Source organism: Schistocerca americana, chromosome X (assembly GCF_021461395.2).
Source record: "Schistocerca americana isolate TAMUIC-IGC-003095 chromosome X, iqSchAmer2.1, whole genome shotgun sequence".
Lineage (NCBI taxonomy): Eukaryota > Metazoa > Arthropoda > Insecta > Orthoptera > Acrididae > Schistocerca > Schistocerca americana.
The window spans coordinates 912,121,182-912,697,897 of NC_060130.1; the positions used below are offsets into that span (position 1 = coordinate 912,121,182).

The 576,716-nt window shown below is 40.8% G+C and overlaps 1 protein-coding gene and 1 long non-coding RNA gene across 4 annotated transcripts; both read left to right on the forward strand.

Moving 5' to 3' along the window:
• The first annotated feature begins 4,978 nt into the window (after nt 1–4,978).
• On the forward strand, nt 4,979–351,391 carry LOC124556753 (transcriptional activator protein Pur-beta). 3 transcript variants are annotated; one of them, XM_047130752.1, is made up of 7 exons: nt 4,979–5,253; nt 40,477–40,667; nt 51,118–51,174; nt 268,074–268,189; nt 318,678–318,899; nt 325,341–325,568; nt 349,418–351,391. In XM_047130752.1, the coding sequence occupies exons 2-7, from the start codon at nt 40,637–40,639 to the stop codon at nt 349,568–349,570; spliced, it is 807 nt and encodes a 268-aa protein (XP_046986708.1). In that variant the 5' UTR covers nt 4,979–5,253; nt 40,477–40,636; the 3' UTR covers nt 349,571–351,391. The 3 variants fall into 3 exon arrangements, with proteins under 3 accessions (XP_046986708.1, XP_046986707.1, XP_046986709.1); XM_047130751.1 differs by lacking the exon at nt 40,477–40,667 and having other exon boundaries at nt 4,980–5,253; XM_047130753.1 differs by lacking the exons at nt 4,979–5,253; nt 40,477–40,667; nt 51,118–51,174 and adding an exon at nt 222,631–223,119.
• On the forward strand, nt 83,477–85,509 carry LOC124556754. The gene is made up of 2 exons (XR_006968681.1): nt 83,477–83,784; nt 85,135–85,509. It is a non-coding gene; the product is annotated as an uncharacterized LOC124556754 (long non-coding RNA).
• Nucleotides 351,392–576,716: the final 225,325 nt, after the last annotated feature.

The window sequence follows — 576,716 nt, forward strand, 5'->3', positions numbered from 1 at the left end:
AACGCATTCGCCGCGACGGATTAGCCGAGCGGTTTGGGGCGCTGCAGTCATGGACTGTGCGGCTGGTCCCGGCGGAGGTTCGAGTCCTCCCTAGGGCATGGGTGTGTGTGTTCGTCCTTAGGATAATTTAGGCTAAGTAGTGTGTAAGCTTAGGAACTGATGACCTTAGCAGTTAAGTTCCAAAAGATTTCACACACATTTGAAGCAACGCATTAGGTATGATTCGACTAAGAAACCCGAAAACGGCGACGATTACTTCAACATTTATATCCAGAAACCTTGCCTGTAAAATTAAAAAGATGCAACGACGAGCTCAGTTCACTTCAGAAATAAAACACTTATCAAAATAGTAAATAATTAACAGTCTGCTTTTGATCGGAACAGAGAGCAGTTCGCTAGTCCGATCTGACCTCTAATAAACAAAGCAGACCTGTTCAGGAGCCGCCGCCAGGGAAGTGAGTGCTCGCGGTGAAATAGGGCGGTCAGACAGTACGCAGCGCAGGGATAGGGACAAACTGTGCACTGCCTTCAAAGGAATGACCATGTCTTAGGTTCGTTGTAGCCTTACAAGCACACATAAGGTATAGTGCGTAAAGTGGAGAGTAGCTCATTTTATATCGATGAAAAGGAGGATGATGGTCGGGTTATGAATTTCAGAGCAAATATCAGACCTGCCAACAACAATTTACATGTCAGTTGTTAGAACTTACATACCCACATTTTGAGAAGCATCTGTATAGTAAGTTTGATGGTAAATTATGTCTCGTAGACATAAATGTCCACCTTTACAAGTCTGCAGCTCCAATTACGTCGATGTTGGGGCGTACGTACTTATGCGAGCAACTTTTCTTCTTTTAAAAAGAAAAGGGAAAACTACCTATAGAGGCTAACTGACAGACTTCACGTTAAAAGCTTGTCTTCCAATTAGTTGTGCTCAGAAAGTGGCTTTAGTGAAAATCAAAATATTTGATATTAACTGACATCCAGTGTTTTTACGTTTAACGTGTGAATAAAATGGTCACGAAATACAGGTTGATGTCAATTTAAACTTCCTCCGAAAACGACATTTATTATAAGGCTGCATCAATCGTAAGAAATACCATGTTTCGTTCTTAGCTGCCCCAAGATCTTAGCTTCAAAAATTAAAAGAAATTGAAGTTCCAATTCATTGCCATTTTTCATCAATACCACAGTCTTAGAAAATAAATATGTCACGAAAGAGATTAATTAGACACCGTGAAGTGATACATCTCTGTAGAACTAACTTTAGCGACTACAGAATAGACTCGTTGACTACTTTCTCGTGCGGAGCTACCATCTTCCGATTCTTCCTCCTCTGGCTCCCTCCCAACCCTCCCCCACCTTATTCTCGTATCAAAAAATGGCTCTGAGCACTATGGGACTCAACTGCTGAGGTCATTAGTCCCCTAGAACTTAGAACTAGTTAAACCTAACTAACCTAAGGACATCACAAACATCCATGCCCGAGGCAGGATTCGAACCTGCGACCGCAGCGGTCTTGCGGTTCCAGACTGCAGCGCCTTTAACCGCACGGCCACTTCGGCCGGCCTTATTCTCGTATCGTGAGCCGGCCAGCTGCTCCTTCTGTGACATGAGCGCGATGGAAGGAAGGAAAGGAGGCTAGGATTTAACGTCCCGTCGACACCGACTTCATTAGAGATGGAACACAAGCTTGGAACGAGTCAAGAATATGGAGGAAATCAACGTGCCCTTGCAAAGAACCATCTCAATATTCCTGTGGAGCAATTTAGGGAAACTTACATCAGGATGATTGGACGTGGTTTTGAACCGTCGTTCTCTCAAATTCAGCTCGCTCGGTACGGAGCGCGTCAGCTCACACGAGCAGGTTGTTGAACAGGTCTGTAATGGCGTAAACGAGATGGAGAGGAGGCACACGGCTTAACATCCGTGCAGTTTTACGAACTTGCGCATCACCCGCCAGCACAGGGGCGCCCATACGATAATTTTTTTTTGGGGGGGGGGGGGGCTAGATCTGCGAGGGGTATGGTGTATTTTTAATATTTTGGAAGACAAATAGCGACTTGTAAATAGCCATAATTTTTTTTTCAATTTCTACTATGTTAAAAACCTGTGTGATGCTGATTTTTATCATTTTCTTGAAAGAAAAGCACCTGAATACACTTTTTTCCTTTCCCTGAGAGCTAGAAGTCCCCCCCCCCCCCCCCCCCTCCCTCCTTGTCCATACGTATGGGGCGCCCTTGCGTCAGCAGAGCAAAGTCGCTATGCTCTGTTCATCTTGAGCTGGACATGGATCCAACAATGAGCCATACATTCCCCCACGTGTGTTATACGTCTGTGGATTCTGCACTTCGGGTATAGTCGCATACGATTATGGAGATTTATGCTGTTGCCTCGCTGCTGGCACAACAATGGCGGTCCAGTGGAAATGATACAAATCCATTAATTACCGAAGCATTCAACGTGCACCCACCCTGCCATATTGAACTGATACACGTCTTCGAATGACTGGTCCATATGGGTACTACTGACCACAGGGGAAACGACAGTCCAGTGAGATCTGATACGACACCTACCTGGACTGAACGTGTAGCACAGTGATTAACAAAGAAACTTAAGACTTCAAATGCTTTAGCGTGTATCAAAGCCTCATTTACGCTGGAATAACAACAAAATGCCTAAGACGTAGGTAGTGCTTGGGCAATGCAGTCAATGAGCACTGGCAGAATATATGTTAGTTTACGTTTTGTTTTGTTTTGCTTTAGGGTGCAAAAAAAAACAATTTTCATACGCTCCCAAGGCAGAACTATAGAACACGAACACAGAGAGGGGTTAAACGTAAGTCCCAGTAAGAGAAGACAGCGAAAAGCAGGTACATGGAGAAAGGGCTAAAAAAGACACCGTACAGAAACGGAGGTCCAAAACTAAAAATTAAATGGCCTTCGCCATATTGCTTCGGCGGATAAAAAGTAAAACGCTGTCGACAGCCCGCACGTCATTCGCTAAAACGGCTTATAAATCAGACGACAAACCCAAGCTGGAACGTAAATAGTTAAAAAAAAGGGCATTCCATCAGGAAGTGGCGGACAGTTAAAATCTGTACAAAGTGGTGCGGTAGCGCCACTTAGCAAATGACGATGGCTAAAAAAGCAGTGCCCAATAAGCAGCCGAGTTAAAATAATCTCCTCGCGGCGGGAGGGCCGAGAGGAGGTCATCCAAGGCGCTGGGAGTGGCTTAATAAGCCGAAGCTTATTCCCGTGAAGGGAGGACCATTGGCGATGCCAGAGGGACACCACCTCCTGACAGTCGGCAACGCAGAGATCATCGGAGGGAATATAGGTACTCGCAGGCTGAGGTACGAGAAACATGACACTGGCTCCACCAAGAATGAGCAAGTTCAGTTTTCCTGGACCCGCTGCATTTTGGGATGGGCAGTGTACGGCGCACATAGACTTTGAAGGGCACTGAGTGAGTTTGAGCAGAGGACACAATTGAAAAGGCTGTGAAGCCGGATGTACTCCGTGGGCTGATACAAGGCGAAGAGCTCGGCTGTAAATACTGTGCCGGAAGCCGATATCGATAGACACGGGTGCCAAAGACGAAGGCACATTCGACCCCACGGTCAGTCCGAGAGCCGAGGCTTATAGACCGAGGCTGGAGTAGTGTCCTTAGGAAGCGAATGAAGGCCGACGTATGTTATGTATGTATGTATGTATGGTTGTTAACATGGGCTGCATCACGAAGCCAAGGTGGTGAAGGGTTCACAACCACCAGAAAAGTTGCAGGTAGTGTGAAATTAAGCCGCCGTAGTTAGTTTACGTGGCTGGAGGGACAAGTCAATCACACATCCCTTCCACTTTTTATGCTTGCTTTCTCCACCGCCACGCCTCGCTCCAGACTTCAGTCGGCAGAAATAGAAAAAATCTGAAGCCTTTTGTCTAATAGCATGTAGTTGATCTTCCACGCGCTGACCCTTCTCTGAGATACTACAACACTGTAGCGAAGTACCAGTTAAACTTCATTGTTGAACATGAGCAAGCTGTGCAGGAGGCAGCTGTGAACCGAGCAGACTGTTGCCACGTAAATCGTATTATCAGTAGACGTCTGTTCGCTTGTAAAAACTTTCTTCGTGATGCTACGTGGACGCAATTAGACTGTGACAACAGCGTGAGTTTACGATCGCGGAGCAAGGAAAAAGGCTTCTTATCGTATAGGCACGAGGGGTAAGAGAACTCACGTACCTCTCCCGGTTAATTATTTTAACTGTCTTTTTTCTTGTTTTTCACAGTCGGTCTTTGTGCCCCCTTAGTGCCTGTGCCACTGGCGGGTGCCAACCTTGCCATGCCCACGGTATGGCTCTGCAATAGGGGACACTTCTGTACGCACACCTACCTACGTTACTAACACCCGCGCAGTATCCCGTTTTCATTTTACTGCCCTTAACGTGTCCCTCATTGTTGCATTCTCATTGCGCCCTCACAATCGAGTACACTCCAAGACAGAAGTAACACATACATTCGACATAATAACGAAGCGCCTAAACCTAAAACAGTAAACAGGCTACGCTGTCTTTTTTTATGTACTACTTCGTTATTGACCAATACTCGCTCAAGACGCAACAGCTAAATGGAAATGCATGCAGGATGTACGGATTATTACGGTGACTTTGTTAAGAATTCGTACTCCAGAAATGATAGCAAAGTTTTTTACTGTTGATTTATGGCTGCAGTTAAAGCTTCTTTATATTTCTACGTTGTTACGTATTAATCGGAACAATGTGGGAAAACAATTCACATTTAACCAAAACTTTTGTGTATCTTTGTACCGCTTAACAGCAGAGTGATAATTATATTGAATGCCCCTTTTTCAAGATTTTCACTGTTTAAACTGCATAATGTACTTTACGTTTGTAGGTGATGCTGAAGTTTACTCGCAAGTGTCGTATCGTGCTGGCATGTGTTGCTTCTGATATCGATGTTAAATTGTGTTTACTGTGTAATTTTAAGCCGATTTCTTGAGTCGGTTTAACATATGATTTAGAAACTTTTAATTGCTGCATGTGTTGATTTGCTGAATAATACACGAGTTTTTTTATGGGTTCCAAACTGAAGGCCTACTTTTTTTGATAGAATTTTGTACAGCAGACCTCGTTCCGGCGTATGTTAAAGGTTCGCAGTTGTTAGTAGGTTTAACCTGTGCTGGAAGAGGATATGTCGGACCGGGAAAGTGGAGATGACCAACCGCAGGGGCAAAGTAAGCGCAAAATGACTCTTGTTTGCGATATTTATGCATTTAACAACAACGCAGCGTGTTGCAAAATTCTTAGTTCACTTTGGCGGACGTGGTAATGCAGTTATATTGTGGCAAAACGGTGAAATCAAGATGGCTGTCGTCTGTGTCACTATTGTATCAGAAAGTGATTCCAGAAACTCAAAATAACTTGTCTGCAGCAAGTTACAAAATTTGTTAGTTGAAGGTTTTCAGTACACTTAAGCGACGATACATTTGGAAATGTTCATTACGGGAATCATTTCGGAGCAAAGTGTCAAAGTATTGTAGTATACAGAACATAACCTTTATCTTGATGTAACAGCTTCGTCGAGTAAATGCATAAGATCGCAAAATAGCTAGCACGTGTGATGGTGTTGGTGGCTTTTGTGCTCTATTTTATAAGCAGACTGAACAAATCACAGAGTTGTTTATGTGGGTTGTACCACTGTGCATGCACATGTAAATATTCAAGGAGTGTGTGTCTGTTGTGTTGTTTCCCTTACTGCACTGAAATAATTAAAATCTACCAATTTGTAAGTGACGTTCAACTGTGACATACGATAGTGGTTAGAAAGCCCCCTACATGTGGGCATATGATGTTATACTTAGAGCATCGTCGTTGAGCACTTTGTAGTGACATAGTTTGCAAGAAGAGCGATGGAGAATGTGTAAATCTTGTACCAGGACGTAGAATTTGTACGTCATAGTCATAAACTAAAACGAAACTAATGTCGTTGGAGAAAACCACAAAGCTGTAAGAAACAAAGTATAACAGATAAACAGAGCATAATCCGCTGAGTGGTACATTGTCAGGTTGTCAGATGTGTCGTGAAGCGAATGTGGGATGATAAAAAAATTAATTAGCGTCGTTGATTTCATAAAATTTTACATTCCTGTTATTTTAAGACTTTAGTTGTTTTTTTGCCACTTTTAACGTTGATCAGGGTGTTCACTGTTTATTTTGTACAGATAAGATTAAAAACACCTTTTCGTTCTGCTACATACCAGTTTTACATTAATTACCAAGCCTATGTCATTAACCAGCCAAGACTGGATGACTTATGTTCAACTACAGTAAAAATACAGCACTAAAATAGTACTGTAATATTTGAAGTGGAGTATCAGAATAGCTGCAAGTGTCTTAGTACTGAGTGGAAATAGTTACAATTTGCATTTATTGTGTAACAGAAATTGGACGAGATTAAATTCGCCAGAAGAGTTTTCGCCTGAAATTATTTGAGTAGTGCCTTCTTGTAATACCGTTTTGTTCTACACCCCATATTCTTTTGAAATGTATACATGATGTAGGCCCTACTTGGGCTATAGTCGCCAAAACGAATATTTCGATTTATGATATCGTCAGTGAAGATCTATGGGTCATGCAGAAAATGTTGTCCTATAAAAGGAGACAGTTTATATTAAAAGTTTGTACTTCCTGAGTCATTGAGAGAGAGAGAGAGAGAGAGAGAGTTTCTTGCATTTTACTACACCAACTAAATCTTTATTAGTATTTTATGACTCATTGTTCTATGAAAATCGTGCTTTGTTGTAAGGCCTAGTTCTTTATTTTCAAAATAGGTATATAGTATGTTACAAACAAGGATTTAGCCTTATAATACACAGATATTTCTTTGTGTGGAGTTGTCATAGTTGATGTGTGATGTAAGTGCTTCATATGATACACAACAAAGTAATGATAGCAGTTTTTCTGTTGTGTAGTACAGTTATTCAGAATTTACCTCCCAGTTTTCATTATTTTTGTTGAAAAGTGCATTACATATAGAGTGAATGTAGAAGTCAGGCCACATTGCAGATATAACTGTTTCCACAACCCTTTTTTTGTGTTTGTATTTCTTGGCTCAGCCATCTCACAGCTTGTCACCTTCCAGCCTAACCTAGACATGAAGCTATGATACAGATCAGATCGTCACCACATCTTAAATTATGAAGAGCAACACTGTCACACTTTAGATAGCTGTAGGAAATGGTAAACAGCAAGTTCTAATGGAATCTCAGCTGCACCAAACTAGAGAGAATGGAGTAAAGATTTCCCCTCCCCCTACTTCTCCCATTGACACACTTAACATGAAGAGCATACATCTTGCTAAGAGCTACGAATGCCTCTCCGTTGTATTTTTCATTACTGATGTCACATACATAATATGCATCAGAATGTATGTGTTTTTTTTTTTAAATTACCGACATAACAGACAGTGGCTTAAATATAGAGTAAACAGAGACATCAAGCTTTGCTACAAATAAATTTCAAATCATGACTTTTCATATTCATTGACATCACCAACTCTCGGAAAAATATCACCTGCTAATCTAACCTAGACCTTGGTCTAGATGGATCATTATGGCAATACAACCAAGATTGCAGGGGATGCAGAGAAAGAGCACCATAACATATTAGCTGTAAGTTATTTGTTAAAGCAGTGAACAGAATAAAAGACATCACATGAAAGCATTTTCTTTTGGAAGGGTTGGGTTTTCTGTGACATTTGATCATCAGAATAGTTCCAGTTTGTGTATACTGGCTCATAAATTTCCAACCACTGAACGTTCTTAGAGTCTCCTGCACACTCGACCCATTGCTTGCTTCATACCTGATGATGTACTGTAGAAGCACAGTGTATGATACTATTTTTTGTGTGCTATTAGGCTAAGTGCTAAATGCTTAACTCTAATTGAGGAGTACTGAGGTTCAATACCCCATCCAGCAATCAAGGTGTAGGTTGTTTATGGTTTCCCAAAATTGTCACACAAGTTGCAGGATGGTTTCTTTGAAAAGAATAAAGATGATTTCTTTCCCATTCCAAGCTTGCTTTTCTTCTCTATTGACTTTGTCAGTGTTATGTTATATCCTGTTCTTCCATCACTTATGTAAAGTTGTTGCACTGAAAAAATGGATTAAAAGAGTGTTAACATATCCAAACAAAAGATTGACAGATTTTTAAAGTTCAGTAACCTTGTCAGCAAAATGATGTTATGATGTTGAGGAGGATTGGGAAATGCTTTAGCTACGGACTTGCAGAAAATGCAGTGCTAGTATTCAAGGTAATTCAGGAAAACGAAAGCTGAACACAAGATTTGTGGGCAGTAAGGAATTCTAGCTCTCAACAATTAAAAGTTCATTGTTTTACTGTTGCATCTCACTTTTTATTGCATTGCAGCAGAGAATAAAAATGTACCATTTAGAAAACTCCGCAGTACATATTTATAACTGTGTAGTTTTCCACTGAAGGCTTTCAATTCAGGAAAAGGATATTGAATATGAATGTTTCAGAATACTGAACATTATTTTTGAACAGTTGTCTGCTGCACATTTTTTACGTGTTAGTCATTTTTCTTTGTGTGTTTGCTCTGTGGATCCAGCAGTTTATTTTGAACAGGAAGGTTTCCATAAACTATTAATCAAGAGGAGTTTAAATATGTTGGGAAGTTTTGAAACAGCACTGTGAGAATTCCTGGTTATAAGATTTGAAAGTGAACAATAAGTTGTAAGTAGGTAACTTTGCTGTTGGATTAAGGTAGCCCCCAAAGCATTTATCATCAGTTATCAATAAAGTATGTTATTACTTCACACACTTAAAGTGTGGTGCAGTTACACACATTACAATCCATGATAATGGTAAAAATTATTACTCTCAGCTTCTGCAGATATCATGAATGTACTTCCATACAATTTTGAAATTCAACCTGTCATCATTAGTGATGATTGCTGTAATGTATATCATTACAGCAACTCATTTGTGTATGAAATTGAATGTATTGCATTTTCTTAAGAGTTTTGTTTAGTTTGTGTCCTGTAAACTAAAGTTCGATACTCTCTTATGGCATTGTTGTTCAGGTCTCACCCCAGAACTTAACGTTAGTGTTTGTATTTTAAACTGACTAAAGTCCTTTGCTGCTACATTGTGTGCAACATTATTAATGCAGTTTTATAGCACTATTATGCATGTAACAAGATGCCGCAGTCTAAAGTCACGCTTCATAATTTACTACAAGCATCCAATAAATCCCATATCAAATTGTAATTGATAGATCAGTGTTTTGTGAAAGAAAGAGCTAAAGTGATTTATCACTGGACAGTATAGTTCCTCTGTTAAACTGGGAATGTTGAAATGCTATTATTACTACTGACTGCAGTGTAGATGTATTCCTTTGTAAAGCTTACATGTATTCCTTTGTAATTTTCATTGTTGATAGGTCATAGCATTAAATATTTAAGTCTGCTAGGGAGCTAAGTGCTAATGATGGAAGCATGTAGATCATCATCTTCCCATCTCATGATAACCAAATGAGCTATAAACTGGAATCTAAATACCTTTTTTTCGTCACTACAAATCATAAAACAGTTTGTAGAAATGCTTATCGGCTATAACTATCATTCAGCTTTTGTCAGGCTGCTGATGAAATTTGGAAAAAAAATTACACTACAAGTACATGAAGGTGATGAAAACATTATTCAGTGCCTTTCTGGTGCCAGCTACATAAAACTGTTAACAATTTTATTTCTCTGCCACAATATATGTAGGGTCTTCTGAGTTTACAGAGTCATGAATAAAGTTACTCCTGTCTGGGCTTCATGATCACCTGTCATCCTTATCTGATAAGGATTATTTTTGCAACAATAATGCTCATGTGCTGGTCATGTGAGAATACTATCCAAGTTCATGTGTTGACCAAATATACTTCTTCAAAAGTCCCAAATTGAGTTGCAGCCTGCTGTCTCATGTTTCCTTTACCATCTCCAAGTGGTAATTTCATCTTGTGTTTCTTGGAATGATCACGCCTAGATGCACACTGAATGTGATGGTAGTGTTTCTGATCAACAGCGTACTCAAATGATATTGTAGTTTTCCATCTGCATACGAACATTACATTTGATTGCATGAAATTGGTTGGCATTCACTACACTGGGAATAAATTTTCATTAGGTTTGTATGGATTTAACATCATTTTTCAACATACAGTGGCTTGACAGGCAAATGGAAGATGGCGTGTATAGCTCTAAAGGCAAGCTCATGATGGAGTTGGTCTCACTGTTTGTGGTTCTAGCTGGAAAGTTCTTCATTAATACTTATAAAGAATGAGCAGCTGCAATGATGATCTCATTAAATGTAGAAGGGTATATGTACACCAAAAAAGGAACTTTCCTGTAAAATCTGTCAATAACATCAGTGTGATGTGCTGTGCATCCAGGAGATTTGTAGAGATGAACACCAAAGGACTACTCAAGTACATGATGGACTTGGCAAATGGAAGAGTACACAGGCTATATGGTGATACAGTATTGATCATACCTGGCTGTGGGTGCTTTCCATAGTACAACAAGAGGTAATCCTATTTGAACTGAGTAACTGCATAGTCTCTTCGTTGTATACACCACCCGATTCACATTTAACAACCTATAGATTATGTCATTAGACATGGGGCACAAGATCAGATTATGGAAGGAAATCAGCCATGCCCTTTCCAAGGAACCATCACATCATTTTCTGTAAGAGATTTAGGGAAATCATGCAAAATGAAAATCACAGTGGCTGAATTGGGGATTAGAGCCATTATCCTCTAAAATATGAATCGAGTGTATTAAACATTGCCATTTCACTTGATTGGAGCGAATCTAACATTTTTGTAATTCACAGGTGTGCAAAACATATTAATTAGTAGGTGGAAATTAATGTTCCCAGAGGTCCCCCGTTCATGCACAGAAAGTTGGACGTCAAATGGTGTGAGGTCAGTATGATTATAGCACCAAATGTGGCTGGCCCTGCAACACAAGGCAGTTGAAGGAATAGGAAAAATGTTTGTTAGTCAGTGAGCAATTGTGGTGCACTATGGTGGCTTCTTCACAACAACATGGCCCGAAGACAACATTTGGATGACATTATTTGCGGAAGAATCATTGAGAAACATGCAGAAGGACGAAGTGTGACAAGTGTAGTGCAGAACTTTGGAATTACTCACAGCATTGTGCATGGAAAGCGTTCCGAACCACAGACACTGGTTCCTGAAGGAGAGGATCTGGTCAGTCACTATTAATAGCAGCAGCACATGGCCACATATTGTGCAACAGGCCAGAAGGGCCCCCATGAAATAGTGGATGCAGTTGCAACATTTAACAGGACTGCAAGACATGTAATCTCACTCTCTGCTGTGACACATTTACTGCATGGGGATGGTCCATTTGCCTGATGACAAGTATTTTGCAATGGCGCCAAGAGCATAGGGAGTGGACCAACGAGAAGTGGGGTCACATACTCTTCTCAGATGAGAGTAGTTTGTCTGAATAGTGATTCTGAATGCATCCTCATATGGCAAGAGATGGGAACATGTAATGCACCCATGAACATTGTCAGGCACGATTGTTTTGGTGGTCTGCATTTTATGGTGTGTGGGCATACAGACCTCCAAGTCTTTGAACACTGCACACTCATTGGCCAGCATTATTGTGACACTATAATACCACCTCATGTGCATTTTTTTCAGGGGTGCATTTGGCCCTGACTTCATTTTTGTGGCTGACAGTGCCAAACTGCGTCAATCAGCACATATGGAGGAATCCTTTGAATGAGAGGATATTTATCTACGTAAATACCATTGAGCACATGTGAGATGTGTTGACAAGATGTATTGCAGTGTGTCCTCGTGCTCCAATGACCATCCAGTTGTCAATGATACTGGTGGTGAATTAAAATGCCCTACCATGAGAACTCTTTAACAACCTTGTGACCAGCATGGTAGCATATTGCACAGCATGTATTGCTGTCTATGGTGATCACACACTGTATAACATTTTTAAATTCCAGGGGACCATCATAAATCACAGTGACTACAGTGTATTTGTTGTCTTTGAATAAAAGTGTCATATTTGTTTCTCATTGCATGTTTCTTTCAATTACCTTCTGTACTATACTGTAGCAGTTCCTTTGATGTATGGTCCAAGTTTCATAAAGCTGTTACTTGGTACTGACACGTCTTGCAAAAACTGTTTTCATTCTTAAGTGTTGTACACCAGTGTACATTACAGCTGTAAATATATGTGCTGAAATTAGGGCTACAATTGTGCCTTGATTTCAACTATTGAGACATTGATTTCCCAGTTCCTAAACAAAATGGTCCACCAATATCATGTAACACAGCCTCATGGTATGGCAACGTTTGTCATTGTATGACCCCCTTATAGTTACATTAGAAAGAGGTACTGGGCCAGGTTTACTGAAACACTGGATTGCATAGTAGATAAATAACCCTTCAGTTCGATCTTATGGCAGCATTTGACTACTGTTCTGAAGTCATCTTGCAACTCTGTTTCGCACTGCTGTTGTACTGAGTGTGTTCCTGGCCTCGGTAGACTTTTGTAGGAATATCTTCAACACTTGCAAGAAATTCCATCTAGTGAACAAATGTTAGTCACCCTAAAAGCTTACAAAAGGCATAGGAGAAAATGGTAATGCACACTGAATGAAATGTTAAAAAGCCTTGATATGAAAAGAACAGTTCACAAGTAACTAAGAAATTGAGAGTGGGGGGGGGGGGGGGGGGAGTGTCAGCTGGAAGAGAACCTAAAGATATAAAGGCAAATAGAAGAAGAAACCAATGAACTATAAGCTGAGTTCACAAAGGAGGAATTACAGGACATTGTATGACAGTGTAAGAATCATTAAGCAGCTAGCTTGGTTTGTATACAAGTAGAGTAAAATTTTGTAGTGAAACCAAAATGGTTGTTGATCGAAAACCTGGAAAGAATCGTAAAAATTTTGGTGTGTCATACGATCTCGTTTATGAATTTTTAAAAGGGTACTGTTTAATCGGATGGCACCTAGTAACGAAAGGAATTGCCTCCCCCATGGAAGTGTATTATCTCCAGTTTTAGTTCAGCATATATGCAAATAACCAGCTCAACCAAACAAAAGCAGGAGCTAATGATCTTGCTTTGCCCGTAAAGGCAATTTGAGATAACAGAAAAAAATATCGTCTAGCTTTGAAAATCTTTTGTATACTTCTATAGTAAGAACAACTGACATCTAAATTCACAAAAGAAATTCAAAGTACACTGACTGAACAATTAGTTAGAACACTGAAATTTTGGTGTTAACATTGAAACATTGGCCTTGTATCAGTGGCGTTGCCTCACTGTCAAGTAAAACGTGTATTTGCAAAATCTTGATCAGGGCCAGTGGCATAAATACGTGTGTCTTGCAGCAATGTTGTCAGTGCTCACCGTGAGGTATGATGGGAAGGAAAGGGGTTACGTTGGCATCTGTTTCCATGTAGCTCATGAGAGAACAGTGAGCAGATGACGTGTATTGCAGGAATATTGTCACATTTTTATGTCACTATATAACACCATCTGAAATCATAACATGTTCATAAGAAACAGCTAAATATTTTGACAACCCAGGTTATTAATTTCATCTACGCTATACTATTATGTCTCAGCATAACCACATCGTCATAATCGTGGTGTATTCAGAAGAAATAAATTTTTGCGGCAAACAAACATTATTAATTTAATTTTTGCAAATAAAACTGCTGTATTACAACCTAGCCTAGGCCTCAGGACAAGATATTGATAAGTGTAACAACACAACCAGGTATTTTAGATTTCACGTTTGTTGGCTTCACCACCTCACAACCAGTCACACTTCAATGTAATCACATCCTCATAATTTGTGACATATTCAGAAGAAAAAGTCATATTTGTGACAACAGTGAAGAAGAGAATGGTTTGTATTCCTGTGCTAGAAATCCCTTGCCCATTTTCTCACCTATCATTGGTTACATAAGAGTATGATCCCATGGGCTATGGCGAAAATGACTCAGTGAAAAGCTTTCAGCAGTAGAGAAACACCAATGTGACTGTCTCAGGCTCTGATCTAGACTCAGCTCATCAGACTGAAATATGCCACAACGGGGAGGGGGGACAAAGGTTCTCTTCAGTGAGAACTGATGCTGCGATGACATTTAACTTTAGAGTACAAACTGCAGTGGTAGATATTCAGATCTGGGAAAAGATTTGTGACTTTTGTATTATGCATATGTTTTAGTATTGTTAAATCTATTGTTTTTATATGCCAAGGAAGACTATTTGGCCTGTCTCCTTAAACAGTTGCTGTTTTAAGATCACTTTGTATTGCTTTTGACATGGGAAAATAAAACTCCTAGTAAGTATTGAAATGATATTAGTACTAAGTAAATTACATGTATTTGAAATAGCAATGGTTGTCACATTTCTATACAGGCAGACCCAACATTGTGTGCATTTTGTATGACCATTGTGCATCTAGATTCCACCGTGCAGAGATATTCGTTCAAGTTATTAGTGTGTGTATCTTCATTAGGCTTCTACCGAACAAAAGTGTCCACTCTAGTGCCACTATCTGGGGGAAAAGAAACTGCACAAATATCTAGTCAGATCTTGACAAGATTTCAAAGTGGTACAAAGATTGGAAGCTTGGTTTAAATGTAAAATTGTATGTTTTTCAAAACACACAATATATAATCATATGATTATCAGTGAGTCACTTTTGGAATCAGTCAACTCGTACAAATACCTGGGTATAACAGTTTGTGGGGCTATCAAATGGAATTCTCTCATAGACTCAACAGTAGGTAAAGCAGGTGGCAGACATAGGTTCATTGATAGTATAGTAGGAGAAGTTATGTTTACAGAGGAGATTGTTTAAAAAGAACTTGTCTGACCTATCACTGTAATATTGCTTAAGTGTGCTGGGCCCATACTAAAGACTGATTGGGGATATTGAGTATATGCAAAGGAGGGCAGGACAAACGGTCGCTGGTTTGTTTGAACTGCGGGAGATCATCCAGAACTGGCCAATTCTTAGACACCATGGAAAACCTAGTTACAAAAGTTCAGAAACCAATATGAAATGAGCATCTACGTATTTACCACAATTCCTATGTATCACACCTGTAGGGACTGTGAAAATAAGATTATATTAACTGCAGCATACAGAGAGATATTTAAGCTGTCATTCTTTCTGTGCGCCATTCCCGAATGTAACAGGAAGAAACTTTTAATATTTGGGACAATATCAGCACATATTTTACAGCTGTTTGCCAACTATCGATGTAGATGTAGATACAGATTCTTATTACTCTTAGAAATCTTTTCAAGCTTAAATATAAGATCTTGCCCGTCCCCCCTCCCCACTTATCTAGTCTCCATTTCAGATCATCTCTCAGTTGCCTGTCTTCTGATCCTGTGAACTCTTCATTCTGTTACATAGTTTTTTGATATGCATTTAATCATAGGCCTATTTCCTTTACCTTTTGATTGAGGAGAAATACATATTGCAGATTTTACGTACGTTTTTATTTCTCAGAGTCCTTTAATTTGATATTCAGGTGACTCTGTTGCTGACAGTGTGCTATTCTTACCTATCTATTATGAGTTTCTTTTCACCCGTTAGGTATTTTGAGGTACAAATATTACATTTGTGAGGGAAATATCGTGTTGTTGTTGTTGTTGTTGTTGTCTTCATTCCTGACACTGGTTTGCTGCAGCTCTCCATGCTACTCTATCCTGTGCAACTGCTTAATCTCCCAGTACGTACTGCAGCCTACAGCCTTCTGAATCTGCTTAGTGTATTCATCCCTTGGTCTCCCTCTATGATTTTTACCCTCCACGCTGCCCTCCAATACTAAATTGGTGATCCCTTGATGCCTCAGAACATGTCCTGCCAACCGATCCCTTCTTCGAGTCAAGTTGTGTCACAAACTCCTCTTCTCCCCAATTCTATTCAATACCACCTCATTAGTTATGTGATCTACCCATCTAATCTTCAGCATTCTTCTGTAGCACCACATTTTAAAAGCTTCTATTCTTTTCTTGTCCAAACTATTTATCGTTCACATTTCACCTCCATACATGGCTACACTCCATAGAAATACTTTCAGAAACGACTTCCCGACACTTAAATCTATACTCGATGTTAACAAATTTCTCTTCTTCAGAAACGCTTTCCTTGCCATTGCCAGTCTCTACTTCGACCATCATCATATCATTTTCACAATATATATAAATGACTTAGTAGATAGTGTCGGAAGTTCCATGCGGCTTTTCGCGGATGATGCTGTAGTATACAGAGAAGTTGCAGCGTTAGAAAATTGTAGCGAAATGCAGGAAGATCTGCAGCGGATAGGCACTTGGTGCAGGGAGTGGCAACTGACCCTTAACACAGACAAATGTAATGTATTGCGAATACATAGAAAGAAGGATCCTTTATTGTATGATTATATGATAGCGGAACAAACACTGGTAGCAGTTACTTCTGTAAAATATCTGGGAGTATGCGTGCGGAACGATTTGAAGTGGAATGATCATATAAAATTTATTGTTGGTAAGGCGGGTACCAGGTTGAGATTCATTGGGAGAGTGCTTAGAAAATGTAGTCCATCAACAAAGGAGGTGGCTTACAAAACACTCGTTCGACCTATACTTGAGTATTGCTCATCAGTGTGGGATCCGTACCAGATCGGTCTGACGGAGGAGATAGAGAAGATCCAAAGAAGAGCGGTGCGTTTCGTCACAGGGTTATTTGGTAACCGTGATAGCGTTACGGAGATGTTTAATAAACTCAAGTGGCAGACTCTGCAAGAGAGGCGCTCTGCATCGCGGTGTAGCTTGCTCGCCAGGTTTCGAGAGGGTGCGTTTCTGGATGAGGTATCGAATATATTGCTTCCCCCTACTTATACCTCCCGAGGAGATCACGAATGTAAAATTAGAGAGATTAGTGCGCGCACGGAGGCTTTCAGACACCGTTGGGTGGCTTGCGGAGTATCAATGTAGATGTAGATGTAGATTGGAATTTAGTTTTGTGGCACATAGGCCGTGCGGAGTGGCCACGTGGTTTGAGGCACCATGTCATGGATTGCGCAGCCCTTCCAGCTGGAGGTGAGAGTCCTCCTTAAGGCATGGGTGTGTGTGTTGTTCTTAGCATAATTTAGTTTAAGTAGTGAGTAAGTCTAGGGACTGATGACCTCAGTAGTTTGGTCCCTTAGGAATTCACACACAATTGAACATTTTTGTACGACACACAAATTAGTATTAATTAATAACTTTATATATCGTTTGGCAAGGCATTGTAATGCATGCCTTTATTCATGCTGTTACCTGAACTCTGCAAGATTACATTGTATCAGTCTTTTAAACTATCAGCTTTGTAGATGTTTTTATCTTTCATGATTGTACAAAAATTTTGTGTATTGGTGCAGACTGGCAATTAAGTTTTATCACGTCCCATCTGTCTGCTTAAACTGAGCAACGTCGCTCAGTGGTTAGCGCACTGGACTCGTATTCGGCAGGACGACAGATCTAACCCGCGTCCGGCCCTCCTGATTTAGCATTTCTGTGGTTTCCCGAAATCGCTTCAGGCAAATACTGAAATGGTTCCTTTGAAAAGGCACAGCCAATTTCCTTCCTCATCCTTCCGTAATCTGATGAGAGCAATGACCTCATTGTTTGGTCCCTTCCCCCAAAACCAACCAATCTCTGCTTAAATGCATCATTGTTGGTATATTGTTATGTATTAGTAACTTCTTTTAAGGGATATCTGTAATTATATGAGAGAACAAAGAAAATATGGTTAAGCTTCAGTTGCCTTGTTCCTGGGAAATACAGAACCACCATTTTCATATGAAAAACATTTCGCTTTCTTTCACCTTCTTTAATACACAACTGGAACCTATCCAGGAAGCATAACAAATTAAGAGACAGATTAGCATTCACATCTAAACTGTCAAATGGCTGCCCATAATATGCTTTCAGCTGTTAATTACTTCATTATTTTTTTCCTTTACATTTCATGTTTAACTATATTCTACAGGGAAGAAACCAATAGAATGAAATTAGGTTAATGTAATTGTAATTAATGGGTACTATTTTGTCATACCACCCTATTGGAAATGCCATTGATGTAAAATTGGTTGTATTTAGCATCATGGGCAGGAGTTCAAACTTTCTGGAGGTTGAGTAGTCCCAAGTTATGTTCACACAATGATTTCTTTTTATTTTTTAAAAATTTTTTAAGTATCACTGCATTAAACAATTAAAAATAGTAATGCATGAACCAGCTACACATAGTAAATTCAGCACTTGCTCCATAATATAGTACTGATTTTCTGAACATCTGTAAGTACAATTTTGCTGGTTTTCCTGTCTCAGTAGGTTGGCAGAAGTTTGATAAAATCACAGTTAAATAAATTTAGATTGATCTGTGCCAACCAAAAATTATTTTACAAAGTTGTAGCCCAGTGTTTACGTGCTCTTCCTGACACCGCTTACAACACATGCGGTAGGAGGTTGTGTGTGTGTGTGTGTGTGTGTGTGTGTGTGTGTGTGTGTGTGTGTGTGTGTGTCCGTGCGCACGTGCGTGTGCACGCGGACATGTGCGTGTCTTTATCAGTTTGTAGAGACTTTGTATTGCTGGCAGAGGTGTAGACAGTTCATGTTCTTGAGTATCTGATGTCTTTGGTAGCACATAGTGATTTGTCAGGAACACTTGTTCTTGCTTCAGATTTTTAAAATTAAACTACAAATAAATAGCATTCTGTAAAGATAGAGGTGACATGAAATGTTTTCATTCCAAGGAGACCATTGGTGTTTCATGGGTTCATTTTAGCAAACATGGAGCTGTAAAGCTGTGCTGTATAATTTTAGCTAGCCCTGTGTGTGCTTTAGCAGTCATCATTAGGCAGTAAAATGGAAAAGGTAATTGAAATAACTAGACGCTTCGTATCATCGTTCTGACATAATCATCAAGGTGGGAGGATAAACATTTACTTGACAGCCAAAATGTCTGTCATGGTTCAGTGGAATATCTGTGGATCCAGGACACATGTGGAAGAACTGAACCTTTTTATACAGTGAATAACTTGTGCTTTGTGTCCTTAGAAGACACATTTTAAAAATACGAACACGCTTGTAGTTAGGTGCTACATTTGGTGTGAAACGGATGATCTTTGGTGGTGATAGGGCTAGAGCTGGGGTTGCTGTGTTTGCTAATGGAAAAAGAACTCTCCTCACCTTTTCCACTTACAACTGAATTAAAAGTGAGTGCTGTCTGACAGTGTTAATGAAAATAATGGTTTACTATTAATAATTTTTGTTGCATGACCTGATAGACACCTGGAGATACACTGACAACTGCCCCATACATTCCTTCTCATCCTGGATATTAGTGCCCACAGTGTGCTATGGGACTTTACCAACATCTGTCACTAGCATTTAATTCTCGAAGAGGCAATTTGTCTCTTGAAAAGAAGACGGGGGATGTACGTCAGCACTGGAATACTGCCAATTTTAGCTATTTACCCCTCCTTATGCTCATCTGCTTGTGTGGATGTTTGCTTGCTTCCTTATGTGGACTGTTGTTAGTAATTACCTGTTCTCAAGTGACCAGTTCAGATATGGTTTGACTTCCCTGAAAGAGCAATGATCAAAAGGCCACTTAAAATACCTGCTCTTAAGGTTGAATTGGACATTGTTCAGGCAGCTTTGTTTGAATACCATGACTGTGTGGCTGACATGTTGGATCACAATCATCAGGCTGGTTTACTAAGCTGATGAAACGTATGTAAGTTTAGAAGACAGACTGTCCCATTGTATGATGAGAAATGCCACCATGCTGTGAAGGTCAGGCAGACAACTCCGAAAGTTCAGTTACAGACCTTCAGCAGAAAACATTGCAGCTTTCATGGAGCAAGAGGCAAAGCTCAGTAAGTAATTAAAGAAACCGGAAGACATAACAGAAATCCATGAATTTAATGTATATTTGCCTTGAAAAACCAATCAGGATCAATGGGAATCTACCAGAAGGACCTGTGGTAAAGACATATAAATGCTAGTTATTGTAGTATTGAAAGGATGTGAACACTTTGTACTTCACTTGTTGAAGTGACATTGGTAATGGCAGATTATTTTTTGTTAATTAACAACTATTGATATGCAGGACCTCACTTCCTGGCACCATAAAAGACAACATGGGGAATGGAGCCATTGGAATTGAGTTCCACCAACTGGAATCATACACCTATTTCTTTTTGTGGTGATAATCTGTGTAATGGCAAACAATAAATCAGGGCTAGACTCTTCACATTTTTTCCCAATAAAAATTGGTTTGTGGGAAATTAGTGCAGCTCTTTGGAAGCTGATCTAATCCCTCTGATAAAATCAGGACAGACTCCTACATGTACCAGTACCTATCACACTGTTGCTTTGAATTGCACAGGGAAGACCATGTAATGAAATGCGATCCATTGTCTATGGTGGGTCCTTGAAACTGAGACACTCGTCAGCTGCTCCCTTTATGGATTCAGAATGCACCCTTTAAAAACTGACAGATGTTTTCATTGGCAGTTACCAACATGTCTAAAATAGCTTATCTCTGAGTAATTCTATTTCAATTGAGGTGCAAACAACTATCCAGTAGGATGCTGTCATTCAGTGTTTGCTCTTGCAAGAAAAAACATGAAATCTACAATAAAAATTTATTGATTTTATTTGTACTTACACACATCATCCAGTACACTAGAACATCAGCTGTTGATTACTGTTTGGAGCCTCTAGCAGTGAGCAAAATGCAGTTGTATTAGAGAGAGAGAGAGAGAGAGAGAGAGAGAGAGAGAGAGAGAGAGAGAGAGACTAACAATGGTATGTGTAAGACGCTATTCTTGATTTTAAAATATCAGCGAGGTTCCTGGTCAAATTTTCTGTTGAGAATGTCACATGATTCCTACATCTAAGACCTCCGGAGGTGAAAACATTTACTGGTTGGAACCACGACAATGATAGGACTTGAGGATGTAGATAGAACTTGAATCTTGAATTTCTATTGAACGTTTGTTTGATCCTATGTACACTACGACCATGTGGTTTGTTCATGTATGTCAGTAAAGGTTTACAGAACAAGCTTAAATTCTCTGTCTCGGTGCAGAGGCAAGTGAACTGTTTCTTCCCATCATAAGGCAGTTAGCTAGCTACTCATGGTGTAATATTTGTACAAAATTCAGTCAGCATCAGCAACACCACTGCACAGAACAGTTACTCATTCACCTGTTTGACATGAGTTCGTAGCTCGGAGAACAACAAGCAGCCCACTTGGCAACCAAGCAAAGCAGTAACTTAGCTTTTAGATGTAACTGATTTAAATGCTTTATCATATTCAAGGAAGTTCCTACCTTCATTGTTAAATAGGCTCAGTTCAGTTTTGAAATTTTCAAGAGTACAAGAGATGTTGTACTCTTTATGTATATTTTAAACAGATATTTGAATTTGCTGAGGATCACAACATTACTGTTCTTTACGTGGATGGGAGGGCGGGCGTAAATAGTGGGTTGCTGTTGGATGTTCAGTTGCTTTTTTTGGGGCCATACAAATAATTTTTGATGCAGAGTTGTATATGATCCTGAGGGCACTGTGATGGGGTAACATTAGTGAAGTAGTAAATAACTTGTCTTCAAATAACATAATGGGAATGCAGCAGGATAATAAATGACTAAGCAGCAGGTCAGGTGACATTAACTCTGTTTTCTGTGGTTTTTCACAAGGGAGAGACTAGAGCGTAGGTCATCTTTGGTTGTGTTCCCCGTGCTGCCTCTCACCCTCTTTACCCTCTTCCTCTGTGCTTTCTGAGCCCTTACTGTCTGACCGTCTGCCTCCTGTACATCTCCCACTCCCAACACTGCCATCCCCTGCCTCCCTCTCCCCCAAACACTGCTGTCCCCTGCCTCCTCTCCCCCACCGCCAACACTGCTGTCACTCGCGTCTGCCCCCTCACCGGCTGGCGGCGGTGGTCACGCCTCCTGCCCTCTGGTCTCCTCCATCTAGCGGTCCATCTCCCCCCCCCCCTCGCCCGCGACTGCGTACCGCTACCCCCCCTCAACGCCACCAGCCGTGGCTCCCTCCCTAGGCTGCAGCCGCTCGCCCGCCAACGCTGGCGGCCGCGTCCCCCCCTCCTGCCCGCCGCAGCCGGCGGCCGCGTCTCCCCCCTCCTGCCCGCCGCAGCCGGCGGCCGCGTCTCCCCCCTCCTGCCGCCGCAGCCGGCGGCCGCGTCTCCCCCCTCCTGCCGCCGCAGCCGGCGGCCGCGTCTCCCCCCTCCTGCCGCCGCAGCCGGCGGCCGCGTCTCCCCCCTCCTGCCGCCGCAGCCGGCGGCCGCGTCTCCCCCCTCCTGCCGCCGCAGCCGGCGGCCGCGTCTCCCCCCTCCTGCCGCCGCAGCCGGCGGCCGCGTCTCCCCCCTCCTGCCGCCGCAGCCGGCGGCCGCGTCTCCCCCCTCCTGCCGCCGCAGCCGGCGGCCGCGTCTCCCCCCTCCTGCCGCCGCAGCCGGCGGCCGCGTCTCCCCCCTCCTGCCGCCGCAGCCGGCGGCCGCGTCTCCCCCCTCCTGCCGCCGCAGCCGGCGGCCGCGTCTCCCCCCTCCTGCCGCCGCAGCCGGCGGCCGCGTCTCCCCCCTCCTGCCGCCGCAGCCGGCGGCCGCGTCTCCCCCCTCCTGCCGCCGCAGCCGGCGGCCGCGTCTCCCCCCTCCTGCCGCCGCAGCCGGCGGCCGCGTCTCCCCCCTCCTGCCGCCGCAGCCGGCGGCCGCGTCTCCCCCCTCCTGCCGCCGCAGCCGGCGGCCGCGTCTCCCCCCTCCTGCCGCCGCAGCCGGCGGCCGCGTCTCCCCCCTCCTGCCCTCCGCAGCCTTCCCCCCCCCTCCCGCCCGCCGACACCGGCGGCCGCGTCTCCCCCCCTCCCGCCCGCGGCCGCGTCTCCCCCCCTCCCGCCCGCCGGCGCCGGCGGCCGCGTCCCCCCCCTCCCGCCCGCCGACGCCGGCGGCCGCGTCTCCCACCCCCTTCCGCCCGCCCACGCCGGCGGCCGCGTCTCCCACGCCCTCCCTCCCGCCCGCCGATGCCGGCGGCCACTTCACCCCCCCCTCCCTCCCGCCGATGCCGAGGGCAGCGTCTCCCACCTCCCTCCCGCCCGCCGACGCCGGCGGCCGCGTCTCCCCCCCCCTCCCACCCGCCGACGGCTGCGTCTCCCCCGCCTGCCGACGGCTGCGTCTCCCCCGCCTGCCGACGGCTGCGTCTCCCCCGCCTGCCGACGGCTGCGTCTCCCCCGCCTGCCGACGGCTGCGTCTCCCCCGCCTGCCGACGGCTGCGTCTCCCCCGCCTGCCGACGGCTGCGTCTCCCCCGCCTGCCGACGGCTGCGTCTCCCCCGCCTGCCGACGGCTGCGTCTCCCCCGCCTGCCGACGGCTGCGTCTCCCCCGCCTGCCGACGGCTGCGTCTCCCCCGCCTGCCGACGGCTGCGTCTCCCCCGCCTGCCGACGGCTGCGTCTCCCCCGCCTGCCGACGGCTGCGTCTCCCCCGCCTGCCGACGGCTGCGTCTCCCCCGCCTGCCGACGGCTGCGTCTCCCCCGCCTGCCGACGGCTGCGTCTCCCCCGCCTGCCGACGGCTGCGTCTCCCCCGCCTGCCGACGGCGGCGTCTCCCCCGCCTGCCGACGCCGGCGGCCGCGTCTCCCACCCCCTCCCGCGTTTCCCCCCCGCCTCTCGCCCGCCGGCGCCCGCGTTTCCGCCCCCCTCTCCGCTCTCGCCCGCGTCCTCCCCCCCCCCCCCCCGCCTCACGCCCACGTCTCCTCCCCCCCCCAAGCGCACCAGTCTGCCGCTTGTCCTCCCACCCACGCTCCCGTCTGACCCCCTCGCTCCCGTCTGCCGCATTCCCCCCTTCGTCTGTTACTTCTCTGCCACTCCCTCTCCCTCTCCCTACCCTTCCTGTCCATTTTCCGTGCCAACATCCCTCGCTCTCTGTCCCTCCTCACCATCTTTTCAATCCCTTCCTCACTACTGTCGCAGGCCCCCTGCACCCTTCACCTCTCTTTGGCTGCTACTCTTGAGGCCACAACTTCTTAATACGTATTGTGCTAACATCAAATGAGGGTTGTGAACTTGCATTTGCGAATGACTCAAACAAGGACTGGTAACATTTATTTCGGCTGAAACACAAAATATTCTACACGTTTTTGTGCTGGAATAATAATAATTGATTAAACTCCAGTGGTGTAAAATATTTCTCTAGAAGACACGTATTGAGCAACTCATACTATATCAGCTGGGCTACTATTTTAGTAGATGATCTTACTGAGTAGTGGAATAGTGTTGCAGTAAGGAAATTCAAAATGAAACCTAGCCCCTCATCTGAGCCAAGATACATCAAAACAAGTTTCAAGCTACGATGATAGAGACTTTCCTCTTTGTCAGCCACAAACAATTCCACTCCTGTTATTTGTTTAGAAAAAATAGCATAACAGTGCTATGTGTGATGTGTAACAAGTTATCTGTAGATCGGCTTCAGTACTGCAGAAGCACCAAACATTACAGTGTGTGCTCACCCTATGTCTTTACCATGGCTTGAACTCTGCAGGGGACACTTCCAGTGATGTGTCTGAATGTCTGTGGAGTAACGGAAGCCCTTTCTTCCTCAAGAGCCAAAACCAGAGAAGGTAGTGATGTTAAACGTTAGTTCTGGAGTGATCTTGACATTCTAACTGGTCCCAAAGGTGTTCCATAGTGTTCAGGTCGGACACTGGATAGATCAGTTAATTTTAGGACTGTTGTTGTCCACAAAACATTGCCTCACAGACGATTCTTTGTGGTTGGGTGCATTCTCATTCTGATACAGTCAGTCATCATCTTCATATTGTTTGTCTACCGTCACAGTCCACAGTGTTGTAAAATGTGTTCATATCCTTCCGTATTTAACATTTTCTTAAGTGCAATAAAAGGACCACACCTACGGCAAGTTGAAAAAGAGAAGCAGAGATAGAGAGGATGGTATATATGTGCGAATTATAAATCCCTTTGTCTCGAAAATTTCTCTCCTTCATACCTCCTCCGTGTTACCACAGATGACGTGTCACCTCATTTGTACTTAGATTGCACTACGCACGAGGCGAGTATTTGCTTCCACCACCCTGGATGGAATGCGTAAGTTCTAATAAATGTTCACCAACCTGCGGTGTCCTACAGTTGTTGTATCCTGCGCAGAAAACAGCGCGTAGGTTGTGAATCCATTATCTTGAGGCTGTAAGAAACTTTTAGGAATTGATATTATGTGAATAAGTAAATTTCAAATTAGTTTGTTTATATGGAATGCCACTCGCTTTTTGTTGGCAGAGCACGAGAAACCGTACAATTACATTCCACTTTAGAGTCACAAATAATTTCCATTGTTTAACAAAATAATGAATTGCGTATTTCCTTAATTACTATCACACTCTTAACAACTACATGTCCATATAACCATGAACGCACGTTATTGAGAATGTTTTAATTTGAAACGCTAGTAAAAACGCTGTTAATTTGCCTAATATTAACAACAGAAAATTATCACTTTGGCGCGCAACTGCTGAACGCAGCAGCCAATAACGGAGAAGGATCGCAATTTAGGCGGTCTTTCTCACGATACCCGTACCGATCAAACCACTTGCCATCGGTACCTCACAGGACAGTTTGTCAACTTGCCACTGCTGCCTTCTCAACTGCTCTAAAAGAGCTTCTTGTACCTGAATATTATGGCTGGAAAGCCTTCTCCTTCAGAGATTTCAAAAAATTGGGATGTTCTTGCAGACAACAATCAATTTGGGAAATAAGCAAATTTTTACTCAAATCTGTATAAATTTTTCAGCTATCGTCTCTCAAGAGCCATACCATTCCACTACACTTTAAATTTTTTATTGTTTTCCAAAAATTGAATCTGCTTTATATTTTTTTCATTCTCAGATTATTAATCAACCCATATAATCATAGACTTAAGTCTTTTGTGATTAGAAACAATTAGTTGTTACCCTCAGTAAATTCATGTATAATCTTATACACCGAAATCGTTAATCCTTAGTAACATTTTCTATACTAATTACATTATTCTTTTTATAGTAAAGATTGTCAAAGTAGTATTATTATGCACCCTTACGTTGTTGATATGGTTTTATTACTTACAATCTCTCATTTCTGCTAGAATACTGTATAGCAGTCCACCGTCTCCTAGGCAAGTTTAATTCCCAATATTTTAAGGTGCTGTTAAGCTACTATCGGCGTATTGCCGTCCATAATATTCAAAAAGATATTCCTTGTGAAGAATTTACTTTGTTACTCACTTTTGGCACGTTGCCGTTCTGTAAACTGACCGAGCTGCTCGTATAACACTACTATCCTCGCATTGGCGTCCATTCAGTCCAACCAAATATATTTCAAGAACTTACACTGCTACGCAGTTACTATTGGCGCATTGCTAGCCTTTCAATTTGATGAAACATTCATCACACTTCACACTTTTCCTCCCTATTATGTCGGCACCTTGCCGTTCTGCACTTATTTACATATGAAGCGTCTTTAAAATGTCCACTTCACATGGTTACAAATAAAATAAACAAAACACCTATATATTTCACAAGTACGTGGAAATGGAAGAACATTACACTCACACCTTTTACCAGAAAACACGCAAGCTGCCCACAACAGCAACCCATACTGATTATTGTGTTGTTCATGATGTGGTCTCGCGTTGTGAAACTTTAGAATTTCCAAAATGGTGTTAAGTTCAACAACTGTCAATACTTTCTCCCAACCTCAGCATACAACTCCAATACAATTCTATGAAACAATACGAAATGCCTTAAATTAGTTTGGTTGTAAATTTAAACATATTTTAAATAAACGTGTTTTCATACAATATGAATACATAATACGTAATTTTTTGATTTCATTTTGAGTGTTTATAAACAGTGCCACTGTTTACATCGTATTACGACAGTGGTTCACCAATGTTTTTGTTTTAGTCACAGCTGTAGCTACATACAACTGGGACATTGCCCTTCCCATTCTTTAAGAGCTCTGTGGGCGTTCCCATTCTTTAAGAGCTCTGTGCTTGCTCGCACCATCTGTTACTACTGACTTGCTTCGCAAATGACTCACGACGCTAGCCGGCGTCACCTACTATGCTCTTTAAATCTTACCTACAGAGGCTTACAATTGCGATTCACAGATACATCGAGAGAACATTTATCAAATCGTTGCTTCATTCCTCCTACATTTGGGTGCCACTGTTGCTACAAAAAGTAATAGTGGAACTCTATTTATGTAATGACCGTGTATTTTCTACTGACTTTCATATACGAACAGTATGCGACTTTGTAATATGTAGGAGCTAATTACCTTATTCTTAGATAGACCTTTAACCAAATTCCTTTCGTATTTAAAACCAGTGTGTGTTTTTACTCTCCGTACTTCATATTACGTGGTGTTCTATTTAAACCTTATTTACTATGTTTATGTCTTTTATGAGATTTCCATTTTAGTGTTGTCTTATGTCGACAAAATTACTCCCTTGTTCTACACCGGCACCTAGTAACCACACTTCTCCTTTTATCACAAACCTCTTTGGCAGGACTATTCCTAGCCTAGCAATGTATCATAATTCATAACAGCAGAAGCCATTTCAATTCATACTTTAGATGAACGATATGTCTGTTTTGACACAATCTGTAAATCATTTAATTATTTCCATTATTTTTGTCACCAGAATTGCTTCTATTGTACGTTGTCATATTAACTTACCAGGTTTAGTGTCGTCCTCTTCTTTAGCAGTTTCCAGTTTATTTTTGTGCGTTATTTCATCTGTGTTATATGTGTAATAGCCCTCGTCTTGTTTTCTTATTCTTAAAATATTTTCAAACGTAAAGGTTTATGCATCGTTGTTATAAACATTTAAAAAATGTTCCACTACAAGCTTTATATGATGTTGTTTTTTGTACTTTAATATGGTCCTGGTGTCTTGTTGTAACTGTGTACCGTGTTCTCTTGCTGGTGTGTCTGTAATCCTATACTTTGTATGCTTGGATCTGCCCACATAACTCTAGTAAATGTCTTTTTTTTTAATCTGTGGTATGCAGATGTTTATTCTGCTGGGTTACTTCGTTTTTGTCATAGCTTGTTTCTTTGTTGCCACATTCAGTGTAAGAAAATTTGCTCGTCTTGATCTTGATAGTGAAGAATGTTAATAAAAAAAAAATCTGAATGAAAGGAGGGGAAGAACTAACAGCAAGAAAAGAAAATGAAGTATGCTGTCAGCTAACACAGGCACCTCGCAATCGTCAATTACCTAGCAATACAAAGAATGTTATTGTCCCCTGTGATTCGTATTCATAACATTTTTTTTCATGTCGCTGATTGACATTTCATCTAATAATTTTTGTGACGGTTTTTCCGTGGTAGGAAGAGGCACTTAATTCAAAACTTTCTCAGATTCAACCACGTAATCTACCCCCATATGATGCTTTGTTGAACTGAACTGATAGCTCTGTCTCCCATAAACGAATACTGGATACATTTGACCATTTTTTGCTAGCGGCTTTTGACAGAGGCTGGCATTCAAGAATGCTTGAACAAATTCTGTATATGCTTTAAATGTGTTACTGACCCTTGTCGCCTGTGATATTGCTTCTCCTTCTAACTTAGTGGCCACGAATTCGATTTTTTATTGTTCTGTCAGGTTTTCAGGAATGATGTCTAATGAATGCTAGTGGGTGTATAGTTCCCTTACTAGAAAATTGATCGAATTTAAAAGCATTAGCTTAATTTCCTACGTCGCTTACGTGAACAATACCCTTCTTTATACAGGGTGTTACAAAAAGGTACGGCCAAACTTTCAGGAAACATTCCTCACACACAAATAAAGAAAAGATGTTATGTGGACATGTGTCCGGAAGGCCCAATTGAAGGAAGGTAATGTTGACTTCGGTGCTTGTGTTGACATGCGACTCATTTCTCTACAGTACTAGCATCAAGCACGTCAGTACGTAGCATCAACAGGTTAGTGTTCATCACGAACGTGGTTTTGCAGTCAGTGCAATGTTTACAAATGCGGAGTTGGCAGATGCCCATTTGATATATGGATTAGCACGGGGCAATCGCCGTGTTGCGGTACGTTTGTATAGAGACTGATTTCCAGAACGAAGGTGTCCCGACAGGAAGACGTTCGAAGCAATTGATCGGCGTCTTAGGGAGCACGGAACATTCCAGCCTATGACTCGCGAGTGGGGAAGACCTAGAACGACGAGGACACCTGCAATGGACGAGGCAATTCTTCGTGCAGTTGACGATAACCCTAATGTCAGCGTCAGAGAAGTTGCTGCTGTACAAGGTAACGTTGACCACGTCACTGTATAGAGAGTGCTACGGGAGAACCAGTTGTTTCCGTACCATGTACAGCGTGTGCAGGCACTATTAGCAGCTGATTGGCCTCCACGGGTACACTTCTGCGAATGGTTCATCCAACAACGTGTCAATCCTTATTTCAGTGCAAATGTCCTCTTTACTGATGAGGCTTCATTCCAATGTGATCAAATTGTATAATTTCGCAATCAACATGTGTGGACTGACGAGAATCCGCACGCAATTGTGCAATCACGTCATCAACACAGATTTTCTGTGAACGTTTGGGCAGGCATTGTTGGTGATGTCTTGATTGGGCCCCATGTTCTTCCACCTACGCTCAATGGAGCACGTTATCATGATTCCATACGGGATATTCTACCTGTGCTGCTAGAACATGTGCCTTTACAAGTACGACACAACATGTGGTTCATGCACGATGGAGCTCCTGCACATTTCAGTCGAAGTGTTCGTACGCTTCTCAACAACAGATTCGGTGACCGATGGATTGGTAGAGGCGGACCAATTCCATGGCCTCCATGCTCTCCTGACCTCAACCCTCTTGACTTTCATTTATGGGGGCATTTGAAAGTTCTTGTCTGCGAACCCCGGTACCAAATGTAGAGACTCTTCGTGCTCGTATTGTGGACGGCTGTGATACAATACGCCATTCTCCAGGGCTGCATCCGCGCATCAGGGATTCCATGCGACGGAGGGTGGATGCATGTATCTTCGCTAACGGAGGATATTTAGAACATTTCCTGTAACAAAGTGTTTGAAGTCACGCTGGTACGTTCTGTTGCTGTGTGTTTCCATTCCATGATTAATGTGATTTGAAGAGAAGTAATAAAATGAGCTCTAACATGGAAAGTAAGCGTTTCCGGACACATGTCCACATAACATATTTTCTGTCTTTGTGTGTGAGGAATGTTTCCTGAAAGTTTGGCCGTACCTTTTTGTAACACCCTGTATATATAGTTAAGGCTCACCGGCCACTTGACCATCTTCTTCTTCTTCTTCTGTGCGAATGCACAAACAGTGCCCGAACTCTTACGGGAATCGGCAACGCGCCGCGAGTAATGAGTATAATGGGCGGGGGCACTACGAATGTAGTGCCGGACAATACGTTGAGAATGTGGGTTTCCAGGGAGGCGTGCCAGAGATAAATAAATCCCTGCAGTCGCACTATCCTCTGTGTCTCAGATGGATAGAGCGTATGCCATGTAAGCAGGAGATCCCGGGTTCGAGTCCCGTTCGGGGCACACATTTTCATCTGTCCCCGTTGACGTATTCAACGCCTGTAAGCAGCTAAGGGTGTTCATTTCATTGTAATACCTTTCTTTATTTCTTGTTCACACCAAATTTCTACTTTTTGTTTAATTTGATTAACTGTTTTGTCTTGCATCTCAGGAAGCACTTTTTGCTCTGTTTCCTTACAAACTTCCAATTTTTTTAGCGAATTCTTTTGTTTCATAATATGTTTTCTCGCTACATGCCTCGATTTTAGCTTGAAGATTTGTATACTTTCGTTCCAAAGCATTGGACTTACCGTTAATTTGAGCTATTGCTACATTGACTTCTTTTAACCCCTTGTATGTGTTGAGTTTTTCTTAATACCTCCGTATATTCTTTTTGTGGTTTTCTTAAGTCCCCCTTATATTCTTGTCGTGTCTCCTTATTTTCTTTTTGTGCTGCTTTTGTTCTTGCAAAATTAATTTCAGCATACACTTTATTTCCTGATAATCATCCTGAGTTGGCATAGTGTAAACTGACTTCCTTGCTTTTCCCCAGACATTATACTAATACTGTTTTTCCTATTACAAATCTTGGACTATTATGTATTTAAGCGCAACACTTACACTACGTTTCTTCCTCGGTGTATTGCCGCTGCTGTCGGGTTGTGCTGAAGCTGGCACTTCAAACGCGACATGTACTGCTAACTGCGCCGGCCGCTGCTTGCCGCCGCCACCGCCGCACCTGTTGTCGTTGGCTGCATGACGCTGCTCCGCACGCGGCGCCGTCTCGTAGCATTTACAGTCTTGAAGTGAAGAATTTTAACGTAAACCTGTGAACGGCGCAGAAAACGTTAACTTTTATTCTCTTTGCACTTCCCTTTCCTACTTTTTACCGATACTACTTTCACGATCACAAAAAACTTGATTTTGCAGCATCAGTTATTACACCCAACAAAAGTTCAAAAACAGCACAAACACAATTCCAAGCCTAAGTATCACAGTTCTTATGCAGCTCTCTTGTAATTTACAGTTCATACGTATCACAGTTTTGACACAGTTCGCTGGTCGGTTATAGTTCACAGTTCTCGCTAATAAAATCTAGCCTCATAATTCCAAAAGCACTTCGACTTAAGTGATTTCCCCACCAGGGATGGCGTCTACGCAAGTTAAAAAAGAGAGGCAGGGGGGGGGGGGGAGAGGATAATATATACGTGCATGTTATAAACCCCTTTCTCTCGAAAATTTCCTTCGTACCTCCTCTGTGTTACCACAGATGCCTTGTTACTGATCTCATTTGTACGAAGATTGCAGTATACGCGAGGTGCCTATGGGCGTCCACCGCCCTGAGTGGAATGCATAAGTTCTAATAAATGTTCACCAACCTGCGGTCTCCTACAGTGGTTGTCATTTGCGCAGAAAACAGGACGTAGGCCGCGAATTAATGCTTGTGAAATAATGGAATGAACTTAAGCTATTGAGAGATGTTTTAACCCTTAACTACTATGGTCATTCACAGGAACACAATTAGTATGGAGGGGTCTCACAGACCGCATTTTTCTATTTTATATATCAAACCAGAATTTTGCTGTATATATATATTTTGTTCTTGACTTCCAGTCATTCATTACACTTCTTAGAGGTGGCTGTTGTAGAAATTTGATTTTTTTAAACACTGCGGTATTTTAAACACTTCGACAATGAAAACAAAGCGAAATCTGGAGTATATTTTTATTTTCTGAGTTACGAAAATAACAGCAAATAGTTAGCTCTCTACTCACACTTAGATTTTCATCAGAGGCATTATACTACAAATTGGCAATATAACTAGGTGGAAAAATCTGGCATGACTTAAGATAAATTGTGTGCGAAATCAGCTTTCAGTTTACGACTCACTTTGCAATGTAGAGCGAATATTTCAGTCCATAAGTCTATGAATGGAGAAACATTGCCACTATTTTACTTCTATAATTACAAGTAAAAACTAAATATTTGTTCTCATGTGCCACTGAATCATACTTTAGCCAATTTCCACGTGCAAACACTTCACGCAGACCTTCCTGGAACACTCCAAACAAATCGGAAGACCACGCTGTTGACATGGATTCCTTGTTTTCCTCTTCAGACGAGGAGGGCAAAAGGTGCACGTTTTTCGATTTTCGAATTCTTCTTTCAATGTCTGAGGCTCATCTTGCAAGTGAAGACACCTGTCTCACATAACATACGTTGCACAGAAGGCCCAGCTTTCCCCGCCATGGAGAAACAGTAGCACGCAATAAAAACGCGGCACCAAACACTATGGTACGTCTGCGAGACCTCTCAAGGCTAATAATTACGAAACAAAGAGCAGCAACAATGCTGGCACGTGTAGCTTGACAGCCAATAGGAAGGTTTATGGAAGAGTCCATTTGGCTTTGCAGGGGTGTGAGAAATTACTTAACACAAAAATTAGTAGCTGTCTGAGATACGGTCGATAGTAGTTAAGGGTTAATTTGAAACACTAGTGAATGCGCTGTTTAGCTTGTCTAATATGAACAACAGAAAATTATCACTTTGGCGGCCAACTTCCGAATGCAGCAGCTAATAATGGAGGACCACAATTTAGGCGGTCTTTCTCATGATACCCATACCGGTCAAACCACCTGTCATTGGTCCCTCACAGGACAGTATGTCAACTTGCCACTGCTGCCTTCTCAACTACTCTAAATAGAGCTTCTTGCACCTGAATATGATGGCTGCAAAGCCAGAACTCTTACACACCATAACATCACCACCTTCACTGTTGGCACTAGGCATGACAGCAGGTAACATTCTCCAGGAATTCGCGAAACCCAAACCCTTCTATTGGATACCACATGGTATGGCACGATTTCATCACTCGAAATCACTCATTTCCAGTCATCCACTGTCTAGTGGCATTACTCTTTACACCACCCCAAGTGTTACTTTGTACTAAGTATAGAAATGTGTGAAGGATGAGGAGCTAATCGACCTTGGTACCCTGTCGTATTTATCTCCTTGCGCACAGTCATTGTGCTAGGTGGACTGCTAATAGTACTTTGGAATCCAGGAGTAATTCCTTCCACTGATTTCATGCTATTTTAAATTCCTTACAACCACCCTTCGCAATGCAAAAATGTTCAATGATCCCCATCCATGAGGTCTGTCTGGTATCGGAGCACTTTATGCAAAGCTTGCTGTTTCCTGTGCATTGTGCATGATGTTTGCCTGTCCATGGTTTAGATGTGGTTATTGCTCTGGGGTTCCACTTCACAATCACATCACCAGCAGTCAATGTGGGCATTGTTAAAACGGTTGAATTGTATCTGATGTATTTGTTAGTCAGGTGACATCCAGTGACTAGTCCCCATTTGAAGTCAGTGAGTGCTTCTTACTGACCGATTTTGCTGTTACCTGTTACTACTCCTCGACTGACGACTATTTCCCACCTCCTTTTATATGTCGTGGGTCTGCCTCTCATAACATCTAATAATCAGTTCCACATTACATAGGAGTGACTAAATACTTCTGATCAGATGGTGTATGTACAAATCAAGAATCATTGAACTAGTGTACCACCAGTGATTTTTCTTCTCCGTGTACAATCCAGAGTTAAAGCATTTCTAAACTACTGTGAAATTTTGCTGAGTTCAAAAAGACAAGGTAAGTCTCATTTTCATAGTGTAAGTACAATCTTAAGTGCCCTTTCATCTCCATGGGATTTCGCCATTTCCAAAAGGAACAGGGTTCAGATAGCTCCAGGTGACTTGTGGACTGTCAATGTAAAAAGAGAAGGCATGTCACCTTTGCAGGCAGTATCCTGTTTCTGCCTTATAGACAATGTCAAATAATCCTTCACGTATGTGCAATAATTGTAGAATAACTCTCCAGTACAGTGTTATCCTGTATTGCTCTCACATTCTGCAGTGAGCTTGTTTAATCAATCATATGGCTCACCAATTTGTAAGCTTCAAAATGCATCTCCAGTGAAAATTATTCTAATAGTCCAACTACACATATTAAACACTATTTGAAATCTAGAGAGACCCACAAGAACCTCATTATCGTGAGAGGATGTTGCGACAGTCCTTCACATGTCATAGTGGTTGTGCACTTGAGACTACTTATTCACCCAGGGATCCCTTGAATCTCGCCTAGCCTCAGTGATGCCTGTTCCTTGAGTTAAAATTGCTTAGTGTGTTGTGACAAGATATATTGTTTTAATTAACATTGAATATTTGGTTTGGCTTCATAGCAGGTGTATAGTGGTTAGTAGTAAAGTCATAAAAATTCCAAGACCCTATTTTCTGTTTATTGTGGCTTTCAGTACTGCATGAAAATGCACACTAATATTGTTAAAAATAAATGACAAGTATAAAAATGGTAAACTGTGAATCACACCATAACCACAGAGGTATGACTTTACCAAGATTTTTGGTCCAATTGATATTTCAGCATGTGCTTTTACTTAATTTAAGAAGGTGTAATACTGACTAAAGTTGCCTATTTTCTTTTTAGGTGTTAAACACACCATAGTTTCTTGTTTTACATTCAAAATAATATTTGAAATAATAGTTACAATGTTTTAAGGGGCTTTCCCAAGTGTCATCGTAAGGGGCAGTGTTTGTTTGATGGCAAAATAGTTAATAATAGTACAGGTTTGGATGTATGGGGGGGGGGGGTATAGGGCAAGACAGGTAGTCATTTTCCAGATGGTTACTGCCCCCTCCCCCCGTTCTTGAGCTTATAGGGTCTATGTTAAGTTTTCGACTATATCCTTGGAGCCATATGAGGGACTGTCTTTTTATTAGTGGACCCTGGGCCCACCTTGTGGCACGTGACACACTGAATGAGCAATAGTTGCTTGTATCCTACAGGGTTAAAAATCATATAGTGTTTAAAATAAATGTTGCACATTGTCAAAACTTTAATACTGAATGTTGTGATCCAGAAAAAGTTATGATATCGATAAAAATGTTTCAAATGTCTCTGAGCACTATGGGACTTTTAACTTCTGAGGTCATCAGTCCCCTAGAACTTAGAACTACTTAAACCTAACTAACCTAAGGACATCACACACACCCATTCCCGAGGCAGGATTTGAACCTGCGACCGTAACGGTTGCACGGTTCCAGACTGTAGCGCCTAGGACCGCTCGGCCACTCTGGCCGGCTGATATCAATACACTGGTTTCTTATAGTGGAGACAGCCCATGTTTCTACCCTGAGGGAATGGTATTTGCAGTCTGTGGCAGCTGTGTCACCTGCAAACATTGCAATACTTGTGCTGTGTGTCATTATAAGAGTTGTGTTGCTTTGGGATTGCTCGAACAATAACATAGAATTACAGGCTCCTTATAGCCGCTCTACATGAGCAAGAAATGAGACAGGTAGATGTCACACCAAATGTCACTTTGAGTCAAAATGATGTCTTTAGAATCTGCAAGTTTCTAGTGACAGAATCAGTTGACCATCATCACACCAGTGTCTGTGGAAGGAAAAACAACAGATGTGCATGACCAATATCTGCGTGTAAAACGAAGCAGAAACTGTCAACACAATGCTACATGCCTATGGTGGCAGTTTCAAACTGCTACAGGAGTGCAGGTCTGAACACAAACAAAACGAAATAGACTCCATGAGTAGGTATTATGTGCCAAGAGACCTTTCAAGACTCCTCCTGTAAATTTGGTTTGGCGAGGGAGTTGTGTCGCATGGGCATGAGATCACTCTTTGTGGACTAGGTACCAGTGGGACACAGTACACTTTTCTGAGGAGACCAGTAACATTCTCCACACTGACAATAGTAACATTCGTGTGTGGAAGCAACGAGTACATCGTTTACACTCTTACTGTGTTTTAGACCTCCATCCTTATCAATAATGTTCTGGGGTGGAATCATGTATGGCTGCAGGGCACCCCTTGCACCATTGCAGAGGAGGGTGATTGGTGTGAAGTATCAGGATGACATCCTTGCATGTATTGTGGCTCCATTGGTGAACATATTGGAGTGGGATTCAAGCTAGTGGACAACAATGCACGCCCCCATCGTCACAATTTTTTGAACACCTTCCTAGTGGAGCACAGTCAGTCAGATGAAAAGGCCCCTGTGTTCTCCAGACTTCAACTGCATTGAGAATGCATGTGCCATACTAAAATAAGCAGTTTATAATTGTCGATCAGAGACCACAGGGCATCATAGAGAGTGCTGTGGAGGAATTGAGCAATATCCCACAGGCTTATCTGGGCAACTTGGCAAAGAGTATGCTAGCCGCTTTCAGAAGTGTCTCAAATTACAAGGAGGACCAGTTGGTTCACAACCCATGTGTTATGCAAGATTACAGTAAGAAGAAGCTATAGTGTTTGCAGTGGAATTTTCTGTTAGTTTTTTTTTTTTTTTTTTTTTTTTTCCAAGTGTAAATATATTTTCCTCCTTATTCACGATTTCTTAGGGCTGTACCTGTGAGAACAGAATCAGTTTTGTTTCCTGTTACACCCAGTTTTGAAAATAAAACAATATTCAACATTTATTTTGACCACTGTATGATGATATGAATGGAGACAAAGTGGTGTGCCAGCAATGGGGAGAAAAAAAAAAAACTATTCTTGAAAATGATTTGCAATAGCTTAAGTAAGTCAGTACATATTTCTTTTACATTCATATCTGATGAAACCTGAAGACATTGAATGTCTCTCTAATTGTTACCAATACCACTATTGCTAATCATTTTCAAGAATAGTTTTTTTTTTCTCCCCATTGCTGGCACACCACTTTGTCTCCATTCATATCATCATACAGTGGTCAAAATAAATGTTGAATATTGTGGTCGAATTTTGCACAGAGCACAACATAATCATAACTAACACTTGGTTTCAGAATCATGAAAGAAGGTTGTATACATGGAAGAACCCTGGAGATACTAAAAGGTATCAGATAGATTATATAATGGTAAGACAGAGATTTAGGAACCAGGTTTTAAATTGTAAGACATTTCCAGGGGCAGATGTGGACTCTGACCACAATCTATTGGTGATGACCTGTGGATTAAAACTGAAGAAACTGCAGAAGGGTGGGAATTTAAGGAGATGGGACCTGGATAAACTAAAAGAACCAGAGGTTGTACAGAGATTCAGGGAGAGCATAAGGGAGCAATTGACAGGAATGGGGGAAATAAATACAGTAGAAGAAGAATGGGTAGCTTTGAGGGATGAAGTAGTGAAGGCAGCAGAGGATCAAGTAGGTAAAAAGACGAGGGCTAGTAGAAATCCTTGGGTAACAGAAGAAATATTGAATTTAATTGATGAAAGGAGAAAATATAAAAATGCAGTAAGTGAAACAGGCAAAAAGGAATACAAACGTCTCAAAAATGAGATCGACAGGAAGTGCAAAATGGCTAAGCAGGGATGGCTAGAGGACAAATGTAAGGATGTAGAGGCCTATCTCACTAGGGGTAAGATAGATACCGCCTACAGGAAAATTAAAGAGACCTTTGGAGATAAGAGAACGACTTGTATGAATATCAAGAGCTCAGATGGAAACCCAGTTCTAAGCAAAGAAGGGAAAGCAGAAAGGTGGAAGGAGTATATAGAGGGTCTATACAAGGGCGGTGTACTTGAGGACAATATTATGGAAATGGAAGAGGATGTAGATGAAGATGAAATGGGAGATATGATACTGCATGAAGAGTTTGACAGAGCACTGAAAGACCTGAGTCGAAACAAGGCCCCCGGAGTAGACAATATTCCATTGGAACTACTGACGGCCGTGGGAGAGCCAGTCCTGACAAAACTCTACCATCTGGTGAGCAAGATGTATGAAACAGGCGAAATACCCTCAGACTTCAAGAAGATTATAATAATTCCAATCCCAAAGAAAGCAGGTGTTGACAGATGTGAAAATTACCGAACTATCAGCTTAATAAGTCACAGCTGCAAAATACTAACACGAATTCTTTACAGACGAATGGAAAAACTAGTAGAAGCCAACCTCGGGGAAGATCAGTTTGGATTCCGTAGAAACACTGGAACACGTGAGGCAATACTGACCTTACGACTTATCTTAGAAGAAAGATTAAGGAAAGGCAAACCTACGTTTCTAGCATTTGTAGACTTAGAGAAAGCTTTTGACAATGTTGACTGGAGTACTCTCTTTCAAATTCTAAAGGTGGCAGGGGTAAAATACAGGGAGCGAAAGGCTATTTACAATTTGTACAGAAACCAGATGGCAGTTATAAGAGTCGAGGGACATGAAAGGGAAGCAGTGGTTGGGAAGGGAGTAAGACAGGGTTGTAGCCTCTCCCCGATGTTGTTCAATCTGTATATTGAGCAAGCAGTAAAGGAAACAAAAGAAAAATTCGGAGTAGGTATTAAAATTCATGGAGAAGAAATAAAAACTTTGAGATTCGCCGATGACATTGTAATTCTGTCAGAGACAGCAAAGGACTTGGAAGAGCAGTTGAATGGAATGGACAGTATCTTGAAAGGAGGATATAAGATGAACATCAACAAAAGCAAAACAAGGATAATGGAATGTGGTCTAATTAAGTCGGGTGATGCTGAGGGAATTAGATTAGGAAATGAGGCACTTAAAGTAGTAAAGGAGTTTTGCTATTTGGGGAGCAAAATAACTGATGATGGTCGAAGTAGAGAGGATATAAAATGTAGGCTGGCAATGGCAAGGAAAGCGTTTCTGAAGAAGAGAAATTTGTTAACATCCAGTATTGATTTAAGTGTCAGGAAGTCATTTCTGAAAGTATTCGTATGGAGTGTAGCCATGTATGGAAGTGAAACATGGACGATAAATAGTTTGGACAAGAAGAGAATAGAAGCTTTTGAAATGTGGTGCTACAGAAGAATGCTGAAGATTAGATGGGTAGATCACATAACTAATGAGGAAGTATTGAATAGGATTGGGGAGAAGAGAAGTTTGTGGCACAACTTGATCAGAAGAAGGGATCGGTTGGTAGGACATGTTCTGAGGCATCAAGGGATCACCAATTTAGTATTGGAGGGCAGCGTGGAGGGTAAAAATCGTAGAGGGAGACCAAGAGATGAATACACTAAGCAGATTCAGAAGGATGTAGGTTGCAGTAGGTACTGGGAGATGAAAAAGCTTGCACAGGATAGAGTAGCATGGAGAGCTGCATCAAACCAGTCTCAGGACTGAAGACCACCACAACACAACAACCACTATTGATAGGTGTTGTGTGTTTTGTTATCACAGCGTGAACTGTCAGGTACTGTAATCCGTGGTTGTATTTTAAATTCTATTAGTGGTTGAATTTTATATGTCCCATAGAGGCAAATCCCATCACACACACACACACACACACACACACACACACACACACACACACATTAGATTTGTAGACGATAGAATAACACTTAGAATGTGTGTGATGGAGGGGATTGTTCAAAGTATTCTCTTTGAAAAAAAAGAAAAAGAAAACTTGTTAGGAGAATATTGAGTTATTGACTTGTATTTGTAGCTGGATTTGCAGACAGAGCTGCATTGAAGAATGCATTTTTGCCCAAGGTTCCAATGCAGCATTATGTTCATTTAGTAGCTGCAACATATTTGCAGATGAATTGTGTGTAAAATTACTATACTCATTCATAGATTCACTATTCATATATAGTGCAGTTACATAAACTTTCTTTAGTAGTATGAAATGAGCAATTAGAAATGTCTTGACAATACAGCAGGCCATTGGAATGTGTTGTGAAGATTATACTTAAGTGACGGTTTTTTTTTTAACCTACAGTGTCATATTACTCTATCATGAAGTGACAGACGTACAGCACAGCTGCCTACCGGTCTCACAGATACTTCAGATCTTCAGAACAAAATTTGCTGGGTGGGAGTGGTATTTCAAGTCTAGGATTCCACCAAATTCAGACCATGTCTGTGATTTCCAGCAAGACATGTTGCACCTAATCAACAGATCTGCTTCAGGTAACTGCCAGATTTGTGTCTAAGGCAATGGTCCTTTTTTAATAATTCCATTAGTAAAATATATGCAACTTCATGTGGTGCTGTTAGCTTAGTCATTGATTTATTTCTGTTGGAGAGATTGTAGATTTACTGTTTTCCTCTAATTAAAATGAATATTGTTTCCTGTATCATTACAGAAGGTCAAGAGCACAATAACTGTTGAAGAATCTTTCAGTTGTTCTTAGAGAAATGTGTCTTAGTTCATCTCAATACATGAAATCTACTGCATTGGTTAAAATGCTTGATTCACATACATAATAATCATGGTTTCCCAAAGTCCTTTCAGACATATGCTGAATTGGTTCCATACCTCAGTTTCAATTTTGAAGGGACATGATGCTCTAATCAACCTTCCTTCCTTTCATTGGCATCCACAGCAGACATCCCACTGATAAATACAGATTATACACCTTTCATTTTTATGAACAACTGTTTCTATTAGTTTCATCCATCATTTCACTATATTATTACAACATAAATTGATTTTAATTATTTGGATATTATATGTTCACTTTTTCCACAACTTTCCAATAAGCTCTCTAAAACTGTCAAGTGATTGCTAACTTTTGTTTAGTTATATCAGTATTTGGTTCATGTAGTGTATTCATTACTTCATATGTCATGTCATCTGGGACAAAATAAAAATGCTGGGAGCTGAAAAAATAACAATGATCCATATGGGTTCCTTAGATGTTTCGATAACACACATGGCAACACAGCAGACCCCTAATGGGGTCTTAGATAGCTCCTGGATAAAATTTTCTATATATCTTGGTCTAAGTGACTCAACATACAAATTCTGATAAACAATTATAGCTAAAATAGCACATTAAATTCAGAAAAAGACTCGATCTCACAAGTGTATGTAATTGTTGCAACCCAATCTCCTTCCTTCCATCAGGGTGTCCATTGCTTTCCTCATACATACCATTCATAATAACACTTCCTCAGCCCCCACCTCGTATCTCCTAATCCTTACTGCCCGTCACCCTTGTCCAATCAACTTTTTTTCATACCTCCTATCCAGCAAGCTTTTCAGATCCATTAGTGCATCATCATTGTTATTCAGTAATCTTCCTTTCTTCCCAACCAACAGCCTTCCTTTCCTTCTCATCCATACCCTCCAATAATCTTCTCTAATCCTTCTCTCCTCATCTATACCATCAAACAGTTAACCGTATCCCTTCTCTTCTCATCCATACCATCGTACACCTGCCAAGGATCTCACATCTCCTTTGTGGATGCATGTGTGGTGCACACGGGGTCCCAATGTATTGCAGCCTTTCTTCTCTCCTGGGCTGCATTCCCTTCTTTTCCCAATATCCACTCCTTCCCATCCTAACTCCTTCCCCTCTTCCCCCCCCCCCCCTTTCTCCCTTGGTGTTTCCATCTTGTTTTTCCACTCTCCCTTTCTTCCCGTGGTGGCCATTGGCGTTTGATCCCCCTTTCTAAATTCTGCTTCTGTTGTATGAGCCATTTGGGTAAGAACTCCCTCCCTAGTGTCTCAGGGTGTGTTCCTCTCTCTCCTGTCCTTCCCCACTGTAGCTGTCCCCTCACCTCCCCGTCCACCTCTGCTAGATCACCAGTCTGTGTTGCCAGTCCATGTGGTGGCTCTGTTATGTACCAATCTGGCTGGCCCCACTGACAGCACAGGGATCACATCACTGGTTCCTGAGATGTCACTGCCTCGTGTATATGCCTAGGGGTGGTTGCTCATCTCTTTGGGGCATCGGAACTCCCGGCAGTGGCCGCCATGCCAGATGGCCCTTGCTGTGTCTGGGTGGTACCCATGGGGTGAGCCACTGGCAGGGCAGATGCTGTGAACATGAAGTGTGCTAAACTCCATACTTTTGGCTGCTCTTTCGCAGCCGTCTCCTCAGGCAGGAACAGTTCTCTATCTGCTCGTACTTTTGCTTCCTAGACTTTTCTCTCCTTGGCCATCCCAGTGGGAGGAGGGCAGGGCCTGCTGGCTTGGGACAAAACCCTTTTCTCCATTACTTGGTTCATTCCAGGACGGAAGGGGAAACTTTTGGTGCCACAACAGAAGGGGAGACTTTTGGTGCTACCAAACAGCTTTCATCCCAGTGAGCTTTACTGACCACCAGTCGTTAAATATGACTCAAGGCATTATTTTCGTTAGGGACCTCCTCCTCCAACTTGACAAGGAACTCAGTACTAACAGTACAGTGTTCATTTCGTACGATGAGTCCAGAGAGATCCTAAGGATAATCACATTGATTCTGGCACTTTCATCCTGGCTTTTGAGGGGAATACCATTCTGGGAAAAGTCTTAAGTTACCATTACCGTTACGACATAAAGCCCTATATCCCACCTCCCATTCGCTGTTCCCAATGTCTCCATTTTGATCATGTGTCTTCGCAGTCTACATCTACTTCAACATCTTCATGGATACTTTGCAAATCACATTTAAGTGCCTGGCAGAGGGTTCATCAAACCACCTTCACAATTCTCTATTATTCCAGTCTCGTACAGCGCGCAGAAAGTACGAACACCTATGTCTTTCCATATGAGCTCTGATTTCCCTTATTTTAACATGGTGATTGTTATCGCTTTGTAGGTCAGTGCCAACAAAATATTTTTACATTTGGAGCAGAAAGTTGGTGATTGGAATTTTGTGAGAAGATTCCGTCGCAATGAAAAATGCAAAACGTGCTGCCCTTCTTTGAACTTTTTCGATGTACTCTTTCAGTCCTATCTGGTAAGGATCCCTCGCCGCGCAGTAGTATTCTAAAGGACGGACAAGCGTAGTGTAGGCAGACTCCTTAGTAGGTCTGTTACATTTTCTAAGTGTCCTGCCAATAAAATGCAGTCTTTGGTTAGCCTTCCTCACAACATTTTCAGTGTGTCCCTTCCAATTTACATTGTTCATAATTTTAATCCCTAGGTATTTAGTTGTATTTACGGCCTTTATATTTGACGGATTCCTTTTAGCACTTATGTGGATGACCTCACACTTTTCATCATGTAGGGTCAACTGCCAATGTTCGCTCGATTCAGATATCTTTTCTAAATCATTTTGCTATTACGTTTTGATCTTCTGGTGACTTTATTAGTTGATAAACAAGAGTGTCATCTGCAAACAACCTAAGACGGCTGCTCAGATTGTCTCCCAAATCGTTTATATAGATAAAGAATAGCAAAGGGCCTATAACACTACCTTGGGGAATGCTAGAAATAACTTCTGTTTTACTCGATGACTTTCTGTCAATTACTGCAAACTGTGACCTCTCTGACAGGAAGTCACAAGTCCAGTCACATAACTGAGACGATATTCCATAAGTTTGCAATTTCACTATAAGCTGTTTGTGTGGTACAGCATCAAAAGCCTTCTGGAAATCCAGAAATACGGAAGGTGAGGCAAATCCTATTTCTGGCGACTGCAGCCTCCCTCTCCATGTGGGAAGTCCATGCATCCCACCACCAAAGTGCATGAACTGTTCCATCCTTCATTCTCCTCACTCCCTGGATTGCCTGATCTATAAGGAGGAAAGGATATTCAGGAATTCAAAACTCTAGACTGTGTATCCTACTCTGAGGCCCGTTACTTTAACATCTACCTTTGCTTATGTTGTTTTTGTATGTCCGTCCTTTTAGCTGGAGGTCTTGGGGACAAGGGCCATTTACTATTGTAAGAAAATGAAATGCCTACAGACATCCTAATCTTATTTACTGTGTAGCTGCCAGTTTCAGCACTTCATTGCGACATCTTCAGGCCTTAGTTGATGCTAAAGGGGCTATCATGAACCACACATACACTGCACCGGTTGCCAACATAACTGGTTGATGCAGACTATCTGTAACTGTGATGTCAGCTTACCAACCATCATCTGATGCAGCGTTTATATGGTTTGTACCTTCACAATAAACAAGATCATAAGGATGGGCGTAGGCATTTATTTTCTTACAATATGCCTATGTTGCGCCCTTTCCTCATCATCTGTTCATCAGGGCCACCTTCCATTTCCTCCTCCCAGGTTGTTCCCATTCCCTCCTCTCATGGAACCACTCCTCCTCAACCGGAGAAGAAGCCCCCTTCCCCATTGTCTCCAGGACAAGAAGCCTGTCACTTTAGGTCGGATGCTGAACCCACGCTCTGTGGGCCTCAAGGCTGCTCGTTCTCTTCCTGATCACACATCGTCTTGGCCTCCAAAGAAAAAGAAGATGCTTAAGCCCTGGGACGAGGCTGCTGCTGCCCCCCCCCCCCTCTGACTTCCCAGAGGGTGTCGTCCCCTCCCTCTCTATCAGGTCCAATTTTACACTCATGGATGTCACTCCGTCCTTACCGGTGATGGACACTAACTCAGCTAATGGCTAATTCTGGCTCATTTGAGATCTGTCCGGCTTCTTGTACTACTCTCCTCCAATGGAACTGTAGTGGTTACTATTGTCACCTTCCAGAATTCCAGTCTTTTCCTTTATCTCTGCTTTGTAGCTTGTGTTCTATTGCAGGAATCTAGCATTGTGGGAATACTCAGTCGCTGACTTTTTGAAGTTTCCAAGCCTTCTGCCAGTACTGCGTCAGCCCTCAGTGAGCCTCCTGTGTTGTCTGTACATTGGTCTGGGTGGACATTGTTAGTTCCTGGGTTCCTCTTCATACTCCACAGGATGTGGTGGCAGTTCAGATCCATTTCGACTCTGCAGTACTGATATGCAATCTTCATCGCCCCCTCCCCCCCCCCCCCCCCCGACACTCCTCGTATGCTTCCTCATCTTATTGCCCACCTTCAACAGCTGCCCACCGCCCACCCCTTGACCTTCTCTCTGGGGATCTTAATGCTCATAACTCTATGTGATGGTATTGCAATCACAGACTGGGGCAGCATTGTTGAAGAGCTGCTCACAGGGCTTGATCTCTGCCTCCTCAACACTGCAGCCCCACACACTTCTCAGCCATTGATTGTTTTATCTGTAACCCCAGGTTCCTCCCCTCTGTTCAATGAGGAGTTCATGCTGATTTGTGCGACAGGTATCATTTTCCGATTGTCATATCATTTTTTTCAGTATCACTCACCTGGACACCCTCCCTGGTGGGCCTTTACTGATGCGGATTGGGATGCCATTTCTTCGGCTGCTATCCCACCTGCTCCACCACACGGTGGCACTGATGAGTCCATACAGAGTTTGCCCAACGCCATTCTTTCGCCAACTGCTTTGGCGAGTCCTTCTTTCTCGGGTACTCCCCAACGGAAGACTGTCCCTTGATGGACCCCCCAAAATTGCTTTGGCTATTAAAGACCGCAGTCGTGCCCTCCAAATGGCATCCATCTCTTGACCATGATTTAGCCTTTAAACATCTTCATTCCTGGGCCCATTACCTTATCAAATGTCAGAAATATTTGTTGGCAGCAGTATGTCACTACCATAGGGCCGCATACTTCCTTTTCACATATATGTACAAAGATCAAGTGGATTTTTGGCTGACATCCTCCTATAGGTGTAGCGGGAATTTCCCTAACTGGTGTTATCCTCACCAGTTTGGACTCTTATTACTGGGCATTTTGCTCAGGTCCCACTGTCTGCCTACTTTCCATCTTCTCAAACAGCAGTAGTTTTATACATTATGATGCGGTACCAAACCCAGAAAACTTTTATGTCGACTGAAATGACCTCCTTCCACACCACATATTCCACTCTCCTGCCATATATCCCCACCACATTTCATAGTATTGCTCCCATCGCCCCTACCATGTTTCGTACTTATGCTGGTATCACCCCCACCACATTCCATAGCTAATCTCGCATCACCCACCTCCTCACTTTGCAGCATCCTCCCATTGCCCCGATCTAGTTTCGCTACTCTCTTCTCATCATTCTTTGCTTCATTCGGCAGCTGTCTTATCATTGCTACTCCCCAAACTCTTTCTGCAGCTCTCCTACATCGCTCCTACTCCACCCTGTTTCACAGCACTCCTCTCCTCTCATCTCCTTGTCCCCCTCCCCACCCCTACCTCATTTCACAGCTATCTGTCCATGGACACGTGTATCACCACCATCTGGTTCCCCGCACCACCCACTTGAACCACACTGCTGGTCCCCAGCCCCTTATCGAGCCGTGCTGCTGTCCCCGCAAGGCCCATTGAGCCACGCTGATTCCCCCCACCACCCATCGAACCACGTTGCTTCCCCCCACCACCCATCGAACCACGTTGCTTCCCCCCACCACCCATCGAACCACGTTGCTTCCCCCCACCACCCATCGAACCACGTTGCTTCCCCCCACCACCCATCGAACCACTTTGCTTCCCCCCACCACCCATCGAACCAGTTTGCTTCCCCCCACCACCCATCGAACCACTTTGCTTCCCCCCACCACCCATCGAACCACTTTGCTTCCCCCCACCACCCATCGAACCACTTTGCTTCCCCCCACCACCCATCGAACCAGTTTGCTTCCCCCCACCACCCATCGAACCACTTTGCTTCCCCCCACCACCCATCGAACCACTTTGCTTCCCCCCACCACCCATCGAACCACTTTGCTTCCCCCCACCACCCATCGAACCACTTTGCTTCCCCCCACCACCCATCGAACCACTTTGCTTCCCCCCACCACCCATCGAACCACTTTGCTTCCCCCCACCACCCATCGAACCACTTTGCTTCCCCCCACCACCCATCGAACCACTTTGCTTCCCCCCACCACCCATCGAACCACTTTGCTTCCCCCCACCACCCATCGAACCACGTGGCTTCCCCCCACCACCCATCGAACCACGTGGCTTCCCCCCACCACCCATCGAACCACGTGGCTTCCCCCCACCACCCATCGAACCACGTGGCTTCCCCCCACCACCCATCGAACCACGTGGCTTCCCCCCACCACCCATCGAACCACGTGGCTTCCCCCCACCACCCATCGAACCACGTGGCTTCCCCCCACCACCCATCGAACCACGTGGCTTCCCCCCACCACCCATCGAACCACGTTGCTTCCCCCCACCACCCATCGAACCACGTTGCTTCCCCCCACCACCCATCGAACCACGTTGCTTCCCCCCACCACCCATCGAACCACGTTGCTTCCCCCCACCACCCATCGAACCACGTTGCTTCCCCCCACCACCCATCGAACCACGTTGCTTCCCCCCACCACCCATCGAACCACGTTGCTTCCCCCCACCACTGATCGACCACCTTGCTGTCCCCCACCACTGATCGACCACCTTGCTGTCCCCCACCACCCATTGAACCACGTTGCTGCCCTCCCCCCCCCACCAGCCATCGAGTCATCTGCTGCCCCCCCCCCCACCAGCCATCGAGTCATCTGCTGCTCCCCCACCAGCCATCGAGTCATCTGCTGCTGCCCCCCCCCCCCACCAGCCATCGAGCCATCTGCTGCCCCCCCACCAGCCATCGAGCCATCTGCTGCCCCTCCCCCACCAGCCATCGAGCCATCTGCTGCCCCCCCCCCCTACCAGCCAACGAGCCATCTGCTGCCCCCCCCCCTACCAGCCAACGAGCCATATGCTGCCCCCCCCCCACCAGCCATCGAGACATCTGCTGCCCCCCCCACCAGCCATCGAGACATCTGCTGCCCCCCCCCCCCCCACCAGCCATCGAGACATCTGCTGCCCCCCCCCCACCAGCCATCGAGCCATCTGCTGCCCCCCCCCACCAGCCATCGAGATATCTGCTGCCCCCCCCCACCAGCCATCGAGCCATCTGCTGCCCCCCCACCAGCCATCGAGCCATCTGCTGCCCCCCCACCAGCCATCGAGCCATCTGCTGCCCCCCCACCAGCCATCGAGCCATCTGCTGCCCCCCCAACAGCCATGGAGCCATCTGCAGCCCCCCCCCCACCAGCCATCGAGCCATCTGCTGCCCCCCCCCACCAGCCATCGAGCCATCTGCTGCCCCCCCCCCCCCCACCAGCCATCGAGCCATCTGCTGCCCCCCCCCCACCAGCCATCGAGCCATCTGCTGCCCCCCCCCCCCACCAGCCATCGAGCCATCTGCTGCCCCCCCCCCCACCAGCCATCGAGCCATCTGCTGCCCCCCCACCCACCAGCCATCGAGCCATCTGCTGCCCCCCCCCCCCACCAGCCATCGAGCCATCTGCTGCCCCCCCCCCCCCGACCAGCCATCGAGCCATCTGCTGGCCCCCCCCCACCAGCCATCGATCCATCTGCTGCCCCCCCCCACCAGCCATCGAGCCATCTGCTGCCCCCCCCCCACCACCCATCGAGCCAAGTTGCTGCCCCCCCCCCCCCCTACAACCACCACACATGGACCCACGTTGCTGCCTCTCCCCCCCCCCCCCCACCAACACTACCCATCGAGCCATGTTTCTGCCCCACCCCCCACCCCCCATCGAGCCACGGAGCTGCCCCCCACCCCCCATCGAGCCACGGAGCTGCCCCCCACCCCCCATCGAGCCACGGAGCTGCCCCCCACCCCCCATCGAGCCACGGAGCTGCCCCCCACCCCCCATCGAGCCACGGAGCTGCCCCCCCCCCCCCATCGAGCCACGGAGCTGCCCCCCACCCCCCATCGAGCCACGGAGCTGCCCCCCACCCCCCATCGAGCCACGGAGCTGCCCCCCACCCCCCATCGAGCCACGGAGCTGCCCCCCACCCCCCATCGAGCCACGGAGCTGCCCCCCATCCCCCATCGAGCCACGGAGCTGCCCCCCACCCCCCATCGAGCCACACTGCTGCCCCCCATCCCCCATCGAGGCATGCTGCACCCCCACCTCCCCAACTCCCTCGTGTCACACTGCTGCTGTCCTTAGCTATGTCAGCCCCAACCCACCGAGCCAGACTGTAGTCCCCTAACCCCCTCAAGCCACACGGCCATTCCCCAACCCTCACAATTCACAGTGCTGTCCCCCTCCCCCACCCCACCAACATTCTCGAGCCACACTGCTCTCCATGTCCCCCAACCCATTTGAGCCACACTCCTTCCGCCCCCCGCCCCCAACTCCCTCGAGCCACACTGCTGCTGCCACCTCAACCCCTGAAGCCCCACTCCCAGCACCTCAACCCTCTCGAGCCGCACTGCCAGCACCTCAACCCTCTCGAGCCACACTGCCTCCACTCAATCCTCTCTATCCACACTGCCGTCCCCAGATCCTTCAAGCCACACCTCTGCTGCCTCCCCTTTGAGCCACACTGCTGCCGCCTCCTTCCCCTTGAGCTAAGCTGCTTCCTCTTGAGCTACACTGCTAGCCCCCCCCCCCACCCCACCCCTACAACTATGGTTTCCCTCCTTTGAATTACCCTTGGAGCTGTGCTACGTTTTCCCCCCTCAGAGTTACACATTCCCCCCTTGTAATTATGCCACCGCCCTCTCTTGATCTACCGCGCCACCCCACCTTGAGTTATGCCACCCTCCCCTCCCCCCCTTGAGCTTTGATGCCTCATTGCATTCCTCGGGCAACACAAATGCCCTCTCCCTCATGTGTCCCTTGAGCAACACGAGCACTGCGTCCATTTTTGTGCCTCTTGAATAACACGAGCAACTCTCTGAGACCATCTACTCAATCCCTTCCTTCCCCCCCCTACCATACTCAACTGTCCTAATTCATGCTGATACTCTTATGTAGTCCTCTCCTCTTCCCTACACTGTTGTCTCTCCTGGCAAGCTACTATGCTTTCAGCATTAACCCTTATATCTGCATTTTCATTTGAGCTTTTCTTTGTACGACCAGCAGTTTAAACCTTTTCTCCTCCATTCTCTTTAGTGCTGATTAACTTCATAGCCAATTTCCCACCCACCATTTTAGCCTCATGGGTTCGAATTTGTAACTTAACTATCTCCAGTTCCCCCACTCACAAATACTTGCCCTTCGCACCTTGTTGTTAAACATTCTATCTCCTCTCTCACCCCCCTCCCCCTCCTCCTGCTACCCAACCGCCCCATGCTTAAGTTCTCACACTGCATCACCCAACAGTTCTAGCCCCCTATTGACCAGTTCCAAACTTTTAACCATTTAAGTTTTAAAAAATTATGTAATGGTGGGTTTTAATTAGTTCCATTTTAAATGCTACACTATAGCGGTCAGTTGATATAGCACATAGTTTAAGTTGAAATTTCTATAGTTATGGAAATTATATAATCTTTCCTTCCTAGTTAATAATTTTAGGCTGTGGCTCATTGTGCATTTTTTCAGTGTACAGACTTTTATATTGAAATCTGCTTGTGTAGACTCCAGCTCTATAAGTTGCCGTACTTACAAATCATCATGTTTAGTATTTTTGTCATAACTAATAAAAATATTTTATTGAAGGAAAAACAATCCTATTCTAGAGGTGAAGGTGTTGAGAATATTTTATAGAAACATGAACGAAGAACAGTTTTTATTTACTTAATTCCATTTTTTCAGTAGCTTGCCGATAAATCCATTCATTCATTTATTCTTTTTCTTTTTTCTTTTCTTTTTCTGTGCAGACAAGTATGGACAATCTGTTGGTATGGAAACAAGTGGAAGCACCGACTTTGACTCAGGTATGTATGTTTCACTTATTGTGAAATGTGACAGGACAATTAGCCTGGAGATAATTGCAAAGAAAATTAACACTGATGAGCAGTTGAGTTACATGTCTTCCTAATAGTGTGTAACAACTGATTTCAGAAATATGTTTGTGTGTCCTGATGTAGTAGACATAGTGTATGTTCCTTTGCACTTGTGTAAACAACTCTGATGAGAGAAATATTACACTATTCTTGGTATGATGTAATCATATCTTGTATTTGGGCTATCCTGCCATGTACCGTGACTTTGTTTCTCCAGTCTGAAAATGTCCTGTGACGACAGTCTTACACTCTTGCTAATCTTTGTGCCCTGCAATGTCCCATTATGAGATATACTTAATCGTAAAATGGCTCCAATGCTAGTGTTCAGCATTCTGTTAATATGGACCTTCTAAGGTGTGGTTTGTCTATTTTTATAACTTCTGTAGGGAACAGTGATCCTTGTCACCTAAACTGATGAAGTTAAACCATGGTGGTGGCAATTTTACCTGTATCAAGATTGGTACTGTTTGTGGGATTAATTGTGGAAACACTGCCCTTCTGGTGAGGGTGAGCATCTCGAGTGTCTGGTCTTTCTGGCTATGATGATTTAGCCACAATCAGATGTTTTGAGAGCTCATGTCTTATCCATTTTATTTGTGATTGTCGCTCAGATCCCCAAAACCTGGCAAGATTGGGGTCACATATATTGTGTGTTCCTGTTATACTAGTTGTTGTGACAGGAAAATGGCAGCTATCTCCAGTGTAATTGCTCATTAACGTGTATTTAAACTAATTTCAGTCTTCAATATGTAATGCACCAGTATTTGTTCTAAATTAAGTGTTCATAGATAAGGGATACAAGTTAAATGATTATTTCTTTCCGGCATCCAGAGGTTCCTCTGAAATGCAAGAAAATAATGAATCTGTGATTCAGGGACTATATTTTTCATTATTTTTGTGTATCGATTACTTGGTGATAATTTTTTTTTTGCAACCAGGTAAATCAGTCTGAAAATATTCACTGCAGCGTTTGATACATAGTTTTCTACTCACAAATTTTTGACCATATTCTGGAATAATCACATTGAGCAGTTGAGGTTATGATCTGTGCCATCAAGTTGACAACAATAACATGGGATTCTGAGGACATGACACGTAGAGGACAAGAAAGTAAGACTATACATTCACATGTGGCTTTGAACAGTTTACTCCTAGGTGTATCCTCCATATCGGACATTATGATCAGTTATAAGTTAATACCATTCTGGTTTTAAGTTCAGGTGATAATTGTACACATCAATTTTTAAAAGATTTGAGCTTTGATTCTTACTGAAGTTGTGTGATAACATATGTGGATAGCACATTTTTCCATTTTGGTTCATTGAAGGTTTGGTACTACACAGGAAGAAATGGTCATATACATAACTATTGTTAAACACACTATTACCGTAACTCTTTTTCTTAAGGTAATCCATTTTTGTTTATTAATTGGCTCATTTTATCAAGCCAAATACTGGTACACCACCTTTTATTTTGTAGTATTGGCCTTATTTTATAGTTTGCAGTGATGAGTGTGGCAGATTTACCAGATTTTTGCCATTTGTAAAGTAAACTTTTCTTGAAAAGGAAGCTTATTCTCCATGGCAGATCTGAAAACAAGTTGATGTAGTATAAACAATGACTCTTTAAAGAGTTAGTTTTTTAATATTCATTTGTTGTAACATCTTTAAATTTTGTTATCCTGTTGTACAGTAAGTAAATGAGTTTTCATACTTAGTGCTGTGCTAATGAAAATATGAATAACTGAAAGCAAAAGAACAGCTCTAAAATAGAACAAGAACACATGTAGAGTAACATCTACAAACCTTGCTACTGATGATGCCTTTCAAAAGATACAGGTGAAATGCCTATAGCATGAGAAAATTTTCAACATAATTCATTTGTTGCCTTTAGGGTGCTGGCAAAAGAGGTGTAGGTCAGTAGTTTTTAGTTAAGTTGGAGTGTTTCTCTTTTTCACAGATTTAATGGAAAGAGAGCTCTTATTTTTATACTGGATAATAATATGAGTACTAGGTAACTAGTACAATGTTACCTTTTTCTGAGTATGTTCACACCATCTGTTTTACGTATTCCATTAATTTTTTAAATTATTATTGTATCCTATTTTGAAGAAAGAGAGAACTATAAAGAAAGGAACGATTAACATATATGGGTTACAAGGTATTTTAAGATTTGTGTGGTTTCCAGTGGTGTTTCCACTTATTGGGGTGTTGTGCACTGTAACTTAGTATCTATATTCTTATAATTAATAACTGCTATTATTAGCATGTCCAAGGTTTACAGTAAGCTTATTTTGTCTTTATTCACTCACAGCTCGCATTTAAGCCTCTCCAGGCATGTTAATTGTCACATTTTATGAAGTATTTTCTGCCACACACTATGGCTTGCAGACCGCTTATATGGACTGGTCAGAACTATTACAGGCTCAAGTGAAATATAACGTATTACAGAAGTATGCTTTTAGTTTACTGTTAAAGGTGATATGGTACAGGGTACTTGTAAGATACAGCTTAATAAACTTGACTACTTTACATAAGGGCCTTGCACTTCTTGTATATATACGAGGGAACTTTAAGATGTAAGTTACACATTATTATAGCAGGCCAAGTAACTTTTATTGAATGTCCAGTGCTGCACTACACTTCATAGTGATACAGATACATGACACTATTTTTCCAGACAGTCAACAGGTCTTTATGTGCAATGGTTGGAATGTTCTACCAGTTGTTCAGTTCCTCAGCAATAGAAATCCACTTTTTGGTCACAGAGCCATTTGAAAACTGCTGTGATAACAACCTTGTCATCAAAAAGATGTGAACTTCCAGGTAGTATCACCCACATCTTTGTGACCTTGGTCAAATTGTTGGCACTATTTCACTGGCTGTACACGACATCGCATTTGATCCGTACACTGCCAGAATTTTGAGGTGAATCTGTCTGCAATTCAGAAGTTTTGACAACAAGAATCGGAGTGTCCCATTTACTTCGGCTTTTGAATACATATACAGTTTGCATGCCATTTCACTCCCACACTGTGATGCACCTTTTACTCGCACCACGGCAGAACTATGTCTCCAGGAAACATGGACATGTATTCTTTGGCAATGTGTCACACTTGTTGCGCACTAAGTGGGACAACATCTGTGACTTGCTTTCTGAAGTCCATACATAATATTAGGCATGAGAGGATAGATTTTGGTGCATTGGAATAGCTCAGAAACAAGTAAAGGAACCATCATTAATAGCCATTAATATAATTTATTTGATCACCATGACAGGTGACTGCTGTCTCACCTTGTGGCATGGATTTGATGAGACTATTAATGCATTCATAAAACAGCAGTCTACATAGGAAAAATTGGCTATGACATCAACTTGTGTTTCTTGTACTTGTACCACTGACCCATCAGAGAACTGTTTCCATTGATGGGCAGCCTGGACATCTACTAACACTTATTTTTGTCCATACCATCAGTCAGTCACGTAAGTAAATGAGTGTTTTGCATACACATAGATTTGAAATGCAAGTTCTTTCTGAAACTTATACTTAGTGACATAGCCACAATTCATTTCTTGAGAGATTATTTTCCTTTCAAAAGTAAAAATTTCTATTGTCAGGCCCAGTATTAAATCACAATTCATTACATGACAAAAAGGGTCCATTTACTGTGCTTCATCTACAGTTTACTCTTGTTCATTGTCTTCAGGACCTGTGGTATTGGGCTATATTGTGCCATATGTTTCCGTGCATTATGGACAAGAGGCTATGATCACCTCTGGCTGTATTTGTTGTGGGTGATCTCCCCTGGTCTTCTTTTGAGACCTCACATTGTTTCAAAACTAGAGTCATCAAATTACGCTGTGTGTTCCCCTGTGACCAACGACTTATATTAAGAAATTGCACCACATTTCCTCATATTGAAGTAAATGCAAGCAACCAATACCAATAATTCCTGAGCCTCCAGTATATGAACAATGCAACCCTTTTTCAATTACTTTTGTAGCTGACAAATAAAATTGCAACCACTCACCTACAATTCATTGATGTGTGCATACACAACAAAGAGGTTAACTGGCTTTTGGGCTATTGCTCTTACTCTGGCTCAAGTACTCACTCTCTCAGTACAACTTTACAGATATACAAATGCAGCCACTCTTGTTTAACTAATACGTAACCTGAGAATGGGATTTTGCTGTGGTTGAAAGTTGGAGACAGAAGGTAACTTCTGTTTACTGGAAAATATCTTATCACTGAAGCTCTACATCAGTGTACTTACCTAACTGATGTATCTACGTGAATAAAATGACATTGTTTCCTCTTTTTGTGTTAATGTTGATTAGTTGTACACCAGACTGTTACAGATGTAGCTCTTTCCCTTGGCTTTATCAGGCTATCTTGCCTGCTGTCAGATTATTTGACCTGTGTATAAGTAGCTATGTTTTTCCCACTTGGTGTTTTAGTGGAAATACTGTACAACCTCGTGTAATGCTTTTTTTTATCATTTGTTAATTATTTCTACAAAATTTCTCAAATAATTAATGCAGCTAGCTTGTAAGAATGTATCACAATTGTCAGTGTCTTCTTTAGACTTCACTTTTCAAACAGGACATTTTCTGTTGAAAGTTGTAAATGACATCCTCAAAACCAAACACTGTTTTATGGAAAAAAGAAAAAAATTAGCTCATTGATACCCTACTGTTGACTAAGTATACAAGTTCTATGTTAGTTGTTACAGTCCAGTTGCTTTCATAGGTCCATAGTCAAGTTACAGTTCACCTGTGGTGGTGTTGATATATATCAATCACATACAAGAGTAGTTACGAGTCCTATTTGTGATTTCAAAATCTATCATGGATGAAATGGAAATTCCATGACTGTTGGGTTTTGGATATGTGTAAATTGAGTTCTTGTGCTCTTAATGAAGTATCTTTCCATGTTAATGTTCTTAAATTGAATCCTGCTTCTTTTCTGTATTTATGCCCATAATTTGGTAATGAAAGTCTGGAAAGAACTATTTATCGAGTTCTGATTACTCGATGACATCAAGGGTACCATTGAATGTTATTTGTTCACATTCACTGAGATAGCAGTCTTCAGTTCTCGTACTGCAGGACTTAAAATTAGGTTTTTAACTGAAGTAAACAATGGTGTCCTTCGAAGATAACATCTGTCATTTAATACTGAGAAGGGTGAATTAGTATTAAATTATTGTGTGTGTGTCATGATGTTGATGTACAATAATTATTTATTGGATTGGACCAAAAGAGCATTAACTTATTTCTAATAGCCCCTATTTAACTACCATGTAGCCAGAGAAGCAGATTTTGAGATGGTTACAAGTTGATGGCATATGTTAACTTCTGTTTACTGAAGAATACCTTATTGTTGCAATTGTACATCAGTGCTCAATGCTGTACATTTGAAACAGTCAGTGGTGTTTAGTAGGGATGAAGAAATTTGTGTGGCTTAACTTTGTTTTCATTATCTTTCTTTAAATTTAATGGTAGACGTTTGTATGTTAAAGTACAAGGCAACAAATAGCCTTAGCTGAATTCCCGAGTCTGGAAGACTCTAAAAGACTGAAAATAGTGAATACTGAACGAGTGTCAAATTAACATTAATTATGGCACACACATTTTCAATCTGGGAATTCAGATGTTTGTTGCATTTTGTGCAGGTGTATCCTAAAATATGTCCCATCAGTCCAAAAACTTTCAAGACTGGAGTAATAAGAAAAAAAAAGAAAAGTTATGGTGGTGGTTTTAATGCTTCAGATGTTGTACATGGATGTTTGTCCAACCATGTGAAACTATTGGAAAAGTTCCTCTTTGGAAGCTTGTTCAACTCGTGCGTCACATTGTCTGGAATGTCAGTTTTGTCATCAAAACATTTATCCTTCATGTGAATTTCTGCATTACGTCCTATAGTAGTCGTAGATTCATATTGGTAACACCAAATCTCATCGCCCACGATGATTTTTTTCCAGAAAAGAAATGTCTGTTTTGCATATCAGTCAAATCGTGGCAGGGGTCCACATTTTATTGTTTTTGTTTGGGACTCGAGGTATGCAGTACAAACATTATTCACACTTTTCTCTTCAAAACATTCTGGACAATGTCTTGACCTCTTGATTTAATGATTTTTACAGTTTTGTAACACAACAGCATTGGCACATTACATCTGAATGTCCACTACTTAACACTGGCTGCTCACAACTGACTTGCTGTATTTACATCATTTATACACAAGGAATAAAACAAATCTTGTAACTTTTCAAACACTTGGTGTATATAACATTCTTGAACTAAGTATAGTGCCTCTTTCATTTTTATTTTTATGTTTTTAATAATGACGTACATCTATGTCATCTCTCAACATGAAACAGATTATTTATGTTAACAATCTTCTCACTGATTATCCTTACCTACACTGGCTAGGTTTACAATGGCGTATATTACCAGATGTGTAATTCAAACCAATAATATTCCTACCATAGTGTAAATGGGAATGAAGCCTTCCATGTAATTAGAACTAGGTCTATAAATGTTATTTACTTATCCACTTATTTGAATCCCATTATTTGTTACTAGTAATCTATTGCTCTTCCACATGAAGTGTAAACCGAAAATTTTCTGTTTCTATATGAGCCATGTCACATTACATGTACCATTCAAATATATTTGGGCAAGTCCAAATTAAATTTTCACACCTGATTAAATATAGGAACTAGAGAGTGGGTGCTAGATATAGACATTTTCATGTGATTGAAATAAACACTTGGAGTAAATACTGAATCTAAAGATTCAACAACCAATTTTTTATTCTGAAAGATGCCTTTGGTCCACTGTGACTTCTTCTGTACTGTTTTGTCATCTTACTATTTCTCATCACAAAAGAAATCATTGATTTCAAAAACTGGGTGGATTGTTCAATTTTGGAAGTTTTTGCTGTGTATTTACACTGTTTCACGTTAGTGATTATGGTCAGTTTTAAAACATTTGGAGGAATGTTGTAGCTATATTGCATATAGATCACACGATTGGAAATGAGCAGCTATCTTGATACATGTATTAACTTGTTATGATTATTATTGATGGTCCCATGACAGTAATCTTAAAAAAACAAAATTGGATTTTTTTTGAGGTTGTACACTTTTCCTTAATTCTTACAATCTATTCTTACAGTGTTCCCATGCTGACATTGTTTGAATTCTACATGCATGATTTAAGGACAATGATAGTGATGTTAAACATTTCTCATGACCCTCAGATTCCCCAGACATCAATTCCAATGACCACACATGATGTATAATATACCGAAAGTACAACATAAAAACTTGCTGCAAACCTCACTGGTTTCATTGAAGAAGGCACTGATGCAGAAATACTCATGTTCCACTGTGGACATAATGCCACCTCATTTTATTCATCTCAGCTTCTGTGTGAGCTGTTACACATACTACAGAGTTTCCTCCAAGGTACAAGGTAAGCACTCGGTACAATTTTGGCAGGGCAATATTGTATTGCATCCCATTTATATTATCTGCAGAAATCATTACTGTCATCTTCTCATTTTCTTCCATTGACCATATTATGTGATAAGACTTAAGCTCCATAAAAATATGTAATAAACTTGAGTCTAGTAATAAAATAGTGTATTGGCAGGCTAGTATGCACATTTTTGAATTGCTAACAGTCCTCATTTGTTAAATCAGGAGCCCAGCTGATGCACGGAATTTCCAACCAAACATATGGGAATATTCACTCATTTTGGAGATTGAATATTCAGACACATTACCTGTCTTAGAGTTTTTACTGAATAATCTATTTATAGAAGCAGTAATCTGTTATGGAATTAACAGTACAATACTGATTTTTATCTTTTGCTGGAAAAAAGAAGAAACTTTTCCAAAAATTGAGGAAAGTTAAAATTTAAATAAGAGACGTATGTATGAGTGTGCCCAAAGAATGGAAATGAGGCATCTATTTTGACTTCTGTTTGACAGATCTTTCATTGAAACTTTTGTCAGCAGTATATAATTGAAGTTTCCTTTTTAACTCAACAGTACCACCCATATCTTTTTACTCATTGCTGTTTTTCCACACTCATGCATACTTCTCTCATTTGAATTTTAACTTTCCTCACTTTTGTAAAAGTTTCTTCTATTCTCTTTCAAAATGTAAAATTAGTATTTTATTGCTTAGTCCAAACTAGATTAGTACTCTAAAACAGAGTTTTCAGTAAAAATGGGAAAGCGAAAAAACTCTGACCATTTAATGTCCAAAATGTCCGTTGTTCATCTACAGAAAATATGTCAAAAATTTCTTTTGCTTCAGGTGAATTTGTTTCTTGTAGTCACCTGAAGATTTTGCACATCTTCAGAATTACATTTGGTATTGTTGTTACAGAAAATCTTATTTCTTATCCATCTCACAGGCAAGCGGTCATCTTTTTACTAGCCACATTTAATAATGTTCTTAATTTGGCAGTGCTTTCCCTGATTGCTTGGTGTTATTTTGAACCTGTTCTCATGTAATATATCCTTCTTCATTTATATTCCTCTTGTTCATGGTTTGTAATAAAAACTTTAGAGATATTATGTTCAGTAACCGTTACCATCTTCATAAAGTTTGTTTATCTGTTTGGAGCTGAGTTTTTGTTGGTGTCCTTTCAGTCTTAACAGTCAGCAGAATTTTCATTTGTTAGCTGGTTTGTAGTTTTCATCCCTTCCTTGTCACACAGCCCCATTCTGGTCTTTTTTATTCCTCGGTTGCTACATTTTTTGTTGTTTTTTTTATGTGTTACTGTACCTGGCTAACTAATATTATTTTTGTGCTTCCTACTTTTGTCTTTGGCTTAGATTTGTTTACATGACTCGTAAAACTTGGTAACTTTGTAATATGTATTGCAGTTCTACCACTTTGTACCTTCTTGTTTACTGTATATGAAACTCAAATGAGAATTTCTAAAATAATACAGTTTCCTAAAGCAATTAGAGAAAGGGAAAGGGAGGGAGGGAGAGAGAGAGAGAGAGAGAGAGAGAGAGAGAGAGAGAGAGAGAGAGAGAGAGAGAGAGAGATGTTCCAGGAAGAGTCGAACAACATATTACTTCCTCCAGTTATGTCTCGCAAAAATGATCACAATGAGAACATCAGAGAAATTAAAGTACATGTAGAAGTTTACTGTCAGTCACTCTTCCCATCCACCATTATGGATACAGGAGGGAAAGGGAGAAAAATCTAGTGATTCTGGAAGTTCCCTCTGTCGCTCACTATAAGATGGCATGCATAGTATAGACTTAGATGCAGGTTCAGAACTAACTCTACTGAAAGAATGACCTTATTAGCGAAAGGATGAATGTCAGTGTGACTGAATTATAAAGTTTGTTCTTTGCCTATGACTCTGATCTCTCAAGTGCAAGCTGTTACTGCAATGATACAAGCCCATAAGAAAATTTCACGGTGTGCTCAGTATATCCACCAAAAAACAATCCCTGCCAGGGGACTCACAACTCTTTTGTAAGTATGTGCATGGTGAGAATGGGACCCCGAGCCATTGCAGTTCGTCTTCCTTTTATGTGCTGCAGTCCTACTCTCTTCTGTCTCTTTTCTCAGACTTGGACTATAGGACAGATGCCTGTTGATTACATAGCTTGTTCGTAGGACATTGATTATTGCTTTAAACACTTATTTCGGTCAACTGATGTTTGGTCCCCACATTTGGGTTTGACATCGACTTTTTCAAATTTTTTTTACAGAAGTGCGGGCCGTGCGGGGAAGATTGCCCAACACCCGGCATGGTAGCCAGTCCGTGTGAGGGGTCGTCAGGTACCCGCACGGTGGTAACCCCCTGACTACACAGGGAATGCACTATTGATGCCCGAGCTGTTAACTCTCCGCACTTGCTGAGGAGTAGGAGCCTGTCTGTTTGGGGCACCGAGACTCCGGACAGTGGCCATCAAGTCAGGTGGGCATTGCTCTGACTGGGTTGCACCCAAGGGGAGAGCCCTCGGCCAGAGTAGGTTGTGTCGTTGCAGATATCTCACACTGTGAAAAGACCAGAGTTTATCAGCTAGTAGCTGTTTGGCTCCAGCAGCCAATCCATACAGATATGAATTCTTCAGTACATATCATTGTGTCTCCAAGAACTTCCCCTCCTTAGCCACAACCATGGAAAGACAAGCAAAAGCAAGCAGAGTGCAGTAACTTACTCCTCTTAGTTCCTGGACTAATAGAAGGGTTCTTCGTAACTGCTAATCTGGTATTCTTTGTAGATAATATAAAAAATGTAGTAGGAGAGATCTCTTCTGACATTAATCTATGAAATGGTTCTGTCGTGTTCCTCTCTTGCAAGAAACTTGGTGACAGGCATATGAACATAAATCACATAAAAACCTGAAAATAGTATGAGGCTTAATTTTTTACTAGTACAGGGTGGTTATAATTAAAGTTTCACTACTCAAGCCAGTTTAACGTAAAACTATCTACCGTATGGGTGTCCAAATTTATAGGAATAATGTTCAGATTGTGCACTACTGAATTTTCGTTCTTAGTAGTGTTAGTGTCTTGACTTACCTTTAGGTGCCAGTACTGGTATGGTGACACAAAGTTGAAACACAAGCATCAGTGTGCATTACATGTGCAGTCAGTCAATGTGGTCTGGACAAGGCGAGCAGGGCTTCACTTGTGAAGCAGTTTTATCAAAACAACAGCAATAGTGCTGCTCTTCCCGTACTGGGATTGCAGAACACAATTCAGAAGTTCGAATTAACTGGTGATTTGGGAACTGCTCCTGGTAGAGGTATCAGCCAATTATGCCACAAATTGCTGAAGGAGCTACAGTTACCAGGGGTGTGGGTGCTGGATGCAATGTATGATCTTCAATCAGTACACGAGCTGTGTGATGACAGCTGAACATTTCTTGGTCCGTCGTTCAAAAAGTTCTGTGAACAGTTGTGAAATGGTACCTCTAGTGTCATTCCAAGCCGTCTTGAATACAGGGGATCATCACATTGAGCAATATTTGTAACCTGAAAGGTAAATGTGGCATGCAAGTAACAAATGTTACCCCCTCATGCAGAAATAAAATGTGTTACTTCCAATGATTTATTTGTTATTATTCTTCTGCATGTCCTTACAAATGTATCCACAAAGTTTCATTGTCTTGTGATCACTTGTTTTCACGGGAGCTCTCTCAGGTAATTAAAGTTTAAAACACTGCAGATGTATGAGGAATTACTCAAAAACTTGGAGAGGGGTCCACTTCACATTTAATGTATGTTGAGGCCTCCTAGACAACGAGGTCAACACTGGAGCATTCATTGCCTTTGAAGGGGATTAGCATTACTAAGAATGTTAAATTCATTGTTTTCCATTGTGATGTGAAGCCATACTTCTCATCCTACTAACACTTCGGGCATATGTCTTCCCGTTGTGTGAACAACCCAATTTCTGGAAATTGTACTTGGTGGCTTCATGAAAACTCACCATTTGAGCAACAACCATTCTGTATCAATTGCAGAGATGAACATTCTCCCCAATCCCCAAAGAGTGCTACATTATCTAAGGAACTTAAAGGTCTCCGATTGCCTCTCTTACTTTGAAGCCTGGAAAATATAGATTTCTTATATCCAGTCCCAATGATATTGGATTTTGTCAGTATTATGGGCTAGTCTTGCCAGTACTTGGAGCACTTACTCCCTCCAATTGCTTAACATTGACCTCCACTAGTAGTACGCGTAAATTAGCCCACTGGGGTAAATAGGCCTTTCTCTTGTAGTTCCTGCAGCACCATCCTTGGGGATCATGATGAACCACACATATCCAGAGAAGCAGCATACCTCTCCATTGTCTGCTAGTGACAGAGCTCCCTTAAGGGTAACCCTTCATTCTGAAACCAGCAGACAAATGACCCGGCACCAGCCAGTGGTTGGAACCACAGACTACGGGTCACAGGTCTTCCCAATTCTCTTCGGTTTCTACCCCCACAGTGGATAAGCAATCACCAAAGTCCTAGTCCTGTAAAGTAGTTAAGGAGAAAAAAAGAAATTTTGGGAGAAGGCTCTTCAGGTGATCTCAGAGGCATGTGATCCCCCTACATAACTTCAAACTCATCGATGTTGTTCCACCCACACAAGTGACAGATAGTAATTGTGGGATGGGACCACTATCCTCATGTTGCTACCCATGAAACAGTTTCAGTGATGATCATTCTCCAACCTTTTGAGGTTACCATGCCTTTTGTTGGAATAGTTCTGGCCTTGAGAGAGCATCTGGAAGGGTCTGTATGGTGATTCAAACATATGTTGTTGGTGACTGAATTGCCTTCCATATCACATTATAAGCAATTGCAGTATGAGTGTGAACGACACCACTGGTCACCATTTGCGATGCCTTTTGTATGTCCATTCTTTTGGCAGGAGGTCTCTGGGAGGACGGCCGTTTACTATTGTGACAAAATAAAGCAGCTACAGCCATCCTTATTATTTTATTTTATTTTGTTGCTACCAGTTTCAACGCTTCAGTGTGTCATTTTCAGGCTGTTTTTGAAGTGGTACAGGTTGATATGAGTCCCATACATAACACACCGGTTGCCAGCATTATTGGATACACAGATAATGTGTCAGCACTCCAACAATCAACTGCCAAGTTGGCAGTTGATGGCTGGAGTGCTGACACATTATCTGCGTATCCAGTAATGCTGGCAACTGGTGTGTTATGTATGGGGCTCATATCAACCTGTACCGCATCAGAAACAGCCTGAAGATGACGCACTGAAGCGTTGGAAACTGTTAGCAGCAAAATAAAATAAAATCATAAAGACGGCTGTAGGTGTTTTATTTTGTCACGATTTGCGATGCCTGTTTGCCCCCAGTTAGGACACTTGCATACTGTGAGATGGTCACTTTAATCCAACAACTCTTCTCCCCCTTTCTCCAACTTAGGGATTTGAATGTACACCATCCATGCGGAGGACTACCATGACATCTGGTAGGGGCCTTTTGATTGACCAACTTCTTTTTGATCCTGATCTTTCTGTTCTCAATAATGATACCCCTACCCACTCCAGTGCCACCCATGATGCCTTTTCAGCTATCGATCTTACAATCTTTTTTCCCCAATCTTGTGGCTTCACTAAAATTTTCACTAATTGGCAATCTGTGTGACCATGATCTCTTTCTGGTGATCCTGTCATTTTCTTGTCACCACCAGATGAATCAGTTTCCATCTTGGGCTCTCCAAAGGGCCATCTGGCAGTAGTAAATGTGTGCTGTCGCCTTTATCCCCTCTCCATCAGTCCCTGTAGACGAGGTTTTCGGGGATGAATATGTTGAGATCACTCATGTCACTGGAACTACTATCCTTCTTTCTTTGGACACCCTCTGCAGGTGACTTGTACCATAGTGTGCCAACAACAGTGCAACAGCAATTTATGATCATTGAAGGGCCCTGCAACATCTTGAATGACATCTTTCACATACTTCACCCAATGCTTTTAAGAAGCTCTGCGCAAAGGCTTGTTACTTAATTAAGTGTAGTGAGAAGAAATGCTGGGAGTGCTATGTCTCCTCATTGGGAACATATGCCTCTTCATCTCCGGTGGTGGCCAAGCTCTGTAGTCTACTGGGCTGCCAAAGATTAGCTACTGTTCCGGGTCTTTTTCTTCATAGTGGTATTTCTATTGATGCATCGGTTCTATCTGAACACTCATGGATTACTTTGTAACAGCGTCTGCAACCTTTACTTCGCCAGCTACTTTCCGAATGTGTAAAAGACAAGTTGGATACATCACCTTAGTTTTTAACCCTGTGTAACCCTGATTTATATAATGAACCATGACTGGGAACTGCTTCAGGCTTTTTTTTATTTGTTTCGTGATGTGGCTGCAGGCCTCAGTTCGATTCATAATGAGATGATCTTACATCTGAATGTGACTCGCAGACTCCATCTACTCAGGGTCTTCAGCTATATTTGGCTGGAAGGTATTTTCAGAATGGGAAGATGGTATCACCATTGTAATTCTTAATCCAGGCAAAAACTCAGTGTCCATTGCATGCTACGGAATGATTATCCTCATCTCTGTGCTCTGCAAATTACTTGTTATGATGGTAGCCTGCTGATTGTGCTGCTTGAATCATGGGGCCTTTTGTCATGTTATAAGTGTGGTTCCCGAGGAGGACTATCCACAACCAATCATCTGATTAGATTGGAAACAGCAATCTCACAGGCTTTTTCTAAATGTCAACTCCTCATTGCAGCCTTTTTTGACCTACATAAGGCATACGACACCGCTTGATGCCATCATATTTTACTTGCACTTCACGACTTGGGTTTTCAAGCATTTTTCTTCATCCCTTCTTATTCTTTCCATTCCTTTGGCTTAAAAGTTGGTATGTCAGCCAGCTCTCTATGGGTCCAAGTGAATGACTTCCCTCAGGTCATTGTCCTGAGTGTCACACTTGCTGTTATTGCCATCGATGGGCTAGTGACCTCCGACAGACCACTGGTTACCACCACACTGTGTGTCGACAACTTTTCCTTGGGGTGTAACTCCCAATCTGTAGCCTTGGCTGAACACCTGCTCCAAGGAGCCATCTGAAGTGTCTCTAGTTGGACCCTTTCCAATGACTTCTAATTTTATACTGCAAAAATACAGACCGTGGATTTCTGCTGTCATACCATGGTTCATTCGAACTTAGAACTGCACTTGGGTAGCTAGTGCTTGGATATTATTGTGCAGTTTTGTTTCTTGGGACTCTTTCTTGATAAAAAGCTGACTAACTGCATGAGAAAGATTAATGCTGTCTGCTTGCTTGTCCCCCCATCCTCTTGGAGTACGGGTCACACTACTTAGTGTGCAGTGGACTCTGGTCTCATCCTGACTGGACTGTCATTGCCAGGTTTACAGCTTAGCAGCACCTTTGGCTTTGAAATTATTGGACCCAATACATCTTAGTGAGGTAAGACTGATCACTGATACTTTCTTTACTAGTCCCATAGACAGTCTCTTGGTCGAAGCAGGGATCTTATCTCTTCAGTTCTCATGAAATCAACTCCTGCACATTTATGCAATCACTGTACAACAGTTTCCTGATCATCTGACTTGCTAAATAGTTTGGGCTTGGGCACCTCTCACCACATACTGGACCATGAGGGCTCAACTCTATCTTCCTCTCCCCCACTAGCTGCCCTGGGCATCCTTCTTTTATTGTGTTTTTAATTACGGTTAGCCCTTTTTTTGTGGCACACCCTGTTGTACTTTAACAGTCTCTTCATATAGCTATCTGATGAAGGCAAGACCTCAAACATTCTTTATCCTTGATAGTAGCTGATGTTGAAAGAACAGTTGAACCAGTTTTTATCCTTCCTCAAATAGTGGGTTTTATTCCCACCTTTAGCACTATCATTATATCAGATGGGGGTGGAAAGGTTGTGGGAAATATGTGCTGAGGCCACCCACCTACTGACCTAATTATTTCTCACACCTTGGTTTAATGTTGTCTGTCATACTGGTATTCATTGCATTTTTAGCCTTTCCACTTTACTCTTATGGATCTCCTCTCCACCAGGGTAGATAGAATTATTTATTCTGTTACTGTCTTAGCCCTAGCTGTGTAGTCCCTGAACCCCCCCCCCCCCCCCCCACACACACACACAAAAAAAACCAACCAACATACATTATTAGCAAATTGAATGTGAGATATTAGCTGTCATATTAAAAATACTTCCCTCTCTGATCTACCTGCACTCTGGTGCCATGTGCCGTAGGTATTTAGTAATATGTAGCCTTTTACAGGCAGTAGATACAGGTCTTATGAATACAGGACGTGAGACATACTTTGCCATTGGCACAGGATTGCCCACTGTGGTAGCTCTCCCTTTCTGCTCTCCTGCCATTGTCGTCTCTACACAGTTGTAGAGTTGTAGGTGTCCACTTGTGTGGTGGCTTCTGCATCTGAGTTATTATACCATAAATAAGTGTGCTCTGTGTGGTTATTAACACAGTTACTACTCAAGCAGGAAAATTGGACACACTACAGTCAAATAGCAGTTTTTGAACACCAAGACATGTCCAAGAGCGAGTAAATCATATTACGTACAAATGTCGTCAACCATTACTAATACCAAAAGCCATTCTCACACTTAATGTGAAAGCTAACATGAACTTAGATGTGGATGTAGTTTCCAGTGTGCTGCAATGCTCCACTCAGTCTTACTAGTACAACAACAATTCCAAAAGATCAATATTTTTATATGAAAAAGACTTATTCTAAGCAAAATGTGAGCAATTTCATGCCACAGATATTTACAGATTCAAAATTATATAAGATAAATAACAGTGACCCGTGTAAGCTTTTAGACAGGGCGACCACAGCTGTGACTAATCATCTTGGGAATTAAGAAGCTGTTTCAGCTGTGCTTAACCTTCTAACCATCAGATCACAACCAGTTTCAAGGCACTGGAGCCACATCCTCAGCTGACATCTGGATAACAATGAATCGCGAAAGAGTAGCAGATCCTAAAATATCCAGTAATATGAAAAAATGTAAAAAACTTTAAAAACATGTAAAACAGAGAAAATTGTACTCACATAACTTAGTCATAAGAGATAAGTAGCCCACAACATGGAAACCAGCATTCATTGTCAGATGTAACTAATGAACTGCTAAATGATAGTACTTCAATGAATGAAAATCAGCCAGACATAGGTATCAAAGTCCAAAATGGTTGGTGAAGCTTAATCAAAGTACATCATTGTAATCCTTTAGTGAAGCGAAGAAAAATAAAAAAAAAAACACATAAAGATCTGATGAGCAGGCAGTAGTCCAAATAAACTGGTCAATGTGTGTGAAGTAAGTGGCTTATTAACAGAAAAGAGTTATAAATAAAAAAAACACATATAACCACAGATCCAGTATATGTGAATTGCTGAAACATGGGATGTGACCACGTACTGTGAAATATTGACACTGCAGAAGTAAACAGCCAGCCCATGGAGAGCTCACACATGCATTATTGTGACTGGTATGAGTATTAAATTAATCCACTTAACTTCAAGAACAATGGAAAATATTAACGAAACTTAATTATTCAACAGCAATAAGTGGTCCTAAAAAGTTCTTTTCACAAGTCAGTGTCCAAAGCAAAAATACAACTCTCTACTTTTGCTGATAAAACAGTCGGTAGTAAACAACATTTACCACTGTTAAACAATGAAGTTACATTGAGGGATATTAGTTTCAATCTTTCTGATTTATAGGTTGTTTGACATCAGAGACAATGTAACACTGTAGTAAGAAACCAAAGGAGCTTGGCTAATTAGTGAAAAATTTCAATGATTCATTTACTGAACAGAACATAGAATTTCTTAACAGTTCTCTTTTATCCACTTAAGTTCATTCTGTGACTGTACCACTATAAGAAATACCACTAGCTTTGCAGTTACAATACTAAGTAATAACAGTATTCAGCAGTCCTGTTATCATATCACTTAGCTGAAATTGAGTTCTAAAGTTCAGTAATTATTAATGTCAGAGGCCTTCCCGACTTCTAACTTCTGTGTGTTTAGTGATGCTCACTCGGTACCATATACAATTTAACATACAGTATGTGGTACTATACCTTCAGCTGAGCGCTCTCTCTCTCTCTCTCTCTCTCTCTCTCTCTCTCTCTCTCTCTCTAAACAAACTGGCTTAAAACAGAGTATATACAATAATGCAATGACATTTACAAGTATTAGAAATATGTTTACAAACTATTATTTACACTCAGGCATATTTTATCTTTGACACTTGGTAACTCTAATACAACAGTAACCCATTCTAACACCACCAGCTAGCAGATGCTAGCATTACTCATACCCAAAGTTGTACCTGCTGTTACCCAGGTGTGTCTTGTGTGTCAATTCTGGAATTCATATCACAAGTAACTTTCATGCAGGAAACAAACACTAATTGAAATTTGTCAGTAGAGATGGCACTGGCGTTCATTAAGGATACTTCATTCTGTTAATCTTATGATAAAAAAAAATGAAATGTGCCTCCTGTATAATTTACTGTGATTTAGTGTACACGTGGAAATGATCACACGGGATGTGTTTGCTAACGTGATCAGCAACTGCAGTACCCTCCAGTGGCAGTGGTTGACTACATCCAACCACACAGAGTTTGCCACTGAAAAACAACATGCCTAACTAGCTATCTTAACTTTATTTGTGATTGTCAAAAGTACCCAGAGAAAATCCTAACTAGCATTGTTTGCGTGTCTGTGGATTCATAGCTACTTAATATATTGAAAAGAGATATTTAAAAATATTCATTTTCCTCTGAGACAAAATATCGTTGATGACATATTTCATCAAGCAAACATCAAATGTTTATGAATTAAAATTTTGACTCTGTGGTTAATTGCCAGACTACACATTCACAGGTCTGGGGTTCAATTTTCGGTCAGTCCTAGGATTTTTACCTGTCAGTTATCATTATAAATTTTAATGGTCTTAAATGGAATATAATGTATGACAACTAGGTGATAAACAGTTTCAACTGATTAGCAACTGTCCACAGATCTACAGAAAAAAAAGAAAAAACACTTTCAGTTAATGTGAAAACATAACAATGTTCAAAAAACATGGTTTTTTAAGTAAAAAAAAAAATTCCACACTTGCTCTGCAGTTGGTACCTAATTACAGTGTTAACCACCACAACATTTTTACTAAGCAGGTGTCTGCCTGAATCATGTTGGAAGATCTCCACAGTATTTTGGCAAACAGATTTGTTGTCACCTGAAGATGCTAACTAGTGCGTTTGATGAAATATCAGGGAGAACTTACGAAGTTATCCAGGCAGATACCTGAGAATTGTACAAGTTAGAAGTATGCTGAGAAAACATAGGAACACATTGATACTGAGCATAACTTGTCAATCTCAAAAGGCTGGCCAAAGCATGACTGTTAGCATATAAAACCAGTAGGAGACTAATTGCTGCACATCCTTGCCCATGACCATCATGGTTTGCCAGTTACAACTAACAGGTGACACACAAGGGGACACAGCTACAGTGTCAAGATACGAACAGAAAGAACTAACATTATGACGACACTTGTACATTTTTGCACTTTTTCCATAACTTGATAAGTGTTGCCATAACATTAATTCTTTCTGTTTGTTTCTCCAAATGGTGTCACAATGGTTGTGGATAAGCACGTGCAAAAGTTAGGCCCCCCCCCCACCCCACCCCCGCCCCCCAATGATCCATGGACCTTGCCATTGGTGGGGAGGCTTGCGTGCCTCAGCGATACAGATAGCCGTACCTTAGTTGCAACCACAATGGAGGGGTATCTGTTGAGAGGCCAGACAAACGTGTGGTTCCTGAAGAGGGGTAAAGTATTCCGGAGGTAAAATAGTCCCCCATTCAGATCTCCGGGCGGGGACTACTCAGGAGGACGCATTACTGTGGCCAAGATAGATACGAAGCCCACGCCTACCACAGTAGTACAAGTTTATATGCCAGCTAGCTCTGCAGATGATTAAGAGATTGATAAAATGTATGATGATGAGATAAAAGAAATTATTCAGATAGTGAAGGGAGACGAAAATTTAATAGTTATGGGTCCCTGGAATTAGATAGTAGGAAAAGGAAGAGAATGAAACATAGTAGGTGAACAATGAATGGGGTAAGGAATGAAAGAGGAAGCTGCCTGGTAGAATTTTACACAGAGCATAAATTAATCATAGCTAGCACGTGGTTCAAGAATCATTAAAGAAGATTGTATAAATGGAAGAAGCCTGGAGATACTTTAAGGTTTCAAATAGATTATATAATGGTAAGACAGAGATTTAGGAACCAGCTATTAAATTGTAAGACATTTCCAGGGGCAGATGTCGACTCTGACCACAATCTATTGGTGATGAACTGTAGATTAAAACCGAAAAAACTGCAAAAAGTTGGGAATTTAAGGAGATGGGACCTGGATAAACTGACTAAACCAGAGATTGTACAGAGTTTGAGGGAGAGCTTAAGGGAACAATTGATAGGAACGGGGGAAAGAAATACAGTAGAAGAAGAATGGGTAGCTTTGAGAGATGAAGTAGTGAAGGTAGCAGAGGATCAAGTAGGTAAAAACACGAGGGCTAATAGAAATCCTTGGGTAACAGAAGAAATATTGAATTTAATTGATGAAAGGAGAAAATACAAAAATGCAGTAAATGAAGCAGGCAAAAAGGAATACAAACGTCTCAAAAATGAGATCGACAGGAAGTGCAAAATGGCTAAGCAGGGATGGCTAGAGAACAAATGTAAGGATGTGGAGGTAAGGGGTAAGATAGATACTGCCTACAGGAAAATTAAAGAGGCCTTTGGAGAAAAGAGAACCACTTGTATGAATATCAAGAGCTCAGATGGAAACCCAGTTCTAAGCAAAGAAGGGAAAGCAGAAAGGTGGAAGGAGTATATAGTGGGTCTATACAAGGGTGATGTTCATGAGGACAATATTATGGAACTGGAAGAGGATGTAGATGAAAAGGAAATGGGAGATATGATACTGCGTGAAGAGTTTGACAGAGCACTGAAAGACCTAAGTCGAAACAGGGCCCTGGGAGTAGATAACATTCCATTAGAACTACTTATCGTCTTGGGAGAGCCAGCCGTAACAAAACTCTACCATTTGGTGAGCAAGATGTATGAAACAGGTGAAATACCCTCAGACTTCAAGAAGAATATAATAATTCCAATCCCAAAGAAAGCAGGTACTGACAGATGTGAAAATTACTGAACTATCAATTTAATAAGTCACGGATGCAAAATACTAATGCGAATTCTTTACAGATGAATGAAAAAATTGGTAGAAGCCGACCTCGGGGAAGATCAGTTTGGATTCCGTAAAAATATTGGAACACGTGAGGCAATACTGACCTTATGACTTTTCTTTGAAAACAGATTAAGGAAAGGCAAAGCTACATTTCTAGCATTTGTAGACTTAGAGAAAGCTTTTGACAATGTTGACTGGAATACACTCTTTCAAATTCTGAAGGTGGCAGGAGTAAAATGCAGGGTGCGAAAGGCTATTTACAATTTGTACAGAAACCAGATGGCAGTTATGAGAGTCGAGGGGCACGAAAGGGAAGCAGTGATTGGGAAGGGAGTGAGACAGGGTTGTAGCATATCCCCAATGTTATTCAATCTGTATATTGAGCAAGCAGTAAAGGAAACAAAAGAAAAATTCGAAGTAGGAATTAAAATCCATGGATAAGAAATAAAAACTTTGAGGTTCACTGATGACATTGTAATTCTGTCAGAGACGGCAAAGTACCTGGAAGAGCATTTGAATGGAATGGACAGTGTCTTGAAAGGAGGGTATCAGATGAACGTCAACAAAAGCAAAACGAGGATAATGGAATGTAGTCAAATTAAATTGGGTGATGCTGAGGGAATTAGATTAGGAAATGAGACAATTAAAGTAGTAAATGCGTTTTACTATTTGGGGAGCAAAATAACTGATGATGGTCGAAGTAGAAAGGATATAAAATGTAGACTGGCAATGGCAAGGAAAGCGTTTCTGAAGAAGAGAAATTTGTTAACATCGAGTGTAGATTTAAGTGTCAGGAAGTCGTTTCTGAAAGTATTTGTATGGAGTGTAGCCATGTATGGAAGTGAAACATGGATAATAAATAGTTTAGACAAGAAGAGAATAGAAGCTTTTGAAATTTGGTGCCACAGAAGAATGCTGAAGATTAGATGGGTAGATCACATAACTAATGAGGAGGTATTGTATAGAATTGGGGAGAAGAGAAATTTGTGGCACAACTTGACTAGAAGAAGGGATCAGTTGGTAGGACACGTTCTGAGGCATCAAGGGATCACCAATTAAGTATTGGAGGGCAGCGTGGAGGGTACAAATTGTAGAGGGAGACCAAGAAATGAATACACTAAACAGATTCAGAATGATGTAGGTTGCAGTAGGTACTGGGAGATGATGAAGCTTGCACAGGATGTAGTAGCATGGAGAGCTGCATCAAACCAGTCTTCGGACTGAAGACCACAACAACAACAACAACAACTTCTGAGGATGGTTGCTAATCTGTAGAAACTGGTTATCATGTTGTTGTTGTTGATGGTGGTGGTGTCTGTGTCTTTTGGCCGAAGGCTATTCATACAACTCTCCAATCTAGTCTATCCTGTGCGAGCTTCTTCATCTATGAATAATTATTTCAACCTGTATCCATTTGAAACTGCTTACTGTATTCATTGTTTGGTCTTCTTCTGCAATTTTTACCCCCACACTTTCCTCCAGTACCAAACTGACAATTTCTAGATGCCCTGTAATGTGTCCTATAAATCAATCCTTTCTTTTAGTCAAATTGTACCATACATTTTTTTCTCCCCAATTTTATTCAGTACTACCACATTAGTCATCAAATCTACCCATCTGATCTTCAGTATTCACCTAAAACACATTTCAAAAGCTTCTATTATCTTATTGTTTGAACTGCTTACTGTCTACATCTTAAAGGCTACACTGTGTACAAATACCCTCAGAAAAGACTCCTTAACACCTTAATTTACACACAATGATAACAAATGCCTCTTTTTCAAAAATTCTTTTATTTTCTGTAGGCAGTTTGCATCGTATAGCCTCTCTACTTTGGCCATCAAAAGTTATTTTGCTGCCCAAACAACAAAACTCGTCTACTACTTTTAGTGTCTCATTTCCTAATCTAATTCCCTCAGCATTGCCTGATTAAATTTGAATACATTCCATTACCCTTGCTTTACTTTTATTGATGTTCATCTTATAAACTCTCCTTGAGATGCTATCGATTCAATTCAACTACTCTTTGAAGTCCTTTGCTTTCTTCGAGAAAATTATGTTGTTATTGGCAAAGCTCAGAGTTTTTGTTTCTTCTCCCTGAATTTTAATTCCTTCTCCAAATTTTTCTTTTATTTGCTTTACTGATTGCACAATGTATAGATTGAATAATAACAGGGATAGGCTACTACACTATCTCACTCCCTTCTCAACTACAACTTCCTGTTCATGTCCTTTGGACTCCTATAATTACAATCTGGTTTCTGTAAAAGCAGTATGTTTCCCTGTATTTTATCCCTGTTGCCTTCAGAATTTCAAATAGTGTAACCCAGTCAACATTGTCAAAAGCTTTCTGTAAGTCTACAAATGCTGTAAACATGTGTTTGCCTTTCGTTAACCTATCTTCTAAGATAAGTCTTAGGGTCAGTATTGCCTTGCATGTTCCTACTTTTCTCCAGAACCTAAACTGATCTTCACCCAAAGATCTTGCCTGAGGTCAGACTCTACTCGTGTTTCCATTCTTCTGTAAATAATTTGAGTCAGTATTTTGGCTGGCCAGAGTGGTCAAGCGGTTCTAGGCGCTACAGTCCGGAACTGCGCAACTGCTACGGTCGCAGGTTCGAATCCTGCCTCGGGCATGGATGTGTGTGATGTCCTTAGGTTAGTTAATTCTAGGGGACTGATGACCTCAGAAGTTAAGTCCCATAGTGCTCAGAGTTCGAACCATTTTTTAGTCAATATTTTGCAACCAAGATTTATAAAACTGATAGCTTGGTAATATTCACCCATGCATTATATTACGGTCAAAACCCTTGAGATTTATAATAAATAACACAGATCACTGTCTCTTCCTCACCTGATGATTTCAGGACTTACAAATGTCACTTCTTTCACTTCTGGCTATATTTTTTAATGTGGAAAATGCTGAGTTACTCTGTGATTCAGACTCAGTATTAAACTGTAGATCCCTCTATAACTGTCTGGGTAAGTCAATTCAATGGTTGGAGGCAGGCAATGGTGTATCACATCCACTAGAACCATACCTGTTACAGCATTATGGTGTTCAAGCCAGTCTTTGAGTTGATGACAGGTTTACTTTAACCTTTTATGCCCATGCAGGAATTGAGTTTACATCCTCAAATGGAGAAAGCTGTACACTAATAAAAACACTACTGGCTGTACACTAATAAAAACACTACTGTCCGCAGCTCGTGGTCGTGCGGTAGCGTTCTCGCTTCCCACGCCCGGGTTCCTGGGTTCGATTCCCAGCGGGGTCAGGGATTTTCTCTGCCTCGTGATGACTGGGTGTTGTGTGCTGTCCTTAGGTTAGCTAGGTTTAAGTAGTTCTAAGTTCTAGGGGACTGATGACTGTAGATGTTAAGTCCCATAGTGCTCAGAGCCAAAAACACTACTGGTAAGTGTGAAAATACCAGAAATGTCTTCAAAGCTTATGTTTCTATCTTGTTAGCCTCCATAACTTCCATGCTCTTCTCAAACAAGGTCTTCATTTCTGTGTGATCAGTGATGGTTCAGAAAAACATTCTGAGAGGTTTATAGTCCTATCCTATACCGAGGTTTATAGTCCTATCCTATACCTTGCACTTAGAGGTATGGTAGAACTTTGTAACCACTGATGTTCTGTTTCCTGATGTCTTACTGTAATAAATCATACAAAAAAAGGCTCATTTCTGATATATCATTAATGTGTCAGTGCCTTGAAACATCAAATTCTCTGTTTGCAAGTTATAATAAAAAAACACTAAATATGGCATGTTGCCTTTGTAAGCATTATTCCAGTATCAGTCGTTCACATTTTGTAACATGTTGCTGAAATCCGGCAAGAATTCTTTGCAACATAAACTTCATTTGGTGACAACACTAAAATCATTCTCTTCCATGCCCATATTAGCTTTAATGTCTTGTGTGAGGATGACTTTGGTCAGCCAGAGAAGCATCAGCAGCGAACTGACCTCCCTTTCAGATCATGATGGCACTTGCACAGTGGAAGATTAGAGGAGTGAAGAAAAATCATGGTAATAGCTCTTGAACTCCGTAAACTTGCACCAAACTTGACATAGTTTGGCAGTCCATGAGGAAGATTTTAGAGAGAGGTGGGAGGTTTCCCAAACACTTGTAGTATATAATGTGCATATCATGACTATCCAGGAGAGATTAGTTGGTTGCTACTAAAATTACTGTTATTGCCACTAAGGCTGTAACATGGTTTTTTAACACACACAGAGAAAGCAGTAGCTGGAACTTAAATTCAACCAATTTTGTGGCCTACAGCTGCAATTGCTGTATGTGGGAGCTTTATTTGGCATTGTCTACAGATTTGTGACGTGACATCTGGTCATAGTACATTATGTACATCCTGTTGCAACACATCGTTGAGCATGCCCAGGAAATGGTTATCAGCTTCTGTGATATCATATTTTTACCATACTGCTTCCTCATTCTTAAAAAGAAGCAGTTTTAATCCCAGTCAGAATATCCAGGAAGAACCTTACTGACTCCGGTAGTGACTGTAATGCAGCCCTCATTTGTTACATAGGAGAAACCAATTATGAACTGTCACCTGGTTTGGATGTTTTAATCCAATATGCTCTACTGTCATTTCTAGTGTAGGTTAATAAGGTGTCAATAATCCCATGATCAGATTGATCCTTCTGCAGGTGGCTGTACAACAGGCTCTCTTGCACAACCATGTGAGTCTCTTTCAAAATGGAAGAGGCCTGTGCCAGTACTGGGAGCCATAATATCGTTGGTCACATCTACAGGTTAACTTTCATTGCGTTTCTTCAGTTTCATATGGTCTTTCTTCTATACCGTGACTGATCTGTTTTAACAGGAAAACGGTGTTGGCCGGCCGGTGTGGCCGTGCGGTTCTAAGCGCGTCAGTTTGGAACCGCGTGACCGCTATGGTCGCAGGTTCGAATCCTGCCTCAGGCATGGATGTGTGTGATGTCCTTAGGTTAGTTAGGTTTAAGTAGTTCTAAGTTCTAGGGGACTGATGACCTCAGTAGTTAAGTCCCATAGTGCTCAGAGCCATTTGAACAAAACGGTGTCCCAGTGGCTCTATTTAACTGATTGTCTTTGCTGTAGCTGTTAATAAAACAACAGCCATGTCAAAGAACTGAACAAGTTGACATAGTTGTTAAGACACAAAACTTGTGTTTGAAAGGAACTAGGTGCAACCCTTATTTGGACATCCAAATTTAGGTTTTTTATGGTTTCTCTGAACCACTTCATCTGATTAGTGGGGTATTATGTTTAAATAGACTGACATCAGTTTTTTTCCTTGTCTTGTGCAATTTGAGTTTTTTGTCTTCAGTTTCAAATGACCTTTTTCTGTGATAAACATGTAACTCCAATATGCCTTCCTTCCTTTCTTTGCAGTCACTGAAGAGGACCAAACTATAAAAACTAAACCAGGAAATAAATATGAATGGACAAGAGTAACATACAATAAAAGCAAAAATAGGTGACAGAGTAGTGAACTGATAATGAGGAAGGCCAATTTTTCATTATAGTGACTCTTTGTTAAGGAATGTTCATGTACCTTTTACAAAAAATGGATGCCCATTCTGGAATCAGTTCTCATCTGTTGAATTAAGGTTTGAGCAACATTCTAAATTAAAAGATCTCCAGATTAACCCCACAGGAACTGTAAAGGTGTGTTTATACATGTGGGCACAAATTCGCTTCATAGCAGCAGTGAGAAATAACTTGTCACTGAAACAAATGTTTGAAGTGCCAGAAACTTATACTCAGCTTTTTGGCTTAATACACAGGAGGTTGGTATGTGACAAGTGTATAGGGAGGTGAAATTGTATTACTGGAAAGGATTGTATAAACTAGGACAAGTATTCATAGATCCTAATAAGTTTTTAAGTAACAAATTTCTGGAGAAGAAGGTTTAAACTGAAATAGGTTAGGCACCAGAGCATTTATCTAGATACTGAGCGATACTTGCCAGAGCTTAAAAATTGTTGAAAACTAATAGGCAGTATTGGGGATGAAATATTACACAAAACCACAAAAAAGAATTAAAGAAAGTAAAATAATAAAACCAAAAGGCTTCTGTAGTAAAAGTGTGCTTAAAGCTATAAATGAAATTTATACTACATACATTATCTGCTACTAAGTAAATGGTCTAAATGCCGACCGTTCAAATAACGAAACTTATAGTGTCTGTGAAATGCAATTTTTTCTGTATTAATGCAGCACTACTGAAGTTATTTATCTAATGAATAATTGTTGGCAGAAGGTACTTTAAAATTCAAAATAAAAATTATTGTAAAAATAAAAAAAATTAAAATTAAAAAAATAAAAATTTATCACCGATAATTGTCACATACTTGTTAATTTTGATGTATATTATAGGTAACAAAATGAAGAATCCCCCATGAATAATGGACAATGCTGTGCTTGAGTGGCCAGCATGGCCTTGCTACGTTGGTGCCGCAAATAGCTGAAACCAAGGGAAAACTATAGCCTTTCTGTTTCCCAAGGACAACCAGCTCTATTTTATGGCTTAACGATGATATCAACTTGAGTAAAATATTTATGAGGTAAAATAGTCCCTCATTCAGAGCTCAGGGTTGGAACTACTCGTGAGGATGTTGTCTCTAGAAGAAACAAAACTGTTAATCTACAGATCAGGGCGTGGAATGTTAGATTGCTAATTTATGGCACAACTTGACTAAAAGAAGGGCTTGGTTCATAGGGCACTTCCTAAAACATCAAAGAATAGTGAGTTTGGTAATACGGGATGGGTGGAGGCGAATTGTCGAGGGTGGCCAAGGGTTGACTACATTCAAATCAGTCTTCACACTGAAGATAACAACACAGTAAGTTCATTTTGGAGACAGCTGTACAGAGCTAGTGAACCAGACTGCTATAATTTTGATTTATAGAATCCGAGGAAACGTGTCAACTGAACATTTCCTGTATAAATTTTCTAAATTGCTTCAATGCCTAAGTAAAAGGAAAAAAGGATGGTAGTAGGAACGAACTTCAGTATCAGTGTTATAAATGGAAGCTGCGAGATCTCAAAATAAAATTATTTAATAAAAAGGTCTTAGAGTTAAATTTATTGAAATCTACCAGAGCAACCACTCAAACAGCAATCAGTATTGATAATATTTTAACTAATTATGTATTTCAAGATATGTGTAAATGATGTTTAGATTTACAAATTTTTGGACTTAAGCATTGTGTGTTGAACAGCCAGAAGGAAGCGGAGAACCACTAGCTGAAAAAGAAAATGTAAAGGAACTGCAGTAAAGATATTTTAATCATGTTTCATGACAGGTTAAATGAGATTAGATGGCACTATAATAATAATATTTCAAATAGTGCAAATTGTGATAACTTTCTAAGCAATGCTCCAGTTGTGTTGAACAAAACCTTTCCACCTAAACTGTGCTTTAGAAAAGTGGCAGGTAAATTGAAATGTATCACTAAAGACATAAAAGTCCCTAATGAGGAAAAGGCAGCTACACAAAGAACCAAAATATAGCAGATATAAATGTGAAGCATTATAAAATTAGATTTAAGATTGTGGTGAAGGCAGTTAAATAAATGTAAAACAGTATATTAATTTTTAAAACATAAAACGAAATCAAAGGTAGTGTGGTTCATAGTTATATTTGAATTTGAGTGTTAAAGTCTGTATCTACAAACTTAGAAAATAAAACTTGGAAATGGCACTGCAAAAAAATGAAATGTTTCAATGAATTTCTTTTGTAAATGTTGTGAAATCGGATGTCAGTGTAGCAGACAACTGGGAAAATTTAAATCTCTTTGGATTTGATCTAAAGTTTGAGAAATTCAGAAATTCAAAATTCAGAAATACTTTAACAATAAACTCAGAAAACATTATATTACAATTTTAAAAAAATAAAAATAAAATTCACATCTTGGGTTTGAGCCGATAATAAAATTGGTGAGCAAAATAGCCAGTCATCCACTAGCTGCATTAATAAATCAGTCTTTTGAACAAGGTTGTTCCCCAGATATATTAAAATTTCTGGAAATAAAAGCTCATCAGCTTGCAACTATAATAGGTTATACATGGACTACACTATATGTCATCATGTAACTCCAAAATCTCAATTTAATTTTTTATCCTCATCAAATAATCAGTTCATTATTAAAAAAATTCCTCAAGCGAGTAATAGCACGTCTGTGCCAGAATGACATCTAATTTTTTTTTATTGACTCAGTTTCAACCTTTCGAAAATTTGTGCCGTTAGCTTGTATCGTATTTTCATTCCCATATCTTGTGGGGTCTGCACAAAAAGATGATGTGTGTGTAGGAAGCATAAAACTTGCCTTCCTAGTCTCATACCTGAGCAAGAAGTTACTCAGAAGAAGTGGTTTAGGAGTATTATTTGTGAAGAGAATTATTTCACATGAGTACAACAAGGTATCTCTTAGGTCTCTTAACCAAGGTGAGCGAGATTCTCTCGGCTCTGCATTGCATGTGTTTCCATAATTATTTCCTGCTAGGTTAATGTTCTTGTCGTGTTACTAGCATTTCCTCAAAAGACAGTTCTGTATCACATAATTGCCTCAAAGTAGCTATGGTACACTTTTTTTGTGCATCTATACTGGTTCCATTGACTAAGGTTAATGTAGCAAATGCAAGGCAGTTTAATTTGTTTTTTAATAAAAATAATCAATTTTTGAAAATATAATATAGTTGTATACTTACAAAAATTTGCTCAACAAGTGGCGGCAGGAGAAAACGCACATAATAGTTATAGAAATATGTAAGCTTTCGGAGCCAGTGGCTCCTTCATTTGGCAGAAGGGTTGAAGGGCAGGGGGGATTAGGGGATTAATGTCCCATGTGTAGGCTGCTGTTCATCCCACTACACAAACAGCTGCATTTAGAGTGGTGCTGTAACCGGATAGTGTGAACTGTTGATGAATGGTATCACATAGTGTTCGGTAATGAATTGCATTTCTGCACTACCAAATCAGTGAATATAGCAGTGACCTGGGGAGAGGTTCTATTCTTTCATTGTGTTGAAGAGGCAGAGCAGTGTTACAACTTGTGTCTTAGTGTGGGAGCCATTGGGTATGACTTCAGGTCAAGTCCGTTAATGAGGGAGGAAACTATGATGGCGCAATGGTACATCATGGACATCCTGTGTCCTCGTGTGTTAGGTGTAGCTACGTCCACATCTACATCCTACCTACTCTGCAAGCCACCACACAGTGCATGGCGGAGGGTACCTTTACACCACTATTAGTCATTCCCTTTCCTGTTTCGTTTGCAAATGAAATGAGGGAAAAATGACTGTCTGTGCACTTGTACAAACCTTAATTCTTACCTTGTCTTTGCAGTCCTTAAATGAAATGTAGTTGGTACCAGTAGAATCACTCTACAGTTACCCACAACTGTCAGCCCTCTAAAAGTTTCTCAATAGCGTTTCATGAAAAAACGTCATTTTACCTCCAGGGATTTCCATTTTTCAGCAAAACATACTTGTTCACATATGGCACTTGTATGATGTTGAGGTAGTTACATAGCCAGCAAATTTCCCAGATCTGTTTCCTGATAGAACATGTGTTAACCCAGCTCAGACCTCAACCTCGTGCCAGAGTCACAATCCGTCATCAAGGATATCAAATGTATAACAGGTTTATGACACCCTTCCCAACTGAATTGGTGCATGCATCCAGATCAGAGGGAGTGGAGCCTTGCACTAATAATTGGCCTCATACTGCAAAGTTATTTGTAAATTTGACTTGATTTTATAATCGCTGAAATAGTATCATACATACTCTCAACTTGTGGAGTTTCATTTCATTCCCCCCTCCCCTTCTGGATGCTTCATTTTTTGGCTGTGTCTTTTAGAAGACATGGGAAGAATTATCACCCCCTCCCCCCTCTGTTCTTCCTATATTATCAACAGTGTTTTGAGATATAACTGCTATCCAGGTACAATATGTTATTGTAGCACTAGCTGAAAATAATAAAGAGGCAGGAGTCTTCGTCTTCTCACAAAGGCTTTCTCTGTGTAAACCACACCTTGCCAATCCAAAAACTAGACAAAATATGGAACTAAGGCCAGTGCACTGCAGTGGCTTACTTTATACCTATGTAACTGAAAACACAGTAAATTATCCGTCAAAGTGGATAATCGTGATATATAATGTCCTTCAAGACTCTATTCTTGGTCCTTTTGTTTTTCTCTTCTGTGCTTATGATTTGCTCAGCATTGTGAACACTAAATCAGTTCTGGTTCCAGATGAAACATTTGTATTAATTGAAAATCATGATGCAGAAAAAATTCCAGACTGCATCATTAATACACTTATAGCTTGGGAACATGGTTCCAGCTAAGTAGGTTGGCTCTGAACTTCACAAAAACAAATGTTGTAATTCCGAACCCACCCGTCAAAATGACAGGAAATTAAAATAATCCATAAAAAAAGGCCACAGCAGAAGTGAAATGCATTAAATTTCTAGGTCAAAATCTAGATACAAGGGTAAGTCAATCATTATCCGCAATTTAGTTATATTTTTGTTTATTTTGATAGTACTGTCATTTTAAGTTGATGACACATGATTTGGTTATTTGTTGTTTTATCTTTACTATTTTCAAGCTGATAGGTTAGTTTCGTTATTGCTACTGTGCTGTTAATCATGGCTGCTCCGCTGTCTATTTGCACCAAAGAAGAGCAACGTTCAGTGATCCGTTTTTAGTGGTTGGAAGGCGTTTCAGTTGCCAAATTCATCGAAGACTTTCGGTACAGTAGAGTAACAGTTTTTTGCTACAACGGAGTGTCTACGAATGGATTGAAAAATTCCAAAATGGTCGCACAAGTGCTATGCACAATGAAGGACTGTTTACCGCCATAAATGAAGAAACCATTGAGCGTTCACGTGAAATGATTCTCTTAGACAGATGATTAACTGTTGACGAAGTGGCACAGTGTCTGCAAATTAGTCATGGTTCTGCCTACGAAATCATCCACAACAGACTTTGGTTTCATAAAGTTTGTGCAAGATAGGTCCCAAAACAACTCGCGCAGCTGCATAAACAAACACGCTTGGACATCTGCAAAAAAACATTTGGATCCCTATGGTAATGAAGGGGACAACTTCTTAGACAGGATCATTACTGGTGATGAAACATGGATCCATCATTACGAGCCGGAGAGTAAACGACAGAGTATGGAATGGAAACATCCAAATTCGCCGTGCAGGGAAAAGTTCAAACCCAACTGTCCGCAGGAAAACTGATGCTTACTGTTTTTTGGGACACACAAGATCCAGTATTGGAACATTATGGGGAAAGGGGCACAACAATAAACGGTGAACATTACAGTGAGATGCTTACTGTCAGGCTAAAGCCTGCAATTCGAAGCAAACACCGAGAATTGCTGTCAAAAGTTGTTGTGTTGTTGCATGACAATGCCCGTGTGCATACTGTTGCCCACACTGCTGAAACGCTCCAGAAATGCAAATTTGAAGTACTGGCTCATCCTCCATATAGTCCCGATCTTGCCCCTTCTGACTATTACTTGTTTGGTCCATTTAAACAGGCATTAAGGGCCGTCGATTTCCTCGGACGAAGCAGTGAAAGAAGCGGTGCATTCCTGGCTCGCAGCTCAACTGAGAACCTTCTTTTATGAGGGCATCAGGAAGCTTGTACAATGATGGACCAAGTGCATTGAAACACAAGGAGACTATGTCGAAAAATGATGTTCTTGTAAGTTTCCCATTTGATTACAGTAAAATTTTATAACTACTTTGTGGTTAACAATTGACTTACCCTCGTAATTTAAATTGAATATCTTGTACCTATTAGGTGAATTGTGTACCTTATCAATTGCACTGCAAATATTATCCACTGCCACTGACATGGATACGAGGAAAATTATGTACTAAAGTTACTTTGACTCAGTAATTAGGAATGGCAGTTTTCTAATTTTACATTTTTTTTAAATTTTTAGTGAAGTTCTAGTAATATGAGTGGTGTTCGATAAGTAATGTAGCACTTTTTTCCTGTACCAATTTCAGTTGAAAAAATACAGAATTTTTTGTGGGACATTGTGGAATATTCCCACTTTTAGCTCATGTAGTTCCATGAAGTTTCAGTAGGTGGAAGCAGTATACATAGCCTTCAAAATGATGTCTGTAGTGGAGGAGCGTTCCAAGTAGAGAGCTGTCATTGAGTTTCTTTAGGTGGAAAATCAGAGCATCACAGATATTTACAACTGCTTGCAGAATGTAGTGAATAAAAGCATGGTGAGTCATTGGGTGAGGAGTCTGTCATTATCACAACATGGCTGTGCAAACCCATCCAATCTCCCATCTGCCAGCCAGACGCACACAGTTGTGAAATAGAAGGAAGCAACTTCAGTGTGTTCGTTGCCACAAAAATGCAAACAAACTTCTCCTTTTCCATGACAATGCAAGACCTCACACAAATTTGTGCACCCAAGAGGAGCTCACAAAACTTCATTGGACTGGTTTGCCTCATCCATCCTACAGCCCAGATCTCCCACCTTCTGACTTCTGTTTGTCTGTTCCAATGAAATATGCACTCCGTGGGATGCAGTATGTGGATGGTGGGGAGTTTATTGATGCAGCAAGACGTTGGCTCAGATGTGAACAATCAGAGTTGTACCATGCATACATACAAGTCCTCCCAGTAAAGTGCCATACAGCTGTTGCATTGAATGGAGATTATGTTGAAAAATAGGGTTTTGTAGCCAAAAAATGTATAATAGTATGGTATATTGGAATCCTGAATAAAACCAACCTGCTTTCAGAAAAAAAATATGTTGCATTACTGATTGAACACCCTTTGTATATTGCACTTACTGAAGTTCCAGAAAAGTCATAAGAAACACACATGCTGCACATCCATGTGAATCATGCCATCAATTATTTAAAAACTTGGAACTTTCAATAGTCCCTTCCCTATAAATCTATAAGAGATTGTTTTTTGTACACACAAAACCAAAATTATTTGTGGAAAATCATTTTGATCTCTCATATAGCACGTGTAGATAGTGATATGCTTTCTGTTCATCGAATAAAATTTTGTGCTCAGGTTCCCCAATATATGGCAATGAAAATTTTCAACAGGCTAAAAGAAAAGAACATTCCCAATGTAACACGAGGTCCACTGTAAAAGAAGCTACAGGATACTCTGATACAGAAATATTACTACAGGATGGAAGAGTTCTTGAAAGACTAAATGAAAATTTATGTTGGGTGTCATTGATCATTAGCCTTATTACATAAGACTAACCATTCATTTTAAGAGCAAAAATTATTAACTTTAGGGTACTGCTTTGTCTAATCAGCTGTAATTTTATATAAGTGAATTGTATTAGTAATTTTTGACATATCTCCTGTATTCTACTCAGATGATTGATAAGTGTGTGTCATGTTGTGAGACAAATAAATTGCAATTCATTATTTACTACTTCCTTCACTACAAGGTGTTCTGTGACATCCTTTGTAATTATTTTTTTCTCCTTGTTCCTGTATTCTCCACTACAGTATTTTAGGTATGTTTGATAATTGCACTTCTGAAGAAGTGGATGTGGATGAATAATGCTAGACACCATTTTTTTTTCCCCAGAAAACTGTTTTATGACAGAAGTATTACACGATAAAATATTTCTATGTAATATTCTTGTTTTCTTGTGGCATACAATTTGCATAAAAACTTGAGCTGACAACTACCACTGCATGTGCTTGACATTATCAAGTTGGGAGCGATCTAGATTATTGTAAAACTTTGAACAACCAAGATCACTACTGTACAGCATTTATCGTGACGACCAGTTTCAGCAGACTATGTTGTCATCATCAGATCTGCAGTACATTTAACTGATCTTGATCAAATGCATATTACCCCGTGTCATATCGTAAAATCATATTTCATGAACTTGAGAACAATAGTATATCGGCAAGTGAAACACAAAATAACTATTACATAAAACAACATACATATTGCACTGATTATAGAAGCTCATGTTTGTACATTAGCAGAATCCTGTAACTGTAGATTCTGCTGATGTATGAACATGAGCTTGTATAATCAGTGCAATATGTACTTTTGTAGTAAGCAAGCCATCACAGTTAAAAAGAAACTCGATCTCCATAATAATGAGAACAGATAGGGAAAAAAGAACTACATTTACTTTTCTTTCAATTGACACTGGCTGCAACCAATATTTTTGAGCACTTACCCACTGGTTTAAAATGCAGCATTTTTTCCTCTCTCCCTCTCCTCCCCCTCCCTCTCCCCCTCTCCCCCTCTCCCCCTCCCCCCCTCCATCTCCTCCCCCTCCCTCTCCTCCCCCTCCCTCTCCTCCCCCTCCCTCTCCTCCGCCTCCCTCTCTCCCTCTCCCTCTCTGTCTCTGCCCCCCCCCCCCATTTTTCAGACTCTGTTGATCCAAGTATTAGGTGTTGACACTGATCTGGCCATTGCTTAGTTATGACTCTCAGATAGTTCTCCTATTACCATTTTATCAAAATAAAGCCTGGTCTGGCTCTCCTATTTGACTACTTTCTCCCTTTTTTCTGTGTGTTTTGATGGTAGTTACTGACCAAGGTGTTATCTCCCCACGCAACCCAAAGAATAAATTCCTATCCTTTTAGGGGGCTGCGACTATGAGCACTGACCATCATGCCAAGTAGCTATTACTGTGGCTTGACAGTGCCCTTGGGGAGGACCCTCAATTGGAGTAGGCAGCATTATGGTGGATACTTGTCACATTAAAGACATAAAATTTACATCACATAATCACTGGACTAATTCGACTGTGTACTCCTTTGTCCCAACCTGTAGCCATGCCTTCAGAAGAGAGAGAAGCTACAGAAACAGGGATTCAAGAAATGTACACAGTTCCTTGTTTGTTCCAGAATAATTAGATTTTATTTTACAGAACTCAAACCACACATTTGTTGAATGGATAGAAGATAAATCTGAACATGTTACTTTCCTTGGGAAAAAATGAGAAAGGGATCTGTGTTGATTAAAGTAATCCTCACATTGGATGAGTTAGCTGATGCTGACATGGAGCTACACAAGTTTTGTGATGTCACGTCCTGTTATTTTCACGTTAAGGAGGCATTGCCATGCATGAAACATAAAATAAGTTCTGTGATACTTCGGCAACATGCTATGAAACGTTGAACCAATAACAGGGAAGAAAGTTTTCTATGTCACAGGCAGACTTGGAAGACATCATTTGGATTTTGTTGTTTTTCAGTTGAAGCCCATATTTGATGGTTTTCTTATTATAACTTAAATCCTGTGAATATTTGCTGTTTTAAAGCACCAGCACATTGAGGATCTCTTTAAAGCCTGTCGTTATTGGTACGATTTGGTGTAATAAAATGACAGAGAATGTCAAATTTTGATTAAAGAATTTTGGTATTTAGTTATTTTTGCATTATAACTTTTGTTACATAAAAGTATGCCATTTTAAGGTAACAGTGCGCTGAAGATGTGTAATAAACACGTTGTTCTTGGTACAATTTGTTATAATTAAATGTCAGTTAATAACATATCAGCAGTTACAGCCTTCAGCAGATTGTAATATAAAGTACAAGGTTGTACGTTCCAGAAGTTTAGTGTAGTGTAATGGATAGAGGTGCCGAGTTATGAATTTATGAGTAGCAGGTTCGTGTCTTCCTGTATCTCTTTCATTTTTTTACCCTTGTGTTTCCTAAATGTTTCTGGGGCTTTTCTAGTAATTTAATAGAAATGTTTTCTGTAATATTCAATATTATATAAAAATTTGTGCATTCGATCTCAGGAGTGAGTTTGTTCGATTTTTTTAAACTTTTATAAACTGTGATGCCCTTATTGACTAGACATGGAACTTTTGTTTCTGTCTTATAACATGTTCATGGATATTGAAGTTCTTATTTGTGTATACTACAGACAGAACAACATGATTAGTGTATGGACAAGGGAGGAAATGTATATTTTAATAGAGCTAACGTTAAGACTTTTACATGCGTCCATTTTCGTAAACAAATTGTATGGTTTGTGAGACAAATGCAAATGACAACTGGTGCTGCAGAGTGTTTCAGTCACAAATCACATTAACCAGCATGTCCCATGTGATGTGGGTACTGTGTCTCATGCAGTTTCCCATACACATCTGTGTCAACATCAGCTGCCTTGTCCCATGTGAGGATGGCTCAAGGCCCCTACTGAAACAGTCATAAACCTTTCACCTGAATGAGAACTGCAGTACCCAGTCTCTGTGCTGCTGTCGCCTGCAGACACCACTGTGTGGAAATATTTTGTTTCATCTCGGCTCAGTGCAGTGTTCCATGCATGGTTCAGTTATAACCACTATGTTTGCTAATTAGATGATCTTGGACACTAATTTCAATGGCCAACTCACTCACACGGTCCCAGAAGAAGGAAGATTGCCAAAGTATCTTATGGTAATCTATACTATGGCCAGTTTTTATACTGTGGTTGGGCATGATAGGTGTATGGTTTGTTGTTTTTCAGTGTGGCATGTATGTTCATGGCACATTTGTTCTACTGCGTGTACAACTTCCTCAACATATGCCTTGCCGCAATAGCAGGGGATTTGGTAGACTATTGCTTTATGAAGAACTACATTATCTTTTAGTGAACCTGTTGGTGTCAATGTCTTAGGGGGTTGGTGAAATACAGATTTGACATTGTGTCAAGATTCTGCTGTATTTATGTAGCTACTGCTGACAAACTTGATGCACAATAGGTATTTGTGTTCATTTTCTTTCTGCTGTTAGCTGCAACCTGTTTAAACACTCACCTATCTGCTTTTTGCTGTACCCATTTCTTCGACATGTTGTCTGCAGGTGCTTCAGCTCAGATAGAAAGTTGTCTTGGTCACACATTGATCATACCATGTCAACAAGTGTGCATAAAAAAACCTTCATGTTGGAAGATGTGGCGATTACTGGAGGCGTGTAGATACAGATCAGTGTGTCTAGGCTTTCTGTACGCACTGTGGCCCAGCTTGCCATATGATTTAAGTTTCACCAGGACATAAAATGGCCACACACCATCCTGTTCTACTGAAATGTTACACTGTATCTTGGGTTGAAGCAAATTGAGCTGACGAAGATATTCATGTATGCTGCCCTGACCATGTGGCCAAATGACAGAAGTATCATCACATAATGATAGAAACAAGTTTTTTGGGATTGCTCAAGGAACTTCTCAAAATCTCCCATGAACAAATTCATCAAAACCGGTGACAGTGGATATCCCATGGTGACATCGTCTGTCTGTAAAAACTTCCATCAAATGGGAAGTAAGTGGTGGTGAGCACAAACTTGACAAGTCTTGTCATGTTTCATTTGAGCTTCTTGCTTATTAATTCTGTGTATTCCTTTAGTGGTACTCTGGTGAAGTCATAGCTCACCAGCAGATCACTGTTATTAAGGTGATGTTTCATAGATGTTGTACAAAATGAATGGAAATTTGGATTTGATGTTCGCATTTCCCCATAGATGGACTCAGGAGAGCAGTCAGGTGTTTGGTCAAGCTGTATGTTGCTTCTCCTATATTGCTGACTATGGACCGCACTGGAATGCCCTCTCTGTGGACATTTTATAGCCCATACAGTCAAGATGGAGTAGCAGCTAATGCTCAAAGTTTCTTAAGAGGTTTTGCATCAAAGGTACTGCTAAGAAGTTTGATAGTTTTTCTGTAGATGTGACTTGTCTGATCTCCTATTTTCCTGCACGCTGCGTCATAAAGAAGACCATAAATTTTCGGTTTATATTCTGAATGCAGGAACAACACAGTAGCATCCCTTTTGTCAGTGTGCTGAATGATCACATCTGAATCATCATGTAACTTCCGGATTGCTGCTTTTTCCACCTTTGAAATGTCAGTCCCTGGTGCTGCAGCCCTGGTGAGTGCAAGGAATATTTCTTCACCCTCATTGATTGATAGAGCATAGTTGGCCTGTTGTGCATTGCTTATGATGTCAACAATCAGTAAAGGTATTAGAGTCCAGCCAAAGTTAGCCCTTTCCCAAGCACCAATATTACTGCATCATTGCTTGTTCTCCCTGTAAGTTGGATAACAGTATGCTGAGGTGTTCCTAATGTGGTTGTATGGTGTGCTGCAAGATGTTCATAAACAATGTCTGTTTAGTTGTTTATTTTCTTCATGGGCTGTCAGCCTGTGGCCATGTGAAAACATCGATCCACTCCTGTGAAGTGGGACAGACCATTGAGGTTATCTTCAGATGGACAACCAATACCTTTTTCGATGTGGTATGCAGGCGGCAGTGAGTATAGCAATTTTTCCTCTTGTAGCAGTACCAAGCTAGCTCTTTTTATGATGCTAATGGCCACTGCAGTTCTTATGTGATGAGGTATCTTGGCAAAAAGTGGTATCAAAGTGCCATCTTGACATCTAAGCAGTAATGTGAATGAACAGAACAGTTGCTCTTTCATGTTCTGCAGCTTGTCCAGCATCTTTATTTGTTGAAGATGTTCCTCCCCATAAAGGTACTTGATATGCAGTCTGGTGTTTTTCCATTGTATTTCTAACTTGTAGACTTCTTGGCTGTCTGCCCAAGTTGCGTTGTAAGTTCTCCACAATATTTTAGCGGACAGACTTTTTGTCATCTTCAGGTGATGATCCTGATTTGGTCATGCTGCCCACTGACAAGTGGAACGCTACAGTGTTGATCCAGCACTCAGAATATAAACAGAAAATTTATGGACGTCACGATGATGTAATGTACAGGAAAATAGAAGAATATCAAAGAAGTCGCAAACAGAGACAAAACAAAAACACTGTAGTTTCAATGTGAAAATTCTCAAGTTACTTTGAATAAGAGTTGCTGCTCCACCATGACTGTATAGGCTGTCAGAAGTCCACAAATGGGGCATCTCACTGCGGCCCATAGTCAGCAATATAGGAGCATCATGGTCAAACACTTTACTTTTCTCCTGAGACCATGTGTGGGGAAATGTCAACGTCACATACATAATTCCATTCATTTTGTACAGCATCTACAAAACGTCATCTCTTAGATAGTGAACAGTTGAAGATTTTTCACATAGTGTCCCTCTTCAGTAGGGTGCTACTAAAGGAATGCATGGCAGTGATAAGCAAGAAATTAGAGACCAAACCGAGCGAGGTGGCGCAGTGGTTAGCACACTGGACTCGCATTCGGGAGGACGACGGTTCAATCCCGTCTCCAGCCATCCTGATTTAGGTTTTCCGTGATTTCCCTAAATCGTTTCAGGCAAATGCCGGGATGGTTCCTTTGAAAAGGCACGGCCGATTTCCTTCCCCATCCTTCACTAACCCGAGCTTGCGCTCCGTCTCTAATGACCTCGTTGTCGACGGGACGTTAAAACAACAACACTAACACTTAGAGACCAACCTGATGAGTCTTTTAAAGTTTGTATTCAGCACCACTTACTTCCTGTTTGATGGAAGTTAATATGAACAGGCATATGGCATTGCCATGGTGTGTCCTCTTTGCTGGTTGTGGTAATTTTATACATGGAAGATTCTGAGAAGTGCAGCAAAAACAGAAGGCCCTTGAGTAATTTCAACTAAAACCAACCAGTTTCTACCATTACATGGATGACACATTTGTTGTTTGGCCACATATATGGGACACTTGAGATGAATTTCTGCATCACCTCATCTTCCTTCACCCCAACATACAGTTTATCATGGAAGTTGAAGAGGGTATGACATCCTGATGAAACAGAAACTGGGACACAGTGTGTACAAAATACAAGGCATGTTAAGGAAGTAAGTGACTGAATATTAATTTTTTTTATTTTTTGAAAAATGTGTATTACAGGATATTGTTGAGACACTTGTCGACTGTAATCGCCATTTCAGACAGTGCGTGCAATGGGCTGTGGCACAAGCGTCTTTATGCCCTTCTCGAAGAACTCTCCTGCATGTGCTCGTTGGTTGAAAACTTAATTCCACTTATATATGACTTCTGAGAGTTGAAAAGATGATGATCTGCAGGTGCCAAGTGAGAGAAATACGGGGGAGGGGGAGAGGGTAGGGTTCAAAACATCCCAACTAAATGACTCCAGAAGTGTCTTGGTGGCTAAGGTTGTGTGAGGATGGGAGTTGTTGTGCAATAGACACACTCCCCTTTCATCAGCATTTCCCTCCTATTGTTTTGAATGCTCCTTGTGAGTTTTTTTAGGGTCTTACAATATCGTTGTGCATTGATGGTGTCCCCCTGAGGCAAAAATTTGACCAAAATGATGCATTTCCAGTCCCAAAACACTGAAGCATGGTTTTTTGGCCCAAAATTGTGGTTTTGATTTCTTTTTCAGATGAGGAATTGGTGTGATGCCACTGTGCCAAATGTCTCTTTGTCTTGGTCTTGTAATGAGCCCCCATGTTTTATCTACAGTCACAATAGAGGTTGGAAAATCCTTATCTACCAATTCAATTTGCTCAAGAAACATGCAGGTGCTATTGACCCAATTTTTCTTGTGCTGCTCTGTTGGCTATTTTGAGACCTATCTTTTGTACAGTTTCTAGTCTCATATATAGAGTATTCTGGAAAGATTCATCCACTGTCAATTGGTGGTCTTCATGAACAGTTTCCTTGATTTTTTTTTACACCAACTCATCATTCAGAAGCTCTACCACTACTCTCTTTGTCATGAATATTTGTTGTGCGTCCACTAAACTCTCTGCACCACTTAAACACACTCGTTCTGTTCATAACTCCTTTGCCGTAAACCATTTTGATTTTTGAAAGAAATGTGGTAGGAAGTGGATCACAGCATGTGGCTTGCATTTGGCGGGATTTCTTAATGACATCTTTCTCGCATCTGGACACTATGTGAGTTTATTTACTGCCGTCTTCCTGCGACACTCGCTCTGGATCAGGGGACCCCTCTCTATGCTCAAGAAAACACAGCCCTTTATGGTCACAATCAACTTACTTTTTGAACATACCTCGTACCTGCACGCACTGATCTGTATGTCCATACCTCCAGGAGTCACCACAACTTTCAATGTGGAAGCATTTTACACACCCTTGTTTATGAGATATGATCCATGTGTGACCAAGACAGCCTTTCAGCTGAGCAGGAGCACCTGAAAACAACATTCTGGAGGAATGGATACAACAATAAGAAGAGGAGGTGTGCATTTAAACAGGTTGTGCATTTAAACAGGTTGTGCGTAAACAACAGCAGGGGGGGAAGAAAAGAAAACAGGAACACAAATCACTAGCGTGTGCCTATCTTGCTGGCAATACTGACACAAAACTCAGCAGTATATCAGAGCTACACAATGTCAAATGTACATTTCCCCCTCTCCTCCCCAGGCCTTGACACTAACATATTCAATAAAGGATGATCTATGCCTTCGCAAAGGAGGGGCCTACCAAATCCTGTGCCAATGTGGCAAGTCATATGTTGGGGAACTATGCGCACAGTAGAAGAGAAGCGCCATGAACTTAGAAGCCACACTGGATTATGCAAGACCTCCAGATCAGCCATGGTTGACCATAGTATAAAATCTAGCCGTACATACATTACAACAAAACAAAGATTCTTAGGCAGTCTTCCCCCTTCTGGAACTACACAATTAGAGAGACCATTTAAATTAGGGTTCAAGGTAGTGTAGTTAAAAAGACAGCCTAAAGCTGAATCTGGCATGGAAACTAGGACTGAGCTCAGAAAAGGTAGTGGGTTTCCATATTGTGATATCCACTCTCAATGGTAATATTGCAGAGACTGTAGACTACAGTTCTCAGCAGAGGACCACCATCCCACCGTGTTGGATCCATGGACCGATATATATAGAACACTGACCTGAGCCGAACAGCAGTCCTCAGGAACCACATGAAACTGACAAGAAGTCTGTTTGCCAAAGTACCGTGAAGAACTGAGGAAGTGACCCACAAAAACAATTGAGAATGTTATAAGTTAATAATATGGCATTGAACAATATAGATCCCCCTCCCCCATCTTCTAATTATAGACACATCCATTAATATGGACGATTCACTCACCCAGCAAACTCTAATCCCCTTTAATCCTTGCAAACCTCAACCTTATTGGAACTGTATCTTATATCATCATAATCATCATCATCTAACAGAATTAAACCACCTAAAGCCAGTCTGTCCCTTTGTGTACATCAGTATCACAGTTTTATTAAAACCTCTCAAATGAGGAAAGGGCATCGGGTGGTGATTGCACAGTGGTCCAACACTCAACGTATAGTAAACAGATATAGTTGAATAATGATCTCGGAGCAACAACTGATACAATTTGCTTACATGCTATGTTAACACTCTCAACAACTGATAGAAATGTACATTACAGTGTGTTGGAGTTAATACAACAGTTACTCCCATCTCTCATCATCTTGGACAATTTTAAAACTTTTTTTTAATTTTTTTTGGGGGGGGGGGGGGGGGGCAGTACATATAAGGATGTTAGACGTAAATTATTGGGGAACTTTTTCGCAAAATAGACATTATTGTTTTTACACTGTGTACCTCCAGCCTAGCATAAATTGTACAATGGCACATGTACAATGACTTCTGTCATAGCATTCATTGTCTCATCATCTTGTCAATCCTTTGTTTCCAACATACAGGACAGTTGCCATGCTGGTCCTTGTAATGAGTTGACTGACAGACATGAAACTCTTCAGCCAAAGTCATACCCATCCAAACAAAAGAAGTTGATGAGGTCATGTTGGATACTATGAACAACATTCTAAAAAGCAGCAAAAACTACTCCACCTAACTCATCTGCATCATCTAAGCAAAAGTTATTTTCATTGTAGTCTAAAGAAGTGGATGAAGTAATTTTAGAGAGAATATGAACCCTGCAATGACACAAATGATATTCCTCAACTATCAACTTACTCCTTTTGTAACAAACCATGGCATGAACATGGTATGTTATTGAACAACAGAAAAAAACCTACTTTGGAACACTACATTGTTTTAATGATCATACATAACCTGACTGCTCAAGTGTGGGACAAATTGAAGTGCATAAGAAAGATACTTCTCCCCATCAAGAACCTGAAAATTGTTATCAAAGAAGTCCTCTATACTACTAGTAATGATGTTGCTGAACTATTGGTAGCACATTATGCAGAAATACCAGCATCAACCTGCATTTCACTAGCAAACTGTAATTGTAACTTCATACCTTCTCCTTATACACCAAGAAACTTGAAACATACTGTGCTCAGAGATGTTTAATTAGGGCAAGACACAATACATTACTAGAAATTCCATCACTTCAGTAGCGGTGGAAAATCAGATGTACTAATGATGATCAACAAGATACAGCAAGAAGCAATTTTTTCTACCTAATAGAAGTAAAATATAACTATACAAATTTTCAAACCAATCAAAAGCCAGCGCAGTAAAGACAATTATCAACTGATCAGGACCAGCAGAGCAAACTACTGGACAGGATGGTTAATAACACTTTCCTGGTACCTGGAATCCAAGACATTTGCTGCCACTGCTTCAGTGCAGATTTAGATGACCCAGATCTATTATGGATCACTTTCTGCAGCTGGAATTTGCCATTGCAGATGCTGTTTCGCATGATCAACGCCTTATTACAGTATTCTGGGACTTCCGAAAGGTTTGTGAAACCGTGTTGTGACACCATATCGTAACGATACTTCACAAATGGGGCTCCCAGGACAACTTGTCCATCTTTATCCAAAACTTCTTATCTGATAGGTTCCTACCATATTAGAGTTGGCTCTACCCCTAGCAACCTATGTGAGCAAGAAAATGGATTACCAAAGTGGTCTGTTTTGAGCATCACACATTTTATCATTGCTATAAAAGAAATGGTGTCACAGAAGAATTCAATGTATCATTCACACACTACATTAAAGATCTGTGCCGTATTACAGCTCTGCATCACTCCATTCCACTGAAAATCTTCACCAAATTGTGTTATATAGAATAAACTCAGTACTGATGTACTTATAAAAAATTGGGGGGGGGGGGGGGGTGGGGCGGCTAGCTATAGTACATTTTGTGTACTTTCACCAAGAGGTCATTTACCCTTGAACACCCACACTTTATATATATATATATCCTGACTCTCACGTCCCATCATATATAGCATTAACCCAAGGAATTTACCACTATCAGTGCCACTTGGACTTTCAAGAATATTTAGTCTTCAGTCAGATTGACACTGAAAGCTCAAAAGTTGGAGAAAAAGTTGGGTATGCACATATCCATAATAATTTCTTTTAATGCAATTCTCTATCAACTGTTTGTATCATGTATGCAGTGGAATTATTAGCTGTACTGCAGTCCCTCATCTATATCAAAATTTGCTCTATCCAAGCAGTTCTTGTATGCAGTGACTCTCTCAGCAGTTTACAAGCAATAGTAGGATGCTTTCCAAATCTTATCTTAGTATATGACTTGCAACTGCTGTTGGATACTGAATCGCATTGCTGTTGTAGAAAATGACGATCTGGGCGAGCTAACAACAGCAGCCTTTGAGGTGGAATCATTGATGCTGTCAATCTTTCCTAGACGTATCTACAACAGTGTCTTATGTGTAAATGCCAAAATAACACCCATTTCAACCAACTCAGGATAATAAAAGATGTCACTAAATACTGGAAGCAGTCTGATCACACTTACCAGAGTCTGTTGTATCTCGCATTCATATTGGACACTTTTAGCTCACATGTGAACAAAAAGACGACCTGCCTGAATGGTACTGTTGAGTGTTTATGACAGTTCTACACCACTGTGTTGAGTGTGCAGAATTACTATATCTATGGCAAAAACTACAGTTAGCACAGTTCCTGCCACACATCCTGACTAATGACTACTGTAGCAACAAAAGTCAAAATACATACAAAATTGGCTACTGTGACAAGATCTAATTTTGATGGCAGAAAATTGAATATTTTGCAGATATAATTGTAGAAGCCTTATTTCTGCAGAGGGAAAGGGTGTTTGTTACCACTTTCTTAGACTGTTATTGTTTTCTTGATTGAACTTTTTTACAATGAGGATGTGGAGAGAAGAGGGGTGCCTTTCACCACAAGTTTTTGTCCTGAGGAGACCCTCCTGACAGCCGTCTCATACTGATGTGTCACCTCTTATGTAGTTATTAACCTCCATTCTTCTGCATTTAAGGGAATTGAGAGACTAATTGTTGTGAACAATTAATCCATATTCATTCATGTCAGATGATACATTGTCAGAATGGCCTCTCAGAAGCAGCAAAACAATTGTGGGGATTTTCTTCACTTATCTGTTCCAGTGCAGTGTATAACTGAACTGAGAAAAAGGAATGATTGTAGCCAAAGATTGAGATTATTGTAACTAATTATTCGTGTAACTTCTGTTGAATAATATATCATTATCTCAGTGAGGTATCTTAAAAATAAAAATTGTGTTTCAAAAAGTGGCAGCAGAACTTCCAACATTTTCCTTTGGTGTGGTGAAGAAGTAATGTTTTTCCATTCCTAGATCATCTCCAGTGCTTCTTGTTAATTGACTTCAACACTATTTTTATCCATTGTGATGTAATATGGGGAAAAAGTTCATGATAGTCAGGCATTTATTTAATTTTGTGCATCCATATTTTCTTGGAAAGGTTGTATAGTCATCATAAAAATGCAGCATCTGGTACAGTTATAATACTTCCAGTGACTTTATTTGGTATAGTGAGTAAACATAAGACTTCACTTGAAGTACTTGAGGAAAATTACATGAGTTTATGACCAATTAAAATTTAATCAAACAGATTCACTGCCTTAGTTCCTGCAAATCATTTCCTTCCATAATTTTGATATGTCTTTGAGCCATTATTGCTAATAGTCTTTACTGGTTTACCTACTTAGTAAATGTATTCCTTCTTTACCTCACCTGTCGTTGCCTCATTCTTTTCACAGCATATATTTCTTAATCACTGTTCCACATAATCATCATGCTGTATTTTTTTTTATTTGTGGTTTCCTTATCCCCTGTATCATTCATTTTTACGCAGTTTGTGCCTATCGGCAGTATCAGCAGAGTCTGCGACCTTAATTTCATTCCAGGGTTGTAGTGCCCATCTAGCCTGCCTCTTGTGCATTAAACATCAATTAATAAGAAAGGCCTACATCTGTGTAAATTTTAAGGTGACCAGTTAAATAATACCTTTCCTTTTTTTTAAAAAACACCACGATTTTCACATGTGTTTCTTTCACTGTGACTGCATAATGTGTGCCCACTCAGTTTTCATTCTACTGGCTAAATTAATTGTTTGGTGTTTCTTAACTTATACTGTGTCAGTTAGTGCTACTGATTCGATTGCTTGACCTAGAGGTTGCAATACAGATGTATGTCATTTTGGAGTGTGTATACTCACAATTTCCATTTTTCCTTGAGTGCTTGTTGCATTTCCTCATTCTCACCAAAAATACATTCTTTTCCAGTATAACCAACATCCCATGGAGGTTAAGGCTTTGTTCAAATCTCCTGTAAATTCTACATAATTTGAAAAAATATGCCTTTCTCTTATTCTTCAGTTCTGGAAATTTCTGTACTGCTGTTACTTTTTTTTTCTTTTTTCTCCAGGTTTGGCAATGTGCTCTTTGCTGTTATGGTATGCTTGAGAAATTTTAGCTCCTTTCAAAATACTGATTTACTCAGGGTACGGTGATATTATTTTCTTTAAAGCCATAAGAATTTTTCTCAATACTTATTTATTTTCCTGTCAGCTTTCTGTGGCACTGCCATGCACCTAAACCACGACTTTACATAGCTCCTCAATTTATTCTTGGTCCAGTGTTCTTATGACAAACGATACTAAGATTTGCTGTGGAAATGGCCGTACTTTACACTGATGACTTCTCTCTATGGATACAAAACTTGTGCATTTTCTACATCACTTGGCAAGTGACAGTGGCCAAACATTTTCCGTCAGATGTATAGAATGAACACTAAATATACACAATGAACTCAAACTTCATAACCAAAATTTCAGAGATTGGTCAGGCATATTTTCTGAGTATTTTGCTATAAGGGACTCGTGGTCTTCAGTGGCTCACTCTAGAGAAACTACAGTTCATTAGATTTCTTACTGCCATTTACATTTCTATCTATGTTGTACTGAAAATACCTGCACAGCAGTGTAGATGTCAGTGGTACACACTGTATGTCTTGTTTGAAAACAAAGTTTTTCCATCCATTCACAATACTTGTTGTTGATACTAGTAATGCCTACAGTACTTTTTGCCCTCAAGCTTCCATTCAGTGCTGCTCGGTTCTGCGCTTTTTCCTCTCTGACAGTGCCGGTTGTACATTAACAATGATGCACAGCAGTATCAATAGGTTTCTGGATGCAGAGTTAGCCAATGTGCATCTCTTGTATGGGTTCACTGATTGCAGTGGAATTGTAGCCTGACACTGTGTTGAGTTGTTCATACAGTTACAGCAAGTGCATCATAGTACTTTTAAATTTGTATATAGCTGCCTACAAGGAATGGTGATTTTGTATTAAAGGGTTTTTCATTGTTGTAAAGGTCTTTTCATAGAAACAAAGGTAGTTAGGATAACAGACCAAATAAATGATGATTAAAATATTACTCTGTAGTGAACCATCAGAGATCAATATGAACATGATTGTCATGGTCAGGAAACAGCTGCTAGCCAAGACCCAGTGTCCACACTGAGCGAGGCAAGTTTTCCTAAATCAGGGCATGGTTGCCAATCTCGGGTCACCAGTGTTCCTTCTGATGTACATTTGCTGTGTTGCTGCAGCTGATGCAAGTTCTGAGTGAAACATTGATTTCAAAAGAACTGATTAAGCTGTTGTACACATTGCCAACTGTGCAACCTATGGCAGGAATCTCAAGGATGGAGACTTCGGAATGGGTGCAAAGGAGCTGCTCAATGAGGAAATGTCACATAATGAGAGCAGACAGAAAATCAGTGTCGTCAGGGAGAACACACAATAGACTTTAATTTAAGCATCCTTCTATCTGAATTAGTGCCTTAGTCATTTCCTCAGATGTCAGCAATGTTTGGCCCGTGACATGTTTGATAAGTGTCGTCATAGATGTGACTGCAGCTTCGACGGACCACCAAAGTGAGGGGCACAAGGTGGGGTAAAATTCCAATTAATACTCATCAAGGTTGCTCAGTCCATCACATTTTTGACTCTAGCATCATTAAAAATGCTAGTAACTGAAGAAAATTTAACACGCCAATAAAAAAAAATTAAAAAAAAGGCATTGTGTTGGTTGACCAGCTTTGAAGAATCACAAAAACATGTAACTCGAGGTAAACTTGTTCAGGGTAAGTAATAATCTTCATTACGATTTATGAAAGGCAGCTGCACATAGAGAACATTCAATTCATCAACCATTTCGGGTGGAAGCATTTCATCCCAGTCAGGGCTTAAATGCCACAAGCACTCTAGGAACAACTTGCATCACAGAACTGCTGGGAGAAGCACCAAGGTTCAAAAATAGATACTAGTGATTTTTGTAAACAGATTACTTTCTTTGTAAATGAGAATTGTACAAGGTGTTCGGAAATTCCAGGTACGAACTTCCAGATCTTTTCGAGGGGAGTGGATGTGTAACATTTTGAATGGGAACACATGTCTGGAAATGTACCGGTTTTGTTCTATGTTGGTTTCAGTGCAGATGTTTAGCTCATCCACTCTGCCTGAGGAACTGAATTAGTCGTGAGCAGTAGAAGTATTAGCTAACAATTCGAAAGGAAACATGACGAAACATTCATTTATCACTTGTTGATACAAACAAAAAGTTTTATTAACACTTAAACAATACATGTTTACATTATTCCAAAACAGGAAAGGCCACAACACATTGTTCGTACAGAAAGTAATGTGTAAGTGTTAATACAGACAAAAGTGCTTAAGTGATATATCGATGTTTCGCTACGTTTCCTTTCCAAATATTATGTAGTAACTGTACTGCGTCACGGCGAATTCAGTTCCTCAAGCAGAAGTTGATGCGTTAAACATATGAATTTAAACCCTCGTAGAACGGAAATGGACGTTTCCGGACATGGGTTCACATTCAAAATATTAGTACTAACTCCCCTCAACAAGTCCTAGAAGTTTGTTATTGGAATTCCCAACACCCTGTATGTGTGAGAAATCACAATAAAATGCGTCTATTAAATAAATTAAACAAGGAAGAATATAACAATAACGAAAGGGTTCATGGGCAGTAGAAGTAATTTGTTTTCAAACCTTTTTTATGTTCCTTTAAAGTATATTGTTCTCTCTCCTGTCATGGTTCGGTCCTCCAGTGAATTATCCCATTCCAGTTTTGTCAGGTGTTACCTCCAGCATTTTGTCAGATAATATTATCTGTTACTGTTTCTTGTATTTTCCCAGTAGATCGTGTCTATGAAGGTTCTGAAGTTGGTAAAGTTGTTACCTCGTCTGATGTTCATTATGTAATTGACATAATGTCTCACAAGGGGAGGCCACGACGCAGCGATCACGGATTTACTTCAAACTTTGTACAACTTAAGTTGACCATTAAAACAACATAATGTGCAAGTAGTAAGGTGCACTAACTACCTTGGCAATTCCGAGAAAATCGCAAGAGAACTTTTACGCGTCTATTATGTAACTGACGTATCTGTGCGAAGGGACTACCTGGAAGCATTCGTTGTGGCCTATAGTGGAGAGTCGGCTCTAAGCCGTGGTAGCGTGCGGAAATGCCCGGCGCGCCGACCGGTGCTCCGCTCTCGGCGATTTTTACTTCCGCGTTGTGGTATTTGTGTTTATAGATTTCACTACTACCGTACCTCATGGCGCACTCTTACCGCCGTGTGACGATCAAAGTAACGTTTCAGGCCGAACGTCCACGACCAAGAGCCTTTGAAGTTGAACAGTTCATACGAGAGGATCTGCGTTTGAGCCCCCTGGACGTGATCGGAATACATTTTTTCTTCACAGGAAGTGTCGTATACATGAAGATGTCTACGGAGGCGCTATGCGCCAAAGTTGTCCAACAACATGCCGCTGGACTATAAATTTAAACACACTGATGATGGACAAGCTGGTGCAGTGACAGTGGAGCATGAGGGATTCGGTCTACGAACTTTGCAGGTGTCTGAGCTCCCGTACGAGGTACTTCAAGAAGTGGTCGTTGGTGCATTCTAGCCATATGGAAACGTCTCAGCAGATCATAATTGAGCTAACGATACACGTTTCATCATACCTGATGATTGGCGGGGTGCGGGACATCGTCATCTACGATGGCCAGCCACGAACATGCTCCGGATGTGGCCAGGAAGGGCATGTCTGGTCCGATTGTTTAGGCCGACGTTTGGTACAGACACTGTTGGGTGAAGTGACCCCGGCATGGATGTTCACGTCCCTACCTGTTACCTATGCTACGGTAGCACAGAAACCTGACACGCCACTTCAGGTTACACCTGGAGCCTCGTCAACGCCACCCACCGCACCCCAACACGCCGACGAGACCAGCATGGCATCGCCCCCAGTGCTCGCACTGGGACCATCCTATCTCAGGGCCGTGATGGACGACCCAGCTCGAACCGTGGACGTCGAAATAGATGTCGTGCCGACTGCTGCCTTTATCCAGAAGGGTATAGTGTCGGATGATGGGCGACCACATTCTGATTTGGAATAACACATTAGGAAACAGCGGTCGCCCAGGAAGCGCAAGAAACACCGATGAACACCCTCTTTCAGATGACCTTGCGGGATGACGACTGGATGTCTGATGATGACCTCCCACACTGAGTCCAGTCACATGGTATGACCACTCCTGACACCCCTCGTGTGACGACCTCTCTCAATCCAGAACACGAACTCAGTGTTCCCAGTACATGACAACGACAGGTCCCCCACAGCTATTGTCACAGCAGGTGATTTCCCCTGCTCTGACTCTAAACGCCTGTCACATGTCTTCGACGTCAGCATCCTGGTCCAATGATGATGATGGAGTGGAACAGACGACCAGCTTGTCTGAGCAAGAGCATCCCTCTGAGGGCCCTGAGCTGGTGCCCTGCCAGTAATCATGGCAACTGCCGCAGACTCGGCAGGTCTATACTTGCAGGATGCTTTCATCACACATTCTGCATCGAGTGCACGGGACCATACACAGCAATACCATGTCGCCACGATGAACCTTGCCACCATCCGAGCACCTCACTAACTTGCCATGTTCCGAGACTGCACCTACTCTGCGGATGCTGATATTTCACTCCTGCAGGAGGTGTTCATTGCTGACTTCCAAGTGCCCACCGGGTACACTGCCTATGTTTCTCACGCCTCTGACACTGGTAGTGACGTCGCCATGTGACGGGCTCCCTGCAGAGGCTGTCACATACTTCCCCACTGTATGAGGTATGGCTCTCACTCTATTTGGCATGCGTATCATTAACATCTACACACCATCTGACTCTAGCCGCTGTCATGACTGACGTACATTCTTCGCTGAGGTCACACTGCTCTTCACAGGCGCACAGGACGTGTTGGTGCTCGGTGGGAACTTCAACTCAACACAAGGGTCGACTGACCAACTCCCACACGGTTCACCTTGTGCGGCTCTCACGATGGTCATCGAACGCCTCCGACTCATTGACACCTGGACAAAGCTCCACGGAACCCAACCGAGTGACACACTTTACACCGCTCACATAGATGGCATCTACCTTATCTGGCTGCTTGCTGATGGCACCTGCCGTGCAGAAGTCTGGCCCATGGCCTTTTCAGACCATGAAGCATACAACTGCGGTGTCACTCTCGCCATTCAGCGTGTGTGGCATAGTCATGGTCTGTGGAAATTCAGTGTCGCCCACCTCCCTGCACTGTCGGTGTATGGTCGAGGATGCATGAGCACGTTGCTGGCGTCGTCATTATGCCGATGACTTCACCTTATCTTGGTGGCTTTCCAGTGCAAAGCCAATCCTGTGTAAAACATCGATGAGCTATGGTAAGGAAGCCAAGGCATGGCACTCAAAACTTGCACTTTTATTATTACATTCTTCCTGGCTGTGCGACGATGCCTTTTTTGTCAGCCAGGCAGACAGTGATACACCAAACAAAGACGCAGGTCCCCTTGATCATGTGCCGTCATCTGGAAGGCACTGTAGTCCGATCTCAGACCTCTAATTGTATACCTCAAGAACATCCATCGATGTACCACCTTCAGAAAAGAGAACGATGATGCAGGGCTCACTGACATGAGTCCCACATGCAATGCTCTCCACAATCATTTCGCCAGATTGTGTGCAGCTGTACTGCATTCCGTGGAACTGATGACAGAGGTCACACGAATTACTACTAACTCGGTGGAGGTAGAGCATGAACTCCAAGAAGACGAGACCACAGATGAAGTATTCGATGCCATCAAGACGGGATATGACAACAGAGCCTCAGGGCCCGATGATATCCCCATCGACTTTTACAGAAGTTGCAACTCTGTTGGCTTCCACATGGATGACCATCGTACAAGAGCTGATGGCCTCGATGACTGTGATTCCTAACGCCTTTTATACTCGTTCAAAAACAGCATGGGCGATCGAGTGTCAGTGATTACCAACCAGTCACGTTGCTCTACAGCGATATGAAAATATTTACATTGCTGCTAGCATCGTGATTCAAGAAGGTCGCATGTTACGTCACCCCCAGCGAGCATACATCCCTAGGAGGCGACAACAATATCTCTATGGCCCTTTGCCATTACCGAGACGTGATAGCATTTGCTTGTCGCCACTGTATCCCTGGTGCCTAGGCATCGCTGGACTTAAACTAGGCCTTCTACTGTGTAGACCACTCCTATTTGCAGGCAGTTCTTGAACATATGGGCTTCACCACCAGTTTTTTCACGGTAATCCCTTTCCATGATTTTATATGCTTTCTCTTTGGAACCCCTGCTCCAGACACTGCGCCAAAATTTGGAAGGTATGACGTTGCATTGGCACTATTTCAGTTGCAAGGCCTATGGAGATGACCTTGTCTTTTATCGGCGCATTGAAGATGAAGTTAGAGCAGCTCAGACAGGTGCGGCAACTTACAGTGAAGCGTCGGGCAGCTCTCAACGTGTCATCTTCCTCATTGGTGAGGGTCTACTGGAGAGAAGCATCGCCCCCCTCAACGTTGTCACCATGGTTAGATGTCTTGGCACTGAATTCACAGCCGATCTCCGTCGCTTAGCGGCTATTAATGGTAGCCATTTGCTACAGACCATTAGAGCTAGCCGTGCACATCATCAACTACGAGCCCTCGACATTATACAACGTGCTCTGTGCCCAATAAGTGAACTTCTATCATGCCTTTCATACACCACATGTGGCTCAGGTACTACTGGTCGCAGCTCTCGTGGCCCGACATCTGTTGATGGCATTGGGCCCCTTTGTCAGATCGGGGATGTTATTCAAATTGCAGTATGACTCCTTTGCACTTCCATGGGACCAGGGTGGGGTGGACTAATACATGTGTCAATCAGAATCACTGTGCTGTCCATCAGCTCCAAACTCCTCACTGGACTCCTATTCCCAGACTTTGCGCCAGTCTCTTTGTCCGCCCCAGTTTTGGTGTCGACCATGCCATCTCCCTTTTGTTATAACTGTCAATTTTTCCTGGATTCAGTTGTGTCTGCCAGTTTTTACCACTTACACGTTTGTTTCATGCGAAAAAAGTTTACGGTGAGTAGTAGGGTAGGGGCAGCATGAGTGCAGAGTGCATTGTTGCCAGATGTATCCAAGATGGCAGCCTGTAGATATAGACCTGGAAACAGTGCATGACATCATCCAAGATGGCGGCCGTGACGTCAGTTGATACGCGAGTACCGTTATCCAAGATGGCGGCTTTTGGCGGGAAAGTGCCATGTCCCCTGCCACGTGTCCCCACCCCTCCCCCCCCCACCCCCGCTTCCTTGCCCCCTTTCCGACTCTTTGCATGATGGCGCATTATCCTCTTGGAAAATGGACGGGCAAATTTGAATTTTGGAGGGAATTTTGCTCTAAGAGTTTACTCATGCAGCTGAGGGTAGTTAGTATGGTGTAACACCCACTAGAGACTGCTCATGATGTCATTCAATTCGTATATAATTTGTTGAAATTTGATTAAATTTGTTTAAACTTATTATCTACCTACAGCAGTAGCAGCTTAGTGTGGTGTTACCACAACAAGAGACTGAGATATCAGTACTTGTTGAACTGTCAGTGTGGAAGGAACATGTGTTCTATCAAAGAGGTATTGGTGTCTGACCGGGTGGAGTTTAACAGCCATGTTCCTTGTAAGCATACAACCAACGACTGTATCCATACTGTCCTACATGTAGAATAGAAGTGAACATTAATGCTTGAACATATGAAGAGGAAGAATACGGTCATGCAAATAAATGCTTTCAATGCATTAAACATGCATTACACAATGCATGGAAACATCTGTCTCTGCTGAAACTGTGCGTCATTTCTAAAACTACATATAAGCTCCCACCCCACTAGAGACAACTACTTCCGATCCAGCAGACCAAAGAATTGAGGTAGGTCGTGAGTTCACCCCTAGAGGGCGCCGCGATAGGTCACATGATGGTGCAGTTCAGTCAATAGGAGCACAGCATCATGGTGGCGTCACATGTTTTTCTCTTTTTCTCAGCTGCACATGTGCCTCAGCTTCATCCCCAAGGCGACCTGGAGGAGAAAAATTGCGGGAAAAGGACTGCCTGTTCTGTGCTGCTGGAGATGAAGAAGTATACTTTATTTATTTATGGAACAATTTATTTAGGCACGGATTTCATGTAGTTTACTTATTATGCTGTTACAAAACACTCACTCTGACGTGCTTGGGGTCACAATATACAGTTTCTAGACCTGGAAACTACTCATAAATAATGCAGTACACTGATGTGCAGAGACGCAAACAACTCGTAAATTACCGAAATAATTCAGTACACAGCATACAAGCGTGCAAACTACTCGTGGATCACAGAAATAATGCATGTGTAACGGTATGCAAACACGCTCATGACGCTTAAACACCCGTAAATAATGCAGTGCACAAACACCCAGTGCACGTAAAAAACGCAACGCAACGTATCAGCTACTAGAACCCTGATTCTACTGGATTGAAAGCCTAAGTCCAACCCTGCCACATGGAAACTGTCTAGATGCGGGAGAAGAAGGTTAGGTTAGTGTACTTAATTTTTTTTTTTGGTCGGGAAACTGACGCAAATATCGATCGTAATTACGTAATTAATCACAAAGCGCTACACAAGGACGAAATAAAATCGCAATACAGCGCAAAAACTGACGATACCACACAACTGGTGTTATTCTGCTGGGAAAAAATTCGCAGTGCCACTCGAAACCAATGACAGAAACACTTAAACTCTACCCTGCACCTACAAGCTGGCGGGAAAAAGGCTGCGGTGTAAGGTACTATCTTTATTCTTTTTGGTGGGAAATATGTTAAACAATGAAATGCTGGTGTTGAACAGAGAGGAGTTTAAAACGTATATTATCTGTAAGCTTACAGGATCTATCGCTGTTTGACGTCAGAGTTCGCTACAGACGCCTACTAAACATCGCCCTACAGTCCAGGTAATCGAGGCCAATACACGCTATCACAGCTGATGGAAAAAATGCGTCACAGTTCTAATTACACTTCGAAATTGTCTTGAAGAAACCAGCACTTGCAACGAATGGGTCATAATGCTGCACATGTATACGAGAAAATCGTCATCCTGATAGAATGAAGAGGAGGCGGTAGTTGAACTGGCGTTCTTCTCGATGTAAAATCACAAACTGCCGAAAATCGAGGCACTCTTCCCTCCCTCCCAACACCTATGGATGGATGGGGGGATGGATGGATGGATGGATGGTTGGACGGACGGACGGACGGACGGACAGGTGGAGGGAGGGAGGAAGCGAGCTGCTCCACCAGCACCCTCGCAACACTTGCTGGCTGCTGTCCGCCTTGAGACGATGGTCCATTGTCAATATAATACAAAAGCAGTTATATTTAACTAAACAATAGAAGATAAAACAATGCCTGTCCCGAATGCGTCTTGGTCGTCAAAATTGTAGTGACGCAGCCACCCCTAATGGTTGGGTGCGCACCTGTGGCAACGAGCTGTCACAGACTAGACAGGTCTTCAACGCCTCCAATTGGCCTCTCGTTCTGGGATGGAAAACACTTTTGTTTAACGTCGGGGTCTCGTAGAGAACTCGCCTGCCATTCTGTGCTGGACTATTGAACATCAACTGAATTCCTATAACAATGCAACTATTAAAAAAAGGGAGAAAAACGTTTGCGACGATAATAAATGTCCCCTTTCCACGAAAATAGACGAAGTCCATTTTCATTTAGTTTTATGAGCAAATTCGGTATAGTTTTTTATGTTTGACTGCACGCGCATCTCATTATTTTGCGACGTCCAGCAAAGTGTACCGTCACCGATCACAAATGATCAGCAAATATATAACCGCCCTGCGTAAAATCAGGAAAGAAAAAACTCCGACTATTATGATGCAAAAACTACCCATCACCATAGAATGTCCTCGTTATTTCGGAATTAAATTGGTCTTGAGAGTCACTTTGGATGGCGAGTAGTTTTTTTTTTTCTGCAGTTGGGTTACACTCTGCAGGTAGGTCAAATAGGAATCCGTGGAGGTAACATGATGTTCTTTTCCAGGAACACTATTGAGAAATGACATCTGAAACTGACCACAGAGGCATTCTACAGCCCACAACTTACATTTCGCTTAAGGGCCATGCTATTATAAACACGATCATCGCGACTACGTTACCGTCACCACACATCAAAAGCGGTCTTGAGTCTAGAGGTACACACATGAGCCGCTGATAGTGCTATGCTTTCTGGTAGAAATGCTGTCAGCGATTTGTAATCAAGTCTATCCATGCAACCACTTACTTGCATTGGATCCTGTAGACGCATCTTTTAATGATTACAGCCACTGGTAAATCATATTTGTGGTACTCTCACATTTCGAAATGGGTCGCTTTTCGCCTCTCAGGGTGCATTCTTGTCTATCGGCCAAACAAATGTGGCGATCCTATTAAATATGCACGTATTGGTTCATTGGAGCACGTGGTTCATGATCGAAATTGTTTCCACAGACTGGTGTAAAGTTTCGTCAACTGTACTGTAAGACGATCTTATCCAACGGACCATCAATCACACGAGAGGGTTCCTGTATTGCTCCTTCATAATCAGTTTAATACATGGTTTTTTTCGGTTGTAACACATCCAATCTTTGTTTTTTCTATCATGACTTAGAGACTTGTGTCAGCTGCTGCTAAAACCGACATTAACACACGTAGATCCTCTGGCTCTCACAGAACACTGAGCATCGCATGGCATAAACTGTACAGCTACCACCCAACAGGCTGGTAGAAATAAAACACAGACAAGATGTTTCTCATTGACAAAAATGTGGAAGACATCGCAACGTATGGAAACAGGAAGAGTATGCGGTATTGTAGAGCGCTTCCAACTACTATTCGAAGGACAATTAATCCTATGTTCCCATGGAAAGAGCGGCAGATGTCTGTTTCGAAAAGCATTGTTCCGTCATTTTGAAGTCATGTACATGATTACTGTTCCGGTGTTGACGATCACCGGAAGGTGCTGTTCACAACATTCGTGAGGTAGCACAGATAAAAAGAGGTACTGTTAACTTATTGGTGAAAAAAAAAACATGTGTACAGTATCACAGTATATGTAAATAGAACGAGTCTGTGGGAATGATGAACGCTTGCAAACAACTGTATTAAGGTGATGACCTCCACATTTAATCCCATGTTCCACAGCAACAAGTAGCGTATATCCAGTGTTCCATCAAGGTTCCCTCCATCTTAAGGAGTGGTGTCACTCAATCATTATGTGGTTATCAACAGCGTACTCAGTGGATAGTCGGGATTGGAAAGACGGTATTCATATGGGGCGATGTACTGTAATACACACCGCAGTTGATAGTGAGATCTATTTTAGCAATTTTACCCAGAAGTCGGAGAGAGCAATATCCACCACATTCCTCAACCTGCTTAGAAACAGAGTGAGCTGAGTTAATGCTATAGGAGCATGTTTTGACCTCTCGGTGGAAATGGGTACATGTCCTCGTAGCTCCACCACCCATGTACAGTGTGTCAAGTCAGCGTCAAATGAAGCCTGCTCCAGCAACACGACGACAGTATGAACTATTACGGTGGTGTTTCTTGCTGGTAAAATTAGGTAGACTCAACATCGAAGCAGATCCACATCCCTCTGAATCCAATAACGTGTATCACCCAAACGTTCTATCATCATTCTTCTGTACCATCCAGCAGAGAAAAATTACGAACTATTTGCGTGCCAGCATGAAGCACATGTAATGATCCTATTAAATATACAGGTATTGATCCATTGCACAGACCAGTGTAAAGTTGCGTCGCCTGTACTGTATGAGGATGACCATATCACACAAACTAGACAATAAGTCGCAAGAGACGCTCCCTGTGACCCTGTGTTGTTGTTTGAAACATTGCTTTTTTTCTGCTGTAGCACGCTTTGTACACTGCCATACATTTTGTTTTTTCCTGCCCCGACTTTGATGTCTCTGTCAGGTTCTAAACTGACATTAACACATTCTGATCCATTGCTTCTCGCAGAAAACAAGATGTCACATGGTATAAATCATGTTGCTACTGCTGCTACCATAACACCACGCACACTGGATGATTTTGAGTAAAAGACAGTTACAACATAAGGAGACTAGAAGAGTTTGGTGGCGTTTGGAGGAGAGTCTTCAAACTGCTGTCCGAAGGTGATTGACGACCTCCATAGTTAAACTCATCTGCCACAGTGACAGAAAAGCTGATGCTTCTGAATTCCTTTTCGATTGATTGCTCATATTGCAATCATGTACGCATTCAATGTTTCGATGCTACTCATCCCTATAAGGTGTTCCCCTTCCACCAAAACTCTTTCTCCATCTGATACAAACGATGTCAGTCAATCATTATGTGGTAACCAACAGCGTACAAGTGGACAAATGAGATGGAAAAGACATTATCAATGTACTGCAGTAATAAACATCACAGTTGATAGTGAGAACAATTTTAGGAATTTTGCAGTAATTTCAATACCGACCTATGATGTAACAGCATGTTTCCCACTTTCCGTATAATCGCTAAACCGTCCCTTCTCTACTTTGCGGGTGTCATTGCAAATGTCGACCGATAACTGTGCAGGATGTCCATTCATTGTTAATTCCTGAACATATACATCATCAAAGTATACCAGACAGCGCTCTACATATTTCTAGCACCTCGAGCGTAGTGCATAATTTACGATCTATCTCCATGCGGATGGGAGTCACAGAGCATTCTCACAGTCTTAGGATAAAATTAGATACTGAAAGACCCCCTGGCACTGTCTTTGACCAATCCGCCCTGCAGTACTGCTACCAATGTAATCTGCAGCTGACCAGAATTAGACCGCTACATTCTGCGTCTCGTGAATAAATGGAGCTTGCCGAGTCCTGGCCCATCCAAGTGCACAAGATTTCTCCAGACGCACCCATGTCGAGGAGGTTAGCACCCCTTATCGGTGTATAGTAGAAGATTTGGAAGTGCTGTGATGTGATAGCAGACGGTTAAGAAGAACAAGAAACGGGTGGTTTTTATTCATGATGGAGCTCCAGACGGATGGAGTTCGAAGCATTTTACGTAAATCAATTATGCTATCAATTTTAAAGTATTGTTCTAGTGTCTGGGATCAGTACCAGGGGGGTATTTGTAAGAGGGAAAATAAACACACACACTCCTAAGGCTACACAGTTCTTCACTTAAAGCAGGCTATAATGTTGGATCGCTTCAGTTTCCGACATATCAGTCATCTGAAATGCAGCGCTGTTATCATTCCATTGTAAGAAATATACTTCGTGCGCATGACATACATCCTTCCTGTAGGTTTCTCTACGTTAAACTATGGTAACAAACTGTAAGCTGAAAGAACCACTTCCTTAAAATATTGATTTTGTGATAAGTGCACAGTGTAGCTTTCCACAGATGTATAGCGTCCACTGTTCACATCCGATCACGGTTCCAAAATTATACTATGGTTGCATCAGTCCTATGTAAAATGATCATCAGTCATGGAGAATACCTCGTACAAGGAAACAGATAAATGCATAGCAGCGGCATCCGCCATGTGAATTTAAATATCATGTCGCACTAAACCTGTAAACAGGACATATGCCGGGCAGATGTATACATGGGGATTACATGTGTCACAAACTCCTGATTTAGTGATGTAGGGTTCCCGGGTTCGATTCCCGGCGGGGTCAGGGATTTTCTCTGCCTCGTGATGACTGGGTGTTGTGTGATGTCCTTAGGTTAGTTAGGTTTAAGTAGTTCTAAGTTCTAGGGGACTGATGACCATAGATGTTAAGTCCCATAGCGCTCAGAGCCATTTGAACCAATTTAGTTATGTAACTGGAGTATCGATTTTATGTCCCAAGATGCAACAAGGGAATGGAGTACATCACATAAATCTTCTTCTATTTAGGAAAATGGGCTGAAACAGCATGGTCACGTTTCATCACACATGAGATGGAAGTCCTCTGGTGATGGAAAGGTTTGCTGTTAACGATCGCAAGTAGACAGTGCTCTAAGCCAAATACAGAACATGTGGTTGTATACGAGTCGAACGTAGGCTAAATGGTTCAAATGGCTCTGAGCACTATGGGACTTAACATCTATGGTCATCAGTCCCCGAGAACTTAGAACTACGTAAACCTAATTAACCTAAGGACAGCACACAACACCCAGCCATCACGAGGCAGAGAAAATCCCTGACCCCGCCGGGAATCGAACCCGGGAACCCGGGCGTGGGAAGCGAGAACGCTACCGCACGACCACGAGATGCGGGCGAACGTAGGCTAAGTCACGTGACTGATGCGTCCTGACAGAACAGCGGAAAAAGGGTCAAATGAACTCCGCCAATATCTCCTCCCCTCTCTAATATGCATCATCAGTCTGCCATTAACTCGTACCTCATTACAGCTCCAACTCAATCGGTCGCCCCGTCCACTCTCTGTTATCCTTTAACGCAGATGCATGTAAGTTTAGAGGCAGATGGCGCTCTGTTTTCCTGAAAAACGTCAAATACAGTAGTCAACTCGTGTGTATCACTGTTACCTCAATTGGCATACAGTAGAATGCTGCCTCGACGGAAAAAGAAGTGACTATTTCCCTGCCCCCCCCCCCCCCCCCCCCTTCGCTTCCATGTTGAAGTTTTCTCGGATTCCTCTTGCTGTTGCATGCTTGTTCCCATGTACAAGAAATTTTCTGTGTCACCCAGAACACACGCAATTACTTCCTCAATTTCCCCTCATTTCAGCGTATTTTCGCCCAATTTATACGTATTTTCAATCATTTTTTGCAATTCTGACGATTTTTTGTGTCACTTCTACCCATCGAGCATGACATAACCTCTCATTACGTGTTCCAAAACTGCTTGTAAATGTCGTACAGCTGCCAACATCTATTGCAAATGCAATGATCGGGAGCTATAGTATAGCACTGTACTAGATTGTATCCAGTCGCATCCACCTCGCACATTCCAAATTTGCAGAGCGTCTGCTGTGTTTCCTCTATGTCTTTGTATCTGCATTCTGCATATGTCATGGATGGCTCCCAGGACCCGCAGTAGACCCGAGTTAGCGTTCGTGTGTGGATCTGCCGCTTCAAGTGTGGATCCGCCGCATGTTATATCCAGAGCGATGTATGAATGCTGATCCACAATATACCACTTCCGGGATAGGGTCTGATGGTGTATCCGCCACATGCAGTGTACGGAGCAATGTTGGGACGCATGATGTCTAATTTCACATGTTGGATGCTGCTGCTATGCGTTTATCTGTTTCCTTGTAAGAGGTATTCTCAGTGACTAACAATCATTTTATATAGGACTGATGCGAGCATAGGTTAGTTCCCGTGGATGCTATACATCTGTGGAAAGCTACATTGTGCATGTGTCACACAGAATCGGTATTTCAAGAAAGTGTTTTTTTTTTCATTTTACTGTTTGTTACCATACTTTGTCTAAGAAACCTGCAGGAAGGATGTATGTCATGCGCAGGGCATATATTTCTTACAATGGAATGATAACAGCGCTGCATTTCACATAACTGACAGATTGGAAACTGAAGCGATCCAACATTATAGCCTGCTTTAAGTGAAGAACTGTGTAGCCTTAGGAGTGTGTGTGTTTATGTTCCCTCTTACAAATACCCCCCTGGTACTGATCCCAGACACTAGAACAATACTTTAAAATTGATAGCATAATTGATTTACGTAAAATGCTTCGAACTCCATCCGTCTGGAGCTCCATCATGCATAAAAACCACCCGTTTCTTGTTCTTCTTAACCGTCTGCTATCACATCACAGCACTTTCAAATCTACTACTATATACCGATAAGGGGTGCCAACCTCCTCGACATGGGCGCGTCTGTAGAAATCTTGTGCACTTGGATGTTCAAGGACTCGGCAAGCTCTATTCATTCACGAGATGCGGTATGCAGCGGTCTAATTCTGGTCAGCTGCAGATTACATTGGTAGCAGTACTGCAGGGTGGATTGGCCAAAGAAAGTGCCAGGGGGTCTTTCAGTATCTAATTTTATCCTAAGACTGTGAGAATGCTCTGTGACTCCCATCCGCATAGAGTTACATTGTAGATTATGCACTATGCTCGAGGTGCTAGAAATATGAAGAGCGCTGTCTGGTATACTTTGATGATGTATATGTTTGAGAATTAAAAATGAATGGATGTACTGCACAGTCATCTGCCCACATTCGCAATGACACTCGCAAAGTAGCGAAGGGACGGTTTAGCTGTACAGTTTATGCCATGCGATGTTCAGTTTTCTGTGAGAGTCAGAGGATCGAAGTGTGTTAATGTAGGTTTTAGCAGCAGCTGACATGGGTCACTAAGTCATGATAGAAAAAACAAAGTGTATGGTGGTGTACACTGATTGGATGTGTTACAACAACAACAAAAAATGTATGAAGGAGCAATACAGTAACTCTCTAGTGTGGTGGTGGTGGTGGTGGTGGTTAGTGTTTAACGTCCCGTCGACAACGAGGTCATTAGAGACGGAGCGCAAGCTCGGGTTGGGGAAGGATTGGGAAGGAAATCGGCCGTGCCCTTTCAAAGGAACCATCCCGGCATTTGCCTGAAACGACTTAGGGAAATCACGGAAACCTAAATCAGGATGGCCGGAGACGGGATTGAACCGTCGTCCTCCCGAATGCGAGACTCTCTAGTGTGATTGATAGTCTGTTGGATATGGTCATCCTACAGTACAGGTGATGAAACTTTACACCAGCATTTGGAAGCTACTTTGATCACGAACCATGTGCTCCGATGAACCAATACGTGCATATTTAAGAGGATCGCTACATATATTGACTGATAGACAAGAATGCACCCTGAGAGGCAAAAAGTGACCCATTTCGAAATATGAGAGTACCACAAATATGATTTACCAGTGGCTGTAATCATTAAAAGATGCATCTACAGGATCCAATGCAAGTAAGTGGTTGCATGGATAGACTTGATTACAAATCGCTGACAGCATTTCTACCAGAAAGCATAGCACTATCAGCGGCTCATGTGTGTACCTCTAGACTCAAGACCGCTTTTGATGTGTGGTGACGGTAACGCAGTCGCGATGATCGTGTTTATAATAGCATGGCCCTTAAGCGAAATGTATGTTGTGGGCTGTAGAATGCCTCTGTGGTCAGTTTCAGATGTCATTTCTCAATAGTGTTCCTCGAAAAGAACATCATGTTACCTCCACGGATTCCTATTTGACCTACCTGCTGAGTGTAATCCAACTGCAGAAAAAAAAAAACTACTCGCCATCCAAAGTGACTCTCAAGACCAATTTAATTCCGAAATAACGAGGACGTTCTATGGTGATGGGTAGTTTTTGCATCATAATAGTCGGAGTTTTTTCTTTCCTGATTTTACGCAGGGCGGTTATATATTTGCTGATCATTTGTGATCGGTGACGGTACACTTTGCTGGACGTCGCAAAACAATGAGATGCGCGTGCAGTCAAACGTAAAAAACTATACCGAATTTGTTCATAAAACTAAATGAAAATGGACTTCGTCTATTTTCGTGGAAAGAGGACATTTATTATCGTCGCAAACGTTTTTTTCCCTTTTTTTAATAGTTGCATTGTTATAGGAATCCAGTTGATGTTCAATAGTACAGCACAGAATGGCAGGCGAGTTCTCTATTAGACTGTGGCTCTCCCCTGGTCCAAGCTGGAGCGTCCTATATGACGTTAAACGAAAGTGTTTTACATCCCAGAACGCGAGGCCTTTTGGAGGCGTTGAGGTCCTGTCTTGTCTGTGACAGCTCGTCGCCGCAGGTGCGCCACCTAACTATTAGGTGTGGCTGTGTCACTATACTTTAGACGACCAAGATGCATTCGGGACAGCCGTTCTTTTATCTATTATTGTTTAGTTAAATATACCTGCTTTTGTATTGGCAAAGGATGTTGCGAGGCTGCTGGCGGAGTAGCTCCCTCCCTCCCTCCCTCCCTTCCTCCCGCCATCCATCCATACATCCATCCTGTAGGTGTTGGAGGGAAGGCATCGATTTTCGGCAGTTTGTGTTTGTACATCGAGGAGAACGCCCGTTCAACTACTGCCTCCTCTGCAGTCTTTTAGGAAGATGATTTACCTGTGTACATGTGCTGCGTTATGACCCGTTCGTTGCAAGTGCTAGTTTTTTCGCGACAATGTCGATGTTTAATTAGGACTGTGACGCATTTTTTCCAACAGCTGTGATAGCGTGTATTGGCTTCAATTACCTGGCTATAGGGCGATTTTTAGTAGGTGTCTTTAGCGAACTCTGACGTCAAACAGCGATAGTTCCTGTATGCTTACAGGTAATATACGTTTTAAACTCCTCTCTGTTCAACACCAGCATTTCATCTGTTTAACACATTTCCCGCCAAAAATAATAAAGATAGTATCTTACACTGCAGCCTTTTTTTTTCTGTCAGCTTGTAGGTGTAGGGCATTGTTTGAGTATTCCTGTCACTGGTTTCGTGTGGTACTGCGAATTTTTTCCCAACAGGATAAAACCAGTTATATGGTATCATCAGTTTTTGTACTGTATTCTGATTTTGTGCCGTCCTTCTGCATACAGGTGTGCAATTAGGACCGATCTTTGTGATTAATTACGTAATTACGATCGATATTTGCGTCATTTTTCCGACCAAAATAAATGAAGTACACTAACCTATCCTTCCTCTCCCGCATCTGGACAGTTTCCATGTGTTAGGGTTGCACTTAGGCTTTCCATCCAGTAGAATGAGGGTTCTAGTAGCTGATACATTGCGTTTTTTACGTGCACTGAGTATTTGTGCACTGTATTATCTTCGGGTTTTTAAGCGTCATGAGCGTGTTTGCATACCGTTACACATGCATTATTTCTGTGATCTACGAGTAGTTTGCACGTGTGTATGCTGTGTACTGAATGATTTCGGTAATTTACGAGTTGTTTTCGTCTCTGCACATCAGTGTACTGCATTATTTATGAGTAGTTTCCAGGTCTAGAAACTGTATATTGTGTCCCCAAGCACATCAGGGTGAGAATTTTGTATCAGGGTAATAAATAAACTACCTGAAGTCCGTGCCTAAACAAATTGTTCCAAAAATAAATAAAGTACAATCCTTGCTCTCTCCAGCAGCACAGAAGAGGCTGAGTCCTTTCCCCGCAGCTGAGAAAAACACGTGACATCATCATGATGCTGTGCTCCTGTTGACTGAACTGCACCATCACGTGACCCATCGCGGCGCCCTCTAGGAGTGAACTCACGAACTACCTCAATTCTTTGGTCTGCTGGATCAGAGGCAGTTGTATCTTGTGGGGTGGGAACTTATATGTAGGCTTTAGAAATGACACACAGTTCCAGCAGAGACAGATATTTCCATGTGTTGTCTAATGCATCTTTAATGTGACCTGATGCAAAGCATTCATTTGCAGGACAGTATTCTTCCTCTTCATATGTCCAAGCTTTAATGCTCGCTTCCATTCTACGTGTATGATGGTATGGGTGCAGTCCTTGGCTGTATTCTTGCATGCAACATAGCTGTTAAACTCCTCCTGGTCAGACACCAATAGCTCTTTGCTAGAACACATTTTCCTTCCACACCGACAGCTCAACAGCACTGATATCTCAGCTTCTTGTGGTGTTACTATTGTTGTAGGTAGATAATAAATTTAAACAAATTTAATTGTATTTCAACAAATTATATTCGAATTGAATGACATCATGAGCCGTCTCTAGTGGGGGCAACGCCATACTAACTACCCTCAGCTGCATTAGTAAGGTCTTAGAGCAAAATTCCCTCCAAAATTCAAAATTTTCCCGCCCATTTTCTTAGAGGATAACGAGTCATCGTGCAAAATATCAGAAAGGTGGGATGGGGAGACTGCCAGGTGACCCATAGGACCACATAATTCAATTTCCCGCCAAAATTCAAACTTCCCGCCAGGGGTGCGTGGCAGGAGGCTAGGCAGTTTCCCGCCAAAAACCGCCAACTTGGATAATGGTACTCGCATCATCAGCTGACGCCACGGCCGCCATCTTGGATGACATCATGCGATGCTGCTGTGTACAGGCCGACATCTTGGACGACGTCATTGCTGCCATATTGGATACATCTGGCAACAATGCACTCTGCACTCACACTGCCCCTATCCAACTACTCATGTGTTACAACAGTGCCACCCACCCAACCCATCGAAATTAAGAATCCCCGTTATGTGTGGCCACATGTATGGAAAGTGGTCTGCACCTGCTTTCTCGAATCTTAACATCCAGTCAGCATGGTACGTCACGGTGAGTGGCAAACAAGTTCACCGACATTGACTGCTTCGCATCCATCTAGCCGACTCGCCCTTCTGGACCCGCTGTGGAGTGGGCGACACAGATGACCACTGGTTTCAGTTTGGTCTAGCACCCGAAGTATGGACACTCGTGCGACGTATTTTGGCGTTTATTACACGCCAAACACCCGCTTAGATTGGCATCCACACGCTTTTATTCCCAGAGGGGGTTTTTACCCCATCACCAAAACTCACTCTGTGAACTGGATCTGTGGCCACACGATGCGTTGTCTTTCTAATTCTGGCCATAAGCCAGTGCTAGGATATTGGAATTATCTCAACAAACGACACTGCGTCCCATCATGTAACCCACACTATCAGGAATACTTCTGCAATTTCTAACGGAGCAACTTTCATGATCCACCTCGCAGCTGGAACGTCCAAGCCATGAGAAACTGAAAACTGATTTGAGCCTACCCCAACCAAACAGAACCGATAATGGAATCTATGCCCACTCAACTAGAAGACACACTTGGACGTGCTTGCCAACACAGGACCTACTCAGGGTGGTAGTACATAAAACAAAAATAAATAAATAAACATAAGTAAATAAAAATAACATAAAAAACTAATTATGTATAATTTGCATGGTTCCCCTGTGGTTTCCTTTCCTTTATCCTTTCTCGCCCCTTCATAGCTCTAGGTTAGTCATACTGGGAGTAGGATTAGATAGGGGCCAACGCCTGAAGTGGTGGTTTGTTTCTTATGTAGGGCAAAATTGGCGATGGCAATTTTCTATCCTTATTTTTGAATCCATTCATACACCCCAGGGGAAAAAAACTCCTGCTCGAACCCTGAAAGGGTTCAAATCCTGCAAATACTAATTTTTATTGTATTTTTTTGTCACTGGTCACATAATTTAATTTATATGACATTTGAGAGGTAATACACTGAAGCGCCAAAGAAACTGGCATTGGCAGGTCGGTTACTGCTGCTACAATGGCAGGTTATCAGGATTTAAGTGCGTTTGAACGTGGTGTTATAGTCGGCGCATAAGCGATGGGACACAACATCTCTGAGGTAGGGATGAGATGGGGATTTTCCCATACGAACATTTCACGAGTGTACCGTGAATATCAGGAATCCGATAAAACTTCAAATCTCCGACACCGCTGCAGCCGGAAAAGATCCTGCAAGAACGGGACCAACGGCAACTGAGGAGAATCGTTCAAAGTGACAGAAGTGCAACCCTTCTGCAAATTGCTTTACATTTCCATGCCGGCCATCATCAAGTGTCCGTGTTCGAACCATTCAACGAAACATCATTGATATGGGCTTTCGGAGCTGAAGGTCCACTCGTGTACCCTTGATGACAGCACGACACAAAGCTTTACGCCTCGCCTGGGCCCTTCAACACCGACATTGAACTGTTGATGACTGGAAACATGGTGCCTTGTCGGACGAGTCTCGTTTCAAGTTGTATCAAGTGGATGGACGTGTACAGGTATGGAGACAACCTCTTGAATCCATGAACCCTGCGTTTCAGCAGGAGACTCTTCAAGCTGGTGGAGGCTCTGTAATGGTGTGGGGCGTGTGCAGTTGGAGTGATACGGGAAGTATGATACGTCTAGGTACGACTCTGACAGGTGACACGCACGTAAGCATCCTGTCTGATCACCTACATCCATTCACATCCATTGTGCATTCCGACAGATTTGGGCAATTCCAGCAGGACAGTGCAACACCCCACACGTCCACAATTGCTACAGAGTGGCTCCAGGAACACTCTTCTGAGTTTAAACACTTCCGCTGATTCCAAAACTCCCCAGACATGATTATTGTTGAGCATACCTGGGATGCCTTGCAACGTGCTGTTCAGAAGAGATCTCGACCCCCTCGTTCTCTTATGGATTTATGGACAGCCCTGCAGGATTCATGGTATCTGCGTGCTCGCGGCGGCCGGCCCTACACGATATTAGGCATGTGTACCAGTATCTTTGGCGCTTCAGTCTATAATGAGAAAAACCCATGCGCAATTTCATGGAGTTCTGTTGATTTTCATATGTTATTTGACTATTTACTATTTTAATTAAATTTTCAAGGACGAGGGACAGGCTTGGGAAGCCGAAGTCAGATCTCGATAAATAATGACGCGAATGAGGAATGACGTTCTTCAGTGATATGTTAAGTCACAATGTGCCATACCACAAGAGTAATTGCTCGTCGGATGTGCTCTCGACAGCACACGCTACAGGATGGTGTTGTCCGTTATCTCCTCACAGACACATCAGTGAGGATAGACGCGTAAAACTTCTTTTGCGATTTTCTCGGAATTGCCAGAGTAGGGCACGTTACCACTTGCGCATTATGTTGTTTTCGTGACCTACTAAAGGCGTACAATGTTTGAAGATCCCAACTTCGTGGCCTCCAACATTTCAGTCTTATGTTTTGGGGTAGGATACAATTTGGATGCAAGCCGAAGTAGCATGACTGTCGTGTAGTTGGATTCGAAGCTTCTTATCAGAACGGCAAGTCTGTTCATGATCCATCTCCAATTGTATAAATGACCACAGCAAGTGAAACACCGACGAAAAGTATCAGCTAATCTGCACGAAAGGCATTTATCCGTTTCAATAAGTTCTATTCTGTGGCTCTTTCTGTTTGTTGCAGTGGCATTGTTAACAACTCTGTGCCTTGTGGGTGTAACGTCAGATGTATTTATTTTGAGGGTTATGTTTGTCCACACAGTTTCCCAGTCGGAGGCTGGTTGCTTGTACTCTATATCGTTTGGTTTTTCCATTCACGTTGGAAATCTCTTGTCAGATCATTTCTCTTTAGGATGCTTGCGTCTATGCAACTGGCTTGGAGATAGAATTTCCGAATATGTTTTAACTTTTAGTTAATTTTGCGTTTGTTTATCGGTGGATGCACATTTTCTGGACGCACTGTTTGGAAAAGCTTTGTAGTGATATTGCCTGGACTTTCGTTTAACAGTGCTTTTATTCTCAAGAAGAACAACGCCATTACTTTTCTGTGGATGTGAACAAGTTCCAGCTCATCAGGTTCTTTCGATTTGGCCAGCATGTCATATGACAGCTTGAATATGTTTCCTATCCACACGTGTCTGCTTGTTAGTCGCATTAACCTGTTGATTTGCGTTTTTGGAATTAGAAAGAACTGCGTGACAAAATACGCTTTGAAGAATATAAAGGTGCTAATGATTCTAATTTTCTCCAGTTAGGTTCAACGTACAACAGTTATTTTCTGTAGTTATGCCATGCATTTTGTTTGTGATATATCTCCAATTTTTGACTGCCATCTTTAGAGGGCAGCTATGAATCCTAGCGTTTTGTGATTCTCCACAAATCGTGCCAATCTAAGTTGCCCAGTCCCTTGATGTTTAGGATTTTACATTTTCGGTCACTTAGTTGTGCCCCCAGCGCGACGCTACATTTCTCAGTATCTCGCTTCATGGGAGTTATCTCGTCTTCATTCCGTATTATGGCAGTGACGTCATCAGCATTTGCTTTTTTAGACTAGCGTTTGATCGGAGATTGAAATACCTGATAACGTTTTGTTAAACAGTCGTAGCAGCGGGTACAGCGACAGCACAAAAAGAAGCATAGAAAGAAGTCTCCCCTGAGTCGCACCTCGCAGGATGTTAGAAGGTTTTATTAACTGTCCCGCAATCACACTGATGCTGGTCACAGCAGGGGCGGGTTAAGGCTATTTCAAGAACCGCAGTCGCGGAGGGCCCGAGCTTGAGGGCAGGCAAGATTCCGTTCAAAATTTGTCCTTACTTAACGAACAGTCTGGTTTCGTGATAACAGAAAAAAACTTTAAATTTAGAATGTTAAACGGCTGCATTCACACCAGTCGCTCTGTTGAGAGCACCTTCATTTTTGGCTCTATTTTTTCTTAAACCGGTCAGCTTTGAAGAATGCCACTGCAGTCGTTCTTCATGTGGACTGACGACAGTAAAGATTTCCATCTCTCTCCCATCCATCCGCTTGTGCGGAAATACCTGAAACGTTTGATGTCGTCGACCGTCGTGGTACGCCTTTTTGCCTACAATGCTAGATAGAATGCAGCGTGTAGGCCGAGATCGAGGGGTATTCCGCGGTGACAGCCGTCAGTCCTTGTGACTGGCACGCGGTTTGGAATTTCCACTGCTAATCCGCGAGCCGAGCGCGTTCGAGTAAAGGGCCCTAATGTTCTCGATATTTTGGTTCAGCAACTTAGTCAGGCGAGAAGTGCGAACGCACTCTCTTTATGTGTCTGATGCGTTCACAACCTGTGATTTGTTTTATGCGATGGTGTAGAATGGATCGGGGAAAAAAGTGAGATAGTTGCGGCAAAGCGTTTCATTAAATAAATTTTTGAACCTAACTTACAGTGTTTCTGTGAATCTACTACGTGATGTGAAAGAATGTAGAGTTACTAAAAGCGTCATCAGTTGATACTGCTGAAGAATCATATATTTCGTGCAAGCAAGAAGTGGCTCATGAAACTGTTCCGCTAGAGGAATTAGCTTGTAGTGTTACTCTGGGAGAAACCGGAGCCGGCCAACGTCACTAAGAAGAACGAAATTCAAGTTGTCCATGATGTTAGCGATACGGGAAACTGACCGGATATAATAAATGATAATTTTAGGAAAAGAGCAATTAAGGAGGTCCGCAAGAAATTAGTGGGAAAAAAGCAAAATTCCCTGTGGACAACGGACAAGAAGAGTTTTTACTGTTTTTCATTTCTTTTCGAGAATTATTTTGCAAGCGACATTGCAACAATGAAGTTCTGCTTCATACCATAATGTGACACAGAGGGGCCTTTTCCAAATGTGAAAACTATTTAGGCGAATGTAAGGAAGGCCTTCCTGAAAGATTTGGAAAAATCCTTACAAGGGGAGGCTACGACGTTTGGAACGCGGATTTGCTGCAAACTTCGTAGATTCGTAGTACTTCATGAGGACAACAAAATTACAATTGATATAAAGGGAGGAAAAATACGTGTAATCGGATGAACTTTTATTAAATTTACAATGTTATTTGGCAGGCTATTAATTTTCATTATCACAAATAATGTAATATTCATAACTATCCACAAAGTGATACTAAAAATGTATGCATGTCCGGGATTTGAGAAATCCCTTATACCTGGAAGGAGCCCGAAACGACTTGTTACCTCCAAGTTTTGACCGGCACAGATGGCTTTCGAAAGATGTACAGTTTACCGTCGCTTTCGACATTACGAGTACAAGTTGCAGGATGGTATTTTTCGTAAAAAACGTGGAATACATAAAGTTAAACGGCACCAGCTGCATTGAATAAATGCTATGTTTCCGCATACACAAGGTCTTTTGACGTTTTCCATGGAAAAACAAACCTCGTTAACATTTTCAAAAACCTCACTTTCAGACGATAATTTGGAAGCAAACCATGCATAACGCAGTATTTCCTTAAATATCGGCGCTGATAATTGGTTATGCAGTATCGAGTGTATTTTAATAGCGTCTTGCGAGAAGCAATTTCTCGTTCTCTTTCGATTAAATACGAACAGTTTTGAAGACACGGACAAGCATACATTTTCAGTATCACTTTATGCGTTTGGTCGTTTACTAGTCGATAGTTATGAATATTATATTATAAATTAGTAGACTGCGAAATAACATTGTAAATTTAATAAAAGTTCATCCGATTACACGTATTTTTCCCATTATATCAATTGTAATATAAATATTAAAGAAAATGACTGTGTTGAAAATAAAAAGAAACTGACGAACGGAACTCGATCCAGCGGTTGAACGCCACCCACTTAAAAAAAAAAAAAAAAAAATGTTCTATATTGTTGAATTTGTTCAGGGCGGGCGTCCGATGACACCCGTTTAGTTTATTCGTTGATCCATTCGCGCAGTTTCTTTATCAGAAAGGGTAGCTAACGCTCTGAGCCAACACGCTTTTTTTATCGTTGTGTTTGGTCGCTGCGGACGTCGCAAGACATCCTGTTCAAGTTCGGTGGTTGATCCTTCCACTCATTACAGAGGCCAACCGGCTCTCTGACCGAACACGCTGAGCTACCGTGCCGGCACCACTCGACCGCAGCCGCTTCATGGTAAAACTGAACGAAATTATCTTGCGATTTTCTCAGTAACGCTTGAGAAATACGCGCTGCTGCTTACACCATTTTGTTGTCCTCATGGAGTGTTACGAGTCCACGAAGTTTGCAGTAAATCCGCGTTCCAAACGTTGTGGCCTCCCCTTATTAGTAATTTACTATAACAGATACAACTAAAATTAATTCAGAATTGGTTTCGTATTACTGTAACGTTAGAAAAACCTAGTAAATTCCTCTGTCAGTAGCTCTGAAGTCAAAGTTCAGCAGTGTAACGGGCCACAGATTTTCTAAGTTTTTCAGTTCACTCTTCTTTGGTATGAGAACAATTTTGCCCTCTTTCATCTCGTTAGGCACAATCCCGCCACGAATTATGTCATTTAAAATGGCGGTAAAATAAGTCCCAATAACATTCCAGAATGTGTGATAAACCTCTGAAGCTATGTGGTTCGGTGATTTGGCCCTAGCACACTAAAGCAACGGAAGTCTTAATTTATAGGTTGTGCATTTAGATAACTACCGTTATTAGATCTCCAATGGTATGTCACATACCAAATTAAGTACAAATTGTCCTGTTTTATATTCTACAGCAATCGTAATTTTTACGAGAGTTTAGTAATCTAGGGTTAACAGTGAATTCAAATAATCCATTCACGTTAAAATCCGCTGCAGCGTGTCTATTCTCGTTATTCTTGATTTTTCTGTTTAGCGGTTGTATGTCTTCAGTTATCAAATCATCGGTGTGGCTCATGGAGCACAGCTTCTGTTAATGTCATTGTATTTCGTTCACCATCTCGTTCTTCTGGTAATGCCGTTGTATTTTGTTCACCAACTCGATTTGGTAAATGAATGTATTCTCGACCTCTACAGCTTGTCTAGGAATGTGCGTCTGCAGTTGGTTTGATGTTTGATGAGGTGATACGTGGACGCTGTCTCGGCTTCTATTAGGGATCTAGCTTTGGATTTGATCTTCAGGCATCTGTTTCCTTCTGGTTCTCCTTAAATGTTGCATGTGATCGTTTGTAAGGTTGGGTTTTTCGTGCAGTGCTCATAAGGACGGTGAAGTAAAATTCCATGGTTTTCTTCGTTGGTTTTATACCTTCCATCAGTTACCACAAATGTTCGTAAGCATCCTTCAGCAATTCTGGTCCATCAGCGCCACTAAAGTCTTCGTCATCCACGTGAGGGACTTTTAACAAACATTGGCCTCGAGGCCTTTTTACTTGCTGTTTGTCTAGCTATAATGTTACAGACAATGCACTCAGTGATTCGAAAACGGAGCGGGGGTGACATCAGTAGTGGGTACTTGTTCACTGATGTTCTCGTCAATGTGTATTATATCAATTCGCCTGGCCAAAGGCGAGTGTAGGAAAATATTTTTCGCATGTGTGAGGTATTTTAATTCCCATGCATCCTTCAGCTGCAAATTCTTCACAAGGTCGTGTAAATCTTTACGGTAGCTAAAATTCGCCTGCTGGTCTGTCCTGTGAAGTACACAGTTAAAGTCACCTCCTATAAGATTAAGAGGGTTTTCTCTGAGAATACAGATTATTGCATCTTTAAAGACGGCAGCTCGTGGATTCTAGTTTCTCAAGACAGCGTCTCCAGTTGGGATACCTCCAAGCACAAGGATGACCGTGCCAGTGTTTTCTTCGAGTACGAATTTCACCATAGTTTGATACCCAGTTATCGGTACATTTAAATTTATTTGTGTCACTTCTTGTAGCATGATAATAATGACGTCTGACTCATATATGAATTGCTGCAGTGCAATAGTTTTTAAATCATATGTGATTTTAGTAATGTTCAGGGTGATAAATGAGTACCTACAACCTTACTTATTTATGTAAATTGGTGGTGGAGGGGGGGTGAAAGGATAGGGAAGGGAAGGAACTAATGATCGAGACTTTCTGTAGAGTCAACGGCGGCGAGTGAAAATATGTGCCGTATAGGGACTCGAACCGAGCATCTCTTGCTTGGTAGGCAGTTGCGTTAACCACTGCTCCAGCCGGACAGTGAAGACTATCTCTGCACGCTCCGTGGCTGGCAGACATTGTTAGCTAGCGCCACCTACCCGCAGTCCACGTCCATGTTCTCCATGTTTGCTTGTTTTAGATTCCCGCTGGAGGTCGAACGTAAATGTGCATCTGTACTGAAGGTTGTGGATTCATTGCCCACCGAGGCGAATCAATTATATCAAGGGGGGTAGGACGTCAAACGGGCCAACTTGGAGCAGGAAAGGCGCCACAGGACGTTTTCATTTCCACCGTCTATACTTTTACAAATAAATTCATAAAACTTTGCTAGCATGGCCAGGAAGGATTCAGAATACACACTCATAGCAGTGGCTGTTCAAAAACATAACAAAATAAATTTGTTTTACATGTGAAATTTCATCATTTTTTTCACATCCTCTTCACCTCACAGTTGAAACACTGGAATTACTGCTTATCATCAATTCACTTGTTATTCATCATTAAACACAATGGCCACTTGATGGTGTACTTTTCAAAGGTAGCCGAGTTAATAGGTAGTAACTTCAGTCAGCCAACATTGCCTGATGGATTCCATTGATTCAGCAGGTTGTGATACACTGGCGTTCAAAATTAAAGCAACAAACCGTTATTTCCCCATCCTGTGTCTAATTCATGATATAATAGTACAAACTGTCAACCAGATGTTCGTACGATCATGTTCTGCACGGAAGATGGCATTCTGGTCAATGGCCAACCATGCTAACGATGACGTCAGGGCCTCTATGAGTCTAGGTAGTGTATGCTGGGAAGCCCCACATCACAATCGCTGTGTACATAGTCACAGATGGTGCAGTATGGCACAGAGAAGATTCCTACCAGACTGTCTCCTGTGTAGGGCCGTAGAAAGAAAGGAAGCAAGGCAGTAGCAAACTGATTTGGCCCGATGGCTTAATGTGAATCATTCTGTTGTTTCTCGGATGTGGCGACAGTTTATAAGAGATGGAAACTGTGTCCCGAAGACCAGGGTAGGGCCGACCACATGTGACTTCAGCAGAGAAGACCATTATTTGGGTGTAAGAGGACATCATTACTGCCTCAGTACTGCATGGCAACTGGCATGTGAGCTCACAGCATCCACTGAACGTGTTGTATTGAGGCGAATTCATATAAAGGCATATAGATAGTTATTTTTCCCTCACTCCGTTTGCGAGTGGAACAGGAAAGGAAATGACAAGTAGTGGTACTGGGTACCTTCCGCCACACACCGTACGGTGGCTTGCGGAGTATCTGTGTAGATGTAGATAGATGCTGAGACAGGTACACAATGTCGTCATCCCAGCCACCCTAGGGCCTCAGGGTTTACAACTACTCTATTGTGGGCACTAGAGAATGTCACGGATGAAAGCTTTAGTGAGTTCACACGCTTACTGGTTTGAGTTAAACAAGGGCATGGAAGCCATGGTGCACAGTTGTTCAGCTTGCACTCAGCACTAGGCAGCACCATCTCAATCTTTCGTCACATAGCCCAGCTCCCTGTTGACATTGGGACTGCATTCTTGGACTTCATTCTTTTGGCCTTTGCTGGACCAAATCTGCACCTATGTGGCTAATAGTGATGGATGCCTATTCTAAATAGCCGTGCATGGTAAGCATGATGTACAGGAGAACAGAAGCCACAATGAAAAAACTAGTCCAGATTCTAGGCATTGAAAGACTTTCCTGAACTATGGTATTGTAAAATGGGTCCAAGTTCATTATGACAGCTTTTGAACAATTCTGCACATCAAATGCCATAAAACACCTTTTTGCCCATTGTTTCACCTGTCCTCCAATGACAAAGTGGAGCATATGTTGTAGATGTTTGTACAGCGAATGTTGAAAACAGTGGGAACCTCCACAACAACAGTAGCAAAAAAATGGCTCTGAGCACTATGGGACTCAACTGCTGAGGTCATTAGTCCCCTAGAACTTAGAACTAGTTAAACCTAACTAACCTAAGGACATCACAAACATCCATGCCCGAGGCAGGATTCGAACCTGCGACCGTAGCGGTCTTGCGGTTCCAGACTGCAGCGCCTTTAACCGCACGGCCACTTCGGCCGGCGACAGTAGCACTCACAATGTTTCTGAACACATATTGGGCCACTCCCATCCAATCTGCTCCATGTGAGACTACTTTGAATGCTTCTCCATCTCCTGGCCCCAATGCCATTGGAATCCTGAACCCGGCACTCACGCAATACCTTTCAGTCATGGCAGTGTGGGCATGCTTGTATGGAGCGGAAGTCACATGGGCGCTAGTAACAGTGGCTCACACCCATAGGTAGTGCATTATGTTATCTGAAACTGTGAAGGGTTTGGAGTGCAGTCATACAATCCAACTCCACACGTGCCTACTAACTGCACCTCAACCAGTGGTATGCTCTGAACCAGAAAGCTCATCTTTGCTCGTTCCACATCCTCACCAATATTACTTGTGCCCATCCTCACCAGAAAACATGGATGTAGACCTCAGCCACTGGGCAGAGTTGTTACACCCACTGGTGTGTGAATTAGAGCTGTACAAGTTCTGCCACACAGTGACACTGGACCTAGTGGTGCATTTGCTTTGCTATAATCTCATTGTTGTAACAGACCATTGATTCTTTGTTTCCACTTTCCCTTTGCCTCAGATTTTCTCTCCCCATAGTATGTGTTGGCCTTTGTTTATCTGCAGTGCTGTCTGTACTTATCTATTTCCTCATTGGTTGTCTCTTTGTTTGCATTTGGCAACCCACTGTTGGTGATCCCAGACTGGATGGTCCAGCCTGAGTGAGTTTCTTTTGAGATGTCCCTGATATTTGGTGGAATCCGGCCACAGTACCACACGCCACATAAATAGAAATTATTCTATGAAATAGAATGAGTTGTCAAGGAGAATTTTTTTTTAATTTTAGAATTTAACTTTCCTGTTGGACATCTTATACCATTGTGTAGGTGATCAAAAATTTTGGTGACGTCAATGTGCACCCTTTTTTGAGTTAAAGTTAACCTTAATGTGGAGTAATATGTAATTTGTTCTTCTGGGTTCTTAATAATTTATATCATTATTCTTTTTGAACTGTAGCGGGCTATTTACAAGAAACTTCATGAGGCAATAAATATACTATGAAGCAGTATTCAGAATGTCTATCTGCTTAAACATACATCTACAGATAATTATGTGTGAGCACACGTATTATTGTTACAGCACTTTTTTCATCAGTGAAGACTTTCTTTCTTCAAGATGAGTTATCCAATAACATTATTTCATATACCTTATTGAATGAGGCATAATATCAATGTGGACAGGTAAAATTTTGGAAGTTTCTACCCTAGCTACTATTTCCATACCATATGTTACTTATATCAGTGGTGTAGTACCTCTTAGATGTGCAGAAATGAGTATGTTATGTTATGTCATGTCATTTTGAAATGGTCAGTGAGACCATTTGCAGAAAACCGCTCAGTAATACCATCAAGAACATTATTTACCAATTCTTATGTCACTGTCTGGATTGATTAGAGTACTAGTACTAGTACTCTCCAAAGAGAGAGAATTTTGCTTGTTTTATATTAGATCGAAAGTCATTTATATAGGGAGAAAAAAAAATGTACCTAAGATTGAGTCTTCTGGAACCCCATAAGTGATTTGGTTGAATTATTAAGTACAACTTTCTATATTTTTTTGATAGGTATGCCTGTATCAAATCGTTGATTTTACTATCAATTCCATAAAACCTCAAACGATTTTAGTCATGAAGTCAGTTGCCTTAGGTTACAGAAAATACCAACCAGTGCTATTTTGTTGTTTAATGCTTGTAAAATTTGATGACTGAACATGTAACATACACAAATTTACAGCCTAATGTAACCAGACATCGTCAAACAGGGAAAAATGTATTGTTTACTCACATTTCATAGCCTTCCACATTGTGTGATATTATTGATAATATATGTACCATTTGGTTCCATTTAAAGAAAGTGTTGGAACAGAATGTAACAGGGCTTTCAAGCTCCTCTTAAACTATATTTCATTAATGATAGCTTAACTTCCATTGTTGCTGCAAGTTATTGAAATATGGACATCTTTTGGGGCTAAAGTAAGTGCTTTTAAACTTTTGTACAGATTTTATTTATCCCTAGTATGGAGTTTGTGTGTTGTGCTGTGGGTTGAAAGAAAAGGGGGATATTATCTGCACCAAGTTTTGTTAAGAAATATACGTACTGAGAAGTTGTAATTAGTATTCTTCATTATTTTCACAGGTTCTGTATATTCTTGAATACACCATAAACAATTCATATTACTGACTTTTGAAAATGGAAAACATAGGCTTGGCTCTGGAATTACCCAAAAATATATATGATCTGCCATTATAGTATGATATGCTTGACAACATTTGTATTGCGTATAATGATGTATTTCATGAACACTTATGAGAGATGCTCTTCTCAACTAATTGTGTTATACAAATAATTTGATACTCCCATGCTTTTCTAGTTCTGCATTCTCATAATTGATGTGTGTGCTGTGTATAAATATCTTACCGCTATTCAGCTGTATATACAATGGTATTTCAAAATGTAATGTTGATGAGTTGGCTACGGATCATTTATTGATGTCTATTAAAAGTCGATTAGCACAGCTTTGTGAAACTACACTTTGTTTACTTATCATGATATTTGTATTGTGTGCAAACAAAATACATTTGGAATCTGACACTGTGACTGATGATAGATCATTAATATACAGGGTGATTCTGTGATGTCACAAACTTTCAGGGATGGTGGAGAAGGGTAAGTTCTGTGATGGTGTCACAAACTTTCAGGGATGGTGGAGAAGGGTAAATGTATTGATTTGAGGTAAGGGACCATGGTCCACAAATGACTGGGACTTTGACAACACACTTCTTGAGCAGTTTGCCATCTTAAGAGCTCTGGTTTCAGTTTTTCACTTGTTTGCATTGTCTGCCTGTAGATGCCAGTAATATCTATCGTACAAAAAATACTAGCAAGAGAACTTTTGTGCTGGCCATTTATATTTATGATTTGTGGATGTATTTTAGTACGAAAACATGAGATGTTGCTGCAAAGATTAAGAAGACAGCCTTTTTCCTGTCATTATGGTAACACCCTGACACATAAAAAAATGGACAACTGCTTGATCAGCTGTTGAACTTCCATTCTTCCTCAGAGCAAAAAGCATTTGAGACTTCGTCATGGTGTGATTTACGTACTACTGTTGAAAGTGAACAACTTAAGATGACATCATGTCTCTTCAAAATGAATGACTACTACTCAGTGGTAGCTGTTGCGGACAACTTAAGAATGTTAAGAGCCTTCCCTCCAAAGAAGAATGAAGACTGGACAACTTAGTCAACAATCACTGACATTTTGTGCGCATGATCATCACTAAATGTTTCTTAAAAGTGGATTGTGGGCCATTGTTGTAATCAGTAGATGTCAGTCCACATTTTGGTTGATTTTTAATTAATTCAGCCACGGAAAATGTTTTCTAATTTCTGCCTTTATGCTATCATTAGATTAAGACACCATATTTTTATGCTTAAGAAGTTACCACATCATTTAATCTTCTTGTACTCTTAGCTGCAGCTCAAGTGTGACAAAGCAAAGATGTTTGCTGCTGTTTATGTGATGGTACAATGGTACATGGAAGTTCAAGGAAGTGGTGACAGTAAATGTTTTAGATAAGCAGTTTATGTTTTATGAAATAGCTGCCATGTACTTTAAAATGAGTAACTCCACATTTCTAGATATCTTTGGTTTGGAAGGGGGAAGGGTGATAAGGGCAGAGTTGCACGGCAAGAAGATTTCTGTGGCAAAGAAAAGCATCACTTTTCTGCTAAGACTGACAGAGAGGTCTACAATCTGTGGTATATTTATTATACAAGTCTTCGCCAGAGCCAGGCCGTGTATTGCTGATTGGCTAATGTTCATAGCATCATAAGAAAAGCAGTTTAGCTGGACTATTGAATGAACCTACAGTTCAGAGTGTGGCCTTGCAATCTGCTCATAATACTGTGGTCCTTTGTAGCAGTACTATTCAAAATAGATTTTGTAGTAGCAAAGTGTGATACATGGTAAAAGATTTTTGAAAGTTTTTAAACACATGCTGTGCATATTAAATGAATTCACCAATGTCTCACTGCCACCAGAGCATCATTTATGGCTAATGTTTTTGTGATACAATTTTCATGTGTTTTCAATGCATGAGAAGGAAAATGCCTGTGAAAGAATTGTATTGTTCCCACTTTGGGGGTGCAAATTATATAAGAAAAATACTCCAGAATTTTTGCCAGTAACATGGAATTACTTTGGAGCCAGAGGCTTTGATATTAGACAGTGCAACATTAGAAAGACCCAAATTAATATGGAAACTAATTCCAAATTTGTAAAACAGAATACTCTAAGAACTGTTACAGAAACTGCTTACAAAACACTTGTGCATCCTATTGTTGATTATTTCTCAAGTTCGTGAGACCCATACGAAATAAGACTAACAGGGGATATTGAATGTATACAAAGATGGACAGCACTGATGGTCATGTGTTTGGGTTGAGGAAGAGCATTATGGAAATGATGAAAAACCTCAATTGGCTGACATTTGAAGATAGATGACAGTTGCCAAGGCAAAACCTGCTTACAAAGTTTGAAGAACCAATGTTAAGAATTGAGGAATATGCTATAGCTCCCTATATATCGTTACTGTAGGGATCATGATGACAAGATTAGACTATTTATTGTGTGCATACAGGCATGTAAGAATTCATTCTTCATGCTATCTACATGCAAATGGTATGAGAGAAACCCTAATTTTTGGTACACCGTGCCATGCAATTCAGTGGTGTTTGGACAGTATGCATGTAGATCTATGAGCCACCAAGCCCAACAATTACGTCTAGTGAAACATTCACTTACAGTCACATACATTACAAGAATAATGATGGCAGGTTGTCGCTTACGAAGGAAGAAGAGGCAGGAATAGATTCCAGGATTGTAATGCAAGTACCACCTGAAGATATAACAAGCTGCTGCTTTACTCCATTTGCTAGAATGGCTTCCACCATGTAGAATCATGATACCCTCTGTTGGTGCCTTTTGTGGTCCAAGTTGCCCCCCCCCCCCCCCCCCTCTGCCGATGCTGAAGCTAGAGTGTAGCCAATCAAAGTGCAGCCTGCCTGACAAAGTACTTCTTATCTATTACTATGATTATAGCAAAGTATTTTAATGGCTCTTTTGTTCTGTTTAGCTGAAAATAGATGCAGTTGCATACTGTCTGTAATTGCAGTTTGAAATTTTTCACCAAGACAAAGAGAATTTTGTGTACTTTAAACAAAAGTGAGCACTGCTAAAATAACATGTATCAGCTAGAGGGGCTTCTAATGTCAGTAATGCCTTCTTCAGTGGCAAATACGTAGACTTGTGTGGTTCACATTTTCATATGGAAACTAAACCATGTGTTTCTTACTTATCTCATATGCATGTTTGATTTTTTGTGAGGACCCTGTGGTCATATGTTCTAGTGTCTTAAAAAAGTAAATGAAATTTATAGTAGATAGTTTTTATAATTATTACTCAAACACTTTACTTTCATGAATATACGGCAGTACAGATGCATAAGTCACTTAGAAAGGAGAGTAACTGTTTCAGGCTACACCAACAGTTTTGATGATATGTAACTTCATTTTAAATAATATTTTCATTTGGTTCAGTACCTAAATAAAGCAGGTTTCCATTACAAGTCAGTTTAGTTCATTGGATAGTTGTCCTTTTCATTTCTTCCTTACTGGTGAATATTATGTGCTGACAGTTTTTTTAAGGGTCAGAAGCATGACTGCTGTGACCTTCATACTATTCAAGCATTGAATTGCACTCTTGAACTATTTCACGTATGGCTGTTTCAGGGAACTGCTGTTTGTCAAGGGGTAGTACCCTGAAATGAGAGTCTTCTTAATGCCCAGGAAATCCAGCATGATGTTTAGCACCACTGTCTAATATTTTGGAAGGAAAATATGGAAGCAGGCCAGTAATTTTTGGGATTTTTACAGCCCAGTTTTACTTGTGGAAAGTATTGTGGTAATTTTCAGCTTACTTGAGAATGCACCTTCAACCTGTGATAAGATGTAGAGGGACACTAGTATTTCTTCAGCTTTCCTTTTGTCTTTTGTAGTTGATGCTTTGCCCTCAGTTTAGGAAAACTGAATGATAAGGTCATGTATCATTCCAGATTTTTAATGACTTATTCTGTTGTACAACGTTATTTTTTAGTACTGTTGAAGACTTCGATTTTTTATTTTGTGTATGTGTGGCTTGTTCAGCTTATGCAGAAGGGAAATAACTGCAGAATGATGTAAGGCAAATTCTGTTAGTAATTGATACCAGGTATTTTTGAAGAGTTAGGGATGGCATGTGGTAGTAATGTTCAGTACAATAAAACATTATGAGAGTAATTATTCCCTCTGTGTTTCTCCTGTAATGTCTGTGGTATCTTTTATGTACTTTGGATCATTGAAGTCTCTTTAATTTTACTGCTTATTTCTTTTGTGGAACAGTAAGCCATATAACAGTACAGAGACATTATTTTATAAATTTCCAAGTTAATCCAGTTGTTACTGGTGTGGTAGACAAACTACAGTTACCCAGTAAAGACAAAGCAGTAAAAAAGAAGATACATTACTGAATGGATTAAAAATTATATATCATGTTTTTAAAAAGTTGTATAACTTCTGTATATTTCAATGACTGTGAAATAGCTGCTATAATAGAGAATACTACAGAATACTGGAAACTGAAGGACTACTTTGGAGACTTTCAAAAGGTTTATAAGGCCATTTCCAGGCATTTGCTAATGATGTCTGAAGATGGCCTTCTAAGATGAAAACCAGTTAACACAATAAAAGTTATACTGGAGAACAAAAGCAACTTGTGCATTTCACTCCTTAACAATACATCGGCTCCGGGAAAGTAAAGTTAGTGGAGTAAAACAGAAAGCAAATAAAACCTAGAGATCTCGTGAGAAGGTCTGCAGCAAACCACACTTCAGTTCAGAATATGCTGCATTTAGTTGAATAATTCACCAGGATTCATTTGCTGGGATCATTTCTGTGTATCCAGGCTATTCTAAACAGAGGTATTGGTTCCAGGGCTAGATATTTATTAGCTGCAGCATTTCACTGTGATACCTTTGCAGAAAAACAGTGTTTGCTGCAACACTGCATCTATGCAAAGGTATCATAGTGAAATGAAATGCAACTGCAAAGTTGATTAGAGGCAGCTTGTACTTGTAGCTGCGTCTTTGATAAAAGTGATATTTAATGACAATCTTGATGTAAGAGACATGGGAAGTATGATCAAACATATACAGCAATTTTATGATGCAGTCAGTTTCTGGACCTATCTTGTAGGTACTGTGCTTCTGAGAGTTTCATGTGATACGAGTACACTGATGACTGTTTTCAGGAATACATCAGAAAGTGACTATATCCTTATTTTTCAACATGCTTAGCAGCCTATAACAGTTCAGTTTTGTCCTATGCTGTGGGTGGTGACCGCCATTAATTTTTCAAGCCATTTTCTCTTGAATTTATACATGAAAAATTTGTCCACATCAACTCATGAGCACTTTCAATGCAATGGATGAGTATATTGTATCCAGGGCAATGCTTTTTAGTTAGCTGAAGTCATGTCTCTTTGGAATGAATTGCTATTCAGTGGTAACTGATCTGAGAAACAAAAATTTCAGATTTATTGTATGCAATGCAGGCTGCTATTCTCCCATGGAGACGATCGTAGAGATGCTGGATGTAGTCCTGTGGAACGGCTTGCCATGCCATTTCCACCTGGCGCCTCAGTTGGACCAGCGTTCGTGCTGGACGTGCAGACCGCGTGAGACGACGCTTCGTCCAGTCCCAAACATGCTCAGTGGGGGACAGATCCGGAGATCTTGCTGGCCAGGGTAGTTGACGTACACCTTCTAGAGCACGTTGGGTGGCACGGGATACATGCGGACGTGCATTGTCCTGTTGGAACAGCAAGTTCCCTTGCTGGTCTAGGAATGGTAGAACGATGGGTTCGATGACGGTTTGGATGTACCGTGCACTATTCAGTGTCCCCTCGACGATCACCAGTGGTGTACGGCCAGTGTAGGAGATCGCTCCCCACACCATGATGCCGGGTGTTGGCCCTGTGTGCCTCGGTCGTATGCAGTCCTGATTGTGGCGCTCCCCTGCACGGCGCCAAACACGCATACGACCATCATTGGCACCAAGGCAGAAGCGACTCTCATCGCTGAAGACGACACGTCTCCATTCGTCCCTCCATTCACGCCTGTCGCGACACCACTGGAGGCGGGCTGCACGATGTTGGGGCGTGAGCGGAAGACGGCCTAACGGTGTACGGGACCGTAGCCCAGCTTCATGGAGACGGTTGCGAATGGTCCTCGCCGATACCCCAGGAGCAACAGTGTCCCTAATTTGCTGGGAAGTGGCGGTGCGGTCCCCTACGGCACTGCGTAGGATCCTACGGTCTTGGCGTGCATCCGTGCGTCGCTGCGGTCCGGTCCCAGGTCGACGGGCACGTGCACCTTCCGCCGACTACTGGCGACAACATCAATGTACTGTGGAGACCTCACGCCCCACGTGTTGGGCAATTCGGCGGTACGTCCACCCGGCCTCCCGCATGCCCACTATACGGCCTCGCTCAAAGTCCGTCAACTGCACATACGGTTCACGTCCACGCTGTCGCGGCATGCTACCAGTGTTAAAGACTGCGATGGAGCTCCGTATGCCACGGCAAACTGGCTGACACTGACGGCGGCGGTGCACAAATGCTGCGCAGCTAGCGCCATTCGACGGCCAACACCGCGGTTCCTGGTGTGTCCGCTGTGCCGTGCGTGTGATCATTGCTTGTACAGCCCTCTCGCAGTGTCCGGAGCAAGTATGGTGGGTCTGACACACCGGTGTCAATGTGTTCTTTTTTCCGTTTCCAGGAGTGTATGATCATGATCCCTGGAATAGATAAATCACTGATAAAATGTTACACTGCTCAACATTACTTTGAATTTGTAGGCTTTTCCAAAACCCATGTGACAAAATCCTTGGGAACTAGGAGGCATTCTACATGATGCATGTGGCCTACATAGTTGTTCTAGGACATGGTAATGAGTAGAGAGATGAAAGGACAGTGTTTATGGTCAATACTTGGACCATCTTGTGGTATCCTTTAATGACTTTTTTCTCCATCTTCTTTTTACGATCAGTTGAAAAGTGATTCAGATAAACATTATTTTAAATAGCATGGCTTGACTTGAGTTGAGAAGCAAATAGAAGCATTTACAATTAAAATTGTAGTTTGCCCTTGGTGTCAAAAGAAACTGGATTGAACTGGAGTTCAGACAGTGTGCAACCAAAATCAGCATGTAACTTCATTTTTGAATATCTAACCAGAATGGCAACTCTGTTTTTGTGTACAAGTTGTTGAAATATTGTGCAGAGAAATGGAGTTGTGAACCCACTTGGACTTGCGGGAATATAGCTTATATCAGTCATGCCAGGGGAATGTCAGAAATCACAGATTTTGTTCTTTGTTTGTGAATTCACTACTTGTCTATGACTCTGAAACAGTCTCAAAGTGCAGAAGAAAGAAAAGTGGGTAGCGTACATCACAAGGAAGGGAAGAGTGTGAAGGGTCTTGTCAGCACAGAGGCCATTAGAGACAGAACAGTAGCTTATTGGGATAAATTAGCTATGGTGTTTTAGGGAAATATCCTGGGACCTGTTTCAATAGAATACAGGAAACCATGGAAAAGCCTAAATCTCGTTTATATGAATACCACACATTAAAACTAGAGTCCATCATCTCACTTGCTAGGACCCTCAGAGTACAGGATCAACTCAGGGGTGACTTGGAAAGACCCAAATACTTCAGGTTTAAAAAGTAACTTCCCCTGAAGCATTAGATGGATTAACAAAGAATTAGGTTGGGAATTAGTAGAAGAAAGATGTTTATCCAGTATCAAATATACTAGAAAAATGTAATGGGTTAGTTAGTTTCACAAAACAAAAGAGAAGAAAGTGCGATACTGGGTGGCACAATGGTTGCTGTCTTTTCTCAATCAACTTAGGGAAATGGTGGGATAATCACTTTTGGCTATCCAGTTATTATTATTTTTCTTAGTGTAATCTCAGCTATACTTGAACTAATAAATTCCTACTGTTAACAGGACATTAAAACTCAGCAGATAAAACCTGTATGATAATATGCCCCCCCCCTCCCCCCGCCCCTCAATCTCCTATTTTCAATTCATGAAGATCAGTCTGAAAAGGAATATCCTTTTGCTGAAGTATCAGCTGCCCATATTGAACAGAAACTAGTATGGGAAGAAACGTACATATGTGAAAGGTAATAGGAACTGCAGTGCCTTCACCATTAAAAACAAAATGCTTTTGATCAGTGGGTATTTGAAAAATCATTGGTAAACTGCATTTTTCTACCAGTTTTAGCATGTTTCTGAGCCAGTTTGCATAAAATAAAGGGAAAATAATTATAGGTATTAATTTATTTCTTGTTACTTTACATAATTAGCACATGTCCAAAGTTTCAGTCACCAGTTTTGTTATAGTAAAGTTACTCATATTGGTAATTATTTCAGTGCTATGCAATATCACAGTAACATATCTTTTGAGTTTAAATTTGCTTGTTGTTAATAGCATGTGTAATGCAGTAATATAGCTCCTTCACACCTACATGGGCATAAATACCTGAAAGTATAAATATTGATTCCAGTAGTGTTTGTGAAGTAATTAGCATACAGTTAATAATCGGTTTCCTGTCACCTTTGAAATAGGCTAGTTATTTCTTTCAAATTCTGCAGTGGTATGTGTAGAGTCACTGTGTGGTTATATATTTTCTGCTATAACATTTATACTGCATAATTAATGAAACTCTAGCGCTCAGTAACCGTAGGTTACAAATTAAGAAATTTAAATAGGTGTCTGTGAAATTTTGGCAGAAGGCACACACATATTGAAGTATTCTCAGATTATGTGGGAACAAAATTCAACACACACACACACACACTCTTCTAGCTGACAGATAATGATGGTTGTAGGTCAGCATAAGTTTGAATAGTAATTGTCAATTGTATACCCTGTTGTTGCAAATGTACACATGTTTGATACCCACAAAAGCCACTACTGTGATTCATCCTGTGCTGATTGGCCCTAATAGCCCCATGGCCCATTTATTTGTGTGGATTCTTAAAGATTAGTGGTTCACTTCTCCACAAAATAAAATTGTTGGAAAATGAGCTGCACTCAGCTCAAAATACTTTGCTTCTGCTTACTTCCAAAAAATTATTGACATGCTAGGTTTTAATAAAATATTGTCTTCAGGAAAAACACAAAATTCTGAAACTCTCATTGATAATCTCATATTGTATTCAGTTCTTCCATTTTCCCCTTATTTTATTTCTGCATAGTGTTTTCTTGGCAGTGATATGTAATAGTGCTTTCTCCTAGTATGAACATCATTGAAGAAATGATTTTCAAATAATTTGCATTACATCCTGTGCAAGTCTTTCAACCAGTTTTCACAATATACATGTGATGTAGAACACAGAAAACCTAGATACATAGTATTGTCTGATGTACTCTTATATGCAGTTAATTGTTTTGTAGTCAGCATGTTAAGCAAAATAATATTATAGACCGAAAATTTTATTTTTGCGCCAGTTTGTATCTACATTACGAGGAAGACTAGATATTCAAAGCAGCAGTAAGCATACTAATTTGGCACTGATACAGTTGCAGAGGAGAAAGAAGAAATTGACTCGTGACTTTCTGCATTATATACACTTTTTGTTCAGCAACTTATCTGTATTTAATAGGTGTAATGGGAACAATTATTGCAATTTGAGAATAAGCAGTGATAAAAGGAATGTTTCACTACCACTGTCAACAGAGGTTGAACATTCCTTTTATTTGATACTAATTTTCTGTTTAGTCTATACTCATAAAATAAATTCACAAGATGCTGATTACATGTTTATGAATTTGATTGTATGGCTTGGGGTATGAGAGATTTCCTTCTGCAAAATTTTTCTGTTGAATAATATACCAGGAAGTATTATATGCTGACTTATTTGTAATTTAACATGTAGGGTTTGAAGAATTATGAACTTAAAAGAATAAATTGGACTTTAGGATACTTGTTTTTGAACTTTTTCCCAGACATTCTGGTTACAGTATATCATTTTACTTATGGTGAGTTTATTAGTAACAAACTATTAACAATGATAATAATGATATTTTTTGTGTAGCTTGACGGCCTAGTGTGTTCATATGAGATTACAATTCCCAAGGTCTGGGGTCTAATCACCATTCATATCAAGGATCCTGTTTTTACATATTGCTTCTTTATCACTAGCAGTTTGTTAATGTGAAAAGTGCCAAGTTGCACAGTGCTTCAGAGTCCACATTAAACTGTAGATCCCTCAATAACTGGCAGGGAAAATCAGTTCAAAAGTAAGAGAAAAGAAAATGTAGTGTGTCTAGTAACACACTGTGGGGTTTAAAACAACCTTTGGGTTGAAGACACATTTCCCTTCTGTAGTATTTTATTAATGTCTCATAAAGATTGATAATTATATTGAATAATTTTTTGTCATTTGTATAGTTGGGATGAAATGAGTAAGAAACAAATTCAGGAGCTAATGAAACATCCATGTTCAGCACTTTATACATAACTGACATGCTATATAATGCGTTGTGCATTCAGCCAGTGCCATTTATGGGTATTGGTGCATGCACCTGTGTATGAGTATGTTCGCTCGAGAAAAGATTTACTCTGAAAAATAGCAAATTTTCTTTCTTGTTTGTGTATGCCTGAACACTTCCATTTTTCTGTGAGTGGTCTTCTTTCCTCCTGTATAATCCAAACATTATTTTCTCAGTGGGGTACAAATCTGTATTCAGAACTTATGATTATTCATGTTCTGCCTTTTATTCTTGGATAACCACCTAATGGTATATGGTGGAGGGAACTTGGCTACCACCGATACCACTATAATTTTCCTTCTTTATTGTTTCTTATAAATAGTACATGGCAAAAATGATTGGCAGTAAACCTCTACGTTTCTGAGTTTATCTTCGTGCTCATTATGTGAAATATACATGCAAAGAAGTAGTATCTCACTTTTGATTACCTGCACTGTACTTTTTCCAAATTCTAACAGTAAACTTCTCTGTGATGCAGAACACCACTCATTTAACATGTGCCAGTTAAGCTTTCACACTTATTATGCGAAACTGTGATGAAATGTGCTGCTTTTCTTTGTAACTTTCTACAAATGGTCCCTGATTGGTGTATAGTACTCAAGAAGTGATTGACTGAGGGGTTTGTAAGTTACTTTCTTTATATGTAAACAACATTTTCTTAGGGTTCCTCCAAAAATTGCCTGACAGCTGCCTTTCATACTACTGGTTTTATGAATGCGTACTCCACAAGATTTTTAATGATTTCGATTGTTTCCAATGATTGTTCCTCAATTGTGTAAACAAACAATAATGAGTTTTTCTGCCTATTTGTGAACAATAAGGTAATGTACATTTAGTTAAGTTGAGGGTCAACTGCCAGTCCCTGTATCAAGCAGGTCATGCGGAACTTTGTTGCCATTTTCTGGTGTTGCAACTTTACTGTATGCAATAGCTTCACCTTCACACAGTCCGTTGGGTCTTCCTGCATTATTCACCTAGCTATTTACATATATTGTCAACAGTAACATTCCTGTAATGCTCTTTTTGAATTTGCCCAGTGCTACTTTTATGTCTGAAGACGCCAACTCCTCCTCTGTTCTCATTAAGAATGACAAGTAGAGTTGTATTTTATAGGAAGTCTTCAATCTCATCAAGAATTTGTTCCTGAATTCTGTGAGTTTATACATCATTCACTAGGCAACAGTGTAGAACTATATTGGATATTTTCTGAAAATCGAGAAATATGTTGTCAACCTGTACACTGCTATCTACTGCCTTCTGGATTTTGTGGACAAATAGTGAGCTGATTTCACGAGATAGGAGTTTGCAAAATCCATACTGTTTTGTAGAAATACGGGTGTACATAAAGTTTGGGAACACTTTCAATTATTTATTTCACAAGAACTAAACATTGTATAGATGTCATACATATTGCATTTTGATATGCGAATCATGAGTGACTCAGCAGATGTCAATACCGTTATTGAATTCTTGCCATACCCATCCCAGCATGGCATCGTAGACTGTGGCTTCCTGTATTCGCTCCGAGAGCTCTGCTACATCACGTGGTAGAGGCAGTACATACACCAGATCTTTAATGTGTCCCCACAGAAAAAAGTCACACGGAGTGAGATCTGGTGATCGGGGAGGCCATTTCAAGAAACAGCTGTCCCCTTCTGTAGCACGGCTTTGTTTACGACTAGCACTGACTATTGGCAAATTACCAAACTACGCTGTGGGGCGGTATACGTGGAAGGGGGGGGGGGGGGACTTTCAGGGTTTCTCTTCAAAATGACATATGTATGATATCTGTACAATGTTTGGTTCTTGTGCAGTAAATGATTGAAAGTGTTTGTAGACTTTATGTACACCTTGTATTCTTAGTCAGAAAATATTAACAGAAAGTGTGATCTTTAATTAATAAACAGTTTTGATGTCATTGATATACATCTGTAGCTATGTACAAATGCCCAACAACCCTTCATTTCAGTGAAATTAGTCAAGAGTCAATTTGTTACTAGGAGATATTTATGTAAACAATGAAACTAAACACAAAATTTCTGGGAAAAAACTTGTATGACTGCACAAAACAGATGCAATTGACGATATCAACGACTTTGAAATTCACTGTTCATAGGATATAAATTATTACTTAGTTAAATATTGCCTTGAAGGAAAAGTGATTTCATTTAATAATGGTGGCAAATTTTTTACATAATCTGGGAGGAACCTTACAGGAACTCTTATCAGGCTGATTCACCTTTCATCTGTTGGGAAATTCTAGTTGATTTTCTATTCCATGATTACTTATCTCATTGCTTGTCATTATGGTGTTTTCACATTTGTTGAAAGGAGAAACCGTATCATAATGTTCCTTAGTGAAACAATGTGGGAAGATAGACTTGAAGTATATCTTCCTTTTCCACATCATCCCCCTTTTTTTGCGTGCCAATATGATCACTGAGTAACTGAATACATGTCTTCTTTATGTTTACTGATTTTTCTGTAAGATCAAAAATTCTTAGAGATTTTTATGAGATCATTAGATTGAGTAGTACTTCAAATTCATTGTACACTTCCCACTGTTCTCCTTAAGATTATTTTGGCTGGGTTATATTTTTTTGTTTGCCACAAGACTATGGCTTCGTATAAATCGATGAATAAGTTGCGTTTGCTTTTGTAGCGCCTTTCTGATGCTACTATTAAACAATAGTGGATATTCCTCAAACTCTTGCTTGTTATGTACCTGGCTAAAGATTATTCTACACAACATTTTTTGCACAATTATGTGGTGCCTTGTGACACTTAAGTACATGCAGCAGTGAAAAATCATCACTTTAGTGGCAGTGATACACGCTAATAGTTTCTAAAATAAAAATTCACTTTATATATGGGAGTGGTTTTCAAGAAGAGAAGAAAGGTTTGCTAAATTGGGGAGATGATCAAACATTTTTGTCACAGTAGTAATCACACACTTTAGAGTCTGTCAACATTGGAGTATTGAAGGGAATTGATTCTAATAATTGTAAAAAAAAAAAAAAAAGTTTGCTAGAGAATATACTTATTGTAATGATGTAGTTAAGGTACTGAATTCTTTAAAGGTATATTCACAAAATGCTGATTACTGAACCCCACAGCTTATTCTTAATGACAGTATTTGTTCATTGGAAAATTCCATTCTAAAAGTAGAATTGCTGTAGAGTGTTACTCTATAGGATACTAGTAAATGAAAGTATGCAAAGTATGTGTAATTATGGAATTGTTGAAATATTTGTAGTTACCTAAAGTGTATTGGGTGATTAACATGGATGTTTAAGTAGCTCCTGTAGATGTGTTTTGTACACATTTTATCCCATCTATATGATTGATAAATCATTCGAGACATTCTACTATGCTTGATATTCTGGCCATTGATTGCGTATTTGATCAATGTTGTAGCTGTTGGCATGCAGAACTGAACTTGCTGTGTACATTATTACAGCATAGAAGGGTTTACAGAAGTGTTTGGGGATAACAAATAAAAAAAATGGCTCTTCATATTTTGTGTTTCACATTAACAGTACTGAGTAAAAAACTGAGAGCAGTAGGTATCAACTTTAAATTAAGAAAAAGAACTAATTATGTCCATCATGGTATAGTGTAAAGCAAGTGGGAACATTATGATAATCCAATGCAATTCACAATACTGCTTGAATAAAATGTAACATCACATTATAAAATTTGTAAATCTCATACTGATTTAATAGAGCTTTTCAAATTCCTTGTACTGTAAAATATATACAATAATATGTGTGCTAGGTCATTTGTAAAATAGGTTCCATTAATGACTCCAGACAACACTCCTACAGTTACCATTTTGTGTATGCACCTCATGTACATGGTGTACGTACTGTCAGAACTACGTTTCAGTTGGACAATGTAGTTTCTTGTGCTGATGTTCTTGAATAAATGTTTCACAGAGTTCTTGCCGCATCAGATTTGTATGCACTCTCAAGTTTTTGACAGCTTCCTCCATCACCATCAGCAGGAGTTATTCGTAGGCCATGACGTTCTTTATTTAGTTGGACGAATTGTGTCATGAAGATGTTTCAAAGTCACTGGGCTTCTGTATGCTACTAGAGAGTGTGTCAATTTTTATGAGGGAAGAACATTGATAACAAAGATGGTTTTGTTAAATGGTGAATGACTCAATCATTTCCTGTTGCCCTTCAGTAACAAGCAACATGTTAATGCTGTAGATTATCCAACCCACAGGCTAGCGAAATATCTAACCAAGTTACTTAAGTCAGTAGTTGGTCACTGTGAACATCATATCAAAATTCTTTGTGGAACATTTTTCAAAGGGCATGTGTTAAATTCAACTTCTCTTCATCCATCTTGTTTCCTTCATTACATTGACAATGCCTTTGTGATCTGTCCATGTGGAAGATGTTCATTGATCATTGAATAATATGCACATTAATATCAAGTTCACCACTGACAAGAAAAGAAGAGGGAAATCACCATTTTTAGAAGTTCTGCTTGAATAAAAATCGGATGGACAGCTAGGCTACCCCTTCCACTGGAATCCAACACATACTGACCTGTATCTTATTGCACATAGGTTTCCTTATCCAGCCCAGCAGAAAGTAGTTTTGAACATGCTAATACATAGAGCTAAATCTGTTCCTGACAAGGTCCACTTCGATTCAGAGATAAGCTACCTGAGATACACGTTTCATAAGAGCTGCTCTAGTGGATGAGCTATTAAGTTAGCCATGTCTGAGAAAGAAAAACACTCAGATATCCAATAATCAGAATATCATCGTCTTGTGGCATTCCTTCCATTCTTTGGAGTTATAACAAATAAAATAGGCTGAGTGCTGGGCAGACATGTTGTTCACTCTATTTTCTGAACACCCAAAAAAATTAAAAGCGTGCTGCACCAGGTAACGGACACGCTTCTACTCAGTGTTCTGGCATGTTTAAAATTTCTTGTGAATGTGGCAGCAGTTACATTGATCAGTCCATAAGAATAATTTCATAACTCTACACAGAGCACTGACCGTACATTTTAAAAATTATGATTTCGACAAATCTACTGTTGCCGCACATGGGCTCATGAACAGTTAAGTTTGGGGAAATTAAAATATTGTCCCATGCATCTACCTACTGGGATTCTTGAGAGAAGTTGTTGAGATCATAATGTGCAGCTAAAAACAAATGTACATGTATATAGCATTGTTGAGAAGTATATCCCATGGGCTGAGTTCAGTTGCTAAGCTGAAAGGGTGTTCTTCCTTTGCGCACTTTAGCCCCTTTACTTGCAGATATATGAGAGTTGCGTTGTACATGTATTTGTGTATTGTAGGCAAGTGTAATGGATATGTGTATAGTGAATTTCTATGTTTGTGTTGGCTGGTGATGATGATGATGATGATGATGATAGTAGGGAGAGGATGAATGAAACCCATTGCCAACACACAGCCTACTCCTCTTGATTAGCAGCAAGGGAACCGCTGGGCTTAACGCCTGCACCTGATGGACGGATCACCATCAACAGTGTCACATGCCCTGATTCATAAGACACTGCAGAGTGGTGTGTAATGTTAATCCATGACTTAGGCACAAAGACTGGTGATCAGGAACATTACAGCATCACCTGTCCTCCATTTGCCAGCCAAATCCTGGCAATGAAAATTTCATACATCACCAGAATTTGAACTGGCGTACCTGCAAATCGAGCACCAATGCGCAGGCGTGTGTTAGTAACCTTGGCTACAGAGGCGGATTGCAGCAACTGTAGTTAAAGTTGTGACATATAGTCATGTAAGAGGCATGTTACCATTTTCTGAAAGTGAAAATTTTAAACACTTCTATTATGCTCACTGGAGAAAAAATATTTATTCACTTGATGTTCAGCAACTCAATTTTTTTTACACACTTTGCGTAAACTCATCTTCAGAATATCAAAGGAAGTAAGGTGCTTCATACACCTGGTATGAAGCCATGTGTCATCAATTTCATATTACAATATGAACCTGGTGACTCGCACGATGCGAAAATGGGTGTATGAAGCAGATTACCTCCTCTGATATTCTGAAGATGAGTTTACTCGTAAAGTGTAAATAAAACTGATTTATTCAGCATCAAGTGGCTAAATTTTTTCTCCAGCAACCATAATAGCAGTGTGTAGAATCTATAATTTTACTTGCATTGGTGCATGGGAATGGGTGCTTAATGCTGAACAGTGGCAGAAAAATAAACTGAGTCGTCCTCCAACTAACAAAATTATTACTATCACATTCTTCCATCACAGACATTGACTTAATCTTTGATAGTGTGTGGATGTCCCTTGACATCATGACGCCTTCAAGACCCAAGTCGGCTATTTAAATAAAGTACCACATGGCCTATGGGGACTCCTGATGATGATGGAGGAGGAAGTTGTTGATAGTTTGAGACTGCATACAAATGTGAAGCAGAAAGAACCTCATGAAGCATTTATTCTTGCATTAAAGGTTGTCATAACCAAATACAAGTGGAAGTTCTGTGGCTCCCTAGTTCCCGAATGAAACTTGCAAGCAATTCATATGTGTTATTTATTGTGAGAGCCTGTGCATTGTTGCGACGTAAGATAATTCTACTTGTCAATATTCTTCTCAATTTATTTAAGATGGCAACCTGTTGTTGTATGTAATGGTATTGGCTTTGCTGCCAAGAGACATGATCAGTAAGAATTGTATCTAGCTGGTTTGTTGATGTTCAGAAAATGCAAGTGAATCTGGTCCACTGATTGCTACTTAGATTTAGGGATATAATGTAACTACATTCTACACGTGCCACTGTCAGATCAACACTACCAAGTGACCATAAGGATGAAGATGGTGTAGACAAGCCACTTTATGGAAAGCCTTCTTGATCTACAATTAGTTTCCAGCTGCCACCTCAAACGGAACAGCAAGTTACATATTTAGCTTTTTATGTGTTATTTTGTAGTTTAATTCTTAAATTTCATGTGTGTTTTTGTATTCAGCAGCATAAACTGGTACTCTAGTAACTGTAAACTGTAGATTCCTGCAGTCTGTAGCACAGTTGTCATTTCTTGTGAACAGTGAGCTACACAGCTCAACAAGGCATCTGCCTCCATTGGCGGCATGTGAGGAAGATAGCAGGTTACATATTTAGTTTTCTGTGTGTGCTTTTATAGTTAAATCTTAAGTTAGTAGTAATAGGATGGGTGGGACACGTGCAGCTTGTGTGCTCAAGGCAGAGAACCAATGTGTAGGCTGGCTACTTGGCCCTGCCCATCCACCCTGTGAGTAGACATTTGGCTGCTACTTTGACAGAATCTGAGTAGATAATTTGGGGGAGCGTTTGCTAGTTAGCCTCTCAGGAGTGCCAGTGTTGTGTGTGTTATGGAGCCCCTGAGGACAATAGTGTCTAAGGCCAGAAAAAAAAAATTGATTGTCCACTGGGTATGATGTATACCGGGGGAGAGATTTGGATCTGTGTTATGGGGTGGAGATTTGTAGGACTCCCTTTTGTTTCACCTTGTTGTCACTGTAGGCTTGTACCATGGGAAGCAAGGAGAGGATGTTGTTTGGTGGCTGGTATCTTCTTTCTATAACACAAACTGCATGCATATATTAACTGGGTTCTTTATTCATAAGAATAAGAAAGCTAATTAACTTGTTCTGTTGTGGTACAAGCTCTTCCATAATAGTCCACATTAGCCTCCTTGCTGGTGAAGTAAAAGGCCCATTATGTACACTACTCTGGTCGCTAGGTACTGACTGACTCTGAGCTAGAGGCTAAGCTAACTGTGACTGTGACTCCCACTGGGCTGTGATTGAAGACTCGACTCGGTGACTCACTGGATGACTGACTAGCCCTCCGGTCTGCGGCGGTGATCTAAATACTGGCGGTCCGGAGGGCGTTGGTGGCGCGTTGCCAGTGAGACTGTTTTTGCCCTCACTCCTGATAGGCACATTGCTTTCATCTGCAACCTCTTTGCTGCCTGGTGTCCTGGTGACAGCTTACACCAGCACATTCCTCCCCCTCAAAATGCCCGACTATTGTCATGTAGTGAGGCTGCGAACGACAATGGGGAGAGAGGCAGGATGCTGGACTTAGAGATGAGATGGGAGCAATGGCTCTTAAGCCGGTTATGGTCCGTCTCATGGGTGGGAGTGATAGGAGATGAGAGAGATTTGTAGCGCTTGTTCCCATGTGATGGTGGTGTAAAGCTTGGCCATCTGTTGCTTGAAAGTGCACACAAAGTGTTCTGCTCCTCCATTGGACTGTGGGTGAAATGGAGCGCTTGTCAGACGATGAACGCCATTTCATTCACAACACTGTTCAAAATCACATGAAGTGAACTGTAGGCCGTTGTCCAACACAAGTACTTCTGGCAAACCTTCACTGCAAAATATTGAGGACAGTGCTTGAATGGCACTACGTGAGGTGGTAGAGCTCATAGGCACCGCAAATGGGAACTTACTAAAAGAGTCTACCGCTATGAGATATTAGGGCAGCCCTCAGTCTCGCTGGAGATCTACCCACCATCCTCACAGATACCAATACCAGTGTGAACAGAGTGGTGAAATTTTGTGAACTGTCAGGCCTCATCCCTAAACTGGTGGGGAAGGGCGGCAGACTTTAGTACGTTATAAACTTCTCCGCATGTGGGGACAGCCTTCGTCCCCACCCATGAGATTTCATGTTGACTTTTTGTCAGGGCACTGATGACCATGATGTCGAGCTCCCTCTCAACCCAAATCATCATCACTACCACTACCAGCCAACGAGTTTTCCAAAATGGTCCTGCAAAGTCAGTGTGCACTCATTGCCATGGCGACTGAGTCTTAGGCCAAGCTGAGAATGTCTGTAGCAGGGCAGATTGGTTTTCCATGCATGCCCGACACTGTGACATCATCTGTTCAATATGGGCTTCCATGCCCTGCCAAGTACAGTGCCGTCACGGTAACTGTTTAGTGCGAACAATTCCCCAATGTTCTTGGCGGAGAAATCACAACACACCCTTTTCCAACACTTTGGGAATAAGCACATGCAATTGTCCACTGTCATTTTGAACTAGAATCACACGCTGTTGGACTGAAAGGTTATGCTGGTATGCAAAATATCAGCGTACAACTGAGTGCTGGATACTGTTCAATGAACGAAGCCAAGACGTACAAATGTAATGCAACAAAATCTAGAGATCTGGGCCGGCTTCTGTGGCTTGTGCAATTTTTCTGTAGTGCAAGGGACAAGATTCCTCAAATTCAGAGTCCTGCTCATCAATTTGGCAACAAGATGTGGCAGATGCATCAAAATCAGAGTCTGGGCCAATCAGAAGGTGAGGTAGGGTGTCTGCATTGCCATACTTTTCCATAGGTTTGTAATCCAATTTCATACTGATAATGCAAAACCAACAAAGCCTGTCATTGCAATTTTTGGGCAGTGCATATAGGAGCCAGCTTTGACAGATGAAACAAGAACTACATATGCTTGTGATCTGTCACTAAATAGAACTTGCGATCATACAAATAGTGATGGAATTTGGTCACGCCATACACACTAGCAAGAGCTTCTTTTTCTATTTGAGAATAATTGCACTGAGAGTGAGTTAAAAACTTTGAGGCAAAAGCAATAGTCTGTCTTGTGCACCAATTCTGTGCAAAATCACAGTGCCAATTCTATAGGAAGAAGCATCGACTTGCAAAACTACTGGCTGGGCAGGGTCAAAATGTACTAAACACCTATCACTAAGCAAAGCATTTTTGAGTTTCTAAAATGTGCCTTGACAATCCTGAGTCTACACAAAAGACACATTTTTGTGATGCAAGCAATGCAATGGAGCCGCAATCTGAGTGGCATTCGGTATGAAATGAATGTAGTATGTCATCTTGCGTAGAACTGACTGCAATTCAGACACATTGTGAGGAACAGGCAGGTCACAGATTGCAAGCAAATGAGACTGGAGGGGGTGTACACCCTGACTGTTTATCATATGATCTAAGTAATGTAGTTCAGTTTGAAAAAAGTCACACTTTTCAAGGCGCACTGAGTCCTGCTTCTGACAACACTCAAAAAAGGGTACGCAAATTGGCAGTGTGTTCCTCTGATGTATGACTTGAGATGACAATATCATCAAGGTAGATTGAACAAAATAGCACTTTTGCCATCAGCTGTTCCAACTAACATTGAAAAATGGCTGGTGCGTAAGCATTGCTAAAGAGCAAATGCAAATACTTGAACAGTCCTCAGTGTGTATTTACAACAAACACTTTCTGTGATTCTTCATCCAGTGGAACTTGCAAGAAGGCATCACACAAATCTGTCTTAGGAAAGTAACGTCCTGCACCAAGCCTGTCCATGAGTTCCTCAGGACGAGGTAATGGATAAGTGTCAACTACTGTCTGTGGGTTGACTGTAGACTTGAAGTCAACACAAATGCAAAGGCAACCAGAAGGCTTAGGCAACAAAACAAGAGGACTTGCGTACTGAGTAGCTTGAATGGGAGCAATTACACCATTATCTTGCAATTCTTTCAATTCACTGGCTACTTTGTCTCATAAAGCAACTGGAATGGGACGGGCCTGGAAAAACTTAGGCTGTGCATTGTCTTTCAATGTAATATGCACTAAAAAGTTATTAGTTTTTTGCATTCCTTCTGAAAGTAATTCAGAAAATTCTTTAAGCAAGCTAGCTACACTTTATTTTGGTAAAAATGTAGAGACTGACAGAACATTGTCATGCATACTAAGGCCAAACAAATCAAAGGCATCTAAACTGAAAATGTTCTATCTCTTGATTTCAACACAGTAAAATTCAGTGTCCTGTAGTGAGATTTGTAAGTGGCAGGCAGACTACACTGTCCAAGCACTGGAATTTCCTGTCCATTGTTAGCAGTGAGGTGCTTGCTAGACTTAAAAAGGCGAGGTGAGCCTAACTGTTTGTACATGGCACTATTAAGCAACATTACTGAGGCACCTGTGTCTAACTTTCAGTTCACATAACAGCCAGCAATTTGTAATGAGACAAATAGTTTGATAGAATGTCATTGCACAGCACTAGGGTGAGGGGGAGGTACAACCTTAATCTTACTTTCGTCAGAACTTGTTGTAGGTTTAGGAAACACAATATTCACTGTATGTGCATGAGCCAGTTTTTTCTGAGAGTGGGCAAAATTGGTGTTTTTGTGCTGTTGTAAACAAACTGCTTGGACATGGCCTTTTTTTCCACATATGTAACATGTTGCATTACCTGATGGGCAGTCCTGTCTTTTATGGTGAGCAAAATATCTAAGGCAAGACTTCTTTAAGTTCACGGGTCTCTTTATCTGTCTACGTGGTTGTCAGCATCGCTGTATATGTGCTCATTGTTGCGGCTGCTTTGGGCAGTCGCGAGCAAGGGGCGACTCGACCAACAAATTGGGGCCTGGTCGAAGTTATTGGCCGCTATGGCACCCAAATCATATTGCTCTAAGATTTGCAATACTTGAGGAACTAATGGATCAGAGTACTTTAGGATCTGTTCCCGTATTTGACTATCTGGGACACTGAATGTTATTGAATCTGTTGTCATTAAATCATTAAATCATTATTGTGAAGAATTTTAACAGTTGCTGCTGCAGCCATGTTTAAAATCTTGTCATTAAATCACTGTAAAAGTTGCCATAACGACACTTAAATTTACACTCCCTAGTCATGCCCATTAGTTCTGTGTACCACTGACAGTATGTGTGTTCCGGCTTTTTGTGCAAGTGAGAAAACTGATATCTGGCTGCAGCTACTTGAACTTGCTGGTCATAGCACTTGTTTAATGCATTGATTAATCAGTCATAACTGAGTTTGTTGGGAGACACTGTTGGGAATAGTTTTTGTATTAACTTGAACACTGGGGACCCTGCAATTGAAAGAAAGTATTGTAGCTTCACATTACCTTGAACTTGATGAACTTCACCATGTGCTTGGAACTATGTCAGGTATTCGAGCCAATCCTCTTCGGTGTTGTTAAATTGCTGGAATGTTGGTGTGCTGGTCGGAGGCACTTGAGCTAGTCGATTGGTCGGTTTCTGTTGTGTGACCAACACGGCTTGTGCTGCCAGAAGTTGTCATATCATTGTCAGTAAAGCAGCAATTTGTTGGTTCTGAAGCTGAAAAGCTTGTGTTACATCAATCACATTGGTCGTCTGCAGCTGAGGGGCAGTGGAAGGGGCTGGAGGGGATGGGGCAACCATGGTTTACACAAATATGTTATAGCAGAAACAAACAAAGCCTCTGAAAAGAGAAATTTGATTAATTCTGTGGCTCCCCTCCTGGAATACATGAAAGAACAAAACAAATTAGCAATATGTGAATATGAGCACCCCTGCACTGCAAGCTAAAACGCAAGAGAAGCGAGCAAAATCTGTACTGAATTATATTCGTTACCAGTTTTTGTGTTGTCCAGTTGTCACTGTAGGCTTGTATCATGGGAAGCAAGGAGAGGATTTTGTTTGGTGGTCGGTATCTTCTTTCTATAACACAAACTGCATGCATATATTAACTAGTTTCTTTATTCATAAGAATTAGAAAGCTACTTAGACTAGTTGTTGTGGTACAAGCTTTTCCATAATAGTCCACATTAGCCCCACTGCTAGTGAAGTTCAAGTCCCACCACGTACACTACTCTGGTCGCTAGGTACTGACTGACTCTGAGCTAGAGGCTGAGCTAACTGTGACTGTGACTCCCATTGGACTGCAATTCAAGACTCGACTTGGTGACTCATCGGATGACTGACTGGCCCTCTGGTCCATAGCGGTGATCTAAATACTGGCGGTCGAGAGGGCGTTGGCGGCATGTTGCCTGCGAGTCTGTTTTAGGCCTCTCTCCTGATAGGCGCATTGCATGTGCCTGCAACCTCTTTGCCATCTGGTGTACTGGCGACAGCTTACGCCAGCACACTCCCCTTGATAGGTCAGGGGTGCATCACTACACAAAGGAAGCAGCTACTCGGGTAATTGAGTACAGTGAAGTTATCTGGATGCTTGTAACAGGTCTAGGTGAATTATCAGATGCTTTTACTAGCTACCCAGTTCTGCCATGACTATTTTAGAACCATTCAAATAAAGCCTATGTGCAGTAGCATGGAAATACCCTGATTGTACAATATTGGCTGGGGGCAACTTTAATGTATCGAGTTTACACTGGGATGTCTATGGATTCATTGTAGTTGGTACAGACAGAACTTTTGAATGTGTTTTCCGAAAACTGCCTTGAGCAGCAAATTAGACAATCAGGCATATGGATATATTTTAGACCTTGTAGCTACAAACAGGCCTGACCATGTTGATGGTGTCAGTATAGAGACAGGGATTAATGATCATGATGGTGATCATGATGGTTACTAAAGTTAATGGATCCATTAAGAAGGCTAGAAGAGTATTTTTGCTAGAAAGAGCAGAAAAGCTGTGGTTGGCATCCCCATTAGACAATGAATGGACCCTATTTAGCTCCAATATGGTGGACATAGAAGAATTATGGGCAAAGTTTAAACAGAATGCCAATCACACCCTGGACAAGTATGTGCCGAGAAGTGGATTAATGATGGTGAAGACCCAGTGTGGTTTGATCACAAAATTCGGAAAATGCTGAGGAAGCAGAGACTGTTGCACTCTTGGTTCCAAAAACAACATGGAAATGTCAACAGACAAAAGTTACTAGAAATTAATGCCTCTATAGAAAGATTGATATGTGAAGCATACAACTTCAACCAAAAGATTTTGCCGAGAACTCGAGAAAATACTGATTGTATGTCAATTCACTGGGCAGGTGTGTCAACAGAAGACAGCAAAAGAAAAACCGAAGTTTTAAATCTTGCATTTAAGAAATCATTCACATAGGAGAGTCATACAGCTGTTGTTTGACTGTCATACAGACTCCTATATCAGGGACATAGTAATAGGGATCCCTGGAATAGAGAGTAGCGGAAAGAGTTGAAAACAAGTAAAGTTGCAGGTCTGGATGGAATCTAAATTCGGTTACACTACTGCATTGGCCCCTTACTTATCTTGCATTTATCATGAATCTCTCACCCGTCACAAAGTCCCATGTGACTGGAAAGAAGTGCTGGCACCTTCTGTATATAGGAAGGATAAAAAAACGGCCCCACAAAATTACAGACCCAAATCCTCAACATTGGTTTGCTACGCAATTCCTCAACATATTCTCAGTTCAAATATAATAAATTTCCTCGAGATGAAAGAACTTCCGTCCACGAATCAGCACAGATTTAGAAGGCACCGCTCATGCTAAACTCAGCTTGCCCTTTTCTCACATGATATCCCACAGACTATGGCTGGAGGGACAACAGGCAGAGTCCATATTCCTAGATTTCTGGAAAGCACTTGACACGGTGCCCCGCTATAGATTGTTAATGAAAAAATGAGCATATGGAATAGATTCCCCAGTATATTAGTGGGTCAAGGACTTCTTAAGTAATAGAACCTAGTACATTGCCCCTGATGATGAGTGTTCATCAGAGACAAGGGTGTCATCAGGAGTGTTCCAGTTAAGTGTGATAGGACTGCTATTATTTTCTTTATACATAAATGATCTGGCGGACAAGGTGGGCTACCATCTGCAGTTTTTTGCTGCTGATGCTGTGGTTTATGGCAAGATGTCATTGTTGAGTGACAGAAGCAGAATACAAGATGACTTAGACAGAATTTATTGATGTTGTTATGAATGGCAGCTTGCTCTAAATGTAGAAAAATGTAAGTTGATGCAGATGAGCGGCTAAAACAGTCCCATAATGTTCAAATATGGCATTCATATACATACATTTTCATACATATTCCACAAGCCACTGTACAGTGCATTGCAGAGGCTACCCTGTAGCACAAGTAGTCAACTCCCTTCCTGTACCATTCACAGATAGAGCGAGGGAAAAGTGACTATCTATATGCCTCTGTATGAGCCCTAATTCCTTGTATCTTATCTTCATGGTCCCTAAGCAAAATGTATATTGGCAAGAGTAGAACTGTTCTGCAATCAGCTTCAAATGCTGGTTCTCTAAACTTTCTCAGTAGCGTTCTTTGAAGTGAATGTCTTCTTCCCTCCAGGTATTCCCACTGGAGCCCCGAAGCATATAAGTAACACTTGCATGCTGATTGAACCTACCAGTAACAAATCTAACAGCTCACCTCTGAATTGCTTCGATGTATTCTTTCAATCTGACCTGGTGCGCATACCAAACACTCAGGCAGCACTCAAGAATTAGCCATACTAGCGTATATGTGGCCTCCTTTACATATGAACTACACTTTCCTCAAATTCTCCCAATAAACCAAAGTTGACCATTTACCTTCCCTACCACAATCCTCTCATGCTCATTCTATTTTATATTGATTCGCAACGTTACACCCAGATATTTAAATGACGAGACTGTGTCAAGAAGGACACTACTAATGCTGTACCACACATTACAGGTTTGTTTTTCCTACTCATCTGCAATAACTTGCATTTTTCTATGTTAAGAGCCAGCTGCCATTCATCACACCAAATAGAAATTTTGTCTAGGACATCTTATATCAACCTACAGTCACTTATCTTCGACACCTTCCTGTACACAACAACATCATCAGTGAACAACTCCAGATTGCTGCCCATCCTGTCTGCCATTTATGTAGATAGAAAACAAAAACGGTTCTAGCACACTCCACTGGGGCCTCCTGTTGTTACTGGTGCCTCCAATGAACTCTCGCCATCGAAGACAACATACTGTGTTCTATTACTTAAAAAATCTTCAAGCCAGTCACATATCTGGGATCCTATTCTGTATGCATGTAGCTTTGTTAACAGTCTTCCGTGGGGTACCATGTCAAGTGCTTTTTGGAAATCTAGAAATGTGGAATCTGCTTGTTGCCTTTCATCCATAGTTCGCAGTATATCATGTGAGAAAAGAGCAAGCTGGCTTTCACATGAGTGATGCTTTCTGAAGCCATGCTCCTTCATGGACATGAGCTTTTTGGTCTCTAGAAAATTTATTATATTCAAACTCAGAATATGCTCTAGAATTCTGGAGGAAACCGATGTTAAGGATATCGGTCTGTAATTTTGGGGGTCCGTTCTTTTATGCTTCTTATATACAGGAGTCACCTGCGCTTTTTTCCAATCACTTGGCACTTTGTGCTGGCCAAGAGACTCATGATAAATGCAAACTAAGTAAGGGGCCAATAACATAGAGTACTCTTTAAAACTGAATTTGGATTCCATCTGGACGTGGTGACTTATTTGTTTTCAACTCTTTCAGTTGTTTCTCTATGCCAGGGATGCGTAGTACTATGTCATTCACCCAGGACTCTCTGCAGTGGTCAAATGATGGTGCGTTTGTACAATTCTCCTGTGTGAATGATTTCTTAGATGTGGAATTTAAAGCTTCAGCCTTCCTTTAGCCATGGTATGACAGTGGTAGCTGTTGTATGCTTTGCGCATAGATCTTTACACAAACGCATGAATCTCTGCTGATCCTTGACTGTTGTCATTAGTGCATCCTGTTAGTTAGTTAGTTAGAGTTAGTTAGTTATGTGTTCCATTGATCAATAGCACGGAAAAACTGTTATGATGTGGAACGTGTCAAATGCACAAGAAATGCACACAGGAAACAAGGTTTTTTATTTTTTATTTTTATTTATTTATTTATTTTTTATTTTTTGCATTATAGCCTTGTACCTAAATATTTCTGTTATCTATCTCATTTCCTTAAATGGCACAAAATGCGTATATTATATCTCCAGATTTATTTACTCATATTTAAGAATTCATCTATGGTATAGAAGGAGTTGTCAAAGAGGTATGATTTCAATTTGTTTTTGAAACTATTATTTTGAACTGAGAGTGCAACAGCATTCGTAGTATATTGCTTGATACATTCATGCCAATTAAATATCTGGACATAACATTGCAAAGTGATATGAAATGGAATGAACATGCAAGGATTGTAGTAGGGAAGGCAAATGGTCAACTTCATTTATTGGAGGTATTTTAGGAAAGTGTGTTTTATTGGTAAAGGAGACCACCCATAGAACAATACTGTACCCTACTCTCGAGTACTGTTCAAGTGTTTGGGGTCCCCACCAGATCGAATTAGGGAAAGATACCAGAGCAATTAAGAGGCATGCTGTGACATTTGTTACCAGTAGGTCTGATCAAAATGTGAGTATGACAGAGGTGCTTCATGAACTCAAGTGGGAATCCTTGGAGGAAAGATGACATTGTTTTTGTGGAACACTAGAACTGGAATTTGAAGCTGAGCACAGAATGATTGTACTGACACCAATGTATATTTTACACCATAAAGATATGATAAGAGCAATTAGGGCTCATTCGGAGGCAGGTATGTATTTCCTGTGACATTCCGAGTCATACTGCACAATTGTTAGAGACTAGCAACAGTTGAGCTGGGGAATTACTGTCCAGTGGCTACTGTTAACAACCCAACACAAACTGCTGCATTTGAAGTGTAGCCATGATCACAGAGCATGGATTGCTGATGAATTGCATCACATTGTGTTCATTGATGAATCGCGTTTCTGCACTATCCCAGATGACCATCATTGGCGAGTGTGATGGTGACCTGGGGAGAGGTCCCATTTTTCCAACATTATGGAGAGGCACAGTGGCATCATGATGTGGGAAGCCATTGGGTGTGATTTCAGCTCGCAGTTGATAGTGACTGACGGAACCCTGATGGCGCAATGTTACATCACAGACATCCAGCGTCCTGGTGCGTTACCTCTCATACAACAGTATTATGTCGGCATTTTTCAGCAGAATGTTCATAAACACCCTGTATGTGTGTCTATGAACTGTCTGTGTGATATTGAGATACTATAATGGCCAGCAAGGACACCAGACCTGCCCCCAGTAGAACATGTGTAGGATCACCTCAGATGTCAACTCTGCCCCAGTGCCAGTATTGAGGATATCAGTTGCAACAGTTGCGAGTCATCTTGCCTTAGGAGGAGATACAATGGATTTATGACAGTCTTCCCAACTGAATCAGTGCATGCATCCAGAGTGGATGCTATGTCATGATAAGTGGGCTCATCCTGCCAAGTTCTTTGTAAATTTGACTCTAACCAGTGATACTTCATTTCATTCACTTCCTCCTCCTCCTCCTCCTCCTACTCTCTGGGTGTTTCACTTTTTTCTTAGGCAGTGTATTATGAATCCTGTTTTAGAATATGACAGTGTTTTTAATGTTGTTAACTGTAATTTACTTAAACCAGAACAAAATGTGTGATCTCACTGTGTGAACAAAAAGGCTAATTCTGTGGCTATGTAATGTATCATTGTGGTACTCGACACACAATTTTTGTTTCACAGTGGTAAATGCACAACTGCTAAAGATATTTGGAAGAATGTGATAGTATCTATAATGATCACTTGGCAGAAAACATTGATTTACTCTCCATCATACCTACGGATAATAAAACATTGAATAATTTATGTGGCTCTGAGCACTATGGGACTAAACATCTATGGTCATCAGTCCCCTAGAACTTAGAACTACTTAAACCTAACTAAGGACAGCACACAACACCCAGTCATCACGAGGCAGAGAAAATCCCTGACCCCGCCGGGAATCGAACCCGGGAACCCGGGCGTGGGAAGCGAGAACGCTACCGCACGACCACGAGCTGTGGACAATAATTTATGTAAACAATGTTTAAATTTTGCGTTGGGAATAAATGGTAAAGATGATGATACTGTTCATTCTACTCTGATGGTGTAAAAAATAGTTTATCATTCTCAAATAAATAGCATTGAAGTTACAATCAAACTACATTTGAGAATGGTCTGCAAAAAATGTCTAATTTTAAGAAGAATAGATGTAGACATTGATTTTTTTTACACTTATGTAGCATAAAAAATACAATAAAGCAGGATTATAACACACTGCTGTATATTTCAAGAATCACCACCTCATCATTTAGCTCCTGTGTTTTAATCATCATCATAAGTACTAGCACTTTTTGTAGTAGCAGTCATAAAATAGTGTTAACTGTATAAAAAGTCCTCATATTGCTTTGAAATGTCCAGCTTGGGTTCAACTGTTCCATCCCATTATATCAGTTCACCAAGGTGCCTCTTTTCTTCAGCAATGTCTCTGACTTACAGTACACTGATGTATCCTATTAACATCAAGTGCATTGGACAAAACAATGTTCTAGAAATGAGCTGATTTGACAACAGATGAACTTTAAGTGCAGTCATCTGCTGTTCCTAATTGTATTATATTATAGTTGTGCAAAAACACACCACAATCTGCACAGAAATTTGAAATATTAATAAAGACTGTTCTGAGCAAAATTAAGGAAACTCCCAGTAGCTTTATGAAACACTTATGGTGGCTTACTATCTTTGATCACAATTTACAGAGGTGAAAGCACTTAACAAAATTCTTCTCTTTCAAAGCTGTAGGGGCAAACTGTGAGAACATTTTTGATTGAGAAAAAATACTGTGCAGTAGTACATTTGAATTGGAACAGGAACTTTCCATCTGTGCTATGCACACTATATGGCTATGGGTGTGTCTTACTAGTTTCAGTAAAGCAGGATTATAACACACTGCTGTATATTTCAAGAATAACCACCTCATCATTTAGCTCCTGTGTTTTAATCATCATCATAAGTACTAGCACTTTTTGTAGTAGCAGTCATAAAATAGTGTTAACTGTATAAAAAGTCCTCATATTGCTTTGAAATGTCCAACTTGAGTTCAACTGTTCCATGTGTGTCTTACTAGTTTCAGTATGCTGCTGCATGGATCATGTCTGTATTAACCCTAAAATTCTGCAGAAACTGTGGCAGACAGTGTTCTAAGATAAAAATAATAAAAAAAAAAAACCTGATATTTGAAATCTTCACAGGTTGTCAGCCGAGTAGTGTCGTCTTCTCGTAGCATAGCAACATTTCGATGGAATGTGTCTTCATCATCTTCAGGCGAAGTGATGGAGACGCATTCCATCGAAATGTTGCTACCAGACGACGATGACGCTACTTGGCTGACAACCCGTGAAGACTTCATATATGAAATTCGCCGAGAAAGCCTGCACTCACAAAAAAGATGATGATAAAACTGAAAGTCATCTCCACTGTTAGTACTTTTCCTCGAATATCACCCAAAAGATGTGTTTGAGCTTTAGAGAGTTTTTGGTAGACCTATTGTTTTTTATTATGTATGACATCTAAATTGAAAGACACGGAAGACATCATAATACACAGAATTTACTGGAACACAATTAAACAAATTAATAAATAATGAAACTATGAACTATCAGATGGAAGATACAATAAAAACTTATTTCCTTTTGGAAGTCTTACTGATGGCTGCGAAAGGTGAATACTGAAAGGATTGTGAGGTATTTCTCTATTGAAAACAAATATGGATGGACTGCTTCATAAATGTGCACTGCTGACAGCATGGAGAGTTCATCTGACATAACCAGTGGTCTGTAAAAGTCACTCGTAGACTGGAAGACTGCTAACAGATAACATTAAGTGAAGACTTTGAGGACCTGCTAATGCCTGAACTGGTCGAACTACTCCCAAACACTATGATTTACAGCACTCAGAGGTGGGGTGGGAGAGAGGGGGGTTGGGGGGAGGGGGACGGGGTGGGAAGGAGGAGGGGGGCGGGAGAGAGAGAGAGAGAGCGCATCACTGAGGGAGGTCATGCAGTGGTAAGACACGGAACTTGTATTCGGGAGGATGGTGGTTCAAATACACAAAACCATTTAAATAATAAGCAAGGTAATGTTGCTCTGATGGTAATGCCAGATGAAATGTGTAAAGCCATCCATAGTATGAAGAAAGGAAAGGCACCTGGAGATGATGGTGTTTCAGTAGAAATCATTAGAGCTGTTAATAATGGGAATAAAAAAAGTTTAGAGGTTGTTTGTGCAGGAAGAATTCTCCCAAGCTCAAAAAATGCTGTAATTATTCTACTTCACAAGAAACTGGACAGGCAAGGCATATAAAATGTAGAACTGTTTGCCTTTTCTCCATAGTGTATAAGATATTTGCTAGAGTTTTAACCAAGCAAATAGAAAAAAAAATTGAGTTTTTATCAGAGGACAACATGTCATTGACACTTTATATAGCATTTGCAAGTTGTGAATGAAATTATAAAACAGCATAGAGTATGAATTACCACTTTTCCTGGGTTTCATGTATTCTGAGAACAGTTTTGACTCTACTGTTATGTGTAGCCAGTAAAATAGATGCTGTTTTGGTGGGATCCCAAACACTCAAAACAGTATCCAAGAATGGGTTGTACTAGCATTCTTTGTGCCATCTTCTTCATAGATGATTTACATTTTTGCAAAATTCTCCCAATAAAATAAAGTTAAGCATTTGCCATTCGTATTACCAACCTGATGTATTCTTTCAATTTCATATCACTTTGCAACATTACATGTAGATATGTAATCGATGTAACTGTGTCAAGCAACATCCTATTAATGATCTATTTAAATGTTACAGAATTGCTTATCCTACTCATCTGCACTAACTTACATTTTTCTACAATTTGGAGCAGGGTGCCAATCATCATACCAACTAGATATTCTGTGTAACTCATCTTGTATAGTCCTACAGTCACTCAATGATGACACTTTCACGTACACTGGAGCAAAATCAACAAATGGCTGTAAATTGCTGCTCACCCTATCCATCAGATCATTCATTTTTAGGGAGAATAAGAGCGGTTTTATCGTACTCCTGGTGCACTTCTGAAGATGCCATTGTCTCTGATGAACATTGCCATTGAGGACAACGTACTGGGTTCTGTTATTTAAAGAAGTCTTCAATCAACTTACACATACCTGGGACTCTATTCCGTACACTCATATCTTAATTAACAATCTGCAGTGGGGCACTGTGTCAAGAGCTTACCGGAAAGCTAGGAATATAGAATCTGCCTGTTGCCCCACAATCCATAGTTTGTAGGATATCGTGTGAGATAAGGGCAAACTGAGATTAGTACAAGTATTGCTTTCTAAATTTTTGCTGATTTGTGGAGAGAATCTTTCCTATCACGAGGAAATTTATTATATTTGAACTTGGAAAGTGTTCACCAGTTCTGTTGCAAACCGATATTAAGGATATTGATCTGTAATTATGAGGATCTGGTCATTTACCTTTCTATGCAGGGGTTACATGTGCTTTTTCCATTCGCTTGGGACTTTACCCTGGGCAAGAGATTTGTGGTAGGTGCAAGCTAAGTAAGGGGCCAGTGGTGCATAGTACTCTTTGTAAAACTGAACTGGGATTCCATCCAGACCTGCTGGCTTATTTGTTTTCAACTCTTTCAGTTGCTCCTCTACACCAGGGATGCCTATTTCTATGTCCTCCAGGCGGGAGTCTGTGGGGCGGTGGTATGTTTGTATGATACTCCTGCATGAATGATTTTTTTAAATGTGAAATTTAAAACTTCAGATTTTTCTTTTTCTGTCTTCTATTACCACCCCACACTGGTTGATGAGTGACTGGAAAGATAAATTTGCCCCACTTAGTGATTTTATGTACAACCAGAATTTTCTTGGGTCTCAGCAAGATCATTCACTGAGGTATGATGGTGGAAATTGTTGTATGCTTCACACATTGATCTTTTTCCTGACGCATGATTTACTTCTAACTTTTGCCTATTGACATATGTGCATTCTTTTTTGAACCAGTGATGAAACAAAACCATGGAGGGTCCTTTCCATCCTTAATCCACTTTCTTGGCACACGTCTCCAGAGCATGATTTACAGTCAGTTTAAACTTTGCCCATAATTCCTCAGCATCTGTCATATTGGAACTAAATGATGTCCACTCATTGTCTAAGCAGGATGCTAACAACAGCTTTCCTAGCCTTCTTGATGGATTTGTTAACTTTCCTAACCACCGTCACTATGGTGACATCATGATCAGTAATCCCTGTCTCTATACTGATGCTGTCGATAAGTCAGGGCTATTTGTAGCTACGTGGTCTAAAATATTTCCATTGCATGTGAACTGTCTAACTAGTTGTTTAAGGCAGTTTTCACAAAATGTGTTCAAACGTACTTCACAAGACTGTCTGTCTGTACCACCTGCAGTGAATGGCTAGACTAAAGTTGTCTCCAGCTAATTCTACATGATCTGGGTTTTTCCGTTCTACTGAATCAATGGGCCTACAACTATTACAGTAGAACCATGTGGTCAGGTTTCAGCTAGCTCTCGGTCCCAAGAGTAATCTGAGGCTGGGGACTTTCCTGGAGGGTAGTAAATTTGGAACTTCGTTACAAATACTTTAACAATTTATTGATAAAATTTTGACAGTCGAAATGCCTGTACTCTGAACATGATCTGATTTCGCTGTCTGCCTATTGACTGCTGAGCATTCAGCAGAGGACCTCAAACTACCACCTGGCCTAAAAAAAACTGCCTGTGCACTCCACAAGTACTCGGCTGCCCGAGTAGCTACTTCCTTTGTGTACTGCACCACTGAGCTGTCAAGGGGAGTCCCCAAAACTCTCCGCCCCATAACCCAGGTCCAAAAATCTGCAGCCAAGACTGTCGCAGAACCAAAGGACCCTCTGGTTGAGATCCTCTACTCATCTACAAACTTGAGCGCCCCACAAACCAAACACCATCATCATCATCATTATCTACAAACCAAACAAACCTGGTCGTCTCTGGGTATGATGCAGCAAATTGTGAGCTCTCCTTGACGCCATGAGCAAGGACAGTACTCTTCACCACTTCTGACAGCTGCCAGTAGGAAGTGATGTTGGCTTCAGAACTCAAAAGACAGGTGTCATTTGTGCTGACACGAGCAACAATTTGCAGACTACTGTACCCTGCACCTTCGATAGCCATAGGCAGGGCCTCCTTCACCTCTCATAGAGGCCTCCTCCAGCAGACACAGCAGGTCTTTCTGATCCTGTATGCTGTTTCTCTAAGGGGCTCCATAATATGCCTAACATAGGAGCTCCTAATAACTATAACACCACCACCCACCATGTACATGTTCAGACCTTGCTGTAGGAGCGGCCACCTGACTACTCACAGAGTGAATGGGCAAGACAGATGGTCAACCTCCACATTGACTCTCCACCTCAAGTGACGCGACTGTGGTGACTCCTTCTCCCATCTGCATCTGTAGCAGCAGATGACGGGCTGCATAGATCAGAAACCAGCCCCACAACACCATTGCTGGTTACTTCCTCCAGAGGGAGAACTTAGAAGGACACCGTTTCTGGATACTAGGCATGCTGAACTGTCCCTTGGCCAGTCTCTCATTCTGCTCTGATGAGGCAACATCCCTGGCTGTGCTCTCGGCAGCTTGCCCGTGCAGTGCAATGTGTCCCTCATAGTCATCCGCTGCATTTTGCCAGGTATGCGTGAATGGCAGAATTCTTATCCCATGCTCGCCGTCTTCGTCCTGTTGCAGTCTGTTTAATAAGAGGAATGCTACCACGTTTTCTCCATGCTGCCTTCCTGAGCTGCATCATCTTGAGGCAATTCTACTGACTACAGAAATACCAAGCCTGATGTCGGACACCTTGTTTGTCCTCCCAGGAATACGGTGTGCAGTGCAGTGCAAATAGTGCAGTGAAGTGCAGTGCATGCCAGAACTACCAGGCCAATTTATTACTATTCAATCCCTGCCCGCACCCCTCCAATCATGCCACCCCCTCTCGTGCACCACCGTCTCCCTTCCGCACACCTCCCCACACCCCTCCGTGTATGCCATTCGACCGTGCGCATCACCATGCCCCTCCCGCAGCTGACACACATGCGTCTGGACAACCCACAGAATAACTGTACAGCGTACTGAACACCACTTCCCACAACCACACATGGCAGAGATTGTATTGCACAGTACATGCCATGCTTGCCCCGCCTACCTTCTTCTCTGCAACATTGCCTGCCAGCACCCTCCCGCATACTGTGAAACACTGCCTGCATGGTTAAGTCACTATGTCTCTGCCACATGTTCCCACCCTTATGGTGGTCACACCCAGTGGGCTCTCTGATCAGCAGCCCCCCATTACTCCTCCCACCACAGCACTTGTGAGCACTTCCAGAGGTGTTGGAACCCCGCACACTATTGTCAGCACTACAGAACTGCTTGACTTAGCTGCCCAATGATAAAGCACACCTAGCACAAGCCAACTCTGCAGACCCCCCCCCAGTTGCACTGCTGCTGATATGCCCCCCTTCAACCCACGAGACCCACACCTACGGTTTGCTTCCGTCGTCGCAGCTTTCGCAGGTTGCTCTGTTACGAGTGATGTCACGAAATTTGGGTGGTTGTCGGTCTCCTCAACTCGACCACTGCTGCCCAAGTTCAGGTTGTTATTTCACACCCACCCCCATCTGGCAGCTACAGTAAACTAAAAGAGTGCATCATCTCCAGCTTCACGCAACAGTCTTCACAGATAAACTGTTTTAAACCCTGAACTCCTTCCCCATATGGCTGAAATGCAGAACACTGGCTACCATCCTGGGTCTCTTTCTGGCTATTCATCCACCCCACCCCAAGCCACGACACGCATGATGTCACTTGTGCCACCTGCTGCTAACAACACTCTGCCCAGCACACAGGCTCCCAACCTGTACCAGATTCTGGCATGCCTGAGCTCTGAGATGGTAGCACCGTCACCCACCTGCATCTCACGCACCAGCCACCAGCTTCACATGCATGAGGCCAGCCCAGGCGGAAACAGCTGCCCCCACAGGGGCGGTCCTAACCACCCTCCTGACAACCAAAATCACTGCAAACTAGACACAGCTTGCTGGTACTACCATAGGATTGGCGAGAACGCGACCAACTGCAGACATCCTTGCTCCTGGTCTGTAAACCCTGGCAGCCACTGACAGTATGCGCGCCCAGCTGCTGTGCTACTCCAGAGTGCCAATTATTACAGTATTTGACTGACGCTAATCCCCCTGCCCACTACCTTGCCGACACCATCTCTGTCTTATCCATAATCTCCTGCAAACTACTCCTAAATACCATTCCCCCCCACTCTCTTCTTCTCATCACCACTGCCAACCACTCGGCCATCCCTACCTATGGGGTGCATACCTGCTAGCTCAACCTAGGCTTCCAGAATGAACTCCCGTGGACCTTCAAGGTCACCGACATTACCAAGTCCATTCTGCATGCTGACTTCATTAGTCATTCCAACCTACTAGCCAACATAGCAAAGTGCTGCTTAGTCGACGGCACCTTTGGCAGGACTGTCCAGTGCAGCTTCCACCCCTCCACATGCTTTGCTGTGAAACAACGATTTCAGGCCCAATATGCTCAGCTCCTTGCAGAATTCCGTCTCCTCATCCAGCCACCCAGCGCCCCCGGAATGTTCAGTATGACCTATACATTACATCACCACTACCCCTGGCCAATCAGTTTTCTGCTGTGCCCGCCCCCTACCCCTCACAAGTGCAAAATCACACAAAAGGAGTTCAAAGAGCTGCTTACTGCTGGCATACTTTGCCCTTCCAAAAGGCCCTGGGCTTCAGGTCTTCACTTCCCCCAAGAAGGATGGTTCCTAACATCCTTGCCGGCGATTACCGTAAACTCAGTGACAGCACCATCCCTGACCGCTATCTGGTCACACTCCTCCGCACCTGCGACAACGCCATCTCAGGAGCTACTATCTTCAGTAAGATAGATTGCACTAAAACCTACACATAAATCCCAGTCGCCCCAGAGGATATTGAGAAAACAGCCATGATCACACATTTCAGCCGCTTCGAAAGTGCATTCATGACATTTGGCCTCCACAGTGCCTCACAAACATAGCAGCGATTTTTGTACAACATCCTCCAGGTCACACCAGGGTGTTTCAGCTACCTAGATGATATATCATCTACTCCAGAGACCCTGCAGACCATCACCAACACCTACGCGAAATTTTTTCCGCCTGCAGGAAGCTGGAGTGATCTTCAGCTTGACAAAAGGGGTGAGCGAGGTCCAATTGCCGGCTTTTCATTGGCATGGATAACTTTTCCTGTTGCCATCTTAAGGACACTGCAGCAACCCAAGAGCCCCTTATTACAGTACTATGTGGCGATAAAAACAAAGGGAACATATTGGTCCCTTGGACCCCGACCATGATCAAGAACTATGAAAAAACAAAATGGGACCTAGCCAATGCAGCCCTTCTGGCCCACCCCCACCCCATGCCCCCCATGCAACAGTAGCGTATGCAAGCAGACAGCTATCTGAGCTGTCCTACAACAATACATGGACAACATCTGGCAACCGCCTGCCTTCTTTTTGTCCAAGCTTTCAGATACACTACGCCGCTTGGGCGCATATGACCGCGAGCTGCTTGCAGTCCATGAAGCCATCTGCTATTTCTGATCTTTGGTCAAGGGACACATCTTTATGATCTTCACAGACCACCGCACCCTTGCCTCTGGTTTTCGCAGGAAAGACAGTTTAGGCTACAAGAGTATATCACACCATTCACCACTGACATCTGGCATGTTGCTGGCATCAACAACATTGTGATAGATTGCCTTAGCTTGTCCTACGCCATAACCCAACCATCAGACTACAGTGCTGTGGCCGCTGCTCAAGAGGGCGACCCAGACCTGGCCTACACCCTTCGGAATGCCGACTCTTGCCTCAACCTCCATCTAAGATCCATACCCTGCTCCAGCCTTAAGATCTGGTGCAATGTCCTCATGAATCCTTCACAATCTGACAGTCCCAATGAGCACTGCCACCCCTTCCTCCCTCCTGCCTTCTGAAAACTGGCATTTGATCGTGTCCACGGACTTGTACACCCAGGCATCTGTGCTTCCGCCACCCTCGTGAAATGATGCTTCGTGTGGCCGGGCATCCATGTTCCATGCCAGTGCACCAACATCAGACAGCACATTCACTCCCTGTGGCCACCTTTACCCCGTCACAATACCGGTTCACACATGTTCACTACAACGTTGAGAGCCCATTACCCTCCGCCAATGGGTATCGATATCTGCTGACAATTATTGACAGACTTACTTGCTGGCTGACCTGGGTGTGCCGCTTTGCTTGCCCGTGCGACATCACTACAGATCACAGGCGCCGGTTCATCTTAGCCCTCTTCTGATCTCTGGCTGCCACCTGCAGCTCCAATTTCCACCATACCACCAGCTACCACGCAGCAGCGAATGGTATGGTGTAGTAGTGCCACCACACACTTAAAGCTGCCCTCACATATTGTTTTGAATGATCTGTTGCTCTGCCCCTGGTACTTCTAGACCTATGGATCAAACACAAAACTGACCTGAGAACTTCACATGCCGAGCTTCAGTATTTGGGCCGACACCTGGTGCTGAGATGTGGGGACGAGACATTCTCTATTCATCCGAATGGTCACGACAACCATTGCCATAGACAGGTTCAAGCCGGCCTACTTCCTAGACCCCTTCCAGCCGACGAGCACAACACTATCGGGGCAATTCTACTTACTACAGGAGTAGAAAGCCTGATTCCGGACATCTGGTTTGTCCACCCAGTATCAACAATTGGAGTACTGATTGCAGTGTAGTGCAAATAGTGCAGTGCGCACCAGGACTACCAGGCCAATTTATTGCTATTCTATCCCCAGCTGTTTTGGCACCACCTTGCCGCTAAGCACATCATTGAAGTTGTTTTCCCATGCCACCAAATGATGCGGAACAAATATTTCAAGCAATCCATAGCCCATCCATTCCAGACCCTACTCGATTAAGAGGTATTAGCCTATTTCAAATGTTACTGTAGTCGTTAGCTTTTGGGTTAATACGTTAGAACCAGCCCATGTGACTCTGCCAGCACTCTCTGTCATGTATTTCCATTTCCTAGTACCACACTGCTTAGACATGTGCGCCCCATAGGTGTATAGAAGAGAAAATAGATCGTTCCTTCAGAACCATGTAACAACCTACCACTTGCCCTGCAGTGAGTGCAGATCCCCCCACATCAGGTACACTGGAAGGTGCTTCAATAGAGCTTTTGGGTATAACAAGCAGCACATGAGGTGTCCCGTGCGCTGCACTGGTTTCTCTGTTGCCACCACCACATCCAGAGGCAGCAACCAGTAGTTGGTTGACAGCGGCCGTAAGTGTCTTCGGCTTCTCACAACATGCAGCCAGCTCCTCCTGGATCCACACACAGAATGCTCACACCTTCTCCGTGACTTCCTAGTCTCCTGGTGCTTCACCAATAAAGGCTGATGGTGGTGATCAACGATTACTGACTGTCCAAAACAAACACATTGTTCCTCTGGTTTCTGTGTTACTGCCAGTGCAACTGATCATAAACTCCTGGCTACACAGAGTAGGATATAAAACATGCGGCTTCAGCTGGATACAGCATACCTGAAGAAACTGCAGCCACTATTCATTGCTGAATTGAGACCATTATCGAGGCTAGAGGTGGTGTTACGTCAGGGGTGGCCAAGAACTTAGCTTGCATGTGGTTTCATGCACATGTGCCAACCACTGTCACTAGAGTGCATGCTTCCTCCTCTACTGCGCGACACTTTCTGAGCAGGGAGAAGGGGAAGGGGAGAGGGGATGGGAACTGTGAAAGTGCTGCATGTGCCTTTGTTCGCATTTCGTTTTTCTCAACCACATAGATCACAAACAGGTCAAATTTTTAGTATTATTTAATTCTTTTTGGTGCACTGTAGTTATAATAAAATTTGCTTGTGGCACGAACTGTTGGCATATGGACAGACACAGGCAGTTTTGCAGAGTTTTGTCTCTTAGGTGCCATGTGTCATTATGAAGACATGGAAACTCTTCTCAGCAAAAACAATGTAGAACTCCTGGAGAGTTTTAAAACAAAAGAATTGTCTTTTAAATGAAAATGACATTGCCGATCAAACAGTTCCGTCTGTAAATGCATAGGGGTGCTTTCAATTAAAAATGACAAATGGTCTCTAAAACAGCTCAAAAACAGATTAGCGATTTCCTCAAATATTTAGAAAGCTATTCCTGTAATTCTTTCAGTGCAACAATGGATTGTTCAAAATTCATGTTTTCTTTAATGCCAGTGATCTTAGTGGAATGGATGGTGTTCCTTGTCAGAAGATGTCCCTTCCATAATGCGATATTCTCTTTAAATGCACCCACTTTTGCCATGAAATCAGAAATAAGTTGCCTCTCACCATGCTGTGTCTTACTGTGGGCGGTATGTAGTTGACTATATTTAAAATAAAAGGTCTCCAATCCATTCTGGATCTTTTAATTTTGTTTTTGCTTCTTCAGAAACTCAACAATAGAGGCTTAAATCAAAAATTTGTTCTAGGCATGTTGTTTGACTTAGCCAGTGCACTTCGCGGTAGTGTATAACGTCTCCATACTCTTCATTCAGTTCCATCAAAAACTGCTGCAACTAACAATGCAATAATGTGTGCAACTACAAAAAATTTGCTATTCGCACTACCAATTCCAATTCATACCACCAATTCCATCACGTGCTCCATGCATGTGTATTTAACACAAAAGTCCTTCTTAATATACAGAATAATGACTCCTGTCAAAATTGTGTGTTGAAAGATATAATTTTTAGCTGTTTTAGCGTCCACTAAATCTTTTGCAGTACACGTTAATTATGTGACTGCGTGATAGATATTGAGAGCTCTCATCCTTCTCCCCTGCAATTCCTATTTATTTTTCAAGGATTGCGACTATATATCACCATACTGCCTCTTTTTCTGCAAACAGCCACTGGGCTTGTGAACATACTTTATACCGTGTACAAATAATGAAGTATAAACAGCACTTACACCATGATTTTGCCAAAATGAAGAAGTCATGCTGACCAAAATAAGCTGTACCAAATGCTGTAAGAAAGTGTCACATTGTACTGATAAATGAGATGTTGTACTATACTGAGGAGAACAGAGCAGAGCTGAGATGTACCGAGGAGCACCAACACAGGCCAAGCCTTGGACTGCACATTGTGCACGCCTGAAGTTTTGCATGCTGTGACCAACCCAGTGTTACATGATATTAGCATGGTGGTCTCCTGGGGGTAACTAATTTTTTGTCCATTGCGCATATGTATATGCACTGAGGAGCCAAAGAAACTGGCACACCTGCCTAATATCGAGTAGGGCTCCCACAAGCATGCAGAAGTGCCACGACACGACTTGGCATGGACTAGACTAATGTCTGAAGTAGTGCTGGAGGGGATTGACACTGTAACTCCTTCAGGGCTGTCCATAAATCCATAAGAGTACAAGGGGATGGAAATCTCTACTGAACAGCACGTTGCAAGGTATCCCACATATACTCAATAATGTTCATTTCTGGAGAGTCTGGTGGCCAGCGAAAGTGTTTAAACTCAGGCGAATGTTCCTGTAGCCGCTCTGTAGAAATTCTGGACGTGCGGGGTGTCGCATTGTCCTGCTGGAGTTGCCCAAATCCATCGGAATGCACAATGGACATAAATGGCTGCAGGTGATCAGACAGAATGCTTACGTATCAGGGGACCCATATCACTCCAACTGCACATGCCACACACCATAACAGAGCCTCCGCCAGCTTGAACAGTCCCCTGCTGACATACAGGGTCCATGGATTCATGAGATTGTCTCCATACCCATACACGACCATCCGCTCTATACAATTTGAGACAAGACTCTGTGTTGACGGGCCCAGATGAGGCGTAAAGCTTTGCGTCCTGCAGTCATCAAGGGTACACGAGTGGGCCTTCAGCTGCAAAAGCTCATATCGATGATGTTTCATTGAATGGTTCGCACGGTGACTCTTGTTGATGGCCCAGCATTGAAAGCTGCAGCAATTTGCAGAAGGGTTGCACTTCTGTCACCTTGAATGATTCTCTTCAGTCGTCATTGGTCCCATTCTTGTGGGATCTTGGCTCAGAAATGGGCAGTTTGGGAATAAGTGGTGTAGGTTTGCAAACCTCTTGTCGACCCCTGTTCACTAGCCTGGGTGTTCTGACATTGGCATCTCAATATATATATATTCTTTACTGTCGTTTCTTGTTAACAGTATCAGCTTATTCCCAAGAGTTAGCAGCTTTCACTCAGTTAATACTAGGCAGAAATCCAATCTGCATTTGTATCACACTTCCTTATCTCTTGTGCAGAAAGGTGTGCAGTATACTGCTGCATCCATTTTCAGTAAGCTACCACAAGAATTCAAAAATCTGTGCAGTAATCAATGCGCTTTTAAATCGAAACTGAAGAATTTCCTCATGGGTCTTTCCTATTCTCTTGAGGAATTCCTTGAAAAATTAAGCTGATTCCTATCATATATTGTTGATTGTGTTTACTGAAACTTATGGCTTGATTTGTTTTGGGTTCATAAAAATTTTATTTTATCTGTTATTACCTTTATGTTGTAATTTCATGTACTTAACACGTTCCATGACCTTGCAGATTTGCTCCTCAGTTTGGTCTTACGGAACTAGACGTGTAAATAAAATAATATTTGAACACACATGCCTATACCAGCTTCTTTGGCACTTCAGTGTGTATCACTACTCTATTTTCATGAGCAGAGTGAGAAATTCAGAATTGAAAGAGGAGTTGAGCAAGGAGATTTCATATCACCAAAACTATTTTTGGCAGTCCTGGTGGAAGCTTATGTATCCTTAAACTGCCAAAAAAGGAAGTAGAAATATGTTTTAATGGAACATATCTGAACCACCACTTTCATTTGGCTGTTGACTTTGTGCTACTTGGCTCTAGTGCAGATAAATGTCAACAATGAATGGAAGAATTTAATAGAGATTATTTGGAATTAGATCTAAAAGTCAGTTACTAAAAAAAACTAAATTCTGTCCGAACAGGCCTTGGAAGGCCCAATGGTACCAACTGGCTGCCTTGTCGTCCTGAGCCCACAGGCGTCACTGGATGCGGATATGGAGGGTCGTGGGGTCAACACACCGCTCTCTTGGCCATATGTCAGTTTATGAGACCAGAGGCGCTACATCTCAATCAAGTAGCTCCTCAGTTTGCCTCACGAGGGCTGAGTGCACCCCACTTGCCAACAGTGCTCAGCAGACCGGATGGTCACCCATCCAAGTGCTAGCCCAGCCCGACAGTCCTTAACTTCAGTGCTCTGACAGGAACCAGTGTTACCACTGCAGCAAAGCCGTTGGCAAAAGTCAGTTACAGTAAGGCTAAAATAGTAGTACAAATGAAGAATGAAGGTAATGAGTTTTTCATTTTTAGAGTGGTTGTAGATAATTGCTGGACTGGGTTGGGGGGCAAACAGAAAATCAACTGAAGAGACAAATGGCCTGGAGATCTTCTGGTGAACAAATTAGGGCTGTCAGATATAAGCTTCTGATTCATTCATATAGGAAAGTTTACAGTAGCTGTGTAATACCATGCAGTGAGATGTGGACTTTTAATGCAAAACATATTAAAAAACTGAAGGTGTTTCAGTGATTAGTTGGATGATACATGTTTGAAAATACAAGTAGAGACAAAAAACAAATTTATTATGTAACAAACTGGAGCAGAAGACACAACAGTGTGACTGTAATGAAAATTAATGTGGGCAGATCACACATGTAGCCAGACGAATGGGTGGTAGGGGGACCATGGAATTTCTTTTCTTGATTCCAAGAGCTAAGGAAAGTTCCTGATTACAACCTGTAATGGAAGATGAGTAGATAACATTAGAAAATATGCTGGAACAATATGGATGTGTATAGTTGACTATCTTAATGCAATATAGCAATTGATGAACACTATGTAGGGACAGTTTTGGCCTTCACATGGAATTATTTGGGAAAAACATCAGGTTACCTAGATTAGGTCATCAAGCCTCTCTTCACTTCACCTGAACGGTTTTCATACTTTCCAGTGCCTTTTAGTGTCTTAAAATTGTAATGTGCATATTATATAAAAAGGAAAAGCCTGCACTGAAACTAGTTTACTTCGCAGAGATAATAGAGGCTGGGTAGTGCTTAAGATTAGGAGGTACAGCTCCTGATACTACCAACAGAAACACACAAAAAGAGTTATAGCACTCCTAGTTCTCAAAACAGTGGGTATCTTTTCTGTGTAGAATTGAACAACGGGGTGCTGGAGGTAATAAATGAGAGGAGGCAAAGTAGGTAAGTGGCAGATGAACACTAGGATGTACTAGGGCTGGAGAGTAAAGCCTGAGTTTAAAAAGTTTTTTTGCATGACACGTTTCTTAACATCTTTTGCAAATATATTTCAAATCTTACACTTTTATTTCGAGACACTAAACAAAGTAGTTTTTCGGGTTGTTGTGGTTTGACCAGCAGCAGCTTGGTTTGTTCTTTGTTTAGTGTTTACACAGGCCTGATGAGAGTGATGTGGAACCTCCTACAATCTCCAACTTGTATGAATAGTTGTTGATACACCAAGTTACATCTTGATGTTGGAAGAATAGGTAATATTGATGGGTACAGGGCCAAAGGCAACAGTTGAGAGGACTGTTAAAGTCCGCACATCAGGTTCCAAACAGCACAGTAATTGCAATAGCAATGTGTGGGGACTGCATTGTTGTGAATAAAGATAATTTCAGGTATCAGCTAGAAATGTCAGAGATTCTAGATGGCACATATCAGTTTAGAAAGTGTTTGACCGATGGTACTGATATTGTCAGCTCAAGTAAATCCTCTAAGATGAACCTGAATGCCATCCTCCCCACCCTCTGCTTTTTTGCACTCTGTGTTTTTTTGTATCAGGTTAATTCCACAATGACAAAAGAAACATTTAACATTTCATCAATAGTCATGGTCCTGCTGACATGCATTGATAAATCAAATTATTGGCCATAATCCACTTGTGGTTGGATTGTTTATTTTGGAGTTGTTTTAATTCCTTGTTACACAGAAGCGAATCAGCAGAACTAAGTTAATCTGCAGCTACTTGTGCACAGATAATTTTTGCGTACTGCTGTACAATTTGGTCACTGCAGATTGTCATATTTTCTGCCCATTTGCTCCTTATTTTCAGGAAATGTAAATAGATTATATGCAAATAGTTGAATCATGTTGTACTGCCAGGCTTTTCCTGTTTGAGTGCTGTACTGTGGATTCTAATAACTACATGGTTCATTTGATTTTAAAGATTGAAAACCAAATACATTTATTTCCAACTGTCATATTTATTTTTATCATTTATGAAGTGAGAGAACATTTACTTTATAGTGTTTTCTTTTTGTTTCAGGTTTGAAACTAATGGGGCCTTATCATCTTGAAATCAGGGTGTATGTATCATGTAGTTGGAGCTTTTTGTACAAGAGTACCATAGCACACTTCTAACATCATTTGTTACTTGTTGATTATGAGGTATAAGGCTATTCTCACATGAAATTTAAATTAATGCTACATGATGTGATCCACTAGGTTTTATTCCACCAGTGAGCCTTTAGGTGTTCGTAACACTTTTTAAATATGAGGGTTGGAAATTTAATAGTAGCAACTATTTATTTACAGCTCGTACAAAATACAGACATGTTTCAAAGTTTTACTGACCTTCAAAGTAGTCACCAGCATTGTGTATAACCCATTGCCAGCAATATGGAAGTCTTAGGATACTTTTAGCAGTGCCAGTTGTGTTGACAGTTCGAGTGGTGCGGTCTATTGCCCGACGAGTTTGTAGCAGTTCTGAAGCGAATGCCGTGAAGTGTTTCCTTCAGTTTATAAATCTAGTTGATCTCATGAGGACTTAAGTCATGGGAGTGCAGTAGGTGTGTAACGCTACCGCCCTGCTCGGACGTACGTTATCTCTATAAAGCCTGTACTGCAATAAGTTCACGGGCTTCACCTTATAAACAAGGATTTTAGTACAAAAGTTGACCGCGTGTACCTAATAGAAGCAAGATCGGACTTATACTCAGTTAATAACTACAGTGATGCATCCAGCAAATGTAAAGCACAATTACCCTTTAGCATAGACAAGAAGTACACACAGTAGATGCTACCTATAATTAATAATTCGGTCGCCAGCCTACTTAGGCAATGAGTGAGTTTTTCCTTGTACAAGTGGGTGCATGTACAAGCATAGTAACACGTAGTAATGATGCGTTATATGGCAAAGTTTGGAACCGGAAAAATCCACTGAACTAAAGTTTTCTCTCTTTGTACTAATTTGGATGAATTAAATTTACACAACACCACACAGCAATGATTACTACGAACTACATTTTGTATATTGATCAGACTGAAATCGGGCATAGATTGCCCTAGCACTGACAATCTTGAAAACACACACACAATGTCACTATTAAAGATGAAAAAACATTAATACACTTAGGATTAATATATAATTTAGCTTTACTGGTCAAATCTGATCAACACATTTCAAGGTTTGAAAGAATGGACAAGAGAAGGGGGGGGGGGGCCCTGAAACTGTGATGGTCGTTATACTGAAACTATTAAGTACTGAAGGCAAATTAACACTCAAAATTATCAATCTATGGATAACTACTCTTTTGTCTTACTTCTGAGTAATTTAACTGTCATTATTTCTGTCTCAAATTAATTAAATAATATCGCTAACTCAATTAAAAAAAAAAAACTCTCTTCCAATTTAGTCATGCTTTTGTTCTTTACCAACATTTGCAATAACACACAGCACTTTATATTCCTTTATGGCATAGATTAATCTGCTGGTAATTTTCATTAACACTAACATTAAACTTTCAGTTTAGGATACTCGGATTGAACAATACGAGGTAAGGATCCTGTCTAGGTCAGTGATCAGGATAAGTCATGGCTAAAGCAATTCTGGTAAAAGTCACGTTATTATTGAACAGTTAGAAACAGTTTCGACACTGGTCCACACAGATACACTTCTAAAGATGAAATAAATGTTTGACCTGTGCAAGTCGGTGCGGCGGATGGCGGGCAGCAAGATAGCGGGCAGCGCGGCACACATACAAGCACGGCTAAGGCTCTCACTGCATCGGCACTTTCCATCTTCTTAGCGTCGTAACCTTTCCAACTTTGTGCCTCAGAATATAGCCATGCCAAGTAGTTGTCGGAATCGGTTCATCCGAGGCTCAATGGAATCCACTTTTCCTGGGTAGCCTCCTCGGTACAGTACGTGTATTTCCGACTGTTGCTCGCCTCCGACCGTTTTACTGAGCCCGTTGTGCCGAACCGCGCCAGTGTGCGTTTTCCCGCCTCGCCTTTTCCCGCTCCCCTACAGGTAGGGTATTCACCACAGATTTTCTACTACACATATCCTAATGCATTACCTACATATGGACCAAGTGTATAAATTACAATTTTCACATCTTACAATGGTTTTAACATTAAATACACTTCCCTTTGATTACCACATTATTTGAAATCTAACATAAATAATAATATTCGTTTCAAAAGTTGCTCACAGTCTCTTTAACATAACGATACGAACCGAAAAAAAAGTTCAAAACATTGCTTACATTAATTTATCTAAATTCATAAAGAAAAAAATTATTATATGTACAGTTGTCGTTACAGGTGGTATAGCCCCATCAGTCAAACAAATCAGTAACAGCTTGCACTGTACATGCTTGAGCATTGTCCTGCAAAATGATGGTCAGATCCTGCAGAAAGTGTCATCACTTCTGTCTCTAAGCTGGTCATAGGTTGTGTTCCAAAAATGAACAGCATAGAGACAGAAGTGATGACACTTTCTGTAGGACCTGACCATCATTTTGCAGGACAATGCTGAAGCATGTACAGTGCAAGGTGTTACTGATTTGTTTGACTGATGGGGCTGCTAAGTGCGATACCACCTACTGCACTCCCCTGACTTAAGCACTCATGAGTTCAACTAGATTTATAAACTGAAGGAAACACTTTACGGCATTCGCTTCAGAACTGCTGCATACTCATCGGGCAATAGACAGCACCACTCGAACTGTCAACACAATTGGCATTGCTAAGAGTATCCTACGACTTCCACATCGCTGGCAACGGGTTATTTACAATGCTGGTGACTACTCTGAAGGTCAGTAAAACTTTGAAACACGTATCTATTTTGTATGAGCTGTAAATAAATAGTTGCCACTATCGAAGTTCCAACCTTCGTATAAGAGATACCAAGTATAGTGGTCAGTTAGAAATAGTGGTACAGTACAACTGAACTAATTGTTTTCAATTATTTACTTCTGGGGCTAGTTTAACAATTGAATACTGAGTATAATTTTGAGTATGTAATTTAACTATGAAGTACTTTCGTGGAAAAATCTCTCTTGTGTTTCTAAATTGTATTTTAATGAGACTTTGTGTTCCATTGTAGCGTGTTATTCAGTAGTGTGAGGCTGATGTAGTAATTTAATTACATAGTTCTTTTTTGAGTCTCTGTCTAGGCATTCGTTAAGCACCCCTTATACGGCAGCTTAGAAAAACAATGGAAGTGATTATTATAAAACGTTTACTTCATTAATGTTCAGAAAAAGTGAAATTAGAGTGCCATATAGTTTTGCAAGAAAAACAGAAGTAGACATTAAGCTACTTAATAGTGGTGTCACTGAAAAGTTTATCATACCAGTAGAGAAAAGGAGGGAAAAAAAGAACAAGAAGGAAATAGCACTTCAGCAATAATAAATTTTTGTACTGCATAATTGCAGTTAATAGTATCAGTACTTTGTATCAGTATTTTGCCAGATGTACACCCCTATAAATATTTATAGTTTTTAATTGAAAAGATCAAAAATAAATCAAGAAAAAGTAAAAAAATTGACATTGTCCAGTGGCGAGTGTTACCTCAAAAGTATTGTAATTGGGTAAGCAATATGATGAGATTGTGTAACATATAAGAATTAAGTACACATGTTTTTGAGAATGGTAACTGATAAACACTGGGAAATGAAACATGTTGAAACTTCTAAGAAGTAGTGTGAGAGTGTCACAAAAATGAAAGCATCTCTTAAGGACATGTACTTGAAACTATGTAAAACAACTGCTAGGTGAAGGCATTTCCTAGCAAAATTAGTGAAGCTTGCATCAGGCTCCGTATGTAAGGAATATCAAAATGAATCAGTATTATTTTCCTGTATCACGGTTGACCATTTTATGATGTCTATGTAACAAGAACATTTTTAAAGAGTTAAAATAAAGGTGGCTTCCAGATCCATTCATATAAATGGTGAACTCAACCTCCCATTCCCTTGTTCCCTGTAATTTCCAGTGTAGGGGGCCAATCCTGTAGCTTAACACTAAATCAGTATTAAAGCAGCAGCACAAGATTATTACAAATGCAATCCTTCCTATTCATGTTGATGTAAAAGTCAATCAATTACGCAGTGGAAATCTTTCTGTGACCATCAATACATTATATCTGCTTCAAGCAAAACAGTGAACCACTACGGTGAGACTCAACAGTCAAGAACACCTATCCATTGAACGACCCTTTGGAATAAGCTGCACGTATCAATTTGAAGTGTTTTACGCTTAATGGGACTTGTGTTGGCAGAAAAACATACTAAATTAAAAAATGATACAGTTTGGAAGAGGATGTTGTGACATATAGATGGTGTATCATCTCCTGATAAGCCACATTCATATTACATAGGACAAATTCCTAGATGTTCTGTAATGGTTTGCAAAGTCTGTTGAAAAATGGTTCTACACTTAAAAATTAACTTTTAATTTTTTTTTAATATTTCATACATCATACCTGTTTTTTTCTTTTTTTTACCACCATAAAAAAATATTCCTGTCTCTTATCTATTATCTTCGTTGTATCATCAGTATTGTCCATAGACATGGTGTCCTAGGAGGAATGGTCATTGTTCAGGGATATGACAGGAATGCTTATTTGAAGCAAGAAACTTCAAATAGACATAAGCCCTAGTCTGAATGTTTTCAGAAACAGAACACATTTAATGCATATTGTAATATATCTTTTGTATTATTTAATACACTGTCAGGTTTAGTCATGTATAACAGATAGTAAACATTACAACTTGCATTTTACAAAGTATAAAGTGAAAAATATTTTTAACACATTCATTCTAAGCATTATCATACAGGTCACATTACAACTGTTGTACAGTTCACAATAAATGTTCAGATATCACATTGTCAACTTCAATGCATTTGTACATTTGGCAGAACATTTGTTGACTGAAAGCCTCTGCACATTCATTAATGAGGGCATCAACGTCCAGGATGTGATCAAGCAGTTCATTTTGTGTATTCACCTTTCGTTTGTACATCTCAGGCTTGATCTAACCTCACAAACAAAAATCCGATGTTGTAGGGTATGTGAATCTTGGTGGCCAGTTAATTGTACTATCAAGACCAGTTGAGCTATTAGGGTAAGTCACACATCTGGTAAAATGTGGAGGGGTTCCATTGCTGGAAGTACATTGCAGTCTGCTTGGTCAGAGGAATGTCGTTAAGGTGTACAACAAATGAATTTTTCAAAAAATTCAGGTAACTCTGTCCTATCAAAGAGATTGAGCAGATAAGACACATACATGCATGCAACTAGCTTAAAACAAATGTACATTAACTGTGTCCTATCGTGGAAACCATTCAGAATAGGGCATATGTTCATATTACTTTTTTTTTTTTTTCATATTCCTGAATACCGACCATTTCTCCTGGGACACCTTGTATATCATGCAATATATTGTAAAATAGTGTATAATTTACATTACATTGTACACATGTCTTACTAATCAGCGTATACAATAAATAATGACTGTTTATTCTATTGTTAGTTTTCTGTGCTTTTTTTTCAGAAAATAATTGTCTCACAGATTTAAATAGTTTTAATGGAGTAAAAAAACAATAATAGCTAAAATTGAAACACACATTACTCAGCAGGAGAAAGTGTTTCAGAGAACTCAAATCAAGTCAAAGTGTACAGTTCTTGATTTAGATAAGTAATATATTTATGAATATGTTTTTCTGTTATCCGCTGGTAGAAGATGATAGGTTTCAGATATTCTAGTAATCAGGGAAACAGCTGCCTCGTTGTGTGGCTGTCATTGTATGCCATAAGGGACACTACAAACCTAACATGCATGCTGGGAAAAGGACCTATAACTGTCACTGAGGATTTTTAACAAAAGACTGACAGTCTTCTAGAAAGGAGAGGTAACAGTGTGTTCACTCATAATCAGAAAGACAGATAAATTATAATACAAAAAATTGTTTTCTTTACCACACTGAACCTGTTTAAAGTACATTGTAGCCTCTGCTTGTCATTGCTGGCACCAGATTCCTCTAATAATTGTGATGTTTGTTGCACAAAACGATATGTGTGACCCTCAGGAAATAAAATTGGTAAATCATTACAGTTCATAGTAGCCACAATATTGTATTGTCTTGCTTGTTAGTGGTTAGGTGATATTTAATTATCTAAACATGTGGAACTTCTTAACATTACACTCTGTTTTCTTTTAGTTAAATATGAATACACTATTTATCACTTGTACCACCGATTTCATTAAATTTAAGTAAAAATTTATTTCTGTAGTCAGGCACAGTAGAATGATTTTTCGCATTAAAATGTTCTTTTTTATGGTTGCTGGTGAACTGAAACAATATTTTGAATCGGTAGTCCCTTATGGAATCCAAATTATGACTAATTCAAAATCTTATTTTTCCAACAATTTTTAACTGGTCTTGAGTGCATTACTTACTTCAAAATTTTACTCAATGTTACCAGTGAAACTGACCAATAATTGTTAATATCAGTCTAAATTCCCTCTCTTGTAAAAGTTATTCATTCCACACTTGACTGAGTGTAGAAGCTTTAAAACACACTTTTAGATATATGGCTTGAAATATTGCCAACACCATAACAACTTATTCAAAAAACAAAAATTAATTGTCTTAATTTCTCAGTAGGTAGTTGGAGTACCACAAATCTGACTTGCCTAGTTGTGATACTACACGACACATATATTACGATTTGCCATTTGAGCCAAGTTCTGCAGTAATTTGCTGTGTTATGTACAGAAATCAGTTGTTAAAAATGCTGTGTACAAGCTGTAGTCAGTCATTCAGCCAATAATTTTAATAACTGGACCATCATGGTCCGCATACTTCCCAGTTGCACTGTGAATTATCCACCGTACAGTTTCAATTTTACTCTCAGGATTATTAATTTTTGACATAAAGCATAAAACTCCTGATCTTTTTTTTACAATTTTTCTTGAAACTAATAGTTACTATTCACAGAGCTACAGCTATTTCACACATTTTCTCATTCTTATCAATCTGCATAGTTTTATCTTACAGTGAATGATTTTAATTGCCTTCATTGAACGAACTTGTTCTAATGCCGCATTGGTGAAACATTTTATGATCTTTTGACTGAGAAAGGTCTCGCAAAGGGATATTTGTCTAATAATGCATTGAATTTTGAATTGGTAACTGATATTGAGTAATTATCTTGTCTAATATGGCTAATTGGCTGCTTTTGGCTAAATGTCCATTTAGAATTGGGTGAAGGTAATTTGCTGAAAGAAGGAGTTCATGTACTATACTTTTATCTATTAGTATGATGTTATGAGTAGAAATTTTAAGTGGGAAAGTTTACTACTGATACCACCTTATAAGTATTAAGTAATGTATATAAATATCATTTTTCCTCCCATCCCACCAGAAAATTCATATTGAAATCATTACACACTATATGTCTCCTCTAGTCTGAAACGTGGTATGGAAGTGTGTAGAGCTTTTGCAGAAACTTCCAGAAAGTCCTAGCAAGGATCTGTGAACTACATGGTGTTCCATCCAAATATTACTTTACTATTCTTTTGTTGAATTTATTACTATCTATAGTGTCATGTACATGAAACTTGTTATGTTGCCATAATGATTACTTTTTTATTTTTTTTATAGAAAACTGCATGTTGCTAAATTAAAATGTAAGACATTTATCATTCTATTCCTATTTTTGTATGATGTCAAACAGGAATATCACATAAACTAGTTTTTCACTTCCTACTTCATTTCAGCAGGCATGAAACTAATTTACTTATAATATTTTGATGCATTTTACTAAATGATTTCTTAATTTGCATTGTGCTGTTGTTTTTAGATTTTTAATTTGGATCTCTTTCAGTACTGCTTACTTGACTGAAAACTTAACCTCAGAAATGGTTGTCACCTGACACTAGTAACAACAAAAATTCTGCCGTATGTGATTATGATCTGTCCTTGTGGTTTCAACTAGAAAATCTGTCTTTGCTTCTCCTGTGAAGGGGTATGTCATGCTTTCATCCCCACATTTGAATAGCTCCAGTTGTCACGCCACTAGTGTGAACCATGTTCAGAGTCATCAGCACTTTTCACTTCACAGTTAATTTAATGTACACTACTGTTAGGTTAGGGCTGATGACTGAGCTCTACTTTTTCCACATCTGTGTGAACAGTAGCTTCTATTGTTTCCAAGTAGTTCCTGTGAATGATAATGGTGTCTCACGTTCTCAACCATGTTCTTACCTTCTCCCCAACTATCAGTATTTTTTTCTTCATACTCAGATTACTAGATAGAGACTTGTATGTGGTCAAGACTTTTAACAGATTGATTTCACAATTCTTCTTAACTGGTACTTTGTGTTTAATTTTTCATGTAGCAGTTGGCCTACGTGTAGCTGCAAGACTTCTGTTTTCCTGTCATATTTCTTTTTCATACTGCCTGAAACATTTTCCTGCTACTTCATTTTGATGAGCCCCCCCCCCAATCATCTCTTTTCCTCAGACAACATGTAACTTGTATTTTTCAGTTTGATACTGAAGGAGCTTGTTAAACTAGCCTCTTTTCACCTTTTGTTTGTACCATTTTCTCATCCTTGTTTTTCCTCGTTTCACCTTTTGTCTGTTATCTTTTCTCATCTCATCTCGTTTTTTTCTTCCATCTGCATCCATAGCTCAAATTTTGCACATTTAAGCTCTGCATGCATGGCATAACATCTTGTCCACAGGTATGTGATTTTTCTGTCTGTGTCACAGACTCTTACTTGCCTAGAAGACAGTCACATTAGGAACACACTTCTCCACCAAGTTGCAGTTGCCCACCTGAAAACGTAATTTAAAATCCACACATTCCCATTCTAGCTATCTGACAGCAATATTCACATTTTTCAATGATAGCTACACAGAGGGAGCTATGGTAAAACTCAACTGTACTGCAAATGTTAACAAGAGCGTAACTTTCAAAACTTTGCATCTGTAAGAGTTACAGTATATATTTACTCAGTCTTGTAAATAAAAGTAATTAAAACAGAACAAAAGTTCTAATGACATAAAACTTAATCCTAACAGTCATATAATTGAAAATGTCTATCTTAAAACATTAATTGTGAGTAAATTAGATCTAAAAGATTCAGTAAACTGATTTTTCAATGATTCACTATCTCACTGATAATACAAAACAACTAGAAACATCACAACTTTTGGAGCTATTTGGACACTAAATAACTTATCTACAATGCAAATCACATAAAATAATGTATAACGACTCAATTAAATGCTTATTTTTTCACAAGCAAGAAAGAAATAGCACTTTTACATAGTGGCCATATTGTCAAATCTTGTGTGTCAGGAAATGGACGACTCTCAGTGCGCAAAGTCATATACTTTTTGCACTGTAATTTGAGCTTCCATGGACTACGAGTTTTAACGAAATATAAATATTTCCTCTGTTTTTACACATTTACATAGCAATGATGACTGGCTCATAATTTTTCCCCTTGTCGCAAACATATGTGCAAAAATACTATACTTCTGTTCCACAATAACAAGGTGAGGCTCCCATCCATGGTACACACAATATTCTACTCAGTGAGTTCATTGGAAACATCACAACTTATTGTCTTCCCCCTGTGTAGCATTTTCTTGTAAATAGCAGAATTATGTGTACTGTATTTGGCTTAGTGCTAAAGTGACAGACTATGGATCCAGTTTTGTAGGGTTTAACAGTCAGTCCTGAGATGTTTATCTCCACCATATCACTTCTTTAACCTACGTTTATTGAGGTGAAAAATGAGATTTGCACCATGATGTGGAGTCCCTGTTAAAAAGCACTGTGCGTTCAAAGCACTTTTTTTTACGTCAGTATTGTGACACTGGAAATTCTGAATTTAATGCAAACAATGTGATCACAAAAGTTTTATGATGATACAGTTGGTTGATACCTGGAAAAAGTGTCTTTTGCTCAACAGGTGAAATTTGTGTGTTTGATTTTGGTGTTGCTACTGCCTCTTGTTGAAGTTTGTGGTGGGAGTTGTTGTTGTTGTTTGCATTTTGTGGCATTCAATATAAAGCTCAACAGCACCATGCTAAATGAAATTATAAAAATCTACTGTTTTAAACACGTCCATATCTACAACTAAAACATAAATAAAGAAGCTTTAGAAATGACAGTGCTAAATATGAATATCCACGAGGTGTGATCAAACAGGAACGGAAATTTTTGTTTAGCTTAAAGAATGTTTATTTATACACCAACTTTGTCCCCTTCAGTGAGAATACACTTGTGCCAGCACTTTTTTCCTATCTTGGACGCACTTCGAGAACTCATATTTCGGTATAGTGTTCAGTTCTATTGAGATCAATGGTGGATAAACGACTTCCTTCCATGATTCTATCCAGCCACGGGAATAGAAAGAAGTCGCAGGGTCCATGTTCGGCAAAAATGGTGGCTGAGGGAAGCAACATACCGGTTTTGTTTTTTATCCAAAAATCACGAACAGTCGGGGGCACTTCGGTGACGCAATTTCCATGAGTGGTTTTGCCACAATTCTGGTCATTTATTTCGGATTGCTTCACGAAAAGGGCCCATAATTTTCAGGCAGTATTCCCTATTGACTGTATGGCCAGACGACTGGAATTCATGATGCACTATCCCAACGTAATCGAAGTTGTTGAATTTTTTTCGGTTTTGGCTCTTCAAGCAGTTTTCATTGGAACGATTGGGCCTTGATTTCGACGTCATACCCGTCACCTGTTGTAATCTGATTTGGAAGTTCTGGATCGTTGTCGACTTCATTCAGCAGTTCGTGAGCGACAATTACGCGACGTCGTTTTTGGTAGAAATTCAACAATTTCGGAACAAACATTGCCGCTACACGTCTCATGACCTAAACATCATAAAAAATTGCTTGGCAGTTCGTGAGCGACAATTACGCGACGTCGTTTTTGGTCGAAATTCAACAATTTAGGAACAAACTTTGCCGCTACACGATTCATGTCCTAAACATCCTAAAAAATTGCTTGACATGAGAAAAAAGATATGCCGGGATCATCAGCAACCATTGTGATGGCGATTCCGCGATTTTCCAGAACATTCTTCTTTCCTTCTTGCACATTGTCGTTTTTTTTCCTTCTTCCCCATTGTCATCAGTAACTGTGGTGCTAGGACGTTACTCAATAGTAGATTCGCCAAAAGCCACAGTCAACATTTCGCATTTGGTGCTGCACTTTATTCCATTTCTCAGGCAAAATTTAATGCAAATTCTTTGATCCATCTTTTTCGTAAGTAAAAATTCGCCAAGCACTCTAAAACATTTACGGTCTTTTTTGGCTGTGAAAAATAATTTCAATGTCCAAAATATGTGAATATGCAAACATACATCAAGAACATTCAGATTTTAAAATCGGATGTATAATGCGCGCGAAATTAAGAAATCATCGTTACTTTTTGATCTCATCACGTAAATTGTTGTTGATAGAATAATATCTCTGATCGAGTGGCTAAGCTGTGACCACGTGTGCACAAATAGTCATTTTTCGTAAGTATCAAGTACAATATTTAAAGAAATTTTGTATTCTATACATGCATTAGCATCCTATTAAGTTGAGTAACCGAAGACTTCTTTTCTGACTTGTTTTTTCAAAGCATCGTTTAAATGTTTTGTCGAATATATGCATCTCCAAAGCCTAATTTTTCGCTGTGCAGAGATCGATGAATTTCCATTTTACTGCATTTTAACTGATTTGTGACGTGAAAACTGCACACATAACATACTATATAACTTCAGTTCCTGACTGAAGTGTTTAAGGGTTTACTTTTCTTGTGGGTCCAGAGTTTACTTTTCTAGTGGCCCATGTTCAGATTTGTTTTTTAAACAAACTTGAGTGCATAGTCAAGGCAACGAAAAACCAGTCCAAAGTTCGCAAAGTTTTTTTTTTATGACTATTTTCGGGCAGGGACCCATTTGCAAATAATTGTAACAGTAAAAAGATGATATCTCTGAAGATTTGGAAACCATGTAAAAAATTTGCGAACAACAGTTACAGTGCACACAGGTAATCTGTAATTTTTGACATGGTTTTCACATCTGTGGAAATACCTTTTTGACTATGTTAAGATGATTTGAAAAAATTTGAAAATGGTTCCCGGCACGAAATTAGTTACCGAGCGAATAAAAAAAATTAAAACTTGTACCTTCGAACTGGTTTTTCATTGTACCGATTAACAGAAGTTGTTGACCCACGGTTACTCCAGCATGCTGGAATTTCGTGAGTGCAAAGTGTTTGAGCTGCCATAGTTCTGGGGTGCAATGCAGCGGTTGTGATAGATGGCTTCATCCGGGGAAAATGTAATGGCGCGGGAAATCGTGATATGAGGGAGGCTCTTGCGTGGTATTGCAGAGTCTTGCACAATATAAAAAAATACCCGAACAGGTGGGAAAAATTAAGGCCCTTAAGGCAGAGCTTGATAGTGTTAGAAAAGAATTGGAATGGTTAAAGAGTAATGAGAAGTGGGAAGTAGTACCAAGGGGCAGGAGCCAGAGGATGAGAACAGTATTAGATAGCTTCCTCATTGGGACAAAAAATAATTTGCACTGCTACCTCAGTTATTTAAGGAGATGTAGATGCAGCCAAGGCACAGTGGACATTCAACAAGAAACCAGTAGTTGCAGAAAAAGTAGGGAAGAGGAGGAAGACCTGCTATTAGGTAGCAGTTGTGGAAGAAGTGTAGGCTAGCTGTTACAAGAAGAACTAGGAAATAAGGTCACAATTTTGTTTTAAAGTCAAGTGCAAGTCTTAGCAAAGTGATTGAGGGAATAAGTGCTTTGTGCAAAGATCATGATGTAATAGTGGATGGAGCAGGAAATGGTGTTGACAGGGACTGTGGTTACAGTACAAAGAATGACATGGTAAAGATAACTTGAGCAATAATCTGTACAAATGTTGAGTTTGTTCTTGTTCTGGGATGCTATTGATCATCCCTAGCTGAAGAGCTCTGTGTGTTGCATCAGCGTGATGTTAGAGTGAGTGCTTCATTCAGGTTGAGGATCAAACATAGCATTGATTTCTGGTAATGATAGGCAGTGTTTTACAAGGCATGGCCTACATCTCAGGAGGAATCGGAAAGGGAAGATGACTGGGTTGATAGCAGACTCTTTAAAGGTGGTTGGGACCCGTGACACTTATGGGCGTTTTCTTGTAGTCACTGGTACGAGTGTAGTACCTTTTAAGGTTCCATGCCACAATCAGTAAAAACAGAACTCTTATAGGATCACTTTGTTGACCGTCTGTCTGCCTGCCTCTCTGACTTTTCAAAACCCTATTTCTCAGGAGCAGGAAGATGTAGCAAATTGAAATGTATGTCGCATAATAAGGCCTATAGTCACGTACTGGTGTAATGAATGTAAGCTTCTAAGCCATGCAACCAAAAGATACTGCCATTTATGTCACATATTCTCATACTCTCCGACACACTCACCAAAACCCTACAACTATGAAGTTTGCCAAGAAACAGTGTTTCACAGTAGATACGAAAAAAGTATTTCCTGTGCCTTGTGTTAACTGACTTGAAACTTAAAACTAAAACATTATTGAAATTCTTGGAATCACAGGGACTGATATGTTGCCAGCATCATTGTTGATAATGGTCAAAAATGGTAGAGATCCTCAATTCCTGGAATGGATGAAATGTCTATATACATAATTGAGTTTGTACAAAATCCTCGGCGTGCGATTCTTACTAGCACCTGGCCAGTTTTTTAGGTTAAATTAAATTTTCAGGCTATTAGTAGTGAAATAAGTAAATTCAACCGAAATTTTTAAGCTTAAAGTATGTTAAGATAAGAAGGGGGTTAAAATAAACATACTGCATCAAAATGTTTAAGGGTTCAAAAATAGAATCAATGAACTAATGATTTCTTTAGATGAATTAAGGCCTGGAAATCATGTAGATATAATGTGTGTTTCCAAACATGATTTGACAACAGATATAGAAGTGCTGAATATGGATAGATATAACTTTGCATATGGTTATTGCAGGCCAGGCATGAAGAAAGGGAGAGTTCCCACTTACATTAGGAAGGAATATTGAAATGAAAACGTTGGTACCCATAGATTTTGCAGTGATCAGTCTTTTGAAGCTTGTTCTGCGAAAATGGATATTCTTGGAAGGTCATTAATAATACCCACAATATACAGTGCTGTATCTTCTATTTTGAATTATTTATGAAACAGTTTATTAAACTTCTTGACATCCAAGCAGAAGGAGGTAATATTATATAGCGGTTTTAATTTAAATTTCTTAGAGCATGCCTATCCTGGAGCCATACTTGAGTTTCTTACCATTTGATACACACTAGCCCCCCCCCCCACTGCTGCCCCCCCCCCTTCCCAATACAGTTTGCAGCAAGAGTTATGGGAACCAGCAGCACTGATGTTAACAAAATTTTTATAGGTGGTGTGAGACTGCCAAGTCCTAGTGTAATTCCCATAGTTAATGGCCTCTCAGGCCATTATGGTCAACTGCTGGCATTCATTGTTAGAATGCATGTCATAAGTAAAAGTAATTGGAAACCTGTAAGAGTAAAAAATGAAAGAGATATTGATGAATTCAAGAATGATCTACATATATACTGCGCTAGCCACCAAGCGGTGTGTGGCGGAGGGTACAATTCTTGGCAAAGTCATATCCCCCCCTCTGTTCCACAATAAACGACTGTCTGAACGCCTCAGTACGAGCTCTTATTTCCCTTATCTTTGAATGATGATAATTACGCGATTTTAAAGTTGGTGGTAATAATATATGCTCTACATCCTCGGCAAAGATTGGATTTCGGAATTTAGTGAGCAGCCCCTTCTGTTTAGCGCGTCGTCTATCTGCAAGTGTGTCCTACTTCAAACTTTCTATGAGATTTGTAATGCTCTCGCGATGGCTAAATGTACCAGTCACGAATCTTGCCGCTCTTCTTTGGACATTCTCAGTCTCTTGAATCAGACCCAACTGGTAAGGGTCCCATACAGACGAACAATACTCTAAGACTGGACGAAATAACGTATTGTAAGCTATTTCCTTTGTTGAAGGACTGCATCGCTTCAGTATTCTACCAATAAACCGCAATCTAGAGTTCGCCTTACCCGTTACTTGTGTAATCTGATCATTCCATTTGAGATCATTTTGAATAGTCACACCCAGATACTTGACTGATGCTACCGCTTCCAAAGACGGATCATTTATTTTGTACTCATACATTTATGGGGATTTTCGCCTTGTTATACGCAGTAGGTTACACTTACTAATATTGAGAGATAACTGCCAGTCATTACACCACGCATTTATTTTCTGCAAATCCTCATTGATTTGTTCACAACTTTCGTGTGATACTACTTTCCTGTAGACTACAGCATCATCGGCAAACAGTCTAAGGCCGCTATCAATACCATCAACCAGATAGTTTATGTAAATCGTAAAAAACAGAGGACCTATTATGTTGCCCTGGGGCACACCTGAAGTTACTCTTGTTTCTGTTGAAGTTACCCCGTTCAGGACGACATACTGCTCCCTGTCTGTTAAAAAACTTTCTATCCAACTGCGTATGTCCTCGGATAGACCGTAAGCGCACACTTTTTGTAGCAAGCGACAGTGCGGAACTGAGTCGAATGCCTTTCGAAAGTCGAGAAATATGGCATCAACCTGGGAGCTGGCATCTAGAGTCTGTTGTAAATCATGCACAAAGAGGGCTAGCTGTGTCTCGCATAGACCGCTGTTTCCTAAAACCGTGCTGGTTTCTGCAGATGAGATTCTCGGAGTCTAGAAAGTTCATTATGTCTGAACACAAAATATGTTCCATGATTCTACAACAAATCGATGTCAGTGAAATTGGCCGGTAATTATGTGCATCCTATTTTCTACCCTTTTTATAGATTGCTATGACCTGGGCCTTCTTCCAGTCCTGTGGAACTTTCCGCCGTTCCAATGGTCTCTGATATATGACAGATAAGAATGGTGTTATATTTGTAACATAGTCAACATAAAATCTTACGGGGATACCGTCTGGGCCAGATGCCTTTCTGGCATCTAAGGATCTTAACTGTTTTACAATCCCAGATACACTAAACACTATGTCAGCCATCCTTTCGTTTGTTCAATAATTGAAAGGGGGAATGGTGCTGCAGTCCTCTATCGTAAACGAGTTTTTGAAAGCTAGGTTTAGAATTTCGACCTTCTGTTTATCATCATCAGTTACATTACCCATACTGTCAGCAAGAGCAGGTATTGAATTATTTGTAGCGTTCATAGATTTGACGTACGACCGAAATTTTTTGGGGTTATTTTTATAATATGCAAGACACAAACTGGAAAGCTTTGTGTTACACCCCGGGTGTAAAAGAAAAATATAATGTATTATCTAACTACTTTGAAAACTGTTTTCATAAGAAATTAGCCAGTGGCAGCAGATTAAATGCACCTCACTCGAATCACAATATTATGGGAAACTAAGAGAACGACTCTTCTTGGCATCAAGGGACACATGCAACAGGGTTAAATCATATTACAAACTGTACTGTAAAATTATAAAGAATGGCATAAGAGCATCAAAAATTATGTAATTTTTAGAAAAAATAAGCTCCTCCAGCAACAAGGTAAAAGCTGTTTGGACCATAGTAAAAAATGAGACAGGAAAAACAATTCAAGAAAATGAATAAATTTCTTTAAAGTTAGATAATGTAATTCATTAATCAAAGACAACCCTAAAATTCCAGAAACTTCTAATAACTGTTTTCTGTCAGTAGCAGATAATTTAGGTTTGAACCCTTCCTTAGCAGCTACACTACAGTTGCAACTAAATGCCTTGCAATAAAATTTTGTCAGAATTCAGCTACATCTAGCATCTCCAAAAAAAGTTTTCAAAAGATAAATATTCAGAAGCTAATGATGAGATCAGTAGTAAAACAATGAAATTTTGTTCAGCTGAACTTAGTAATATATTGAGTTACGTGTGTAATGGATCTTTTGACAGTGGTACTTTCCCAGAAAGACTTAAACATGCTGTTATCAAGCCACTTCACAACAAAGGAGATAAAAAATTAGTAAAGAATTGCTGCTCCCTCTCATTACAGCCAGTATTTTCAAAAACTTTTGAAAAAATAATGTACAGTAGACACTTTATACACACTTACTATACTGCGCGGGGTAGCCTAGCAGTCTGAGGCGCCTTGTCACGGTCCGCGCGGCTTCCCCCGTTGGAGTTTCGCGTCCTCCCTTGGGCATGGGGGTGTGTGTCGTCCTTAGCGTAAGTTAGTTTAAGATAGATTAAGTAGTGTGTAAGCTTAGGGACCGAAGACCTCAGCAGTTTGGTCCCATAAGACCTTACCACAAATTTCCAAATTTTCCACACTTACTACTGGAAAACTTACTCAGTAGCAAACAATTTGATTCAGAAAGGACTTTCAGCTGAACACACTTTATCTATCATACCTTGACAGATGAAATACTGTAATCAATAAATCAGAAATTACTGCCATTGGGAATATTTTGTGATTGACTAAGGCTTTTGATTGTGTGAACCATGATATATAATGCAAAAGTTAAAATATTACAGAATAGTAAGTTCAGCAGGTTCATGGCCTTTGTCTTATTTGAATGATAGAACACAGTGTGTATCAGTTCCATATCAATTTCATAATGATAAGGCACTCTGAATTTGAAGAAATCAGACACGGAGTACAACAATTTCAATTATGGGCCTTCTATCGTTGCTGATATAGATAAATGTTCTTGCAGGTGCAGAAGATTCAGATTTTGTACTTTTTACAGATTATACATATATAGGTATAAAAAAATAGTACAAGTGCCCTTGCTTAAAAGGCAGGTAATGAAGTATTTGAAAATGTGAACATGTTGTCAATTGCAAATGGATTATCATTGAATTTTGGCAGTTCAGTACTTCTTGCAGAAGTCCACAAGCTACAAAAATAAGTTTCTTGAACAGTAAATAGAAGAAATTGCCAAGTTTTTGGGACTGCAGACAGATCCGGAAAAAAACCCACTGCCTAGATTTAACGAAGCACCTTGGTTCAGCTCTGATTTCAGTACACATGATTACTGCTAGAGGTCAATTTAAAATTGAATGAACTAGGTAGGTAATTAGTGAAGTTTAAGACTGAATCAAAAAACTACCTATCGGGAAATTCCTTCTATCCCAGAGATCTAAAAAGTTAACAGACGTCTTGTGCCTCTCTGAGCACCACATGACCACAGGGTTAGAGAAGTTAAATACAGAAGATTACACTCTAGCGTCTTACTTATGTAGAACTAATCAGGAAAAGATAGAGTAGTTTTTGTATATACAAGTTCAGAAACATTGAAACATATAGAATTTATAGTGATAAGCACACAGAAGTGTGTGCTTGTCAATTAATACTGAAAGAAAAGTTCACTTTTAGCTGTAACAGTGTAAAGATTCCAGCTAGGGTAGATTCCTTATCAAGCTATCTGTCAGACAGTAACAAGCAGTTAATAGCCTGTGGTGTTTCCAATGTAGATTTTCTAAAGGATTCTGATAGAAAAAATGATCTGGATACTTTATTTGGATTTTCCCATTTGATCTCTTTAATTGGCTGGGTGGATAAAGATAGTAATGTTTTCTTTGGTGAAGCTTAAAGCTAGAAAGTAAATACGTACCCAATAACAAATGCTCTCTCTGATCATGTTGCACAGTTAGTTGGGCACAAAATTCAATCTATTCTATGTTCAATCCATATCATAGTTTTAAAATAGCTTCCCTCATAAATTAATCTGAAAGGACATTAAACTAGCCATGTAGAAAACTATGGCTCACTAGAAGGGGTTAAGGTATCTTGTGAATGAAGTAAAAATCTTTCAGTAGTAGTACACTACAAAAACTACCCAAAAATTGTAAGAAAAGTTATTTAAAAAATCAAGAAACATGCACATTATGTCAGAAATCATTAATCCCAGCAATAGGCTCAAGTCTATATGGAATGAGGTGGAATGAGACACAAGACAACAAGATAACATCACTGTTGATTCAAATGGAAGGTCAATAATCACTCAAAGTAGCAGGTATGTTAAATAATCATTTCTTAAATGTAGTAAAAGTACAGGGAAAAGCAATTCAAGAAAACAATCAGAGCAGTATGTTGGAAAAAAGCGACTTGCATGAAATTCAATCATATGAATGTTTCACCCACTCCTCCTGAAATTAAGAAAATTTTATATTCTCTCGAAAATAAAAGCTCACGTGGATTAGATGGTGTTCCTACATTTACGTGAATACTCCACAAGCCACCTAACTGTGTGCGGCGGTGGGTACTTCTGATACCGTTAATTGATCACCCCTTCCCCTGTTCCACTTGGGAATGGCGTGTGAATAGAATGATTTTCAGTAAGCCTCTGTATCAGCTCTAATTCCTCAAAGTTTTTCATTGTAGACATTTTTCGAGATGTATGTGGGAGGAAGTAATATGTTGTCCAACTCTTCCTTGCAAGTACTCTCTCAAAATCAGTAGTAAACGTCACCATTATGCATGCCACCTATCTTGTAGTGTCTGCCACTGTAAGTTGTTGAGCATCTGTGCAACACTCTCACACTGTTTCAGTTTACAACGGAGCACTGCAGACTTGTTCCCATATAATAAGTGCTACTTTTTTTTAAATACGTGTGTAGTGCATCACTAAGATTGATAGCTGGAAATATGCTGTTGTTAAACCCCCTATAAGAAAGGTAATACAAGAGATGTCAATAACTACTGACATCATTTTTGAAATTTTTTGATAAGGTTATATTTTCTAGAATAGTATCCCACCTGAACAACAATAATATCCTTAGTAAATCGCTGTTTGGATTTCAGAAGAGATGCTCAGTTGGGAGTGCCATTGGTGCATTCACTCACTGAATTTTACAAGCATTAAATAACAAAGTAGCACTGGTTGGAATTTTTTGTGGCTTATCTAAGGCATTTGATTGTGTGTATGACAATATCCTCCTAAATAAACTGAGGTTTTGTGGAACTGATGGTATAGCCAGCCATTTGAAAATGTCATGTCTAACCAAAAGTAAGCAGAAAGTTGTACTTAATAATTCAACCAGTGCAAGTAGGGGAACTCAGATGGAAAACCAATACTACGCAAAGAAGGGAAAGATGATATGGAGTGGAAGTTAATAGAGGCGATGTACAAGGGAAATGAACTTGAAAGGGAAGAGGAAGTAGAGGAAGATCAGATGGGAGATATGATAATGCGAGAGGAATTTGACAGAGCACAGAAAGAATAAAGCCATAACAAGACCCCTGGAGTAGACGTTTCCTCAGAACTGCTGATATCCATGGAAGAGTCACCTATGACAAAACTATTCCACCTGTGTGCAAAATGTATGAGACAGGAGAAAAACCGTTGGCCTTCAAGAACAATGTAATAATTCCAGTTCCACAGAAAGCAGGTGCTGAGAGGTGTGAATATTACCAAACTATCAGTTTAATATAAAGGGCAATCAAAAAGTTTCTGTTTGAGGCCGTACAGTCTAGAATCGGTGTGCAAGTTAGGCAACATTGCAGTGAGCATTGAGGCAATCATCCCACCAATGCACCAGGTTGAAGGTATTAATTTGGTGAAACACAGTGTCCTCCTGCATGAAAAAGTCCATAACTGCCTGCTGCACACCCTTGTCTAACAGGAATTGTTGACCCTTCACAGCCTGTTTTAAGGGTGTGAAGGTGTGGTAATTGCATTGGGAGAGATCAGAACAGCAGGGTGGTTGCCTGAATGTGTCCCACTTGAGTTGACATATGGATGAGGGTATTCTCCCAGATCTACTGGCATGTTGTGTTGAATCATGGCCAGCACAGAACTTGGTGCACCTTTCCTCAATGGTGGTTTCTGACAGATGTGCTGCGCCATACACATGCTTCATTCTCTGGTGGATGTTTGCTGTTGTTTTTTCTTTGGCATCCAAGAAAATAATAACAGCAAGATGGTCCTGTGTGGACACATTTGGTAATAATGTCGCCATAGTCCACATTTCTGAATTGATCACATGCATGTCAGAAAGACACAAATGCCACACTGATTCCTTGCCTCCTTACCATTGCTTATATACCTGCATTGGAGCCACGCTACAGTGCATATGTGTTGCAGCAACACCCTCAAATGGAAACTTTTTTATTGCCCCTTATAATTCATGGTTCCAAAATACAGACACCAATTATTTACAGAAGAATGGAGAAACCTATAGAAACCATCCTCAGGGAAGATCAGTTTGGATTCCGGAGAAATATAGGAACACATGAGGCAATACTTATCGTAGAAGATGGGTTAAAGAAAAGGCAAACCCACATTTATAGATCTTGTAGACTTAAGAGAAAGCTTTTGACGATGTTGACTGGAATACACTCTTTGAAATGCGCAAGGTGGCAGGTGTAAAAACAGGGGGCGAAATACTATTTACAATTTGTACAGAAACCAGACGGCACTTATAAGAGTCAAAGGGCATGAAAAGGAAGCAGTGGTTTAGAAGAGAGTGAGACAGGTTTATAGCCTATCCCTGATTTTATTCAATCTGTACACTGAACTACCAGTAAAGGAAGCCAAAGAAAATTTGGAGTAGGAATTAAAGTTCAGCTGAAGAAATAAAAGCTTTGAGGTATGCCGATGTCATTGCAGTTCTGTCAGAGACAGCAAAGGACGTGGAAGTCCAGTTGAGTCGAGGGAGGAATTAGATGAAGAAATGAGACACTAAAAATAGCAGATGAGTTTTGCTATTTGGGAAGTAAAATAACTGATTATAGCCGCAGTAGAGAGGATATGAAATGTAGACAGGCAGTGGCAAGTAAAGTGGTTCTGCATAAAGAAATTTACTAACACTGAATATAAATTGAAGTTTTAGGTCTTTTCTGAAGTCATTTGTCTGGAGTGCAGCCGTGTAGGGAAGTGAAACATGAATGATAAGCAGTTCAGACAAGGAGAGAATTGAAGCATTTAAAATATGGTACTTCAGTAGAATGCTGAAGATCACGTGCGTAGATGGCATAACTAATAAGGAGGTGTTGAAAAGAACTGGGGAGAAAAGAAATTTGTATCATTATGTGACTAAAAGAAGGGATGGCTTTATAGGACACATTCTGATACATCAAAGAATTGTCAGTTTAGTTTTGGGGGGACGTTTGTGTGTGTGTGGGGGGGGGGGGGGGTAAAAATTGCAGAGGGATACTAAGAGAGAAGTACAGTATGCAGGTTCAAGTAGATGTGTGTTGCAGTAGTTAGTCGAAGATGCAGAGCTTGCACAAGATAGTGTCGTGGGGTGTTGCACCAAACCAGTCTCAACAACAAGCAGGGGAGATTCTTATGACAAGGGTAAAATTGCATATAGGGTTGTGCAAGGCTCAGCTATAAGTACACTGTTGTTTCTCATGTATATAAACAACTTTCTAATGTACAACAAGCAGAATTAGTTCTTTCTGCAGATGACACTAGTATTGTAATCAATCCAAATGGACATTCAGCAACAGAAGAAAGGGTAAATAGTGTTCTGAAAGATATTATTTAGTTGTTTTCTCCAAATGGTATCACTGTCCATTTCAAAAAGACACAAAATATTCATTTCTACACATTGAGAGGTACTATACCAAGATGTATGTAACGTATGGTGAGAAAATAGTAATTAGGTGGAGGATTCAAAATTTTTAACTGTCCATATTGAAGACCATTTAAACTGGGGGAAAAAAAATCGTTCAGCCACATTAGCACTTCAAATCATTGCAAGTAAAGGGATGAGATAACATATTTTGAATGTTGTCATTCAGGAACGTCATGTGAAATAATATTGTGGGGTAACTCATCTTGACGAAAGAAAGTCTTTATTGCTCAAAAATGCGCTGTAAGAATAATATACGATGCTCACCCATGATCAACTTGTAGATGTGTTTGAGTATTTTAGGCATTCTAACTAATACTTCATCATATATTTGTTCCCTAATGATGTTTCTTGTAAATAACCTAGTACAACTCAAAATGAACAGGGATATACATAATTACAATCCAAGAAGAAAAAAATACATATTACTTTACATTAAGATGAACTTTGAACCAAAAAAGTTTGCACAGTGCTGTCACCAAAATTTTTGCTCAACTAGTCAATGATATAAAATGTCCAACAAAGAGCAAAGCGTAAAATTTAAAAAAAATTAAATAAGCCTCTACTTGACAACAACTCTTCCTTATACAAGAATTTCTATTTATGTAATAAGTAAATGGCAGACATGTATAGACACACACTGCCAGAAAAAAAAAATAGTACACGCTTGTAGAGGTTTCCAATTCACTCAAGATTTATTGTTGCAACAGTGCATATAGACTACATGTAATGGTTACATTTACAGATCAATAGCACAAGTGGTTGCACGGTATCGGGTATTGACCCATGCTGAAACTCCCATATTAGTACATGGTCTAGCCTCTACAGGTGGCATTGCAGGCACTGTCTCTGGCATCCAGTCAATCTTACAGATGACAAATACTGTCCTGGGGTATGTTATGTCATGCCTGATCGACCTGTTCACATAGTTCTGTAAGAATTGTTGGTTGACGAGTTGCATGAGTCACTTCTTGTCACATCGTATCCCACATGGGCTCAATTGGAGACAATTCTGGAAATATTGCTGGCCAGGGAAGTTGCTGGATCTTTTGCAGAGCATTTTGAGTTTCACAGGCATTGTGTGGGTGAGAATTAACTTATTGGAATGACACATGCATTGTGTGGGCAAGCATTAACTTATTGGAATGACACATCACTTTCCTGTTGCAAGAAGGGCAAGAGAATGGGCTTAACAACATGCTTCATGTACCAAGCACTGGTTAGCAGCCCCTCCATAAACACCAAAGGTAAACAAGAGTTCTAGCTTATCACACCTCAGTGTGGGGCCAGTGTGTCTTGGATGAATGCATGCTATGAAATAACACTCACCAGGTCTATATCTTACACTCAAATGACCATCACTTGGGTGCAGGCAGAATCTACTTTCATTGCTCAAGACCATGATGCACTATTCCATCTTCCAAGTGATCCTCCGATGGCGCCAGTTGAGCCGTGCACGTAGATGCTGTGGCATGAGTAGAAGATGGGCTATATGTGAGCGTGCCTGTAGTCCCACTGCTAATAACTGGTTCGCAACAGTTCATATTGACACAACTGGTCCTCTTATCTGTGCTGTGGTAGCAGAAATGATCTGCCACTGCTGCCCCTACAATACAAGGATCCTGGCAGGTGTCTGTGCTGCATGGACATCCAAAACCTCACCTACTGGTGTGAGAATGTTCACATGACCACTGATACCAGCATCATTGCACAACTGATGCAGCACGTCTAACTTGTGTGGCAATTCTCCGAAAGGAGCATCCCACCCACTTTCAGACTCGCTCAGTTGACTGCAGGAAGCACGAGTGTGTCTCCGTGGCATGGTTGCCTGCTTGCTTCACATGTTTGCACCATAGTGAGCCTTATGGCTGTGAGCATTCCCTATTAAAGGGTAGACACAGACGGCACTATGGTAGCTATGCCACGATGCTGTTTGTTGGCGGTTGCCATTGAAACCATTATCAGTTGATCCACTACCCCTTAGGTGGCATATGCCATCATTGGATCAAAATTGACATTGTCTTTCTTGGTATACTAATTTTTTTTCTGACAGTGTATATATAAACTTGAAAATTGGTTGGCATGCAGCCATATTTAATATGAATTTATAATATGAGTGTAAAATTACTCGTTCAACATCATTAGAATTAATTGTACAAGTGAGTAATTGAAAATGAAACTACCTAGCTAACCAGGGTGTCCAATGACTGTGAAAACTTAGGGAATTTATTTTTTGTGGAAGACATGGGGAATTTTTGCATTTTACCTAAAAACTCTGGAAAGGCATGGACCCAGTATGCTGGAAGAAAAAGACTGACTAACTCAGGAAATTTTGTTTTAGAGAATCGCTGGACACCTTTCTAACCAACATGAACCAGCTAGTCTGCAATACATTAAAATCTCATCCCTACAACTTTACATATGAAAGCTTAAAAAATTCAATCACCACCTCTAATTATTTGTGAGCATAAAGCAGTTTGCCACAAACGGCACACAAAGGACTATCCTCTCGCAGAGCAAAGAAACCTCACACGAGTGACACACTTCAAAAGCATGTCATTTCTTATTCACAGACTGATAGAGGTAGCCTGTGGCCCTATTATGTTTCACAATTTAATCTGTCTTTTGCTCACATCTGTCCATATCTTGTCTTATGACACTTGGTGGTCTGACAGTGTGGTAAAAGCATGCAGCGGTAGTACATTGGACCATAGTTTGCTCTGAACAAGCCACTGTTGCCACTTTATCAACTTCTTCATTCTTGTGGATTCCCATGTTGCAAAATAGCCAGTAGTATTTCATAGTATTTCCTTGCTGCTATCAATAGTACAATGTGCCCTATACATTCTTAGCAATTTTATCTGGTGGGTGCTCAGACAGGGCAGATTGCACAGTTCTACATGACATGTTACTGAAAAGCTGGGTGCTCCCAAAACTTTTGACCTGCTTGCGGGTAAGTATTTTGTGACACATGGTTTCACTTACTATTGTGGTTATTCTTCCAGTAATTCAGTATTTTGTACATGTTACTGTGAAATTATTGGTTTTTTCAAATTAAGAATGAATGGTATGGAGAATGTCATAAGGTCATTGTATTAAGGACTGGCACATTTTTCAGCCACTGAGCCATGATTTAAGCCTCTTGGCAGTGAGTGCTGTTTATATACCAATTCCAGTAGAATGTACCAACCATTCCTCCACTTGAATCCTACTAAATACATGCCAGTAACAGTGAGGACTTACAGGTTACATTTGATGTAAGAATACAGTCTCACTACAGTATCATTCAGTCAAATGTACTCAGGCTTCCAGTCACATCAAGTGGTTAAAATAGTATGAGCTCTAGTCAAAGTACTCCTTGGATTGTTATGTGGGATGGCAGCTGATGGGCTACTGCTACACCGATATACCTGTAGCTGCCGACTGTGACAATGCCATTGCCTCCACATCCTGTGCACTTGTTACATCGTGAGCACTACATCACAGACAGTTGTGTTAGTAGAGACGGTGGCCTACAGTGTAGCACGATGTGGGATTCAGTGATTGTGTAGGATAAGTATGTAAGGGCATACCAGCAGCCCATCAACAAACATTCCACTTGATTGGCCAGGGAGTGCTTGGTCGAAAACTCATGACATTTTTACTGTTTGACGCTGCTGGAAGCCCAAGAATATTTTACTGAGGTTGCATTTTAGTATCTGAAAATTGTCAGGTACTTCTGATCTAATAATTCAAAAGCTTTAGCAAACTTCTGGAAGTTTTTTTTCTGTTATGTGCCTGTTTCCTCTCATGTTACAGCAATGAATGTGATGCTCCTTCTTACTTATTCCTCTGAACCAAAAACCACATCTAGCAGCCTCTTCCACAGCATTCTGTCTTTGACATTTTCTTCTCTTGCTCCAAGTATCTGAAGTTTCTTGTTCAACTGCACACACTGTCTTCGTCTGCCAGGGTTTTCTTGTGTGACACTTCTCTCAATCTTGATCCATCGTCTCTTATTAAAGACATGGGTGGCGCACCTCAGTCTCCCTGTTTTGGCTTCCACCCCACACCATAAGGTGCCTTACAAACTGTAGATGATGTAAAAATATGTTTGTCTTTTTGGTACATCTTCCACTTTTTTCCTTGGACCACTGAAATTTTCCATCCATTGTTTGACAATCACTTTACTCATATGACATGAAAGTATAATAGGTGCAGAATTTTCATGAGTTGTTATAGCAGAATAATATAACCAATTTTTTGTTTTGTTTCTGATTCTCTTGTTACAGTCAGACTATACATTTATTGGAGTCTTCCAGGATTTCATATCAATACATCATGCATTGCCCTGCACACACATGTAGTAACATCAGTTGCACTTTTCAGTTTAGTGATTATGCATTTGTGTAGGTCCCCCCCCCCCCCCCCTCCCCCTCCGCCAACGTCACTTTACACTTAGATTCAGCGATGTGTGGCATCTACCATATTTGCCAGCTGTTGAGATTGGTCACACACAAGAGCTGTAAGGGAATAACTTGATCAATAATAATTTCAGATTGTTGACTAAATAAGTAACAATGTGCTGTGACCACAAAAGTAACAGAGATATATTCTTTTTTGGAAACATGTATCTCTGGTCAAGTTTGTTTGACTACCAAAAGGAACATTCAGATTTTTTCTCACTATAATTTATTATTTTTTAGTGTAAAGTTCCGTTTTTACCCCACTTTTATCAATATGTAGAATGTCACCCTCCTCCTTGTAAAGTATGTGCAAAACTTTCTGATTCAGATGCAGTGCAAAACAACCGATCAAATAATTCCAAGGGAAAGAAGGAGACGAGATACTGGCAGAAGTAAAGCTGTGAGTACCGGGCGTGAGTCGTGCTTCGGTAGCTCAGATGGTAGAGCACTTGCCCGCGAAAGGCAAAGGTCCCGAGTTCGAGTCTCGGTCGGGCACACATTTTTAATCTGCCAGGAAGTTCCACTATTACGGTATTAATTTCACTATGATAGGACTTCAGAAACTATGAACAGCACAGTTAACTGTCACTCTTCCAAGCCCTCATTTCATCTGACAAGTGAATTTGCTAGGTAGCTAAAAATTTCTGCAGCCTGGGCGAATAACATACAAATACTTGGGTTTCACACAAGGGACATGTCGAAACCCACTCTGAAATTTTTTATGCGGGAAGAATGCAACAAAATACATGCATCGTCAAAATTTTAGCTCCTAAGACGCATTGCAAATGTTTCTTAAAAATTGTTGAAGTTACTTGTTTCTGTTGCACGAAGAATCGCTTATGACAGCAGTTTGTACTGCCCTTTCTACCTAAGTGCGATCGGCCGTGACAAGAGAACGTAGAGCTGATATCCGGAATGACGCGCGCGAATTTGAAGCATCCAAACCATACGAAAAAGTCACGTATCATTTTGTTTTGAATAAGAGGCATGTCGTATCGACAGCTAAACTGTTGCATATGTAATTCTTACAAAGGTTACTAGCAGAGGAAAATACATCAGGACAGTGTTTGATGTTACATTACAGACAGTTCCCATCAATCGTGACTTTAATTTGCTGAAATGAAATATTTCGTACACAGACATCATTTTAAAATAATTCCCGTAGCAAAGTTCGTATAATTATTTATGAATAATGTATATTTTGGTAACAATGAAACACTGCATTGCTTATTCGCCATAGTCATTACACTAAAGTGAAGTGTCATTTGAATGACGAAAACATTTTCCTTATACTACACACTTCTGACGAAAGAAAAGTTAATGCTTCCAGGCACGTCACAGTAATCACTAGTTTCACTTAGACAGAACTGCGGCGGAGGAAGAAACGGGCCTGGTCGTTGCTCTTATTATTGTGCTGCATATCGAGCATGCTTAATGCAATTTGTAAAATGTTCCGATGCAAACTGATAAAGCATAAATGACTGAAATTTAAGAGTACTGCTGTTCTCCTGATAACACACAGATGACACGGAGCTATCGCAAATTGTGTTGTCTAACAATTTCCTTAAAAATACTTTCCGTAGTCGAAAAATGCTGTGTGGAGAGTGATGTTAGTTGTTCCAGGTGGATTCTGAATTATATCAACATTCTTTTTCATTTTCCTCCTTAAAGACAGAGGTATCGTTATGTCTAAGCCAAGGCTCCAACAAAAGCAATGAATTAATTTCTCCAAGTGGTTAGAAACGTTTCGAATGAAAAAAATTATTCTTTCATATTTATCTAGGTTTTGATATGTCGGTTATAAGATTTTTTCCGCTAATAGCCCTTTTTTTATTTTTGGTCCTATTGTGGCTTGAGATCCCTGAAGACAGAAATAAAGCTGCGGAAACAAGAATCCACTCGTAATTATCACTATTACTGTTTGTTGTTTATGGATGTGTCATAGCATGAATCGATCGCATTACAGACTCTGCCTTTTTTTCATCACGAAATGATAAAGTGCAGTTTGCTTGCGAAATGATAAAGTGCAGTTTGCTTGCAGTTCTTCCACGAAACATGAATGAACGACGTTAGACACAGTTGGGATAACAGCAAGCTTCGGTTTCACGTAAGCTACAAATTAATGGCATCTCCACTACACTTTTACTTGAAGCAGACATCGTTGTTTTGCAACTTCCTTTACTGTATGATTTCTTGATTGTTGTTCATGTTACTTATTCAAATTTAGGGGTTCATGTTGGTTATTAATGGGGGTAACGAGACTTCTTGGCCGCCTATCTTTAGGACAGTTTTTCTGTGACAGTTGTGTGAGCTTCATTTTGGCCCGTATTTATTACTTCATGTAAGTCTTTCTTCCATTTATACAGTACACGGTCAGATTTTACGAAGCAAAAGCAGGTTTGCACATTAGTGAACATTAAGCGTTAAACACAATGACTATTAATTCAGTTTTATTTCCACTGTTAACACTTACGCTATCACAAAAGCAGTTGTTTATTATGGATAAAAATGGCTCAAATGGCTCTGAGCACTATGGGACTTAACTGCTTTGGTCATCAGTCCCCTAGAACCTAGAACTACTTAAACCAAACTAACCTGAGGACATCACACACATCCATGCCCGAGGCAGGATTCGAACCTGCGACCGTAGCGGTCGCGCGGCTCCAGACTGTAGCGCCTAGAACCGCATGGCCACTGCGGCCAGCTTATTGTGGATATTAAATAAGTTGCAATTTTGAGTGAACAGTAACTGCGGACAATTGCTGAAACTTGCTGTACAAATTATGAAAGCGCTGAGTCGTGTTATCTCAACAAAGTATATGTGCCTACCACGTTGCGCGTGGGCAGTTCGCTACGGCTAGCGTAGGGGTGTACATTTCTCCAGCCGACTGGCGACCCAAGAATTTGGCAATTTTCAACATTTTAAAAAAATACTCGCAGTGCGTCTTAGGAACTAAAATTTTGTCAAGGTCTGTCTTTCGGTGTATTCATCGTGCATAAAAAAATTTCAGGGCATATTTCCTCATATCAGATTGGACCATTCCTTTGTTAGTGGGGTTAGCAACACGATCACATGGCCTCAGTCATGGTTAAAGCGGGTAGCAGACTTCGGTTTATTGGTAGAATACTAGAGAGATACAACCAGTCCTCAAAGGAGACTGCTTACAAATCTCACGTGCTGCCCATCTTAGAGTATTGCCCAAATGTGTGGAACCTGTACAAAATAGGACTGACTAGCAGGGGATATCGAACGTATACAGCGAAGGCCGGCAGGAATGTTCACAGGTTTGTTTGACCTGTGGGAGAGTGTCACTGAGGTGTTGAAAGACCTGAACTGGCAGATCCTTGAAGACAGACAGAAACTCTCTCCATAAAGTCTACTAACAAAGTTTCATAAACCAGCTTTAAATAATGACTCTAGGACTGTACTACAATCCCCTGCATATCGTTTCCATAGGAATTGTAAGTGGCCTTCAATCAATCATTTTTCCTGTGCTCCATACGTGAATGGAATGGGGGAAAGTACTAATAACTGGTACAGTGGGACGTACCCTCTGTCATGCCCTTCATAGTGATTCGCATATTTCAGATATAGACCACACACTATTTCTGTCTCGTTAGCTTTGAAATATCGTCCCAGTGCTGCTAATACATTTATGAAAGTTTGGATAACATACTTGATTCTGATGGTTTCTTAAATTTGAGGTAGTTATGTATTCACTTATCTACATTTATCAGTCGACGCACATTGAGGGTCACTTTCTCGGCAGGGCATTCAAAATCACGACATAATTGAGGACAGCTTTTTCTTCTGGGGAAGTTTTGGAAAGGGAGTAATCTAGGAGGTGTCTTTTCTTCAGCAAATCTTTCTTACAAATGCTGCTCGAGAAATATGTAGGATTTATGGCATCAGTACTCAGACGGTGATTAGTGTATATAGTGGCTGCAATAGGCAGTGAGGCCTTCGTATTGCACAGATAATACTTTCAACTTTCATTTTGGTTCCTATATTATTTTTATGGTCTCTCTTTCTCTATCATAATGTATTTTTCAAGAGCAACAAAACTTGATGCATATTTTTCTGGTTAACTTCAAGTCTCCAATTTAGTTCATTAACTTAGCGTATCAAATAGAACTCATTGCTCCATATTTTGCAGTGAAAGACACACGTTTTTCTTCTTTTTCTTGTTTTCTTGTCCCTCATCGGCGCAGGATTGGCGTTGTTGTTAACGGTTCAAAAATGGTTCAAATGGCTCTGAGCACTATGGGACTTAACATCTATGGTCATCAGTCCCCTAGAACTTAGAACTACTTAAACCTAACTAACCTAAGGACGTCACACAACACCCAGTCATCACGAGGCAGAGAAAATCCCTGCCCCCGCCGGGAATCGTACCCGGGAACCCGGGGGTGGGATTCGAGAACGCTACCTCACGACCACGAGCTGCGGACTGTTAACGGATTGGGCGTATTTAATTTAAGGGGTGGCCAGATTCCTTTCCTGTGGCGTATAAAATTACAAAAGGATTAAAACAGCAATGCTGCTTTTATCCTACATTGTTTAAAATATACATCCAGAAAGCCTTAAGCTTGTGGAGTACGAAATGTGCAGGAAAGGGCATTCAGATAATAAGACGTCCTACGTGTATGTTGTATTTTGACACTAATCGGAATGGCTACAAAGGCAGATCAAGCATACTAATAACAGTAATAATAATAATAATGATGATGATGATGATGATGATGGAGGAGACTCTGGTACATGGAAACATGGAATAGATTAAAATGAGAGCGAGAGAGAGAGATGTATACACATGAAAACCCGTTAAAGAAAATGTCACACACAGAACCTCTCTGTGGATGGACGGTGAAACTTTTAATAACATGTTTAGAGTCAGTTCGCCCCCAAATTGAAAAAGAAGCCCCAGGTACGCGAAAATTTATTCTCTTTCACTTGGTCCTCTAATGACAGTTCATTGAAATACCACAACGTGGGCCCATATCGTACGTGGAAGAACCAGAGAACTTAGAGTTTTTATGTCATTGCACTCCCTCTTGTATGTTATACATAGAATATTGATTTTTCTTCTTTACCTCTCCTTGCACAAGACATCGCTGGAAAAAATATGACACCTGGAAAGATTACGTCGAATTTGATCCGATGACGGCATATGCCACTTGGGGGTGGGATAATAGATGTACTGATAGTGGTTTTAGTGTCATCCGCCAACAGATAGCATGGTGGGATAACTGCCAGAGCACCATCTGTGTCTCTCCTCTTGACAGGGCATCCTCACAGCCAGAAGGCTCACTGTGGAGCAAACGTGTGAAGCAAGCAGGCAACCATTTCACAGAGACACACTTGTGCTTCCTACAGCCAACTGTGGCCTTCTGAATGGCGGGATGGTCCTTTCGGAGAATTGCACACAATTTGGATGTGCTGCGTCAGTTACGCTACGATGCTGGTATCAGTGCTCACGTGAACATTCTGATACCAGTAAACAAGGTTCTGTACGTCTTCGCAGCACAGACGTCCGCCAGGATCGGCTTATTGTAAGGGCAGCAACGGCAGATCGTGCAGCTACCATAGCTTGTGAGCACAGGCGTGTCAACACTAATTGTTGCGAACACATTATTAGCAGTAGGACTTCAGGCACGCCACCTGTAGCCCATATTTCACTCACGCCACAGCATCGACGTACACAGTTCGACTGGTGCCGTCAGAGGATCACTTGGAAGACGGAATGGCGCACAGTGGTCTTCAGCGATGAAAGTAGGTTCTGCCTCCATGCAATCGATGATCGTCTGCACTTATGACATAGACCTGGTGAGTAATGTCTCGTAGAATGCATTCATCCAAGACACACCAGTCTCACCCCAGACGTTATGGTCTGGGGTGTGATAAGCTGCAACTCTCTTTCACCTTTGGTGTTATTGGAGGGGACGCTAACCAGCGCTCGATACGTGCAGAATGTTGTTAGCCTGTTCATTTGCTATTCTTACAGCAGGAGGGTGATGTGTTGTACCAAGAAGATAATGCTCGCCCACACAGTGCTCACGAAACTCGACGTGCCCTGAGAAAGTTCAACAACTTCCGTGGCCAGCACAATCTCTGGACTTGTCTCCAATGGTGCACGTGTGGGATATGATGGCACGAGAAGTGACTCATGCGCCTCGTCAACCAATAACTTCTTACAGAACTACGTGAACAGGTCGAGTAGGCGTGGCATAACGTATACCAGGACAGCATTCGTCGTGTGTACTATCGACTGAATGCCACAGTCAGTGGCTGCATTGCCACATGTGGAGGCTAGACCATCTGCGAATATGGGTGTTTTAGCATGTGGTACCTCAGAGCCGTTTGTGTTATTGATCTGTAAATGCAATCATTTCAGGTACTCCATATGCACTGTTGCAACAATAAAACCTGAGTGAATTGGGAACCTCTTAAAGCGTGTACTATTTCTGTTTTTTTTTTTTCTTTTTTTTCCGGCGTGCATATGGCTGGGAAAGATACGACATCGCTACTATTTTGGCAGTTGCGAGTGCTACTTTGGTTTTAATCATTGTTTGTAGTTTCAATAGTTATGAAAACTCATGATATAGTGAGATAAATTGTAGTAAAGCTGTTTTTCACTAAGCATATGCGGCGAAACATCGACAGGACGTCAGCTGTCTTGTCAGATTTTGCGTCAATCAAAGTTTCTGGCAAACACGTCAAACTGCTATTTACATTGTCAGATATATGACGAACGTAGTAAGAAGTTCAAATGTGTGTGAATTCCTAAGGGACCCAACTGCTAAGGTCATCGGCCCCTAAACTTACACACTGCTTCCCATGCCCGAGGGAGGACTCGAACCTTCGCAGTATACATAGTAAAATTTGACAAATTATTTGATCTTTTATAACCTCTCATTTCCCTCCTGCTGTCGATCACGAGCACGACCCAGTTGCCGCCGCTGTGGTAGAGGTAGTGCTCTGGTAGTACCCAAACCACAGCGGCTGCCGGTTGACGGTGGCCCACATTTTGCTGCGCTGTCCTACTTTGGTTGCACAGTGCCATAGTCTTCAGTTACCTGACTAGTTACCGTTAATTGTAGCTGACAAAACCTCAGCAGCTGATTTAGTTTTACGTTTTATGCATGAGGGGTGGGGGTTATCGTTCTATCTAAGTTTCAGTGCTTGTCCTTTGTCACTCTGTGTTCTCTACCCTAGTGCTTTTAGGCTGAAGGTTTTAACGTGTTGCAGAGTGGCTAGTTTACCCTTTTTTATTCTCGGCATCTGCTCTCATGTTTTAATCCCTTCTACCTGTTTCTTGCGTATCTCTGTGGTTTTCTTATCCTATTTTATCCATTGTAGTGTTTGTTGCCTTTCTGTCGTTCTTGTGGTTTTCCTTCCTGTTTTGTGCAGCAAGTCTTGATTGTTTTATTATTTCCCTTGTGGGCTTGTTTTATAGGGACAAGGGACTGATGACCATGCAGTATGGTTCCTCCCTCCCCCCCCCCCCCCTCATTAAATCAACCAACCAACGAGCAATACGACTAACAACACGGCGCACACCTAGAGAGTTTGTGTGTGCTGTCGCTGCCATGCAAAGTGCACTTGGACAGGTGCCTCGACTAGCTGACATGTTGTTATTAGTTCCATCACGTGATTCAGTTGAATGCAGATGGTTCTCTTCAGCTACAGCTCTGGCGTTCCACCTCCTTAAAGTTCACCATCAAAGTGTGTGCAACTCTGCATACATAAAACATTGTTAGGTGGAAGTATGCAAGGTGCTGGAAGTAGGTTTCCTACCTTGGAATGTTAACCGCATCACATTCCCTATGACTAAGAGGACTGGAAGAGATCCCAGAAATATTACAGAGCTTTTGATACAGTTCTGCACTGTCGCCATGTGAATGAAAGTGGTTTCATGCCCCCTTTTCTTTGTAGAGTATTGTTACAGCTTCTAACATTCGTGCTGTTTCCCAGTGAATTTGGCGGCGTCGGTTCCTGTCTCAGCGCCCGTCCTAGACAACCATTGAATAGTGAACCGCTTTGCAGTTATAAAATTAGAGTATAGTAAATGTGGATTCACGTCATCGGCTATGTCGAGGTATCCAGCTCGTATCGAACAATAGGAGACTGGGAAACACCTGTCTGCATTCTGAATTTATGAAGTGATGCCAGCCCATTCAGACTCATGCAAGGCAGCTGAAAGCAGTTGGGTACATGGGACCAAATTGGTTACTGGAACGTCTAGTGGGTCAGTTGTGGAGGTGGTATTGCAGTATAACTTTTTGAGGCTTATGGTAGCTGCCTCCATCTCTCAGCCACAAGGGGCCTGATGCATCACTGGCACAGTGGGTGTAGCAGCAGTGTTAATGTAGCCAGCGTCCTCGACCCTCCAATACAGTGCTGCATGGCATAAAGGCTGCAGTGTTGGAATAAAGATTCAAGTGAATACCTTCCCTATTGCTTTCCCCCACTCCACACGACTGTGATGAATGTTTGACAACCATACAGGCTGCATCAGTGAGTTATAGTTTTAAAATTAGGACATGCTCCAGTCTTCTGACACCCAGTAGGGTTCCCCTCAAGTGCTGCTCTATAACACTCAGTGGGGTTCCCATTATTTTAAACTTAGGGTGAGTATATTTTGAATATCTCGCCATTTTTAAACTTAGGACAAGTGAATTCTGTGAAATTTCTCATCAGTTTAAACATAGGAGAAGTGAAATGTTTGGTTTGAAACTTAAGTTAGCTGGAAGTGGGAGGGGGGGGGGGTTGTTTAAACTGCGATCTCAGAATTTTGAGCAGGGGATGGTCGTTTTAACTTTCAATGTCAGAGGATAATTGTTTAACTTAGGAAAGGCCTTGTGGAATTCCACATTTAGATCAAGTGACCCGACAACTATAAATAGGCCTACAGGTCTCTACAGGACTGGGCTCTTGCTAGCAGGCAAGTTACTTCCCTTTGTCCTAGCATCCTGGATTCTGACGTCATAGACAATGTGCCAGTATCCCAGGGGGGACAATTCTTAGGACAACAGCTCTACTTCCACAGTGATGACAGGGAAACCCAACATCCATCTCGAATTCTGTATTTAACACAAGTGACCTACTTCCACCAGCGTGGCTATGTGTCATCTTGGATTTTTTTAATTTCCTTCCAATTTACACTTAGGACAACAACCCTACTTCCACAGTGACATCATTGGACTGGAGAAAAACCCATTAGCACAAGTAGGCTGTTTTCGAATTTGCTGCCAGAGTTTGAATTTCCCATCTTTTTCTACATAGGGCAATTGGTCTTTCTCAGAAATCTGGAAAGGGTGTGACATAATGGGAAATCTGCCAACAATGAACTTTAGGCTAGGATAGCCGCAGCCTACCTACTCACTTGCAGAAAATAATCCTGATTGTACTTGCTTGCAGGAAATAATCCTGATTCGAGAGGTCAGTCTTCATGCTTCACTAAAGTTTTTGGTGTGTAAGCCATTCCATCCATTGAACAAAATGCCCAACACAAAATTGGCATTTCTTATATCTTCCAAATGGGTCACCACTATGGCTTATATGATCTGTTGATGAATCCACATTTATAACCCATCTGATGTAAATGTTATTTATTATTACTTGATAAATATTATTAATCAAATGGACACTTTGCATGGTGTACTCTTTACTTGAGGTTCAGGCAAAGACAGTTTTATCGTCATCAGTCCCTTTCCTGGTCGCTGTGTGTGACATCACAACTAGAAGCTCAGTATAATGCCACATCAGCTTCTCTATTTTTGAGCAGTTAAAGCTGCATAATGTGGTGTAGCGATGAGTTAATATCTTTTGTGGATATTGACCAGCTGTGCTGTGGCTGGCCATTTGAACAGAACACAGCTGGGCTTTGTCTAATGTGTTGGCAGTATTTCTACACCGTGCACCATGAAATATGGCATTGATATATGTCTCTTACTAAAGGTGTTTGCCGTCACTTGTGCATACTTCTTAGTGTAAAGTGTGCACAATATTGGCTGTTGACTTATTGATGGCAGTGAGCATGTCACAGTCAGCCGATCTGTTTCCGATATCAGCGAGGCTGCTCATTGCATGAATCCTGGAGCTCCTGTTACATATGGAAATATTCACTTGACATGCCTATTAGTGCGAGTAGTATTGGTGATAGCATTGGTAATGGTGGATGCTGCAGAGGCTTCCCTGTACTTGGCACTGTGGCGTCTTCTGCCAAGTCAGAAAACTCAATGGAGGTAGATGCCAGGCTCATCTTCTCTGTACGGAAGCCATCTTACAGGTTGTGCAATTCCTGTGTCCTTGTTCATATATGCCAGTTTCAGTCATTCAATAGAAAGTGTGTGGTTTACCATTCCATTGTTTTACTCTCATCATTTCTCTTGGAATTTTGCAGTTTGAGGTTTTCATTGTTTGCACCTAACTGCTTAAGCTGTTGGTGGTGGTGAAGAAGATGATGTGGTTAGTTCGCCAGGGACTCTCAGCTGCTCTCCATAACTGAGTTGTGCTGGTGAACAATGTATATTTTCTTTTCCAGTTAGATATTTTTGTTCCATAGCATTGATATTAGCTGTCAGAGTACCATATGTTTTTTTGAATACTGAAAATTGATTTGAGTTAGGAGCAAGAGGGTCGGGTTTGTTGTTGCAGATGATAGACCTCCATGCACATGATACACATGTGTGCATTCTCCATTTTGTCGGACATAGAATCAAATCAGGCGGGTACGTGCATACTGCATATCACATGACTTGACATGGAAGGAGTGACAGGCGAAATTAGTTCTGAGGGAACGTGCACCATACGTTGATTGAATAGACCCAGCATGAGTTGAAAACGTTTCAGGTGGCTGGTATCAAGCATGATACCACTCACACGAGCTACCACAAATGTTCATGTCGGGTGAAAACAATTTCCTAGATATGAAATTAGCCTTTTCTCTCCGTAGGTGGGAATTCTGGTACCATTGGCAGCTGTCTGTCAATACGTGTTGTGGAGCCTTCACAAGTTATTGTTTAGTCCCCGAGGATAAGTACTGGTTGTCAATGTTGAGTCAATGAGGAAGCGTCTATAGAGCTGTGCTCGTGCATGAAAATGCACTGGGCGCGGTTGATCATTGGCAATGTAATGTTTGTGCATTTGTGTCATGTACCATTCGCGAATTTTGGATAATTACAAGGCCTTGTGCACTGCTTGGCTGTTTGCTCAAATCGTTTGTGGTACCAGCACAGTGAAGCGCAGATTGGTAGGGTATTCAAGAAGAGACAAGATGTTAGAAACCGGGAAGAGGATGAAGAAAAGAGACTCGCTTTTCTTCCGTGCCTGATACCACTCTCAGCCGAAACTCGAAAAATCTAAAATAAAAACCCTCTTCCGACCACTGCCGAAGACGAAAGAGTGACTTGGCTCCGCGAAAAGCCCACAAAAAATCAACATACTGGGAATATACAGCATCACCTGCGAATGTGGCTAACAGTACATTGGTCAAACGCTGTGATTTATTTCGGATCGCTGTGAAGAGTAATCAGTTGCGCTACTGGGACAGACAGAAAATCAGCTATAGCAGAAACATAGCTCAAGAAAGACCACAACGTCGACTTTCGGAACACTTTGATGCTTTGCCGAGCAACCGCGTACTGGAACAGTGTTATAACGGAATACATTGAAATACGGGTTCACGACAGTCTTGTCAATAGAGACGAAGGATATACCAAGTGCGGCATGGAATCCGGCGATAGCAGCAATACGACGAGAGTACGATTAGCACCTTCCAACTCGCAAAACGCGGCCGGAATTCCCACGCAGAGATGTGAAAAGAGCACCCGCTACCCCACCACTGCAGCCTCGCCTCTTCCTGCCCGCCAGCCGGACAGTACACGGCCGCCCTTAGCTTGCTGGAGGGAAGCATCCCACTAGCATAAATATTGCAGCATCCGCATATGTCGACACTTCGCCAGAAGATGATGAGTACGGCCCTAGTCGAAACGCCGCGGTATTTAAATACTGAAAACCAGCTGGAAATCCGAGAACTTTTCGCCAACAGTATGCGCAGGGAGAGCCTACATTCTTTAAACAGATGTCTACAAAATGATTATTTATGAGCACTGCATGTTATTCTTACAGCTTTCGAGCAATTAAGACTTTATTTTTTTAAGACTGGTTACAGCAGCCGGCCGAAGTGGCCGTGCGGTTAAAGGCGCTGCAGTCTGGAACCGCAAGACCGCTACGGTCGCAGGTTCGAATCCTGCCTCGGGCATGGATGTTTGTGATGTCCTTAGGTTAGTTAGGTTTAACTAGTTCTAAGTTCTAGGGGACTAATAACCTCAGCAGTTGAGTCCCATAGTGCTCAGAGCCATTTTTTTTTGTTACAGCAGAATATTGATCCATATGACATTATTGAATGAAAACGTGCAAAATATATCTTCGTACTGGTTTGTTTCACCCCAAGATTTGCAGTGATTCGAATTGCAAATTTGGCTGAACATAGTTGTTTTCGGGATTCCAAAATGTATTTTTTTCCATTTTAAATTCTAATTAATAAGGACACCAAATATTTTTGGAGTTAGCATCCTATTTATTATTTTCTCACCAGTCGTTACACTTCTTGACTAGTGTACCTCTAGATGTGCAGAACTGAATATGTTGTGTGTTTTTAAAACTGAGTGTGGGACCATTCGTAGAAAACCAGTCAATGATACCTTGAAAAACATTGTTTACCGTGACTTCTGTTGCTATAGGCATGCTTGGATGGATTTCAATACTTGTGTCTTCTGCAAAAAGAACTAATTCTGCGTGTTGTACAGGATGATTCAATTATGGTATTACAAACTTTCAGGAATGATGGAGAAGGGTAAATGTATCAATTTGAGGTAAGGAACCCTGGTCTGGAACGACCAAATGAAAGTTGTAAAAGAAAATCGTTCTGATATCTCTGACAGTGGACCTCGGCTACTGCAAGGTCTTTGCTTTCCATATTTTGGTTGGAGATGGTATGGACCTAAACAAGAAAAAAATGTGCAGTAAATATGGGCTCTAAAGTGCATACCATAAGAGCTATGAACACCTGTTCACCTTTGCTACTGTGAAACACATCTCGTTTTACTGAACAAGTGCTCATTTGTGTTATTCTCCTCCCATTCTGCGTGTGCTTTGACCTAACATTGGATGTAGATGGCTTTGCAACAGCAGAAGTGTATCGCACTGGCTTAGGTACACTGTCAGTTTCAGACAGCCTTCCACACTTCTTGGTAAGGGGACTAGACATTTTACACCAAGCCTTCCCCTTACATTGCTTCCCCTGTACTGATACCTGGTACTTTGGATATTTCAGGTACATATTTCGTGATAGCCCCAAACACCCACCTGCAGCAGCTGCCAGTTGTTGGATCTTAGTAAAGGTAGCTTTTATCTGTGCAGGAATTTCAGCCATTTCATTCCGAGTCTGGTAACAGAATTCGCGATTGGGTTCCATTCTAGTTCAGATCAACGAGCGTATATTAATTACTATATCATATTAAATAACAGGTTGCCGAAGTAGCGTCAAGCCTTGCACTATACTAGGGGCCACAGGATATGTAAATTTATTTGAATGCTTCTCTTAGTAGCTCAGTTGTTTTGTTTCCACTATTTTATCCCTTGCAGCCGTAGGTGTCCACGAAGGGGTGGACAGGGGGGGGGGGGGGCCTCTTGCGCCGTCCTGGAATACGAGTGTAAGCTATTTATTAGTTAATGATTCTCACGAATTTCTGTGCGACTCTACCAAAGTGTAGATTTAACACTACCTAGCGCAGCGGGAAATACTGCGAATTTGGCAATATCTTGGGAATGACAACATTTTGGCGTATTTACTTACAGCTGCGATTTCGACTATTGTGCCTTTCCCAAGTAACAATTGTAAGTGTCAGACTATCGTATTGGAATATAATTTTTTTGGCTATTTTTAACAATATTTCACAACTCATTGAATCCCCGCATTTAATCTTACAAGGGAAACTCCCCATCGCAACCCCCTCAGATTTAGTGGTAAAATGGCCCATTGGATAGCCCGTCAGAAACTCAACACACATCAAACGTGAAAACAGGAAGAAGGTGTATTGAACTGTGGAAAAAAGAAGCAAAATATAAAGAGTGAACGATCCAAATTAATATGCGCAATGTCTAGCGACGTTAACGACCGTCGGGTGTTCGACTGCAAAGGGGAATATATGTATCTATTCCTTCACAAAATTACGAACTGCCCGACAGGTCATAGACGTGTCTGCTCGCTGCATTCAAATTTGTGTATGTGTCCTGGTGTAAGGGCTGTTAGCAACAGCGTTGTGTAACGAAGGAACATCCAGACGCACGTACCTCCTATTTGTTCTACGGGTAACAGTTCCGTTTTGGAAGTTTTGACTCTTGAATTCCTTCGTTGCAGCGTAGTGCACACCCGTTTATTTGTTGTGTTCATTTCTGTGAGATGTCTTTGCGGCGTCTCTACTGCTGTCACATTTACTTGCAACGGTAGTGTATTCATAACACGTGACTCATACTCTGTGATGAACAATGAGAGCAGGCGAGATGCCGCATAGACATCTCACAGAAATGAAAGCAACAAATAAACGGCTGTGAACTATATTGCAACGAAGGAATTCAAGAGTGAAAACTTCCAAAACGGAAAGCAAAAGACGTAATATGTGGTACCTGTGTAGAACAAAAAGGAGGTATGTACACCTGGAAGTCCCTTCGTTACACGTCGCTGTAGCAAACGGACATTACACCACGGTACATTCACAAATCTGAATACAGCGAACAGACACGTCAATGACCGGACGGATAGTTTGTAATTGTGTGACAGGGGGAAAAAAAAAAAAAAAAACAAAAACAGAATTGGGCGTGAAGGAGATATGAACACGGATCTTCCCCTTCGCAGTCAAACACAATGACTACACAACCACCACACGACGGTGGTTTACATCTCTCGATATTATGCATATTATATTGGGACCGTCGTCTGTTTATATTTTGCTTATTTTTCTACAGATCAGTGCACCATCTTCGTGTTTTCATGTTTGTTATGTGTCCAGTTTTTGACGGGCTAACCAATAGGCCAACTTACCACTAAATCTGAGAGGACGGGGTGCTATGGGGGGTTTCCCTTGGCGTGTTAGTAGGATATAATTTCAAATAGGTGGATAAAAAGGTGGCTCATATTAATCATATCAAAAGTTGTTCAATGCATATAATATTGAAATATTCTAGCATTTATGTATCAAAGTAGTCTACCTTAAAAAGTACTACATGCACAGCCGAGGGGTCCGGACCACAAACACTTCAAATAAAAAAAAAAGTTTGTATTTCGCTATTGTGATCGACTGAATTTTTTAGTGGACAGCCGATATAAATTATGTCTGTATTCACCACTTAGACCCAGTGCTTCCTTACGTCAAATTCCAGTGCACTGGCACTTTACTTCAGCTGGCGATATAGCAGCCTTTAAAAGAATGGTTAACGGAATTTTGCCAGTTGAAATGAGTTCGATTTAGTGGAATGCGGATATCTTCCATAATTCCGTTTATCCAAACTAGATCCCATTTAAGTTTTTTACTCCGTACCGTCAGAACTCTAGAAGATTGGAAAAACTATTTTCAGGTAACGATATTCGTTAACGAGATACTGCGGAAAACTTACAAGATATCTTATAGCCTGTAGAGTCTGACACAGCGGTTACAAACTCGTGACGTCATAGTAAGTGACCGCTTGAACAGGAAATTCAAACGCCAAATAAAAAGTCCGTTTTTATAAAAAAGCGAATAATATTAACAAAAATATTTTTTCGGAGTATGTATGGTATGACATATTGGTGATAATTACAATACGCCATTTTTTAAAACTGAAATACTGATTTTTGCAGAGATATGAATCTCAACTTTTTGTTCCTTTTTCTAAAAAAATATAGTTTGTCATATTTACATAAATAAGTTGTGTTGAATGCATTAATGATTTCAGTGCCATCCATTTTTGTAATCTTATCATTCATTAAATCACACAATTGTACAGAAAAATTATTCGAAAAGTGATCCAGAATACTATTTTGTAGGTTACTTGTTTCAAAATTTCCACTTGTAGGACCCGCATCACAGGTTCAGTCTACATACATACATACATAAATAAATCCTTGTTCCATAGATCATGAATACGACATTACACTTACTACTTCCTATCTAAGAATTCATCTATTGAGTAGGAGTTGTCATTCAGAAATTCTTTTAATTTACTTTTAGATGTTAGTTGGCTATCTGTCAGACTTTTAATACTATTTGGCAAATGACCAAAGATTTTTGTCACAAAGTGAGATTTAATCCAGAATAGATTATAAATACGGTTCTGCTGGATAATTATGAATGGTTCGAGATTGAATAAGTTTTGTGTAGTTTGTGTTCAGTTTGGTTTTGGGACAGATTTTTAGTCTCACCGAAGCATGTATGTCGAAAATGGCAATTTTAAAATCGTGCCGCTTCCTGGACAAATTTCTGCGGACGTTCATGCTTTCAGCCATAACAGTTATATAATACGGCAAACCTGCCCCATAGGGCTACTCTGCAGTGAAGAACTACGGAATAGCTTATTCATAAAGCCGTCTAATACGGGGTGTTCAAAAAGTCGCTCCGCAGTGCCGTACGATTGTTCGCCTTCATGAGTTACTTCCCTTCAAGTGGACTCTCCCAACAAATCCACTGTTTCGTTTATCTCAGCCAGCGTCAGTAGTATCGTTGGTGTGTGTCGTTACGTGTTGACGTGAACATTTAAGTTTTGTTTCTTTGTTCGTTTGTTTCGTTTTTGTCACTGTTAAAATGCTAACCATTGATGAACGTGTGTTTTTAGTCGAACAAGTGTTCAAAGCTGGCGGTAAATACTCAGTTTCAGTTCTTCAAACAATTAATTCAACGCTCCCACATCGCGATACTGTGCGAGATTTGATTAACAAAAATTTCGAAGTACGGGTTCAGTGACAGATGCACCGAGAAGTGGTCGTCCTAGCTTTTTACGATAAACTACTCGATATTTCCGATAAAATGACCATGAGTCCGAACAAGTCAGTAATAAAGCTCGCCCAGGAAATCGATGTTAGTGTCGGAACGGCCCACACAGCTGTAAGGAAAAAATTAGAACTTTTCCCATATAAAGTGACAGTCGTGCAAGCACTGAAAAATACTGATCATGGCATAAGACTGCATTATTGTCAATGGTTCAAAAATTTCGTTCAACAAAATGGGCGGGATATTGTTAATGAAACGTTTTTCACTGATGAGGCATGGTTTCATTTATCTGCGTACATGAACTCGCAAAATTCTCGTATGTGGAGTACTGCAAATCCATTGTGAATTCTTGAGGAACCACTTCATTCTGTGAAAATAAGAGTTTGGATGGCAATTTCTAGACGTCAGATTGTGGGTCCAATATTTTCAACGAAACAATAAACGCACAACAATACTGCAGTGATATTCCGTACCCATTCATAGGAGAATTTGTGTTAAGTGAAATACTGAACGATTATTTTCAACAAGATGGTGCAACCGCGCACACAGCTCGCGTTTCAATGTCACTGCTTGGTGATGTTTTTGGTGATCGCATAATTTCGCAGGGACTTTGGCCTCCACGATCGCCTGACGTAACGCCACCTGACTTTTTCTTCTGGGGTGCAGCGAAAGCAACTATCTGTAATAACCGTCCAAAATGCATCGTTGAATTGAAAACTGCGATATCCACTTTCACTGCTTCTGTTACAGAGGAAATCTTACAGCTTGCGTTTGGAAACATGATTAGACGAATTGAATTGTGTATTCAACAACAGGAGGGGCACTTTCAACATTTAATGTGAAAAATTTGTAAGTAAAAATGAATATCCAATAAATTAATGACTTGTATTTCACTGAGTTTCATTTCGGTATATTCACTGCGGCATACGGCACGCGCGGCTAACAATCATACGACACTGCGGAGAGACTTTTTGAACACTCCGTATAACATCGGTTATTTAGCCCCATTGCTAGATAAATAAAGTTTTGCATTTTCTTGTAGGGGAGTTGAGATTTGTGGTTGTTCGCTGGTGCTACAGGTATTACTCGGGATAACGTTGAGGTAAAATTAAATAATTGTAAACTGATTGTTGTCGTCTGTTCTACCTTCACTCATTTAACTTACATGGAGGAACTATAAGGTGGAAAGACATACGGGAACACCAAAAACACAAGGCATTAACATGCCTAATACGGTATAGGAAAACCATTGGCATTCAAAACTACCACCTCTTGTCTCATCAAATAGTGAAAGATAACAATTTTCATTTTCAAGAGAAAAAGAGACCGATAATATGTTTGCTAAAGAACAAATCGCTTGGGGAAGACTCGATAACTGCTGAAATATGGACTAACACATAAAGCAATACATTATAGAATTATGGACCCAAAATTATATCTCGAGTTTACTGAAGTATGTAAACTTTGACCAAAGATGTTCTATGACCGCTCCAAAGCTCGCTCCGAGACGTCAGTGAACATTGTATGGTTCGCTGTCGAACCGCGTAATGATAACGTTAGCGGAATTTATGAGCGATAGTCCGCGATTTAAGGTTTCGTAGAATACTCCGTGAATAAATTCCTGATAAAAAAAAAACACCAAAGTAAAGTTGTGATGGCGTTCAGTCGGCAAACAATGGTTTTAGCCGTGCTAGGTTATGTGACAGACGTCAGTCGATTTACGGATACTTATAGTTTCACTCGCGGTATATCAGCAATTGTGCTACTGACTGTTCGATGTTGCAACTTGTGAACATTAAATATAATTCGCTATAATTGCTTTGGTACATGAAGTTATAAGATGGAAGAATAATATTGCTTATTGTTCCCGGTGATGGGTATAGTTACGCCTATATCGTTCAGGCACTATTAATTGTAGTTTTCATTATTGTGCAACATGCGTACATCATGTACCGCAGTCGTGTTTTTCATGGTGATATGCTCTCACCCCCAGGTGAGTTTCGTTTGGCATTCATCATATGGTTCGAAGGAACTAAAAAGTAAATATAATTGTATGTGCGCACCCTTTAGTGAATGTAAGGTGATATCTAGCATTGCGTCTCTGTTTTTTAGGTGTCACATCAAAATTTCTGCGACAGCTGATTTTACAGAATTAAAGTGAAGGAAATTGGTATACTTTCTCATGTTAGTAAAACCGAGAAAGTCATGTTCCAGTGGTGTAAATGATCGCTTGATGCGTGGAAGTTTGTCATGCTTAGACGAATGTGTTCTTAGTCGTTACCATTGGGATTCCTCCCCGTCGAAATTAATACCATGTTATGGAAAAATCAGTACTTACTGTCAGTTGATTATATCAAGAGACGAACGGATGCCAGAAATCCTTCATGTGTAATTTCATTTCACTGTTAATCCTTGTATTTGTAGCGGCCAGGTGGAAAAAAATACCCCCTCGCCCAGCAGGAATATGTAGAAACATTTTGGAATACACTTAATCCGTCGTCTGTTTTTACACACATTAAATTTCATAGAATTGGCGTTTATACTTAAGTGCCAGAAAACAAAGGCCGGGTGCTCGATCCATGGCAGCCCTAGAATTTGTATATGTCACTTTTCACGTCTTTCACCCATGTCTGTGTGAAATATGCTGAGCTGTATAATGTTTCAGTCCATGCCAAACTGAAGGCCCACGTATAACTGGTTGGGATAACATCGTGAATTTTTTGTCTGTCACATGCTCAAAATGTAAATTTTTTTCAGTAGATTTAATTTATTCATTTCCTTGTGAGTAGTAGTGAGTGAAGTTAGCTATCATCATTTTAAAATAGGGTTCTTGTTCCTTAATGCCGCCAAATTTCAATGTATAAATGGTTCCTGGATATCTCTCTCATAAATTCCATATTGACTGACCAGAAGGTCACTTAATATATTAAAGAAAGGTATACCATCAGTTAATATGGCTATAGTAAGTTGTGCTGATGCTCACATCTTCCTGAAACTTTCCTAATGAGTTTAATTTCCTCGTACTGCTTTGATTGTTCATGTGAAAGTCAGTGGCTTTCCTTGTTATTTATTTATTCTGCTCACCTGATTATAAATATCTTTAAATTGATTATATATACCCTCATTCAGTGTTATTTTTTTCTGTCTATGTGTTGTGTTTTAAGCATGTGCTTGTTGCATAAGGGAATATAAATTAACTAACAATCTAAAATTCCTGAATGGGGGCATTTTCAGTAACATTAAGTATGCATTCCATCCTGTCCCTATTCTAAAATTTAATTAATTAGAGTAAACTGACTCGTATTCATTTATCTTTAACATTCCTCTGGTTTTGTTATGTATATAGTGGAAAGTGTCACCTAAGATATGTGGGTAATATGCACTTTTTGATGCACATACATTTGTGGGTTTTGTCATTGTGGGTGTAATATAAACCAGGGTGTAGGATGATTTGAAAAGTGACAGTTTATTTATTAGTAAGCAAGACCAGCTATTTTGAATGCAAAATAAAGGTTGTCGTAAGACTGTAGTGTAGTGAGAGATCTAGAATCATAGTTGGCAATATTCTCTGTATGTACAATTTTCAGTATGCTTCTCTTTATAAATAACCAAAACTTTAAGATAAATTCAGAAACACTGTATTGCATAATAGATAAATCTGACAAGTACGGGGGCCTGCTGAAAAGTAATGCCCAGGAATTTTTTATGTGAAAACTCTTAAAGCATTTTAAATAAAACAAACTTGATTAACATTCTATGTCACTATTCTTCATGTCTAAATATTTATTTCTCAGCATAGTCACCCTGGCGATGGACACATTTCTTGCAGTGAGAGACTACTTCGTTTATACCATCACTCTGGAATGTTTGACTTTGTTGATGGGGCCACAACCTCATCTCTGATTGCACTGGTTCATCACTGTCAAAATGAAGTTCTTGAAGATGTTATTTAAGTTTTGGAAACAGATGAATATTGGATCTGACCAAGTCAGTACTGTATGGAGGATGATCGACAACAGTGAACGCGAGGTGTCGGAGTGTTGCAGATGTCGCAGTACTTGTGTATAGTCTGGCGTTGTCATGCTGAAAGACAGGGTGCTCAGTGTGTGGACATACTCTTTGAATTCGTGCTTTTTTAGAGTTTGTTGTGGTGTCTTTAGGAATGACTTCCAAATGCAGCACACCATGAACATTCCAGAACACTGTGAGCATGATTTGCCTGCTGATGGCACGGTCTTGAACATTTTTGGCGGTTGTGATTCTTTGTTGCAGAACTCCATTGACCTGTCACAAGGTTGTTAAGAAGCCCATTACCCTCATGCTCAAAACACAAAATAAATTGTTGACATATGTCGAGAAAGTAGATTACAGCAAGCTGTTTCTTGTGCACAGACAGTGAAACAGCATCATGTTTCACACTAAAATTTGGAGCCCTGTGCTGGCAGAGGGTTGCAGCTTGTCAGTAAAGTGAGAAAGTCAACCAAGTAATATGCATGATGTGCAATACCTCAGCTGATATTGAGAACAGAACCAAACATTTGGAGCCATTACTATTCAGCACACCCTCATAGTATTGTGTATATTACGTACATTGTCCATGCGTCGAATGTGAAAAAGTCTGGTAAAGACCATAATTAATTTAAAACACTTTACTTCATTTGCAAATAAAGTATGTAAAAGAAAGACAAACAGAAGCTGAGTGAAGGGGAGTAGCTTCTCCCTCTGTTTTTTTTATGAATACCTAAAAAATTTCAACCAGTAGTAACCTTGTGGTAATTTACTCGTTAAAATTATTGAAAACTGGAGTGTAATATGATTGGTATTAACAATTGTCCAGTACTTGATTCTGGCACCTATATTAATTTGAATGTAATTACTAATTTTATCAGGAGTACTTCAGTCTTTCAGATTGTAAAACAACCCAGTATTCAATGTTTTACCATCGTAGTCTTGTAATACCTACATCTACATAGATACTCTTCAATCCACCATATGGTGCATGGTAGAGGGTACCTGTACTACTACTAGACATTTCCTTTCCTGTGCAATTTCTAAATAGAGCGAGGGGAAAGTGAGTGTCATTATGCCTCCATATGAGACCCCCTCATCGTCCTTACGTCCAGTGCATGTTGGAAGCAGTAGACTCATTCTGCATTCAGCTTCAAATGCCAGTTCCCCAAGTTTTCTTAATAGTTTTCCTTGAAAAGAATTTCACTTTCCCTTCAGGGATGTCCATTTGAGTTTCCAAAGCATGTCCGTAACACTTAAGTGTTGTTCAAACCAACCAGTAACATATCTAGCAGACTGCCTCTGAATTGCATTGATGTTCTCCTTTAATTCGACCTGATCTGGATCCCAAACACTCTAGCAGTACTCAAGAATATGTTGCACTAGTGTCATATGTGCGGTCTACTATACAGATGAACCACACTTCCCTAGAATTCTCTCAATAAATCAAAATTGACCATTCACCTTTCCTACCACAGTCCTTACATGCTCGTTCCGTTTCATATCACTTTGCAGTGTTACACACAGATATTTAAATGGTGTGACTGTGTCAAGCAGGACACTACTAATGCTGTATACGAACATTACAGGTTTGTTTTTCCTACTCATCCGCATTAACTTACATCTTTCTACATAAAAAGAGCTAGCTATCATTCATCACACTAACTAGAAATTTAGTCTGTCATCTTGTATCCTCCTACAGTCACTTAACTCTAACACCTTACCATACACTGCAGCAGAAGCAGCATCAACAACAAACAACTGCAGATTACTGCTTACCCTGTCCACCGGAGCGTTTATTTATATAGAAAATAATAGCGGTCCTATCACACTTACCTGGGACACTTGACGATACCCTTGTTTCTGATTGCCATTGAAAACAACGCACTGGGTTGCATAACTTAACAATTCTTCGAGCCATTCTCATATCTGTGAACCTATTCCATATATCAGTAGTTTCTTTTACAGCCTGAAATGGGGTACCGTGTCAAATGCTTTCCATTAATCTAGAGATATGGAATCTGCCTGTTGCCCTTCATCCATTATTCACAGTACGTCACATGAGAAAGGGGCAAACAGAGTTTTGCACGAGCGATACTTTCTAAAATCATGCCGATTTGTGGACATAAGATTCTTGGTCCCAAGAAAATGTATTGTATTCGAATGGAGAATGTGTTCAAGGATTCTGCAGCAAACCGATGTTAGGGCTACTGGTCTGTAATTTTGTGGGTCTGTCCATTTGCCCTTCTTATACACAGAAGTCACTTGCACTTTTTTCCAGTCACTTGGAACTTTGCTCTGAATGAGAGATTCATGATAAATTCGAGCTAAATAAGGGGCCAGTGCCATAGAGTACTCTTTGAGAAACCTAATTGGTATTCCATCCGAACCTGGTGACATATGTTTTCAACTCTTTCAGTTGTTTCTCTATGGCAGGGATGTTAACTACTATGTTGTCCATACAGCAGTCTGTTAGATGGTTAAATGACGGTATGTATGATTCTCTTGTGTGAGTGAATTCTTGAACGTGAAATTTAAAACTTTGGGTTTTGTTTTTCTGTCTTCATCTGCCATACTAGACTGAAAGACGTAGACCCACTCAGCAATTTTACATAGGAGCAGAATTCACTAGTTCTGTGCCAAATCTTTTGCTAAGATGTGATGCTGGTAGTTGTTCTATGCTTCATGCATAGATCTTTTCACAGATGCAGGAATCTCAACTAATGTGGTTTTTATTGTTCTTTTTAAGGTGGTTTAGTCCTCTGTTTTTAACATGTTGACTGCCATGAGACCAGCACCACCCACAGCAGAGCTGTCTGCTGTGGCCAAAAGCAGCCACGTGGCAGTCACCATGTTAAATGAAATTTTGTGTGTCTGGAATGTAAGAAGAATTAAATTGACGTTTTTCTTATTTGGGCAAAACTGTGTGCATTTAACACAGTAAGATGATTTGAGCTTCTATGACAATTTCCAAGTGATCCAAGAGACCAGGATTTCCCAAACTGTGTAATGAAGGAAGTGAATAACTGCTCCTTGAAAAGCTATTAATAGCATGGTATTTTTCTGACATTGTGATGATACTATTTTTTCAAATTTTATTATTGTTTGTGTGTCATTATTTATGATTTAAAACTGAAGTAATCACTGAATAAAACAAGTTTATGTAACTTTTAAAAACTTTACTAACTTTCAAAATAAACAAGGTGTTCCATCGAACTACCAGGTTTCACAGAGTGGGAATACCTGATACAGGCAGATGAAACTGACAAGGGGGAGGGGGGGGGGTTAAGAATAACATTAATCCTACATTTGTTCATTGCAATGTCATGGACAAAAATATTAATTGTTAGAGCATCTGTGGAGTAAATTTTGTTTTGATTTTTAGATGTGTAGATGAATTTTTTGGCTAATTGGAAAACAGTGACCATTTGTATTTCTTTGAGTATTATGGTAACCATGAAGTATATGAGGTACAGAGAAAGTGAGACATTATTAGTGGGAAAGCAAATTACATGAAATATAAGTAAATGGAAGAACAGGTAGCAATACAGCATGTGAACATTTCTTCTGAACACATTCTTCTGCTCTATAAACATATTTTTCCTTAATAATTAGCTGCTTGTGTGACATAGAAGTAGAAAAAATACTTTTTTCTGAACAAAATAAAAGGAAACAGTTGAAAAATAATAAGAGGCAGTGAAGAGTTCGCGTTATTGAATGAAATCACATACTGCTTAAAAAATTTAGGCAAATAAAACCACACCTGAGGGCTATCTCTCTTTAATATTCTGAATAACAGCCTTCTAATTTTACAAGCACATGGGCATAGAAAGGACTGTGAAAATGGAAACCCAGCACTTCATATTCCAAGGCAAATGCATTTAAGACATGGTTTGACAACATGTAACCAGGCATACAGTAGGTAAAACTGATATGCAAAAGCATGAGGTGATCATAATAAACTGCTTGTAGTTAAAGTTCTCTGCGACCAGTATGTCTGCATAGCCAAATAAGATTCCCGAATATATCCTATAAAGTAGGAGAGGATGAACTGATGTTTTATCATTGTTTCATTTTTCATGACCTAAAATAATGTTCACGTACTAGAAAGCTTGAAAAGTCACAGCAATAGCAATTTGTAATGCTAGCCCAGAGTCAGTAAGTGATTACAGATCAGTTAAGTCATACATCCAGTCTAAATGTAAATGGAGCATCTCACAGCTATATATTTAAGTGAAATTCTTAATAAAAGATACTCATTTTTGGACGATCAACATACCTTTGAAGGAGGCTATTCATGTGACAGTAAGTCATTTGTAAGCTTTACTTCAAAATGTTACTGAGGCATTAGATAATGGATCAGTAGCAGAAATGGCAATAATACACATAGCAAAAAGTACTTGTTGTTTAACTCCATAGTGATAGAGTGACCTTTTTTTTTTTTTTTTTTTTAAAAGGTGTGTGTGTGTGTGTGTGTGTGTGAGAGAGAGAGAGAGAGAGAGAGAGAGAGAGAGAGAGAGAGAGAGAGAGAGGAGGGGGGGGAAGGGGGGGGGCAATGGGGGAGTTACTCTTCGCATATTTTTTAATATTTGCCACTGTTGTTAGGCTTCAGTGTTAGAATATTTGTAAATGATTGTCATATTTATAGAGAAAATTTCTCTGGTTAAGATGAGCTGGCATGCTAGCGATCTCAACCATACAAATGTTCATTAGACAATGCAGTAAAAATTAATGTAAAAAAGAAAATTTGAACAGTTTAAAAGAAAAAAGAGCATTCAAAGTTAGTTGCTAAGAGATAAGAATTACTGTATGTAACCCTAAAGCAACCAGTATTTGAATGCAGCACTTTTTAGATTGGCTGAGACTTACAAAAGTATACAAAATACAAATGATTCAATGATGTTCCTTTATACACACGAACTGGCGTGGTTGTCCTATGACAATGATCAGATACTTATGTTGCCAAGTGCTGCAATACCAAAAGATGTGTGTTTTTTACAAATGGTACACGTGAAAGAGAACACTAGGAATTATACTGGCCTGTTAGATTAGGAATGCAAATTTAAATTTGGGCCCCAAAGAAATAAATGTAATGTGGTTTTGTTTTGTGGGTGGGGAAGTTGCCAATTTGAACAGGTTAACTGCTCAGATCTTGCTTCTATTCTCAACAGTGATGTGCAGTTTTAAAATCAGCCTCACGAAATATTGTTTGCTGTGGCCCTTTTCCTTCTTTTTTGAACATTTGTTGTTTAATTAGTTAAACATTGTGATTTGCCATCAGGATACATTCCCATTCTAAAATCTGCTATAAATAAATATACATGGTGGTATTCTAGAAAGGAGATCACATATGGGCACACTGAAAATGTCAAGTCCATTGTTGGAATGCATCTTCCTAGACTGGCTGTGCCACCATACAGGACTGAACCATGTGAAACATTCCATCGGTAAATGTGCTTTGGATAAAATTTAATGTATGAGTCGCATGGCCACATTCAAATATTTGTATAACATGAAATGGTTGCATTTGTCACATACTGCTAGTGTCACATGCTTAACAGGTTCCACTGATTGAAAGCTGGTTGCATATACTTAGATTAAACAATGTAGTAAGGGTGAAGCAAAAAGGGAAAATAATTTTAGGATGACAGCACCAGTGCACGGTGGTAAGCTGAGGCATGTGTTACTGATCACAATAACGGCAGTGCAGCATGCTGCTGGCTATTCGTGATCATTCAGCAGCAGGGGCACACTGTACTCTGTATCACAAGAGAAGATCCATAACAGTCAGCAGTGATGTTGCCAGATGTGAACCATGAAGTGCAAACAGCTGTCACAACATTCACTGAAGACCACAGGTGCCTAACACCGAAGCACTGCTGTATTGCCATAAAAAATGTAAACAGAGAATATACACGGAACAGCTACATTATTTTTTAACTTTTTCAGCTGGTTTCAGAAACATGCATGTCCATTATCAGTGTTTTATGATGTGGCAGGATGACCCTACATCATATACAAGAACCACTGCTAAAAACTTTAAAAACTTCCCCATGCTGTGGAAGGCAACTACAATGTAAATGCAATGCTGCACACCAGACAGAGGTAGTTCTTGCGTTGCGTGTTATTTGCAGTTATCCTGTTGCATCATAGAGCACTGATAATTTAAATATAATTTTCTGTAGCTGATCTGCAAATAAAGATCAGAGGACAAAATTTTAACTCTTTGGTGGATATTCTTGCCCAATAAAATGGATTTACAGCTGTAGACACAATCCAGGCACCCACCACGTGGAAGAGCCACATTAACTGTCAGCGACTCTTGCCATATGGTCTATAGTGCTCTTCTTTTGTCTTATTGTGTGGGTAAAGAAAATTCAGCCCCTGGGCTTAGATTTCCACCATTATTAAATTGTGGTTTTATAGAAATGAAGTTGTGATCTTTTAAACTAAGGGCTTTCACAGACACTCTGCTGGAATTTGATTGTTTCTAGTGATAAACTGATGTTGCTTATGAATCACACAGTTACCCTTATGTGTCAGAGTAATAAAATAAACAAAGAAAATTTCTGGAATTGTTGGGACACAGATATTCACGTTTTGCAAGAATATCCACTGCACAGTGAGTATGTGATTCTATGTAGGAGCAAGCCGAACATGTGATGGGAAACTTCAGAATACAACTCCAAGAAGCATCATTAGACGATGTTCAACTGGTATAAATTTTATAAACATATATTGTCAACAAATGGCATAGTTCTTCTTTGTTGACAAAATCTTTCTGACAAAGTATTGCATTTCCCTAATTGATATTAATCCTTATCTATATGACAGTCTTCAAGCATAAATCACTGAAATTTACTCACCGATCATATGTAACAGAACTGCTCATTTGAAATTTTATATAGTTTCTTCTGTGTACTCAGCGATCTTCAACTTTTCCTTTTGTCATGTTTCTGTTCTGGAAAAAAGTTTTCCATTGATATTCCAGGCGCACAGTTAAAGATATTTACGTTAAAATTATTTCCTTGCTCTTGGGCATATGTACTTGTCCACTGATAGATTTTGGTGACGAAGATGAAGAAATAGAACAACTACTACTTCATTGTGTGTGGGTGGAGGGAGTCAGACAGGTGATGGCGTACTATGGGGAAATTCATGTCATAAAGATGCAATTACTTGAACCCATAGTATAAGACGTGTGGGATTTTTCTAATAAAACATCTGAGAATGTTGGCTGTAATACCCACTAATGTGAAGATAGCACAGGCCAACGACAATTTTTTTTTTAACTTTTCCTACTTTGATAGCTGATCTTTATAGATTTTAATGAACTGAATCCAAATCTAGCCTTAGTTTTTTCGTATCACGCATAGTTTTCGAGCAATATGCTTTTTATTATGTAGTATAAAAATTCTATGCTATACAGTAAATGGGAAATTAATGAAACACTTTGTTACAACATAAGTATAGTTTGTATTTACATTAAGCTACTTAAAACAATGATAAGTGTTAATAGAGGTTTCACTTGTCGGCTGGAATTGAGTTTGTATTATTGTATCTTTTTTCTGTGAAGCTTCTTGTGTAGCTTTTTCTACGATGAGTCACTTGCTGAACTTCTTGGTGAAGTGACCAACAGTAGTCCCCCATCGTATTGGTGTTCCAGCGGCCTTGGTAGTGTTTTGCCATCACTTTAATGTCCTGGTGAAAATGCTCCTTGCTCCTCAGTAACATCTCCCATATTATCCGGGAAGTAATCAAGTTGACTGTTCAAAAAGTGAACTTTCAGGCTCATCAAACATCCTAAAGTTTTAAACTTCTTTAACATTGTAGCTATAATAGAAACATATTCTGGGTCTTTTTTGTGTCCTAATAACTTTGTAATGACTTGCTTGAATGATACCCGCGCTTCTTTCTCATTTAAGGTCATTGTGGATTCAAAGTTAACATCAGACATCAATTTTCTAATGTCAGGTCCGATAAAGATGCCTTCTTTTAGTTTAGCTTCTGCAAGGTGTGGAAACTTTTGTCAGAGATACTTAAAACTTGGTCCATCTTTAGGCAAAGCCTTTACAAACTGTGGTTCATCTAAATCAGATTCTACATCAGAAAATACTCCTGTTGGAATAGAATTTAAATCATGTGGTGGTTCAGAAAACGGCAAATCTACACCGTGCCCTACTGGTAGGATGGCGGTCTGAAGGTTAGGGTAGCTTATTACCCTTTTGTTTTTCGAATTATGACCAGTAATATCAACACTGCAAAAGTAGCAGTCATCGGAATGATTTATTGACTACCTCCATATCATATGAACAGCAAATCTAAAGGCTTTTTTTCTCCTTTTTGGATCATTTTCTCAGGTCTTCAACTCACACATAACATACCTTATGTGTCGCCCAAGATTTACTTTGATCACCAAGTTTAGATCCAAAGTTTGTAATGTTTCTTTGGTGTTTTTTTTATTTTTATTTTTTTAACCACAAATTCACCACAAATATAGCAGAAACTGTCTGCAGAGTTTTTACAACAATGATAGACATGGTACCGAGCACATGTACAGGAAACTGGAAAGTGAGGTTAGGCTGACAGTAAACAAAACACCATCTGTTAACACAAAAATAGAATCAACCTTTTTCACCAGCAAATGTTTTTCAGCAGTGGTACCAATGTCATCTACATTCATTACACCTCCTTTTTAAATTATTTTAACTATATAAAAGCTGTTAAATTCTTTAAAAATCGCTTAATTTAATAAATTTAACTATAGAATGTGAAGAAATGGTGGGTGATACAGTTTTTTAAGTATCATGTTTGGATTTACCACCCTAAAAAACATAAGAATAAGGTATTTTCAACAAAAAAGTTTTTTCCATCGTTTGCCTGTGTAGTTAATAATGGGCTACATATTCTTCTGAAATGTGCATCAAGCAAATGGAGAAAACTGAGCACTCCATTTTTTAAAATTATTTTTACCAGGCAATTATTCTAAAATGAACCATTTTTCAGAATGTGATCACCTTGGATGACAAAAATAGTGGAAGAGAACGGTTAACACCTGTACCGTAGCTCATTGCAGAACATTGTTCTTATTGGTTCAGTACTCTAATTGCTCCTAAAGTTTTAATGTTTCTATCTGATATCCGACAAGAAGTACCTTAGTTTTTAAAAACTTTGTTAGGTCCTAGCAAAAATAGGACACTGCGTATCATTCTAAAGACAGAGAGAATGAGGGACTATTTGTGGATAATGCTGTTGTATACAGAGAACTTGGAGCACAAGAGAATTATAGTGAAACACAGAATGACCTTCAGAGGAGCGATGCTTCATGCATAGATTGGAAGTTGACCCTTAACAGAAACAAATGTAACACATTGGGCATAAAGGGTCAAAAATGATTACTTGATTTCCAAACAGTCTTGAGATGCAGTCACATTCATTAAATGTTGGGCATTATGCATATTGATTGATATAAAGTAGAATGACCACATAAAACTAATTGTACGAAAGGTAGATATCAAGTAGATTCAATGACAGAATCTCCAGGAAGTGTAGTCCACCCACAAAGGAGGTAGGTTTAGATTAGATACACTTTTAATTCCAATTGATCCATAGTGAGCAGATCCTCCAGGATATAGAACATGTTAGAACAACAAGAATAGGCAATAAATATTGACAATGAAAAACAGATATGTGTACGCTAATGTACCTTCTACAGATTCCAAGTTGAATGATCATCATGGATGTAGAATGCGTGAAAAAAAATTAACAAATTTTCATTCGTGAGGTAATAAACACTGAAGAGAGGAATCATTTTGCAACAGTTATTTACAATAAACACACACACACACACCAGTTGTTTCTACTAAGAAATTCATCAATGTAGTAGAAAGAGTTGGTCACCAATAAATCCTTTAGGTTCCTCTTAAACTGAACTTTACTGGTAGTTGAACTTCTAATGATTGCTGGCAAGTTATCGAAAATGTTTGTTCCTGAAAAATGCACACCTTCTTGGACCAAAGTTACTTTAAATCTTTGTGAAGATTATTCTTATTTCTAAAAGTGAGTCCATGAACTGAGCTGTTGGTCTGAAAAAGAGATATATTTTTAATGACAGATTTCATTAAGGAATAAATATATTGGGAAGTAGTAGGTAACATCCATAACAGGATATTGTGATTTACACAGTCTGATGCCTTTGACAGATCACAAAACATACCACTAGCCTGTAATTTGTGTAATGAATTAAGTACATTTTCACTGTGTGTGTAGATAGTATTCTCACTATCAGCACTCAAGAAATCCGAACTAAGACGTGGACAATATGTTGTTTGTTGTCTGATAGTTAAGATGCCAACTGCATATTACCTTTTCTAAGATTTTGGAGACTGCTGGCAAAGGTGAAAACAGATGGTATTTTGACGATATTTCTTTATCTCCTTCCTTAAACAACGGCTTTACTTCAGCTTATTTAAACCATTCTGGAAATGCTCCACTAATAAATGACTGGTTACGCAGGTGGCTTAATATGCTACTAAACTCAAAAGCACATTCTAATTAACTTTGTTGTCATTTTATCATAACCACTAGAATTTTTTGATTTTAAAAATTTTATGATGGACATTACTTCTGCTTAGGTAGTGTGGGTCATATTCATGTTAGTGAAGTTCGGTGTACTGTGTGGTCTGAGGTACTCCATGGCAGTATACCAAACCTGACAACCCTATCTTTTCAGTAACAGTTACAAAATGTTTCACAACACAGCAAACATCTGTTATCAATGTATCATTTGCTCTTAACATTATTTGCACTTCTTCATGTCTGGTTCTACTAATCTTCTCCTTCACTAAATCCTGTATTGTCTTTATTTTGTTATCTAATGTGATTACCTATTTCTTGTAATGTATTTCTTTTGACATCTGTATTACTATCATTAATATTTTGCAGCATGTAATGTGCTATAGCATCATCATCAGAGTGTTTTCTGACTAACAGATACAGTTTCCCTTTTGTTTTATGCGATATCTTCATTCCTTGAGTAATCCGTAGTTTCTTTGTAGATGTTGGTCTAATATGGGTTAGTTTTGGGGGAAAATAGTGTTCAAATAAGATAAGTAGGCCTGCTTTATTAACAGAAGTGTTGTATTTTTCATCCATGCCATTAGCGCTGTATAGATCACTCCAGTTCCTGCTTTTGAAGAAATTCTTAAAATAATCAATTTTTCATACTGACCAGCATCTTGAATTCAGATTTAATTGATTTTATATCCTTTTCAGTATTAACGTTCAACAAAAGGAACTGCACGTCATGGTCAGAGGGACCATTGACAATTCGTTTTTTAGTGTAAATTTGTTCATCAGACCTCTTTAAAAATATTAGCAATGACTTTGTGGGCAATTAGCTACCCTAGTTGGGAAGTTAATGCTGGGGATTAAGTCAAATGATAGTATTATAGATTCTAATAATTTCTTGCTGGGAGAGTTTTTAAGAAAATCTTTGTTGGAGTCCTCGGCAATCACTATTTATTTATTTATTTATTTTGTGTTAAATAGGCTAGTAGAGCTTCAGGGTGATTTGAGAACAGATTAAAATTACCTGCAGATGCTAGATATACACTTACTGTTGTGAAGCATTAATAGGAAGTTCTACTCCTGTTGTACATGCATCTGTATGCTGTTCTAGACAAAATGTGAGCTTGTCTGTGTTCTTAAATTTATCACAGTTCCTGATGAATGTGGTAACTCCTCCTTTCTCCGTGACTACTCTACAAGACTGATATGCTAAACAAAATCCTGTAACACTTAACAGACCTATACCACAAGTCACATGATGATCAGAGAGGCAGACTATATCAAATGTGTTTGATGACTGTAATTCATCAGTGCAGATAATTAGTTTTAATTTTACTTTTTAATCCTTGAATATTTTGGTGCAGTAAAGACAGTTGACATTCCCCATTGACTCAGTTGAAATTGGATGGAAATAAGATTTCTACTGACAACTGAAAAATTTTGCTTATGCAGCATGCCAGAACTATGTTATTTGGTTTCTTTCTCAAACTGGTTTGTTTCAACCGTAACTCTCTTAATACTTGGTTTCTTTCTGTCCTCGCTACCCTAAGATAGGTGTTTTTCTGAACCCTGTAGCCACTGGTATTTTATCACTCGTGACAGTGCAACTTCCCACTTCCTTTAAACTTTAACCCAGTCAGTTTACCTTTTCCTTTCCTGTTGAGGTGAAGGCCCTGCCCAGTGTAATCCCATATACTGACATAATTGACAGAAATCATGCTGATAAGTTACCTTGCACCCGACAGAAAGAGCTGTTCCCACTCCAAATTAACTCTCCTGACTGAACAGTTCAGATGTGGTCAGTCATGGTGCTTGAGAGCAGATGCAAACTCAACATTGATATGTGTCAATGTTGATGAAATCTTTGTGAGGTCACACTATGTATTGTACCCAGGATCTCTGTCAGTGCTGTTATCTGGCCCACCCACTATGACAGCAGTGTCCTCCTTGGTGAAGTCTTTGCAAAGTTATCCTAAATCATCTGTCACCTACTCCAGACCAGCACTAGGTCTAAAAAAAATTGTGACCTGGTATTCAGGTCCTAATCTGTACTTCAAAAGTTGGCTAACATCTCTATGACAAGAACTCTCTCACAATGCTCTTGTTTGACATACACTAAAGTATTGACCCTCAGTGTGGTCCTCTTAACAGATAGGATTAAAAAATAAAGGAGATCCAAAGAAGAGCAGCAAGTTTTGTCACATGTCCATTTAGCAAGCACAAAAGTAATGGAGAGCCCATCAAACTCTGATGGCAGATGTTACAGGAAGGGCATTGTATATCATGATGTTATTTACAGTTAAAATTCTGTGATAGTACTTTGTAAGGAAAATATAGATCGCTGCGTACCATAAAGATGACATTAAGTTGCAGAAAAGCACAATTAAAAGACAATTACAAATTAGCTTTTGACTGCAGTCATTGTCAGAAAAAGAAACACAGATCATTCATTCATACAAGCAAGCAAACGTCATGCACCTATGACACCCAACTCTGGCAGCTCAGTCCAGAATGCCAGAGTTGGCAGTCATGTGCGCATGAAGTGTACTTACTTGTGTCAATGAATGGTGTGTGTTTCTCTTTCTTTTTTTGATGACGGCTGTGGCCAAAAGCTAATGTGTAAGTGTCTTCTAATAATGCCTCTGCAATTTAATGTTTCATCTTTACAGTAAGCAGCAATCTACATTTTCCTTTCATTGTTACTATTCCAACCTGGATTTTCCATTGTTTGAGATTGTAGTTTCCTAGACGAGTCGATCTATATACTGCTTCCTTCAACATATATCTCACAAAAAGACCATGAATTTAAAATTAGTGAGATTTGTGCTCTCACAGAGGCTTACCATCAATCGTACTGCCCTTGCACCATTTGTGGTTGCAACAAGGAAGGGGAGAAGTCATAGTGATACAGAAAGCTTACGATCAATCGTACTTACCTTGCACCATTTTTGATTGGAACAAGGAGGGAGAGGAGTCATAGTGATACACAAAGTACCACTATCACACACTGTAAGGTAGCTTGTGGAGCATAGATGTAGATGTAGATTCAGGAATGTAACATGTAGTGGGACTAGTTTTCCATGTACATATATTTATTAAAAAAATAAAAATAAAAAAATGTGGGAACCCATATATCACTAGAACCAAAATGGTACTACTTGGAGACAGCAGATTGTGTCTGTTACAATTTTGTTGAGCTGTAGCACAGCATGACACTAGCTTTAAAGGTCGGCCCCATATCTATTCTCTGCTCAAGATAAATGAACCACCACTTTCTGACTACTGTTTGTTTCTCATATGTAGCATACCTGAAAGTTGCACTCTTATCCTCCTTGGAGCTATAAGGCTATTTCAGATCTAAGTGCAACAGCACTTGATAGGTATTGACTGATCAGCTATAAAACTGGATGTTAGTAGAGTCCAGAATGTTGTTGTAACACACAGTGTCTCATTCTGTACATTTTATATTTCATGTTGTTTTAAAAGAGAATCGTAATTTTGGCTTTGTAAGTATTTCACCACCTCTCAACACATGTATCTAGAACATAAGTATTTTGAAATATTAAGAATGCCTTTCTCTAATTACACCAGAAGGAGAATTTGGTGGCATTCTATAAGAAAATAATTAGATGATATAGCAAGCAAGAAGCTTGAAGAGGGGCTCAATATTACATTATGGACAGTTTCCCTGTGCCATTGCCATTAATGCTGTGATAATGTTTCATGCCTATGAAATAAGTTATAATTTGATATGAAGGACACACACACACACACACACACACACACACACACACACACACACACACAAGGTGGCTGACATAAGGATCTCAGAAGGATGACCTTAACTGTATTCACCTTGTTTGAGGTCGGATAGTGTCAGTATGAAGTAGATATTTTGAAAGAATTATGCCAGGATTTCTTCTCGTGTGTGTGTGTGTGTGTGTGTGTGTGTGTGTGTGTGTGTGAGTGATTTCAGCATGTGTTGCACTACTTGCACTCCAAACTGACCTGTTGGTTCCTGGTAAATTACTAAAATCTTTGGACAAACACATCCACTTGCTGAAGTAACATGTTGGAGAGTGTAAGAATGAATTGTTGGATCATCACTCTACACCACACTTCTTACTGTTTTCCTTTCTTGAAATGCAGATGAATGAAGTTCTTTCTTTCACCAGTTTAACCAGTATTATAAATCTACATATACTCCCAGATATTCATTAAATGCACCACTTAATTGTGAAATGTGTCACACCTTTTATTCAAGTCACTGTTGTTGTCACATATTTTAGGTACTGATTTTGTTACTATTGAACCAAGATGATGTGTCTGTTTAAACCTTGCAGCTAATTCATGAGTAGATTCAGTGAGCCCTATTTCTCAGGCCTTTTCCAATCCCCAAGCACAAATATCCCTGTTGTGAACATTTGTTTGTAGAATATATCTTGCCAACCTGGTTTTTCCAGCAACATAATCATAAAGCATATGAAGTTTTGAGCACTGGTCTTTCTCTGCGTTCTGAGCCACATGACTTAAATATCATTAATGATGTATGTCTTGTATCATATATCATTTGTGAACTATACAGAAGCTCAATGTTTCCATTTTTCCAGGTTCTTGGAACATCATTTGCTTTTTTCTATTGAAATAGCATCTCACTTCATCTTCACCGCACTTGGCAGGAAAATGGATAATTGGCTGCCATTATTTCCTAACAACTGTTCTTCACCATCGGTTTGTGGATCACCCATAACATTGTCACAATCAGATAGGTCTTCTACTGTGTCCAGGGTCCTCAGTATAGTCCACTGTATTTTTGTGACATGTATTATTACCATTGGTTGCCACTGTTCCACCAGTCACATTGATTATGGATACAGCTGCATTTTTCTCCTTTCCTGTAATGTCTGTAGTTCTTCTTCTGTATTTGTGATGGCTAATAATTATGCTCTCTATATTTGCAGTATTCATTACTAGGCAATTATGGTGATGTTGCAAGTAACACAAATCACATTAAATTCTGTAACATCACAAATGGGTAGATTAACTGTCGAAGTTGATGCCTCGTATATGGAGGCAACTGTTAAACTGGTTTCTCCACCAAGATGGACTGTTTCTTTGGTTCTTCAAGATGTCGCATGAGCATTTTCATTACGTGACCTTTGATACTGTCAGTCTCAACCACAGCATACACTGCAAATTCTGAATTAGCTTTGTAGAATTTTTTTGTGATGGCCGAAGTCAAGACGTCATGCTAATTATGGTCTATTGCGAGCAGAATATCAGATGTTTGTAGTTTGCAGTACAGTTGACTACGGCACTTACTTTGCAGAATTTTTGTATTCTGCACCTCAAGTATATTCATACAGTTAACAACCTGTGGTAATCCCTCATAAGAGATACTTATAGTAAACATACAACAGAAGAGTTATGTGTGTAGTTATACTTCCTTACCTTCCATACAGCAAGTTAATTATGTTTTGATGGTAATTTTGAGTGCACATCCAATACCAGTATAGAAGGTAAGCGCCAAACTTATTTTCAGACACACAGCTCATATGTTCCTTTTGACACAGCTGACAGTAAGTTTACTGTTAAGACATGTATGATATCATTACCCTATGGGCCAAATTTTGCGTTACTTTTGATGTGCTCAGATGTTTTGTGGCTATTCGTGTTCTACAAACTGCCATTCTTATATCAGTGTTCCATAGCATTTATGAAGAGCTAAGTGTCATCAAACCATTCAGTGGTGAGGTATAAAAGACATTTAGGATACATAATTTTGATATATACATTGTAGTCACCACTGTATGGATTTTTATTACACAGACTACATGTTACAGACTAATATTTTGCTATTTTTTTTTATTGTGCAAGTATTGGTGTGTTTCAGTCATTATGATAGGTTAGGAGGCTACGCCTGAGGCTGTTCACTGTTGTAAATCATTACAGAAGTTTTGGGAGTAGTGTCTCAGATAATAATTGGGGTACGAAATCTGATCATTAAATTGTGATTTGAATTTATATGTGCCACGATTCCATAAAAATGAAAAATTAAGTTGATTCTTGAATGTTGATTTCCATGTTTTAAAAAAAAAAATGGAGGAGGAAAAAACCTGCACAGTTGCTTTGTCACATCTCCATGTGCTGGATGTTATTGCATGAAGGTTTAAAAAGGCAAAATGCACTGGACATGATGTGAAAAACAGCACTTTTTGCAGTGCTGATAGCAATTATTCATTGTAATAATAATAATAATGTTTATTTGTCCATGTTAACTTTACAGTCTTGGATATCATCATTTTTTGTACAATTATATCATGTCATTCCAAGAATGAATATATACATCAAGTAGCACATTGTATATCATTCCATGCAATAATGGCCGGCCGGTGTGGCCGTGCGGTTAAAGGCGCTTCAGTCTGGAACCGCGTGACCGCTACGGTCGCAGGTTCGAATCCTGCCTCGGGCATGGATGTGTGTGATGTCCTTAGGTTAGTTAGGTTTAATTAGTTCTAAGTTCTAGGCGACTGATGACCTCAGAAGTTGAGTCGCATAGTGCTCAGAGCCATTTGAACCATGCAATAATGTTATAAACGCATTAGCACATTATATATCACTCCATACATATATTGATTATATACATCAATTAGCCAATTATAACAATACCACCACTAATATACTGCAGTATGTAAAAGAATAAACTAACAGTACTGCAGCTCAGAATTCTTTTAATGAGTATAAACATCTTTCTATTAACCATTTTTTCAACTTGCTCTTGAAAAGATTGTCTTGGAGTTGCTTTATATTTTTTGGCAACTTATTATAGAATTGTCTCCCAGTTACATATGGACTGTGGTCTGTAGCTTTCTTGTTAGTCCGTATCCTATGATAGTCACTTTTGGCTCGAGTATTGTAATTATGGATGCCACTGTTCTTTACACCATTTTCCTCGTTCTCTTTTACAAACATTATGGTCTTAAATACATACAGTGAGTAAACAGTCAGTAATTTATAATTTTTGAAATAGTCCCTACAGGACTGGCCTTTGCTTATATTAGCAATTATCCTAACTGCTCTCTTTTGAAGCCTGAAAATGCGATCCATATAGACAGTGGGTGCCCCACCCCAGACCTTGATCCCATATTGCAGATGTGAGTGCATTAACCCATAATACACTTGTTTAAGGACAAGGGGAGCTACTATATTTGCAAAACGTTTTAGTAAGTAAATATTACTAGAAACCTTTTTACAGGTGGAGCTGATATGCTCTTTCCAAGTGAGATGTTCATCAATCAGTATGCCTAAAAACTTATGTTTGTCAGATGTTTCAACAGTAGAAAGTGATTGCATATGAGTATTATTAAAATGTGGCAAGAACTTTATTACTACAGTCTTGTCCTTATTCAGTGTAAGCTTATTCACTGTTCGATATTCTGTGATCATTTCAAAGTTCTCTTTGTTGCTTTGGAATGCTGCCCGCTCTGTACAGCCCCAGCTAATAAAAGATGTATCATCAGCATAGTTCACAAGAATGGTCCAAGTATACCTCCTTGGGGAACTCCACAATTGAGAGTTCTGTGTGCTGACTTTACTGTTTGGATCTTACTTTCATTCTTATAATTTAGTTTGTGCCCTGTCTTCTATCACGGAGATAAGAACTTAGTAATTTTAGAGCTACTCCTCTCATCCCGTAATTTTCTAACTTGGATAACAGTACTGCATGACTCACAGAATCGAATGCTTTAGACAGATCTAGGAAAGTCCCTATAACTTTGTTTCCTTCATCCAGCCTGTTCAGTAGTTCATGGAAAAAAGTTGCTAATGCTGTTATTGTAAATCGTCCTTTTCGAAACCCATGTTGTGTTTTATTTAATAGTTTGTATTTACAGAAGAAGGATTCCATTTGATCTAGAATTATTCTTTCAAGCAGCTTGCCAAGTGTTGAAGTCAAAGAGATTGGCCGGTAGCTATTTATGTCTGTGATAGCCCTCTTTTTATACACTGGTTGTATCTCAGTGATTTTAAAAGCTCTGGAAAGGTCCCCTGGCCAATTGAACTGTTAATTGTATGTGTTATTGGTTTTATTAACTCATTTTTGCATTCTTTAAGTAGTGTAGATGATATGTCATCCCAGCCACTACATGATTTTACCTTGAGTTTTGAGATTATATTCATGACCTCAAACTCTGTTACACTCCTTAGGAAAAATGAATTACTTATTTTAACTGTGTTTATTTTCAGGGCTGATTCATCTTTTTCTTCTCTGCAAGCCTTACTAAAATGTTTAATGAAGGCCTCACATACAGACTTTGGTTCATTCAACAGTATTCCATTTTCTTCTAATGCAATGTTGCTGCAACCTGGTTTTTCTCTATGTTCACATTCTTTGTTTACAATATGCCAGGCTGTTTTGCTAACGTTACTAGTTTTTCTTATCTGTTCAGCATAATGAAGTGCTTTTAGTCTCTTCAGGGATTCCCTGTATGTCTTTCTGATGCTTTTGTATTTTGTTAGGAAGTACTGCAATTTTGTTTCTCGGAACAGCACATAAAGGTCCTTCATATTTTCCTTTAGTTTATGTATTTCTGGGGGAATTTTAAGTTTCTTTGTGGGATCTGATTTCTTTAGTTCTTTTTTTATTATTGGACATGCCTGATTAAAGCTATGGTTAAATATTTCATAGAAAAGGCCCCACTTTTCATTAATACCTTGTGATCTATATACCTTATCCCACTCTCTCTCAGCAAGCTCCTTCCTAAGTAAGTTATAATTAATGTTCCTTTTATAAGTGTGTAGGTCACTATGCAGAACTATTTCGTGGTCTGTACTAATTTCTATGCATAGAGCTGTATGGTCTGAGAGAGATGTTTCAACAGCTCTTGCCACTATATGTCTCCTATCTAGATTCGAAAGAACATAATCAATACAAGATTGTGAGTTAGGTGTTATTCTGGTTGGTTCATCATTTATTTTGTTATAGCAATGCAATAAGTCAGAATATCTAAGATAATTTAAACTACCAGAATAGTTTAAAGAGTCTATGTTTACATCTCCTGGTATTATTACCTGTTTTTGGTTTGTTGATAGTTTATTCAGAAGTTGTTCTAGATGGAAATAGAACTCTTCTACATCACTATTTGGTGATCTATACAGGCCTACAATTATTAGGCTGTTTTTGCCTACCTTCATTTTTACAGCTGCTACTTGAAAGGTCAGCTCCATTGCAAAATTGTCAACCCAATCAATTTTTTTCACAATGTATGTAATTTCTAACAAAAATGCCAAAACCCCCACCCTTGAGTATCTTTCTGTGGTGTGGACTATAGAAGAAACTGTGGTGTCACCGCCAGACACCACACTTGCTAGGTGGTAGCCTTTAAATCGGCCGCGGTCCGTTAGTATAAGTCGGACCCGCGTGTCGCCACTATCAGTGATTGCAGACCGAGCGCCGCCACACGTCAGGTCTAGAGAGACTTCCTAGCACACGCCCCAGTTGTACAGCTGACTTTGCTAGCGATGGTTCACTGACAAATTACGCTCTCATTTGCCGAGACGATAGTTAGCATAGCCTTCAGCTACGTCATTTGCTACGACCTAGCAAGGCGCCATTATCATTTGCTATTTATGTTGTGATACATGTACCGTCAGACCGATGTTCACCAATTATGAATTAAAGTTAAGTATTCCAGCAGCTACGTACTTTTCTTGCTAGTATAACTCCTTTAACTGTTCCAGACCTCACGCCAGCCTGCGTGAGCTTAAACGCGTGCCTTTCGGCTACCGTTCATTGTGGATTGGCTGTCTTGCCAGTCCACAACAGAAACCAGAAGAGTTTAGTATACATGACCAACTGACAGCAGTTCACAATACACAGAAATTACACCAACCTGGGAAAATCGTGCACATTTATGTTTGCTTACCCACTGTGGTCAATAGGATTGAGTCTGATTTAATGAATCAAGCAAGCTTTGCCACATCTGTGAAATGTTCATTGAATCACGGTTTTAGAACAGTGTACAGTGCACTGTCTTTTGGAATCTATGCATAGAATCTTGCAGGGGAACAAACATGTTCACATGATCTTTAAGCAGTTCTCTGTATTTCTCTACAAAATTTTGAGAGACTGGCGAGTTGTCAGTAATGTGCTGTCACTATTTTCAGCCCAGTCTTGTGGTCACCCTAACTTCTATACTGGCAGTGGTGTGCTGAGGTCCTTTAGTTATGGCACTGCTGGCACTTTTATGATGTGCTTGTAAGTTGTTGCTTATGCATTACTCTTATCCATTACTTGAGTTGGGTGTGCTTCTACTGAAAGTATGTGTGTTGCTCTCAGTACCCTCTGTGGTAAAATTTTTCCTTATCAACATGAGATTAGTCCTCTTCATTCTGCAAAATCACAGAAGGATGTTGGTTATGCAGAGCATGAAATTTTCCAGTGACGAAATTCCATGCACTGTTCAGCTGAAAACACTGTCCCTGTTGATCACACTTATTAATATTTCCATTGAGTCATTATCACATTGAGTGCTGGTTACAGCAGAGCTTTATACCTGATGCCGTATGCCTGTCTACATCTACAGCTACATCTACATCCATACTCCGCAAGCCACCTGACGGTGTGTGGCGGAGGGTACCTTGAGTACCTCTATCGGTTCTCCCTTCTATTCCAGTCTCGTATTGTTCGTAAAAGAAGGATTGTCGGTATGCCTCTGTGTGGGCTCTAATCTCTCTGATTTTATCCTCATGGTCTCTTCGCGAGATATACGTAGGAGGGAGCAATATACTGCTTGACTCTTCGGTGAAGGTATGTTCTCGAAACTTTGATAAAAGCCTGTACCGAGCTACTGAGTGTCTCTCCTGCAGAGTCTTCCACTGGAGTTTATCTATCATCTCCGTAACGCTTTCGCGATTACTAAATGATCCTGTAACGAAGCGCGCTGCTCTCCATTGGATCTTCTCTATATCTTCTATCAACCCTATCTGGTACGGATCCCACACTGCTGAGCAGTATTCAAGCAGTGGGCGAACAAGCGTACTGTAACCTACTTCCTTTGTTTTCGGATTGCATTTCCTTAGGATTCTTCCTATGAATCTCAGTCTGTCGTCTGCTTTACCGACGATCAACATTATATGATCATTCCATTTTAAATCACTCCTAATGCGTACTCCCAGATAATTTGTGGTATTAACTGCTTCCAGTTGCTGACCAGCTATTTTGTAGCTAAATGATAAAGGATCTATCTTTCTGTGTATTCGCAGCACATTACACTTGTCTACATTGAGATTCAATTGCTATTCCCTGCACCATGCGTCAATTCACTGCAGATCCTCCTGCATTCAGTCCTGTCAGCAGCCACAGCAGAGCCTCATGCCTGATGCTGCAGCCTGGCATGAAAGTGAAACATCGATTGCTGTGCATGTGGCAGTCCCAGAAATACCATGTATGTGCCACAATTTTGATGATAGTTTGTCCTCGTAGTTTGGACAGTCTCCTGGAGACGACATAAATCATAACATTAAAACAAACTTAAGAGTACACCATGCATTTGCTGGCAGAGGTTTAGAGTAGTTTAGCACACCCTCGCCAGTCTATGCTTGAAAAGGGTCGAAGACTTCTTGCCAGTGGCAGCAAGTTACTGACATCCAGCAGTCCTCCCAAAATTTTTTAGAACAATATGTGCCTGGAAAGTTTTAAAGATCACAGTTCTCTGTATCTGTGATTCAGAGCTAATGACAAATCTACCAGGATATCTGTTTAGATCTACGATACCTGTCCCATATACTATTCGAATGGTATCTAAAGTACGTGATTATTTGCTGTGAAAATTAGTCTACTTTGCTTATTTTCATTCACTTATGTCGTATGGTATTGTATTTTGCAGCAACTCTTCCCATTCTCAAAGGATATTTTTGGCTCAGAAACAGGTAGTTGACTGTGTAAATCACCAAATTCTTTTACAAAAAGCTGCACATCTCGGTATAAGTGGTGCAGCAGGGAAATGGCTTGACTCATTTCTGTCAAACAGGAAACAAAAAGTTGTAGTAGATAGTCAAGATGGTGTCCCATTATCTTCAGAATGGGCTACCATCACATGTGGAGTGCTGCAGAGCTCAGTTCTGGGCCCCCTACTTTTTATTATATTTATAAATGATTTCCCTCTCTGTACGGAATATTGTAGATTCACCATTTTCACTGATGACACTTCGCTACTTATTGATAACTCAGTAGATAAACTTGAGGTAACAGCAAATAAGGTTTTAAATGCAATGGTGAACTGGTTTGACATGAATGGTCTTTCTTTAAATTATTGTAAAACAAACGACATCCAGTTCCACAAAACATCCAAAGATGAGGAAATGGTAGTAAAAATAGGTGAGCAGACAATAACCAGGGCAGATTCCTCAAAATACCTAGGCTTGCATATTGATAGCAAACTGAATTGGTCAAACCACATCGTGGATCTATGCAAAAGACTAAGATCAACAACATACGCATTGCACATTGTTTCTTCTTATAGAAATATGGAAACCATAAAGTCAGTGTATTATGCTTACTTTCATGCAATTATGGCATTTGGATTATATTTTGGGGAAAGCAGCCACTGGCTAAAAAAGTACTGTGTGTACAAAAAAGAGCCGTAAGGATCGTGTGTGGAGTCCATCCTAGAGCCACATGCAGGAATATTTTTAAGAAGCTTGAAATACTTACATCCACTGCGCAATATATATTCTCTTTGATGTGCTTAATAAGGAAAGAAAAATCCATCTTGAAGCTGAATAGTGCATAACACAGTCACAATACTAGAAGGAAACATTATATCCACTATGAACAGCCAAATCTAAGTATGGTGCAGAAAGGAGTCCATTTCAGTGGTTGTAAGATTTTTAATGCCCTCCCTTCAAGAATTAAGTGTTTGGTAGAGGATGATCTCTTGTTTAAAAAAACCTTAAGGCAGTTCCTATTGCAAGGATCATTTTATGCAATAGAAGAGTTCCTGAACTACAGTTTAACATTTCTTGTATTGTAAACTGCAAATGTATGCCCAAATTTGTATTTGTAATACTGAATATTTTTATTGTAAACATATATTTTGCAATATTTATTTCTCTGTAACACTTATTATTTTGTAATCTTTATCTATCTCTAAAATGTATTTTTTGTAGTGGGACCTAAGTTACTGTTTTTGTTTTGTTTTATGTATTCCATAAATTATGGCCAAAAGCTTGTAAAATTGACACGTTCCATATCCTGTGATAGTGTCACAATATGGATCACCGGAACAAGAGGTAAATAAATAAATAAAAGAAAATAAATAATAGGCACGCAACTCTCCAGTGCGGTCCGCCAACTTCATTACTTTATTAATATATCTTCGTCATTTACCAGCCATGGCTGGACAGACTGCGTCACAAATACAATGTTTATCAACTAACATTTGTGCAAAACCATATACGAAATTTATATTACAAATAAGAGAAAATATTTATGCAGTGCACAAAAACACATAGAACATAGATAAAATGAAATATAACTAAACAGGAGAGTAAAACTTCATAGCAGCAAATGAAAATACCATTAAGCAAAATGTTTACAAAACCATGTAGTTTGCTCACATAAAGTTTTGTTTTGGCAAAATATGTACTTTAAGTAAAACACAAAATTAAATGTGCAGTTAACTGAGAACATAAAAAGAAGATTAAATTTAGGCAAAATTATATATAAAACATAACAATATTTATTATTTTGTCCATTCACTAGAACCACTGTTGAAAAACTCTTCCAAGGAATGTAGTGCATGTTGTTTCAAGTCCTGAGCAATTTTTTTCCGAAATAATTCAGGTGGCAGGGATTTCACTTCTGGAGGCAGTTGATTGTACATTTTAAGGGCGACTGTTGGAAAGCTGTCTTGTGTACTTGATAGGCGACACCTTGGCGCTTCAATGTTCCTCTTACAGCGAGTGTCATGATTATGTATTTCTTGTCTTATGCTAAAATTCCTTTGATTTTCTTTTATATAAATGAGGCAGGAAAACACATACTGGCTAAAAAACAGTCATTATGCCTAGCCTGGTGAAAATAGGCTTACAGTGGTCCAGTCTTTTGCTAGAGGATATGATCCTGACGGCTTTTTTTTTTTTTTTTTTTTTTTGTAGTAGCAACTCATCTTTGCAGCCTGAGAAGTGTCCCCACAACAGTCCATAGCTAATGTGGCTGTGGAAGAGTGCATGGTAGACTATTGTGAGAAACTGGTCAGTTATTACTCTCTTCAGCTTCCTCAGGAGGTATATCACATGAGAATGTTTGGTGCATACATATGCAGTGTGATCATTCATGGAGAGTTTGCTGTCAATCTTGAAGCCCAGTAGTCTGACAGTCTCCATGTTTTCTTGGTCTTCAATGTTGGTTAGACTGCATATCAAATGTTGGGTTTTTTCTTCATTTTGTTTATGATGAACCATTCTTTTATTTCTTCAAACATCAAATTTGATGCACCAAGAGCTTCTGCAGCTGTATGTCCTTTGGCAATAAGGGTAGTGTCATCTGCAAACTGCAACATTTGACTATTACAGCTCATATCATTGACATATATGAGGAATAGGAGAGGTCCTAAGACTGATCCTTGGGACACTCCATGTTCCAGTTTTTGTTCAAGAGAAGTTGCTCCGCGCACTGTACTACCTGCTTTCGGTTTTCCAAATAAGATTGGAGTGTTGATAGAACAACACCTCCAACACCATAGCATTGTAACTTGGCTATTAGTGTTGTGTGTGAGATGCAGTCAAAGGCTTTGCTGAGGTCATAGAGTGTCAGTGCCACTCTCTCTCTCTCTCTCTCTCTCTCTCTCTCTCTCTCTCTCTCTCTCTCTCTCTTCAAAACTCTGCCGAATCATTTTTAATAAGTCCAGTGTGGCTGCCACTGTTGATCTCCCTTTGCGGAATCTGTGCTGTGTGTTTTGGAATAAGTTGTTTTCCTCAGAGTAATTCAGTACCTGGCAGTGCATCACAGACTCAGTAACTTTGGCTAGTACTGGGACCACTGAGATTGGTCTGAAGCTGGACACCTCGCATGGATCCCCCTTCTTATATATTGGTACTGTGCGCGCCAGTTTAAGGAAGTTTGGGAAGACACCAGAAGATGGAGATTTGTTTATTGCTATGGCTAGTGGCTAAGATGATTCTGCAATAATTTTCTTTAGCACTGTGCAGGACATGCCATAGATGTCTACACTTTCTGAGTGTTTGTGGGAGTTCACAATTTTTATCATGTCTTCAGGGTGTACTTCCTTCCAGTTTTGAATACTGCAACTGTCTGCATTTCTTATGTTTGCAGTCGGATCTAGGTCAGAGTGTGGAATTTCACTCACTGTCTTTTCTACTATTCTGACAAAATATTCATTGCAATCATCAGGACTACATGAATTTAAGCAGGAGGTAGCCTTCTTTCTGCTCACTTTTACAAGATTCCAGGGAGCTTTACAATTATTTTGGGCCTGTTTAATGTATGTATCATTATATTCCTTTTTGGCTTCCTCTACTGCCTTCCTATAAGCTTTTTTGGCTTTTAGGTAGTTGTGGTGATGTAATTCTTTAGCTGGAATGTCTAAAGCTGATTTCATTCGATCCTTGCACATTGTTAAAACACACTTCAATTTATTGAGCTCGGGTGTGTACCATTGTTTCACATTGATAACTTTCTGCCTGCCTTGTGATTTGCCCACAGGATTCTTCACTGGTCTTACCGGAAACATGTCATCAAATATTGCTTTTAAGGTTTGGAACAGACATAAGAAAGAATCACTGCCTACTAACTCTGCAATTTTCTGCTGCCAGTTTACACAAGACAGGGCTGCTTTGAGATCATTTAGTCTCTCTTCTTTAACAAATCTTCTTTTGGATGTGTAGTTTGAATGCCATGTGCTTATCTGCAGTTTGCTCCTCATACTGGTTTCCATTACTAGCGCACAGTGATCTGCTGTCATTGGTTCAACTACACTGAGTTTATAATCCTAGATGTTGAGGTTGGTGATTATGGTGTCCAGGCATGCACCACCCCTTGTTGGGAGCTTATTTGCAATAAACAACCCATAACTGGTAATTAATCTCATAAAGACCCTCTCTCTGGCATCTCCAACACCTATGTGTATGTTAAAATCTCCACACAATGCGATTTTTGACTTTACACGTGTTAGGTAACACAAACAGTTCTCCATATTTCCAATAAAGTTCTCAAAGTTACCATCTGGTGAATGGTACACAGCAACAACAACAAAATCAATATTTGTTAATGACAGTGCAGCTAATTCAAAATCAAAATCCACACAAAAACTGCTTAAATCAATCCTTGATGCTATGATCTCTGTTGGCATACACAGAGACCCCACTGTGGGTTGCAGTTCTTCGAAACTGAGCACTGGCCATGTCTAAGTATTCAACAGATTTATAGAAATCACCTTCTGCTTCAGCTAGCCAGTGTTCACAAATACATAAAACACCTGGTTTAATTTCTTCTATAAAAAATGATAGGAGATCCATTTTGGTTCTTATGCACTGCACATTTACACTTGCGAGTGCGGGCCGGCAACACTCTGAAACGGCTGGTACCGCTTGGATCCTGAGCTACAGGCTGATACCAAGACCTTGTAAGATCTGTAGGATCATGTTTTATACCGACTTAATGATGACACCTTGGAAGCATTACTTCAAATAAGCTTCGACTGTATTGTGGTCATGTTTTAAAGTCTGTTTGCTGTATGACACCTATAAGGGTCACAGGCGTCATTCAAATGTTCGTGATTTGTTGATAATGTAACAAAAAATACAATTCAAACAAGCAACAAATCCACTGCATTCACTGGATTCATTTGAAATTATATTTACTTCAAATGCTGATTTTTAAGGCTGACTCTGATAGAGGTCAATTTAGTAGCATGTTTGCTCTTGGTATGAGATTAGCCGTCTACATTTATCATAGACGCCCGGGGACCCCATCACTTCAATTGCGGTGCTGTTAAAACAAATTTAGCACAACAAATTCTTTCGCAAAAACCTGAAGTGAACGATTTACAACGCAATATGAAATAAGTCGACTAAACACAAAAGAAAACATTTGCTGAGTACTCGTGAAAAAAACGTTCTAACCTTTCACGTCATAAAAAGAAACCATGCAATGTCAAAAGAAATAAAAGAAGTTGTCTTTGATAATCGGAATTTCCCCGATATTATCGCGTTTTTGCTACCTATGGCAAATTATACAGCAGTTCAAGCAGTATCCAGGTTTGTCTGGGCAGGTTGTACACTCGTATGGTGTGTCAGTGCGCTTGCCTTGTTCCGTGAACTTCTTATACCGCTTCCTCATAACTTGCTTCTTCCCTGCAGTAGCTTCCCGCTTTTGCACAACGTGTGTTTGTTTGTGATGTTTCTTGCTCATATTTCGTGGAACGTCCATTGTTGAAAGGAAGCCCTTTATAGTGTTCATTCTGTAATCTTACAACATAATTTTATTTCCTGAGTATTTGTTGTACAGATATAGAGAATTGAAAACTATCATGTCAGTGACATGAAAGAATAGTTTTTAGGCAAGCGGATAGTGCTTCGTTCACATAAATAATGCGATAACATCTGATCTAGTTTATCAGTCCCAGACATACACGCATTGTACCTAATAACAGGCAAAGGTTTCGTGACTATTTGCTGCCGCGCATTCGTCACTTGCTCCATAACATTTGGATGTTTTGTGGAAATGTAGGAAACTCACGTCGATCTTTCCATTTTCCAATCATAACTCTATTAGAATACTGCGCAATTGTCTCTCCTTTCCCAAGTTTTGTCGATGCAATGTCTTCGGGGGTATATTTCCTGTTTAATTTCAGAGTACCTGTGGAAAGTGTTTTTAGGTTCAGCAGAGTTGTAGCTAAATGAAAACTGTTATAATAATTGTCCAAGTAAATGTGATGACCAACATGCAGCTTTTCTGCCATCAAATGCAAAACGACCTTTTCAGCGTGACCTTTTTCCCTCCATATCTCCACTACTTCCCGGGTACATAGCGCACTTATTTATGAAACCGTCTGGATTGTTGAGCATGTACATCGTAATGCCATATTTATTACGTTTCCTTTTATGTATTGTCTAAAAGAGAATCTTCCCCTCCAAAAAGTCATTGATTCATCTATTGATAAATCTCTTCCCGGGTAATGCACTTGAGACATTCTCGTGTTAAAATAATCCAATGTAGGTTGTATCTTAGATAAACGTCTGGTTTCCGGTTTCCTGGAAGTGGATTTTTTGCAAAATGCAGAGAGCGTAATATGATCAAATACCGGTCTCTGCTTGTACTCATCACTATTCCTCTACTCTCCGACAGCGGTTCTTTCTTCCAGTAGTCTTGTAATCGTGGATATTTAACGTTACCCATGTGTAACGAAACACCCAGGAAAACTAGTAGGTGGTGGTGGTGCGTTGTCGTTCGTTTCGTCTACTACAAGTTGCAACAATTCGTCTGTTACCAATAATCAGAAGAAATCCATAGGAGAATTGCCAGCAGGATGAATTTGCAAAACTTCTTCCTTCGTAAATGGGTGATATTGCATATTATGTGGTTCTTTATGCCAGGACTCACCTGGATTATCTCCATGTGACAGGTCGGGCTCTTTTTCGTCGTCGATTTCCACACAATCGTCGTGATCCGTATCGTCAGATTCGGAACTGTCACGAAACAGATTGGAAAGCTATGCATCCACTCTATCATCACTCTGCAATTCTTTTGCAGCCCCTAAATGACAATCTCCGTGGTATACCTCGTCCTCTCTACACATAAAATCACTGTCGTCTAGTACACTAAGTAACCATTCCTCGGTCAATTTAACACTTTTCTTGCTCCTTCTCCAATTGGAAGATCCAGGTGTCAGTTCATTAGCCGCCATCACGAACAATATATGTTCGATAACTGACCACACAAAACAAAAGTTTACACGCTTTGATGCTAGCTTAGACGGTGCAACTAAACTGAGTAATCTGACAGTGAGTGCGGTCACTTGTAAGCGTCAGCCGCACTGGCTCGTGGCTTGTGACGCTTATAAGCGTCAGCCGCAGCGAAAGTGTTAATGTATTTACTGTGGGAAAAATGATTGTTTGAATGTCTGTGTGTGTGTGTGTCTGTCTGTCTGTCTGTGTGTGTGTGTGTGTGTGTGTGTGTGTGTGCAGTAATTATTCTAATCTTGTCTTGTCCTTATGTGACCGATACATAGTGGGTTGTAGTATATTTCTAGAGTAATCTTTTCAAGCCGGTTCTTGAAACTTTGCTAATAGACTTTCTTGGGATAATTTATGTTTATCTTCAAGAGTCTTCCAGTTCAGTTCCTTCAGTCTCTCTGTGACACTCTCCCATGCATTAAACAAACCTGTGAGATTCGTGCTGCCCTTCTCTGTATATATTCAATATTCCCTATTAGTCCTATTTGGTATGGCTCACACACACTTCAGCTATCAATCAGTCAATCAATCAAATGTTATTGTCGTTTAGCTCATAAAGCAATAGACAACGTCAAGATAACTTACGTTTTTAACATTAATTACTAAGTACAATTTAGTTTGGATTACATAAGGCCATCCGCTAGATACAGTGTTGAAAGACAGTATTTTCAGCTTCAAAAAATTCGTCTACTGTGTAGAAAGGATTATTTACTAGTATTCTGTACAACTTAGCTTTGAAGATATTGACAGGTAACTCTTTTAAATGTATACTTCACTTATTGTACAACTTAAGTCCAAGAACTAAATATGAAATCTGTGACTTGGATAGTCTTTGATATGGTACATCTAAACATGATTTGTTCCTGGTGTTATGGCTATGTATATCCCTTCTTAATGATATATTTGAAATATTGTTCCTAACATACAATAGAACATTATAGATGTACAAGTTTATTACCATCAGGCATTGCAATTTAACAAACAAGGGTTTACAGTGTTCTAACTTATCTGAGTCGGTTATTATTCGTACTAATTTTTTTTGTAAAAGTAGAATGCCCTTTACGTGACTGCCATTGCCTCACAATAAGATTCCATATGATATGATACTTCGAAGGAAAGCAAAATATGTTGATCTTATATAACTATTAGGGACATGTCTTTTTAAGTTTCTAATTAAGTAGATAACTCTTGAGAGTCTGGCAGATAAATGTTTGACGTGTGTTTCCCATGCCAACTTGTTGTCTACTATAACACCTAAAAATTTTATACTTTCTAAGTCATGATTCTCTCTTAAGCTAAAGGAAAGTGCCTGGGTCGTACTTTCATTTAGTAGAAAACCATTTGCTCTAAACCATAATGAACACTGAGCAAGGGTATCTTTAACTATATTTTTTAGTGTGTTTAAATCTGACCTTTTATTTAAAAAAGTTGTGTCATCGGCATACATTATTGTGTGAGAGTTTACAAAAGATGGCAGGTCATTAATCATAAGTAAAAACAATAGAGATCCAAGTACTGAGCCCTGTGGCACGCCAGACCTAACGTTAATCAGATCTGACTTCTCCCTGTTAATGCATACAACTTGTTGGCAGTTCTCAAGGAAGGATTTAATCATATTTATGCTGCTATTAGCAAAACCATAATAAGATAGCTTATTCAGTAAAGTATCGTGGTCCACACAGTCAAACGATCTTCTCAGATCACAAAATGTAGCCTGAGCAAGTCCCCTAGCCTCAAACACATCCAGAACAAATTTTACAAGAGAATCCATAGCATTTGTTGTGGATTTACCTTTCATGAGTCCATATTGTTTGTCACTTATTAAGTTTAAGTTATCTAAATACGTGCTAACTTGATTATACATAATTGTTTCAAGAATTTTTGAGAAAACAAGAGTTAACGATATTGGTCTGTAACTAGCAGGACAGTTCTTATCACCTTTCTTATATACTGGGACCACTCTAGATATTTTTAGTGCATCAGGAAACTTGTTTTCAGCTAGACATTTATTTACACAATAGGTCAAGGGATCAGTTATGCAGTCAATAATATCTTTAAATAAGTTACATGATAAATCATAGTAATCAACGCTCTCTGAGGCTTTGAAATTTTTAACTATTTTCAGAATTGTATTGGTACACACCTCTGTGAAGTTGAAAATGCTCTGGCAGGGCCTTTCAAAATAGTTATCGATGAAGTTATAAGGGTATTTTCTGGAGGTTTGTCTATTGAGCTGCATATTTCTTCAATAGATTGGATGCAGAATTTATTGAATTCATCTGGGGATATGGCAATAACATCTTTTCCTTTAGTATGTGCCACAGAGTTAATTATACTCCAGGCTTTTTTGCATTTATTTCTAGACTTTTCAATGAGGGCTGTATTATATAGCTTATTAGCATCATTAATAGCCTGTCTATAACTACATTTAGCTCTGGAATATGATTCTTTATGTTGTTCAGATTTGCTGTTCTTGTACATACAAGAATAGAGCATAACAGTGTTTTTCATTTGCCCTAACTGTGGAGTGTACCATTCCCTGTTTTTCCTTTTCTTATAACAACTACTATCCTTAATATTTAGAGAACATTTTCTCAAAGGAATATTATTTTCAAATCTATTTAAAAATATAGAGATATCTAAAAACAAAGATGATGTGACTTACCAAACAAAAGCGCTGGCAGGTCGATAGACACACAATCAAACACAAACATACACACAAAATTCAAGCTTTCGCAACAAACTGTTGCCTCATCAGGAAAGTGGAATGTTTCCCTCTAGTATATTAAAAATATAGAGAAAAACTCAGTAAAAACAATGTCGGAGGAACAATGTTGTAGTCTACTAAATAGGGCATCCCAACTGATACAAGTGAGGGCAAGTCTAAATCTATCTATCCTCTCTTTGTTCTTAGGTCTCGTGGTTACAGGTTTAGCTTTTGGGCTGGAACAGTCTGGAGTTACATTGCTAAGACTAATGTTGTTGTTGTTGTTGTTGTGGTCTTCAGTCCTGAGACTGGTTTGATGCAGCTCTCCACGCTACTCTATCCTCTGCAAGTTTCTTCATCATCTCCCAGTACCTACTGCAACCTACATCCTTCTGAATCTGCTTAGTGTATTCATCTCTTGGTCTCCCTCTACGATTTTTACCCTCCACGCTGCCCTCCAATACTAAATTGGTGATCCCTTGATGCCTCAGAACGTGTCCTACCAACTGATCCCTTCTTCTAGTCAAGTTGTGCCACAAACTCCTCTTCTCCCCAATCCTATTCAGTACCTCCTCATTCGTTATGTGATCTACCCATCTAATCTTCAGCATTCTTCTGTAGCACCACATTTCGAAAGCTTCTATTCTCTTCTTGTCCAAACTATTTATCGTCCATGTTTCACTTCCCTACATGGCTACACTCCATACATATACTTTCAGAAACGACTTCCTGACACTTAAATCTATACCCGATGTTAACAAATTTCTCTTCTTCAGAAACGCTTTTCTTGCCATTGCCAGTCTACATTTTATATCCTCTCTACTTCGACCATCATCAGTTATTTTGCTCCCCAAATAGCAAAACTCCTTTACTCCTTTAATTGTCTCATTTCCTAATCTAATTCCCTCAGCATCACCCGACTTAATTTGACTACATTCCATTATCCTCGTTTTGCTTTTGTTGATGTTCATTTTATATCCTCCTTTCAAGGCAATGTCCATTCTGTTCAACTGCTCTTCCAAGTCCTTTGCTGTCTCTGACAGAATTACAATGTCATCGGTGAACCTCAAAGTTTTTATTTCTTCTCCATGGATTTTAATACCTACTCCGAATTTTTCTTTTGTTTTCTTTACTGCTTGCTCAATATACAGATTGAATAACATTGGGGAGAGGCTACAACCCTGTCTCACTCCCTTCCCAACCACTGCTTCCCGTTCGTGCCCCTCGACTCTCATAACTGCCATCTGGTTTCTGTACAAATTGTAAATAGTCTTTCGCTCCCTGTATTTTACTCCTGCCACCTTCAGAATTTGAAAGAGAGTATTCCAGTCAACATTGTCAAAAGGTTTCTCTAAGTCTACAAATGCTAGAAACATAGGTTTGCCTTTTCTTAATCTAGCTTCTAAAATAAGTCGTAGGGTCAGTATTGCCTCACGTGTCCCCATATTTCTACGGAATCCAAACTGATCTTCCCCAAGGTCGGCTTCTACCAGTTTTCCACTCGTCTGTAAAGAATTCGCGTTAGTATTTTGCAGCTGTGACTTATTAAACTGATAGTTCGGTAATTTTCACATCTATCAACGCCTGCTTTCTTTGGGATTGGAATTATTATATTCTTCTTGAAGTCTGAGGGTATTTTGCCTATCTCATACATTTTGCTCACCAGGTGGTAGAGTTTTGTCAGGACTGGCTCTCCCAAGGCTGTCAGTAGTTCTAATGGAATGTTGTCTACTCCCGGGGCCTTGTTTCGACTCAGGTCTTTCAGTGCTCTGTCAAACTCTTCACGCAGTATCATATCTCCCATTTCATCTTCAACTACATCCTCTTCCATTTCCATAATATTGTCTCTAAGTACATCGCCCTTGTATAGACCCTCTATATACTCTTTCCACCTTTCTGCTTTCCCTTCTTTGCTTAGAACTGGGTTTCCGTCTGAGCTCTTGATATTCATACAAGTGGTTCTCTTTTCTCCAAAGGTCTCTTTAATTTTCCTGTAGGCAGTATCTATCTTACCTCTAGTGAGATAAGCCTCTATATCCTTACATTTGTCCTCTAGCCATGCCTGCTTAGCCATTTTGCACTTCCTGTCAATCTCATTTTTGAGACGTTTGTATTCCTTTTTGCCTGCTTCATTTACTGCATTTTTATATTTTCTTCTTTCGTCAGTTAAATTCAACATTTCTTCTGTCACCCAAAGATTTCTATTAGCCTTCGTCTTTTTACCTACTTGATCCTCTGCTGCCTTCACTACTTCATCCCTCAATGCTACCCATTCTTCTTCTACTGTATTTCTTTCCCCCATTCTTGTCAATTGTTCCCTTATGCTCTCCCTGAAATTCTGTACAACCTCTGGTTTAGTCAGTTTATCCAGGTCCCACCTCCTTAAATTCCCACCTTTTTGCAGTTTCTTCAGTTTTAATCTACAGTTCATAACCAATAGATTGTGGTCAGAGTCCACATCTGCCCCTGGAAATGTCTTAAAATTTAAAACCTGGTTCCTAAATCTCTGTCTTACCATTATATAATCTATCTGATACCTTTTAGTATCTCCAGGGTTCTTCCATGTATACAACCTTCTTTCATGATTCTTGAACGAAGTGTTAGCTATGATTAAGTTATGCTCTGCGCAAAATTCTACCAGGGGGCTTCCTCTTTCATTTCTTACCCCCAATCCATATTCACCTACTACATTTCCTTCTCTCCCTTTTCCTACTACCGAATTCCAGTCACCCATGACTATTAAATTTTCGTCTCCCTTCACTATCTGAATAATTTCTTTTATTTCATCATACATTTCTTCAATTTCTTCGTCATCTGCAGAGCTAGTTGGCATGTAGACTTGTACTACTGTCGTAGGCGTGGGCTTCGTATCTATCTTGGCCACAACAATGCGTTCGCTGTGCTGTTTGTAGTAGCTTACCCGCATTCCTATTGTTTTATTCATTATTAAACCTCTTCTTGCATTACCCCTATTTGATTTTGTATTTGTAACCCTGTATTCACCTGACCAAAAGTCTTGTTCCTCCTGCCACTGAACTTCACTAATTCCCACTATATCCAACTTTAACCTATCCATTTCCCTTTTTAAATTTTCTAACCTACCTGCCCGATTAAGGGATCTGACATTCCACGCTCCGATCCATAGAACGCCAGTTTCCTTTCTCCTGATAACGACGTCCCCCAGAGTAGTCCCCGTGCGGAGATCCGAATGGGGGACTATTTTACCTCCGGAATATTTTACCCAAGAGGACGACATCATCATTTATTCATACAGTAAAGCTGCATGCCCTCGGGAAAAATTACGGCCATAGTTTCCCCTTGCTTTCAGCCGTTCGCAGTACCAGCACAGCAATGCCGTTTTGGTTAGTGTTACAAGGCCAGATCAGTCAATCATCCAGACTGTTGCCCCTGCAACTACTGAAGAGGCCGCTGCCCCTCTTCAGGAACCACACGTTTGTCTGGCCTCTCAACAGATACCCCTCCGTTGTGGTTGCACCTACGGTACGGCTATCTGTATCGCTGAGGCACGCAAGCCTCCCCACCAACGGCAAGGTCTATGGTTCATGGGGGAAGGGGGGGGATAAGACTAATATATACTGCATTATGGTCTGAGAAATGAAAACTAACTGCATCTGAAGACATATGAGTTCTATTAATATTTGTAAATATATTATCAAGACAAGCAAGGCCCCTGGTAGGTTTGGAGTTAGTATAATACAGGTTATATTGCCTAAGTACATTCTTGAAATCTGTCACAGTTTTTTGTCCTGCAAAATATCAGAACTTGAGTTGACGTCCCCTCCAATGATAATAGTATATTGTTCCCATTTTGGTGTACAGAGGGACATTAATAGGTCATCAAATTTCTCAAGAAAGATACTGGGGTCTTCACTAGGTGACCTGTAGACTACTACTACTGATATTTTAAGGCACTCAGTTACTATACCCCATGTTTCAAAGTGCAGTTCCTCATTGGGAGTGTTGAGATGTAGCTTACTATACTTTTGTGTAGGCAGTGCTTTCACATATATTGCTACTCCACCATTCAAGTGGTGTTTCCTACTGTAGCAATTAACTAAAGTATAATCATCCAGTACTTTGTAACCTAGTTCTTCCTCTTTGCACCAGTGTTCACTTATACATAAGATATCAAACATGTTTTCATTGTAAAATTCATTAACAATTAGGTTTTTATCTGTCATGCCCTGTGTGTTGAGGAAACCTATTTTAAACTCCCCTTTTCGCTTCACTTCATTTACATGTTTACCTGACTGACTTTACATACTGTTACTATAAAACAGTTGGCCAGGTTGTAACCAATGTTATAGAACCAGTCGCACGAGTGAGTTGTAGGCAGTCTCCTTTGTAGACTGATTGCACTTTGCCAGTATTCTACCAATAAACCAAAGTCTGCCACCTACTTTACCCATGATTGAGCCTCTGTGATCATTCCATTTAATATCCCTACAAAGTGTTACATCCAGATATTTGTATGAGTTGGCCGATTCCAACACTGACCTGTTGATGTTATAGTCATAGAATATTACATTTTTTCATCTTGTGAATTGCTCAATTTTATATTTCTGAACATTTAAAGCAAGTTGCCAATCTTTGCACCACTCTGAAATCTTTTCAACATCTGACTGAATATATATGCAGCTTCTTTCAGATAGTACATCATTATAGATAACTGCACCATCTGCGAAAACACTGATGTTGCTGTTAAAATTGTCTATGAGATCATTAATGCACAATGTGACAGCAAGGGTGCCAACATACAACCCCGGGGTTCAGTGTGGGGTGGCAGTGGGGTTAGTGGACTGCTGTAGCCTGTTGTGGGGTTGTGTACCACTGTGGCCTACAGTAGGGACGAAGCCTCTCCGTCATTTCTAGGTCCCCAGCACAATACAATACAATGGTCCCAACACTTCCCTAGGCCACACCAGAAGTTACTTCTACATCTTACGATGATTCTCCATCCAATGTAACATGCTGTGCCCTCCCTACTAAAAAGTCCTCAATCTGGTTTTAAATGTCACTTGATACCCATATGATTGTACTTTTGACAACAAGTGTTGGTGTGGCACTGAGTCAAATCCTTTTTGAAAATCAGGAAATACTGCATCTACCTGATTGCCTTGATCCAAAGATTTCAGTATGTCGTGTGAGAAAAGTGAGAAAGTTGGGTTTCACATAATTGATGTTTTCGGAATCAATGCTGGTTGGCATTGAGGAAGTCATTCTGTTCAAGGTACCTCATTACCTTTGAGCTCAGAATATGTTCTCAGATTCTACAACAAATCACTGTCAAGGATACTGGGTGGTAGTTTTGCGGATCACTTCTACTACCCTTCTTATAGACAGATGTGACCTGTGCCTTTTTCCAAGAACTGTGCATGGTTTTTTGTGCAAGAGATATATGACAGATTATAGTTAGAAGAAGGGCTGACTCAGCCACAAATTCAGCATAGAATCTGACAGGGATTCCATCAGGGCCTGGAGATTTGTTCAGTTTTAACAATTTCAGTTGTTTTGCAACACCACTCACACTAATCCTTATTTCATTCATCTTCTCAGTGGTATGAGGACTAAATTGGGGCAATTCTCCTGGGTTTTCCATTGTAAAGGAACATTTGAAACGGATTAAAGCATTTCAGCTGTTGCTTTCCTACCCTCAATTTCAGTTTCTGTCTCATTCACTAGGGATTGTGTTGTGTTGTCTTGTTGTCACTGTAGGCTTTTACCATGGGAAGCATGTTGTCTGGTGGCCCGTATCCTCTTTGTATAACACAACTGCATGCATGTATTAACAGAGTTCTTTATTCATAAGAATAAGAATTTACTGAACTTGAGGTAGTCCAGGTGTTGTGGTACAAGCTTTCCCTAATAGTCCATGTTAGCCTCACTGCTGGTGAAGTACACATCCCGCTATGCACACTACTCTGGTCACTATGTGCTGATTCTGACTGCAAGTGACTCAACTCGGTGACTCACTGGATGACTGACTGGGCCCTCTGGTCCGCACTGGCGATCTAAATACTGGCGGTCGAGAGGACATTGGTGGTACGTTTCTTGCGAGTGTGTCTTTGGCCTCTATCAATCTTCTCGCAACCTCTTTACCGCCTCGTGTGCTGGCGACAGCTTACGCCAGTACAGACTGGACACTAATCTTGGTGCCATTACAGATGACCCGAATTCTTTGGGTTCTGTGGAAGGTCATTTGTCAATATTCTGGTATGGTAGTCATTGAAGGCATCACGCATTGCTCTCGACAGCCAAACACGTTTCACTCAGTGTCTCTCTATATATATACCTACACTTTGTTTAGCACCTGTTATGCAGTAACCTCTGTTTCTATGGAAGTTTCTTTAAAGCAATTATATACCATGTAGGCTGTTCCCCATTATGAACTGTTCTTCTGGGTATGTATATATCTAGTGCATTGTCAACTGTTCTTTTAAACGAGTCGTAGATCCTTTACATGCACCTGCCCTGTGTTGAAAATTTCAAGTTCCTCATTTAGATATGGCGCTACTGATTTTTTTATCGTGTTTACTGACCATATGTCTCTTTCTGCTTGTTTTGATTGTCCTTTGTACTTCAGTAATCATTGTTACCACAACTGTTCTAGGCAGTTTTCAGAGAAGGCATTTAGTAATATTTCAGAGGATGTCTTATCACACCCACAACTAAAAAAGCTGTAATTTTCCCAGATGATTGGTGGATGATTAAAGTCTCCCCCAATGATTATAGTGCAATTGGGGAACTTGCATACAAGTGAACTGAGGTTTTCTCTTAAGTTTTCAGTTATTTCAAGTGATGAGTCTGGTGGGAAATATGAGGAATCAATTATCATTTTATGCGGACTCTTGATACTGAGTCTTGCCCAAATAATCTTACGCGCAGCTGCAATTTCTATCTTGGTGGATTTTAGTTTCTTGTCTTGTGCGACAAATATGCCACCTTCATTTCTCATTCCCCAAAGATATTACTATAAATTTCAGGTTTCAACAAGCTTTCTGTACCTAATATTATGTGAGCTTCATTACTTTTCATGAGTACATCAAACTATTTTACTTTGTTGCTAATGCTCCAGCAGTTCACAATTAGGATTTTAATACTCTCACCTGTGGGAGGCACCTCTTGCGATGTTACATTGATACTTCCAGGTTTCCTACAGCTGTTGTTATGTGGATTGGATGGAGAGTCGTCTAATTTAGAAAACCCTTGTATGCACACCACGTGCTGTTTGGTACCTGAGTAGCAGCCTCTGATGTGTAGTGCACACCTGACCCATTTAGGAGGCCCCTACAGTTCTTGACCCTCCCTTCCACTTGACTCAGAACCAGAGGGCAACGTTTCGTTCAGGAGACAATGCTGCAAATTGTGAGCTTAATTGAAACTCCATACGCAAGGCGGGTCTTCTCAACATTCTCTGCCAGTCGCTGGAATGACCCAAGTATGACCTCAGAACGGAGGTGACAGGCATCATATGTTCCATTATGTGCCACAGTCTGCAGTTGGTTGCACCCTGTTCCCTCAGTAGCTACTGAAATAACCTCTTCAGCATATTGGATGAGGTCCCCAGGCATATAAACTGAGTGCACCTGGTGTCCTTTCCTCTCTCTTGCTGCCATTTCTCTAAGTGGTACCATTATCCCCCATACATTTGAACTGTTGACGATTAGTAGACACCTACCCTTCTAAGTTTCCCTTATCTTGACACCAGACAAAACAGGTGGAGTGAGTCCCACTGGCTCAGTTTCAGTGAAAGACAGCTCCTCAAACTTGTTGGTTAGGGGGATTGGTACAACACCCCGAGTCCTCTCTGTGGTCCTCATCAACCCTGTACAAGACACCTAGATCTGCCATTGACATGCCATTCACAGTCAGTTTGACGAGTCGTGACAGAGCCTATACTTTCTGCAGAGAAGACAGGATCCACAGGAGAGGATAGTACTTGAGATACCTGTGGTACTGGTATCAGAAGTACATGACTCTCAGGAGCTCTTCTAACACACCGATTTGCCACAGCTACCACTTGTATGACAGTAGTCAGGGCGATTTCCAGCTGCTTATGAATGTCAACCAATACATCCCATGTTAAAGAACAGCATTCACAGTAGGGATGCATTTTTTTGGTTCAGAGTATTACAAGGAAGTGAACAAATAACTTTAAATGGAGTCCTCTGATTACCCTATAATCTGTTGAGTTAAAAAGTTGCTTATTCCATATAAGAATTGAAGCAAGTACACAAAATGAGATTTCTATTTAATTATAATTGTTAGCAAACTCAAAAACAGAGTTAATTTGCCATAAATGCAGGTAATGTGTAGGGTTAATCCTCCTTAGGGAAAAACTAGATATAACACAATATGTTAATTAGAAAATCTGTTACAGTAACTAAACTGCAAATGCTGATTTACTACGAATGGCTTGTAGATTATGCAAAGGACAATGGTAGGTTCTGAAAATTCTCCAAAACATATGTTTATGTTTGTTGATATACAATGAAATTCAGGGGTGATGTATTCTTTGGTAGTTACAACAGTTGTAGGTGAGCTTGCCTCAGGAGAGCATACAATGGCTTTGACACCCTTTCCTGCCAAATCAGTGCAGGCATCCAGGCCAGAGTGAGTGCAACTTTATACTAATAACTGGTATCATATTGCCAAGTTCTTTGTAAATTTGATTTGATTTTGTAATCATATACAATATCATCACATACCCTCTCAGACCATGGAATTTCATTTTGTTTCCTCAACCTCCTCCTTTTCTGCATTCTTCTTCTTTTTTCAGGAAGTGTGTATTCAATTTGGAATGAAAAATTTTGCTACCTATTGCTTGTAGCTTCAGGAAACTCCCTATTTCAAACACTACATAAGGGTTACTACTGTTTCCTGACAAGCTACCGTGAACAGTTTTCACCACTTTAGTTATCCACTGGGAGATTCTTGGAGGGAAGCAATATATGAAGGCACTCAGAAAAGTAATGCCTCTCAAATTTTTATGTGAACTCTTAAAACTTTTTAAATAAAACAAACTTTATTAGCATTATACATCTTTAACTATGAGAGACCAATTTGTTGATACCGTCACCCTAGAATGTGAGATTTTGTTGACATAGTCAGAACTTCACCTCTGCGTGTTCCACTTCATTGCTATCAAAGTCAAGTCCTCGAAGGTGTTCTTGAAGGTTTGGAAACGTGTGAAAATCGGATGGTGCCAAATTGAGACTATATGGAGGGTGATCGATGACAGTGAACCCAAAGCGTTGGATTGTTGAAAATGTCGTAGCACTCGAGTGGTCTCACGTTGTCATGCTGAAGGAGAGGGTACTCCATGTGTGGACGGACTCTTCTCTGGTTTGAAACTCAATTACAGCATGACATATCTCACACGCTGACATTGTTATAGTGTGCATCACCATCTTACACGCTAGAATTTGGAGCCCTCTAGTGGCAGAGTCTACCTGTATCAGTGAAGCCAGAAAGTCAACTGAGTAATATGCATGACATGTAATACTTAAACTGATATTGAGAACAGAATAAAAAATTTGGAGGCATTACTTTTCAGTGTACCCTCGCCCGAGTATTGCTTGAATCTTCTTGGAGCATACTTTCTCCGTATTATGAACAGTACTTTAGTGAATTCTTAATTATTTTGTGTAATGGTAGTGCACAAAATCAGCATGGAAACTTCTTAATAAAAGAAAATATGAGAGATGTTAACCAGAGGATATGTGATGTATGGTTTTTGGCATATTTTGTGAAACCAAAGCACAATGTGTTTTCTGATGAGCCCAACAATGAGACAGATTTGGAACTGCAAATCAGGAACTTTTATAAGTAATTTGAAGATTAATCTAACTAAGAATATAACCTTTCACTAATTTTCAAAAATTAGTATTGAAATAGCCCACAATATGCTTGCTAATAATACCATTACCATCAAATGAATGTATGCCCTCATTCCCTTCATAATTCCACGGTTACATTCATTTAGTATTAGAGATGTATTTCAGTTCCTGGTTGGATTTTTAATGAAAACAGAGTGCCCTTAAGAGAGTGGGGAAAGCTGGCACAAATAGTCACAGCATTGTTTGACCTAAAGGAGAGTGTCAAAGGGGCTGATGAGAAAACTGAATTTGCAAATGCTTGAAGATGGATGCCAGTTATCCCATGAAACTTACTCTCAGATTTTTGAGAACTAGTGTTAAGTGAAGAATGTAGAGATATTCCTCAGTGTCCAGTGTATTGCCCATGTAGGAAGCATGAGGACAAGATTAGATTAATTACAGCATACACTGATGCATTTAAACAGTTATTCTTCCAGTGCTCCATATGCGACTTGAACAGGAAAAAACCCTAACACGTGGTACCGTGCTTAGTACCTTCTGTTATGCACTTCAATGTAGTTTGCAAAGAGTATATGTAGATGTGGAAGAGTATCTCCATGTCCAGTTTTATCCCAAAGTATGCCATATTGGGTTGTGTGGGGAACATATTGCCTCAAGTTTTCTTTTTTATTTTAAAATGTCAATTCAGGATCAGGGAACCAAACTTTCTGGTGTGGTATTTGTCGCGTAGTAAATTGGACTGTGTTACTCTGGAGTCATGAGTGGATCAACTGATGTGTACAGAAATTTTTCAGACATGTAAAATATCATCTCTTGTCTCTATTACAGGCCAGCAACAACAAGGAGAACAAGAGCTTGCAACGAAAATGCTCCTGATACAGTCAAAGAGATTTTATTTGGATGTGAAGCAAAACAGAAGAGGAAGATTTATAAAAGTAGCAGAAGTAAGTTTTTGTTTTCATCTCATTGTTTGCTGCTGCCATTATATATAACACAGATACGGCTTATTTCTGTATATTAATCTCTGATGTTGGGGAATAAAAGGCTTAATTTGTGTGCTACATATTGCAGTTTGTACAGTAAAAAGAGTGAAGGTCAACACCACAACTGATCAGACACTGTAGATGATGGTGTATTTTCTTCTCAGTGAACACTGGTGGTGCAGGAATTTATAGCTATTTTCATTTCATTCTGAAGTGTTTGAAAAAACTTAGTGTATGTGCCATTTTGGAATAAATTCTGATCAAGCTTCTTTCCTGTAAACCATATTCAACTTTGGAAGAGCTCTAGAGTGCTTTGTTACATCTCCTTTTCTTTGCATAGATTTGTGAAATTAATTAATTATTGTTTTGTGTGTTCATTATAAACTGTAAATTTTGAGGTAGATGCTATTCTTACAACAACATTTAGGTGATTTTTCGAAGGCAGGATATAGGTACTGGCATATTTGAAGCTGAGAGAATGGCTTGTGAGTAGTGCTTGTGTAGCTCAGGCATCAAGTTCATTGCCAGGGAAAGAAAGGGTCTAGAATTGAGACCTGGTCTTTCACAGAGTTTTAATATATCTTTGGAAGTTTCATAGCAGTACACTCTCAGCTGTAGGATGAAGTTCATCTATACAGTTATTGGAGGGGGAGTTGTGGATGGGATTAAATCTTTTAGTTTTTTGATATTCTTATACATTATACCAACTCTGGAAGTAATATAAAACTTTTTGCATGCCTGGTTTCTACATTGAACTATATTCTTGCGATTCTATCACCCCTCCACAACCAGTGTGCAATACTTTATTACGACAGCAGTTAACCTACCATTCTTCACATTGAGAATCTTCTTTACAGTTTTATTTTTTTCAGACACACTGCAATCCCTGTTGAACTGACATTGTCTAATTCCATTTTAAGTTGTTCAATACATGGTGGGCAGTTTACTTTGAGTTTGGCTGCACTGAAAATTCTCGAATTATATCAACATGTAGGTAATGCAACTAATCGTCGTTGGTGTATAACATGAATTTGAGAATTACAGTCATTATCCCTCTTGTAAATCCCTATGTATATGATTGTTCAGTCTTAACTTTGACTTGTGCAGTTATAAGTAGTCATTTAATACTGTTGCAAATTGGTACTTTTGGTAGCAAAGAATAAAGATGTGATAAGTGGAGGCAGTATAATGTGTGAATATTTCATCCAAACTATTTTGTAATTATTCGCCTATTTATACCAAGCCAAATCCAAAAGGTATGTTGTGATTGATGGCAATTGAGAATTTGACACAGTCACTTAAAATTCATAAATAAAATACTGGGAGGAGATATAAATATAGTAGGGAATGTTGTTGCTGAATGTAAATAGTTTAGGCATAAATGAGACCATTCACTGAATAGAAGAAGCATGGAGTTGTCGAGAGGCACATACAAAAGAGAATGAAGACTTTGCTAGCATTAGAGAAGAAATCCTGTGATGAGTGAGAGCCGAGAAACTGGAGGTGGCTTTGTGGACAGGTTCGGAGAGAAGCAGTAGGTGCACATACTAGGAATGTGGCCCTGGGGATTTAGGGGGGGGGGGGGCTGGTGTACAGTCTAGACACAAATATATGGGTATGAGAACCAGAGAGGTGCAGTGCCTGATGATGAGGATGATGATGATGTTGTGGGTGGGGATGGGGTGACAGTATGATGAAGTATGATGAAGGCTGGGGGGGGGGGGGGGGGGGGACTTGTTGGGTAGACGATGTGGTGACAGTGAGTTAGTGGACATTTAGGCCAACAGGAGTGCAGGAAGTGTTGCAAGGATAATTCCCAGTTACATAGTTCAGAAAAGCTGGTGCTGGAGGGAAGGATCCAGATGGCACAGGTTGTAAAGCAGCCATTGACCTCAAGCATGTTCTGTTCAGAGTGTTGTTCTGCTGGGTTTTCAGCTTTGTTCTGGGCTACAGTTTGGCAGTGGCTGTATGTTCTGGTGGACAGCTAGGCCAGGGCCAGGGAATGGTGATTGCCTGACCTGTTACCTTCCCAAATTGCCAATTTGTCCCTCTGTCAGGTGTTCGGGAGGTGTGATTTGAGGTGTGAACAATCACCTAGGGCAGGTGAGCCCCCTCTGAATGGGGGCCCACAGTTGGAAACAGCACGCCATTAGAGATGCTGGCAATCATGGGGGATTTTCTCGCAATCAGCCAATCATCTTCACAGTCAACAGCTATGAAATGTAAACAGAGTGAGGCGAACAATTCAAAGATCCTCCCAGTGGCACCATGGTTCATTGTGGTTTCATGTACTGAAGACAGTCAGTCTTTAACTAGGGTAAATCCGTTTATTATTCAGAGAGGTGTTGATACAATTGCTGGCACTGTGAAATCATGCTCTTGTTTAGCCAGTGGCACTTTGCTTTTGGAGACAACTACTTACAGCTTCGCTCCTCCACGGCTATCCTGTTCAGGTGAAGTCCCATCGCACACTGAATTATTTGCATGGTATTATTTACACTAGGCTGCTCTACGGTCTGACTGAGGCAGAAATCCAAATTTATCTCTCTGATCATGGTGTCATTGCAGTCCATTGGGTGATGAAAAAGGTTGATGCATCCTTAGTGCCCACACACACTTTTTTTCTGACATTTGAAAGAGTAGTGCTTCCATCGAAGGTCAGAGCAGGCTATTAAGTTACCACAGTCTGACCATACATTCCAAAGCACTGCTACCAGAGTCATTGTTTCAATCACACTCAAATGTCCTGCCCAAACCTGACCAAGAGTGTAACCTGTAGTAGGAATGCTCACAAGGACGATTGTCTCCTCCTCCTGCCCACTGCATCAATTACAATGGCAACCATGCCGCCTTGTCTCCCAAATATCCTGTGTATCTTGAAGAGCAGGTCATTCTGGAGATGTGGGTGAAGGAAAAGGTGCCTTACCCTGTTGCTAACAAGTTGTTGGCTAGTCGGAAACACTGCATTTTACTGTCCGGCACTTACAGTACTGTTCTTGCTACATCTTGCTCCACGAAGGGCAGGGACACGCAGACATGCGATCTCAAATTCAGCACCGTGGTTGTAAGATCCCCCAGTGTGATGGTAGCATCCCGGTCTCCTCCTCCTCCAGCTGTGCAACAAGTCACCAAACTTTCGCCTCACGGAGCGAGGTCACCTGCTACATAACCGACTGGCTGGAAAGGACAGAAGAAATACTCCCACGACGACTTTTTATGTCCCTGCAGCCAACAAACTCCTGAATCCTCATCTGCCACCCACAAAGGCTCCAAGAAATCAGAGGCAAACAGTCTTCTCCTTTGATAACTCGGGGATCTTCTTCAATGGTGTCATCAAATTGGACCCTCACTTAGCTGACCTCCGTGTCACTGGTGTGCACTGTTTTTCTGCCTTGGACTCCTCAGACCTTCAGAGATGCAAACTGACAGAGGGAGAATGCCAACACCTCTGTAGATCTCACAGGGCAGGATCCTCAAGCTTCTGCCCCAGAAGCAGAGTGTCTTCGAAGGCTGACACCAGGCAGCTGCTGAGGTGACATCCCTTCATTTCTTCCTTCCTCCCCTTTCCATGTCATGACTCACCTCCAATGGAACGTTCATGGCCTTAGATTTAAAAAGAGGAAATACAGCTGCTTTTGGAATCACAGCATCCACTTGTCCTCTGCCTCCAGGAAACAACATTGCATCTTCACAACCGCTTTGCCCTCTTGCATTTCTTTCTAGTCCACATTAACCTTCACCCTGAGGACAGCATTCCAACTCATGGGGGAGTAGTGCTGCCCATTCAGGATGACATTCATACTCGAACCATCTCCCTGACTACCCAGCTTCAAGCTGTTGCAGTCTGCATTTTCCCTTTATACCGTTTACATCCCTCTGTCATTCATTGTCACCAGTGCAGACTTCCTCCATCTTATTGGGCAACTACCTCACCCCTTTCTGCTGCTCAAAGGCTTTAATACGCACCATTTGCTTTGTGGTTCTCCCAGAACCTGTTCGAGAGGTGCCCTCTTGACTGACCTTCTCAATCAACATAGCCTCATCTGCCTTAGTACGGGAGCACCCACATTCCTTTCAGAATCCACGCTCACCTACTCCCATTTGGACCTCTCCTTCTGCACTGCCTATCTTGCCCATCATCTTGAGTGGTCCATTTTCTCTGACATATACTTGAGCAACCATTTCCCACGTACTACCTGTTTGCTGTCTACTACCCTGCCTATGTGCACACCTAAATGGCAGCTTTCTAAGGCCAACAGGAGACTTTACTCCTCCCTGATGACCTTAAACATACAACATTTCCCCAGTTTTGATTTCCAGGTAGACCACTTCACCAATGTTATCCCCCCCTGTGGGCCTGGGGGTTAGAATAGGCCCGAGGTATTCCTGCCTGCCGTAAGACGTGACTAAAAGGAGTCACACACCTTTCGGCCTTTATGTAATGGTCCCCTCTAGGGTTTGACCTCCATTTTTCAAAATTTTCGCGAAGAGTGGGCCAATTGGGGAAGGGCGCCTTACATGGTGTGTCGTGTCCATCGTGCATTGTGATCTTTAGGCCACTTTCTGATCATGGCATTGCAGTCCTGCTCACCCTCCGTCTCTTGAGCAAGGACACCTTCCTGGGTGTGTTTCCCTCAACCCACTATGCAGTGTCGTTTTCTGCATTGACGAGGACCATGGAAGTCCTTGCGCCTCATATCCAGCATGGTAGCCAGTCCGTTGTGGTGGGGCTGCCAGGTACCCTGTTGGTTGTAGCCCCCGACCCCACAGGGATCACTCTGCTGATGCCTGCGCTGTTAACTGCCCATGTATGCCAAGGAGTAGATGCCCATCACCCTGAGGCATCGGGACTCCTGGCAATTGCCATCCTGACAATTGCCATCCTGACAGGTGGCCTTTGCTGTGGCTGGGTGGTGCCCATGTGGAGGGCCCCTGGTCAGAGTGGGTGGCATCAGGGTGGATTACATGCCATGAAGCATAATACGTCATCTCTTGCTGGTGGTCTGCCGCCAGCAGTCTCTAAGTGGGCAGAGGTCTAACTTCAATGCTAAGAAACATGACCTTAAATTGTTCCCTCCTCGGCCACACCATGGGAGGAACACCAGGCTAAGGATGGCAGTGAAGCTTGTTTGCCCCGGTACCTCGTATGTACGAGAGTTGATGGGGAATCTGTCATGTCCATGAAGCCTCAATTTTTTGTGAAGCATTTGGAGGACAAGTTTGGGGAAGTGGAGGGCTTGTCCAAAATGCACTCTGGGTCAGTCTTGATAAAAAACAGTATCCTCTGACCAGTCTCGGGCATTACTTGCTTGTGACAAATTAGGGCATGTTTCTGATACCATCACGCCCCATAACAGGTTAAATATGGTCCAGGGTATTATATTCCACAGGGACCTTCTTTTGCTGTCTGACGACAAGCTGCGGGCCAATTTAGAGCAGCGAGATGTTCATTTTGTCCAGCGCATCCATCGGGGTCCGAGGGATACTCAGGTTGCCATCGGTGCCTTCATCTTGGCCTTAAAGGATGACACATTGCTCAAGAAAGTCAAGGTTACGGTCTACCGCTGTGGCATCAAGCCATATATCCCTCCCCCCGATGTGGTGCTTTAAGTGCTGGAAGTTTGGCCATATGTCGTCCTGCTGTACTTCCAGCATTACATGTCGAGATTGTGGACATCCATCACATCCCAATACTCCATGTGCCCAGCCTCCCATCTGTGTCAACTGTGGAGAGCATCATTCACCTGCTGGACCAACTGACCTACACTGAGGCTAAGAGGAAATTTGAGCACCTACATCCTGTGACTATGACCTCCTCTTACGCCGCCCCTATGAGAACAGTTGTCACCCCAGCAGCTCCTTGCATTCCTGTCGCCTCTCAGAACCCTTGATGGTGGTGGTGGAAGGGGGGGGGGTCACTTCCCTTCCTGTTGCTCTCGCACCACCTACTTCGGGAGCAACACCCCATCTCTCCCCCAACCATCGGGGATATCAGTCCCCATTTCTGAGCCAGAGAAGCGTAAGTCGTCTTCGGCTCCTCTTGCTAGAAAGGGGTCCCTTGGGTCACTCACTTTCCAGGTTTCTGCTAGTGGGAAAGATGACACCTGCCAGCGGCTGAAGAGCCCAAAAGCAGCTGGTCGTAGGGCTTCACGCTCATCCTCAGTCCTGGAGACTGAATCAGTGAAGTCCTCCCAGCCAGGGAAACCCAAGGAGCAGTGAGAGAAATCCAAAACGAAGATCCCCAAGATCAAGGGAATTGCACTGGCACCCACACCATTGCTACCTACAAGCCTTGCGTCTGCAGATCATGTGGAGATTCTGGGATCCACTGAGGACCTAGATCTCACCGGTCACTCAGACACAATGGATATAGACTGCTCAGGCAAAAAGTCAGTGGCAGCAGGTGACTCTGAGGAGTAAACTGCCTCATTGAATGTTCCATGCCTTCCCAGTCTCACGATGATGTAATCCTCCAGTGAAATTGCAGCGGTTTTTTCCACCAACTGGCTCAGCTACGGCAACTGTTAAGCTTTGCACCTGCTTTCTGCATTGCCTTCCGGGAAACGTGGTTCCTGGCAATGCGGACCTCTGCCCTCCGCAGCTATAAGGGATACTACAGGAACCGTAGCGACTATAATCGAGTGTTGAGTGGAGTTTGCGTTTATGTCCTAAACTCAGTCTGTAATGAAACTGTGCCCTTTCAAACCTCTCTTGAAGCTGTGGCTGGCAGAATAAGGACGACGAAGGAAATAACTGTCTCCAATGTATATCTTCCTCCAAATGGTGCAGTATCCCTGACGGTATTAACTGCACTGACTGACCAACTCCCAAAACCTTTCTTACTTTTGGGAGATTTTAATGCCCATAACCCCTTGTGGGGTGGCACCGTGCTTACTGGCCAAGGCAGAGATGTCGAACCTTTACTGTATCAGTTCGAACTCTGCCTCTTAAATACTGGGGCTGCTACACATTTCAGTGTGGTTCATGGTAGCTACTCGGCCATTGATTTATCAATTTGCAGCCCAGGACTTCTCCCATCTATCCACTGGAGAGCACATGACGACCTGTGTGGTAGTGACCACTGCCCCGGTGTTGGGCCCACAGACGGCTGCCCAGATGGGCTTAAACAAGATGGACTGAGAAACTTTCACCTCTGCTGTCACCGTTGAATCTCCCCCACACAGGAACATCAATGTGATGGTTGTGCGTGTGACTACAATCCTTTCTGCGGCAGAAAATGCGATCCCTCACTCTTTAGTGTGCCCCCAGCGAAAGGCAGTCCCTTGGTGGTCGCCGGAAGTCTCTGAAGCAATTAAAGAGTGTTGGCAAGCTCTACAGCAGCATAAGTGGCACCCTTACCTGGAGCACCTCATAGCCCTTAAACAGCTCCATGCCCGCATTCATCAACTTATGAAATGACGGAAACGGAGTGTTCGAAGAGATCGTCTCTACCATTGGGCGCCAGACGTCACCTTCCCAAGTCTGGGCAAGGATCAAATGTGTTTTCTGCTACCAGACCCCAACAGGTGTTCCCGGTGTTAACATAAATGGCATGTTATCTACAGATGCAATTGCAATTGCCGAGCTCTTTGTTGAGCACTATGCTTGAGCCTTTGCATCGGAGAATTACCCCCCAGCCTTTCACACTCTCAAATGGTGGCTGGAAGGGAAAGTCCTCTTGTTCACTACACAGTGAATCCTATAAGGCCCCATTTACAGAGTGGGAGCTCCTCAGTGCCCTTGCACATTGCCCCGACACTGCTCCTGGGCCAGATCGGATCCACAGTCAGACGATTAAACATCTCTCATTTGACTACAAGTGACATCTCCTTGTCATCTTCAACAAGATCTGGTGCAGTGGTGTCTTTCGATCACAATGGCGGGAGAGCACCATCATTCTGGTGCTCAAACCTGGTAAAAGCCCGCTTGATGTGGATAGCTATCAGCCCATCAGCCTCACCAACGTTCTCTGTAAGCTACTGGAATGTATGGTGTGTCGACTGTTGGGTTGGGTCCTTGAGTAATGTTGCCTACTGGCTCTATGTCAGGACGGCTTCCGCCAGGGTCCCTCTACCACTTATAATCTAGTGTCCCTTGAGTCTGTCATCCGAACAGCCTTTTAAAAACACCAACACCTGGTTGCCATCTTTTTTGATTTACGAAAAGCGTATGACATGACCTGGCCAAATCATATCCTTGTCACATAACACAAGTGGGGTCTCTGAGGCCTGCTTCTAATTTTTATCCAAAATTTCCTGTTGCTTCGTACTTTCTGTGTCCCAAGTTGGTGCTTCCCATAGTTCTCCCCACATCCAGGAGAATGGGGTCCCGCAGGGCTCTGTATTGTGTATAACTCTGTTTTTAATGGCCATTTATGGTCTAGCAGCAGCTGTAGGGCTGTCCGTCTCACCCTCTCTGTATGCAGACGACTTCTGCATTTCGTACTGCTCCACCAGTACTGGTGTTGTTGAGTGGCGCCTACAGGGAGCCATCCACAAGGCGCCGTCGTGGGCTCTAGCCCACGGTTTCCTGTTTTCGGCCGCAAAGTCGTGTGTTAAGCACTGCTGTCGGCGTCATACCATTCATCCGGAACGAGAACTTTACCTTAATGATGATCCACTCATTGTAATCATCATCATTTCATCCCCATCGATGCGCAAGTCGCCGAAGTGGCATCAACTCGAAAGACTTGCACCCGGGGAACGGTCTACCGGACAGGAGGCCCTAGTCACACAACATTTATTTAATGGAGACATAGATTTTTAAGACTTGTTTTTGATGCCCGATTGACTTAGCTTCCTCACTTTCGTCAGCTTAATGGAAGTGCTGGCAGCACCTCAGTGCCCTCCACTGCCTGAGCAACACCAACTGGGGTGCAGATCACTCTACGCTGCTGCAGCTCTACAGAGCCCTTGTTTAATTGTGCTTTGACTATGGGAGTCTGGTTTACGGTTCAGCGGCACCCTCAGCATTGCGTTTGCTCGACCCAGTGCACCACTGTGGCGTTTGCCTAGCGACAGGAACTTTTAGGACGATTTCGGTGACCAGCGTCCTGGTGGAGGCCGGAGTCCCTCCATTGCAATTTAGGCATGCACAACTGCTGGCCAGTCATGTTGCACATGTTCATAGTTCTCCTGTGCTTCTGAATTACCGTCTCCTTTTCCCACTCGCAGCAGTTCATCTCCCACATCAGCATCCCAGGTCAGGGCTTCCAATTGCTGTTCGTGTCCGATCCCATCTTTCCTAACTGGAGTCCTTGCCTTTACCACCTATACTTGAGGTCCATTCACGTACACCTCCATGGTGCACACCTAGACCAAGGCTTCGCCTGGACCTTTCACATGGCCCTAAGGACTCAGTTAACCCTGTGGCTCTCCGCTGTCACTTAATCTCGATTCTTGACATGTGTCGAGGCCACGAAGTGGTTTACATCGATGGCTTAATGGCTGATGATCACGTCGGCTTCACGTATGTCCATGGAGGACATATTGAACACCCTTCCTTGCCCGATGGCTGCAGTGTTTTCACTGCTGAGCTGGTGGCTATATCTCGTGCTCTTGAGCACATCCACTCAGGTTCTGGGGAGTCGTTTCTTCTGTGTACCGACTCCTTGAGCAGCCTGCAAGCCATTGACCAGTGCTACCCTTGCCATCCTTTGGTAGAGACCATCCAGGATTCCATCTATGCCCTGGAATGGTCCAGTCGTTTAGTGGTGTTTGTCTGGGCCCCAGATCATATCGGAATCCCAGGCAATGAACATGCCAACAGGCTGGCCAAACAAGCTACGCGGGAACCACTTATGGAGAACGTGTTCTCTGCTACTGACCTGTGTTCAGTACTATGCTGCAAGGTTTTGCGGCTTTGGGAGACAAAATGGCATAACCTCAGCACACACAACATACTCACAACATACTGTGTGCCATTAAGGAGACCACGAATGTGTGGCAGTTGTGCATGCGTGCCATATGTAGGGACTCTGTGGTTCTCTGCTGGCTCCACATTGGCCACGCTTGGGTGACACACGGCTACCTCCTGTGCCGTGATGACCCACCTCAGTGTCGGTGTGGCGGCCAGCTGACTGTGGCCCATATCTTGGTGAGCTGTCCTTCTTTGGCTGCCCTGCGATGGACTCTTCAGTTACCGGACTCGTTGCCATTAATTTTAGCTGACAGTGCCTCATCAGCTAATTTAGTTTTACATTTTATACATGACGATGGGTTTTATCATTATATATAAGTTTTAGCACATGTTCTTTGTCCCTTTATGGTCTCTACTCTAATGCTTTTAGGGTGGATGTTTTAAGGTGTCGCAGAGTGACTGGCTGTTACTTTTTATTCTCGTGTCAGCCAGCCACGGTCATCTGTTCTCTTGTTTTTACCCCTTCTACCTGTTTCTTGCTTCTCTCTGTGGTTTTCTTTTCCTGTTTTGTCCATAGTAGTGTTGGTTGTCCTTCTGTCATTCTTCTGGTTCTTCCTTTCTCCTGTTATTGTACTGTATGTCTCCTTTATTTTCTTCTTTCCCTTGTGTAATTATTTTACTGGGAACAAGGGAGTGATGACCTCGCAGTTTGGTCCCTCCACCCCCCCACCCCCCATCTCCCCTGTCCTCCCTCTTTTAAACCAACCAATGTTATCCTTACCACTGCAGAACGTTCCTTTCCTTGCACTTCATCTTTACCACACCATGTCCCAGTCACTTGGTTGACCGAGGTGTGCCGCAATGTAATACACACACAGAGATGGGCTCTCCGCATATTTGACTGTCATCCTACAATTACAAACTGCATTTGTTATAAACAGTTGTTTGCACAGTGTGCATTCTTTGGGAGAGCATAAAAGCTAGCAGTATTTCATGTATTAGTTCTTTTAACAGTTCCACTCCCTCTTCTGTGTCACATTGGCTAACCTCCAACTGGACGATGTTCACATTCAGATGTTGCAGAACCTCTCTCTTGCAGGCAAGCACTTTCTCCTTCGCACGTATAATCACATCTGGGCAGAGGAGACGTTTGCCAGTTGCTAGTGTGAAGCCAGTGTCATACCCAGACCTAAGCCCGGTAAGGCCAAACATCTTCCTTCTAGCCACCACCCTCTTTCTCTCACCAGCTGTGTGTGCAAGGTAATGGAACGTACAATTCTTGCCCGGCTAGTATGGTGGCTCGAGTCTCACAATTCACTAATTTCTGTATGATATGAATTTTGTGTATGCCATTCTTCAGTTGACCATCACGTGATTTGGTCATCCCATGTCATAAATGATTTTCTGCGCAAATACCAGACTGTGGCAATGCTTTTCGATTTACAGAAAGCCTACAACACCTACTGGAGAACTGGTATCCATCATACACTCAACACATTGGGCTTCCGAGGCCACATGCCTCATTTCCTTCAGGAGTTTTTAAAAGACTGTGTTTGCGATGTATGTGTGGGTTCTACCTTGTCGGACACCTTTATCCTGAAAAATGGCATGCCTCAGGGCTCCGTCCTGAGCAACGTCCTCTTTGCTATCACCATTAACCCTATAAGGGCCTCTCTCCTGCTGGGCATCTCTGGCTCCCTTTCCGTTGACGATTTTGCCATCTATTGCAGTTCTCCATGGATGTGTCTCATTCAGCAGGATCTTGAGCATTATCTCAATCGTCTTTACTTGTGGAGCATCGACAATGGCTTTCGCTTTTCGACTGGCCAAACCGTTTGTATGAATTTCTGGCAGCGTAATAGGTTTATTCCACCATATGTATATCTTGGGCCTGTTGCTCTTTCATCCATTGAAACTATGAAATTCCTGTGGCTCCTGCTCGATATGAAAATTTTTTGATCCTCCCACATGTTTTACCTGGCCACCCACTGTCCCTGGTCCATCATTGTCTTCTGTGTCCTCAGCAGTACTTCCTGGGGAACGGATCAGACCACCCTCCTCCATTTGTACTGGTCCCTTGTCCATTTGTAACTAGACTATGGGTGCTTCATTTATGCATCTGCACACCCATCTGTCTTACACCATCTAAATACAATCCACCATTGAGGAATCCATGTGGCCACTGGTGCCTTTTACGCTATCCAAGTTGAGAGTCTGTCTGGAATTCTGCTGAAATACCGCTGTCATACCACCATGATTTTCTCCTCAGCAGATACACATGCTGTTTGTCTGCCATGCATGCCCACCTGCCCTATGCCTCCTTCGATGATTCCTTTGACCACCAGTATGGGGTGCGACCCTCTTCTCTGTTACCTCCTGGGGAACTTCATGCTGCCTGCCACTTTCCCAGTGAGTGTGAACCTTTGACTACCTTGGCTTCGTGCAGCAGCCTGTGTTCTACTAGGACTTCACTCACTTCCTAAGGACACTTCTCTAGACTCAGTCTATCGCCATAAGCTTCTCAACCTTCGCATGGAACTTTGCAATAGTACCTTTGTGTACACTGATGGCTTTTTGCCTGACCATGGTGTCAGGTGTTCCTTCGTCGTTGGTGTGAATGTTTTTGGTATCTGCTTCCAGAACACTGCTCAGTGTTTACAGTGGAGCTCTTTGCCCTGTATCAGGCCATGCAGTACTTCCGGCGACACAGCCTTTTAAATTGTGTCATTTGCTCTGGTTCTCTCAGTGCCCTTCAGAGTCTGTGTGTGCTGTATGTTGTCCATCCATTAGTGCAGCGGATCCAGGAAAGCTTTTGCTTGCTGATTCTTGATGGAGCCACTGTGGTGTTTATGTAGGTCCCTGCTTACGCCGATCTGACAGACAACGAGACTGCAGATGCTGCTGCCAGGACTGCAGTCATTGAACCTCGGCCTGCTATTCTTCCATTCCCTCTGATGATATCTGTGTTGCCCTCTGTCAGCGGGTGATGCCACTTTGGCATCAACACTGGTCTTCCCTTCATGGGAACAGGTTCCGGGGAATTAAATCTCTCCCAGTGGCTTGGCCGATCTCCTCTCGGCCCTCTCGCTTTAAGGAGATCATTTTAGTTAGGTTGTGCTTTAGGCCGTGTCTTTTTAGCCATCGCCATTTAAGTAATGATTCTCCTCCTTGTCCTCAACTGTTGATGGTTCACCATTTGCTTTTTTTAAACCACTTACGTTCTCCTTCGTGTTAACCGTCTGAATTATTGGCCATTTTAGCAAACGACATGAGGGCTGTTGACTACATTTAATTTTTTGTCTGTCATAGCAATATGGTAAAGGACATTCAATCTTAAGTTGAGGACCATCTTTGTCTCTATGGAGTATTTTATGGACCTTACTCCAAGCCTATGTTTTTAGCTGTATTTCCTTCCGTCGATTGGGCTTAACATGTAGTTGTTTTTGACTTATTTTTCGTCTTCGTGTTTTGCTGTGCTGTCATGCGGCCATATGACCCTAGTTGTTTTTGCCACATAAAACAAAACAAAACAGAACAGAACAAAGTTGACTCCCCCCCCCCCCGCCGCCCCCCTCCCTCCCCCCGGGGCACAACACGCTGCTGAGAACAACATGCTCTAGCTCAAAGGCTGCTTCACAATCTGTGCCATCCAGAACCTTTCCTTCATCACAAGCTTTCGTGAACTATTTGGATGGGAGTTAATCTTGCAACATTTTCTTCACTCCTGTAATCCTCCTTGTCTCAGTCTCCACCAACCACAGTCCTCACACCCACTACCTGACAATTTTCCCTTTCTCTGTCCTGTCAACCCCTCTTAAACCGTGTATTAGTGTTATCATAATCGTGTGCCACACCTCACCAGCTCCAGTAATCATGTGTCACATGCCTCGACTGTGCACCTGCCACCCCTCCTCCCATATTCCTAGCGTGTATACCTGCTGCTTCCCTCCAAGCTGCTAGCTACCTGTCCCCAGCTCCTACTCCTGCTTTTAATAGTTTCCACAAAGAAACATTGTCTCAAAATATGGTAGAAAACCCAAAGAGATTCAGGTCATATGCAAAGTACACCAGTGGCAAAAAATAGTCAATACCGTCACTGCGCAATAGCAATGAAAATGTTACCGATGATGGTGCCCCAAAAGCAGAGTTACTGAATACAGTTTTACGTAATTCCTTCATGAAAGAAGACGAAGTAAATTTTCCAGAATTCGAAACCGATAGCAATGGAAATGTTACCGATGATGGTGCCCCTAAACTAGAGTTACTAAATACAGTTTTCCATAATTCCTTCACGAAAGAAGACTAAGTATATTTTCCAGAATTCGAAACCGGAACAGCTGTTAGCATGAGTGACATAAAAGTAGATATCTTAGGTGTTGCGAAACAACTCAAATCACTTACGAAAGGCAAGTGTTCCTATCCAGATGGTATACCAATCAGGTTCCTTTCAGAGTATGCAGGCACAATAGCGCCTTTCTTAACAACCGTATACAACTGCTCACTTGACAAAAGGCCTGTTCCTAAAGACTGGAAAGTAGCACAGTTCACATAAATATTTCTGAAAGAAAATAGGAATAACCCATTGAATTACAGATCCGTATCACTGACCTCAATTTGCAGTAGGATTTTGGAGCATGTAGTGTACTTGAACATTATGAATCACCTTGAAGAAAATGACTTATTGATACTTATCCAACAGGGATTCAGGAAATATCGTTCTTGTGCAACACAGCAAGCTCTTTTTCACATGAAGTAATGAGTGCTGTCGACAAGGGATCTCGGGTCGATTCCATATTCCTAGATTTCCCGAAGGCTTTTGGTACCATTCCTCACAAGCAACTATTAATCAAATTGCGTGCATATGGAGTATCATCTCAGGTGTGTGACTGGATTCGTGATTTCCTCTCTGAGAGGTCACAGTTTGTAATGATAGATGGTAAATCATTGAGTAGAACAGAAGTGATATCTGGCATTCCGCAAGGTAGTGTCATAGGCCCTCTGCTGTTCCTGATTTATATAAATGATCTAGGTGATAATCTGAGCAGCCCCCTTAGTCTGTTTGTATATGATGCTGTAATTTACTGTCTAGTAAAATCATCAGATGATCAATTCCAATTACAAAATGATCTAGAGAGTATTTCTGTATGGTGCAAAAAGTGGCAATTAGCACTAGACAAAGAAAGGGCGAGGTCATCCACATGGGTACTAAAAGGAATCTGATAAATTTTGATTACACAATAAATCACACAAATCTAAGCGCTGTCAATTCGACTAAATACCTAGGAATTACAATTACGAGCAACTTAAATTGGGAAGACCACATACTTAATATTGTGAGGAAGGCGAAACAAAGACTGCACTTTGTTGGCAGAACACTTAGAAGATGTGACAAACCCACTAAAGAGACAGCCTACATTACACTTGTCCGTCCTCTGCTGGAATATTACTGCACAGTATGGGATCTTTACCAGGTACGATTGACGGAGGACATCGAAAAAGTGCAAAGAAGGGCAACTCATTTCATTTTATTGCCCAATAGGGGTGAGAGTGTCACTGATATGATATGCAAGTTGGGGTGGCAGTCACTGAAACAAAGGCGGGTTTCTTTGCAGTGAGATCTATTTATGAAATTTCAATCACCAACTTTCTCGTCCGAATGCGACAAAATATTTTTTTTACTCCCACCTATGGAGAGAGAAATGATCATCATAATAAAATAAGAGAAATCAGAGCTCGAACTGAAAGATTTAGGTGTTCCTTTTTCCCATGCGCCATTCAAGAGTGGAATGGTAGAGAAGTAGTATGAAAATGGTTCGATGAACCCTCTGCCAGGCACTTAAGTGTGAATTTCAGAGTAACCGTGTAGATGTAGATGTTCCCATCTTTCTCTCCCGCTACCCACCCAATCCAACACAACACAACCCCCACTTCAGTTCACATGCTGATCTGCCATCTTGTCATTATGTGTTCAACCAGCAGAATGCAAGATGTGTGACAAAAATAAACACTGTGAGCAATCAGGCAACACTTTCCTGCTCTGCTTGTGTAGACCGGTGTGCTCATCTCATCCAAATGTCCAGTCTGGGTTTCAGCTCCATACAGCCATATTGTGCGTTTTGAGAGCACCATTAGTGAAGTTGAGTTTTTGTTGTATGTCACAAAAGTGGAACAGTGGCAATTTTAGAGCAAAAACATGCAATCAAGTTTTGTGCTAGAGTTGGGGAATCCACAAATGTCAGCTTTGAAAAGCTGAAACAGGCCTATGGGGAACATTCCTTATCAAGAGCACAAGTTTTTTGCTGGCACAAATCATTATTGGAAGACCGAGAACGAATTGAAGATGAACCTCGCTGAGGGAGCCTTAAACTTCAAAAACCAATGAAAACATCGAATGTGTGCATGCTCTTGTGAAATCAGACCATGCTTAACACTAAGAATGACAGGTGACCTCTTGAATTTAAACACTTTCACCATACATTAAATTTTGACCAAAGATTTGCACATTTTGTTTGCTCCTGTAATCCCCCATGCCTCAATCTTCACTAACCACAGTCCCCACACCCACTACCCAACAGTTTTCCATTACTCTGTTCTGTCAACCCCTCCCAAATAATGCCTTTGTGTTATCAGCTTGCATCAAAATGCTGCAATAACCTCGCAACCGAGAGGAGGACAGTCAAAGTAATCAGAGCATTTAGCTTCTTGAGAGGATTGTCAACGACCATGAATTGTTCAGTCGTATGATCACTGGTGATGAATCCTGGATTTCTGAGTATGATTCTGAGACAAAGTGGCCAAGCGAGGAGCGACACACTGAGACAGCTCCATGACTGAAAAAAGCTCAGATGAACAAATCAAAGACTAAAAAAAAATGTTGATTCGCTTCTTTGACAGAAGGGATATTGTGTGTACAGAATTTATTCCTGCAGAATACCAAGTGTTTTACAAATATGTCCTTGAAAGGCTGAGGAAAAGGGTGAATTGAGTGAGACCAGACATTGCAGACAAGTGAATGCTGCACAATGACAACACCCCATGTCACATAGCCACTTCCATCACGGAATCTTTTACCTCAAAAGGTATTCCTATTATTCCCCAGCCTCCCTAGTCACTTGATCTGTGTCCTTGTGACATTTCTTTTCCTGAAATTGAAAAATGAAAAGGACATCAGTTTGGGATTCTGAAGAACATTCTAAAGAATGTGCCCAACATGTTAGAAGCCTACAGAAGCTTTTCAGCACTGCTGCCAAAACTGTGAACAACATCTCTGCCAAGGGGATCTGCTTTCAAGTGAATGATATTGTTGTCTGGAGGGGGGGGAATCTTTGGTAGATACAAAAATCAGTCTCCTTAGTTTTCTCACAGAGCTCGTAGAAGTGCACTGTGTGTGTGTGTGTGTGTGTGTGTGTGTTCTTTGGTCTTCCTTCAGTTGTTACCATTTCCATTTCCTTGTGTATGTTTTTTTTTTTACAAGTCTGTCTTGACTTCTTGGATCCAGATCATAGTGAGTTCTTTTCTAATACCGACTAATAAGGCTCCAAACACTGGGGAAATTATCTGGAATTGACTGTGCTGCCATTGGAATTATGCTACCACAAACCGCGTCTATTATCTTGACCTAATGTTAGAAGTCTTTCAAATGTTCCATTGGAACTATGCTACAGTCAAACATAGATGCAGGTAATGATTTGAAAATAAAGTCAGATGTTTGAAACAAATCACCATTAAAAACTGGATGCAACTGTGGCGGAAACCTTAATAAATAAACAGAGTTGCTGTTCCTGTCTGCCAGTGCAATGTTGCAACTGCATAAATAATAAATTCTCTAGACTCAGTTGCACTAGTAGTTTGTATGTGATTTCCTGTACTGATGCACTGCATATTCCCAGAACCTTTCCAGCAAATATATGCCTTCCATTTGCCTTCCAGTATACTGATCTACGTTTTTGTCCCATCTCATACCAGTTCTTAATATTTCCCCACAAGTATTTAATGAGTGTGACATGCTGCATTTTTGAAATTCAGTGTGTACAAGATATTGATTAGTTAACCAAAGTTATAATTTTCATAGTGAGATTGTGACAAATGTCTTTCTTTACACGTGTTGATGTGATAGGTATTGTGAGGTTCTCCACATATTATCATTTTCAGCTGGTGATTGTGATATTCCTTGTTTCAGCTTTATTTGGTGATGTAGTCCATAAGCTGCCACCATTGTGTACAGGTGGAGCAGTTGTAAATTGGCTTCCTTCCATTCATTGTTTGTCGTTTGTGGAGTGTTGAGGAGTCCTTTATCTGTATCTCCAGCTTTTTGTTCCCTGTTTTCCCCGGAGTCTGGTGCTGTCATAAGGTCTTCTATAAAGATGCTGTGTCTGCCAAGATGTTGGTTATTCTGTTTTGAGTGTATTTTGAGATGCATAGAATTCTTTTCATGCAGCCGGCCGGTGTGGCTGAGTGATTCTAGGCGCTTCAGTCTGGAACCATGCGACCGCTACGGTCACAGGTTCGAATCCTGCCTCGGGCGTGGATGTGTGTGATGTCCTTAGGTTACTTTCGTTTAAGTAGTTCTAAGTTCTAGGGAACTGATGACCTCAGGTGTTGAGTCCCATAGTGCTCAGAGCCATTTGAACCATTTTTTTTTTCCATGCATGCTTAATGCCTGTATTCATTTGAAACTTGAATATGTGAGGTATCATCACATTAGTAGTATGCTGTATGATGCAGTCATCACAACCTTTATGTTGAACAGTCTCAGGGCTGTTCTTAGAGATAGTAGACACAGTTTCCTTAGCTCAGTACTTGCTTTTATCTCTCTTACTATTCTGTCTTCATAGTACGTAGAAAAGGTTTTGCCTGTCACCTGCAGTGTAATTCCAAGGTATTTGTAGCTTTTGACTATTTCCAGTTCTTGTTCCCCATAGATGAATTTGTTGTTGTTTACCAGGGTTCTACCCTTTTTAAATTTCATTGCTTTTGTCTTTTCCTTATTTATAACCAGGTTATTTTTCTGGGACCATTCTTCTGGTATGTTAATGGCTTCCTTCAAGTACATGCTTCTCACTGATAGTTGGGCCATATTTGTGGCATACAAGTGTATTGTAACTTTTTCTGATTATATCCTTTGGACCACATTATGATTAAGTACATTGAATATAATAGATAAAATAAAAATAGACTTAAAAGTTCTCCCTGCAGTACTCCATTTATTTTCTGCATTTCTTGGTACTGTGTCTTACAATCATTAATTCTGATTGTGTTTTCTTGGAGGATCTGGATTTCTGCACCTAGTATTGGATATAGTTTTTCCAATACTGTACTCCTGTTTAGCCTGTTGAAAGCTTGTTTATAGCCAACAAAGTATGCATGAGCTTTAAGTCTGGACATGGCTTCGCTTATGAATTGGACAACATGTCACACTGTTTCCATGGTTGGCCGTCTGCAAATGATGCCATGCTGTTCCCAGGATATTACTTCATTATGTTGTAATGGATCTTCTTAAGTACAATGTTTGTCATTACCTTGAGTGGCACACATTCGAAGGTGATCCCTCTGTAGGAATCTGGTGAATTCTGCAATTCTTTTCCTTTGTAGATCACTTTAACTGTTATGGGGGTGTCCATGGTGTTTAGGCACTTGTTAAATATTGCTGTCCAGGGTTTCATTGTGTGTAGCATTGCTCCTTTCATTAGCCCATACAGGATATTATCTGTGCTGGCTGCTTTACAGGGTACGCTTCTTTCAGTTGCTTGCCAGACTTCAGCTTCTGTTATTCTTTCACTTTCAGTTAAGATGGTGCCATACTTCTGGAGTAGGTTTATGGAATGTTTTTTTTTTCCCATACTGTTGGGGTTGTGTTTGTCCTCTGTGGTTCCAGGTCTTTGCTGCTTCTTCCTGCACTAATTCTTCGTCCTTGATCAGGGAGTAATGTTATTTCTTTTCTTTCAGGGGTTAGTTATACCTTGTTGTATGCATCTAGCTGCATCTCAGATTTTCAGTGTTTCGTTTGTCTTTTGCAGCTAATGCAGTTCTTCCAGGATTCTGTGTTTTCTTATATAGCATTCACTGTCAAACCGAGATTTGCTTTCTCCCTTTGTCGACTTAGGGGATACTGATTGCATCAGCAATTCAGTTACACGGCGTGATGGTTTTTCTTAGAGTCCATCACTGTTCATTTATTGTCTCTCTTTGTTTATCTGCGCTCAGTATGTTATCCAGTAATCTTGCAAGCAGATGCAGTGGGTTCTGTCTCTTTGTTATAGGCATAATTTTCCATTTACCCACACTTAAAGAGAGCTGTCATTCATTACAACAAGTGTAAAGTTTGCCCAGATCTTTCTGCATTTCCTTACAGTCATCCAATGACAATACCTTCCTTAAGATAACAGCATCATTATTGAACAGTCTAATTGTATTGATAACCCTGTGTAATAAATCATTAATGTGTATTGTAAACGTTAGCAGTCCTACTATACTATAATGAGGCTTGCCAGATGTTTTTTTCTTTTCTGTTGAAAGCTACTCTCCAGTATAGCATATTCAGATTCAAATCCTTTATTATTCATCTGGCATAAATAGATGCAATAGACAGTCAGTATACAGAAGACTTGTATTGTACGTACTGAATGTTAACCGGGGACCTAGAAACGACGGAGAGGCTCCGTCCCCGCCGCAGCCGCAGTGGTCCACAACCCCACAATGACTACCGCAGTCCACTTCACCTCTCTGCCGCCCCACACCAAACCCAGGGTTATTGTGCGGTTTGGCCCCCGGTAACCCCCCCCCCCAGGGAACGTCTCACACCAGATGAGTGTAGCCCCTATGTTTGCGTGGTAGAGTAATGGTGGTGTACTCTTACGTGGAGAACTTGTTTGCGCAGCAATTGCCGGCATAGTGTAACTGTAGCGGAATAAGGGGAACCATCCCGCAGCGGAATAAGGGGAACCATCCCGCATTCGCGGAGCAGATGGAAAACCACCTAAAAACCATCCACAGACTGGCCGGTTCACTGGACCTCGACACAAATCCACCGGGCAGATTCGTACCGGGGACCAGGCACTCCTTCCTGCCTGGAAAGCCGTGCGTTAGACCACACGGCCAGTCGGGCGGGCGATACAGTAGACTTAGTATCCATAACTTCCATTGCTAATATTTATTAATATGAAATTTTATATAATACATTATTAAACATTCATACTCTCATTTGGTGTATGAAGCAATTCTTGTAACGTGTACAATGGATTTCTTAATAAGAAACTGTGCAGATTTTCCTTAAATAGTTTGATAGGAAGACTTCCTGTTTAATTTGGAAATTTATTAAAACTGTTATGACTAGTTTAAGTTTGATGCAAATCTGTTCTGTGGTAAGACTAGAACTGTACAGGTCCTAATATTATATTCACTTCTGTGATTTGTTACAAATATTATAGGAAAGTTATGAAAGAGAATAAATAGTATAGGAGTAAAGGACACCACTCACTGAATAGTAGCAGCATTGAGTTATGGACAGATACTCAGAAAAGAATGAAAACTTGATAACTTTTGGACAAATCGTTTAATGAGCTGTGGGGCTGTGTCAGGTGGGGTGGATAGAGGGAGAAAGAGGCGAGAAGCAGGAGGGGGGTTTGGGATGGGGTAGCTGCTGGATTGGGGGGAGGCAGCCAATGTACAGTACAGGAATGTGAGATGGTGAGGCAGCATCTGTATGGGATAGGAATGTGACACAAAGGCACCAGAGCCAGTGTGTTGTGCAGTGTACAGTGACAATGGCAGTGACTTCATGGCAAACATAAACATAGCCAAAGCCTTGCGGACAAACAAAAATTACCCGAAGCGAAATGTAGTGTGAGGAGGGCTATGCGAGAGGCGTTCAATGAATTCAAAAGTAAAGTTCTATGTACTGACTTGGCAGAAAATCCTAAGAAATTTTGGTCTTATGCCAAAGCAGTAGGTGGATTAAAACAAAATGTCCAGAAGACTGCACTGTAGTTCCTTCCCTAGATTGTCGCACAGATGACAAAATGGTAGATATCGAAATAGACGACAGAGGGATAGAGATGGTAGATATCGAAATAGACGACAGAGGGATAGAGAAACAATTAAAATCGCTCAAAAGAGGAAAGGCCGCTGAACCTGATGGGATACCAGTTCGATTTTACACAGAGTACGCGAAGGAACTTGCCCTCCTTCTTGCAGCGGTGTACCGTAGGTCTATAAAAGAGCGTAGCCTTCCAAAGGATTGGAAAAGGGCACAGGTCATCCCCGTTTTCAAGAAGGGACGTCGAACAGCTGTGCAGAACTATAGACCTATATCTCTAACGTCAATCAGTTATAGAATTTTGGAACACGTATTATGTTCGAGTATAATGACTTTTCTGGAGACTAGAAAACTACTCTGTAGGAATCAGCATGAGTTTCGGAAAAGACGATCGTGTGAAATCCAGCTCGCGATATTCGTCCATGAGACTCTGAGGACCATAGACGCGGGTTCCCAGGTAGATGCTGTGTTTCTTGACTTCTGCAAGGCATTCGATACAGTTCCCCACAGTTGTTTAATGAACAAAGTAAGAGCATATGGACTATCAGACCAATTGTGTGATTGGATTGAAGAGTTCCTAGATAACTGAATGCAGCATGTCATTCTCAATGGAGAGAAGTCTTCCGAAGTAAGAGTGATTTCAGGTGTGCCACAGGGAAGTGTCCTAGGACCATTGCTATTCACAATATACATAAATGACCTTGTGGATGACATCGGTAGTTCACCGAGGCTTTTTGTGGATGATGCTATGGTATATCGAGAGGTTGTAACAATGGAAAATTTTACTGAAATGCAGGAGGATCTGCAGCGAATTGATGCATGGTGTAAGGAATGGCAATTGAATCACAATGTAGTTAAGTGTAATGTGCTGTGAATACATAGAAAGAAAGATCCCTTCTCATTTAGCTACAATATAGTAGTTCAGCAACTGGAAGCAGTTAATTCCATAAATTATCTGGGAGTACACATTAGGAGTGATTTAAAATGGAATGACCATATAATGTTGATCGTCGGTAAAGCAGATGACAGACTGAGATTCATTGGAAGAATCCTAAGGAAATGCAATCCGAAAACAAAGGAAGTAGGTTACAGGATGCTTATTCGCCCACTGCTTGAATACTGCTCAGCAGTGTGGGATCCCTACCAGGTAGGGTTGATAGAAGAGATAGAGAAGATCCAACAGAGAGCAGTGCGCTTCGTTACAGGATCATTTAGTAATCGCGAAAGCGTTACGGAGATGATAGATAAACTCCAGTGGAAGACTCTGCAGTAGCTCGATACGGGCTTTTGTTGAAGTTTCAAGAAGACACCTTCACCGAGGAGTCAAGCAGTATATTGCTCCCTCCTACATATATCTCGCGAAGAGACCATGAGGATAAAATCAGAGAGATTAGAGCCCACACAGAGGCATACCGACAATCCTTCTTTCCACGAACAATACAAGATTGGAATAGAAGGGAGAACCGATAGAGGTACTCAAGGTACCCTCCGCCACACACCGTCAGGTGGCTTGCGGAGTATAGATGTAGATGTAGACGTAGACGTTTGAAAGTGTGGATCAGGAGGGAATGTGAGGACAGAGGAGGGTGTGAATGTTAGGTAGAGTGTGTAGGTGCAATGAGTTAACATTGATTGAGGCCAGGGGGATTACGGAAACAAAGGATGTGTTGCAACGATAACTACTATCTGCATAATTCAGAAAAGCTGGTACTAGAAGGAAGAAACCAGATCACACAGGTTGTGAGGAAGTCATGGAACTCGTACATCGTGTACCCAGCAGCGTGTTCTGGCACTGAATGGTCAAGTTTGTTCTTATCTACAGTTTGGTGGTGGCCAGGAGTGTTAGGCTAAGCTGCACAAGGGCTGTGAGAATTCCTTCGTGGCCACAAAGCCCCCCCCCCCCCCCCACCCCCCACCCCCCACCCCACACACACCCCCCAACACCTCTTTTTGAAGAACACAGAAGAGAAGTTTAAAGTTGCAGCCATCTCTGAAATGAAAAGTGGATCAGTTTTGATCCAAACTGCATCCCCTGTCCAGTCATGGGCACTGCTGTCTTATAACAAGCTGGGTGACATACTGGTGACTGTCATTCCCCATAATAGTTTAAATATGGTCCAGGGCATCATTTTCCATCGAGACATGCTTTTGCAGTGTGATGATAAGCCGCGCACCAACTTGGAGTGATGGGGTGTACACTTTGTCCATAATGTCCATAGGGGACCAAAGGACAGTAGTGTTGCTACCGGTACCTTCATCTTGGCCTTCACATTGCAGTGCAAGCCTAATCTGTAGAAGTTGTGGATGACTGCTGCATGTGAATGCTCCTTGTGCCCCCCCCCCCCCCCCCCCCTCCCCAAACTGTGTCAACCCTGGAAAGCACCGTTCTCCCTGATCGCCAGATTGCACCATTTTACAGAGAGAAGAAAATGCAAGAATGTAAGACTCTGGGCAAACTAACTTATCAAGAGGTCAAGAAGTAGTATGAGTGGTTGCACCCAGCATGTATAACAGTGTCATACAGCCACATACAACCATGTCACCCTCTTTGGCGACCGTACTCCTGCCTGTTGTAAGTGCTGCTCGACCATGCCTGCTCCTGTGATGATTGGGGGCTCTCCTCTTCCTGCTTCCTCTGCCCCTACTTTGGGGTAGTTGGCTTCCCACCCACCAGGGACACTGTTCCCCACCTTCCACCCGGAGCTCCAACGTCAGGCACATCATGGGCCCCCTTAGGGATATGGCTGCAAGGGAGGGGAAGGAAACCAATGTGCACTCCGTGTGCATACTGAGGGGAGTCATTCCAGATGTGGAAAGGGTCCTTCCGGATGCCATGAAGGGTACAGGGTGCACCCATCTGCAGATGGTCTCTCATGCCAGTACCAATGATGTGTGTCACTGTGGATTGGAGGAAATCCTCTCTGTGGCTATCTGATTTGGTGAAGACTGCCAGTCTCGCTAGAGCTCACCATCTGCAGCATTGTCGACAGGACTAACTGTGGACCTTTGGTACAAAGCCGAGTAGAGGGTCTGAATCAGAGGCTGAGACGGTTCTGCGACCATGTGGGCTGCAGATTCCCCGACTTGCGCCATAAGGTGGTGGGGTTTCGGGTTCCGATGGGTAGGTCAGGAGTCCACTACACACAGCAGCCAGCTACACGGGTAGCAGGGGTTGTGTGGCGTGGACTGGGCGGTTTTTTAGGTTAGATGGCCTTGGGCAAGTACAGAAAGGGCTACAGGCTCAAAGGGTGCGGGGCAGAGTCAGGACATGCGAGGACCAAGCAGCAATCGGTATTGTAAATGTAAACTGTGGAAGCTGTGTTGGTAAAGTACCGGAACTTCAAGCGCTGATAGAAAACACCAAAGCTGAAATCGTTATAGATACGGAAAGCTGGCTGAAGCCAGAGATAAATTCTGCCGAAATTTTTACAAAGGTACAGACGGTGTTTAGAAAGGATAGATTGCATGCAACCAGTGATGGCGTGTTTGTCGCTGTTAGTAGTAGTTTATCCTGTAGTGAAATAGAAGTGGATAGTTCCTGTGAATTATTATGGGTGGAGTTTATACTCAACAACCGAGCTAGGTCAATAATTGGCTCCTTTTACCGACCTCCCGACTCAGCAGCATTAGTGGCAGAACAACTGAGAGAAAATCTGGAGTACATTTCACATAAATTTCCTCAGCATGTTATAGTCTTCGGTGGAGATTTCAATTTACCAGATATAGACTGGGGCATTAAGATGTTTAGGATGGGTGGTAGGGACAGAGCATTGAGTGACATTATACTAAGTACATTATCCAAAAATTACCTCGAGCAATTAAACAGAGAACCGACTCGTGGAGATAATATCTTGGACCTACTGATAACAAACAGACCTGAACTTTTCGACTCTGTAAGCGCAGAACAGGGAATCGGTGATCATAAGGCCGTTGCAGCATCCTTGAATATGAAAGTAAATAGGAATATATAAAAAAAAAGGAGGAAGGTTTATCTGTTTAGCAAGAGTAATAGGAGGCAGATTTCAGAGTACCTAACAGATCAAGAAGAACATTTCTTTTCTGGCACTGACAATGTTGAGTGTTTATGGAAAAAGTTCAAGGCAATCGTAAAATGCGTTTTAGACAGGTATGTGCCGAGTAAAACTGTGAGGGATGGGAAAAACCCGCTGTGGTTCAACAACAAAGTTAGGAAACTACTGTGAAAGCAGAGAGAGCTTCACTGCAAATTTAAATGCAGCCAAAACCTCTCAGACAAACAGAAGCTAATCGATGTCAAAGTTAACGTAAGGAGGGCTATGCGTGAAGCGTTAGTGAATTCGAAAGTGAGATTCTGTGTACCGACTAGACAGAAAATCCTAGGAAGTTCTGGTCTTAGTTAAATCAGTAAGTGGATCAAAACAGCATATCCAGACACTTTGGGATGATAATGGCATTGAAACAGAGGATGACACGCGTAAAGCTGAAATACTAAACACCTTTTTCCAAAGCTGTTTCACAGAGGAAGACCGCACTGCAGTTCCTTCTCTAAATCCTCGCACAAACAAAAAAATGGCTGACCTCGAAATAAGTGTCCAAGGAATAGAAAAGCAACTGAAATCATTCAACAGAGGAAAGTCCACTGTACCTGACGGGATACCAATTCGATTCTACACAGAGTACGCGAAAGAACTTTCCCCCTTCTAACAGCCGTGTACCGCAAGTCTATAGAGGAACGGAAGGTTCCAAATGATTGGAAAAGAGCACAAGTAGTTCCAGTTTTCAAGAAGGGTCATCGAACAGATGCGCAAAACTACAGGACTATATCTCTTACATCGATCTGTTGTAGAATTTTAGAACATGTTTTTTGCTCATGTCATTTCTGGAAACCCAGAATCTACTCTGTAGAAATCAACATGGATTCCGGAAACAGCGATCGTGTGAGACCCAACTCGCTTTATTTGTTTCTTGAGACCCAGAAAATATTAGATACAGGCTCCCAGGTAGATGCCATTTTCCTTGACTTCAGGAAGGCGTTCAATACAGTTCCGCACTGTCACCTGACAAACATAGTAAGAGCCTACGGAATATCAGACCAGCTGTGTGGCTGGATTGAAGAGTTTTTAGCAAACAGAACACAGCATGTTGTTGTCAATGGAGAGACATCTATAGACGTTAAAGTAACCTCTGGCGTGCCACAGGGGAGTGTTATGGGACCATTGCTTTTCACAATATATATAAATGACCTAGTAGATAGTGTCGGAAGTTCCATGTGCCTTTTCGCAGATGATGCTGTAGTATACAGAGAAGTTGCAGCATTAGAAAATTGCAGTGAAATGCAGGAAGATCTGCAGCGGATAGGCACGTGGTGCAGAGTGTGGCAACTGACCCTTAACATAGACAAATGTAATGTATTGCGAATACATAGAAAGAAGGATCCTTTATTGTATGATTATATGATAGCTGAACAATCGCTGGTATGATTATATGATAGCTGAACAATCGCTGGTAGCAGTTACTTCTGTAAAGTATCTGGGAGTTTGCGTACGGAACGATTTGAAGTGGAATGATCATATAAAATTAATTGTTGGTAAGGCGGGTGCCAGGTTTTGATTCATTGAGAGAGTCCTTAGAAAATGTAGTCCATCAACAAAGGAGGTGGCTTACAAAACACTTGTTCAACCTATACTTGAGTATTGTTCATCAGTGTGGGATCCGTACCAGGTCGGGTTGACAGAGGAGATAGAGAAGATCCAGAGAAGAACGGCGTGTTTCGTCACAGGGTTATTTGGTAAGCGTGATAGCATTATGGAGATGTTTAGCAAACTCAAGTGGCAGACTCTGCAAGACAGGCACTCTGCATCGCAATGCAGCTTGCTGTCCAAGTTTCGAGAGGGTGCGTTTCTGGATGAGGTATCAAATATATTGCTTCACCCTACTTACACCTCCCGAGGAGATCACAAATGTAAAATTAGAGAGATTCGAGCACGCATGGATGCCTTCCGGCAGTTACTCTTCCTGCGAACCATACGCGACTGGAACAGGAAAGGGAGGTAATGATAGCGGCACGTAAAGTGCCCTCCGCCACACACCGTTGGGTGGCTTGCGGAGTATAAATGTAGATGTAGATGTAGATGTAGACAAATCACCTTCCTCTGGCTTCTCTCACCAGGAATGGATCTCTTGGGACACTTCCTTCCCAGGTTTCTGCCGGTCTATAACAGGACACCAATCAGTGGCTGATGAAGCCACAGGCTGCTATTCCCAGGGCTTAACGAACATCATCATTACCTGAAACTGATTCGTAGAAGTCCACGCAATCATCCAAAACTTCTAAGGAGAGGAAAGACAAGAAAAAGTCTTCCAAGGAGGACATTCTGGTGGCCTCCATGCCACAGGATTCGCCTGTTCCACTCCTGTGACCGAGGCGGAGATTCCGGCAGTCCCTCAGGCCTGAGGTCGCACCACACCACAGAACCTAGAACGTGTGTGTTGGTGCCATAACACCTCAACCAGTAACAACAGGTGACCCTAGGACATAACCTGCATCCTTCGTACTGGGATTATATAAGAACCTGCTGCCTATACAAGGTGTCAGACAGAGTTTGCACATATGTTCTGGACACATTATATAGCGATGTTGTGCCCCTTAATATGCTTTTGGAGGCTGTGGCTGTTCGGCTAAGGGCTTTTCAGGATATTGCCATCTGCAGTGTTTAGTCACTCCCAGTGATGAAGTGGCTCAGAACATATTATTTGCATTGGTTTCTCAGCCCCCCCCCCCCCCCCCCCAGGCCCCCTCTCCCCTCTCCCCTCCTCAGTGACAGCGAGCACTCATCGCAGTGGCAAGATAAGTGCTGAAACTGGGTAAGCATCTGCTAGAGAGAGACAGTTATCGCCCAATTAGTCTCACTAATGTGCTCTGAAAGTTCCTTGAACGCATAGTGAGCTAGTGACTGTGTTGGCTCCTCAAGTCTCGGGGTTTTCTGACTTCGTCCCAGGGTGGTTTCAGCCAAGGTCGTTCCACTAGTAATAATCTGCTCTACCTGGAGCCTGCCTTCTGAACAGCTTTTGCCTGATGTCAACACCTTATAGCCATCTTCTTCGACCTACAAAAGGCTTATGACACCACATTACACCACATCCTTGCTATCTTATGAGTGGGATCTCTGGGGTCCGCCCCAGATTGTTATCCAGAACTTCTTGTCTCATCGTATTTTCTGGCTTCAGATTGGTCCCTCCTACAGTTCTCAACTTCCTAGCAGCCATCAGTGGTCTAGCGCTAGCTGTGGGGTCCTCAGTATTACCCTCCTTGTATGCTGACAACTTTTGCCTGTACTATTGCTCATTGGTTGTTGCTGAACGTCAACTGCAAAGCATAAAATGAAAGGTGCAGGGAAGGGCCTTTGCTCGTGACTTTCAGTTTTCAGCTGCCAATACTTGCATCATGCATTGCTGTTGATGTACACACACAACCAGAACTTTACCTTGACGACCAACTGTTCAATGTTATGAAGAAGTATCACTTTTTAGGACTACTCTTCAATGTTGGGTTGACATGGATTCTTCACCAACTTAAGCAGAAGTGCTGGCTGCACCTTGATATACTTCACTACTTGAGTAACACCAGTGGTGGCACAGATTGCACTATCCTTCTGCAACTTTACAAAGCCCCGATACAATCCCGTCTTGACTATGGGAGTCTGGCATACGGTTTGGCATCACTCTCATCAGTGTGGATACTGGATCAGATACACCACTTCTGTGTTTGACTTATGACAGGAGCCTTTCGAACTAACCCTGTGAACAGCTTACTTGTGGAGGCCGGAGTTCCTCTACCATGGATCAGGCACCAACAGCAGCTTTTCAATTATGCTTCACATTTTCACAGCTCCCCTAACCTGAAGCACCGTCTCTTCTTTCCAAACAGGGAAATTCATCTCCCACAATGGCAGCCCAGATCAGGGATTACGATTGCAATCCATGTCCAGTCTCTCCTCTCTGAACTCCAGTTGTTTCCCTTACCACCACTCCTCTGCGCCCAGTCATATACACCTCTGTGGTGCACCTCTTGACAGAAGCTTTGTCTTGACCTATCACAGGGTCTGAAAGACTCGGTTCATCCCGAGGCTTTCTGCGACCAATTTTTCTCCATCCTTGACACATCCCAGGGTTCAGAATTAGTCTGTACCAATGGCTTGACAGTTACTGGTCATGTAGGCTTTGCTTATAGTCACAAGGGACATACTGAACTGGGCTCCTTGTTAGATGGCTGTAGTGTTTTCACTGCATTTTCGGTAGCCATCTCTCATGCTCTTGAGCATATCTGTTCCTAGCTCTCGACCACTGTGTTACCCTTGCCATCCCGTGGTTATGGCTATCCAGGATTATCTGTGTGTCCTTGAACAATGTGGACACTTAGTGACCTTCATTTGGACCACAGGCCACACAAGCTGTTTGTAAATGTATATTATTAGAAGCTTGTCATACAAAGAAATCATAGAAAAAACAATTAGGGATATTATGAATATTGCTAAGAGACATGCATTATAAACTTTTCTTAAATAGAGCAGAATGTCTTACACAGTGACACTGACTCATTTCAGTATATGTTGTTTCCTACAGGCGCTTGTATCAATCTTGAGTGTGGCAGACATGGTTGATAGGACTCCAACTGCTTACCAAGGCAATGAATGTTAGTCGATAAGTTCTACTGTGAGCCAAAGATGTTGCAGCACCTCAGGAGCGATGTGCAAGTCAATGCAACCTTGATGTACAAATTGTTTCTTATCTGCACAAAGTCTATGCTGTATTTTGTAATCTGTATTTAAGATCTACCTTCGTCATTGCATTGTAAATGATGGTGTGGCACTGTAAACAATAATTTTACAGTTATTTTACAACAGGCAACTAAACATTTATGTACATATAAAAGACAGCTGCATATAACTCCACTGGACTACTCCCTCACCCCCCACCCCAAGGGGCTTGCCACTCTTTGGTGGGTCCATGCTCGGCTACCATGGGGCCCCATCTTTTCACTTCCATGCTGCATGTCTATCCTCTTGCTGTTCTTTTTCCCCTCCCTTGGGGAACATGTCCAGGTTGTTGTTGGAAATATATTCTACATTTTCCGAAGTCAATATCAGAATACTCTCCACAGTTTTTCATTCCTTTTTTCTTTCTTCATTCTCCTTCTCCTATCCTTCCTTCGCTTCGAAGTTTGAGATTCCTCTTTTTCTTCTTCCTCCCTGTGCACTCCTGAAGGCCAGCCCGTGCATCTGACGTGTAACAGGAGACTCAGTAACGTGTAATTCCCAGCCCGGGGTCAACAGGTAGGGTTCGCACATACCCCCTGGTACAGGTGAGGTCCAGAGAGGGGTGACTGCCTAAGCTGCTACCTTCCCAAATTGCCAATTGGACCCTCTGTCAGGCGTTCAGGAGGTGTGATTTGACATGTGAACAATCGCCTAGGGTGGGTGAGCCCCCTCTGAAGGGGCACACCATCGGAGATGCTGGCAATCGTGGGGGATTTTCTCGCAATGAGCCAATCATCTTCACAGTCAGCAGCTATGAAATGTAAACAGAGACGAACGATTCAAAGGTCCTTCCTGTACTGAAGCTGGTCAGTCTTTCACTAGGGTAAATCTGTTTATTATTCAGAAAGGTGTTGACTCAATTGCTGACCCTGTGAAATCCTGCTCTCGTTTATGCAGTGGCAATTTGCTTTTGGAGACCACTTCTGATTCTAAAGCACAGCAACTGCTTACAGCTTAGCTCCTCCATGGCTATCCTTTTCATGTCGAGGCACATCGAATGCTGAATTCTTCCCGTGGCGTTATTTACACTAGGCTGCTCTATAGTCTGACTGAGGCAGAAATCCAAACATACCTCTGTGATTAGTGTGTCGTTGCAGTCCATTGGGTGATGAAAAAATTAGATGCCTCCTTAGTGCCCCCCCCCCCTCACGCACACACACACACACACACACACACACACACACACACACACACTTCTTTCTCACTTTTGATAGAAGGTTCTTCTGTCAAAGATCAAAGCAGGTTACAAAGTTATCACAGTCAGGCAGTATATTTTGAACCCGATGCGCTGCTATGAGTACCATTGTTACAACCACACTTAAGAGTCCTGTCGACACCCAGCCAAATGTGTAACCTGTGCTAGGGATGCTCACAAGGGCAATTGTCCACCTCCTTCTCCCTGCTGCATCAACTGCAGTGGTGACCATGCCGCCTTGTTTCGCGATTGTCCTGTGTACCTCAATGAGCGGGCTGTGCAGGAGATCTGGGTGAAGGAAAAAGTGCCTTACCCAGTCACTCGCAAGTTGTTGGCTAGTCAGAAACCCTGCAGTCTACCATCTGGCATCTACATTACTGTTCTTGCTACACCTCTTTCCATGGAGGACATGGCCATGCAGGCATGCGACCTCAAATTTAGTAGCGGGGTTGTGAAATCACCCAGCATCATGGTAGCGTCCCCGTCTCCTCCTCCAGCTGTGCAACAAGTCACCAAACTTTCGCCTCATGTGGTGATGTTACCAGCTACACAACCGGCATGCTGAAAAGGACAGAAGGAATACTCCACTGAAGGCTTCCTACGTCCCTCCAGCCAACCAACACCTGAGTCTTCCTCTGCCAATCGGAAAGGCTCAAAGAAGTCAAAGAGAGGCAAACGGTCTTCTCCTTTGCCGACTCAAAGATCCTCTTTGACGGTCTTGCCACATGATACCCTCGCCTGGCTGACCTCCATGTCGCCGATGCGCACCACCAACCGTTTTTCTGTCCTGGACTCCGCAGGCTGACAGAAGAATGCTGACACCTCTGTAGACCTCATGGAGTGTATCCTCCTGCCTCTGTGCCCTGTTTTTTTTCTCATCATGATTCTCCAGCAATCAAACATTTGCGGCCTTTGATCCAGCAGAGAGGGTTTACAGCTGCTCTTAGGATTGCAGTGTCCACTTGTTATCTGCCTTCAGGAAATATAATTGCATCCTCACACTTGCTTTTGGCTCTCGTGTTTCTTCCCTGCACGTTTCGACTTTCTCCCCGAGGATGGCGTTCCATCTCGTGGGCGAGTCGTGCTGTTCATATGGGATGATGATCATAGTCAACCCATCTCCCTGACTACCTGTCTTCAAGCTGCTGCAGTTCATCTTTTCCTTCCTCTCTCAGTCTTTTCCCTTTGTACCGTTCACATCCCACCGTCATTCAATGTCACAGGGCAGACTTCCTCCAGCATTATTGGGCAGCTACCTCACCCTTTTCTACTGCTCAGTGGCATTAATGTGCACCAACCCCTTTGGGGTTCCCCCAGAACTGGAGAGGTGCCCTTTTGGCTAACCTTCTCGATCAACTTTTGCCTTAACACAGGAGCACCCACATTCCTTTCAGACTTCATGCACACCTGTTCCTATTTGGACCTATCCTTCTGCACTGCCCAGCTTGCCCATCGTCTCGAGTGGTCCGTTCTGTCTGACACATATTCAAGTGACCATTTCCTGTGTGCTCTCTGTTTGATGCACCTACGTGCACACCATAATGGCAGCTTATTAAGGCCACTGGAGGATTTACTCCTCCCTGGGAACCTTCGATAAACATCATCTCCCCAGTTGTGATGACCAGGTAGAATATCTTACAAATATTATCCTTACCACTGCAGAACATACCATTCCTTGCACTTCCTCTTTACCGCACTGTGTATCAGTCTGTTAGTGGACAGAGGCATGCCGTGACACAATTCACATGTGGGTACATGCTCTCCATGTTTTTAACCGTCATCCTACGATTGCAAACTGCATTAATTATGAACAGTTGTGTGCACAGTGTTGTCGCGTTTTTTGGGATACTGAAAAAGCTAGCTGTATTTCATTCACAAGTTATTTTTACAGTTCCACTCCCTCTTTTGTCGTGTGGGCCAGTCTCTGACAGTTCTCTGAGACCAAGATCCATACTCAAATTTCCGGCCTGACAGTAGCAGGCAATGTCACCGTGGAGCCTATTGCTATCTCCAACACCTTTGGCCACCAGTTTCCAGAGACTTAGAGCTCCTCCCACTATCACCCTGCCTTCCTCCATCAGAAACAAGCAGAGGAGGCTCGAGCTATACCCTTCTCTTCTCAGAATCATGAGAGCTACAATGCCGCCATTACTGTGAGGGAGCTAGATCATGGTCTCACTTCATCCTGTTCCTCCGTCCCAGGGGCAGAAGATTTTCACATTCAGATGTTGCAGCACCTTTGTGTTGCGGTCAAGCGGTCTCCGCTTTATACGTAAATCACACCTGGGCAGAGGGCACGTTTCCCAGATGCTGGCATGATTCACTGTCATACCCATATCTAAGCCCGGTAAGGAAAAAAAAAAAAAAAAAAAAAAAAAAAAAAAAAAAAAAAAAAAAAACTTTAAGGATACAAAGTGACACAGTGCACTCTGAACTGTGTGTAGCAGCAGTTACCAATAATGCACACACCAGTAACTTATAGGAAGTAAATTTGCACCACGCTCTTACTAATAACAGCTACACTCAAGAGCATTACTTAATCAAATACTGCAATGTTACTGCATGAAGAGCAGAACTAATTTTGGACATAAAGGGCTCCTATCTTGACTGACATGAATAGCACAAATAAAGATGACTAACAGATTAAATAAACTGTTTAAGCTCCTCTACATATACCAGCTTTCCTTAGCAAGAGTAATAATTCATTTTTTCCTAGTAGGTGGAGAATATAATGGGGACCCATAAACCAGTATAGTTTCACTAGTCAACACTCTTTGATTATTACAGTAGAAAACACTAATTCAAAATGCTAATCATTCACTTCATTTGGAGTAGTTCATAATTTACTTTGCTAGACAATAAAATACAACACTGGGCTTAATTAACTTAAAAAAGGAACCATTCATGATAGAAATCAAAACCATATTATTTTTGAAAATGAACATAACGTATTTGCCTTTTTATCACATGTGAAGCAGGTATTCTGGACAATAATAATTACACAATCTTGTACTGTAATCCTACAAAACTATATTTTGTAATAAACTAAGGATACTTTAGCAAAAACCACTTTCATGGTTTTTGCTTTAACTTTTACTACTTCTTTTACATTATACAAAAAATTACTTTTAAAACTTGAATGCAAGACTTGTTCATTTAAATCAGGATACTCAGTTTTAGCATCACTTAGGTGAGGACCCTGCATAGGTACGTGATCAGGACAGAAAATATGGTTTCGGGCACAAATTTATGTTTTGTGATTATTATTAAAATGACACACAAATTAACTGGTTCATGCCCACATACACACATCAAAAAAAGTTTTGCATCATCTCGGTTCCGAGAGTTCCGGAACCTGTACAGAAAATTGGAATAGAGATCAACATAAACATCATTTTCACCCTTTTTATTGCTCATGAAAACCACACATTGCATGTTGTACCACCATACAGCAAGACCTTCAGAGGTGGTGGTCCAGATTGCTGTACACACCGGTACCTCTAATACCCAGTAGCACATCCTCTTGCATTGATGCATGCCTGTATTCATCGTGGCGTACTATCCACAAGTTCATCAAAGCACCATTGGTCCAGATTGTCCCACTCCTCAATGGCGATTCAGTGTAGATCCCTCAGAGTTGTTGATGGGTTACGTCGTCCATAAACAGCTCTTTTCAATCTATCCCAGGCATGTTCAATAGGGTTCATGTCTGGAGAACGTGCTAGCCACTCTAGTCGAGCAATGTCATTATCCTGAAGGAAGTCACTCACAAGATGTGCACGATGGAACCGCGAATTGATGTCCATGAAGACAAATGCCTCACCAATATGCTGCCGATATGGTTGCACTATTGGTCGGAGGATGGCATTCACGTATAGTACAGCCATTATGGCTCCTTCCATGGCCACCAGCAGTGTACGTCGGCCCCACATAATGCTACCCTAAAACACCCGGGATCCTCCACCTTGCTGCACTCGCTGGACAGTGTGTGTGAGGCGTTCGGCCTGACCAAGTTGCCTCTAAACACATCTCCAACGATTGTCTGGTTGAAGGCGTATGCGACACTGATTGGTGAAGAGAACGTGATGCCAATCCTGAGCGGTCCATTTGGCATGTTGTTGGGCCCATCGGTACTGTGCTGCATAATGTCGTGGTTGCAAAGATGGACCTCGCCATGAACGTCGGGAGTGAAGTTGCGCATCATGCAGCCTATTGCGCACAGTTTGAGTTGTAACACAACATCCTGTGGCTGCATGAAAATCATTATTCAACATGGTGGCATTGCTGTCAGGGTTCCTCTGAGCCATAATCCATAGGTAGTGGTCATCCACTTCAGTAGTAGCCCTTGAGCGGCCTGAGCGAGGCATGTCATAGACAGTTCCTGTCTCTCTGTATCTCCTCCATGCCCGAACAACATCACTTTGGTTCATACCGAGACGCCTGGACATTTTCCTTGCTGAGAGCCCTTCCTGGCACAAAGTAACAATGTGGGCGCAATCAAACTGCGGTATTGACTATCTAGGCGTGGTTGAACTACAGACAACACGAGCCATGTTCCTCCTTCCTGGTGGAATGACTGGAACTGATCGGTTGTCAGACCCCGTTCGTCTAATAGGTGCTGCTCATGCATGGTTGTTTACATGTTTGGGTGGGTTTAGTGACATCTCTGAACAGTCAAAGGGACTGTGTCTGTGATTCAATATTTCTCAGTCAACGTCTATCTGCAGAAGTTCTGGGAACCGGGGTGATGCAAAACTTTTTTTGATGTGTGTACATTACTGAATGCATGAAGTTAGTGAAGCGGTGGCGAAGATTGGTGACAAGTGACATGGTGGCTAAATGGCCCGCGGCTCTTGATGTTCAAATGCTCTATAAGATCTCTTCTTGGTGTCGGATTTTCAGCATATTAGAGCCAGTCCTTTATGCCAAGAATACCAAATAATAGCCAGATCCACATCCGAGGCAAATCCTTTATAAAGCAGCTTCCAGTTGCCTCTCTTAGTACTGTCAAAGTGTAACGTGCTACGGCTAGCTACATACAGTGTTCCGTTCACACAAAGGAGTTGCTCAGTTCGGCCACCAAAACCACCTTTTACATCGCGCCATTCCACTTTTGTTGCTTTTACATGTTACAAATACAAGTGCCCTAAACACGAATCAGCTTTCAATAAACATTTTATTTTTTGAACATACACATATTATAATAATTTATCATTTTAGCATATCCTTTTGCTTTTTTCATATATACATTACAAAACTCTAATTTTCTTGCCACAGATGAAGGAGTTTAAATAACACAGAGTACACACTTCATAATTGCAGATACACAGTTACATAATATAAACCTACTTCTAATCGATATAAGTGTTACACAGTTCTTGAAATCCAGGTAGTTTAAGCAGAGATTTGATTAGCACAGTATCCTGTCTTCCTTGAGGATTGAATCAAATCAGTATATTGTTATGGTGTGTAAATTATATCTAGTTGTCAGATTTTCTTTTATGCAGTCTCAAAACTGCGATCAAGTTGAAGAAAGGAGTGCCGTTGCAATCTTTCTAAATCACCCAGTAACAACCAATGCAAGGAGAAAGTGCACAGAAGTGGTGTTGGGGATTTGACCTCTGCAGGCATCATTGAAAATGTGAAGTTGTTTAATTTCAGGGTCCATGTTGTTTATTTTCAGCCACAGTATGCTATATACTTTGTCAGGTTCAAAGTTAGCTTCTCCTTTTGGATGAACATAGAAATCTGCAGAATCTTTTTTCAATTCACGTAAGCAGAATAGTAATAACCATAGTTTCATCAGATAGAACACTTCCTGAGCAGACAGTTTTGGTAAGGGAAGATTTTGCATATAGTCAAATACAAGTGCTCCAACAAAAGAGTCATTACAATAAAGAGTTTTTATTGCCTTCTTATTATTGTACAACTTCTGAGCATGACAAACATGAATGATCTTTTTGGTGTCAACAGTTTGCTTTGCATTTTCGTTCAGATGTGGACTTCTTATCTTTTGCAGTGGTTCTTTAGAAGTACTGCAGACATTGATTTGAGAATATCCAAATCTATAATCATAATTTTCATTGAAGTACCTTCTATAAAAGTCATATTTTTCTACCTTCGAAACATCTGGATGTGTTTTTTACAAAAGAGATGCATGAAGACATTTTAGCAGTAACCTCAGTATCAAACTATTGAAACATAGGCCTACAACAGAAAAAATGACATCACATTTGTCATTGTCGTGTTTAGTCCAAAGACTGGATTGATGCAGCTCTCCATGCTACTCTACCCTGTGCAAGCATCTTTATCTCTGAATAACTACTGCATCCTATTTCATCCAATACTAAACTGGTGGTCGCTTGATGTTTCAGAATATATCCTATCAAAGATCCTTCTTTCAGTCAGATAGTGCCACAAATTTCTCTTCTACCCATTTTGTTCAGTACCTCCGCTTAAGTTACATGCTCTATCCATCTGATCTTCAGCATTTTTCTGTAGTGCCACATTTCAAGAGCTTCTATTCTCGTTTGGTCCAAACTGTTTATCGTCATGTTTCACTTCCATTCATGGCTCCACTCCATACAAATACCTTCAGAGAAGACTTCCTAAAACTTAAATACATATTCGATGTTAAAAAATTTCTCTTCTTATGAAATGTTTTTCTCGTGATTACCAGTCTGCATTTTATATCCTCTATACTTTGACCATCATCAGCTATCTTGATGGCCAAATAGCAAAACTCATCTATTATTTTTAGTACTTCATTTCCTAATGTGATTCACTCAGCATCGTCTAATTTAATTCAGTTGCATTCCATTACCCTTGTTTTGATTTTGTTGATATTCATCTTGTATTGTCCTTTCAGTACCCTGTCCATTCTATCCAACTGCACTTTCAAGTCCTCTGCAGTCTCTGACAGAATTACAATGTCATCAGCAAACCTCAAAGTTTGTATTTCTTCTCCCAGAACTTGAATCCCTTCTGCAAAATTTTCTTTGGTTTCCTTTACTGCTTTCTCAATGTACTGATTGAATAACATTGGAGATAGGGTACAACACTGCCTCACTCCCTCCTCAACCATTGTTTCCGTTTCATGCCTGTTGACTCTCATAACTGCCATCTGATTCTGTACAAGTTGTACATAGCCTTCTGCTCCCTGTATTTCACTCCTGTTACCTTCAGAAGTTGAAAGAGAGTGCAGCCATCAACACTGTCAAAAGCTTCCTTTTAGTTTATAAATGCGTGTTTGCCTTTCCTTAATCTATCTTCGAAGAGAAGTCATAGGGATCAGTATTGCCTGGTGTGTTCGTCTTATTCATTTACCTTTAATGAAGAACATCTGAACTCAGAAGTCGGACATTAAACACAAAACAGCAATGTGATGTACTGCAAACAAGAGGTTTTAAGCAACTAAACAACAGCTGTTAATGTGGCCTTGGCATTGAGAGTGAACAAACTTCAAACTAACAAATATTTCTGAGTCCTATTCAGCTGGCACTAGAGTGGCTTTCGTTCTTGTTTTGTCATTTTATAGCTCACAATGTGCATTTATAGTTGCAATTTATTCCTTTATTAACATGTTTCACCTTCGTGGGGTATCTTCATACTTATCTATAGGGATAACAAACAAAGTAAAAATTAGGTATGGTACTAGCATTCACGATTCTAAATGTGAATAAGGAATTGCTTCTTACCTTAAAATTTTCCTTCTAAAACATTTTAAAAGCCATAAAATGGCTCTATGCTAGACTTAAGTGCGCACCAAATCGGATGAACCCACAGAGGCCTGATCAAAAACAACTAATGTAATATCGTGTAATGGTGGGATAGAATATTGAATAAATAATCAAACTGAATGAAACATAATAAAGACATACCAGTTGGTCAGAATAGTGCAGTAGTAGGACAACATTCACAAAGAAGTATGCACCTTTAAACAGAATACACAGAGGTGCCGCCGCAACTCCATGGCAGGAGCATCAAGCAGACACACAGGCAAGCAATGGAATGAGGCCTGCATTCAGTGACTGCAGAGGACACACATTGTTGGTACTCAAAGCAGCTGTATGATGGTATATTTAATCCTTACAGAAAACATCTACCGAGCGAGGTGGCGCAGTGGTTAGCACACTGGACTCGCATTCGGGAGGACGACGGTTCAATCCCGTCTCCGGCCATCCTGATTTAGGTTTTCCGTGATTTCCCTAAATCGTTTCAGGCAAATGCCGGGATGGTTCCTTTGATAGGGCACGGCCGATTTCCTTCCCAATCCTTCCCTAACCCGAGCTTGCGCTCCGTCTCTAATGACCTCGTTGTCGACGGGACGTTAAACACTAACCACCACCACCACCACAGAAAACATCTAAAATTAGTTGAGTCGCTGTAGAGATCACAATTAATTGAATCATAGTCACACATAAAAGGAAACATAGAAGTCCTCCAAATAGATGAAATAGTGACAACAGATGCATCTAAATAAAACCATACGGTAACCAACAAAGATGTGTGTCATCCTGTAAACAAGGATAAAACGGTTTCCTAAAACAGTAAGTGCCCACTTAACTTGAAAAGTATAATGTCTAAGAATGAATCAGTTGGGGAGCAGCGATTGATAAACTGAAATAGAAACCCGTTAGAAGAGCCTAACCAAATTATGTAAAAAAAAAAAAAAAAAAAAAACTGACTTCATCGAATCATAATAGCTTTAGTTCCTAGTAGTTAGCAGATAGTTCATCAATTGTTTGTTTTGACCGCACATGTACATTTAATGATTTGTGACTCTTCCAACAAATCAGGCGTTTTGTCTTTATGAGCACAATATAAAATGCAAAGATCATAAAATGTGAGTGGCCGGTGCCCTGTAGTCTTCAGGTGTTCAGGAAATGCAGAGTGAATTTTTTGGTTAACAATGCTCGCTAAATACATCATTCCAATTTGACCAATGTAGAATTTGTGGCATACATTGCATTTTAATTTCTAAACCCCAGAGGGAGCATACCAGTCTTCAGCAGACCATGTATTATGCATGTAAGAGTTCTGAACTGTATTGTGTGGTGAAAAAGTTTATGTGGTTCTACCATTGCAACATTCTGACCTGCCAGTAAAAGTTTATTCAGGTATGTTTTGCTCAATTTGATTATTTATGTAACGTTATATTGTACACCCCCCCCCCCCTCCCCCCCAAGAACCATGGACCTTGCCGTCGGTGGAGAAGCTTGCGTGCCTCAGCGATACAGATGGCCGTACCGTTGGTGCAACTACAATGGAGGGGTGTCTGTTGGGAGGCCAGGCAAACGTGTGGTTCCTGAAGAGGGGCAGCAGCCTTTTCAGTAGTTGCAGGGGCAGCAGTCTGGATGATTGACTGATTTGGCCTTGTAACACTAACCAAAATGGCCTTGCTGTACTGGTACTGCGAACGGCTGAAAGCAAGGGGAAACTACAGCCGTAATTTTTCCCGAGGGCCTGAAGCTTTACTGTATGGTTAAATGATGATGTCGTCCTCTTGGGTAAAATATTCCGGAGGTAAAATAGTCCCCCATTCGGATCTCCGGGTGGGGACTACTGAGGAGGACATCGTTATCAGGAGAAAGAAAACTGGCATTGTACGGATCGGAGCGTGGAATGTCAGATCCCTTAATCGAGCAGGTAGGTTAGAAAATTTAAAAAGGGAAATGGATAGGTTAAAGTTAGATATAGTAGGAATTAGTGAAGTTCGCTGGCAGGAGGAACAAGAATTTTGGTCAGGCGAATACAGGGTTATAAATACAAAATCAAATAGGGGTAATGCAGGAGTCGGTTTAATAATGAATAAAAAAATAGGAGTGCGGGTAAGCTACTACAAACAGCATAGTGAACGCATTATTGTGGCCAAGATAGACACGAAGCCCATGCCTACCACAGTAGTGCAAGTTTATATGCCAACTAGCTCTGCAAATGATGAAGAAATAGAAGAAATGTATGATGAAATAAAAGAAATTATTCAGATAGTGAAGGGAGACGAAAATTTAATAGTCATGGGTGACTGGAATTCGGTAGTAGGAAAAGGGACAGAAGGAAATGTAGTAGGTGAATATGGATTGGGGCTAAGAAATGAAAGAGGAAGCCGCCTGATAGAATTTTGCACAGAGCACAACTTAGTCATAGCTAACACTTCGTTCAAGAATCATAAAAGGAGGTTGTATACATGGAAGAAGCCTGGAGATACTGACAGGTTTCAGATAGATTATATAATGGTAAGACAGAGATTTAGGAACCAGGTTTTAAATTGTAAGACATTTCCAGGGGCAGATGTGGATTCTGACCACAATCTATTGGTTATGAACTGTAGATTAAAACTGAAGAAAATGCAAAAAGGTGGGAATTTAAGGAGATGGGATCTGGATAAACTGACTAAACCAGAGGTTGTACAGAGTTTCAGGGAGAGCATAAGGGAACAATTGACAAGAATGGGGGAAAGAAATACTGTAGAAGAAGAATGGGTAGCTTTGAGGGATGAAGTAGCGAAGGCCGCGGAGGATCAAGTAGGTAAAAAGACGAGGGCTAATAGAAATCCTTGGGTGACAGAAGAAATATTGAATTTAATTGACGAAAGGAGAAAATATAAAAATGCAGTAAATGAAGCAGGCAAAAGAAATACAAACGTCTCAAAAATGAGATCGACAGGAAGTGCAAAATGGCTAAGCAGGCATGGCTAGAGGACAAATGTAAGGATATAGAGGCTTATCTCACTAGGGGTAAGATAGATACTGCCTACAGGAAAATTAAAGAGATCTTTGGAGAAAAGAGAAACACTTGTATGAATATCAAGAGCTCAGATGGAAACCCAGTTCTAAGCAAAGAAAGGAAAGCAGAAAGGTGGAAGGAGTATATAGAGGGTCTATACAAGGGCGATGTACTTGAGGACGATATTATGGAAATGGAAGAGGATGTAGATGAAGATGAAATGGGAGATACGATACTGCGTGAAGAGTTTGACAGAGCACTGAAAGACCTGAGTCGAAACAAGGCCCCGGGAGTAGACAACATTCCATTAGAACTACTGACGGCCTTGGGAGAGCCAGTCCTGACACAACTCTACCATCTAGTGAGCAAGATGTACGAAACAGGCGAAATACCCTCAGACTTCAAGAAGAATATAATAATTCCAATCCCAAAGAAAGCAGGTGCTGAAAGATGTGAAAATTACTGAACTATCAATTTAATAAGTCACGGATGCAAAATACTAATTCGAATTCTTTACAGACGAATGGAAAAACTGGTAGAAGCCGACCTCGGGGAAGATCAGTTTGGATTCTGTAGAAATGTTGGAACACGTGAGGCAATACTGACCCTATGACTTATCTTAGAAGCTAGATTAAGGAAAGGCAAACCTATGTTTCTAGCATTTGTAGATTAGAGAAAGCTTTTGACAATGTTGTCTGGAATACTCTCTTTCAAATTCTGAAGGTGGCAGGGGTAAAATACAGGGAGCGAAAGGCTGTTTACAGTTTGTACAGAAACCAGATGGCAGTTATAAGAGTTGAGGGGCACGAAAGGGAAGCAGTGATTGGGAAGGGAGTGAGACAGGGTTGTAGCCTCTCCCCAATGTTATTCAATCTGTATATTGAGCAAGCAGTGAAGGAAACAAAAGAAAAATTCGGAGTAGGTATTAAAATTCATGGAGAAGAAATAAAAACTTTGAGGTTATGATATTGTAATTCTGTCAGAGACAGCAAAGGACTTGGAAGAGCAGTTGAACAGAATGGACAGTGTCATGAAAGGAGGGTATAAGATGAACATCAACAAAAGCAAAACGAGGATAATGGAATGTAGTCGAATTAAGTCAGGTGATGCTGAGGGAATTAGATTAGGAAATGAGACACTTAAAGTAGTAAAGGAGTTTTACTATTTGGGGAGCAAAATAACTGATGCTGGTCGAAGTAGAGAGGATATAAAATGTAGACTGGCAATGGCAAGGAAAGCGTTTCTGAAGAAGAGAAATTTGTTAACATCGAGTATTGATTTAAGTGCCAGGAAGTCGTTTCTGAAAGTATTTGTATGGAGTATAGCCATGTATGGAAGTGAAACATGGACGATAACTAGTTTGGACAAGAAGAGAATAGAAGCTTTCGAAATGTGGTGCTACAGAATAATGCTGAAGATTAGATGGGTAGATCACATAACTAATGAGGGGGTACTGAATAGTATTGGGGAGAAGACAAATTTGTGGCACAACTTGACTAGAAGAAGGGATCAGTTGGTAGGACACGTTCTGAGGCATCAAGGGATCACCAATTTAGTATTGAAGGGCGGTGTGGTGAGTAAAAATCGTAGAGGGAGACCAAGAGAGGAATACACTAAACAGATTCAGAAGGATGTAGGCTGCAGCAGGTACTGGGAGATAAAGAGGCTGTCCAAATAATATCCAGATATAGCAACTGTTATGCAGAGTCACCATCAGTACTTCATTTAGCTGTGGAATGGAACACATTAGCTACTGAACACAAGTGAGAGTTGACCTGTGGCCACTGGACTTTGAAAAATTGATGACAAAGAAGATTCCAATTCAATAGGATAGTGTGAATAATTTTTGGACTTGTGACAAAGCCACCTTAATCAACACTGGGTTTTGGTGAAAGATTGGACTAGCTCAATTTTCCAGCAATTCAACAATGCCCAAGAGCATTCGGATGTCAACCTGGTCAATTAGAATTTTTTGCAACATCATAAATCAGACTATGAAAGATGTTCTTCATGGATTGCAGATGTTCAGGGATTGAGTAGGAAGTCTAATATTATGTGTGCTTGTGGGATATCATATGTGGAATGTTTAATTAGGGACATTGTAATTCGTCTCACCACCAACACAGATGTACGCCCACCGACCTTAAGTCAGTCAGATCTGTGTTAGCAGTGGTGTTGCATGTAGTTTATGCTTTTGAAGTGTCTATGATGGCCCTAATGACGATTGACAAAATGCTGTGGAACTTTTGTAATGTATTAAACATGTCTCTCCCAGTGACAGCCTGCCCGCTCCGTTCTACTCGATTTCTTGAGTTTCAGAGATGTCACATATGGGTACTGCTTAGTTTGCCTGAGTGTTTCACCTTACATCCACATTGGGTTTACCCTTGTTGTGATGCTGACAAGGGAACCTCCCCATCGCACCCCCCTCAGATTTAGTTATAAGTTGGCACAGTGGATAGGCCTTGAAAAACTGAACACAGACCAATCGAGAAAACAGGAAGAAGTTGTGTGGAACTATGAAAAAATAAGCAAAATATACAAACTGACTAGTCTATGGGCAACATAGGCGAGGATCCGAGCTCAGGAGCGTCGTGGTCCCATGGTTAGCGTGAGCAGCTGCGGAACGAGAGGTCCTTGGTTCAAGTCTTCCCTCAAGTGAAAAGTTTAGTTTTTTATTTTCAGACAATTGTCAGAGTTCAGGCACTCACACATAATCAGCTTCGCTCTCCAAAATTCCAGGACATGTTCAGATTTGCTTGGACATATGCAGGATTTGACGGTCTACACACGGAAAAATTTGAAAACATTAAAAACATATGTTTTGACAGAGCACAGAGAAAACTGTGCGACTGTGAAACTGTTGCATTCATTTGTTGCAGTTAATGTGACACACTCTTATGTTTTCATCACTTTTTTGGAAGTGATTATCACATCCACAAGAAAACCTAAATCGGGCAAGGTAGAAGAATCTTTTTACCCATTCGCCAAGTGTGCAAGTTAGGTGGGTCGACAACATATTCCTGTCATGTGACGCACATGCCGTCACGTGTCGTATAGACGTGTTTTCCTGTGGAGGAATCGGATGGCCTATGATGTTGCGATCAAATGTTTTCGGTTCCTATTGGAGAGGCACGTCCTTTCATCTACTAATCGCACGGTTTTGCGGTGCGGTCGCAACACACAGACACTAAACTTATTACAGTGAACAGAGACGTCAATGAACGAACGGATAGATCATAACTTTGCAAAAATAAGATGAGTAAACTTTTCGCTCGAGGGAAGACCACTCGCTCCGCAGCAGCTCACGCTAACCACGGGACCACAACGCTCCTGAGCTCGGATCCTCCTTTATGTTGCCTATGTTGCCCATGGACTACTCAGTTTGTATATTTCGCTTATTTTTTCATTCTTCCACACAACTTCTTCCTGTTTTCTCGATTGATCTGTGTTCAGTTTTTCAAGGCCTATCCAATGTGCCAACTTATAACTAAATCTGAGGGGGGTGCAATGGGGAGGTTCCCTTGTGAGTGCCGAAAGTGTTTTTGTAAGGGATACACTGCAGAAGTATGTTAGTCTGATAGGAGATGTGTCTGTGATGCAGATCAACATTATTTCAGAAAGTGATCATGCAGGGGTTGCATGAAAAATACTGTTATCAGAAAATTAGGAATCTATCCATTATATTCTTACTTGATACAGGTGCTTCTGTCTCTGTGATCAATCAATCAATATACTTTAGTATTGTCGACCTTTGGACAGTGTGCATTCCAGATTGTGGGCTTACGGGCAACATGAAGTTCCTTTTATAATGCAAACAAAGCTCTGTGAGATGTGTAAACAGATGACCAGGCCATTGCCTTTTCACATGCTCACTGATCTGCCTGTAGAAAATGTTTTGGCTTGATGCATGTTCAGCTTTTAGTTTTCTCTTCAATATACAGTTAATAATATCCAGCCTTCAGTGCCGTGTACAGAAACTGACACTTTATGTTCCCAGTTTGTGCCATTGTGTAAGCCTGCTGTAGAAACAGTCTTAAATTTTCAAGGACATTATTTTAAAACTTTCTATAGTGCTGTGTTTTTCTGGAGTCCACCATTCTATTGGCTATTCATAATGAATCGAAAATGTAATTAAACAGGTTGGAAAAATAGCAAGTGCTTTAACCTGTTCTTTATAGTCAGTGGGTTTTTTTCCATAATGGTTGTATGTAAGCGTAGTGACACCTGTCTGGTTGACTTTAAACTTAATGTCAGTGCCCAAGAAGAAGTGGGTACATACCCCTTACCCCAGCTGTACAAACATTCTTCCAAATAAGCTGTTGGCCTATTCTTTTTGAAGTTTGATGTGACAGAGGTTTTTTCCCCAGCTTCTGTTGACTAAGGAGTCAAAGAAAATCTTGGTATTAAATATGCCTTTTGGCCTTTACCAGTATAATAAATTGCCAATTGGACTCATTAGAGACCCTTTTTTTCCGAACAGTTGAGAACAGATACAGTTGAACCTGATTTATACGCAACCCTGTTTTGCATAATTCTGATTTATGTGTAGAGTTTTGTCAGTCGTGGCAGAATGTAATTTAAAAATGTGTTAATTAAACATTATATATATGTGATGCATTTTTACGTAATTCAGTGTTATATGTAGCAAATTCCAGAGAAAGAAATTGAGTTTTGCATATTTGTAAAGAGCATTGTTGTTTGAAAAAAAAGCCCTGTGGTACAGTCCTTAAAATTGTTGGTGTATACAAGTACAGTGAGCAATTGGTGCTGGTGCTGTGGAGACAAGGGACAAAGACAACGTTAGTCAGAGCAGGCGGCATGGAAATAAATACACTCTTGATGCTGTTGTTTTCAATACGAGAATTTCTTTTGTGGTAACAATTGAGAAGATAAAAGTGATTCTATCATTCAATCGCTTTCGATCAGCCATGGAGAACAGAAAAAGGAAAGGTGCACACCAGGTCAGAAAGTAAAATTCATACTAAAAGTGGATGCTAATCCACACAAAACAAAATTTGAAATTGCTTTAAACTTAGGAATGTACACTCATCAGCAAAAGAAACAGTATTTTGAACACGTTTTTAAAACTGGGTGCAAAATGCAGTCGTCAGCAAGAAGGGAGTTATGTAGATTTGGGAAAGGCACTTTTTACATGGTTCGAGCAAAAACTGGCTGCAGCTCTACTGAACATTGGCAACAATCTGAAAGCAAAGATGATAGCTTTAGGTAGAAATGTGAACATCACTGTTGATTTCAAGGCTTCATCAGGATGGTTACAAGGATTTAAAGATCGTTATGGAATCACAGTAAGAAAAATCTCTGGTGAATCGAAAGCTGTGGATAATGTCATGGTGCAACACTGGATTGATGAGATTCTACCAGGTATCTTACCTCAAAGCATGTATGACTGTGATGAGACTGGTGTGTTCTACAGTCCGGTTTCTAGAAAAACATCAGCTGAGTAGAGTTACTCATGCCATGGAGGGAAGAAAAGTAAAATTCGCGTAACAGTTCATCTTGTCCATGAATGCAGATGGATCTGACAAACTTTCTCCACTTTTGATTAGAAAATCTAAGAATCCGAGGTGTTTCAAAGGTGCAAAGATGAAACCTACAGATTATGAATGCAATAGAAATTCTTGCATGGCTATGATTTTAATGGGACAGTGGTTAAAAAAACTGGACATTAAGAAAAAGTGAGAGAGAATTCTTCTTCTTATGGATCTGCCTACAGCACATCCACCCCAAGTAGTTTTGGAAAATGTTTGAGTGCAGTTTTTCCCTCCAAATTGTGCCAGTGTTCTACAGCCACTTGATTTGAGCATTATTGCATATTTCGAAGTGCATTAAAAAAAAAAAAAAAAGCTTGTTCAGTATTTGATAGCACTGACTGATGCAGGAAATTAAAATCTCTCCATTAATTTACTATTAGTCATGAAATTTATTTCCACTGTCTGGCAGCTGGCATCATCGTCCACAATAAACAACAGTTTCCGTAAAGCTGGTGCCTTACTGGAAGAGACTGCCTCTGATGATGACAGTGTGTGTACGCAAAACTACAGGATGAGGAGATTATTGCTGATGTGCATCAGCAATGTGGTGATGATTGAGGACGTGGACCAACTTCAAGTGACAGTGATGAAGATGGAGATGATGATTTGAATCTTGAAACACTTAAACCAAGTGAAGTGCTAAGCGCAATCAATTTGTGCAGGCATTACATCAGTGTGAAAAGCTGCAGTAAAAAATTAATAAATTTACAAAATGAAGTGTATACGCTTAATGCACAAAAAGTGAAACAAGCAAAATTATCTGATTTCCTTAATGCAAGATAAAGTTCAATATAATGTACTTTCTCTTTAATGCTGTATCTTTATTGTTTGTACAGTGCAAAGTGCCAAATTACAATACAGTAACTAATTTCTCTAAAGCAGGACCAAATAATATATTTTTTTCTTTTAATACTGTACTCTATCTTGTTCGTTTGTGAGGTTTACACATGGAATGTCCTCCCTCCCCAGCTGTTAAAGATATGATGTGCGTTATTGTATCTGTCTGACTTCTAAGTAATTTGAAGTTACAAGTAATCTCTTCTCTTTCTCTTGATATATGTAGGTATGAATCAGGTTCAACACTATTCTCCAGTGCACCATCTGTCTTGATGATGTCCCATTTACACATTGTACAAATGAGGAACATCTACAGTATTTGCTTTGGGATTTCTCTGCTCTTTCTGAAAAGGACTTCAAGTGCAATTCTTCTGAATGTTAATTTTTTTTCAACCTTCAATCACCTATCTAGGATACATCCTCAGTAAAGAGGATTTACTTCAAGGTGATCAAACATATGCTGGTTCGAAAGTCTGAAGGACCTCCAGCAGCAAGCATGGAGGAGATGAAAGGACCTAAATCCCATCGTCACTGGTTGGATGCTGGAGGTTGCACCACTGTTGCAGAAATCCCTCAGATGCGAAACTGATGCTGGATCTGAAGGTGATTGTGATGCCTGCAGAGCAACCCCCATGCCGTCACTGCCAGAGCTAACTGACCTCCTCGTCACACCAAAATTAACACCTTGATCCAATACTGTGTCCACCGAAAGGTATGTGCCCAGACGGGAGCACTCACACAAAAGGATGTTGCTTCTTTGATTTGAACAGGCAGCACTAATGAAAGGCTGTCCAGTGCCCCTTAAGAACGCCCAGGCAGCGTCCCCACTGGATGTAGTTCTAATGAGGGGTATCCATAGCATTGCATGATCCATTGATACATGCCATGGAATTAGAAGGAAATCATTCTGAGAATACGTTGAAATTTGCCTTGCAAATACTTCTATGTCTTCTAACTCTGTTTTCATCACAACACACTCTTTATTATCTAAAATTGTTTGTGATTTTGTGTAGGATATGTAAGCAATATTGACCTTGTGTTTTAGTTCATGTTGTCACCACCACCACCACCACTATTGAATAAATGTGTTTCTGTCCCCACAAAGAACATCCATTGCTAGAAATTTTTGTTTTATTCATTAAACAGGTTTTGATAACTTCTTTCTTTGTTTTATTATTTTATGTAAAATTGTTTTTGTACTGTGTGAGAGAAGAAAAGAAAGACTGTGTTTAGAATTTTGAACTGTCTAGGGGCCCGGTCTTGGAAACATTGGAAACCACAAGAGAGAGAAATAGAACTCTGTTTCTCATTTTGTTTGCGTTGAACCATTACATTCAGTGACGAGAGTCAGTCTGTATCAACAAAATATTAAATTATATTGATTATTTGCAGTAGTAAACAAGAAAATTTGCAGTATAAAATAGCTTATTACATGTAATTTGTGTTCTAGATTGGTGCAGATGGAAGACGGAGTCAGATATATTTGGCCCTTTCAACAGCAGCGGAATTTAGAGATCATTTATCAACATTTAGTGACTATTATGCATCTTTAGGCCCTCCAAACCCAGAAAATGTACCAGAAGATGGAAAATTAAAGTCAGAAATGATGATAAAAGATAACAGACGATACTACCTAGATCTTAAGGAAAATTCTCGTGGACGGTTTTTAAGGGTAAGTATGTGTACTGTAAGTTCCACACACCTGATAACTGTTGTTAATGTTGGACAGTTTTGTGTACATTTATTGATTGACATGTTTCATTTTGTTTTATAGTGATGATTTTATCATCTAATTCTGAATGAAATTTGGTGAATAATGTAAAACTTGATAACACTGACTAAAACTAAAGAGCAAAAAATATTGGTTCGATTTCAAAAAGTACTTATTTAGCAGACATTCAGTTTTTTAAGGTTCCCGTTTCCACGTGTCTTCCTCTTCAGAAGTATGCAAGTGACCGACCGGGGATTGGGTGTTTGTGTAGTCCTTATTGTTTCATCATTTGGGAATATGGTGAGACTGGACAGTGAAAAGATTGGGAATTCATACAGGCACTCATAACCATGGTGTTGAGTGCCCCACAAACCAATCATAACCAAAACATAATCGTCATCGTCATGCACACAATTGCCATCACTGGGAGTTCAGACCAGAATGCAGCTGTCACTTGGAACGAAAGCAGCAATCTGTAGGGGGTGGGGAAAGTGAAGGGATAGTGGGGAGGGGGGGGGGGGGAAGAACACTGTCTGTTAAAACGTCCAGGAAATACGCAGGTGGGGGAAAAGAAGAGCACTGTCTGTTAAAATGTGCAGGGAATAGACATAGGCATGAAGACTGTGGGGCAGAGAGATTGGGGGGGAGGGGGGGGGGGGCTGGTAGAGTGGAAAAAGAGAGGAGCAGGGAAGGGGAAAGACAGGTGGGAGCGTTGGCAGAGTATGGCACACAGTGAGGTGTTGGGCGTATATAGGGAGGAGGCGATAGGAGAGAGGGGGCATAACTGTTGCATGGAGGATGTGGTGGCCGTAGGTTACCCAAAATTGAGGCCAGGTTAATTCTGGGAGCAGAGAATGTATTGTAAGGGTCACTTCCGTCTGCACAGTTCAGAAATGCTGGAGGTGGAGGGGAATATCCCGATCACTCAGGTTGTGAAGAAGCCATTGAAATCGAGCATGTTATGCTCAACTGCATGTTGTGCCACAGGATGGTCTACTTTGCTCTTGCCCTCAGTTTTGCAGTGGCCATTCATCCTAATGGATAGCTGGTTGCTAGTCATATAAATGTAACAAGCTGTGTAATGATTGCAGCAGAGCTGGTATATGACCTTGCTTCTTTCACAGGTGGCTCAGCCTGTGACGGGATTGAAATAGGAAGCGTGGGGTAGGTGGAATGGGCAGGCCTTGCACCTAGGTTTTCCCAATGGATATGATCCCTGTGGCGAGGGGTTGGAATTGGGAGTGGTGTAGGGATGGACTAGAATGTTAGAACACCAGTTTAGGAGGGGTGGGTAGGATCTTGGGTATGATATCCCTTATTTCAGGGCATGATGATAGGTAATCAAACCCTTGACGAGGGATGTAGTTCAGTTGTTCTGGGATGGTATTCAATTATGAAGGAGGCACTCCTTTGTAGCTGGTTCTTGGTGTGGTGGGAAGATTGGGGGTGTGTTGGGATATCTGTTTGCAGACTATGTCGGGGGTGGGGGCAGGGTAGTAACACAGGTTACAGAATATGCCAAGCACTCATTTGTGATCACTTAAAAATATCGATTTTTTGGTGACTCACCGGAACGCACTAGGAGGCCGACCCAAGTGGCCTCTATAAGTGGACCTGTGAACTGCATGGACATGCACAGTCTGAAATCACATGCATAACAAGTTAAGATATATCACTTCTCCCTTCTAGGGGCTTGGAAAACAACATGCATATATAAAAACACTAGGCACAAAAAAATGCATAGTAAGGAAAGAAACAGTGATCCCACAAAGCACTGATATTATGAATCAAGAAAACACCAGTGACAGCACTGATGTCCATTTCATCGCCCAACGGCTGCTGCAGCGTGTGGCTAGCAGTCACCAGCAAGTAGTACGGAAGTGATGAGGAGCCTGCTGCCCCCTTCGCCAGTGACAGTGGTGGAGGGGAAAACGGGCTGCGTGATGTAGAATGAAGGCAGTCAGCACAGGCGCACCATGAAATCCCAGTCACCACAGTAGCATAGGAAGCGGAGTCACGCTTCATGATGTCACTCATGCAGAAGAGATGGAGCCTGCCTGCCTCCTATTGCGGGAGGCCTACCACAGCTGAAGTCCCAAGACACGAGAAATGGGTGGCGGGGGGAGGGAAAGAGGGGGGGGGGAGAGAGAGAGAGAGAGAGAGAGAGAGAGAGAGAGAGAGAGAGAGAGGTGGGGGGAGGGGGCGCCATAGTTGGGCAGATTAAATCTGCCAGGAAGTTTCATATCAGCGCACACTCCGCTGCAGAGTGAAAATCTCATTCTGGGAACATCCCCCAGGGTGTGGCTAAGCCATGTCTCCGCAATATCCTTTCTTTCAGGAGTGCTAGTTCTGCAAGGTTCGCAGGAGAGCTTCTGTAAAGTTTGGAAGGTAGGAGATGAGGTACTGGCAGAAGTAAAGCTGTGAGTACCGGGCGTGAGTCGTGCTTCGGTAGCTCAGTTGGTAGAGCACTTGCCCGCGAAAGGCAAAGGTCCCGAGTTCGAGTCTCGGTTGGGCACACAGTTTTAATCTGCCAGGAAGTTTCATATCAGCGCACTCTCCGCTGCAGAGTGAAAATCTCATTCTGGTAAGGGAGAGTTCATATGCAGAGAACCGCATATTAATTATGGGAAAAACACCAAATTATGTAAGATGTATATTAGGCTTTGCAGGCCTCAGGTGGGGTATTATACTACTCCGCTTGATGTTAAGTCCCATAGTGCTCAGAGCCACTACTTCGCTTGATAACTAATATTTCCAGTGTAATGTCACATGAAGATGTATCTCTTTATACACTGATCTGAAGAGGGGGATTTGCAACCCCAAGAAAGAGTTGTGAGACAAAAACAAAAGTTGGTAGGACTGTTTCTACATCTGAAAGGTAATCTCTCTTCAGATTTTGTGCCAGTTGCATAAGACTGGCACTAGTAGCGCCACTATTAGCATGCAAATCGGGTTGATTGGACATGGTAAGTCGATGTTAATCAAGAATGCCTTTGAGGTGGCAAAGACACCTTTAACAACACCTGACTGCATTTGAATGAGGTTGTGTAATAGAACTACGAGAAGCTGGATGTTCCTTCTGCAATACTGCAGAAAGACTTGGCAGGAATGTAGCCACTGTACATGACTGTTGGCAGCGGTGGTCACGTGAAAATACAGTCACAAGAAGACTGCCCTCCAGACAGCCACGTGTCTACTACAGAGAGGGATGATGATCATGTTCTCTGTATGGCTCTGGTGCATAGTACTGCATCTGTAGCAGCTATATGAACAGCAGGTGACACCACAGTGACACAGCAAACTGTTACAAATCAGTCACTTCAAAGATGGCTATGAGCCAGATGCCCTGTAGCATGCATTCCGCTAATCCCAAGCCACTGCCATTTTCGACTTCAGTGGTGTCAAGCAAGAGCTCATTGGAGGGCAGGGTGGAGGTCTGTTGTGTTTTCTGATGAAAGTTGGTTCTGCCTCGATGCCAGTGATGGTTGTGTGTTGGTTAGGAGGCCAGTTGAGGTCCCGCAACCAACACTGGACCTACACGTAGAGTTATGGTCAGGAGCGCGATTTCATGCAACAGCAAGAGTTCTCTCATGGTTATCCCACACACCCTGACTGCAAATTTGTGCATCTATCTGGTGATTTGACCTGTTTTGCTGCCATTCATGAACAGTATTCCAGGGGTGTTTTCTAACATGATAACACTTGTACACGTACTGCTTTTGTAATCCTACATGCTCTACAGAATGTTGACATGGTGCCTTGGCCTGCTTGATCACCAGTCTGTCTCAGTTGGAGCTCGTATGGGACATATCAGACAACTCCAGTGTCATGCACAACCAGCATTAACCATCCCTGTATTGACAACCCAGTGCAACAGGCTTGAAACTCCATCCCATAAACTGTCATCTGACACCTGTACAACACAATGCATACACATTTGCGTGCTTGTATTCAACATCCTGATAGCTACACCTATTATTAATGTTCCAGCTTTTCACATTTGGAATGGTGTGTCTCGCATTTACATTAACCTGTGACCTTGCAGTATTAATCACTTAAATACATTACCTAGACTAATTTACTCCCAAAATTTCATTAATCTGCTTTTTTTTTTCTTGGTGTTGCAATTTTTTCCCATCAGTGTATGTTCCTCTCGTACATCAGTGCAAATTTAGAGTCTCCCCATTGTATATTAAAAAGCTTAAAGTCTCTTAGAAATAGGACTAAGCTACTGAAGACAAATCACAGCTAACCAGTTTGGAGCATTTTAACAGTACTGAGCTAAGAGAAATTTGTCTAAAGTATGAATGCTATGGCTTCCTCTTTTGGAACATAAAGGTAGTTAGTTCCAGGCAGCTGATGGATGAAAGCTCCAGGGAGAAATAAGAAACTAAGAAAATTTTTGAGTTAGAAAATCAGTAAAAAAATGTAGTGAGGTGCAGACCTGTAGTTGTGTTACGTTTTAACACCCTCATTTTACTAAGGAATCTGGGAGCTTGGTTTCATTATGCCATTTACTGCTTTGTGGCCAACTTCATGTTCGTTTACAAGTTCCAGATATTCTGGAATATAGTGGTCTCAGTGCAGGAATGATTTCCATGGATGAAATTTTGTTTGGAGTAGAATGAGACAGTAAAATAGGAAGAAAAGAAAAATCCCATGTAGGAATTGTAGGCAACAGAATAAACAAGTTTCTTTTCCCATGTGTACTATTTTTTCCTTACCTTCAATTTCAGAGTTTCCTTTCACCATCACATCATTGCATATGTAGTGACTGAATGAGGTGGTGCTGTGGTAAAACACTCAAGTTGTATTCAGGAGAACAGTGGTTCAAATCTTCATTTGCTCATCCAGATTTTAGTGTTCCGTGATCTCCCTAAATGATTTAAGGTGAATGTTGATATGGCTCCTGTGAAGGGGCACAGCAAATTTCTTTCTGTATTCTTTCTCAGTCTGAGCTTGTGTCCTGTCTCTAATGACCTTCTCATCAACAGGAAATTTAACCATAACCTTCCATGTGTTTTTTTTTTCCATTTGCAGTACATGATACAGTTCAGTGTTCCCAATTTACTAAAGAAAGTTACTGATAGCACGACAATGAGTATGCTATTACCTTGGCCCGTTTATGCAGGTACACTTTAAAGTAAGTGTGATACTGTCTTAAATAACATCTGAAAGTATTAATTAAGACATTTTATGTTTGTTAAACTTTAGCCAATTAAAAATGTTTTCATTCATCTCGACCAGTTTGCAGCCTAGACAACACAAACACCTCCCAATATTACTACAGTCAGCTGTTGTTTAAATCTTTCAGTATCTTAAAAATTCTTCAGATGGAGACACTAACCAAGGTTTTGATCAAACAAGGCTCCATCAATTCAAAACATTTGTAAAAAAATGAAAAAAGAACGTCCTTAGCAACAGTCCCTCATAAACGAAGATGTATTCACGTATTATACTGGTTGTACACTGTGTGTGGTCAGTCTCAATGTCATAAACCAGTTATGCACTACTCATTCCTTTAGTTATTTCTTCCTGTATTATGTCAGAAGTGGAGGATGTATGTTTGCTGATGGTGTGCGAGGAAATCTGGTGATAGGCATATTTATGTATTCCGGCTTTCAGCAAACAGTCCCTTCTGTCATATCTGATAATCTGGTGCTAAATTAATCTTGAATTGTGCTGTGTTTGCTATGTGACAGTGTACCTTCTTTGAGAGACAGCTATTTCAAACTGATGTTAAAAGTGAAGGCTCTGTAGTTACATCTACTTCTATATCTATACTCTGCAATCGACCATACAGCACGTGGCGGAGGGTACCCCATACCACTACTAGTCATTTCCTTTCCTGTTCCACTCACAGACAGAATGAGGGAAAATCAACTATATGCCTCTGCATGAGCCCTAATTTCTCGTATCTTATCTTCGGGGTCCTTATGCGCGATGTATGTTGGAGGCAACAGAATCTTTCTGCAGTCAGCTTCAAATGCCAGTTTGTTAAATTTTCTCAATAGTGTTCCTCAAAATGAATGTCACCTTACCTCCAGAGATTCCCATTTGAGTTCCTGATGGATAAAAGGTGAACTATTACTGCTATGGCAAATCACTTGTAAAAATTGTTTGTTTCTGTGAGACGTTGGTGCATCATACATACAACCAGATAAAGAAGTCCGAACAATTGTTTGTTGATGCAGGGATACCTTCTTAAAGTCATTAAACTACTGTTCACATCACTTGTTAATTCAGCTGAAATTTAAACAATTTCTATCTGAAATGACTGAAAATTATTCTAGAGAGAAGAAGAAAGGAAGAAGTGGGGCAAGGTTGTAGTCTCCTATTCATTTAATGTGAATTTTAAAAGCATAAAATTATGTGAATCTCAAATTTATAATTAATTTCCAGGTGTCTCAAACAATCACCCGAGGTGGTCCACGTTCTCAGATAGCTATACCAGCACAGGGAATGATTGAATTTAGAGATGCATTAACAGATCTTCTGGAAGAATTTGGAACTGATGATGGAGGATTCAAAGGAGAACTCCCAGAAGGAAGGCACATGCGGGTTGAGAATAAGAATTTCTATTTTGACATTGGTCAGAACAACAGAGGAATCTACATGCGGATCTCTGAAGTAAGTCAGAAACATTTGGCATTTTCTCACATAAACTCAAGTTAAAATCTAGTTGAAAAGGTATGCTTAAAAAAAACCGTAGTCATTGTGGCCACCTGTTTATATTCTGCACATTTTTCTTAATAAATTCTGCAGAATCCGTAACATTTCCATATTTTATTCCTTATTTGTTTAATTTTTATTGAATTGGGCATCTGGTTCAATGAAACAAAATTACAATCTCAGAATTAAAATAATACTGAGAACAGTAATAGTAAACACACAGTATCTAGAGTTACCTCATTTTACAAATGTTAATAATGGACAAGGATATCACCTATAGAGTTGAGGAAACTGTATAAAACTAACATCAGGATGGATGGAACAGGTAAAGAAGTCTATATTCTGTTTATGTGAACAGTTCTTTGTTGTTGTTGTTGTTGTTGTTGTCTTAAGTCTGATTTGATGCAGCTCTCCATGCTGTATCAGTATCTAGAGTTACCTCATTTTACAAATGTTAATAATGGACAAGGATATCACCTATAGAGTTGAGGAAACTGTATAAAACTAACATCAGGATGGATGGAACAGGTAAAGAAGTCTATATTCTGTTTATGTGAACAGTTCTTTGTTGTTGTTGTTGTTGTTGTTGTTGTCTTAAGTCTGATTTGATGCAGCTCTCCATGCTGCTCTATCCTGTGCAAGCCTCTTCATCTCTAAATAACTACTGCAGCCTACATTCTTCTCAGTCTGCTTACTGTACTCACCTTTGGTCTGGCTCTATGAATTTTAACCCCCCCCCCCCCCCACATCCTCCCCCAAAGTGATTTAGATGCTATTTAATCAACATATGAATTGCTCTCCATCCTTCTTCAGCAACTCACCAAATACAAGACTACAAAGTATACACTGAAAATCGTAACAGCTTAACACACTGCCTCATACTGAATATGACCACGAAGTAAATTAAACATGTCAGAGATTGTATAAGACTTTATAATAATATTATTTTCATCACAACCTGTCAAAATTATGATAAGACACAGTGTAATCCAATAAGAACAAATTCTCCATCGACACAGGTGACCACAGGAGAGCGATACGCACATATATAGATCTGAGTAGTATCACGTACACAGAGTATAAAAGGGCAGTGCATTCAATGAGATGTCATTTGTATTCAGGTGATTCATGCAAAAAGGTTTCTGACGTGATTATGGCTGCGTGGTGGGAGTTAACAGACTTTGTACATTGAATGGTAGTTGGAGCCAGATGCATAAGACATTACATTTCGGAAATAGTTAGTTAATGTCAAGAGTGTACTGAGAGTGCCAAATTTCAGGCATTACCTCTCACCACGGACATCGCAGGTGCTGATGCACTTCACTTAATAACCGAGAGCAGTGGTGTTTGCGTAATTCGGACAGTGTGGCAAAATTTGCTGTTGATGGGCTACGGCAGCAGACGGCCACCATGAGTGCCTTTGCCAATTACACAACATCACCTGTAGTGCCTCTCATGGGCTCATGACCGTATCAGTTGGCTCCTAGATGACTGGAAATTGTGGCCTGGTCAGATGAGTTCCAATTTTAGTCAGTAAGAGCTCGTGTTTACGTGGATCATTCACTGGATATGGTTGTGTGCGACTACTTGGAGACCATTTGCTGCCATCGACGGACTTCATGTTCCCAAACACCGGTGTCGTGTCACTGGGCCACAGTTGTTTGTGACTGTTCTGGAGAACATTCTGAACAGTTCGAGCAAGTGATTTGGCCACACAACTCCCATCAAACAGTTGTGGGTAATTATGGCCGAATGGTCAGTTCGTGCACAAAACCCTGCACTGGCATCACTTTCGCAGGTGGCTGTAGAGGCAGCATGGCTCAGTATTTCTACAGGGGACTTCCCATGACTCGTTTAGTCCATGCTATGTTGAGTTGCTGCATAGCACCAGGCAGAAGGAGGTCTGACATGATATTAGGAGATATTTCATGACTTTTGCCACTTCAGTGTGCATACAAGGTGTTCCAAAAGAAAGTTTATATTTGAAGAGCTCTCTGCGCATGTGCAACAAATTGGAGGTTCCGTCATTTATCTTCTGTCTACATACATGTAAAGAAGAGTGTGTGTCTGTTTATTCGTTTGTAATTCATAAACATCTATAGTTTTTTTCTGCTATTGGTGAAATTTTGCGCACTTTGCCTTCAAGACAAGAGGAAGATCACTGTCTACATAAGATTTCATGATATGACTTGAAACATATATGTATGCAATATATCGAGGGGAAAGGTTGTTACCTAAAATCTCTAAAAGTTCTTGGCCAATTTACTTCAAGTTTTTACACTCAGATGAAACAGTGAAGAAGAGTAATGAAAAATTAAATGCCTAGGAAACGAAATACATCATGGTAAACTGACTGTAATTCCTATTGTGATAATAAATTATGTCAGCACTGCCCATCTAAGAGATAGTTACCATCAGACGTCTAGATCACAGGATTAACAAAAGTGCAAAAATTTGACAAAAACGTGATTGCAAACTCTTATTTATTGCTTAATTGTCATTGTTACATGGAAGAAGGCTGGCTGTGAAGATACTGTTGCTGAATGTAATAGAGGCCATGATTGTCACAGGGTATGCCACGGGTGAAGACATATTTGCGCCCTACATTCCGTCAATACCCGGTGATTTAAATATGCCCTTCGATTGCCAGTCGGTTTGCATGGCAGATATTAAACGTAATGAGCAATGCTGGGCACTGCAACTAGTGGCATATAAAATATTGTTTTCACGTGGATCACATCATTGTGGATAATGAATGTAGTGCAAACAAGAAAAAGGTATATTATGCACATACATTAACATAATACTCTAAGCTGTAACTACATCTGCGACATCTTTTAACACAGGTATGAGATACATTTAAATGTGATGACATAAATAGAACTGTCCACATCAAACATGTCATAAATACAAGTACATAAGTAGTTACCATATGAACTATTTCATCACCTTTATTATCCACATTTGGCACATCCACTCGTAACAAATTTTTTGCTATGTGATACATGACTGAAAATTGGGAGTGCCCAAAAACTAGTCAGCCAGTAAATAATTTGCAGTTTTGGTGTTAAACATTTAAAAATGTCTTTTCTTCAGTCTTTGTCAGCTGAGTTAGCCCATTCCAGAATCACCTTTTACCAGAATAGTTCTAGTGGAAGACAGATCAGACATGTATTATCAACCAACCTTGAATCTGGGGACCGATGAAAATAGCGAGATAGCACCTTAGTCTGCGGCCTTTTTCCCTTACACAGATAGCATTTCAAACAGGATTGATAGTGTTCTGTGGAAACACAGTGTGAAGTGTGTTTTTCAACAACCATTGAAGATTAGGGTCTGTAAAGTATGATCTCGGTTGGCATTAGGCAGGTATCTACTGTATCCCAAGCAGTTGTGGCATGTCATCCATTGATCAGACCATCATGACTTCGGAGGACCTATGTATATAGCCTCATCGTGCTTACAACAGCTGAGCAAATCTGCTGTTTCAGAACATTGCCATGGTATCTATCGTCTGATGGATTATATCACCACAGAGATTCTGGAATACACTTACAGCTATTGGGATAGTTGTATTAAGAAAGCAGTTAAGATTAAATTAGCAACTGGCCTTGTAAATAGATATGGAGGTATTTGTTTAAATTCTGCTTAGAATCCTGCTCTCTCACTAGTCAAAAAACAGAGGTGCAGAGTTAAAGCTACTTGCTCACATGTTGGTAATTAATATTCACCATCAATAACTTTTGATGGTGATCACATTTGGTTGTGTGGTGGCACTAGTTTCTTTTGTGTGTGTGTGTGTGGGGGGGGGGGGGGGGGGGCGCACACAGTCCCTGTATTGTGGTTCATAGCTGGTGTAACCCCACACACTGGAGTTTTAAATTTCCTTGCATGGCATGCTCTTGTAGCATTTGTGCCTTTAAAGTGGTCGAGTGTTCTCCTTTTGGAATCTCAGTGGCTGTTGGAGACATCTCCTGGCAGCATTCCTGTAAGTTGTTTGAACATTTTATACAATCGAAAGAGAGTAGACAGTGCAAAATGTTGAAGCAAGTATGGCTATAGGAAAAATGTAAGTCTGTAGAATTGTGTATGACTAGGGGAAAGATAGGTGCCACGAATAGGATAATTAAAGATTCACTGGAAGAAAAGAGGAGCATCTGAATGAAAGTTAAGAACTCGGTTGGCAATCCAGTAATAAGCAAAGAAGGGAAGACAGCAAGGCAGAAAGAATATCTGGAGGGTCTATACAAAGGAAACAAACCTGAAGGCAGTATTATAGAGGTAGAAGAGAATTAGGATGAAACTGAGATTGGAACTATGATACTGCAAGAATAAGACCTAAATCAAACAAGGCCCCAGGAGTAGACAACATTCCCTCAAAATTAGTGAGGTCCTGGGAGAGCCAGAAATGACAAAACTATTCTACTGTATATGCAATGTATATGATACAGACAAATTAACCTCAGACTTCAAGAACACTGTAATAACTCATATTCCAAAGAAGAAAGGTGCTGACAAGGGTGATTATTAAATTCTGTAATAAGTCATATTTTCAAAACAGTGACATGAATTATTTATCTATAAATGGAAAAACTGGCAGAAGCCAACCTCAGGGAATATTGCTTTAAGCCCTCAAGAAATGTAGGAGCTTCTTCTTCTTCTTCTTCTTCTGCATTGTGAAACTTCTTCAATAATTCTTTGACAGTTATCATGATTTAACACTCAAGCTTTCCATCCACTACAGCATATTGTCTGCAAGTCGTCCATGACTCCATCTATTCATCTAGTTCTCAGTTGACCCTGTCCTCTGTCACCCCTGGATTTCCAACTAATATCCTTTTAGTTACTTTCATATCACCAATGCATGCCATTTGTCCCACCCATTTCAAACTCACTGATTTCACTGAACTAATAAGCGGATGTATATATGAAGACATGCACTGAAAAATGGGCTAACTGTCAAATGTAAAAGCTTAGAGATAAGCATTGCTATCTCTTCCTGGGTACAGGAACTATCAAAATTGATATTGGTCTAATCCCTAAATATCACATTAGGATATTTAGGGAAGAGACCAATGTCAGTTTTGATAGTTACCGTACCTAGCAACACATGGCAACACTTATCTCCAACTCTTGTGTGTGTGTGTGTGTGTGTGTGTGTGTGTGTGTGTGTGTAATTTACAGGTTATGATTGTACCTGTTGTACCTACTCTTCCAAATCCCTCTTTCACAGGTTGAGCAAAAAATTCTTTGAAGTACCTTTCTGACAAAGCCATCTAGCATGCCCACATCTTTTGATGTTAATGACCAAGTTTCCGAGGCATATGTAAGCACTGGTCTAAAAAGTGTATAATAAATCATTATTTCTTTAATACAAAAGGGGCTATGTTAGCTGCTATTAATGTCTGTTTAACTTATCTCATATACTTAATCTGCTAAAATCTTTCAAAAGTATAATTGTCCACAGTTATTGAAGGTGGCGTGTTCTCCTTGCATGCTATTCCATTAACCGTGTAGTTTGTTTTCTATTGGTTTATATTGAGTCTTATATTCCCATTTGTCTGCTCGTGTGTGATGAATTTATCCTTTGCCTTCATAGTTCTTGCAACTATATGTATATCATCACCATAAGCTAGTATCTGCACAGATTTGTAAACTATAGTTTCTCTACTGAGCAGGTTGGCACCCCTCATGACTTTCTCCATTATTATACTACTCTGTACCTCATTCGTTATCATTCTCATACTCACAAACCTTAATAATTTTTCAGGAGTTCCTAGTTCAGTCAAGGTGCAGCACATTTGCTTTCTATCTAGGGTACCATATGTTAATTTGTAGTCGATGAAAAGGTGACACATGCAAATTCTAAATTCAGTTGTCTTTTCTAAAATATGTCGTAGGGTGATCTACTGTTGATTTCTGTGGGAGAAATCCACACTTGTATGAGCTAATATATCTCTCTGAACAATTTGTAGGAGACAGTCAAGCAGTAGATAGGAAAATTATTTATAGTGTATTCCAAGTTTAGCAACATAATTCCTTGATAGTTCTCTGTTCCAACATATCTCCTTTGTTGTATTCGTGGCAAATAATTTCTTCTTTCCACTCCTGGAGCATTCCCTTCTTGCCCCATACTGAAATCACCTGTTTTGGGAGAATGCCTTCTGACTGCCACCTTGTATGAACGGTTCTGCTGTAATATGATCTGTTTGTGGTGACCTATTGCTTTTCATTTTCTTCAAAGCAATTCTCATCTTTTCCAGAGTTGGTGAGCCATTATTTTCGTAGTTCTTTGATGTTTGCTTTCATCTATCCTCTCTTTTTTCATTGATAGAAATGAGGGATCCTCTTTTCGTCATACTCATTTCTTTATAAACTTGCTCTTATACTGTTTGTTTCTAAGGTTCTTCTGTATGCTACATTCTTTTCATCTGTTGATATCTCACACTCAGTATCAAACCAAGGAGATCTTATGCACCTTGTTTCAGTACCCAGTGTTTCATTTGTTGATGTCTCCACTGTATTCTTTATTATTTCCCATTGCTCCTCGATGTTGCCACACTCTTCAGTCCTTTAAAGTATCTGTGATATATTTTCCTGGTATTGCTTTCCAATTGCAAAGGATTCTAGAGTTTTTACATTCTGTTTCTGTTCTATGCATTTAGATTTCAGCACTAACTCATACCTATATCAAAAAGTGGTTTGAATCTACATTTGGGCCTCTGAAACTCATCATGTCCAAGAGGTCTGACTTATGTCTTCCATCAGTCAACACATGTTAAGTCTGGTTAATAATGTTCCCATTTGGTGACTTCCATGTTCCTTTTTATGTATCTTTTATGTTCATGCAGAAATAATGAGGTGCCCCCAATCATTTTTCAGAATGCTGTGAATAAGACTAGCCTTCATCCATTGTCATTGCTTATAATACGTTTGTTATGGGGTCCAACTGTTGGTTTAAATATTTCCCCTTCCCACTTGAGAATGTAGACCACCAGCAAGTATTGTTACATTGTGGACTGGACAGTCATCATATGTTATTTTCAGGAGTTCATAAAACAAGTCCTTTTTGTCTTTCTTAGCTTCCTCAGTTGGTGCATGGTCATTGATTATGGAATAATTGAAAAATTTCCCCATTATCCTCAGTGTTGTTAGCCTAGTACTGATACGTGTGAGCCCAATTGCAAGGTTGTTAAGGTGTTGGTGTACCACAGATGCTGTACTGAATTCATGCTTATCCGCACTACCACTACAGAACATGCTAGCTTCTCAGTTTTCTAAGATTCCACTTCCAACAGTATAGTATTGTGGGTCTGCCTTGATGCAAAGCACTTTTGTTATTTATTTATTTCCGAACTAGTTTCACGTCCAGTCCACCTTACTTCTTGTAGAGCTATAATACTTCGATTGGGTTTCATTGTTAGATCTGCTAACATTCTCGGACCTCTTGGGTTATACAGAGACTTCACTTTGCAGGTTCCTGTGTATGAATCAGATTTGTGTTTTTTGTTTCTACTCTTTCTTCCACCATTGGTTTGTCCGTTATCATTGTCCTGTCCATCACCATGTTTGTCACCATTGATCAATCCAGCTTCTTTTTGTTGAAATTTAGTGACATGAGTTCTTTTTATGGAGTGGGTTGTCAGCCCTACATCCAATCTATTCCAGAAGAGGATTGCTATTTTTTAATCAGCGTTTTCTTCTCTTAGCCTTTGGGGAGCCATCCCCACATACTACCGAGCAGCAGCATCAGAGCCCTATTAGCTGCTACTTTTCAATGTTCCTGCTGGGCTTTCAAAGCTGCCGTAATATTCCCAGGACACACAGTCCCCATTGCACATCACTCCAAGGGCAGTCTCATACTCTGTGTGGTTGCCCGTCTTCCATATTGTGGACAAGGGATTGGACTTTGAGAGGCAAAATGTAGGAACATGCTAGGTGATATTTACCCTACACTTTCTATTATAAGATAAACTGAAGAAAGGCAAATTTACATTGACCAATAAACACCCAATTCTTTAAAGAATCGAACTCCTAATACATAAAACAGCTACAAATGCCTGATTACTTTACAAATGAATTAATGTGTTAAATATTTGCCATTGAACATGTTAGTGAGAAAAAGTTTAGAAAACATTTGAAATTATGTATAACGTTTGCTGGAAGTCACTAAGTGCTCTCACTATGAAAAGCTGGATAAGTACAGGGTTATTACAAATGATTGAAGCGATTTCACAGCTCTACAATAACTTTATTATTTGAGATATTTTCACAATGCTTTGCACACACATACAAAAACTCAAAAAGTTTTTTTAGGCATTCACAAATGTTCGATATGTGCCCCTTTAGTGATTCGGCAGACATCAAGCCGATAATCAAGTTCCTCTCACACTCGGCGCAGCATGTCCCCATCAATGAGTTCGAAACGGTAAGGCTTCTGCTTTAGCCTTTTCCGTAAGATTTTCCAAACCGTCGGCTGTGGTACGTTTAGCTCCCTGCTTGCTTTATTCGTCGACTTCCGCGGGCTACGCGTGAAACTTGCCCGCACGCGTTCAACCGTTTCTTCGCTCACTGCAGGCCGGCCCGTTGATTTCCCCTTACAGAGGCATCCAGAAGCTTTAAACTGCGCATACCATCGCCGAATGGAGTTAGCAGTTGGTGGATCTTTGTTGAACTTCGTCCTGAAGTGTCGTTGCACTGTCATGACTGACTGATGTGAGTGCGTTTCAAGCACGACATACGCTTTCTCGGCTCCTGTCGCCATTTTGTCTCACTGCGCTCTCGAGCGCTCTGGCGGCAGAAACCTGAAGTGCGGCTTCAGCTGAACAAAACTTTATTAGTTTTTCTACGTACCTGTAGTGTGTCGTGACCATATGTCAATGAATGGAGCTACAGTGAATTTATGAAATCGCTTCAATCATTTGTAATAGCCCTGTATAATCGGGGTAATTTGTGCTCCATTCTAAGCAAAAGCAAATTTTTCACACACCTCGATGTTTATGATGTCATATTTCATGAAATACATGCTGTGCACTGATATAATTTTGCAGATACAGTCAGTGATATAATTACATATATACTGTCTGCAAAGTATGTTGCAAATAGTGTTAGCAGTAAATAAGTAATAAATTAAAACATCATGCCTGACACTGAAATTTTACTGCATGAACAGCTTAAATGTAGTAAGCGATAAACCTTTTTCCTTCCCTCATTTCGTGGGGGATGTCAGCAAGACAAACACATCAAATTAATTCACAATTGTGAATAAGGACTACCATCTGTTGTAGAATGGAATGACGACAACGAAAACTTGTATTGGATCGGGACTCGAACCCAGATTTCCCACTTATCGCGAGCAGTCAACCAGACTGTGAACTATGACTTGTCATGTCCACTACACCCTTTGATGCTCTTTTGTTTTTCAGAGCACTTACTGATATTCCATGAAATTCACATTCTCTCAATGTTTTACAGCATTGGTGGATGCGATGGTGAGTTTTTAATAAATTGAGTGCCAGACCCCAATCCTTGTTCAAATTGAAGCCTCTGTCCTGGTTTATAAGGTTTTATGACACCTTTATTTCGATAGACTGTTGTTGTTGGTGGTGGTCTTCAGCCCAAGGTCTCTTTGGATGCAGCTCTCCACATTATTCTACCCTGTGCAAGCTACTTCACCTCCAAACAACAACCCACATTCACTTGAACCTACTTCCTGTATCTGCCTCATGGTCTTCCTCTTCAGTTTTTACCCACACACTTTCCTCCATTTCTAAATTGACGATTCCTTGTTGTCACAGAATGCGGCCTATCAGATGATCCCTTCTTTTTCTCCCTAGTTCTATTCAGTGCTTGCGATAATCTTCAGCATTCTTCTGTAGCACCACATTTCGAAAGCTTCTGTTCTCTTCTTATTGAACTGCTTATCTTCCATGTTTCACTTCCTTACAACACAACACTTCAGACAAATGCCTTCAGAAAAGAGTAACACTTAAATTTATATTCAGTGTTAACAAATTTCTATTCTTCAGAAATGCTTTTCTTGCCGTTTCCAGTATACATTTTATATCCTCCCTACTTCATCTATCATCAGCTATTTTACTGCCTGAGTAACAAAACTCGTATACTACTTTCAATGTCTCATTTCCTGGTCCAATTCTGTCAGCATTGCATGATTTAATTTGACTACATTCCATTACGCTTGTTTTGCTTTTGTTAATGTTAAGCTTACATCCTCTTTTCAAGATACTGTCCATTCTGTTCAACTGCACTTCCAAATCCTTTACTGTCCCTGACAGAACTATAATGTCATCTGAAAATCTCAGAAGTTTTATTTCTTTTCCCTGAACTTCAATTCCCTCTCTAAATTTTTCTCTGGTTTCCTATACTGCTTGCTCAATGTACAAATTGAATAATATCAGGGATAAGTTACTCACTGCCTTCCCAACGACTGTTTCCCTTTCACACTCTTCAACTTGTATAACTGCAATTAGTTTTTTGTACAAGCTGTATATAACCTTTCGCTCCTTGTATTTTACCCCTTCTACCTTCACAATCTCAAAGAATGTAGTTCAGTCAATATTGTGAAAAGCTTTGTCTACGTCTACAAAAGCCATAAATGTTGGTTTGCCTTTCTTTAACCTATCTTCTAAGATAAGTCATAGGGTCAGTATTGCCTCTTGTGTTCCAACCCAGAACCCAAACTGATTTTCCTCAAGGTCGGCTTCTACAAGGTTTTCCATTTATCTATAAATAATTCTTGTCAATATTATGAAATGATAAACTGGTACTTACCATATAATGGAAATGTTGAGTTACAGACAGGCACAACAGGAAGACTGCTAAACAAGTAAGCTTTTGGCCAAAAAACCTTCTTCAAAATCTCTCACACACACACACACACACACACACACACACACACACACACACTCACACACAAATTCATGCAAATGTAACTCTGACACAATGACCACTTTCTCTGGCTGTCACTGTTTTGCAAAAACAATGTATTAAACTAATAATTTGTTGTTATTCACTCCTGTCAGCACCTCCCTTCTTTGGAAGAGGAGTTATCACAGTGTTTTCGAAGTCAGAGGGCATTTCGTTCCTCTCATATACCTTGCATACAAGGTAGATAGTTGTGTTATTTCTTGCTCTCCCAAGGATCTCGGTAATTCTGAGGGAGTTTTGTCTACACCAAGGGCCTTGTTTTGGCTTAGGTCTGTCAGTACTCTGTCAAATTCTTCTTATAGTGCCATATCTCCAATTTCATCCTTATCTACATCCTCTTCTCTTTCCTTAATACTGCTAGAAGTTCATTTATCTTGTACAGTCCCTCTATATATCCCTTCCACATTTCAGCTTCCCCTTCTTTGTTTAATACTGGTTTTCCATCTAAGCTCTTGATATTCATGCATCTATTTCTCTTTTCTCCATGGGATTATTTTAATTTTCCTGTAAACATTATCTGTCTGTACCTAGTTATAAATGCTTAAATTTGTCTTCTACCCATTCCTGCTTAGCCATTTTGCGCTTTCCGTCAGTCTCATTTTTAGATGTACATGTTCACTTTAGTCTGCCTCATTTGCTGCATTGTAATGTTTCCTCTTTCATCAATTAAATTGTATCTATATTTGCCAAAATTCAACATAATATTAACACAACAGCTGTCAACATGATTATGCGCCAAGCGAGCCTGGCACTACTATGAGAGAGCATTCCTGACAATCAAATAAGTGCTAGTTGTCATTTCAAGAGTGCATCTCTATATTTATGTTTCATCTGTACTCCTCATATTCGTGAGAATGAGTTAACTATATGGAATAGTCCCAAGCAGAATCAATGCAGTTGAAAAAGTCTGCATGCCTGAAAGCGAAACTGAGTCACTTGTACAAAAAGACAAGACAAAATGCAGGGAGCCATGTATTAATTAATCTCATTGATAAACATCTGGGTGATGATTCATTCATTATAGCAATAATTTCACGTGTGGACAACAATAAGATGATTTTTCATAATTTTAATATCATTGTCTATTGATAGATAAATGTCAGTCTTATGAATAAAATCAAGAGGAAGATGATAACTTCTCTCATTGAGTATGGCACACCATATAACAACATTAAATCTCCTTCCTGTAAGACCTGTAGTTAGTAATATTGTTGACACCTACATGTCAGCTAGAAAGTACTTGAAATGCATTATCAGCAAGTGCATTGGGAAGTGTAAACACTGCATTGACAGCTCTGCACACTTTTTACACCAGCTCAAATCCCACTGTCTGTATTCATGGAACTATTTGTGGAAAAGTTCTCATCTACTTATTTCTTGTTTGACAGAAAATGTTATTAACAAACAGATGATGTGGCAATGGTTACTCCATTATCACTTGTTTTGGCAAACATATACATCTAAAACTTTGCGATATGGATCGAAAAAAAACTTGAAAAGAGGGCCTTGTAACAGTTAAACTCTATCCATTACAATATAAAATCCCTGATGGAACTTGAAATAAATGTTTCCTCAATATGTAGACAGATCCCTGGGTCACAGTGTAGTTCCTGTCAGTTGGAGTGGGTAGAGATCTTTTTTTGGCAACAGTAATAAGCTAATAATTGGATCCTTTTACCAACCTCCCAACTCTTGTGATACAGTTGCTGAAAGGTTCAAAGAAAACTTGAGTTTAATTTCAGACATGTACCCTACTCATACAGTTATAGTTTGTGGCGACTTTAATTTACCCCTGACATGTTGGCAAAAATACATTTTTAAATCCAGAGGTATGCACAAAACATCATACAAAATCGTGCTAAACGCATTCTCAGAAAATTATTTTGAGCAGTTAGTTTGTTAGCCCATGTGAATAGTAAACAGTTGTGAAAACACACTTGACCTCTTAGCAGCAAATAATTCTGAACTAATAACAAGCATCAAAACAGGTACAGGGATTAGTGAACACAGGGTTGTTGAAGCGAGGTTGAATATTGTAACCCCAAAATCCTCCAAAAATAAATGAAAAATATGCCTATTAAAAAAAGCAGGTTAAAATTCACTTGACGTATTCCTGAGAGATAATGTCCACTCCTCCCAAATTAACACTGTAAATGTAGACCAGATGTGGCATGAAATCAAAGAAATAGTATTGACGGCATTTGAGAGATTCATACCAAATAAATTAATAAACAATGGAACTGATCCTCCTTGGTACACAAAAGGGGTCAGAACACTGCTGCAGAAACAATGAAAAAAGCATACCAAATTTAAATTAATGCAAAATCTCCAAGAGTGGCGAGCTTTTCAGAAGCTCGAAATTTAGTGTGGACATCAATGCTAGATGCTTATAATAGTTTCCACAATGAAATTTGTTCCTAAACCTGGCAGAAAATCCAGAGAGATTATGGCCGTATGTAAAGTACGCTAGCATCAAGACACTGTCAATACCTTCTCTGTGTGATAGCAATGGATATACTATCGACGACAGTGCTGTGAAAGCAGAGTTACTAAACACAGCCTTTCGAAATTCCTTCACCAAAAAAGACGAAGTAAATATTCCAGAATTCGAATCAAGAACAGCTGCCAACATGAGTAACTTAAAGTAGATATCTTCAGAGTAATGAAGCAACTTGAATTACTGTGTACCAGTTGGGTTCCTTTCAGAGTATGCTAATGCAATAGCTCCATACTTAACAATCGTATACAACTGCTCACTCAGTGAAAGATATATACCCAAAGACTGGAAAGTTGTACAGGTCACACCAAAAATAGGAGTAATCCACTAAATTACAGGCCTGTATCATAATGTCAATATGCAGCAAGATTTTGGAACATATATTGTGTTCAAACATTATGAATAACCTTGAAGAGAATGGTGTATTGAGACAGAATCAACACAGATTTAGAAAACATCATTTTTGTGAAACACAACTAGCTCTTTACACATATGATGTGTGGTTTACTATTGACAAGGCATTTCAAATTGGTTCTGTGTTTCTAGATTTCCAAAAGGCTTTTGACACTGTACCACAGAAGTGGCTTGTAGTGAAATTGCATGCTTATGGAATATACCTCAGTTATGCGACTGAATTCATGATTTCCTTTCAGAGAGGTCACAGTTTGTAGTAACTGATGGAAAGTCATCAAGTAAAACAGTAATGATTTCTGTCATTTCCCAAGGTAGTGTTATAGGCGCTCTACTGTTTCTTATCTATATAAACAATTTAGGAGACAATCTGAGCAACCATCTTAGGTTGTTTGCTGATGATGCTGTCATTTATCGTCTAGTAAAGTCATCAGAAGATCAAAACAAGTTGCAAAATGATTTAGAAGAGAGATCTGGATGCTGCAAAAATTCGCAATTGACCATAAATAATGAAACAGAAAATGTTGTGGGGAAGGAAGACCAAAGAGACTGCCTACACTACACTTGTCCGTCCATTTTTGTAGTACTGCTGCGTGGTATGGGTTCCTTACCAGATAAGATTAATGGAGTACATTCAGAAAGTTCAGAGAAAAGCAGCACATTTTGTATTATTGAAAATAGGGGAGAGAATGTCACTGACATGATACAGGATTTGAGGTGGATATCATCAAAACAAAGGCATTTTTCGTTTTGGCAGAATCTTCTCATGAAATTTCAATCACCGACTTCCTCCTCTAAATGTGTAAATATTTTGTTGACACTGACCTACAAAGGGAGAAATGATCATCATAAAGTAAGGGAATCAGAACTCACATGGGAGGATATGGGTGTTTGTTTTTTCCGCATGTTGTTAGAGATAAGAATAATAGAAAATTATTGTGAAGGTTGTTCGATGAACCCTCAGTCAGGCACTTAAGTGTGATTTGCAGAGTGTACATGTAGATATAGAAAAGAAATAATGACATAACTTGTATAAAAGAAGACATTGGTTGATAGGACACAATCTGAAGCATGAAGGTATCATCAATTTGATTATCAGAGAAAGGGCTTGAATACAGTAAGCAGATTCAGACAGGTGCAGGTTCAGTAGTTACGCAGAGATGATGATGCTGCACAGGATACACTAGTGTGGAGAGCAGCACCATTCTAGTATTTGGACAGAAGACCACAACAGTAGTGTGGATTATTTGGAAGTGAGCGCGGCAGGTGCTGGAAATATTTGCTGAGGCTTACACATAAAATTGAGTGACCACAACACAGACATTTCCCCCGGATTGTGAAGTACAAATATACAAATTTCAGGAGTGTAGTGACATCTGTAATGGAACTTGGGCAACTCATCATATTCACTCACTCAAAAAATCACCTTTAATAGAACGTCATAGGAAACATTTCATAGGACCGAAAAGGACCACATCTGAGTTAATTTCTGATATGAAGACACATTATCAAAGTTATTTTTTGTGTTATATATTAGAAAAACTGGATTGGAATGTTTAAAACAAATTGAGAGGAATGCTGTCACAGGGACTATGTTTAATCTAGGTCACATGTTGGAATCCTTTGATTGGGCAATTGTTGTTGTTGTGGTCTTCAGCCCTGAGACTGGTTTGATGCAGCTCTCCATGCTACTCTATCCTGTGCAAGCCTCTTCATCTCCCAGCACCTTCTGAATCTGCTTAGTGTATTCATCTCTTGGTCTCCCTCTACGATTTTTACCCTCCATGCTGCCCTCCAGTACTAAATTGGTGATCCCTTGATGCCTCAGAACATGTCCTACCAACCGATACCTTCTTCTAGTCAAGTTGTGCCACAAACTCCTCTTCTCTCCAATTCTATTCAATACCTCCTCATTAGTTATGTGATCTACCCATCTAATCTTCAGCATTCTTCTGTAGCACCACATTTCGAAAGATTCTATCCTCTTCTGTTTATCGTCCATGTTTCACTTCCATACGTGGCTACACTCCATACAAATACTTTCAGAAACGACTTCCTGACACTTAAATCAATACTCGATGTTAACAAATTTCTCTTCTTCAGAAACGCTTTCCTTGCCATTGCCAGTATACATTTTATATCCTCTCTACTTCGACCATCATCAGTTATTTTGCTCCCCAAATAGCAAAACTCCTTTACTACTTTAAGTGTCTCATTTCCTAATCTAATTCCCACTGCATCACCCGACTTAATTCGACTACATTCCATTATCCTCGTTTTGCTTTTGTTGATGTTCATCTTATACCCTCCTTTCAAGACACTGTCCATTCCGTTCAACTGGTCTTCCAAGTCCTTTGCTGTCTCTGACAGAATTACAATGTCATCGGCGAACCTCAAAGTTTTTATTTCTTCTCCATGGATTTTAATACCTACTCCGAACTTTTCTTTCGTGTCCTTTGTCATAGCATTTCTTCAATCAAGCTCATGCTTGTTTCATGTTACAGTAGTACCAGGAAAGATGTTTGCTGAAAACAACGATTTCTGAAGGGGCTATGGTGAAGGGTTTGGGAGATAATGAGGGATACTTCTAGAATATTAGAACATTGGTTGTGATTGTGTGAAAAAAATACTGAGGGTATTTTGTAATTGAACATTTTGGACACTTGCGCATCAGAAGTATTTTCTGGACATAGCATGCTTAAGCCGTAGATAATCCTCACATAAAACCAACTTCACAGGACAGCAGAAGCTATTAAGCTAATCTGACAGTTTTTCCATACATGTGTTCAGTAAATTTAACATACAATTTTGAAGTTGGACTCAGACTCCATGTTTTATTTCATTGCGTGAAATTCTTCTGATTTGAACAATGACCTTTCTCTAGGTTTTTCAATTTTAAATTGTGCAACTGATGATTATAAAGACACATACTTCTTTCTTTTTGTGAACTCTGCAGTAATTGAAAGAATAACATGATATGTTCATCCCGTACATTGTGTTCTTCTTTATAATCTGGGAAACATTGGCAGTGGTCTGTAACACATTTACAGTCCTTTACACTACAGTTCTAATATTGACAGACCTTCACAGTACAGTTCCAATATTTACAGTTTGCATTAACCGACTGATAATACTGCAGTGTTTTGTGTGTGTGTGTGTGTGTGTGTGTGTGTGTGTGTGTGTGTGTGAATATTTGATGAATATTTGATGTGTGTGCATACTGTTGTGTGAGTTATTGTTACTTACTCTAGATATGACAGATATTGAAAACATGAACTCATGTGATTTATCATCTGAAAATGGAAGTCTGGTAACGTCTGAATCATTTGAGGTAATAGTTATTATGATATGTGGTTTTCAGTATTTCACTCCCTCGAGCAATGGTCCCCCCAGGGGGTCCACAACTCTTTCGTGGATACGTGCGTGGCGAGCACGGGGCCCCGAGCCATTGCAGCCTTCTTTCTCTCCCGGGCTGCATTTCCTTTCCCTTCCCCTCCTTTCCCCTCCATACCCCTTTCCCCTCGCCCTCTCCTCTCCCTCTATTGGTGTCCTTGCTTATGTTGGCCCCCGCTATCCTCCTGGTTCTGTTGGTTTTACACTCTGGCTTTGTTGCGTAATCATCTCCTCCTTTTGGCATTCCTTGGTCCCCCTCTGGGGTTTGACCTCCATTCCAAAATTTCTCTTCCGTAGTGTGAGCCATTTGGGGAAGAGCACCTTACCTAGTGTCTCCGACGTGTGCCCTCCTAGTATATTCCACCTTTTCTTCTACGTCGTTGTCTGATGCTAGGGTGCATAGCCAGCACGGTAGCCAGCCCGTGTGGTGGGGTCGCTATGTACCCTTTTGGTTGAGCCCCCTGAACACACAGGGATCACACTTCTGATACCTGCGCTGTGACCTCCTCATGCATGCCTTGGAGTGGTTGCTCGTCATCCTGGAGCATCGGAACTCCCGGCAATGGCCGCCGTGCCAGACGGCCCTTGCTGTGGCTGGGTGGCGCCCGTGAGGAGAGCCCCTGATCGGAGTGGGTGGTATCAGGGCGGACGCTATGCAGATGAAACGCATAAGGGTCCAAACCTCTGGCCGCTCTTCTGCGGCCGTCTCTCTGCGTGGTACTGATTCCTCAAGTGCTGCTTCTCTTGCCCCTTCGGCCTTCCCTTCCGTGGCTACCCCCTGGGAGGAGGGTCAGGCCCGTCGTCTAGGGGCAAAACCTTTCCCCCGTTATCTAGTTTGCACCAGGACTGATGGAGATACTTTCACCAGTGTCAAACCTTTATTCTTTGTGGAACACATTGAAGACAAGTTTGGCGAAGTGGACTCCCTGAGCAAGATGCGGTCGGGTTCATTACTGATAAAAACTGCTTCGGCTGCCCAATCTGCGGCCCTTCGTGCCTGTACCCATCTTGGCACAATTCCCGTGTCCATTACCCCTCACCAGTCTCTAAATATGGTACAAGGTGTGATTTTTCACAGAGACCTCATCCTTCAAACTGATGAGGAACTTCGGGACAATCTCGGACGGCGGGGTGTTCACTTTGTTCGGCGTGTTCAGAAGGGTCCTAAAGATAATCGTATTGATACTGGTGCCTTTATCCTGGCCTTTGAAGGGGATACCCTTCCTGAGAAAGTTAAGATTATGGTCTATCGCTGTGATGTGAAGCCGTACATCCCACCTCCTATGCGGTGTTTTAAGTGCTTGCGTTTTGGCCACATGTCTTCTCGCTGTACCCAGGACCCTCTCTGTGGTGACTGTGGACGTCCACTCCATGAGGGGAGTCCCTGTGTTCCCCCTCCTGTATGTGTAAATTGTCATGGTAGTCATTCTCCACGTTCAGCAGATTGCCCAGTCTATAAGAAAGAAAAAAAGATACAGGAGTATAAGTCTCTTGATCGTTTAAGCTACACAGAGGCCCGTAAGAAATATGCACGATTGCACCCTGTGTCCATGACATCTAGTTACGCCTTGGTTACATCTTCATCCCTTCCTCCCCCTTCCTTACCCCCGTCCCGGACCCCTCTCCTTCCCCCCTCCCCTGCGGCTCCCACACCTTCTCCTCTGGGCGCCGCTCCCCCTCCCCAGCCGGAGAAGTGTCCCACTCCTTCGGCGTCTGCCGGTCAAGGGCGCCTCTCCCGGGATGCCCCTTCCCGGCACCTTCCAGGTCAAAGGTCTGCTGCAGCGCGGCGACCGCGAGAGCCGCGGTCTATCGGCCCCCAGGTCGCCCGGTCTCTTTCTGTTCCTGATCTTGCTGCAGCTGGCTCCATTATGCCACACAGCCCTCCTCGATCTCAGCCTGAAAAGAAGAAGAAACATAAGTCCCGGGACAAAGAGCCTCTGGTGTCACCGGAGGTCCCTTCCCCGGCTTCACAACCGGATTCTGACCTGTCGTTTATGGATGTCGCCCCCTCCTTGTCGGTGACGGGTGGGGACCCGGCGGTATGACTGGATTTAGCGTGTTCAGCCCTCATTTAAACCATCGTTCTGTGGTTCTCCAATGGAATTGTAATGGCTACTATCGTCACCTTCTGGAATTGAAATCCCTTCTTTCGTCCTACTCTGCAGCTTGTGTGGTTCTCCAGGAATCTCATTTTACTGATGCTCACTCACCGACCCTCCGTGGGTTCCGTGTTTTCTGTCGAAATCGGGTCGGACCCTTGCGGGCTTCTGGTGGCGTTTGTACGTTGGTCCGTACAGACATTGCTAGCACGTGGATTCCTCTCCAAACTACATTGGAAGCAGTTGCTGTTAGGGTCCACTTAGACTCTGCAGTCACAGTATGCAATCTTTATCTCCCTCCTGACAGGACTCTTACACCTGCTGCCTTAACCACCCTTCTTCAGCAACTTCCTCCTCCCTTCCTCCTCCTTGGGGATTTTAATGCTCATCATCCTTTGTGGGGCAGTGCCTTTCCATCTAGACGAGGTCTTCTTATCGACCAATTTATTGCAGACCACGACCTGTGCCTTCTTAATGATGGCTCCCCTACTCATTTCAGTGCTGGTCATGGTACCTTTTCTGCCATTGATCTTTCTCTTTCTTCTCCCTCTCTCCTCCCTTCATTACACTGGTCGCCACACGACGACCTTTGTGATAGTGACCATTTCCCGTTGATTATCACGCTCCCTTCCCGCTCCCCGATGGAGAGGTTACCTCGTTGGTCTTTCCACCGCGCCGATTGGCCTCTATATACTGCACAGGTCGAGTTTTCTCCCTCTTTGTCGGGTTGTATTGATGACGTCCTACGTGACGTGTCTGACGCGATTGTTCGCGCTGCTAACCTTGCTGTCCCGCGCTCATCTGGACAATTTCGTCGTCGGCAAGTCCCGTGGTGGAGTACGGCCATTGCCATTGCCATCCGTGATCGCCGTCGAGCTTTGCAACAGTTTAAGAGGCGCCCATCTGTAGCCAGCCTTTCTACCTTTAAGCGCCTTCGCTCTAAAGCCCGTTATTTAATCAAACAGAGCAAGCGGATATGTTGGGAACGATTCGTTTCTTCCCTTGGTTCCACTGTCCCTCTGTCACGGGTATGGGCTACATTTCGCTCTCTCCAAGGTTGCCATCGGCAGTCCACCCTCCCAGGCCTTCACCTCCCAGATGGCATTTGTACGGACCCATTAGTTCTCGCAGAACATCTTGCGACCCATTTTGCAGTGGCATCAGCGTCGGCCTCCTATCCAGCTGCTTTCCTTCATCAAAAACAGCAGGCTGAAGCTGCCACCTTATGTTTCACCACTTGTGAGTCAGAATCTTACAACGAACCTTTCACTGAATGGGAATTTCTTTCTGCTCTATCTGCTTCTCATGATACGGCTCCTGGCCCAGATTCCATTCATAACCAGCTGCTTCAACATCTCAGTGCTCCACAACGGCACCATCTTCTTCGGGTGTTTAACCGTATCTGGCTCCTGGGTGACTTCCCTTCTCAGTGGAGGGATAGCATTGTGGTTCCTGTCCTTAAGCCTGGTCAGAACCCCCTATCTGTTGACAGCTATCGGCCAATTAGTTTGACCAATGTTGGTTGTAAGTTACTTGAACGGCTGGTAGCCCGTCGGCTCACTTGGGTCCTCGAATCTCGGGATCTATTGTCCCCTTACCAGTGTGGCTTTCGAGAGGGACGATCTCCAATCGATCATTTGCGTCGCTTGGAATCCGCAGTTCGGCAGGCTTTTTCCCAGCGCCGCCATTTGGTTGCAGTGTTTTTTGACCTTCGCAAGGCCTATGACACGGCCTGGCGCCATCACATCTTACTAACCCTTCATCAGTGGGGTCTTCGGGGCCCACTCCCGATTTTTATCCGCCAGTTCCTGATCCATCGGTCATTCAGAGTTCGAGATGGTACTGCTTTTAGTTCTCCACGGACCCAGGAGACGGGCATCCCACAGGGTTCTGTCTTGAGTGTCCTTCTTTTCCTCATTGCTATCGATGGACTTGTGGCCTCTGTCGGTCCCTTGGTCGCCCCTGCCCTGTATGTGGATGATTTCTGCATTTGGGTTAGTTCCTCCTCGATGCCATCTGCAGAACGGCAGCTCCAGGTGGCTATACGGCGTGCCTCTGCATGGACCCTCTCCCACGGGTTTCAATTCTCTCCTTTAAAATCGCGGGTGGTCCACTTCTGTCGCCGTACTACGGTCCACCCTGATCCAGAGCTCTATCTCGCTGCACAAAGATTGCCTGTGGTTCCACAGTTTCGTTTCCTAGGTCTTCTTTTCGACAACAAGCTCACTTGGCTGCCCCATATCAGACTCCTGAAGGTAGGATGTTTCCGTAAACTCAATGTCCTTCGCTTCCTTGCCCACTCCTCCTGGGGTGCGGACCGTTCCCTCCTCCTCCGTCTTTATCGTGCTCTAGTTCTGTCACGTTTGGACTATGGTTGTCAAGTTTATGGTTCAGCTGCTCCTTCCATGCTGCACGTGCTGGATCCAGTCCACCATCGTGGTATCCGTTTGGCCACCGGTGCCTTCCCTACTAGCCCTGTTGATAGTCTCCTGGTTGAAGCTGGGATCCCCCCCCTTTCTGTTCGGCGGTCCCAGCTTCTGGTGTCTTATGCCCTTACTATCCGTTCTTCTCCCGCTCATCCTTCCTATTCTATCCTATTCCCAGACCATGGACGTCGCCCGCCTGACTCCCGCCCTCGGGCGGGTTTACCGGTTGGGCTGCGCCTTGCATCTCTTACCCGTGATTTTCGGCTTCCTTCTTTGTCCTGTCTTCCTCGCTCCCTCCCCTCCACCCCTCCTTGGTTAGTTCCTCGGCCTCGAATTCGGATGGATCTCCGCCGCGGTCCGAAAGATTCCATCCCCCCGGTGGTGTTCCGTTCCTTTTTCCGCCAAATTTTATGGGAGTTTCGGGATGCTGTTGTTTTTTACACTGATGGTTCTAAATCTGCTGATCATGTTGGGTATGCCTTCACGTCCTTTGTTGGAACGGAAAATCATCTACTGCCACCCTCATGTGGGGTGTTTACTGCGGAATTGATGGTAATTTCCCGGGCCCTTACCTTTATTAAACAATCCCAACACAACCGCGTTTTGTTATGTACGGACTCGATGAGTGGCCTTCTTGCTATTGACCGGTGTTTTTCGCGCCATCCCTTGGTCTCTGCCATCCATGACCATCTCGCTGATCTTCACCGTGCTGCTTGTTCCATTGACTTCCTATGGGTCCCGGGCCATGTGGGTATCCCGGGTAATGAGCTCGCTGATCGTTTGGCTGGGGGAGCAGTTACTTACCCCCCGTTTTCTGTAACCCCTCCTGCAGCGGATTTACGGCTTCACATCAAATCCCACTTTGCACAGTCATGGGCCAATTCTTGGGAGGCTACTCCACTGTCTAATAAACTTCGTGCCATTAAGGTGAATACAGGCCCATGGCATTCTTCCTTTAGCCTCTCCCGCAAGGACTCGACCACACTGTGTCGTCTCCGCATTGGCCATACCAGGCTGACCCATGGTTTCCTTTTGCGTGATGAGCCACCCCCGCTATGTGGTTGTGGAGCCTTCCAGTCAGTGGCCCACATTTTGGTTGAATGCCCCCTTCTTTTGGCTCTGCGTGCTAAGTACAGACTCCCCCACACTTTACCTTTGATGTTGGCTGACGATTCCCGGATGGTCTCTCTGGTTCTAGGTTTCCTCCGGGAGAGTGGTTTTTATTCTCAGTTTTAAAGTTTTTAATCTCCCTCTGGTGTTGGGGCAGGGCGGTGAGTGTTTGGGTGTCTCCCACTGTAGGCAGTGTTCAGAGATTCCCGATTCACCTCCCTGACCGGAATCCTCTTTTCTTTCCCTTTTACTCTGTTTTTACCCCTTCTTTTTAAGGCTTGGTTAGTTTTTCTATTCCCATACGTACTTTCTGCATTATAGCAGTTGTACCTTTTAAGTCATAGGTGGTCTTGCCTATGCTGTTTCAGCATAGTGTTGGGTTCGTTCTCTTGCCAACTTCCCTCATTTGTTTTTACTAATGACAACGTGACTGCCCTTTTACGTTTCCCCTTTATCCGTTTTATTTTTCTGACTATACTGAGATGTCCCGTTAGCAGAATGGAGTCTATTTGAAACAAGGGACTGATGACCTTGATGTTTGGTCCCTTTAACCTCAAACAACCAACCAACCAATCGAGCAATGGTGGTGAAATATATTCATATACAGAAATGAGTCAAAGTGTCACGTTTTATTATAGGTCATATGAGAAACATACTCTGTACATAATTATGATGGTATTATTGCAGCCAACTGATATTAATTAATTTTTTTTTATTTTTTATTTATTTATTTTTTTTTTTTTCAAATGATGATATTAGCAGTAATGTTGGTTGAGAATTATTAATATAACTGATGGGAATATGTCAACATATCATTGAGTTGTGTAACTTTAAAGACTGCCATTACTACTAGTAACATTTTGTATTGTTTTCAAATTTATGCATAGAAGCAAAGACAGTAATATTAACTATTTCATACTTCAGGTGAAGACTAATTTCCGGACAGCTATCACAGTTCCAGAGAAGTCCTGGGCACGATTTAGAGATATATTTGCAGATTACTGTGAAAAAATGAAGGAAGGTGGTGAGAAAGTGTCTGTAGGTGGTGGATCAGAAGGTGGACCTAACACGAAGTGAGGTTTACCTTCCTCCTAGGGTGCATTCAAAAACACTTCCATCCAATGAATCAAGACTCCAGAGAAAGGAAAGCATAGATTGTCTTCAAATTTATGGAATTCCATAGGTGATTGTAAAAGTTTCTGGATTTTCATGCAAGATGATTAGTAAAAGTTTGAGTATGTATAAATAAGCAAGATTTATGTCCAGGAGAAACAGTGAACACTTTTGCAGATGGCCCTAGAGAGTAATGAGCAGATTATGTATAACTAGTTGAGTTTCACAAATTTGATGTACTTGGAGTGGGTAAGGTTTTATGAAGAAATGTTATATTGCCAAATTGACTTCGAATCTTAATTTACATCATTAATGGAACAGAGGAAATAGTTTTTTTTTAATTTATTTGCTTGAGATTATATCATTTATGATGAGAGTGTAAAAAAAAAAGCTGAAAAACCACAAAAAAAGATTATGGAGTTAGTTAAATGGGTGGAGGAATTAAGCTGAAGGAAGCTGAATGATTGCTTTTTTGTGTAGAAAGGTTATAGATGGAAGTTGTATATCAAATTATTATGGAAGTATATTTCTTTGGAAGTTCACTAATTTGTAAATAGTATATGGAACAGAATGACAAAGGACAAAGAGAGTCTCTGAGCACTGTTAGAGGTCTGTTGCTTTATTTCTGTTAATAGGTACTGTTGTTTGTTGTTTGAATCAGAGTTAAAGGTTACTAGTTAGTAATGAGTTGCGAGTCTATAAATCTTGACAGAATTCAGAGACAATGTGGTCAGCTGATTTAGAAAGAGCATTACAAAGAAAGTGATATCAGAAAGTTTCATATATTAAACAATGTATGAAAACTAGTTTAAAGTTAAAATGACGCTTTCCAGTAATTTTACACATGTAAACAGCATTAGAAGATTATTATAAAATGTTATTAAGTTAAATGTTATGATGCATAAAAATTTTATTGAATTGATACTGAAAGAAATTTTAATGTGAAATATTTGTGGAGTTATTGTTAACCACACTTTATTTTTTAATAAAGTTTGTAAATTACTACAAGAGTACCAGTTGTAATCCAATTTGGTCGTATATAAAATTTTGTTTGCAGTTAACTGTTTTATCAGTGACCTTCCAGGCATCAGTTTTCTTCTGTTAAGACATAGTAACAGTAATGTCAAATAGTTTGGCCATAATAGTTTGGTTTTCTCTATATTTAAAATTTTATTGCTACAATATCATTGTGGAAAGTGGGTACAAACGTTTGATTTTCACATAACTTAGTTACATGGGAACTTGAGGACTCAGAAGGCTGTGCCATATTTCTTTGAAGTAGGGTGTCAATTACGTTTTGTCACATCTGATTACACATTGGCATTATGATAATTGCTTTAAAAGTGAAATGTGCAGTGATAAGCCATTGTGAGAAGACCGTGCTCTTCAACTTACATTTCCTTCATCACAATAAACTTACTATCTCATTGCTTAATGTACTGTCATGTTGGATAGCTGTTGCGAAGAGTGATATTGAAACTATTTTCAGACAAACTGAAGTGATAAGTGTTGCAGCCTGGTGCTGTAACAGGTTTAGTATTCAAGAAATTTGGATTTAGGTTTAGCTGTTGCTTTTTTATGGTTCAGCAGGCATGGGATTTGTAGTTTACTGATTTAGTGTTGGAACTTTTCTTGTGGATTGTTTTTGACTATTGAGGAAACAGTTAGTTTGAGGTTGAACTATGCATCTGTCTCCTCATACTTGATTCTTTTAAAACATACAGTTATGTTTGTTGAACTCTGATTTTGGATTCAAATAAATAATTAATATTTTGGAGTGACTAATTTCATTGTAGTTTGCTTATTAAAGAAAGTAGATAATGATTCACCATATTCATTATCTAAACACCTTTGGTTTACAGTGATGAGTTACAAAAAAAAGTACAATGTGTGATAAAGCCATTGGTCAGAAAAGGACTTTATACTGCATTGATTCACTTCATTACAACACTGCCTTCAGTATTCTGCCATTAGTATAGCTTATATATTTCATTGTGAATTTGAGGGCAATTTAGAATCAGCAGTAACAGATTTAAGGTAATAAATAAAGAGCTGCTGTAACATTGTTAAGGTGTTGTTGTTAATACTGTTGTTGGTGTTTTGAATATGTCTGAATGTCTTTCAAGGCCTCATTACCTATGCAAATGGAATAAGTGAGTAAACTGTGCAGTATTTTTCCTATACATTAAGTTGTAATTTGTGTCAAATAATGTATATGGTGGTTCACTATAAGTAAATTTCCTCAGAAAGTCATAATTAAATAAGTGATATTGTTTGTTAGCTTTAATCCAGATGATATTATCCAATTGTTGAATTTGGACAATTTTATTTTGGGAAAATTTGTTCACATTTCAGGAGTTACGGATTGCAGTGCTGTGAGTAATGTTGAGATCTCTCAACTGATGCAATCAAAATGTAATCAGCTAAAAAGTTGAGCAATTTATTTTAAATGACTATTGAGAAAAATGCATAGAACTGTGATTTCTGAATCAGAATTTTCTTAAGTCGTATTCTATTTTACCAGCACATCGACCAAACAACAAATTAAAAAAGAGAAACAATTCTACATTCATTTTTAAATTAGAAAAAACTTAATACTTTATACAAGCTTTACAAATTTTACAAGAGTACTTTGTGAAATTTTGATTTTTTAAATAATGTTAACATGTTTGTTATTTACAATGTTACAGCAGATAATACACGATTATTATGCACAGGAGTAATGTGTTGAAAAGTTTTCTTCCAGAAAATTTCTGGTTGTATAGGTGGCAAACCAACAGTTTGTCTAGACAGCTTGAGTTTACTGTGATATTTTGTCACTATAAAATAAGATTTCCCAATTGCATTTTCTTAAATACTGTAAAATACCTAACAAATAACTGATACAATGATTTCATTTATAAAAAACCAGAACTTGGATCTGTAACTTTAATCACCTTCATAGATGAAAATTATAGTAGGTTTATCTGTTCCAATGCAAAAAGATTAGGGAATGTGTTTTCTTTGCTAAATTTAAAGTTTTAATTTTGCGTATGTATAATTGTGTGTGTGTGTGTGTGTGTGTGTGTGTGTGTGTGTACGCGCGTGCGTGTACGCGGGTGTGCGCGTGCACCTGCAAGTGTTTTATTTTGTTAAGATGGTGTAGCTTTTTGTTGCAGTTATTAGCAGAGTATGTATTTTTCTTAGCATATTCTGCCTGTTGCCACTGCCATTTGCAAAGTTCTCACTAGGTTTAAGTAATAGTCAGTTGTCAAATGGAAAGGCTCCCTTATGTTCCACTGATGTTAGTGATCTGCATCATCACAGCTCGTTCACTGCCAACACCAATGTTACACAATATCTTGAATATATTAATCACTAAAACCAGTGAAATATCAGAGATAATTCCGTTTGGTGACTTAAGTGCTGGAGCACATTATCTATTGAGAACCATGCTGGCATTCATATTTAATATAAGAAATATGACCTTGTGCTTAAAATAAAACTGATTTATTGGCAGAATCTTCACTTTACAGAAAGCGTGATGAATAAATAACATTTTATTTTTAAGATGACTGCATTCTAGCACATAGCAATGTAAGGTATTTGCACCAATTTTGATCTTAACTATAATTGTAGAATTGGTACTGGGGATGAGAAACAGTTGTTGATCATATATTTTCAGCAGAAATATCTATTTTCTCCTTTAAGAGTTACAGTTACCTTTTCCTGCTTATTGTGATTGTCTATCTTCATCATATGATTGGATATTTGCATTGCGATCGTACCATCAGAATTATTGTGCTAAAGAAGGTATGAGAATAAGATAAGAAAATGGAGGACAATAAGAGCAGCAGATAATTTGTGTTAAAATCGTGCAGATGTATTAATGAAAGAGTGAAGTGATATGCAGAATATAAATAACATTCTACAAAAAGACTAATCAACATAATCACACTTTGTTGGGATTCGTGGCAGAACTGGAGTGTAGTTTAACATGTGCCAAATTTGCCATGACTACTTCATGAGACATGTGAGACACACTCTTTGCTCATCAGTGCATTCTGTCTCTTATGAAAAAGCAGCCATTCTTGGCTTGCATTTTAATTCCTCACATGTTTGTGATGCTGTTATCAGAGTTATTAGATTATCACAAATGCATAAATTTGTACTTTAACATTATATCACTTCATAAAATGACGATTGTCATTCCTAAGGCTGTGATGTCAAATTAAATATTATGTAATAAACATTCATTAATTTAAGTCTGATATGATGTGACACCATACTACATTAAATATTAATGTGACATGTATTTAGGCTGTAGTTATCAAGAAATAATATAAGACCATCATCATTCTTGGCAGTTTCTAAGAACTTGATCATCATATTATTTGTTATGTACAGTAATTATGCTAACAAGCAATCAAAGAGAATAGGTTAGTTTTTGGATTTTGTACTGATCATTCCTGTTTTGCTCTATGTGAGCAGTACAGTGACAAGGCATGACTAGTATATAGTCTTTGTTACACCAAGAGAAGAAATTATTACATATTTTATCTGTTTAATATCATGTTGAGAGATCAGTTTCAGTAAGAAGAAAATTATTTCCAAGCATGGCATGCAAAGTACTTTTTTCTTCAGGAAAAAGTGTAGTTTATATCCAAGTAGGTGTTCAGTGCCACTGCTATTTAGAATTTGAACAACAAAAAATTCAATTTGGTTCAAGCAGCAAGTAAAATTCTTCATTTTTGCATGAAAAATCCAACTTTACAATAAAAGATTATGTTAATTGTATGGGACTTCTGTAAAGAATGTTTAACTATTATCTTAGCTCTTTGTGTAAGAATTTTTTTGTTTTCTTTTACACCTGACTAACTTTTTGTTATGAACTAGCTAATTGTATATTTATATAACAATGACAGCATAATTACATTCATAATTTGATGTGTTTTCAAAATATTTTAATTGTACTATCCTTTATTCAGCAGAAGCATGTGTAGTAACAACACAAATAATACAACTTACTTGAAGTTAATCTAATCCAACTGAAGTTTACCTTGAATTGAAGCAGGAAGAAATGACTATAACATTTGTAGTGATACACTGTTTTTTCTAAATGCCACTCAGAGTCCAAAGATGTGAACAGTCACCTCAGTCCAAGAATGTACACCTGCGGTCTCTAGAAACAAAAGGGGAAACATTGAAACCTCAACTATCATAATGTATTAAACTGTGTTAAATACTTATTGTGTTATTTTTGACATGAATAATAGTTCATAATGTGCTTATAAGTTTTGTTTTCAATATATTTTCCAACTAACCTAACAGCACAATAAATTCTGAAATCATGAATTACAAATTGGAGGTGGCTAGTACCATGGCAGATTGCTGCTAAGGGGCATAATGATTACCAAGTTAGTAGTGTTGTAACTATCCCCTATGACTTCAAACATATATGTTTGATATAAAATGCAGTTTGGCTCCAGCTTTCTTCCCAATCATCTTCCTGCTTTTACTCCAACCTCTCCCCCTTGCTCTCTCTCTCTCTCTCTCTCTCTCTCTCTCTCTCTCTCTCTCACTCTCTCCCTCCCCCTCCCTCCCTCCCTCCCTCCCTCCCTCCCTCCTCCCCTCTCCCCCCTCTCTCCCTCCTCTTCCCCCCATGCCCCACTCCACTGCACTCCCCTCCCCTCCCCTCCCCTCCTCTCCTCTCCTCTCCCCTCCTCTCCTCTCCTCTCCTCTCCTCTCTCCTACCCCCTTCCCATTACTGTATCTCACTACCACTTTCACCAGCACCTTCCACCACTCACCATAGCATATATTCTCCCTTGCTTTCTCCATTGCTGCTCTTTGCTCCCTCCCACTCATTAGCTCCCACTCCCCCCTAGCTCCTTCCTGACGTGTAGATCCATCCTTTCCTCTCCTAGCTCAATCCTTACCTCCCTCTTCCACGTAGCCCTACCCCCTCTCCTTTTGTTATGTGGCTTGCAAGAACAGTGCACAGGGCATTCCTGTTCGGAGTTGTTATTGTTTGCTATTAATATATTATTTTCCTTTTCATGTAAGCAGTTAGCTGTCATTTCTGCTGTGGTGTCTTTAAAAGCACTGCATACTGGATTACTATACAATTTTCATGTCTATATCTCATTCAGTGTATTGTTTTAATCCTGATAAAGTCTTGTTTGAAACTTTCCATTTTAAACACGTAATTATATAAGCAAGAAGTAAATCAAGTTTAATGCTGTTGTTCCTCATATGTGATTCAACTTTGAATGCTGTGTTTTTTTCTGATCCAATTTTTTCTTAGTGTATTTGAAAGAGAGAGAGGATGATGATTATTATTGTGTTGTCACATATCCATTGTCTTTCAGTGACCCCAGCAAGATTCAATGCCTCAGGCATTAAGTTGTTACTGCTTCACTCCTTTCTCAATAAAATTTTCAGATCCCTTTTTCTTAACCTTTAATATGAGTGTTGTGGAGAAAATGTAAGAAAATGTCTTTGTTGTATAAGTGGATTGCAGATTTGGTGTCATTTTGACTGTGAGTTTGCTGATTAGTATTACATTTGAGTTATATTTGTTGTTTGTGTATTATACTACATTGTACTTAAAACATATATTGCTGGATTTTGATGTATAAATTGTGTACATTTCTTTTGTGAGTACCAGAGGCAGTGTTTTAATTATTATAAATGACATTCTAGTGTGGAAAAGTACACTTTATTTCTTATGTCTTTATCTTACCATCATCTAATAATTTTTTGCATTTGGGTGTTTATTTTTTTACTTTTCTGTTTCATGATTTTATTTTGTTACTTCTTGAGATGTATATAGTGGGCTTTTGTATAAAGTTATTAGCCCAGTGCTGAAGCAGATGAGGGACATCTCTAAGATCAAATTAAACGTAAATTATGTGTATCAGTGACACAGAATCAGTAGGAACCTTCATTGTGTCTTGTGTAGTGGAAATGTGTGTGTGTGTGTGTGTGTGTGTGTGTGTGTGTGTGTGTGTGTGTGTGTGTGTTTGGGGCGGGGGGGATTCTCAACAGAATGAATTGAATTATTGCAGACTGAAAAATGTGAAGTGAATGGGTATTTTCCGAAATTTCTTATGACATGTAAAATCTTTTGTTACCTATAGGAACCACAGTGGCTTATCTTCAGTCATTGACTTTTAAAATCAGCACATTGAAAGAAGAACTAGAAATGCATGTTTTGGTTGCAAAACTGTGAAGTAAAGACTGAGATGATTTAGATTTCCTCTGTGTGTGTGTGTGTGTGTGTGTGTGTGTGTGTGTGTGTGTGTGTGAGAGAGAGAGAGAGAGAGAGAGAGAGAGACTTAGGATTTCTGTTTCTTACATTAATTATTCTGTTAATTACATTTTATGTACTTTATTGCTTTCCTTTCTCCCTCTTGTTGAGAGAAAGGACATGCTAGTGAAAAATAAAGAAAAAACGTATGCCTCACAATCATCACTGCCATTATTAGCAGCATTTGTACATTAATCTCATGTCTGAATGTGACTGTATTAGAGCTTTTCTTTTTTACATTTTTTACGAATATAATTTCTTTTAGCCAAATATTGTGAGAATTATGCTGTGGTGTGTTTACATGGTATAATTCTGTCAGTTTGTAATAGTCTTACATTATGAAGAAAAGGAAAGAGTTGAGTTTCCCAACAGTGTGTAAATTAATAAATAAAAACTAAAATAAATTCTGCAGCTACATTTCAATGGTTGTGTTGTCACATTTCATCCAAATTCCTTTCAGTGCATGCAAGTAGTTAGTAGATGTGTGCCTATATAGTATGAGTGGTTAGTGACTATTACTTGGTAAAATATTTTGATTTCCTTACAGATGCATGACATTAAATGAGATGTGTTGAGGTGTGGATCAATTGGTGATTGTAGGAGTGATGAATATACTGCCAGGAATAAAACTGTTTTTAATGTACACAACTCAGAAATTTTATTGTGATGGATTTGGAGATGATGCAATATAAAATTCTTGATTCATATTCAGTAGGATTTGTCCTCTAACTCATTTCTGAACATGTTAGTTCAGATTTTCTGATGTTCCCTCAAATCACTGCAAATGAATACTGCAAGATTCTTTCAAATATAGTATTGACAGATCCATCCTGTATCAACTTCAAGTTGATATAGTAATTTTTATATGTTATGGCTTCGCTATTTAAGAAGTTGAAGGTTTGATTATTTTAATTTTTTATTTTACTTTTATTATTTATTTTACAGTCGATTTCTCAATGCAGACCTTATGGGAAAATTCACCAACTTATTGAAATTTCATGAATGTGAAGTGATTGGAAGAATTAGAAAGAGAAGGTAGCATCATAGCAACAATGTGAATAAAATTATTTGAGAAAATGCAATATAGGTCACATCAGTTAATGTGCAATGATATACCTTATCAGTGTGAAGTGTGTGTTCATTTCTCTGTGTTGGTTTGTTCAGTAATCTACAGAGCACACATGCAGGTAGAGAGAAATTGAGGGGGGGGGGGAGTGTGCGGGTATGTTTCTGTAAGAAACCATGACTAAAGATGCAAATAAAATAGTAACTACTGTTAATGGATGAGAACTGAATTGCATTGTCTTCCCTAATGTTTTCCTGTCAGAACCTCACTGTCCAGATCTGTGATGTAAACTTGAAATTGGTATACAGAGTAAATCATCCATGTTCTTCAATGAACTACTACTTTGTAACCTTGAACTTCTTTTTATTTATTAATATCCATGAAGTGTCTCTTAAGAAGCTGTTAAGAGTATGGAGTTTTTTTCACAGATGATATTTTTGTACCCCACTTTCTTCTGTTTAGTGCAGGGCCCTGGTTGATAAAATAGCACCCTCCACTAGAAATAATAAAAGGCTTAATATGTTAAACATAATCATTCCATTGTAAAGTATGTCAATAAAAATAATGAATTTCTGAAAACATAATGTAAGTGGATAGATAAAAAAAATCTATTCCTCAAGTGGTGGCAGTAGAACATACAAATATAAAGGTTAAGGAAATCTGCAAGATTTTGGAGTCAGTGACTCATTCTTCTGGCAGAAAGGTTGAAGGGAAAGGAAGACAGATGGAGAAAATGGATAGGCACGGTGTAGGAAATAGACTGAGTTTGGAAAAGTTGCACAGAACCCTGCATCGTGGTAGTCTCAATGGATGGGATGAGAAGGAAAGACTGATGCTTAGGGACTGCATTGTACAAGATTTAGAAACATGAGAGCTTAGAGGTGGAAGACAGGGTAATGAGCAAGATGGTGATCACTAACAAACACACATGCAAGAGACGATAAGAGCAGAAAGCTGTGTGCATCAAAATAAAAGGTATAGAAAACTAAAAGCGAGTGAAGAAAGGATTATTTGTGGAGCATACTCTGCAACAGGATATTGTGTATTGCCAGTGTACACCCTCTGTCTGTGTCCATTCATCATGACTGACAACTTGATGGTTGTCATACCAGTGTAAAAGACCATACAGTGTTCAATAGCAGCTGGTACATGATGTTTTGCTTCACAGGTGGCTATCCCTTTGGTAGTATATTCTGCCAGTCACCGGGCTGATGGTAGGAGGGTGCATAGGGCAAGTCTTACAGTGGGGACACTCACGGGGGTAAAAACCATACGGTAGGAAAATGGGTGCAGAAGGAGAATTGGACCTTACCAGAATACTGCGCAGAATAGGAGGGGGGGGGGGGGGGGTGCTGGGTTGCTATTCTAGATGTGGTGGGAAAAATGTTGGGCAAAATTGACCTCATTTCAGGGTATGATTTTAGGAAGTCATAGCCTTCGGAAATAGCCATTCAAGACCAGAATAATAATAATAATTTTTTAGGGATCAGCAGTATCAGGATGGGATGTGACGGCCCGTGAAATCTGCTTTTGATTTAGGTTGGTTGGCTAATTACATTCAGTGAATGCTGAGGTGACAGTGGTGATGTATTGCAGTAAAGAGTCTGCAACCATGTAAATATGTTTGCCTCAAAAGCCAACGCTGTATGGGAGGAAACATTTGACATGGAATTGAGTCCCATAGTGCTCAGAGCCCATTTGACATGGAAAGGATGGCAGCTGTCAAAATGAAAGTGCTATTGTTTGTTAGTAGGTTTAATGTGAAGAGAAGTGTGTAGCTGACAATCTATGAGGAAGAGGTCAATATCAATGAAAGTGGCTTGGGATTTGGAATAGGGCCATGTAAAATTTAATAGGGATAATGTATTTAGAGATGCCAAAAATTTTTAACAGGTCTGACTCATTGGCAGTCCATATGGCAAAGATTTCATCAGTGTATCCAAACTGGACCTGGGGCTGAAGGCTTATGGATCCTAGGGAAAACCAACCGAACCAAGCACCCTTCTTGTTACTTTCTTCCTAAGATCCACAAACCCAGTCACCCTGGCCGTCCCATAGTTGTTGCCTTCAAAGCACCCGCCAAGCATATATCTGTCTTAGTTGATCTATCCTGCAACCTGTGCTACAAAGACTTCCCTCCTGTATTAAAGACACCAACCATTTCCTAGATTGTCTGAAATTTGTGCTCATCCCACTCCCATCACAATCCTAACTTCTCACCAGTGATGCCACCTCCCTCTATACCAGCATCCCCCATGTAAATGGTCTGTCTGCTGCTGAACATTATCTCAGCCAGCACCCATGTGATTCAAGACCTATGAAATTATTCCTGCTCACTTTAATCAACATTAAATTTACCATCAGCAACTTTACCTTTGAAGGGAAGACATACAAACAGATAAGGGGCATGACCAAGGGAACCAGGACTGCTCCTTCCTATGCCTTTCTTTTCACGAGTCACTTCAGCTTCTGATTTGGTTTGGATACATTGATGACTTCTTTGCTAGCTGGACTCATCACGAGTCACCTCTGTTAAAATTTTTGGAATCTAAATACATTCTCCCAATTAAATTTCACGTTGTTCTATTCTGAATCCCATTCCACTTTCCTTGATGTTGACCTCATCCTCAGCAATGGTCAGCTACAAACTTCTCTTCACATTAAACCTGCTAATCACCCTATTTCAAAAGGAGTGTGGCCGTGCGGTTCTAGGTGCTTCAGTCTGGAACCGCGTGACCGCTACTGTCGCAGGTTTGAATCCTGCCTCGGGCATGGATGTGTGTGATGTCCTTAGGTTAGTTAGGTTTAAGTAGTTCTAAGTTCTAGTGGACTGATGACCACATATGTTAAGTCCCATAGTGCTCAGAGCCATTTGAACCAAAAGCAGATTTCACAAGCCATCACATCCGATCCTGGTACTGATTACCCCGCAAAAAAATTACTTACGAGTACATCTCTTCTCACTCATTATTATCCTGGTCATGAATGTGTTAATCAGCCACTTTGAAAAGGCTGATATCCTAAAATTATGCCCTGAAATGAGGTCCATTTTCCCCATCACACCTAGTATAGTTTTTCAGGCCCACCCACCACCACCACCAACCTATGCAATATGCTTCTCAGAACTTATGCTCCTTCTGCACCCTTTCTCTACACCACGGCTCCTAGCCCTATGACTATCCTCACTGTGAGACTTGCCTTATGCACCCTCCTACCACGCCGGCCGCGGTGGTCTTGCGGTTCTAGGCACTCAGTCCGGAGCTGCGCGACTGCTGCGGTCGCAGGTTCGAATCCTGCCTCGGGCATGGATGTGTGTGATGTCCAAAGGTTAGTTAGGTTTAAGTAGTTCTAAGTTCTAGGGGACTGATGACCACTGATGTTAAGTCCCATAGTGCTCAGAGCCATTTGAACCCTCCTACCACCACCTATACCAACCCTGTAGATGCTAAAACATAAGTATCAAAGGGAGAGCCACTTGTGAAATGACACGTCATTTTCCAGCTGTTACTAAACACTGTTCAGCCTTTTACATGGGTATGACTACCATCAAATTATCAGTCAGGATGAATGGACACACGTGTGTGTACACTGACAATGAACAATGTCCTGTTGCAGAGTATGCTCTGCAACATGCCAGTCATGATCGTGGTGCCTGTTCCAACACCAATGTCATCTGAATTCTTTTCCCAGAAAATAGCTTCTTGGAACTGTGCAGGTCGGAACTGGTATTACAACATGTCCTCTTTTGTCACCAGCCACCTGGTCTTAATTTAAGCAATTTTTTTCAGTCTCAGCATTTATTCTCTGTGACTATTCCTTTCTTCACTCTTTTAGTTTTCTATATCTTTTATTTTCTGATCTGTCTACTTCACCCCACCCCCACCCCACCCCCCACCTCTAATACATATAATGCACTTAGCTTTCTGATCTCACTAACTCTTGTGCAGTGTTTTGTTATTAATTTCCATCTTACTACTACCTATCTTTCACCTCTATGCTCTCAGGTTCCCAAATCTCATCCGATGCAGTTTCCAACGATCAATCTTTCCTTCTCATCCCATCCATGAAGACTCCCCCATGCAGGGTTCTAGGGGCAACTTTTTCAAACTCTCTGTATTTCCTAAACCTCACCTATCCCTTTTCCTTCGCCCCTGTTCCTCCCCTTTCAACCCTTCTGCCAGAAGAATGAGCCACAGGCTCTGAAAGCTTTCATATTTCCTTAACCTTTATGTGTGTGTGTTCTCCTGCAGCCGCTTGTGAGTAGATTTATAATAAAGTATGATTTATTGGATCCATGCTAAAGAGAGTGATAACTGTTCTAATTACAAGGAAAGAGAGTGGCAGACCAGTACATAACTCCAAGAGGCAAAAATCTGGTACTGTCAGCAGGTAAATCAAAGTAGGCATTGTATTCCAGTCTTTTGGATCTCAATGTTTATAAAGATGAAGGAAGGTGAAGATCTGTGCCACAATTACTTTTTTCTTCTTTAAGTGTTTCTTTTGGCAGTGCTAAGATTTCTGCCTTTTGAAAGTAAGCACTGGTCAACCCATTCTGTCTCCTTATAAGTTCCAATAGTTTTCTCAATTGGACAACTAAAATGAGTTTATACGTTGTTCCCAAAATGTAGGTTATATCTCATAAAATTTATTCATATAAGTCTGTGGCAAAAAATCAGAACTGTTACACATTCTAAATATGTATTTGATATACTTATGTATGTCCTGGAGCCTGCTAGTGGAAATATTTCTGTTACAACCTGATTTCAAAAGCACACACTACATACCTTAAGTCTGATTTTTCTTATGTTAGTTCAGTTTTGTATTCTCTAGTCCCGCATCCACTTGATGTTATCTTAACTCTGCCTGAAAACAAGCTCCCATAATTTGTATGAGGTAGCATTTAATTGGATTGCTTCCCCCTATTTGCTTCCTCCCTCCCCCATTCCTAATACAACATGAATTCTTGTCAGTCAAGTTTTCCTCTTTGATCAAATATGCGATAAATTTTTGAAAGTGTGCTTAAATCATAATTTTGTGGATGAGTATTTTGGGTAGCAACCATGAAAAATGGCCTACAATTATTCTATTAAATAATTAAGATCCACATAAATTGTAAAAGCTTATTGCACATGGATTCCACCATGATAAAATGTGCTTTATAGAAGTGAAATAAATTTATATTTGCAAGTCACAAATCATTGTCTAATAATAACTGGAACTTGTATTCTTACTCATCACAGCCATGTTCAAGTTAATCTCAGCTTTCTGAATTATTCCTTAGATTTTCATACTTATCCTTCAACTTGTATGTTTGTGTTAATTGTATGTCAAACTACTTGTGCAGTTATGAACATTAAGGACATAACCGAAGATGTAGAGATAAAATGTCCTCCTTGTTGACTTTGAGCAACTTATTTTCAGAAGCGTATAATTACATGATGTGGAGCTATTGTTGCCCCATCAGTTAACACTTTTTGTAAGGTGACTGTACCAGTTTAAAACTATATTAGTCACTACATTTGTAAGTGCTTATTAAAATCATTGTGTAATGCAAGATGGTCTTTTCTGTATGTCACTTTTATTTGAGTTTGAAGCTAAAAACAGATGAGGTTTCAATATTCACAAAATTGCTTCAATGGTATCTGGAGCAAACATTTCAGGTACACAGAGCACTCAGGCTCACAAAGATACTTTCAGAGTTACATGCATAAATAATGAGAGTTGTTGATTTAGACTAGTTACTAAGTGCACCTGCTGAGTACTTTTATTTCTCATGGAACATACAGTTTACTGTCTTTTTAATGCTCTCTAAGACTTCCTTGGTAGTTTTATACGTAAGAGTGGTCAAACAAAAATCACAGATTTTCATCCTATGCCTCAGTCCACAATTATCTGTCACCAAAGGTAGAGAGGGCATTAGTTTTTACTTCTGAGTTTACAGTTTCTGTAAAAACTTGAAATGTTATTTATCATTGTCAATGTAAGTGGAAACATATTTGATTCAATGTTGTCTGTTGAAAATGTGATAAGGTAATATTTGATATAAAATATTGCTGAAGAATATAATTGTTTTGTAACGGAGACATGATCATGTGATAGCTAGACAGTGATTTCCAGTGTGTGTGTGCAAGTGTGTGTTCATGTGTGTTTTACATACTTTAAAAATTGAGAGTTTGTCTCTCTTTTGTTGGGGAAATATCCTCATTGGTAAACATTTTTAGTACCTAATACTTTTGAATGTTTCAGCTACTGTAGACTTAATATGTGTATAAGAATGAAGTATATTTTTCTTACAAATTACTTATTGTGGTTATTATTCCCTTTCACTTGTGTTGTTGACAACTGGTTTTTCGTTTTGTTTTCAGCAGAGGCTGGATTTGAGCTTATCAGCTTTCAGAAGCCCACTTGTTTGTGAATTACTTTGTATGATTCTCTTTTTCTTATTTGAAGACTTTACGTTACACGTAACCTACAAAATTTATTGCTAGCTATTTGGGTTTTGCACTTACTGTTGTGATCTTAAGTCTGCAGTTGTTTTCCAATGTTTTCTTTTTTGTGATGGCAACATCATGTGTGTGCATTGTTCCAGTTTCTATTGTTCATTTTGTACTAAATCTCATTCTAGATTAAAATTGCAACCAACCACCGGGAAAGTGAAATTTGACTCTAGCCCATATATTGCCTTGTAAGTGTCTGTTGAAGTCCTCTTGTACGTTTTACCTGGGTCAGTTACCCTGTGTGTCTAGATGGCAAACCCTACCATTTGCCACTTTTGTACTTGTTTTACTTTGTAACTTTTGAAATTCAAGCAGTGGATCCCTATCTGGGTTTCAGAGCATCCGGTTTTCCCAAGTTGCTGTTTGTCTTAGAGTGTCTGGTCTTGAAGAGGATAGGTTACTCAATAATGAGTTTTCTGGTACAGAACCAAAAGTCTGCCTTACAGAAGTTGAATGCAGCCATTGTTACCCTAAATAAATAAGTCTTTATACACCCAAATGCTCGAAAATATAATATATCAGACATACTTTTTCTTGCTGTAGGCTTTTAAAAGCTAATCATCATCATCATCATCATCATCACACAGTCATGGAGGAGCATAATTAATATTTGCTGTTCTCTTTGACTCTTTGTTGTACTTCCTTTCACACCACCTATTCCTACGTTGGAGTATGTGTAGTTCTGATCTGTACAAGCACTGTTACTACATTTATCCTGTAGGCAGCTAATGTGGATAGTGCACCATGCCCCATGACTTAAATGAAACAAAAGATTCTTTGTGAGAATGTGCTGTGAATTTTGTAATATCTCTTATGTGTTTATTGTAGTTTTCTTTTGTGTACAACTTTTATTAGAGGAAGAAGTGGAGTGCCTAACTAGTATTCATGTGTGTCGTTGCAGAACACACCAACAGGCTACACATTGGTTCTTCAGTGCACCTTATGTCATGAATTATCCCATCTTGTAATTTGGTATTTCTTTACAACCACAGAATGTTAGAAACCCCCTTTTGTTGTGGATCAGATGTTGGCCCTGAGTGTGATACTTCTTTTTGTTCTCATTAAATTTTTTTTAATTCTTCAGAGCTGTAACTTTGTTATGGGGTCAACAATAATGGTATCTAAAATTGCACTGAAGGGCTAGGGAGAGAGATACAAAAAGATTAACAGTATTTACTTCCAGATTGTAATGAATCTAACTGAATTGTAGTTATGTGGCAGCGTATTACTGGCTCCATTGAATTACTGTCTTTGAAAGAAAAATAAATGTAGAAAATAACAACAGCAATTAGATAATACTAACTTGTTCACATGTGGTGATATACATGCTCATTTGGAATATCTGATTTCTGAATAGAATTAATGAACTTGTCCATGATGACTGTGTAACAGAGGAAGGGTGTTTTTATTTGATCACCATGAACATACTTGCAGCTAATGTGCTATTCAGTATGTGTGTATTTTACTTCTGAATATAATGCTTGATGGAAGTTGTCATTTTGTACTCTTTGTGGTGTACAACTAGTTTGTTAAAGTTTTTATCTATTTATTGCGGGAGCAGCAAAGAACCACAAGCTGAAACAAATAATTGAGGCTACACTCAATTGCAAATACTAATATACACAGCTAACAGAAATTATAATGCATAAAATTTGTTGTGTTTTCATTAGTTCCAATAATGTGCTTCTTTGGTGGGCTCATGAATGTAAAAACAAAGAAAATGGTTGACTATTTGGTTTGTCTTTCTTATTACTATTATATTCCAAAGTGAAAACTACATGTTAATTTCGTTACAGATTTATTAAGAAGGATTTCTTGTTGTATTATTATATTAATTTTAAGAGGAAACAAGTGGCCATGAAAGCCTTAACAATTTTGTATTAATAGGAAAACATTGTCTCTGTTGAATCGTGACTACATTTTGTGAACAGATGTGAAAAAGACAATGATGATTTGTCTAATCTTAGTTTTGTTATAGCCATACAACTGAAATCAATGTAAGGAATGACAGTACAATAAAAGTTTCTGTGCTTAGACAACATTAATTATTGCTCAATGAGTGTCTTGGCAGAGGGAAGTTGTAAGAAAACCATTTGACAACATTGATGTGTGCTATGAAGATGAAGATGAAGATGTGCCAGTAGAGTTTATTTGCCTTCAACGTATAGCACACAATTAGATCTGCTCCTTTTTTGCTTGCCTTTCTAAGAGTTGTAAAAACTAAGTTTTCATTTTTATATTCATGTGCTAGATTGTTTGATACAGATTTTACTAAACTGTGCAGGTCTTATTCTTCCTTTCCCATATAATTAAATTTAGCACTGCTGGTAGCTGGTAAATAGTTATGGAGTTGCATACAATGATGCTATGATCAAGGGGACTGATGTATATGTTAATTATGCCCAGGCTGTAAATATCATTTTCATTCTACCCCAGTGATACTTTTCTTTTAGTTTTTAATTTTATGACATAAGGGTAAATGGAAATACATCACTGAATTTTTAGAAAGAATCAGTCAAAATATCAGTAATGTCACAAAAAGTACTGTTGCTGCTCATGCAGATATAATTTTGTGACTGTAATTAACAAGTAGGAAGACTATTGTTTGTGATATTGGACAGCAATTTCATGCCCAATCTGTTAGAGAGAAACACTAAACTCTCATTGTGGAGGACATCAGTTAAAACACCGTACAGTCACAGTTTTATTGTGGTTTCTATAAATTGTTTAAGTGAAATGCTAGGATGGTTCCTTTGAACACAACATGGCCTGTTTTCTTCCCTATCCTTCCCCCCAGTGTGAGCTTGTGCTCTGTCTCCAATGACCTTGTCATCAACTTGATGTTAAATCCAAATTTTCTTATAATGGAGGTGTTAAGGTCTTAGAAGTTCTGGAGAACTGCATCTGTTGCTTACAGTTAGGACCACTGCAATCTGATGTGATGTAGTGTGTGAGGTTTCAAAATGGAATAAATCTTTGTGAGTTGTTGTTGTTGTTGTCGTCATTGTCATCTTCGTTCCGAAGATTGGTTTGGTGCAGCTGTCTGTGCTACTCTACCCTGTGTGAGGCTATTCATCTCTGAATGCTTACATCTTCTGAATCTGCTTGCTGTATTCATCTCTTGGTTTTCCTCTAAGGTTTTTACCTACTCCCCCCCCCCCCCCCCCCTCACACACACACACACACACACACACACACACACACACACACACAAACACAAACACACTTTTCTCCAGTACTAAATTGGTGATCCCTTTAAGTGTCAGAATTTGTCCTATCAGTCTCAGAATGTGTCCCATCAACCAATCCATTCTTTTGGTCAAGTTGTGCCACAAATTTCTTGTCTCCCCAATTTTATTCTGTACCTCCTCATTAGTTACATGATCTGCCATCTAATCTTCAACATACCTTTGTAGCACCACATTTTGAAAGCTTCTATTCTCTCTTTGTCTAAACTGTTTATCTTCATGTTTGATTTCCCTACATGGCTACACGCTAGACAAATACTTTCAGAAAAGACTTTCTAACACTTAAATTTATATTCAATGTTATCAAATTTCTCTTTATCAGAAATGCTTTTCTTACCAGCCTACATTTTATATCCTCTCTACTTCGACCATCAACTGTTATTTTGCTGCCCAAATAGCAAAACTCTTTTCCTACTTTGCCTCATTTCCTAATCTAATTCCCTTAACATCAGCTGATTTAATTATCCGTCTTTTGCTTTTGTTGATGGTCATCTTATATCCTCCTCTCAAGACAACATTTATTATATTCAACTGCTCTTCCAAGCCCTTTGCTGTCTTTGACAAGATTACAATGTCATCGGAAAACCTCAAAGTTTTTATTTCATTTCCCCAAACCTTAATTCCTACTCCAAGTTTTTTCTTGGGTTTCCTTTACACTTGTTCAGTGTACAGATTGAATAACATTGGGGACAGGCTATAACCCTGTCCCACCCCCTTCTCAACCACTGCTTCCTTTTCATGCCCCTTGGCTTGTATAACTGCCTTCTCATCTCCGTACAAGTTGTAAATAGCCTTTCTCCCTGTATTTTACCCCTGCTACCTTCAGAATTTCAAATGTTGTCAAAAGCTTTCTCTAAGTCTACAAATGCTATAAACCTGGGTTTACTTTTATTTAACTTATCTTCTAAGATAAGTCATAGGGTCAGTATTGCCTCATGTATGCCTACATTTCTCATGAATCCAAACAGATCTTCACTGAGGTCAGCTTCTGCCAGGTTTTCCATTCTTCTGTAAAGAACTGGTGTTGGTATTTTGCAACCATGATTTATTAAACTGGCATTTTGGTAATTTTCACACATGTCAGCAATTGGTTTCTTTGGAATTCAAATTATTATATTAAAGTGTGAGGGTATTTCACCTGTCTCATCCATCTTGCACAGTTTTGTCGTGGCTGACTATCCCAAGACTATCAATAGTTGTGGAGGAGTATTGGCTATTGCTAGGGCCTTGTTTCGACTTCTATCTTTCAGGTCTCTGTCAGATTCTTCTTGCAACATCATATCTCCCATCTCCAGCTATGTTCACTTCCCTTTCTATAAAATTGCTTTCAAGTTTATCTCCTTGGTATAGGCCCCCTATGTACTCCTTTCACCTTTTAGCTTTCCCTTCTTTGCTTAGGACTGGTTTTCCATCTGAGCTGTTGATATTCTCTTTTCCCCAAAGGCCTCTCTAATTTTCCTATAGGCGGTATCTGTGTTTCCCCTAGTGAATTACGCCTCTAAATCCTTAGAGCTGTCCTGTAGCTGTTCCTGATTAGCCATTTTGCACTTCCTGTGAGTCTAATTTTTTAAATGTTTCTTTCCTTTCACAGCTTCATATGCTGCATTTTTATATTTTCTCGTTTCATCAGTTGAATTTAATATCTCGTGTGTTATGCAAGGATTTCTTCTAGGACTTTTCTTTTTTACCTATTTGATCCTCTGCAGTCTTCACTATTTCATCTCTTAATGCTACCGATTCGTCTTCTACTATATTCCTTGCCCCTGTTCTAGTCAACCATTGTGTAATAATCCCACTGAAACTCTCTGCAACTTCTTTTTCTTTCAACTTATGTGGGTCCAATCTCCCTGATTTCATATCGTTTTTCCAATTTCTTCAGTTTTAATCTGCAATTCATAAGCAATAAATTGTGGCCAGAGTCCACATCTGTCCCTGAAAATGTCTTACAAAAAGTCTGGCCCTGAAATCTCTGTCTTACCATTATATAAGCAATCTGAAACCTTCCAGTATCTCCAGGTCTCTTCCACATATACAGCCTTCTTTTATGATTCTTAAATCAAGTGTTAGCGATGATTAAATTATTCTCTGTGCAAATTCTACCAAGCAGCTTCCAATCTCCTTTAGCTATCTGAATAATTCCTTTTACCTCATCATACATATCTCCAATATCCTCATCACCTGCGAAGCTAGTTGGCATATAAGCTTGTACTACTGTGGTAGGACTTCATGTCTATCTTGGCTTTGACAATGTGTTCACTATGCTGTTCATAGTAGCTTACCTGCAATGCTATTTTCTTATTCATTAAGAAACCCACTCCTTTATTCCTCTATTTGATTTTGTATTTATAATCTTTTATTCACCTGACCAGAAGTCCTGTTCTTCTTGCCACTGAACTTCACTACATCTAACTTCAATTTACCCATTTCCCTTTTTAAATTATCTTACCTATCTGCCCCATAAGGGATCTAACATTCCACACTCCAGTCTGTATAAAACCAGTTTTGTTTCTTCTGATGATGACATCCTTCTGAGTAATACCCGCGTGAAGATCCAAATGGGGGACTATTGTACCTTCGGAATACTTTATTGAAGAGGACGCCACCATCATTTAACCGTACAGTAGAGCCCTTGAGAAGAACTACCCTGTAGTTTGTCCTCACTTTCAGCTGTTCACAGCACCAGCACAGCAAGGCCATTTTGGTTTGTGTTACAAGGTCACGTCAATCAATCATCCAGACTGTTGCCCCTGTGTCTACTGAAAAGGAAAGGCTGCTGGCCCTCTTTAGGGACCACATGTTTGTCTGGCCTCTCAACAGATACCCCTCCATTGTGGTTGCACCTAGGGTACAGCTATCTGTATCGCAGAGGCATGCAAGCCACCCCACCAATGGCGAGGTCCATGCTTCATGGGGGGAGGGGGGGGGGCTGTGCGAATTATTTTAATAAATTTTAATGTTCACTTCTTGGTACATGAGCTTGTTGCATTTCCATTAAACTAACGAAATGTATGTATTTCCTCCTCCTCCTCCTCCTCCTACTGCTACTACAACAATACATTTTTACATGACATTCACTTGACAATGTGTGTAATTGGAAAACAATTTGTAGTATTTTGGGCCATTTTCTTGTCAGTTTTGGATGTCGTTGTGTAGGGTAGCAGTATTCAATATGATGGCCAAATGTCTTTACATTTGGAACAGTACTGTAAAAACATTCTTTGTGTGTAATTACTTACAGTATTTTCATTTAAAATTTTTCAATCCCAATGACTGTCCTTGTATTTAATAAATGTGCTGTGGACTGTGTGAAGGACACATACTCTTCCTCCTCCTATGGTCTGTGGCAGATTATACTGTATTTTTCTCAAATATTCATGTCACTGCATTTGGCAAACTTATTATTGAGCATGAGACCTGGAACAAAATTCAATCTGTGTAGATGGTTGCTAAAAACTTTGTGCACATTGTCAGATTACCAGATGCAGAGATACCAGTTGTTATTGTGAGTAGCATGTTTGAACCTGGCCCAGCTCAACTCACCATATGATAAGCTAATGTGTGCAAAGATAATTTTACATCCATCTGCAACTATATGAAATTGTACTAGTCTTGTCCATGTTACCCTGCCAGTAAAGTGTGTATTTCACACAAATATGTATGGCCCAGCCCTGCATTCATGAATGTGAAGGTAATGAGCATCTGAAATTCATACACAGGGTGTAATAAATGAGATTTTGGGAATCTTTTTACCTACCAGATGAGAACTATTTCAAGCCGAATACGACAAAAGACATTGTATACGTAACAAAGACAGATAGAAATCCTTCCTAACTGCTAGTATATGAAATCAGTTATATGCAAACGTGTGTACATTACAAATTTCTCCTCCAAGAGTCAGAGAGCATAATGATGAGATTGGTGCCAGAGGTTCAAAGTATATTAGAGGAAACTTGGAGCATGGGATCTAGAGGGACTAATCGTAGCCATAGAAAAATGAACAGATTAGATCTACAAAAAATTGTGTATATGTGCGTATATACGGGGAGTCTCTCAATTCATATTACAGGCTTCTGTGGGTTGTAGGGAGTTCTTAGTTGATAAAGTTTTGGTAAGGAACCCTTGTCCCAAAATGTACCATTTGGATCTAAAATAAGTTTGAATAATATACCACTTTAAAGTTCCACACTTCACATTACACTCACAGTGCTGACAATAAGCTCTGATTGTGCTTTACAGGGGCTGCTCCATGTGGCAACCTTGCTGTTCTTTGCACAAGGTGGATCTCTAATGGATGTTTCATACACAGGGGCCACAAGCCCCAGTTGGACATCCATGGAGCACCACAGCTAACCCTCCTAGTTGTGAACATACCAGCTTCTTGCAGCCGTTATCGAATCAGATGAAAACCAAAGTCAGGGACTAAAGCAATCCCGAAAACATTCTCGATATAGATGTTGTGCAGCTCTATTATTATGTACCATACTTTGAGGTGGGAGACTGGAAGTGATCCTATCCATGCGATACATTTCCGGATGTGGGCTTCTTATCAAAACTTTATCTACTAAGTCCCCTCCATAATTCCCAAAAGCCTGTAATAGGAAGTATGAAACACCCTGTGTAGGGGTCTTCAGTACCAGTATTGGGGTTGAGGTTAGATATATTAACTTCATCATATAATGATGTATTTCTCTTTTGCTAATTACACTTTACTGTGAGGGAAAAACTCAGTGAATCACTTCAGACTTACATCTGACACGTTGATGTTGTGCTGATTTTCATTTCTTGCTGAACTTTCATGGACTATCCATCCAAAATCTTTCGGTCTTCATTCAGTTTTTCAGCTGTATGTGGGCATTATTATTTTAATAGATGCTCAACATTCAGGTTTTACGTTTGATATGCATCAGTGAGTGGTACCTGGGACATGGCAGTGTTGTGTCTGTCAACCAGAGCACGGTTCTATGATGTGAGACTTGTGTCTCAAGCAGAGACATTAAGTGTGAAATTATGTTTCTCCGTAATTGTACCCTTCGTAACTTCTTTTGTGAAAAGGTTAGAAGTTATTCATTGACTTGTATATTGAATATAGATTCATTTTTAAGAACACACAGCTGTGTAATGTATGCTGTTTGAGCTTGCCAATGTATCCTTTTTTCTATATCTCTAAAAAAATTCTTAAGCGGAATGCAATATACATGTGAGTTTCAGACCACTGTATTCATCTGGGAAACAGTATAACATGTGGCAATTTATAAAAAGAACTTGCAAAATATGAATGTGTCTCTTTGACAAGTATTACATATTGGTGAAAGGCTAATATTCCATATTCATAAAAGGTTACAGTGTAACATATATTTTACATTGCAAGTGGCTGAGTAATAATAAAATCCTTTACTTCATCTTAGAAACTGAAGTACTGGTAAAGGTTATTTATTGATGTTTTGGAACTACTACTTTCAATATACCTAATTATTTAATAATGTCTTGCCAAGATTTGTATAGGTTGGGTGAAGACTATTGTTGAAACTACACATCAGTGCAATCCTAATACACTTGTGAGATATGTTCATTAATGAAACTGCTGGGAAACTAGGCCTTTGTGTGTCACATTTGATTACACTAACAATAAGTGATCTTTTGGTGGTTCAGAAGTCACAGTTTTATACACCGTAGCTAGTAAAATTTATATGGTTAATACTGTCAGTTGACATCTTCAGAGACCAAAGAGTTTAATGAAATTCCTTACAATTTCTAACTATAACAGTTAAAGATATGGACTATTAATAAAATGGCTCTCAGTGACGTGAGCTTTCTGTCTGTCTGTCTGTGTGTGTGTGTGTGTGTGTGTGTGTGTGTGTGTGTGTGTGTGTGTGTGTGTGAGAGAGAGAGAGAGAGAGAGAGAGAGAGAGAGAGAGAATTATCTTTTCCCAGTTGTGTTTTCCTGAGTACATTATGGGTAATAGACACTATGAAAACAGATTTTCTTTTTATCATATAAGATATTTTGGACATACAAGTATATCCATCCAAGGAGGATGAATGTTCTTTCTTTCAATAATTGACCTCATAAAACCATATTGTTCTAGTACTTCGGTATTTCAAGATATTGTTACATTATTTTGATGTACTTCATACAAAATAAAGTCAATTTTGTGTTGGCTACCGATGCTGTTAAATGACACTGCTTGATTTCACACATACAAACAACAAAAATGTTAATTAATTTTGGAGGTTCTTAAATATTTAAAGAAATTTTTGGATTCTGTACTTTATATTCTAATACATTTTTAAGATTATATAAATTCTAATGTTATTAGAACAAAATAAAGTTAATTTGTTTCTTCACATTGTACTGCAATGTAATAAATTATATAATTCTCATATGATATTTCATTTATAAAGGTCGTCAGTGTCACATAACTTCTTTTAAATTGTAACTGTTTGTTTTGTTATACAGATGAGAGTATACTGTGTGGAAGAACAATAAACTCTTCTGCACATTATAAGCCTGTGTTTTTGTACATTTTAGCTTTATGTAAGTGTAAGCTCTTATATGACTCTTTACATTTATTTCAGAACTTTTTTGTTGCCATTATTTCAATATCCAGAAGCTACAAATTCACATATTTGTAAGACACATTAGCTTGGTAAGATGGCATGTTCATATTTTTTGTGATAGGAATTTTGTACTTTGAGTAACTCCATGAATTTAATTAGCTCATTGAATTATAAATTCCAAATTTAGGATTATCGCAAGCAGATTATTATTAAAGGTTTCTAATAGTAATACAGGCTCAAAATATAATTTTTTATCTTTTTTTACATAATCATCTTTATAGATTTTGAACATTTAAGGGAAGTTTGTGTATTCTGCAGTTTGTTTCAAACTATGTAGAATCAGCACTGGGCTGTAAACTTGCAGTACTCTGATGTTTACTGTTTGCAGGGACCTTGCATTAATGACAGATCCAGTAAGCATAATTTAGACTGACAAATGTAGTATTACCTGGCAGGAAAGAACTTTAAATAACTAAGGAGGTTATTACACATATAATATGTTTCATTTTGATTCTTTGGCGTATCATTATTTAACTGTGGAAATGTATGGCACATTTTTCTTAGATTAATGGACAGAAATAAGCAAATGAACCAGCATTGCATATTCAGCAACTTTGTTTTGATGAAAATGTGTCCACTAATATTCCTGAAATACAAATAAAAAAGCATATAACCACACGTTCACCATAAAATGATATTGCAGTATGTAACAGGGCAAATTTGATGTTTCCATAATGGCCATTTTCATATATAACTTACCTTCACTGTAAGAAAGTTGCCTCATTTATTGAGTTGAACTAAAAACTATTTTTGGATTCCTTGTAACCATATTAGAGATGTTACCTATGTTTTTGCAGTGTTTTAAATGGGTAACTTTCAGAATACCGCAACTGCACTGATGTACAATCATCTGCCACTTCCTTGAATCTTCATTCACACATACCATCCTAATATTAATAACCACAAATGGAAATAATTCTCTGGACATATTTCAAAGAGGAACACCAAACATGTGGTACCTCCTATTACAGTTATGCTGCTGTAAGAAAGATCATTGTGTTTCACGGGAGAGTGAAGCAACTTCCTACTCTCTACAGTAAATATGTAATACTGAGACCAACAAAGGACACACTAGTATCTCCATATGATTGTAATTTATGAAACAGTCTCATGACATATAGGTCTAAATACTTTTGTGGAAGTACAAAAGACTTTATATTGGTACATTCTGATGTTGAATACAAAACAGAATAAAATATCTGTTTATATCACTCCATTCTTAGAGAAGATTGTAAATATATCAGTGGAGCATGGTTATTGAAATGCATTAATATTCTTGTGTAGACTATTATTGAAAATAGTGTTGAGCTTAATAGTAACAGTGACATGTACTATTCTGACTTCCAAAAAACTTATTTTATGTAAACAGCTTTATTTAACAGTCATACAAGGCTAACCAGTGGTTCAAGGGGACCATCAGACAAGTTAATCACTAATTTTGATGAGTCTTTGGTATATTGTAGAGGGTCCTGTCCTGTGCTAGCAGTATTTCGTGCGACAGCCCATAGTTTCTGAGAAAATCAATGTTGAAGTTTTATGCATATGTCACTTTCAGTCTGTTTTGACAGTGTTGTTGGTACAGATTTGCCAACCCCGAGATGTTTAATTGTACAGGGAAGTGAAAATTTTCACACACAAAAAAAAAGCTCACAACTTGCAAAAGACTAATAGAGAAATTGCTTTCAGGGGATATTTCATAAAAAATATGTTCTTTAACTTTGCATCAATTTGGTGCACTAGCTTTCACAAGAGTGATCAAGAAGGCATGGTTCACTTTGAAGTAGATCGAAGAAGAAACAGTCTTTTTGAATTGAAATGAACTGTATTTTATTGTATTACTTCCAAAAAATCCATGTGTCTGCAAGGCAGTAGCTTTCATTAAATGTGTGTGGTTCTCTACAAATTTGTGTTGTGATTGCTTTTACAACAAATACCATCTGGAAGTGATGGTGAATAAGACGATTCTGTAATCTATTATCTAACAAATGGGATACACATTGAAAAAAGTTGTATGAATGATTTATTAATGAAATTGCCAAGCTGAAAATGACTACTTCTGAGTCATTATGCATGATATGTACTATGGGATGACATTCTGTGAGATGAAATTGAAAAAAGAAAAGGTTCACAGGCAAGATTTGAACCCGTACTGCCATCATGTTAGCTGTGAACCTTAACCACTGCGCTACAGTTACTTGGTTGAAACCTAACAAACATTACAGGTATAGGTGGTACACATGAAACTTCAACAATTGTCTTGGAAGGTTGCGGCCATTGTTTGAAAAGCTGCTGGTCAGGTACTCAGGTCAAGTCCCTCTACAATATACAAAAGATTCATGAAAATCCTTAATTCCTTAATTAAGAGGTCTGATGGTCCCCTTGTTAGTGTCCTGTACAGTATTCCACCACAATCATTAACCCTCTTTGATTTAATATATGCTTTACTCTTTCTCTTAACTAATTCCAGTAGACAGCCCTACGTGATAAATTTAAAATCCATTCTCCACTTACTTGGTTGTATGGATTAGATTCTTATTTACCTTGCCATTTCTGATGGAAAGTGATTGGAAAGTTTCTGTCTGGGTATAAAGAAATAAAACAAGAACTATGTCATTTCTTTATTCTTTGAAGTGCTCCTGGAAGTTAGTACCAAACTCTTGGCACAATAGCAAATGTATTATTTCCTTTATGTGCAAGGTAATACACTTCAAAATTTTGTTAAAAATATCATGGTGCTAGAGCTGCTATGACACAAAATTTGATTTCTTTGAGTTCAGAATAATCTGCCAGGAGTTATAATATTTTTTCAGTGTGGTATTATGCACTATAAATTTGGCAGAATGCAACAGAAGGTTTTGACAAACAGTTATTTGTTGCAGAAAACATCCATTGAAAACACGCATACCTGTGTTCTTAGAGTATCCACAATGGAAGGAGGAATCTGAAACACAACCTTTATAATCATTGTAGAATTGTCATTTATTTCCGGGAATGATTGTTCGTGATTCTACTAAACTGCAGGTTCAGTCTGTTCTGGCATTATACTGTTGAGTATTATTGGAAACACTGTGATCTTTGCAATTGTTACATAATATGTGTAGAATCAGTGACCATTTCTATGGACCCTACACACCTCCATGAAGAGCAGAATATAAACATACACTGCTCAACATCTGTCACGGAAGGAAGCTCCCATCCCGCCTTCCCCTGTGCATACCTGTTGTCGATGCACAACCTGATTCCGTTTTACATGGCAGAATGATTATAATAGACATTTGAAGGTATGATTATTCCATACAGAAAGTTTCTACTTATATGTTCCATCTATTGGCCCGGCCACATCAGTTGGAAATGTGACATATCATTTCCTGCACTAGAAGTGAAAAACAAAACAGTATGGAATTTTTGTCAAATCTAAAGAAGTGTCACCTCCAGAAGTTGACAACTTATTATTTTCAACAGGGTGACAAAACCACTCAGCCTGCAGGCCATGGAACCATGTGTTCCAATCTTATCCTTCTGGAATCACAAATATTAACCAGTGCATCTACAAAAGTTTTATGGGCATCTGCTGGATCCCCTTCATGCAAAAACCACTTGCAACTTCTTCATTTTTGAGTTTTCATCCCATAGTAATTCTGGAAAAGTGCCTTGGATGAAGCCTTACACAGCTTAATCATAAATGGCTGTTGTGTAGCATGAATTGTAACTCAAGGAATACCATCTGCCCTAATACCTGTTTGTGAAAAAGTGCTATTCTGTCTGTTCTAAATGTTGTCTCAAATATAAATAGCACACATGGTATGGAAACATGTCATGTACTGATACCTGCATATTTGACAGCTGTGGAATGCATCCTTTGTAGTCAGCCATACAAGTAAAGCATGTTCTACCTTAATCGAACATTTGCGGTGCTACGGATCACATCCCAGCAAAACAGTGATAAACAGTAGCAAAGTAAGGATTTCTTGGGTGTTCTCTGTCTGGAAAAACATTTTGATACAGCCCTACATGGTCTTACTTAAAATGCACATTTGCCCTCTCGCAAAAAGGATATCCTGGGATGGTTAACCAGAACATTTATCAGGTAGCTGACTAGTACCACATTCATGAAATGTTCGAAACAGGTTGATCATCTTGAATGTAAACAAATGACAAATTTAAACATATCCCCATAATGACTCATCATTATTAAGAATAGAGTGCATCAGCTAATTAACTTGTGTCAGTATTAAAATAAACTTTAATTGTTTTTTTTATAAATTTAAGTTGTTCAATTTTACATTGAATATATTGATCTTAAACTTTAATTATAACTCTAAAAATGAGGAATTTTAAATATATGTTATTCTGGTCTTTTATGTCTTGACCTGTTGTGAACAATGCATCTGCAAAATATGTAAAAGTATTTCCAAAACACACTATAGATGTATGAGGTTTCTCATTCATTTCCTGCTTCTGCACTTTTGAGGAGTACTTGCAAATGACTTTGTGACTGGTAAGTGTAGTTGCTCTAATGCTTTACAGTTTCAAATTTTTAGTGTCAACATTATTTGTACATGAATAAAAATATCCATTATGAATAATTTATATCTTTGTTCCGTATCATGATTGTTTTTATGGGTACTTGCTGAATTTAATCATATAGTAGTAATGCATGTTTACTTTGTAGGTGTCGTAGTTATCTACCTTAGCAGTACCCTAAATATTGAGTGGATAGCTAGCAATTATTGAAGAGGCTATAAGTTTATTGTACCTGCTGTAAAATTTAATTCTTGAAGTGTTACAAATGTTCAGATTCACTGACTCAGTTACATAAAAAGTTTTTAAATCCTGCCATTGTAGAGTGCTTTACCCCAGAAAAAAAAGGCTTAGAAACACAGTGCCATTACTTGACGAGTCTCTACAGCATCTTTAAGCAAAAACTTTAAATTATGATTAGCATTTTGATGAAATAGGCATGAGGCAATAAGTTCTTCACTCTTTTTTTTTTACACCATAGAACATGCCACTAATGGCGGATGGTCTGTCACAGCCTTGGTTGACGCATTTTCTCAGATCTAGTCCCTGTCATACTACAGATTCAATTATTTGATGTTAGAGTTCTAATCCATATTATCTTTACCTCTGAAGGATTCCCCAAATTAACTTTGATTATTTAACATAGTTGAAGACTTAACTTAACTAAATGATTTACTAATGTCTTGTGACACATACATGACAGAAAAATTGTGGCTTTGAATAGTGTTAGTTATTCTGCATGTGTGACTACTTTTGCCATAAACTAAATAATTCAGTTCTGGTTTAGATGACTTAGTCATGTGGTTTCTGCAGTAATTCTTCCAATACTGGATCTAAATTGACAAGTAATTCAATGATAGGAAGAAAATTATGGTAACAAAAATGACACATATGAATGCAAAGGTCCCGAGTTCGAGTCTCGGTCCGGCACACAGTTTTTATCTGCCAGCAAGTTTCATGACACACATGTGTCATGAGAATTTGTTAATTTATAAAGATTTTCCAGGCTATTATGTGATGACCACAAGGTTTTTCATAAGAAAACCAACCCATCTGTATCCAATTGTGGACAATATCTTCTGAAGGGTTTGTGGTTTGGATATGTGTTTGATTCACACTATTGAGTGAAGTTAATATTTGCTACTGTGCTGTTTGGCAGAGAGAAGTGATGTCTGCTATTCTTTAATTTCAGTGCAATTAGGCCATAGTTGATTGTTGTCAGTGCTGCTGATACTGTGCAACATTGGAAGACTAGTCACTAGTGCACTTCCTCTTCATAATCAAGCTATCACTATGCTTCACACTTTTCTCTTTCTGATAAAAATTAGTTGTGTGTGTAGTACTCTCTGCCATTCCTCTGTGCAACCTAACACAACATGTGCTCATGGCTGCCAGAACTTGGGTCTTTACCAAACAGAATCTGGGAGCTTCCTCGCTGCAAAATTTTTCCTGGTACAGTTGATTTCTCCATTATGTTCCTTCAACAGCTACCACTTTTTTCTGCCTTTGTCATTGTAGTTTATATATTTCATTTTCTCAATCAATATATGAGGTTGGTCAAGAACACTTACCAGCCATTATAAGAAGCATGGACACACAGATTACCACATAGTTGTGGGCACATAAATAAAGATACTAAAAAGGGGATGATGAAAAGACAAATAGATGACCATAAAGGCAAACTTCAGAACATGTGACAGTCATGAACTCATTCAGCAAATTAATGATTTAGTCTGCCATCTAGCATGCATCTCTTGTCAGTGTTTATGAGGATCACACATGCAGGAACTTTAAAATGAGGTATTCTGAACTCCCCAGGGCCCTTGAAACGGACAGCTCACACTCCACATATGCTGACCACATAATAGTCAAGAACCTTCATCCAACAAACATAGAAGCAGACTTATAATACTTAAATCCATCAACAGTCTATATTGAAAACTCATCATTAAGGAAAATTTCGATAATGTCAGATTAGGCTGTAGCAGCAGGAAAATAGGTTTTAAAAGCATAGACAACGCTGTGTAAAAGTAAGCTATTCAACACATTCCATGCATAGAATGAAAACTATCTAATATTGGATTGGATTGGATTGTTTAGGGGAGGAGACCAAACAGCGAGGTCATCAGTCTCATCGGATTAGGGAAGGACGGGGAAGGAACTCGGCCGTGCCCTTTCAAAGGAACCATCCCGGCATTTGCCTGGATCGATTTAGGGAAATCACGGAAAACCTAAATTAGGATGATCAGACGCGGGATTGAACCGTCGTCCTCCCGAATGCGAGTCCAGTGTGCTAGCCACTGCGCCACCTCACTCGGTGTCTAATATTGGATGCAGCTAGACACATAGTACAAACATAAAAATTATGTTTTATGAAACTAGTGCTAAATAAATTAGAGTACCAGTACAGTTGATAATGACATGTACATTGTTTCAGTGACTGTTTTTAAATGAGAAACATGTACTGGAAGAAAATAACATAAACAAATGGTAGACAGTGAGTATCCAATTTTGGCATATGATGATAGTAAATTATGGATAGTGGCCATACACATTAGTTAAATTCTGATCATTTTCTTTCTTAAATTTACAATTTTTCTATAATTCTTATGTTTGTGCAATGTGATACAGGGACTGGAAATGAAACTCCTAGCTTAAGAATTGGGCTGACGACATACTCCAAAATGCATAACATGTTCACTGTAAGGTGTATAAAGTGCATAAAATATTCACTACATGGTATATAAAGTGCATAACATATTCACTACAAGGTATATAAGCCCATACCACAATTTCATTTCTGCCTCAGATTAGTGTAACCCATTAAAGTAGATGGAATGTCACTGAAACTAATCAAATCTGATTGATACAATAGGATATCATTCTTTTATTCCTTATTTTATGTTAAAGGGTACACATTAATTGAAAATATCATCAAAACAAATACAACAGTTAAATTTGTAACTACTTTCTACATGACATGCAATTGTCATGCTACACCATGTGTTTCCAATTGCACTGCTGATTTCTTTTTGGTCAGTGCAAGTATGGCCCTTTGTCAATTGGTGCTCACTATACATGACCTATGCTCGAAGGGACAATGTATGGCCATTAAAAAAGCTGATCAAATTATGGCAGTCTGAGTCCTGCTGACTGTACCAGCTGGGTACTAAATGCTGGTGATTGTAAGCCATGGATTGAGGGTAATTGTTGTACTACTGTCTTTTTCCCCCTTCCCTGTTCCATCTGAAAATGGTGCCTGGGAAGAATGACTATCGGTAAGCCTCCGCATGAGCTCTAATTTCTCCGATTGCCTCAGTGTGGTCATTTTGTGAGAATTTCGTGGGGTGAAGTAATAATATATTGCCGTACTCATACACACCCTCACTCTAAATATGATCTGGATTGCCCATTAGTGTAGGTATCTGAAGTCCAGCTGGGTGGTGGCACCATCAGATGTACAGAAGTAGTATTTACAGGTAACAGACTACAACTTAAAAGGATTGTAGGGTGCACACACAGAATTTGTAGGCTATCTGCATAGTGGCAGCAGGTTGTCAACAACCCAGACACAGCTACAAATGAGTCTGTACTGTTGTAAAGAACATAACACAGTATGAACAAGAACATGTCAGCACCTGCAGCCACTTTGGCTGTACCTCCCCTGTTGATGCCATTTTTTTTCAGTACGGCAAGAGCAAATTTGCCCTCTAGTGCAAAGTATTCATCCCTGTGTCTCAGAACATGGCACTTTTGTAACACTCAGAGACTCTCACTACATCTTACTGCTACATATATACTTCACAAGCCATTGTAGGGTGCATCTGGATGGTACCTTGTACCACTACTAGTCATTTTATTTCCTATTTGACACAAAAATGGAGTGACAGAAATGATTGTCTGTGTGACCCTGTACCAGTCCTAGTTTCTCTTATGTTGTTGTCGCAATCTTTATGCAAAATTTATCATGTATTTTGGCTGCAGTAATATTGTTCTGCATTCAGCTGCAAATAGGTGAATTCAAGCCTTTCCAATTTTGGTTCAAGTTTAAACAGTGATCTTGATTAGCTGCTTTTATCAAAACAACTTTTTCTGTTTCTTCATTAAAGCTGGAGCTTTCTGCTTCAATATTAACTCCAGTTACACACATAAACATTGTTCTCCTGAAATGTTTTGAGAGGCTCTATTCTGAAGAATTTCTTGGAGACATTTGCTACTAAAGTACAATTCTCATACATACCAAATTTCCTGCTATTTGTAGGCTACACCATTTGACAAAAAAGTAATTTTGTACACATGCAGGGGTATGTAAATGATTAAAGTTACAATCCTTTTCGACAGGTGGAATGGCCACTATAATACATTAGCGTTGTTACCAGGCCTGGTAAGGTATGTATACAAGGGGCATGAACAGTGTCAGATGTGGACCTATCACTGAAAAGAATAGAGATGCTGTGTATGAGGTCTGTTCAAAAAATCGTGGAACATCTGTAATTTTGCACCAGTGGTGTGTTGGAGGGAAAGCGGTTGGCATCCCTGCACACACCTGTGTTTAATGTAAGGCTGCCAGAACTTTCATTTTTGTGTGCTGTTACTTATTGTTCAGTGCTGTATTGAATAGATCGTTGTATCACACAGTTTGCAAATTTCGAGATGGTAGAGTATACTACATGTAATAAGCACGATTTATTTGGTACGAAGCACACATATACAGATATACACCTTCTTGATTCTTGGTACACATGTTCGGGTGAATCCTTGTACAGCAGTGGAGGGATCCAGGGAGGGGACGGTGGTTTGTGAGGAGCCGGGGTATAGCGAACCTGAATGCCTGTTGTGGTATGAAGGACTTTTATCATTGATGGTTCAGTGCCAACAGGCAAGGGGACAGACTGGAGAAGATGAATGTGCGTCAAGTTGTCATTGGGGGAGCTGGCTCGCTCGTAGAATACACACACATTATCCGGGTGCATAACAAAAAGCACTTAAGAACTGCAAATGAAATCAGCGTTGACATTAACTACCACTTCTGCATATGGGTTTACAGAATCTCCACACGAGTCATTGTCGGCAACATCACACGTTCCGAGGCTGGCCCCCGATATGTCACCAAATCCTAATAGGGGAGAGGCGGGGGGGGGCTGCCTGTAGGAGGGGGAGTCCTCACACGTGCCACTCTGTAGGGGGATGTCACACACCTGTAGCACTGTCACACAACTGGGAGTGGGTAATGTCACATGTGCGGGAATGGTCATCACTCACCTGTGGACCGTCGATAGATGCCTCATGCAAGGCGGATGTAGCAGGGAGTGGGGCCCGACTGGGTGGGGTATCGGACAGTTTTCCCAGAGAACACACTGGTTTGATGCACCAGACAGATACCGTTTGAGGTGTGCCATTAATGAGCACTTCAAACGCGTTGTTATGCCGCAATATGACTCTGTGCAGGCCCGAGTACATGAGGGCTGAGTGCTGCTCAGATGATGTCATCACACACCATGATGTGAGTGCACGACATCAAGTCCTTATGCAAGAGGGAGCGAGTGCAGTCGAGGAGGGAGCACGCGAATGTTATTGATTAGCTCCTTAACTTGCTTGACGAATGTCGAGTCACAGATTTGATTTGGAGGGAGTAAAGGCTTGACTAGCTGTGCTGAGAGTGTGGGGGGTGCTCCATATAGTACTTCTGCCAGGGACTCGTCAAGGTCCTCTTTGTACACGGCCCGAACGCCTAACATTACCCGTGGTAAGGCGTCGGCCCACTCACCTCTGTGGCACATCAGGGCAGCTTTAAGCATTCAGTGCCAGCGTTCGACAAACCCATCTCTCTGTGGGTGGTGTGCTGTTGTCCTAAATCATTTCACCCCGCACAGTTCACAAAGCTACCAGAAGAGGGCGGACTTGAACTAGTGGCCCTGGTCAGTGGTGATAGAAGTAGGGGAGCCGAAGCATGAGATCCACATTAATAAAAAAGCTCGGGCCACTGCGTTGTCTGTGATAGTAGTGAGGGAAATTACCTCTACCCAGTACCTGTCAATGGTGGACAGTATGTAACGGATGGGGCCCGAGGGGGGTAAGGGCCTGACGATATCGATGTGTATGTGCTGAAATCTTCATTTTGCCACATCCAACTTACCCATGTGGGGCTGTGCATGACGTCCTACTTTTGCGTGCTGACAAGCCACACACAGGGTCTGCATTAAATTTTGCATGAAACTTGAGAAAACCTTTACAGGACACATGAAATGATGCAGGAAGCCTATGGTGATGAGTGCTTAAGCCGTACTTGGTGTTACAGGTGGCTCACGTGGTTTAAAAATGGCCAGATGGAAGTTAAAGTTGACCCTTATTCAGGACACCCTTCGACATCTACCAACAATGCCCATGTCAGGAACATCAATGAAATTGAGCATGTCAGTTGAAGACTAAGTGTGAGAGATTGCAGAAGAAATTAACATTTCAGTTGGATCATGTCATGAAATGCTGACACAGCATCTTGTAATGCATCGTGTTGCCGCCAAGTTTTGTCCCACAGCTCACGAATCAAGACCAGAAAGACCTTCATCTCACAACCTGTGAAGAATTTTGGGATCACACAAATGAGAATGAGATGTTCATTAAGAGAATCATAATTGGTGAGTAGACATGGGTGTAGGGTTATTATGTTGAGACCAGTGGGTTAGGAAAGGTTCTCCAAGAGCAAAAAAAGCTTGTCAGGTCAAATGTCAAAGCCATGCTGATAGTTTTCTTTGACTCTGAAGGATTGTGTAGTATCTAGGAAGCCTGCATACTCTGTTCGCTAGACAATCAAACAAACAAGTTGTATTAATGAGTTTTATTACAAAAAGAAAATTACAATACTTAACTTTGGCAATTGCACAGATGTGTCGCAAGTAAAGGGCGACACATGAAATAATCAGTCTTTGCAGTGACTTCTGATCTTTGACTGACAAAAGTCTTTCCTGAACTGCTATCAAAATTGATACTGCTATAGCAATGGCTAATCTTGAATCTGCTATCGAACCGGGCCATCACCAGTCGGTCACAGCGCTTATGTCCTGTTCACATAGGTGATGCTGCTGTTGCGTTGTCATCCTGAGGGAGGTCTGGTCAGCATGCGATTGGCTGACTTCTTCTCACAGCCTTCTCTTCCCTGTCGGTCCCAACTGGCATGCCAGTGCTTGACATTATGCCGTAACAGATTAGTTCATCATGACTTCATGGCACAGGGACAAACTGTTAATCAAAATTAATATTGGGATGTGTTGCAATGCCTGCGAGAAAATGTGAGAAGGAAACAGCCTGAAATGTTGTGAGACCATTCATGGCTCTTGCATCATGATAACGCACCTGCACATTCATCTCTGTCAGTGTTTGACTATAGCACAAAAAACTAAATCACTGTGCTGCCTCATCCTCCATACTCTCCAGACCTGGCAGCGGGGGCTATTTTCATTTCCAAAGTTGAAAACTCCATTGAAAATATGAAGATCTGCAACAATAGGCGAAAATTCACAAACTGCACTTCGCGTGATCTGGAAGAGGCATACTAAGACTGCTTCCGGAAGTGGAAACAGAGTTGGGAGCGGTGTATCAATTGTGGTGGAGAGTATTTTGAAGGAGACCATGCAAAATAAGTAAAAGGTAAGCACAGAAAAAATTTTTGGACGAAGTTCTGGAATTTTTTGAACATATCTCATGCTTTTGTGAGACACTGTCATTAGCGTGTGACAGAGTTTGAAAGGGACTTTCTTTTGGGGTTTCCATTTATCTGGATGACCGAATAATTGTGCAATATCCAGATTTATGGGACATTTGGATTTGACTGTCTCAGTGTTGGACTGCATGGGAACATGAGGGCAGGCATACTTGTTGTCATAATTCTGGTCGACCACGTCTGACCACTGCGAAGATGGATTGCCATATTGTGCACCAAGCAAATCATAATTCCTTCACATCTGTGTGTGCTATGTGAGAACAAGTAATGGACTCCCTGCACCATTGATCGAAGATTAGCAGGTGCCAGACTAGGGAATCACCATTTCATTTGTAGGTTGCTGTTGGCGCGACAGCACAAACAGCTGTGTTTGGAGTGGTGCCTTGACTGTGTATCATAGACAGCTGATTAACAGCATCACATTGTGTTCAGTGTTGAATTGTGGTTCTGTACTACCCTGGATGACCATTGTTAGCAAGTATGTTGGCAATCTGGGAAGAGGTCCCATTCTTATAATTTTTTGAGAGGCACTCAGGTCGTCATGGTGTAAGGAACCATTGGGCATGACTTAAACTCATGGCTAGTAGTGTTTGAGGGGACTCTGATGGCACAACTGCATCTTCATGTGTTATCTCTTAGTTGACAGTTTCATGCTGCCATCTTTCATCACTACAATGCTCATCCACACATGATACATGCTAGTGAACTGTGTGCTTGATTTTGAGGTACTCCTGTGACCAGCAAGATGCGCAGACCTTTTACCAATAAAACAACTTGGACATAAATTCCATCCCAATATCAAAGACCAGCTACAGCAGTTCTAGGCCAGTTTGCCTCAGGAGAGGATACAATGTCCTACATGACACCCTTCCAAACTGAATCAGGACATGCCTGGAGGCCAGAGGGGGTGCAACATCCTACTGATCAGTGAGCTCATACTGTCAAGTTCTTTGTAAATTTGACTAGATTTTGTAATCACTGAAATAATATTGCATAGCCTCGCATGTGGGAATCACCCCCGTCCCCCATTGTTTTTTAAAAAAGCATTTCAATTTAATTGATTCTTAGTTGATCAAAAATAACACTGCTCAATTAATATATTTAAGTTTAACTATTTTCGTGCAGTAAAAATTAATGGTTTGAAGGATTTACTGTTGTGCCAGTAAATCAAATCCACGTATGTTATTCACTAAAAAGACAGTATTCCAACTTTTAATAAGTTGTATTGATATGAGTACAAGTGTTGAAAGTGTGGGGTAGATAAACATGTATCTGCATGGTTTTGCTGTAAGTTTGTTGGAGGAGGTGGCCAGGAGACAGATGGTTAACAATCAAGTGCTATGTGACAATCACTCATGGTCTGGTGTTGGTATAGTAATAAAGTTCTGGCCAGTGGATGTGTCAAGAGAGTTCAAGGCAATTCATCAATATTTTTTTTTCTTTAAGAGGCAAATGAATGATGGTAAGTGAATATCTGTTATAAAATGTATTACCGTTTACTTAATTTTACCTCTACAATGTAGTAGAACACTTGGATACAGGAATTCATTAACTGTTTTTGAAACTGATCTAAATATAGCATATAGCCTATTATATTATACAGACATTATTTTTCCTTGGTTCTTCCCTCCACAAATGTTTCTAATAAACTAGCAATTTACTTGTCGCAGCTTTGCCCAAGTTATTCAGTAAAAGAATAGTATGCACTGTGAATTTTTATTGGGTATTCTGGTGAAGTAATAGGTTTCTAGTATTCACCATGTTTTAAAAGAATAGATATGTACTTTAAACTACAAAATACATTGTGGTTTCTTGTGGTTTATTTTCACTTTCTTCAACTGGTTTTAATAATCAGATTAATAAGTACAATAATGCTGGAAGCTGAAGGAATGAATTAAAATTTTTGCTGCAGCCAGGTGTTGAACCTGGGTCTTCCTGTTACTTTTTAATATTTTAAAAGTAATAAGTATTTCAAAATGTAGAAATCTTAATTTGTTATTGTTTCACTCAACAGACAGCCGAAATTTTGCATGAATGTAGCTTTCATATATAGAAAGAAGTTAGGATTGTTGCTGTTTCGAAATATTTCACCATTTGATGGTAATAGCATATTCAATGATTTGCAATGTCATTAACAGTATGTGAGAAGCTGATGGACTATTTCCATTGAGAACACTGCATAAATATACACTCAAGAGAGAAAAGCTCTAAATATTTCATCCAAGTTCAATTATCAGTGATTATATCCTTCACAGACTGTTCCACAAAATCACAAAAACGTTTAGAAAATTGGAAATGACACGTGGTTACATTCTCCTTGTACACCTTGGGTAATGTTGAAAACAGTGAAAAATACACTTTTTACCTGTATAAAGGATGGGTAACCAGCTAGCTGACCATTACAATATAGAATAATATCATTATTTTTAAATACCATTTTGGGGACTACAACAAACTTCTGACTTCATTTTGAATTCTGACAGTAGTCCCATAAAATGTGTTCTTTTCCAGAGAATTCAGAAGAGAACACTGGTGAAGTTTCATCTGAAGAGCAGGTTCTGCCATTGCCATATTCATCAACTTGGATACCAAAACTTGTCACAGCAGCAGCGGAAGAATTGGTAAAGCCTGATGCTAGCTTTGCTTGCTCCCCCTCTCCAAATCAACCTGAAATTCTACTAGACAGTCTCCCTGTGCCATCTTCCAGGCTGAGTACTTAGTTTCCAGAAAAAACTGGTATATGACATTTCCTTGACTTCACATAGTTGGACCTGGATCTGAAGAAACCCTTTTTCTTTATTGCACAAAATATACCAAGCTGTGCCTGAAGAAAACCCTTGCAACAAAGCTGATACAGCATTTACCAGAAAAGTATTTAAGGATTGGAGAAAGGCTATTGGAAAAATTAAAGCACAGTTCTGCTCAGTCTCAGGCTGTGTTGAACCATACTCAATTAAAAGCACCCATTGAAGGGAAATGATCTTAATTGAAATATGAACAAAAAGAAATGGCTTTATAATCATTGATGATCATAGTTATAGTCTTCAGTATTTTATGTGACAAGGATTGGCTAGTAGAGTTCACACAAACTTTGAAGGAAATGTAATAGAATTGTTGAAGCTCTACTGTGAAGACAAACCACCTTTGAAATTGTGTTTTCAAGAGAAGAAAGTTACAACTATCCAAAGATACAAAATGAATTAATTGAAATTGTTTGTAAAGAAATTGTTAACAGTATAGTTCAGAAAATTAGGTCAGTGAATCCTTTGACTTATTTGTGGCGGCACAAATATTTCAGGGGATGAACAAATAGTTTTTGTGTGAGATGGTGTTACACCAGTTTAGATCCTCATGAAAGTTTGTTGGGGTTCTATAAAACTCATTACGTATGTGGAGCAGACATTTGTGCTGCTTTTAGACTGCAGCTACATCTAACAAGGGAACCTCCCCATCGCATCAGTTATAAGTTGGCACAGTGGATAGGCCTTGAAAAACTGAACACAGATCAATCGAGAAAACAGGAAGAAGTTGTGTGAAACTTTGAAAAAATAAGCAAAATATACAAACCGAGTAGTCCATGCGCTACATAGGCAACATTAAGGTGTATGTGAGATCAGGGGTACTGTGGTCCCATGGTTAGCGTGAGGAGCTGCGGATAGAGAGGTTCTGGGTTCAAACCTTTCGTCGAGTGAAAATTTTAGTTTCTTTATTTTTGCAAAGTTATGATCTGTCCGTCCGTTCATTGATGTCTCTGTTCACTGTAATAAGTGTTGTATCTGTGTTTTGCGACTGCACCGCGAAACCGTGCGATTAGTCGACGAAAGGACGTGCCTCTCCAATGGGAACATAAAACATTTGATCGCAAGGTCATAGGTCAACCCATTCCTCCACAGGAAAACACATCTAATATATTCTATACGACACTGGTGACGACATGTGCATCACATGACAGGAATTTGTTGTCGACTCACCTAACTTGTACACTTGGCGAATGGGTAAAAAGATTCTTCTACCTTGTCCGATTAAGGTTTTCTTGTGGATGTGATAATAACTCCCAAAAAAGTGATGAAAACATAAGAGTTTGCCACATAAACTGCAACAAATGAATGCAACAGTTTCATAGTCACACGGTTATCCCTGTGCTCTGTCAAAACATATGTTTTTAACGTTTTCATACAATGTCCCCATACTATGGTGCAGTTACCTCGCATCGGACGGACAGACGGATGGACAGACGGACAGATAATAATTGTCTGAAAATAAAAAATTAAACTTTTCAGTCGAGGGAAGACTTGAACCAAGGACCACTGATTCCGCAGCTCCTCATGCTAACCACGGGACCACGGCGATCCTGAACATAGACAATCCTTGTTGTTGCCTATGTTGCGCATGGACTACTCGGTTTGTATATTTTGCTTATTTTTTTCATAGTTCCACACAACTTCTTCCTGTTTTCTCGATTGATCTGTGTTCAGTTTTTCAAGGCCTATCCACTGTGCCAACTTATAACTAAATCTGAGGGGGGTGCGATGGGGAGGTTCCCTTGTAAGTAACCTTCATGGGCAGACATATGATAGAGCAGGAAAAATGAGTGGGATTCATAAAAGGTACGAATCAGTTACATTTGGCAAGTGGCCTTTGGCAGATTTTATACACTGTGGCTCTCATTTGCTGCAATATGGTTATGGAAGCAAGCTGCAAAATTTCAAGAACTGTCAACAACTCCATAGAATCAGTCCATCAGTTAGGAATACTGTTTTCAAAGACAAAAGCAAAAGACAAGTTCATGGATATTACTGAAGATGCGGTTGAATGACCTGCCACTAATGTTGCCAAGATCAAGCCTTTATATCCTGCTAGATGGCTATACTGGCAATCACAAATCAATGAAATTTTGAAAAAAATATCCTTTATTTCTCAAGGCAATGAACTAGCGGAGTGAGAATATGAAGGAGCCTTTGGCATACTTGTTTTGATAGTGGGCAAAGAAGTAATTGATCTTCTATAAATCTTGAACAAGAGTTTCTAAGGAGAAAAAAGAACAGTCTCAGACCTTTATGCATCAGTTGAGTTTATAATTAAAGGCCTCAAGAAACTCAGGACAAATAAAAAAATTCCTTCCTTATAAAGAGAATGAAATGTTAAGTTATCCAAGCTTGGCTTTGAACGACTGCAGCTTCCAAGGAAAGGAGGAGTTCCTTAGCAGTTGTCTGAGGGCACAGATTCATATAAATATCTATTGCTTGAAGAACTTTACACAGGCAAGGGTATTTTGAAGTCACTGATATGGATGTCCAAGGGCTTAGATATTGAATACTTGAGAAACCCAGCAAGAAGAGACATGTTTCCTTGAAAAAGTTGTTGGAGAAATATGGACATGATGTGGTATTTTCATACCCAGGAATCAATGCTCGAGTTTCGAAAACAGAACTTGAACTCTTTCATCTATGATACAATGTAAAATGCCTGAAAGACACAATGGATGTTTTGGTTTCTATGACAATAGTAGTTCAGTAATTATTTGCTAATGGCGAAACAACTTATGCTTATGTGTCTAGCTTCAAGGTGCAAAGCAGAACACAGTTTTACTGCTCTCTGATGACTGAAGAATTATCTGCATTCAACAATAACACAGCAGAGGCTCAGTCATGTAGGAGTTTGTAGTGCGCACAAGTTGCTGCTGGATCAAATAGACTTATGGAATGTTGCTAAAATATTTATATCCAATATTGAGAACAGGAGACAAGTATTTGGATCACTATAGGATGAACTTCGTAGGATAATTTTTCATTATGCTCTTGACACTGTATTTAATTATCATATCTGACTTTTTTAAGTACTTGCATTTGTATTCCTGTTTTCATAGTTTTGTGTGTTTAAAAATATTTTCAATTTCTGAAAAACAAACTAAATGAAAATGTGCATGTAATAGGCTATTTATTTACATTTCCAATAAAAATGAAGCAGAATTTAGTTTGAGGAACTATTTTATTTGAAATATTTTCCATGGCTGTTCAAGAAGTAATAGATAATAATCACACACACACTATTGATAAGTTTAAGTGTTAATATTATATAACTTTTTGTACTCATTAATTATGGAATACATTTTAATCCATGCTTAAATTGGCATACTTTAGGAATGCGTCAAAAAGTCATTGTAGCTCCTAATTTAGACCACCTAGTGATCTATGCTCTATCTGCTGAGTCATTTTCATGGAGGGACCTAGCCACCACAATCTGCCACTGCTGCTGGGCAGTGACTGTGTTTTGAAGAAGATGTGGACAAGCCAAGTGCCTTCCCCTGGTGATGAGCTGTACCAAGTGACAGCAAACTAGAGACACCTGAGTACCACCTCCCTGTTTGTACGTAGTAAAACCTCCCTCGCTGTACGTTGTGTTGCTGACTTGTCGTCCTGGGGTTCTGCCTTCAAGACATCTGCCATGTGTGATATGCTGGTGGCACCTGCTTAAGCACATGTCCCTCTTTGAGAGTGCTGCAGTCAGCTGCACTAGCTGCTGGTGAGCTGTGATAGGCTTGTGCCTAAAGACTTCTGCACTGGCCACCTGCATGATATTGCTGCTGGGACCTGCCCCACACAACAGCCACATGCTGACGAAGCTCTGTGACCACATTACTTATTGCACATGAGCGTACAAATCAGCATACCTTGTGCTGTGCTGGAGCAGACAATCCATACTACAGACTGCTCGTAATAAATATGATTCCAGACAATGCTGTTTGACTGACACTTTAGGGTGTATGAAAACCATTCTCACCAGCTCCCAAGTCTGACCTCCTGCACAAGTAGCATCACCACCTCCCTCTCTCAGCTTCCATGCCCACTAAAAATTCATACCTGAGTGGTGACTGCTACAACTGATGTGCAAAAGTGGCCCTCGTGACCACACCAACCTCTCTACAACTGACATCAGAAGTGGGTGCTCGTTCTACAACTGGTAAAAAAGTGGGCCTCAGATGCTGTTACAACTGGTAATCAGCAGCTTCAGTCATCTTGCAGTCAATGTTTCACACAATGCAGGGCAATGAGTGAGAGGTATTTTGTTTACCTTGTAACAGGCCATTTTCATTGTATAATTCGCTGTTTATAGTGGATCACAGGGACGTTCATTTTAATCTGAAGGTAACTCTTGTACAACCATGTGAGCCTTCTACTTGTCCGCTTTCAGGGGTAACTGTCATGAATCGTATTTAACACCTGTCAGGTTTCCATTTTGCAATATTTTTGGGTACGGTTTGCCATCCGTGTATGAGGGCTGTGCCAACCATATGTTACGTTTGTCGATGTTGGGGTCATTTGGCATTTGAGTGTAGGTGGGCTGTGATACACTGTAAGGGTAAGTGATTGTGTATTGTGTACTCTGTAGTGTGAATCTGGTGTCATTCCATTTTGTATTATGTATTTCTTTATTGTTTGGCCATAGCGGAGTACACAAAATGCTGGCAGAAACACGCACTGCTAGTATGAGTGATTCTGTTTCAGCTATGATGGAACAAATTGTTATGTTACAAGCAGTGTTCAAACAGGAAACTGTGGAATTACAACATTAAAAGAACCAGGCAGATGTACTGCTAGTAAGAAGCTATATATACTGGGACAACTTGAGGAAGTTAAGTTTATACCATGTGTACCCTCTCCTTCTATCGATCCTGCAATAGCAAACTTGACATTGCCTTTTTCTGGCAAGGCAACAGAGGACACAACCACGTTTCTCAAAGACGTTTAGCTGCAGCTGACATTAGCTGGTGGTCTGATGAGATTTGCCTCATATGACCAATTTGCCACTGACTGGAGAGGCTAAGGCATACATTACTTACCTTGAGACCTTGTGGGATGCACAAACTTTTAAACAGCTAGCTGAGGGCTAGATATCGTAAGCAGAACAGTACTTGTTTCTTCAGGGAGAAATTGAATACATTGATACAGAAACATAACGATTCCTTTGAATCTTTCTCTGATAAGATCTGAAAGATCAACATCCAATTGTACGAGCTAACACAGAATGATGAAGTCAATATAGTGCTATGTCGAAAAGCTGAAAACAAGGATCTCAACACATTTTTGCACAGTGTTCCCACTGAAATATCGTGTAAGGTTAGGGTGGAGACTCCATCTGATTTGGCTGAAGCTATCAGGATTGCTACATGAGTAGAAGAGATAGATACAGCGACTAGATAGTGTGGCTACTGCCGAGTGTTTGCTTCAGTAATACGAGTCATAGGTGTGGGCATGAGGGCTACATCCATTATCATCAGCCAGAATTCTACGAGTGTGGGCAGGTGTGTCACGAATTGCAGGAATGCAGGAATAGGAAACAAGAATATCAACAAAAGTGTTTGTTAAACGCAAACGGGAACATATCAGTCATCGGTAAACACTCACCATAAAGTGCCATACTGCATGAGATGATGCAGGGATGGAATACTACTTGTGGAGTTTTGTTGGTGGCAAGAAACAGAGGTTTTTAGTAGATACAGGGGCACAAGTATAGGTCATCACACTATATCTCTTGGGTAGAAAGAACTAAGGTCTCCATATTACAAGTTACGTGGAGATAGAAACAATGATGTAAGTTCATTGGGAACAACACTACTACTCAAGTTTAGCACTGGGGTAAGACTTTTTCTGGGCACATGGGGTGTTGCAACAGGTTCGTGAGGGGTATTCTGAAATTCTCAAACTTCATTTCCTTACTAAAAATCATGCTAAAATCGATATTTCGTGGCATACAGTTGAGCTAGGAGGGAATTTGTTTCTGCTGGGTTATACAGTCAGAAGGATGGCACTGTCGCAAGGCACATTGATGATAAAGTTGTTGCTGTTTGCGCTGCATACATGCACACTAAAGATGGTTTCCAATAATAACGTACCATGAAGTACAGGGAAACTAGTGTGGGTCTCTGTGGGTACAGACTTACTGCAGGGGATGATGTGTGGCTGAGTGAGTTTAAGATAATAAACAATTGGATACAGTGCACTGTTTTGTATGCAGAAATGCAGATCATGTAAGTAACATGAATGGTGAATGTGTGGTCCCGGTTAGCCTCGACAATTTTGGTATGGACAATGCAAGTTTACCGAAGGGCTTAATGATTGTCACATTGAACATTTTGGATCAAGATGTTATAGATAGGTCATGCACTGACTACAGCCATGAACATACCATCAATGTTTCTGCATTATGAGACAAAGTGAGTCGGGTGCATGACATTGATGGGAGAGGTATGCAAGCACTACTGCTACAAATTAAGGTTTTGTTTAATGCACAAGGTCCATTACCTATGGTCCTGGTTACCCAACACTGCATACTAAAAGGGGATAATGCTCCAGTTTATGGGAAACCGTATCACATATCCTCCTTTGTCGTTTGGTATCATATATGATACCACAAGTTTTTATTTTTTGTTTTGGCGTTTGTTGACACTGGTGAGTTGGGCCTCTGGTATCGTATGCTATAGGTTACATGATTGCTGTCTGTCCATTGTTTCACATTCTTACCAATCCCAGCAGGTGGCAGCGGGGTTCAGGAGTAGAGGATTTTGTACTGCAAGAACATGTGAAACAACAAAGGTAAATCAAACAGCTTTATCAATTGTTATTTCATCAGATGTATTTAGAACTTGTTATCAAAATTTCTTCAAACTAGCATGATGCAGAATCCAGTTCTTGAAAGTGATATTACTATTACTAACGAACAATTTTCTGCATGGTATCACCCATGATACCCTGGGACTCTATTACTACAATTACATATGTTAGCCATATCAATTTGTTGATGCACACTGGGCTACTTATGCCTAAATATCATGCCTTTGACATTAAAACTTTTAGAGTATGAGTTTTCTTATGTTGACAATGTACATAATAGAAGTTATGTTCATACCCTAACTGCCTGAAGGTTTGTCAGAAAATGCAACTCTGGAGCTGTTAGAGGTAATAGATACAAATAGTTCAGATGCAAAACATGTGAACACCCCTAGGCCAAACTCTGCTACCCAGTACAATTCTTTTATGGGTGCAGTAGATCTATTTGAGTTTGGTCCCTTATGAATTCACAAACGCGCGCGCACACACACACACACACACACACACACACAGATATTTGCTCTATTGTAGGGAATTGTGCCATAAGAGAGAGCACATAAAAATTGACAGTAAGGATAGTACATCATTTTGTGAACTTTGCCATAGCTGCTGCGTGGCTAGAATACAGACATGATGCTATCCAAAGTAAATGGGCAAGAAAGGATATAATGCAGAATTATGCATGTAAACTTGATGTTACTTAGAATGTGATCTACTACAAGAGGCCTCCTGAACAAGATGAGAGCAGCTCAGAAGAGGATGATGGACATCAAGAGTCCAAATGTCTAAGAGTATCTGAGGTGATGACACCTGTTCAGTCTAGGTCATCAAACACTTAACACTTGCCAGAGATGATAAATTCTCACCAGAAGTGCAGATCCAAATATAGGTTCACAGTGTGTAAGGGTCTCACTTTCATTTGTTGTGCAGAATGCAAATTATTTTTATGTGTCACAAGTGAATGCAACTCTTTGTTGAAGTTTCACAGTATGTAATCAAAAACTGCCATAGTTGAAGTTGAAGCTTAAATTTGCAAAGTAAGAACATAATGTGTTTTTTTTTTCCTTTCAAGTATATTACGTAATAGTTGAGTCCCCAGGTACCAAATATGATAACATCTATAAAATGTTATTAAAAATAAAAATAAAAAGAACAAAAATATTTTGTGCTAATTTACAGATGTAGCAGCCCAGAAATAGACTTTCATTAAAATAGGAGATTATATGTGCATTCAGAACACAGGGGAATACCAAAACAGTTGCAACCACTCATGGAAGAATTTCTTGACCAACAGCTGGTAGAAGGCATCATGGAACTTAGTGATAGTCCCTGACTGCCACCCTTGGTCCTAGTCCTGAAAACATTGATGGATGGCAGGAAGAAATAGTCGACCCCGGTAGCTGAGTGGTAAGCGCGACAGACTGTCAATCCTAAGGGCCCGGGTTTGATTCCTGGCTGGGTCAGAGATTTTCTCTGCTTAGGGACTGACACGCAAGTCGAAAGACTTGCATCCGGCAAACAGTCTACCCGATGGGAGGCCCTAGTTGCATGACCAAGAAATATCGCTTTTGTTGCGACTATAGATATCTGAATGCTCCAACGACTGCCGAAACCTACCCAGTACCTAATATTGTGGAGACACTTGATACATTAACCAGATCAACACTTCCCCATGATGGACTTGCAGAACTGTTACCACTGGATGGAAGTAGTACAGTTTTTATGGTCCTATGGGGCATTTCCAGTATCACAGAATGACAAGTAGGCTTAAAAATGCCTGAGTCACATTTAAAAGATTGCTAGATGTGTTTTGCATGACCTAAAACCTAGAAAATGCAATGGTGCATCATGATGATATATACTTTTTTCGGAAGATATGAATGAGCATGTTAAATGGCTGGAGGAAGTATTCAGTAGACTATGGGTAGCATGTCTTACACTAAACATTGGAAACTGTAATTTTGTAGAGACTCTAGTAAAGTACTTGGGCCATCTTATTAGTGATAAGGGTGTACAAACCAATTCCCACTTAGTGCCAGCAGTTTCTGAATTTACAACCACTCAAACAATGAAACAGTTAGTCTTTTCTGGACATCTGTAAAGTGTTAAATTTGAATGGTTGTCAGAATGTGAATGTGCCTTTCAGCCATTGGAAAAACATTTACCATGGATGTGGCACTGGTATTTACTGATTTTGTCAAGGAATTCGTCCTTTCCTGGGATGTGAGCAGTAGTGCTGTTGGTTGCATCCTCAGTCAGAATATAGATGGTAAAGAGCATACTGTAGTGTACGCATCTCAACAACTAAACAGAGCAGAACACAGTTACTTTATTACAGCAAAGGAAATGTTATCAGTGATCTTTGGGATCACTTACTTTTGATGTTATCTCTATGAGCAGAAATTCAAAGTTGTAGCATACCATGTTTCAATGAAATAGCTATTATGTTTGAAGACTCCCTCTAGCAGGTTGGCAAGGTGGGCTCTTAAACTGGGTGAGTTTGATTATGAAGTCATTCATAAAACTAGGAAGACACACACACAGCTGTGGATACTTTGAGCTGCAAGGTCACAGTGTTACAAGCACTTGGGAAAAATGTGAGTGACTGGCAGAGAGTGCAGGCAGATGACACAGAATGTCAGGAATTCAAGTTGCAACCACAGTTGGTTCATGGTGTGGGTTCCTGTGGGTTCCTGTAGTCATGTCCTTGTTCATGAACCACGGGCAACGTATGAGTGGCCAAGTAAGTGGTCCCGACAGTCGGGATACCAGTTACTTTGGAATAAGGTTGGGCATCTCAGACATATTCTGAGTCGTGGTCACCTTTGTGCTCATACGGCAAAGACTACCAAATCCACCGGTTAGTCCCTCAGCCGTTAGGGGTAAAACCCAATGGGACTCGGGGCAAGTAAGGCTAGCAACCTGCTTCCCTGGTACTTTAAATATGATGCTGGCAACAATCAGAGCAAAATGCCTCGGACCTTTGGAGGTGATGGAGTCCCACCTCTAACTGACAAACCAGGGACTCCTAAGATAGGACTTGGCAAACAAATGGTAATGAGATGGGGAGCTATTAATATCAATGGGGGCTACTCTGGGAAGAAGGTAGAGCTGGCAGAGGCTGCAAGTAAGATGGGGCTGGACGTTTTAGCTGTTAGTGACATTCGGGTAAGGGGTGAGAAAGAAGAGGAAGTGGGAGAATACAAGGTCTACCTGTCAGGAGTCAAAGCAGGAATAGCACAATGGGGTGTAGGGCTTTACATCAGGAAAGAAATGGAACCCAGCGTAGTTGCAATAAGGTATGTAAACGAACTACTGATGTGGATAGATTTGACAGTGTCTAGCAAGAAAATTAGGATTGTGTCAGTATATTCGCATTGTGAAGGGACAGATCAAGATAAGATGGATAGTTTTTATGAGGCACTCAGTGTTGTTAGAGTAAAGGACAAGGACAGTGTTCTGCTCATGGGTGATTTTAACGCCAGGATTGGAAATCGAACAGAGGGGTATGAAAAGGTTATGGGTAAATTTGGAGAGGATATGGAGGCCAACAGGAACGGGAAACAACTCTTGGATTTCTGTGCCAGTATGGGCTTACTAATCACAAACTCCTTTTTTAAACATAAGAACATTCACCGATATACTTGGGAAGGCAGGGGAACCAGATCTGTCATTGACTATATAATAACAGATCAGGAATTCAGGAAGGCTGTGAGGGACACACGTGTATTCAGGGGATTCTTTGATGACACTGATCATTATTTAATCTGTAGTGAAATTGGGATTGTGAGGCCGAAAGTGCAGGAGGTCAGGTCCATATGTAGGAGGATAAGAGTGGAGAAACTTCAGGATAAGGAAATCAGGCACAAGTACATAACAGTGATCTCAGAAAGGTACCAGTTAGTTGAATGTAGTCAATTACAGTCATTGGAAAAGGAATGGACAAGGTACAGGGACACAGTACTAGAAGTGGCTAAAGAATGTCTTGGAACAGTAGTGTGTAAAAGTAGGATGAAGCAAACAGCTTGGTGGAATGATACAGTCAAGGCAGCCTGTAAAAGGAAGAAGAATGCGTTTCAAAAATGGCTACATACCAGAACCCAGGTAGACAGAGAAAGTTATGTTGAAGAAAGAAACAAAGCCAAACAGATAATTGCAGCATCCAAGAAGAAATCGTGGGAAGACTTTGGAAACAGGTTGGAGACTATGGATCAAGCTGCTGGAAAACCATTCTGGAGTGTAATTAGCAGTCTTCGAAAGGGAGGTAAGAAGGAAATGACAAGTATTTTGGACAGGTCAGGAAAACTGCTGGTGAATCCTGTGGATGCCTTGGGCAGATGGAGGGAATATTTTGAAGAGTTGCTCAATGTAGGTGAAAATGCGATCAGTAAAGTTTCAGATTTCGAGGTAGAATGGGATAGGAATGATGATGGAAATAGGATCACATTTGAGGAAGTGGAAAAAATGGTCAATAGATTGCAGTGCAATAAAGCGGCTGGGGTGGATGAAATTAAGTCGGAACTCATCAAATACAGTGGAATATCAGGTCTTAAATGGCTACACAGGATAATTGAAATGGCCTGGGAGTCGGGACAGGTTCCATCAGAGTGGACAAAAGCAGTAATCACACCAATCTTTAAACATGGAAACAGAAAAGATTGTAACAACTACAGAGGTATCTCTTTGATCAGCGTTGTGGGTAAAATCTTCTCAGGTATTGTTGAAAGGAAAGTGCGAGTATTAGTTGAGGACCAATTGGATGAAAATCAGTGTGGGTTTAGGCCTCTTAGAGGTTGTCAGGACCAGATCTTTAGCTTACGGCAAATAATGGAGAAGTGTTATGAGTGGAACAGGGAATTGTATCTATGCTTTATAGATCTAGAAAAGGCATATGACCGGGTTCCTAGGAGGAAGTTATTGTCTGTTCTACAAGATTATGGAATAGGAGGCAAACTTTGGCAAGCAATTAAAGGTCTTTACATGGATAGTCAGGCAGCAGTTAGAGTTGACGGTAAATTGAGCTCATGGTTCAGAGTAGTTTCAGGGGTAAGACAAGGCTGCAACCTGTCTCCACTGTTGTTCATATTATTTATGGATCATATGTTGAAAACAATAGACTGGCTGGGTGAGATTAAGATATGTGAACGCAAAATAAGCAGTCTTGCATATGCAGATGACTTAGTTGTGATGGCAGATTCGATTGAAAGTTTGCAAAGTAATATTTCAGAGCTAGATCAGAAATGTAAAGACTATGGTATGAAGATTAGCATCTCCAAAACGAAAGTAATGTCAGTGGGAAAGAAATATAAACGGATTGAGTGCCAAATAGGAGGAACAAAGTTAGAACAGATGGACGGTTTCAAGTACTTAGGATGCATATTCTCACAGGATGGCAACATAGTGAAAGAACTGGAAGCGAGGTGTAGCAAAGCTAATGCAGTGAGCGCTCAGCTACGATCTACTCTCTTCTGCAAGAAGGAAGTCAGTACCAAGACTAAGTTATCTGTGCACCGTTCAATCTTTCGACCAACTTTGTTGTATGGGAGCGAAAGCTGGGTGGATTCAGGTTACCTTATCAACAAGGTTGAGGTTACGGATATGAAAGTAGCTAGGATGATTGCAGGTACTAGTAGATGGGAACAATGGCAGGAGGGTGTCCACAATGAGGAAATCAAAGAAAAACTGGGAATGAACTCTATAGATGTAGCAGTCAGGGCGAACAGGCTTAGATGGTGGGGTCATGTTACACGCATGGGAGAAGCAAGGTTACCCTAGAGACTCATGGACTCAGCAGTAGAGGGTAGGAGGAGTCGGGGCAGACCGAGGAGAAGATACCTGGATTCGGTTAAGAATGATTTTGAAGTAATAGGTTTAACATCAGAAGAGGCACCAATGTTAGCACTGAATAGGGGATCATGGAGGAACTGTATAAGGGGGGCTATGCTCCAGACTGAACGCTGAAAGGCATAATCAGTCTTAAATGATGATGATGATGATGACCACAGTTGATAATGCACTAGGGCTTACTACACAAATAAACAAAATTCAAACTGAGCATAGTGGTTACGTTGTTGCTGAGGAATGAAGTATTGCAACTGGCACATGATCATGTGTTGTCATGTCATGCCAGTTGAAGAGGGACAGATTGAAGGGTAGACAAAAAAATTTACTGGTGCATGAGAAAATATGATGTGGATCCATATGTATGAAGCTGTGTATTGTGCGCACAACAGATCAATGTCAGGCATAAAAAAATTCCTCTTTGAAGGCTGCTAGAGGTGTCAAAACCTTTTCAGATAGTGGGGCTAGATATTTTGGGGCCATTTAACAGAACCCAAGCTGGAAATAAGTACATATTGACGATTATTGATCATTTTTCATGGTTTATATCTATGAGAGCAATCCCTAACTAGCGCACTGGTATATCTGCTTTAGCATTAGAGAATAATGGGATTCTTAAATTTGGTATACCAGAATGATTACTGATGGATTAGGTTATGAATGTCTTACCTGATTTGATGAAAAACGTATGTTGTGTACTCCATGTTCCCAGGTTAGAGACAAGTCCATTCCATCTGCAAGTAAATGGGTGAACAGAATGCATTCATAGATCAATCTCAAAGATGATGAGTCATTATGTTAACAGTCAACATACAGATAGGGACACATATCTCCAATTCGTGGTTTGTGCATACAATTCCAAGGTCCACACTAGTACAAATCTCTCACTGTATGTGGTTATCTATGGAAGGAAAACGCCATCTCCCTTCCATGTGTTACCTAAGATAGGTTCTGACACTGATTCAGCTAAAGGGGTATGTGAAAACGGTACTTAAAATTTGGCAGAGAGTCAGATGAGCAAACACAAAAGCTGCAGAAAGACAAGAAAGTAAGGGACATTCTATAAGTCAACTTCCTCATTTCAGAGTTGGCCAGTGGATTACCAATCCCTGCACACTGAAAAGAAAAACCAAAAAAATCTCTGAGAAATGACCAGGCCTGTCAATGTTAAGATGCAGGTACCAATTAAAACTCCTGTGTACATATCAGCAGAGTAAATCCAGTTAATGGAGTAGTCAACGCCACACGTTATGGTATCAGTGCCACAGCAGAGCAGAACACCAAGCAAGTTTAAGAGGAATGCACTACCCAGCATTTGTGTTGATCACGAGGTACCACATGCACTGAAGTAGGGAATCTAGTTGTAAATAATTACATATTGTTGCATTGTATTTTCCATACTGTAGTACTTTTTTCCTTCCCTTTTTTGTGTACTATTATACTATGTGTCAGTGGTTAGCAGGGCATTGTGAAAGTCATTTGCTCCTTTGTGTGTTATTGTGTGGGCAGTGTTTTTTTAAAAAGTGAGGGAGTTGATGGACATTCCTGTATCTCAGGTAACGTAATAGAATGGACACGTTAAAGAATAATGGTATTCTTGTTATCAGAGGAGGAGTAGGAGGTGCAGTTCTGAACCAGTCATTGGATTCTGGAGTGGTGTTTTCCAAGCAACTGGATGTCCTGTTGAGGGATCACCATTGGAGACAGATTAATTTTCGAGGTATGGAAAGTTAGGAACGAGATTCATAGGCTACAAGACAGATTCAGTGGGTTATGTGAGGCCATTTTCTATGAAATTATAGATGAGTATCAAGAATGAGAACTGTCATGTGAGAAGCTAAGAGCACACAACAGATGTAGTGCCACAGTCAACAATATGAAGAAAAGGGGGATGGATCAATGCTAGAGGAGCTTGTTAAAAACCTTTTTTGGGACAGCAAGCAAAGGTGGTGTGCAGGAACTGAACATGATGATAGGTCTGGTGCAAGACACAGTCTACATATACATCATACTCCACAAGTCACCTAATAACGTGTAGCGAAAGAGTACTTTTGTTGCACTAACTGAGCCCTCCAGCCGTGTTCACTCACATATAGTGCGTGGGAAGAATGATTGTCAGAAAGGCTCTGTATTGGCTCTAATTTCTCAGATTGTGGTCATTATGCGAGACACATATGTGGGGGGAGAAGTAATATGTTGTCCGACTCTTCCGAGAAAGTGCTCTCTCGAAATTTCAATAGCAAATCTCTCTGTGATGCACAAAACCTCTCTTTTAATGTCTGCCAATGGAGTTTGTTGAGCATCTCCTTAGTGTTCTTGCACCGGCTAAACGATCTTGTGACGAAATGTGCCACTCTTCGTTGGATCTTCTCTATCTCTTCTATCAGTCCAACCTGGCGGGTATCCCAGATAGGTGAACAATACTCAAGAATCGGTCTAACAAACGCCATATAAGCCACTTCCTTTGTGGATGAGTTACATTTCCTTAATATTCTTCCTATGAATCTGAGTCTGGCATCTGCTTTACCCACTATTTGTTTTATGTGGTCATTCCACTTAAGGTCGCTCTGGACAGTTATTCCTCGATATTTTACGGCAGGTACTGTTACCAGCGGTTTGGCAACAATGGTGTAGCTGCACAGTAGTAGATTTCTTTTTCTATTTATGCGTAATATGTTACAATTATTTAAATTCAGGGTCAACCACTGGAGCTTGCACCATTCATCAGTTCTCTCGAGGTCATTCTTCAAATAGTTACCATCTTCTGGCGTTGCCACTTTGTAATAGACGACTGCATCATCTGTGAACAGCCTTAAAGAGCATCCGACAGCATTCTTCAAGATCATTTATGTGTACTGTAAACAGTAACGGTCCTATCACACTTCCTTGGGGTACTCCGGGAATTGGCTTTACATCTGTCGATTTTGTTCCATTAAGAGCGACGTGCTGAGTTCTGTCTGCAAGGAAGTCTTGAATCCAGTCTCAAATCTGCTCCGGTATTCAATAAACTCTTATTTTTTCACTTAACAGCATTGCAGGACGATGTCAAATGCCTTCCTGAAGTCAAGGAATACGGTATCAATCTGAGCGCCGTTGTCTACACCCGCTGTTTGCGGTATCCATGTTGATTTTTATAGAAGAAATTTTCATTCTCCAAAGACGTCAGAATTCTGGAGCATAGAACATGTTCCGTAATTCTGCAACAGATAGATGTCAACGATATAGGTCTATAATCGTGCGCATCTGTCCTATGAAAATGACCTGCGCTTTCTTCCAGTCGCTAGGTGCCCTTCGTTTCCCAAGCGATCTCCGATAAATTACTGTTAGAAGGGGAGCAACTTCTTTCACATAACTTTGTAGAATCTTACATACGTCTCATCTGGTCCTGATACCTTTCCACTACTAAGCGATTTCTTACATACGTCTCATCTGGTCCTGATACCTTTCCACTACTAAGCGATTGTGGTTTTCTTCTCCGCTATTCGTTATCTTAATATCTGCCATTTCGGCGTTCGTACGACGATTGAAATGAAGGACTGTGTTCCGATTTTCTGTGGTGAGACAATTAAGGAAGACCGAATTCAATATTTCGGCCTTCTTTCTGTTAGCTTCCGTTTCAGTGCCAGTATGGTCACTGAGTGAATGAATAGATGACTTTGTCTCACTTACTGATTTTACTAACGACCATAATCTCTTGGTTGAGAAAGTTTTACTTTCAAAGTCATTGAACACTTCTCTTATTGCTCTCCTTACTCTCATTTTCGCTTCGTTGAGCTTTTGTTTGTCAGCTAGGTTTTTACTTTTCTTGAATTTGAGATGAAGTTGTCTTTGTTTACGCAGCAGTTTTCTAACACGGTTATTAAACCATGGTGGGTCTTTCCCATCCCTTAAGACCTTACGATGCCTTTGGGTCTTTTCTGTTTGTCCTCCACATCTTCGTTCTCATCACCGAATATTTGATGCTGACTGCTCAAATATTCTGAAATTTGTATTCTGTCACTCTTGCTAAGTAAAAATATCTTCCTACCTTTCTTAACGTTCTTTCTAAGACCCGTTGTCACAAATGACGTCACAGCCTTATGATCACTGATACATTCCTCTGCGTCAACTGATTTGATGAGTTCAGCTCTATTTGTTGCCAGGAGGTCTAAGACGTTACCCTCACGAGTTGGTTCTCTAACTATCCGCCTGAAGTAATTTTCGGGCAAGACATCCAGAACAATGTCACACAAATCCTTGTCTCTGGAACCAGTTTTGATAGCATGACACTCCAAATCTGTACATGGCAAGTGGAAGTCACTTCCTATTACAACGGCATGATTAGGAAAATTGGTCCTGACCCAGGTGGTCTGTAAAAGCATCCGATTACCATTTTTGACCGGTCTTTGATACTTAACTTCACCCAGATTAATTCTCAACTGAAATCCGTGATAACCTCGCTAGATTTTATCGACCATTGGCGACTAACCTATCCTTACCATAAATATACCAATCTGAACTTAGGATTTCTTTGTCACTAACGTCCAGTTTTAACGAACTTTGTGGCCCTAATACTATCTGTGCACTATAACCTTCAGTAAGCGACACTAATTCTGAGACTTTGCCTTGGATGCTCCTGCAGTTTACCTAAATCATATTAACCTTCTCTATCTCTTATCTGCGAGAACGAAAATTCTCTGAGGTCATTGTGGCTAATTAATCAGGCAAAACGTCTTTGATCCCAAGGGAGGGTTTCTCTAGAAAAGCCAGATGTGCACACTACACGTACTCTGCTACCCTAGTAACCGCTTCCTCCGTGTAGTGCACGACTTTACTACTAACAAGGGAACCTCCCCATTGCACCCCCCTCAGTTTTAGTTATAAGTTGGCACATTGGACAGGCCTAGAAAAACTGAACACATATCAACCGAGAAAACAGGAAGAAGTTGTGTGGAACTACGAAAAAAATAAGCAAAATATACAAACTGAGTAGTCCATGCGCAAGATAAGCAATGTCAAGGTGACTGTGGGCTCAGGAGCGCCGTGGTCCCGTGGTTAGCGTGAGCAGCTGCGGAATGAGAGGTCCTTGGTTCAAGTCTTCCCTCAAGTGAAAAGTTTGCTGTCTTCATTTTCGCAAAGTTATGATCTGTCCGTTCGTTCATTGACGTCTCTGTTCACTGTAATAAGTTTAGTGTCTGTGTTTTGCGACGAAAGGACGTGCCTCTCCAATGGGAACCGAAAACATTTGATCGTAAAGTCATAGGTCAACCGATTTCTCCACAGGAAAACACGTCTGATATATTCTATACGACACTGGTGACGGCATGTGCGTCACATGACAGGAATACGTTGTCGACCCACCTAACTTGTACACTTGGCGAATGGGTAAAACGATTCTTCTACCTTGCCCGATTTAGGTTTTCTTGTGGATGTGATAATCACTCCCAAAAAAGTGATGAAAACATTAGAGTTTTTCACACAAACTGCAACAAATGAATGCAAAAGTTTCACTGTCGCACAGTTTTCCCTGTGCTCTGTCAAAACATACGTTTTTAACTTTTTCAAATTTTTCCGTGTGCAGTTACCTCGCATCGGACGGACGGACGGACAGATAATAATTGTCTTCACTCGAGGGAAGACTTGAACCAAGGACCTCTCGTTCTGCAGCTGCTCACGTTAACCACGATGAGTCGGCTCTGCCGTGGCAGCGTGCGGACGGCCCCGCGCGCCGGCCAATGGTCCGCTGCAGGCGTTGTTTACTTCCGTGTCGTAGCTTTAAGGCTTGTGTCCGTCCACCGTGAACAACATATCGAGCGCTTACCGCCGTGCGACCCTTAAAGTTTCCTTCCCAGCTGAACATGCGCGACCTCGTGCACATGAAGTTGAAACGTTCCTACGTGAAGAAGTTCGTTTAGATCCTAACCACGTTCTCGGAATCCATTTTTCGATCACGAGTAGTGTCGTTTATATTAAAATGACAAATACCGAGGTGTGTGAAGATGTTATTCGCCGCCATGCCAATGGACTTAAGTTCAAATACTCTGATGGTCACGTCGGAGCTGTAACACTTGAGACTAGTGACCTCAGCAGTTGAGTCCCGTAGTGCTCAGAGCCATTTTGTAACACTTGAACTCGCAGAGTACGGTCAACGCACGATTAGGGTGTTTGAACTACCTTTTGAAGTGCCGAAGGACGAAGTTGTCTCTGCGTTACAACCATACGGTAACGTCATCGGATACGTAGAGGAAAAATGGCAAACCTTCACGACCTACCACGTCCTTAATGGTGTGCGTCAGGTCAAAATTGAACTGAAAAAACATATACCACCATACCTGACAACTGGCGGGGTGCGAGCCATTGTCATGTACGACGGCCAACACGGAACATGTGCGGGTTGTGGACAAGAAGGCCACGTCAGATCCGCCTGCATCCGACGCCACCTGATCCAGACGCCGGTCGGCCGGTCGCCTGTCACATATGCCAAGGTTGCCAAGGAAGGTAGCACCTCTATACAGGGTCTTCCTGCTCCGTTGACGTCGTCTGATCAGGTACATGCAACTGCTACAGAGATTCCTTCTGAGGTGCCACAGACGCCAGATCCTGACCTGCCGAATCTTCGCAGCACTGTGACTGAATATGCTACTGAGATGGACGTTGATTCGGGAGTGGTACCTACTTCTGCTTTCCTTCAGACTGGTCCGGAGTCAGACGAAAGCCACCCGCAATCAGACTCTGAATGACATGTTCGAAAACAAGGGTCGACACGAAAGAGAAAGAAACGTAGCCGTACACCCCCCGATGAATTCATTCTACGGATGGATACCAGGGATGTAGACCCGAAGATGGACGACAAACGGCTCTTTGATGACCAAAAGTCTGATGCGAACGACCCGCCACAGGCGACCATTGGCAACGAACACCCCTCCTTACTGGCGCCGTCGCCCCCACAGGTCGACGTTGAAGAGAGCCTATCCGCTGAGCCGAAAACTACGTCTCCTCTCCACGTGGATGATGTGCACAGCCGATGCCCTACCGCAGTATCAGTCTCCTGGGCAGACGACGTGGAGATCGAAGGGACTGGGGTGGACGGTGCTGATGATGGGGCGCCCCCATCGGTTGCGCCCGCGGCCGCAAACTCTCCACAATAGCAACCTCTTCAGCGGACCGGCAAGATCGACGACCTCTCCTTTCTGAAGAAGGAGCCACACCTGTGCCTGTGGGACTCCAGCATTATCGTGTCGCAATGATTAACCTCGCGACCATTCGTGCGCCCCACAAACTAGCGCTGCTCCGCGATATGATTTATGATGCGGACATAGATACTGTATATAGATATTGCGCTTCTTCAGGAAGTGCATGTCGCCGATTTTTCACCACCACATGGCTTCACGGCGCATCTTTCTCCCACTTCGGACATCGGTAGTGGTGTTGCCATCATCTTACGAGAAGGTCTTCCTGCCGAAGATGTCCTATACCTCCCCAACGGCAGAGGTATGGCCCTTACTCTTTTTGGTGTACGCATCGTCAACATTTATGCGCTGTCGGGCTCCATCTACCGTCGTGAACGCAATGCCATCTTCGCGAATGAAGTTACACCCCTTTTTTATGGGACCACACGATTACTGGGTCATGGGTGGAGACCTCAACTGCACCCAGCGACCTCAGGATCAATTGCCGCGTCACTCACCATGCGCAGCTCTGGAAGCAGTCGTCACGCGGCTACAATTTGTCGACACATGGAGACATGTTCACGGTGATCTTATGGGCTTTACGTACTACACTGCGCACTCCTCTAGCCGACTGGATCGCATCTACGTCTCGCGATCCCTAATTCAACACACTCGACAGGCTGAAATCTGGCCTGTTGCTTTCTCAGATCATGAGGCTTACTTCTGTGATGTTTGTTGTGGTTGGCAGGAGAGCCAACACCGTGTTACTAGAGGAGGCCGAAAGGCACGCGTTTTAGCTCACGCAGGCTGGCGTGAGGTCTGGAACAGGACAAGGAAATTAGAATTTAGAAAAAACGGACGTAGCTGGTAGAAATCTTAACTTTAATCCATTAATGATAAACGTCGCTCTTCACGGTACATGATTCACAATATCAATAGTAACTGAATATGGCGCCTTGCTAGGTCGTAGCAAATGACGTAGCTGAAGGCTATGCTAACTATCGTCTCGGCAAATGAGAGCGTATTTTGTCAGTGAACCATCGCTAGCAAAGTCGGTTGTACAACTGGGGCGAGTGCTAGGAAGTCTCTCTAGACCTGCCGTGTGGCGGCGCTCGGTCTGCAATCACTGATAGTGGCGACACGCGGGTCCGACGTATACTACCGGACCGCGGCCGATTTAAAGGCTACCACCTAGCAAGTGTGGTGTCTGGCGGTGACACCACAATGTTGTTCTCACAAGACAGGCAGTATGGCACGGATGTGGTTCATGGCAACTGAACACGGCACTTCTTAATTCACCTGACTGTCGACTTCTAATAGAAGACACTTGGATCACATGTAATAGACGCCGTCCCACGTATCCGTCTACCATATCCTGGTGGATCCAGTGTGCAAAACCTGCTCTTCGAAAAACTTTGATCCGGTATGGCAAAGATGTTGTAGCCTGGAGGAAGAACACTGTGGACTTTTACTACAGGATCCTACGAGAATGCTCCACGATGCCAGCCTCCCCTGAGCGCCATACAAGGATGAACCATGCTAAGACACAAATCTCCAATCTTATGCGGAGGCATTTGGAAGGAGCAATAGTACGATCTCGTACTGCTGATCGCATGCCTCATGAACATCCGTCGATGTACCATATCATCCAAAAACGCCAAAATCGACGCCGAAAATTGATTCACGTCCTAACAGTCCAAGAAGGGCTTCGCTACGTAACCCAATCTGCAATAGGGAATGTGCTTCACGCCCACTACCAGTAGCTCTACGCCGCAATTCCACATTCCCCAGAGTTGATCGAGGAAGTCTCACAGCTCAACTTCGGTGGTATCGCAGGAGACGCGGCGATTGACTTGATGTCAGAGGTGACTGATGATGAAGTCCGCGATGCGATCCGGGCAGCAACCATCAATCGCTCCCCAGGACCCGACGGTCTTCCCCTCGAATTTTATCGCACCTTCCGTGATTTGTTAGAGTCCACCTTCACCTCCATCTGTCGGGAACTGATGTCTCCGGAAGTACCTGTGCCGGACGCTTTCATGGAAGGAACTATTATTCCTGTACATAAACCGCATGGTGGGAACAATATCAGTGATTATCGGCCCATCACCCTCCTTAACAGTGATATGAAAATCTTCACTCGCCTTTTGGCGGCACGACTTGAAAACATTGCCCGATATGTTGTGTCGCCAGACCAAGCATCTTTGGGAGGGGATAATAATATCCGCATGGCTTTATGCCGCTACAGGGATATGATCGCCATTACCCAGGCACAACGCCTCTCTGGGGCACTTGCGTCTTTGGACTTTACTCAAGCTTTTGATAGGGTTGACCATTCGTTCCTTTCGGCCATTCTCCACCATATGGGTTCCCAGTCGCCGTTATCACGGTAGTGATGCGCCTTCTGCGGGGTGCCTCATCCAGGATTATGTACAATGGCAGACTCACTCCTCCGATAAAAATAGGCCCATCCATACGTCAAGGTTGCCCTCTATCAGCGATTTTGTACGCCTATTCCTTGGAATCCTTGCTATGTGGACTAAGACAACGTTTGGTAGGGTTGTCCATAGATCGCTACTGATTCTGTTGCACAGCCTATGCTGACGATGTAGTCATCTGTTTACGTAATGCCGACGAGGTTCGAGCTGTTTTGACGTGGGTAGCGATTTACGGTGAGGCATCGGGTAGCTCTTTAAACGTACGTAAGTCACAAGTTATATTCATTGGCACGGGACTTCCCATGGAGTGCGTTACACCTCTCACCACCGTTGATACCATTCGCTGTTTGGGAATAGAGTTTTCATCTGATCTCCGGCGTTCAGCCACCATCAACTGCCGACGCCTCCTTTTAATGATCAGAGCAGGTCTTATGGACCATCGCCTTCGATCCCTAGATATTCTCCAACGAGCTCGATGTGTAAATATATATATCGCATCCCGAGTTCCCCATGTAGCACAAGTTCTACCTTTCCCACTTACTGTGGCACGTGGCATGTTGGCAGCGATGGCATCTTTCGTCAGCTCTGGGCTGTTGTTCAAAGTTAACTATGCAACCCTTACTCTTCCCCGTGAACGAGGTGGGATAGGTCTGTTGCACGTGCCGGATAGAGATCGCGCCCTATTTGTCAGCTCCCAGATGACGGTATGGACACGTTGCCCAACGAGCCTCACTGGTCTCCTCCTGTCGGCATATTCGCCGGTCTCACTGTCAGCCCCAGTGATGATCTCGAATGTTCCGGCCCAGTTCCATTATATACGATACTTCTTTCCTGAACTCAGTTATCTACGCCTCACCTTACCAAGACAGCTTTTACTCAAGACAAAGGCAGTATACAGTGTCCTCCAATTAGGTCGTACACCTAACCAGATTGAACAAAAGTTCGTTCGATTCCCGGCGGGGTCAGGGATTTTCTCTGCCTCGTGATGACTGGGTGTTGTGTGATGTCCTGAGGTTAGTTAGGTTTAAGTAGTTCTAAGTTCTAGGGGACTGGTGACCATAGATGTTAAGTCCCATAGTGCTCAGAGCCATTTGAACCATGTGAACAAAAGTTCCCCCAGGTTGACTGGCGTCATGTATGGCGCGCGGTGTTCGCCTGTTACCTTGACATGAATGTTCAATCTGTCTGGTACCTAACTGTCAATGGTGAGCAAATCAACCAATTTCGCCTTCATCGTATCCACCTCGCCCAATCACCTCTATGTTCCACGTGTGGAGTGCCAGACAATGATGAACATCGGTTTGTTTGCGGACCGGCGGCGGAGGTTTGGCACTTGGTTCGTCGTATTGTGGCTTTTCTAACGCGGGACATTCCGGATCGGATTACTCCCCTTTCATTATTATTTCCGGAACGTGACTATTTTCCTCGGACCAATGCTGTGAATTGGATTCGCGGACATGCCATTCACTACCTATTTGGACAAACTGTAGACTCTGTATTCGATTTTTGGACATACCTCAATGACCGTCATTATGTCGTTGTCCGTCACCCAAAATGCAGACAATTTTTTTCGAACTTCCTTGGGAGTGCTTTCCACGACCCGCCTCGCAGCTGGAATGTGTTAAGCCAAGAGAGAAGAAGGTTTCCTATTTGAACCAATGAACATTTCTGAACAATTGAACGGAACACATCAATTTCGAGAAGACGTGACTCAACATATTACCAGGAGGGCGCAGAAGGCCTCTGATCAACTACACAACAAAACTAAAAAAAATAAATAAAAAAAATTAAATAAAAAAAAAACAATACAAATAATTTGTAAGGATAGCCCTAACCTTGATTTCCCATATTTCCCCTGGTATATAGGTAGCTCTCTGGAGTAGGTCTAGTCAGGAGCCAACGCCTGAAGTGGACCAGATTTTTTTGTTACAGGATGAAAAGTGGTGGTGGCACTTAGGGTTTTTTTTAGTTCCATTTTATTAAGGGACTTTCTAAACATTAAAGAAAGAAAAGAGAGAAGAGAAAAGAGAAAAAGAGAAAAAATTAACAAAAAAACGAAAAAAAGAAAAAATATCTATAAAAAAAAGAAATAAAAAAAATTAAAAGAAAACAGGACCACGGCGCTCCTAAGCGCACAGTATCCTTGATGTTGTCTATGTTGGGCATGGACTACTCAGTTTGTATATTTTGCTTATTTTTTCATAGTTCCACATAACTTCTTCCTGTTTTCTCGATTGATCTGTGTTCAGTTTTTCAAGACCTATCCACTGTGCCAACTTATAACTAAATCTGAAGGGGGTGCGATGGGGAGAAACAGGGAACATTACCATATGTCCAACCAGGATGGTCCGAACAGACGCACGGTCGTGGGAAGTTCAGCTAAGAGGTGAACTTGACACAACACACTGCCTCAAGGAGGTACTGGAACCACAACCACATTTTCAGAAAGTCGGTGCTCACCGGATTTACTCAGTTTTCGTACTGCAGCAAGTAATCATCAACTGAGGGCTGAATAACACTTAGGCGGTTTTTTGTTCTACTGATTTTTATTTCTATGAACTAGTTTTTGGCTTATTAGGCCATCTTCAGATAAGACTAAGTCCAGAATGTTTGGTTCATAAGAAAACAAGCTCCTAGTAAACAATAGCCAGTAGCTATCTGAAGATGGCCTAATAAGCGGAAAACTAATTCATACAAATAAAAATCAGTAGAACAAAAAACCGCCTAAGTGTTATTCAATCATCAACTGCTGTGAAACTGGGAAACCTAGGGGCGTGGAAAGGATGGAACTTTAGAACAGTGGTATTTTGATAAATGGCACGACTTTTACCTGCTGACCATGATAAGGATACCGACACCAACATTGTATTGACCAGAAAAGCATTTGAATATCTTACCTATCCAGAATGTACTCTTTCTTAACGACACTTTGAATCCGTAACTCCTACACTCAGTAGATGACCTCACTGCATCAGTCGAGGGTCGTATTACTACGGAACAGATGTTAGAAAATATTCTACATTTCCAGGAAAAAAACAAAATAAGACGATCACCACTATAAGTGTTTCTACTACTGGCATGTCCGTGTTTCTTACAGCAGCTTGTGTGTTCTGCCAACGCTTGAGGAGTAAAGCTGCCAGTCCTCCAGACTTACCTTTAAACCCCATAAAATTAATTGATGCCATAATTAAGAAGTGGGAACTGGAACCAGTTGTGCCAATACCTGTAATGTTCGCCCCCTGTAGCTGAGTGGTAGCCGGCACGGTAGCTCAGCGTGTTCGGTCAGAGGGCAATGTGCCCTCTGTAATAAAAAAAAACTGAGTTAACAGATCAACAACGAACTTAAAATGGATGTCTTACGACGTCCGCCCCGAGCAGATGCAACGAACTAAAGCGAACAAATAGAAAACTTTTTTTAAAAAAAGTGGTCAGCGTGACAGACTGTCACTCCTAAGGGCCCGGGTTCGATTCCCGGCTGGGTCGGAGATTTTCTCCGCTCAGGGACTGGGTGTTGTGTTGTCCTAATGATCCCCATCGACGCGCAAGTCGCCGAAGTGGCGTCAAATCGAAAGACTTGCACTCGGCGACCGGTCTACCCGACGGGAGGCCCTAGTCACACGACATTTTTTTAATACCTGTAATTAAATTATAGCAAGTGGAATGAGAAAGATCTCGACCTAGATTGAAGTGGAAACAAATAGCATTACTCCCTGTAGTAAAATATTAATCAGGATTGCAGGGTATAAACTAGTGTCAATGCAATCTATGCACACTGCAGTTGTTATGGATGCACCAAAGTAAAATTCGGGACGAATTTTTGAAGAATGGAGGGTTTTTGTACAGTGAATTAAATTCCTGGGTGTGCATATAAATTTTTGCAGTTATTACTTTCACCGACGACAGAAAATCAGATCCAGCTCGTACCGTGTGCCACAATCAGTATCTTGAGCACGCAAGGAATTCAGTGTTACGGAAGGCGGGGTGCTACTCGTGATACATTTCCACATCGAGCTGAGCTGTAATCAAAAAGTGCAAATGGCACAGTATGACAGCACCTAATGCATCAACCTACGAGTCTTGCATTATGGAGCCATAACATCTAACCTCTGAGCTAAGCTACTTCAAGACGTTCTAGCACCGACAAAAAGTGCGAAGGCAAGGGGAACTGACAATAACTGGGACACCACAGTGGGGGAAAGTCTGCTGAAACTTCCGGATAATGAGGGCAAGTGACTGCATCGCCAACAATGATGACGTTATGTCCAGCTTAAATACGACCTTTATCGAAGCTTCAGGCTCAGTGTCTGGTCATCTCATCTGACTTTCTAATTCTTACTGAATGGAAGTCTCGCTAGTTACAGGACAACTTGACTGGTGAATCTTGATTTGCTCCCTGCTGCTGAGAGATGACTTCGGCTCTGAGGCTGGTTATAGTGGGCCTTAGCCACTGCATGCTGCCTTGCTGCTTTGTTGCCACCACGTTTGAAGAAGATGTGAAAGATCCTGGGCCTTCCCCTATTCAAGGGCTGTGCCAAGCGACGGCAGACTACTGCCTACAACCTGTAGGGTGAGATATCTGAGTACCGCCTCCCTGGCTGTACATAGCATTACCTTCCTGACTGTACAAAGCACTGCCCCCCCTGGCTGCACACTGTGTTGCTGACTTGGAATTTAGGGTTCTACCTTCACAATCCCTATCGTCTGTGAAACGCCATTGACAGCTGCTTAAGTAAAGGGATCACACCGACAGCAGAGAACACTGATGCAATCAATGAAGAGCTGACCACAAAAAAATTGAAAGGATTGTAGTCTTTTCTTGGAAAAGTGAAATACTACACAAAATGCATTCCCCAGGCAGCTACCTCAACAGATCCATTTAGGAAGAAATGCATCCCTTTTGTTTGGTTTCCTGAGTGCCGCAAAGCATACTTGCAGTTGAAAACACGCCTGAGGTCGGGCACACGCTTAACGACGTTCACACCAGGTACCCTCCTGAGCGTTGCAGCCACCACCGTTTCACAAAATGAAATTGGGGCCATTCCCTCGCATAAAAATGCCGTAGTACAGAAAAACCAATTGCTTTTGTATCTGAAACGATCTTCCAGATACAGAACAATTATTAACAAGTTGACAAAGAGGCGTTGACCATTGTGTTTTTTTTTTTTTTTGGTCATCAGTCTACTGACTGGTTTGATGCGACCCGCCACGAATTCCTTTCCTGTGTTAACCTCTTCATCTCAGAGTAGCACTTGCAACCTACGTCCTCAATTATTTGCTTGACGTATTCCAATCTCCGTCTTCCTCTATAGTTTATGCCCTCTACAGCTCCCTCTAGTACCATGGAAGTCATTCCCTCATGTCTTAGCAGATGTCCTATCATCCTGTCCCTTCTGCTTATCAGTGTTTTCCACATATTCCTTTCCACTCCGATTCTGCGTAGAACTTCCTCATTCCTTACCTTATCAGTCCACCTAATTTTCAACATTCGTCTATAGCACCACATCTCAAATGCTTCGATTCTCTTCTGTTCCGGTTTTCCCACAGTCCATGTTTCACTACCATACAATGCTGTACTCCAGACGTACATCCTCAGAAATTTCTTCCTCAAATTAAGGCCGGTATTTGATATTAGTAGACTTCTCTTGGCCAGAAATGCCTTTTTTGCCATAGCGAGTCTGCTTTTGATGTCCTCTTTGCTCCGTCCGTCATTGGTTATTTTACTGCCTAGGTAGCAGAATTCCTTAACTTCATTGACTTCGTGACCATCAATCCTGATGTTAAGTTTCTCGCTGTTCTCATTTCTACTACTTCTCATTACCTTCGTCTTTCTCCTATTTACTCTCAAACCATTCTGTGTACTCATTAGACTGTTCATTCCGTTCAGCAGATCATTTAATTCTTCTTCACTTTCACTCAGGATAGCAATGTCATCAGCGAATCGTATCATTGATATCCTTTCATCTTCTATTTTAATTCCACTCCTGAACCTTTCTTTTATTTCCATTGTGTATGGCGTTAAAAAAATCGACTTTTTCTTATGTGGGAATCAGTTCCAGTTACTTACAGAACACAAACCCCCCTATTCTCTTTGTAGCTACATTGTCACCTTCCAGACGAAAGGGTGCACCATTTGCAACATTGGGCTCTGTTCTTGTGCAATTCGCCTCTGCACAGCATGCAAACGCTGATGCACTATTACGCCTCCCCATTGACCCCAGCCCGCATCTCGCGGTCGTGCGGTAGCGTTCTCGCTTCCCACGCCCGGGTTCCCGGGTTCGATTCCCGGCGGGGTCAGGGATTTTCTCTGCCTCGTGATGGCTGGGTGTTGTGTGATGTCCTTAGGTTAGTTAGGTTTAAGTAGTTCTAAATTCTAGGGGACTGATGACCATAGATGTTAAGTCCCATAGTGCTCAGAGCCATTTGAACCATTGACCCCAATGTTGATTTTCACCGTCTGGAAGCACTGTGCTTTGCCCTAGACGAGACTATGCGTCACACACTGCAAGATTTTCTGATCATCACTCTTGAAACAGCAGCGGCTACTTGCCAGTATGATCTCCTGTGTAGAGTTGTGTCAGCAGTGCAAAGTGTTTGGCCAGAGAGTCTCCCAAAAGGATCAGACACGCCGCTGCAAAATTATTTTGCTATTAAACGCAGGCTGAATGTTGTGCAGCGAGTAGTATTACTTGCCACAGAGGACGCTGAATGTTGTTTTGTTGTTCCACCTTTGCTCTGTGACCACATCCTTCAGTTCAAAATGGTTCAAATGGCTCTGAGCACTATGGGACTCAACTGCTGTGGTCATAAGTCCCCTAGAGCTTAGAACTACTTAAACCTAACTACCCTAAGGACATCACACACATCCATGCCCGAGGCAGGATTCGAACCTGCGCCGTAGCGGTCGTGCGGTTCCAGACTGTAGCGCCTTTAACCGCTCGGCCACTCCGGCCGGCACATCCTTCAGTTGCTACATACATTGCACTGCAGGATGTTGAGGATTAAGGCTTTAGGTTGGTGCCATTTTTATTGGTCTGGGATAGACGGTGCAACAGAGCATGCAACAGTGCATGTTAGGCTTACACTGGCAACCAAGCCTCTCCAGCAAAAAGTTTTCCCCATGGCCCCAGCCTGAGCACCTTTGGCAGATGGTGCACATCGACTTTGCTGGCGCATTTCAGGGTGCAATGTGCTTGCTGGTGATGGACGCACTCTCTAATTTGTCATTTGTAGTGTGAGCCTCTTCTACAACTGCAAACATCACGATCAGGGCTCTCGCTACCATTTTCGCCACTGAGAGAGCCCCCTAAAATTTCATATCTGACAATGGACCTCAGTTTCGTTCGTTAGAATTTGAGGCAATCTGCCAACGCATTGGAATACAGCATCTGTCCACTGCTCCTTTCCACAAAGCATTGTACTCGTAAGTGGAGTGAATGCTCGCAATGCCCAAAGGCACAAATGAGGAAGGCACTGGCATCGACACCCACTAACGAAGCCTTAACAGCGTTTCTTGCATCTACTGGTCCATCTGGCGGAGGTACTGCATGGCACAGGCTGCATACACTCCTGGAAGTGCTGCATCCTGCCCTTGGCCCCCTAGCCTAGCTACACACCCCAATACTAGCAGGGTGCCAATATGTGGGCTCACACTTATGGCCAGAACCAGGTTGGGCACCCAGCATCATTGTCAGTCACAATGGGTGCCAAATGTTCCTCTTCACAGCCAGGCTGGGGCAACTGCTCTGCCACCAAAATCAGTTGCAGCCGCAACACATGCAGTCACCATCCCCACTCTTGAAGCAGGATCAGGGGACATCCAGCCCCACCACTCTTGGTGAACATGCTTTCAGGCTGAAACCTGCACACTGCCAGTGTTCCTAGGTTCACTTGCTGGACATGGCCCCAGTGCTGTTACAACTTGCACCCATGCCATCATTAGCAGCAGTGGCGACAACTGATGACCGAACCACTGCATAACTGGCAACCCACAGAGGTTACCGACAATCTCAGTGCCCCTGCAGCAACTGCAGTCTCCAGTGATGGAGGTGTAGACCAGGCTGTGAATGAACAAGACGCCACAGGGATGGAAACAGCAGAAATTGAGATGCTGTTGGAGCTACTGGCAGGGCTACCCACGCAATGCTCCCACTTGCCCTGGTGAGTGAACCACAAGTCTAATCATTTACAGCCCTATGCACCTATTAAAAGAGAGAGGGATTTGGTATCATCTCTGGATTCGGATATTGATATAGAGATGAGTGCACCTACATTGGCCGTTCAGAGCTACATGGTTTACAACTTCACTGCAGGTGGTGTTGTCACTGCATGAATTGATAAGACCCTCTGGCAGCTTAGGCAACAAGGAAAGTGAGTACGTGTTCCTTGATCTGTTGTGTTTATGTATCTGAAGCTTTCCAGTCACTGATGTTACTATTTGCACACTGTGAGTCTCTTGTTCTAGGTTATTCCCTCGGTCTGATCTTCAGGTTTTGCTTGTATATTGTTGACGAGTGTTTAGGCTTCGTGTTTGACTTCCACTCGCTTTGTCCTTTGGGATTTGTGTACGGATAGCTGTCGCCCATTTTGTATTTTTCAACGACTTACCGTGTTCCTGAGAAACCACATTGTGGCACATCCCCACTGGGGTAGTGCGTTACGAAAGGGACATCTCCGATTTTCTTTCAGCATAATGGTGACCCACCTTATTATGGGCTAGCTGTCTGGGTGTACATGGATACACAATTTCCCCAGGGAGGGATAAGTTGCAGAGGTCATTGATGTGATCGACAAATTTCCAGGATTCAAGTCCGTTAGATTTCTATCTGTGTGGTCATGTGAAGGAAATGTGGTGAAAATCAGAAACGTTGTACATCTCAGAGAGCGAATAGTTGATGTTTATACTCACATTCCCGCATGTATCGGTTAAAGTGAGCCGCGCGGTATTAGCCGAGCGGTCTAGGGTGCTGGAGTCATGGACTGTGCGGCTGGTCCCGGCGGAGGTTCGAGTCCTCCCTCGGGCATGGGTGTTTGTGTTTGTCCTTAGGATAATTTAGGTTAAGTAGTGTGTAAGCTTAGGGACTGATGACCTTAGCAGTTAAGTCCCAAAAGATTTCACACACATTTGAACATTTTTGGTTAAAGTGAATGAAGAGTGGATGAAATGGATTACAACACCCATACAACTTCCTGGACAACTCAATGATCACGTTTTCTGCCTTTGTGTGTTATCACCAGTATTTGCCTTGTTCTGCACAAAAGACAACACGACTCGAGAACGAATACAGCTATGCTCAAAAGAGAGACATCATTGTTTTTCTTTTGTAATTGTAATTGTAATTGTCTACCTGTATGATATATCTCATGACCACCTATCCATATGAAAATTACATTACGGCTTTCAAAATGGCCGCCAAATTGTTAATATAACCTCATAGGTTTTCACCCTCTCGCTTCTCATACTAGTTGACTTGAAATGGCTGTTTATCCACCAATGTCCCAATCTGTACGTAGCAATGCACAGCATTAACTAACAGTTTCAAATTTAACGACTGGCCGTTACTAGTGCTGCAAACCGCTGGAATATTCATTTTTAACATCCAAATTTCCGCTAACCCACAATCGTATTGTGTATATGGACACTTGTAAAGAATCCAATTCTTAGGACTGAAATTAAAATGTATCAAACTGTTGGTGCCACAGCAGCAATGCCCTTTGCCTGCCACTGTCTATGTAAAACTTTCTTTTGGCCCAAATACTAGTTTTTTTGGTGAATTCATCAAAACATATCTTTACAAAAGCTCAAGATTCGCTATTAATCGAGTAACTAATAAAGATGTACTGAATGTAACAGGGGCGAAAACAGCTTTATGGCATATCTTGACTAAAATAGGTGGACAAGGCACAACTCGAGGCGTCAAGGAATAGTTAATTGAATAGTAGAGGTATCTGCAAGCATTAAAAATTGTGAAGTCAGACTGGATTCAGAGCTATGTAGGGTGCAGTAGTTATGCAAAGATGAAAATACTTGTACAAGACAGACTAATGTACAGAGCTTCATTAGATCTATTGTATTCACCAGATAAGATTGGCACTGAACATAAAGGTAGAAGGAAGCAAATCAACTACATCAGAAATCAGTTTCTGTTTTGAGGTAGCGTGCTTGCATACTGCAACTACCTCATTACAGGACTATGTTCGCCTATAACAAAAATAACGGGGGCAACGCAATGAGAGAAAATTAATTAAAACAATACATAAAAATACTCAACTTTAATGTGATAATAAGGCGTGGTACTAAAGTAAAAGTTCGGAATATTGGTCTCACGAACTATTTGGCAGATGAAGGAAGTAGCCTCTGGTTGCAGCTTCCTCTGTGGCATCAAACATTACTATCAGCAGATCGATCAAACTACACTAACGGAAAAAATCGGAGCACCAAAAATAATTAATGTAGAGTAATGAAATTTTAGGAATACAGTAGTGTAGGTAACATGTTTACGTGATTAGCACTGCAATATAACAGGTTAATGTAAGCGCGAGATAAGCCGTTCAAAATGTGAAATGCTGGTACAATAATAACCAGTGTAACCAGCAGAAAGTTGAATGCAAGCACACAAAAGAGCATACAGGTGCCGAATGTCAGTTTGTGGGATGGAGTTCCATGCCTGTTGCACATGGTCAGTCAACACAGGGACGGTTAATGCTGTTGATGGATGACGTTGGAGTTGTCGTCTAATGTTGTACTCGATTGGAGACAATCTGCTGATTGGGCAGGTCGAGGCAACATGTCAACACACTATAGAACATGTGGGCTACAACAGCGGTATGTGGGCTGGCGTCAACCTCTTGGGAAACATTCCCTGGAACGTTGTTCATGAATGGCAGCACAACAGGCCGAACCATCAGAATGATGTTCAAATCTGCAGTCAGGATGTGTGAGATAACCACGAGAATGCTCTTGCTGTAATACGAAATAGCACCCCAGATCATAACTCCAGGTGCAGGTCCAGTGTGTCTAGCATGTAGACAGGTTGGTTGCAGGACCTCGACTGGCCTTCTCCTAACCCACACACAGCCATCACTGGCATCGAGGCAGAATCAGCTTTCATCAGAAAACACAATAGACCTCCACACTGCCCTCCAACGAGCTCTCACTGAAAACCACAGAAGTCGCAGATGGTGGTGGTTTGGGATCAGCAGAATGTACGCTACAGGGGTCTGGCTTGGAGCTGTCCTTGAAGTAACCGATTTGTAACAGTTCGTTGTATCACTGTAGTGCCAACTGCTGCTCAGATTGCTGCTGCAGAAATCTGAATAGACATCATCCTGAAGATATAGAAACACGCCTACCAGTTTTACTTTATGTCGCACAACTCCTTCTTTATGTTGCAATTTTTTCCGTCACTATATTGGTAATTAGTGTGCCAGAAGCATAATTTGGATCCTCAACATCCATCCGCTGGCCGGTGGGGGACGTGGGAAGGAGGCATTGCCAATGTAACTTGCCTTTTTAGCTTCGTGCTTTCTTGCTTGCCAACGTATTTGGTATGTGGACCCAGGTTGCTCCCACTGGAATTTGCCCATGGCACCAGAGGTAACAATGCCCAAAGCCTTGGTAGTGGGTGGCCGGACCAGCTACTCTACCTCGTCTACTTCCATCTCTTCGTCAGCGCGATGAAGTGCTACCTCCACCTCCGTCTGAGAATCGTCAGTTGGCTGCAGCCACCCAAGACGGCTGGCTGCACTGAAGTCATGTAAATGTAAAAAAGAAGAAAACTTTTGTCTCGACTGTTTTCTGTGCTCGGTCTGTGGATGCACGAGTGCCTTTTAATATTGACATTAAAGTGCAATGTGGTCCCTCATACAGTTTTTCAACTGGAGATTTTGTATCATGGGTAGTGACTCCGCACTGAGAAAAGAAAATTAATACATTTGTACTAACGTGCGAGCTTTGTCATACGCGAGTTGAATGTCCATACGAATTTTTCAGCGAGTCCGTTAATTTTGAAATGTAAAATGCTTCTTTTCTTTCACAGAGAAGTTTGAACTCCTGTAATGAAAACTGAGTACCATTGTCCGTAACTATTGATCTCACCAAACCCTCAATGGAGAAATTCTTTTATAAAGCCTGAATTGTTTTCAGGGATGTATCGATGACGTTTGTACGACATGTTGAAATTCTGACAATGCATCGATGACAGTCAGCCAGAAGATTCCTAAAAATGGTCCAGGGAAGTAGACATGCAAATTTTACCAGGGTCCTGATGCCTGTGGCCACAGAAAATACTGTCGTGGAGGAACTGACTGCTAATTTCGGCATAAATGGCATTTAGCCAGCACCATTTCTGTTTTTCTACATCTTTTCAATAACAATGCTCTCTGGCAACACATTTCGTATGTGCGATGCTCCCGTGACACTGATGTAGCATTGGACGCACCTTGAACTTAAAACACTTTGGAAATTACCACTCTCGTCTTTCCTGATTCTGAATATACCAGGATGACAGGCTGTGTAGTCAGCGACAGTATGCCTCATGTGTCAATATGATTTCTTGCCTGGTTACTTGATCAAATTTTTACTTAGTGCCCATTCTGATTGAATGTAGTGTTTGCTTTTAGATGAAACTGGGTCACTTGGCACGAGTCTTGCAATTAAATAACAACTGAGCGAAAAATTTTCCACAGAGTTTTAACTGATTGAATATAAAGCAAAACACAAGTCAGCGAAGAATCAAAATTTGTATCGTACCCTACCAGCAGTTGCATAGCAAAACAGTGTTCGCGTGTTGAGCTGTCGACTTGAAAATTATTTCGTATTCATTTTTTGACAAAAGCAGTGCCCATTGCTGCGAGTGTTTAGCTGTGTTATGTGGCTTAAATGTAGCTGTCAGTGGCTTTTGGTCCATAAGGAGAATGAATATGAGGCTGTAAATGTATTCATGAAATTTTTTAACACCAAAGGTAATGGCAGGAGCTTCCTTTTCAACCTGACTATAGTTCCTCTGAGCAACTGTAAATGTTTTTGACATGAACACTGTTAACCATTCAAAACCATGTCGACTATGCGATAAGAGTGCACTGATTACTCATTCAGAGGCATCTTCTCCAAAGGTTAACAACTGATTTGGACCATCGTAGTGAGACACTTAGCACCTAGCAAACTTTATTTTAATTTATCAAATGCTCAATGTTATTCGCTGTTCCAAATCTGTTTTGTGCCTTTGCATAACAGTTTGTGAAACGATTTGCTTGTGGATGTGGCATGTGGAATGAACTTACTGTAGTACTTAATTAGACCCACGTTCACAACATAATTGCTTGCGGTCTTTGGGAGCTGGAAGGGTTTTGATTGCTTCTGTGTATTGCAGTGTCAGCCTGATGCCATGTTCTGGCATAATGTATCCTAAGTAATGGACTTCGTACTGGAACAATATGCATTTTTCTTTGTTAAAATTTAAATTTTCTGCCTGTAAACCGTAAATACACATTCTAAATTATGTAAAAGTTCTTCCGGAGATTTCCTGAAACATTGATGTCGTCCAGGTCGTTCACAGAGTTAGGAACTTTCCTAATTGGTTGTTCTAAGTATCACTGCAACAAACTCAGTGCACTGGCAATCCTAAATGACAAAGTCTTGTATTGGTAAGTACTGGCAATCCTAATTGGCAAATTTTTGCATTAGTTAAGTCCAAATGGAGAATTTATGACTAAAAATCTCTGTGTTTCAGTATCCAGTGGTATTTGTAAGCAGACATCATTGTAATCATGCTTTGAAAAGTATACACTGCATGCAAATTTAGACATTACTTCGTCTGGTTTTGGAATTTTATTGGAATCTGTTATTGATTGTGTACTGACTGTAACTCTGAAAACATTGCAGATCTCTAATGTGCCATTTGGTTTTTGTACTACAGTGATTGCCGTTGCCTGTTGGCTACTGGTAATGGATTCTACAAAACCATTACGTTCTAAGCGTTGAAGTTCCTCTTTATTGGTGTTGCGAGTTTGCCAGTTGGCTACTGGTGATGGATTCTATAAAACCATTATGTACAGGATGACCAAGTTTCTGTTTCATTTTATCCTTTATTGAAATGGAACAATTGTACGATATTTTTGCATTAGTTTGTGCAACTTTTCGGTAGAAACACCTGCATGAATCTGATTTACTCTTTCATGAATTGTATACCATAGCGTATTGAATAAATCAGTTGCTAGTAAATTTGTTGCTTTATGTGAATTGACAAATATAAATGTGGCCTGTTTGGTATATTGCTTGTATGCAACTTCCATTTAACCTTCGATCGTCATTTGTTGGTCGCTGTAGCTTGATAGCGAACTCTGAAATACAATTAATTTTGGCGATGCAAATTTCTTGTACACCTGTAAATTTAGTAACCCTTTATAACCTAGCGTTGGCATAGGGCAACACTGGCTTTAACAGTCGTTTGCGCGCGTTTCACGACGTTGTTTCACTCATTTTGCTGACAACAGTTGGTAGCATAGTTTTTACTTGAATCTTAGTCTGCATTCCTCCGTCTCAGAGTTGAGACATAAATATTCTTGAAAGAAGAAGTGGATATGTTAGACCTCGTAACAAGATAAGATAATATATTTTTATGTTATACAATATTTTATGTTCAATCCTAAGATTCTGTATATTGTTGGATTAAAGTTTAACATTTTGTACCAACAATAAAAAACCTATTGTAGCGTAAGATATAGTCTCCACCACTTTCAATGTTTCAGTGTTGCCACTTGGCAACGTTAAGACAGTTCATTACTTATTATGTATAGAGTACCATATTTTCAGATGTAACACTAAGAGAAGCTCTTGATATAATGGTCGGGAATGAGAGTGAACGAACTGTGGAGCACGCTACTCTTCCTGTTGAGAGTAGATTCACTGAGCCTCCGGACCTTGGCACTTTTACAGTCAAAGATTCTGGTTGATGAAGATCTTGGAGGAATAACGGACAATCTGGGTAGGAATCAATTTTTGGCTCCTGCAGAAATAAGATTCACTACATAGGTAGACACACAAGAAGAATGCGCTTTGCCCGAGAAATATGAGGGAACATGAAGTCAAGGCAAATTTACAACTTTCCGATGCAACTCATTTCCTAAACCAAATTATTCTTATATTTCGAACATGACACCAGTTGAAATCTTTAAATAATTTATGTTAAAGATATTTCTCAGATGCAGGTGGAGGAAACAAAGAAGTTTGCACTTATTTGTAATTGTCCTGATCCTGAAGTAACAGAAGAGGAGATTCGTTGTTTTATTGCGGTTCGCATTTTGGGCGCTTACAATGGCTGCCAGAGAAACGGTTTTTCTGGAACGCCTGTGGAGACACAAGAAACATGTTGGTTGTAAATTCTATGAGGAAAGACAGATTTGAACAAATTCTCAGATTCATACATTGCCGGGACAATTACGAAACTGACATTGCGGAAAATAAGACATGATCTTTCTTGTGCTCAAAATAACTGCTGAGCTATCACATGATGAATGCATGGTCAAATATTGTGGTAGACGCTCTTGTAAACAATTCATTCGTGGCAAACCGATCTGATTCGGTTACAAAGTTTGGTGTTTGAACTCTGTACAAGGATATCTTGTTGATTTTGAAGTATATCCAGGGAACGGCATTGAAAACTCCATGGAGAACGAACCTTATTTCGGAAAAGCTGCTGCTCCCCTAGTAAAAATGGCAGACAGCCTGGTGCAGCTACCTTTCTGATTTTATTTTGACAGCTTATTCGCAACCATTGACCTTTCCAGTTACTCGTATTTTAGAGGGCAAGGGTTTGGAGCAACAGGAACACTTAGGCAAAATAGAATTCCCGAAGATTGCACACTTCTAGCGAAGAGTAGCATGATGAAAAAAGACAGAGGATACTCAGAGACAATAATTTCAAACGAGGATGACTAACTACCTACGGACGGTTGAGTCGTTACTGTAGCCTCAAACATTCATGGTGGGCATCCTTCACACTCAGTGAAGTGGTATTCACAGAGGCGCAAGAAAGTAAGCATTGTATCATGTCCATATGTGATTGGGCTTTATAAGATGTTCAAGGGTGGAATTGACCGAATGGACGAAGATATTGCTACAGAATTAGAATACGCAACAAGAAGTGGTACTGACCTGTTTTCTCGTAGCCAGTAGATGCCTGCATCTATAATGCTTGGATACTATAAAAGAACTCAGGACATGATATGCCACAACTCGAATTCAGAATTGTTTTGAAATCCCGTGGCTTCCAAACAACTACACGAGTCTTGGAAGACATTAACTATGACAGAATGGATCATCTTATAAAGAAGACAAAAGATAATGAAAAGAAGAGATGTGCAGGACAAGGATGCAAATCAATCATCCGTACAATGTGTGCAAAGTGTAGTGTTGGGCTATGTGTGGAATGTTTTCTGCCCTTTCATCAAATCTAACGAGGACAGAAACATTGAGTAATAAATTTGTGAAAATAATTTTATTTCTTCTCCATAAACTGCTATTTTGTGTGCACTGTTCCTTATTTTTGTGAAAATATTTTTATTTCTTCACAGATAAACTCCTATTTTGTGTGTACTGTTCCTTGTTTTTTGTGTGTGTACATTGTTTATGTATGCATTGTTCATATACTTTCCCATCAAAAACTGAATAATTAATATTACTAAACCAGTAATGTAATGACCTAGTGTTTCCAATGGCAACACCGTCTCCTGAACAATACGACGATCAGAAAAAGTTGAAAAACATTTTACTGTATTATTTAACTGATATGTACATTAAATTAGTAATGAAAAAGTTTTTCCAAACAAAAAATTTATTCGAACAGTTAAGGGTTAAAGAGCCTGTGCCAGTTTGAAATTTTAAGGGCATTTTATTTACCCCGAGCGTCACACATAAAGCCTTGTCATTTTCTGAACACATAGCATTCAGTGTACGTTTATTCTGTGAAAGCTGACCAAGCTCATGTTTGTTGTGAACATCACTGGAGTTTTTATTACGAATCACTTCTGTGTGGCTGAGTGTCTTATTACTTTACGTGATGTGCTTCGTGCTGCACACTTCAGTTTTGTGACCTGTCTGCTTGCAGTAAGCGCACTGTGCATTGTGAAATAAACAATCTTAACATTACAGCGTGCACAAGATCGTAGTTTTCGTATAGTGAACCTGTTTACGAACTAATGGTTCCATCTTAGGGAGCCCTGTGATATCAACGGACGGCCACACTAGCGGCTTGGCCGCAGTGGAGGATTTAACATTTTTGGGCCCCTAGGCACATCGTAATACATGCGCGTCTCCAGAAATATGTTTTAAGTAATAACTATATATTTCACAAATCACAGTGAATATGCTCTAAGTTGCTAATAAAAATCACATTATAACCCGACATTTTTGAAACTAAAATAAAGAAATAAACAAAACTCACCAGTCAGCAATGTATGTGTCTGGTTTTGATGGCAGCAGACTCGTTAATCGTATCTTCATAGTTCAGATGGTCATCAATTAGGTCAACTTCGATGTGAAGAATGGACAAGGCGTTCTATCTCACTTCACACAAGGTAGGATGCATGTACGATTCCAGCCTTTTAAGAGCCGAAAACTAACTTTCTGCTGAACAATTTCTAACTGCCATACATAGAAACATTCTAAGGGCAATGTCCACATTTGGAAACATGGATTGTAATCACTCTTTTTGTAGAAATTTACTGGAGTCTATCGATGTCTCGTAACTTTCCTCCCTCTTCACTAATTCAGCGTATAAATTGTCGACTATTGGAGAAAATGTTTCGACACTAAATTTCTCCCTACCAGTCAGAAGAACTTCTTCAGAGTCCACTTTTTCATCGACATTAAGTTTGTATTTCCTTGCTCTCTTATAGGTGCATTCGTAGTCCATATCAGTCAAATCTTAATGAATTTATTTTCATAACAGTTGAAGATGCCACTAATAAAACTATAAACCCTACAAGTGATTCATATAATTATGCACTATTTCAATATCCATGTTTACCTTGACAATTTCATATTTACACTATTAAATCTCTGAAGTATGTCCTTCCAAACCGTCATCACGAACACTGTTTCTAGTGTACTGAGTTAATTCAGTAAAGCTGAAGCCTCATTTTGCGCAAGTGGTTTCTTATAGGTATTATTGGTTAACATGTATAAGGGCATTGATAACAATCTCCCAGTTTTCATTTTGACTTACACATGCTTCCTCTCAGTACAGTGTTTCTAGTGTACTGAGTTGATTGAGTAAAGCTGAAGCCTCATTTGGCGCAAGTGGTTTCTCACAGGTTATATTGGTTAACATGTATAAGGGCATTGGTAACGCTGTCCCAGTTTTCATTTTGACTTACACATGCTTCCTCTCAGTACAGTGTTTCTAGTGTACTCAGTTGATTGAGTAAAACTGAAGCCTCATTTGGCGCAAGTGGTTTCTCACAGGTTATATTGGTTAACATGTATAAGGGCATTGATAACGCTGTCCCAGTTTTCATTTTGACTTAAACATGCTTCTTCTCAGTACAGTGTTTCTAGTGTACTCAGTTGATTGAGTAAAACTGAAGCCTCATTTGGCGCAAGTGGTTTCTCACAGGTTATATTGGTTAACATGTATAAGGGCATTGATAACGCTGTCCCAGTTTTCATTTTGACTTAAACATGCTTCTTCTCAGTACAGTGTTTCTAGTGTACTGAGTTAATTCAGTAAAACTGAAGCCTTATTTGGCGCAAGTGGTTTCTTACAGGTATTATTGGTTAACATTTGTCACAAGGTCTTACACAGGGAGTGTTGGCCACCAAAGGATGGCCTTTGGCCCTTTCTGAGCACAGTGGCTACGTCTGCATGATGCATCTCCACCCTCAACATGTATGGCATAGTAACAGCCTTTGGAAGATGAATATAGCACACATCCAGGACCTAGACTGACGTCGGCAAGTCGCCACAACATGGGCCAACTATGAATTTCCCACTACCACTCGACTTTGGCGTGGTGGCTTCTCTGCATCAAGCCATCAATCTGCGAGACACTTATGCAGTTTGGCAAGGACACAGCTGCATTGTACCTGCATACCCTGGACTTCCACTATGTGGCACTCAGGGGCCTCCACACTCTACCCCCATCGCTGGGCAGGCAATGAGAACGACACTGAATGAAGGCTCATAAATTATCGTTGACAAAGCACCGCTTAAAAGACGTCGTAGTCCGCTCGTGACGGCACAACCCCGAACAGCTGCAGAGATCCCCATCATGCATCACATCTGCATGATGCATCTCCACCCTCAACATGCCCCAACATGCGCCAACACTGCTGACAGTTAATCACACGCCTTAAGGCGCAAGATGGTCGCTCCTGTATGACTCAAACAACCATAGTGAAAGCTGTGGAGGATCATTTTCGTCATCTTTTACAAGGAAAGAGCCGTAGGCGATGAGGCCACTGCAGAAGCATTACAACAGGTGACATGCACTATCAACAGGGCAACTACGATGGCATTAATGGAGGAAGTCTCGTCTGAGGAGGTGGGGGAAGCATTGGACAAAGGTGTGGCCAGTAAGTCTCCAGCGCACAATGGATTACCAGTCGAGTTTTACTGGATCTTTCGTGACATCATGATGGCGCAGGCTGCAAATTAGAATTTCACCTACCTCAGAACAGCATCTGATAGATGTCACTTCACTCTGCAACGTAGATATTTACAAGATGACGTAAAGGCAGTGTTGATAAAAAGCACCATCTAATATGTACAATTACTGAGGCCGCGCAGCTCTAGTAATGACATAACGTTCTGTAGAAAAAACTGTCATTAAAAAATTCATCGGATGGTAAGATAATGGATTGGATTCTGGAAAATAATGTCCGAAAATTCCACACAAAAACCTTTATTTATTCTTATAGCCAAGTCCACATTTAAACTATTGGTTATTTTCGTCAAGTTCACAATTCATACACTCATTAAGCACGCACAGCAGTCAGGAATCTGTCCAAATCTGACCCGAGTTTAACAACGTATTTACAGTCATTAATTTCACCACTAATTTGAGTTAATACATTCGGTCCTTCTTGTGCATTTCTGAAAAAGAAAACTGCTCGCCATAAATGCTCAGTGGTTGAATACTTAAACGTGCCTCGCGGATACTACGAAGGCCAAATTTTCACACGCAAATGTCATTCCAACTAAACAGTTCTGAGAATTCCATACTTCACAAAACCGTCCGTAACCACGTCAGCGTTAGTCACGACACGTATCAAACGCGAGGAACTCAATATTCCTTCATTTTACACATAATTAGAAACATCACATTTAACATGTCCTTCCGCGACCGAAGCTGGCGAGCGACTCCTTTCTTGTGGCCTCACTCCCAGTATCACTATCAGGTAACGAGCGGGAACCATCTTAATTCTGATTGGCTAACCATACTCGTTGCCAATCGGAATGCTCGCTCATGATTATACTTGCGCCAAAACTGGCCTGCACCAATCCTTACATACAGATGCATCTACGTCATTCTGACATACAAATATTAAAGTAATGTTTAATAAACGAAAACTAAAAGACAATAATTCTGAAAATATACTTTAGATACAGATCTTACTCCTGCTGACTTTCTGGCTGCTCTGTTACAACAGTAATCAAACCTAGACATACGTCATCAGCAAAGTGGATGAACTGCCCATGAACATTTTCCCACGACAGGCTTGTGTAACTCTTGCAGGTTACTTAAGACGATATATAATGCAACATTAAAATTTGACGAATGTCCCGCGTACACACTCCCATTCACTCACATTTACTCCCACAACAATATAACAAAAACGAAATAATTAAAATTTTAATATGAAAATCAAAATTAATTAATTCTGCACACTGAGAGTTCTGTTTATGTTTTTAGATAATAACAAAGGATAAACTATTATATTTCCTAACTGAATTTAGTTTTTGACTTTTTTAGCAATTTTTTCCACCTCTGAAACTATGATAGTTATAAGGCTGAAATTTGGATACAATCTTCTCCTGAATGTCAAAAGGTAGTGTACCGCTTTTGAAAATGATTGACTAATATTTAATACCATTTATTTAGGTTCTTATAGGTGGTGAATGTACACGTCCAGTAAGAGACATTGGATAGCTTTCCCACGGCAGGTAGTGACAGATGAGCGTGTGTCTCCTGGTTAGGCCAGCAGATGTCAGTCCCCGAAGTTACTTGCAGCTAGCTATCCTTAAACAAACGTTCGCTCGGAACAAACTTGCGACGCTACACGCTGTGTTACACTGTTCCAGGACCTCATGTCCCCAGACTGCACATTCATTCGTCGCAGGACTTCAGGCACAATGGAATTGTTTCGTAGAAGAACAAGGTAGCTACTGTATTAAGCCTGAACTGGTCACTATTTCTTACTTTTAGCAGAAAAGTGATTTTATTAGAACAACTTTTTAAGGCAGCTATTTATTTAATTAAATGTTAGTAATCAATCAGTGAATTAACTGCACAGTACTAATTGCACAGATAGTCTTGAATAGTTGTCATTACACGTCCAAATAATTTCAGGATAATTAGAAATGAGGTTACTTGTCGTTACTGTGATAGCATGACGTAAACCAAAGAGAATTCATTGCACTTGTTCAACAATGACAATACTAGGTCATAAAACTTATAGTATCTTAAAGGATTACAAAGAGAAAGAGTAGGGTCAAAGAGTACATTTATGCTGCAGCCTCGTTGCTGTCAGGTCGCTGCTTGCCGGGAACCTTGTTGCATTTACACTGCAGCCTCGCTGCTCGCACATCTCTGCTTGTTGGTCGTGCAGGCATCTCACTTCTCACTGAGAACCTATACACTGCAGCTGTTCATATCGCTAATTGAAGAAATTACTTGCAGCATACGAAGGTGAAATAAAGTCTGATTCACACTAGGCCAGTAATTTAGTCAAGGAGCATTGATTTTGTAGTTCTACGTCACGGCTAATTGGCAAGTAAGCAAGTGCAAGTTCACGCATAATTTAGTTGGCAGCCAGTTGTTGGCTGTTGTCGAGTGTGCACTACAACATAATTCAGAAAGTGGGGGCTAATCAAGCTATATGTCCTGCAGTAGCCGTTATACAGGAAGAGGCGGAAAAAGAGTTGAAACTGTAAGGAAGAGAAAGAGAAAGTGGGTACAAAAATGGATTGGTTGAAAAAATTTGCATGGGGCATCCAATGTGCTTCTGAAACAATTGGCAACTGAAGTTCTAAAACAATACTTTTCAACACTGAGAATGTCGGAAAGCTGCTCCAGTTTTCTATTGGAAAAAGTGTGTAGTAAAATTCAGTGTACTGATACTCATCTGAGAGAATCCATATCTGCAGAAAGTTGACTGCAGGCGCTGTTCTACCTTCTTGCTAGTGGGTGTATTTTAAGGACGCTGACACACCACTTTCAACTTGGAAAGTCAACCACTTTTTCACTTCTGTGAGAAGCTTTTGATACTATTTACAGAGTGCTGAAGGAGTTCATCAAGGTAAGGACTGAAAAAGCCTGTCATACGTTTTTATGTACTTATTATTTTATTTATTTTAGTAAGATATATTTTTAAAGTAATAATTGTAAGTCAAAACAATACACATTTTAAAACAAGACTTTATTATACAAAATCAAGCGAAATCGAGATTATCAGCTGTCATTTCTGAAATGACAATGTGTGTTGGAGAATGTGTCGAGTTCAGTGACGAATGAGAAGCACGTGGTCGTGTTTCATTACATCTTGATACTTATTCTGAGTTTGGTGTATTCTGATAACACATGATGCTTCCCCATGCAGATGAGGAGATTGTTTCTCCCATGCTCAGTGCATTTTCAGTGCACTTTTTGCAGCTGCTGAATAAGTCTTTAAGGAGGCCAAATACCTAAGGTCATCAGTCTCCTATTCATCCCCCAAGACGGAGGAAGTGTCTCCAGTCCGCCTGCATATAAAGTAAACTATCTGAGTACCCATCTCCTCCTCTCCCCATCTGTGTCGCGGGCCGAGGTGGCCGAGCGGTTCTAGGCGCTGCAGTCTGGAACCGCGCGACTGCTACGGTCGCAGGTTCCAATCCTGCCTCGGGCATGGATGTGTGTCATGTCCTTAGGTTAGTTAGGTTTAAGTAGTTCTAAGTTCTAGGGGACTGATGACCTCAGAAGTTAAGTCCCACAGTGCTCACAGCCATTTGAACCGTATGTGTGTCCATCTCGTATTGCCCCTCTTTGTCTGTCCATCTCTCCTTCCTTCTTCTACCTCCATGCTATTACCCACACTCAAATAGGAGGTTTCTGGTTCTTACTCATACAGTATTTCTTTCCAGACAGTTCTTAATATGTGTAGCAAGTTTGGTTGAATCGTTCCATCAGTATAGGAGGGGAGTAGTAATGCTATGGCGACTTTGACCCACTGATTCCAGATAGCTTAGCGTCTAAAAACGGCTGAAATAAGTGCCTGTTTAAAATCGTCATTTGCAGTTCTCGTAACAATATGGTCTTAGTATGGTGGTTTCATTAGTAGGATACTTGGAAAATGCAGTCAGTATACAAAGGAGATTGCTTACAAAACACTCACGTGACCCATTCTAGAATACAGGTCAAGTGTGCGGGATTCACACCAAATAAGACTATCAACAAACATTGAAAGTATACGAAGGTCAGCACCAATTATCACATGTCTGTTTTCTCATCAGAGGGCGTCACGAAAATTCAGAAAAACTTGAGCTGGAAGTTGCGTGAAGTTAGGCACAAACTATTTCTCGAAAGAGTACTTACGCGTTTCAAGTCTCTCTATTAAGTGAGGGATGTAGAAAAATACTGCAGCTCTCAACGCATCATTCTTGCAGTAAATGTAAATGTCGTGTGAGTAGGGTCTCCCGTCGGGTAGACCGTCCGCCGGGTGCAAGTCTTTCGATTTGACGCCACTTCGGAGACTTGCGCGTCCATGGGAATGAAATGATGATTATGACAACACAACACCCAGTCCCTGAGCGGAGAAAATCTCCGACCCAGCCGGGAATCGAACCCGGGCCCTTAGGATTGACATTCTGTCGCACTGACCACTCAGCTACCGGGGACGAACAATCTTGCAGTGATCGCAGAGATAAAGAATAATACACTACTGGCCATTAAAATTGCTGCACCACAAAGATTAAGTGCTGCAGACGCGAAATTTAACCGACAGGAAGAAGATGCTGTGATTTGCAAATGATTAGCTTTTCAGAGCATTCACACAAGGTTGGCGCCGGTGGCGACACCTACAACGTGCTGACATGAGGAAAGTTTCCAACCGATTTCTCATACACAAACAGCAGTTGACTGGCGTTGCCTGGTGAAACGTTGTTGTGATGCCTCGTGTAAGGAGGAGAAATGCGTACCATCACGTTTCCGACTTTGATAAAGGTCAGATTGTAGCCTGTCTCGATTGCGGTTTATCGTATCGCGACATTGCCGCTCGCATTCGTCGAGATCCAATGACTGTTAGCAGAATATGGAATCGGTAGGTTCAGGAGGGTAATACGGAACGCTGTGCTGGATCCCAACGGCCTCGTATCACTAGCAGTCGAGATGACAGGCATCTTATCCACATAGCTGTGACAGATCGTGCATCCACGTCTAGATCCCTGAGTCAACAGATGGGGACGTTTGCAAGACAACAACCATCTGCACGAACAGTTCGACGAAGTGTGCAACAGCATGGACTATCAGCCTGGAGACCATGGCTGTGGTTACCCTTGACGCTGCATCACAGACAGGAGCGCCTGCGATGGTGTACTCAACGACGAACCTGGGTGCACGAGTGGCAAAACGTCATTTTTTAGGATGAATCCAGGTTCTGTTTACAGCATCATGATGGTTCAAAAATGGTTGGTGACATCGCAGTGAACGCACATTGGAAGCGTGTATTCGTCATCGCCATACTGGCGTATCACCCTGCGTGATGGTATGGGGCGCCATTGGTTACACGTCTAGGTCACTAGTGCATTGACGGCACTTTGAACAGTGGACGTTACATTTCAGATGTGTTACGACCCGTGGCTCTAACCTTCATTCGATCCTTGCGAGACCCTACATTTCAGCAGGATAATGCACGACCGCATGTTGCAGGTCCTGTACGGGCCTTTCTGGATACAGAAAATGTTCGACTGCTGTCCTGGCCAGCACATTCTCCAAATCTCTCACCAATTGAAAACGTCTGGTCAATGGTGGCCGAGCAACTAGCTCGTCACAATACGCCAGTCACTACTCCTGATTAACTGTGGTATCGTGTTGAAGTTGCATGGGCAGCTGTAGCTGTACACGCCATCCAAGCTCTGTTTGACTCAATGCTCAGGAGTATCAAGGCCGTTATTACGGCTAGAGGTGGTTGTTCTGGGTACTGATTTCTCAGGATCTATGCACCCAAATTGCGTGAAAATGTAATCACATGTCAGTTCTAGTATAATATATTTGTCCAATGAATATCCGTTTATCATCTGCATTTCTTCTTGGTGTAGCAATTTTAATGGCCAGTAGTGTATAATTACAGCTTTCACAGTAGCATTTAAGAAGTAAATTTTACTGCGCTCAGTGCCTTAAATATAGCATAAGAGAAGTACCTTCTGCCGTGCAGTTGAAAGTAGTTTGCAGAATCTGGGTTTAGATGGAATGTAGAAGTCGTCTTACGACGTGTGAGAAACCGCGCAACGAAGAAGAGTCAAGCACGGCACTGCTAAAGTGCCCTTGAAGCAACCGATCTCGGCACAAATTTCAGAAAGTGCGGCGATGGTCGCAGCGCGAAACAGAAAACAGCTTGATGTCATCGCTCCCGGCGTGGACCGTCGCGAGCAGCGGGGCGAGTAGCGAGGTTGCAGGTTAAATAGGCTGGTAAGACAGTGTGTTCGAACATTTATGAACTATGGATTACCTCGAAGAAAACGGTCTATTGACACACAGTCGAATGGGTTTAGAAAACATCGTTCTTGTGAAACACAACTAGCTCAGGATTTCAGATCGATTCCATATTCCCGGATTTCCGGAAGGCTTTTGATATTGTAGGGCAAGGTCCTTGCCGCAGTGGATACACCGGTTCCCGTCAGATCAGCGAAGTTAAGCGCTGTGGGGCGTGGCCGGCACTTGGATGGGTGACCATCCGGGCCGCCATGCGTTTTTGCCATTTTTTTGGGTGCACTCAGCCTCGTGATGCCAACTGAGGAGCTACTCGACCGAATAGTAGCGGCTCCAGTCAAAGAAAACCGTCATAACGACCGGGAGAGCGGTGTGCTGACCACACGCCCCTCCTATCCGCATCCTCAACTGAGGATGACACGGCGGTCGGATGGTCCCGATGGGCCACTTGTAGCCTGAAGACGGAGTAATTTTTTTATACTGTACCACACAAGCTGCTTGTTGTTAAATTGCGTGCTTACGGAATATCGTCTCAGTTATGTGACTGGATTTGTAATTTCCTCTCAGAGAGGTCACAGTTCGTAGTAATTGATGGAAAGTCATCGAGTAAAACAGAAGTGATCTCTGGCGCTCCCCAAGGTAGTGTTATAAGCCCGCCGGCCGCGGTGGCCTAGCGGTTCTAGGCGCTCAGTCCGGAACCGCGCGACTGCTACGATTGCAGGTTCGAATCCTGCCTCGGGCATGGATGTGTGTGATGTCCTTAGGTTAGTTAGGTTTAAGTAGTTCTAAGTTCTAGGGGACTGATGACCACAGATGTTAAGTCCCATAGTGCTCAGAGCCATTTGATCCATTTTTTGTTATAGGCCCCTTGCTGTTTCTTATCTATATAAACGATCTGCGAGACAATTTGAACAGCCGTCTTAGGTTCTTTGGAAATGACGCTGTCGTTTATCGACTAATAAAGTCATCAGAAGATCAAAACAAATTGCAAAACGATTTAGAAAAGATATCTGGATGGTGCGAAAATTGGCAGTTGCCCCTATATAACGAAAAGTGTGAGGCCATCCACATGCGTGATAAAAGGAATCCGTTAAATTTCGGTTACACGATAAATCAGCCAAATCTAAAGGCCGTAAATTCAACTACATTCCTAGGAGTTACAATTATGAACAACTCAAATTGGAAGGAACACATAGAAAATGTTGTGGGGAAGGCTAACCAAAGACTGTGTTTTATTGGTAGGACACTTACAAGGGAACCTCCCCATCGCACCCCCCTCAGACTTAGTTATAAGTTGGCACAGTGGATAGGCCTTGAAAAACTGAACACAGATCAATCGAGAAAACAGGAAGAAGTTGTTTCGAACTATGAAAAAAAAAGCAAAATATACAAACTGAGTAGTCCATGCGCAAGATAGGCAATATCAATGATATTGTGAGCTCAGTAGCGCCGTAGTGCCGTGGTTAGCGCGAGCAGCTGCGGAACGAGAGGTCCTTGCTTCAAGTCTTCCGTCGAGTGAAAAGTTTTCTTTCTTAATTTTCGCGAAGTTATGATCTGTCCGTTCGTTCATTGACGTCTCTGTTCACTGTGATAAGTTTAGTGTCTGTGTTTTGCGATCGCACCGCAAACTTACAGTTCGGAAAATATTCATTGACCTCGTAATTGAAGTCGCGAGCTATATTTGCTGGATTCATATTGCCTATGGAATACATCTCACGTATTTAATGCACTCTCGTCCAAAGTAGCGAACAGTCAACTACCAGCCAGGGAGCCTCGTTTGCAGGAATACTCTCTCTTCCGTGCGCTGTAGTCGACTAATGGCGTGTGTTTCGACGTTTGTTTAGGTGTAGCGTCCCCATACTACGGCGCAGTTACCTCGCATCGGATGGACGGACGGACAGATAATAATTGTCTGAAAATAAAAAATTACACTTTTCACTCGAGGGAAGATTTGAACCAAGGACCGCTCGGTCCGCAGCTGCTCACGCTAACAACGGGACCACGGCGCTCCTGAGCTCCCATTATCCTTAATGTTGCCTATATTGCACATGGACTACTCAGTTTGTATATTTTGCTTATTTTTTCATAGTTCGACACAACTTCTTCCTGATTTCTCGATTGATCTGTGTTCAGTTTTTCAAGGCCTATCCACTGTGCCAACTTATAACTAAATCTGAGGGGGGTGCGATTGGGAGGTTCCCTCGTTAGGAAATGTAACAGATCTATTAAGGAGACTGCCTACACTACGCTTGTCCGTCCTCTTTTAGATTACTGCTGCGCGGTGTGGGATCCTTACCACATAGGATTGATAGAGTACATCGAAAAAGTTCAAAGAAGGGCAGCACGTTTTGTATTATCGCGTAATGCGGGAGAGAGTGTCACTGAAATGATACAGGATTTGGGCTTGACATCATTAAAAGAAACGCGTTTTTCGTTGCGACGTAATCTTCTCAAGAAACTCCAATCACCAACTATCTCCTCCGAATGCGAAAATATTTTGTTGACACCGACCTACATAGGGAAAAACGATCACCACGATAAAATAAGGGAACTCAGAGCTCGTACGGAAAGATATAGGTGTTCGTTCTTTCCACGTGCTATACGAGATTGGAATAATAGAGAATTGTGAAGGTGGTTCGATGCCAGACGCTTAAATGTGGTTTGCAGAGTACCCATGTAGATGTAGATGTAGATCGCCAGGGCATCCCGGCGAGCAACAAGGTAGCCACATAAACACCCACCTAAAGAACACCAAGAGCTGATCACAGCCCAAAACAAAGAAGATTACGTCCATGTTGCAGCAGTCTCTTGTACCACACTTAATGTGTGTAATTTCACTCTCGGAACCACACAGCCTTAAAAGTACACTGTTGCGATATGATTAGATTTCCTTGTTGCATTTTCATTGCCTGTGTCTCCTCAGAATGATGAGATGTACCTTAAAAAGTTTTTTCCTCTTGTATTTGTTATTGTGAGTTACTGTATTGTCTTCTAATAAAATTACTTGTCTATGGAGTATCATCTCCGTTGTGCAACTAGATTCGATATTGAGAGAGGACAAGTTCCTCTCTCAGCTATTTTTCGCATAGAGAAAATTATTAAACATTTTGTTACAATCTGATGCACCTTGAGCGAGACTTTAGAAAGTTAACGGCCTGAGCAGACGTTGATGGAGCCTGGTAGGGCGCTAAATGCATGAGGTATTTTAATGATTCTTGGTAGTTGAAAGCTATTGACGGCGAGCCCATCCCTTAGTAAATCTTGCTGGACAGGCCCCTAGCCATACAGGGCAGACAGGGCAGCCCCTCATTGAGACAGGTCTCCAGCAGAACAATGCCACGATACCTGCCATGGCACCAGCAGAAGTCTGGTCTGAGGTGATGGTCTAAAGAAACGTGTTTACATGGTGGAGTCGTAAACTGGGGATTGTATGCAGACCGATGCATAATAAAAATTCACATGTTTTCGTGTTCGCCGATAATGCAAGTAGGCTAGTGAACCACTTCCATCAGCTGCCTCGGTTGTATAAGAACAATCCGGCATCTGAGAAACGTTTAGAGACAGAATCTTTATTACACCTCATAGCTAGGACCAACAAGCTCCAAGGCACAGGCGATTTAGATAAAGATCTTTGAAATTGTATCTGTTTGCTTGTTGGTATGGAAAGAGATATGACTTCAGAGAGAATCATCTCTTCCCCCTCTGCGAAAACTTAAAAAAGCCAGTAATTGGCGGTTTCTTTTTTTCCAGAGACGCAGGTTTCTTAACTCTTGCCCTGGTCCGACTTGAGTTTGTGCTGTCATGTGCTAGGGGAGATTTAGCGCCTCTAGAGCCCTGTGATTGGGTTAACACGGTATGAAAGCGGTGTCGTTCGTGCACTTTGCGGGAAAACGGAATTTTTTTCTGGGTTGGTGTGAAGCACTAGGGTGTGGGACTTTGGTCTGGTAAGCACTTCTGGTCGAAGCTCTGGCTGTGTGGTTGGTACTTGGTACGACCAGCGAACGGGTGTGTCACACACTGAAATCTACCGTGATTTCAGGGCTCTGGTAGAGAGTAAATTGCGATCTGTCTGCCAGATCGCTAGATCGTGAGATTTTTGCATTTCTTTCGCGGCCGCGATCGATTCACAGGTGCCGCCTCCACGTCTCACCCCCTCCGCCGCACACATCTGGCCAGCTTCAAGTCACGTCGCCGCACAAAGTACACAGGGTAACGTACTGCCGTTCCAGCATTGTCGGGGCGTATAGATCTCAATCGGCCCCTGCTCTCTGTTGCACCTATGTAGAGAAACTTCAGCAGATTTTATCAGTCAATGTCTGTCAGCGTCAGATCAGTTAAGCTTGTGTTATCCTCATTTTTAGGGCCAGAGTACTTGACTCACTGCTCACCTAGTGAAACTGCCTTTTCCACCCAGGATCCACCCAGTGTAGTATCAAATCACCTGTTAGTTGTTTGCGGAGGTTCGAGTCCTCCCTCGGGCATGGGTGTGTGTGTTTGTCCTTAGGATAATTTAGGTTAAGTAGTGTGTAAGCTTAGGGACTGATGACCTCAGCAGTTAAGTCCCATAAGATTTCACACACATTTGAACATTTGTTAGTTGCCTAGGGAATTCAATCTATAACCTGTTTATCATAATTTAGGTCTGCTTTTAAAAAAATGTTTTTAGTACACTAAATCTTGCCAACATTCTGAATCAATTATGTAGTTCCACCAGAGTTACCTTTCACTGTGTCGTCCCACGCCAGGATCTCGGACTGATGGCAGCTTCTGTGGCACTCAGATCGCGTTGCCTACCATAGTCATTCAATTTGACGTCCCTTGCGCAGAATTTTGAATTGATGGCACCTTCTGTGAGCGTCAGATCGTAGATAGTGTTGCCTAGTGAAGTTTCTGTTCCCCATGTTTAATGTGGTGCACTGGGTAGAGTTGATGCGCTTTGCTAGCGCCTAGAGATAGTACTGATACTTAATTATTGTATGTGTGTATTTTCATGTTGTGGTTGTAACTTCTGTTTCACTTGATTGTTTGTTTTTGACGGCGAAGGGCGCTGTGCTGATTTGTTAGGATAGATTGAGATTTTCGTTTACTAGCGTAGACAAGCGTGCTGCTATTTGAATTCGTTGTTAGGAACTGGGAATCAGTAGCTCACGGGAGCGTAATTTAGAGTAGAATCCTTGTGGCATAAGAATGTGTAGTGTTTAAATTCGTTTGGGTGAGAATTAGAGTGCATGCTTACAAGAAGCAGAGCACGTTTGCTATAGAGTAGCGGAAGTAATTGTGTTTTGTTAACCACCGATCCACGTTAGATTGTTAGAGGTGACCAGGCAGATATTACACGGGATTCTCAGGTAAATGCAGCTGAAGACCGGGCAGAAATGTTAAACGTAGAACCTGCAGAGTATGACGACATGTCTCAGTCGGGTGACGAAAGTGAACAGGAGACCGCAGCAGAAAGAAATATACTCGCTGCTGGTACGAGACGCACCATCAGTGAAACTGGCACACCAGAATCACGAACGAAACGTCACAGAATGATAGAATGTCGTTAATCTAGTCCGGTAGGTGTTAGCGGTGAATCTCAGTTTGAGGCTCTCATGCAATTCATGCAAGAGGCAGAAAGGCTAAAATGGCTCTGATCACTATGGGACTTAACTTCTGAGGTCATCAGTCCCCTAGAACGTAGAACTACTTAAACCTAACTAACCTAAGGACATCACACACATCCATGCCCGAGGCAGGATTCGAAACTGCGACCGTAGCAGCAGCGCGGTTCCAGACTGAAGCGCCTAGAACCGCTCGGAAAGACACAAATTAGTCATAAGAACGGTCACAGACGGTATCGATGGAGTCAATAAAGAGATCGTAGGGATCCAAGAAGAGCAGCAGAAACGCGTGAGGTTGCGCACCAGGCGAAGCGCGATGCCAAAACAGCGCGATTGGTAGCGCAAGTAGCGCGAAAGGACGTATCAGTGGCCAAAGAACAAGTTGAACTGGCAAGAACTGCGGTGTGTAAGACTAAAAGGGCACTTGCAACTCTCCAAAATCAAGGCAACAAATTGTTCAAGAAACGCAGGAAAAACATGAGTGAGGCTTCGAAGCGAATCGAACAGATAGAAATCTCTGAAGTTAAAGATCAGCAAACTCGAGTCGCCACGCAACAAAGCGAGTTGGCTAAGGACGTTCGGCAGGCACATGAGTGGGTCGCGCGATTGCAAACACAATCTCGTCCGGCAGAGCGCCTTCGAGAGCATCATAGAAGTGAAGAAAATGTTTTGCGACTCTCCGAACCGCTATATGAGGGCACACCCCCTGCACATGGGAGATTGCAGCAGGAATATGCTCCTGCCGCGGCGAGGCGCGTAATAGAACACGCTCCGTCGGTAACACGCAAAATGCCAGAGGCCGAGCCGGACAACAATTGTACACGTCTACTGAGGTCAGAAACGTTATTACGTGAATCTGACAACACGAGGGAACACCATAACAGTGCACAAGGATCGTTTGGGCACGGATACATGGAATCACGCGTTGCAGATGAGAGGGAAAATTCGTACGGCGGATACGTCGAAGCTTTCGACCACAAACTTTTCTTGACCATCCAGAATTTTCATGTCTACAAGGAGGCAAACAACGCAATACATCAAAAGACCTGGATGGCACAGTACGATCACGTGCTACCAGAATCTTGCCCACTGAAGTACAAGCTCCACTTTATGTGTGGTTTCTTAGAAGGGTCGACTGCAGAACATATGCGCGGGGTTTCAGAGAGTTGTCGCTCCTATCAAGAATTTAAAGACGCATTCCTTAGCACCTACTGGTCGCAAGACACACAGGAAAAGATGAAACAGGAGATCATGTTAGGAAAGGACTTAGAAGCGTCAGGATTTCACAGTCCAGTCAAATTCTTTGAACCCTTGATCAAGAAGAACCGATTCTTGGATCAACCGTACAATCCCAAGGAAATTATAAGGCGCTGCCACATTAAATTTCCTTTACGGTACCAGCAACTGCTTATTGGTAAAGCAGCGATTCAGTCGAAGCTTCCAAGAGTGCGCCGTGCGAACTCGAGTACGTGAATGAAATTCACAACTCGCACGAAAGAAGTAGAAATAATGACCGTAACTGGCCAGATTCGCCGGAGAGGAATGACGATGGACGAAATGGGGGAAAACATCGATCGAATCGAAACCAAAATTCAAACTTCAATGGGAATAACCAGCCATCATGGGAAAATAGAAGAAGACGAGGAAATTATGATCACAAAAACAACAATAACAACTACCGACGAAACGGAAACTGGAGAGAGCAACAGAACTCGAACCAGGGCCAATAGGATTCTAGGGACCAACAGCAAAGCAATAGCAGGACATACAACAGTCAAGGTCAATGGAAAGACCAACGTAGCGAATATGTGGAATTGAGGCCACCTAACCCATCGCATGGGTCACGCAGAGAAAATTCAAACAGGAATTGATTCACAGCCGCTGCGGACTCAGCTCAAAACAATGCTGCAGAAACTATCGGGTATGAAGATACAAGAGAACTGGTACGGGAAGAGGAGGTGCAGTATTTAATAGTCTCCATGGATGAACACTTTAACGTAATTTAATGTTGATATTGTGTTGCTTAGCATAATTTTCCATTTGTTCTACTTCGGTGTTATTTTGTTTGTTTGTCATTTCCATTAGTTTTCAGCATGAGTCATTGTTGAATGTGGTCAAATGAGTTGCGTATTTGTGACATCTACACGCCAACATTCACTGGCAGGTGGCAGATTGAATTAAAATTCCGTAGCATGTTATATCTCATCAACAATTGGCACTTTTGTGGCATGCCAATACTGAGTTGCAATACTGAGTACTCCAAACAACTGAGTACTGCTATTATTTCTTTGGACCTCACAATTTTTGTCCGTTTTCCACTCCCAGGAGAGCAAGGAGATCTGTCGTAATTTGACCACAATTGAACATCGTACTGTGTCATAGCATTGTCGTAGTATCACCATGGCCAATGAAATTGTTTCTGTTTACTTTCCGTGGTTTCTGGTACACTGTCCAAGGGATGGATGTACGTCACTTTATGTTTTTTGCATTGTCAAGACGGTAAATCGTGCCATAGAGCATGTGCGTCCCGATTTTCGGATGTGTTTCGTATGGTGTCAGCGGTCCACGGTTTGGGCGCGTGTCGACGTTAAGACTCGGTATGTTATGGGCCATCGCCTATCGTGCGGTGTAGCCTGTCTCGTGGTGGATTTTTGCCAGCGCCATGTGAGCGCCGTCGGCGAAATATTGTGTATGGGGAATTAGCACCGACAACGAACCCCAGACCCAGAAATAGGAAGCACAAACGAAATGATGGCCCATGGATGGGACTATATATATATATATGGTGGTCCATTGATCGTGACCGGACCAAATGTCTCACGACATAAGCGTCAAACGAAAAAACTACAAAGAACGATACTTGTCTAGCTTGAAGGGGGAAGCCAGATGGCGCTATGGTTGGCACGCTAGATGGCGCTGCCATAGGTCAAACGGATATCAACTGCGTTTTTTAAAATAGGAAACCCCATTTTTTATTACATATTCGTGTAGTACGTAAAGAAATACGATGTTTTAGTTGGACAACCTTTTTCGCTTTGTGATAGATGGCGTTGTAATAGTTACAAACATATGGCTCACAATTTTAGATCAACAGTTGGTAACACGTAGGTTTTTTAAATTAAAATACAGAACGTAGGTACATTTGAACATTTTATTTCGGTTGTTCCTATGTGATACATGTACCTTTGTGAACTTATCATTTCTGAGAACGCATGCTGTTACAGCATGATTACCTGTAAATACCACATTAATGCAATAAATTCTCAAAACGATGTCCGTCAACCTCAATGCATTTGGCAATACGTGTAAAGGCGGGTCCACACTGAGCGCGCCGCGCTGCGCAAAACGGCTCTGCGCGCTCAGTGTGGACGGCGCAGTTTTCCGGCTGTTGTCGGTACATCAAAGGAAGTGGAGCGTTTGCGCGCGCTCAGTTTAGACGGGGCTGCGCGCGCTCCAACTGGAACACAGTGCGCGCCTCGGAGCGGCTCGACGGCGCACTCCTCTCTGTTACAGCCGTGCGCGGGGTGCAGCAGCGCGGCGCGCTCACTGTGGACCCGCCTTAAAGATATTCCTCTCCACAGCGAGTAGTTCGCCTTCTGTAATGTTCGCACATGCATTGAAAATGCGCTGACGCATGCTGTCAGGCGTTGTCGGTGGATCACGATAGCAAATATCCTTCAACTTTCCCCACAGAAAGAAATCCGAGGACGTCAGATCCGGTGAACGTGCGGGCCATGCTTCGACGACCAAGCCACCTGTCATGAAATATGCTATTCAATACCGCTTCAACCGCACGCGAGCTATGTGCCGGAAATCCATCATGTTGGAAGTACATCGCCATTGTGTCATGCAGTCAAACATCTTGTAGTAACATCGGTAGAACATTACGTAAAATTTCAGCATACATTGCACCATTTAGATTGCCATTGATAAAACGGGGCCAATTATCCTTCCTCCCATAATGCCGCACCATACATTAACCCGCCAAGGTCGCTGATGTTCCACTTGTCGCAGCCATCGTGGATTTTCCGTTGCCCAATAGTGCATATTATGCCGGTTTACGTTATCGCTGTTGGTGATCGACGCTTCGTCGCTAAATAGAACACGTGCAAAAAATCTGTCATCGTCCCGTAATTTCTCTTGTGCCTAGTGGCAGAACTGTACACGACGTTCAAAGTCGTCGCCATGCAATTTCTGGTGCATAGAAATATGGTACGGGTGCAATCGATGTTGATGTACCATTCTCAACACCGACGTTTTTGAGATTCCCGATTCTCGCGCAGTTTGCTAGTGATGTGCGGATTAGCCGCGACAGCAACTAAAACACCTACTTGGGCATCATCATTTGTTGCAGGTAGTGGTTGACGTTTCACATGTGGCTGAACACTTCCTGTTTCCTTAAATAACGTAACTATCCGGCGAACGGTCCGGACACTTGGATGATGTCGTCCAGGATACCGAGCAGCATACATAGCACACTCCCGTTGGGCATTTTGATCACAATAACCATACATCAACACGATATCGACCTTTTCCGCAATTGGTAAACGGTCTATTTTAACATGGGTAATGTATCACGAAGCAAATACCGTCCGCACTGGCGGAATGTTATGTGATACCACGTACTTATACGTTTGTGTCTATTACAGCGCCATCTACCACAAAGCGAAAAAAGTGGTCCAACTAAAACATTCATATTTCTTTACGTACTACACAAATATGTAATAAAAATGGAGGTTCCTGTTTAAAAAAACGCAGTTGATATCCGTTTGACTTATGGCAGCGCCATCTAGCGGGCTAACCATAGCGCCATCTGGTTTCCCTCTTCAAGCTAGACGAGAGACGAGTTTCGTTCTTTGTAGTTTTTTCGTTTGATGCTTATTTCGTGAGATATTTGGCCCGGTCACTATCAATAGACCACCGCAGTATGCTTGTGTTTCATTTCAGCAGCAGCGATGCTGATAGAGGAGACAGGAGGCATCCTTGTACTATGTAAAATTACGTTTACACAATCATAAAATGCCACTACAAAGATTTCAGGCAAATCACTAGCACCTGAGTGAGTAGACGCACTTCCTAACCAGTTCAGCGTCAGCAGACAACACCGCCGGACATCGAAAAATAAAAGAGTATACAAGAAATAAAATGCATGAAATTTTGTATCAGTAGTATCAGCAAAAGCATAGGGTAGTACAATAAGTTAGTATTTAGTATTGGGAGAAGCCAGCACGTTTGCTGGAGGTATAGAGGTAGCGCCAGCGTAAAATTAGGATGTATGACAGGAGTAGAATTAACTGAAAACTAACAAAAACACGTGCACACACAAACCAAGGCACCCCACACAACATAATTTACGTCCATGCAACGTTAACAGGGCCCTACAGTCATTAAATGTATTTTTGGATTTTTTGGATTTACGTCCTTAGTAATACTACAAAGATAAGGAGAAAAAACTATATAAAGTAAAAAAAAATACTCATCATTATTTTCTTTTCTGTAAATTGATTATGTCGATGTAATGACATTTGTGAGAGAATAAGGCACTTGATCACACTTGAGGATTGTGCAGATTCTGGAACCAACATGGCAGACTGGATGTTATGGCCCATGCCAGCCAGCAAGGGGCAAATGGAGCGGGCAACTGTAAGGAGTCAGCTGTAGCAGCCCAGGTGTGAGGGGCCACACGCTGCGACAGAACCGGGCACTGCCAGCTGACGTGCGTGCGTCACACAGCGGTATGTCTCAAGCCAGTGCAGACAGCGGGACGCCACCACGCGCCAGCAACAACCCCCTAGCGGCCAAGGTCCCGCCAGGCCACTTGGTTCAAATGGCTCTGACCACTATGGGACTTAACAAAATGGTTCAAATGGCTCTGAGCACTATGGGACTTAACATCTCAGATCATCAGTCCCCTAGAACTTAGAACTACTTAAACCTAACTAACCTAAGAACATCACACACATCCATGCCCGAGGCAGCATTCGAACCTGCGACCGTAGCGGTCGCGCGGTTCCAGACTGTAGAACCAGAACCGCTCGGCCACCTCGGCCGGCGCGCCAGGCCACTAATCAAGGGACAAGCGAGTCGTGAGCACCACAGTTGACGCGCGTGTTGAGACTAACTGACTCAGCGGGATGCCGAGAGTAAAGTGTCCCATCGACAAAAGGCGAGCTAATCTGATGTCCCGCGCTGGCAGGCGCACGTTCCGATGCAGAAGTGAACGGGAAGAGCAGGGCTGTCCCACGTCCCACTAACGCTGAATGGATTTCTACGCCAGGAGGTGGATTGCACGTCAAATGCAATGCTGGCACGCCAGTCCCTGACGGCTGACTGCGGCCTGACCATGAGGCCAAGGGTCCAAAGATGCGGTCCGGAAGCTGCCAAAGATGCCAGTTGCTGCCAAGACACCAGATGCTGCCGGAGACGAGAGGGAACGCCAGAGACGTCTGCCGCCACTACCGCCACTTCATGGGCTCAGTGAGAGGCCATTCCACTGTGGCGCAAATTGCTGTTCTTCAGTCCTACCTGTCATGGTTTGTGCGTGTGGATAAGTGCCATGTTCTCAAATCATGTGACATTTTCAAATGTAAAATTTGGCTCCCTAGGGACCCCTGTGGAGGGAGCGATAGCATACCTTTCTGTAATATCTTGTAAAATCTTTTTGTGTTTTTGTATGTATCAGTTGAACTGTCTTGATTGTGAGGTCTAGGTTTTTTCTGCACATTTATGAATGCTCATGACACTGATTATGCGCCTATATTTGTTTTCATGTCGTAGAAAATAATAAACAAATTTACACAACTTAGGTAATAAGACAAATAGATTACACATGTGATTTCCTTGTTCATTGAGAATTTCAGAATGTATATGTTTGATGATTGAGACCAAATGAGTGATAGAGCAGGGTTAAATCAATGAGCAGAGAACAGTTCATACTCCAGGACGTTGTAGATGATTAGGAACATTAGACATCTCTGATCTCAGGATATGGTGTGAACAGGTACATTTGTTTGCTGCAAGGCCTTTTAACCGCATAGAAAATGTTTAACGAAAGTCTGTGATGTAGCAATGACCCCTGGGTCTAACGTAAGTCATACTACTCACAGCAATGTTTACATGCACTCTTGCTGGCTTGCAGCTTCATGTGAGTCAATGACACTTGGAATGAATGAGGTCAGGCTTTAGCCATGTTTTAGCCATGGGCAATCCTTTTTCACATTTATATCGGTTATCAGGATGAGATTCTCCTGCTATTTTTAATAATATCCTCTTGGTCATGTCACACTAAACAATATTGAAGTGAGACACTACTCATGCAGAAATCAACGGCAGGGAGGAGGCAGTGAGAGAGGACAAGTTACTCTCTCACCTATTTTTCGAATACAGAAAATTATTAAATATTTTGTTACAACCTGATGGACCTTGAGCGAGACTTTAGAAAGTTAATGGCCTGAGCACACATTGATGGAGCCTGATAGGGTGTTAAAAGCATAAGGTATTTTTATGATTCTTAGCTCGTAGAAACGGCTTGTTGGTAGCTGAAAGCTATTGGCGGCGAGCCCATCCCTTTAGTAAATCTTGCTGGACAGGCCCACAGCCACACAGGGCAGACAGGCAGACAGGTCTCCAGCAGAACAATGCCGCGATACGTGCCATGGCGCCAGCAGAAGTCCGGGCTGGGGCGACGGTCTAAAGGAATGTGTCTGCACAGTGGAGTCATTAACCGGGCATTGTGTGCAGACCCATGCATAATAAAAATTCACATGTTTTCGTGTTCACCGATACTGCACCACTTCCCTCAACCGCCTCAGTTGTATAAGAACACTCCAGCATCTGACGTTTAGAGATAGAATCTCTATTGCACGTCATAGCTAGGACGAACAAGCTCCAAGGCACAGGCGATTTAGATAAAGATTTTTGAAATTGTATCTGTTTGCTTGTTGCCGTGGGAAGAGATATGACTTCGGAGAGAATCATCTCTTCCCCCTCTGCGAAAACTTAAAAAAGCCAGTAATTGGCAGTTTCTTTTTTTCCAGGGATGCAGGTTTCTTAACTCTTGCCCTGGTTCGACTTGAGATTGTGCTGTCGTGTGGGAGGTGAGATTTAGCGCCTCTAGAGCCCTATGATTGGCTCAAGACGGTGTGAAGGCAGTGTCATTCATGCGCTTTGCAGGAAACCAGAATTTTTTTCTGGATTGGTGTGAAGCACTAGGGTGCGGGGCTTTGGTCTGGTAAGCACTTCTGGTCGAAGCTCTGGCATGTGTGGTTGGTACTTGGGACCTGTCCTGAGACTGACTTCGCTTGCAAGTAGTTTAGACTGGGGAGCCTCTGGTGAAGATCTTAATGAACCGACGGTGTGACTCCATACGTCTCGGACCACTCGTTTACTGAGGACACACTTATTCGTTTTTGGTTTACCAGTCTTGACGTTTGGTATCCTTGTGCGCTCTGTCGTATAAGTGAGCCAAATTGGTCCTTGGTACGACCAGCGAACGGGTGTATCACACACTGAAATCTACCGTGATTTCAGGGCTCTGGTAGAGAGTAAATTGCGATCCGTCTGCCTGATCGCTAGACCGTGAGATTTTTGCATTTCTTTCGCGGCCGCGATCGATTCACAGGTGCCGCCTCCACGTCTCACCCCCTCCACCGCACACATCTCGCCAGCTTCAAGTCACGTCGCCGCACAAAGTACACAGGGTAACGTACTACTGCTCCGGCATTGTCAGGGCGTATAGATCTCAATCGCCACTTGCTCTCAGCTGCACCTATGTAGAGAAACTTCAGCAGATTTGATCAGTCAACGTCTGCTCAGCGTCAGATCAATTAAGCTTGCGTTATCCACATTTTTAGGGCCAGAGGACTTGACTCGCTACTCACCTGTCTTTGCCACCCAGGATCCACTCAGTGTAGTATTAAATCACCTGTTAGTTGTTTAGGGAATTCAATCTATAACTTGTTTATCACAATTTAGGTCTGGTTAAAAAAATGTTGTTAGTACACTAAATATTGCCAAAATCCTCAATAAATCATATAGTCCCACTAGAGTAACCTTTCAATATCTACCTTCAGAAAGGTCGCAGTTGGTAGTAAATGATGGGAAGTTATCATGTCAAACCGAATTTATATCTGGAGTTCTGCAAGGGAGTGTTATGGGCATTCTGTTGCTCTTAATCTGTATAAATCACGTAGGAGACAACCTGAACAGCCTCCTTAGGTTGTTTGCAGATGATACCATTGTTTACCATCTAGTAACTAGACAATCAAAACGATTTAAATAAGGTATCGGCATGGTGCGAAAAGTGGAAATTTGCTCTGAACAATAAAGGTCCTACCAAAAAATTTCGATTACATGATTCATGTAAATACCTAGGGGATTACAATTACGAGCTCCTTAAATTGAAATCAATACGCAGATATTTTGTCGGAAAGGTGAACCAAAGCCTACGTTTTATTGACGGGACACGGTGTAACAAACCTACTAAAGGGCCTGCATACTGTACGTCTGTTCGCTGTCTTCTGAAGTATCCCTGCACGGTATGGGCTCCTTACCAGATATGATTTACGGAAGACATAGTAAAAGGTCAAAGAAGGGGAACTAGAGGCAGCTAGTTTTCTATTATCACGAGGTAGGTAAATAGATAGAGGGTCACAGATATGAAAAAAGTGGAGGCGGCAATCATTAAAGCAATGGCCCTTTTCGTTACCTTTCACGAAATTTCAGTCATCAACTTTTCCTCTGAATGTCAAAATATTTTGATGACTCTGATCTACATAAAGAAAATGACGATTGTGATAAGAGAAATCAAAGCTCACTTGGAGAGATTTTTCACATGCTGCTTGTCTAAACTACACAATATTACTACGGGGCAGCTGCTCGTTATCTTCCTTTTTATTCTTTCTCAAATATTTGCCTTTAAAAGTTATAGTTTTGCGTGTGTTAGCTTTAAAACTCATCAGATGGCTTTAACGTTTTGATATGAAGTTACAACCGTTTTCCCTTAAATTATGTAATCTGATAACTGCTTGACAACGTTCCTCAAAGACATAACACCTTACAGAATACCTTCTCACGTTTTAGCGCCACATACAATGTAAGTAACACAAAAAACATGGATGTGACGTGTGAACAGAAACAACATTCAAATAAAGTTGTCTCGAAAAGTTGTCGAACATGGACAGAATTATTTTGGTAAGCAGTTATTACCTATGAAAAAATCATTGTTAGGCATGGAAAAAACAGTTCATGGCGTATTTGAGAAGAAGATGAACAGCAACAAGCAGTTGGTCAGTGGGCAGTGGTGAGTGGCTGTCCGAAAGCTGGCAGGCAATATGACCCTTTTATCAGAGTGATAAACTCAGTCATAAAGAGTGTTGTCTACACTGTTGTTATTTTTCACCACAAATCCAGTCAATGATGCAGCATGGGGATAAGGAGGTAACACCTACATTTGAAACCGCGTTACCAGTTGCCTGAATGTGTGTGTCTTGAGGCACATCAGGCTTTGAGATTTTGTTCCGTGTTGATAGGTCTCTGTTGGATTCCTTTCATGTTTAATTTCTTAAATCTGTTGTCATTTACGGCATAAATTCCTCTTCTAAATTTACTGTGGCGTTTCTGACTATCTGGGAGGAGACTGAGTAGTGGAACGTGTTACTTTTACACATAAACAAGAACGATCTGTCACACTACTACACTTTAAAACACAGTTTATATGTAATTCGTGTCACACAGTCTCATACGGAACCTACATCCGCTTTCTTTTATATACTGTATATGATAAGATACTGTCATCCCCCTTCCCTTCTGTGTGAGAGGATGAATGAGCAAATGTATTTCTAGTTGCACGCTTGAGGGTAGCAGACAAGCCTGTCTGCTAGAGAACAGTAGGACCAACGTCGGAACAGGTAGCTGCGCTTTCTAAAAGCAAAGAGGTTTCTATCCTTAATATGGTCCTGTCCGTCCGTTGTCATGTTGGTATAGGAAGCTGCCCCTCTGGCCACTTCCGTTTGTATTCGTGAGCCACCCTCAGAAAGGGACCAAGTCAGTCTGTCCGTGGCGAGCGTCTGAAGTGGTAAGATCTCCGGCTAAGCACGTGTCTGCTAAGTCCGTAGGACAATGGATTTCTTAAGTTCAGCCTAACTGAAAATTTAATCACCTTTATTTCAGGTTTAGCTCTAAAATATCTAATGTTATCTTAAATTGCAGCGCAGTGTAATTCTCGTGTGAAGTTCAGAATATATTCCGGTAGTTGCTTTGTCACTACTTTGTAAGTAAAGTGGAACCACGTGTTGATCAGTAACTCTAACTAAGATCATCAATCTTAAATGCGAATGCTCGTGTGATTATAACGTCTCGTCTTGACAATATTTTTCAATATAGCAAATTTTCTTTATGTTCAACCCATGTGGGGCGTACTTTGTGAGACCAGTACCACGTGCTTATAAAATTGTTTGACCCATCAGGTTAATAGTAAGATGTTAGTTCGAGGTTTTTCTTTTGTAAATTGCTTTTCGATCTAATTTATTTTAATTATCAAAATTATTGTTGACTTACACGCTTTGTATAAAGCAAGTTGACCACGTGAAGCATGTGGTGTAATCATCAAAGTAGCCCTCAGTTATTCTTTTTGCGAAGATTTCACAGAGAGTTAGTATGAATTTAGTATACCAGTGTGTGGTAATTGCATGACGGACAGGATTGTGCACGAGTGTAACTTCTTTGGGTGAAAATTGAATCGGTTGGTTGTGGTTAATTTCCTCTTGCATATGTTTCAACGTTCTTCGTGTGTTATTTTATGAATGCAGTGTTCTATGCAGTCTCCCAATCTTGGCTCCATATTTGATGTGTTCCGTAAGATTACAAACTCACATTTTCACAATCCTAAATAAGGCACCAGTTTAGTTTAATATGCTGAAATTTCAATGATCAATGTTAAAATAAATTTCCAAATATAAATTGATTTATTTCTTTTTATTTACATTCTCTTTTATATATACATATACATATACATATATATATATATATATATATATATATATATATATATATATATATATATATATATCACCAGTTGTTGTATGACTATTAAAAGATTATAATTAATATTAGTCTGGTTGGAATTTGGTAAGCTAGACTGGATACGTGGTGAAACAGTTTCTCAGTAATGCAAGGTTAACTTCCCCAGACAGCTCACAGCTTTTAACCGCTTTTATTGTCTAGCAGTACCGCTTTCATAGCAAATTAAAGTAACAACCTTACACATGGCGACCCTGTTCTGTGATTCCGCTAGACTCTGAAATCTCTGAAACGTTGGATTGCGAGCGTTGTATAATCTTAATTTTTTTCCCCTACAGCGCTCAAACAACTTCTGCGTTGTTTCTGAGCAGACTTTCAAAAGATTCACGGCGTTGTTGAGCGGCGTTGTGTTGTTTGTCTTGTTTTGTTTTCTATATTTGTGTGTTTTATATGTGTGTGTGTTTTTTTTTTCTCGCTTGTAAATTCCACTGTTTCAATCAAAGATAAAAATTTGTTTTGCGTGTGAAAAAGTGCGTACTAGGTTGGGTACCTTTCGTGCGACTGTCGTAATTTTTGGGGGACACATTTATTTTGATTAGTGTGTCGCGTACCGGGTATAAATTGCACTAATGCAGACACGTAACCAAGCTAAAAGTAAGCGGTCCGACAACTTAAGCAACATGGACCAAGGGGATAAATTGATTTCGAATATTAACGCGTCGGACAGTTCCGAAAATACAATGGGAAATACTTCAGACGAAATGCAAAACAAGACGAATGGGCTCACAGCAGAGCCAGAAATTAATTTGCCTCCTACTAACCAAATTGATTTAGCAGAACTCATGAAAGCCTTATTGCAACAAAATAAAGAAAACGCAGAGAAATCAGAAAAATCGTTCCGAGAACAAAAAGAATCATGTGAAAAATCGATCCGTGAGCTAGGCGAGCAAATAGACGAAAAACTAATCCAGCAGGCAAATAAAGTCGACAAGTCGATGCAGAGAGTGTCCGATGATATCTCACAAAGAATAAACAATTTGGCAAGTGAAATAAAAAGCGATATTATGAAAGAATTAGGCCGTACATTTGAACAAATCGATGATCGCCTGCAAGCTTTAGAACAGGGCAAGCGGAGTCGCGATGCGGAATCGAAAGAGAGCGAAGAACAGCTACTTAGGAATTTCCAAGCGCTGAGAGAAGAATGCCAAAGAGAACACCAGCAGGTACTCTCGAGGGTCCAAGAGGCGGAAACGCATTGTCCCACGTCCGTTAGCAACACAATAGCGAACAACAGTCTAGCGATTCACGCGCTGGAACAGCAAGTAGAACAATTGAAGCAGACTGGGGCGGAGGACAAGAGACAAATACATGATAAGATTGTGGCATTAGCGGACATTGTAGGCATGATTAAGGTGACGGAAAGCGAGAACAATACTACACCGGTAGCGGCCGCAGAGACCGAAGAAGTGCGTTCGCTTCTTAGATTTCAGAAGGGATAGTTCGAAGTGAACAGGCAGCACAAAGCAATAACAGGCGAATTACAAGAACGTGTGGCGCATCTGGAAAACCGCATGGCGTGTGATTCCGAACTCGCCAATAGCACTAAAAATAGCCGTACGAACAGTGCAGAGAGGGACTCCGGCCACAAGGGAGATTTTGACGACAGCGAAGAATGTATTTTGAGGGGCAGACATGAGAAAAATAGAAACATTCAAGGGCCACACCAGGAGGAAATGCGGGGATTTGATTTCAAGCATTTCCTTACGGTGAGAAAGTTTGAGATATTCCGAAATTCGCAAAAAGGAATACATCCACGAGCATGGCTCGAGCAATTTGAGTTTTGTCTTCCCCCTGACTGGGCAAGTTCACATAAGATAGAATATATGTGTGGCTATTTGGAAGGCGAACCGGCGATTCGCATGAGGTCTGCAGCGCATCACTGCAACTCCACTCGGGAGTTTCGACAAGCCTTTCTGTCCGCCTATTGGTCGGAAGCGGCACAAGATAGGGTCAAGCATGGCATAATTATGCTGCCAAATTTGAACCAGTCTGGTTTCGGCAGCCCAGCACGCCTATTCGACCACATGCAGCAGGCAAATCAATTTCTATACGACCCATACGGGCCTGCGGAACTAATTAGGATATGCATCACCAAATTGCCGATGCACTTGCGCCACGTCATTCTTGCGGGACGATGCAAAGAGGACGTGGAAACGTTTAAGACACTTCTCCAAGAGTTGGAATACAATACAGCAGTATGCCCGCCTAATCAGGCACAAAGTTATTACGGGGCACAGCAGCGCGATCGCAGTCGTGGCCGTAGTACTAATCAGCGGCGTGGCTGGTCGTCGCGATGCGAACGGAACAATAATCGGGACCGGCCGTATAGAAACTGGGGTAACAGTCGCGAACACAGGTGTAACAACGGAAATGATCGAGGACGTGGACAGAATCGTGAACGGAACAGTTACGGCAACCAGAATCGATACTATGGTGAACACGGTGGGAGTAGGGCTGTAGGCGGAGCACCTCATGATGTTGAAATTCGGCCGGCTAACCCTAGACATAATCCAGCAAATGGAAATAAACAAAACCGGCAATGACAAACGATCAGCGCAGAAGGCGCCCAATCGGAACAAATGAGCGACATATCAGATGAGTAGAAAGGACAGTGAGAAGTAGAGAGGACGGTGAAGAGAAACAATTGATTGGTTTACATTTGTGATAAATAATATGTTGGTAAAAATATATTGGTAAAAATAATGATAAAGATGTTTCTATGTGATTGATTGAAATGATGTTTTTAATTTTTTTTCTTTCCTTGTGCAATTAGGATTTAGGTTGGTTCAAATGTGAAGATAAAAGGTTTCTTTGTGAATGTGTGAAATGCTGTTTATGTTTTTTTTTGTGTAAATTGAAAAGAGTCGCTCCTGAGAGAAGCAAGATCTGTGTTGAATTAATGCAAAACTCAGGGGAATATCCGATCTGTGGGTATTATGGGTCTAGTAAACCCAGGTCCCCAGCTGTTAGTAGCCTTGTTTCCGATTTTCTGCTTTCAGTGCTACTATCTATCTATTACTATTCTATATCTGTCAGTATAAATGAGGATCTCTTACTATAGTATGCGTGCTGTATGAATATTTTAAGATAGGAGAACTCTGAGAAAGGAATGAGTAAGTTTGGAATCTTGAAAACAGGATGCGATAATACGATTGTTTAACCAATGGCTTCCCAATATGCGATGATATGTTAATATTGATGATATATGTATTTTGTTCTTTATAGCTGAGTAGGTAAAGTGCTGTCTGTGGATTTCGTCAGTATATTGATTCCCTTCAAGGTGAAAGAAGAATTGTGGTTTGTGTAATTTACGTGGCCCTGAAATATTATTGTGGTAGTCAAATATGAGCAGTTTTTTAGCAAATGGAGAATGGAACAGAAATATGGATCCTTTCTGTAGTCTTGATTGATGTCGAGCCAAAGCCTGAAAAATTATTCTGCGTTAATACTTGTCCTAGAAAAGCGACGTTTATGTGTTTTGCTGATGCTGTGAGCATTACAGCTTACTGTTTTCGCTGGTGCGGGATGCACTGCAGCCTATATGATTTGTACTGAGGAAATTTCCCTCTTGAAGGTAGAGGAAGATTAAATAATTTTGATTATGGGACCGAAAAAAAGCTTGGTTTAAGGTAATAAGGATGAAGCAAAACATTTGTCATTTAAACTACCGAGGACACAGATGAATAGCGCGACTGCAGGGACTTATCCCTTGCACGCTTCCCGTGAGACATTCCCAACTGTCCACAATTCTACATATGTATTGTACCTTATAGACATTTGCCCACTCACTCATTACTCGCGCACGCTTTGGCGATTCCTGTAAGAGATTGGGCAACCTGTGCGCATTCGCACAGACGAAGGTCAATGGCTGGGTAGCCTTTAACTATATATACGAAGACAGTAACTTGTTCTCGAAAGAACAGTTACTGTTGATGACCGTGTAGCTTTTCCCTGGAATAAATGATGACTAACTGACAACCTCAGCTGCCGACAGGTGTTGTTGATGGATAGAGCGTCTGCCATGTAAGCAGAATATCCCGGGTTCGAGTCCCGGTTGGGGCACACATTTGCAGCTGTCCACATCGAGGTATATCAGCAACACCTGTCGGCAGCTGAGGTTGTCAGTTAGTCATCATTTATTCCAGGGAAAAGCTGCACGGTCATCAGCAGTAACTGTTCTTTCGAGAACAAGTTACTGTCTTCGTATATATAGTTTGGAATTAGTTGGAACCTTTCGAAACTTGCTGATGAAGTGTTTCACATACATCCATTTGAGTGAAGCATAAAAATTCATTGAATGCACATGTGCACCTATGCCAAATGCAAGGAATCCTCCTTGGAGTTGCATATTATCGATGCATCATCACAGACGTCATCATTGTTCAAAGCTTTTCTCTTTGAACATGCTCACAACAAAAAATGTGTGTCATACAGGTGTTACTGTTAACATCTTTCACCTACTGATTACTTTTTTCATATTCAGTGTTGCAAAATCGTCAAGCAACTGGAGAGCGATAGCAGTAGATGGCGACTCCTGGAAAAATATACCATATTGTGATGAAATTCGTAGCCTAAATACACACACAGTCCGACGTTTAAGAGTGCCAATACATATCTTTCACCTACTGCTTTTTCTTCTTCTTCTTTTCATTGGCATTGAATAGTACACATGTGGAAAGCTTAGATTTTTACCTATTTTTCGACATGATCACTATTGAGATTAATGCATTTTTGCATGTGGTGAGCCACCTTCTGTACGCCTGCATCGCAGAACTCTCCCACTTTATGCTGAATGTAGCTTAAAATCTCTTCTTTCAGCTCCTCTCTGGTTGAGAAATACGTTCCATTCAGGTTTTTCTTCAATTCAGGGAAGAGATGAAAGTCACTTGCGGCTGTGTCTGGGCTGTAGGTTGGATGCTTGACAGTATCCCATTTAAATTTGTTGATGAGAATGGTTGTGACATGGGCGATGTGCGGTCCAGCGGTGTCCTGATGGAAATGCGCTTCCTTCATGAAATTGCCTCTCCCCTTGTTTTCGATCGCGCAGTAAGTTCTTCAACGTTTCACTGTAGCGGCCCACACTGATTGTTGTATCAGCAGGAAAGAATTCACACAACAATAAGCCTTTCCTGTCCCAAAATACGCTCGCCATCACTTCACCACCAGACAGTGTTTGCTTGAACTTCCGCAGCTTTGGCGGCGCTGGATGTTTCCACTGAAGGGATTTCTGGTGTTGGGTAGTGAACACAGGTCTCGTCCCCAGTGACAACAGAAACCAGGAATTTCTCGCCATCAGTTGTACAGGCCTGAATAAATTCGCTGGCCGCTTCAACACGTTTCCGTTTGCGATTTCCATAAGAGTTCTCGGGACCCAGCTTGCACAAACTTTGGGATACCTAAAAGGTCTGTCGAAATATTGTCAATGCCAGCCTTGCTGACATCAGGGATCATCTCGCAGAGCTCCTCAATAGTCACCCTTCGATCTTTCAGCATTGTTTCTTTCACATTCGCAGTCACTTCATACAAAACCGATGGCTGTCCAGAAAACTGTTCGTTATGGACGTCTTTACGTCCGTCTTTGACTTCTCTGCACCATTTGCGCACGTATTGTACGGTCGTACATGTTTCTCTACAGACTTCATACAATTGAAGATGAATGTCCACTGGCGCAGTCTTTTTTACACACGAGAAACGAATCACAGAGCGTAATTCGCACCTGGCGTGAGACATGAGTGGAAGCTCCGTCTTTAATGGCTGCCAAGACTGAGCGTCGCAGACTCCTTCGGGGCGGGAGATTGGAAGGAGGAGAACGAAGCTACACGCCAGTGTTGGCGGGTCCTGCGTAGCAACGTTCCTCGCGACTGCACGTTCTTGGGAACCCATATATCTATTGTTCTGCCTCCTTCTGCAGTGACAGTGGGCGAAAATTAATTTCAGGATTTTTTATTTAGTTTCTGGCCGTTACGCGGCGACAACTATTGACCTTTTTTTAAAAAAAAGTTACTTGTTGCCGCAAGGCTCTTTCCCGGGTGTATTAATTTTGTGCCAGAAGGCGTTTCCTTTAATATTTCGGTTGCAATATCATGTCAGTGGCATGCTACTCCATATTTTGCTTATTACTGCTCTAAGGTGCTAGTTGTAAGCCTTGTTATACGTTGTTGTTGATGGCGGTACGGTTTGGTTAAAGCAACAAAATAAATCTTTCTTTTACCGTCTTGATGCCATTTTCAATCTCTAACCTGTAACTGGTCACTGTCGGCATATTATGTTTTAAAATTATTTTCCTTGTCCTGAGAGAAAATCGCCTATATTCCACTCTGGCACTCTGTGTACTGGTATGTTAAGTATAGTTCTGAGACAGCCCACATGTTGTAAACTTATAATTGGATGTTGGCAGCAAATATTGTTTCTTTAATTATTATACATTTAATATATACATTTGTCAGAAGGCCTTGATTTATTTTAGAATTTAGGAATTCTATACTTTATTTAAAATATTGCTGTGAGGTGTTCAATTTGCTTTTAGGCTTGTATTTGTCTGTAGTGAAAATAACAGTAACCTAATTTCTTCCTAAATCTCGCTGAAGAAATGTAATGCCTATTTATTCTGTCTTTTTTCCTCGAGAACCATAAGACATTGCATGTTACATGTTTACTATTAATAAACTGTTGTTAAAATTTTTAAAAAATGTTCAAATGTGTGTGAAATCTTATGGGACTTAACTGCTGAGGTCATCAGTCCCTAAGCTTACACATTACTTAACCTAAATTATCCAAAGGACAAACACACACACCCATGCCCTAGTGCTGAGTGGTACTTAAGATAGGTGAATAAGTTAGTGCAATCAATGTGAAGTGAAGTGGAAATTAGAAAATAGATGAAAAACTTAGTTTAGTTTAGAAGAATTATACACTGACAAACAGCGGGCAAAGCAGCAGTGGCAATGGCCGGCGCTTGATGTTAGCACTTTCAGAAGAGTAGCAGTAGTTTTCAGTCAGTTTCAGTGCTGAAGACCGTCATGCAGGAAGAGACTACATCATACACAGACGCACCAAGTCCGCCACTGTAATGGAATAGTAAGCAGCAGCCTCAGCGCCAGAAGACAGAAGTTAAAAGGTATTTGAAGACTGATTTTTACATACCCGGGTGACTCGTGAGGACGGGAAGGAGACAGCCTCACATCAGCAGTCACCTGTGAGCTGGGATGAAGATCTGACAGCCGAAGACTGGCAAGCGGGAGTCCGTTGTTCGAGTTCGGGACACTGGCCTTCCCCCGCCGCACCGCTCCGCTGGCCGACGCGCAACACTGACACACACAGCCGCTTAGAGAAGAGAAACACTGGGACGCCACATCCAAGGTATCACAATCCGATTGACGACTTCGTTCTCAATAATTAAATGGGCCACAGCACGATGCGCGTCTCCAGTCAACTGGGCGAGACAGTGACACGAGATACACACTGCCACCCGTAATCAGACGCCGCCGCTGCCGCAGCAGAAGGCTTCGCAAACAACACAGCTGCCGCTCTCCGAGCCAGAACATCCAGTAAGGAAACAGTTGTACAAAACTTTCAATAAAAGTTATCTTATGTAAAAATGCTGTTTCATTTTACCTCATACCCGAGTCAAGGAAGAACACATCATGCCCACATGTTGTTAAGAGAGAAAAATTAATTTATTTAGTATTTTCACCCTCACATAATGCTTTAGAATCAAATGCCCCTTGCAGTAATGCTCATCCTGACAATTGACTAGGATCATAAAAGAGAAAACCCAATTACATTTAGTGTTACACTAGGGAGGACTCGAACCTCCTCCGGGACCAGCCGCACAGTCCAAGACTGCAGCGCCTTAGACCGCTCGGCTAATCCCACGTGGCTTAAAATTTTATATTCTTTTATTGTCCCAGCATCTTAATACTCACTCTACCAGCGCCCTATCGCTTCAGTTTGCACCCAATATATAAACATCCATGACGTGTGTCCATCTATTGTCATTATACAAATAAATTAAACGTTGCAAAGATCCCATTACCTGCTGAGCTGAAACATGCTCACACGTTCGAAAAACAGAACAAAGACGTCTCTGTTAAAATCTATGTTACCCAGTATTCAAGAATTCAAGATGCACACTCCACTGACTGTGCACAGGTTAAAACAATCAGTAGTATCATGCCTTATGGCAAGGTGTGGTGTAAAATTTGCCAAATTTAGCAACAAATTGAAGCTTCAGCCTGTAATTCATGCTGATATGGAAGGCATGTTAGAACCAGTTGCTACTTACAGTTGTAACAATTAGTCGGATTCGCTCTCCGATCAGGCACTAGGTCCGGTATCATAATTTTATCAAAAAATATCGATATATATCGACGATATTTACTGCAGACATACCGGGGTCTCGGTATAGAAATGGCAATACCGAGTGCCAAATATTCTATTTTATGTTATGTTTTTTCCGTAATTTTCGATGAATATTTGAAGTTTTTCTTTTGAAATTGTAGTACAACATAATTTTTCTGTCACTGTGTGCAGGAGTTACACTACTTTTTGAGCTTCCATCACGTCCAGTCTTTCTGTTTGACTATGTGAAGCAAATATAGATGGCACAAATAAAAAGTCCGATTGCACAGGGGGGGAGTGTGAATGGTACAACAAAATATCCGATGTGAAGAAACAGCACTCCATTTGCACTAAAAAGCAATTTTTAATGTAACTAGTGTGCTATTTCTTCACATCGGCATTCTTCAAAAACAGTTACTAACACTGATGCACAAAAATCTAAATGACAAGATTGGTCTTTGCAGTGGGCAGAGACGTGTGAGGGGAAATGCTAATGTAATCGGTGCTTGGTGCTACCAACAGAAACTGCAGCGTTTAACTTCAGTACACAATTTTGACATACAGCTGCTAGGTCGCTGGCGTCTGAGGAAATCAAATAACAGGGATCGACATGAAGTGTTCCAGATAAATCCGACACGTGACAAACCCAAACGATGAAGCCATAAGCCACCTTCAATTGTGCCACTTACCTGCAGTTACCATTGGTAGCACAGTGGTTATTGACAAGTGTGAACATGCATTGTTTTGGTTTCAGTTCTCACTCAAAGAGGGATAAGCAGGCTGTTAGCTTGTTGGTGTACAGAATATTTACTAATAAATCAGTGCTTAAATATACAGGTCTAAACTGGCAGTATATTTACAATGTACAGCCGATATTTTTTGGGCTGGTACGGCGACATGTCGATAATTTATTTCGATATATAGAGGACCGATAATGATATGTTTTTAAATACCGGTATATTGGTATCCTGATATTTTCAGTAATACCAACAGTCCTAACAGGTACATATGTATAAATCGTTCAGCATAGCTTACTAAATTCACTGGGGCCATGACCAGGGAATACCAATTGTGCAGACAGGGATTGCATGAAATTATGACTGAACAGCTATATGTAATTGTTGAGACTGTGAATCAGTCTTTACTACAAAATAAAAGATGGAAATAAGTCTCAAAGAATAATTAGCGTTTCGTAGAAACCGCTGCCACTTTACTGGTCTATATTAGGTTGCTGCACATACCATCTACAACGGGAACTACAAGCCTTAATATACAATGAGGTGACAGGAGTTATGGGATACCTCCTAATACCGAGTTCAACCTCCTTTTGCCTGATGGAATGCATCAGGTGGTTGTGACATGGACTCGACAAGGCGGTGGAAGTCTCCTGCAGAACTATGGTAAAAGTTCATCTTTTGAAATTAGATAACATTTATGTTTTTTAAGTTCTGGTAATTTAGAGAATACTTCTGAACAACCATTACTATAATTGTTAAGTTCAGTTTATAGATTTTCAGTGCTACAATTCACTGATATTATATAGAAAAAAATTAACGAATAAAAAAAAATTAAAAAGTCTTCGAAACGTTTGGAAAACGTTAAGAGAACATTTTTATATTTGAAGAACTAAAGTTTTCAGTTTTTATCATTTCCAGTATTACAAAATTACTTCAAAAGGGAATGAAAACTGGAGTTAAAAGATCTTCAATTTTTTTCTAATTTTCCATTCATTTACGTAATTAAAAATTTTAAATAAGCATTCTATGTTGCAAACCATATCTTAAATTATTTTACTATACGTCACAAGATATGCAGTAGCATCATTTGGAATGTTCTTGTTAAAGAATGCACATAATTTCACTGTAATTTTTTGAGTAGTAATAACATTCGTTTTTCTACTCATATTATTTAGATAAATAGGCTAATTTCGAATAAAATTGAAAGGACCTACACTTACATCATTATTTAATTGAGTTATTCATTAAAATCTATGAACACTCATGAGCATTCAAGAAGTTATTTGGTGGATCAAGATCCCATAAGCCTTGAGGAGAATCTTCATTTCTTCCATTTTTAAGATAGATTATTTGTAATTTAACATGATCGAATAAATAAGAATCAAGCAATTGATTATTCTATCAATTAGTTTGGAAAACAGTGCATACAAAGTAAGATATGTCAAATTCTGTAGAATTATAATAATATTTAATATATAGTTCAAACTTTCTTTTTCCCTGTAAACCAGCAAATTTAATCGTTTGAAGTTCAAAGAAGGAAATGGAATTTTTGGTTCTTAATTATTTCTTGTTCTAATTCAACTGAATAATCTGGTTCATATTTAACAACAGGAGCATACTTTTCCATACTTTTAACAACAATTTTACCTTCTTTTGGAAGTGTAGAATTTTCATTATCAGTAGTACAATGAATAATAGAATCTTCTTGATCTTTTTTCGGATTATTTATTTAGAATCTGTAAGAAATCCACCAAATAATTCTAATGGACAAAGAACTTAATTTTCTTTAGTTTAAAAGTTATCCATTATTAAGAATATGTCTTTCCATATTTAACTCTTTGAAAGGGGAGAAGTTAAATGAGTAAGAGTTGAAGTAGAAATAAAAGGATATTCAATTTAGATTTAATGTTATTTGCTTTTTTAGTAGTAATAACATCAAACAATTTTAAAACATAATTATCAATTACTTTAATATTTGATTTACCATCATATACAGATTTATATTTTTTCGTCACTAACAGGAAATGAGTGAAATTGATAACTTTCGATTTTGTTCATGATTTTATAAAGAAAAAATTCATTAATTTACTTTTAAATTTACTGTTACATTAGCACCATAGTAAGCTATTAAATTAGAATTTTCATCAGTTACAGTTATTTCTAAATTTTGAATAGTATCAAAAATTGGAATTTACATTGGATGATTTGGTAAATAAACTATTCTGCCACCAGTTTCAGAATTAGGTTTTAGTGAAGCAATAATAGCAGTTTCTTGATGAAAATGTTCATTATGTTTAATGCACATTCCATGTGCCAAGTTAAAATTTAGGTTATTTAATTAGAATTTAATAATTTTAGGAAAATCTTTAGCAACAGTTTAATAATTAGGTTAAATTATATGATAATTAAATCATAAAATACTTGAAATGTTATTTTCTTTTATATCCACATGTAATTTTTTGTCCCTTTCAATAAGAATCCTATTTAAAAAAATTTTGCTTTAATATGAATGTTAAAATTTTTCGAATAAATAAATTTTTCTAAATTTTTCGAACTATATTGACCAACAGAAATTTCTATTGTTTCTCCATCGCAATAAAATTTATTATTTCTTGATGTATTATTTGGAGTCAAAAAGGTTGAATAAAAACTAACAAGTGAAACGTTTTTATAAGTCTCTCTTATTGGAACAGTTAATCGTTTTTTCAGAACAAAAGAATTATCCATCAACTGAAATATTCAACTCCTTCATATTTGTAAATATTGTGTAAATATATGACAGACTGCAACCAAAAATAATTATAGAAATGAAGTTAAAAACAAACTTTTAACAAATTCTATTCATTGTGCAATCATTGGACTAAGTGGTTGTGGAAAAACAACATTAGTGATTGATAATTGTATTTTAGCCACTGTAGGGTTGAATTGGAAAAAAATAATCATTTGTGTGTTTATTCTAAGTGTTTAGATCAACTAAACTATCAAGAAATTTCGAAAATAAGACAAGATTAAAGAAAAAATTATTTGTTTTATTCAAATAATCCTGAAATTATTCCATTAGATGAATGTGAAGAAAATTCAGTTGTAATTTTTGATGACTTCATACTTGAAAACCAAGATATAGTTAAAGAATATTTTACTAGAGGTAGGCATAAAGGAATATATTGTTTTATTTGAGTCAAACATATTCAAAAATTCCAAAACAATTCGTTGGAGATAGTTTAAATTTTACATGTTGTTATACAAAGAAATTTAAATCATAACTATTGTGAATGTGTTGATGGAGATTCAAGGTTTGATGAATTTAAATAATAATGTAGTATATAATGTTAAATTTGGTTTTATAACAACAGATATGAGAAGAAAAATTAATAACGGTACATATAGATAAAAGATTAAGAATTTTTAAACATTGATCAGAACCTTGAAGATAAAATTAAATATGAAGTTATTGTTAGAACCTCCAATTTGGTGCATCTTACTTTTAATGTACATAGACATAAAATATAAATAATAAACATAAACATAAAATATAAATATAAACAGTAAATGTTAAATGTAAATGTTAAACATAAAATGTTGAATGTTAACAATAAACATAGCTCTTAATGCAAAATAAAAAACGATTATAGTATTTTTTCCCTAATGAATGTTTGCAAAACATGTTCCAGAAATTGTTAAAAGAGCCAAAGGAAATAAAAAAGTAAAAGAACAATTAAAACAATTAAAAGAGGAGTTAAGACATGGAAAAAAATCAACCAAGAACAGAACATGAAAAACTTAAAAAAGAAAACAATCAGCTATCGATGTGCCTGAAGAAGTTAACCAAGGAATACAAGGATTAGGAGAAAAAGTTTTAAAAGCAGTTGAAGAAAATAGAAAAGTTTAAACACAAATTGTTCCTTATAGTCGATATTATTTAGAACAATTTAATGATATTTCAATACATGAATGGATTGATGACAATCCTGCTAAGTATGACTACACATTAAGTTAATCAGAAATAAATACTGTGTTAGAGAATTATGAAATGAAAGAACAAAATTAAAAGACAAAGAAGTTAAAAAGTAAATGTAAGTGAAAGAATTTTTGAATTTATCAATTATAGTGAAGATCCAGTTTTTGGATTAGGACCTGTTGGTCTTTATAAATATATTGGTAAATTACCGCTAGAATTCAATGGTGATACAATAAAAATTGGTGGTAAGAATATGAAAGAACATATGGTTTAATGAAAATTTTAACTAGAAAACAAATAACTATGGATGATTTAGGAACAGAATTAGATTCTCTTGATTTACAAAATTATGAATGAATTTTATTTGATTCAAATGCTGTATATAATCAAAGTAATCCAAATTAAATAAAATAGAGTATTGGAAGCAATATGATAATTTGATAAAAACTGTTGTTGAAGATATTTTCCTAGTTTTTTCAGAATGAAATCTTAAGGTTTATCAGAAAGAGTTGGTGAAGGTTTAGTAAGAAATATTCAGAAAATCCAGTCAAATATGCTTGGATGAACGTTGTTAGAAATTTAATTGATAGATTAACAGTAATTCATGGTGAAGAATTAGCAGGAAATAAAAATTATAAAAATGGAAAAGTTTGAATAACACAAATGTTTACAAACAAATGTAATGATTTTATAATTAATAATTCCAAAGCAATTCCTTATTTAATTAGATTTTTGAATAATTTACCACATATATGCTGGAAAAGTGAAAGATACTGGAAAGGTTTAGTTAATACTTTTTAACAAATTAACATTCAAAATGCATCTTCCAGGGTACAGATTTTGTGGCCTGGGAACTAAATTATAAGAAAGATTAGCTAGAGGAGATCAAGGAATTAATCCATAGATGGTGCATGTAAAGAACATAGTGTTTCTTACAGAGAATTAGAAAAACGACATGAAGCAGATACTTAAATTCCATTAGTTGTGAAAGATGGAATGCATACAACTGATGCTTCATAGGAGAAAAAATAGCTGTAACTACAATTAGAGGAATTATCTATGGAAAACGAAAAATTAGGAATGGGTTTAGAAGTTGATTAAATGGTTGGCGTTTATTAAAAAAATTTTAATAGCAGTGCAAAACTGCTATTAAAAAGTTATTTTTTTATTATTTTAATGGATATAAAAGAACAACATTTTGATTGATTATACTTTGCTACCAAGTGGTAAAACTAAACCAAAATCAATTTAATTAAAACTCAATAATGATCAGTTACATATTATTGAACCATTTTTAACTGATGTTCGAAAAGAAGATAGAAAGATAAAACAACTTGTGGAAATTTGCTTGTTGCATTAACTATTCCTGTTGTGAAAAAGATAATTGAATATTTAACAAAAAAGAAAGAAGATTCTGGACTAACAACACATGAATTTGTATTTGTACCATTACTATCAACTGCATTAGCATATCTATCAACTGGTGGTTCACTTGATGGTGGTGCACAGCGATCGCAAAATCAGTTCTGAATAAGAAAAACGGCAATAAAGAAGTAGAAGAACAAAAAGGCATAATTTGGAAATAATAAGAATAGGAAAAGGAGTAAAAATATTTCAAAGAAATAATTAAAAAATTTAAGAATCTGTCATCTAAGTTTGACATAGGAGAATTGGTTAAACAATTAAAAATAAATCATTTTCGTGGGGTTTATATGATTGATGAATTACCTAATGAACCAAAAAATTTAGAATGTGGAATAGGAAATTTAGATTATGTTGGAGCTTATTGGATTTGTTATAATAAAATAGGATATAAAATTTGTTTTTGGTTCAGAAGGAGGAAATATTTCAAAACAACTAGTTAACTATCTGTGGAAAAATAGTCTTTACCACAATATTGAGAGCATACAAAACTCCTTGAAGTAATTTGTGGTCATTTTTGTTTATTTGTTTCAAAACTAATATACATGAATTATACACTTAATGATATTTTAATAAATGGACATTTTTGGAAATAAATTCAATAACAATTTTGGAAAAATAAAAGGTTCTCAATCATTAGATCTAAAAATTAGTATTAAATTAATTCCAAAATTTGAATATTTTCAATCAAAAATCGAAGATTTTCAAACATCAATAGATCCAAAAATAAATGCTTTATTAGGCAAGTTCAAAAATTAATAAATGCTATTTTGAAGTACTTAAATATTATATTGATTTTAAAAATTGAAGAATCGTAATGCTAATGATCCAATTGTGGTTTGGATGAGTTAGTTAAGTACATTTGGAAAAAAGGCTTTTAGAACATAAACAACAATATGTAAAAATGTTAACTATGTTTCAATATTATTATTCAAAGAATTTATTGTGAAAGATTTATCAGATTATATTAAAAAACAAGAACTGAGTAATTTCCTTACAATAAAGGATATTGAGGATGTTTTCATCAATAGGTTTAACTCAATACTTAAATAAGTTAAAGAAACTTAATTATAAAATATATATATAAACAAATATTTTTTTTTACTTTTATGGTTGGAGGATGTTAAAAAATGCATAATTTCAACAAACATTATTTCATTCTTAAAAAGTTCTGTTGTTGGTTGAAATATAAACAGAGATTTAACGTTTGATTATTTTGAACTTTGGATGAGTGTTGAAGACAAAATTTACGAAATAAAAAAAAACGGAAATGAGCATGTTTCATCCCCCATTTGGGGAAACTTGGCTGACAAGTCCAAGACCTATTTTAGTCAACTCCACATTGGGCGACTTGCGCACCATTGATAAGGATGAAATGATGATCAGGACAACACAACACTCAGTCTTCAAGCAGAGAAATTCTCCAACCAGGCCACGAATCGAACTAGGGCCGGCTTGCATGGGAGGCGAGCACATTACCATCCAGTTAAACATGCGGACTTTACGAAATTTAATCTGAAGTTCTGGGAATCAAAATATTGTGCAAGTCAAATTTTCTAACTGTAAGATGAAAATATTCTGTTAAAAGTGTTCCAGTTAATGTAAAGATTATTGTGTTTTGTGAAAGAATTTAATTGTTTTTTATTCTATTGAAATGATGATTGAGAATCACTTTTTCTATATGAAGCGTGAAAGTTTCACTGAAACACTTCATCCCCATAGATTAACAACTAAAATTGAAAACAAAGAATTGAAGGTCTTTGTTCAATTTGTAAAACTAAAAAGAGTAAATTCGTTAAAAATATGTAGGAAAAGGTCTAAATATTCGTGAACAAATTATTAATGAATTATATATACCAGTTAGAGACAAATGTAAAAGAAAAATTGTAAATTCTTTTGGAATAGAAGATTTATGCCAAGCTTAACTCTTATTGATGTTTTTTCAAACTTTGGTTGGGCAATTCCAGGTAAAGCTAAAACAGGTAAAATGTAATTGAATCTTTCAAACAATATTTGAGCCAAAAATTTTCCAACAGGTAAAGGCAATTAATTTTATAATAAAGAATTTCAAGAATTAATGAAAATATTTAATGTCAATCATTATTCAAATGTTAGTGAGTTAAAAGCAAGTGTTGTTGAACGATTTAACAGAGCATTAAAAGCAAAACAGTGGAAGAAATTTGCTTTTCAACGAAATTATAAATGGGTTGACATAGTTTCGTAATTACATGATGAATATAACAACCCAAAATATTCAGCTATTAAAAATTATCCTGGAAGACATATATAAAGGAACTGTTAAAATCTTACTGAATGCTGTTTACGTATCAAATTTGAAAGATACTGAACATGAATATAAAGTTGGTGATAAAGAAAGAATTAGTAAATTTTAAATAATTTTGAAAGAGGTTACACAGCAATTTTTCAACAGCAATTTTCGAAATTGAAGATGTAATCATTCCAATTCAATCACATATAAATTGAAAGATTTAAATGGCTATCCACTTAAAGAAAATTTTTTATTTACAAGAGTTATTGAAAGCGATTTTTCCAGATGCTTACCTTGTTGAGAAAGTTTTAAATAAGAAAGGTTATAAAGTTTATGTTCATTGGTTTGGTTTCGATAATCGACAGGAATTCCTTATGTTTTGCTATATTTTTATATTGCGAAATTTCAATATAACTGTAATTTTCATATGTTTTACAATATTTTTCTGTAATATGTTGTCTATAGATTACTTATATATTAATACAATTGTTCTTGTGAATAATTTTCTTAAATATTGAAATAATTTTGAAGGTAATCGATTATAAAATTTTATTTATTAGGTTATATAAATTTATTGAATATGGCACATAATTAATTCTTAATTATTGTTCACAATTTTGATGCCTATTTCTAGTAATATCTATTTCGTTTTGCACATTTTAAATTGTGTTTGATTAACAATATGAAAGATGAGTGAAGTTAAGGAAGCATTTGTTTCTCTTATCTCTATTCTCAACATATAAATACTACATCACTGTTGAATTGTCATCATATATAGAATAGCTAATAATTTTGCATAACTCAAATTTTATTCATTCACATTCATCATTAATACACAGGTTTCCAAAATATTTACTATACACAACTTCTTATTAACATATTTAGACTGAATGGACATTTACAAATTTACACATGAAATACAAAATATAAAACATGGTACATTAATGACTATACTTTAACAATTTACAATTTGAAATATAAAATACAAATGAATCATATAAAGTACCAATTCTCCGTGGTACAGGTGAAACTAAATATTTATAGGCACCTCAACTCCTTGCTGAAGTGATTATTTTTTGTGCTCTTTAAAATATTACAATGACTTTGTCACATGCAGCACTTACTTTCTTCACACACTTTACACTTTAATCTTTGGGCTCAGTTTGCTTCCCGATGCTGCTGTGGATCAGTGGTGGTTGATGCTGCTAGTCAGTTGTAGACTCGGCACGATGTTGATGAAGATTATCGACATTTACAGTTCTGAGTGTGTTATCACGAATGCTATTACATGGTCAATTCCATGTTGCATTATTTTGACGACAAACTGCTCGTCCAAAGCAATGCTATCATGTGACAACATGGATGACCCTGTCTTTTATTGGTGTGGTTGCCATTGAGGTTGATGAGTGTAGCCCCTTGACGATTGTTGTAGTCTGATGCCCCCATCATGCGTACCCTGTTTGATGGTTTGATTACCCATGGTTGGTTGGATGGTATGAGTGAAATAGCTGCCGCAATTTTGTTGGATATTGCTGTAAGTTGATATAGTATTTAGAAAGGAGTCTTGCTGTCTTCTGCCCTCATCTTGGGACCCTTTCTTCTCTTCGTTTCTTGCTGTATCTTCATGTCTTCTTCCTTGGAACTTGCAACTACTCAGGCATAGGAATAGGATATGTTATTCAGTGGAAGTTATTTGGAAGGATTACCAGTAATGTTTTTATGAGATATGGTCATGTTTGAATAGATAATTTCGGAAGTGATATATTTGCTTTCAGTTATTAACTTCACCATTTGGTTTTGAGAGAAATATTCCGAGTTTATTTTTCCAGGCAAATCGCTTCTATTGTGTCGCCGCTAATGGGGTCACTTTGCTTTCCTCACAGGTGTGCGTCCTTTGTCCCTCGTTGCTGCTGGTTTTCCCCATCCTCTCACTATTGGGGTGAGGTGTGGGACAATGTTCTACAAATTACACCTGGCTCGGTCTCCACACTAATGCGAAGTGAGAGTTGGTAAATTCCTTGCTGCAGTCTCCAGTTTGTCGCCAATGCCCTATTGTGAAATCGTATAGACTCTCACACTCAGACTGTAGCTTCCCGTCGACTTTCCGCTTCTGTTGTTAGCTTGTATTCCTTCCCCAGAAACTTGTAGAGATGTGGGGCTTAGTGTGTTCTCTATTTCACCTTGTTACCAATACTTACATATTTCTTTATCTAAATTTACAATAAACTTTACATCTAATATTTCAGTGAATAATACAATGAATATTTAAATAGTTTTTTCTAGCACTTTACAGAAATTTGTCATTTACACCTTAAGTTATTTTATTTTATAATGGTTCCTTTACTTCATGAATGAGCATGAATTGATGATATGTAGGTTAGTTATTTATTATATCATGCCATTAGTTTTCTTTTATTTTTTCTGACCTACTTTAACGATTTAAATGATTAGTATTACTGTACTTATTTATGAATGTTTACATGTTTGTAACTCATCCTATCTACCTCTTGAGATCTGCTACTACCTGAAACATATCTACATTGGTTTGCTGTATCATCTGTGATCCATTTATATTTTTGTTTTCATGGCAAATTGCCATATGACCACTGCAAGAATTCCAATCCAATGCGTCTGTAAAACTGCACGTAATTCTTCAGCAAATAATGCTGACTAATGTCAACCAAGTTCTTGTCTTTCCACTTATGTTTGACCTTTAATACCTCTGGATCTTTGTTCTGTTCGAATAAGTCACTGTCACCATTGCAACGATTGTATAAAGGCTCTGATATCGCCATTAACTCACTCCCATATCTACTATTGCATGAACGACAATACCCTTCCAGAATGAGATTTTCACGCTGCAGCGGAGTGTGCGCTGATATGAAACTTCCTGGCAGATTAAAACTGTGTGCCAGACCGAGACTCGAACTCGAGGACCTTTGCCTTTTGCGGGCAAGTGCTCTACCAACTGAGCTGCAGGAGAGCTTCTGTAAGGTTTGGAAGGTAGGAGACGAGGTACTAGCAGTAGTAAAGTTGTGAGGACGGGGCGTGATTCGTGCTTGGGTAGCTCAGTTGGTAGAGCACTTGCCCACAAAAGGCAAAGGTCCCGATATAGAGTCGCAGTCCGGCACACAGTTTTAATCTGCCAGGAAGTTTCGACAATACCCTTGACTGTAACACGAAGTATCAGACTTATCTCTGAAGAACTCTCGTCTTCGACTTCCTCCATTAATATGTCCTCTATTATTCCATAATTTAACCGATGTATGTGTGTTTTTTCCATGACAGCTGGATGTTTGTGGACACCCATAGTTGCGTCATCTTCCATCAACATTCAATGGTCTTCATTGAGAGTTTGGGGAGAATTATGCCCTTTTTTAAATTGTACAATTGTATTCTCGCTGCTTCTAGATAAGCTTCTACCATAACCAATCAAGATTTTAAATCCTCATTCTCACACCTTGCTACTTTCTCTATGTTTGTCTCCACATCTCACATCCGGGTTATCGTGTTTAATTTGGATTTTAGAGCCCAGCAAATATTCTTGAAGTGTACTTCACACTTAGATTCTGGGGATTCGTCAGATTCTACATTAATTGTGTCTGTACTCGCACCCTGATTCAACTCGTTATCATATTTGTTATCTGCCACTGAGAGTTGCAGATTCAAATTTTAAACTTTGTCGTCACTTATTACGACGCTGTTTTCTGTGTGTGGTGTGATTATTACACAGTCTCGGTAATACTGCCGTACTATGTCCTCATATGTGGCAAAATTGTATACCTTTGAATCTGATTTATCATACTGTTCACATACTTTATAATTTGGTTCGCTTTCCGATCCAGACGGGATATTCACCCTGTCATTTTCCTCTCCATTATCGACTTGTTCTTCCCGACTTTGTTCAATTCCCGCTATCCACAATGACTCAGACTCTTTCTGCTTTTCTTCCAAATTTTTGTGGAAGGATTTTAGTAGATCTTTTAGCGTGTCGAACTTTTGATCAGATGTACAGATCCATACTTCCCTTTTTTTCTATGACCTGTATCAGCCGTACTTTGTCGGTTAATCCTATCGTCTTGATTAATCGTAGCGTTACAGGTTACAGTAGGATTTGTATTATCTTGCTGAAAATCATTTTTCGTCTGTGCAGACTCAAACATCTGCACCATATACATCAATACTTCGTCTAATCAAATGGTTTATTACTAGGTAATGCTGGGAGTTCATCGTCAATGTCAATCCACTCTATCTCTTCCAAACATTTCAGCTGTGACTTCCTTCCTGTTTTTAGTATCTCTACGGATACTTTTGATGATCTTTCTGTGGCTCCTGTCCCCCATTCCGATTCTTGTACGTCACACCTAAACCGATTTATTGCTGTGGTCGCCTTGTCATCCGTTTCTGCAGAAAGTGTATTATCTGCTTGAGCTCCTGCAATACCTAACTTCAGTCAGTCCTCACGCTTCCCAGGACTTGTGTTCGTAATTCAACCTCCATCTGTGGTTCGTTTCTCCGGTAATTACCGGAAGTGTTTTCCTGTGGCTGCGTTCTCGCACCACCTCCCCATCGGCTTTCTCTCCATGGACCAGGCGATCTCTGATTAAAAGTGGTCTATACTCCGCATGTTCCAACCACTATTAAATCCATATTCATTACGCTGTGGTCTAGTGTTTCCACTCCTCCCATTTCCGTAATTTTTCCCATTTCGTCCAGAATTTAATCCCAATACCAGCCAACCATTGCTACCACTATTATTATTCTCTTTACTATTACGTGTCCTTTCAAAATTATTCTGTCCTGAATCGCGACATTTTTGAGCGTCGTTTTCATACATGACTTCTACTTCTCTCAAAACACCTTTGAAAGATTCTTCATTATCGCCTCCACGTCCTTTCAAGGCTTGTTGATACTTTATTGGCAGTCTCGTTTTGCACATTTGAATCAGTTCTCCGTTGCTTTATGGGTTATGTAAGTATTGGTTCCTTTTAGCTATATTCTCAAAGAATTTGACTGCTGTTTCCTCACACAAGTTTTGGAATGAGACATTTTGTAATAATCCATATTTTATTCTCATCTGAGCCTCAGGTGGCCAATATCTTGCAATTCTGAGATTGTTGTAATAAGCGCTGCAACATTCCAAATATGTTGGCATTTCAATCTACACCATTTTCGCCTGTTGCCATCTGATGTAACTGTTGCCCATCTCGTTTTTCGTGGACCGTTTCCTTCACTTCCGAACATAGTGTAGGAGCACTAACACTCGTTCTTTCATGCAATTGCAAACCTACCTGATTAAGTATGATTACGTTTGGTTCAATAAGCTGAAAATTACTATCTACAGACTCAGCGTCTGATTCATTAGCAACGCCATTCTCATATCCATTGTATGGACCATATTGAACATTATGTGTTGCATTTTCGGTCTCTTTCAGTGTTTCTACGTGTTATGTCTCGTGCTGTTCACTCTGATCTACCTGTTGCGTGTCCAACTCGATCCTATCAATATCTGCCATGACTTCTCTTTATCTTAATCTATTATTTTCTGTCGTTTTTGAGCGTTTCACTAAGCGTTGCTGTTCGCGAATTTTCCGAATCTGACTACGCGTTAACATCCGATCATATGACTTGATTCTACCCCAAAATATCATCCAAGGTCCTATATTCAATATTTGAACCCGTTTCCTCGTCTTTTATTTAGCCTTTTGGTCACTGGAGTTGAGGCAGAACTCAGCACAACCCAATGCAACGATGTGGTGCGCTAGCAAATAGGAAATACATGAATACAATTCTATCTACACTTACTACACAGTTGAGTCACATTTACATTTGTATTTTTTGTCACTTTGCCTCAGCTTACTGTTTGGGAGGATTATGTGTTTTGTACCTATCAAAAGCCAACCATCAATCTATCAGAATGTTGTAATTTCCAATCCTGGCAGGATTGCCATTTGTGAGGTACGCAAATTGACAAAACATCTGAACTGTCTTCTCAAGCCCAGGGTGTTAAACAGACATTCTAGATAAATATGAACCTGGCCCTGTAATACAATAAATATTAGGTGCAGATTGTATTAGAAATAATTAGAAATGCTGCTGTCACATAATTATAATGCATGAATTAATAAAAGTGAAAATTTGGGGTCTATTCTAGAAAGACAAAACAGCTATTCCCTTTTTCATTCTACATATAATTTATGAATTGTGCTTTCAGGGGTCAAGTGATACACCACAATCATTATCAACAAAATATTTAACTTTTGCACATATTGAACTGGTGATTATTGAAATCGTTATCTCTACATATGAAAAATTTTATCACAGGAAAGAATGATTAAAAATCTTAATCAGCTAACTTATATCTATGATGGTGTAGCTGGTCAATGCACTGAGTTGGTGGAGAATAATTTTTCTTATAAACCAATGAAAAACTCTCATGTACTCATTGTGAGGGTAGGTTAGGATCCTAGCTTTTGACATTCAATTTTCAAAGCATACACAAGTTGGACTGAGCAAAATCTCGACTCAACATTTACTGGGCGGCTAACGCGCGTTGTCTCCATGCTGTATCTGAAACGCTAATTCCCTACTCTAACAGTGACTGAATTTCCTCAGTCTCAACTTTCCTGTGTTCCATAGAACGTTAATTTTTCCCTAGCCAAAACAATGGCTATTGCACACTCGCTAAGGGTTGGAGTGCCATGCACAATTTCTTTGCCCGCAAAAATTCCTGCATGAATAATTAACTACCTCTTTGCTATCTGTTGCCACAATACATAAAGCATATCTTCCACACTTCGCAAAAGCAGAGCTCTTAACACCCCCGCTGTTTTCCACACACTTGTGCAGTCTGCCTCAAGACGAGAGAGTTGTCTAAAAATTTTAGTTCTCAGAACGTTTTTATATAATGGTGGTCTCCCCACCGCGTCGCGTCTTCATCGCCCTGTATGGCTTCAGCCAATCGCTGTCTTGGTAGAGATGAATTTTATTTTTCTTGCTAGGTCGCCACGTAGCCCTGTTAAAGCAGTCCAGCCTCTTACCCTCGGTCATGGCCGTATTTACGTTGTAGGGAATAATGCATTGTTTTAGCTTTATCCCTTTCTGCTCTGAAGCTGACCGTTCTCTTGGTAAGTGGAGTTTTCGAATGGCATTAACCAAGTGCTCAGTTCGTGTCCAAAATGCGTTTCACTTTAACTTTCTTATGCATGCCATTGTCCTTACATTGGTTGATATTGTTTTATTAGTTCTCAGTACATGAGATTACTGCAAATGCTTTTTCTTGATATAATATATTTCTTATTTTCTGAGGACGCCATAGTGTATCGTACTGTCATTACGGATTAAGCTCATGTAAGGGCGATAAAATCTGGTCGTCTTACAATATTCGTAATGAAAATTTTGTAATCCTGAAATAACAAAAGTTGGTCTTAAATTTTCATCATGTAATTGAGTGACAAGATGTAGTGATAATGTATTTATTTCTTCATGTCTTTCTTCTGCTTATCATGTTTTCTAATGGATGGTAAAACATCATGTGTAACGCATTTTCTAATTTTTATGCTTCTATTTAGATTTTAAAATGGAACAACACAATCCAGATTCATTGATAAACATTGTCTTTTTATCATTAGAAGTTAGACCCTCAAAATTGGACAGTCTGATATTTTCTAATATTTTTTATCTTCATCAATAAGGTTAAAAGCTATATGTTTTTGATTATATTCTAAACATATAGCCACATCTTTTGCTTAAAAACCATGGATAATTATTTTAATCAATAATTATTAAAACATTTTTATTATTATAAATGAGTTTGTAATTTTTAGATCCACAGGAGGCTCAACTTATAAATAAAATTTAATATATTTTTTAATTTTTTATTTACAATCAATTTCTTTCCTTATACATAGGAAGGAAAAATATAATGATTTGGCCACTGTGCAGTGAAGGAAAAACTCATGAAGAGATTAAAATAATAAGACATAATTTGCCTTCAAAATCAGCTTGTAAAGATTCTCAAAGAAAGAGACAAATAGAATGTCTTTGAAATTGGTATATTAAAACATTTATTTGTGAAAGATATGGAAGGAAATAAAAAAATCCTTCTAAAGATATTCATGACTGTGAATATTAAAAGACGGGAAATTAGCTCTGAAACATCAAAAAGGCAAAGAATTGATTATAAAGAATAGTGGAATGTTTTTAACGAAAATTTGTTTGTAAATTTTATTTAGGAAGATCCCAAGAAATACCATATTATAGAAAATATTAAAAACTAATTAATTTTTGATTTTTAAATTTAATGTTGTGTGCAATTGTTTAATTCTTTTAAGAAAACATTTGTATCTGTAGTACAACCATTTAATTCTTTTAAGAAATCATTTTTATCTTCTGCGCAACTGTTCAATTACTGTCAGAAATCATTCTTATCATCTTTTATAATATTTGAATATAATTTATAATGGCCCTATGGTAATGTATTAATTCCATCTTGTAATACAACATGTTTATCATCATCAGTACTTAAAGCAATTTTATTACAGTCAGTTGAATGCATTTCGTGTTAAAATAATATAATTAAACTATTTTTCTATATTGTTTTATTCTGTCAACTAAATAATTTTTATAATCATCAAAAGTAATTTCATTTTTTACAGCAGATGTTTTTAACTCCTTCAGATTTTTTACACTCTTTATCTTCTGCTTTATAAGCATACATTTTCGCTCTTAAACCTGCATGCTCTATCATAATTTTTCGGCAGCATTCATCTTTTTTTTCCTAAAACTGTGCTATTTACTTGCAGAAGTCCTTCAACATTTTCTTCTACGTAATTACTTGTATCAAATTCATTTATCAGTGGCTTGATGTGTACATAGAAACCTTCAGTTCTTTCATCATAAATGAAAGAATCAGTATCCATGCAACATAAATCAATATTCTCATCATATTTTGGTTTCATAACATTGTAGTGAAAAACAAAGATTTTTATTTTCGAAATATGTAGAATACTCATGCCAGTATAAATTGGATTATTGAACATTATTTTCATTTTCTAAGTATGAGCAGCTACGAGATTTCCTGAAAATGCAGTAGTTCATAATTTGGCTTTGAAATGTAATGTGTATATTTTACTGGATCTGTTATGTTTTTAATATTTTGCCAATTTCTAATATTTTCAATAGTTTTACAAGATACAGAATCATTCATTAATTTCTAAAGATATTTTTCAAATTCTTTGCATCTACATCTACATCTACATCCATACTCCGCGAGCCACCTGACGGTGTGTGGCGGAGGGTACCTTGAGTACCTCTATCGGTTCTCCCTTCTATTCCAGTCTCGTATTGTTTGTGGAAAGAAGGATTGTCGGTATGCCTCTGTGTGGACTCTAATCTCTCTGATTTTATCCTCATGGTCTCTTCACGAGATACACGTAGGAGGGAGCAATATACTGCTTGGCTCCTCGGTGAAGGTATGTTCTTGAAACTTCAACAAAAGCCCGTACCGAGCTACTGAGCGTCTCTCCTGCAGAGTCTTCCACTGGAGTTTATCTATCATCTCCGTAACACTTTCGCAATTACTAAATGATCCTGTAATGAAGCGCGCTGTTCTCTGTTGGATCTTCTCAATCTGTTCTATCAGCCCTATCTGGTATGGATCCCACACTGCTGAGCAGTATTCAAGCAGTGGGCGAACAAGTGTACTGTAACCTACTTCCTTTGTTTTCAGATTGCATTTCCTTAGGATTCTTCCAATGAATCTCAATCTGGCATCTGCTTTACCGACGATCAGCTTTATATGATCATTCCATTTTAAATCACTCCTAATGCGTACTCCCAGATAATTTATGGCATTAACTGCTTCCAGTTGCTGACCAGCTATATTGTAGCTAAATGATAAGGGATCTTTCTTTCTATGTATTCGCAGCACATTACACTTGCCTACATTGAGATTTAATTGCCATTCCCTGCACCATGCGTCAATTCGCTGCAGATCCTCCTGTATTTCAATACAATTTTCCATTGTTACAACCTCACGATATACCACAGCATCATCTGTAAAAAGCCTCAGTGAACTTCCGATGTCATCCACAAGGTCATTTATGTATATTGTGAATACCAACGGTACTACGACACACCCCTGCAGCACACCTGAAATCACTGTTACTTCGGAAGACTTCTCTCCATTGAGAATGACATGCTGCGTTCTGTTATCTATGAACGCTTCAATCCAATCACACAATTGGTCTGATAGTCCATATGCTCTTACTTTGTTCATTAAACGACTGTGGGGAACTGTATCGAATGCCTTGCGGAAGTCAAGAAACATGGCATCTACCTGTGAACCCATGTCTAGGGCCCTCTGAGTCTCATGGACGAATAGCGCGAGCTGCCTTTCACACGACCGTCTTTTTCGAAACCCATGCTGATTCCTACAGAGTAGATTTCTAGTCTCCAGAAAAGTCATTATACTCGAACATAATACGTGTTCCAAAATTCTACAACTGATCGACGTTAGAGATATAGGTCTATAGTTCTGCACATCTGTTCGACGTCCCTTCTTGAAAACGGGGATGACCTGTGCCCTTTTCCAATCCTTTGGAACACTATGCTCTTCTAGAGACCTACGGTACACCCCTGCAAGAAGGGGGGCAAGCTCCTTTGCATACTCTGTGTAAAATCGAACTGGTATCCCATCAGGTCCAGCAGCCTTTCCTCTTTTGAGCGACTTTAATTTTTTCTCTATCCCTCTGTCGTCTGTTTCGATATCTACCATTTTGTCATCTGTGCGACAATCTAGAGAAGGAACTACAGTGCAGTCTTCCTCTGTGAAACAGCTTTGGAAAAAGACATTTAGTATTTCGGCCTTTAGTCTGTCATCCTCTGTTTCAGTACCATTCTGGTCACAGAATGTCTGGACATTTTGTTTTGATCCACCTACTGCTTTGACGTAAGACCAAAATTTCTTACGATTTTCTGCCAAGTCAGTACATAGAACTTTACTTCCGAATTCATTGAACGCCTCTCGCATAGCCCTCCTCACACTACATTTCGCTTCGCGTAATTTTTGTTTGTCTGCAAGGATTTGGCTATGTTTATGTTTGCTGTGAGGTTCTCTTTGCTTCCTCAGCAGTTTTCTAACTCGGTTGTTGTACCACGGTGGCTCTTTTCCATCTCTTACGATCTTGCTTGGCACATATTCATCTAACGCATATCGTACGATGGTTTTGAACTTTGTCCACTGATCCTCAACACTATCTGTACTTGAGACAAAACTTTTGTGTTAAGCCGTCAGGTACTCTGAAATCTGCTTTTTGTCACTTTTGCTAAACAGAAAAATCTTTCTACCTTTTTTAATATTTCTATTTACGGTTGAAATCATCGATGCAGTAGCCGCTTTATGATCGCTGAATCCCTGTTCTGCGTTAACTGTTTCAAATACTTCGGGTCTGTTTGTCACCAGAAGGTCTAATATGTTATCGCCACGAGTCGGTTCTCTGTTTAACTGCTCTAGGTAGTTTTCACATTAAGCACTTAAAAAAGGTTTCACCGGATTCTTTGTCCCTGCCCCTCATTATAAACGTTTGAGTCTCCCAGTCTATATCCGGCAAATTAAAATCTCCACCCAGAACTATAACATGGTGGGGAAATCTATTCGAAATATTTTCTAAATTATCCTTCAGGTGCTCAGCCACAACAGCTGCTGAGCCAGGGGGCCTATAGAGACATCCAATTACCATGTCTGAGCCTGCTTTAACCGTGACCTTCACCCAAATTATTTCACATTTTGGATCTCCGTCAATTTCCTTCGATACTATTGTACTTCTTATCGCTATAAACACGCCTCCCTCTTCACTGTCCAGCCTGTCTCTGCGGTATACATTCCAAGCTGAGTTTAGGATTTAATTACTGTTTACGTCTGGTTTCAGCCAACTTCTGTCCCTACTACTATGTGGGCATTGTGACCGTTTATTAATGAGAGCAGTTCTGGTACCTTTCTATAGACGCTCCTGTAGTTTGCTATTAGAAAATTAATATTGTTATTCCCTGTTGCATTTTGCCTACTCCTACCTTGCCGCGTCTCAGGAGGCGTCTTGTCGGGCCTAGGGAGGGAATCCTCTAACCTAAAAAAACCCAAATGTGCACTCCACACGTACTCTGCTACCCTTGTAGCCGCTTCCTGCGTGTAGTGCACGCCTGACCTATTCAGGTGGACGCTACATTTCTCCACCCGATAGCGGAGGTCGAGAAATTTGTACCCCAGATCTCCGCAGAATCGTCTGAGCCTCTGGTTTAAGCCTTCTACTCGGCTCCGAACCAGAGGACCGCGATCGGTTCTGGGAACGATACTACAAATAGTTAGCTCAGATTCCACCCCACGAGCGAGGCTTTCCGCCTTCACCAACTCCGCCAACTGCCTGTATGAACTGAGGATGACCTCTGAACCCAGACGGCAGGAGTCATTGGTGCCAACATGAGCAAAAATTTGCAGTCGGGTGCACCCAGTGCTCTCTATCGCCGCCGGCAGGGCCTCCTCCACATCTCGGATGAGACCCCCCAGAAAGCAGACAGAGTGAACACTGGCCTTCTTCCCCGACCTTTCCGCTATTTCCCTAAGGGGCTCCATCACCCGCCTAACGTTGTAGCTCCCAATAACTAATAAACCCCTCCCCCCGTGTGCCTGCTCGGACCTTGCTGAAGGAGCAGCCACATGTCCACTCACAGGCAGAGCGGGCGATGCCACACGGCCAGCCTCCACATTGACCCTCCGCCTTGTGCGCCGCGAACGCCACTGAACCCGCCACTGGCCTTGGGGAGAGGGTGGCCCAACCGCGTCCGGTACCCACAAAGATGTCTCGACAGCAGGGACAGTGGGTGAAGCATGAAACACCTGGGGTGTACCATGCGACGCACTAGACTCCCCACTGCCATTACACTCCGAGGCAGCAGCCTGTAGATGGCTGACCGCGGCCATCAACACGTTCAGTTGTTCGTGAACAGTGGCCAGCTCCTCCTGTGTCCGTACACAGTAGTCACACATCCTATCCATCCTAAGAAATCAATTTACTGTGGAGAGTTAATCAACTTTTAACTAGACTGCGGCTGATAGTTGACTAAATTGTGGTTACTATACACTTCTTGTAGAAAACAATGAAAATAGCACTACCTGTCTTTGGACTGTATTGAAAACAAACACTAGCACTACTGGCACTATAGTTGACTAAAGGGACTCTCTCTGACTGCATTCAAAACAAACACGAAATCCATGGAACACTATTACTAGCACTCGACAATTAAAACTTCCTAAAAGCAAAAACACATGGAGGAAGAAGTGGCAAGTAAGGAAAATACAGTTAATACTGAAATTAACGTAGCTCGCTGCACAGGAGAAGTGACACAGACAGCAGTTACGACGACACACTGTTTAACTGCAGTTCTTCACATTTCTGCACTAAAATATGTTTTCAAACAATGTTTTTGTTCAAATAAAATGACTCTATGATTTTCTATAATTATAATATAAGATTAAAATATGGTTTAATATTTCTATAATGTAAATCATATTTTTCTTTATCATTTAAAGTTTGAAGTAATTTATTTCCTTCTTCAGATGCTAACGGTAAACCTTTATGTAAATCATGTGATTTTCTTTGATATTCTAAATCAACTTCGAAAATATAACCATATTTATAATCATCTGAAATTTTAAGCATATTTTCAGCATTAAAATATTTTGGATCTAGCCACTCGAAATTTTTAAATGGTTAATGCTGAATCGTAGGGTATACATATAAATTATTCGCATCTAAATAGTATAGATAATTTTATTGTTCTGTTGAACCAAATATTTCATCTTTCGTCATTTATTTTTGCATATCTTTTAATACTTTGAGAGATTCCTTTCTCAAGAAATAAAATCATATCATACTGATGTAATAAACCTACTTCAACTTTTGTCAATTTAAATATAGCATATCAAGCTAATCCTGGTGCAGTAAAATACCAAGATGTATTAAGTTTACGAGATTTAATACATGTAGCTCGAAAATTCTTGAAAATATCTGCCACAATCAGATTAATTGTATAATCTTGCATATAAATCTAAATTTTTAATATTAATTTTTTTCTGAACTAGTTTTGCATGTAGATAATCTTTATTAAAAGTATTAACTTTATTAAGTCTTGAATACAATCCTTCTGTTTTAGGTAAAATTTTGTTTCTTGTGCTTTTTCTTCAGATCCATATATTCATTTGGATAAACTCCTTTGTGATTATTAAATGCAATTGTTCACCATCCAAATATTTTGCTTTTTCTCTACTTAAAATTAATGCATCTTCAACTAGTTGACTAAAGGAAATAGAATTTTGTTCATTATTTGGAATTGTGTCAAAATCCTTATTATCAATCGCCAATTCTTATAAAAACAGGATTTAGTTTTTGGATTTTTGCAATTGAGATTGCAATCTTGGTGTGCAGCTCCTCAAAATTTTCACCTTAAATGACAATGATCTCTTTCTTTCTTTTCTCCAAATTCAAATTATTTTTCACAAATATGGCATTTCGACTATATATTCTAGAAATGTCTCTTGATTTGTGGTTTAACATGTCAACAAATTGTTGTGCTTCACCTTTACCTGTATAAATAACAGGATTCTTATAATTATTATTATTATTAGTCGTAAAGCTCCCAACATGGAAGACGCTAAGTAAAGATGGTTCACTTCTGGATTCTTATAATTATAAATATAACTTAATGAAATTGGTAATTTCTATTATATATTTCTTAATATAAGATTTTTCAGGAGTTGAATGACAAATTTGAACATCTTTTAACAAACATTCGAAATCCACACAGATTACAAAAGCTACATATGATGAATGATTATAATTTTTAAATTTATTTTTTGACCTTTAAAAGGCATATCTACTTTTATTTCATTATGTGCTTTACAATCGTTTTCATGAATGTCTAATTTTTCTTTTTAACCAATTTATCTTAAGCTTCTATCACAACATTAAATTCTTCCTTTGTGTTGCTTACTTGTTTACTAATTAATCTAAATAAATCTTTTATCTAACAATAATATGAATTATTTTCATCTCCAATTAAAAGAAGATTAACATATTTCCTTGTTTATTTTGTGGATGGAGAAGAAGGTATTTATTTTTATCTTTTTCAGTGCCTCCATACATGTAATTACGAGGGCTGTCCAGAAAGTAAGTTACGACTGATCGCGAAATTGGAAGACACATTGAAAATCGGAAATGTTTTATTTGTAATAGTTAGCTATGCCTTCCAGCTACTTCTCTACATAGTCGCCGTCCTGACTTAGACATTTGTCGTAGCGTTGAACCAACTTTCCAATACCCTCATCATAGAAGGCAGCTGCCAGTGCTTTCCGCCAATTCTCTACGCTGGTCTATAGCTCGTTGTCTGTGCCAAAATGTTGTCTTCATAGCCAACTCAGAGGGAGACAATTACTGGCTGTACTGTGGGTAATCAAACATTTCCAATTGAAAATGATGCAGGAGCATCTTCATTGCCCCTACAGAAACGGGGTAAGAATTGTCTGGAAGAAGAAACAGCACAACAGCTATGTAATGTTGGCTGCATAGCATCAGGCGAAATTTCTTACCAGACCCTCATACTTGGTGGGAGACACTATTTTCTAGACATCTTTATGCACTCACTGTGAGCTCATAAATGAGAAGAGCGACATGATGCTATCTAGGGTCATACTAAAAACACTATGGTTGTCTAAAGGGACTCTCTCTGACTGTATTCAAAACAAACAGCTTCAGGCGAAATTTCTTACAAGACCCTCATACTTGGCAGGAGACACTATTTTCTAGACATCTTTATGCACTCACTGTGAGCTCATAAATGAGAAGAGTGACGTGATGCTATCTAGAGTCATACTAAAGACACTGCCCAACACAACTGTGCAAAGCTTTATCGGATTTTCATAGTCGTTTCCATTTCGCAATCAATCGTAACTTACTTTCTGGACAGCCCTCGTATTAATTGAAATATTTGATTTATAATCAACTTTTGAAACATCTGTTGAGTGAACAGGAAAATTACTTTTCTCTTTTTCAAAAATTTCATCCAGTTCTAATCCAGTACTTTTATAATTGGTTACTTTTTCTACATGATCATTTGCTGGTTTTACCGATTTTACTAAATAAATAAAAGATTTTTGATCTTCATTTTTTACATTACTTATGGCTTTTTTATCTTTAATTACATTTGGTAAATCGATATAAGAAGAATCAAACATTGGATTGTGTCTACTAACATTTAATTCTAAACTGTCTGTACAAAATTAACACAACCAGATTTCTTCCTTTGAATTTCTTCCATCATAGTAAATAGTTTCTTTCTTGATATCTGATAATAATCGTCTAAATCAGTTGTTCTTAATAATGTCTGATAAGTTGTTCTAAAATTAAATCCTTGTATTTCATCTTGTCTTCTAAAATTACAATGACGTTTCATGTTAAGTTTAACTACTCTTCTTTTAATTGAAATATTCTTTAATTTGGTGATTATTTCTTCTTAAATTTGATTTTAAAATTCTTGTGGTTCCACAGTATTATAATATTGTTAGTTAATTTATTATTATTCTTGAAGAGAAAGCAGTAGCTTTCTATAAATTCGTTTAGTTAATTTGAAAAAACCTTCATCATTTAGAAAATTGCAATGTGATAAATTTTCTGATAATTTTTTGTTTAATTTCTTGATATTTATCTGCTAGAAGCTTTTGAAAATAACTCTCATTATCATTGTTATTAATATTTTCCTCAGATCTATTGATAAGATGAATTAATGGTTGTTTCTTAAGATAACAATATTTTTAAAATTTTTCATTTTACAGTTTTGATGAAGTTCTTTTACAGATTTTTTACTGAGTTCGTTATCATTATCATTGTTGTTAATATTGTCAACAGGATTTACATTACGGTCAGTTAACTGAATTTTTCTAAGTGTATTATAGTTCAATTTTTCTGTTTTAGCAACTGTTTGAAGTTCTCTTAAATAGATTAGCTTTGATCGCCATTTTTTCCATTGTATTTATAGAGAAGGAAATTTAATTTTTTTAATTTTAAAATTTTTGGTGAAGTATAACTTTTGAGGTTTTAGGTGTGAAGATTCTTATTTATAAAAAATAAAATTTATTTCATTTGAAATTTTTTACATGAAAAAATGATAATTAGATTTATATATATATATATATATATATATATATATATATAAATCTAATTATCATTTCAAATGAAATAAATATATATATATGCAAATGAGATTTTGTGCTTCTTATTTATATGGATAAGATTTCTTAGATTTGAAAATTTTTCAATGAGGAAATTAGGCTTTGTTTTTTTATATAGACGAATGAGATTTTTTCTTATTTATGAAGAATAAAATTTATTAGGTTTGAAAATTTTTAAGTGGTAAAATGAGAGTTGGGTTTTTCCAATGTACAGAAATGAGATTTTTTTGTTGGGGGCACTGCAGAATTGGAGTCTTGCTCGACATCCTGGAAATTTGACTTGGAAATGCTCTTTGGCTGAGAACTCTTATAGACTTAATACTGAAGGACATTAACACTAATGATTCAGTTAGAGTTCAATATTTATATTTTTTTCTTGAGTGAATATTTACACATAGTTCTCAATAGAAACAATGCATGAGCTTCTCACACATTGTTAAGGGGACTGGTCCATGAATACCAAGGGGAACCTTGAAAAAATTGTCAGTTTTTAAAACAGTGTAACTTAAAGAATGAGATTTGTAAGCCCATATAATGCTTACCATCTTTTAAGACTTTTCTTGGGAACATTTTTATGTATGAATCACAGCTTTAGCTCTCACACTTTTTTAATTGTATTTTTTGTTGCAAGTGAAATAATTCATGCTAATTATTTATGTAAATCATATGCACACATTACTCAAAAACTGGAACAAAGTAGAAGTTTTACTTTTTTCCTATAAGTTCTTTACACTATTATCTTTAAAGCAGATGTTGCTCTCATAAACTGTGGTACAAGAAAATTTTAACTACGTTTATCCGAAATTTTGGAAATGAATTCAGGGTTCTTCTTCAAAAAAGCATCTTATATTCAAAGTTAAGTCACAAGAGTAGTCTGCTTTTGTAGTTAGTTAGTTAGTTGGTTAGTTCATGCAGTGACATGTAGGCAGTATTTTTCTCTTGCTGTATTTGTGACTGGAGTAGGAAAGGGAATGACTAGTAGTGGTACTGGGTACCCTCCATCACACACCATACGATGGTTTGCGAAGTAAGCATGTATATGTAAATTTAGTCTACCATTTAGTCCATCCATTTATATGCACACAAAACTCGCAGAAGAACGTTGTCTCTTATTTATCGAGAAAACAAAAGATGGAACTTCTGCTGCTGATTGTCTCTCTGTAGAAACGTTCCCATTGGCCCCTAATTTTTCTCACTGCAGTCACTTCACGAGACATATGTGAGACGTTGCAATATGTTTGCCCACAATACTTAGAAGAAATGGCATACAGCTCACCTCTCAACTCCCCTTTCATCAGAGTATCACTTACCTGCCATATTCTCATAAATCTGTATATCGAAGACATCGATACATAGCATTTGAATCTACCTGGTTTCTACGAGTAAGAGATGCCCCTCCCCCCTCCTCAGTTACAGAAACTTGCAAATTATCCACAGCATTTGAATATACCTGATTTCTACGAGTAAGAGATGTCCCCCACCAAGTTACAGACACTTGCAAATTATGCTGAAATCCCATCACATTCCGACAGCACTGGTCCATTAGTTAGAAGTCCATTTATTCATCTACCCATCACTTACCAGGTAGAAAGCTATCACAATGTGAAAAATTGCGCACTAACACAAGGAGGAAATTCATAACCATGCAGAGTATACATGGACTGCACAAAGAAATTAATAAGCGTAACACCTACAATTCATCATTATCGAATGACTGTCTATAAATTCGCCCCCTGTACATGACCTAATCTCGTGTTCCTGTGGTTACCACTCTAGAAATGCGACAGTGTAATGGTGTCCGAGTCTTTGTTGACAGCACAGTCTCTCTCTCTCTGTCTTTCCTCGTTATTTTTGTAACGCCCAATGGAGTAAAACTATGAACTGTAAAAATTTCGCTAACGTCACTGGGCAGAAAACTCAATAAGATTTTACTGCGTCTCTCTCTTCCAATGCATCTGGAAACAAATACCATGCATGTTGGCATCGACCATATGTGGTAATCCCTTAAATATACATGTACTGGTCCACTGGAGTAGGCGATCAGTGATCGATGTCACTTCCAGAGACCAAATCGACTATAAGTCACAAGAAGAGAGTTGTTGTGTTGTTGTTTCATAATCAGTTTGATATATTATTTTTACCTGTAACACGTTGAAGCAGTGTATGACTTCAGCTGTGTACACAGACACACATTCAGTTCTTCTAACATGACTTTGAGGTCTGTGTCAGGTGCCAAACAGACATTAACACGTTTCGACCCATTCGCTCTCACAGAAAGCTGCACATCACATCGTGTACACTGTGCTGCTCTCAGCACACACAGGACGGTTGAAATAAAAGACAGAGGCGGTGTTTCTTATTGACAAAAATGTGGGAGACATCACAATGTATGGGAACTGGAAGAGTTTGTGGCATTGTGGAGCGTTTCCAAACAGCTGTCTGAAGGTGATTACCTCTGTATCTAATCTCATTCTTCCACAGTGATTTGGTAGCAGATGTCTCCAAGTTCTGTTTCGAAGAGACCAAGGGCACTGATTCCTCATATTGCAGCCATGTATTCGATCACTGTTTCGGTGCTGGTGATACCCAGAAGGTGTTGCTCCCACCGATACTCTCTCTGTCTTAAACAAGTGGTGTCAGTCAGTCATTATGATGTAATCAATAGGGTACCAATGGATGGATGGGATGGAAAAGACACCATCGATAAGGGACAATGTATTGTAATGAGCACCGCAGTTGATAGTGCGATAAATCTTAGCAATTTTACCAGTTTTCCGTAATTTCAACGCCATCCATTGACATGGCAGTAAGCTTCTAAATTTCTGCGTCATCGCTAAACCACCCCTCCACCATTTTGCAAGTATCATATACTAGATTGCTAATGTACACTGCTGGCCATTAAAATTGCTGCACCAAGAAATGCAGATGATAAATGGGTATTCATTGGGCAATTATATTATACTAGAACTGACATGTGATTACATTTTCACGCAATTTGTGTGTATAGATCCTGAGAAATCAGTACCCAGAACAACCACCTCTGGCCGTAATAACGGCCTTGATTCGCCTGGGCATTGAGTCAAACAGAGCTTGGATGGCGTGTACAGGTACAGCTGCCCATGCAGCTTCAACACGATACCACAGTTCATCAAGAGTAGTGGCTGGCGCATTGTGACGAGCCAGTTGCTCGGCCACCATTGACCAGACGTTTTCAATTGGTGAGAGATCTGGAGAATGTGCTGGCCAGGGCAGCAGTCGAACATTTTCTGTATCCAGAAAGGCCCGTACAGGACCTGCAACATGCGGTCGTGCATTATCCTTCTAAAATGTAGGGTTTCGCTGGGATCGAATGAAGGGTAGAGCCACTAGGTGCAACACATCTGAAATGTAACGTCCACTGTTCAAAGTGCTGTCAATGCAAACAAGAGGTGACCTAGACGTGTAACCAATGGCACCCCATACCATCACGCCGGGTGATACACCAGTATGGCGATGACGAATACACGCTTCCAATGTGCGTTCATCGCGATGTCGCCAAACACGGATGCGACCATCATGATGCTGTAAACAGAACCTGGGTTCATCCGCAAAAATGACGTTTTGCCATTCGTGCACCCAGGTTCGTCGTTGAGTACACCATCACAGGCGCTCCTGTCTGTGATGCAGCGTCAAGGGTAACCGCAGCCAAGGTCTCCGAGCTGATAGCCCATGCTGCTGCAAACGTCGTCGAACTGTTCGTGCAGATAGTTGTTGTCTTGCAAACGTCCCCACCTGCTGACTCAGGGATCGAGACGTGGCTGCACGATCCGCTACAACCATGCGGATAAGATGCCTGTCATCTCGATTGATAGTGATACGAGGCGTTCCGTATTACCCTCCTGAACCCACCGGTTCCATATTCTGCTAACAGTCATTAGATCTCGACCAACGCGAGCAGCAATGTCGCGATACGATTAACCGCAATCGCGATAGGCTACATTCCGACCTCTATCGAAGTCGGAAACGTGATGGTACGCATTTCTTCTCCTTACACGAGGCAACACAACTACGTTTCACCAGGCAACGCCGGTCAACTGCTGTTTGTGTATGAGAAATCGGTTGGAAACTTTCCTCATGTCAGCACGTTGTAGGTGTCGCCACTGGCGCCAACCTTGTGTGAATGCTCTGATAAGCTAATCATTTGCATATCACAGCATCTTCTTCCTGTCGGTTAAATTTCGCGTCTGTAGTGCGTCATCTTCGTTGTGTAGCATTTTAAATGGCCAGTAGTGTATATAGATGACTGTGCAGTACGTCCATTCATGGTTAATTCTCGGACATATACACCAAAGTATACCAGACAGCACCCTATATAGATGCAGTAAGGTTATCTACATATTTATAGCACTTCGATCATAGTGCGGAATTTACAATTATGATTGTCCATCTTTCACAGGATATTCTTGCATTCATAGGATAACGTCATAGATTGAAAGATATCCCTACAATGTCTTTGACCAACCGTCACCGCAACACTGTCGCCGATTTAATTTGCATCTGACAAGAAGTAGCACAGTACAACACCCGCTACATTTCAAGTCTCATGAATGAACAGAGTAAGCTGAGTCCATAACTGCTGTTCAGCGAAGGCTGTTCCACATCAGTCTTACCCACAGCACCCATCCAAGATCTCTCCATATGCGTACATGTCAAGGAGGTTAGTACCCATTATTGGTGTATAGCAGATATGAGAGTGTTGTGGTGATATAACACATGGTTAAGAATAAACGTGTCGTTTACGCATAATGGAGATCGAGAGAGATGGAGTTTGAAGCATTTTAGGTAAATTAACTATGCTGTCAATTCTGGAGTATTCTTCTAGTGTTTGGGATCAGTACAAAGAAGGTTTTGGCAAGAGACAAATGATCGTAGAACATTAACACATGCACCCCTAAGGCTATACGGTTTTGCACTTAAACACACTATGTTGTTAAAGCCGTGTTGTTTTCAAAATAGTTGTCATGCACAGTGCAACGCTCTTATACTCTAACGCAGGACATATATATCCAACATCAGATATACATCTACCCTACAAATTTTCTATTCCACTCACTATGGTGACAAACTTTAAGGTGATAAAACTACTTCCTTCTACCCCAAAGAAAAAGGCAGATTGTTCGTGATACATACTCAGTATACTTTCTGGAGGTGCACAAAGCTCAGTGCTCACATTTGATTATGGTTCAGAAATTATGCTATGCTTGCATCAGTCCTATAAAATGAGCGCCAGTAATGGAAAATGTGTCTTATAAGGAAACAGACAAATCCATAGCAGCGGCATTTCACATGTGAAATTACACACCATACTGCACTAACTCCATAAACAGAACAACTGCCAAGTAAATGTACACGAACAGTGTTTGCAGTACTTCAGTGACTTAGAAAAGGAGTTCGAAACACTTAACGTAAATCACTTGTGCTAGCAATTCTGAAGTATTATTTCAGTGTTTGGTGTCCATACCAAGAAGGTATCAGAAAGAGAAATGATCATGGAAAAAAAACATATCCCAAGGGCTAAATGGTTCTGCACTTAAGCCCGCTATAATGCTAGTGTTGTGCTTTTTATGACCTATTAGTCGTGTGAAATGCTATGCTGTTACTATTCCAGTGTAAGGAATATATTCCCTGGTGTGACATACCTTCTCCCTGCAACTTTCTCTCCGACAAATTATAGCGAAAAACTGTAAGGTCATAAAAGAACTAGCTTGCACAGCAAAGAAAACATCTATTCTTTTTAACACAAACACTACATAGTTTTCCAGAGGTGTATGACGCCAGCTGTTTATGGAGTTCAAGCTAGATTACAGTTCGTAAATTATGATATGTTCAAAACAGTCCTATAAAATGATCGTCGGCAGCCGAAAATGCATCCAAAGAAACATCTTACGAGGTAACAAACACCTCAGTCAGTAGCCAGAGAAGATGTAACAGTATTATAGCAATTTACCACCGCACCTTGTAACCTTCCTCTTGCACACAAAAGTCATGGTCCGATGTTACGTTGTATTGCTTCTGTGTGGGATAATATCGTCGTGTTCCCTTAGCACCACGTCTGTAGAATGCCTCCGCTTTCCACTATTAAGGTGTGTATATGTAGCATCAGTCCACTTTCCTCCAGAACACACCTTTTTTTGGTTTTAGTCAGTACTCATTTCATGGTATTTTTCCTCTAATTTTAGGTATTCTCAGCCAGTTTCTGTAATCTTGATAGGTTTTCGTGATTTTACTTATTTTCTCGCATTTCCCTCAATTTTACATATTTCAGAGCAGTTTTTCGTGATTATACCTGGTGTTCATCGAATTTTACCGGTTTTATGCCTTTTTCACATTTTTGACAGTTTTCCATATTTATATGATCATATTGCTGACATATCCATATGTTTTTTGATTTTGTTCAAGAATATTTGCACGCCTTATGCACCAACCTACAAAAAAATCCTGAGACTTCCCCTCTCCCCAATGGAACTACTACCTTGTGCTCGATCAGTACCCAACCCAAATTATTTGAATAAACAATATTCCTCACTGTGTAAAAGATAAAGACTTATGTCCATCTTACCCAGCACCTCAGCACAGACTGAAGCTCCCTCACAAGTGGATAAGGCGAGAGGGAGAGGAGAGTGGCGAAGGCCAATAGTCTCTGGCAGTGGTGTTGTGACCTAGATCAGTTGATCTCCGAACCTCAGGGTGAACACACAAAATTTGATATTCCTGCCAATAAATTTGAATTTCCCGCCATTTTTGAATTTCTCACAAAAATTTCAAATACCTGTCATTTACAGGTGTGGGTGGTGGGGAGGGGAGGGGGAGGGCACTCACATGCTGGTTGGGGAAAATCCATTACGTCATCAGGGGGTGGGGTAATTAATTGGTCAATTTAATTAATTTACATAATTAATTTGATAACATTACCACTTTCATCATTCTATGAACATTGATTGTACACAAATGCAGCGTTTTGTCGATAAATGACAATGATGGGTGGTAGAATAGACACCTCTCTCTTTCTTTAAGTAATTTTTCAAAAATGGTTAAACGGCTCTGAGCACTATTGGACTTAACTTCTGAGGTCATCAGTCCCCTAGAACTTAGAACTACTTAAGCCTAACTAACCTAAGGACATCACACACATCCATGCCCGAGGCAGGATTCGAACCTGCGAGCGTAGCGGTCGCGCGGTTCCAGACTGTAGCGCCTAGAACCACTCGGCCACACGGGCCGGCAAGTAATTTTTATTCCGTTTTAGTTGTAAGAGCTAGGCTGCTGCCTTTATAAGATTAGTTACTGCTTGTGTCTCTGTGGCTTCGAGCACTGTAGGATGGTCTACATACAGTATCCGACAAGAAACTAGGACCGCGTGTGACATTGTGACATAAGTCAAATCGGTGCTTTGTGCATCGCTTCTTCTGTCTCCTCCCTTCAGTTGACGCAACATCTATGATGGAGGAAAAATTGTGTACTATCAACAGATCTAGCTGGATACGTGTACGACTAGAATTGTTACTATCGTTTACCTCAATACCATTTGCAAGTCTATGATGAAGGAGATTGAAAATTCCGCATATGAACAACTGCAACTCTTGTAATCACACAACTAATACTAAACTCATACTGGTGGCTGGTAAAGCTGTTTTCAGTCATGACGACCTCGTAATACAACGTGACTTCCAAGGGATATAAGTAAGCTTCACTATAAATATGTCTCACTCTTACAGTGAGTTTGCTGTCTTATCGAACAGTCTTCGCAGGAATCATATACGTAGCTTTATTTTTATCATTATTATTCGCTGCAGCTCGCTGGAGTATGCACGTGGAATTTTCGCCCACAGTGAAGTACTGGTACAATTTACCCGTAAGGGGAAATTAATCCATTAATGACAGCATTGCTCTAACGAAGGATCCGATGCGACAGTCATGTTCGGTGGCAAGTAAAAGCCACGATATTATTCTATGTGGTCGCTCGAACTCTGAAGTACGTGGAACTGTTAAGAAAACTGAAAAGTGCGGGGAGATTATAATTAAACTTTCGCTACTCGAGAAAGTCCACATGAAAAACGAGTTATCTTAGGACAATGAAGCTTTATGCTAACATTTGTAAGGATATGCCAAAGCGAAATAACAGATAAACCGTTGAAAGAAACACATTTTAATTTTCACATGAGAGGGTAACACTTATTAACTGCATACCATATTTACGTTCCAGATTGCAAATACTGTCAATGCGATGACAATTTGCATCCACTTCATCCTGGAGCTACGCTAGATATACCATTTCACAGTCGTTCGCAGCACATTTCGCACGGTGGAGCGTGGATAGTTCAGCGGCCGTGATGCAGCCCGTGCACTGCTTGAAGACTGCACACTGCATTCGGAATTCTCAGCTACGACAACGATAACTTCTTCAACAATCTGTCGCCTAATTGGCCGTCAGCCTCTCCCAGGAGCAATTCTCATATTGCCAGTTAATTAGAACTTCCGAATCATGTTCTTCAACCCCGTTGCGGAAAGAGGATCTCTCCATATATCTTTAATGCCTTGACACTCGCAAAGAGCATCAGCACTGTTGCTGTTGTTCTGATAGAACAGTTTTACCAGTTAATCCATGCTCACATTGTTGACTGTCTGCAGCTATAATAAACACTGATTTCTGTGTTTTATCCCTAAGTCGCCTTACCAGCACCGGCAACTCACAGGACTACCAACAAGGATTGCGTGACAACTTCAATTCCTCTTCTTACTTTGTTGTTTCCTTCGTTCCAGTATCGTTTCACCTTCTCCCCATGTTGTTTTCTCTTTTCCTCTGTCCATGATGTTAACAGTTTCTCATTGTTTCTGTCTTGAAAGCCTTCTAAATTTAGTACTTCATTCTTAAAAAGCTTTCTGTTATTTCCGACTGTTTGATGTAGCTTCTTTCAAGTTCATTTATTATTTCTGTAATTCACGCTATTGTCGATTACTGTTTCCAGAACTACAGAAATATTTTTTCTGTAGCCTATTCTCATTAATGTGATAGAGGAGTCCAAAGAAGATTAATCTTCACTTTGCCATCAGTTCTGATACTTTCTGCATATATTCGTAGATCTCGTTACTTTTAATTTTCCAGCCATTGGTAGTTTGTCTTTTTTGTTTTCTAATAATCTCTGTTTGACGTATCTCTATTTTTTCCAGCTTATAGTGCATCGTTAAGCATTCACATGCATATAAACATTCTGGTCTTACCACAGTGCTATAGAGTTTCAGTTCTGTTTTTCCAGATATGCAGTCCTTGTTGTACCTGTTTTTTTTTGTTTTTTTTAAATAAAACCCTGTGCCCTTTCCATTTTATGATCTCTTGTATCTAGGGCCTACTGCATATTTTTTGATCCATTCTGCTGCATGGTTTCTACAAGATGTTTAAATTTACTAACAGGCTCTATTTTACCTATCTCTCTTGTTATGTATTTTGGTTGCCTGTCTTGTATTTGTCATGAATTTCAGTTTATTGTCAACCGAAATCCTGAGACCATTTATATTTGCTATTTTTTCCAGAAGATTTATTTATTAACTGTTCCTGTCAGATTTTCAGAAAGTATTGCAAAAGCTACTGCAAAAGTTCGGCAATTTATTTTATTCCCATTTCATTTCCTTCCCAGAATTATTGGTTTAGTATTGTGAGTTTTTAGCTCTAAATTGCAGATTATTACAATTTTTTTCTACAACACAGTTAAACATTAAAGGTGGTAAGTTTCCGTGTTGCTGAACACTAGCTTTTACTTCAAATGACTGAGCTACGTCTCCCATAAATTTCCCTTTAGATATCATAATTGTTAGAAGGTCACAAACTGTGTTTGCTAATTTTGTTTTAACACAAGTTTTACGCACTGCTGTGTTTATTTCATCCTTTTATTTAACAGGACCTCTGTAAAAATGACAGATGTTCACGGAGTATATCACCACATTAATCGAATAATAATTAATTATATAATAACGCAAAAGAAGTTTCTTTCCTCAAATGGCAGAATTTAACGATATAACATTGTCATGATGCTATTGTTTCGTTATACATTTAAATGTCTACCTTGTCCGTTAAATGCCTAATTGTTGAAATAGAATGAGAAGAAAGAAAGATCTTGTACAACATACTCGGTCCAGTGAGATATACTACAAAAATCGGATCTACATAAGACTATTTAGTGAAAGAACACATCCCAAGATAGTGAATATGATGGATAAATCGAACAAACGAAGATGTTCTCTTATGGTCGTATAAGACGGTCAGACGAGAATTACTTTTGGCGTTCCAACATCCTAGGTGCGAATCAGATGGCGGAGAAGGGTGAGGGGCAGGGGGCCGGGGGGGGGGGGGGAGGTTCACGGTCATGACACCCCATCCCCCATCTCCAAAGAACATTTAACTATTTACATTTTTACTTATATTAGTTTCTCAGCCATAGTCCACGTGGGTGGGCTTGTGGCATGGCCGGCAGCCAGTCAGGGAAAGGCGAAAGCCGCCAGTCCACAGCTGGCCATTCCCGCTGCCATCAATAAATGTCTTGGGTCTACAGTCATAATCGGAAAACTACAGGACGTTGAAGAACGCGAGGCAGAAAGAGAAAGACCCTCCACTAAAAATTAAAAATCAAAAATGAAACGACGAAAAATAAAAATACCGACTTCTTTCGGTGTAGATGGAAAAGACCGAAAGTGAGAGCATTCCCCAGCATTTCCACGCTCTTAGCTCGCAGAGCCATAATCTGTAGCCTTGTGATGGTGCAGTCAAATACTGATAATGATGAGTACACACTACGAGTTTACACCGGGAAAATTATGACGCTGTCAGAGTTGTGATACTTTGTTGCTGCTATAAATCGTAAATCAGTGGCATGAGACGTAACTGCTTTTCAGATAATGTTTTTCTCTGAACAGCAGTTTCTTGGAAGTTATGTTAACGCGATATACTAAGCACTTCTTCCTTTTCACGGCCTTACTTATCCCGTGTTCTCACGGGTCGAGATATTAATCTGAATTTGGCAATGTTAGTGGTAGAGGCTGCCCGGGTTCTCTTCCTGTGTTTACCAGTACGTGTGGGTCAAGTGTTATCCCCAGTGAGAGCATGTTCGAAATGATTGCGATTCATGTAACTGACGCGGGACGTAGGTAGCAGTCCGCTATTCACCTCGTCTAAATTCGACTTGAGCCAGTACACAGATCCTCATCGTTAATCCGCCAGGCGGATTCGTCTCGGCAGCGGTGCGCCTCCCCGACTCCCGACAGCGGCGTGCTAACGCGCGTGGCTATCCAGGCGGGTCTTATATAATAATCGCTTATCTAAACAAATTATTACTACTGTGTAGCTAAACTGCGTAGTTTTCATGTACGGGAACAACTGGACGACGTGAGCCACCGAAACGTCAGACCAGCCATTGTGACTTTCGTAAGCTTCCGAGATGACAGACAGTTAACTGGAGAGACGAACGCCATGTTCATCAAAACAAACGAGATCAAATGGAAAGTAAACAAGCGCTAGAATGCTAAATGCTGATGATTATGATCCTCAATTGGCCATTTAAAATAATGATAATAATCGACTCGATTCGCATGCTGGAAAAACAAGGTGGAAGTCATCTGACAAGGTTACTTTTCCCCAACTGGCTTCAACCCAAAGCCGGGATGATCCCTTCGCTCACGCGACGAAGTATTCTTTTTTGAATCTTTGTTGAACGACGTACGTGTTCTGTCTGTTATCATTAAATTCTAACTTCCTTTATTCTTTATTGAGTATATCTGCTCATAGTTTGGGCATTAATTAATTTACTTTCAGGACATACTACAAAATTTTAAATATTTCGATACTTGAACAACTCTCACACGTTGTGGATACAATTCGTAATCATAAATAAACCTTCACTGGTTTCCAGTATGAATATGGCTACCTTTCTTGCACGACCTGTAGGAAGACGGAACGGAGGTTATGTCTTACCGTTCCGTCATCGACGACATAGTTAAAGAGGAACCCGAGCTTGGGATGGACTAGGACGGGGAAGGAAACCAACCATGTCCTCTTTAAGGACTTCATTCCAGCATTTGCATAAAGCGCTTTAGGAAAAGAATAGAAAACCTTAATTCAGATGGCCGGGTGAGAATATAAGCACGAAAACTTCTGAATTATTGTTCAGTGTCTTAAATATGGCACCACCTCGCTACGGTTAAAGTATTTCGTCCTTTTTAAGAGCGAAGCAGCCTATGTTATGTATGGTTTACGACTATTTTATTTTGACAGGGATTTAGGGAAAATTGAGGTAAAAGCGAACTTCAGGTGGTAACACTATTATTTATAGTCGGCACCGTCAGATGTATTACTTTATGGCCCCGCTGGTATATTAAAAGGGAGTCCCTCAAGCCATTATTGAATACAATCCGTCTAATTTTAGTTTACTATATTTTGTGCTATTACCATTGTTAAAGCCGACATCGCAATTTAGTCGTATTATACCAACAGTAATCTTATGAAAAGTTAATAGATTACACCGGGTGTGTAACAGTGTAATTCACAAGTTGCACGAAATCTGGAGAAACAGTTTATGAAAGATATGTTCAGCCATTTAAATTTTTGGTGACAAAAATCAACTTGCAAAACGCACACGATGAACGGAGACATCAAGCTCTCATCGAAGCGAAGTGTTTTAGGGATGAAAGAAGGAAGAATAAAAGAATTGGCAGCTGAAATTCATTGGAATAAGGTACTAAGCTTGAAAAATCACCGTGACAATTTTATTTACAAAAACCTCGAAGTAGTCATTTCAATTTTACTAGCCGTTCCATTTCCAAATATTCAGGTAGAAAGATTATTCAGTGTTCCCAAAAATGTAAAAACAGGTAAGAAATAGACTTAACGAAACCCGGAACAGGTAACTTCATACAAAAAAGAGAATCTTAGAAATCAATTGCTCAGTTTCAGAGTCCAATAGTGCCATGCTGAGTGCAGCGAAAAGATGTGAAAGTAATGATTCATCTTTTGATCCTATAAACCTATGAATGTTTTGTATTGTGTATTATAGGTATTTTACATTATTAAAGACGAGAAATGATTTGTTGTTCTTTATTATAATTATTAGCCCTAAACCTAGGGGTTTATAAGTTTTTTTGGTATTTTAGGGATAATTACGAAAGAATCTAGGGTGAAACAAAGTCTTAAGAGGAAACACTGATCCTAGTTTACTTTGCGTTATCAAAATGTAGCGCAGATAAGTGAATTCTGTAGTTGGTTGGTTTCTATCTTCTACTCCACATTCAAAGACATGTTATCCGTTTAATACACACCTTACTTGAGTAAGCGTCCGTAGCTCTTTAATAACTTTATTAAATTTGTCTGACTGCGCATGTATGAAGCCATATGATCATACAGATCCCAGTTCATCTGTTTTTGAAAGACAATTATAGCCATGATTATGAAGTTTATTTGTTGGTCACTATGCGGAGATTAATTATGTAAGGCAATGCCGAAAGTAAACTGGCATGTGAATTCGCAAAATGGTTGTGCGATGCAATGCCGTTGGAAACTAACTTTTTATGTTTTCGGAGAAACTTCTTTCAGTAGCGACAAGGACAGTTAACATCGCGACAGCCCACGCCGAAGCGTTTCCTGCCCTATGGCCAGAAACACAGAAACACGCTGTTTGTAGATCAGATCGGTACCGTTAGCTGCTGTCGTCATGGAAGGAACCCCAGTAGTGCTGTGAATCGGGAGGTACTTAAAACAAGCGGTGCACGTACAACGAATAGGGATCTTCCGACCATGGCTGCCAATCATTATTTACCGATGAAATAAAGTCCTTTCTTCCGAGTAAGAAGATCAACGCCAGTGGTCGAAATCATATATTCTCCCACAATATCAAAGGCGTTTTGTGCAATACTCATCGTGCTAGATTAGCGCGTAGTCTTCCTACATAATGACTTGAAGAAAGTTTAGAAGCATCATGCATTAGTCAACTATTACAGTTTTGGTACTTTGCTTTACATGAGGTCGCAGAACTATTGCTTCAGTTAGATAATTTAAAATCAGAGAGAGACTGCAGGCCCACGTGTACAAAGTATGTTCGTGGTAGCTATTTCTGAAGATCGCACTTCATGACAACTTAACTAGTAACGAGTGAGGACGAGGAAAGTGTGTCGATTTTGCATTGTATGATTACAGCACCGTTAAGGAGGGTAAGGAGATGATATAAAACTGCATGTGCTCTGCACACATCCATACATGTATTCTGTGTATACAGACAACCCACTGATAAAAGCAACGTTATTCTCATCAATGAAGGAGTAATCAATGTACCACAAGCGAAGATTTTAACATTAGGATGAAGAAAACGATTCCAATAGAACATAAATTTGAAGAAAGCAATTATACTGAATCCAGTAACGGCGAGGAAACCACCACCATTAAAATAAACAAGATTTTTACTAATGTTGACATCGTTATTATGAAACAATAGCTTTAAAATCATACTTTTCCGAATAATTTTGGACAGTTGCATCATACTTATTTAAACACAAAACCAAATAAATGAGCACAAAGATTTATTTATAGTAAAATAAAAACAAGAATTGCACTGCAATTCTCTTTGAGTGCAGCGCACTCAAATGCTCAGTATTTCCCATGATATGCCAGAATTTTAAATGTATGTAGTACTTACATATGCCAAATTAGAAAGGACATGTGTTATTAAAAGAAGATTGTTAAACCCGATAGATGGTGAATGTTTGCAGTATGAAGCTGGTAAGTAACTATAGCATAACGCTGAATACAGGAAACAGAACTGTAAAAAAAATCAGGAAATAAAGTGGAAGCCTGCCACTGTGACAAAAATGATAAAAAATTTATTGCAAGACGACTGAACAACTGTGCCTGTCTGCTGTATCAGTATGCGTTTCGTGTCAGTGGAAACGGGTCAATTCCAACAAGATAAAAAAGAATAATAACGTCATTGTAAAGACCTCCTAATTAATAATCAAATGTATTTAACGGAAACTTCATAATAGTCTAGCTATAACAACTAGAGAAACTATTAATGAACATTGATGAAAAATCCTTGGTATTCGAAGTTCGTAAAAATTATAACCGGATATTTCTCTAGGACGAAAAAAACATAAAACCCCACTACAAGAACATACGCAGTTCCGTGTTGCCGTTCTTAAATATGGATAAGGTTCTATCAAGAAACGAATTTAAGAGACCAAAAATTCTTTATGGGGAAAAGGATCGAATAAATTCGTTGTACGTAACAAAAGATTTTAACGTCTAATCAAGTGCTGAGTGCCATCGGGTAGAACGGTCCCACCAAAAATTAAAACCGCCTTCAGTAGTGTGAGTGAATCAGAAACATGAGGATGAAAAGACCGGCAAAAATGCCCATTCTTCAATGATTATTTGCGTTCAGAAGCAGTTGTGGAACGGTGAGTTCTACAGAAAGAGTGACTGTGAACCTAATAGAATTTACCATCTGATCAATGGCACTTGTGAAGTAGGTATATGGTGCCCACTTTAATTCTTCCGGTGCGCTTGGCTCCACTTCACTAATCATTCAGCTGTACGTTTTTTTAAAAAAAATGTAGGAAATCCTTAAAAAGAAAAAAGTAGGAAATCAGTCAATGTACAGGGTTAACCAGAACCCTACCGACAATATTTCGTAAGTTCTTCAAGGATATTTTCTGAATATTCTGGTATGGAAATTTTCTGAATATTCTGGTATAAGGGACTCGTGATCTCCAGTCGGTCGTTTGAGTGACTTCAGCCTCCATTTACCTTTGTATCTGTATCGCGCTGAAAATATCTGTGCAATAGTGCAAATATCGATAGTATGCACTGTAAGTCTTCTTTGGAAATAGACCTCTTCCGTTCACTCACTGTACTTTGTTGTTGACAACTTTACTCTTTGTCCTCAAGCTTGCAATCAGTACTATTCCGTTCGATCTCGGATTTGTTTTCCCACAATCTGAGTTGTACGTTGTCAGTGATACGCAGAGATAGGTTTACTGACGGAGAGTTGGCCGATTTTCACTTCTTGTATGGGTTCACTAAATGCAGTGGAAGAGCGTCACAACGAGGCTGTGTTGAGCTGGTCCCGCAACAGCAACGCAGTACGTTTGCATCTGAAAGCTTTCGAATTACACTGTGTTTTAGGTTGTACGTTTGGGTGATTGCATATTACACGTATTTTTCCACTGTTGTGAAGGTACGCCAACCAGATAAAATAAATTTAGGTTTCTGCATAAGTTTGTAGAGTTTTTCCATAAGTTCAATAAACACAACAGATGCACATAACAGGTAATTTAGTCATCAATAATATATTCTCCTTCACTATTTACAGCGCTGGGGAAACTTTTCGATTCCACAACTATAGAAACCACGTGGCTTTGAGGCGAAGAACTCATCGTGCCATGTTCGGAGCGCATCTTCATCCGGTATGGAAGTTCCTTGAAGGTTTTATGTATATGGACTGAAGCGGCGAGTGAAAATTTGTACCAAGGCCGAGAATCGAAGCCGGGTCTCCTGCTTATTAGGCAGGTGCGTTAGCCACTAAGCCACTTTGGCACAGCGGTTCATACAACTGCACGAATTATCATAGCACGCGTCCGTCTGCGATCCAAATTCTTTCAATCTATACACATAAAATCTCTCAGTCTATATACATAAAATGATATCTGAATGAGACCAGTAAGTTGTGTCATTTCATTTGTATTAGTGCCTGCATTTCGGTTTCAGGCTAGATCCCACATTTACGTTCGGTGCTGAGGTGCTATTCCACAACATGGAGAGCCTCGCTAATTCTGTTCGTGTGAAAGGGGGAATTTACAGTAAACTGGGGCGCCAGTGAGAATTTGGATCGAGGAGGGTGGCGTGCCAGGGTAATCCGTGCAGTTGTCTGAACAGCAGTCCCAGGGTGGCTTAGTGGCTAACGCACCTGACTACTCAGCAAGAAACCCGGCTTCGATTCCCGACCTTGGTACATATTTTGATTCGCCTTTCAGTCTATATACACTCCTGGAAATTGAAATAAGAACACCGTGAATTCATTGTCCCAGGAAGGGGAAACTTTATTGACACATTCCTGGGGTCAGATACATCACATGATCACACTGACAGAACCACAGGCACATAGACACAGGCAACAGAGCATGCACAATGTCGGCACTAGTACAGTGTATATCCACCTTTCGCAGCAATGCAGGCTGCTATTCTCCCATGGAGACGATCGTAGAGATGCTGGATGTAGTCCTGTGGAACGGCTTGCCATGCCATTTCCACCTGGCGCCTCAGTTGGACCAGCGTTCGTGCTGGACGTGCAGACCACGTGAGACGACGCTTCATCCAGTCCCAAACATGCTCAATGGGGGACAGATCCGGAGATCTTGCTGGCCAGGGTAGTTGACTTACACCTTCTAGAGCACGTTGGGTGGCACGGGATACATGCGGACGTGCATTGTCCTGTTGGAACAGCAAGTTCCCTTGCCGGTCTAGGAATGGTAGAACGATGGGTTCGATGACGGTTTGGATGTACCGTGCACTATTCAGTGTCCCCTCGACGATCACCAGTGGTGTACGGCCAGTGTAGGAGATCGCTCCCCACACCATGATGCCGGGTGTTGGCCCTGTGTCGTATGCAGTCCTGATTGTGGCGCTCACCTGCACGGCGCCAAACACGCATACGACCATCATTGGCACCAAGGCAGAAGCGACTCTCATCGCTGAAGACGACACGTCTCCATTCGTCCCTCCATTCACGCCTGTCGCGACACCACTGGAGGCGGGCTGCACGATGTTGGGGCGTGAGCGGAAGACGGCCTAACGGTGTGCGGGACCGTAGCCCAGCTTCATGGAGACGGTTGCGAATGGTCCTCGCCGATACCCCAGGAGCAACAGTGTCCCTAATTTGCTGGGAAGTGGCGGTGCGGTCCCCTACGGCACTGCGTAGGATCCTACGGTCTTGGCGTGCATCCGTGCGTCGCTGCGGTCCGGTCCCAGGTCGACGGGCACGTGCACCTTCCGCCGACCACTGGCGACAACATCGATGTACTGTGGAGACCTCACGCCCCACGTGTTGAGCAATTCGGCGGTACGTCCACCCGGCCTCCCGCATGCCCACTATACGCCCTCGCTCAAAGTCTGTCAACTGCACATACGGTTCACGTCCACGCTGTCGCGGCATGCTACCAGTGTTAAAGACTGCGATGGAGCTCCGTATGCCACGGCAAACTGGCTGACACTGACGGCGGCGGTGCACAAATGCTGCGCAGCTAGCGCCATTCGACGGCCAACACCGCGGTTCCTGGTGTGTCCGCTGTGCCGTGCGTGTGATCATTGCTTGTACAGCCCTCTCGCAGTGTCCAGAGCAAGTATGGTGGGTCTGACACACCGGTGTCAATGTGTTCTTTTTTCCATTTCCAGGAGTGTACATAAAATCATATCTGTATGACACCAGTAAGATTCTAAAGTTGTGTCTGACGGCGCAAGGTCAGGTGAAATACGTGGGTGCGGAACGATTTCCCAACTCATCTCCAGTATAGTGTTTTTTGTCAGTCTAGCTCGCGCTATTCGTCCACGAGACTCAGAGGGCCATAGACACGGGTTCCCAGGTAGATGCCGTGTTTCTTGACTTCCGCAAGGCGTTCGATACAGTTCCCCACAGTCGTTTAATAAACAAAGTAAGAGCATATGGACTATCAGACCAAATGTGTGATGGGATTGAAGAGTTCTTAGATGACAGAACGCAACATGCCATTCTCAATGGAGAGAAGTCTTCCGAAGTAACAGTGATTTCAGGTGTGCCGCAGGGGAGTGTCATAGGACCGTTGCTATTCACAATATATATAAATGACCTTGTGGATAACATCGGAAGTTCACTGAGGCTTTTTGTGGATGATGCTGTAGTATATAGTGAGGTTGTAACAATGGAAAATTGTACTGAAATGCAGGAGGATCTGCAACGAATTGACGCATGGTGCAGGGAATGGCAATTGAATCTCAATGTAGACAAGTGTAATGTGCTGCGAATACACAGAAAGAAAGATCCTTTATCGTTTAGCTACAATATAACAGGTCAGCAACTGGAAGCAGTTAGTTCCATAAATTATCTGGGAGTAGGCATTAGGAGTGATTTAAAATGAATGATTATATAAAGTTGATCGTCGGTAAAGCAGATGCCAGACTGAGATTCATTGGAAGAATCCTAAGGAAATGCAATCTGAAAACAAAGGAAGTAGGTTACAGTACACTTGTTCGCCCACTGCTTGAGTATTGCTCACCGGTGTGGGATTCGCACCAGATGGGGTTGATAGAAGGGATAGAGGAGATCCAACGGAGAGCAGCGCGCTTCGTTACAGAATCATTTAGTAATCGCGAAAGCGTTATGGAGATGATAGATAAATTCCAGTGGAAGACTCTGCAGGAGAGACGCTCAGTAGCTCGGGCTTTTGTTGAAGTTTCGAGAACATACCTTCACCGAGGAGTCAAGCAGTATATTGCTCCCTCCTACGTATATCTCGCAGAGAGACCATGAGGATAAAATCAGAGAGATTAGAGCCCACTCAGATGCATACCGACAATCTTTCATTCCACGAGCAATACGAGACTGGAATAGAAGGAAGGACCGATAGAGGTACTCAAGGTACCCTCCGCCACACACCGTTAGGTGGCTTGCGGAGTATGGATGTAGATGTAGATGTAGATGAAGGCAGGCGTTGTCGTAGAGTACCATCACTTCACGCAGTCTTCCTGGTCGTTGTTCTTGGGTTACGTCTGCACGACGTCTCATTTGTTGACAATAAATGTCAGCGTTGATGGTTATACTTCGAAGAAGAAATTCGTAATACACCACACCGTCCCTGTTCCATCAGATGCATAACATTATTTTTTGTGGATGCGCGCAGATCTTTGTATGGGAAGTTGCTGTTTTGTTTGGACACTACCATTCCTTTCTTTTGCTTATGTTAGCAAAGAAACACCATTTCTCGTGACCCTCAACGATACAGGATAGGAATGGTCGGTGTTGTTCTTGAGCCAACTGATGACGAGCAAACGGATATGCACATACCGCCACCCGATGATTTTAGTGATTTCGGCTTAGAGCATGCACAGTTGATCACATTTCCCAGTTCTCTAGTACAATGACGTGGATCATTGGGAATCAATGCATTTAAACGCTCTTCATCAAACCCCGAAGGTCTTCCTCAACGTGGAGAGTCACTATCGTCAAAACTATCCTCCTTAAAACGAAAAAAACTGTTTTCTTGCCGTACTCTGTCCAATGGCATTATTCCCACACACGGCGCAACTGTTGCTGGCTGCCTCCGCTGCTGTCACCCCTCTATTCTACATCTACATCTACGTGATTACTCTGCTATTCGCAATAAAGTGCCTGACAGAGGGTTCAATGAACCACCTTCAAGCTCTCTCTCTACCGTTCCACTCTCGAACGGCACGCGGGAAAAAACGAGTGTACTTTTTCGATGTCATCCGTCAGTCCCACCTAATGCGGATCCTACACCGCACAGCAATACTCTAGAATTGGGCGGACAAGCGTGGTGTAAACAGTCTCTTTAGAAGACCTGTTGCACCTTGTAAGTGTTCTGCCAATGAATCGCAGTCTTTGGTTGGCTATACCCACAACATTATCTATGTGATCGTTCCAGTTTAGGTTATTTGTAATTGTATCCCTAAGTATTTAGCTGAATTTACAGCCTTCAGATTTGTGTGACTTATTGCGTAATCGAAATTTAGCTGATTTCATTTAGTACTCATGTGAATAACTTCATACTTTTCCTTATTCAGGGTCAATTTCCACTTTTCGCATCATACAGATATCTTATCTAAATCATTTTGCAAGTCGTTTTGGTCATCTGATGACTTTACAAGACGGTGAATGACAGCATCATCTACAAACAATCTGAGACGGCTGCTCAAATTGTCTCCTATATCGTTAATATAGATCACCAGAATCTCTTTGGGTTTTCTGCCAGATTTCGATTTGAACTTAAACAGAAGACTATGTCGGAAATGTTCCGACTTATCCACTTGGCACTCCACTTTGTATGGTCCACAGCTCCACTCACTACCTCCAAATGAAAAAATGACAGTTTGTGAACTCAAATAGTGAACTACAAATGAAAAATATCAATCGATAAATAAACCCATTGCAACCGGAATACCAACATGAAAAACAAACACGCAATAAACTTATGCACCAACCTAATACTCGTAATAGTTATCACCTTGTAAGAGCATAGTGGCTGCTTTGGAGAGCAGTAGATACTGTAGAACTGGTGCCAGGCAGACATACGTACGTACCATGACTGAACGTAAAGCTCACGTCTTGGTCTGTAATAATAGCCTCTGGACTTCCAAATAGTAGCACTAAATGACTGACAAATGCTTTCGCAACTGTCTCAGCGGTCATGTCTTTGTTAGGCATCATAATAAGATATAGATAGAAATAGTCAATGATAGATAAAAGGTATCTGTTATTTTGGGCTGTTACGGGGAACCGTCCGACAAAATTGAGTGATAGCATTTGACAAGACCCTACTACCTAGGGGAAAGTTTGGAGAGGTATTCTGATCTTCGTCCTTGTGCTCTCTTAGCGCACGGAAGATAATTTTGAACGCATTCTTCGACATCTTTCTTTCGTTGTGGACACCAATAATGGAATCCGACGCGCACTTACGAATCGCTGTTCCCATTATGACATGCCTGTATGCTATCTTGACATAGCTGCAGTATGCATTTGCGGATAGCCTTTGACACTACTACCCGTTGTCTAAGAGGCGGTTTCTTATATAAAACGCCGTCTCTTGTAACAAAATCTAGTGAGGCAGCCCATTTATTACACTTGGCATTGGATTCTTGTGGCCTTTTTAATTCCTCAATAAGGACCTCGTCCACTTACAGAATCTTAATTTTCCTACTCAAGGCATCTGCATTCTGATTTAACTTGCCAGGCTTGTGGTTAACTATGTTGTTATGTTGACTAAGTTTTAAGGTCTATCTAACAAGTCTGTTGCGGAGATCTTCTAAACTCAAAAGCCATTGTGAAGCCTCAACTACTGTGAACTGTCGTCTGTGTAGACAACAGTGAAAGTAATTGGTGGGTACTGAAAACAAGAGCCAGAAGTTCCTTTTCGGTGGTACTGTAATTTTGTTCGGCTTGATTCATTTCACGTGATGCGTTACCAATTGGTTTTTCTTCACCATTTTATATTTGACTCCAAATGCAACTGAAAGTTATGTTTCTAGCCTCACACAACAAGATAAAAGGTAGTGCAAAACCCGGATAAGCCGAGACAAGTAAACTTGTGCGAATTTATTTCAATTTTAAGATGTCACTCTCGCATTCTGCTATCCACACAAAAGGAGTTCCCTTCCTTAGTAATTTTGTGACGGGTTTCGTGGCAGCTGCATAGTTTTGCAATTCTTTTAGGTTCCTCGGCGCCGGAAAATCGTTCACTGCGTCCGTTAGCCGCGGATCTGGTCGCAAATCACCTGTCGCAATTATGTGGCCTAGGTAGTGCACTTGCGACTGTGTGAAACAACACTTTTCTAATTTCAAACTTAGATTAGCGTCACAAACACGAGTCAGCACGATTCTCATTCATTCCGCATAATCTCTCACCGTACTTGAAATGACAGTTATATCATTCGGGTATATTACACACATGATCGGCTTTGTATCACATAAAAGTAAATCAGGAAAACGATGGAATGTAGCAGGAGCGTTAAGAAAGCTATCCTTAGGACACAACAAAAGCTGTCTTTTCCCAATTTTTTGGAGCTACAGGTCTTCGATGGCAGCCAGAGAGCGTATCTAATGCGGTGGAGAAATTGCATTTGTCAAGGCGATCCAAAGTGTCATCAATCCTTGGAAGGGGATAAGTATCCGATCTCGTGACCTTATTGATCGGTCGCATATCTACACAAATGCGATAAGCCTTTTCTCGATTAATTATTTTCTTCGGGACAATCACTATAAGTGAAGACTAGGGGCTGAAGGAAGATTGAATTACTCCTGCTTCAAACAAAGCTGAAATATTTTTCTCTGCTGTGGGCTGTAAGTGATAAGGTAAACGATAGGTTTCTGGGCTATATTCCTAACATCAGCTGTAGGAATCACATGGCACATGAAGGAGGTTGCCGGAAGTTGTTTCTTTTCTTCAAACAAACTCGCAAATTCGGCTAGAACTGGGCACAATTGATAAAGATCTGCCGTACACAGGTGTTGAAGTTTCTTTTCAATTTCCGCGTTTACGGTTGACGTAACTGCTTTCAGGTTCTTTGCTTTCCTTCTACGCTGTTACCTAATCAGTATTTAATTCGTGCACTATGGCGAGTATGGTAGGCCAGAGAATTTGAACGTCTCTGTTTCCGAAATTTTCTATGCTCACTGGCAAACATGTACCCTCCTCTGTCATACTCTATCAAGATAAACTGCACTTCACATGTATCTGTTTACCTTCTAAACCTTCATTTCTTGTCACTGAGTCCACTAAGAAAACATCTCCTCTTAAAAAATCTTTCTTCACCTCTATTCTAACGATTTTCCCGGCACTGACCGATATTTTCTCAGTTTTGGTTAACTTCAACGCAGTGGCTCTGAGCACTATGGGACTTAACATCTATGGTCATCAGTCCCCTAGAACTTAGAACTACTTAAACTTAACTAACCTAAGGACAGCGCACAACACCCAGCCATCACGAGGCAGAGAAAATCACTGACCCCGCCGGGAATCGAACCCGGGAACCCGGGCGTGGGAACCGAGAACGCTACCGCACGACCACGAGATGCGGGCTTTCAACGCAGTGATACGTGATTTTGTTGGTTGTCGGAACTTGGCCATCCCTAATGTCCTTATAGTGAAAACACTCCCAGAACGGTGGGCATTGTTCGCTGTGTGGACTACTTGTGTTTGGAAGTTAACTATGGGTTGAAAATGGCGCAGGAAATCGTTGCCTAAAATGGCATCAAAATCGTGGTCATACTTCCAAACCACTTCGAATATGAACTGGTACTTCCTTCCATCTATTTCCACCTCCACATGTTGAAACCTATGGACCAAATTGTCTATTTTCCCAATGCATTTAATACACAACGTGGCGGTTTTAATTATAGACGGCGAGTAGATTTGATGAACAAAACACTTATTTGTACGCCTGTATCGACAATAAAGGTAGACTGTCTACCGACGTTTGCCACCTCGGCGAGTCCTACCTCTCTTATTGGATTCGCTTTGCGGAAGAGGAACGAGGGACAGTGGCAGAACTGCTCTCTTACACTCTTGCTGTACTTTCATTTCTTTTTGCACCGCCATAACCTATTTGGTTAGCTGATCGATGCTGTAGAGACCGACAGTTTGCTCTCACGTGTCTGATCTTACTAAAATGGGGCCACGCTGGTGTCAAATCTCAGGAGTCTTGTGAGTTTGGCGTTTGCAACGAGTGCAGCGCATCTAGTGGGGTTTACCCTGGTAGAAGATTGGACGGATTGCCAAGACTCCTCACACAGAAATACGAGTCGTAAGGCCTTCCGTGTTGTGCTCGTCGAAGCACGCTTTAGCTGAACACCTAGCTGTGGGTCAATCCCGCGAGCAAGTACATGTACACAAAGAGCTTCAGCTGACTAGTTCAAATGGTTCAAATGCCTCTGAGCACTATGGGACTCAACATCTTAGGTCATAAGTCCCCTAGAACTTAGAACTACTTAAACCTAACTAACCTAAGGACATCACACACACCCATGCCCGAGGCAGGATTCGAACCTGCGACCTTGCGGTTCCGGACTGCAGCGCCAGAACCGCACGGCCACCGCGGCCGGCAGCTGACTAGTACCTCATAGTTTAGTTACTTTGCTCTTGTACTAAGTACGACATGACACAGTTCTTATTCTGTCAGCAAAGTGGTCTGAATCCTCTCCGGAATTTTGGGGTAGGGTGAAAAACTGGAAAACTGTTCCCTATAACTGCTAACGCTATTCTTATCTCCTTATCTGTCCACGACCCATTTTGAAATTACGTAAGACGCCTTGGAATTTCTGAGCCCTTCGACTGACTTTACATAAAAAAAAAATTCAAATGTGTGTGAAATCTTATGGGACTTAACTGCTAATGTCATCAGTCCCTATTTACATAAGCGAATGCCTCTCTTTGCAGTTTAAGTACGTATATTTTCGCCTGGTTTGTCCACGAAGGCGGGATCCTGCGAGTCTACTTGAAACATAAATTTCAGGCCAGGGACAGAACTGGCTGTGGGAACCTCGAAGTAGGGTGGTTGTAAGTTCCTATGGGACTAAATTGCTGAGATAATCGGTCCCTAGGCTTACACACAACTTAATCTAACTTACTATAACTTACGCTAAGGACAACATACACACCCATACCCGAGGAAAGACTCGAACCTCCGACGCGGGGAGCCGCGTGAACCATGGTAAGGCGCCTCAAACCGTGCAGCTACCCCGCACGGCGGAAATGGGGAAGCGAGGCGAGCTGTGGGCGCAGTGCTGCTTAGAGGGATAGCATTTACTAATGCTCCATCTATGAACATTTGCAGGTCTTTCTCCAGCTGGCGTAACTCAAGCCTTGCTTGCATGTCAGGCTCCATCTCCAGCTGTCCCCTGTTGGGGGGCTTTGTTCTAAACTACACGTATCGAAACAAACAAAAAGTTTTCAGTGGCAGGTCTCGGCAATGTCACAGGCAGCATCGGGACCCGGTGGCGACTTCTCCCTAAAAGCGAAGTTCACAACTAGATTTGTTCGTCATGGAGCGGCATGGCAGTGTCGGGCAGTAGCGCGACTGTAATGTACGTCGTTGGGGTGGCGCTAGGTCATCGTACCAGTAACGCGGCCTTGTGCAAAGGTGGCAGAGGCGACGAGTGAGGTCGGTTGGCGTCGTGCGGCTGCACCGAGTAGACGGGCAGGCAGGGCAGACTGAATGCGCTAAGCACTCATCCACTGCATCACAGCTCGCAGCCACACAATGGAGGAGGAGGATATTAGTGTTTAACGTCCCGTCGACAACGAGGTTATTAGAGACGGAGCGCAAGCTCGGGTGAGGGAAGGATGGGGAAGGAAATCGGCCGTGCCCTTTCAAACGAACTATCCCGGCATTTGCCTGAAGCGATTTAGGGAAATCACGGAAAACCTAAATCAGGATGCCCGGAGACGGGATTGAACCGTCGTCCTCCCGAATGCGAGTCCAGTGTGCTAACCACTGCGCCACCTCGCTCGGTGCCACACAATGGTTTCACGCATTCGCTTATGGTTTAGTAATTTGTATATGGCACTTCAAAGCCGAAAACAGGGTGACTTCGGCATCCATATTCTGATGCCCGTTTGTACACCCCCTTGGAATTGTAGTCAGGACTGGATAGTCAGGACTAGGAAGCGGTTTGGGCTTGTAATTAATACACGGTGCTCAGGTTCAGGAAAAGAAAGAAACAGTATCGGTTTATTTGCTCATGGGCGGGCGGGGGGACGGGGGGGGGGGGGGGATTACATGGTGAGGAGGAGATGAGGAAGATAACTCCAGTAGCCTAGACCCATCTCGAAGGAGAAGGGAAAATTGCAAGATGAAGGAACTAAGACATTTAGCATCAGTTCTAGGCAGTGGATCGGAACAGAAGAGAGAGGTATTTTTCAGTTGTGGCTCTGAGCGATCTGTCTCACCAGTCAGATGATCTGGCGACATGATTTGATTGGCAAGGGGGCTTTGCTAATGACGATTCGGCCTATTCTCGCGTGAACAGGTCGACTAATGTCGCATTAGCTGAAAGGCAACAAGTAAAATAGGTGAACTTTTTGTAAAATTTAAATAACAAAAATTACTCGTGTTCAGGGTCTGGGGGCCTCGTGTACACTCGACAGCAAAAAAAGAGGGTCACCCCTGAATTCCAACGTGTAGGCTGCACCTGAATGTATGTAACCAACATAGCATATCTCTGTTGCACATAGTCGCAACCCTCCACAGTACAGTCGTTGTAAGATACACAATGGGTACCGCTAGAGACTACTAGCGAACACCGGTCTTTATGACAGTCCGTCCAGATGTAAAGTAACACCACGATAGTTCAGAAGAGATCAGACAGTCCTTAACGTTTGTAAACTAAACTTAATTACAATAAGTGACATTTCAAATGTTATGGGACAACTAGTTTTGTCACATAAATCGTTCAGTAATCCCTAGGCACAATTAAATATTTGAGACAGTATATGGATTTATAAAGTTGTATGGCAATTAGAAACAAGTTCTTTGCTGTCTAAAAGTTTTACCCAACACATACTGAACGTCGTTCAACGTTCAACGGAGAGTGGTTTCGCATCAACTTTATGTAATAGTAAGCAGTTAAAAGAAAACATGATTAACGGCGGCAACCACTCTACGGAAATCCCAACATTAACAGCGAATCACAAGTAATATCATTGTTCACATTACTCACAACCAGTTACTTGTACACGAAGTTGTCCTTTAAAAGACATGACCAACGTCTTCGTTCTGGATCCAGATGCAAACCTAGAACGTAAAGCCATTGTTAACCAAGCAAAGCTTTGTGCCTCATCGAGACTCGATCACTAGGCAGAAAGAGACGTCAAATATTGACGTTTGCACCAGTATCAGTTATCAATCCTCAACTTGAACGTAAATGACGATAATGTTTGTACGAAAGCAGGAACCCTAACATAACAATTACCTTCTTGGTAATTAACCTCGAAAGACGTTGTGTAGTGTTGCATTGTCAAGGAATAAAGGATGCACATGTTTAAAATTGAAATGCCATCATGTAATGCTGGGGACAAGGATGCGAACCCAGCACCTAATCGGATTGTTGAAGGAGTACGTAAAATCAGAATGTAGATATCACAGTTTGTCACCAGTAGTGGGGTTGGAACCTTAAATGCCGACTGAAGTTGAATTGCCTGACCGGGATTCTAACCCGGCGCCTACCGCCGTCGTTGTCTAACCAGGAACAGACGAGAAATGTCCAATGTTGGTCCACCATCAGCGATATGTGCACTCGTTTAACTAGAAATAATGTGACGAAAACGTCTATGCTGACTGAGAGTCGAACTCCGCACACATGGTTATGAAGACACGTTAATAATCAACTTCATATTCAGCAGTAGCTAGGAGTAGCCTGTTTAGTTGCAAACCTTAAGGCCTTACTCATCCATAGTAACGTGTTGCCTAATATCTGCGATATCATGATGTTAATTTACAGCTGGCCGCGGTGGTCTAGCGGTTCTAGGCGCGCAGTCCGGAACCGCGCGATTGCTACGGCCGCAGGTTCGAATCCTGCCTCGGCCATGGATGTGTGTGATGTCCTTAGGTTCGTTAGGTTTAAGTAATTCTAAGTTCTAGGGGACTGATGACCACAGTAGTTAAGTCCCATAGTGCTCAGAGCCATTTGAACCATTTTTTGTTAATTTACAAGTGGATTGACTGCTGTAAAAAGCAATGTTCTCTAGTAGTCGTGTATCATTGAAATGTAAATGAAGTGCCTCAGCAGAAAGTAATTTCCGTCGTGCAGCACGTATCGTTTCAGAGACACTGAGTACATGTTATAAGTGCACAAAACGTGTATTATATACTAAGTATATACTATTATTTGGAGAGCCGGCCGAAGTGGCCGTGCGGTTAAAGGCGCTGCAGTCTAAGACCGCTGCGGTCGCAGGTTCGAATCCTGCCTCGGGCATGGATGTTTGTGATGTCCTTAGGTTAGTTAGGTTTAACTAGTTCTAAGTTCTAGGGGACTAATGACCTCAGCAGTTGAGTCCCATAGTGCTCAGAGCCATTTGAACCATTTTATTATTTGGAGAAGCTGCAGCCAAACCTGTTTACTTTTACATTCCGCTTGGTTGTCGTGGTTGAATACAGGTTTTCTTAAGGCTACATCTAATGCACAGCGCTTACAAGAAAGTATAGTTTCCTGCGTCATGCTATTGCTAGCTAGGTGAAATATTTTGTGGTAGCTATGTTTAAAATGAATGTATTTTTGAAAGTATTGTTCGTCAAATATTTGAATAAATCGTCAACTGTAGGTGAGCCTGCACATGTTATAGCATAATAGCTGTAGCTGCGTTAGTTTGTACTACAGACTTGGGTAGGTTAGGTGTAACTTTTGATACTTCAAGGGGTGATCGTGGCCATGCGGCCCGGGTCTGTACTAGCCGCGGCTCGCGAGCTACGGGCCAGCCAGGCTGGCCGACAAGTGAGCGAGATGGCGGTGGCGTTGGTGGGCCAACAGCCCGGGAAGAGCCAGCAGGGCTGCGCCGCATGCCTCTGCCTCTGCCGCTCCTGGAATCAGTATAAGAGCGGCAAGCAGAAATAACCATCAGGCTGTCTGCCGTAATGGCTCACTGGGAGAGGTCTATTCGAGGTAGAGTCAAAAAATGGTTCAAATGGCTCTGAGCACTATGGGACTTAACATCTGAGGTCATCAGTCCCCTAGAACTTAGAACTACTTAAACCTAACTAACCTAAGGACATCACACACATCCATGCCCGAGGCAGGATTCGAACCTGCGACCGTAGCGGTCGCGTGGTTCCAGACTGAAGCGCCTAGAACCGCTCGGCCACTCCGGCCGGCCGAGGTAGAGTCGTCGCTCTCATTGAGGAAGGAGGATGTTCCATCAGAGAAGCTGGCAGACGGTATGGTGTACCACATACCACTGCAACGAGATGCTGGAGGATCTGCCTTGAAAGAGGCACCACCAACAGGGCTCCTGGCTCAGGCAGGAAGAGAGTGATCTCACAGCAGGAAGACAGGGACCTAGTGTCTAGGAGCAGAGAAAATCCCTTTCTGAACGCGAAGCAGCTGCGGCGGGAGACCAACTTCTCCGGCTCCAGTGACACGATTCGCCGAAGGCTGACTGCATGCACGACGGTCCGCCGTGAAACAAGAGCTCAGCGAAGACAACGTTTTATACCAGCTAGCATTTGAGGAGCTCCATCTGAGGGGGTCGTGGGACAACGTCATTTTCACTGATGAGAAGGTGTTTTCCACAAATAACGACGGTCCACGAATCGTTTACAGGCCGCAAGGGACTCGCCATCGACGCGAATATGTAATCACGACGAGAAGAAGTGGCCGGCTATCTGTTACCTGCTGGGGTTGGAATTCTGCGAGAGGGGTGGGAATTCTTCACAGGATAGAAGGAACTCTGGACAGCGCGCAGTATGCCCAAATATTGGAAAATGTGATGCTTCCGTTAGTGCGAATGCTGTATGCAGAAGGAGACGTCACATTGGAAGAAGACCATTCTCTCGTTCACAAGTCTGCATTTGTTCAGCAGCGGCTCTCCACGGTTGGCGTCAACGTCATGGACTGGCCGCCACGGGCGGCTGATATGAACTCCATGGAAAACATGTGGGCTGAGGTCGCCAGAACATTTACAGAGAACTGGCCACGAAACCAACCAACTACTGCGGACGCTCTTTGGGACTGCGTCCTGGAAGCCTCGGAGGAAGTTGCTTTTTCAGGCTGTTACGTCCGACGGTATGCCAAGACGCGTGACAGAAGTACAAAATAATGAAGGATTCTGGATAAAATATTAGAGTTCTTAAAATGTTTTGTTATGTCTTCTTTTTCGTCATTTTTCCTCATTGGGAGGTAGTGGAAGATCGCGTGGCAACAGAAAAGATACAATATGGGTTAGCTTTCCTTTGAGTTGCCCTTTTAATTCAAGTGGGTTTCTTTTGAATATATAGCTCGTTAAGTATTCTATTTTGATTTCATTTATACCCTGTCTACATACTTACAAACTAATCAGCGTAGATGGCCTCTGTCACAGTAATTTTTGTTATTTCAAATACATCTCTATCTTCCCCTCCATCCATGAATACACCCTCCGTCCTCTACACAATACGCCAACGATTTCATATTATATTTACTCGCCGCGCGGTATTAGCCGAGCGGTCTAGGGCGCTGCAGTCATGGACTGTGAGGCTGGTCCCGGCGGAGGTTCGAGACCTCCCTCGGGCATGGGTGTGTATGTTTGTCCTTAGGATAGTTTAGATCAAGTAGTGTGTAAGATTAGGGACTGATGACCTTAGCAGTTAAGTCCCATAAGATTTCACACACATTTGAACATTTATGTTTACTCGTTGTTAATATCTCTTCTATTCTCTCTCACACTCTCTCTCTCTGACACTATCACCCAAAACTTCGTAAACAAATCTAGCGGTTTCCAATGACGCTACATTTTCTCTTTTAATTGCTGCTGTCTTTGCTCTCTATCATTCCTCTCACCACCTATGAAACCGTATTCTTTGATCTCCCCTTCCCTATAACCCATTCTTCGTTCTGAGGACAGTCCTTCGTTATCTCTCGGTCCTAAGATAAAACGAACTGTGGCACACATCTAAGTAAGCAATACTTTGCAAGCAATTCACGCTCATATTTTGCTCTTCTGCACTTCTATCCATTCCCAGATCCCGCCCTCCTTCCCGTTACGCGTCCCTTGACATCTGCATCTACATCTAAATGAATACTCTGCAATTCATAATTATGTGCTTGGCAGGGGGTTCTGTGGTCTGGTGGATTAATCTTGTATTGATGTGTAAAAAGTGTAGGTTCACATCTCACGTCAGGCGTAGATTTTTAACACACACAAGTAGCTCTCCTTCACCCCTAGTAACGCCAAGTGCAGAACGCCAGTAAGCTCCGTAGTTCAATATCCGCAGTAAGGATAACATCCCTTCGCTGCCGACTGTGCACAGTATGTAAGAAATGAAATAAAACTACCCACGATAACCTTACGACGAAAGTAAGTCTGTTTTAACAAAACTGAGTATCTGTACACAACCGTGCCTCTATCTGCACGAATTAGTAAAATACTGCTCACTAAGATTTCGATTGGGTCTGTGTTTAAATGGTATGCTGTGTCATACTCAACAGGTATGCAAATGTGGCATTTCATAAATAAAGTTACGTATTCCTAGAAACCCAAAATTTGCTTGTCAGCAGCGGAAAGAGGCGTTACCTGTTTTTCACCATTGCACTTTGAGCAGAAAGTATTTTCTTGCGATTTGCTAATCAGTTTATTTCCTTCATACGTATCACCCTGGCATGGGAGTCTTAAGTGAAGAACATTATTGAATTTCGTATCGTTGACGGTCGATTCGAATTTCTTCAGAGACGCTTGTATTGTATAGCGGCTTGGCACTCAGAAAGCCGAGATCTACGACCATTAACGCAACTTACTGAGTCTAGCTTCCAAGAGGATTTGATCTGTAAAGGTTTTCTTCTGATTTTGTTACTTAATTTTTTCTGGGAATTCTCAGCTCCATGAAATAATAAACAAAAAAAGCTCGCACGCGCTGCCCCTACCACGGTTGGAACTGACGATTTTCTTAACCGTTGGAATACGAGACATGGGCGGTACCACGGGGCTACGGACACACTGCTGCCAGCATGCCACTCTCGTCATGGTATTGGTCGCTCAGCGATATAACGCATCGTGAAAGATATTAAAAGTTGTCACTTATGTGAAGAATAGCATTTCTTTAGCCAAAAAATTGAAATTTCTGTCTCAGTCTCTTAGTTTACGTGAGGATTATATACCACGAATCATTCAAATGGAAAGGGAATACAAGTGAATTTAGCGAGTCAGTTCAGTACCATACGCGAAGTGATTGCACTGTCACAGTGTTGCCAAATGTTTGTGACGATGTTGCCAATTCTCAGCTGTGCTAGGATCAGCTCTGTAGCGTTATAGGAGGAGAATCCTGTGCTCGTGTCATAGGAGGATACGGAGAGGAGGCGCGGGGTGTGGTTAATATGCAGCGTTTTCTCCTACCAGCTGTGTCAAACATTCAGGTGTGTAATCTTCCATCACGATTACAGTTTCCCACAAAATATATATGAATAAAACACTTACCTTGTTACTTAGTTACAAAAGATTATTTCAGTACAATAAAAAGTCTTTGGAAATCAACTTTGCCAACCTGTCATGAAAAGTAAGATAACAAACACTTTGCACCTCGAAATCTATTGCATCTATGTGCAGTCTTGTGATCATACAAGTAGAATTTCATGAATTCCCCCTCCCCCCTCCCCCTTGATTTCTAGTCAGCACTGAACTCTTTGTCATATTATTTCTAGTTCAAACATGCTCACATGTCGCTGCTGGTGTAAGAAACCCATACTTAACGTTCCTTTTCTCTAGAATATAACAGCGATATGTGCCGGGTTGGAGTCCTGGGAAGGAAAAAGTTAATGTTTCGTCTCGTCATTTCATTTAATACATCTAGCTACTGCCGAGAAATCCGATATGTCAAAGTTGATTGTGCTTCGATAACAATCCGATTAGGTCCTGGGTTCGAATACATGTCCAACACAAAGTTTTACCTCACTGCATTTCAAGTAAGTTACTTGTGAAAAAGCAGTATTTAACATCTCTCGTAGTTCGTTAACAGGGACAATAGATGCTGGGTAGGAATTCGCGACCGTTAAAAATGTTTACGTTATGTAATTTAAAGTTGATGTTTGTTAACTGATACTGTCTAAAATCGAGGTATATCACTCTCTTTATGTCTAGTCAGGAATGACTGTTAATTTCCGTCAGACACTAAATTTTAGTTTGCAAGACCTGGGTTTGAATCAATATGCTGAACGAGTCGGTTCGTCGTGTCTTTTGAAGTTCATACATATTCTCAACTAGCTGCTCGTGAATAACGTAAATTTTTAATGACATTTTGTGTTAAATAACAAGTATGGTATGTTACTTTGAAGAGGAAATCATGAATACGACGAACTTACTACGTGCATTACCTATCTGACGTAATAATGAGAGTGCTGGCATTTCAGGTATGTCAGTTACTGCAATAAATGCGAGCTTACAAGCCTTAAGGACAGTCTTATCTGTGATAAGGTGTTCCCTGATATTTGTAGTATCGTGGTGTTAAACTTCTTGGAAGATTAAAACTGTGTGCCCGACCGAGACTCGAACTCGGGACCTTTGCGAAAGGCAAAGGTCCCGAGTTCGAGTGTCGGTCGGGCACACAGTTTTAATCTGCCAGGAAGTTTCATATCAGCGCACACTCCGATGCAGAGTGAAAATCTCATTCGGGATCGTGGTATCACTTTACATCCAGAGTTATTGCGATACAGTGGTGACTTGTTGGAACCATTTTCAATAGTCAAACGACTGTATCAAGGAGCGATTAGAGGACCTGCTAGACAGCTGCGTTATGTGGGTTGCATGGGAATCAGGCGAAATGCAATCCAGGTTGTTCGGATACTTTTGAGCATGATTGTACTTCGTTAACAATCCGATTAGGTGCTGGGTTCGCATCCCTGTCACAAGCTTTATATGTTTGCATTTCAATTTTAAACATGAGCATACCTTGTTCCTTGTGAATGACACCATATTAAACGTCGTTGAGGGTAGTTCCCGGGAAGGTAACTGTTATGACAGGATCCCAGTTCAGTACAAACATTTTCGTCATTTATTTTCAGGATCTGAATTGATAACTAATACTGGTGGAAACGTCTAAACTTCACGTCTCTTTAGGCCTAGTGATCCGGTCTCAATAAGGCACTAACAAAGCTTAGCTTAGTTAGCAATGGCTATAGGTGCTGGGTTTGAATCCAGGTCCAGAACGACGACGTTGGTCATGTCATTTAAAGTTCAAATTTGTGTACATGTAGCTGTTGATGTGTTACGAGAACAATGATATTACTGGTGATTCGCTGTTGATGTTGAGATTTCCTTAGAGTGCTCGTTGCCGTTAATCGCGTTTTTCTACTGGTTCGTTCAATATCCAGTTTCCAGAGCCACTCGCCATCCAGCGACGTTCAGCACGTGGATGGAAAACCTTTTCGAGAGCGAAAAACTTTTTTCCAATTGCCGTACAGCTTTGTAACTCCATATATTGTCTCAAGTATTTAATTTTTACTAAGGATTACTGTACGATATATGTAAAATAATCCGTTTTCTCAGAACTTTTGGAATGTCACTTGTTGTAATTAAGGTTAGTTTATGAGTGTTATGGGGTGTCTCATCGCTAAGAACGTGTTTTCTAATATGTTTTGTATGACGATATTAGTTGACGCTTAGACTGACTGCCATGAAGACCCTTGGTCTCTTAGTAGTCTCTTGCGGTACCCATTGTGTGTAGTCAAACGACTGTACCCCACAGGGTTTTGGTGTTTAGATGACCTGCAACACAGCTACGTTTTGTTGGTTGTATTCGGCAGTGACCCACTTTTTTTGCTGTCAAGTGTACATAAGAATTGATTACTACTGCAGGACAGCAATGGACTGAAAATTGTTGGTTCATCAGATTGCCGCAAAAGTAACTTTCTCATTTCTCTTCTAATGGGTCCATATAGGCCTTGCTTCGAAAATGTATATGCACATTCAAAAACATGACCCAGTTCAAATACCAAATATTGTAGGAGATACTTTCAGGTATTTACGGTATTACATACAAGACTTTCACCAAATGTGATGAAGTCCCACCACCTGAAAAGGTAAAACCGAATACTGTGTTCATATTTGATGGTGTTGCACTGATAAATCAAGATCAAGTATGACAATACTTCTGCTTTGAGTTGATGTCTTTTACCTAAGTCAGAAGTACTATAGGATCCTAAAGCAACTCATGAGTGATAATTGAAACTTTATTATCGCCATCAGACAAGATGATATAAATTTCAAACACATTTACGAGGCAAACATAGGAGCCGGCCGCGGTGGCTAAGTGGTTCTAGGTGCTCCAGTCCGGAACCGCACTGCTGCTACGGTCGCAGGTTCGAATCCTGCCTTGGGCATGGATGTGGGCAATGTCCTTAGGTTTAAGTAGTTCTAAGTCTAGGGGACTGATGACCTCAGATGTTGAGTCCCATAGTGCTGAGAGCCATTTGAACCATTTTGAGCCAAACATAGGAACCGAAAGGACATTTGACGAATTTATCACTTTATGCGGAGATTATTGGAAACAGTCACAGCACAGCTTTTTGGTTATTGAGAAAACAAGGCAACTGAATGACTGTTGATACTGACAGAACTTTCAGGAAGCTTTTAAAAGAGGGTCACACACACACACACACACACACACACACACAGTAAGTATGCACCGAAACGCCGTACTGATACCTCTGACGAAAAAAGGCGTTAAAATAACGTTTTAATACGTCTAAATTAAAAAAAAAACTCCGGTGGTGCATAGTACTGAAACTTTTTTTTTAAAAAATCAAAAAGTAACTTAAATAAGCACTCCTTTGCTCTCTTTTCAGTTATATCAGTCCTTGCATTCAGCTCATTTATTAACCACAAAATGGCGAAAGAAAGAGAATTTGCTTCCCTAATACTTTTCTTGAGTGCTTCAAGTCTAATGTATGACGTTTAATACTCTTGTCAAGCATGTGAATTTTCGCACTATTGTATAGACGAATGCTCTGATTTCCCTCTGAGAATGGCTGTGGGTGGATGTACATGCAGATTTCTCCATACTGTAATATATAACGAGATAATTATGTCATTGGTAAATGCACACACAGTCAGCCTGAGAGGGGAAATCAGATCATATGTCTATACATTAACGCGAAAATTCAGATGCTTGAGAATAATGTTAAACGTCATATATTAAATGTGAAGCACTCATCAGAGGTGCCAGGAAAGCAAATTCTCATTCTCGGGCCATTTTGTGGTTCATGCAAGGGGATGTAATTGAAAATGGAGCAAAGGAGAGTTTATGCAAGTTGCATATTGTTCAAAAGTCTGCTTAGTATTTAAGAACATGTCCAGAAAACATAAAGTCCTTAAAGTGCAGAAGGTTGTCAGGGAGAAACTGCAATTGCTGCGTTTAGGGCATTTAGAGAGAGAGACCAGACACTCAGTGAAATGCTTTGACCTGTTACAGACTCCATCGAACTACTCTCAAAGACAAACGACCCGGAAGATGCTATTGGCGATTTCACTAAACATTACCGTCATCGCATAGATGAAATATATGGAGAAAGAAATGAAAAACCATATACGCTGGGAACTCATCCCACGAGCTTAACAAATAATGCAGTACACGGTGGTGATAGAGAATATGAAAGAACACCTGGTTTTTTTGATATTCTTAAAAATCACAAAAGTCGACAGCTATTCACCAAAAGTTATAAAAATGTGTGGTGCAATATTACATATGATGGAAATATATAAGAAAGCCAATGGCCTAATACACGCAAAACACACCCACATAGGCACATTGTAATTTCAGATTTGAATGACTTATGGCAGGCAAATCTTATAGGCATGAGACAATATTAATGGGAGAATAAAGGTCATTGATACCTGCTCACAATTTTACTGGGCCTTAGCTGTGAAAAGCGATGGGGAAAGCAATTGCGCAGGTGTCTGATCAGTCGCTGAAGATGGGAATCAGTAGAATCCCAGACATTCTTCAAACAGATCATGGTGACGAGTTTCATAAGAATGACTTCTAGATGGTAATAGAATGTTGTGGAATACCGGTACACCAATACTTGACATTTTCTCAGGTGATGGCAAGTACAGGGTGATTATAATTAAACTTTCAAATCGCTATAGAAGTACGAGTAACACCAATGGTCAGATTGACATCAAATTAAAAAAAAAAAAAAAAAAAAGTTCAAATGGCTCTGAGCACTATGGGACTTAACTTCTGAGGTCATTAGTCCCCTAGAACTTAGAACTACTTAAACCTAACTAACCTAAGGACATTACACACATCCATGCGCGGTCTCGCGGTTCCAGACTGCAGCGCTTAGAACCGCACGGCCCCACTGCGGCCGGCTCATCAAATTACAACGGAACATTATCGGAGAAGGAGGAAAATCTATGGCAGAAGAAAAAAAAATTGTGTGAAAATCGATCAATAGATGGCGCTGCACTGTCAAAATACGTAAATGAGAAAGCCTGTCGTTCGTACGACCCATTGAAGTTGGTATAAACACGCCGGGTACACAGCTTTTCCACCTTTCGCGTCAGCGACGTTCGCCATGACTATCTCACCGCAGGATCGAGCTCTGCTTGTGAAGCAATATTCCAAGAATGGTTACTGTGCACAAGTCGCTTTGCAGAAGTTCCGGACACTGGAGGGTTTGAAAAAAAGGCGTTGGTCGGATGACTGCCGTGGGTCTGGAGAAAATGATCCAGAAATTCTAAAAGACAGGTTCTTTTGGTGTGCGGTAGAGGGAGGAAACAAATTGATTCGACGTCAGTAGAAGCAGTGGCAATGCAGGAGGAGGCGAGTGGTAATGCGAAAACGTGTAGTGCACTGAGAATTGCCCGAACATTGTACATACCCGTGAGCACAGTGTGTAAAACCCTACGAAATATCCTTTCTGCTATCCATTCAAAATTACCCATGTGCACGATTGCTTCCTATTGACCTGCCAGAAAGAGTGGCCTTTGCTTTAGAATTTCTTACTCGCATGGAAGTGGGCAATGATTGGCTGTGGAAGATTTTGTGAACAGACGAAGCCTGCTTCCATCTGACAGGATATGTCAATACACTGACTTGTCGAATATGGGCAATGGAAAATCCGCGAGCAAATCAACCAGTGCCACTTCATCCTGAAAAGGTCACTGTGTGGTGCGGGTTTTTGGCATCATTTATTGTAGGGCCATATTTTTTCGAAGAGACACGTGCTTCTGGTCATGTTACCTGTACCGTCACTGGTAAGCGCTATGAGTGTCTTTAGCACAACCACGTCATTCCTGCTCTCCAACAGCGTGGATGTGTGAATGGGATCATTTTCATGCAAGATGGCGCACCTCCGCACATTGCAAATCCAGTTAAGCAGCTGGTGAAGCGTCGTTTCGGAAATGCTAGAATAATCAGCCGCCATTTCCTTACAGCCTGGCTGTCCCGATCACCCAATCTTAATCTGTGTGACTTCTGGCTTTGGGGCTATCTGAAAGATGTTAAATTCAGGGTTCCGGTTGCAAACTTAGCTGCATTGAAGGCACACAATGCGCAACACATCCTGACCGCAGCCCCGGAAACACTTCAATCAGTTGTGCAACATGCTGTGTCTCGACTTCAACTTGTTGCAGAAAAGGGTGGACAGCACATTGAACATGTTTTGCGCCAGTCACACGGAAATTAATAATCCGACTTGACTTTGATTGATGCTTTTTATGCCGTTTTTGGCCTCAGGACTATTAGAAACCGATGTGACTGATGCTTTTTATGCGGTTTTTGACCTCAGGACAATTAAAAACCGATTTTCACCATCCGATGTCACATGACCTTGCCGTGGTGGATGGGCTTACGTAACTAACAGTATCACACCTGTACACCCAAGCACACTGAGTAGTACAGTTTGTTTAACGTCAGACATACGCCTTAGGCATTGCTGTATGATAAATTTGTCATTTGTAGTCGACCACTATTAAATAATGATGCTTATAGCGCCACCTATTGCTACATTTTGTAATTCTTAATTTTTCTTCTGCCATATATTTTCCCCCTTCTCCAATAATATTCCGCTGCAGTTTGGCGTCATTATGACCAGTGGTGTTATTTATAAGGCAGTTTGAAATTTTAACTTTAATTATAATCAGCCTGTATTGTGGATAATTTGAACCAAACGGTCAAAGTATGGTGCGGATGCATTTTAACCTTCATAGTTCTTATAAAATTACTGCTATCTCCTCCCAAACAACCGATCTGTATAAGCGGACTGTGCATCAAACAATAAAAATGAAGGCAGTGAATGTTAATGATATGGTAATGAACTTCTAAATACAATATACTGTACTATTAAAATTGTAGATCTGCACAAACAGAAATTTAATGTGCATAACTTAGTACATACAAGGTGTTACAAAAAGGTACGGCCAAACTTTCAGGAAACATTCCTCACACACAAATAAAGAAAAGATGTTATGTGGACATGTGTCCGGAAACGCTTAATTTCCATGTTAGAGCTCATTTTAGTTTCATCAGTACGTACGCTCAATGGAGCAAGTTATCATGATTTCATAAGGGATACTCTACCTGTGCTGCTAGAACATGTGCCTTTACAAGTACGACACAAGATGTGGTTCATGCACGATGGAGCTCCTGCACATTTCAGTCGAAGTGTTCGTGCGCTTCTCAACAACGGATTCGGTGACCGATGGATTGGTAGAGGCGGACTAATTCCATGGCCTCCACGCTCTCCTGTCCTCAACCCTCTTGACTTTCATTTATGGGGGCATTTGAAAGCTCTTGTCTACGCAACCCCGGTACCAAATGTAGAGACTCTTCGTGCTCATATTGTAGACGGCTGTGATACAATACGCCATTCTCCAGGGTGCATCAGCGCATCAGGGATTCCAAGCGACGGAGGGTGGATGCATGTATCCTCGATAACGGAGGACGAACATTTCCTGTAACAAAGTGTTTGAAGTCACGCTGGTACGTTCTGTTGCTGTGTGTTTCCATTCCATGATTAATGTGATTTGAAGAGAAGTAATAAAATGAGCTCTAACATGGAAAGTAAGCGTTTCCGGACACATGTCCACATAACATATTTTCTTTCTTTGTGTGTGAGGAATGTTTCCTGAAAGTTTGGCCGCACCTTTTTGTAACACCCTGTATACTGCAAAAAAAATTAGTACGCCGGGGAAAACAACGTTGATTTTGATCCGCTGATGGCATATGCCACTTAGGGAATAGTAGATTTACTGATAATGGTTTCAACGTTGTTCACCAACAGAGAACATAGTGACATAGCAACCTGTGTCTGCTCTTCAATGTAGAATGCTCATAGCCAGAAGGCTCAGTGTGGTGCAAACGTGCGAAGCAAGCAGGTAACCATGCCACAGTGACTAACTCGTGCTTTCTACAGCCTCCTGAGCGAGTTTGAGGGGGATCAAATTGTGGCCTTTCGGAGAATTGCACACAAGCTGGATGTGCTGTGTCAGTTGTGCAACTATGTTCGTAACAGTGGTCACGTGAACACTCTTACAACTGTAGACGAAGTTCTGGACGTCTACACAGCAAGACGCCCTCCAGGATCGTAGCGCTTTAAGGGCAGCAGTAGCAGATTATACAGCTACGACAACACAAATAAGAGGGCTTGTGAGTTCATACGTTTAGATTAGGTTAGATTAGTACTTGTTCCATAGATCATGAATAAGACACTTCGTAATGATGTGGAACGTGTCAGGTTAATAAAAGGTGTCTATACAAGATATTACATTACACAAAATATTACATGACACTCAATATTTTTAATTTTTTTTTTTTTTGGGAGGGGTGAGGGTTGGGGAAATTACCCACGTACTATATCCAAAAATTCACCTAATGAGTAGAAGGAGTTGCCATTAAGAAATTCTTTTAATTTCCTTTTATATGCTATATGGCTATCTGTCAGACTTTTGATGCTATTAGGTAAGTGACCAAAGACTTTTGTGGCAGCATAATTTACCCCCTTCTGAGCCAAAGTCAGATTTAACCTTGAGTAGTGAAGATCATCCTTTCTCCTAGTGTTGTAGCCATGTACACTGCTATTACTTTTGACAAATTTCGTAAGTATATATATTGTGAGGTTACAGTGAAAATCTCTAGCTCTTTAAATAAGTATCTGCAGGATGATCTTGAATGAGCTCCAGCAATTATTCTGATTACACGCTTTTGTGCAATGAATACTCTTTTACTCAATGATGAGTACGCGTCTAGCCCATCTTCGACTCACTGCATTCATGCAAGCCACATTGTCCACTCCGCAGGCCTTATGATCTGAGATGCAATCAGTTGCCGGCCGGTGTGGCCGTGCGGTTCTAGGCGCTACAGTCTGGAACCAAGCGACCGCTACGGTCGCAGGTTCGAATCCTGCCTGCTATTTACAAAATCTACAACCAAGTGTTTAGGACAATATTTCTGGTAGTAAAGTTATGTTTGGCATGTTTCTCATTGCTCAATAAAGAGGATAGTATACATATGGGGAGGGCAAGGGGAGGGAAGAGGGGGTGAGGAGGGAGGGCGGGATGGGAGGGGGGAAGGGAGAGAGAGAGAGAGAGAGAGAGAGAGAGAGAGAGAGAGAGAGAGAGAGCCCTCACTCCCATACCCATCCCCCACCTCGCTCATACCACACCTAAACACCATCCTCTCTACCTCTTTTTTACACACACACACACACACACACACACACACACACACACACAATCCCTCGCAGTACTTCACTCACATCACACCATGGACAAACGTGCGTTCAACGGGCTAGTTTAATGGCAGGAAGATACCCCGAGCAAAGAGGTTGAAAGCAAGGAGGTAGGATGGGTCAGAATAAAACGTGAAAGAGGTTGGGTGGGTAAGACATATACGTGCGTGCCACTATCCCAAAAATAAATGTACATTAAACGTGTTCTATTTCGGAAACCGTTCGGAATAGGGCATATGTCGATAAGAAGCTTTTTGCTTCAAATAATCATTGCTGTGATATCCCTGCATGCTGATCATTCCTCCAGGGATACACTGTATACTTTCCTTAGCGCCACAAGGCAGCACCGAACATCGAATTGGGCAGTGCCCATAATGTTTTGACACGTAAGTGTACATTATGTTCGAATGTGTGTGAAATCCTATGGGACTTAACTGCTAAGGTCATTAGTCCCTAAGCTTACACACTACTTAACCTAAATCATCCCAAGGACAAACACACGCCGGCCGGTGTGGCCGTGCGGTTCTAAGCGCTTCAGTTTGGAACCGCGTGACGGCTACGGTCGCAGGTTCGAATCCTGCCTCGGGCATGGATATGTGTGATGTTCTTAGGTTAGTTAGGTTTAAGTAGTTCTAAGTTCTAGGGGACTGATGACCTCAGAAGTTAAGTCCCATAGTGCTCAGAACCATTTGAACCATTTTTGACAAACACACACACACCCACGCCCGAGGGAGGACTCGAACCTCCGCCGGGACCAGCCGCACAATCCACGACAGCAGGGCCTAGACCGCTCGGCTAATCCAGCACGGCGGTGTACATTAACACACGTAATAGATATAAGAGTGGTATCGTGGGCCCCTGTGGGTAATGTGAGCTCCCTATATATCTAACAAACAACGCAGCACATTCTGTGGTTGAATGCAACAGTTTCTAGTACCAGCTCGTAGTTTCGCCTACAAAAACTTCGTGAGTTAGACATTTGTGGCAATATTACTATAGTTATGCCCGTGAAGGTACTTATTAATTTTCCTTCTATTGCATATGTATCATAGATTATGTTCCAGTATTTATATTGTAATTTATGCCTAAGATTAGGCGGTGATACGGTTTTGTACACAAACGTGGCGGCATCGGTATTATGAGCCCCTTTCATGCTGGCAATGTGAGCCCCGACGACAAAAGGGGCCCAAATTATAATCACTACAGAGCTTCTGTTTAATTGTGTGTTGCAGATGCCCTGTAAAGAGTTAATGGGTAGGAGAAAAAAAACTTGAGGTAAACAAGAAATGGTAACAGCTTTGCAGGTACTATTAGAGAAAAGAATGGACATACAAAAGGCAGTAGAGTCGTTTTCCGTGCCTAGAGCAACCCTGTAAAGGCTCTGGCAAGGTGGCGTCCTATCTGGGCCATCCACTGCAAGTGTAAGGCCCACATTATCCGCCAATTTGCATTTTTATTACTCAACTGAGGGTTTCCATGGCAACCAGCAGAGTTCAGAGATCAAGAAGGGTTCTGCACGCATAATTATGACAATCACAGGTCTATTAAAATGCACAATAAGCACAAGGAGCATTGCAGTAAAAATCACGTATTATGAAGAACTTTCCTGTGGTACTGTTCTCTGCCGGAATCCATTGCAAGTGGGCTAGGTACTGAATTGTCTGTGGGGAGCTTCCCCGCATTCCTGAAAGCGGCGCCGGTGTGGTGCTCGGGCCAGTGACTTCAGACAACGAGCGCCTCCCAAAAGCAAGCTGATTGGACAGCCGCTGGACGTCCAGACAACGAGCGTGAGTGACGGTGATTGGGTGGTTCATAAGAAGACTGTTACTAATGGATGGGCCTTGGCACAGAGCGCCAAGTCCGTCTGATAGCTACAGAAATTGACCCGCGTTTAGGCTTAGAAGATAAGCTGTCGCCTTTGTTCCGATCCGTGCGACGGAGCGATAGCGAAGTTTTGTATTTCGTCCGGCAGCCCGGACATTGATTTTGTACATACGCGATCTGTGGGGCAGCCACAGCTGCAAGAAGGCGGTGATCCACACCTCGACATCACGAGGGGGGCGCCTGCTGTGGTTCCGATGTTGCAGAGAATCTCACAGGGTAAATATCCGCAGCTCCGGCCGTATTCAAAGCGCTCGTGCCGAGATAGGCACGCAAGGGCTAGTTGTGGGCCGTACCTCCAGTGCACTGCGTGCTCAAAAGTGTAGTGTTCTTCTGTATGTCAATAACCTTCATGTTGATATGTAAATCAATTAGAATCTCGTGCGCTCTGTTAGTGATAGGACAGGTGCGGATCCTTACAGACAACTGAGAAAAAATTAGTACTTTCGTGTTATTTGTCATTTTTATCTACGCACACTGTGCCGTAATCAATCAGGAGGCATCACTTCATCATGCACATTGAGTTGTTAATATAAAAACCTAGCAGTAATAAAAATTTGTTTTATTCTGCACAGTATTTCTGGCTTTGAGTAAAAAATCGCCCGCCAGTCCCCTCAACAAAATAATGGTTCAAATGGCTCTGAGCACTATGGGACTCAACTTCTGAGGTCATCAGTCCCCTAGAACTTAGAACTACTTAAACCTAACTAACCTAAGGACATCACACACATCCATGCCCGAGGCAGGATTCGAACCTGCGACCGTAGCGGTCGCGCGGTTCCAGAGTGAAGTGCGTAGAACCGCTCGGCCACACCGGCGGACGTGCGTCCTCGCCTGGCGCGATTCTTCAAAAAGGGTAAGGGGTTAAAAGTCAGATATTGCGTATAGGAGTCATGTCAGGGGGATTGTTTGCACAATTCCGAGTTAGCATAATACACGATCTGCATAACACCTCACGGTGAGGTCAACGCGGAGAACGCCTCCCTCTCTTTCGTCTTGACTTGCCTTTCAAAGAAGCAGTTAGTCAAAAAGTCGGAAGGAAGTCAATTTTGTCTACTTATATGGAAGATGAACTTGTTAAATATTTAATTATAATGGAATCTCAAGAGATGACGTACGGTGTTCAGTGTTCCAATTATGCGATTAAAATGGGATCTGACATCCATTCAGTGCTGAAGTTGCAGGACAGGCCTGGTTCAACCATTTCATGAACCGGCTCAAAGGTGATCTGTCTATCGTAAAATCCTCAGCAACTTCACTTTTTGATGCTAATAGTTTCACGAAGGAAGCTATAAACACATTTTTAACGTTCTGGAAGCTGAGCTTAATAAACGTAATCATCTACGCAATCGTATATTCAGTGTGAATAAAATAGGTATATCCATAGTGCAAAGCAGAGTTCCTCGAGCGATTGATCAAGAAGCAAACTACAGGTTGGTGCTTTAAGTGCTGCTGAGAGACGGAGTCTCATTACTGTTGTGTGGTGTATGAGTGCCGGAGAAACATTTATCCTACCACTAATGATTTTCCCGACGTAAAATATGGTAGAACTTTTAATGAAATGGGCCCCACATGGGGCCATTGGAAGATGTTATCCGTCTGTGTGAATTCAAGGAAACCTGTTTACAGACAGGTTTAAAAACTTTATTAAGAAGACCAAGCACGCAACAGAAGAGCCTGTCCTCCTAATTCTTGATGAGCGTAACACATACACAAAAAATATTAAGGTTGTTGATCTTGCCCAGAATAATCACGTTACCATCGTAAGCTTTTCCCTTCATAGAACCCATAAAATGCAACCCTTGGACAAGACATTTATAGACCTATTGAAACACTACTCCCGTGAAAATATCAGACAATGAAGGCGCCAAATGACAGACCGCTTGGGCCATGTGACGCTTCAGAACTGTTTGACAAGGCTTGACTAATATGTCAAACTAGAATAACTACTGCCAGTGGTTTCAGAGTGACAGGAATTTACCTCTGCAACCGACTGATTTTTGGTGATGCCAGTTTTAGATCCTCTGGGGGCAACATGGCATAGTCAGCTCTATAAAGTCTCCAACACAACAGAAATGTTTTCTCCAAATGATACTAAGATTGCTACTGATTCTTCTGAAGAGGTAAAATCCACGAATTATACTGTCGGCACCTCAAATAGTTCCAACCAGAATATTTTGCCATGTGCTAGGGATATAGAAGAAGCTATTCTCTCTGGACTTTCTACATCAATGAAACCTCAAGTAGTTTTTCACCAGGAGACATTTGGCCCATTTCGAAGCCCAAACAAGGAATAACAAAGGCCCTAAATCTGTCAAAGCTGCCTTAATAACATCATCTACATATAAATTGGCGTCAGTTAAGGCAGAACAGAAAAGAGCAGAGAAAGAATGTAAGAAGAAATTCAAAGAAGAATGACAGAAAAGACAGCAAAGTGAAGTGAAAGAATCTAGGAAGGAGTGTGTAAGAGAAAGGATGTCACCTGTAACAAGTGAAGAGCAAGAAATAAAAAAATAAAAAAAAAAGATTTCCACGAAGTCCTGCAAGAGAAATTACTTCTGTCCCCCAAAGATTCTGGTGACGAGGCATATCATTCAGACACAGATTCGGGTGAGTCCAATCATGGAGCTGCATTTGGTGTTAGCACACCTGTCAATGACAACACTGCATGCCTCTTTCGTGATGTGATATATACAGACGTCTGTAGTGGCGAACTGTGGGTGCAGTGTATGCTTTGTGAAATGGACCCACAGTGAGTGTGCTGGTTATGAAACTGACACTTACATGTGCAATTTTTGTTAATAGATAAAGTGGTTTTCGAAATATTGCAGCTATATGAATCTTGATTAACATGATTTTTTTAAATGACTTTACGTATGTGGACGATGAACATGTAGAATTCCACATTGCACACTCTTATAATTATATTTGAATTAAAAAACTGTCTTTCTTGTAAGTTCTCGTTTAATATTCTGAATTTATTCCATGGGGCTGAAATTATCAGCGCAAACTTTTAGTAGCAGATTATGCAATTTTCCAGAAAACAAATTATATTTTTTGCTCCATGCATCATTCCTGAAAAATTGTGTGATAAATAAGTCAAAGACGGGTAAGTACACAGCGACTATCAAGTAGATAGTAAAGGAATTGTGACAGTAAGTACAAAAAATCAAAATGAGGGCCCATTATATCGCCCCTTCCATTATTAATCCCTATTTATAAAAGGAAATATCCTGTCTCATTCAGTGACTCATCATTGTCCAGCACAAACCGATAATGATATAAACTTGAAATGTAGAGAGGGTGTTGATCTTATAGTGTAGGTGTCGTTTAAGAAGGGATTTTCCAAAATTCTAACCCTACGGAGATGAAATGAGAGATGGACAATTTTTTGATAATACAATACTATTATGACAATTTTGAAGCCAGATATACGAAAATTGGTATTTGGAAATAAAAAAATATGTGTTTCGGCATTTTTGGAAACTCAGCCTCTAAGTGGGTGAGACAGAGGGTGTAAGTTTTTCTTGAAAATGAAACATTATTAAAGAACGACTACAGCATTTTTAACCTACATTTATGAAAAGTGGTATTTGATTTGTAGGTTAGAAATTAAAAAATGAATGCTTCGTTGTTTTTGGAAATTCCAGCCATAAGGTGGTGAGACAGGGGATGAGAAGTTGTAATGTCCCCTTAGAAAAATTATGAATGACTGTTCTAGTAAACTTCTACATTATTTGATACAAAGTCAACTGAGTAGAACTGAACGTACTCAGACAGTTTTCTCTTTACTTATTCTGATCATCACTAAACTGACACACAATACTTTTAGCGCAACGCAATCTGACTTTCAATAATCCCTACAAAAGAATGGCCCTGACTAACAGTAACCTATACCTTTCATGAATCACCTACCTCACCAAAAATCTTCGTTACTCGAACTACTGCAATACAGCAAGAACCAATACTGCCACCTAAATAAAAGATTCTAACTACTGAAGGCACTAACGCCTGATAGGCATAGTTAGCAAATACCAGAAAGAAAGAAACGGAATTTGTTAAATGCCCAAACGATAGCTAAAGCTTCTAATTCAGTAACGGAATAATTTTTTTTCAGATTTTGTTAGCAAGCGGCTAACAAGGGCAATGGTTTTCTGAACATTATTGTCATTTTCTATGTCTTCTTGAAATAAACGGGCACCAAGACCGACTTTAGAAAAATCCGTGCCAAGGCAGAAATCTTGTGACAGATCTGGATTAACTAGTATTGGCGCGTTCGATTCTTTCAAAGAACTGAATTCCAACTGTGCCTGTTCGTCCCAGTTGCAAATAGTATTTTTTTCCAGTGAGAGAACAAAGTTTTGGTGGCACTTGAATTTCATTTTCAGAAAACGACGGCAAAAATTTACGAGACCTAGAAAACTGCGGACTTGTTTTTTTTGTGGATGGAACTGGAATGGCTCTGACTGCTCCTAACTTTTCAGGATTCGGCTGAATGCCTTCAGAAGAAATAATGCGTCCCAGAAACTTCACCTTTGACCTACCGAATACAGACTTTTCTAAGTTAACTGTAATTCCAGATTCTGCAAAAATACGTAACACACTGTTGAGGATGCGATTATGTTGTTCCCATGAGGCTTGTGCTATCAGAATATCGTCCACATATAAGGTGATGTGAGGTTTTAAGAACTCAGATAATATGGAATTTAGTCCGCGAATGAATGCTGACGAAGAAATGTTCAAACCAAAAGTAAGTTTCCGAAACTGATAACAAACGCCGCAACAAAGTAAAGCTATGTATTTTCTACCGTCTGGATGAAGTTCAATCTGATAAAAGCTGGATCTGAGATCAATAGAAGACATCACTTTTACACCATTAAAATTTTGAAGAAGTTCTTCCAACGTTTGCAGTCTGTCTGTCTCAGGAATGATGACAGTATTGATTTGTCTCGAATCTAAGATAAGCCGGATCGATCCATCTTTCTTCTCAACAACATGTAATGGATTGTTGTATGAGATTACTGCAGGCTCAATAATGCCCTCGTCAAGCATAGATTGTATTTTTGTTCTAACACTGTCCCTATAATGTTCCGGAATTACGTATGGTCGAGCACAAAATTTAATATGCTCACGAACACGGAACTGGTATTGAAATCCCTTGACTGTTCCTGTTTTGTGGGTAAAAACTGTGGAATGTACTTGTAAAATGTCAAAAAGGTCTTGCCTATCAGTGTCATTACAGTTCGCAATTGTTTGAATTTTTTCTAAATTAAGTCATTAGTATCAAATACGTCGTCGATATCATCCCTGTCAATACTTGCAGAGTGATTGTTAGTGTCAAGTTCCGTCGAAAATTCCGAACTGTTGTCTAACAAGAGGTAAAACTGATTAATTTCCTCGTTATGGTTTGAGAGCCAATCTACAAATTTCAAAGCAATTGACTTACCTTCTTTCTCTAAACTTATTTCAGCATTGTGAAAGTTTGGTGGCAAATGGCTCTGAGCACTATGGTACTTAACATCTGAGGTCATCAGTCCCCTAGAACTTTTAGAACTACTTAAACCTAACTAACCTGAGGACATCACACACATCCATGCCCGAGGCAGAATTCCAACCTGTGACCGTAGCGGTCGCGCGGTTCCAGACTGAAGCGCCTAGAACCGCTCGGCTACACCGGCCGGCCGTGAAAGTTTAAGATTGCATTGTATTCATTCAAAAAGTCTACTCCCAATATATTTTCTCTCGACAGTAATGGAACAATAAGAGAATCTGTGGTTTTGAGAAAAGAATTCTAAGTTGGGTTTGTTGGCATACATCTACACTTTTTCCAAAGATTGCACCTTGTAATTTAATCTTACGTAACGGAAGTGTGGAGCAATCGTTCGATTTGGTGCACTTGCTAAAAGCTGTTTCACTAATTACTGAAATGGGACTGCCAGAGTCAAGTACTGCCGTAAATTTTACGTCATTTACTGTAATTTGAATTACAGGATATGCAATGTTGTTATGTTTTACATCGTGTTCCTGGAGTAAGATGTCCCTAACGTCTTCCATTTTTACGTAATTAATAGCCACGGCAGCTACGTCGTCAGCTTCATAAGTACGTTTTGTGGCTGCCAACAGTTTGAGTCATTGCCTACTGTCTCTTTGTTGTCGCACGTCGTTGTTGAGATTAGGAGACCTAACTTCTACAATTTCGACATGTCGAGAGGGCACTGCCCTGTTTGAATCCCGCCAGTTCTGATTAAATTCTGGTCTGTTGTTAAGATTATATCGTCTGTCGTCATGTCGGTAGTTTCTGTAATTTCTTTCTTGTCGGTCACGTGGTGTAGAATTTCTCCCGAAATCGTAACTGCGGTGGACCGTTGCGTCTGAAGTTATTCTGTCTTCCTTGATAATAATTATTTTGGTTCCCATATTGTCTGTTTCTCTGATTGGCTCTGTCATAGTCATTACCGAGGAGAGATGATCTTTCCCTGTAATTATTATTACTCTGCCAACGGTTGTCATACGGGTGGTGTCTGTTTTGGTCACGATTTGCGTTGTACGAATAGCCTTGTTGTGTCCAGTTATTATTTCTGTCATTGCGGAATTGTGACGGATGTGACCTGTAATTGTTGTGTTCCTGTTTTCGCGTCCCGCGATTGTCAGTGTCAATTTCCAATTCTTGTAACAGTGCCTGAAAATCTTCGATGTCGTCTTTGCAACGTCCTGCCAAAATAATATGTCGTAAATGTTTAGGCAATTTGATTAAGCAAATGAGAATAAGTTCTGAGGGGCTGTATGGGTGTGACAGAAACTGATTCTTATGCAACATGTCTTCAAAATATTTGACAAGACTGGAAAATTCAGATTGTTCGAAATGTTTCATCATTATGATGCTATGTTTTACGCGATCTTGAGTAGCTTGTGACCAGTATGCTGCTGAGAGGAAGGCATGATAAAATTCTCCTTCACCGTGGCAATCGTGAATGACCGATCGCATTCTTACAGCTGTTTCATTCTTTGAGTAGCCACACATAAATTCTAATCTGTGCTCTAATGACCAATTGGGAGGAAAACAATGAGAGAATTGATGAAGCCATGCTTGTGGATGAATGTCGTTGCCGTAATTCTTAAATGTTTTGAATATACTTGTAGTAGTGAACAGTTTATAGTCAAAGTCATCATGACGGCGTGTCGCATATCGGTCATTGTTACGTCGTGTCGGCGGTTCCATCTTAAAAATCGGTGCACCCTGCCAATTTCTTTCATAATCTCCGAAATGCCCTGTGTTATTACTTTGTGGCTTTTCCGTATTTCTATGTCCCTCTTCCCATATTAGAGCGCGAGTGTCCTCTGAAATATGTAATTCTTGTATTACTTGTACCAACTGATCTTATACTTCCCGGATTTCTCTTTTGTGTATTAATTTGCGTATTAATTTGATTCTGATTTTGTTTGAATTTCCTAATCTGTGTGTACTCTTCTGTGTCAGTAAAGACTACTGGTCTTGTGTCATTCAGATTATCATCTACCTTCGTAGATAAATTATTTAGCTGATCCGAAGGTTAGGCTACTTTCTCTGATAATGAACTAATTTCCTCCATGTGTCTTTCTGAACCAATTTTCAGAGTATCTACTGTGTCCTTTAAGTTTTCATGAGTTTTTGCAAGTTGCGTAACCGAATCGGTAGATGCAACTGACGGTGAGTCAGTTTTAGCTTGCAAGGTATCGTGATTTTCATGAACAATAGTTTGCAGTTCTTTTATAGCTGCTTCGTGATTCTGTAATGCATTTTCATGCCGCGAAAAAATAGGCTGAAAATTCTCACAAATTTGTGTTTTTACGTCATTACAGACTTTTTGACATTTCGATTCGATTTTAAGTAATTCAGCAGTTAAAATTTCACGTGTTTGTTGAAGTGTTTCTTTAATTTGTTTCTGATTTTGTTCCATTTGTTGCTGTGATTGTTTTTGATTTTGTTCCATTTGTTGCAACAATTGCAATAATAATGTATTAGTGTCTGGAACATGTTCCTTTGTGCCTATCGGCAGTGCATTTGCACCGGTAACATTCGTATTTTGAAAAGCAGAAAATGTGCCTTTGCAAAATTTTGTCCTGTCATTTCGCATTCCTGAGGCAAGCTGTTGCCGACCGATCGATCGACAATGCTTCCCTGTTCACTAATTGTTTCACTGTCTACACCATTATTTGTCGCCTGATCCATTTCCCTATGCACAATTACAAAATTACTGTTCTGAATATTTGTTAATTCATTACACGGTGGCGCTAACACACTACTCTCGTCTTCACTGGCATTTCTGAGTTTACTTCGGAGCCTAGTGTTACGTTTTTCACACGCCGTAATTGTAAAAATATTTCACACTATAACACAGAAAAAGCACAACTTGGAGAGCAAAATAAGAAAACACATTAACATAGCACTGGAAATAATATCCAATTAATTGTAAGCGCGGCCGCGAAATACTTGGTGAAAATCTACATGCATGCCACAACAATGAAAAACTACAACTACAAAGAAAATTCTCTCTACAATTACGCGCTGGCAATAAACAATAACTACACTAATTATTCAAGCTACAAGTAAAAAATCAGAAGATTCCAGTGAGGTATCCTCGGCTAAGGGTCGACATATGAAACGCCCCCTTAGAAAAATTATGAATGACTGTGCTAGTAAACTTCTACGTTATTTGATACAAAGACAGCTGAGTAGAACTGAACGTACTCAGACAGTTTTCTCTTTACATATTCTGATCATCACTAAACTGACACACAATGTTTTTAGCCGGCCGAAGTGGCCAGCGGTTCTAGGCGCTTCAGACTGGAACCGCGCGACCGACCGCTACGGTCGCAGGTTCGAATCCTGCCTCGGGCATGGATGTTGTGATGTCCTTAGGTTAGTTAGGTTTAAGTAGTTCTAAGTTCTAGGGGACTGATGACTTCAGATGTTAAATCCCATAGTGTTCAGAGCCATTTTTTTGAACCACAATGTTTTTAGCGCAACGCAATCTGACTTTCAATAATCCCTACAAAAGAATGGCCCTGACTAACAATAACCTATACCTTTCATGAACCACCTACTTCACAAAAATCTTCGTTACTCGAACTACTGCAATACAGCGAACGCCAATACTGCCACCTAAATAAAAGATTCTAACTACAGAAGGCACTAACTACTGATAGGCACAGTTAGCAAATGAAAGATTTTAATAGAGAACAAACAATATATTTACCTTAATAATGTTCAAAAGCCATTATATATATATATATATATATATATATATATATATATATATATATATATATATATCAGTTCATGATATCCAGTCTTCAGTCTTACAAATTTCCTTTCCCTGACGGGCACACGTCCAGATCGTCCGCTCTCAAAACTCTGGCATCTCTCTCCCCACATCCACCACTGCTGGTGGCTCACCTCTAACTGCCCAATGCTACGCGCTGTTCACATCCAACTGCTCAACACCACACAAGTGAATATTCCAACAATGAGCCTAGCCAACCACAGACTGCCCAGAGCGTAGTCAGCGATCTTCATACAGAGCACTACGTGGTGTTACCAACATAAAAACCTAAACAGCCTACTTACAAATTTTTATGAAAATAATTCATTATGAAAGCATTTTTAAATCTGAATCTACGAAAATTTGTATTTGGCTTCTTGGTTGGAAATTAAAAAAAGTACGTGTGTCAGTGTTTCTGGAAATTCGACCCCCAAGGGGGAAAAATAGGAGACGAAAATTTTTATGAAAGTATTACGTTATATTAAAATATTTTTAAGACTAAATCTATGAAACCTGATATTTGACTGCTCAGTTAGAAATAAAGAAATATGTGTTATTAGATGAAAGTTTCTATGGAAATATCGCCTCATGAACTCAAAAGCATGATTAACAGAAGCTTCCGACTCCAGCTACCAAGATCGCTTTTTGGTCAGAAGCACATTCGAAAAAAGGGGTCATGGTTCTAAGGCCTTAATTAGTACAAAAAGCCTAAAAGGTGTTGCAATTTGTGAACTAAATCAAAGAAAGCTATTTAACAGTCCCCACGACAAATCGGCATTGTCAGAATACATTAATTTTTCAGTAGCTCTAATATATGTTTAGATAATTATTTTTGTTGTAATTACTACGCAAACGAGAGCGAAGCAGCGAGCGCTAAACTACACTACTGGCCATTAAAATTGCTGCACCACAAAGATGACGTGCTGCAGACGCGAAATTTAACCGACAGGAAGAAGATGCTGTGATATGCAAATGATTAGCTTTTTAGAGCATTCACACAAGGTTGGCGCCGGTGGCGACACCTACAACGTACTGACATGAGGAAAGTTTCCAAGCGATTTCTCATACACAAACAGCAGTTGACCGGCGTTGCCTGGTGAAACGTAGTTGTATTGCCTCGTGTAAGGAGAAGAAATGCGTACCATCACGTTTCCGAACTTCGATAAAGGTCGGATTGTAGCCTATCGCGATTGCGATTTATCGTACCGCGACATTGCTGCTCGCGTTGGTCGAGATCCAATGACTGTTAGCAGAATATGAAATCGGTGGGTTCAGGAGGGTAATACGGAACGCCGTGCTGGATCCCAACGGCCTCGTATCACTAGCAGTCGAGATGACAGGCATCTTACCCGCATGACTGTAACGGATCGTGCAGCCACGTCTCGATCACTGAGTCAACAGATGGGGACGACTGCAAGACAACAACCATCTGCACGAACAGTTCGACGACGTTTGCAGCAGCGTGGGCTATCAGCTCGGAGACCATGGCTGCGGTTACCCTTTACGCTGCATCACAGACAGGAGCGCCTGCGATGGTGTACTCAACGACGAACCTGGGTGCACGAATGGCAAAACGTCATTTTTTCGGATGAACCCAGGTTCTGTTTACAGAATCATGATGGTCGCATCCGTGTTTGGCGACATCGCGGTGAACGCATTCGTCATCGCCATACTGGGGTATCACCCGGCGTGATGGAATGGGGTGCCATTGGTTGCACGTCTCGGTCACCTCTTGTTCGCATTGGCGACACTTTGAACAGTGGACGTTTCATTTCAGATGTGTTACGACCCGTTGCTCTACCCTTCATTCGATCCCTGCGGAACCCTACATTTCAGCAGAATAATGCTCGACCGCATGTTGCAGGTTCTGTGCGGGCCTTTCTGGATACAGCAAATGTTCGACTGCTACCCTGGCCAACACATTCTCCCGATATCTCACCAATTGAAAACGTCTGGTCAATAGTGGCCGAGCAACTGGCTCGTCACAATACGCCAGTCACTACTCTTGATGAACTGTGGTATCGTGTTGAAGCTGCATAGGCAGCTGTACCCGTATACGCCATCCAAGCTCTGTTTGACTCAATGCACAGGCGTATCAAGGTTGTTATTACGGCCAGAGGGGATTGTTCTGGGTACTGATTTCTCAGGATCTATGCACCCAAATTGCGGGAAATGTATCACATGTCAGTTCTAGTATAATATATTTATCCAATGAATACCCGTTTATCATCTGCATTTCTTCTGGGTGTAGCAATTTTATTGGCCAGTAGTATAGTAAAGTCCTATTTCTCAAAACAAAGGTTGCAGTATTTTCGTTCATTCTTCGCTTATCAGTAATTTAGGTGCAGACGTGGAGATTCAATAAACTGACTGAAACACAGCAGAATGGATCAATACGTACACTTGACAAAGGCAACATGTGGACATACTACATCATTTTTGACGTGCTATCACTGCACAAGGCCAGTTCCAAAAGCCACAATGATAACATTAACAAATGATGCAACAAGGGAAGCAATGAGATCCATGCTACGTATAAGTTAGCATAGCTCTGTATTTATGTGTAGGAAGGTGGTTGTACATAACAGAGTGAAGAAGTATGATGACATATCGAATATGTGACATGACACGCAGTTTGCAAAAAAACAAAAATCGAGCGAACAAAATCAACAAGAAGTCTCACATCGAATGTACATAAACCCAGAGTTCTATAGTAAATCACAGCGTTTAGTGCTCGGAAACACACATCTCCGTATTTTAATTTAATTTTAATTCGATTTCAGCCATTCTATGTGGGGTACTGCTCTGGTTAGTAAACAAGGCAGGCACTTTCGTTCAGACCTTGCTGTTGCATGGTGCCGATAACCACAGTTTCTCCGTGTTCCATTTGTTCGGTCTCCTGTCCGTTAAGCTGGGGGAACATCTGAGAGTGTCCGAGGTCGTGGTGCGCGCTGCAGGAGGCGCTGGCGCCACACGTGGTGTCGGAGCCCGCAGCGTGCCAAAAATAGACACTCGCTGCTCCGCCCCTTCCACTCGTTCCAGTGCGGCCACAACACCGTTTTCATTGTCCTCTCTCCGATTCTTCAGCTTTTCCAAAGGTTCTTTCAGCGTCGCCTAAACAATTTCACATCCTAGTGCGCCGCCACCCACCACATCGATACTCCGCGATACACCTTAATGCGAATGGCAGAGGGTACCGCGTACCAGTAAGAGTCATCTCCTCTCCTGTTCCACTCGCCAATAGAACGAGGGAAAAACGACTGTCTCTATGCCTTTTTATGATCCATAAGTTCTTGAATCTTACGTTCGTCGTCCTTACGCTCAATGTATGTTGGCAGCAGTGAATCGTTCGGCAGTCTGCTTCAAATGCCGGTTCTCTAAATTTTCTCAAAAAGAACGTCACCTTCCCTCAAGGGATTCCCTTTTGAGTTCCCGAAGCACCTCCGTAACATTATATGCGGCCTCTTTTACAGGTGAACCTCTCTTTCCTAAAATTCTCCCAATAAACCGAAGTCGACCATTCTCCTTCCCTGCCATAATCCTCACATGCTCGTACCATTTCGTATCGCTTTAAAGCGTTATGGCCACATATTTAAACAACTTGACTGTGTCAAGCAGGACACTAGCAATACTGTATCCCAACGTTACAGGTTAGGTTTCTTCTTCCTACTTATCCGCACTGACTTCTCTTAAAATATATATAGAATTCAACCAGTATCTTCCTTCAGTTTTGTGCGAAAATTACTTCTTAAAGTGATATTAACATTTCTTTATTTTATGAAGACTAATGAAAGAATATGAGAAGTGTCCTCAAACATAGTTTTGAACATGGACTGTTAACATAGATACGAATTTTCAGGGATTTTCCAGCACCAAACGCTAATTGGCAGTATCTTGCATGGTGAGGGGCCTTATAGTCTGTAGGTTGGTAGAAACTATTCCGTCAGAAGAGGCGCACCTATTTGGTAGATCATACACAGCCATGCCTCCATACGATTCATCACTTGCTCAGGCGGTTCTAGGTCAAGGACTCATGCCTCAGTCTGAATCACTGGAGTGCTCTGTTAATTCAGACACAGATATCCGTACTGGCGTTGATGCACGGCGTCCAGAAAACATCAGCGTTGGTGGGGATGTTTTGCACTTTACCAGAAAATGGAGATTAGAAGTTTAGCGCTATTGCAAGAATTGCCAGTGTGATACGATTTTGGAAGGGTGGCCTAGAAGGAATTTTTCTGAGAAACTTTTGGTCTTTCTACAAATCTCATGTTCTCATATTCATCAGTACCGAACTGAGCTGAGTGAATAACGTTTACCACTATACTACAAAAACTCGTAGTTTTCTTAAGATAAATGTATGGTTATGGCTTTCCAGAAGCTGGCTGTTCTTACGCACTATGTCGTGGGCTCTATTTTGTGAATTTGAATATGGTTCTCTTGTGAATGCTACTGGCAGATTACTTTTTAAGCAATAAAATATTTTACTGTCGTTACTAAGCCATAATGGAACCCGTATTGATCTTACTCCTCAGACACCACTGGACTACTGTTACGGAGACAGAAAACGGATAGAGATATTGAAAGAACGTCCCCGATAAGTGACAACAGACTATGGTGTTAAGTATTGTGCAGTGGTTACTACATGTTACTTGTCTCTGTTACTAATCAGCTAAAACATTCACCGAATCATTTTTGGATGTTGCCCTTCTAGCAGCTGCAGCATCCATACATGCAGTTTGTTTTTCCTCGGCACGATGGCATTTACGACCAGGACAATGTAACGTGTCACACGGATCGCAGTGAATGTACGTGATTCGAAGAGCATCAGTTTACTGTACTCCTCTGTCCACCAAACTCCCCGATCTAAACCCAATCAAGAATCTGTGGGGCCACCTCGATCGGGCTGTTAGCGACGTTGTCAACCGAGAAACCTAGCGCCGCTGGCCACAGCACTGGAGTCGGCGAGGCTCCACATCCCTGTCGGCACCTTCCAGAACCTACACTATGTGATCAAAAGTATCCGGACACCCCCAAAACATACGTTTTTCATGTTAGGTGCATTGTGCTGCCACCTACTCCCAGGTACTCCCTATCAGCGACCTCAGTAGTCATTAGCCATCGTGAGAGAGCAGAATGGGGCGCTTCGCGGAACTCACGGACTTCGAATGTGGTCAGGTGATTGGGTGTCACTTGTGTCATACGTCTGTAGGCGAGATTTCCACACTCCTTAACATCCCTAGGTTCACTGTTTCCGATGTGATAGTGAAGTAGGAACGTGTAGGGACTCCACGTACCAGCACGTACAGGCAGACCTCGTCTGTTGACTGACAGACGGCCGACAGTTGAAGAGGGTCGAAATGTGTAATAGTAAGACATCTATTCACACCATCACACAGGAATTCCAGACTGCTTCAGGATCCACTGCAAGTACTATGACAGTTAGGCGGGAGGTGAGAGAACTTGGATTTCATGGTCGAGCGGCTGCTCATAAGCCACACATCACGCCGGTAAATGCCAAACGTCGCCTCGCTTGGTGTAAGGAGCGTAAACACTGGACGATTAAACAGTGGAAAAACGTTGTGTGAAGTGACGAATCACGGTACACAATGTGGCGATCCGATGGCAGGGTGTGGGTATGGCGAATCCCCGGTGAACGTCATCTGCCAGCGTGTGTAGTGCCAACAGTAAAATTCGGAGGCGGCGATATTATGGTGTGGTCGTGTGTTTCGTGGAGGGGCTTACACCCCTTGTCGTTTTGCGTGGCACTATCACAGCACAGGCCTACATTGATGTTTTAAGCATCTTTTTGCTTCCCACTATTGAAGAGCAATTCGGGGATAGCGATTGCATCTTTCAACACGATCGAGCACCTGTTCATAACGCACAGCCTGCGGCGGAACGGTTACACGACAATAACATCCCTGTAATAGACTAGCCTGCACAGAGTCCTGACCTGAATCCTATAGAACGCCTTTGGGATGTTTTGGAACGCCGACTTCGTGCCAGGCCTCAACGACCGTCATCGATACCTCTTCAGTGCAGCACTCCGTGAAGAATGGGCTGCCATTCGCTAAGAAACCTTCCCACACCTGATTGAACGTATGCCTGCGAGAGTGGAAGCTGTGATCAGGCTAAGGGTGGGCCAACACCATATTGAATTCCAGCATTACCGATGGACGGCGCCACGAACTTGTAAGTGATTTTCAGCCAAGTGTCCGAATGCTTTTGATCACATAGTGTAACTGACTTCCTTCGTGCACGTCTCACAGCGGTTCGCGCTACAACAGGTGGTTATACACGCCTTTGACAGGTGGTCACAGTAATGTGACTGGAGAGTGCATATTTTCGCTGTTCATGCAGTAAAACTTCAGTATCTGGCATGACATTTTAACTTATTACTTCTTACACATTTTCCGGGCAATATCCATATACACCACTGAATGCACCTGCAAAATTATGGCATTGTACGATGTACAGTTAAAGACATATGACGTCCTGAGAACTGATATGCGTAAAAAATAGTTTTTATTCATTTGGAGCCGTTTCATATATCAGAATTCGATTGTTTAAACTATCGGTTGTGGGAGGGATTCCATAAGAGTAAAGCATGACAACTCACCATATACACAGGGTGAACCAAAATTTTCCCACTCTGACACCGCAGCGTGATTCCTTGCATACTAACAGTACAAACTGGCCTGGAACAACATTTCGTTCCGCGAATATTTCCGGCAGAAACAGCACGTCAAAGAAAAGCTGTTTGGCAACACTGTAATCAGATGTGCGTCAAGTATCTTTATTGAATACTCTGTCTAGATCAAGAGTCCGATTCTGAGGCTCGGTGCATTTTTGTTTTTAAATTTTCGTAGTTGCAGACTGCGTCATATGGTATCTTGCCTCCTAACTGGAATTCAGAAATTGCGGAAGGTCTTGTACAAAGCACATAGAATAATGTAATGCTATCACAGAATTGAGTACAATCATTCTTATTAATTCCAGTTTTAAAGCCATATTTTACCTTTACACGTTTACTCTACTCTGACCCAAACAACATCCCTCCATGACTTCTGGTCCATTGTCAGCATTGCTACCCTATGCTTCAGTTACATCTCTTCTCCGACAAAAAAAAAAAAAAAACCGAGCGAAGGTACATTTCTCATAACCAGCTTCCCCAAAGAAGATATTCCACTTCATATTCGGCTGAGGTTGTGGTTTCAATATGATGAAGCACCTGCAAACCTTGGAAGACATCTATAGAGTGAGCACTGGGACGCGCAGAACGATAATTCTATCCTCAGCATCTCCTGCAGCTCAAGTCACGTGATTTTGAGATTGCAGGTTAGCTCGTATACCGCTTAGCGTATTTTCAGTGTTACTACAGCCCTAGTAATGATATATAAGCGTCAGAGGTATAGCGAAACTTTGTATGTGCGTTTTACAAACATCTTAACAATTTAATACCTGGCATTGAAGTTGGGTTAAAGATGTGAGGAGCTGAGGTATCGTATTTGTTAGTCACAATGTCACAGCTCAGTTTCCGCAACGTTTTTTACGATTTTCGGTTACGGGAAAAGAAGTGTTAACTATCAATATTTTTATGTTTTCTATTGCAGTTATTCATATCTGAAGTAATTAACTGTGTTAGAGCGACATTGTACAGAAACGTCGAAGTGCCACAAAAAGCAATAGCGATTTATACCACATGCGTGTACACTATTATTTTCTAGTGTCCTTTATTTATTCTTATATGTTTTACATACAGTTACACAATTACCAATTTCATCAGAAAAGTCAGACAACAGGTAACCTTGCTTAAATAGGGTCCCCATTAGTGTAGAAACTCAGGTATGCCCACATAAAGTAGTCTCTGTAACACCAATAAACATGATTAATAAGTAACAGAAGGAAATGAAGTACATCTGGACAAAAGCGTTAGAAATTCTACATATCTTATAATCATTCATCAGAAAATGCAGTAATTACCAAATAAAGCGTAGCAAATAGAAGTAGAACGAGATTAGTATTTAAACAGCGTAGTGATATGCATCGCTGAACACTTGCGCAAACAGAAAAAATCCAACAAGTTGTATTACCTTCATATGAAAGAAAAGCAGTTATTTCAATACTTCCTTAAGAGGGCGGAGGATCATGCAGCACACAGTTTAAAGTTAGATGTGACCTATTACAGCTGGTGTGATAAAGACTTAGAAAAATCGGGTGTTGAACTAACAGCGTATAATGACCCTACCTCATTCTTCCTGTTCTCACATGTAGCGTTCTCTTTACGTCTGTTTTTCCGAGAGTCTGGTTACGATTGTGAAGCAGCGTGACCTTGCTACGACTTTGTCTGACAACCGTAGCGTCTAAATTCGGACTCGCGAATCTCAGCAACAGTATTAACATTTCGAACGTTATGATAGACCATTATGCACGATTTGACTAATCTTGACTGAGTATTTACCTGACTGAATTTTAATTTGGCTATCGAACTTCTTCTGAAGCGTTTAGTCGACGAACTATTGGGGCGTTGTATTTAGCACCGAAGTATTCGTGGCACTTCACGGCTTATAGGGAACTATCGTTTTGATAATTTATGTTTTCTACTAAACATAGTGACTGCATTCGCCATTGGAAGAGGAATTATGACTAAGCTCACCTTGAACAATTTCTCCTAAAATGTTATTGTACTATTTAACATTTACCGTCGTTACGTTCTGATGGAACGAATTTTGAATGTTTAATCTGTCCATTCAACTTGTAACAGTTATTCAATTTATGTTTTAATAACGTTAGAACTTGCTTTTGAGGACCAGATTCCCCTTAAACATCCCAACAACCACCACCACCACCAGGACCAGATTGAAACTGACAACATTTATCGAATACGTTTCTTTACGTTAAAGTCATGCCAAGAAACATTTAAAGTTAATGTTTGTCATTTGAATGAGATTAATATACCCATTAAATCTTAAGAAAATGATTTTATGCAAGTCAGTTTTACTCAAAGATTGCAACTAAACGACCTATCAAAGATGTGTAATATTCTGTCGCAATGAATTCACTACAACACAGAACTTACTGTTGCTGCTGTTAGATTCGGCACTGGTAAATTTCGATGTAGGATTTAAGAAAATTAAATTAAACACTCAAAAGTTTTAGAAATGACTGTCTCTATATTGACCAGAAACGCCTTTGTTCACTGTAAAAAATAAGGCTTGCTCTCGTTTTTCACGCGTAACAAACAAATAGTTTGTAGCTTGCTTTTTTGTGAGCAGTGCAGTTGAGTATATGCTAGCAAAAACACTTCTGCAAATTCTTCACGTATCTGGTTAAAACATGACGACATTGGCATCATGGCAGCCCTTACTAAGCTAGTTTGAAGCCAAGTTGTATAAACGTTGCAACAACATAATTTACTTTGGTAAATCTTGCAACCACGGCTAATAATTGAGAAGACTTCTTAATGCAGGTGCATTAATAAACGTAGTTTTCCAGTAATATGTGCCTTTGTTTGCACATAATAGCAACGTTTTGCAGAGCGCACCAAAACACGATCAATCATTATCACTGCTGAATGGTTTCTCCGTACTGCTTAGTCTGTCTGCAGTAAACTTTTTTCCACATAAAAGATGTTCCCCAAAATGAAACGTGACAATGCGACCTGTTACCCCTATCTCGACTCTGTCCACTAGGTCTGCCTTCTTCGCCTTCTCCCTAGTAGAAAAGGGGTTCCGTCCACCAGGTCTGCCTTCTTCGCCTTCTCCCTAGTAGAAAAGAGGTTCACCAAACGGAAACGATAAGGGCAAATGCTTGGCCTCCCTCAGACCTAATGGTTTCCTTCTTTGTTATCCACGATATTGTACTTTTCGTAACCGCAATTCATACCAAATTAAGGGCCAGCCCAGACTGTACAGATATGATTTGCTTTATCTTCTTAATTCTAGAACAATAATTTAACCACCCATTTATCATTCGAATTAAACTTACAAAAAATTACCAAATAAGTATCTCGAGGGCACATCATGTACATGGACATTAACACTGTTCCATTATAAGAGTTTCACATTTACAAAAAAAAATTAATTATGGTTTCTGTATACCAATCACCCAGTAGTTGCCTAGAGACTTTTTCTATAAATTAACTGGAGTTTTGGAAAAAATCTCAAACTCTAAAAATTAGAGATATTTATGTATGTGTACAAGCGTATAAACTCAAGTAACACAAGTGAAACTAGCAGCACCATCTTATACGTTTTTGACAGCTTTGAATTGCCGCAGTTAGTAAACAGTGCACAAAGGGTAATCAAAACTTTTCTACGAGTGTCAGTAATTGACAAGGTAGCTACACATATAGACAGAAAAGTCTGTGAGGTATTATTGTTATTATTATTATTGTTAAACCCACCTTTGCTAATAATACAACTAGAAAACACCTGAAAATGTTACTGACTAAACTTGTAAGTTAGTAAAAACTTCAATTTCCATGTTTTAATCAAATAATTGTACAAATCAGTCACATTTCTTGTTGTTACAATAAATCCTAGGAATCCAGATTTCATATTGGTGTCCAGTAATGTAACTCGATTAGGTTGGCTCAAACATTTAGTATAATCTACTGCCTCTCTAAGAACTTTAAATATTTCAGAACAATTTTGTGGTGTGAGTGGTAGTTTAAGGGCTTTACTGAAAAGATTGTGACTGTTCAGAATATCAAATAACCCATCAAAAACTCTCAAGAACTTCACTGTGACTCCAGTTCCAGAAAATTTAGGATCACATCTATCCTTCTCCATGTACTCAAGAGTTGTAGTCACTCTGTTACTAAATGCTTCTGCAGCAGCCTCACTCTCACCTTTTCTTCTGCACCACTGAATGTGCCTTGTCCTATGCTAAAGTGCTGTGCTGCAAAAGACCTTCATTCTCTTGCACCTATTGTAAGTGCACTGTAGTTCAAACTGATCGTATTACACACAGAATCTAAAATAACTTGCCTAGAGGGTAAAATGTTTCTAACTAACTGTAGCATATGACACACATCTAATGCAATAAATATTTTCTTTACAGTTTCTTTTTGAATAAAATATTTGATCTAATTCACTATTTACGTTAAGATTAGCATCTAATTTTTGAGCCATTGCTAAATTACATGAAGCACCGTCAAATGTCATAGAGAAAACTTCTAAACCAACTTCAGCAGTGGAATTCAATTCTAGGTTAATGAAGTTGACGCTCTCTGAAGCTCCCAAGCCATTAGTAGGAACATAAGCAATGGAAATTTTTCATTGTCCATAAACAGAAGTTACCACGAAAACCCTTGCTTCTTTTGCTACTGGAAGCTGATCATTGTCTAGACCTGTTTCGTAATCAACTGAAGTGCCAGTGCAAACGATCAAAGTTCAGGCGGTTACTGAAATCAGTCTTCCGCTTTTGTGAGGTCATTTGATATCTAGTTAGAAAGAGAGCTTTCTAGGAGAATTCATGTTCATTGCTGTGAAATCTTCCAGGTATCTATAGTAACATAAATGGTTACAAAGGTAAATGTAAAACTTACTGATCTACAAACATATTGGAAAATATAGTTACATCACCGTAGCTGCTAGGCCTCTTCTTGTTCTCCGATGTCGAGGGCATTGAAGGACAAATGGTAACATTTTTGTATGTTCCGATTACAAATAAGACGAGCTTCAACATACTTTCTTAGGGAGAAATCGTAAATAAAATCATGAATCTGATAATATGTACACATACACGACAAATTTCTTTTTATTGATTTTTTTCTTGACCTAACTTTGGATAACAGGCGTCGTGGGAAATCAAAAATGATTGGCACAGCATCAGCCTTCAACTACAAATTTCTAAAACTCGTCTGATCAATGGATTCTTCTGAAAAGTATTCAGAGCACATTTTTGAATATTTTGTAGGGAAGAAATTATTCCTCTTTATTTTGTGTAGCAATGTCTTCATCTACATCCACACGATTACTCTGCAATTCGCAATTAAATGCCTGGCAGAGGTTCATCAAATCGCCTTTAAGCTACTTCTTTACCGTTCCATTCTCGAACAGGGTGCGAGAAAAACGAACACTTAAATGTTCATGCGAGCTCTGATTTCTCATATTTTATTATGATGATCATTTCGCCTATGTAGGTGGATGCCTAAAATTTTTTTCACACTCTGAGGAGAAAGTTGGTGATTGAAATTTCATGAGAAGGTCCTGCCACAGTGAAAATCGCCTTTATTTTAATGACTAACACCCCAATTCATATATCATACACGTAGCACTCTCCATCCTATTTCACGATGATACAAAATGATCTGCCCTTCTTTGAACTTTTTCAGTGTCATCCGTCAGTCCTATTTAACGCGGACCCCACACTGCACAGCAATATTCCAGAATTATTTTTAGTGCTCTTGTCGATGACTTCACACTTTTCATGATTTGGAGTCAACTGCCACTTTTTGCATCATACAGATATCTTGTCTAAATCTTTCTGCAATTCGTTTTGCTCATCTGATGATGTTACATGATAGTAAATGACAGCATCATCTGCAAAAAATCTAAAAGGAATGCTTAGGCTGTTTCCTAAATCGTTTATATAGATCAGGAACAACAGAGGGACTAAACACTTTCTTGGGGAACGCCAGATATTACTCCTATTTTACTCGATCAGTTTCCATCAGTTACTACGAATTGTGACCTTTCTCACAGGTAATCACGAATCCAGGCACACAGCTGAGACGATACTCCATAGGCACGCGATTTAATTAGAAGTCTCTTCTGAGGAACGGTGACAAAAGCCTTCTGGGGATCTAAAAATATGAATTAAATTTGACGTCCCCTGTCGATAGCGCCCATTACTTCGTGAGAATAAAGAGCTAGTTGTGTTTCAAAAGAACGATATTTTCTGAATCCATGTTGGCAGTTTATCAATAATAACTCGTTTTCTACGAGTTAATTAATAATGTTCGAGTTCAGTAAACGTTCCAAAATCCTGCTGCAAATCGACGTTAGTGATATGGGCCTGTAATTCAGCGGATTACTCCTATTTCCTTTCTTGGGTATTGGTGTGACTTGTGCAACTTTCCATTCTTTGGGTATGGATCCTTCTAGGAGTGAGTGGTTGTATGTGATTGCTGGATCCATTGTATCAGAATATCCTGAAAGGAAGCTGACTGGTATACAATCCGGAGCAGAAACCTTGCCTTTCATAAGCGTTTTAAGCTGCTTCGCTACATCGTGGATGTCTACTGCAAAGTCATTTATGTTGGCAGTTGTTCTTAATTCGAATTCTGGAGTATTTACTTAATCTTCTTTTGAGTCTCTGTTTGTCTTTCAGGAAACTAAAATAAAAAATCACTAATATAGGGAACTGTTTCATGCAGCGTAAAACTGAAGAAATAAACCAGATTATAATGCACAAACAATGGAAATCCTAGATTGGAATTTCAATGGCGCGCTCAATCCTGTATGCCGCAGACGTCGCCTTGAGAGAACGTTACTACCCTATCTGGACGATCTGCCTCACGAACGGAGATGTAGGTTTTTCTTCCAGAAGGAAGAAACGTCCGATGACTCCCGGATGACGTTCTTCCTGGGCATTATGTTGGCAGATTGAGTCTGGTGGAATGGTCACCTAGGTCGCCAAACCTCACACCACTGGATTTTTTCCTGTGGGGTCAACTCAAGTCTAAGACGTACACCAACAAACCAAAAACATTAATTCACATGCAGGAGAATATCATCAGAACCTGTAAGGAAATACCAGTAGTGACGTTATGCTCAGTGACCAGCAGTGTCTGTCACCATGTTCAGATGTGTTCTCTTCAGGATGACAGTCAGTTTTAACACCTTGTGCATTAGAGGCAGGTGCGAAAAAATGACTAGTGATGGCGGTTGCATTGTATTGATAATTTCCAGGTTGTCGTTGACCAGTAATGTAGCAGTTTCTTTGTGCGATTACAGTACATCGGTAGCAAGTGTTCGCCTCTTTGTATTTTAGTTCTATCGAGACATTGAGGCTATTGAATTACCAATGTAGACTACGTGCTATGGGACACGATTTTTGAATCACCCTGTATATATCGTATATGAAAGATAGAGGACCCCTTTTCTTTACCGAACAGCTCAAGACACTGAAAAACGAAACAAGGAAGGGAGAAAGATTAGGGTATAACATCCCTTCGACAACCAGTAATTAGAAAGCTGTGGAATTTTACTGCTCTTTTTGTATTCTTGGTTACGGCAAGACAGAAAGAATGGCTACCGAGCGAGGTGGCGCAGTGGTTAACACACTGGACTCGCATTCGGAAGGACGACGGTTCAATCCCGCGTCCGGCCATCCTGATTTAGGTTTTCCGTGATTTCCCTAAATCGCTCCAGACAAATGCCGGGATGGTTCCTTTGAAAGGGCACGGCCGACTTCCTTCCCCATCCTTACCTAATCCTATGAGACCGATAACCTCGCTGTTTGGTCTCTTTCCCCAACACAACCAACAGAAAGAATGGAGATGGTAAAACCCAACGCCAGCACAAAGCCCACTCCATCAATTAGCGCCAAAGAGGCCACCAAGATGAAAATCATCATCCAACGGACGGATCAAATCATCATCCAACGGACGGATCATCGTGTATAGAGTCGCATGCCCTGACACTGAAGTGTTGTTATGAATGCAATCCATCAAAGTGATGCAAAGCCTGGTGACTAGAAATTTTACTCTACCACTTCTCCTTTCCATACTTTCTAAACAATGGAAAGGAATAAATATTATGGTGTAAAGTGCTGCTATTTCTACAGCTATAAAAACTCAAGAGTATACGAACACAAGAAATTTCGGGACTCTTAAAGAAATTATAAATGCTAAGTAAGAAATACTTTCTGGTGAACGGTTCTGAACTGACAACTTGCGGGACATCAGCCAACGCCAGTAATCATTACTCAACAATGCGTGCAGAACGGCTGGCGACATTGACCCCCATACTCCAAAAAAGAGTGACCTGCTGGTTTTAAAGTTATCAACGGAGTTGACTACCGCATCCTAGTTCTAGACATTATCAGTGGTCATCTGTACGAATCCTCTGGATTATACTCGTGTAGTCGCATCCTCTTCACTATGATAAGCATCGAAGGTAGCCCTTCCCGTAGAAGATTTGTGATCATCGAGTGGCGCTTCAGTCTCCTCGAATGAGATCTTCACCTCAGGACTGTGGTAGGACTTAATACAGAGGACATGTGTAACACCTCTGAACTTTTGTCTTCTTGATGAAGGGACATAATCCTCGACTTTGTATGTGACATCCAACAAGCTAGGAAGGCTGCGATACAGGCCAAAGTAGCGGTTTAGTAACTTTTTCGATAGTCCCACTTTCCCGACAGACGTGAAAAATCCATATCATGTCTCTTGGTCTCTATGTCAGTGGCCGGTGTTCGATATTGTAGCGCTCTCAGTCGTCTTCTTGGGCGTCCAGGGGCCATAAATGAGCCAGCTGCCTTGCTTCTTTGGTCCTGGTGAGAGGTGTTTCACGTAGTCATCCTCAGTATCGACGGCTCTAAGTGTAACATTGTGTCGATTGTCGTTTCGGCCTTGTGATCATGGAACATAAAGAACGATGTGAAACCTGCAGTGTCTTGCTTTGCCGCGTTGTGTATGAACGTCATGATGGGCAACATCACATCCCGGTCTCTCTGCCGGCCTGAGTGGCCAAGCGGTTCTAGGCGCTACAGTCTGGAACCACGCGACCGCTACGGTCGCAGGTTCGAATCCTGCCTCGGGCATGGATGTGTGTGATGTCCTTAGGTTAGTTAGATTTTAGTAGTTCTAGGGGACTGATGACCTCAGAAGATAAGTCCCATAGTGCTCAGAACCATTTGAACCATTTTTTGAACCAGTCTCTCTGTTCGATATCAGTGTACATCAAAAGAATATCTCCCAACGTCTTATTAAAGTGTTCTGTGGAGCTATTCTCTGTGGATGGGAGGCACTTGTCCTACTGCGGGTGATGTCGTAACTTGGAATTACCTCTGATACGAGGGCTGTTGGGAAAGTAAGGTCCGATCGGTCGCGAAATTAAAACCACAGTAAGAATCAAGCATTTTTTATTCGCAACAGTTAGCTACATCTTCCAGCTACTTCTCTAAATAGTCTTCGCTCCGACTTAGACATTTGTCGTGGCCTTGTACAAGTTTTCCAGTATCCTCATTACAGAAAGCAACCGCCTGTGCTTTCCACCTAATTCCCTACGCTGGTCTGCTTCATGCGAAATCTCTCCAGATCCACACACTTGGCGGGAGACACTGTTGTTTTAGGCATTTCTACGCGATCACTTCGCGCTCTGAACTAAAAAGAGCGACGTGAAGCGATCGACAGGCACATTAAAGACACTACCCAATACATGTGTCCAAAGTTCCATCGGATTTTCACAGTTGTTTCCATTTCACGCCTAATCGGACCTTACTTTCCGAATATGCCTCGTACTAGCCTTGAATGAAATACTTTTTCATGTTCAAAAATCATAACGGGGTCCTCTATACTTCAGAATGACGTCTTTTACGAGGAATCTTGCAATTTCCAGAGCTTTGATAGTCAGCAGAGCATGGGTGATACTGTAGGTGGTGAGGTAGTAAGTGTAGACTGTGGTATCACCGCCAGACACCACACTTGCTAGGTGGTAGCTTTAAATCGGCCGCGGTCCATTAGTACATGTCGGACCCGCGTGTCGCCACTGTGTGATCGCAGACCGAGCGCCACCACAAGGCAGGTCTCGAGATACGGACTAGCACTCGCCCCAGTTGCACGGACGACGTAGCTAGCGACTACACTGACGAAGCCTCGCTCCTTTGCCGAGCAGATAGTTAGAATAGCCTTCAGCTAAGTCCATGGCTACGACCTAGCAAGGCGCCATTAGTAGTTTATTGCATGTATCTATGGAGTCTCACTTATATCGTAAATAGCGATGTACCAAGGATGGATTAAAGTTAAGTATTCCAGAAGCTACGTACTTTTCTTTATAGCATTCATTACGTATCCTGTTTCAGACCTCACGCCTTCCAGCTTTAGCTTGGCGCGTGCCTTTCGGCTTCCTCTCATTGTGTCTAGGCTGTCTTGTCTAGACACAACATAGACTATAATGCATTGACTCCCCTTTGTCGACTTCGGGAATCTCCCAAAGAGGTCAATTGCATTGTGGTGAAATGCTGCAGCTGCAGATGGAATTGGTGCCAATTCGAGCCCTCTAGCGGCAGAAGTTTGCAAACTTATGTCAGCGAAGAAGCAAGTCGACCGAGTAATATTCATGACATGTAATACCTCAACTGATGTTGAGAACAGAATGCACCGTCCTACTATTAAAAGACGTAACTTGTCAGGACGAAGATTCTGTATACTGCCGTGTGTAAACCAGCACCTATGTCACTAAGAAAGTGTTGTATTACCGCAGAAGGAGAAACATTTTTTTTCCACAATGTTATTTCGTAGGTCTTAAGGTATTGCATCAAACGTAAACTTAAGATAAGAGAATAAAACACGGCGGTATACAACGAGTATCCACTGTATGGTCCCAGAATTAGTATCGGTTATTGAACGTTATGATGCCCAGATAGTATTAGGAACCGAAAGTTGGAAGAAACCGGAATGAACAGCAATCAACTCCCGAGATATTCACTTCTAGACGCACGCTACGTCTTCGCTGTAGAAGCCACGGCAATCTCACAAGTGCACAAGTCGGCATTCCAAAGTATTTCTATCTGCCGCGGCCACCCGCAAACCGCTCCGCACTCTCCAAGTCCCTCTCCCGCGACTGGGTCCGTCGCGCTGTCGCGTCCCGCACTTTCGTGTCCTGTGCCGTACTCCCCAACTGCCCAGAACTACCTCGTGTCCTCCCAGAAACTCGCTTCCATCCGGTCTCCCCATTCACGAGCGCTGTGATTGCCTAGAGCGCTAGCGCCATGTCTTCATGCCAACGCACAGTCACAAACATAATGAAACTTATTCGAAATACTGGATTTACATTTAAATACTCGAAATTAAATAACACGCTCTAACACACATTATTAAATACATAAACAAATCAAATAAACATACACTACTGGCCATTAAAATTGCTGCACCAAGAAGAAATGCAGATGATAAACGGGTATTCATTGGACAAAGATATTATACTAGAACTGACATGTGATTACATTTTCACGCAATTTGGGTGCATAGATCCTGAGAAATCAGTACCCAGAACAATACCCTCTGGCCGTAATAACGGCCTTGATACGCCTGTGCATTGAGTCAAACAGAGCTTGGATGGCGTGTACAGGTACAGCTGCCCATGCAGCTTCAACACGATACCACAGTTAATCAGGAGTAGTGACTGGCGTATTGTGACGAGCTAGTTGCTCGGCCACCATTGACCAGACGTTTTAAATTGTAGAGAGATCTGGAGAATGTGCTGGCCAGGGCAGCAGTCGAACATTTTCTGTATCCAGAAAGGCCCGTACAGGACCTGCAACATGCGGTTGTGCATTATCCTGCTGAAATGTGGGATTTCTAGGGATCGAATGAAGGGTAGAACCACGGGTCGTAACACATCTGAAATGTAACGTCCACTGTTCAAAGTGCCGTCAATGCGAACAAGAGGTGACCGAGACGTGTAACCAATGGCACCCCATACCATCACGCCAGGTGATACGCCAGTATGGCGATGACGAATACACGTTTCCAATGTGGGTTCATCGCGATGTCGCCAAACACGGATGCGACCATCATGATTCTGTAAACAGAACCTGGGTTCATCCGGAAAAATGACGTTTTGTCATTCGTGCACCCAGGTTCGTCGTTGAGTACACCATCGCAGGCGCTCCTGTCTGCGATGCAGCGTCAAGGGTAACCGCAGCCATGGTCTCCGAGCTGATAGCCCACGCTGCTGCAAACGTCGTCGAACTGTTCGTGCAGATGTTTGCTGTCTTACAAACGTTCCCATCTGTTGACTCAGGGATCGAGACGTGGCCGCACGATCTGTTACAGCCACGCGGGTAAGATGCCTGTGATCTCGACTACTAGTGATACGAGGCCGTTGGGATCCAGCACGGCGTTTCGTATTACCCTCCTGAACCCACCGATTCCATATTCTGCTAACAGTCATAGGATCTCGACCAACGCGAGCAGCAAAGTCGCGATACGATAAACCGCAATCGCGATAGGCTACAATCCGCCCTGTATCAAAGTCGGAAACGTGATGGTACGCATTTCTCCTCCTTACACGAGGCATCACAACAATGTTTCACCAGGCAACGCTGGTCAACTGCTGTTTGTGTATGAGAAATCGCTTGGAAACTTTCCTCATGTCACCACGTTGTAGATGTCGCCACCGGCGCCAACCTTGTGTGAATGCTCTGAAAAGCTAATGATTTGCATATCACAGCATCTTCTTCCTGTCGGTTAAATTACACTTCTGTAGCACGTCATCTTCGTGGTGTAGCAATTTCGATGGCCAGTAGTGTATATCAAAGGAATAGAAACAGAAGGTAGACCAGTAGCCTAATGTCTCTGCGCTTTCTAAAACACAGTAAATATTTAACCAATTTCTTCATGAATGGTATATCTCGGATATAAACAAAGGCATAGACGAATAAATATATTTATAAGCATGCTGTTACTGTTTTTTCGTGTCACTGTGGAGTACTTACGGACTGACGCGACCGATAGTAATCGGCCACTTCGACCTCCAATAACTCATGTACTGTTTAAGTTACATGCCTACAATTTATACCAATTGAGGTTTAGACTAACAGCTTTCTAAAGACACGTCGATCGACGAAATCGGATGAAGCGTTTAAATTTTGGAAATTCATTGCTAGGTGTTACTTATATAATTTACCGTCAGATACTAAACTTTAAACTAACAAAGATATTGAAAATCTGATTAGACCATCATAATCGTCGTGCAAGTAATGGTAATGTACATGTTTCTTTTTGAGGTATCATGATTCATCTGGCTACTATTAATTTCTATACGAACTGTAAAATGTCTGCCATTAAGGTTTCACAAGGTCCGCCATCTTTGGCCCTCCCGGCGCACAGCGTCACCAAGGAATTCCCAGCCACGTGGCTGGATGGACCACACTCGCTCCGGCCTTTGTGAGGCACCACGCGGAAGCTAACGAGCTCGGCCCTGCCGCGCGGCCCGAGCTGTGGCCGCCAACTCTTAGAACATTTCCAGGGCGCCGCAGCTCGCCCCTTACCTCACATGGTCTACAAACTGATTCAGTCTCCAAGATATCAGCACTTCCATAAATCGTGAGAGCACGTCCTTGGTGCATATCTAACTGTCGCTGTTAACACCTCGACCTGTCATGAAAACTATTATGTGGCATTCTTTCAACTAACAGCACATAAGCTCAAGAGCTCTTCAGAAAGTAAGGTCTGATCGGTAGAGAAATGAAAACCACAGTGAAAATCAAACATTTTCTTATTCGCAACAGTTAGCCACACCTCCCAGCTACCTCTCTAAACAGTCGCCGCTCTGACTTAGACATTTGTAGTGGCCTTGTACAAACTTCCCAGTACGCTAGTCACAGAAAGCAGCCGCCTGTGCTCTCCGCCAGTTCTCTATGTTGGTCTGCCCTTCGTTGTTTGTGGCCAAATGTCTTCTTCATAGCCAGTGGTTCACGTATGCAGAGATGAACAACGTAGGGAGCTAATTAAGGGTTGTATTGTGGGTGATCAAATACTTCCCATCGAAAACGCAGCAGGAACGTCTTCATTGCCCCTGCAAAATGTGTCTGAAAATTGTCTTGAAGAAAGAAACGCATCACATTTATGTTATGTGGTCTGCAGAGCTTCAGGCGAAATCTCTCACCAGACCCACATACTTGATAGGAGACACTGTTGTTTTAGGCATTTCTACGTGATCACTTCGTGCTCTGAATCGAAAAGAGCGACGTGAGGCGATCGACAGGCACACTAAAGACACTGTCCAACATGTGTGTGCGAAGTTCCATCGCATTTTCACAGTGATTTCCATGTCGCACCTAATCGGACCTTACTTTCCGAATATGCCACATACAAGCTCACGGATCTTATCCAGAGGATACTCATTTGCCCGTACAATTTTTGACAGCAGCGAAGTGGAATTATGAGGCAACTCATTTATAATTTGCTGAAAACTGTTGATATGCAAGTCCCAGGTGTGGTACAGAGCCGGCCGGAGTGGACGAGCGGTTCTAGGCGTTACAGTCTGGTACCGCGCGGCCGCTACGCTCGCAGGTTCGAATCCTGCTTCGGGCATGGATGTGTGCGATGTCCTTAGGTTAGTTAGGTTTAAGTAGTTCTAAGTTCTAGGGGACTGATGACCACAGATGTTAAGTCCCCATGCTCAGAGCCATTTGAACCATTTTTTTTGTGATACAGAGATCGCATTACCACACCAAAGCTGGCAACATAACTCGATACCACAGACATTAATGAGGGAACGCTGCAGTCTGAAACGATGTATGCGAGGCGCCCCTGAAGACCATGCCTTCCCTCACAGCATTAGCAGCGACCTCACACAGAGGTCAATATAGTGCCGAGATAGCAAGAGCTCTGCTCCAATTCGTGACGTCATCTGAAGGAGTAAGCATCATAGTATAGAACCAACGTGATACTTAAAGTTTCTGATGGACTCGTTCATTTCAATGCTGAGCATTGTACCTCAAGAGAACTGTTTGTTAATTAGTGCGTAGAGTGATTCTTTGATAGTCTACGACAGATGTAAATAATCGAGTACTCTTGTGGCAAAGAAGTGTGGCATAGTTAAGTAAACATTTTATTTATTTATGTAATGAAGTGAGCTAATATTTCACGTGTTTTTAATATTTGCCGTAAAAGTAACGTATTAGTGGATTTTCATTAATCACAGTCTTTCTTCCTGTGTTATTAACTCGAGTGGTCTATTATTTGTGAGTCTGCTTTCGTCGTTTGTCTAAGCCTCGTGCCCCAATAGTGTGTTTACACTTTGCGGGGTGCACTGCAGCTGTAGCGGATGTAAGCTAAGTACTGACAAACTTATTTGTGCTCTGTAATACAGTTATTAAATTTAATAGATTTCAGCGGTGTTGCGTGCCGTTTGAGGCGAAATAACGACTTAATAAACTTTTGTAATCGTTCGCTCGCTGTGTTTTATAGTTTCAGTGTGTTGAAGTCGTTAGTAAATTTCGTGCTTTAGTTTTCAACTGACGTTTATTATTCTTTCTAGTGAAATATTTCAGTGAAATTTTCATTTAGTGTTTTAACTTCGCTTAGTGTTACAGTGGTCGTTTTAATTTTTTTGGTTTTAGCTAATAATTTTGTGAAGTTTTGCTGGTATTGGTATCGGCTGTGTTGTAGTAATATTAATACAAGTAGCTGCTTTATTCGTAAGCAGAGAATTTAGACCATTATTGTTAGTTCTTAAATAGTTCTACTGGTGTAACGAACTTTGGTAACGTAGACGTATAGTTTTTTTTTTTTTTTGAGCAACTGTAAAATTTTTACCATGAGTGAAAGTGTGGGCTCTGTCGTAGGTTTGTGAGTAGTGGATTACGGTGTGGGATTTGTTCAAAGTATTTTCATTGGGGGGAATGCAGTGGGGAAGCCAGTGGTCATTTTAGGGAGATCCTCTCCGGGGAATGTAGAATCTGTAGTAGAAACAAGTTAATAGAGGAGCAGGAGCGCAAGATCTTTGCCCTTCAGGTGCAGTTACAATGCGCAAAGGAGGAACTAGATAGGTTGAGGAGGGTGAAGGGTGGTGGGGAATGGGAACTGGCAGTTGGCAAGAAGGTAGCTTGGAAGAGGAGGTATTAAGACAGTTTTACTTTGCATACATGCAATAGATACGACCAACTGTCAGAGTTGAGTGGAGAGGAGCCTCGTGTAGCCGTAGATGTAGGTAACTTGCAGCAGTCCTCAGCAATTAGGAGGCCTAGGTTAGTTGCAAAGTCTAGCAGAAAGAAGGTTCTGCTGCTAGGTAGTTCCCACGGTAGAGGTGTGGGCCAGCAGTTGCAGGAAGTGTTGGGGAGTGAGTACCAGGTCACCAGCATTGTGAAGCCTAGTGCAGGATTGGCTCAGGTGACTGAAAGCATAGGGGGAGTTATGTAAGAATTTTACGAAAGAGGATCAGGTAGTGATAGTGGGTGGAGCAGGGAACAGTCTCGATAGGGACGGGGAATATGTCAGTGGTGACTTGGTTAAGATAGCTACTCAAACTGGTGGCACTAATGTGCATTTCGTGCAACTTTCAGCGTCATGATCGGCCTCACCTTAATGCGGCTGTTAGGCGCGTTAATGTGGGGCTGGGGAGGGCACTGATGGCGGAGGGCATGGATCACATTTCAGTGGTGCCAGTTGGGGCTACCAGTAGATGGTGTTTCACTAGGCATGGCCTGCACCTCAATAGGTGTGGGAAGGGGAGGCTGGCTAAGCTTATAGGTGACAGTGTAGTGGGTGGTGGTGGTAGTGGTATCACTCATGGAAAATTCCTGCAGTAGATGGTGTTAGAGCTGCACCTTCTTTAGACTGAAGTCAGCTGATAGGTATACCTGCTTAAAGGAAGTGCCTCTAACTAAGGGCTCACCTCCAGAGGATGTAATGTTTCCTGGTAGAGAAGGAATTGGCATATTTCATCAAAATATAAGAGGTATTAGAGATAAAGTTAGTGAACTGCTAATAGATATCAACTCTGAAATTATTGGTATATCAGAGCACCACTTACATTTGATAATTCAGAGGCGTCCTTTACCAGGCTACAGATTAGCTGGCTGTTTCTCAAGGAGTTCCTTGCGGGGTGAGGGAGTGGCTCTGTACGTAAAAAAAACAGTATTTCATTTGAGTACATAGACGTATCACGACACTGCACTGAACAGATATTTGAAAGTTGTGCAGCATTAGTTGAATTTAGTGGAACTAAACTTCTAATTGCTGTTGTTTATAGGTCCCCTAACTCCGACTTCAGAGCATTTTTGCTTAAGCTAGAGAGGGTTCTTGACTCACTCTGTAGAAAGTAACAGAAAGTAGTTATGTGGTGACTTCAATATTAATTTTGAACATGATTGTGCAAGGAAAAGGATGTTGGCAGATCTCCTAAATTCATATGATCTGATGCAAACTGTGTTTTTTCCAACTAGGGTGCAGGGGAATAGTAGCACAGTCATAGACAATATTTTTATTCATTTTTCATTACTAGATGGGCATTCTGTTAGTAAAAGGGTCAATGGCCTTTCAGACCATGATGCACAAATTTCAACATTAAAAGGTTTTTGTACTCAAACCAACGTCGTATTTAATTACAAACCACGTAGGAAAGTTAATCCAACAGCAATAGAGAGTTTTTCAAAACTTGTCAAGGAACAAGAGTGGCAAGATGTTTATAGTGCCGATAATATAGATGATAAATACAATGCTTTCCATAACACATTTCTCATGCTCTCTGAGAGTTGCTTTCCATTAGAACGTTCTAAACGGGGTACTAGCAGTAATGGACAGCCCGGTTGGCTGACTAGTGGGATAAGGATATCATGTAGAACAAAGCGGAAATTGTATCAAAATGTTAGAAGTAGTCACAATCAAGCCACGGTGGCCCATTACAAACAGTATTGTAAGGTGCTTAAAAATGTTATTAGCAAGGCAAAAAGTATGTGGTATGCAAATAGAATAGCTAATTCACAGGATAAAATTACAGCCATATGGTCAGTTGTGAAGGAAGTGTCTGGTCAGCATCACAAGGTTGATGATATAAATTCAGTTCGCAGTAATAATATTTCTGTTACTGATAAATCAGATATATGTACAGTATTTAACAACCATTTTCTGAGCATTGCTGGTGAATTAAATAAAAATTTAGTTTCTACAGGAAATCATATAAATTTCTTAGCAAATGCCTTTCCGAGATTGAAATCTGAAATACTCCTCTTTGATACAGACAAGAGGGAGATTGAGTCAATAATTAAATCACTGAAGACTAAGGACTCTCATGGTTATGATGGAGTGTCTAGTAGAATATTGAAGTACTGTGCTGCATATGTTAGCCCTGTATTTAGCCATATTTGTAATTTTTCCTTTAGGAATGGTCGGTTTCCTAAGCGATTGAAGTACTCAGTAGTAAAGCCGCTTTATAAAAAGGGAGAAAGGGATAATGTAGATAATTTTAGACCTATTTCTATGCCATCAGTGTTTGCAAAAGTTATCGAAAAGGCTGTGTGTGTAAGGTTAATTGATCATTTTGTGGTTCAAATGGCTCTGAGCACTATGGGACTCAACTGCTGAGGTCATTAGTACCCTAGAACTTAGAACTAGTTAAACCTAACTAACCTAAGGACATCACAAACATCCATGCCCGAGGCAGGATTCGAACCTGCGTCCGTAGCGGTCTTGCGGTTCCAGACTGTAGCGCCTTTAACCGCACGGCCACTTCGGCTGGCGATCATTTTATATCACACGATTTGCTATCAAATGTACAGTTCGGCTTTAGAAGTCGTTTGACAACTGAAAATGCTATATTCTCTTTTCTCTGTGAGGTACTGGATGGGCTAAACAAAAAGTTTCGAACGCTTGGCATATTTTTTGATTTAACAAAGGCATTTGACTGTGTTTCTCTCACAATATTGCTCTAGAAGTTGTATCATTACGGAATAAGGGGAGTAGCTCACAATTGGTTCACCTCTTACTTTAGCAACAGGCAGCAAAAGGTCATTATTAACAATGTTGATAACGGCTGTGATGTGGGATCTGAGTGGGGTACTGTCAAGTGGGGGGTGCCCCCAGGGATCAGTGTTGGGGCTGCTCCTGTTCCTTATTTATATAAATGATATGCCCTCTAGTATTATGGGTAACTCTAAAATATTTGTTTGCTGATGACACTAGCTTGGTAGTAAAGGATGTTGTGTGCAACATTGACTCGGTTTCAAGTAGTGCAGTACATGACCTCAGTTCATGGCTTGTAGAAAATAAACTAACATTAAATCACAGTAAGACTCTGTTTTTACAGTTTCTAACACACAATTCAACAAAACCCGACGTATTAATATCACAAAACGGGCATATGATTAGTGAAACTGAACAGTTCAAATTCCTAGGTGTTCAGACAGATAGTAAGTTGTCGTGGAAAGCCCACGTTCAGGGTCTTGTTCAAAGACTTAATACTGCCATTTTCACTATTCGAACGGTATCGAAAGTGAGTGATACTTCGACACGTAAATTAGTCTACTTTGCATACTTTCATTCACTTATGTCGTATGGTATTACGTTTTGGAGTAACTCTTCCCATTCTAGAAGGATATTTTTGGCTCAGAAACGGGCGGTTCGGGCAATAAGTGGTGTGAGTTCACGAACCTCTTGTCGACCTCTGTTAACGAGTCTGGGTGTTTTGACATTGGTCTCTCAATATGTATATTCCTTATTGTCGTTTCTTGTTACCAATATTAGTTTATTTCCAACAATAAGCAGCTTTCACTCGGTTAATACTCGGCAGAAATCAAACCTCCATTTGGATCGGACTTCTTTAACTCTTGTGCAAAAAGGTGTGCAGTATACTGCTGCATCCATTTTCAATAAGCTGCCACTCGAATTCAAAAATCTTAGCAGTAATCCACGCGCTTTCAAATCGAAACTGAAGAGTTTCCTCATGGGTCACTCCTTCTACTCTGTCGAGGAGTTCCTTGAAAAATTAAGCTGATTCTCATTGTAATGCTGATAGCGTTTGCTTAAACTTGTGGACTGATTTTCTTTCAGGTTCATGAACATTTATTTTTATCTGTTATTACTTGTATGTTGTAAGTTCATGTACTGACACGTTCCATGACCTTGGAGATTTTCTCCTCAATTTGGTCCTACGGAACTTGACATGTAAATAAATAAAAAAAATAAAACAATAAAAGAACTGTTGTGGCTGGACGATTGTAGTTCCGTCTGGTCAATACAAATAGCGACGATGATGGGCGTTTAACTTGCTCGTATTCCACGGTAGCTGCCTGCTTGTTGCATTCGTCAAAATTTTGTTGCTCTGCTTCTAGTGAGTTGTATTTGTGCGTCTCCTATGATTCAACATGTCTGAGCCGCCACAAGATGTAACTGCGAAAAATGACGAGGGGATAGGTATAAATTGACCGAATATACACCGAAATGCGGGGAAATTGAGGAAGTACTTGCGTATCTTCTGGTTGGTGCAGAGCAATTTGTAGATGTGAACAAGTGGCCCAAGAGGAATCCGAGAAAGCGTAAACATTGAAGCAAAGGGAATCAGGGAAGCAGTCAATTCTTTTTTCCATCAAAGCAGATTATACCGTATGTCTATTGAGGTACCAGTGATCAGTCAACTTGACTGCTGTTTGACGATTTTCAGGAAGACAGAGAACCATCAGCCTCTAAACTTACATGCATCTGCGTTAAAGGATGACAGAGAGTGGATGGGGTGATCGATTAAGAAGGAGCTGTAGCGAGGTACGATTTAACGGTAGACTGATGATGCATTCTAGAGAGGGAGCAGCTGCTGTAGGTCAATTTTTCTACTGTTCTGTCAGGATGCATCAGTCGGGTGACATAGCCTCCGTTCGACTTATATACAGCCACGTGTTCTGTATGCGATTTAAAGCACTGTCTACCTGCGATCGTCAATGGTAAACCTGTTGGTAATCAGAGGACTGCCATCTCACGTGTGATGAAATGTGACACTTTCCTCTAAACAAACTATGATTTATGCAATGTACTCCATCCACCTGTCGCATCTTGCGTGTAAAATCAAGACTTCAGCTTCATAACTAAGTTAGAGATAGGTGCTTCTCAGGCACTGCAATCCCCGTGTATACATTTGCATGACAGATGTGCTATTTAAAGAGTTAGTGGCGAAATGAATTGTAATTTTCACATGTCGGGTGCTGCTGCTATGCGTTTATCTGTTTCTTTGTAAGAGGTATTCCCCGTTACCAAACATACACTCCTGGAAATGGAAAAAAGAACACATTGACACCGGTGTGTCAGACCCACCATACTTGCTCCGGACACTGCGACAGGGCTGTACAAGCAATGATCACACGCACGGCACAGCGGACACACCAGGAACCGCGGTGTTGGCCGTCGAATGGCGCTAGCTGCGCAGCATTTGTGCACCGCCGCCGTCAGTGTCAGCCAGTTTGCCGTGGCATACGGAGCTCCATCGCAGTCTTTAACACTGGTAGCATGCCGCGACAGCGTGGACGTGAACCGTATGTGCAGTTGACGGACTTTGAGCGAGGGCGTATAGTGGGCATGCGGGAGGCCGGGTGGACGTACCGCCGAATTGCTCAACACGTGGGGCGTGAGGTCTCCACAGTACATCGATGTTGTCGCCAGTGGTCAGCGGAAGGTGCACGTGCCCGTCGACCTGGGACCGGACCGCAGCGACGACCGGATGCACGCCAAGACCGTAGGATCCTACGCAGTGCCGTAGGGGACCGCACCGCCACTTCCCAGGAAATTAGGGACACTGTTGCTCCTGGGGTATCGGCGAGGACCATTCGCAACCGTCTCCATGAAGCTGGGCTACGGTCCCGCACACCGTTAGGCCGTCTTTCGCTCACGCCCCAACATCGTGCAGCCCGCCTCCAGTGGTGTCGCGACAGGCGTGAATGGAGGGACGAATGGAGACGTGTCGTCTTCAGCGATGAGAGTCGCTTCTGCCTTGGTGCCAATGATGGTGGTATGCGTGTTTGGCGCCGTGCAGGTGAGCGCCACAATCAGGACTGCATACGACCGAGGCACACAGGGCCAACACCCGGCATCATGGTGTGGGGAGCGATCTCATACACTGGCCGTACACCACTGGTGATCGTCGAGGGGACACTGAATAGTGCACGGTACATCCAAACCGTCATCGAACCCATCGTTCTACCATTCCTAGACCGGCAAGGGAACTTGCTGTTCCAACAGGACAATGCACGTCCGCATGTATCCCGTGCCACCCAACGTGCTCTAGAAGGTGTAAGTCAACTACCCTGGCCAGCAAGATCTCCGGATCTGGCCCCCATTGAGCATGTTTGGGACTGGATGAAGCGTCGTCTCACGCGGTCTGCACGTCCAGCACGAACGCTGGTCCAACTGAGGCGCCAGGTGGAAATGGCATGGCAAGCCGTTCCACAGGACTACATCCAGCATCTCTACGATCGTCTCCATGGGAGAATAGCAGCCTGCATTGCTGCGAAAGGTGGATATACACTGTACTAGTGCCGACATTGTGCGTGCTCTGTTGCCTGTGTCTATGTGCCTGTGGTTCTGTCAGTGTGATCATGTGATGTATCTGACCCCAGGAATGTGTCAATAAAGTTTCCCCTTCCTGGGACAATGAATTCACGGTGTTCTTATTTCAATTTCCAGGAGTGTAATTTTGTATAGGGCAGATGCAGGCATAGTATAATTGCTGAAGTGTGATCAGATGTGAACAGTGGACGCTATACATCTCTGGAAAGCTATATTGTGCTTGTAACACAGAGAGCCAATGTTTTAAGGAAGTAGTTTTTTCGTTTTACGGTTCGATAACATAGTTTATCGTAGAGAAACCAGGAAGAAGGATGTATGTCATGGGCTTGAAATATATTTCTAACATTGGAATATTAACAGCGCTACATTCCAAATGGCAGATAGGTCGGAAACACAAGCGATTCAACATTATAGCCCATCTTAAGTGCGGAACGTTGCAGCCTTAGCAGTGCGAGTGTTTATGTTCTCTCTTACCAGTACCTTTCAGGTACTGATCCTAGATTCTGGAAAGACACTTTAAAATTGATAGCTTGGTTGATTTACATAATAATGCTTCGAACTTCATCCATCTGGAGCTCCATTGCGCATAAAAATCACACGTTTCTTATTCTTCTTCACCGTATGTTACTACATTACAACACTTTCAAATCTGTTACTATACATCGATAAGGAGTGCTAACCTCCTCGACATGGGTGCGTCTCGAGAAATCTTGTGCATTTGCATGGGCGAGGACTCGGCAAGCTCCATTCATTCACGAGACGTGGACTGTATCGGTCTACTTCTGGCCGATTGCAGATGAAATCGCTAATAGTGCTGCAGGGCAGGCTGGTCAATGACTCTGTAAGGGGGGGTCTTTCAGTCTCTAATTCTGCGAGAATGTTCTGTTACTGCCATCAGCATAGAGATAGCTCGTAAATTAAGCACTATGCTCGAAGTGTCAGAAATATGTAGAGCGCTGTCGGATGTGTTCAAGAATTAATAATGCATGGATATACTGCATAGTCACCTATCCACATTCGCAATGACACTTTCAAAGTGGGGAGGGGTGGTGTAGCTGTGATAGTGAAATTGGGAAACATGCTTGGTTGGTGTTGAAATTGCTAAAATTGTTCACACAATCAACTGTAATGCTCATTATTTCAGTATATCAGGGGTGTCTTTTTCCATCCCATCCGTCCACTGGTACGCTGCTAGTTACCACGTATTGATTGACTGACATCGCTTGTTTGAGTTGGAGAAACAGGTTTGGTGGAGGAACAACACCTTCTGGGGATGGATAGCACCAAAACAGTGGTCACGTACATGACTGCAATATAAGGAATCAGTCTAAATGGAACAAGGAGCCATCAGCTGTTCTGTCATTGTGACAGATGAGTTTAAATGTAGAGATCATCAATCACTTTCGGACAGCAGTTTGGAAATTCTCCACAACGCCGCCAAACTCTTCCAGTTTCCTTATGTTGTAAGTGCCTTTTATTTAAAATCATCCACTGTGTGTTGCGTGTTATGGTAGGTGCAAGCACGATTTACACCATGTGACGTCTAGTTTCCTGCGAGAGGCAATGGATCAAACCGTGTTAATGTCAGTATAGAGGCTGACACAGACGTCAAAATCGTGGCGGAAAAAACAAAATGTATGGCAGTGTAAAAAGCATGTTACCGCAGAAAAAAAGGTTTAAAACAATGACACAGAGTCACAGGGAGCCTCTCGTGCGACTTACAGCATAGTCTGTGAGATAGTTATCATCCTACAGTATAGGTGATGAAATTTTAAACTGGTCTGAGCAGTGGGTCAATACCTGTATATTTAATAGGGTCGTCACATGTGATAGAAGCCAGCATCCATGTGGTATTTGTTTTCGATATATGGGTGGAAAGATATGCGGTAAAAATCTTATCAAGTTCTCTATCGGATGAAGTTAGTGGAGCTTTTATAGTTCGTAATTTTTCTATTGTGGATGGAACAGAATAATGATGATAGAATGTTGGGGTGATAGACGCGAATGGGCGCTGAGGGATGTGGATCTGTAGTACCTGCTTGTAGTTTGGAGAAGCACCACAATGCAGTAGCAAAATCCACGGCCTTACCCCAGTTCCTTTACTGTCTTCTATACTACTTCATGTTGCAGGAGCAGGCTTCGTTTCTGTCTTATGGCCAAAACACAGTTCTGTTCCAGTAACTCAGCTTCGCCTGTTTCTACACGGGTTGCAGAAGGTGGTAGATATAGCTTTCTCCGACTTCTACTCAGTTCCGACTTACATTGGAATAATCACATGCGCAAAGCTGTAGGGACAGTAGTGCAGAGGCTGAGGAGCAGTTGCAAGATGCATAGGGGCTACCTAAAACCTTGTTGGAATTATACTGTAGCAGATAGGTTCAAGAAAGGTGGCTTGTTTCGAGATATGAGTGTGCCAGAAATATGATCCACTAGTGGTTGTAATTATTAAAGTACTTCTTCATAGGATCCAATGCAGGTATGTGATTGAATGGAAAGACATGATTCCAAATCATAGACATCGTTTCCACCGAAAGCGTAGCACTAGAGGTCTGAAAAGCTAGTGTACATTTCTTACGTCCTCAAACATCACACCATCTACTACTGTTTGTAATCCTTCTCAATCAATCGTCGCCTATAGCTCAGAGGATATATCTCAGAACCTCTGACATGGTATCAAGACAGAATGCATTACAAATACTGGAGAAATATCTAGTGGCGGCGGCATGAGGGAGTTGCAAATACCATTTTGATACCACTCTCTTTAGCCGAATCACTTTCAAAATTCGGTAATTTTATTATGAGGGTGCACCGTCAGCGACGCGTAACCACACTGCTAGTGTGATAATATATACTCCAGCGATCATCGTCTATATTCAGTGTCACGGTATTTGTCTGGAAAAAAACACATCATTCGTAGGTAATGCCATACGTGGATTTATGAAGCTGGTAACTTTTGACATGGATACTTGTGTGCACTTTTAGAACAATACCGCTTGTGATGGTAATATGGTTGTGTTTTTTTTAACATATAGCGGTTTGTAAGACTATTCCGCCTCTCTCTCTAAGACACGGTGGCAGCACTCGCAAGAAAAACTTAAGAGACATGCCCACCAATAGTTGATTTTCATATCAGTATTATTTCGTATCGCCAGCAATCGGTTATTGACGAAGTATTATACTTAGCAATAGGGAGTGCGTGATAGGTTCACCTCGAGCATCAGGCTTATAAAATATGTTTGTGTTCCGACATGTGCGAAGGAAATGACTATGCCCAGTTGTAAGGAAGGTATGGGTTTGATGTGGAGTACTGTGATAGCAAAGGGAGGTAGATGTCAAGTTATAAGAATGGTACTGATATTTCTGTTTCCAGAGCCACAGCTGTCAGCAGGGTGTCTTTCTGATACTTCGCTCATTGTCGAATGTCTTTCAACTGAGACCACAATCGTACCATTTAGTTCTTAAGTACAGGGATAAAATATATATGAGACCGAATTTTTCCTAGGACGATTCTGTCTGCGTGCGCTTGGCGTGCAGCATCTGTGACCTGTGGAGGGAATGATTCACGTTTCCTGCTAAATGTAGGAGCCATCTGAATGCAGAGGCCTGTTGGAGTGTTGGAATTTAGGTGTCTTAACTGTGTTCTGCTCTAGACGATAGAATAGCGAACTAATACTTAGTATGTGTTGGATAGCTCTTGTGGTCGCGTAGAAATTTTTGAGAAGATTCAATATGGACATATGTTTGCACTGGACCATTATTCCCTTCCATTTAAATTGTGCAGTTGATTGCTTCTGCGCATTTCGCGCCTTTATTTAGTTGAGGGAACATCGATTGTGGTGTGTGCATCTAGCAGGTGGATGACATGTTTGCGGGTTCTCTAGACAAGAAACACATTATTTGACTTTGTAAATTATAGGGATGATTTGGAATGTTTTACATCACCAACATCAGTATTAGCAAGTAGAAATTTTATTTTACTCTATTTTTCTTTCGTCGAGTGTTTTCATGGAAAGGTCTTCACGGACAGGATAAGTTTCTAGTTACTCTATGATTTACAGCGTGCTCCACCTAGCTAAATTTTCGGGTTTCTAGAGAAATAATTTTCAGTCTGTATCTTTGGAATTATGTTGCGTGAGCGATTGGTAGGATACTGCTGTGTACTTGATATCGAGAAGCACAGCGAAAACGTTATGATATTATGGCAAACCATGTGAAAATAAATGTGTTCTTGTAATCCCAGAGTCTGGAGATGGGTGTAGAAAAGCAAGTGGGTCCAGACCAGAAACAGTAACACGTTTGTGCCAAGGAGAAACGAGTCCGAATTTGTAGAACAGTTGTGAGAGTGACTTGCATCCGCTGAGGGTGCTCTGGTCATGCATTGGGAGTGGATGACTTGTGACCATCAGCTGTGGGAAAATATCTAGTGCTGCAAGGAGTATCTACGATGCTGTCTGTCTTTGTGGTATGTGTAGGAGTGTCTGGCGGTCGATAGCTATATGAATGATGTAAAAGGGGCGATTTTTGTATGGTGCAGGATACGAATTGTATGTTTACTACATCGACATAGTACGTGGTGATATATTGCTGTGTTGGAGATCAGTTTCACGTTCTAATATTCAAGCTACTGTCCTCAGTTGGATAGTAGTGTAATTGAGTAAGAGTCTTCCGTATTTGACGATATGTAGGGCACTCTGCAAAGTTGAATTGTGGGTGCAATATGGCTGTGTATATAAAATAGTTTTTTGTGGCTGAATGTCTCGTCTACAGAAAGAAAACAAAAAGACAGTGCTTCCACACCGGTGGCATCTGTAATTCTGTTTATAAATTCGATAAGAGCTAATCATAATGCTCGATTCATTCACAAGACATCCTTTGTGCTGGGATATAGGAATCTCTACATAGCAGTGAGAACGTTTGTGTATGTTATGACAGGAAGGGTAA

Coding starts and splice junctions, on each gene's coding strand:
- LOC124556753 (XM_047130751.1), top strand. CDS start 5,211: ATGTCGGACCGGGAAAGTGGAGATGACCAACCGCAGGGGCAAA. Junction 51,175..268,073: donor AAGCACCGACTTTGACTCAG/GTATGTATGTTT, acceptor TCTCTATTACAG/GCCAGCAACAACAAGGAGAA. Junction 268,190..318,677: donor GATTTATAAAAGTAGCAGAA/GTAAGTTTTTGT, acceptor TTTGTGTTCTAG/ATTGGTGCAGATGGAAGACG.